This window comes from Dipodomys spectabilis, unplaced genomic scaffold (assembly GCF_019054845.1).
Source record: "Dipodomys spectabilis isolate Male_0828 unplaced genomic scaffold, ASM1905484v1 ptg000158l, whole genome shotgun sequence".
NCBI classification, from domain to species: Eukaryota; Metazoa; Chordata; class Mammalia; order Rodentia; family Heteromyidae; genus Dipodomys; species Dipodomys spectabilis.
This window is the reverse complement of record NW_024870835.1, coordinates 4,642,875-5,219,590: the sequence shown is the minus strand read 5'-3', so window position 1 is coordinate 5,219,590 and position 576,716 is coordinate 4,642,875. Positions and strand designations below refer to the sequence as shown.

The 576,716-nt window shown below is 38.2% G+C and overlaps 3 protein-coding genes across 3 annotated transcripts; 2 read left to right on the top strand and 1 right to left on the bottom strand.

Moving 5' to 3' along the window:
- The first annotated feature begins 58,242 nt into the window (after window positions 1-58,242).
- On the top strand, window positions 58,243-58,704 carry LOC122118972 (transcription factor BTF3-like). Its single transcript, XM_042692943.1, has one exon. The coding sequence runs from the start codon at window positions 58,395-58,397 to the stop codon at window positions 58,692-58,694; it is 300 nt and encodes a 99-aa protein (XP_042548877.1). The 5' UTR covers window positions 58,243-58,394; the 3' UTR covers window positions 58,695-58,704.
- An 81,142-nt stretch (window positions 58,705-139,846) lies between these two features.
- Adamtsl1 (ADAMTS like 1) lies at window positions 139,847-531,329 on the top strand. The gene is made up of 29 exons (XM_042692956.1): window positions 139,847-139,988; window positions 172,565-172,692; window positions 195,351-195,396; window positions 232,656-232,892; window positions 277,290-277,416; window positions 289,836-289,910; window positions 292,998-293,155; window positions 312,883-312,994; window positions 316,843-316,981; window positions 330,102-330,152; window positions 334,722-334,926; window positions 336,492-336,639; window positions 340,423-340,507; window positions 356,313-356,614; window positions 363,065-363,194; window positions 397,972-398,182; window positions 415,182-415,361; window positions 421,471-421,624; window positions 422,984-424,106; window positions 453,284-453,411; window positions 473,405-473,533; window positions 484,490-484,669; window positions 488,908-489,042; window positions 517,824-518,036; window positions 519,976-520,156; window positions 523,279-523,486; window positions 526,226-526,335; window positions 527,010-527,230; window positions 528,795-531,329. Exons 1-29 carry the CDS (start codon window positions 139,926-139,928, stop codon window positions 528,899-528,901), a joined length of 5,286 nt encoding a protein of 1,761 aa, XP_042548890.1. The 5' UTR covers window positions 139,847-139,925; the 3' UTR covers window positions 528,902-531,329.
- Window positions 531,330-547,431: 16,102 nt separating this feature from the next.
- Window positions 547,432-576,501, bottom strand: Saxo1 (stabilizer of axonemal microtubules 1). The gene is made up of 4 exons (XM_042692936.1): window positions 576,299-576,501; window positions 571,573-571,752; window positions 559,031-559,233; window positions 547,432-548,435 (listed from the first exon to the last, which is right to left on the bottom strand). The coding sequence occupies exons 1-4, from the start codon at window positions 576,499-576,501 to the stop codon at window positions 547,432-547,434; spliced, it is 1,590 nt and encodes a 529-aa protein (XP_042548870.1).
- Window positions 576,502-576,716: the final 215 nt, after the last annotated feature.

The window sequence follows — 576,716 nt, the reverse complement described above, 5'->3', positions numbered from 1 at the left end:
AGGTAAGCATACGTTTTTACATAACATTTGGGAAAAGCATGGAAATTCCTAGGAAGACTCCATGGTTTTATATTTAGGGATGAGTGCTCTACATATAGATAGAGAGAATTCCAACATTCTCCAAAATCAAGTGGCAGTAAAACCTTAAGTTCATGGTCCATGCTCTAATGTATTTTGAGTTTTGCTCTCTCTTGATCAATCTTTTTTAAAATAAATACTGGTGCAATTAATTCTGAGAAAAAAATATATCAAGGATAGATTTTTGTTAGGAACTGCCCAGTTATAAAATCATTAAAGCTTGGAAGATATTCCATTATTTCCCAGGGCATGTCATAGTCATTGTGTGCCCTAACCCTCTGGAATGGCTGAATTCAATGTCTGTCTATCCAAAGAAGAATAAAAAGAGCACCAAAAGCTTAGAAATCAGGCATACCAGGGTTTTAAATCCTAACTCTGTCTCTTCTTGGTCAGTAAGAGTTTGAAGAAGAGCTGAGTCTCTTTCTTCATCTGTAAGCATATGAGGAATAAAAGGGGATAATGCTATGAAGTACCCAAATAGCTATTAGCCAGGTGGGAGTTATCAATACCTTGTTTTCCCAACTTTCCTTTCTCTATCAGGCCTAGAATGTAACTGCTTTTGCAGAAATAGCCAGATTGCAGGAAATTTACATCACAAATTATCTAGCAAGTAAAAGGTTTTAAGATGGCATTAAGTATGATTGTTTGTGTGTTTATCTATTAATGATAAGCCATTTTTGTAAAAGTGCTTTCCAAATATGATAAATACAATATGCATAATTACCAAAGAGTAAAGAGAAAGGATTAAAAGACAAAGAGACATAGACTAAATCCTTTAACCCCGTTATTAACAGTACAATATTTGGCCAGGGAAATCTTGAAGGAATTTTTTAAAATCATATATAGCTTCTATTGTAAGAAAAGGAAGAGGATGAAACATCATTGAAAGAGACAGATTTTACCTGGTGCTAAATATCTGTCATAATTAAACAATTTTATTGAGAGTATTTCAATACATTATTGATTTTTTATATGAAAGGTGGTATTCTGTTTATTTATGCATTGTTCATTTGTTTATCCATTTAGACACATGTTCCCTAGGTGATCCGGGCTGGCCTGAAACTATGGAGTCCACATTGGCTTGAATTAGTGGTCCCCCTGCTTTAGGCTCTCAGCTGCTGGGATTATATATATGTACTTCTAAGTCCAGATTTGTTGGGGAATGTTATTTGTTTTTTGTAGTATAGGGATTTGAACTCAGGACCTTGTGATTTCTAGGCAGGTTCTCTATCATGGAGTCATGCCTCAAGCTTTATTGCACTTGTTATTTTTGAAATAAGGTCTTGTTTCCTGCCTGAGGGCATGCCTGGACCATGATCTCCCAAGTTTTTTTTTCCCCCTTCCAGGCCCCTCTCCCCAACAAGTTGTAAAGTTCACTTCCAATACAGTGTCTAGTGAGTATCACTATTGAATTAGTTCATACTTTGTCCCACTGTTTCTGTGTTTCCCCTTCCCCTCCTCAAATCAGATAAATGTACTTATAAGACAAAAGGTTTGGAAATCTAAAACAGAGATCAAAGGGAAGAAAACGGGGGGGGGGGGGGGGGGGGGGAAGAACCACAGAAAAGAATAAGCCTGGTGACTCAGGCCTGTAATCCAGGCTACTCAGGAGGCTGAGATCTGAGGATTTGGGTTCATGAAACCACCAGAAAACTGGAAGTGGCACTGTGGCTCAAGTGGTAGAATGCTCACCTTGAGCTGAAGAGCTGAGAGACAGTGCCCAGGCCCAGAGTTCAAGCCCCACATCCGACAACAACAACAACAACAACAGCTCTTGATTCCACTTCTTGGAGTTCATTTCAATAAGCATCATTGTATATGATCATGAGCACATAGTTATTGAGCCCTGTGATCCTCTCCTAAGAATATCCTCCTTTGGTCTCACTATGTGAATGTTCAGAGTCCTGTTTATCACGTCCAAGTGCAATTTTTTTGTCTTTCACTATCCATTGGGTTTACTTATAGATTTATAGGTACATTCTAATTATTACAAATGAGGGAAACAATGCAACTTATGTTTCTTTGGGTCTGGCTTATTTTACTTAATATAATTTTTTCCTTATGAATTTCTTTACAAATGGGACAATATCATTCTTTCTGATGGAAGCATAGAATTCTATTAATGGCCACTTTGAGAACCCAGTTGGAGCAGTCAGCTTTAAGCAAGGCAGCAGGATTTATAAAGTGTTTGTCAGGTCCTGGATTAGTGGCTGCATCTAAGAATCAACTGGCTTTGAAAGCAACCCAAAGAAGACCATAGCAAAAATGTAGATATTCTAGGCTTTAAAGTGAATCTGACCTAGGTTCAAACCCAGATTCCTCCCTTCTACTACCCTTGAACTTCAGGCATGTTTACTGACCTCACAAACCATACCTACTTTTTAGAGTGTTAGTAAGCCAGGGAAGAAATAAAATATATAGATAGAAGGGCAAAATGCCTAACTTATTTGCCTCTGCTCTCTGGAGTACTACTACTGCACTCATTTTCTAAGCACAGACTTTGTATTGTGAATGCTTCCTTCTATTGGAAATCCTTCTACAGACATAAGCTCATGAACTATTAACAACTTAACACATGCCTGGTGCATGTACGTGCACATATATGAATTCAACAGATTGATCTTTATACATTTCTCTGTGATTCCTGAATGTTATAACAAAACTTATTCTGCCTTACTTAAAATACTTCTGTTTCCACTTCAATCCTGAAATTATATCTTATGTTGTTGGCTGGGTTCTAAATTGAAGTTCTTAGTTCTAATAGTGGTATTTTCCAGTCAATATTTCATTTGTTTGTTTTTTCAACATTTAACATACTTACAAAACATTTTTCAGTAAACCAATTCATCTCTCTAATTTCTTCCAAATTCACATGGTAAACAGACTCATCCCTCCACAGTAGAGTCTGTTATCAATTTAGAACACAATGTTGAGAGTTGGGGAGACTAGAAATCAAACAGAATAAAGACTTCTCTGTTCTTTTATTTAATGCTATCCCTTCCATAAGAAAAAAAGGATGAAAATTCATCAAAGGAGTTACATTTTTGCCTAGTTTTCAATTCTTCAGAGGAAAAAATGTTCTCAGTTGGATAGTTCTCTTCTCTACTGCTTTATCTAGAATAGTTTCTGTTGTTTTATTAACCACAACAGCGCTTTGTGTATATAATTAGCAGAAGTTATTAATGAATTATTATATGTAATATGTAATAATGGTTCTTGATAACTTAGACTTTAACAACCTGAAGGCTTAGGTACATAATGAACATGATAATGACAATCAAATAAGTAATAACAGACATTGGCTAAAGATATATTGTTCTTATTCATGAGACTCTGGTTCTCATGGCAAAGAGATAGAAATCATACTTTCTTTTTGGTATTGAACATATGCCTAAAGTTGTTCTGTTAAGACAGGCCAGCAAGCTAGGTGCTGGTAGCTCATGCCTGTAATCCTAGCTACTCAGGAGACTGAAATCTGAGGACCACAGTACAAAGCCATCCTGGGCAGGAAAATCCATGACACTGGTTTTATTATTATTATTATTGTGAAAATACCATACAGAGAGGTTACAATTACATGGGCAAGATAGTGAGTATCCATGACACTCTTATCTCCAACAAACCACCAGAAAACTGGAAGTTGTGTTGTGGCTCAACTGGTAGAGTGCTAGCCTTGAGCTAAAGAGCTGAGCGACTATGCCCAACCAAAAAAAAAAAAAAAAAATTAAGACAGGCCAGCACCACAGAGTGAAAATATTCTAAGCTTCTTTCAATTCATTTTGCCCTTATTCTATAATCACTAATAACAAACTTAAATTGACAAAGAGGTCAAAGTGTAAGACTATATTGTTTTGATATATGAAGAGGAGGGACGATAACTAGGATAAATATAACTATGGATAGAAGAGGTGTTATGACACCCTCTAGTTTATTGGCTGACAAACTAAAACAACACATTCTAATCTTCATAATGAAGTTGCTGTACATGGTAATTTATATAAGGGTGCATTTGGTTGTTTTAACTAAGCACATTGAGGACAGCTGACCTCAGAAAAACTGAGTAGAGAATATATTCTGGATATTTTTCAGATATTTCCCTTATAGTAAAGTCAAGTTCAAGACAATGTCATGTTTCCTCTCCCCATTAAATAACCTCCACACTTGCCCATTTTAGAACCAAGTATTCAAAAAATAAATGTTTAGAAATAAAAAAAACCTAAACCATTTATTCTCTATCTATGTGGAAATGTATGAAAAATCATATATCCCTTGATATCTAATGGGGTTGTTCCAGGACCTCCTGGGCTATAAAAATCTACAGAACAATCAAGTCCCCCACATAAAATACCTCAGCATTTACAAACAATATATGCAATCCTCCCATAGAGTTCAAATTGTCACTAGATAGTTTATGATACCAACTACAATATAAATGTATATAGTTTACTATATTCCTTAGAGAATAATGACAAGTAAAAAGTGTGTTCATGTTTCATGTAAGGACACAATTAAAAATTTCTCTGTAGGAGGCTGGGAAGGTGGCTCAGTGGTAGAGTGCTTGCCTTGCATGCATGAGGCCCTGGGTTCAATTCCTCAGCACCACATAAGCAAAAGAGAAAAAAGCCGGAAGTGGCACTGTGGCTCAAGTGGTAGAGCATTAACCTTAAGCTGAAGAGCTGAGGGACAGCGCCCAGGTCCAGAGTTCAGGCCCCACGACCAGACCCCCCCCCCCAAAAAAAAATTTCTCTGTAGTTGGTTGAATGGGTAGACAAGACCATATAGAAATAGAGGGCCACTTGTATGCTAGTCTGTGACGTTTTGAAAGTAGTTGGAGGAACTGAAATATTTTAAATAGTTTTTGCTATTTTTAGAACCTCATAGCAGGAGAAAATACTTGCAAGATTGAAGATTTGGCTAACTGGATGTGAGAGGTTATAGAAATATTCACACAAAACAAAAAATAAAATTCTGGTTTCCTCATTGTCTGTGGAAATGGTTTGTCTTATAGGAGAAACAAATCAGCCTACCAATTAATGGGCGGAGTCCTAAAACAAGACTATTCAAGGCCTAGTCTCAGTGAAGATGAATAACATGTTCACTTGCACCTATAATAATCTGAAACAAAACAATTTATACAACATTATACCAATATATTGATGATTGATTTATATAAATATATTGCAGTGAAACAATTAAAGAGTTTGTATTCCAGATAGTTGGGCCAAAAAAAAAAAACAACTTAGGATTTTTGGGGAAATATTGTCTTGTATGTAAGGTAGGCTATAAGAAAATTTACAAAGTTTATGAAAATCATTCATGATATTTGAACATATTACTTTTAGTCCTAATTTCTTTTTATTTAATTATATGCACCAGTTTCTCTAGTCAAACAATGATCATGAGCTTTGTACACATGACACATCTAAGCTCAAGGTAGCGGAAAGATCTAATGTTTGGAGTCACTCAAGTTAGATACTTAGATATTTTAAGTTTTAGAGAAATAAAGTATAATAAAATTACCCTAGAATTGTGAGAGAAAAACAGTACAATATTAAGATAACCATCTCTAGGGCTAAATGTGTAAGAGCAGAACCATGTGGTTTATATAAAATTCAGTAGACAATACAGACTTTGACTTTGTAGAATTTTTAATTTTTAATGTATCCCAAGATGTATTTTATAGCAGACTGAGTGATTTGAGCATACATACAAGCTAATGCAAATGTTGAACTAGATTTTAGATTTCTATCCTTGTCTTTTCATAAACATATATCCTGTTGTATGTGGAGAGTTGTCTATATCATCAAGAAGACGTAGGAACAAAACAGCTCATAATGATACTATAATGATAACATAACCACTTTTATAAACTGCATTGTATGCCAGATATTATTCCAAGCCCTTCAGTTTTATTCCTTAGTTTATTAGTTAATGCTATTGGCTGAATATATATTCAGTGAACTGGTTTTGATATGTTGATGATCGCTGGTGTTTTAGATCATAGGAAAGAGTGGCTGTGTGTAATGTGCTATGACTGTATATTGAAAGGGAAGCATGTAAAGACAGTAATGGACAGTGGTGGAAGTGATAAATCTATTACTGAACTTTGCAGACCAGCCAGACTCCTTCCCAGAAAAATGAGTATCTTAGACTCCACTTGAGTGAGATGTTGTATTTTGTTTTTGCTGGTCCTGGGGCTTGAACTCAGGGCCTGCACACTATCTCTGAGCCTCTTTAAGTTCAAGGCTAGCACTCTACCACTTGAACCACAACATCACCTCTGGCCTTTTCTGAGTAGTTCATTGGAGATAAAAGTCTCTCAAGCTTTCCTGCCTAGGCTGGCTTCAAACCATGTTCCTCAATTTTAGCCTCCTGAGTAGTGAGGGTTACACACAAGAGCCACCATTGCCCAGTGAATGCTGTATCTTTGAGAGGTTTGAGAGTGGACAAATTGGCCTGATTTAGTGAATGGAATAAAGACAAAGGAGCACAGAAAGTCAAAGTGCATTAAATTGTATTATAGAAATTTCATGACGAAATGTTTTACTATGTACAATTTAACATGTGACAATTTTTTAGGTATCTTCAGGATCCCAAACCCATGCAACTTCAGGAACAAACCATGCAGCTTCATTGATTACTTTTATAATAAATGAATATTCTATGACTTCAATGAGGTCATCTATCTGATCCATTTTTAGTATTTTGTTCCTTTTTGGATGTTTTAAAATCACTGACACAACTCTTCTCTCTCTTATAATGGAGACACGTTAATGCCCTGGACCTCCATTTCTCTCCATCACAAATCCATAGTTTTCTGCATACACATGTATGTACCTTTGATTCCTTTACCATCTCCATGAATTTTCTTCTTGTTACTGCCTGGCGTTCTACTTCCACTGAAGATTCCACTTCTTCTTGACTCCAAAGAGATCACATATACTTGGTCTCTCTTTTTCTAGCTCCAGTCTCTTCTGTGTGATGGCCCTTTCCTATATTTAAATGTGTTTCAGGTCCTCCTATAAAAAAAAAAACAAAACAAAACCCTGTCCTTCCTCTATTTCACATTCTTCTCTATCCTCTGCCCATCTCTTTCTTCTACATTTCTCCTATCTCAATCCTCCAGCCTGAGTTGTACTCACGTATTTCCCCACTCTTACACTTCCCATCAATTGCTAACCCTTTGCATCTTATTGAAAATCCGTCAGCCATATCAGCTGTTCCCTCCTTGTGCATAAATCCAATGGACAACAAATGTTGATGTTGCCCATCTCTACAGTGTCAATCATTTCTATCTTAGAAATCTATCAGTGATATAATATCATCCACCATTCATAAGGAAATGGAAAGACCTGGAAAAAATTATATTAAGCAAAGTAAGCCAGACCCAGAGAAACATAGGTTGTGTGGATTCCCTCATGTGTGGTAGCTAGAATGTACCTAAAAATTCACAAGTAAATACTCTGGATGGTAAACAAACAAACAAATACTGGGACATGATAAATTATACAAGTCTCTAGGTATTCACACGCACTGAGGTCAAAGGAGAACATTCTTAGGAGAGGTTACAAAGGTGCAATACTTGTGTGCATTTGATCATATTTTCTTTTCTTTTTGTCTTGTTTGTTCATTTATCTGTCTTTGGGAGTGTAAGTGGTGCTCATTAGACACTGTGCTAAAAATGAACTATACAACTTGTAGGTGGGAAAGAGAGTGAAAAACTAGGAGAGGGTGAAGGAAGGGGTGGTGGTGTTTACAAAAATATGTACTCTATCTGACTTATATAACTGTAACCCCTCTGTACATTACCTTTATAATAGCAATAAAAGCAAAATGAACTCCAAGACATGGGCCAAAGAGGTTTTTCTTTGTTGTTGTTGTTTTTAATGTACCATGTGATTTGTTGTTTCTTTTGTATTTTCCCCCTAAGGTTTATCCCCTGTTGTCACTGTATTTGATCTTGGTACCCTAGGTATTGTATATACATTTATCTGAATCAGGGAAGGGAAGAGTAACAACAAAAGGGTGATTCAAAGGACAAAGGGGAACCAATGCAACAGCGATACTCACAAGACACTATGTTGAAAATAATCTGTACAACTGTGGGAGGCCTTGCAGGGAGGGAAAGTGGGAGAAAAAGGAGGGAAAGGTTAACAAGTTTGATACAAATGTACTCACTACCTTACTTATGTAACTGTAAACCCTCCGTATATAACCTTGACAATAAAATTTTAAAAAATAAATAAAACAATCATATGATCAATGAAACTGAAAAATAATATACTGAATGACCCATTCTGTAACATTTAAAAAAATCTATCAGTGATCAGACAAGTAGAATGTTGGTCCAGGTTTTTATCATTGATGAGAACACATCTCTCAAATAAATTCTTACCTCTTGTAGTGCTACGCATAGCTTGCCGTGATAAAAGTTCCTCTTGTGTATAAAATTCTGCAATTATCCCATTAAGAAAAATAGCCAGATAGGATTTGTTATCACAGAGAAAAATTGGAAATCTCCTGCAGAATTTTTCAATGTCCTTTCAATATTTTGTGCTGTTAATAATCTGATCAGAGATGGTTGTCTGGGACAAACTAGCTCCCTAAAATAATTATTTTGTCTTGTGCTAATAACTCGATAGCAGCCACCATTTCCTCTTTCATAAATTTTTCCCTTCACCTGAGGCCTCAGTGTCTTTGCATTGGCTGACTCACTTCATAGCTCTTCTGAGTAACAGTGCCACCCTGAGGCCCAGTGATTCCAAACTGCTGAAGAACATGGCTTTTGTTTTTTGTTTTTTGTTTTTTATCCAGATGCATTTGGCCTCCCAAGACATGAAGTTTAACATGTTTCAAACTATAATGGCACTCCAGATTGGCTTTTTCATTGCTGTTATTACCCCAGACTGGGCACACAAAGTTTGTCATTGACTTCAACAACAGCAAAAGTAATAATAAATCATTTTCCATTTATTTCAGAAATAGCAAGAATCTGTTTCACCCTTTCCTTTTCCTTGTAGCCACCAATTTGTAGGATATTACTCCATATAAGTTGGAATAACGACCCAGTATGTATGTCACCAGCAATGTAATTAATTTGCTTTGATCACTGTTCTAATCCTGCATCTTGAATTGGGAACATATCCAACATTCTTCCCAATAGCTCGTGAGATCTTTTCTGTAGGCTGTGGTCTTTCTTAATCCTCATCTGAGATTCAGTTTTGTGAGGACTGTTAATCATAAATCTGTGGATAAAAGTTGGATTGGAGTTATTGCCTGTGTTTACAAAGAAGTTGACAGCATTGTTGCCAGTCATGAGAATCAAGGTCCTCATTTTCTCAAGGAATCAGCTTATTGCATCTGCTTATTGCATCAATAGATCATCATAGTTTCACCACAGTATGTTAACAAAGTGACTGCACTCCTAGCCTGCCTGACACTGACTATCCTTTGTGTCATCATAATCTACCCAGATAGGCTTATGGGAAGCTGAAGGAAAAAAACAAAACATAAGATGCTTGCTGGAAAAACCACATATCTGTCCTGTCTGTTCTGAAATGGACATTCCTAAGTTTTCCTCAAATTTTTCATTATTGTTATGATTATCTTTATATAAATTTATATTATTATGAAAGAGCTCTTAGGTTCATTGCATTTTAAGTGAGACTTGTGGTTGCCTTGGTAAGGACAGTTCATATGATGTTGAGCAACTTAAAGATTATTCCCTTTAACTCTTACAGCATTTATGTTGGTTAGTAAGTTTCAGACGCTGTTCACAAACATTAGCTCAAATGGTAAGAAACATTAGGGCTTTGGGAATGGTAAAACTAGTAGGATGATGAAGGAGATCAAAAGTAGGATCTGACATTTTGAGTGGTTCATCTCAGCAGCAACTTTTTAACTTAGATATTTATGTTACAGAATGCCATCACTTTTCACTTATTCAATTAAATACCTACATTTTAAGCTTTTAACTGTTACCTTTTAACTTTTAAAACAACTTCGACCAAGGTTTAGTGGGGATGTTATTGGGGGTGAGGAGGTAGCAAATGTAGCTAGCTGTGTCTGATCTTACTCTTCTCCATGAAATCATGCCTGTTTGGAAAACTGAGATGTCTGAAAAATCTGTGTGCTGGTATTTTCCCCTCAGCCTTCATTTGCTTTCAGTTAAAATACTTCAAGTTTTCTCAAGCCTTGACCTTGACATGGAAAAAATTCAGGACTGAGAAAGACAAAGGTCAAGAAAACTAACTGCTTCATATTGGTAATTTCTAACCCCTAAACTGTATCCACTATCAGCTGAGGATTATATTCCTCTATGTGCTGAGTTTAAGAGGAACTAGACTCAAGGAAGATTCCATCCTAGTTTGTGCTCTCTGCTTCTCTCTATTAGCAATCCCTGCCATATCAATACCATGACAAGTTACACTTTCAGCTTATGAAAGTGAGTGTAATTCCCACTAGACTGCTCATCATTTTTAAATTTTTTTCCCATTTTGTTTCCTTTCCTATGTATATCAGCTAGGTGGTTGGTTTTGTGAGTCTTATCAATTTTAGGAAGGCTTTATCCATGAAAAATCTGTGTGTCCTTTCCAAACTTTACCTCTTTGTTCTCCTTTTTGTTCTTCCTCTCTCCTTCACATTTTAATATATAAAAATGAAGTTTCCCTCTCCTAGATCTGGACCCCAGCAGTGATCAGTGATGTGAGTATCAATTACAAACACTAGTCCAGCAGGAGCCAGTTTGGCTTAAAATCAACCTTTCTTGGTAAACCAAGAGAATATATAATCCTGATGGATTACTCCCAGAGAATATATTTGTGTCATTGGTAGTCAGCACAACTGAACTAAAAGAGTTCTTAATTCTTAACCCTCCCCTGGATTTTTACCTTCTCACATGTCTATACCACAAGCAAACAATTTAAGAGTGAGGAGATGAAAACTTATTTCAAAGTTTTGTACAGTAGTGACTAGGAAGCACCACCTGAGCTCCTTAAGCCTTTTAGAATTTATCTTAGAAGATTTAGTAATCTGTGATGTGTTTCATCTGGCCTAGAATCCTTGTGCATTGATGCTTGAAAAAAATTCCATCTATTGAGTCATAGACTCTGTAGCACATACTCCCAGTTCAGTCTCTTACTAAAACAGTTTTAACTCTTATGAATGGGATACGCATGTTGGCTCTTCTGGGAAGCAGAATTTAAGATGCCCAGTGCAGAAGTCTTTTCTGAGGTCTCACAGAATGTCTGTTGCTGAAACCCAACTTTATTTCTTCATTTTTAGTACTGTGTACTAAATCATCAACTTTTCTCAGGAAGTATTTCATATGTTCTTAAGGAAATGTTGAATAATAATCATGAAAGGTATTTGCACAGTTTAGAACCCACCCACCTTCCTTGTCATGACATGGAAAATACCTTAGTCATCGAACTTTAGGGTCCTTATATTCAACTCAAATTCATTATGTTGCAATGGTTGTTTTTTTTCCTACATTCGTCTCATAAAAACTCTTCAGATCCTCAGAAGAGTAATCAAACTGTCCCATTCTAATTTGTGCCATTTTTAAACGTTTTATTTCTAATGATATCATCAGCGCTGTGTCTTGGAGTGTCTTAAGGGTTTTGAATATATATGTTATTAAAGGTGAAGTACATTTGAATAAGTCAGGTATTCAGTACATTTTTTTGAATAGTGTCACTTCTTCCCTCACTGTCTGCCAGTTTTTCTCTCTCATTCCCACAACAAGTTGTATAGTTCATTTTCAACATAGTATCTAGTATCACTGTTGCATTTATTCACCCTTTCTCCCACCCTTTCTGTACCTCCCCTCCCCTCCCCTAAACAGACAAACTTATAAACAAGACCAAGGGGAAAACAAAAACAGCAACAAAAGAAAAAACTCTCTTTTTTCCATTTCTTGGAGTTAATTTCGATGTGTCATTTTATATGATCGTATGCACATAGCTATTGAGCCTTTGTGATCCTCTCCTAAGAATATCCTCTTTTAGTCTCACTGTGTAAATGTCTAGAGAGCTGTATAATTTATCATGCCCAGTGCGGAACTATCTTTTAAACTTGGACCCTTTTAAGTGTATAATGTACAAGTGAGATTCACAAATGTGTTTTGTTGATGGTGGTGATAGCATTAACATTGACATCTACATAGAGGGCCAATCCTGAATTCTAGGGTTGACAATAAGTTGGAAGTTGTTGAATCCCAGACTTAGCCTCATTAACAGAGTTGTAGCAGGGGTAGGCCCTAGGGAAGGCATAAATGGACCTACAGGACTGAGCAACAGTGAAGTGGGGGTTGAAGTCTCAGGAGCAGCAGGTGCCAAGTGTGAGCACACCACATTCTCAAAAACTAACATCCAAGACTTAATCTGAATTGAGTCCAGGAGGTTAGGAGGAAGCTCAGCAGGAGAGGTTGAAAGCTTGTAGTCAGACAGATGGGAGCTGTTTAAGTGGAGGTCTCCTTCGGAGGCCCTCTTTCAAGGCCTCAATAAAAAAGTGACCAGATGATTCAGAGCTCCTTTTCTTGACTCTGCAGGGGCCAGAGACCATGCTATACTTTGCTTATCTTCAACTTTCCCTTGGCTTCCAGTCAGAAAGTATATTCCCATCATCTAAGCATATTTCCATCTCTGAAGTAGAGCTACTGCACAAACACTACTATTGGATTACATGTCTCAGCTGCAGTTGGCTCTGCAAAGAGCTTTGATCTTCAGTGGTCCCTTGGCATCCATTAATGCAAGCGTCTACTACTATCCCAAATCAGTGATAAGGAGAAAATCAAGGGGGCCCGCCCAAGCATTGCAGGTAAAGCTAACTCAGGGACTTCAGACTACTTTGTGGGACTCAGCAGCATCCTCTCACTTTGCTCCCGCTGTTTCTCTCTTGTCCTTGCCTGTTCCTGGACTCTGTCCAAGTTTCTAACCTCTTCAAGTTTGAACCTCTCCTCTGGCCCTTTGGACTGTACATCCATTAGCCTTCTGCTTCTTGAAAGCTCTTATTTATTTGTTTGAAGTTAACAAATAATGTATAGCATACCAATAATGATTAATATATTTCATACTTGGTTTTATGAATATGAACCCCTTCACTTAAAAGTCACTCTTTTACTACCCCTACTTTAGATACTAGAGTTTGCTCTCACTTGGTTATTCATAGATATGAACACTACATATTAGGGACCAGGAATGGGCAGCACCTGTATTATTTTCGGTTTTCTGTCAATGACTCACACAGCAGGATTAAATAGAGAACACTCTATGGTGAAGAAAAACCTTGAGCTTTTGGAGAAGGGCAGGATAGTTTTGTATGGAGATGATCCCTACTTATTAGTTGAGCAACTCTTGGTAAGTTTACATTTTCCTGCCTGTAAAATGGGGGGGGGGGGTCATATAGCTCTAAAGGCCATATGTAAATGTTAGAAATTGCCTAAGTAAATCTCCAGCACCGCATCTGAAACACAAATGTTTTGTAAAATGGTAGATATTACCATTCCACCAGTTGTCCATGGAAGATAGACTAAATCTTGACAGATTAAATGGCATCCAGTACATACTAGAAAAGGAAAGTTCCATTAGATTTTTATTAGTTAGGTTCTTTCTGTTTTGAATGAGGAAACAGGTGCCCCAGAAAGGTTTGGACTGCTCTTTTAAGTTACTGGCTAATTAATAAGAAAATAGAGAAAGCAATGAGACCACTTGATTCCTATTTGAGTTTTACCAACCTATCCTGCTATTTGAAAGGCTTACCCTAAAGCAGACAGGGCCCTAGACTAGAGATTAGTCATCACGACATAAAAGCCCCCCACCCCCGGTAAATTCCCCAGCTTTCATTGATTTTTCTGTGCCTTCTTATCTCTCTATTGTTCAGAAACAGTCATATAGAACTCTTGCTGCAATAACTTCCTTTGCAGTGGTGGTGGTCTTTTGACTCAATTCCTTCCACACTTGGTGTTGGGTCATCTTGCTTGAAATAGAAATATATCCTACTCTTAGCTGTTATCCACCCTCCTCATAGTAATGCTTGCACCTCCCTTCCAAAACAATAGAGTACATTCAGTAGATCATATTACTGAGAAATAGGATGCATCCAGTAGATCATATTACTTTTCCTTATATCACAATGATTCTCTCCCAATACTTTCAAGACTGAAACTTCTTAGAGACAAAAAAAAAAAAATTCCTGGGTGTGGGGTTGAACTATCTGATATCTCTAGTAGCAGGAATTTGGTTGTGGTAATATTGTTACCAGATGGATAGATATATAACTATTGAAAGCTAGGATGAGAATTCCAGGGCATTTTCCTGGGACCACCAAGATGATGAATGACATATTCAATTCTAAGGCACTAAGATGAAGAAGAATTCCATGTTTTAAATTGAAGTATCATGTCAAATGAAAGCCATATATATATATGTTTATATATATACATATATATAATTTACATATACATAGCAACAAAACTTTTTTAGACATGGGAAAGATCTACATGACACCAACATAGTTAGAATTTTTCAAAATTATTTTTAAAAAAACAATGAATCAGCATAGCTGTCATCATCATTTATTTCTTTCTTCCTCTCCAATGTAATACTGTTCTTATTCTTTGAATGAAAATTGGTTTGCCTTGACTTATTGCCTTGAAATATTGAAGTATTTGGGGTTTTTCAGGTCTTTGTGCTCAAATTTATCATAGGGGCCACTGTTTGGTGAGCTGGACCCATTGTGCTCTCAGTAAGTATTTGTTTGAAGCACTGCTTTGTTTTAAGTTAGGTGTTGAATGCAGCATCAAAGGTAGGCAGCAGACATTCAGAGGCAGATGTGGGCACATTCCCAAAGTTCAATGCCAAGGAAGGGCCTTGTGTTTCTTAACAGAGGTGACTTGGAAAGACTCCAAACACAAGATGAAAAATACAACATTGAATTTAGTTAAAGGGAAGGAGAAAGGAAAGCATTGAAAACTTGAATCCTGTTAACTTGAAAAGTTGAGTTCTGGCCTTTTAAAAGCTTCCTTCCAAAACAGAGCTGTATTAGTTTAATCTCTGGCCAATTGTAGGTTTAAATTTAGCTCCTCACACATATTAATCTTTTTAGGAATGAAAATAATCATTACTGCTAATGGAGAAGTGATTTAGCATTTTCTCTTTTAAATCAGTTTTACTTTTACTTGATTAAAAGGGATGCCATTGTTCCTGATCTTATGAATGGGTTTCTAGCCAAACAGACTGGGAGCCACAATGGTTAGACCAGCTCACGGAGTTAGTTAGATCTGAGGACAATTTCCATCACACAGCTTAGGAATTTAGGATGTTGGGAAAGTTGCTCAATCTCTTTAAATCTCACGGTCAACATCCATGAGATGGGAATTATTTTATAACATTTAGGTGAATGAATGAATGTAAAGTATTCCTGCTATCTAGTGAGTGTATGGCATATGTCACTGCTGTGTTAAATGCATAACTTTGGAAAAAATAAAGAAAACAGTACCAAGATTTCAACAGCTGACTTTGTTTTATACATGAAGTAACTGAAGTAGAGTTGTTAGGTGTTTCACCCAGGATCATGTTGTCTATAAGTCTTAAAACCAAAGCCAAGGTGAGAATCTATGTATTTGCCTCCTTCCCGCTAAACCTGCTCTGTATATAAATGTTTCATAGTGACTTAAAATGTACATTGTTTTATACTCACATAAAGTATACATTATTCTAACTATAAGAAATGTATCATCTCTATAAAATGAAACATGTATTGTCAGTCATTCTAAGAGAAGGACTAGTGGTAGAAACAGGGCTTAGACTCAGTAAGTCTGTCTCTAAGATCAGCTCTCTTCACCATATTGACTACATTGTCCCAAATGTCTTGGGTCACAGAGACTTACATGATTGGCTATCTATCTTACCTCTATGATAAAACTTGGAAACACTGAGGGCATGTCCCAAAATATTAGTAAACACAGCCATATCTTGATCATCATTTAAATGACTGTGCACAGTGTGCAGACTGTGCCCTCATTTAAATGGATGTGTAGAGAATGCAGCTAGTGTGCCTTATAAGGACATGTATAAAATCTAGACATCTGAAGCTCTTTATTTACATCTGGCTTTGACTCACACTGAATCTCTGTCCTTACCCTTGCTGAGCCTTAGTTACCTATTTCATTAAATGACTGTGATCAGCCTTATGCATCACCAGATGGATTAAGAAAGTTGATGTATGATGCATGGCCTGAGGAGAGCTTCAAGTTGTCTTTGCTAGTGAAAAGTGTAATATTCTTTCTAGATTCCCAAATCCTCTACTGGCTTTAGATAATGAAGAAATGTTAGTTAAGTTTAATAATGCATTGATCCACTTCCATCAAGTTGGAATATATTTATGGTAACATTTAGTTATTTCTACATCAGCCTGCCTAAGGCCCAAACCTCATAGAACTATAGACTATCACCTGCCCTGGCTTAGCTTCAAGGAGAGCATTTCTGTCCCCAAAAACTCCTTGGAGGCGTTTAGTTTTCAGACATACATGGAACCCAAATTGAGTTTGAGAGAAGCTTTCTAGATTTCTTTAAGCTTCAATCTGTAAAGACAAAAGCGTAATGTGGGTGTTAGTCTATGGAAACCTGGGCCCCTGCACAGCCAGAAATGGAAAAAATGCCCCCAAAGAGTTGGATGAGGAGGGAAGTAGCTTTGAAAAGAGGTTTAACTAGTGTGGCAAATGGCCCGTCACACACTCTTCTCTTCTAGTTTGTTTTGATACATCCCCACCTGGACCCCAGGTGTGTAAGAACCACAAAATGCCGTTCATGCCACTGCTGTGGACCAGACATGTGTTGGGCTGTGCACCTTGGAACAATGGCTTTATTCTTTCAGACTCCCAAAGAGAGCTGTGAGTATATAAAGAACTGCTGCTGTGGCTGGAGGGGAAAAAAAGTTATATACTTTATGGAATTTTGTCCCAAGGAAAACTTGGAAAGAAGTAAGAATCTCACAGAGGGAATGGGAGATTAGTCCTTCCCTCTCATCCCCGCCCCAAATATCACCCAAGTCTGAAATAAATATGGAGGTGAATTGACTGTATATGGAAAAGGGAGAGGAGCAAGACAAATTTTGTTTTTGTTTGAAAACCCAGGAGTTTTAAGCCTGGAAATATAAGACATTTGCCAGAATGGAAAGTTGGGATATCCTCTATATATGAATTTATAGGAATAAAACAAGTTCTGGAAAAGTTTGTTTTGGCACTAATTGTTTCATACTGGAAACCAACACAACAAATGGGAAGTTCTGGAATTGCCACTTTTCTCTGACCTGAAGAGGATATACTTTCAAGAAAACTGTGGCCAGACAGAGACCTTACAAGATGAGAGGAGTGGATTGGAAAGAACAGTTTTCCATCTCAGTCTTTTATGGAATTGGCAAGGAAACTTTACTACTCTCAAGGCAAAATTCACACTATGTTATTTTCAAATTCTTCTATTTGAAGAAAAGGTGACAAGAAGTCCATAGAATTTTGTCTGACAATTGGCAAAGTGTACCATATAGGTTTGTCTATGAAGTGACATTTCTTCTATGTGACTTATAGCAATGAAGAAGAGTTGTATGTCACTTAAATGGGAAGGGACTTAATTAGTCCATGTGTAACTTTATTGTCTTGAAATAACAAAATTGCACAGAGACATTAAACAATAAGTGGCCTGCCTAATCACAGATTTTCTGGTTTGAAACAAATGCCTTGCATGTAGATTAATAAGGTGATGCAAGATACTACATCATCTAGAGGCAAAGATTTAAAGCAGGTCAGCTTCTTTGAGTAGAGAAAAATAACTTTTAAGATGAAAGAATAAAAAAATAATCGTGTGTGGTCCAAAACTCTTTTTTAAAAAATGTCAAAGGTGTTTAAGCTGCGTGGTGATAGTTTCTCAATGTTTCGATGATTCACTTGCAAGATGTGATTACTCATAGCCCTGGCCAGATGAGGAATGCATAAATAAAAAAACACTTTTAAATCATCGGTGTTTAATTTTGAGTGGGGGATTGGGCAATATGCACACAATAGTATATGTTCCCAAGGAAGGATGAGAGGATATTGGCAGGTAATAATATATCATTCTGGAAAATATAATTGTAGATACTTAGTATATTTAGGACAACAGGTTTAGCTCAACCATCCTTAGCTAAACTAGAGACCAGAACCCTCACAGAGCTTCAACTTGACTTTTTCTTTTCTAGATTTATTCTAGACTTGAAATAGGTACACAAAGGTAAGTCTTCCCAAACTGTCTCAGATAAATCTTGTAATTAGGAACATTTGCTGTATCTTATTGTCCTGTAAAACATGTTTGAAGATCTTTTTGAAACTTTATTTTTTGAAACAACTAATGTGGTACAGAGTAACTCTGTCACCAAAGTAGCAGTGATCTCTTAGAGAACTAAAAGTAAGTGTTCTTTGACATTGTACCTGGTTGTTTGTGGCTAGAGGCAATAATTTCAATGTCAGTAAAAACCTAGTAGTTCAATAATCACTCTATTTGTCACTACCTTTAGGGTAATGTAAACTAATAGATGGGATTACTTGTCCTAGCATCTCTGTATTTGGTAGATTTAGTAAACTTAAAAAAATCAAAATACTCAAAATATTGATTTTTCTGTTTGTCCTTCTTTTTAAAGACACAGTAATTACTTCTGTCTTCTTTTTACTTCATCTTTGACTAGAAAGGCAAGTTGCACATGACAGAGATCAGTACCAACAAGCAATCTCTTAGTATTGCAAGAGGTTCTTGTACAACATAGCACAGCATTGCAGATTTTCCATTTGGCGGAAGTGGATCAAAAGGTAGAAACTGTAAGATGTAAAACCATTTATTTATAAGGGCATTGTTCTAAACCTTCCTTCTAGATATCTTACAGATGCACATCTACAAAACACATGTCAGGCCAGGTGACCACTCATTTCTATGGACTAGGATTAGTACTTTCCATGAAGTATGCAGAATTGCCACATGGATCTCCCTTTAGACTGTCCATTTCTTCAGTGTTTACATTCAAATTTTCTTTATATTCCAAACGTAAGTGATACTAATTCCAAATACTAATTTTATGTACAAGAATCCATGGACATCTGCCCTTGTACTTGGTAAGACATTGTTTTCCTGCCATATCTAAAATAATCCATCAAAAGCTTTTGTTTTGTTTTATTTTTCATCATGCAATAGGTATACAGGTTAAAAAAGAATGTATCAAATGAGAACACAGGAAAAAGATAAATCGCTTTATTTTTTTCCCCCACTCACTGCACTTCTCTGGTAGAATGCAACCCTTGTTACGTTATCCTATTTAAGAATCCTCTTACACATATTTGACCACAAATAAACAAATGCTTACCACAAACCCTTTATACAGTTGGGCATAAACAATGGCAGGGCTAGAAATTCCATACAGGGTAGAGGCATAGAGTCTTGAATATTAGCAAGATATATCCACATTTACTCCAAAAAAAGTAAGTCACTCATTCTTGAGAATTCATTCTACATGGCTATTGGTGATCTCTGCATCCCAGGTATGACTATATAGGGAAACTCAGAGGGACTAAGAAGCCAATTCATTTAGATTCTTACTTCAAAGATATTCTTCTCCATGTTTCTGTATCACTGTGGTAAAAATAGCAACCGTAGTAAAACAGTTCATACTTGCACATCATTTACTATGTTCCAAGTACATAGTTCCAAGTACATTTAAAACAGAGTAAAATCATTCTTCAACCTACACTTGTATTCTTTCCAATAACCAAAACTGAAATAGGCTTGGAAGTCTAACATATCTTACTTTGTGGAATTTATTCCCAGAACTGGATAGATCACTTTACATACTTTTTAGATAACTCCATGAACATCTGTACTGGGTTTTTTTTGTACATTTTTAATTGTAAAAATGCTGTACAGAGGGGTTACAGTTACATGAGCAAGGTAATGAGTACATTTCCTATTGAGCATTGTTGCCTCCTCCTTTGTTTATACTGTTTTTAAGAGATCAATGGATTTTTCCAACTTAATTGCCAAAGTACTGGCTAGGATGAACATGGACAAGGATGTTCTTGGTCATAAAGTTACCATTTAACTGACTCAGGATTTGGTATTTCAGGTAAGAACGTCCTGGAAATTACTGAGTTGTTCCACCAGAGGGCAATGGAAAGTCATGTCTTCTATTTTCACTGGATTTTCACGGATGGTTGCCATCTTTGTGTGGGTAGATGGGCACATGTATAAAATTTAGTCTACTTTCCCTCCAAAGTTACAATTGCCTTACTATTTCTTACACTTATAAAATTAATGCATGCATTCCACAAAAATAACAGAAAATGTAATCTAATATAATGAAATGTTAAGGTCATAATCTAACCTCACTGAAAATGGAAACTACTTAACTTTTTAAAGCATATATATGATATATACATATATATTTCCTATATATGATATATGCATATATATTTCCTATATCTAGATATATGCATATATATATATATATTTCCAAACTTTTTCTGTACATGTATAGAACTATAGCTGCATCTTTCCCTTTTTTGTTCCACTCAACTAAGACCATTGCACAGTGCACATCATATACATCTGTATCATATAAAATATACACATCATCTTTTAAAATAGTGTTCCCTTGTATGAATATGCCCTAATGTAATTGTATACTCAGCTATATAGTTAGATACTCCAGAAACTTTGACTATGGAAGTAAATAATACTTTGCATACAGTAGTTTCTCTCATATCTGCTTTTGCATTTTGTAGCTTTAGTTTTATGCAGTAAATGGCAGTCAAAAATATTAAATGTAAAAACTTTTTAGTTATCTCCATGAACATCTATACTTCTAAATAATATATCACAATATATTGTTCTGATTGCTACTTTATACCTAGTCAATGATGATCTCTTACTGTGCCTAATTTATAAATTAAGTAGTATCATGAATATGTATATGTAAGGAAAAATTTAACATATTTTGTCTTTAGTACTCTCCACCGTTTCAGGTACCCACTGGGTATATTGGAACTTATCCCTCATAGTTGAAGGGGAACTAGATATCTTTATTCACGTTCTTGTTGGTTTTCATGAATTCAGTTATGTTGCTAGGCATGTTCTTTAATGCTTTGTAACCATATATTCCATAGGTAAATTGATATCTTCCTTTGGAGTAATAGCTCAGAAACGTGTCTTCTTTGTGTTTTAAATGAGAACACTTTTCTCTTAGCCTAACGAGATACCAGAGTTACTGTAATATTCAAGATTTCATTATTCCTGTATTTTACCATGTCTGAAAGGAATGTAGGAGACAAAAAATGATGGTGTCAGTACAAAGACAAGATCATAAGATGTAGAAGGTGGGAGATGAGTGTGTTTCCTGTGGATGACAGCTTATCAACAGCTAATTAGACTAGGAAAGCACACAATCACCATCATACTGTTCAGTCTCCTTCATATTGGATTCCAGCATGGAAATCCATGGTAGCTCTGATCCCCCAAGACCCTCACTGAAGAGTTTCCTGCAAGGTGCTCTTTCATCTTTTTGGGGACTGCACCTCTCTTGTAGATATAGTATCACTACATCCCTTTACTGGGTGATGTGATAAAAATGAACCAAATACCAGCTATTTGAAACTTCTAGGAAAGTGCCTTTAATAATGAAAAGATGTTCTGTAAAGAATATCATTTTTAAAATTTCATTAAAAATCTAAGGTAAGATATCCAATGACTTAGAATGTCCTTCTATGTATATTTTAGGCCTACCAGAAGCAAGTAAACCTGGCTCAAAAATCATAGGTGGTATTTTCATTCACCTCATTTATCCTCTTCAGCAAGAAGGGTTACTAAGGTTATGTAGGGCCTTTTCAAATACAAATGAGTTTCTAGAGTTCACTAGTATATTTTATAGTTGGTAACAGACACTGATAAGAAAAATCCAGTATCCAAAAGTCTGGTTATAACTCTTTCTCAGGACTAGTACAGAGCTGGGAATGTGGCTTAGTGGTAGAGTGCTTGCTAAGCATGCATGAAGTCCTGGGTTCAATTCCTCAGTACCGCATAAACAGAAAAAGCTGGAAGTGGTGTTGTGGCTCAAGTAGAAGAATGCTAGTCTGAGCAAAAGAAGCTCAGGGACAGTGCTCAGGCCCTGAGTTCAAGGCCGAGGACTGGAAAAAATAGTACATAATCCTAAATTTATTCAATAATGTGAAAACTTACACTCTCAGCATACCTTGCAGCCTCAGGACTTAGAAGGGTTACTCGGATCAGGGTTAGTTTTTTTTTTTTCATTTTCTTAAATATAGCAAGTAATAATTTTTATTTTAAAATGCTATATGTCTACCTTAAAAATTTTATGTATCTCCTCAATGTAGATACCAAAGAGTCATCTGTCCTTATTTTGTGCTACTTTCTAGGTATTAAAATAAATCAAATGAAATTGAAAAGGTAAGGAAAAGGAGAGATAAGATAAAAGGAATAAATTTACATAAATGGAAAATTTAACATAAACGCCTAATGAGCTTTGGAGAAAAAGAATGATCTGTGGCTCATTAATTCATGTTCGGAAAAGAAAAAAAGTTTTCATATACTGCACACATTGCACACATCTGGTCTGAAGTCTACTCGGAGTTCAAAAAACCCACCACCCCTAGTTTAATTTTTTTCTGGTTGTTCCCTGAAATTGTCTCTCAGTAATATTTGCATGGAGCTCTTTGAATGCATATTCAACAACACTATCAAAGCTGAGAGGTTTCTAATTTGTCATTGCTCTGCATCTCTGAGGCCTACACACATGGTAGCCATACTGGAACAGTTACTCTCTCAATTTGCAAAAAGTTATCAGGTGTCTGAAATGTGTAAGAGAATGTTTTTTTTCTTTAAAAAAAACAAAGGGGGGCCCTAGAGTACATACCCTAATCAGAAACTTCCTTTGAAGGCTTTGATGAACAATTTAAGTACAGTCACTCTGAAAAATGTATACTTTTTTTCTATTAAATCAGAGGAGCTCTGTTGAAAAACTGAACATTTTGATTAAGAACTTTAATTAAAATTAAACACTATATATATATCAAACACAGGGTACCATACCAAAATCAAAAACAGTGACATTAGGGGATAAACTAAAGGAAAAAAAAAAAAAGAAAGAACTTCAAACAGTACATTAAAAACAAAGGCAAAAAAACAACAACAACAAGAAACAATCATGTTTCCATATCTTGGAGTTCATTTCGATTAGCATCATTTTATATGGTCATATGTACATAGCTACTGAGCCATTGTGATCCTCTGCTTTATCTAATTTGGGGATGGAAAATGAAATAACAAAATGGCGAGACAAAGGACATGGGGGTGAACCAATGCAACAGCAATACTCACACACTCTGTTGAACATGAATTTAACAGATTTGGAGGAGGGAAGTCAAGGGGGAGGGAAAGTGGAAGAAAATGGGGGAGTGGGTAACACTGTTCAAAAGGAAATGTGCTCATTCCCTTACTTATGTAACTGTAACCCCTCTGTACATCATCTTTACAATAAAATATTCTTTAAAGTGCATTAAGGTCCAACAATTGATAATCTCTTTGGTAGAAGCATTATTAACATATTCTATTTAACATGAGCTGACAAAGATGCCCAATGGATTCCAGAGGCCAAGGATTTCTAGACCAGAAATTTCCTAAGAGGAATCCCTAGCACTCCTCAGGGGACTATGGGAGTATCACAGATACCAGGGATTAGCTGTGTAAACATTCCCTTGGCCTTGCTAGGGTGTTGGTTTGTTTGTTGGGATTTTTTCATTGTTTCCTTTGTGCTATTTCAAATTTCCGTAAGAATAGCATTTCAGAATCTGAGTCCATTTTTAATCCAAACTTTACCCATTAGTTAGATATTTGTTCTTATATATAATCAATGCCAAAAGTTCAATAGTCTAAGTATTCCCCGTTACAAAGTAGAATATGTATTTGTTTTCCCATATCATTGAATAGTAAAATTGAATGTTTTCAATTTACAATCATGTGGTCTCTACTTCTAAATCTATTAACAGAATAATTCTATCATTTCAGACCCTTACCCTTCCCATTTTCCCTGTTTCCCCTCCCCCTGCCCAGCTTTCTGCCTACCATGTCTTCATGGATTCCACTCCAAAGAGCAAACTTGGCTTCTTTGTTTCATTAAAGCTTGCTCTCACCTTGTTTTCCAAGAAGTCTGCTTTGAATAGTAAGTGAGAACCATGGTTTCCCTTTTTTGCAATATCTAGTATATGTATGAGTCAAGTGGAAAAGGTCAGATAATGTGATGTTAGGAAAATGAACCCTTAGATATGTATTTTAATGCTTTTTTATTTCATGCATTTGTTTCTAATGCATTTATAAGATTATCTCTTTGTTGCCTTGTATGTCCCTCCCCCACAGTATAACCCCTGCTTTCACTATATTTGATGTCAGTATAACTTGTGGAGGAGATGGGGAAAAACAAGTCATTTAAGGATACAGGTGGACCTGTTGCAACAATGAGAAGTACAAGGTCATGTCGAAAATGAGCTTTACAGTGTCAGTGGGGGGGGGCAGGGGGGGAAAGGATTGGGTGTGGGGGGGGGGGGAGGTAGGGAAGGGATGTGAAGGGTAAACAAAGGAGGAGGCTGCAACGCTTCATAAGAAATGTACACATTATCCTGCCCATGTAATTGTAACCCCCCTGTACAGTATGTTCACAAAAAAAAATTAAATTAAATTAAAAAATTTAAAAAAAAAAAAGAAAAAAGAAAATGTTCTTAGGATTAAACTGATTTGGGGCTAAATTGACCTAAAAAGTTCAAATCCTGGTTCTGCCTCTTGCTTCAACATGTGAACTTAGTCATGTCTTCTCTAATGGGGATTCCAATACACACCTGGAGCTATGTGAGAACTGAATGAGAAACCTACTAGGCACATTGCAGTGCTTGACATGAGGAAGAGCTTCATGAGCACTAGTCAACCATAGAACAATTTTTCCTTAGTCTGAAGAACAAAATAGGAAGGAAATGTTAGTAAGGTTCAATTCTTTTCCTGTTATTTGTTCTTCTAGTGGAAAACTTACAACTTTTAAGAATTTTTTTTGCATTTTTGTACGTTTTTTATTGTAAAAATGCTGTACAGAGGGGTTACAGTTACATGAGCAAGGTAATGAGTACATTTCCTGTTGAGCATTGTTGCCTCCACCTTTGTTTTCCCCCTGCCATCCCTTTCTCCCCTCCAACCCCCACCACCTAAGTTGTAAAGTTCATTTTCGACATAGTGTTTTGTGCATTTTTTTGGTTTTTTGGGTTTTTTTTGGTTGTGGGGGTTGAACTCTGGACTTGGGTGCTGTCCCTGAGCTTTTCAGCTCAAGGCTAGCACTCTACCACTTGAGCCACAGTGCCACTTCTGATTTTCTGGTAGTTTATTGGAAATAAGAGTCTCATAGAGTTTCCTGCCGGGGCTGGCTCTGAATCACCATCCTCAGATCTAAGCCTCCTGAGTATCTAGGATTACAAGTGTGAGCCACTGATGGCCAGCTTTTACATTTTTTTATGGAGACATAATTCACGTAACAAAATTTCACTATTTTAGAGTACATAATCCAGTGATTTTTTAGAGTGTTTGCAATGTTGTGTGATCATAACTACTAATCCCAGAATGTTTCCATTATTCCAAAGAGATTTCCCATACACATTAAGCCATCACATCAAATTCCTCCTTATCCTTTATTACCAAGTAATGATAAATCCACGTTCTGCTTCTTTGTCTATTCTGGACATTCCATATATGCCAAATGTGTTTTGAAGGTTTATTAATGGCATACCAAGTATAGCACTAAGTTCCTTTTTATACCTAAATAATATTCTATTACATGTATACACTGCATTGTTTTATTTTTCATTTATCATTTGGCATTTTGGTTATTTTCATGTCTTAGATATTCTGAAAAATATTGCCATGAATGTTCATGTGCTAGTTTTTATGAGAATGTATATTTTCAATTATGATCATTAAAAATTTGTTTTCCAATATCACATGCTGCCCAGTAGGGATTTTTGTTGTAGCCTACAGTAGACATTCAGACAAGAATCTATTAAGTTTCTGTGTCTTCAAACAGTTTGAGTCTCTACCCACTGTGAGGGTACATGCTAAAAGCAGATATATTATCATGTTCAAGTATAGATCAACTCAATCATGCAATATACATATAAACACACACATGCACACACACAGCTGACATGATTTTCAAGTACAAAATAAAAGCCAGTTTTAGGCTGACTTGTAAAGGAATTTTATCTCTGAAGATTAACCCCTTCCCTCCACCTGGGCCCATTTTGATCTCTTCAGCCCTATCTCTATTTCTTTACATGCAGAAATTGATGCTATTCTGAGAATATTTGGGACTCATCATTACTTTAGGAAAAGTTACACAATGAAATAACTCACCAGGGAACTAATGATCACAACATGTTTTGTTTCCCAGAAATAGTTCCACTTTTAGAAGAAGACAGACTGAGGATAGTACTTGACACCAAGGATGGTTACTAATTGTGGGTTTTACTAGCCAAAGAGGTATGCAAATCCAGCTCCTTGCCAGTGTTCTTAGCCTCTCTTAAGGGCGCTGACAGCATGTTTTGCTTTCATGAGCACCACTATTATATTCTTGGGTCTTTTGCCATCTTAGTCATAAAATTTATGGACAAACATGGCTCAAACAATTTTAAACCTTTCTAAGGCTGTTTTGCCTTAACATGTGAGCATCAGATCAAAAGTCCCCTTCCAAGAAGGTTAATGTCCACTCCCAATGCACTGCCTTCATATCAGATTCACCTGAGATCAAGTCTTGTTAAGTAATGTTAGAAACATTTCTGGGCTCCAGTGGCTCATGCCTGGAATCCTAGCTACTCAGAAGGCTGATATTTGAAAGTCATGGTTCAAAGCTAGCCTGAGCTAGAGGGTCTAAAACTGTTATTTCCATTTAGTAAGCAAAAAACTCAAAGTGATGCTATGGCCAAAGTGGCACAGTTCCATCCTTGAGCAAGAAAAGCTAAAGGATTCTAGTCAGGCACTGAGTTCAAGCCCCAGTACAAACACACACACACACATACACACACACACACGCGCACGCACGCGCGTGCACATACACACACACACACACACACACACACACACACACAGAGCTCTATCTCCTTAAGCCTCACTTTCTTTAGTTGTACAGAAATGTTAAAAATAATTTATAATAATGTTATGAAGATTAGGTATTAAAATACCTAACAAAGTTAGTCTGTGGCATTTGATTAGTGTGAGGTATCTAGTAACTTGTGTTCTTGCTGTTATTTGCAGTGAGAAGTAGATGTAGTTTTCCAGGGTTTTTTCCATCCATGAGTAGAGCTAGTGTAGCTAACACACCCTAGAGCATGATCCTCCAAGCAGCTGTGTGTCTGTTTATCTCACTCAGTGGCTTTACCTTCAGGGGTTTCCTCCCTTTAAATACAAAGTTGAAGCAGTAAGAACTTGAAAATTCATGATTTAGGAGTTATACAGAAATATGTGGAAGAAACTAGTTTGAGGAGTCCTGCGTGTTTTCAGGGTCCTGGGTTGGGAGATGTTTGCACTTGAATTCCAGGTCTGGTTTGTTAATAAGATTCAGAGCAAGAGTTTTAAACTCTCTGACCATCATTTTCTTCTATGAAAAAAAAAAAAGCTCACAGTATCAACAGTACTTCCCACTTTGAGGTAGATAGGTGAGAGAGTTCATGTTAATGATTGCCAAAGGGAGCCAAATGACTTAGTAGGAAGTTTTTTCCAGTGCCTTGAGAGAACATGACTTGTTCATTTAGGGTATAGAAACAGGGACTCTACACAGTCAAGACAGACAGCAAAGAGCCATCCTCTACAAAATGCTACTAGAACACTGTACTCCATGCATGTGTTTGGAAATATCCAACTTGAAAAATCGTTATCAGTTTCACCAATCTGACACATGTACATGAACAGAAGAGACTCCCTGTGTCCTGTGATGATTGAATTCTAGGCATCTTCCTTTTGTTCTTTTTCCACTATGAAAAATGAGAAAAATATAATAATTAATAATCCATTTATATATTTTCCATATTCTATTTTTCTGATGACGAAATAAACCTTCATATGAGGAAATCTCATAGCTTAACAAATGGTAAGGTACATTACTGAGGAAACAAATGGTAACTGGAATCATGAAGTGAAGATTGTGAAATGTGTGTAGGGCCTATGGAATGCAGGAGTTTTAAAAAATACAAGATACTATTGTTTCCCCAAATATGGGTGCCTACATGAGTCAGACTGTTGACAGGTTTACATTTACACGTTATGGGAATGGCATGAGAAGAAACAAAAACATCTGCACAATATCCATGGTTCTTTGCCAATAAGTGAATTCTTTCTCTTATAAAGAATACTAAAGTCACATTATAGAAAATTTGGAAAATAGAGAAAAGATCAGAGAAATCACCTATAATCATCCATTCCCAAAATAGCCTCTATTCAAATCTTAGTATATTTCCTTTTGCTGGGTTTCCCTTGGTACATTCTCAATTTTCACCAAGCATTTTTGCACTGGACATTGCATCTAATAATATTTGTATGATGTTTTAGGCAATGGGGAGTTGTTTTTCAATAAATGTTTGTGGCTACAGATTATGGTTGTGGAAGAAGATTGTAAGTTCTCCTATTTAAGTGACTTTGAACGTAACGATGTGTTGCTCTTTAAGGCAAGTAACAAGGGAAATTTAATTTTTCAGCATCTAGAGTTGTTTGTGTTATATTCCAGAATCACCTCTTTTTTCCAGCTTTTTAATCCCCTAGAGTACTTCAAGGAGTGTAGCAACATCAAACTGATTTAGTTTTCATGCAGAGATTCTAGTACTAGATGCAGATTTTTTTTTCATGAGCAAATAAAAGCTCCAGAGACTTTGTAGCTTAGTGAATAAAGGATTGGCCTCCAACCAAACCCAACTAAATGAATTTGGTGGTCTCAGTTGAGTTTCCAGCAAGTTTTAGCCTGCATTACAAATTCATCATGCACAATTATGTGCAATTTGGCACAATTTCCAATCCCTGCTTAGGAGAGGCCCCCTGTTTGGAATTGAAGGATGCATGAAAGACTTCTTGTGCCTGGAGGGAGTGATCCTGTTAGGTCAAGGCTGTATTACATATGGAAATGGATGGAATAGAAGTACAATGGTGCACAAATAACCTATGGATACATAGACACTGGGCATCAACTATGCTTACTACTTAAAAACACTCATACTGGGAATCTTCATTCAAACAGAAGATGATAATTCTGATACTGATGTGCACAGAAATTCTCTTCCAGCCAGAATTAGTACAGATGAGTTAAGAACCATGAAAATGATCTACTCTCTTAACACTGGAACATAAAGAGGGATGTAAAGTCAGTTCAAAAAATTGTTGGGGGAAAATATCTCAGACCTGATGAGGTGCCTAATATGTTGGAACAAATATATTATGAATCTCCTGAAATATCAAATATGTCTACTATTGCAGTAGTGTAGAATAAGTATTTGATTGAATGTAGGCCAACTCAGGAAATGAAAATGGTAACAATTAACTTTTTCTTTCCACGGTCCACTCCTCTTACATTTTATATATTCAACTTGGATTTCTTTTAATTATTTGGAGGGAAGAATGCTGAACAGCAAAATGTTCTTTGCTCTGTGTTCTAGATCTCAAGTGGTTGGCATTTTACTTGGCAGCTTACTGATTGTATTCCTAGACATATTATCACAGTTCATAATAAGAAATGGAGGTCATCAAGGTAAAATCAGCTTGAGTTCAGTGCCAGTTGATAAATCATTATTTTCTTCTCTGAGTCAGTTCTGAACCAGAGGCTAAGCTTATAACAATTCTGAGACTAGATTTGTTACTACTTAGGCTATCTAAAACTAGCTTCAGCTATTGTTACTATCAATCAAAAGTTTTAATAATAGAAATGGCACTGCTAATTGCTGTAATAAAGAAATCCAATCATGTAGCCAAAGGAAAACCATCCAAATATGTGTAACATTGACATATCAACTAATGGATATTAAGCATGTTGTCTTTCTAAATTAAGAAAAAAGAATTCCAGCTACCCAGGGGGACATCAATTGATAATGTTAACTTCCCCTCTTCGCCCTCATACCTAACAGGGTTGTTGGAGACAAAGGAGCTGATGCTGAGAGCAAATTTTCTAGTCTTTGTGTGAGTAAGACCTCTACCCATCTCCTTCCACAGTTAAATTAGTTTTTTCTTTCTAGATGAGGCATGGACTGACCCCCGCCCCTCCAACCAACACATCAGGCATCCTGCCACAAATTGTTGGCGACAGCTAATGTGATTCTTCTGAGGTCTCTCCTAAGTAAACAACCATAAACTCAGTTGTGTAGGCAATTCAGTTTCTTATTTGCCTGTTATAAGCTGACCAACATATACAGGATTTAATTAATTCTTTGGGAGGCAGCATGGAAAGAATTTAGGCTTAGAAGTCAGCTTACTGTTCAGCTTTACTTTGCCTCTTCTGAGCTGTGTAACCTTAAGTTAAATTAGTTAATGTTTTTTGTGGTTTGGTTTATTCGTTCTTAAAACAGAATAGATAATTCCTCACATTTTTTAGTAAGGAATGCTCATGAGCCATTGAGCAGAGAACATGGCACGCAACTGCACGTAGCACAGATAATCTTTGAAGTCTTAGTATAGTACTTAGAGTCTGTGATACAGAGACATCAAAGTCAGGATTCTGAGAAACCCTTGAGGAAGGAGAAACATCAGAGCTGACAATCCTTGTCTAATGTGTTATGTTCTCATATAATATTTAGCTGCTTTAGTTCAAGAACAGGTGAAAGGGGAAAGTTTAAAAAGGAAAAAGCAAAGGAATATAAAAAGCAAAATAGAGTGCAGAGATGATCTCTGGAAACCATAGATAGTGGAGAGGCAAAAGTAAGACAAAGGAAAATAAAAGAAAGTGCCTGCCAACAACATGATCTAAACAACCTATAGAACGGCCATCCGAATATACCAACTAAACATTACGCATACCCAGGCTGGAAATTAAAAGAAATTCTTACAGGCCAAAAGTGAAGAGAAAGCAAGAATCTAGCAGAGATTGTGGGCTACAGGCATCTGTTAGGCAGCTAACATGGGCAAGAGACAGACTTAAAGAAGAGAAGTAGATCAGAAAGCTGGGAACCCATTCATCCACATAGCAGTGTTCTCAATGGGGAAATCTACCAGGCAAAAGGACATCCCTATCTTTACCTGACTCAAAAGAGAATAATTTTCCTTAAGGCACTTACAGAAATTGGTTTAGTACCCTGAGAAAAGATTCAGGTGACAATTTCAGTGTACTGGCTTCAGTTATCTCATGCTTGCGGGTAGAAAAAGAACATATCTCCCTCAAATAATATGTTGATCTATGATCTTAACTCCCAATAAAAAAAGATAAATGTAAAAAAAAAACAAAAGAGGGGATAACAATGTTCAATGAGAAATGTACTCATTACCTTACTCATGTAACTATAACCCCTCTATACAGCATCTTTACAATAAAATAAAATTTTAAAAAAAGATGAGTGACATAAATCACAATGAAAGTTTACTAAATCTATATAAACATTCATGACATGTATTCAGAAAACTAAGCTATACAAAATAGATGCTCAAGCAGATACTCGAAATTATCAGAAACAGAATAACTTGCCCATGTTCTGGGATTCAGCTATATACACTAGCTAGGATCTGATACGTGTTGCTATAGATGTGTACAAGAGTATTCATGGCAGAAATTTTCTTAGTAGCTTTAAATTGTAGTCACAATTATGTAGTCTACTGTTGATGGAGTTTACATTCATATGGTACAAAGTCTGCCTTTTTTGCTTTTATTTGTATTTGTATAGACTTTAAGGACAGAAAAACCTGAGGGCTGGGAATGTGGCTTAGTGGTAGAGTGCTTGCCTAGCATGCATGAAGCCCTAGGTTTGATTCCTCAGTATCATGTAAACAGAAAAAACTGAAGTGGACTGTGGCTCAAGTAGTAGAGTACTAGCTTTGAGCAAAAAAGAGCTCAGGGACAGTGCCCAGACCCTTTCAAGTCCCAGGACTGGAAAATAAGCAAGCAAACAAAAATCCTGAGCATCCATTCGCCTATTTGGGTACATGTGACAAAAGTCACCAGGCACCCTCAAAAGTAAAATTAAACCTTATTACTAAATGGATGATGTCTCCCTAGCCACCAAGCATTTTGAGTGAAAAAGTAAAAATAAAAAGATTCCTACTCTTTGTCTCACTAACCTGTTAGAAAATGCATTTCCTTTCTTATTGACTCACTGAATTCCCAATAATAGTACTTCCTCAAAGATGATCCTGGTTACTTACAGTTTTTGTCTTTAACCATTTGTTTATTCTACTCCCACCTTCAAAAAAAATATACTTCTTCACCTACCAAAGTCATCTTCTCCCTTAAAAGTTTCTGCCCCTGTCCAAAGAATCAAGGAGCCAAAAATAATTGGGATAAACTCCATGAAAAATAAAACTTTTGATTTGAAACAGATCAACAATTATTGTCAGGAATATACAAAGTAAAAGCATTTCCATATATGATAAAGCATCAAATGTAGTTACTGGAAAATCCTGTTTTTCAGATACCACCAGGAGCCTGCATGATATAATGGAAAGGAATGAGACTCATGCATGTCCTTGTGTTGCCATTATCAACCAATCAACCAGTGAAACTCAGAAAGCCACAATGTCTGAGTCTATTTCTTTATTTCTAATAATATTTTCAAAAATAATACAAATAATTCAATGAGTAACAATGTTTCCTTTCTGGGGTTCTGTATGTATTTCATTACTTCTGTATACAATACACATCTTTATTTATTCAATCCAGCTATTGCCAGTAATAAGCTGGACACCATTTTCTAACTAGTTGGATATAGAAAAAAACAAAGGATACTGATCTTGCTGTAGGAGATAAAAAAGGAGGGGGTAACAATGTTTGAAAAGAAATGTACTCATTACCTTACTCATGTAACTGTAACCCACCCCCGTACAGCATCTTTATAATAAAATTAAAAAAAAAATTAAAAGTAACTGCCACCTAAAAAAAAATAGAGAAAACAAGACCTATTAATCTCAAATGATAATTTCTTCATAAAATTAACATATGAATTAAGGCAAATACTTGTGTATATATATTCTAGATAAAGCCAGTTATATTTTTTAAATAAATTTTTTATTGTGAAAATCCTGTCCAGAGGGGTTACAATCACATGAACAAGGTAGTGAGTACATTTCTTTATTTTTTTCATCTTATAAATATGTTAGAAACAATCACATGAAAGAAAAAACATTTGAATACTTATCTTGGAGTTCATTTCACCTAACATCAACTTATCTGACCTTTTCTGCTTGTTTCAGACATATACTAGTTATTGCAAATAAGGGAAACCATGAGACCTATGTTTCTTTGGGCCTGGCTTACTTCATTTAATATAATTTTTTCCAAGTCTTTCCATTTCCTAACAAATGGGGCAATGTCGTTCTTTCTGATGGAGGCATAGAATTCCATTGTGTATATATACCACATTTTCTTGATCCACTCATCTACTGAGGGGCATCTGGGTTGGTTCCATATCTTAGCTATGGTAAATAATGCTGCAATAAACATAGTTGTGCTGTCTTGTTTGTGATCATTTGGGTAAATGCCCAGAAATGAGTACATTTCTTATCAAGCATTGTTGCCTCCTCCTTTGTTTTTCCCATCCCTTCCCTACCCATTTCCACAACTACAATCCAACCCCCATCTAAATTGTAAAGTTCATTTTTTGACATAGCGTCTTGTACATCTCATTGTTGCAATGGATCAACCTGTATCCCTATTTAAGCAATTTGTTTTTTTCCTTCTACTCCCCAAATTATACCAATGTCAAATACAGTGAAAACGGGTTATACCATGGGGGAGGGACACACAAGCAACAAAAAAATCATGTGGTACCTTATAAATATGTTTGAAACAATAGCAAGAAAGAAAAAAATCACTTGTGTCCTTATCTTGGGGCTCGTTTCTCTTAACATCATCTTATCTGACCTTTTCTGCTGTCTCAGATATATACTCGTTATTGCAAATAAGGGAAACCATAGGACTTATGTTTCTTTGCACCTGGCCTACTTCACTTTGGAAAGTAGTATGGAGGTTCCTCAAAAGACTTTACCTAGCAGTCCCACTTTTGGGCATTTATCCGAATGATCACAAACAAGACCATACTAAAGCTATCAGCACAACTATGTTTATTGCAGCATTATTTACCACAGCTAAGACATAGAACCAACCCAGATGCCCCTCAGTAGATGAATGGATCAAGAAAATGTGGTATATATACACTGTGGAATTCTATGCCTCCATTAGAAAGAATAACATTGCCCCATTTGTTAGGAAATGGAAAGACTTGGAAAAAATTATATTAAGTGAAGTTCTCTGCTAGGATCCTGTTAAATAAATTTCCTAGACCGTTAACATCTGTCTCTAGGTGCTCCTCTATACCCATTATCCTCAGATTAGACCTTCTGATGTTGTGTTCCAAATGTTGAATAGATCTATCATATTTCTTGGATTTGTCTTGGATAGTCATATGTTCCTCCTCTATAATATCTAGGCTGTCTTTAATCCCCAAGATTCGATCTTCTGCATGGTCTAACCTACTGTCAAGACTTTCTACTTTGTTTTTTATTTCCTTTCCTTCTAATTGGTCGGTTTTGATGGCTTCGAATTCTTTGGTGGAGCTTTGTTTTAGATCTTGTATGAACTTCTTTACTTCCTTAATATGGTGTTCAGTGTTTATTCTCAAATCACTTAGTTGATTAGTTATGGTTTGCTTGGACTCCCTTTCCTTCTGATGGGCTCCATTCAGCATTCCCTTTGTGGTCTCCGTGGATTCCTTCAGCTAGCTGTTTAAGGATTCCATGAATGCCTCTATTGATCTTTGTCTAGTCTCATCCTGCTCTCACAATTCCTGTATTACTTTTTGATTAGCTTCCTCACGTTCACGCAATTCCTGTCTTTCCCTTTGACTGTTCTCAGTCTGCTCACACAATTCTGTCTTTCCCTTTGGCTGTTCTCAGCCTGCTCAAGCAATTCCTGTATTAATCTTTGAGTACCTTTCTCACACTCACGAGGCTCCTGTAGTAATTTTAGGTCAGCCTCAACATGCTTGTGAAGTTCCTGTATAAATCTTTGGTTTGCCTTGTCTTGCTCCTTATCACACTCACAATCAATCTTTTCAATCTTTTCATTCACCATGTTTACCAGTAGTGTTTGTAGACTTTTTGGGAACTCTCCTCTGGATTATTCATTAACTGTTCTGTCACCAGATTATCCTGAGTGGGAGCTGAGATACCCGGACTTGTCATTTTTCTTGTGTTTCTCTGGCTTGTTCTGCCCATTTGGTATGAAAGTAACACCAATTTTTGCTAATACACTATATTAAAGCAAGCATCAACCAGATGTGGGGAACAATAGGATTAGAGGGATGTGGAGAGGTAAAAGGAGAGTGAATTTAACCAAGTCCTAATCTCAGAGAGGGAAATGGATAGGACAGAATGATAGGAGAGAGATTTTAAAAAAGAAGAAAAAATAAAAACAAAATTTTAAATTCAAATTAAAAAAATGAAACACTTAAAAATTATGTAAGTATTAAGAAATGATATTGAGAAAAGAAAAGGATAGGATAAAAGGAGGAGAAAGATATAAAGGAAAAATGAAAAAATAAAAAATAAAAATTCTTAAATTTGGAATACTTGAAGGTTATATAGGTATAAAGAAATAATACTACTATTAAAGAAGTTAAGCCTAAGAGGTTGTGAATTGAGTAATAAGTTTCTGGATTAAGTATGTACATGATGAGGGATAAGGTCTAATAATCAACAATGGGTATATATCTTGGGATGAGAACAACAATTAAGTCACACAAAAAAGAAAGAAAGAGAAAAGAAAAAAAAGTAAAAGAAAAAAAAGGACAAAAGAGATTTAAAAAAAATACACACATACACTCCTAAAATAAAAAGTATGAAAGAAAAAAATTTAAAATAATAATAATAAATAGGTAGAAAAAAGAGTTCTTTGATTTCTTTTTTTTGGGGGGTGGGAGGGAATAGGGAAGTAGAGGAAGATCTTGTATCTCCCCTATGTCCATAACCAGTCTCTTGGTGGAGTCTCTGGTCTGCTTGTGGTGTTTGGTTTTCCTGTGACTTGATTGGTTTCTTAAATCGGTTTGTTTGAGCAGGCAGACAGCTCTGCCTTACCCAGGACTTCGTGATCCTTCTCCCAGGATCTTCTTTGAGTATCACAAAAGAGGGAGATAGCTGTTTCATCTAGCTTGGAATTGATGTGATGAGGCTAGGGTTGAGGCCTATCAGCAATCAGTAGCTTTTCCCTGAGGGGCTAGCTCCTGAGACACTCACAGAGCCCAGCCTGGAGCCATTCTCAGGGTTTATGTTTACTAAGTTTCAATTGTTTGTCTAGGCTGCCATGGGGCGGGGAAGCCTCTGGCTCTGTTTACCTAGTGAAGAAAGTCACTCCTGGGGGGGAGGAGCTCTCTCTGCATGGGCTTGGTGACTTTCCCCTGGGTGGAGCCAAGCCTAGCAAGTCAGGTCAGATTCCTGTGACCTGCTAATGGCTCCAATTGTTTCCTTCCAAGACCTGGGTTTCAAAGGCCCGGCCCTTGTCAGTATCAAAGATGGAGTTCTTCTCTGGTGGTGGGGAGGAACTGCCTTCCCACCAGGGCTACGTGAGAAGGAGTGAAGATGTCAGGGTTCTACTCACACCAGACTCTTGTTTCCTGCTTCTTGTCAGTTCTTGCTGGTAGTGAGTAGAATCCACTTGCTTGCCGCATCTGGTGCCTGTGTCTCAGATTCTCTCTGTTGGTATGACAGCAGCGGCTGCTGCCACCACAGCTGCCACAGCTGTGGCTACCAGCAAGTGCTCAGATCTGTCTCCTTGACCAAGCTGCCTGGATTTTCTCTTTCTGGCCAAACTCTCTGTACTGTGATGGCACACTAGGTGTGATTCTCTAGCCTAAGACTGTTCACTTTAACACTAAAACTGCTTTCTTTGCAAGAGCTTGTTTAGCCTCCAGCTTCTCCTCCACCATCTTCCTCCAGTCTCCCAAAAGCCAGTTTTAATAAATGCTGCTCTGATCGTTACAAGACAATTACCCTGAAAGCCACTGTTTTAACTTTTTATAGAAATTCTTAGTGACCTTCACATCCAGTTCTTTTTATTTGCAATCCACAAGTACTAACATCTAAATATGGAAATTTAATTCTTGTTTTAAGCAATACATGGCTACAGTAGAAGGTGATTTCTGGCTTTTGCAGTACTCATACAATTTTTATGCATGTTCTAATGCTTTGTATTTTAAGCCCATATATATGTATATGCATTATCCATTCTGACCTTGTTTAAAGATCTTGATTTATGTTTGCTTTTTGATATAGAACTCAACATAGCTATCATACATTCCATCATTAGAATAATGCTTTATGATTATACACCAAATGTCTGTCTCCTGCAGTTGGTATTTTAATAAGGGTGGAGTGCATCTGAAACTTATATCACATTGCAAGCTGCATATATTGCCAAACCTTAAAAACACACGAAGAACAAGAGGGAGGTTTTTCTTTTAAATGGAATCTGATATTATCTGAGTTGTTACTCTTAGACTTACTGGATATTTTTATTTGCTTTATAAATATATGTTTGCTAAAGCATAATAGTTTTATTATTGTGATAGGTTTATACAATTCTTTGAACATACATTGTTAAACACAAAAGGGTAGTAGAATTATATTAAACAGGGTTTTAGAATCATGAAATACATGTCACTATAAAATGTATCAACTTTTTTTTATGATGTTCTGAATTTTGGAAAATGTATTTCACAATCACAAATAAATGTGGGTATTAGGGCGTGAGGAGGCAAAGCTTATTCTAGTTTAGAATATCTCTTTGCAGCCAGATGCGGTTTTGATGAAACCCAGAACTTGCAGGATAGATATATTATATAAATAAAGCTAAGTTTCTTCACCACCGAGGGCTCTGGGCTCTGTTCTGCTATTAAATCTCCGAGCATTCATGACACATTCTCACCATCAGCCTCCACAATAGGGATGAGTTTTCAGATAATTTTAACATCATTAGAATTTTACACATTGCTTACAACAGGGACTTTTTATGAAAGAACAGACTTGGAAAACAAAGGTACTTGAAAGTTAAAAGGTACATTTCCCTATGACTGATTTAGACAGCAAAATCTGGAAGCTAGAGTAGCTTTTTCTGCCATCTAGCCCTTAAAACAAGACAGAATGCATTTTTTTAATTTAAATTTTATTGTAAAGGTGATGTACAGAAAGGTTACAGTTACATAAATAATGAGTACATTTCTTTTTGAACAGTGTTATCCTCTCCTCCTTTTTCTACCACTCTCCCCTACCCCTACCCACCCCCAAATTGTATAGTTCATTTCCAACAAAGTATCTAGTGAGTGTCACTTTTGAATTGGTTCACCCTTGGTTCCGCCATTTCTGTGATTCCCCTTCTACCCCCAAATCAGATAAATTTATATATAAGACAAAGGGTACAGAAATAAAAAACAGTGACACCAGGGAATAAACGAAAGGAGAAAAAAAAAGCAACAAAGAATTACAAATAGTACACTAAAAAAAAACCTTCTTATTTCTATTTCTTGGAGTTCATTTTGATGAGCATCATTTTATATGGTCATATGCACATAGTTATTAAACCATTGTGATCCTCTTCTAAGAATGTCCTTCTTTGTTTTCAGGGAGTGAATGCTTAGAGTGCTGTTTAATTAATCATGTCCAAATGTACTTACTTGTCTTTTACTATCCTTTAGACTAATTTGTAGATTTAAAGACATATTCTAGTTATTGCAATTGAGGGAAACCTTGCAGCCTGTATTTCTTTGGGTCTGGCTTACTTTGCTTAATATAATTTTCATTTCTTACAAATGGGGCAATGTCATTCTTTCTGATGGAAGCATAGAATTCCATTGTGAATATATACCACATTTTCTTGATCCATTCATCCATTGAGGGGCATCTGGGTTGATTCCATATCTTAGCTATGGTAACTAATATTGCAATGAATATGGTTGTACTGAGGCTTTAGTGCAGACTGATTTGTGGTCATTTGGGTAAATGCCCAAGAGTGGGATTGCTGGGTCATAGGGGAACTCTGTGTTTAGTCTTTTGAGGCACCTCTATACTACTTTCCAGAATGGTTGAACAAGTTTACAGTTCCACCAACAGTGTAGCAGCGTCCCCTTTTGGGAGGTTTATGAATAGCAACAGAAGATTTGTCTGCCATCTAGCTCTTAAAACAAAACATTGAATTTAACAACAACCACAACCACTACCACAACAACAAAAGGACCAGAAACTGATTTAGAAAGGTTAGCTCTTAGTTCTAGGTAGGACTAGCATGAAAATCACTAAATGTCATCACTTGGGGTTGGAAAGGGGAAAGATACAAATGGACAATCATAAGCTAAATGGCATGGCATGTCTCAGTAATATTAATATTGTACATGCTAATACCTCCTGACATTTTAAGGTAAATATGACAATGTCATGACCACTTTATGAGAAGAGCAGGGTTCCTTTGTTACTTTTTAGATGTGCAAAAGATGGGATACATAGTGACCTAACATTTTAATAATAGACTTGACAGGGCTAGTTCAGGGCTGTCTCTGTTACTATACAACCAAATCCCCAATTTCGCAAGTCTCATTTTCCTGTACTTAATATGTATTCACCAACACTATAAAAACACATCAATACTAAGCTCTATCATTAAGGTCTTCGGGTTTGAGCCTTAATTGAAGGCTCCTTCCCATGTATCACAGATATAATTCAGTATTGAAGGGTTTGATTACTCATGGGGTTCTCTAAACTATATGCTTTCTATGCACATGACCACTTCCTCATTCCAGATTGAAATATGGGACAAATCATAACAAAACCATAAACATCATAAAATAACATGAAAATGGTACAAAGCAGCAAACTATAGAGCCACACAGTTTTTCATAATACCTGAACTGGGGGACATATCATCAATATGTCCTGGACATATGATCACTCCTATGTTGAAAGTAGGACCAATGGCGGGGGGAGGTATCAAGGATTCTTTTATCTTCTGGAACTTGCTATTACATTTTCTAAAATTACAGGACTAAGTTGGATTATTTCTGTATTTCCATCCCATCCAACTCTAAGATTCAGTTACTTTTTCTTGAGCTTCCTCATTCCTCCCAAATTTTGGTCCTTAATCCTTATGTAGTGAAATAACCTTTGAATAAACTGTCTCAGTTGACAGTTATTGAGAATTTATTCTAGGCTGAGAACTTCTAGGCCAAAGGACTTTTCTATTTTTCTGTCGAGTTATATGAAATTCAACCTATCACAAACATGCAAAAAATATAGCGTTATTTTATAAAAATCATTTAACTGTTTATAAGTCCCCTACCTCCCCAGCTGGATGAATAGTAGCAGAGCTTATACTTGCTTAATAATATTCCCATCAGCTTTCAATTTACAATAGACTTTTCAGATCTCTCTCTATTTTTCCTTCCTAGGAGGGCATCTGAGTGCAGGGTGTGTAGTTCAGCCTTTGGCATTTACAGAAGAGTCAAAAATTAAGCTGTCTCTCAGCCCCCCTTTGCACTCTATAACATAACATCCACTGTCAACATGGTATTTTCTTGAACGAAATGGGAATTTGGCACCCCTACCATCTCCACCAGCAAAATTGTACTGCACCACAGAACTTATCAGCAGAATTTCCTAAGCTACAACAAAGGAAACATAAGATAGTCCCATCCTAAAATATTAAGTTACAAATAGGGACAAAAGTCTCTCTTCTTTGGCCTTTCTTGAATTTCAAGATCATCACCAAGCTACTGAGATTAGCAGATGAGTTGGGATAGAGATGATAGAAACCAACCTGTTGGGAGGTTATAATGGACTAAGAACTGGGTTAGGAGTTCTCCATTTAGGTAGCTTTCTCCTCTAGTTTGAAATTTTCCAATTCTTTTTTCTCTGAGATGAAGTTTTTGTTTTACCAGCATTTTCTTTTGTTCTTGATGTCAGCTATTACCATGGAATTTTAAAACTCATAGATGTTCAATTCTACAGGAGGATATTCTGCTTTATTGGACCTGAGTATAATTTGAGCGCCATGAATTTTCAGAGTTGTTCATATAGGCACCTCAGTTGCAGAACCACTGTCCTTTGTTACTACCTTCTTTTTTGCAGTAGCATTTGACTGCTTCTTCCTCAGAGTCCTCATGAAAGGTGCACACCCAAAAGAGAGATAATGGCTTATTAAATAAGAGGCCATGATTAGATAAATGTTTTAAAAATACCATTCCATTCACTCATTCTTCAAAGGAAATCTATTTTATAAAAAGACGGATTTAATAAAAATGTCCCATCTGTATGACCAGTCTAAGATAGGAATAAGAAGTCCTGATATGGTATTAAATAGAAGAGTGACTATAAATGACACATATATCATTAGATCCAAAGCTAGAAGAAAAGATTTTCAATGTTTTCACCACAAGAATATCACAGATGTTTGAGAAAGTAAGTTTGTTTAATCTTAATTAAATATTATATGATGTATAAAAATACTTATATACCATGTGTGTTACCCCAATAATATGTGATTTTTCTATTTAAGTTTGGTAACTATTACATTTCAATCATGTGTGACTGTTAGAAATATATGCCTTCCTTACTACAGTCTTTTTTTTTTGCCAGTCCTGTGACTTGAACTCAGGACCTGGGCACTGTCCCTGAGCTTCTTTTGCTCAAGACTAGCACTCTACCACTTGAGCCACAAAACTACTTCCAACTTTTTCTGTATATGTGGTACTGAGGATCAAACCCAGGGCTTCATGCATGCTAGACAAGCACTCTAGCACTAAGCCCCTTTCCAGCCCCCTTACTACAGTCTTAAATAATAGGTACAGTTATAATTATATCCCTATTTTCCAGATTCAGAAAGACTAGCATACATGAACACCCAATCCACTTACTTCATTTCTGGTCTCATGAGATGAGGTGCAGGGGATGTTTCCTAGCTTGCTAGAGGGACCTCTGCCATTTTCTTGACGCTTAGTGCTTAGCCTTCAATAAACCCTTTGTAAGATGAGAGCTTTACTGTATGCCTCCCTGGGTGAGGACATCTTTTTTCCTTGCCTTCCTTTCTCTTCTGAGAAAAAGAGTAGTAAAAGAAAGTAGGAAAGATTACTTTTGCTGGCTTTTCTCTGATAGTTTTTGAAATATGTCTGTAAAGCACTAAATGAAAGAAAGGACCTTGTTTTGCTTGTGCCTTTGACCTGGGAAGTGAAAATTACAATGCTAGAATTATTATCTGAATAGTATGAAAATGGTTTATGTGAAGCTCAAGTGTCTGGCACATAGTAAACACTCAATAAATGGTAGTTATTTGGAGCTGTTTTCTAAAGTGTAATGAGAATGAGCACGGAAAGATGCTAAATAAAGAAATCTTTCAAGAATTTTTGAATTAAAGCCAGAGAGAAGATAGGACTGAGGAAGTTTTTTTTTTAATTTTGCTTTGTTGTTGTGTTTTAGCTTTATGAATGCTACAACTTACACATTACAACTCTTCATGTCATTGAGAACTGTGTCCTTAATGACATAACACATATGATGCTAAAGTAAGTCCAAATTACTCCCTAAGTAGTATCATATTCCTCACATCCCATCTTCAGAGAAAACTTTCACTGTCCCACTAAGGACTTTTCTTCCCTCTTCTTGCTCTCCTTACTCTAAATACTTCTAGTATTTATTGTGTTCTTTGTTATGTACTAATTAAATCTTTTGAAGTTCTATTTTATTTTTAACTGGTATATAATAATTACGAAGAGTTATGAAGATACAAAGTCATGATTTGTTAATGTACTACATTATATGATGGTCCAATTAGGATAATTACCATAAACATTTCCTTAGACATTTGTCATTTCTTTGTGGTAAAATATTGAAATACACAATTGCATCTCTTTTTCTTTAAGTCTTCCACTTATCATTCTGATTAGTTCCATATTCATGGCAACTACTTTTCTTATCACTAAGGATCAAGAGAAGATTGGGGTAAAAATGTTAATGGAGCAAAGTCCTTGAAAGAAATGAGATTGAGATTTGTGATAAAGGAATTTTCTGTGGGCTGCAGGCCAATTGATCATGTGAGAGAAACAAAATTAAATGGAATTGCATATGCTCATTGAAGGGGGCTCCTGGCCATGCCTCTTGTATTATTATTTATTTTTGTAAAGAAAGTGGTAATGTTCTAGGGGTAAGGATATTAGTCACTATGTTGAAGGTCTTCATATTGTTCAACAAGATAGATAGATAGATAGATAGATAGATAGATAGATAGATAGATAGATAGATAGATAGATAGATAGATAGATAGATAGATAGATAGATAGATAGATAGATAGATAGATAGAATGGAAACCATTGTTTGGCTTGAGTTCCTATAATAGGACCAATGAAATTAGACCAAACCAAAATGGAGTGACTCCTGTTAAATGCCATATAAGCAAATGAAGCTTGAAGGAAGTAGAGAATCCCCAAAGAGATCAACATTTCTTGAGCTGAAACATTCCAATCCACCTAAAAGATTCTATGCCTAAATCAGCATAATAAGGAAGTTTCCTTTTATACTTAACAAAAGACTAATTTGAAGTAATCTGATATTATAATGGGCTTTTTCCTGTTGTTCTGTCTCCTTGTCCCAGCTTACAAAACCCAGTTATGCTATTACAGGTGGGAGCATTCTTTCTAGTTTATAAAATGGAGACTCTCCTGACTCATGAATTGAAAATTCATTAGATCTATAAGAAAATTTGTTGTAATTTTTTGTCTTTGGAAAAATGGAATGAATAGAAGTACCAGAGTGCCATGTACAGTAGGAGAGATGGGCTTGTCAAAAGCCCTCCAAGCTTGAAGACCAAGAATAGGAAAAGGAAAATTGAATGTATAATGTATATGATAATGTATATGATAAATATGGGATGAAGGAAACAAACACACAAGCTATGTCACTGGGCAAAATGAAAAGGCACAATTCCTACAGGAGGTGTTAATGTAAGTGAGGAAATTAGGGAATGAACAGCATTTCCCATTTTTGCAATCTTGGTCAATTTCCTTTACTACAACATCCCCTTGGGTCCTTAAAGGGTTTCATTAAAATCCCCCTTCCTGCTCCATGGGCATGGGAAATAAAGCATTTACTAAATAGAATAGCTGAATTTGGAGAGTACCCAGGGACTCTAAGTAGAAAATGTTGACAACATTTCTACTTTTTCATTCTTTCTTTATTCTTGCTATCCTCTTTGCCCTTTGTTCTTACTTTTTTATTTTAACTTCTCTAAGAGAACTCACCATTCATTTCAACTACTTTTCTTCCACTTCTTTCCCTACACTTCCTTTTTTTTCTTAAATTTGTTCTACATGAGTTCAAAAAGAAGATGACAAGAAAAGTAGGGTTATAAAAGAGGGAACTTAGAAGAAACTGGCTAAATGAGAAATTGGAAGTTTTAGAATGTGTTACGTGGTTAAACAGAAAGAAGTATGTGATCAATGGAAAGAAGCAAAGCAATGAAAAAAGATGTGGAAATAAAAATATGAAGGGGATATGGGAATCATAAAATTAAAGATATGTATATTTTAAATGGATATAATAACACAATTTCAAGTTTTATAGCACTTCTCTGTCGTCCCTTCACCAATAACCATAGTACTTATTTTTAAGTTATAAATAATTTTTACTTGTTGATTTTACATTTCTGGCCATCCCATCTGGGAAAAGAACATAAAAAGTTGCTACCTACATATGTGGTAAAGAGCAGTTTAATGAAAAACTTGGGGAAGGAAGAAAATGTGCATTTTTGTGAATAAACTTCCAAATGACTTGGTCAATGTGGAGAGTTCACATTTTATATATTAAATCTTCTTTAAGGAAAAGAAAGCATTTTCATGTTTTTCTCATTAAAGTAGAATCCACCTCTATTTCTCTCCATCCTAGTTTCCTCATTTACTACAGTCCTTCAGGTGAACATAAGCCATAGACCAAGGCATTGTGAGCTGTGACAAAATGAGGAACGGAAATGATCTTGTCCACCAAGGAGAATGCTTTTTCCAGAAACCTCATGGACATCCCAAACCAGTCTTGAAGGAAAGCTCACATGGGCAGTGTCTGGCTCCTTTAGTCTAACTCCTTTGTCCCAACATGATGTGCTAGCAGATCTGAGAAAATTTGATTTTCTCTAGATGGTGCAATTCTCTATGCTGTGAGTTCAAGTGGAATACTCTGGAGAGAGTGGAAATATGTAAAGAAGTGATAATGTGCATATCTATGTTCAACTTAAGTAATAAATTGTACACCAAGCTTGAGGTGGCTAAACTCAGTTAAGACTACATCTGGGCCCTCAGGCCACTCTCTGACCTCAAGCAGTTTAGGTTTTTTCCGTATAGTAGTGGTTTTAATATTTGAAAAATTTAGGGAATTTAGGCTGATCAATAGATTATTTGGTTTTTCCATTCACATTTTTCCTCAAGTTTTTATATTAATTTTGTTCAACCTAAGAAAATGTCATCATTCTTTGTGTCTTTTTGTAAAAGTACGATGATAGCATCACTGGTGGCTATTATTTATTTATTGAGTACCTACTTCATGCCAGGTTCTTGCCCACATTCACATGAATACTTAGAATGAGGGCTTGTTTGTTTATTTTGGACAGTCCTAAGGCTTGAATTCAGGGCTTGGGCCCTGTCCCTGAGCTTTTGTTTTTCTTTTGTTGTTGTTTTGTTTTGTTTTATTGCCAAGGTAATGTACAGAGGGGTTACAGTTATATAAGTAAGGTAATAAGTACATTTCTTGTCAAACCGGTTACCCCTTCCCTCATTTTTCTCCTACTTTTGTTTTGTTTCTTTTTGTTTTGTTTGTTTTTCTCTCAAGGATAGTGCTCTATCATTTGAGCCACAGCTCCACTTCTGGCTTTTAGTAGGTAATTGGAGATAAGAAACTGACGGACTTTCTTGCCTTGGCTGGCTTTGACTTGTGATCCTCATATCTCAGCTGAGTAGCTAAGATTATAGACATGACCCATCATCTTCCAGTTAAAGTAAGGACTTTCATTCAAGATTTGGACTCTTCTATCCTTGCCCCTGAATGTGATGTCCTACAGTGTAATAACCACATGGCTGGTAATTTTAGAACTTTAGAAGAAGTTTTTCTTCTCTTTCACAGAGAATAAAAGGTTTCCTTTAATAAAATGTAAATAGAAATCTAATCTTAGGTCCATGATGTCTTTGGCTTTATAAAGAAGACGTGAGAGAAAACTGAGCTTCTTTATAAACCTGTATAATATGCAGCCATAAAGAAACACGTGATCATGTTATTTTCAGGAAAATGGATGGAACTAGAGGACATCATGTTAAGAAAAATAAGATGGCCAGGCACCGGTGGCTCATACCTGTAATCCTAGCTACTCAGTTGGCTGAGATCTGAGTATTGCTGTTCAAAACCAGCCGGGGCAGGAAAGTCCATGAGACTCTGGTATCCAATTAATCATCCTCAAATTGGAAGTGAGCTGTGATTCAAAGTGGTAGAGTGCTAGCCTTGAGGAAAAAGGCTCACTGAGAACGCCTATGCCCCAAGTTCAAGCCCCCACATCAACAAAAAAAAAGAAAAATAAGCTAGACTTTGAAAAGCCAGTATTACAGGTTTTCTTTCATACCTTGTTCTCAACAAGGTGACAAACAAAATGACCTTAAAATAGAATAAGGGCTAGAGATTTTCAGTGAAGGGATAGAGGACACAGGATAGGAGCAAGAGAGAAGAAGAGAGGGCAGATGGAAAGGAAGATGGACATGATCATGGATGTAAATGTTATAGTAAAACCACTAATAGCATGTGTTAATAATTATAATAATAAATAAAAACCCATACATAACTGAAAGTTTATTTGGACCAAAGGAGGGAGAAATGGATGCTGAAACTCTTAACATTCTGATTTACCCTAACTGGTAAGAATAATTTTAAAGATAGCCCAAATACTAAAGAAAAACATCAAAGTTGGAAACTTTTATTAAAATAAAGTGGCTTAGATGTGTTTTATTTTTGCCTTCCATCACCTGTAAAACACTGTCAATGAAATATTTTTCCTTTATTATATCTTTGCTATTTCCTGAGTTTTTGCATTTCTGGTGACTCCCAGGGTACAATGGTGATCACATAGACTAATGCAATGACTGTAAGGACTTCAGAACTGCTGCTACTGATTTTTGATTGATGGCAAGTAGGTTATTCATTGTGTCAAAGCACCTTGGAAAATGACTGCCCTTTAAAACTAAACACTTGTCATGATTAGGGCTGTGCTTTCTCAGCTGGCAAACAGCAGAGTAGTTCAAGAGAGGAAAGATAGGTGAAGTCTTTAAGAGGTGATGAAGACTCTATCCTGTCCAGAATGCTGGCAAGGCTTCCACTTGCCAATGACATTTCTCACAGTCTTTCCATGTGAGACTTTAATTCAGAATTGTTTGGAAATTTTAATTTTGCCCCAATCCTGCCAGAAAAGGTGCCTCCAAAATATATGTCTAAATTTAGCTACTTTCCCTATCCATTGCTTGCTTGCTTTCTTCCTTTCGTTCTTTTCTCTTTCTTTCTCTTTCTTCCTTCCTTTCTTCCTTCCTTCCTTCCTTTCTTTCTTTCTTTCTTTCTTTCTTTCTTTCTTTCTTTCTTTCTTTCTTTCTTTTTCTTTCTTTCTGTCTCTCTCTTTCTTTCTTTCTTTCTTCCTTTCTTTGTTTCTTCCTTCCTTCCTTCTTTCCTCCTTCCTTCCTTTCTTTCTTTCTTTTTGTACATTTTTTATTGTAAAAATACTGTACAGAGTTACATGAGCAAGGTAATGAGTACATTTCTATCCAGCATTGTTGCCTCCTCCTTTGTTTTTGTGTTTTTGTTTTTAATAGCAAGAATGGCTTGAGATTGGGAAGAGTGGGAAGAATGTTTGTTTTAGAGAACCTCATGGACACATGGAATCTTATAGTAGAGCAAGAAAAGAAATGTCAGAATCTCCAAAGAACTAAAAGAGCCGCAAATATCAAAAACAGCTTCAAGGGTATGTGCATGGCAAAAAGGAAACAGAGGCTTCAGAACATGTCCTGAATATGTTTGCTTTGAGTTTTCTGGTTTTGTGTTGTTGTTGTTTATGGTGCAGGGGTTGGACTGTAGGTTTTGCCCCTGTAGGTAGCTGCTCTGCAGGCAGATGTTCTACCACTTTAGTGCACCTCTACCCCCAAATATGTGAACGACTGGATTATGAACACTGTCACAATGGATTATTTTTTGTGGTTTCTCTCAGTCCTGATGACCATCTGTGGGAAAGAGATCTGTGTGTATTAAGAAAATTCTTAAACTCAGGATGTTCACTGTAACACAGCTCTTCAAGGCTGGGACTCTTTACAGAATAATTTCCAAATGGCCTTCAGATGCCAAATTAAAGGATGGAGAACATACAGAAGGAATGCATGAACAGCGCAACAGGAATGTATTGAGACAGCACATTGAGCAATAGAACATAGCTGAATTTGAATAACTCTGGAGTTCTTCCCTGAGACATTTCCTTACATGGCCTTTTTGGGAATTACTTAAATACGCTGAGATTAACTTTCCTAATCTGCTAATCCTAAATTGCACAGTTGTGGGGTTTGGGGTGGAATATTAAATTTTCAGGAATGAGGTTACAAATTATAGTATGGGTATTTTAAAATATTAACAGAGTTTCTGTTTTCCTCTACTTCTCCCATCTGTCTTTTCCTAATATTTAGGACAACTTCCTGTAGATACTGCTTTGGGCCATGGATAGGGTAGTGAGTAGATGATTAAAACCTAAAATTGAGTTTCAAAGTAGATCCAGAAATGAAAACTATTTTTCTGATCATCTGATCTGAGAGTTCTAGGCCAGAGGCCCAACTCCAGGGAGTCCACATTGCAGGTCCAGCCACTCTTCCCAATAAAGAGAATTGGCAAAGATAGAAAGAAGGACTGTCACACTGCCTGGGCACACTGCAGGAATGGGAAAGTAGCCATTTCAGCCCATTTTCAGGGTATAGACTTGAACTTTAGGTTGAAACAGAGAAATAATGGAAGCTCGGAAGAGAGAAATGAACCATTATTACACAATCCTAGGCAAAGTGAGACCGGTTAATGATGATCAAGGATTAGTCAGAATAGTTTGGTCCTAATAAGGAAGTCATTGTTAACTGACTAGAGGCAGTTTGAACTCTTGTCACAGGTATTATCCACCAACCTTGCTTTTCCTGGATTCAACGTAGTTGACAGGTGACTACAGAAAGACTGGCTTAGACAACCTTGAACTCAAAGCAGACACTCTGAAAACATTACAGGATGGAATAGGAGAAACCCTAGGTCTCCTTGGCTCAGGCCAAAATTTTCTGAATAGAGACCCGGAAACACAACAAATCAAAGAAAGGTTGGACAAGTGGGATTGCATAAAGTTGCAGAGCTTCTGCAGGGCAAATGACATAGCTAGCAAGATCAATAGAAAACCCACGGATTGGGAGAAGATCTTTACTAGCCATACAACCGACAAGGGTCTCATATCTAAAATATACTTGGAACTCAAAAAATTAAACCCCCCAACAACAAATCCTCAAAGAAACAACTGCCCAATAAATAAGTGGGCAAAAGACTTAAAGAGAAACTTCTCTGAAGAAGAAAGAAGGATGGCCAATAGACACATGAAAAAATGTTCAACATCCCTAGCCATAAAAGAAATGCAAATCAAAACAACATTGAGATATCACCTCACTCCAGTTAGAATGGCAAAAATCAAGAACTCTAACAACAACAGATGCTGGAGGGGATGTGGACAGAAAGGAACCTTACTTCATTGTTGGTGGGAATGTAAACTTGTTCAACCACTTTGGAAAGCACTATGGAGGTTCCTCAAAAGACTTCACATAGAGCTCCCCTATGACCCAGCAATCCCACTTTTGGGCATTTACCCTAATGTTTACAGACAAGACCACACTAAAGCTACCAGCACAACTATGTTTATTGCAGCCTTATTTACCATAGCTAAGATATGGAACCAACCCAGATGCCCCTCAGTAGATGAATGGATCAAGAAAATGTGGTATATATACACAATGGAATTCTATGCCTCCATCAGAAAGACTGACATTGCCCCATTTGTTAGGAAATGGAAAAACTTGGAAAAAATTATATTAAGTGAAGTAAGCCAGGCCCAAAGAAACGTAGGTCCCATGGTTTCCCTTATTTGTAATATCTAGTATATGTATGAGTCAAGCGGAAAAGGTCAGATAATGTGATGTCAGGAAAATGAACCCTTAGATGTGTATTTTAATGTTTTTTTCTTTCATGCATGTGTTTCTAACACATTTATAAGATTATCTCTTTGTTGCTTTGTATGTCCCTCCCCCACAGTATAACCCCTGCTTTCACTATATTTGATGTCAGTATAACTTGTGGAGGAGATGGGGAAAAACCAGTTGTTTAAGGATACAGGTGGACCTGTTGCAACAATGAGAAGTACAAGTTGTCATGTCCAAAACGAGCTTTACAATGTTGGTGCGGGGGGGGGGGGGGCGGAGGGGGGAAGGAGAAGGATTGGGATTAGGGGGGGAGGGGGGAGGCTGGGAAGGGATGTGAAGGGTAAACAAAGGAGGAGGCTGCAATGCTTGGTAAGAAATGTACGCATTATCCTGCCCATGTAACTGTAACTCCTCTGTACAGTATGTTCACAAATAAAATAAAATTAAATTTAAAAAAAAAAAAAAGAAAGACTGGCTTAGACAAGGGATGGATGCAAAATGGAAGCTGGAAGGCCAAGCTTTCATCCTGCTTTTAGCTATTCATTCGATGCCCACAGGCCCAAGTAAGTTATACTTTTTAGAAAGAGTAGCTTCTAAGTGTCTGTTATAACCACTGAGATCAACAAAGCTAGCCCAGATCAGGATTTGTGCCTCAGATCCAGAGATTTATTAGAAAAAGTTACAAATGGATTGTATTTGTCGCCACCATCTCTGAAGGCCATTGGTTAGTAAACCATAAATAGAGGGTGTGGGATTTCCACACTAAAGCAATTGTCTTGGTTGTCCTATTTGAATAACATTAGATCCCCATTTAATCAAACATTTGCTACAGCAAGACTGCCTGAAACTGAAAGATACTGCCCATCTAGAGGAGACAACACTTTCATCTCTGCCCTTCACAACCATCTAGGAATTTTTATACATATTACTTTGAATACACTCCATCATGTCCTTCAAAAATGAAATGTCCAGCTAGGCTCTTGCCGGTAACCCTAGCTACTCAGAAGGCTGAGATCTGAGGATTATGATTCGAAGCCAGCCCAGGCAGAAAAGTCCCTGTGAGACTCTTATCTCTTATCTCCAATTAACTACTCAAAAACTGAAGTGGAGCTGTAGCATTAAGTGGTAGAGTGCTAGCCTTGAGCATATAAGCTCAGAGAGAGTGCCCTGTCCCTGATTTCAAGCCCCATGACTGACCAAAAAAAAATATTAACACACAGATAGACAGACAGATAGATAGATGGATAGATAGATAGACAGATAGATTTATATATATTGTGTGTGTGTGTGTGTGTGTGTGTGTGTGTGTGTGTGTGTGTGTGTGTGTGTGTTCCTTCCATCAGTTCCTGTGAACTGATGAGTATACTTGCCATTAAGAAATTATGCTTGACCCTCTGATGTCCTCCTGATCAAACCCAGCAGGATCACTTTTCCCAAGCTTCTTTTTTCTTCACACTTCTGCTCCACTGGTCATATTAGCCACTTCTTCACTCAAGATGCTCTTCTCTTCTGAGGTCTCTTGATTCTCGCCATGCTCTTAAAGGTCTCCGTACTTTTGCCTTGCCCTTCTACCACCCTTTCTGTTGGTGTGTACATTGTAAACACCTTACAGAAATGATGCAAAATTTCTAAGTCTCTTCATTGAGCCTGTATCTCTTAATTTTTTGCTACTTTTTAAGAACTGTTAATTGAGTTTCTCCTTTTGTTCCAGGATCCTTAAATATTTAGACATAATTATTATCCTTTCTGCCCTCCTAGAGCACACAATCAAATGAGACATATTACAGGCGAGGTGTGTATAGGTAAAGACATTGAAATGGTGGTAGCATGGAGGATCTTGATCATTTTTCTCTTTTTTTAACATCAAAAACTTGACTTTTCTACTTAAACTTCAAAAGTGACCTTTTTTGGTAGTTCTAGTAAGTCAGGGCCTCAGGCTGATGTTCTACCATCTGAAAACATACCTCCAGCCCTGTTTGTTTTCTGCTGGTTTTCTTTATGATAAAACCTTGTGAAGTTTTCTGTGTATGCTGGCCTTGCATCTCGATTCTCCCATTCTCAGCCTCCGAAGCAGCTTGATTTAAAGGCATAATGGCTCCCGACTCTGAGTTATGCTTTGCTTGCTCGTTATACACATTTCCTTGGTTCTGTGCTTTTATCATTTACCCAGATTTCCAGATTAGCCTTAAGGTTTAGTGTTTACAATTCCCAGACCTCATTTGAGGGCAGTATAGTATTACTCAATCTAGGATTAAATGAATTGAATATCTCCATGGAAAGCAATGAGGAATTTATTATTTTGTGGATTGAGATTATTTTTATTGTACAGGTGATATACAAAGGGGTTACAGTTACATATGTCAGGTATTGAGTACATTTTGGGGGGGGTGGTTCCGGTTGTGGGGCCTGAACTCTGGGCCTGGGTGCTGTCCCTCAGCTCTTCAGCTCAAGGCTAGTGCTCTACCACTTGAGCCACAGCGCCACTTCCAGCTTTTTTTTTCTACTTATGTGGTGCTGAGGAATCGAACCCAGGGCCTCATGCATGCAAGGCAAGCACTCTACCACTGAGCCACCTTCCCAGCCCTTGAGTACATTTTTTTAACAAGGTTCCCTCTTGGTTGCTTTCTGCCAGTTTTTCTCCTAACCTGCCTCCTCCAGGAGGTATATAGTGCATTTTCAAATTAGTGTCTATTGAGTATCACAGTTGTACTTAATCTTTGTCCCACCTTTCCTGTGCCCCCTTCTCCTCTCCCAAACAGATAAATTTACATATAAAACAAAAGGCACAGAAATTTAAAAAAACAGCAACAGGGAAAAGGAAACACAAAAAAGTAAAAGACCTCTTGTTTCCATTTCTTGGAGTTCATTTCAATAACATTTTATATGATCATATGCACATAGCTATTGAGCCTTTATGATCCTCTCCTAAGGGTTTGAGATTTTGTCTTTAAAAAAAAAATCTTTAATCCTAGTATGAAAGACGAATCTACATTTATAAAATATTATAGTATCATTTGGGAACTTTATTTTACCATGTTATTTTCTTATTATCTAGATGAGCTTTTGCCTTTTAAGTTACTTCTTGAAATTACTTTGACTAATATGTAAGTTACAGTGAATTTTAAAAAATCATGATGCATGTTTGTTTAATTAATCACTATTAATTTACAGTACTGAGAATTTAACTCAGGGCTTTTGTTCATGTTAGGTAAGCATTCTCCTACTTGAGCCACAACCCTAACTCTTACTTACCTTTAATTTGAAGAATATGAGTAATAATGAAGAGCCAAAGCTTCTTAGTCCTTCTTTTTACAATGCCATTTCCATATAAAAGTCCCCAAAGCTTTTAGTGATGTTAGTAGTAAAATGAATATTAAGTTTTAAGTTCAGCTATGAAAAGAATAATTATCCACCTTTAAATTTTCATCCCCCTTTTTAAAAAGCATGAAATTAATTTTTAAGTCTTTGCTATATGATGAATTGTGGTTTTCCCCACTGCAGTAGTATTAGCTGGCATTTCACTTCATGGTTGTCACATTTATAGGCCTAAACTAGCAACACGTGGTGTGGGAAGGGAGTTTATAGGCAGTTGGTGGCAGGATTTGTTTTAAATGATGTGAGAATGTTGGTTATTCACTCTTGTTTCTCAAGTAACTTCTCCCCACCTGAATACTCTTTATTCCAAGACAAAATGATGATAGCAATTTTATGGTACTGTATAAATGCCAGTAATGTCAAAGAGTGCATAAAAGAATCAGAATCTGAAACATTTAATGCATTATGGCTATTCTTTTTTACATAAATCATCAGAACATTATTATAGTTCTGCTTTCTTCTTTGTTGTAGAGACATTCTTCCTTTGCAATTTATTACTTAACACAGTCATTTGACAAACTACTGAAAACATGGGAAATACAGAATTGGTGTATAGAAAGTGATCTCTAGGTCTATGATTTCAAAATAAAGGAAGCAAATGACAAATTGCTGAGTGTTGAACCTTTGATTTGATATGGTTCAGTTTTTAGCTCTCTGTGATTGCTTAACCACAATAGTTAGTGGTGAGATAATTACTAGAAGCAGCATAATTAGGGACTATATCACATTGAAGGCACTGGAACAGTAGGCTTGAGAATTATTTCTCTGTTCCAGGATAGCCGTGTGCCTCCCCATGAATTTGCTCTCAGATTTCTTTATGCAATTTTGCAAAGTTTTTCTCTCTTTTCTGACATTCTTGAATTTATTGATGTAAGAAAGGGTCCTATTTTCCTTTCATTTGTTTATGCTTAATTAAATGTTCACCTGGGCTACTTCTAGATTTTTCCCAGTTATACTTAAAATTGCTTCTGTTCCTTATATATTTAGTTAACAATGTGATCCAGTTTCTTTGCTGCAGCAGTGATCACTTTACTGTGAACTATAGTGCATTCTGCACAGTCATTGCATGACCTTTTGTATTTCCCACTTTAACATTTTAGGATCCCATGAATGGACTCTATAGGATCTTGCTGCTATTCTGCATTTCTTTTCGGCAACCTTTCTTACTAGAATTTTCTGTACGCTACATTTTTAAAAAATTATGCTCTTAATTTTCAGTTTCCTTTCTTTTAAATCCATTGCAATTGCTTAAATAATCTGTGTAAAAATCAAGACAGTGTCCAAGAGAATAACTTGTAAGCATGTATCAGTTATCTTACAAAAAATGTGCTATGAATATATTTATTGATGGAGAGGGATTTGGGGACATTTTGGATAGGTACAACAATATTCTTCTAAAATCAATATATAAAATGAAGTCCCATTTTATATACTTATATAAGATATATTAAATGTTTCATATTTATGTGAAATGTTTCATATTTGTAAGAAACACCTGTTAGGATAGCCCTCAACACAAAATAATTTATTGTATTTTAAAATTAGAAAATATAGAGAAAACACAACCTTCTTAATTTTTCTGTGTATTTGTTGAAAATGTATTTGTAAAGCTATATATGTATTCTAATTATTCAAATCATCTCATCAAGATGTACTCACAACAGCATAGTAGTTCTTATAGGACCTATATGCTATAATTCCTTATGGTTCCATCTGTATCATAGTAGCTGGTGGTAAAGAGTTAGTATATACAGACAGAACCTCATAACTAGCCCACAGATAAAGAAAACATTTCAGATCTCATATTCCTCTCATCATTTCATATTTCTAAGCACAGAAACTACATTTTAGTACTTTACAAATAAGGATACGGATGACTACCATATCGTTATTAGGGTAAAAACTAAATACCCACAAAGAGGAAAATACTTGCAATTGCAGTCTTTATTAAATTATTATTTTCTTGATAATGAGTATTGAGCTCAATGCCTTTGGCAAGTACTGTACCATTGAGCTCTTCCCATGGCTCATATTAATGATTTTTTCAGGCAGTATACTTAAAGATATATGTCAGGAGACTCCTCAGTGAAAGGAACAAATTGTCTCATCACAATAATACCGCTGATCTAATGTGTTCAACCATAGCTTGTGTTGTTCCAGAAATGGCTTTAAAAAATGATATGCACAATGAAATAAAATAAATCATAAATAAATACATGGCAAAGTTTGAGCAAATTAAAAATTAGAATAAGGCTACATAACTTAAGCCATAATTTGCAAAACATCAACCAGTCGCTCCTTTCTATTTATCGCGAGTAATAGCAAATTTGCCCTAGCAATTTATATCAAAAAGGGTTGGAGAGAGAGAGTTATGTGATTCATTTTAAGACAAAAGGCCTGAGTACTATGGAACACCAACAGTTAGCATAGTAAATTCTGCAATGAGATACATGAGAGTTTTCAAGACAGACAAATCAGTCTGTTGTTATTGAGTTCTAAATTGATCTGAATGTGTTGGGCTATCCAGGCAACCTAAACTTCAATTCTTGTGGTTGCACTTTGTTTACATGCTTCAGTGAACATGAGATGTCTCCCTCCATGGTAAGCATCTCATGGGAAAACACAAAGCAACAGACTGGAACAATCAGCTGTTAGGCTAGCCTGCATTCTCTGGAGAGAATGACAAACTCCCAGCATGAATACCTCAGGGAGAAATCTTCCTCATTTCCTCCAAAGGGAGAAGAACCAAGATACCCATGTGCAAGGGCCAATGGTTTCTCAGGATTGAATTCAGGGCCCAGTGGAAAACACAGATAAATACACAAAAAATCCAGAGCCATTCACAATGGAGCCCTCACAGCACTTGCAACTTTACTAATATAAGTCTGTCGAAGGGAAAGCTCCAAGATCAACAGGGAGGGACAACAATGTATGCTGAGACACTGGAGGTGTTAATTTGTTTATGGAGGTTAACTATAAGCTGGACATGGGGTCATCTAAGGAAAATAATTTCTTTGGCTGTAAGATGAATGCTCTACATGATTACTTCTTCCTGGAAGTCATGACTGAGTTGAGTCTCTTGTCAATTCACACCATTGCTATTTAATAACAGTAAAACCATGCTGGGTACCGGGAGGGAACAAACTCATTTATTTTCTCTGACCTGAAACATTGGGGGCCATTCCTGATACCTTGCATTGGGTCCTTTTATACTTTTTCCTGTCAGAGCTTTATGTTTTCAAATCCACTTTCTTAAAAGCTTCTTTAATTCAAAACATTATTGATATCACAAGTAAAACTTTCAATGATAATTACCTCCTTGGTAAGATAGTTTGCTAAACTTTGTAAAGTTATTACTGCAGAATGCTGTACTTTCCAAAAACCCTGAGTAATAGGTAAGATACTTGATTGTTGTTGGTCAGGATTTTTCAGGTAGTTTTCCTGCATGTGGTTTTCTTAACTCCCAAGAGAAAATAGTCTTGTTCATTATTTTTTGCATGATTTATTGTCAACATTTCATTCATTTTCACTTAGATGAACAAAATGATTCTAATGGATAGTTCTTTCAAGCATTATTGCTATGATTAATGAAATCTAAATGAGGAAACTCACAAAACGAAAGAGAAAGTACTTCATTATGTGCATGATAGGCCAGACTACAGAAAACTTGCATCCTTCTAGTTTTACTAGAAATGGTTCTTTACAAAAAAAAAAAAAAAGACACAGTTCAGTGCTTCATATTTGTAATCCTAATTCCTCAGGAGGCTGAGCTCTACCCTGGTAGGGAAGTCCAGGTGATACTTATCTCCAACTAATCACCAAAAAGCTGGAAGTGGAGCTGTAGCTCAAGTGATAGAGTACTAACCCTGAGCAAAAAAAAAATCTCAAGGAAAGTACCCAGGCCCCGACTTCAAGTCTCAGTATTGGCACAGGAAAAAAAAAAAAAAAAAGCACAATTCTGTCAGGGAAGAAGTTTAAAACTCCAACTATATTTTCCTTTAGCAAAAGTAGAAATATTTTCTTAGAAATATTGAAATTCTTAACCAGATATAAAGAAGAAAAGGATTTTACTCATTTTTTATTTTATTTATTGAAAGTGTTTGGAAATTTCCTGCAACATAAAAATTGACATAAAAATCCACTTAAGGGGCCATCTTGCTTCCGAGCATGTGTGCGTCTAATTTCAACTGGTCTGTCCCAACCCCCTGAGTGCCAACCCTAGCCCCCTGCGCGGCCCCATTTCTAAAACTCGCCAAACTGCAGGCACAAGTGCGCATTGGTTGGGAAGGAACTGCTCGTAGAAAGAAGAAGGTGGTTCATAGAACAGTTACAGCAGATGACAAAAAACTTCAGTTCTCCTTATAGAAGTTAGGAGTAAACAATATCTCTGGTATTGAGGAGGTGAATATGTTTACAAACCAAGGAACAGTGATCCACTTTAACAACCCTAAAGTTCAGGCATCTTTGGCAACAAATACTTTCACCCTTTCAGGCCATGCTGAGACAAAGCAGCTGACAGAAATGCTTCCCAGCATCTTGAACCAGCTTGGTACAGACAGTCTGACTAGTTTAAGGAGACTGGCTGGAGCTCTGGGCAAACAATCTGTGGATGGAAAAGCACCACTTGCTACTGGCGAGAATGATGATGATGAAGTTCCAGATCTTGTGGGGAATTTTGATGAGGCTTCTAAGACTGAGGCAAACTGAATTGATTGAGTCAACTTCTGAAGAAGATATAACTTGAAGAAGTTATAATATGACTGCTTTTTAAAATTCTTTTGTTTAAGGGGCTGATAAAATCTAGATCTCTTAATATTTTCAAGCCCAACCCCTTGGACACTGAAGCTCTTTTCAGTTTTTGCTTATACAAAATTCATTCTTTGCAGCTAATGAAGCTGATAAAGCCTGGGAATAAAGGTTGAAACAAAGGTTAATAAAATTGTTTGCCTAGTTAAAAAAAATCACTTAAAGGATTAAAATATGTGCTTCTCTGGTCATCATATTCATTGGTGAAGACTTATTCTCATGCTTAATATTTTATGCCTCTTCCAAAATCAATGTGCATTTCTTAAATTGGTCCTAAAAGCTTATTTTATTTAGTTCTTAAAAAGATCTTTTAATTGAATATCCAATATATGTTAGTACTTCTACATATGACTGAGATTTAAAAAAAATGTATTCCCTAATCAAAATCATTCAATATCTTGGCATGATGAAAATTTGGTTCCCAACTAGAAGTGTTTAATTTTAATAGGACAGTTCCTAGATATTCCCATCTGGTATCCACATTGGCAGAATTGTCTATTGTGAGAAAGAGAAAAGAGTTAATCAAAAAGACAGTGTCTAAAGACTCAAATGATTTTCATTTAAGTTAGGACTGACTAATTCCTAGCAAATCTGGACAAGTTACCTCAATCCTATCAGTCTCTGTTTCTTTATTTGCTACAAAAATAATTAGTAATCCATGGATGATCTGAGAGCCAAAATGTTTTAATAAGGATAAAAACATTTAAACTAAACAATATTACCTTAATAATGTGGGTAATAAGTGGTAGCATAGCTAGCACATCTTTGTGGTACCAGGAGAAAGAACAATATAGTTGTTAATTTGAGAAATCGTCTCCCATCCTTCTCCCAAACAAGCTTTATTTGACCCTATACTTTGATTTGCCTCGGTATGCCCCACAGAAACAGTACTTATTGCATTCTCTTTAATTTTTCCTGATATTCTGACCATAGTCCCTGGTGACCATTCTTTTTTTTTTTTTTTGTCAGTCGTGGGGCTTGAACTCTGGGCCTGAACGCTGTCCCTCAGCTCTTCAGGTTAAGGCTAGCACTCTACCACTTGAACTACAGCACCACTTCGGTTTTCTAGTGGTTTATTGGAAATAAGAGTTTCATGGACTTTGCTGCCTGAGCTGGCTTTGAACCGTGATCCTCAGATCTTAGCCTCCTGAGTAGCTAGGATTACAGGCGTGAGCCACCGGCACCTGGCTTGTCCACTCTTATCTTCACCTCTGTTACGCAGTATTTGGGGAACCTCTATCATTGTATCATTGGCTTCTGTATCATATTCTTCTATTACAGGCTGCATATTAAGATACTGCTAAAATGGGAGAGGAGGAAGGGGTAGGGAAGGGAGTATAGTAGGAAGGGAGGAAGGGGACTGAAATGGGAGATGGATGGAAAGGGAAAGGAGGAGAGAGGGAGAAAGGAGGAGAAGAAAAGAGAAGAGGGGAGGAAAGAGAAGGGGAAGTGTGAGGGGAGAAGGAAGTATAAATGAGCCAATCATGTATTATGTCGAATTATGTAAAATATTCTGTTTTCAAACTTTAACTATAAAGGGATACTTTCAATTCAAAGAGAAAATACGTCTTAATTTATGAGCCAAAGTGAGAAATAACAACTTATTTTCCTTTACTTCAGTTACGTGTACTTTGATGGTTCCTTCCTTTACCCAGCTGACAATCAGGTGCTGTCTCTGCCAGTCCTAGGCTACCCCGGGCCAAACTAAAGCAGGAAAATGTTTTACCTGTTTACATTTGACTCAATCCAGGCCTATATGTACTGAGCATTAGAAGTAGATATACTGCTGTGTGTGAAGGATGGAACATACATGTTCTCTCTTGGAGTGCTTGGTCCACTTGTAGTGCTTGGTCTCTTCTTTGAGCATTCCAGTTTGGAGAGTGATTGAACAAAAAGATGAATGAGTGGAAGATTAATAAGGAGCCTCAAGGGGCTGGAAAGGTGGCTCAGTGGTAGAGCGCTTGCCTTGCATGCATGAGGCCCTGGGTTCGATTCCTCAGCACCACATAAGCAAAAAGAAAAAAGCTGGAAGTGGTGCTGTGGCTCAAGTGGTAGAGTGCTAGCCTTGAGCTGAAGAGCTGAGGGACAGTGCCCAGGCCCAGAGTTCAGGCCCCACGGCCGGACCCAAAAAAATAAAAAATAAGAAGCCTCAAAATTTACTCCAAGTCAGTCTCAGCCTATGATATATGTATGATAATTACAGATTACATACACGGTATGGTTTTCATTAGAATTGTAATTTTATTAGACATTAAAACATTCCATTACCACTGCTTTTTTATTTAGTTGCCTCTGAATGCATCATCTCTTCTATATACAGAACAGCTCCAGATAAGGATCTGGAGAAAGATCAAGAAGACAACTTTTTTTCTGCTAATTTATTTTATTGATATCTTTTTTGTTGTTGTTGTTCATGGGGCTTGAACTCTGGGCCTGAGCACTGTCTCATCTCTTTAGCTCAAGGCTAGCGCTCTACCACTTGAGACACAGCACCACTTTGGTTTTCTGGTGGTTTTATTGGAGATAAGAGTTTCACGGCCTTTCCTGCCCTGGCTTTGAACTCAATCCTCAGATCTCAGCCTAGGATTACAGGAATGAGCCACCAGTGCCCATATATTGGTATCTTAAAAAAAAATACTTTTAAGTAGTTGTACAGAAGAGTTGTCTATTCGACAAAGCAGTTTAAGAATTCAGTGCGTCTTGATAAATGTCACCCCTTTCAACATTTTAACCCACCCCTTCTAATTTACTCTTCCCTCATTTTTCTTAAAATTTTTAGGATATATGTATTGAATTTTAGCAAAGCAATATATACACAGTGCATCTTGATCTGTGTCATCCCTTCAACATTTCACCCCTCCCCTTGACCCACTCCTCTCTTATTTTTTTTAATTTTGTGGTATATACAGTGAATTTTTGCTTTCATTCTCCCCACTTTCTCCCTTCATTCATCTACCCTCTTCCCTTGGCCCCAAACCAGCTCTTGCAAGTATCCACTTCATGGTACCTTGTTTGCGCAAGAATCACAGAGCTTTCCCACTAAAAGTTCCAGGTTCCAAGTACTCCTCAGTTCTGAGCAAACTGGGTCACTGTCTCCATAAAGATATCATCTTAATCTTTCCTCTCCATACTGTTCAATGTATCTTGCATCAGTGAAACCTGGTAAAGATACTACTGTGTGACAGTATCTGTGGTTGTTGAAGAGAGCCTCTTCAACAATGGTGCTGGTTGGCTATACACATGTCAAAAGCTGAAGTTAGAGCTTTATATATCACCCTGCACCAGAATCAACTCCCAATGGATCAAAGACCTCGAGGTAAGAGCAGATACCCTGAAAATATTACAGGAAGGTATAGGGTATATGCTAGGGCTCCTTGGCACAGGTTGAAACTTCAATAAAGACTCAGAAACACAACAAATCAAAGAAAGGCTGGATACATAGGATCACATTAAATTGCAGAGCTTCTGCATGGCAAAGGACATAGCTAGCAAGATAAATAGAAAGCCCACAGATTGGGAGAAGACCTTCACTAGCCATACAACAGACAAAGGGCCTCATATACTTAGAGCTCAAAAAATTAAAACCCCCAATAACAAATCCTCAAAGAAACAACCACCTCATTAATAAAGAATTAAATAAAAAATTAAAAAGTGACTTCTCTGGAAGGAAATAAGAATAGCCAGTAGACACATGAAGAAATGTTCAACATCTCTGGCCATACAAAAGGATACAATCAAAACTACATTGAGATTCCACCTCACCCAGTTAAAATGGCCATTATCAAGAAACAAATAATAATAGATGGTGGCAGGAATGTGGCCAAAAGGGAATGTTATTACACTGTTGATAGGAATGTAAACTGGTTCAACCACTCTGGAAAGCAGTATGGAAGTTCCCCAAAAGACTATATATAGAGCTCCCCATTCCTAGACATTTACCCAAATGACCACAAACAAGGCCACACTAAAGCTACCAGCACAACTATGTTCATCACAGCATTATTTGCCATAGCTAAGATATGGAATCAACCAAGATGTTCCTCAGTAGATGAATGGATCAAGAAAAATGTTGTATATATATACACAAGATAATTCTATGCTTCATTCCACCAGAAAGAATGGCATTGCCCCTTTGATAAGGAAATGAAAAGACTTGGAAAAAGTCATAAAAATCATATTAAGTGAAATAAGCCAGACCCAAAGAAACATAGGCTCCATGGTTTCCCTCATTTGTAATAATCAGTATCTGTCTAGGATAATCCTAGCAGGATCACAATAGTTCAACAGCTATGTACATATGACTATATAAAATGATGCTAATTGAAATGAATGCTAAGAAATGGAAACAAGAGGTTTTGGGGATTTTGTTGTTTCTTAAAATGTACTATGTGAAGTTATTTTTTTTCATTCATTTTTCCTCCTTTGGGTTAACCCCTGTTGGCACTGTTTTCGGGTTTTTTTGGTACCCTGTATCTTGTATATATGTTTATCTAATTTGGGGAAGGGGAGGGGAATTAAAAAGTGATGAGACAAAGGACAAAGGGTGAACCAATGCAATAGTGATACTTATAAGGCACTATGTTTAAAATGAACTTTACAACTTGGTGGGGGAAATCAAAGGGGATAGAAAGTGGGAGAAAATAGGGAGAGGGTAACACTGTTAGACAAGAAATATACTCATTAACTTACTTATGTAACTATAAACCCCTGTACATCACCTTTACAATAAAATAAAATATTATTTTTTTAAAAAGATACTGTGTGCTGAGTGCTGAACTTGACTCCTCATATATTCCATCCTAGAAATTCTCACCATCTTGCCTGTGTCTGGTTAGAACTGGGAAAGGCTAAGCAATTTGGGTGGAAGAGATGTAAAGAGAAGCTTTCTAGGGACTTCTGGAAATAGCAAATTCTTTCTGGAGATAGCCTCTCTCCTGTTAATGACTTAGTACTTTCTTCACCCATCCACCAACCTTGAAAAAACTAGGGTTGGAAGAAAACAACAGAGTCAGTATTATAGACAAATAAGGAAGAAAAGGAGAAAGAGAAGGAATAGGGGGAGGAGGAGGAGTATAAGCCAGTGTGAATCAGATTTCTGGTTTCTTTGCTAGTTTGTTCTAGCTGAGGCATTGCAGTTGGCAATTGTGGAAAAGTCATGATGATTTTAATTAGAAGGCATCACGTTTGTGCAAAAGATTTATCCTGGCAGGAAGAAACAGAGGAGCCGGATAGAAGTGATTGCTTCAGCTTTATAAAGTACAAAGATAAGAAGTGAAAAGAATAAAAGACTTGAAACAATTAGATGGCTTGCCCCCCAGTTTAAATTACCTGGAGTTTGCATTGATTGAAATTCTGAAGTTGATTTGGTTAAAAGTAAAACTTGTAAAACCTACATACTTTACAAGAGTGCTAAAGTCCCTGATTCCATTAGTAAAATCTAATCCTAGCATGCTTTTCTGGTCCCATGCTGCTGCAAGTCTTTGATGAATTTTCAGATTTTGTTGAATGGGGATAGTATCTTTGATACTAGAAATGTGAGATCAGGTTACAAAGAATAGAGATAATCAGATCTCATTTTCTGTGAGTGTGTGAGAGAGAAAAAGATCAATAAATGACAGACAAAAACAAAGAGAGACCGAGACAGAGAGATATGGGGAGGAGCAAGAAAGAAGTTTTCATGAAGTATTCTGCTTTAAACTTACCATGTAAAGCCAATTTTAGTATTCCTAAGGCTAAAATAATATATAGAGATAAAATAAAGTAGATTAGGAATTCAATACTTATTTAATTATTCATTCTGTATCTCGAGATTACATCCATCATAATGGCACACCCACCTAGAAAATAGTTACCAAATCTCCATTTTAAACATCATGAGGGAGCATGAGAACAGCAGGTTGAAGCAAAAGCAAGCATTCTTTGCATTACATTATTAAATGGAACACTTAATCAGACTTTTTGCCAAGACAAAACTTCCCATTATATCGTTATAAATAGAACTATGGGAAAAAGTGTTTGCAAACTGACAGGCAGTGGAGCTACATTTGCTGTCTAGTCATTTCAGTTGGCATTTGTCAAAAAAAGAGCTCACAGATACCCTTGGAGCCCGTGGCTTTAACTAGTTCTGTTTATAATTTACTCTGAAGTCTGATGTCCCAATTTGCTAAATAGTACATTTTTTTCAGGAAAGAGATGTCATATTCTCCTCTTGCTTCCTCCCCTTTCATTTCTACTTTGTTGTTAAGTCATGGGCAAGTATACAAGCATTATATCAGCTTTTCTTGAATTATCTCATAGAAAAGCACTAGGAAGATTTGTAACCTGCATTTCAAAACAGTGCTCACAGGAAGCCAGATTAAATTTACCCAGGTTTACACACACACACACACACACACACACACACACACAAATAAGGCTTATGTTTGGCTAGTGGTTGCTCTAAATCTTGCTTTTGTCCATTAGAGTTAAAGAAATGAAAAGCACGAGTAGTGCCTGTTGCTAGGTAAGATCTTGACCTAAGGTATATAGCATGCAGAGAAGAATTAAATTCTCATGAGTGGGGTAGGGCTAGGATGTAGCACAGGGGCAAAGTGCCTGCATATCAAGTACAACATCCTGAGTTCAATCCCACTACCACACACACACACACACACACACACACACACACACACACAGACACGACAAAAAAAATTACAGTTAAATTTTCATGTTTTTTTCAGAAACCTCATCCTTAGAGAAATAAGTTCATGGAAAGCCAGGACTGGCCGGGCGCTGGTGGCTCATGCCTGTAATCCTAGCTACTCAGGAGGCTGAGATCTGAGGATCGCGGTTCAAAGCCAGCCCGGGCAGGAGAGACCGTGAGACTCCTATCTCCAATAAACCACCAGAAAACCGGAAGTGGCGCTGTAGCTCAAGTGGTAGAGCGCTCGCCTTGAGCTGAAGAGCTGAGGGACAGCACCCAGGCCCAGAGTTCAAGCCCCACGACCGACCCAAAAGAAAAAAAAAAAAAAAAGGAAAGCCAGGACTGGTAGACTCAAAGAAGACTCTCAAATTTGCATTTTAAATAATATGGTAGAAACTGACCCATGTTCTGATAGTGCATTTCTAGGACTCATTAATTGAAATGGAAGGTTAGAATGTCAAGGCACAATCAGATCTGAAGCTTCTGAAGCATTCCCAGATCAAAGAACATCCTGAGCTGGATTCATCGAGAGCTGGGATTCCCCACTACAGGTGGGCAGAAGAAACTCTGAGCTGATGGATTTGTGCCTGAACCATGGCGAGAAACATGGTTAAGTGAGTGATCCAGCTGGATTTAAGTGGGACACAAATTAGTTCCTTAGGGTCTGTGACACAGATGCCTATTGGATGAGTGCTCTGTTAGAAGCTAAACTAAAATTTACAAGTGGGCTATTTCTCTACATAGGTGATATGAACATCAAAGAGGAAATGCAAGATCCCTATATGCTTGTCTTCTGCTCTCCAGATGTTCCTCCAGTTACTTCCTTCCTTTCAGCCTGGCTTTTCTCTAGAAGGAAAACTTTGAAGTGGCTGATCAACATTTGAATTAGACCACTGAGGCCTGGAATTCTTGAGATCTTGCCTCTGACAAAGACTTAGATGGGTTATCAATCAACTATAACCCAAAAGGCAAGGAGGATCCAACTTTATGCAAACCTTGAGGGGACTCCTATCTCTTGCATTAAGCTAGTAGCTTGCTTCTTCTATGTGTCTACCCCTGTATAGAACCAGATGGTACTGACCGTTGGTGACCTTGGCTGTAGACATGTAGCTCAGGAGGTGGAATAAATCCTGGAATGTTGGATGCTCCTCCTGAACTAATCCAATGCAAAAGTGGATTCTGACTTGGTTCAGAGGAAGCTTGTCATTCATTCATTCATCTTTGTTTTATGTTAACGTTGTTGTGTTTTTTGTTTTTTGTTTTTGTCGGTTGTGGGGCCTGAACTCTGGGCCTGCGTGCTGTCCCTCAGCTCTTCAGCTGTAGACTAGCGCTCTACCACTTGAGCCTCAGCCCCACTTCTGGCTTTTTCTGCTTATGTGGTGCTGAGGAATTGAACCGAGGGCCTCATGCATGCAAGGTAAGCACTCTACCACTAAGTCACCTTCCCAGCCCCTATGTTAGCATTGTTTGGTAAAGCAGACAAGTTTTCATCTGTTTCAAACTTGTGCCCCCTGTACAAAACTGTATACCTTTTCCTTGCCATGATTTTAACAGTCAAGGTGTAATAACTCAAGGCTCAATTCAACTTGTTTTTAAATTCTGCTTGTAGTTCTAAAGTTGTTTAAGCATCAGAACTCAACACGTTTCTCAAGAAGCATCCTTCTTTAAGAAATCTATGTTTTGATTATATGCCTTATACCTATTTGTATCTTACTATCAGTTGGACTCTTTGACTTTCTTGTATGATCACTGATGATAATTTTTGTTTTCAGTGCCATAGAATTCACAGGAGTCTGTTATTTTTCAAACTAAATGCATAAATTAGACATTATCACCAACTTTAAGTTTATTTAGATTTCTTATCCGATTTTTATTTCCTCCCCTTTCTTAACTCTTTTGCCCTGTCCACAGTTGGTATTCTTGACATGATTTCCCAATTGTCCAGAAAGTTATGAATTCAGTCTAAGTTAAAAGTTTCTTCCTTTCCAATGTGATATTATCATCCTAGAAGGAAATCCTGCCTCCTGCTATTGATCTTTCCAGGATGAGAAAGGAGAAAATTCTCTGAGTTTTGCAAATGTCACATTTCTTGAGCCTATGGTGCCACTGAACTCATAAGGCCTTGATGAAAGATATATCATTATATTTTGTGCAATCCATAAAGAGAAATATGTTTAACATAAAGAATTTACTAATAGACTTGCACATAGCAAGACTACTTATACTGATGACTAAAACAATCAAAACAGCTACACACAAAATATGGTAATAAAACACATTTCTTTATATTGACATTGATATAGACACATAGGGAAAAAAAATCTTCCCTAATAAAGAATTTTCATCTGGATTTATGAAAGCTATTGTTAGTTGTTATTAGATTATAAGGAATAGTTCAATCTCAGATGTTAGACTATGTAAAATTATTTTCAAATCAGTGAAATGCATAAGTTCAAAGTGTTTAGAGATTAGTGTTTGCCTATCTTTTTTTAAAAAAAAAACCTCTAAAAGGTTTGGTAAGCATTTATACTTCACTGTCCTACACTAAACTGGATTTCCAGATGTCTTAAGGTCATTTATCACTGACTAAACCTCTCTGGATTCAACCTGATGCTTTCTCCTACTCCATCAGGATGGAACATTTTAGAAGCTAATGTCTATAATGAGGTGTGTATATTTTAAAGACCCCTAGAGCAATGGCATATTGACTTGTTCCATGCAGTAGACATCAATATGTAATTGCATGTAAAATGACACTGAAAATATACTCAATCTAACAGCTGGCTTTATGGTATTAGTTTTCAACACTCTCCATCAGATCCACAATAGACTATCACCTTACTAATTTTTTCAAACTAAGCACAATCAGCCTTTCCATCCACAGTACGTGATAGATGCTCTGAACATGATGATGCTTCGTGTAACCTAGACACGGACAAGTCACTCTGCTACTGACCCGTGTATCCTCCCATGGCATCAGAAAAAATCATGATGTCAGATGATAAAACAGAAGTATGAGATCACGAGCTGGGAAGGTGGCTCAGTGGTAGAGTGCTTGCCTTGCATGGATGAGACCTTAGGTTTGATTCCTCAGCACCACAGAAGCAGAAAAAGCCAGAAGTGGCGCTGTGGCTCAAGTGGTAGAGTGCTAGCCTTGAGCTGAAGAGCTGAGGGACAGCGCCCAGGCCCAGAGTTCAGAACTCATGACTGACAAAAAAAAAAGTATGAGATCACTTTGAGCTACAATAACATAAAAATGACTAGAACATTCTCTGTTTGTCATTTTTCCCTACTTTGATCAATAGCAGTGTTTTCCACTTTGGATCATTAGCCTGATGATTAATATTAATTTTAATTAGGAAAATTTTTCACAGTATGTTCCCTCTCTTTAAAAGTCATGATATACTACTTTAATATTAATATTAAATATATTGAACAATATTAATATTAAACATATTGAACAAGTCTGCTGTAAGGAGACCTGTTTAACTTTTCATAATCAAATTCTTAGTCATTTTACCATGGAATCCAATTCTTATTTTGTGTTAAACAGTTTAAGATGTTATTCATTTTCATTCCATTAGGAATGATTAAAGAGATGTATAAATTAGTTTTATTTTGTTTTTTATTGTTGGTCATGGGTCTTGAACTCAAGACCTGGGTACTGTCCCTGAGCTCTTTTGCTCTACCACTTTGAGCTACAGCTCCACTTCTGGTTTTCAGGATGGCTTTGAACCATGATCCTCAGATCTCAGCCTCCTAAGTAGCTAGGATTATAGGCATGAGCCACCAAGCTAGATTTGTTATTTTAATTAGTCTGTTTAAGTGAGAAGCCACCAAATAATTTCAAGTAGAGCAGTAATATAATCTACTATACAGAGGGATAAAGAAATCAAATCTTTTTCATTGGTAAGAAAAAAAGTATGTGTTCATTCAAATATAAAGGAGCATCTATTATATTTGAGGCATTAAATAAGATGCTGTAGTTTGAAATTCAAATGATTACAGTATAAGGTGATAAAATGAATGCTATCCCCTGGGTAAAAATATCAAGATAATATGTTAAATAAGTATTGGGATAGAAAAATTTAGTTCAACAAACGTAAGTTGTAGTTACTACTATGTACAAGGTAGATAGATGTTCCTTCCTGTAGCCACTGAGATAAATCTAACATTTTATGGGCTATTTCATACTTGATGGAAAAGGGTTGAAATAAGTCTTTACCTAAAGACAACCTATTAACATATATTGAAGGAGATTACACAATTTTTCCAGTTGTATCCACTTGTAACAAATGATCTAGCATTTCAATTCCCATTTTAGATTTCAATTCCCCAGGCCACAGCTTTCTAAAACAATGTATTCTGTAATTCAAGTTTATAGAAAAACTGAAAACAAAGGAAAAATGAAAAATCCCTAGCTTGAAACTAGATTACTTCAAGACAAAAAAAAACAATTGACTAGGGTTTTCTTGGTTCCTGATACATCTTTTAACTTGTATTATGGTCCATCTAGTTCAAAACTCTTTTATTAAAAGAGGTAGCTCAAGACAGGGTTTCTGTTTAAGCATCAACAACCACAATAATGACAACAAAAATAGTAATTAGATGCACTGTAGCCTTCTAAGTAGTGGTGGCTGGTAAGAATTTTTTTTTAAATAAAATAGCTGTTGGTGCTCAAGACAGTGTCTTCTATGGCATTCTTGTACTGTATCTAGCCCTAGTACTTCCTCTTTCAAACACCTTTAAGTTTTGGCACAAGATAGTATTTTTATTGCTTACTGACCCACTCTATTAGACAGCTTCTTAAGTAGATGGATTGTATGTTATTCAATCACCTGGTCTTATTTCAACATGTTGACATTATTTTATAGGGAGTATAAATATAATTCTCTGTTCTTCAGTATTGTTAATCTAACCAATTTATTGGTATTTTTGAGAGTTTCTTTAAACTTCAATACTCAATGTTAATAATGTCACATAATGTTTCCAGATTATTATCAGCCTTTGTAAAGCCCATTCATAATATTGTCTTAAGGAACTCTTGTTTGTAGTACTGTTATCGGTTTCTATCCTGCAAACACATGGTTCAAATAAATTTTAATTATATAAGTACTGCTAAAAATATATGATATATTGTAATTATATAAAGAATATGTTTCCATTCTATTATATTATATATAGAATTATATGCAAGATGGATTTCCATTTTGACTTGTCAGTAAAAACAAATCTTCAGCTCAAAAGAATTTGTGTATCTAATAAGTAGAAGAATTTTCCACAGATTTGCTTCTGGTTGAAAATATGCAAGCCCTCTTTTTACTCATTATCCACATATTCTGGTATTCAGTGCCTTTTACATCACGGTAAATTCCAGTAGTTTTAAAGGCCTTCTTTTGCCATCATGATATTGTGTGATTGAATATAGTGGATAGTTGGAGTATTTCTAGAAACCTAGGATAAGTAATAACAACTGGTTCATACCCTAACATATAATAATCAATATCAACAAACCTTACCAAATCCAAGCTAAGTCAATCCCAATTTCAGTCTTCTCTTAGCCTGATCTCAAAAGTACTCTTGTGCACGTCAGTGAAATTTTGCTTGAGAGAAAACAGAAGGGAGGGAAATGTGAAACAGGAAAATGGCAGATTTAACTAATTTTGGTTAAATATTTCATTTATTTAATCTATCAATGATACTTTTGTAAAACTTATGCTCTGTGTGCACATGCTAGGACCTCCAGAGCCTTAAAGAGGCTCACAGAATTAAAGATTATGAACTTTAAGCTTCATTAATGTTTTTACCTCTGTTGCATCTTCCATTGCTTTGGCTATCCACTCCAATATTTATTCTCTCTGTGTGACTTCAGGCTTTCAGAAGTCTCTGTTAACTCCCATGATAGCTAGTTCTACTTTCTAAGTCTTTTTTTTCCACTGCAGTTTTTTTAGCTTACACTCTACTTGTTTATTCCTTTTCCATTTAAATTTGGTTTTCTTAGATGAAAATAGCAAACCCTGAACAGTCAGCTGTGACCAGGATGCAGGGGAGTGAAAACGTTTGTCCCAATTAACAGCAAACATCTAGAAAGCAGAAAAATGAGTCAAGGAACATAAATACCTGGGGTGGTGGCATCTGCCATGCTTGGTTAATGATAGAGTGTCTCTAGTCTATTGTGTTCTTTACAGTCTTTCCATCATAATTAATCCTTTTCATCAGAATATTAATAACTGCCATATTGATCAATTGAGTTTGAAATGATTATAAATCTACTATCATGTTCAAGATAAGGAACTGGCATCCCTGATTCTAGCTGTGCATCTGGGTGTGGACCCCTTAAATCTATGGAAGGATCTCTGGCACTTAAAGGGTCACACAGGATCCATAAAGGCATCTTTAGTATAAGTAAACACTTAATGTGCATGTGCAATATATGATTTCTCATATTATAAAATTGATCTCTCTAGCAAGGCCATCTTATTGTGGGTTATCTGTGATTTGTGAACATTTATCTTCTCACTATTCTTCTCATCCCATGGGACATCTCCCAAATCATTCCTCTACCCAGATCCTCCTCTGAGTGTCCCATGAAACTATCCAGAACACCAGATAGTTTAAAGTCATATTTATTCCAGATCTGCTTTTGCTCTTTTATTTATTTTTACAATGAATACCACCACTCTCCTTCCATGCCTGCTGCCAAAAACACAAAGCTTAACTTGTGCTTCTCCTTTCTCATTTGATTGTTCAATAAAGTTTGCCAATCTCAAGTCTCAGTATCTCTCAGGTCCATCTGTTTCTTTCCAGCCCACTGTGACTTATTAGTAATGGCCCTGCTTCCATGATAAATTAAAGCAGCAGCTCTCCAACTGGCTACTCTTCTACCCACTTTTATCTTCTTCATACCTTGTCCAAATAGTTTTACATTACTATCCAGTCAGTTCAATCAATAAAGTACTAATTTCTTCATCTATTTTGTCGCTGATTTTTATGAACTCTAGTGTTCTCAGAATAAATTTAATTTTTTCATCATTATATGATAAATTTCAGTCCTTTCATATAATCTCTCTTGCTTTCAGCTCATTGATGAAGTAATCCTCCTCCTCCTCCTCCTCCTCCTCCTCCTCCTCCTCCTCTTCATCCCTACTTTGGGTGCCAGTACTGGGGCTTGAACTAAGGGCCTTGCACTCACATTTGGCTTTTTTGCTCGTGGCTGGCACTCTACCACTTGATCCACACTCTACTTCCATGTAGTGCTCTTTCTTGATGTCAGGCCTTTATGTTGTGTTGTAGTGCCATCCTGAAATTCTTTCCTATTTTCACTATTCATCTTAGGTGCCATGCGTTCCAAATACCTTCCCTGACCCTGGCCTTGGAGTTCACCATTTCTCAGCATATGACCTGGATCTGCTTCTACCATGGTTGCTGTTGGGCTATATTCACCATCAGAATTATTGTCCTTATTACTAACATTAATTTCCCATTTACTTGATGCTACATTCTGTCCTTGATATACATTTTCTCATTTAATCCTCACAAAATCTCATGAGGCTGACTCAGTTTGTTCATTTTAAAGGTGAAGTAACCAGGGCTTTGTGACATTAACTTGCCCAAGCTGACACTGTTTAGGAAGTGGCCATGTTATGAATTAGGTCTGGTTTGATCTAATGGATTCCAAAGCACAGCCTAATTGCTGTCCATTCATCATGTTTTCTGGTGATAATTTATTTTTTCATTCTTCCCATTAAACTTTGAGCTGGCTTCTCAAGGGAAGAAACTGCCTAATCTCTCTACATACCAGCAGCACCCAACACAGAGCCTAACCCAGGGGAAAACTGTCATGAAAAATGTCTTTAATGCCTTAGTGATGAATAAATAAATGAATTAATTAATAACTTTGGCATTTTAATGACATTGATTGATTAGATGTAGAAATCTGGGGTAAGTACTGTTGTCTCTTCTTATTTTCATCTCAAAGTTTGTTTCCTAGTTGCCTGGCACAATCTTGTATTGGATTGTTTTTCCTTTATCTAAAGGAAAAACATTTAAAACATTTACTATGCTACTAAAAAATATTTTAATCAAAATTTGGATGTGTTTCTATACATACTAACTTTGAGGGCTTCAGAGAGAGAGGGACAGTACTGGCAGTAATGTATGACCTCTCATGGAAAATATACTTCCAGTAATTTCTCAAATGAAGTTCCACTTGAAAAGATAATAGAAATGATGAGATTATGATGTCCTCTATCATTTCATGGTTTCCAAGAAAATAATACTGTAATTTTTATGAGGGGAGGGTTATTTATTATATTTTTTCTCATAGAAACATTTCTCATGAATGTTCTGCTCCATCCTACCCTATTTCTCCTATGTCTAAATCAACTGACTTTGATTTCAAGTATCTCAAGTGAGTTTATATGCATTTTTAAAAGCTGTTAACTTTACAGAAACATTTCATCTTTTTTGGGTTCTCTCCAAAGTCATCCTTAAATTTATTCTTTTATTGGTACAATAAATATTATTGTTAAATAATTAAATATTAATAGTATTAATAAATATTAATAAATACCTTAAATATTTAAAAGTATTTTTTCTATTTTACTACCAACCAATTTAGTGCAATTATAGCACACAATGGCCATGAAGAATTTTGAGAATATTTGTGTCTACAAAACCTCATTCTCCCATAGCTCAAAGGAGACAGGTTTAACTCATTTCCAGATGCTTTGAACTCACAGGGACACAGTTCTAAATCATGTCAGAATTGTATTCACCCAGGTCTGCCTCTGAGAAGGTACTCTGTTAATCTTGATCTCTTTCCTAATGGCGGAATGATGAATTCACCCACGCTTTCTTTTTCAGCTCAGTTCTCTCAACCCACCTAAGCATCTTTCAACAAATAGTCTAAGTATCTTAATCAGGTTTTCTCTTCTCTCATCACTTCTCCTGTCAGGGGCCTGGCATTATGCCCAGTGGAGGGAAGAACAGACTATTTCCACTAAAGCTCATCAGTGGGATTTCCATTAGGTTTTTAGGTGCCACCATTGAGAGTTACAAAGGCTCCCATTTCAGGAGCTAAACAGACTAGGTGTTTTTGGCCTTTCTGGCTCCCTGGAATGGAAAAACCATTACTCAAATCTTTATTCCATTTACTCCCTTTCCAAATTGTCCCTCCCTGCTCCATACACACATTCCTCTCCATTTTCTTTGACTTTCTTGATTAGAATTTCCTTTACCCTCACTCATCCTTTATTTCCAAAGCTACACCTCTCATCTGGCATCTCGCTGCCCCATATTATTGTTTCCTCTAGACTTACAATATAGGATTCATATTTATATCTGGCCAGTCGCTGATAGCACATGCTTAAAATTCTAGCTATTCAGGAAGCTGACATCTAATCATTGCAGTTCAAAGCCAGCCCAGGCAAGAAGTAAAGTTGTTACTCAAGTGGTAAAGCACTAGCCTTGAGTGAAAATACTAAGGGACAGTACCTTGAGTTCAAGCTCCAATAATGGTGCAAAACCACACCCACATAGAAAAACATACGGCACCAACTTCTCTTTGTTAGAAGGTCAGAATGGAAGAACAGAAAAATGGACTAAATTTGTATATAACAGTGATATATAAAATAATATGTATAAGTAATATATGATATATATATCTCACATAAACAGAATATATATAAATATATAGCAAAAAATTTTAACTATCTCATATATATGATATAGAGAGACTATATACATACATATATATGTAAATATAAATATATATCCATAATGTGTATGGGATCTTTACAAAAACAAAGAATGAAGTACCACTCATGCAATTAATGTGATCTGTGGGTATTCTTCATGGCCTTACAATTTCAGGGCCCTAAATAGGTTGGCTTGGCCCTGTTTCTTTTCAAAAACAATTACTTTTGAATTTTTTTTCATTTTCTTAAGTTATAGGCAGAGAAAGTTAGAGAAGTTACTCAACTAATTTGCCATTAATATCTTTAAACATGGTTGCTCAGCTCTTATTAAAACTAAGCCTTGAACAAAATTATATATCCATTATCAAATTGGTAAGTCATGAAGATTAGAAACAATCCAATCATGCTGTATGTATTTCCCAAATTACACCTTCCCTAAAATATAGTTACAAAATTTGAAAATGTTTAGTTCTTGCAATATTGTTGAGTTTAACAACAAGTGGTTTTATCTTTCTTGCTGTTGTTTTTAATGTACTTATGATGTACCATGTGAATTTTTTTGTTTCTTTTGTTTGTTTTGTATGTTCTTCCCCCATGGTATAACCCCTGTTGTCACTGTATGTGATTCTGGTGCCCTGCATCTTGAAGATACATTTTTCTAATTTGGGGAGGGGAAGGGAAATAATAAAATGCTGAAATAAAGATACAGGTTGGCCCATTGTAACAATGAGATTTACAAGACACTATGTTGAAAACAAACTTTACGACTTCAGGGGGGGAAGAGTTGGGAAGGTAGGGAGGGAAGGGATAGAGGAAAAACAAGGAAGAGGTAACAATGCTGATAGGAAATGTGCTCATTACCTTACTCATGTAACTATAACCCCTCTGTACAGTAGTTTTACATTAAAAAATATATACAAAAAATGTTGAGTTCCTTGATGGTTTTCTCTTAACAGCAGCTGGCCACTGGTGGCTCACACCTCTAATCCTAACTACTCAGGAGGCTGAGATCTGAGGGTAGCTGTTCGAAGCCAACCCAGGCAGGAAAGTTCAAGAGACTCTTATCTCCAATAAACTACTCATAAAAAGCCAGAAGTGGTGCTGTAACTTAAGTGGTAGAGCATTAGCCTTGAGCACAGAGAGGCTCAGAGACTGAGCCCAGACTCTGAGTTCAAGCCCCAGGACCAACAATAAAAGGTGAATTTGCTTATTATAGACTATGATTAAAAATAAATTCCAGAGCCAGGTGCTGGTGGCTTATGCCTGCATTCTTAGCTGCTCAGGAAGCTGAGATTTGAATATGGTTGCTCAAAGCCAGTCCAGGCAGGAAGATCTGTGAGACTCTTAATCTCCAAATAACTATTAAAAACTGGAAATGGAGTTGTGGCTCTAGTGGTAGACACCATCTTTGTACAAATCATAAAACTTCTCAGGATAATGGTTCTTTGTGAAAACATGTATCTATTGATACATTGTTTTACTAGCTCTACTATGACTTAAATAAAAGAAATATTTTTAATATTTTCTGTAGCATTTTAGGTGTTTTCTATTGGGAAAGTTCTCTCAGCACATCTGGTACAATATATTGACTCATTTTTTTAAGTGAAGGAAAGATGGGAGAAGTAGTTTCAATTACCCTAGAGTCTAACTCTTTATTTGCTTTTATTGTTGAATTGCTGTGGCTTCAAAGTCTTGGTTGTAAAGTTTCTTACCTCACACCACTTCCTGTCCCATTTTTCTTGTTTCCATCATAGCAGAATTATTCAAGACATGTTTATGGGATTTCCAACAGAGTTTTAAAATAAAAGATTGGCCACAGTATGATATCCTGGGTAAATTTTCTATTTCTCGGAAACTCAGAAGACATAAAAAGTACACTATTATCTAAACTACTAAATCTTTTAGAAAATTACAAAATCTGAATTGTTGGAGCATCATTGTTAGTGGTAAAAATAAATAAATAAAAAGGAAAAGTAGTTTCCAGGTGATTCGGAGAAATGAAATACTGGGTATGGTTAGTATTTAAAAAAGTGGTTTTAGAAAAGATAGTTTTAATGCAGTTAACTATTTAAGAATGAATATGACAACATTCATTGCATAAAATCAATCTCCTTATCAAATTTAAATTTGAATTCTTCAAAGGTGATTTACTCTTCAAAGAAAGGAAGTCTGTGCTGTCACAAAAAAGGGCATGAATATAAAGTTCTGAGATTGATTCAAGAGTTAAATATGATGGGAACATAACACCTTTTAACAAAATGAGAACTTTTAAAAATTATATTCAGATAGATTAAAAATTTCATCCAAGCATTTCTTAAACAGAAATAAGAGCTTCTACTTCTAGAAATAAATTTCAATTAATTGTGACATAACTTCAAGTGGCCTAATATATATGTACTTGGACTTCCTGAAAAGAGAAAGGGAGAGATGTTACTCCTAGAAGAAATACTAGCACAAGGTTTTCCATATTTTAGTAAAAACTAATTATAAGGCCCTGGGTCTGAGAATCTCAATCAACTTGAAGCACAAGGAACATGAAGGTTACATCAAGGACCATCATAATCTTTTCTCCAAACCAATAATAGGAATTCTCAAATGTAGCAAGAAAAAAATGATTTGTTGTATACTGAAGAACAAAGGTAGATATCACAGAAGAATTCTCATTGGAATCAATATATGCAACAACACAAAGGAACAATGCCTTAAAATATAGACAATAATAGATCTAGAACTCCATACCCAGCAGAGGACCTTTCATACATATAGGTAAATAAAAACCTTTGCAGGTATATAAACACTGAACAAATCCATTACTAGCAGACTTCTACTACAAGAAACATTGAAGAAAATCCTTCAGGCCAATTGAGAACTATGTCAAATAAAACATGAAACTGCACAAAAACAATGATCCACTGGATATAGTAACTAGTTTAATATTTTTATTATTGAAAGGTCTATAAAATAATTACTCAAAATGAGTGCAATGTGGTTATAATAAGGAAATATTTATGTATGAGAGCTAACTCACTATTTCTTGAAGATAGATTGTGATAAGTTAAAAATGTATCCTAAAGCCAATCCTACAGCCTAAAGCATGAATCTTAAAGCCAATAGCTAACAGAACAATGAAAGAGATGAAGTCGAATTATGAAATATACTCCATCAAAAAGGAAGGGGAAAAGAGCAAAAGTTCACTCAGTTCTACCTCAGCTAGGTATGGTGGTATGCACCATAGAGCAAATGGATGGATGAACACTGTGGTATACACTTGCTATTCCAGCAACTTGGGGAAGCATGAGGAGGAAGATTTCATCCAATCCAGTCAAGGTATAAAGCAAGACCTTATCTCAAAAATAACCAATAGCAAAAGGGTTAGCCAACTGGCAAGTGTGAGGTCCTGCATTCAAAGTCCTGGATTAAAAAAGTGTTTTATTTTAATATTTTTATCATAAAGATACTGTACAGAGGGGTTCCAGTTACATGAGTAAGTAATGAGTACATTTTCTATCGCGCATTGCTACCCCCTCCTTTTCCCCACTATCCCTTCCCTCCCCACCTCCCCAACTCCTCCCTACCCCTCCAAGTTGTAAAGTTCATTTTCAACATAGTGTCTTGTACACTCGTTGTAACAATGGGTCAACCTGTATCCTTGTTTCAGCGTATTGTTATTTCCCTTCCCCTCCCCAAATTAGAAAAATGTATTTTCAAGATGCAAGGCACCGGAATAAAATACAGTGACAACAGGGGTTATACCATGGAGGAAGAACATGCAAAATAAAATAAAACCTCACAGAGTACATTAAAAACAACAGCAACAAAGAAAAAAACCTCTTGTAGCCATATCTTGGGGTTCATTTTGTTTAGCATCATCTTGTATGGTCATATGTACATAGCTTTTGACCAATTCAAGCAGCTTGGTTAAGGAGAATATTTGAGCAGTCACTCGTGTCCAAGGTAGCAGCGGCTGCTGTCATGGCCACCATATCAACAGATATGCCCAGGACAAAGGCACCAGAGAAGGAGCAGAATTTTTTTTAAGTGGTAAAGCTCCTCTATGACCAAGCAATCTCATTTCTGGTCTTTTACCCAAATGGCCACAAACAAGGTCATACTGAACCTACCAGCACAACTATGTTCATCACAGCATTATTAACTATAGCTTAGACATGGAACCAACCCAGGTGCTCTTCAGTAAATGAATGGATCGAGAAAATGTGGTATATATACACAATGGAATTCTATGCCTCCGTCAGAAAGAATGATACTGTCCCATTTGTTAAGAAATGGAAAGACTTGGAAAAACATCATATTAAGGGAAGTAAGCCAGGTGCAAAGAAATATAGGTCTCATGGTTTGCCTCATTTGCAATAATGAGTATACATGTAAGATAATTTTAGCAGGTAAGCAGAAAAACTCAAAAGCTATGTACATATGACCACATAAGATGATGCTAAATGAAATGAACTTCAAGACAAGGACAGAAGAGGTTTTTCTTTGTTATTGTTGTTTTTTTAAATACACTATGTGATGTCTTCTTTCTTTTGTATTTTCCCCTTATGGTTTTCCCCTTGTTGTCACTGTATTCGATTTTGGTACCCTAGGTATTGTATATACATTTATCTGAATTAGGGAAGGGAAGGCGAACAACAAAATGGGAGATAAAGGACAAAAGGGGAACCAATGCCGCAGTGATACTCACTAGACAATATGTTGGAAATGACCTGTACAACTGGGGGGTTGAGGGAAGGGAAAGTGGGAGAAAAATGTGGTAACAATGCTTGATAGGAAATGTACTCATTACCTTACTCTTGTAACTGTAACCCCTCTCTACAGTATCTTTACAATAAAAATTTTTAAAAATTGAATTTCTTTGAAGGATATAACAATTGTATTAATGGCTATCCTTTAAAGAGTGCTTCAAACTATATGAGGCAAAAGTATATAAGACATCAAGACATAGGCAAATCCAAAAAGACAGACCTCAAAACTCCCCTCCAATTATTGTAGAGCAACTAGATTGAAAGCCAGGAAGGTATAGAAGACTTGAACAGCACAATCAGCTAAATTGACCTAGTCAGCGTTTATAAAATGCTGTCAGAGTGCACATTCTTTTCAAATAGATGGACAATTACTGAGACAGACCATATTCTGGGCTGTAAAGCAAGTTTTAATACATATAAAAAGATCCAAGTCACACAAAGAGTATTCTTTCTAATTAGAATTGAATTAAATTAAAAATGAACTAAAAAGAAAAACTCTACAAAATTCCCAAAATATTTGGAAATAAAATAACCATTGTTAAGAAAGCTGTAACTCAAAAATGAAATCCAGATAAATTATAAGTTTTCTGAACTGAATAGAAATGAAAACACAGCATATTAAAATTTTGTAAGTTCCCACTTGAGCAATACTGATTAAGGGGAAATTTATAGCCCTGAGAAAAGAAGTAAGGTTATAGAAGCCTGACCTCAGCTTCTACTTTAAACTAGAAAATAGAAAATTAGGACCATAAGAGAATTAACATAGGCAGAAAAATGGGAGATAAAAATTAAAGCAGAAATTAGTGTCAATTTAAACCAGGAAAAACAGTAGACAATAAAAAGGTAATACTTTGGGATAAAAATAATAAAATAGATAAATATATGAGAAAATCATTGCATAAACAAGTTGCTGTATTGGAATGATATAGAGAATATCACAGGCTGCACATACAAGGGTATGGTGATATTGCAAACACCTCTTCTTGTCTGCATTCAGAAACATATGAAATGAACAAAACCAACAACTAAGGTTTTCCCTAGATGAAATAGATAACCTGAATGTGTAGTCTTGTAACTATTAAGGAAATTCAATTTGTTGTAGTCCTGCCAAAAAAGCAATCTCCAGATCAAATGGTTTTACTGAAATTTTCTAATTTTTCTAATTTTCTTTACGTAAAGAAGTAACACAATCTCATTTGAAAAGGAGAGAAAAATTTCCAACACATTTTATGAAGCCCAGGTGAACCTGATACAAAGAAACAGACAAAGATAAAAATATTTTTAATCATTAATTCAAAAAATCTTTAACAAAATATCAAATCAAACTAAGCAATATAGAAAAAATAAGATCACACAACGAACCACAATTTGCTCCTAAGTTCTAGATGATTCATTTTATTTTTAAAGAAACAGCCAGTGCAATCTACCAGTTTAGAGAAGAAAAATGTTAATAATTAAGGCATAATAACCATTTAACAAAGGACAATATTCACTTGTAATACAATCTCTCATGAAACTAGGATTGAAAGTGACCCTCATCTACTTGATAAAAGATAACTCCAAAAATAAAATCTTGCCAGACAATATGAAAAACTCAAGTTTTTTTCTCCTGAAAAAGTTTTATTGTTTGTATTAAATATTGTACTAGAAGTCCTACATAATGCAATAAAGTAAGAAAAGGAAATGGAAAGCAAACTGATTGGAAGAGAAGCAATGAAACCATTTCTATTTTGCAGATATATCACTATACTTTTCTATGTAGAAAATCCCAAAGAATTACCAAAATAAAACTATAAATTTACATGAACTTATCAAGATCACAGAAATCAAAAAGTGGTCATATAGGAAGTTAATCGTATTTCTATATTACTAACCATGCAAAATTAGAAACTGAATTAAAATTTGGTACTAGTTAATAAATGGGAATAAAAATAGAATTAAATATAACAAATATGTAGGAATGGTATTCTAAAAACTAAAAACTAAATGTTGAAAAATGAAATCAAAGAAGACCCAAATGATGGGAAAGGCATACCTACTCCATGCACTGGAATAATTATTCTCCTCAAGTTGTTTCAAGGATTTTATGGCCTTCTAATCACAATCCTTATATAAATAACAAGTTAATTCTAAAATGTAGGTGGAAATACTAAAGTGTTATAACTGTTAAAACAATTTGAAAAAAAACATGGAGCAACTCAATTACTTGGTTTTAAGGCCTTTTTTTATAAGTCATTGCATTTAAAACTGGTATGTTGAATGGTAACTCCTTTGTACAACTACTTAAAATTATAAAAATAAAATTTAATAATGGACCTTCTTTTAAGCTGTAATAATCATAGAACAATAAAACAAAATAGAGTCCAGAAATATATTGATACATTAGCCAAATAATCTCTTTCTGTCTCTCTGTCTCTCTCTGTTCCTCCCCCCTCACCCCCCGCCCCATCCTGGGGCTTGAACTAAGGGTTGTCCCTGAGCCACTTTGTGCTCTATGCTAGTGTTCTACCACATGAGCCACAAGACCCCTTCTAGCTTTTTCTGAGTAGTTTATTGGACATAAGAGTCTGATGGACTTTTCTGCCTGGGCTAGCTTCAAATCTTGATCCTCAGATCTCAGCCTCCTGAATAGCTAGAATTACAGGAATGAGTCACCTGCATCCAACTTCTCCTTCCCTCTCTCCCTCCCTCCCTCCTTCCTTCTTTCCTTCCCTCCCTCCCCCTCCCTCCCTCCCTCCCTTCCTTCCTTTCTTCCCTCCTTCCCTCCCACCCTCCTTCCCTCCCTCCCTCCCTCTCTCTCTCCTTTCCTTCCTTCCTTCCTTCCTTCCTTCCTTCCTTCCTTCCTTCCTTCCTTCCTTCCTTCCTTCCTTCCTTCCTTCCTTCCTTCCTTCCTTCCTTCCTTCCTCTCTCCCTTTCTTCCTTCATTTCTTCCTTCCTTGCTTTTTTGGTCCTTCCTTCCTTCCTTCCTTCCTTCCTTCCTTCCTTTCTTTCTTTCTCTTTATCTGATATGAGGGTTTGAACTAAGGACGTAACTCTTGTTTGCTTGCTTCCTTGACTAGTATTCTGACACTTAGAGAGCCTGAATTTTTGCTGGATGTTAGGGAGATGAAGTCTCATAATATTTTTTACTCAGATTGGTTTCAAACTGTAATCTTCTGAATATCAGCTTCCTGAGAAGCCATGATTACCACACGAGCCACTGGCTCTCAGATCACTGTATGATTTTTGACAAAGTTGAAAAACAATTCAGTGGAGAAAACAATAATCATTTGGACATTCATATACCAGAATGTAAAACAACACACAAAACTACCACAACAAAAACTCAACCTAAATCTTATGTAAAAATTAGCTCAAAACAGATCATATACATATGTGTAGAATATAAAAATATAAAGACTTAAAAGGAAAGAAGAGGAAGAAATCTTTGTGATTTAGGACTAGGCAAAGAGTTAGATATAATATCAAAAGGAGAAATCCATAAAACAAATGATTAATAAGTTTGAACTTAATTAAAATTTATTTTTTCCTCATGAAGTTGAAAATATGTTAGCCTATAACCTAAGATGTTTACTGCTGGATATTTATTCTACAGAAACGAAAACTTACCTTTGGATAAAAGCATGTATACAGATACTCCAATAACTCTATTCATCATCACTCCCAAGTTCCCCAGATACCAATTAACAGAGGAATGGATACACAAAATACACAAACTGTGATACAACTATCCCATAGATGGATTTCAATGACAATGTACTGAGGTAGAAGCCATTCTCAAAAACTGGCATATTCTATGTTCTTGTTTATTTTGAAAAGCTGGTGAGAATTATGTGATAATTCCAAAAATATTTCTTTTTCTTTTTCTTTTTTTTGTCAGTAATGGGGCTTGAACTCTGGGCCTGGGCACTGTCTGTCCCTGAGCTCTTCAGCTCAAGGGTGGCACTCTACCACTTGAGCCACAAGGCCACTGCTGGCTTTTTCTGCTTATGTGGTGTTGAGGAATTGAACCAAGGGCCTCAAGCATACAAGGCAAGCACTCTACCACTGAGCCACCTTCCCAGCCCCAAAAAATATTTCTTAAGAGTAAACCTCACTACTCTGAGGTAACTACCATGAATGGATATCCTCTATGTAGGGTATCTGCATTATTTTTGTGCTGATCCTGGGACTTAAACTCAGGGCCTGTACACTTCCCTGAGCTTTTGTACTCAAAGCTAGAAGCTAGTGCTCTACCACTTGAGCCACAGCTCCCATTCCAGCATTTTGGTGGTTGGAGATAATAGTCTTACAGACTTTCCTGCCTGAACTGGCTTCACACCACAATCCTCAGATCTCAGTCTCCTGAGTAGGATTATAGTTATGCACCACAGTTGCCTTGCCTGCCTTTTTTAATGGTATCATAAAGTACAGATTCTATTTTTTTCATTCCTTTCCTTTCCCTCTTTTTCCCTTCCCTTCCCTTCTCTTCCCCTCCCTTCCCTTTTCTTCCATTTTTTACCTTATACTTGCAAGTACTCTACTACTTGAATGACTCTCTCAGACTTTTTATTTTCAGGTAGGGTCTCATGCTTTTGCCTGGATGGGGCTCAGACTGCAGTCTTTCTATCTGTACATCCAGAGTAGCTAGATTACACACACATACCGCCATGCATCGTTTTATCATTTATTTTTAATGCAACAGCTTATTTTGATTATATCTGTTTATAGATATACCTCTTCAGCAGAATAACTTAGGAAGTTCTGTATTTTAAAATGTAAAGCATAATATGTCCATTGTTCTTTAGTAATTCTAAGAAATAACTTACTAATATGACAAATATGCCTGCTAGATTATACATATACAGTGTTTGAATAATAAAATATATCATAATCATCCCAAAACAGATAGATCAGATACATCCAGCAGAGAGGTGCTCATAGAACTTTCCAGAATAGGAAGATGGCCCATATCATTCAGGACCAAGTGTTGGGTGTGCATGTGTGAGTGGAAGTGTTAAGACCAGCAAGGGAAAGTAGGGAAGAAAGTACAGAAACTGTGTTCTAAGAGTTGAAACTGAGGAGGAACAGAGGATGCAGTATCCTAAGTAAGTTTTGTCAAGTGTGTGTGTGTGTGTGTGTGTGTGTCTGTGTGTGTGTCTGTGTCTGTGTGTGTCTGTGTGTGTGTGTGTTGCGCATGTCTGCTAATCCCAGGTCTTGAACTCTGGGCCTGGGCTCTGTCCCTGAGTTTCTTTTGCTTAAAGTTAGCCCTTTACCACTTGAGCCACAGCTCCACTTCTGGTGTTTTGGTGATTAGTTGGAGATGAGTTTCACTGACTTTTCTGCCAGAGCTGGCTTTGAACCTCAGTCCTCAGATGTCAGGCTCCTGAATAGCTAAGGTTATAGGCAGGAGCCATCAGGGCCCAGCTTATATCAAGTTTTTTGAGAGTTAAAGTCTAAGTGATAAAATTTTCACTTCATCCTAGAAAACCATCCCCTCTGGAATGAAGAACTAGTATTTCAGAAAGATATTTCAAGGCTCATTATCTAAGTGTGTAGCCTATTCATTGATTTGTTTAATAAGTAGTATTTAACCTGTAATAATTACAAGATGATCTGGAAAAATAGGTCAATTACAATTATCTCTTGGCAAAGATATATAGGCTTGAGCTAGAATAGTGTGTTGAGTATGAATACACCACTGTTGACCCCAAATGAACACTGAGAAATAGAAGCTGTCAGAGACACCTTCAAATGACAGGGGAACTCCTGCATGCTAATCTACCTGTCCTGAAGCCTAGGTAAGAAAGGGAATGAACCTGTGGTCCTAAATTTACTGAGGTGATGGGTTTCTCTTCACTCTCGGGTTACCTCAGGTTATGTACCTGAAACATCCAGCGTGCCTTCATGAGGAGATCTAGGGAGATGTGTACACTGCCAGTTATAGTGGACTTGCTGAGTGGCAGAAGGTTTGAAAGGAAAGGTGTTCTGCCCAACATATAGGAGCTTCTTTACAGTCTGTTAAGTGTATGGGAGAAAGAAACTCTTGGAATTACTTGCATACATAAGGTGTATTCATTAAGGTATTTCAGTAAAAAAAGACTAGATAGTGTAAAAACAACAGCAACACACACACACATACACACACGTGCACATGACTCTAGCCTACTCTAACAGTTGAATGTTAATGGTTTCCTGAAGCTCTGGGTTGAGTGAAATTGTGAAGCTTTTTAGATTTCCTGAGAAAAATGCATCAGGCATAGTCATCAGGGTCTGCTTAAATGGCATGGAAGGAATACAGAAGAGAAAGCTAAGCAGAGGATCAGAAAGAGGTCAGACCAAGACTGATATCTTATCAAAAAGCAGAAAGCTGAAGCCTTGCAAACAGATGACTACCTGAAGTAGGACATGCAGCGGGAGGAGGTCACATATACTACGAAGCATCCCCTGATTACCTGCCCCTCAGTTCCTAGCCACCTTCCAGTTGGAGTGGGGTAGAAAACATGGCTATAGTTTTGTCCCTTCAGTCTCATTTAATATTATGAATATAGTGTTGTGGATTATATTGAGAACACTAACTTTTCAGTCTAGGTTTCACTCTTGTCTCTACCACTTGCTATCTTGATGGACCAGTTTATAAACCTTTCAGAGCTAAATTTCTTATCTATGAGTAGATTAATAATTAATAAGAATTTTGCAATAATTCAAACAAAGTATAGATTAAAACAGGTTTTCAAGACATGCTAGGTAAAGTTACTGAAATGTAGTAGTATATTTACTAATGGAATATTAATTTTCTATGAAAGTAAACCATAAATGGTCAGTTATTAAGAATGCAATGTTAATCTAGCTTGGTGGTACATGCCTGTAAGTCCTAGTTACCAAGGAAGCTGAATTCCAAGCCAACCTGGACAGTGTAGTGAAATCTTGTTTTATTATATATATGTATATATAGATAATATTTCAAGATGTCTCTTTCATCAGAATTTGCTGCATAATTCCTGTAATTTTAATATTACTGGTGAAATGTATTACATAAACTGGCTTTATGATACAGACCTAGGCAAAAATGATAGCCTTTAAATATTAGATTGCCTATATCTGTTCAACCTGTGATAAAATTGGGCAACTTATAGCTGCATCTGGCTCATCTCCATTTCATTTCTCCCTGGTCTCTTGTAAAGTTTCCTTGTGGATTTTCCTTAGTTGCAATGGTAGCATGATCTGACTTACAGAATAATATCTTACACACATACAAGAAACCTTAAATATGGAATGTATATTTCCAGTGTTTTCCATGTTCCAAGATTAGTGAGGTATCCAAATTTTCTGATCACATCTAAAGAGATGCACTCTTCCTGATCTGACTCTTCTTCAGCATTTCCTCTGAATTCTTCCTGCTCCTTTCTGAATCCCTTTCGTCCAGATCAGGAAATATTCACTGACTCCACCTGGCACAAAGTTAAAGCTGTTTCTATGGCATTCAGACACATCCTTCCTGTGAGTTTTTGGGTTGTCTTTTTACATAGTATCATCCCTTTTGTTAACAATATAGGCCATGATCTGGCTCCTGCCTTACTATGCCTCACTTTTTACCCATGCATATCCAGCTACTTCTTAAACTTCACATGCAGCATGGCCCCTTGTTCCTGGATGCTATTTCCCATCTGCTCTCAGAACACAGACACTATATCCCATGAAAGACTCACCCTTCAAAACCCATCTGAAGCACTCTCTTAAGACTTCCTAGCTGTTCAGCAAAGGATGCAGATCATTCCTCTTTTCTGTTCTTGTAGTGTCTCAAATGGCTGTTGTCCTAGTCTTTATCATGTTATTCAGTAACTGGTTGCTTTTTTTGCCTATCATTTCACCACTGAAGATAACTGCCTTGCTAGTAGAGACTTTATTGTGAGTTTTCTGCTATCGAGTGACTAAAAATGCAATACCTTACTCCCTAATGATCCTTCTTGTGGTTGACAATAGCTCTGAGTTATTAAACAGTGTTAATTATGGAGGTTGCTCTGGAAGATCCCACTTGCCTTCCAGACCTTGAAATGTCCTATGTGTGAGACCTTTGTATAAAATATGAACACTCCCTCACATGGTGGAAAGCAGTTTCTTTCATTTTGTTCCTTTTCCTGGAAATTCTTTAATTAAATTTTCCAAAGCTTTTTTGCTAGTGACCTAAAGGCCCCAAGGGATTACATGTAGAGTAACTAACCTGGCTCTGAGCCTAAAAATAGTTTATTGCTTTAGAGAGAGAAATTACTTGCTGGACAATTTAAGCTAGTTTTTGTTTTTGTATATGCTTTAGATAATAAAGGGTTTAGATAATAAATGGGGGGACACATAAATTAACCAGAACCTAGGAAATAGGGCTTTACATTTGTTACAAAGCATAGGTTACCTAAAAAGGGGATGATCATTTTAAGAGATAGATGCTCATAAGGAAGTAAACATTGATGAGACCCTGGAGTCTCAACGATTTCTTTCTAGATCGTCACTTTTATACCCATTAATAATGACATAGGTAAGCATGTGTGTTTTTTTTTCTCTCTCTAAGTAGTTAAGTAATTGTACAAAAGGAGTTTCAATTCAACATGCCATGAGTATGATACATCTTGAAGAATGTCACCCCTTTCACAATTCTCCCCCATTTCTCACAACCGCATTCTTCTATATTCCTTAATTTTCATTTTTATTATTTTAAGTAGTTTTTAAAAAGGGGTTTCAATTAAGCATGTCAGTTTATGAGTACAATAGAATCTTCATCCATGTCACCACCCTTCTATCATTTTCCCTCTCTCATATTTCTGAAGAGAAAAATATTTTACATCATTAAATTATTCACTCAAGAAGCCTTGATTTGGAATCTGTTAAGGGAAAGAAAGTAGTATACTAGACACTTTGAGGAATACAGTTGTTTGAAAACAGTATAGATCCATTTAGCAAAGTGAAAAACAGACATCAAATAAAACTCTTGCATGCCTTATAAGAATGGAGGTTTTATATACTATATAAGAATGGGTTTAGAGATCCGAGAAAGAGAAGGTCACATTTGCCTGCGCTTCATTATAGAAGATAGGATGTTGAACCCACATCTTTTTTAAAAAAAAGTGTAATAAATCCTTATCTTATTTGCCATGTAAGGACAAAATAAGGTGGTTTCCATGACCTTTTAAAAGAATTTGAAGATTTTAACTGTACATACATCTTCTATCCTAAATTTCATATCTTCAGTTTTTTAGCATGAGATTAAGATAAATATATCCTTTAATGGCATTTATCCTTCACATCTTTATCCCACTGGTTATGGGTAGAGTTTTGGTATGTTAATAATGCTTCTGAGTAAAGGGCAAAAATGTAACTCCACATGGGAACATTTGAGTTTCTTATTCAAAGATATACTAAATTTAACCTCAAAGAAATTATTACTTCAGTGGTATCTCTAAATGTCTTCTAAAATAAGATCGATTTCCTCTGTCTGGGATATTTTAGATATGGCTTAGCCTAATGGGGAGGGAGTGAACAAGAAGTTGAACTACTTGTCTCTTCCACAGCCAAGTTTCTCTGATGACCTTCTCAGCCCATCAAGGCACAGCAAATAGGGATGCAAACCACTTGCCCTGTTGAACTTGTGCTATAAAAGATCCATGCACACACATGCAGTAAATGCTCTGGACTAAACACTGTAGGGGGGCCAGCAAGATGGTCATCTACCATCCCTGTGAGAGCACTTACAGCACAGTGGGCACTAGTGAACACACACTATCATAAATCATGATATATTGTAGTGAGTGCCCAATAAGAGTGAAGCAGGTACTATGGAGAAAATAATCCTCCAGGAAAGGCTCCACCAAATTGAAGGGATTTGAGAATATTGAATGAACCCCCAAATCAGGAAAATAGTAGAGTGAAAACACAAGAATATATGAAATGGGAAGAGAATAACGGAAGTGGTGACATTGATCAGATGAACTGTTCTTGGAAAATGTCATGTTGAATCAATGCCATTTTGTACAACTATTTAAATATAATTTTTAAGTTAATGAAAATATGAGAAGAAAGCTCCACTACCATTTTCCTGTTCATTATAAAGAAATAAAATGATCTACCCACTCACACAATTCAGAAAGAAATGCTCTGCATTTTCTTTCTAGTGGTGATTCTCGTGGAGCCATTCAGACACACTAAACAAGTCTCACTTGTGGCCACATGGGCTTTATTTCCAGACAGAGCATGAGAAGGTATTCATGAAAGGTTTCATGAGAAGGTATTCTAAAGCCATCTGTCTCAGGCCTACCATACTTGCACTATCATGATGCTTGATATTACATTGTTAATAGTTTATGTCTTTGGGCTGGAATGTAGCCCAGTAACAAAATGCCTGATTAGCAAATGCAACATACACACACACACACACACACACACACACACACACACAGAGTTTATATCTTAGAGTCATGGTTTTGATTTGGGTATGAATTAGAAACTGGCTGGAAACAAGGCTGAGCTACTATAAAGGAGGCATTACAATGTTTTAAACACAAATAAAGACACTATGAAAGAACATAGGTTTGAGTTTGTTTTTTGTTTTGTTTTTGTTTTTGCTTTTTGTCAGTTGCAGGGCTTGACCTCTGGGCCTGGGCCCTGTCCCTCAGCTCTTCAGCTCAAAGCTAGCACTCTACCAGTTGAGTCAACCACTTCGGTTTCCTGGTGGTTTATTGGAGATAAGAGTCTTACAGACTTTCATGTCCAGGCTGGCTTTGAACCATGATCCTCAGATCTCAGCCTCCTGAGTAATAGGCAGGAGCCACCAGCATCTGGCTTGGGTCTGAGATTTTGATCTAATAATACATTTCATTTTTGCCTTGATGTGTGCATTCTCTATGTGAGCATTCTATGTGTTGCTCTCTCTCTCTCTCTCTGTCTCCCTCTCTCTCTGTCTCCCTCTCTCCTTCCCTCCCTTTCTCTCTCCTGAAATGGACATGTCAAAATGAAACCTCCTGTACAACTAATTGGTGCTAATGAAAAATGTAAGAGAGAGGGGGAGAGAGGAAATATAAAAGGATATAAAACCATAATATATCTTTTGTATTTGGGGACTCTTTTTAATTTCTGATGGCAACTATTGAGAAATTGTATCAGAATACTAGATACTATTGATTGCCTGCTATGCTGTGTGAAATTCTCTAAGTATTTTAAACATACTTATTCTTCTAAATTCATCTAATATGACAGCTCATCAAGGTCATGAGTTAGTTACTGCAGGTGTCTAGCGCTGAGCTCAAGAGGACACCACACACCTCAACCACTAATTCATTTTGTTTCCTGTAAAGACTAAGACCAGAGATAGTGTTCACGTGTTCAAGATCATTCAGCTAGCTAGATTCAATCCTAAGCTCGTATTTGGAGATAAATTTCTGTGTTGTTGGTCTTGACATGAGTGTCTCCAGCCACTAATCAAATGAAGAATAGATAACAATTTACCATTTCTTTTTTTTTCCCCATGGAAGACCAGTTCTTAAGATTCTGATCAACATGACAAAATGGTGCGTGTGTATATGTGTGTGTGTGTGTGATGGATCTGGAACTTAGAACCTCGGCACTGTCTCTGAGCTCTTTTGCTCAAGGCTAATGATCTACCACTTTGAGCCATAGCACCACTTCTGGTTTTCTGATGGCTAATTAGAGATGAGGGTTTCAAAGACTTTCCTGCCTGGGCTACTTTGAATTGCAAACCTCAGATCTCAGCCTCCTGAGCAGCTAGGATTACTGGCATTATCCACCAGTGTTAGGCTCAACTAAATGTTTTATTTCCTTGCTTGGGCAATTACAGTATGCATTATTATCACTTTATGTATGCATTTCCTTTAACACTGTGCTCTGAAATCACAGCACTCTTGAAAGACTTGTACCAGAATGGCTATTTTTGATGTTTCCATAAATATTATTTGTAAATAACCTTTCCCTTCCACCTGTTTGTCTTAAGACTTTGAGGCAAATTGAAAACCTTGGAATTAAATACATTTAAATAAAACCCTGATAACATCATTCTTAATTACTTAAGAAGGATTTGGTAATTATCAACTTTTGTTAGTAATCCCCTTTGGATTTTATATTCAGTTTCTGAATTATTAGGTTGGGAAATACTGTCATAGCAATAGATGCTTCTATGCATCCTTCCCCAGAAGACTCTAAGATTTTTGGCTGAAAGTAATTTGATGGGTTAAATAAATATTTAATTTGCTACTTTGGAGATGCATACTAATCAAATATTATGAAGATGACTTTCATATCAAATCTGACTGTTGAAGTCATGATAAGTAGATATAGACAAATTATAAAAGGTAGATACAACAGTATCTGCCTCTAATCTAGCAGCTCTGATTCCTTTAGTTTAGTTAAGGGATTTTGCCTGAATTTTTTTCTTGTTCTCCTAAAATCTCGAGAGATGTTCATGAGCACCCAGGATCCCAGGACTTACCTTGAGCCTTGAAGTTTTAAGAGGTAAACATAAAGCCCTCCAGGTTACATCTTCTGAAACCTTTCAATTAGCTGAAACAGTTTACTTAAACTTGTGGCTAAGTGTTGGTTTTCTGTTTGAAAGCAGCGGCAGAGCCTGCTATGTCATTCACAATTAATTTAGAGATGATGCAACCTGCTGAGTCCCTACTCTTTTCCCATGACTGTGTAGAAATAGATGCAGTTTGTGCTTAGTTCCTTGTAGAGTAGAATGTCTCTTCCTTTACTGTCACTAGTCCAGACCTTTGATGTCTGCTGTCTGTGAAGTTCAGCTCTGCTGGCATTTCAGCTGTCAGGCATTTTGCCACCCTCCTTCTCCATCTCTCCTGTTCTCCTCTACCCTTTTTGCCAAGCTAGTTTATTTCTTGAGGAGTACCTTTTGTTTTAAACAACTTCCAACCATTGAAGCATGGGAAAACAATTTCAGATCATTATATCATTTTTTCCACCAAATTCAATGGGCTTTTCAAAAATCTGTTATGTACCTGGCATTGTACTTGGCATTAGAAATAACATAAAAAGATATTTTACGTGCTCTCTGATTATTGCAGGATCACCTTATTTGCCAAAGGAAAGAAAAAAGGAAAAGGGAGAGGTTGTACATATACAACTGAATTCACCATAAGTTAAAACACAAATGGTAGAATGTAAATGGGATAAGGCAAATTGTGCAATATATAAAAATGAGACTAAAGACATGAGTTTTGGTCATTTGGGCTGTATATTTCTTTAATGTACATAAATAAAAAGCCTCAGTTCTTTTGAATGCCTTCTTTCTTACTCATTCTGATTTTTAGCGTGTAATCCATAAACGACTATTGCTCCTTTCATAAATCTTCTTTAATTCAAAGCATAACCCTCAAAGTTCAAAAACTGAGCAGATTAGCTATTGCTGCTCCTCACTGAAATTATCAGTGTATAAACATCTCCCCGGAGTCACAAGAACAGTCAGTGTGAAATAAATCAAAAGTCAGCCATAAGTTCTAATGATTTATCAATGAGTTTTTTAATGGTGTGTGTCTGAATTATAGCCTTTTATTTTTTTACTAACCCCACGACCAATTGCTATTTTCACTAGCTCCTGGAAATTTTGGAGTTTATGTATGTATATGACTATAACATACATACATGTATGTATATTTTTGTCTATAAATTTTACATTTCATAATGGCATATTCTTTGCCACTAAGATCAGCTGTACAATTTGGGGAAACACAACTCTCTTTACTTGGAAATCATAACCTCTTAGTCAATCTAAAGATGACTTCATAACTTTTATAGCTTTCACCCTATACTTTTGCAAAACCTTATTGTGATTACAAAATAGCTCAGTGTAGTTGCGGGGGAAGGGATAACTTTTCAGGAGATAATCTTCAAAGGTTCGGGTTTCTGGTTGGTGTGAATATCATGATGTATGTGATGTTTGTGTGAGTAAAAGACCTAACAGGTTAACTATGGGAATGTTTCTAAAACAAAAGTTTGATTGGTACTTCTCCAGTTGCTAATTAAATTAATGTCGAATCACCCAGAACAATGCTTTCAAGGTTCTCTGGAATCTGGAAAAAATATTAAGAGTAATTTAAAATGCAGAACGTCATTAATTTTATTCATTAGGCATAAGTAATTCTCTTACTAATTCATCATTCCCCTTTAGGGGTAGGGGGCCTTAAAGTTTTGTTTCTGTTTTTGAAAGCTTAAGGTGTATTTTTTATATGGAAAAGAAATTTCATTTTTCAATTCCCTATGGATCTATGAGAAGTAAGTTCTAAAACAGGGGCTTCTTTAAATTTCATGTACTTTTCATAAATATATATCGAAATCACCCAAGACTCTTGTAGAACTGCATACACTGATCCACATGGCCTGGAGGGAGCCTGAGATTCTGCATTCATAATATATACCAGGAGATGTGCCAGTGTTGCCAGTCTATGATACCTGGAACAGCCAATTTTAAAGTTTTAAAGTGTGATAGGCCTTCACTAATAGTATTATTTTTCTGTGAACCACTATGGCTTCCTGGAGTCTATTTTCCTGTATTGTCCTTCAGATGCCAAATTAAGCATCTTTTACTTTTTGCATTACTGCTCTTAAAGATTGTAATACAGAAGAATGTCACAGCCTTCTTATGAACTTAGAATGAATCTGGTCCTGACTTTTCTCTAGGTATACATTTGTACAGGCATTAAAATATGTTCTCCCTAAGTATAGAAAACTAAAGCATGCTTTAGGTATCTACTTTATGCATCTAAGTAGCTTACTCCTTGGGATCTCACCCCAAATTGACTAACTATCCTGTTTCCCTGATCCTGGAAATAAAAATGCTATAAACTCTGAAGTACTGAGACAAGATCAGTCCATTCTCTCAACTTGCTTGGTCCCCAGAAATTCCCTTACACCTCCTACCCTCTCCTTTATCTAAGATGAAAATTGTACATCTCAATGAATGAAACTGAGTAAGAGAAGCAGATAGTAGTTCTCATCTGTACTGCTCACCAAAATTTAGAGGTATTTTTAATTTGATCAGAAAGTATATTAGAACAGTTATCTCTATAGTGGTTTAGCAATGGTTATCTATACAGACATAAAATAGCAGGCCAAATGAGCCATGTGATCTTTTCATATAGTAAGTCCCCACATAGATGCAAGCTGTCCTGTTGCATGTAGTAACGTTTGAATGTCAAAGAGCCTATTTGGCCACACATGCAGTACAGTTGTAACATGCTCCCTGCTAGGTAAACATAGTACTCCTGTGCCAAAACTGTGTTAGTAGTCCTCAGACATCTACAGCAACATCAGAAGAGATTTCACTCAAGACAGACCTGGGGACAACTTTAGGCTCAGAAATGCGTCAGAAATAGGAGCTGATCACAAAGGCTCAGTAGCTATGTGTATGGTCATATAAAATAATCTTTTATGAAATGAACGCCACGAAATGGAAACAAGAGCATTTTGTTGCTGTTACTGTTTTTGTTGTCTTTTCATTTTGTCTTGTTTGTTAGTTTGTCTTTGGGAGGGCAAGGGGATGAAAAGAAAGAGTGAGACAAAGACGGGTCAGCGGTGGTACTCACTAGACACTATGTGACAAATCAACTATACAACTTTTGTGTGCGGACAGGGGGAAAAAACTGGGAGACAGCAAGGGAAGGGGTGACATTGTCCAGAAAGAAATGTACTCTTTACCTCTCCTATGTAACTGTAACACCTCTTTACATTATCTCTACAATAATAAGAAAATATATTTAACAACAAAACAACAACGAAAGAAATGCCTTCTAAGATTTTGTGATTATAGAGATACTGAATTTATACATTGAGAATGCAAATGCAATGGAAGAATGCTTGCATGACTTTTCAAGTATGAAATCCTCTGAGATGATTAAAGACCCAGATCTTTGAGGATTGGATGAGGTTTCAGAGGAGATAAAATTTCGTTTAGAAAAACTATACTAGAAATTCCAGATCTTAAGAGTTGGGAGACATATTAGAGGTTATTAGTTCAAATGATCAAAGTCCGAAACTTCTGTGCCTTGTCCTCTGACAGGTAGATGGTCATCCAGCCTTTGTTTGAACACGTCCAAGGGTAGGAGACACTGCACTCATCCCCTAATGACAGCTCCAAAGAGCCCCCATGTGTTTTCCTCAAATTGCTACACACTGATCCTGTTGTGCAATATTGAACTGAAAAGAACAAATCTTCGCCTCTTCCATCTTGAGAAAATAAAGCCATCAACTGTCCCAGAGTGCTCGTCAGAGGAGTGGCCCCTGTTCTCCTAGCTTCCTCTCTGTGACCAAGTCTTAGTCATTTGGACAAGCAGCAGATCTTCAGGACCCTTCTGAAATGTGATCCTCAAAAGGGAGCATAGTTCTAAGATGTAACTTAATGAGTGCAGATCTAGCACAACTATTGCCTGCCTAAACTAGGTTGGTCGTGGTTTTTATTTGTATTCATGCAGCAAAATATGGTCATTTTTCATAAGCCAATAATACTTCGGAATACTAAGTTTATAGAATGTCAGCTGTTCATGGCACATTCACATCAACACTGGTCTTTTCTCCTTTGCATATCAGATAAGAGATTTGTCAGCTTAAATCCAGAATCTGACGTATTCCTGTTAAAGTGACAGCTGACTAATTGTCCTGGATTATTCTACATATTCAAGATTATTTTAGCTACTTATATAAAAAAAGGTATCTTCTACCATGCTTGGTGTCTCATGATTGTAATTCTAGCTACTCTACTCAGGAGGCAGAGATCAGAGAGATTGCAGTAATTTGTGAGACACCACCTTATCCAATAAAATGCTGAGCATGGTGATATACCTTTAATTCCTGCTACATGAGAATCAAAAATAGAAGAATTACTGAGCACCGGTGGCTCATGCCTGTAATCCTAGCTACTCAGGAGGCCGAGATCTGAGGATTGTGGTTCAAAGCCAGCCCTGGCAGAAAAGACTGTGAGACTCCACTAGAAAACTGGAAGTGGCACTGTAGCTCAAGTTGTAGAGTGCTCGCCTTGAGCTGAAGAGCTGAGGGACAGCGCCCAGGCCCAGAGTTCAAGCCCCATGACTGACAAAAAAATAGAAGAATTGCAGTCAAGGCCAGCCTTGGCATAAGTATAAAGTTTTATTCAAAGAATAAAGCAAAAAAAAAAAAAGAAAAAAGAAAAAAAGAAAGACTATAACCTGTTACAGTCTTTGTTTCCATTTTATTTTTAAATGCCATTTATTATCTGTTTTAATACCCATACAATTATAAGGAGAAAATGTTATAATAATAACATGAAAGGAACCTATAAATACACAAAAATAGGACTGATTATTATTTCTGTCTACTGATTTAGTGTAGTACCATTCATGTAAAAGCTTAAGATTACTTTCATATCACTTGTTCTTCATAAAGTCACACCTGATGCTAGTAATAAGCATGTTATTTTTCTACATGCTCACAAAGATCAAATATGATAATCCTCTATCAGGAGCTAGATATTACCATATCCTCAACTCTAATTGCAATTCCAAGGTATCACTACTACTGCTTCTTCTTCTGCTACTTCTTTTTCTTTCTCCTTCTCCTTCCTCCTCTTCTTCCTCTTTCTCATTTTCTTCCTCCTCTTTCTCTTCTCCTCCTCCTGAATGTATGTACAAAATTTCTGAAGCAATGCTTGACAAAGTGCCCTCTTTCACATCTCTAATTGAGATTATTTGTATTATCCAGTATCATCATTCTTCTATAAGTGAAAATTTAATACAAGTACCTTAACTTAGTGGTTTGGTGTCTTCAGAGAGTATCAGATATCCTTAACTTCTTTGTTTGCTATGGCTTTTGAGACTTTAAGCCAGAAAACTTAGAAAGCAGGAGGATTTTCTTTATATTTGCTCAAAACAGGCAATACCATATAGGAAGTAGTTGGATTAACTTGAGGATGCCCTCATCAATCTCACCTCAAATCTTATTTTAAAATAGCAAAATTAGTTTGGGTAGCTGGGTACTGAGTGGCTCACATCTGTAATTTTAGCTACTGCTGAGGCTGAGATCTAAGAATTGTGGTTCAAAGCCAGCTTAGTCAGGAAAGTTCATGAGACTCTCATCTCTAACCACCAAAAAAATCTGGAAGTGGAGCTGAGGGTAAATTGTAGAGTGTTAGCCTTGAGCACAAAAGCTCAGGGACAGTGTTCAGGACCTGAGTTCAAGCCCCAGGGACTCACACACACACACACACACACACACACACACACACACACACACACACACACACACACACGTTTGAGTAGACTTTTTAAGCCAACAAAGCATCCTTTTTATTTGATTTCAAGGAAAACAGCAGTCACCAGAAGAATAGAGAAGTGTCTCTTGGAGAATTTACTAGACTAAGTGCAACGAAAACATTCAGCCCCAAACTCCATTTGTGTAATTTCATTACTCAAAAGTTGAGTGTGACAATGGAATTCTATGCCTCCATCAGAAAGAATGACATTGCCCCATTTGTTAGGAAATGGAAAAACTTGGAAAAAATTATATTAAGTGAAGTAAGCCAGGCCCAAAGAAACGTAGGTCCCATGGTTTCCCTTATTTGTAATATCTAGTATATGTATGAGTCAAGCGGAAAAGGTCAGATAATGTGATGTCAGGAAAATGAACCCTTAGATGTGTATTTTAATGTTTTTTTCTTTCATGCGTGTGTTTGTAACACATTTATAAGATTATTTCTTTGTTGCTTTGTATGTCCCTCCCCCACAGTATAACCCCTGCTTTCACTATATTTGATGTCAGTATAACTTGTAGAGGAGATGGGGAAAACCAGTTGTTTAAGGATACAGGTGGACCTGTTGCAACAATGAGATGTACAAGTTGTCATGTCCAAAAGGAGCTTTACAACATTGGTGCGGAGGGGGGGGGGGGGGGGGGGGAGGAGAAGAATTGGGATTAGGGGGGGGAGGGGGGAGGCTGGGAAGGGATGTGAAGGGTAAACAAAGGAGGAAGCTGCAATGCTTGGTAAGAAATGTACGCATTATCCTGCCCATGTAACTGTAACTCCTCTGTACAGTATGTTCACAAATAAAATTAAATTAAATTAAAAAAAAAAAAAAAGTTGAGTGTGACTATACTGACCCTAAATTGATGCTTACTGCAGATTCTGTTGAAGGCCCATAATAATCAAAATGGTAACCATGAATTTATTTACATCTCCTAAAAGAGGAAATACCTTTTTTGAAGTGAAATGTAACACAGTTGTTCTTTATTCCTTCTGACTTTCTGATTAGAAAATTTCATTTATGAACTATAACATAAATTATTGGATTTTTTCAGGGACTGCAGTGGATTGATTGCATCTAATACTGCCATTTAATAAAAACAATTTCAAACTTCTCAGATGAGCTAAAATTGGGGAAGCCAAATGGTTTTTCATAGACCTGATCTGGATCTGTTTAAAAATGGTGATACACCTCAGAAGAAACTGGGCAACTATTCAAAAAGGTCAAATTAAAGGCGCAATTTGAAAAGGAAGCCACGATTTTACAACCAGTTTTATATTAATCCCAGAGATCTGAGCAGAAAATTCAGTTTATTCACACAAACCTAATTAAGCCTGAATACTGGCTAGAACCTAAACTACACACTTAACAGTGGACTAGAAGAACTTTCAAATAGTTCTACACGTTTCAACAAAATGACTCATAAAACTCTGACAGACCTGGCCCATAATGTGTATACGTCCTGACACAGAGAACCTGGAATTTCCACTGGATTCAGCATAGAAAGTATCTGTATAATGCTTTGCTGTTTAGGGGAATATTAATTGCAATTCTCATATCTTTCCATCAATCCAAAGAGCTGTGGGCAACTGTAACTTTTAAAGTTTCGCACAGGTGGGTTATGATAACAAGTTGTCTGGCAAGGAAATGCTGAAGTTTTATGTAACTTTTCCAACTGACAAAATGTTGTTGGTAGTTGAGTTTATCAGTTCAGCAAGGGGCAATCTCAAAGAAATATATGCATTTACATTTAATGCCAATGTTAATTCTATCAAGACAGCACTTAAGAGACTAAAATTTTAGGATCCCCTTTTAGAGAATTGCACGTAAAGGCTCAGAAGCCTACTTTCATGGAAACTCTAGGCAGCCATGTAAATTGGTAAAGAAAAAAATATGATTCCCAGAAGTTGCAGCATGCATCTCTTCTGCCTACCTCAAAATGCACAGTTTAATTTTCAATTTTGAAATAAAATCAAAATTCAACTTTGGTTAGGTTTTATAGACCTATTGACAGGAGCTATTCTACATACTCTATAGCAAGGAACAAAATAAATAAAACATGTCTTCTCTCTCTCTCTCTCTCTTTTTTCTTTTGTTGGTCATGAAATCTGGGCCTAGGCACTGTCCCTCAGCTCTTCAGCTCAAGGCTAAGGCCCTACCACTTGAGGTTTATTGGAGATAAGAATCTCATGGACTTTCCTGCCCTGGCTGGCTCTGAACCATGATCCTCAGATCTCAGCCACCTGAGTAGCTAGGGTTGCAGGCGTGAGACACCGGACCCCGGCTTCATTTCTTCTCTTCTTAAATCCCATATTCTTCTGAAGCAGGAGGATGAAGCAGAGAGGAATGGAAAATTAGAAAAACAAGAGAAAACTTCAGTAGTGAAAAGGAAATATAAAGTAGGTGATAGAATGGTACATCTTGAAAGGATGAAGAGTTTAGAAATTCTTATCTCCAGTGCAATCCCTACCCAGGTATTTGATGAGTGTACTTGACTAATGTCATTTCACGTTCATTTAAACCTGATATAGTTTCCAGTCCTCAATAAGACCCACTTACCCAGCTCTACCTACCTCTACCATCTCATCCCTTGCCCTTCCCCAGTTGGCTGTAAGTCCATTCAGCATTCAACTCTATCTGTCTTTTTAAGTTTATGACCAGGGTTGAAAATTTACGTGTGATTCTCCCATGTCTGAATTTTCTGCTAGACTGGTGTTTTAATGAAGTTAGGTTCCACATCTAGAGTTGCAAGGAAAAGTCTAATCTGCTTGCTTAGCTAAAGAATTAAAATCCAGAGAGCAATTCTGGCAGTGTCCTGAGAAAAAATTAAAATGATTGACCTTTGGAAAGGTCTTCCAGTCTAGAATAGAAAGCAAAGAAAAATGTAAGTTTTTTTTTCTTTGAAGTTTTACTTTAAAGAATAAGCCAGTAACAGTGGCTCATGCCTGCAATCCTAGCTACTTAAGAAGCTCAGATCTGAAATTTGTGGTTCAAAGCCAGCCCAGGCAGGAAAGCTCATGAGACCCTTATTTCTAAATAACCACCAAAAAGCCAGATGTGGAACTGTGGCTCAAGTGGTAGAGCAATAATGCTTTGAGCAAAAAGTTTAGGCACAGTACCTATGCCCTGAGTTCAAGCTTCAGGATGGCACATAAAAAGAAGGAGAGGAAAGGAAGCAGAAATGAAGGCAGGAAGTCAGGCAGGAATGAAGCAAAGAAGGAAGAGAGGGAGGGAGGGAGCGAGGAAAGAGAGAAGGACCAAAGGAAAGAAAAGAAAAAAAAGAACCAATTTAGCAGTGAAACCCACTAGACACTATGTTGGAAATGAACCATACAACTTTGAGGGGAGGGAAGTTAGGAGGGAAAAAAGTGGGAGAGAATGAGGGACGGGGTGACACTGTTCAAAAGGAAATGTACTCATTACCTGACTCATGTATCTGTAACCTCTCTGTACAGCATCTTTACAACAACATAAAATTAAATAAAAAGAAATAGAATTGAAAGCACCTCAGAGGGTCAGTAGTGATCTGTACTGAGAACTGCAAGTCTAAAGAAGATTAGAAGGAAATAAGAACAGAAACAGGTTAAAGAAAATTCTTTTCTTTTTGTTTTTTTGTATTTTTTTTATTGTGAAAATACTGTACAGAGGGGTTACAATTACATGGGCAAGATAATGAGTACATTTCTTACCAAGCATTGTAGCCTCCTCCTTTCTTTTCTCTTCCCATCCCTTCCCATCCTTCCCCTCCCCACCCCCCACCCAATCCTCCCCGCCCCCCTCCCACAAAAGTTGTAAAGTTCGTTTTCGACATAACAACTTGTACATTCTTAATATTGGTTCTGGTGGCTCTCACCTGTAATCTTAGCTACTTGAGAGAATGAGATTATTGAGATCCTGGGTGCCTGTTATCCTAACTCTGGCGAAAGCTAACATAGATGACTCTCTCCCAGACCTGTGTCCAAGTAGAAAGAGAGATCCTATTGATAAAACAAGGTCCAAAACAGGTAAAGGTGGTAGCTCAGAGGTGAGAGAGTCTGTGAAGGAGAATTGCCATGGGAAATCTGCCCCAGGCAAAAAAAAAAAAAAGGCAGCACTCAAAAACAGCTGAAGCAAGTAGAGCAGGAGAGTGTGACTAAGTAGTAAAGTGATTGCTTAGCAAACTTGAGGCCTGAAGGTCAAGCCCTCATATTGCCAAAGAAAAAGACATAGAAGAAAGAAAAGAAAACTGTGCATGGTACAGGGATACATGTGTTTGGAAAGGGATTTGGGCAACGTTTAGGACATGGCTTCCATCCTTTCACCACCGCCACTTCCTTTGGTCTCCTCTTGAATGGCCTCTCACCTCACTCCTCAAGCGTTCTATTTATTTTGTTCATACTCTGGGTCTGAGCACCATCACTCAGCTCTTCAGCTCAAGGCTAGCACTCTACCACGTGAGCCACAGCACCACTTCTGGCTTTTTCTGCTTATGTGGTGCTGAGGATTTGAACCCAGTGCCTCATGCATGCAAGGCAAGCACTCTACCACTGAGCCACCTTCCCAGCCCCTCAAAGGGCTTCTTGACATGGTATTTTTCTTCAATTCATTAACTTCTTCATCTGATTAACTCAACTGTTAATCAGATCAACTTATTTCTAATAGTAGGGTATACCAAATCTCCACTTCTCATGACTTAACTACCCTACCCATTTCTCACTGTCTTCTACTCAGCTGATCCTCCAGACTGCTCTTGTCAACACCATCCATGACTATATCTTTGTTATTCAGCAAAGACGTTTCAGGCCCTGAATTTATTTTGCCTTATGTGTTATTTGATACTGTGGGCAGAACATCCATTCTGTAGTCTTAGCCATCCTCATGGAGTACTTTACACTGGTTTATCCAACATTACCTGGAAGCAATTGACTGTAAAATGTTTGTTGTCTGCAAGAGTCTCCTGCAAAGAGTTTGTTGAGGAATAACTTTGGAGATGTAGCTAAGGAGGTGAGGAAGGCAGGGGGAGGACAGGGGGAATGCTGATCCACTACAAACTATAGTCAATCATCAATAGAGCTCTAACGCTAGAAGAGCCCTTGGAAAAGGTACCAAAGTGAAGCCTGGGACTGGACCATTCCATCTGGGTACTTCCACTTATTGGCTGTGGTCCACAATCTGGGAAGGGTGCAATCCTGGGCAAGACAATAACCTGTGGCTGAGAAGGGATCCTATAGATGGACATTTGGCTATCCTGGGAACCTAACACTCACACATCAAAACTGAGCTCATTGATAGGCACCAGTGGCTCATGCCTGTAATCCTAGTTATTCAGGAGGCTGAGACCTGAGAATCACAGGAAGCCAGTCCAGGCAGGAAGTCCCTGAGACTCTTTATTTCTAATGAACTGCCAAAGAATAAATCCAGAAGTGGAGCTGTGGCCAAGGTATCAGAAGGCTAGCCTTGAGAAAAACACACACATACACACCACACACACACACACACACACACACACAAAGAAACCGGAATTTATTCTTTCTGCTGTCATCCTCTTGCAAATCTACTACTGCTTATCTTAACATCCCAACTCCCTTAATGGCAGTAGCAGCATCCTCCTCCTAGCTAGGCAGCTGGAGCCATAGATCATCTTTTTCTCTTCCTCATTCCAGGTCCTCAAAATTATAAATCATTAATATCTCTTGCATCCAACTCCTCTCCATTTCCAGTGCTTCTACTTTAGTTCAGACCCTTCATTTGTCCCTCTGGTCTCCAAGTGGGATCTCTTCTAGTCATGAAGGATTGTGTCTTATTACTCGTATTTTTGTACAATGCTTAATCTGCCTTGTTATTGTTATAGAGACAAATCTAAGCTCCTTGGGGGGTCACAGAAGTCTTTTCCTGACTTACCTCAGTGCCCTTTCCTTCTCTCTCTCTCTCTCTCTCTCTCTCTCTCTCTCTGAATTCATCTTGAAGACTCACTCTGAACTAACTGGATCTTCAATGCCTGACTTGTAGAGACAACTGGAGAATGTAGGAGGTAATGCACTACACAAGATCACATTATTTTTAGGAGCAATTTCTTCTCAGGGAGCAACAAAGCCCTTGACCCAGAGCAGTGATAAGCAAAGCATTTCACTAAATACCACTATTAATCCCAGGAGATCACATGACCTTTTGCACTGCCCAGTTTTGGCAAGTTGACAGCCCCTTGCCTGCTAGCTAGGCTAATCTGAGAACCAATGTTGCTACTAAATCCTTTCTGTGCATGACTTATGCACCCAGCTGTTAACACCGGTACATACTCCGTGCCAAGACCGGGCGCCATTCCCCCAGGCACTTATTCATCCCCGCTCGCTAATCCCCCTGCCTGCTGGGATGGCAAGGAGAGGAGCAAGGTCGCCTCCCAAATCAGCCAGGGGCTGCCACTAGGTACTTGATGGTGTTTTGTTTTGTTTTTCTCCAGGTAACATCCATTGGTCTCAGGTGACAGGAAAGCATTCATTGCTCATTTATGGTCTTAGGGAAGGAGAAAGGAAAGGCAGGGAAGAGATGGAGAAAGAATTAGAACAGGAATCGTAAGAGAACCAGAGGGAGTCCGACTGTTGACCGAACTTCTTGAAAAATAACTTCTAGGGAAAACAGAGCCCCCTTTCGGGAGGGGGCGGGGAGAGAATGCATCACGTTTTGCCTTGAGAGCATTTGCCTTTTGATCTTTGGCAAGGAACCCCACACCAGCCGAGCAGCCATCCCTAGGACAGCTGAACTCAGTCTCCCGGCCGGCCCCAAGGGTGGCCAGCCAGGGATGTTTGTCCTTTGGTGTCAGCAGGACCTGACCACAGGATTTGGGAACCGTGGCTGGCTTCCGCCTCCTCTCTCCGGCCCCAGCCCCTTGCTCGAGTTTCAAGCGTGTCCTTCCCTCGCTGCCCTCCTGCATTTGCTTTCTTCTTGAGCTTGTGAATGTTACCCTAGAGGGGGCTGCAGCACCGCAGGCTTTCCTCCACGCCGCCATCATTTGCTGTTGTTGGCTACAAGTCCTGTGCCCGGCGCCAGCCAGGATCGGCAGCGAGCTAGGACCCCATGCACACTTACCCAAACAGACCGCCCGCCCTGCAGTCTGCACACGCCAGGGTGCCAAGCTCTGCTGGGGGGAGGGGAGAGGAGGTCCTGCTGCTGAACTCCAAGCGCTCTGCACACACTTGCCAGCACGTGCTAGACAAGTGTGCACTGCACTCAAGTGTGCAGGGTTGCGGCGCCCAGTCAAGTACAGTGTGATCCACACAAGTCCTGGTCCAGATCTGAGCCTTGGTGCCCCACGTGCCAATCCCGCACCAGAGGAACGGTTGGCACCCCTTCCCCCCCCCCCAACATTTTTTCCCTTCTTTTTACTTTTGCAGTTGGTTTTCTCTTGAAGCTTTTGAGTCATTGCATTGTCAACGTCTTTTAAAACATAGTGCCATCTTGACTAAATGAGGGCTGTCCTGCCAGGCACCTGTGCATGAACCGCATTTGCAAATTCTCTATCTCTGATAGAATCTAGTCTAGAAAGATGTCGCCCCTGAAGCCTTTGTCTGCATTTTTCTTTTAATGTGTTCTCATCAAGGTTGTGAATTTACTCATTGTTATTCATTACTGAAGATACTCTGTGCAGAGACAGAATTAAATCATAATCACTAACATTTTTTTTTAATTGAAGACTTACATTGTACTTGGTTTGCAGCTGTTTTCTCAGACTATAAAGTTGGGCTTGGCTCCTAGTCACTTAATTAGTACTTAATGAATGAATGCCAGACAATGTGCTAAGTACTTTGCATTACTATTCCATCTCACAGTCATCTGACATGGCAGAGACACACAGAAAGTAATATGTGTGCCCAAACTACATAAAACCAGAAAGGAAATCACTAGCTAGCCATCCACCCATGAGGTCTGTGCTTAGGTGCTTAGTTTTCATAGTATAGTATTTCATATAATCTGGTCATTTCTCTTTATATTTATTTTGACACTCTGTGTGTGTGTGTGTGTGTGTGTGTGTGTGTCTCCACATGTCTGTGCATGCACACAGGACTTGAACTCAGAGCCTTGTGATCTCCATTGCCTTTTTTCAATCAAGGCTGACACTACCACTTAATCCACACCTCCACTATGGGAATTCTGTTGGTTAATTGGAGGTAAGAATCTTAATTGGAGGTAAGAATCTCATGGACCTTTTTTTCCTAGTCTGGCTTTGAACTGCAATCCTCAGATCTCAGCTTCCTGAGCAGTTAGAATTACAGGTGTGAGCCACCAGTGCCCAGTTTTCTTTATATTTACTTTAAAATATTCGTAAGCAATATTCCTGGAGGTGTTTTCACTGTAACATGGGCTAGCTATTATAGATCATTCTCAGAATTCTATTTTTGAAACAAGCTCATGCAGCCTTCTTTGGGCTATACTTGTTATGCTTTTATATATGCAGGCAATTCTGCTACAGTGTAATACACATTCCTGGAAAACCTTACACATCAACAAATGTACACTAAAACAACAGAGCTCATGAGAAAATTAGAGTAAGGCAGACCCCCTCAACACACCCATGCAGCTTTGTGAACAGAACACCCACAAAACAATAACAAACCTGTATAAACACTGGCATGGTTTAAAAGGTGTGTTGAGTCCTAATAAATACTACCATAAATATAGAACTTTACCTTTTAAACATAAAAGTAGTTTAATAAAGAGAGAGATAAGGACAGGTTGAGACTGCTGAGTTATAGAGAAAAAGACAAAGTACATGAAGGTGGCTGGTACTTCCAAGAGAAAAGAATATGGGGTAAGTGGGTACAGTGCCAGTACTGTGTCCTGGACAGTGGGCAGCAGGGTGGGAAAGTTGGGTGTGTACCAGCCCATCTCCTGTAGTTTGACATCATGCTAACACCAATCACATACACATCATGCTGTGGTGGAGGAGCATGCTACAGCAGGTCCTCTTCCTAAGAGGGTAGACTATCATAGCGACAAAGAACCTATTCTCTGCCTTGCCAGTGTATAACGTTCCCTATTTCCAGTGCCTGGCTGGAACTTGCTTATCCTTTCCAACCCTGTTCCTAAGCATTTCTCTCTCATCACCAAAGAATGCACACACCAATAGAACATGCTTTTATATCATGGTAAAGCAGTATCATATCTTACTACATATAATTTACAGACCCATGTCTGATATAATTACATATAGATATCTATGGGTATATATAGACCAACATAGATAGATAGATAGATAGATATGGATTCATGTTCCAGAGTCATAGAAGGGAGATAAAAAGTATCTCTTTCTGTTCACACTTTAGTTTCATATTTTGTGTGTGATATTTCTTAAATGTGTTTTGGGGCACATGCCTGTAATCCTAGCTACTTTAGAAGGGTGCAATCTGAGGATTGAGGTTCAAAGACAGCCTGCGCAGGAAAGTCTTGGAGACTCTTATCTCCAACTAACCACCAGAAAACTGGAAGTGGAGCTGTGGCTCAAAGTGCCTTGAGTAATAAAGCTTAGAAACAGTACCTAGGCCCTTAGTTCAAGCCCCACAACTGAAAATAAATAAATAAATAAATAAATAATAAAAATAAATGTGTTAAACCATGACAAATTCTATTCCCTATGAGCACTATAAATTACTTAGTGTCAGATGATGACATGGCTTGATATTCGGATTATTTTCCATCTGTAAATCCATCCATTCATTCAGCAAGTCCAAAACATTCCAGGAGCACCTAGAATATCAGCATCAACCTAACAAGCTTATTTCATACACACACAAAAATATATTGTCTTAATGTTTAAGTAAATAAATGCAATACTTTATTTTAGCAAGAAGTAATATGTAATATATTATATAATATTTATGCATAATATATATCTATATGACTAGTTAGCTAGACATTTTTAACCCAAAATTGAATAGTTCTTAGTGTTTTAATAGTTGGACTTCCCTAAAATTGTCTAAAGTTTAGCATTATATGTAGAAAGATATTTAAAACGTTTACTATTTTTCTAGTGGCCATCCTTAAGAAGAAAAAGCAGAGGGAAAATTTTAAAGGCATTTTGTTTTATTTTCATGTATCTAAATGCTAAGAATTTCTTGACTTACTCTACCTTATCACACTACTAATATTTTAGCATATAATTTATGTTCTCCTTGAGACTATTCAAAGACTCACATTAGCTACTTGCCCAAGAAGAGCAATTCATCTATAATAGGTAATTACAAACAAAACTTTAGAAATAGTTTTTAGTTATACAGAGGAGTATAGTACTGATTTTACGATAACATTGATGATCTCTGAAAACAATATGCTAAGTAAAAGAAGTCACACTTCAAAGGCCAGATTTATGTTTTATGTCCAGGATAGGAAATTTATAGAGGTGAAAAGCAGATGAGTAGGTGTCAAACATTTAGGGGTAGTGGGGATAGAGAGGAAGAAAGAGAAAGAGATTATTCACAGATAAACATTGTGCTTCTTTTTTGGGAGGAAGGGGTGATAAAAATGTTCTGTGATGATGATGATGGTAATGATGGTGTTATAATCTAAAGTCCAAGCCTCTGAATTCATGTACTTTCAAAGACTGGAATTAATAGAATATATGAATTATATCTCATTTTTAAAAAGAAAACAAGAAATCAACTCCATTCTTCTAATAGCTGAATCTCTGTGGTGAAATCCAGACTAGGGGCAGATTTGTGCGGACTGGTAAATATTAGTTCTTAGTCACAGAGCTGCTATACATGCCTTACTTCTAACTAGTTTTAAAATAAGACAGAATTTCAGATCGAGTTCTTTCTTTCTTTGGGGGATAGAAAGGAAGATCTGGGAAATTCACCATGGACTGGCACAGGAAGGGAAGGAATTCACTATAGAAAATACAAACAAAGCTAAGCTCTCATGTGTAATGTCAGAAGATGAAGAATGGCATGATGCTTCTTCAAAGGCTTGTTGAGTTTATAAAAGGAATCCACTTTTTCCCCTATAATAGGAGATGCTAAGAAGACAAAAACTAAATATGTGTGTCCCAGGAGACCCAGAACATAATGATCTAAGTCTGAGAGGGATAACATTTTTGAAATACAGTTTCTCCAAATGGTTGGACACGAAGCTTTGAGCTATGATACCTGGAACAAAAGGTCTTCAGTTCCTTTTTTTTAAATTCTGAGACAAGAGCCTTTTTATATAGCTTGGAATGTCCTCAAATTCATGATATTCTTGCCTCTGCCTCTGTAGTGCTGGGGTCATAAACGTGTACCACCATGCCTGGCTTTAGTTCCATTTTTATCTAAGTTTTGGGCACTGCACAGATATAAGAATATCTAAAAGAAAAAAGCCTATATTGGAATTAAATTACAAACAATCTAGTAAATGGTTGCTTTAATGAATATTATGCAACTACACATGTGAATAAAGTTTTGGCTATGAGAGACTGATGACTAGGTTTATATTGTGGCCTTGTGTATTAAAAGATTTATCTTTTGGTGGTGGTGGGGGGGGAAGGGAAGGGATAGTGGGAGAACAGTAAAGGAGGGGTAACAATGCTCGACAAGAAATGTACTCATTACCTTACTCATGTAACTGTAACCCCTCTGTGCAGCATCTTTACAATAAAATAAAAATTTTTTGAAGAATTTTCTTTTAATGGCCTTGGTACGTTTAATTCAGAATATCTGCTGAAGAGACAAGCAGCTGTCATTTCAAAAAAAATTGTATCAAAGAGTGTAGTTTTAACCTTCAGAGAGATTGCTACAACTCAAAGTAGCTTGGATGTTTAATAAATGTGCACTTTGTACAGACTCTAAGGTTCTTTTCTCCTCTGGTAAAAATTACAAACTTTGAGAAAAATATCGAAGAAAAAAAAGTGTAAGTTTGCCATTGTTTGAAAATATGCCAGGTGTGATTAAGGAGATTGAAGGTTTGAGTCCCATCTTCTATGCAGCTTTTCAAAGGAAGTTTCTGCAGTTCACAGTTGTTAGTAGGCACCATCTTTCCAAATGAGTTCAAAATTGGCATCACCGAGTGAATGTTTCTCTTTCTCAATTTAGTATCTATTTCTTTAATATTGTTCTCATATATGCTACGTATGTTTTTAAAGTCTAGAAGAGGAGCTCAACTACAGGATTTCAAAGCTAACACATTATTATTTTTTTCTATAAACTTTTTTTTTTTTTTTAACAAAATGAAGGTCTTGACACATGGCTTTGCCATGGCATATTCATTGGTAATAAAAGAGAGCGCCATCTGGTGGTATACCAGTTGTCTGGATTTTCCAGGAGAGAGTAGAACCAAGGAAAATCAAACAGAAATTGAAGTTCAACTCGATTTAGTGCAAGTCTGCATGGTACCTAGTTTCATGGAACAGAACAATGGTTTCGGCTCTCTCTGTACCAACCCTACTAGAATCAGGGAGAGTATTAAACTGTGTCTTTACAAGCCTGTGCTTGCAATTCTAGCCCCAGCATTGCCATTGCTATTGCCATCTGCTTAAGATGAAGCCTTTGGGGGCCTGGATATACCTCTTTCCAAATGGCCAGTCATGCAAGGCTTTGAAAATCTGGCCTTTGATGTATTTTATAGGGATAAGGAAACATATATTAAAGTCAGGCCTGTACTACACACAAGGCCACGTAGCTGGGTCAATACTAAAGTTGTAATTTCATCTTTAGTGTGTGGAGCTTAACTGTTCTAGCTCTCCTCCTGCTTATGACATCATAGGAAGTCACTGATGAGCTGACAGCCTTTTATGATCTAGCTGAGGATACATTACTTTAGTCTTTGTCATTCGGTGTATAATGAATACCAGTTCTTGTAGAAATGTTAAAAAATTATCTGTGAGAGAAAACTGAAGCTCCTCAGTTAACCCGAGTAGATTAAAAGGCAAATCCAGTGAGGTATTGTTCCCAGGATTTTATTATTTGCTCTTTAATAAACCCTGGAGGTTAAAGGAACAGAACTCACTCAGAGTTGGAAGGTAAAGCAGAGGGAGTATTTGTTCATAAGATGGAGCAGAGATATTATAGGAAAGAAAATTACTTCATAAATCAATATGGGTTAAATCAAAAGTTCACTTAATTTGTAATTCTTTTTTCAGTCTAGGTGGGTACTGCTTTTAATTTCTCAATGAATGAAAAAATAGAAAAATCTAATGTATATTAACGTCTCAACTCAAAATTTTAGTATTAAGTTTAGTATGAAATTAGTATTAAATTCAGCATAGCTCTGTATTGTCAGATGGGGAGTAAACTAGTGACTTAGAAAAGAATCACTGGAGGGGCTGGGAAGGTGTCTCAGTGGTAGAGCACTTGCCTTGCATGCTTGAGGCCCTGGGTTCAATTCCTCAGCACCACATAAGCAAAAAGAAAAAAAGCCGGAAGTGGCGCTATGGCTCAGATGGTAGAACGCTAGCCTTGAGCTGAAGAGCTGAGGGACAGTGCCCAGGCCCAGAGTTCAGACCCCACAACTGGACCCCCCCCCCAAAAAAAAAGAAAAAAAAAAGAACCACTGGAACTTTCTCCATATACAGATTATAAAATAATGGCAGCAAATATTTGTATAATTTATATACACTCTAAGAAGAATTGAATGTAAAACAACAGTAGCAAAGCTCTTTTTATTAACTGATAAAATTGTAGACTACAAATGAGTAGTTGTAGAAGGGAATTCATGTTGTGTTCTAATGTCACATGTCAATTGTTTTCAAACTTAGAACAACAATGAGGTATTCGCATCTATCATAGAATAATATTATTCCTATATGCCTATAATAATATTCCTATATAATTCTTATTATTATGTCCAGAAGCCAGTTTACTTGGGGGATAAAAGAAATGAAGGAACACTTGTGGTAGTTTACCATGGCATCAGGTACACATGAAAATAATGATTATAATAGAGATTACTAAAATATTCTATTTCTTGGCTTATGCAATAACAAGGAAAAATTATTCAAAATTTCTTAAAGGTCAGACTGCCATTTCATTTCATCTTCACCTTGATCTTTGGAGCTACTGAGTAATCTTTCCTTTTTATGAATGAAGAACTTAGAGGTCACAAAGACTCATAAGCTGGCCATAAGTTCACACTATTACTAAGTGATGGGGATGTCACTGAAATCATATCATGGGAAAATCTGACCAGTCCTCATTTTATTTTTCCTTTGTAAGCCTTGTGGATTATCATCAAGCAGATGCTCAGTGGTTTTTAGCACAAAGTTTTCTGTTGGAAGAACATTGGCTCCTTACCGGAAGGATTATATGTCTTTCGTCTTACTTGAAATAACTGCTGAATGGAAGACAGAGCAGGCAATAATGGTAGAGGGAATGCAGAACAAATGCATGGTGCATAGATGTCAGGATAGAAAACATTCCTAAACTTTAAGTGCAAAAGTGTACTATTCAATGTCTTTCCTCCTACTAATTAAGAGAGAAAAGTTTGTGCATTTTACTAAAGTTTTCATATCAGCAACAGCTAACAGCTTCCTTTGTGTCATTCATTTTTCTTCATCCCTTACTTGTCTTGTGTAATTTCCTCACAATGATTCAGTATGGGAGAAACTATGAGTAACTTAGTTTCCTGTGTGAGCAAACTGAAATTTACAGAGTCTATAAATTTGCCTACATGGAAGATTATTCCAAGATGATCAGTTGAACTACAAAATAGAAGATTGTAGATTAGGATTCCAACCTGGTCAGTTGAACTACAAAAGTCAAAATTCTTAAACACTGATTTTCTTCAATAAAACAAATGTTTCTATTTTCCTTGGTGGGAATGAATTTTCTCACAAAGATTGAAATTCTCCTGGGATGTTTCTGATAGTGATAACCACATTCTCTTTTCGCTGGCTTAGTTTGGTGGTCTGTAAGAGTATAAACTTTGGTTCCAGAACTGGCCAATCTGTCACTAGCATTAAACATCAGTGAAACCAGGAGAAAAACATTAAATCATTGGTAATGAATTCTTTGACTTTGCTTGTAATACACAAAACTGCATTGGATATTGGACAGGATAAGGTGAAATCCTCATAGTTTGCCTAATTGTAACAGCAATAACTTTTTGGTACATATTTTAAATAATTCATATATTTAAAAGAGTTATTCAATATTCCATTACTTTCAAAGTATTGGTAGTTTATCATGGTGATGGACATTCTCTTTAAAGTTTCAAAGGTTTGCCATTCTATTTTACCAATGGCGAAGCTGAAGACTTAATGGTAATTACTATAGAGCTGACAAATGTATACAGAAAAATTATTAACCAAGATTATGACTTAAAAAGAAAGTATTTGACCCTCTACTTGCCTGGAGGCATTTGAAATTTTATGGATCATGAAATTTTAGGATTTGAACTCAGAGGTTCTCAAATATTAGGCTAGTGCTCTACCACTTGAGCTATGTCTCCAGCCTAGCTTTTTGCTTGTTATTTTGAAGATAAAGTTAAGGGAACTTCACTTCTTGGGCTGACCTGAAACCACAATCCTCTAGATCTCAATCTTTGGAGTAACTAAAGACTACAGTAATAAACCACAGGTTCCCAATCTTAGTATGATTTACATCTATATTAAAAAAATCAAGTATTGAAAAAAATTCTTGACAAAGTGGAGAAAATTATACCTATCAGAATAATCAGAAGAGGATAATAAAATAATGAGCTAATATTTAGTGCAAGCACAATATAATCAGATTTTAAACATCATTATATTTAAGTTTATAATAACTTTTTAGGTAGCTAGCGCATTCCACCTCTCCCAGCACTTTATAATAGTATCTGTGGCTCCCAAAGATTGATAACTTACTTAATATCATACTACCGCAAAGTGACAGAACTGGGATTTGGATTCCTCTTCTGATCCCAGAATCCTAGATTTCTTCCTATTGCACAATTCACATGAGCTCAATTGTACAATCACCTCCCACAGGAAGGCAGAAGTTTAATAAATGTCCTAGAGAGTGGAAAAAGGAAAAAAGGCAACTCCACAATGATCTTTCAGGATTAAAGTTCCAGAAACTCTACATGTGGGCTTAAGTCTAAGATGGAAACTAAATCTCACTCCCAAATTCTCAGTGGGAAAGTATGCCCCGGGGTGGGGGTGGGGGGGGCGGGTGGAGAAATGTTGACATAAATATTCGTCTGGATTTGTGCTGGCATGCATATATGGGCCTCTCAGAGCATTTTAAAAGATGAACTAAAGCTGTTTTGCTACTCTGGATTTATTTTTCTTTCTTTTTTATGCATTTTTCTTTCTGTAAAATGCAAGAATAAGCAGGTATGGGTTTTATAGGCAAGATTTAAAATCAGTCAAAAGTCTACCAAATTATTTTTTTAAATAAGTATTCATCACAAAGAGATAACAAGCAAGGATGCTTAATGCAGGCAGTTCGGACTGACATGTTTATTGTAATGCGAATACGCAGAAACTGGACCATACAGAGGCCAATTGGGTTCATTCCAAGTCTGGAAAATCTCCAATAGAGGTACAGTGGGCGGGTTGGTTCTTAAATTGAATGGATGAACAAACCCAATGACATCTTAATATACATAAAATGATGCCTCTGGATGTAAATATTTGTTTGCCTCAACATTAGAATAAAATGATAAAATTTTCTAGCCTTAGATTAAATATTTACTTGTATCTTCTTTTCAAAAAATTAAAATTAAAAAGTCAATACTTTCAAGCTTTGGGGTAATATTGTTTGTTTTAGAGCACAATGAGGTCTACCTTGGACCATATCCAAAGATAAAGTTTAGTTCCAGAAGTACCTTGCACCAACTTCATCGTGAGGTGACTTTCTGTAAGAGACAATTATCAGAATGAACTGAAGACAGCCTTGAAGGGGAGAAGTTGCTTCAACATTTCAAATTGACATAAACTTTCTTCCTCATATTTTTTTAAACAAACTTTTCCTTTTGCTGGAGGGGGAAGTGAGGCAGTCATAGGATCTGGGCCACACAATCCCAGTGCTGACTGTTTACATAGTTTTTTGACCAGTTTGGAACAATGGCAGTAGAGAGTGTTTTGAATTCTGTTTACCACAAGGAACAAAAATCAAAATAAATATTCAATTGGCTTCATAATGAGGCAAATATTTTCTGTGTTATGTAGTAATGAAAGTCAGTGTACACTGTAAATAAAGTTTGCTCAAGGGCTCTGTGAAAGGATGGGGAAAAAGCCAAAATGTAGAATGACAGCCAGAATTCTGCTACAGCGCACAGAGAGCCTGGAAATTAGTCCCAATCCCTGAAGGCGAAATGTTGTAGAGTGTTTGGTTTGGTGCTGTTTTGTTTTGTAGAAAGTGTAAAATGCCGGTAGGATTGGCCCCATGCCCTTGGTGTCATTACTCATTGAAATAATGGGGAGGAATGAATGCCAAATGCATGAGGAGGAGTGGTGTGGGGGAGAGTCCACAGAACTCTGTTCAGTCTTTTAAAAAAGGGGGAGGGAGCAAAAAGAACCTTTAAAGGAAAGAAAAGCATTGGCACTGTCCTGAGGAGCAGTCACAGGCGAATCAGGCTGTCTTGATTCACCTGCTTCAAAACAAAATGCCTTACAATTTGAAAAGTGTGTGTCTGAAAACTAAGCAGAACACGAGTGGGTTTTTCTTCTGGGAGTTCTTTGCTAGACCCTTTCTGAATGTATATTTCTGCTCATTCTTTCTTCAAACAGAGGGCTGTCCTCTGAGACTTGATACACCTCTCTGCCAAATGAGTTTGCTTTTCCTTCTTTGTAAGCATGCTCCTAAGGGGTTGGATGACAAGGAGCATTCTAATACTAGAGTCCAAACTTTGATGTATGAAAACTTGCAGGTGTCGGGTACACATGGCTGTGTATTTGGGGGAGGTCAGCAATGCAATTCAATTTGTGGCGTTCAGTCCAAAGCTTGGAAAACTTTGGAAACTGGGACTCCTCCAAAATAAGATCTCTCTCCCTCTCCCTCCCCTGTCTCTCCCTTTTTCTCCCTCTCTTCCTCTCTCCCTCTCCTTCTCCCTCCCTTCTCCCCCCCCCACTCCCCCTCATCTCTCTCTCTCTCTGTCTCTCTGTCTCTGTCTCTCTGTCTCTGTCTCTCTGTCTCTGTCTCTCATGTTTTACCAGAGAACAAGATAGAACAAACCAATTAATAAACAAAACCTCAAGCCTTAATAATAAATCCTTTTATACATTTCTGAATATCTAGTACAGAATCACTCTGGGTGTTTTTGTTTTTTTACGATGCATTTGTTGAACTGCTTAGGAAAAAATGTCAAGAAGGGGCCTTGGAGAAAAGAGTTTGGCACAGAGAACCAGGGTTCTGCTGCCAGCCAGCCAACGTGGGAAGGACACAGGACACTGGATAGGCTAGTAATCCACTTGGTGTCACGGGAAAATTATTGCTATTGTAATCACAAACTGAGTAGCTTGAAAACTAGAACAATGAGATCAGGGCCAAATGTCACAACTGCCAGGGAGAAAAGGGAAAGAATTATGAAGGTCATGACCTACCTTTCCAAATTTTCACTTTCAAGCCCTACGAGAAGTTAGAAAAATTATCTACCACCAACACATGTTTAAGTTGACATTTAAGTATTTGTCATTGTAAGTTAAAATAGTGGCAAAAGATGTAATATCTAGAGAGTTATAAATATAAGCAATTCTAGATGTTTGTATGACAAAATATCATAGCAATTAGTTACTCATAGTTACCCTTTGAAATATATATATATATATATATACTGAATATGTATTTTATTCTTTTCTCTTTAGATTCATATTATCCTAATGTAATAAATTCTGTGATTGAAGTTTTTCCTCTTCAGCAGTACAAAATAAAAACCAAAACATATTTACTCAAACATACTTTTGTGCAATGAACAGTTATGCAAATTAAATTTTTAAAGTTCCTACAGTTAGACTCTTAAATTTTAAAACCTTTACGTGAGCAATATATTTTAATGTCAAGCAATATTAATAACAATTGTTGATAAGTAATAACTTTCTTTTAAATGTTTTTCTAAATAAAATATGTAGGAGCTTTCTTTTGTCCCAAGTATTCTTTCAATGAAGAATTACTATTTTGGGGCTGGGAAGGTGGCTCAGTGGTAGAGCACTTGCCTTGCATGCATGAGGCCCTGAGTTCAATTCCTCAGCACCACATAAGCAAAAAGAAAAAAGCCAGAAGTGGCACTGTGGCTCAAGTGGTAGAGCGCTAGCCTTGAGCTGAAGAGCTGAGGGACAGCGCCCAGGCCCAGAGTTCAGGCCCCACAACCGGACCCCCCCCCCAAAAAAAAAAAGAATTACTATTTTTTGCCAGATGAGATGTGGTTACTCATAAATACTATTTATGACATGCATTTATTAATATAAGTGCTAAATATCACCAACTGCATAAACGGGATGAGTTTAGAGATTTCAAAGAGGAATCTTTAACAGTAAAACTCAATTCTTTGAACTCCTTATGGATTAAATGCCAGAAATCACTTGGTGATTAACCATCAAAAGTTATATTTAATTTAGCTTATCAATTAACAGCAGAATTATATAATTTTCAAAGTCAGTCAATAAAGTCTAATCTCATTTTTCAGTTGAAATAAATGTTATAAGTTAGCTACATGAAAACCATGTCCTTTTTAATTCCAGGAAGATCCATCCAAGCAGGTATTCATACTTATTAAATACACACACACACACACACACACACACACACACACACACACACGCACGCACGCACGCACACACGCACACAAGCTGGTCATCTTTCCATGTCAAAATTTTGAGGTTATAAAGTTAAAAGAAGGAAAGTTTTATTTTGGCACAAAGTTTCAGAGATTTCAGTCCATGTCTACTTGGAGCTGTTGTAGCATGTCACAGTGGCAGTGCATGGAAGAGTAGACTCAGTCACCAGATAGGAAGCAGAAGAGAGAAAGGATGGGGACAGTTCACAACTTCCCCCTCAAGGACACACCCTCTGTAACCTGCCTTCCTTCTGATAGGCCTTCCTTCCTAAAGCTTCCACCACCTCCAGCAGCTCCACATTCTGGAAACCACACCTTCCACATGTGAAACTTTGGAGTATATACAAGATCCAAACCATAGCAAAACAGTAATATAGGAATGTATGTATATGTGCATATATAAATATTGTGTGATCTAATACATGTAGCAGCTACATGTACATAAATATAAATTAAGTTAATGCCCTTTACCAAACCCTCTTCCTTTGTTCCCCCTGGATGTCCTTAGAAGTGATTTATTTCTTGAGAGCTTGTTTGGAGGTTCTAGCAGAGGAGCGCAGCTACTCGTATACCCTTGACCGAAGACCGGTCCTCCTCTGTCGGGGATGGTCTTCGCGGGCTGGGAAGGTGGCTCAGTGGTAGAGCGCTTGCCTTGCAAGCCTGAGGCCCTGGGTTCGATTCCTCAGCACCACATAAGCAAAAAAGAAAAAAAGCCGGAAAGTGGCGCTGTGGCTCAAGTGGTAGAGTGCTAGCCTTGAGCTGAAGAGCTGAGGGACAGCGCCCAGGCCCAGAGTTCAGGCCCCACAACCGGACCCAAAAAAAAAAAAAAAAAAAAGAAGTGATTTATTTCTTGATAATTGGAGGAGCAGAAGAATCCCTGTATTTAATGAAAATGAAAATGGTCATCATACCAATTGCCCACTCTGCACATAGTACATCTAGGTTAAGAATATCCTTACAGAGACCAAAGTATCCTGTTTCTAAACCTGTGCTTTGTCTTTGTAGACAATTATATAAAATAGGAAAAGACGACCCTTTTATGGGTCTTTAATTAGAAGAGGCTTCACTGAAGCCGATATTTTGAATCATTATTTTGTTTCCCCGGGGGTGAACATTACACTGAGGTAAGGTTCAGAAACTTTTGAAAAGTTACAGTAATACGCCTTTAAAAGTGGAAGTGGTACAGGAGTCCATCAGGAAACACAGTACACATGCATTCTCCTATAGTTTGGTGTTAGGAGAACAGTATAAATGGAAGTTGATGATACAGGAATTCTTCCCCTGAAAGCCACCATGTTTGCACACACCTTGGGAAGTTTCAGTGCCTTTATGTATATCATATTGGAAAGACCAGCTGGTGTATTAGTTTTTATGGAAAAGAGCCGTATACAATGATCTGATATTGTTGTTAATATTATTGTTGTCATATAGCTTTTCAGTTTACAGATGATTTTATAGCTAACATTTCCATATGATTTATACCTGTAAAATGACATACATAGGTTGTCTTTCTAAAGATCATTTATATATACCTACTTTGCAGTCAGTCATATGAATAAGTAGGAATAAAGAACTTTTCCTGAAACCAATATTACATTAGTACTAGTTTCAAATTCCTATGGCTAAAAAGGCTCTGTGTCCATATCAGTAGTGAAACCTTCAGTGAAAGCTTCAGCTTTTGTGTTGCTCTCTGGAACTCATTGTCTCGCTGTATGCAATGCTTCTTCAAGTCTAAAAAGAATGGAGACCATTTGCATCAGCAAAGGATTAAATGTGTCCCAGAAGTAAACATCTAGCTCTATCAGCTAGATGTTCTAACAGCTCAGTTTTGAATTTATGCTACCAGACCACAATTCTAGAGAGCAGAATTCAAATCTCACCTTTTCTCTTATTACTTCTGGTTCTCAATTTTTCTACTAGTTTATACTATTTCTCTATAATTTTTTAAAAAATGAAGCCACAACTAATGAAAGCTTAGGGATCATTGAATCATAAAATAATGGTCTTATAAAAAGTGTAATTATTACTGATTAGCAACTAAGATAAATGACTGCAAGCACAAGGGAAAACAACCAACTTACAAAGATACACATTTTTAGGCCTTCTGAACTTGTATCTATTATTACTTGAAATATTGACAGAAGAACAAAATAGAATTTTGTTTCACCTGTTTCTCGATTGCTGCAGTTTCCAACTCTTGGAGGTAGGGGTGCATAATTGTGCATATTATCTGAATGACTAATTGATAATGACTTTTGTGACATCACTTCCTGTGGATCTCTTAAATTTATGTTTATTGAAAACTGTTTAATCCATCAAGCTAAAATTACTATTCATTGCAAAGTGAGCTTTAGGTATGAGAAATTTAATATGGAACCTGATAGCCTCCTACTTATGAACATTATGATTTCTTTCAGTGTTTTACTGCTTGCTTATAAATACATTTTTGTTAAAATAGAATAGTGCATTCATACTCACGATTGTATACAGGTACAAGTTGTTCGCTTTTCTCAAACATTTGGAAGAAATACAAACAAAAACCATATGTTTTAAATATTCCACAGAATACCTTTCCCTTATTTGCTCATGTGTTGCAAACTTTTTTTTAAGCTGGTACCACTTACCTCCTTATTTTATGACAAGTATTCCTAAATATACTCATAAATGCATTTTACATGTAAGTGTAGTTTGGAAGAAACCAACATTAGATTCCTATCCCTTCCTTTTCTTTTTTTCCTCCCTCCATCTCCTTCTCTTCCCCTCGCCTGCCTCTCCTCTATACATGCAAAGTTTTCTATGAACCCTATAAGATGCCCTCCAGTCTCCTTCTTCAGAGATGTGTTCTTTCAGCTGACCTAAACAAGTGAGAATATAATCTATTTTTCTGGTGTTAGTTTTTGTGTGCCAGTCCTGGGCCTTGAACACAGGACCTGGGCACTTTCCTTGAGCTTCTTTTGCTCAAGGATAGCATTCTACTGCTTGAACCATACCTCTGCTTCTGGCTTTTTGATGGAGTTAAGAGTGTCATGGACTTTTCCTGCCTGAGCTAGCTTTGAACTGCAATTCTCAAATCTCAGCCTCCTGAGTAGCTAGGATTCAAGAGTTCAGGCATGAATCACCAATGTCTGACTATCATCTTATTTTTTGAGCATTTTAAGTATAGACCCAATCTAATAAAAGGTGTCAGTTATCCTCTTCACAAAATGTCTACATAGGCACAAGTACCTTCAAATTTTCACAATGACTTGGTAAGAATCACCAACTACATCTGTATGGGGAGGCTTCAAAGATATAAAATCATTAGTCCGTGATTAACAGTTAAAGGAGGAGGCTCAAAATGCTTGCTTGTTAATTTGCTATGTTTTACATACTTTATAACTCCAAATAAATTCTTATCTCTAACTAAAAGTCTTCACATTTCAATGTGTTCTCTTCTTAGGGTCATAAAGAACAGTTAGTCACCACTACCTTTCATTTTCTTGAAGGCCATAGTAAGCCACACCTTGGATGTGTCCTCACCAAGATAAATAATCCCAGCTAAGTAATTCCAGTTTGGCTATACCTTTTCCCAGAGGCCCCATTATTCAATTCTTAATTATCTTTGTTGACATCCTCGGAATTCTCTTCACGTTTTCCATATTCCTCTGAGGGTATACGTATTGCTGGGGCTTAAAAGAAAAAGGTCCATGTCAGTGGCTTTGGTGCTTAACACACCCCACATAGCCCACCCGCCTAAGTGTGTCCCCCATGCCGCTTTCTCTTGTGACAGTAAAAATCCCAGCCAGACACGCCACTGTGCATTTCATCAGGGAGACCCTTGATGGCTCTGTTGACTACATTTTCCTTTTTATGATGCACAGTCTCTTAACCAGGCCACCAGTTAAGCCATGGGCTGCACGTTGAGCTGCAGTATCTGGCAGGGACATTATTTACAGCCTGAACAAGACTATGGGGTGAGCCTTTTCCTAGGGCCTAAAGGATCCATTTAAGACATTTCTTCTTTTTCTTTTATTCAAGTGAACACTTTATAGTTTTAATTTTCTTTCCCAAGTTTGCTTGCTTGAATGATTGTGGTACTGGAGATTGAACCTAGGGCCTTGAACTTGATAAGCAGATGTTCTACCATTTGAACTACATGCCCTTTTGATCTTATTTTTGTTGTTGTTGGTGGTGGTGGTTGTGGGCTTGAACTCTGGGCCTGGGTGCTGTCCCTCAGCTCTTCAGCTCAAGGCAAACACTTTACCACATGAACCACAGCGCCACTTCCCATTTTCTGGTGGTTAATTGGAGATAAGAATCTCACGGACTTTCCTTCCTGGGCTGGCTTTGAACCTTAATCCTCAGATCTCAGCCTCCTGAGAAGCTAGGATTACAGGTGTGAGCCACTGGTGCCTGGCCTTTATTTTGTTTTTGATCTAGGGTCTCATTGCCTTTGCCTAGAATGAACTCTTAATTCTGGATCTTCCTGGCCTTGACTTCCTCCGTACTGAGTTTATAAATATGTGTCACCACATTTGGACAGGTTACCATTTCATAAGTCAGGTAATGAGTACATTTCCTTTTTGGACAATGCCACCCCTACCTTTATTCTCCCCCAGTTCCTCCTCTCATCCTTACCCACAAGTTGCATAGTTTATTTATAAATAAGGATAAAAAGTTTACACTCAGACCTACTTCCTTTAATCTCCACAGAAACCTGGGTCTCTAACCTGTTCACTAAGACCTTGCTTCACAGTTCACCTCCTTAATAACCATTTTGATTTGCTTTGTGCCCCAACCCCACATTGTGGTTACTCTAGCTTTCTTTCCTAATTTTTTTTAAATTTTTAAGAGTTCTACAAGGGAGTTATCATTCCACTAAGCAGGTTAAGAAATCAATCCACCTTGATTGATATCACCCTTTTTTCAACCTCCTTTTTTCCCATAGAACTGACACTATTTGAAATTATTTGTTTATTTTCTTGTTAAATATTTTCTCCTTTGCAAACACCACAAATTCAATGATCTTATCTGTTACCTAAACAAGTTCTATAGCACTTATAACAGTTCCTATAAAACTGTGCAACTGGGCTGGGAAGGTGGCTCAGTGGTAGAGCACTTGCCTTGCATGCCTGAGGCCCTGGGTTCAATTCCTCAGCACCTCATAAGCAAAAAAGAAAAAAGCCAGAAGTGGCGCTGTGGCTCAAGTGGTAGAGCACTAGCCTTGAGCTGAAGAGCTGAGGGACAGCGCCCAGGCCCAGAGTTCAGGCCCCACGACCGGACCAAAAAAAAAAAAAAAAAAAAAAAAATCTAAAACTGTGCAACTTCCCTGTACTTTTTAAGGCAACTGCTTCTTCTTCAATTTACCATTTCATCACAGTCTTCAAAGTATAGGAATTTGTGAACGACTTCTACCTTACCATTTAACTTTTGATAAATAAGAAAGAAGTGCTGAGACATCACTTAATGCAAAATCAAACTCTAGAAAAAGTTTCATAGGCATATAAAACCTATTCAGAGTGGCAATGTGTTTAGTGACTAAAAAGAGAGAAGGATTTCTATATAAAGTATTTCTGCTAAAACAACTCTCCCTGTCTTAACAAGTCAGAATAGATGCTGAGAAATTCCTTAACAAAAATGTAAGTGCTACAGGAAAGAGGAGCCACAGAAAGCTACTGGATAGAAAAGCTACAGGATGGGAAAGAATTCCTGGATGTACTCTTCTATCCATTATAGTTCAGTAAAAGCGTTTTTAAAATTTACTATATTCTGTATTAGCTCACACACAATCACCCTTGGACGTAGTTGACACCCACCTTCTACCAGGGGTGGAACAGAGGAGATGCCTGTGTCTCCAGTCAAATCCATTAAATGGAAGAGGCTGGAGTCCTGGCTTCAAAATCAGTGGGTCTGTGGGCGTTTTCTTTCATTCCTCTGAGGAATAAGTAAAGTGTGTCCATTTGTGCTCCCCCACTATTGACTATTGGGTAGGTTGCCCATGGGACCCTTGAGATTTCAAGGAAGTAATTGTCGAATTTGATGGAATTTTGGAAGACTGTTTTCATTGAAACCCAAAGTTTTCTAAGTGTTTCAAATGTACCATAGGAATAAATCAATTTTACATGGTAACCTAGTATGTACACCTACAGTGAAACACACACACACACACACACACACACACACACATATATTTTATCCAGTATACCCCTACTATGTGAGATGCACTCAATATTTTCTAGCCTACTCTGAAGTATTTTTTCCTTTTGCTTTTAATTCTGCTTGTAGCACACTGAATTGATTTCATGACCTATTAGTGGATTACTACCCACAGTGGAAAAATGATTTACTCATTCTGCTGAAGCATGAATGGGAGATGTGAGCATTTTCCCTAATTTTGCCTTAAGTTTCCTTGACATTAAGTGTCTCTCCTCATTTGGGTATTAGATTCTTATACTCATTTGTGGTTGTGATCACTTCTTCTTGGCTTATTTCACAAGATTTCCAGAGCATTCTTAAAAGAAAACAGCTTAATCAAGGCTTAGCGTACTATGAATAAGATTTGGGCCAGAAGATGCTGCATCAGTGAGACATTTCTGTCCAATGACAATGAAAAATCGGAGTGACTTACAAAGGCACTGTTTCCCCTGGGGATAATTTTTTTAAAGCCAGAACATAAAATCCTGGAGCTAGAAGGGATTTTGGCAAATGTAGTCCAGCCCTTTGATTTTATGATCAAAATATTTCCCTGAATATTCTAAGCAGCCCAGAGCCTAAGTCTTGTTCCCTTATCAACAGCATTTTGTTAAAAAAAAAAAAAATAGTGTTTTCTGCCATGAGAGGATCTATTTTTAAGCAAGCATAACCTTAAAAAAAATAAAAGATTTCTAGTCTTAAGTTTAAAGGGGGACAAATTATCTTCATTTTATGTTCATAATCCACAAATCAGTTTGGGCCAGATTTGTGCTTAGATTTTTCCATTTTCTAGCAAATATATAAGAACGTGATATCTATTTTCAGATTATATAATACTGAAGTATAGAAAGTTTATTTTATGTTAAAAGTTATATTACCCAGGAAATGATACATCATAAACAAGGTATCCTTTATATTTCATTGGTCAAATTGTACTAGTGTTTTAATAGACATATTTGATAGACCAGTGTGGATTTCTAGTTTATCAGCATGATTCTTACCCTTTTGAATTCAAGTACTTGATTGAACTTGAAACCTTACCACCTTATTTTAGTCATTAATTCAATAAATATGATTTTCTTAGACCAATGGAGCACTTTTCTAGATCCTGGAGTTGTAGAAGTGATCAGGAAACATCCAACCTCTACATTTGGTAAATTTACACAAAGAAGTTAATTACCAACTCACACAGAAGTTAATAAACTTAGTTAACTATGCCTGTCTGCTGAATTGGATTCTCTGGAATTTATCAAAAATTGAGTCCCCAATCTACAACAGAATTAAGGTAACCAGTGTTCAAGAAGTTGAACTCATTCGAGCATTTTAAAATTTTAGAGCTCATTTGCCAATTTGGGGATGTTTTAGAGAATAATCCCAATATATGGTCTTTCTCATTCGATTTTAATAAACATGTGACAAAATAACAAAGGGGAAAGGGATGAAAGGTACATAGACTGCCAAGAAGGAGGATTTCCTCAGAATGAAAAAGTAAGCACCTTATAGTCATGATTTAGGAAGAATATTATCTCAATCATGAATAGACACATTAATGAGGAAAACCTACTGATATTCCTGACTTGAGTACAGTTGACGATAGCAGACACTGGTTGGCCTCTCTATGCAGAACTGCGTTGTTTTGATGTTCTGACTCAAGTCTTAAGCATGACATTTCATGATCAGCTAAGCCTCGGAGCACCACACCCTCCTCTTGGCAACGATACATATCATATTACATTACGAAGGAGAGCACAATGGAAAGTTTTCTTAAAATAATAAATAAGCACTGTATCTTATTTATAAATCTTGTCAAGATTTGCAAGATGTGCCCAGCTCCCTGGCAAAAGCCTTGTTTGTTTGCTATAAACGATGTAGCAGCAGAGGAGCTGCGTGAGCAGCAAGCTCCTTTTTAATTTCAGCTTCTTCAGCTCTGACCAAGGGGGACCATCTTTTTGAGTGGTAAAAGTAGATCCAGGTTTTATGACTGGAGAGAGTCCAATGTTCTCAAAAGTGAAGCAGACAGTTGTGAAGAATTATTTATGGCCCATCTTAGGATGCCTATGTTGTATTCTGACTTGAAAGGGGAGAGAATGAAATCTGAAGCAGGGTGAATCCAATTTCCTAATTTTACTGGGTGGACATGATGTTCTACACTGGGTGCTGTGGCTGACTCCAGTTCCCTTCATGGCTTCCATACTCTGTAATTCCAAGTTCTTCCTTGAGCAGTCTCTTAAAGCACTTCATCACAGCACTCACAAAAGTGACAACGATGTTGATACAGAAGTGACAACCATACTGTGGACACCCATACAGAGTTCTTTCTCCTATACGCAAAATAAGCCATTGTTCATTCCTAAGAAATGTAACACATGCTATACGAATATATTTCAGTAAATATTCATATCAAATTTCATAGATTTTTTAACCATATTTTATCAAAATATGTAATTGTTGATGATAATAATTTACATATAGCATCTTCTTCTTGGTGAGTAAATTAAGTTTTATTATTAGAGTTCTTTTTTCTGGAAGCTTATAATTTTTTTTTTTTTTTTGGGTCCGGTCATGGGGCCTGAACTCTGGGCCTGGGCGCTGTCCTTCAGCTCTTCAGCTCAAGGCTAGCACTCTACCACTTCAGCCACAACACCACTTCCGGCTTTTTTCTTTTTGCTTATGTGGTGCTGAGGAATCGAACCCAGGGCCTCGAGCATGCAAGGCAAGCGCTCTACCACTGAGCCACCTTCCCAGCCCATGGAAGCTTATAATTTTTTAAATAAGAATTTTATTCTAACTGATGAGTAGAACTTGTATATATTTATCATGTATAATGTGGACTTTGACATATGTATACCTGTAAATGGCTAACCTGAGCTAATTAATATATACATTACCTCACAGACAACATAATGGATTTTCCATCATGACTGATAGAACATTTTTGTTCCTATCTAAGGTAGATACAAATTTATCTAATCTTTTAATTTAATATATCAATTTCTTTCATTTAATGCAGTAATACAATTGCATCTACTTATAAAGCACTATCTTGCCTCTGCATGTCTAATGAAAACCTCAGGTGTACGAGAAGGAAATTATAGAACAAAGTACAGAAGCCACAATAATGGTCCTTGAGGAAGAAAGTAGAAAAAACATTAGATATGGGGAAATACTATTTTGCCTCATTGCTCTATTAACAGTTAGAAGATATAAAATAGATAGGTGCATAGGCATAGTAATATAAACTCCGAATATTAAGATCTACCTAACATAGGTATCCATGTTATGTTTGTATGTGCTAAATGAAGGGCTATTACTTTGTCTACTATTAGGATTGATAAATTAAAAATAGCAAATGGCTGGGATTCTGCTTCATAGAAATGAATTTATCCTGTCAACCAAATACTTATTCATTCAACAAGTATTTATTGAGACATGGAAATGCACTAAGCCCTGTGTTAGCTACTAGGACATAATTAACAGAAATGAAATTATTCTTTCCTTCATGGAGGAAAAAATACAAATTCAGATACATAGATTAAAAATAACCTATGTTAATACCTGTGCATGGATGTATTTAAGGCAAATGATGGGAAAGAACAATTTAGATGGACAGATATAGAAAGGCCTCTCTGAGAGAGAATGATTGGGAAGAGCCTGGGAGCACTAGCTTTGAAAATATCAAATTCAACCTACTTCTATGAAGATTTCCCTAATTCTTGCTTTTCTTTGAGTGAGTGTGGCATTACTGACAGCATTGGTATACTTTGGACTGTTTTTCTTTCATCATAAGAACTTGAGTAATTAGACAGTCATCAGAGGCCTTACCATGTTGAGATTCAGAATCACTTATTAGCACTTGATCATAATTGGAATCAGTTTTACATAGGTAAATCTACATCTCTTACTTAAAACAATTATTTGTGCTAGTAATTACACCTACACAAAATTTATCAGTTTATTTTTGTGGGCACAGTTTCAGGGCAGTGAGTATCTTGCATTATTATACAGCCATCATCAGAAATTTCCTAATTGAAACTCTGTACCCACTACAAATTATTTCCCCAAATCCCTAGCAAATACTATGGTACTCCCTGTCTGTATGGATTTAATTATTAGATTAAGAAAAGTAATATTATTAGGAACCTCAAATAAGTAGAATTGCACTTACCTTCAGTGATCATCCATGTTGAAGAACAGGTTAAAATTTTCTTCCTTTCTCAGGATGAGTAATATTCCATTTTATACATGCACATATATATCTATATGTGCATATCTATACATATAGATCATATGTACATATCTATACATATAGATATACATGTATGTGCCATATATTGCTTTTCCATTTTTTCATGGACATTTGGGTTGCTTCCATCTCTGATTGTTGTAAATAAGACTGGTGTGAACATGTGTGTATATATCTGAGACTTTTTATTTCTTTTGGTTGTATATTCAGAGCTGGAATTGCTGGATCACATAGTGATTCTGGTTTTTTATGTTATTTTAGTTTGTGTTTTTTGAAGAATCAAACTTGTTTCTTTTTAATGATACTGTCGTATTTTTACATCCATACTTTATATTAAACAACTATGCCAAAGACTGTCAATAATAATTGACAATTATTATTGTTAATTGAAGAAGAATATACTCGTACCTGCAGATGGCAAAAATGTCTACCTTACCTCAAGCTGCATTTACTTGAGGCTATAAGTACATTGGAGACAATTAGAACCAGATGCAAATAATCCATTGTCAGTCAGCACTCAAGATAACTCCAATCCTTTATCCATCTTGAATTCTTTTACAGGAAACAGAGGAGCAAATAATTTCAACTGAATAAGAGTTATGATTAATGGAACATGTGAACATGAAATTTCAGTTTTGTTAAATGAATTCTGGGATTGATTGTGAGGGAACTAATTTTTTTCAATTTGAATGCCATTATTCCGTTGGAAGTAACTCATAAGAAAGAACAATCCACTTTGGATAAACAAAAAGAGATTGAAAGTGTAGGATCGCCTTGGGAAGCTTAATAAATCCTGATGAGAAAGAAAAAAATTGCTTAGTCACCATGAGGACAAATAACAACAATGTTTTCACCACCATGAAATCTCCGGATAATTCCATCACCCTCTTTTGAGGCCCTCATGGCCAGCTTCCCTTTCATAAACACAATACTTGATTTTGTCCGTTTATACTCCACCTTCTTCCAAACTAACTGAAAGGTTGTATAGAGTACAATTACTGTGTTCGAAAAGACTGAACCACTTCCATGAAATAAAAAAACAACAACTATGAAATGCAAGACCGGGGATGGGTGTGGTGGTGTATGCCTATAATCCCAGCACTTGAGAAGCTGAGGCCAGAGGGTTAAGGTTTCTAGGCCTGTCTGGGCTACATAGTGAGAAGAGAGAGACCCTATCTCGATATAAAATACAATGAAACAAACAAATCTCAAGAGAGAAAGAATAAAGGGAATTTTGAACTGCATGCTAAAGAATGATTTAGTCATTGAGTTTAAATATTGTTCTGAGCTTTCTACTAGTCAAAAAAAAGATGACAACTCAGAAAATTATGTTTCCTATTATGTAAAATATAATAGAAAGTACAACAGACTTGTCAAGGAAATTCTTTTGTATTTACTACTATTCTTTGAGGATATCCATCTTATATTATTGAGCTACTACATAAGCAAATTCATTCTAGCTAATTTTGTAAATCTCAGGAGTAGACTACATATTTGTATTTCTATATTGGCCATTAGGCATAGTGTTTATTCATAGGTCTTCTAAGGCTATGTGGGTAAAGCATCCTCCCAATAGGAGGATACATGTAGCTTAGCCTGTTCACTTAATAGTTTTACATAGTTTTGACACCTGTCTATGCTTAAAACCCACCCTACTAAATGTATTTCCTTCTCTTATTAAAGTCTGCTAGTAGACAATTCCAGAGCTCCTTATCCGGCCCAAGATGATCTCATGGTCCAAGATGGCTACTCTAGGCTTTTTGTCAGTATTCCAACCACAAAAGCTGGAAAGAATGAAACAAGGCATGCCCTTTGATTCCTCATCATACAGTTCCCAAGAATGGCTAAGAAACATCTCCAATCTGGGGGCCATGAGTGCCTGTTACCAAAATAGAAAAATAAAGAACAGATATTGGGAGAGAGTTAAGATTTCTGTCACTGATATTTTACTTAAAATGAACTTTCCCTTAAATGCAGGTTGTAGTTTTAAAAACAAATAAACAAACAAAAACAACAAAAAACAAGCTGCTGAGAGAATAAATGCCAATGACAATAGTAAACATTCTCCCCCCCCTTACTCCCCCAGTTATGGGACTTGAACTCAGGCCCTAGGCACTGTCCCTGAGCCTCTGTGCTATACCATTTGAGCTGCCATGATACTTCCAGCTTTTTCTGAGTAGCTTACTAGAGATAAGTTTCATGGACTCTCCTGCCTGTGGCTGGCTTTGAACTGTGATCCTTAGATCTCAGCCTCCTGGGTAGCTAGGATCACAGGCATGAACCAGCAGGGCCCAGATAAACATTATTCACAAGACTTTTTTGCATTAATCCAGACATCTTAGGCCAATTGATATAGAAAAGTGGGGACAGAGGAAGAGGCTGAAGGAAGAAAGAGAAGACAATGTAACCAGAACCAAAAGCTAGGCCTGCATGAGCAGTTGGACAAGGATATGGTTCCCTCAAAGTAACAACCTTGTTGTGTTTGTAGCTGAAACCTTACTGCCTGCCTGTTTTCCACATCCCATTCATGTCCCTACTGGTCCTATGGATGCTCAAGTGGCAGTAGTAGCAAACTTCCTTCCTTCCTTTGCTTGTTTGCCTGAAATTCAAGACTTCAAGGCTGGAACTTAGGTTCTATCACTGATAGGCTACGATCCTATAATCAGAACAGAAAGAATTTTCCCTTTTATTCTTGGAACCTTATTTTTTCCCATAACTTCTGGTGTTTTTTGTACTGGGAAGCCAGTTTTGGATTTTAACTACTGGGAAATGAACATCTGAAAAGAAAGATAAGTATCTTAATTCTTTCACCTAAATTTCTCCTGACTGCACCCCAGATTTTCTTCCCCTCAGGACACCTGCATACATGATAAATGTTTTGTTGTTGTTGGCTTGTATTCAGTTCTCTATATTGTTACCTTATTTTTTTCTTTTCTTTTTGGCTATGTGTACCAAATTTAAAATTCTTTCATAAAAGTCTTCTTTTCTAAGGACAGGCCCACCACAGTTTCAAGTTGAAAACATGTTATATCCATTTTTATCTATAGGTCCTTTATCATTTTTGAAATTTAGAGAGAAATAAACCCACCATAAAAATTCCTAATTGTGGGAGGTGATGCATTGGTTAATTTGCTTGATTTTGCCATTCCTATTGTCCATTTGGCCCAAACATGTTGTATACAATAATGGTATGTATTTTTATTTGTCAATTTTAAAAAACAAACTACACAAGTTAATTTCAGTTATAGGATCTTTTGCAGCATTGCAATGTTTAGTATTTTCTATTATTTCTTTGTGACAGTATTTATAATTGTGATGTGGGATAATCTTTTTAACTTCTATAGAAATAAGTACTAAAGTTCATGTTAGGAAATATAACTAGTGTATAATAAAACTAAAGTCATCTACTTTTAAGATTTTTCATGACTCAATTGATTTTCTAAAATTTACATTATATTTAAATTTTGATATGCATGTTTCTTAGATCTTAGTGGCTATCTTTTCTTTTATAATCCTCCTGTGCGCTTTTTGGGGGGGGCCTTGCTTTTCTTTTATACTATTACTCTGTGGACATATGTATGTTAATGAACTCACATTTAATTTAACCACTTTACCTAATGCCCATTTGTACAATGTACTGTTGTCTGTTCTGTGAGTGAACACAAAGCATTCACTGTCTACTTGAAGATAAGAAAGAATTTCTACTAACAAACAGGGTGGTGTGTTAAAAGCTTCCATGGAGGTATGGGAATGACTCTGTGGAGTGCAGGAAAAAAAACAGTTATTGCCTGTTCAAAGACAATTAAGTATTAAGATTCTAAATTAGAAAAAAATACCATTGCTGAGGAAAGATACTTTTTTTTTTGGTGGTGTTGTCGGTCATGGGCCTGAACTCTGGGCCTGGGCACTGCCCCTCAACTCTTCAGCTCAAGGCTAGCGCTCTACCACTTGAGCCATAGAGCCACTTGGGCTTTTTCTACTTATGTGGTGCTGAGGAATAGAACCCAGGGCCTCATGCATGCAAGGCAAGCACTCTACCACTGAGCCACCTACCCAGCCCAGAAAGATACCTTTTAAAGTTGTAAATAATAAAATAAAGTGATCAATAACTTGTGATATGTTTAAACTTTTAACTAAGAAAAAGCTATAAAATAATATTTATCATCCAACAGTGTGGGACAATTTTCTATTAAAAGAATGGCTCGGGCTGGGAAGGTAGCTTAGTGGTACAGCGCTTGCCTTGCATGCATGAAGTCCTGGGTTTGATTTCTCAGTACCACATAAACAGTAAAGGCCAGAAGTGGTGCTGTGGCTCAAGTGGTAGAGTGCTAGACTTGAACAAAAGAAGCTCAGGGACAATGCTCAGGCCCTGAGTTCAAAATAATAAAATAAAATAAAGGTATTACTACTCTTTAGTGGTGCTGTGGCTCAAGTGGTAGAACACTTGCCTTGAGCTGAAGAGCTCAGGGTCAGTGCCTAACCCCAAAGTTCAGCCCCATAACTGACCAAAAAAAATTGCAAGAATGGCTCATTTTTATGATACCTAAAGAATGCTTCTGATATAAAAATATCATAAGAAACTCAGTAAGTAAGTAAATAAATAAATATGTGTGTGTGTGTACATATATATCCTAAAGGGAAGATTTTGTAGAGAAAAAGACATTGAACCACATCTTGAAGGACCAAAAGAAAGAAAGAAAGATTTTAGGAAGGCAGTGATAGCAGGAAAGAGCTTGTAGGACACAGGATTCCAAAATGACTGGATGCACAATACATAGAACTATTTGAGTATACGGGTAACACCAGGTATTTCACTTGGGCTGGATTATGCTTTTTATTAGCCTGGGATTAGCAGGGCAGGGTGGCACTGAATGACAAGCTAAGGAATTTGACTTTTTGCATTTCAGTCCTGCTCATTCTACATTGTCTATATATCTGCTCATAGTCCTTCATCTTGTTGTCTGGCTCTGGAATAATTATTTTATCTGTGAAGGATGATGTCATGGAAATAGTACAGAACCTAGAATCAAAGACCTTGTATTTCTATATTCCACTTGGGTTTAATATATGGATATTACAACCATAATTCAAATGCAGAGATATTACCTTGATAAGTGTCTAGGTCAAAATGACTACAAAATACTGCTTCTCTGTTGCCATAATTCCTACAGCTTTGTCTCTTACACACAGTAGGTTTTTACTACTATTTGTGGAGCCACATGATAACAAACCTCTGAGACCTATGATATAATTCAGTTACATAGAAAAAGGAAGAATAAAGAGTTCAGGCATAAGGTGATGAGCAATTTTATCCTCCCAGTTCAGTTCAGTTTAATTCAGTATTCAGCTATGAGGTGTGTGTGTGTGTGTGTGTGTGTGTGTGTGTGTGTGTGTGTGTGTGTGTGTGTGTGTGTGTGTGTGTGTGGTTTATTGGGAAGGGGATCCTAGGATACAGAATCTAAATTATTATCACTTTACCCAGAATTGTATTAGAATATTCAAATGCACAGTAATATTGAAAGACAAGTACAGTGACTACTCTTGCACCTCTAGAACAATAACATGATTGATCCTGAACCAAACACTGACCGCCCCTCCCTCCCATCCAACAACAGCCCTATGGTAGCAAGTACAACTCTCAATGTACAAAAGCTAAAAATGAGAAATCAAATGAGAGCATCCAGGTTCAGAAAGTTTCAGACCCCTTTTTGTTTGTTTGTTTATTTGGATGAAACTGTAAACCATCTGTCCTCCTAATCTGTCTCCTCTTCTGCTGCTGATCAAGGTCAGAGATTTTCACTGAGCACTTGTAGGTATGAGGAGTCCAAAAAATGAGCATTGTAGGTGATTGGAAGAATGTAAGCTAACACTCTTGATTCTTAAAGGTGAATCAAATCAGATTCCATTTATCAGTTCTTCCCATAAGGAACATAAATTGGTAGATGCTTTGAGGGAAGAGGGAAACAAGGTACAAATACTTGAAAGCATGCTTTTTGCCAACTAAACAACTTGCAGGAGTGTAGCAGAGTAAAAGCCTGGGTCTCATCCTCATTGCCTTCTATTTCCTCCATCTTCCACATGCATTAAGGCTTTGAGGGTGTTTGTTCTCATCTCTTAAAAGTCTTGGGACGTGTCAGGAATTCTTTGCTCTCCATTTTTTCTACTTGGGTTCTCCTTACTGAGTTTTCCTGCCAGCAGTAATTTCTGCCTGCTCCAAACTCCCATGGATTCATGTGGATAGCTTCATAGATTTTTTTTTTCCAACTCAGATCTTAGCCCTTTTCTTCTCTAGGTATGCAAGGTTAGCCAAGTCCTCTAATTCTCTGTGGCTCAACGCTAGCTGTTAAGGAGAACTAATTGATCAGCATTCTTGCAGAGAATCATATCTACTCTTTCTAATTTAAGCAGAAAGTGGTATATTATAGAATATTAAATAAGAAAGAAAGTTTGAGTTGCCTAAGAAAAATTCTAATGTGAGCTTTCTAAAGTGTTCCATGCTACTGTGTGCAGAGTAAGGTTCCCATGGAAGCAACTGCCAGTTTCAAAGCAGGAAGTGATCTAATGAATGCAAATGATGAATGGAAACGCAAGAGCTGCAAGGACCATGCCCACCCTCTCTGCTACAGCTTTAAAAACACAATGTTTTATGTATAATCTTTAATATCGCAGACAGTCACTGGTTGGCATAGCAGGCATACCACTTTGTTCTGTGGCCATTTGTTCTTATCCATAATCAGAGAGAAGAGTATGGCCTCTGCTTCACTTCTTTCCAAATCTTATGGCAGTGCTTCATCTAGATTATATCCAATATTGGAGCTGCAAGGGAGTCTGGAAAGTGAAGTTTGGGGGTTTCTGGACTCGACATCTCAGGAAGGCACTGGTTACAATAAATGTTAACTGTTCAAAATCTACCACTTAACAATACCTGTATATGGAGAACTGGGTTGTCAAAAAGATGAAATGAAATAATAAACACAAAAGTTTTATAGCAGTACATGATACATGGAAGATTCTCAATAAATGTAGGTATTTTTATCCATCAGCTTCCTCGGTAGTAGCCCTAAAAAAAAAAAAAGAGCAAACAGCCTTAGATCAGGCTTCAAATTTCCCATCTAATAATAAGTAAATTTATGGACCTAATATCTAAGAACATCCATTTCCTCATCTTCTAGTTGAAGATTATAATCACTGTCTACCTCGTAGAGTTCCTGCTCACAGCACAGTAGGTCATGTGTGAAAGGTGACTTGAGAACTATACTAAATACTCAAGTGGCTGTGGTTTTAAATGGAAGCTAGATGAATTGAAATTTTTGTTCAAATTCCAGCTCTACCCTTGAGAACTGAGGTCTGCTTCCTGCAGTTTTATCTTATCCACTTTTTCACTATATTTCTCCCTTTGCATTTCAGAATTAGCCAGGGCTATTAGAGAACTTTACTCCATCCCCAGGAGGAAAACAAGGCCTGTTTGCTTCCAGCTCTGCAGCTTTCACCCTACCCGAATCTTTAAATCCTCCACCTGGAGTTCTTTCACTCTGTCCAGGATACCCTCTGTCCTCTGTCCATCAGTTCCTATAACTGCAAGACCAAAGAAAGTGGCTCGACCTCAAGGACCAGACAGGTGGCTCTGGAGCCAAAGCTGTGAGGCACTCTCCCCAGGGAGAGAAATTCCGCAAGTTTAGCTCACTCTTTCCTGCCATAAAGCACATTGAATGTTAACAGCTTGCTGCTGTCCAAGCTGGTGTTTTTTAAATTAAGTATTGTTAAATCCATACCATTTGGAATGATGCTTCAGACAGCCCTGACACTTGCTCTTGCTGCTGCTTTCATTTCACCTAATATATTGTGCATGGAGCCGGTTACCAGGATTACAGCCCCGCGGCTTCTGCTGCTGCTGTGCACAGACACTTGCAGACGGCTTTAATTTAGATACCTGAAGAGGAAAAAAGGAACTGGGCCAACGCCCTGCTCACATGCCATAAGGAGCCTTTCTCCAGCTGCTGTTAGTACGATCTAGATTACCTAGGGTTTTATATTATTTTCCCTTGGCACTGAAAAGGGGCTTAGAAATGACAAAGTTGGGAGACAGAGAAGCCATGGACTAAAATAAGAGACTTTCCATCATCAGGTAATATATACTCTCAGGAGAGCCTGGTAGCTTGCTTGCCTCCTGCTTCTTCTCCTTTGCCATAAACATCTCCTTCCACTATAGCTCCCTACACTCAGACTGCCAACATTGGATCTGTGTGTAGATAGATAGATAGATAGATAGATAGATAGATAGATAGATAGATAGATAGATAGATAGATAGATAGATAGATAGAAATGCACATATATGAGTTAAGAGTAGATAAGGAGTTAGAAGACCCTGACTCAAGAGTCAGCTCTAGCCTCTGAAGCTTTAATCAAGTTGCTTAACATCTCTAAGCTAACAATTCATACAGATGAAAAATAGGTATAAGTATTTAACTAACTTCACAAACTAGTCAGAAAGATCAAATGAGATTGTGAATGTAAAATCATTCTGTAAATCTTAAAGGTATTACCTATATCAAATTATGAAAATTAGCTAATTCTCAAACTTACCCCAATTATCCTAACCCAACTTGATTTTCTTCTCCTTTTACTAAAGTTATAGAAAACTTGGAATTCACCTTGTAATATTGTTAATACTGTACTGTGAAATTTTTTCATTTCTCCACATTATGAGATGCTGGGGCTGGCATCCTCCAGATATTCAATGAAGGGTTCAGGGCTTTTGAAACACTGTATTATTCAGGGACTTTGTTACAGGAACATCATATTGTGCATTGACATGCCCATTAATTCTCAGAAGACACTATTTATTTCCAAAGCAGAAAGGAGTTTAGACTACTAGCATACAAGCGGTTATTTTCTCTTTTTTTAAATTTTATTTTATTGTAAAGATGGTGTACAGGTGGGTTGCAGTTACATGAGTAAGGTAATGAGTATATTTCTTATCAAACATTGTTACCCCCTCCTTTGTTTTTCTCCTACTATCCTTTCCCTCCCCTACCTTCCCGCACTCCCCCCTTCCCAGAAGTTGGTTCCCTGCATCTTGTATATACATTTATCTAATTTGGGGAGGGGAAGGGGAATAACAAAATGCTGAAACAAAGATACAGGATGACCTATTGCAACAATGATATTCATAAGACACTATGTTGAAAATGAACTTTACAAGCAGTTATTTTCTGAACATTTCTGAACATACTGATTTTCCCTTCACAAATAGTATCTGACCATTAGCATTACTGTTGATATTCCTTTTCCCACACCTGCCTCTTTGGCCCAGACAGGGATGAGAAAGGGTAATGTTTTTGTGTAAAGAGGAAGGAAGTAGTGCTAGGTAAAATGTTCCATTTTGTAGACTTAGTTGGAACACTTAAGTTAATAACCCTGATAGGAGAAAAAAAACTTTTTAAGGGAGAGAGTCAGAGAGCAACAGAGACAGAGAGAGACAGAGACAGAGACAGAAAAGAATGTAGCCTTATGACTGAAAGTCTGTTCACTTTCCATCAATCAACAGGGTTTTGGTGTATGTTTTTTATTTGTTTGTTTTTAATGCAATGATCTGGCATGGTTACATCTACTTGTGAATGTTCCTTAGCTTGTGGACATTTGCTATTTGTCAAAAGGAAGACCATATTTCCAAAGTAGGACTTCTGTTTAGATTTGTACCATCATGTTCCTATTTCTGAAGATTTGATATTAAGGGGCAAGATGAATCCTTATATGTCCTTAACTTTAGTGACAGGTTGAATGTCTGCTTTTTAAAGCTTCCTTCTCTTTTTATATGAAAGACATATGCAAAGTTGAACAGCAACCTTGAATGTACCTCTGTCTGTATTCACATGTCTATAAGGTCACTGGATTAGGTTCTTCCTATCTGTGTGTTTCAGGCCCCTTGTCAAGTATATTTTAATAATGAAGAGATTAATTCTAGTTCTACTGAATATAGTCCTGAGTTATCAGATCTGCAAAGGAAAAATGACCTGGTGACATACCTATGGGAAATACAAGGCCAACTGTCTATTTTATGCTTCAAAACTCAATTGATTTCCTTAGCAGATAAGTGGGAGATACATTCTTGTTTGACATTTAACACTTCTGGAAAATTGTAATAAGACCTCTGGCTGACTCAAACTTGGGTTGCTTGAGGATTAAGCGGCCTCTGAAACTTTCTGACCTTCTCTTTGGTGTGGTGACCTTCTCATCAGCATTTCCTCCAGAGCCAGGCTGAACTTCAGAGATCAATCTGTCCAACTCATGCTAAAGTAGAAGTGCGAAGGCGTGAAGCTCCATTCATCCTGTTGAGGATGAATGGCATGGGGCAGGTAAGAAGGAGGCTGAAATGGAGTTAGATCAATGTTTGGAGTCTGGTGCTGGTGACTCACACCTGTACTCTTAGCTACCCGAGAGGCTGAAGTCTAAGGATGGAGATTCAGAGCCATCCCAGGAAAAACAAAAACAAAAACAAAAAAACTCTATGAGACACTTATCTCTAAATCAGCAAAAACCAAGAAGTGAAGGTGTGTCTGAAGTGGTAGAGATACTGTCTTGAGTGAAAAAACCCAAAGCTAGAGTATGAGACCTTGAGTTCAAGCCCAATACCAGTAGCAAAATAAAACATCTTTAGGGATGAACAGAATTTGAATCACCCTTTCTTCCTTTTCTTTACTGGAGCAAATAGTTGTGATTTAGCAAGATATGAAAAACAGGCAGTTCCTCAACCCCAAATTTCATTCTCATTCATCCTGAAGTCTTTGCTAAGATCTTCTTTTTAAAGTAGGTGATCTAAGTGTCTAATTGGGCTTTTAGAATTAATACATTTTGGACATTTCAAATCGTCACTTTACAGAAAAGCAATTTGCTTTATCTTTTTCTTTGTTCAAATGAAATTTGCAACGCTAGAATAAATTACATTAGATTTAATGACAAACTTTCATAAACATGTATAGTATTCCTTTTCCAAGTCAAAGAGGAAAGTTCTGGAAGGAAAAGAAAAGAACAGTTGCATAGAATGCATTTAAAGGACACAGTCAGTCCGTTTTTTGACTATGGTTCTTTCCCTTTATGGCATATGTTATATATTGACAGGGATTAAGTTTCTCCCCTGAATGGAACAATACACGGTCACAGGGAGCTACTGTACTTTTACAAAGCAACAGACATCAGCACAGGCAAACGGCCAAGGGAAACGTATCTCACAAAGAACTGACCAGGTTAGTTAAAAGCACAGTGAGTGCTTTGCCCTTCTGCGTCCCTGGCATTTTCCTGCTGGCTCTCCTTCTCCAGCTCCTTTCTTTTCTGTCCTTTCTCCCTCTTTCAGCTCGCACTGTTACACTTTCTCTGTCCCCCTGGCTTTGTTATTCAGCATGTCTGATTAGCAGGAGCCTGATTGGCTGGCTGCCTGCTCAGAGAGAGATTCCATTCAGCTTACCCCCCACCCATCCACCCACCCACCCTCGGTCAGGAAATGTGAGCGGGGCTGATGGAAGCTGATAGGCAGGACCGGAGTGTTAGCACCAGCAGTGGAGGTGACAGCAGGCAGAGGAGCACTTAGCAGCTTATTCAGTGTCCGATTCGGATTCCGGCAAGGATCCAAGCATGGAATGCTGCCGTCGGGCAACTCCTGGCACACGGCTCCTGGTTCTGGCTTTCCTACTCCTGGTAAATGTCTTTTCATTTCAATACGTTCCCATTTAGTCTGGGTGCTGTTGAGGGGTTTGTGTGTGTGTGTGCGGGTGTGTATGTGTGTGTACACGTGTGTGTGTACACGTGTGTTGTGTGTGTGTGTGTGTGTGTGTGTGTGCGATCCTGATCTTAAAAACTCCAGGTAAAAGAATGTATATGATTTTAAAAGCAAGAAAAATAACTCTTTTAGAACTTTAACCCCAGCTTCCTAAACAAAATAAAGTCTGCAAGACTTTCTGGAACTAGTTACAGGTATGTAATTGTATTGATAACTGAGATATGAACCGTAGGATATACTGCATAAAGTCAGAGCTAAAGACTGTATAAAAGGTTGTGTCTATGCTTGGAATTTGGGTAACAGACATCCTGAAATCAAACTCACTGGCTGTGGTGCTGCTGGAATTTTTTGAAGGATAAGATGTGAGAGAGGCTTTCCTCCAGCACTATGTATGAATTATTTTCCCTCCTATACATATGTATTAAGGAACCAGTTTTTTTTTTTTTTTTTTTTAAGGAAGGAGAGTTCTTTCCAGCCAACCCAGATTACAGTTTATAATTACTGCAAGCCATTTGTGGATAACAGTTAATGCTCATATTTATGAATTGAGGATTAGAGTGTTTGATCTCAGATCTCCCTTTTGAAGACAAGAAAAAAAAGAAAACTGATGATTTTTCGTACGGCTGATTTCCACAATCCTAGTGATAAGATGCTCTTCCCCTGAACATCAGCACACATTGCATTTTTTGATTCAAAGTAAATGTTCCGTTGTGACTCATACTTGGTTTTATGGGCAGAAAATGAACATTTACTGTCCAAAAAAAATCTACACTCAAAATATTAATAGCAATGCACATTTTTTAAACCAGAGTGTTCTGGGCAGGCAGTTTAGTAAACCTCATCTGAAGGTTTGATTCCAAGATTTGCACACATTGGTTCCAAACAAACGTGATTGTAGCTTTCCTTGCCACATTTATGGCATGCCAGAACTTCCTCAGAAGGTAAGAAGGCAAGGAAGGAACAGGTAAAAATGTGCCCACCGTAAAGGTGACATTGCTTTGTTGATGCAGCAGGAAAGGTTTTTTTTTTTTTTCTGCTTTCATTCTGACAAACCATCTACACTATAATTTTGAAGGTTAGAATCAAGTTATTCAGTGTAAACTGAAAAAAAAAAAACTCTCCAGCAAGATCCATCAGATAATCAGTGATTAAATATTTTATCCATTCTTCCATTTTAATCATTGAAGCTAAAAATTATAACTCTGCTTGGCAATCAGAAATATATTTTTAATTTCTTATGGACACTAATCGCACAACTAAACTTTTAAGCATAGACTATGAGATTTCACTGTTCTGAAGAATATAAAGAGCAGAATGTTTAGGTGTGCTTTATGACTTATGGAGCAAGTAATTTATGAAAGATGTCTCATTTTTTCCATATGGGTTATGGTACTTATATACATCATTAGTTTGTCTCGTCTTTCCTCTTTGTTATTTTTTGAAGTGTTTGTTGTTTTCTCATCAAATTGAATCATAAAGCGAATCCCCAGTATGCATTACTTTTTTGATACTTTCATATGGAAGTACGATCTCATTATACTTTAGTAACACTTTCCCATTCAGGAATAGACTGACTTGCTAGACATTTGGTAAATGCATTATATTCCTCTATGATATCTTGAATATTCATACAGGTATTTGAGCATGTAATTAGGTCTATGTGAAAGAAAAAAGAATGTTTCCTTGTTGAAGGATATAAGTTTGAAATACACTAATTGTGTTAGGAAGTTAAAAATGAAGTATTAGTTTTTATGCTTATGTTTAAATGATTAAGAAACAGAGAGTTCTGCCAAAGAAGAAAGACCTTGCATCCCCATTGTGGAGCAATGCCCAAGTTAGTGAGAGCTGTTACTTATTGTGTGTCTAAAAGTAGCAAAAGCATAGTTAGTTGTTTGAAAAGATTACCAGTGAATCCTGCGTGAATAAAGCATGTTTAAACCCATTTTACAGACAAGGAAGCATGCTCACATTTTATCCAAAGGTCAAGTTATGAAGCGAACATTAATTGTTTGCTTTGTATTATGGACGTAAACTGTTTGGAAATGATTGGAGCAATGATGTGGGCTGGACTGTGCTCTTTCTCAGGAGAAGTGGAGGGTTTTTGCACCATGTAGGCCATTGAAAATCTGATGGACCCTTGCTATGCTTGCTCATTATCTGCCTCTTGTAGCTTTGTTAGTTGTGAATTATGGACCCTTTGCTACGCTTGCTCATTAACTGCCTCTTTCAGCTTAGTACTGAATTTTTGGTTTTGCTTTAGCCTGACCTGCAGTTGACTTCAAAGTAAAAGGTGACATCATCAGTTCAACCTTCAGACTTGATAGTGCAATTAATTGGAGGATTGATTTTGCATATAATTATTTATGCATTACAAGAGTGTATCTACTATTAGAATTTATTGAAGTAATTTCTAAAAATCTCTGTGACTTAATTGGAAAACATCCTGTCTGTTTAGTGGCAGTCCAGGGTTTACCTTCCAAATAGCTTTCCTTTTATTGACAGCTAAATCTCGTGTCTCAGAACTTGTTTCTTGAGTGTGTACAAATATTGACTGCTGTGGGACTCAATTTTGTCAAAATCCTTTTTTTAGCTAAGTCATTATTTTTAAAAGAATAAGGTCCATATTTTTATGTGGTAGACACATCATCAAATTCTTCTTTAAATATAACTGGACAGTCGTACCAATCAAGAGATTTCATCCTGATATTCAGGTGAAATAAAGACATGGGACATAACTTTAGCAAGCTTCCCATCTTATTCTCTTTTTCCATTCTCCTGTCTTTATCTCAATTGTCTAGTTCGAAGGAATGTGGCAAAACCCATGACTACCCAATGACACATGTATCCATCCACATTGAAGTATTGTCAGAAAGGCATTGAATCAAGCTTGCATTTACTTTTTGTTTCCTGTGAGTGCTTTTAGGCTCTTTTGCTTGCTATTGTTAAGAGTTGCAAGAGTAACACCAGAAATTATAATAAAGTACATGTGTTTTTCTGTTGAATTTCTTTTTCCTCTCTATACTAATTTATACATGGAAACCAGTCAAACACAATAGCCATTCCTGCAGTTCCTCTGGCACTCTCTTCCACTATTATCTAAGTGAATCTATCTTGGATGGCGAGAAGCACCATTAGCTTGTGGAATGAATGTTAAATCCCTTATTACAGCAGATTGTGGCCTGTTCCAACAGTGTGTGTGCGTGTGTGTGTGTGTGTGTGTGTGTGTGTGTGTGTATGTGTGTTTATATACATAGCACTTCTAGTCTATTTCTTATTCTTATACTGTCATTAAATCAAGGTTAAAGATTTTTTTCATGAATCTGTAGGGCATAGAAAGTTATTTATTTATTTATATTTATTTTTGTCGGTCATGGAGCTTGAAGTCTGGGTTTGGGCGCTGTCCCAGTGCTCTTCAGCTCAAGGCCAATGCTCTATACCACTTGAGCCACAGTGCCACTTCTGGTTTTCTGGTGATAAGAGTCTCACAGGCTTTTCCTGCCCAGACTGGCTTTGAACCACGATCCTCAGATCTCAGCTTCCTGAGTAGCTAAGATTACAGATGTGAGCTACTGGCTCATGGCTAAAGTTATTTATTTTTAAATTTTTCTCTTGATGATTTTGTGAAATGTTTAGCACTTTCAGACTCCTGTTGTTAGTGTTTTAACGTGCTAAGGATGATGTCCTGACCCTTATATATTTTTTCATGTGGACCAGTTCTATCACTTTATGTAAACTAAGGGGAGACTGTCCAATAGTGGCCACTAGTGAACTACAGAAGAAATCCTTTTACTTTAGGAAATCTTTTCTTTGAAAGAGTCTATAGATAATGAAAACATGAAAGAGAAAAAGGAGCCAGGCTATGGTGGCACATATCTCTTATCCTAGCTTCTCAGGAAGATGAGATATGAAGATCACAGTTTAAAGCCAGTTCAAAGCCAGCACAAGCAAGAAAGTCCATGAGACTCTTATCTCCAATAAACTACAAAAAAAGCCAGAAGTCGAGCTGTGGGCCAAGTGGTAGAGTGCTATCCTTGAGCAAAAGAAGCTCAGGAAAAGTAACCAGGCCCCAAGTTTAAGCCCCAGCACCTGCACAAAGAGAGAAAGGGAGGAGGAGAGAAAATAAGAGAATGTTGTATTTTTTATCTTTACATAACTGTTAATACATACTGTTCTACCAAAATATTTGGATAAAGTAGGAAGTAATCCTCTAGCATACCATGAGGTGACATAGGCTCTTCGTATGCTCTAATTTAGGAGTGACATAGGTTTATTCTTATAGTCTACTACCAAAATTAGTCAGTGTTTTTGGAATTTTTATCAGTAAAGTATACAAAATAATTTTTTTAACCCAGGTTATTTTAATGCATGTTGCACAGGACTTACATTAGGATGAGGCACGATCTGGTGGTTTGATTGTCTTCTTTTGTGGTGGCTTAATAAAAATATAATTTTTAACTCTCTCAGAAAAAGAGTTGCTTCTTGCAAATGTCTGCAATGATTGCAGTAACTAGCACATGGCCTTTAGATATGGGCATCAGGATTGCTTGTAAGCAGAGACGGAAGAGTTATAGAGTTTATCACACAGTGTTCTAATTCTTCACATTTTCCATGTTTTGTGACTTTATGTCTCTACTCCAGTTTCTTTGGTGAAAGGACAATTCTGCTTTTAATTTGTGTATCTTTTCAAGCTCCAGAAATGACACTTTCTCGGGTTCAATTACTGAGTTTCATTCTGTCCTTCATCACTAAGCATATTCTACTGTTTCTGTGACCTCCTGGATACTGGATAGTGACCCAAGAGTGACCCCTTCATAGCATAAGCAACAGAGTCTTCCAGGGTGAGAGCATTCTTTGAACCACCATGAATAATCTAGGAGTGTTGAGATAGACACAGGAAAATGCATCTAAATTAAGTATTACAACCTTCCCCTTGTTAATTTTCTTCAGAGAGCTGCCTTCAAACTTTGTGTTTTCACCAGAATGAGACAAGTTCATGTCATTTTTCTGTCTCCACCATAAAAACCATACCATGTGGTTGAAGTTTGGCTTGATTGGCAGTACTGGCTCAGAAGCGGTTTAGTACTGCCATAGCAGAGGTGATGTAAGTCCAAAAGGCTCCTAATTGAAATAGGCCAGCACAGCTGTGTGGAGAGCCTGCCTGGGGTAAGCTGTTGCTATCAACCCCTTCTTTCCATGAGCTCAAAAGTAAATGACTAAATCTCCCCAGTTCCCAAACCTCAAGATTAAAACCCATGTAGAATAAAGCCTAACTGTGCTGCCTGCCCTCCAGGGACTTTGTTAATGGGAGCACCCAACTCAGAAAGTAGCTAGTTAAGTTTTCTGGCCACGTCAAGAAGATATCTCAATGGCTGCAACCAACAATGCCCTCCAGGTTTGGTATATTCCCAAGAAACTCAAGATTTATAAATCAGTTTGCTTATTTTTCTATATTCACTAGTGTTGTCTATTTTGGTCACAGAAATATGTCGTATCTAAATATTAAGCAATTGTAACCTTCCTTAGAAGAAATTTCATAATTTCTGTGTTTGACTATCATTACCCAAAAACCCATTAACATATTACTAGTTAAATATAAGGTTGACACTCAGTAATCACATGTCAGAAGGCACCAGTAATTAATTGTAATGTCTAAAATACCTTAACTGTCACTTTAATATTTCTTGTGCTACTTTGCACTTATATATTTTTCACATTTAGCCTATATTTCTGTCTGCTGCACAGAGTTGTGGGGGACAGCAGAATGAAAAACTTGCTTCTTATACCTCTATCAAAATGCCTGGTAATTAGATCTCATAAATGTGGTTGAATGAATAAGAAAATACCTAAGAATGACTCAGCAAGAAATTACAAAATGACAGTAAAGTCCAACTACGAAAGGAAAATATGAACATTCATTTTTCATTATTTTATTTTATTTTGTTGTAAAGGTGTTGTACACTTTAAATGTGAAACATTTCATTATTTCTGGTAAGTTAAAAATCCATTTAGAAAAGACGTATATTTTATTTTTCTTTTCTCAACAAATACAGCCAAATAATGAACAATAATTAAACAGCAATTCCTTTTGCTGTTGTCAATTAGGATGGATTACTTTTCATGTTTTCATATACCTTTTATCCATTAAGTTCTCAAGTATTTTTCTTTCCACAAGACTTGTCCAATGGAAAAACATGATATTTACATTAACCATACTTTTATAAAACTTGAAAGTACTTTTACATTGCCATTTTAGCAGAGACAATGTATGGGTTCACCAAAATTCATTTCTTTTTACTCCTGGGCTCAGCACCAAGCTACATTTATCTGCTTGGGGCAATGCTATGTGACTGAGTTCTGGTCTGTAGCATGTAGTCAGAAGTAGCAAATGTCCCTGGATGCCTAACCCTTTGCACATGATCCTCCAAGCATCAAAAACTTCAAGCCCTCTCCATTTACCTGCCTGCTGGATGCAGAGCAATTTTCAAGCCATCGGGATTGGTAGGCATACCAAGTGACAGGACTAGGTCCCTGAGTGACTCCATGGAGCCCAGCCCCTCATCGGTACCCTCACAGACTTTCACAGTGAGCATTCATTTACACGGAAGTAAGAAACAAACCTTTATTGTGTGTGAATACACTAAATTTGTGGAAGTGTGTGGTTATGCTGAAAATGTTCAAATAACACATGCTTTGAATTTAGATGCCATGCATGCTAGTGCTTTCCATGTATTACATGGAAAAAGAAAAATAAGAAGATGCACACCAACCGGATAGTCATTGAATCACTGAAATTTGCAATTTTCTACATATTCAAAATATACTAAGTAGTTCAGGGTATGTATTTTACTGAAGGAAAAAAGTTCCATTTTTCAAAGATAGACTCCCTGAGTGAGGAAAGTAGAAAGGAATGAAGAAAGAAACTAACAGAGACAGGTCTATAGTAAACCAGTTAAAATCTCCTAAAACGGAGCAGGGCCAAACCACCAGTGTGCAGTCACAGAACCAAACAGATCCAAGTAGAAAGCAAAGACAACAGAAAAAAGACTAAGAAGCAAAAACCAAAGCATAAGCTGAAGTTCCTCCAAATACAAAGTATCAAAAAATTAAGAAGTAAGCAAGTGACAAAAGTGGAAAGAAACAGGATCCAAAGGCAAATAAATGTTTTGCAAAGCAGCACATAAAGTACAATACATTTATTTAGTCTACCTGGTATTTAAGCATCTTGGGCATATTTTTCTTGGAGTCATCTCTCAGTTTTGTCTCTATAACAAAATGCCCAAGGCAGCTAATTTAATAAGAGAAGATGTTTATTTAGTTCCTGCAAGTCCAAATGGCATAGCTCAAGGTCTGTGTCAAAGGGCTGCCCTTGGCTGTTATCACTTCATAGCATAGACAGCAATGACTAGAGTATTTGAGTGTAAGCAAGATTACTGTTCTGGTTTGGGAAGTAAGCAAGATTACTTCTCAAACCAAAACAGAAAAAGAAATAGGATCTATAATCCCTGAGAAAACACCTCCAATGACCAAAAGATCATTAAAGATCTGCATCTTCTATACTACTACCTGGGACCCAAGACTTGACTGACAATGGAGCTCTGTGGGAAACACACAAGCCACACCCAAACCATAACCATGCCCCATGTCAAAGTAAAGCTTTGGCTTAGGAATGTAACACTCTGGTCCACAACTGATTGTAAGTTCATGGATGAACTTGGCCCTGTCATGCAAATTCCATACATCTTCTGGCTGCCTATGTATGCACTTATTTTCTTTTGTTTTGTTTTGTTTTGTTTTTATTTATTTTTTTTAATTTTTATTTTTTTATTGTGAAAATACTGTACAGAGGGGTTACAATTACATGGGCAAGATAATGAGTACATTTCTTATCAAGCATTGTAGCCTCCTCCCTCCCCAAGATGCTGTGAGAGATAAAAGACCACAGGTAGATAGTAATGTGTGTTGCAAACTCAAAAGTTGCTATCACACTTCAAGTGATTACTTTCATTAAGGTGAAAATCATGTATCTACCAACCATCTGGTTAACACAAAGCTAAGCTTTCACAGAGACAGCTAAAGGTTCCATGGAACATAGATTAAGGACTCACAATGAGACGCTTGAGTATTTTTTTAGATGTTTTGTTTGATTTTTTTTTTTTAAGTTTCCAAAAGCAATGTTTTGTGACAACAGTTCTGTGATGGACACTATTGTTTTCAAATGCCCTATCAGCTGGTTCATCCTATAAATACATTTTCTTTTTTCTTTTTTTCTTTTTTTTTCTGTCAGTCATGGGGCTTGAACTCTGGCCCTGGGCACTGTCCCTGAGCTCTTCAGCTCAAGGTGAGTGCTCTACCACTTGAGCCACAGGGCCACTTCCAGTTTTCTGGTGGTTTATTGGAGATAAGAGTCTCACAGACTTTCCTGCCCTGAATCACGATCCTCAGATCTCAGCCTAGGATTACAGGCGCGAGCTACCGGCATCCAGCTTTTTAAATACATTTTCTGTCCCAGCTGAGATATTATTTGTTTAACCCTATTGTCTAGCTGTGAGTGTTTATTCTAGATTCTTCCAGAGTGTTAGTTTCATGTAATATGTTGCTTCAAATACATTGGACTTCAGAGTTTAAAATTATTCTTATAGTTACTACAGTTGAGAATACCAATGTACACAATAAAACACCCTGGAATAGTTTTCTTAGGTAAGATTAATTCTTTAAGGGAAAAATTATTGAAGCAAATTGTTAACTATGAATGCTACAATGCCTGTAATCTTAGTGATTAGGAGACTGAATCACAATGAGCAAAAGTTCAAGGCCCGCCTATACATTGAGTTTGATGCCAGCCTGCATTAAATAGTGAACTCTTGTCTCAAAAAACCAATGAAAGCAAATTGTTGTAATTATGAGAATTATCATGAGGCATGACCAATATATAGGGAGGTTTTAGCCTATTCTACTATCACTGCAATATCATATTGCCAGACTTTAATTATGTTCTTTATGTTCTTACTACATTGTACTAATATTGCAATATCCAAAACCTATGGAAAGAAACAAACATATTCCACTTGGAATTATCGTTTTATAAGTGCAATTAATATAGTAGGTTATATCTCCTAGTATCCTTAGCATTTTGCTAGAGTTTTACCAAAAGTTCTTATTTTCTGTCTTTTCTTTTCTTTCTTTTTTTTTTGAGATAGATGCTTACTAAATAGCCTAGATTGACCACAGCAAACTTGTATCCTCCTGACACACTCGTTAAAATAATTTGACTGTAATTAAACTAAAACAAAGATAGATGAAAAAAAAGAATAATAGAAAAATCAATCACGGGAGGCACATGCCATTTATAATAGGGATTTAGTCTCCTTCTGAGGAGTGAGCTTACAGAACTCTAATAGTTTCACCACCTGTGAATTATTTGGGTGCACCTCATAAGCGGGTTCTTTCTTCTATTTGTTTAAAGAAATAAGTAGTATGTTCGCCAATTCTCCACTACATTAATTTTCACGGAGTTTCCATTTTCATCTTCATTGCTTTTTCAGATTTTTTCCAAAGTTTTTGCCATTCTTCAACTAAAGCTTTGAGTGTTTTCTTTTCAATTTTTGTCTGGGGACATTCTCTAAGATGATTTGGTATATCAGCATAAATGCTATGGTAAAGGAGTGTGATAACCTAAGATATCCTAACATAAAATCCAAGAGCTCTAGAGAAATGAGACAGGAAATTGTGAGCAACTTACAATAAATTCAAACTGTCCAATAAAATAAATAGACTTCACTTTGTTCTCATAGTAAGGTATGGTCAGGTGTCCAATTTCTCAACCAAGCTTGCCAGCTCTAATCTCAATCACCGTTTGAAATTTGTACATGTATTGTTCAGCAATAGAACCAGAAATGAAAAAGGTAATGGAAACAATAAGAACTCCTACTGTTCAAGTGCTGAAGTGAGATTTGATAGGAATTATTTTTTTTGAAATGGACTGTTCTTCCATTTAGTTGTTATAACCATTGGTCATCGACACCTAATATAATCTCCCTGATGGGCCACATGCTTTTACTTGTCATTTGGGGCTTGCTGCTGTTCTGAGATAACAAACATGCTTTGAATATATTGTTATAAAGGTAGCTTTATAGCACTTAGATTTCCAGGCCATCCATCCATAGTTCTTTTGAATTAGAAAGGGTCTTTGAGGAATATGGCATATGCCCTCAATTGACTGGGACCTTTTGAAGACAGGATTTTGATTTGATTTTGTCTTGGTTATTTTCTTATCCTTTACAACAGATAGTCTGATGTACATCAAGTTCTTAATGTTAGTGATGTTTGAACACATGAATTAATGTCCTTATTTTAGCCCCTTAGTTTAGACAATAATCAGATTTAAAATATAGACAGTTACAAAGGACTTTGAGACATATCTGCCAGAAATACCTGTAAGTGGAATCCTGATGATGCTGAGGTCTGGATCCCTTTCTTTTCCGCTCATTCTCCTTAAGTTCATTCTCTTTTTAACCTACCACATTACTACTAAATACCTGTTAAGAGCTGGGCACTAGTGGCTCATGTGTTTTATCCTAGCTATTCAGGAAGCTGAGATCTGAGGATCAGAGTTCAAAACCAACTGGGGCAGGCAAGTCCATGAAACTCTTATCTCCAATTAACCACCAAAAAGCCAAAATGGAGTGGTGGAGTTGTGGCTAAAATTAATGCAACAGCGATAAACACAAGACACTATGTTGGAAATGAGCTTTACAACTTGGAGGTGGGAGGGGAGTTGGGGGCAGGAACATGGGAGAAAACCAGAGAGAGGGTAACACGATTCAACAAGAAATGTACTCATTACCTTACTTATGTAACTGTGAACCCTCTGTACATCACCTTTACAATGAAATAATAAACACAAAAATAAAAGACCTGTAATAAGAGCCATTGAGCTGGCCTTGGTAGAGAGAGGGAAGTTAAAGTGTCAAGTGATGTCACAGTCAGAAGGACCAAGGAACCAATGAAGCTGTTGGAAAAACAATCTTGACTTGTCAGCTTATAAACATCCATGTGATGTGGGAAGAACAGGCCATTAATATCTGCAAAGCTTGTGTCTTACCCTAGACTTGTGTCATAGTAGTAAGTTATCACTTCTCTTGCTTTCATAACTTTGGTTACATATATGTATAAATAACTGGCATAAAGGACCTTGCATATGGCAGGTCACCCAGGAGTGTGAGTCACCCCCTGTCCCCTTAGTGTAAAACAACAGCATCGTCACCCCTTTGCTGGATTCTTGGCCATCCACTGTTGAACAGAGCAGATGTGGTACAAAGATGGGGCTTTCTTTATGTAATATCAGAAAGGGTTTCAAAGTGGGGTGGGGAAGACAGGAATTAATTGGCGTACTTTCCACAGGTTTTATGTTGCTGTCATGATATTATTTTCTTTAAACTGTATATTTAACTATTGCTGATGTAAGGGGGTTTCTGCCTAAAGAAATAGACACATTAATTCATTATTTATAGTGATTCAAGAAAGAATGTGTTAGAAAAACTCTAACTTTCTAAAGATTTATATTGAAGGTCATTTTTTGAGTCATGCCTTTTCTTTCCTGAAATCCTTTTTTTTTTTTTAAAAATGTAATACTGAAACCTAAGCTTAATGAGTATATTACTCTGTCTCTGTGTTTATTTGATACATAAACACCTGTCTTTTCAATCATAGAACTATGCATATGCAGTGAAACCTTTAAACCAGCCCTTCGTTCAAGGGCATAAAAGGCCAATGAACCTCATGCATATAGGATGCTACTGGTAGTAGCTTTCTCTCAAAATGTTTGCTCACTTCAGTTGGGTGGTGCTGACCCTCCTTAGAGTAGCATTGTTTGGGCTCCATGATTTACAAAATCCTATCCAATATGTATGCCTACCTTACAGCTGTAGATAATTTAAAGAAGTTATTCTCAGATATTTGCATTTCACAGGCCACTAACATTTCAAAAGAAATAAAGGGATGGTTTATAGATAGGAAGGAGGTATAGAAAATACAGTTTCTCATTTTTATTGTGTCACCTAAGGACATAAATAAAAGAAACGATCGCCATAGTTTCATAAGAAAAATAATAGTAAGGAGAGGGCTTGCTTCAATGTAAGAAACACTTCACACATATTAATTTAGCTAATTTTCCTATGGAGTCGTTGCAATTATTTTTTCCATCTAACAGATGAGGTAACAGGAACAGAGAGGTTAATACATGCCTAAAGTCACTCAGCTGGTTGCAGCAGAATGAAGATTTGAATGGACACAGTATTTCTCCTTGTTTCAACTCCACATTTTGTTTCACGCATACAAGAAGTTAAAATTTATTTGAAAAAAAAAAAAAAACAAAGTTCCAGGTGCACATTCTCAAAAGAAAGAAACAATAGCACATATAGTTTATGGAAAACTAGGATCATTGTTTTCATCTTTTTTTTCTGTGCACCAGTAAAAACAACTTCATTCCGTATATCAGTGAAAACTTCATCGCAGGCTAGATGGCTCCCTGACTGTCTCTTTTCCTTGAGATCCTTTGTATACAGCAAGTTTAGAAGGTAACACAGACGGAGGCTGCACAGAGCATAGAAAGGGGCTGCCGTGGCATAAAAAAGGTAGAAGTGGAAGAATGCTATCCTTTTCTGACTGAGTGCCTCGGGCTTGATTCTAGGCAAAGAGTAACTCAGTAGAGTTGACTAGGGGAGAGAAGAAGAAGGAGCTTCCCAAGCAGAGGGACTTTCATGAACAAAGGCACAGAGGAAAGGAGGGAGAGCTGAGTTCAAGGAACAGTGAGTAAATCTCAACAGCTAGAGCCTCATCAGGCTATACAGGGCCTTGCAGGCCATGCCCAGAAACTTCTTTTAGAAAAATAGCTCTGTGGCCACATGGAGTGGAGAGGCCTGGAGAAAGGAGATAAAAAGTTACAGAATTATTGCTCTTCTGGTGATCAGCCAGAAGGAACAGCCACTATGAAGAAGAAGAGAGAGAAAGTCTGTCTGTAAGGGCTATACAGCTATCAGGAGGAAAATCCTACTGTGGACACTATCTTCAGGCTCAAAGACTCTTAGAATGCCAGCTGTGTGCTAGAGCTCCTTAGAGCTCCATTGCTTATCAAAGGAGCTCAGAGCCTGGCACTGAGTAGGTGCTCAATAAATGTTTGCTAAGTGGAAATATGAGAGTGTGTGATTTTACTCAAGGAATCCCTGTTAAAAATTGTGTCCTAGTGTCAAGGATGATCTTTCCCAAACTATGGGAGTCCTTTGGGTGAAACAAATATATCAGCAAAACAAAAAGAAAAGAACTCTCTGTTATTAAGTGGAGCATGAGTTGCAGGCAGAGTCTTGCCGGAGAGATGGACACACGTTAGGCTTAACCCCTTGTTCACTCCAGTGAGTGTCTCCCAAAAAATAGAGGGTTTTAATGAAGAACAGATCTGTGTCTTTTGAAAAGTTAACCACCCTCAGGTAGCTCAAATCCTGTGACCTGAAGTTATGTTTGCTCCTTTTGATGATCTTTGGAGGCTGTGTGGTTATTTCTTTGTTCTCTCATCAAATAGAACCTGGCTCAGCTCATCAGATTTTCATGTCCCAGTGACAGACTTTTCTTTGGGCCACCAGCAAATACATTTGCCCTAATTCCTGTAACTTCCACATTGTCTAATCTGGGTGCCACATGTCAATTCCTCTTGCAGCTGAGTCTCCAGTAAAGATGCAGGAATCTCAATGTAAGTCATCTGCTCTGATTAAACACTCACTGGTACTCTTCAGAAAAACAAACCATTTCTAGCAGGAAATGGTGGATTTAGAGATTGCAGATAAAACTGGATACTTTAGCAGTGCTGGGGATTGAACCCAAAGCCTTACACATGCTAAGCAAGTGTCTACTATTGAAATTGACACCTCCAGCACTACATAAGAAATGTCTGCTGCAAAATATAACTCTCCTGTTTCATTAAGGAACCTTGAGCTTGATACCACATGAATTCTCTGTGCATTCAATCACCCAGGAGTCTGATACTTAATCAGACACTAGAATCATTTTGTTCATATATTTTTTTCTTCTAATTATAAACAAATAGTCTCCATTGTGCACATGGTTCTTCATGCAGCTTTAGTGAAAAATTGATTATCTGCTGGCCTCACCTCATAGCATAGAATTGCTTTGGAATAGCATCAAACAAGTATTTGTGTTTTAAATCATATGGTCCATCTTTCATAATAATTTTGGACATCTCCCACTTTTACTTTCCTCTTTCCTTCCTCAAAATTGACTACAGCAGCATAAAAATCTCATCAGATTTAGAAAAAGGAAAAATATCTTCCTATGTGCCAAGTACCGTGCTATCTCTTTACATATGTTAATGTATAAATAAACCACGTCTATTTTATAGATAAGAAAACCTAGGACCAAAGAGTAACAGGTGGTATGAATTGCTCCCCCTTTTGCCTACGTGTATTCATTTCTTATAGCAAACAAATCGTATTAAAACATGCAGTACAGATTATTTTCCATGTTTTTTGAACTATGCTTTTGGCCTCTTTTGGCAGAAACCTCCCCAACGTGCTGAGTGATTTCCACAGTTTCAGAGAACCAAGTTCACGAGAGTTCACAGCTTGTACCGTATTTCATCGATCCTAAGATACACAGGGATTTTTCCCCATGACTTTAGAAACTTGGATGAACTTTTAATTGATAGCAGGTCATAGTTTAGTGGGTGGTTTCTATTTTAAAAAGTCACACCAGTACATAAACTAATAATGTCAATTCAATCTCTGGCATCTCAGATTTGATGGAATAGTGCTTCAGGGTTTGTCTAGTATGTAACTTCTGGGATTAAAGTTAGATTTACAATTCTAATTCAGGAATTGTGGACCGCCTTTGATCCCATTCACCATCCTCTAATGTAGATGGTCCTGCCAGTCTCCCCTGAACCAAGGCACTTGAGAGGATGCATGCTGAACTGAACGGTTCTTCTCTATCCTACCAACAGCCAAGTCCCCTGACTAGGACCTCCCATCTTCATCTATGTGAGCCAAAGTTTCTTTCTGTGGAAGTTAATAGAGTGTTTTCATTTCTGACATTTTCTCAGTATCAGAATCAGATGTTTATCAAAGCTATGAAAATCCAGACTCCTCTCACCTGACTTCATACACCCTGAGCTTTGGTGTTCTATTAGCTTTCCAAATGATAGTGATGTTCATGCTTGCTAGCCAAGCATGCTACCACTTGAGCCACTCCTTTTTGCTTTTAGTTCGCTTTTCAGATGTTTCACTAGCTGTGGTCACATTGGCCTCAAATAGAGATGATTCTCCTATCTCTACCTCCCAAGTATCGGAGACTACAGATGTGTACCACTATGTGAACACCTGATGTGTTTCAACTTTTAAGGTGCTTTTTAAGCTACCAACCCCCTGAGTTTAAGAATTCTTTTTTTCTAAAACAAAGATAATGTGCCAATTATAATAACTCATCGAGTTTATGTTAATGTACTGGTTTGTAAATGATAAATATCTGTATGCATGGAGAGATGATGATTTTCCTGCTATATGACAGGGTAACACAATAGCTCTTTACAATTAATAGGTTGTATGGTGTCTACTACTTAATCTATCCACTTGAATGCTTACTCTTTTATCCAAAAATAAGGACTATAGACATATTAAAACATTTTGTGTAAGACAGAAATTAGAACTTTTCTGAGCCTAATTTTGGAAGGACAAAATAAAACAGATAAACCAGTCTTCTGAATATGGCGACCATCCAATTTCTTCTTTGTTTTCCTTTTTGGGGGGATGGCCATTGTGTCAGATTAAGTATTGGGTTTAGCTTCTCATGATTCTGCTTGGACAACTAAGCTTGCTTCCTGTCTGGATGACTTAGTCTTTTTACCCAACTACAACCCACTTACTTAACTAAGCTGTTGGAGAACTGGTTATGATAGATTTCTCATTTACCCTTTTAATAGCAAGTCTCCATTCTCCTTCTCCTCCTAAAATAGCCACAGATCTTTGGTGCCTTGTAGGGGCAGTGTAAAGATGAAATGAATGGTGCCCTGCTCAACAGTGCTTAGTGACTCTAGCTGCCAGTGTACTTGAGAACTGGAATTCAATGCCTGTCCCACATCCTGTCCCACAATTACAACCTTTATCCATTGCTCTATCACTGAGTCAGGGCACATGGAGAGCCACAGTGCTGCAGAGGAACTGACCTGCCAGAACTGGAAGCCAGCTAGGAAACTAAGTGTATCATTCAATTACAATGGAAAGTGGGGTCCAGACTAGCACCCTAGTAGAAAGGATGGAAAAGAGAGAATAGCAAGGAGCAACATTACAGAAGTGGAATGAATATTAACTTGTGCATGGTTGTGTGTATGCTTCCCCCGTCCCCCTGTGTATTTCTCTGTCTCCTTCTGTCTCTGTCTGTCTGTCTGTCTCTGTCTCTGTCTCTGTCTCTCTCTATTTGTGTGTGTGTGTTGTGTGTGTTGTGTGTGTGTGTGTGTGTGTGTGTGTGTGTGTGTAGATGTAGGGGGAAGGAAGGAAGGAAGGAGGTATGAGGGAGGGGGAAATTGTATAGCAAAGTTTATATGTTTATAACCATATTAGAGATTAAAGAGTCTCAAATATTGAGTTTGGTTTTGAAAGGTTGACTTTATAATAAGGCATCCCTGCAATGGAAATAATATCTGGGAGATTGGAAGTGCAAGTGAAAGAAAGTGAGTAAGGTCACTAGGGTGGAAATAGAAGAGCTGGAGCCCGGGAAAGAGCCTGGGGGATGCCAGCATTTCTCATTCAAGATGAGTAAGAAAAGGCAGGAGAGCATCTGGCCAGTTCTCACTGCCAGAGACGCTAGGGGGGCATATTCCACAGTGAGAGGTGAGAAGGTCATAGGATGTGGTAGATGACTGGACCTGATGATGGCAGAGGTGCCACGTCAGTCAGGAGTGGGCAGAAGCCAGATTACACAGCACTGAGGAGTTTTGGGTGGTGAGGAAGTGGGTGGTAAGGATGTGGATTAGCCTTTCCAGAAGCTCCAGAGTGGAAGGAAGGCAGCCAGGAGCCAGCAGAATGCTTACCACTGACAATGTGGAAAGAAAAGCAGAGAGGGAACTGTGAGATAAAAGTCAGCTTGGTTTTAATAAAATGAGGAGAAAGCTCTTTCTTCTTAATAGCTCAAAGAATGCTGATAGCAGCCATGTGTGAAATTGGTTTCAGAGGCCCAGCCCCAGTGACAGCAAGGCTGTGAGGCCGATGGGGTAGTAAACCATGATTTAACACCTTCACTATCTCTGCTTATTACAAACTAGGCTTTAAAAAAGACGCCTGGGGTGCACCTCTGCAATCTTGAGATTTTCTGTGGCCAGCATCCATTTTAATATTTTCATGAGACACTTCAGTGACCATAGTATGACTTCAGACATCAATCTATTAATGTTGCATAGTGCTAGCCTGGTTAGTGCAATGCACATACATATTATTCCTCCATTAAAGAAGATTGAATGATACTAGAAGAAAATGAACTCTTCTTGCTAAAATCCAGAAAGTGACAGACTCAAAATGCTTACATGTTGGAAACACAAATTCAGTTTTACAAATTCTCAATGGATGTACTTCAATTCTTCAAACACAGAGTCAGAGTGGGCTCATAACAATCATAAATATATTATGTTTCATATACTAACACACGTTTAATAAGTGGTTTGACCCATGATTCCTGGACATTGTCATTTAACTTACAAATGATAGAACATTATATTACTCCCCATATATACAACACTGAAGGAAAATTTTCAGTTACAATACACAGAATTTAGCCAGCTCAAAAAACAGAACTATTTCTGTTAGCTTGACTAGAAAGACAGGGCGAGACAATTATTATGTTTGTCTCTAATTACCAATAGGACTTCCCATCTCAATCTGAGTAGATGTGTACTGTTTATATAGAATGATGACAAATTATCCTTTAGAGAGACAAAGTAAGTCTTGCCATGATTTAAAATTAGGAAATTATAGTACAACCTACTCTGCAGAAGATGGAAGAAAAAAAAAGTTGTAATCTGTAAGATTTGTGAAAGAAATTCTCTTCTAACCAGTAAATGCATGGCCAGATTTCTATAATTATAATTATTACTATAACTCTACATCTGTAACTAAACCAAATATATCTGGCTCTAAGTTGCTGTTCATAAAGGACATTGTGTGTTGGCGATGTTAGAATACACACACACACACACACACACACAAAACACACACACACACATTGAATGAGTATTCAGTTAATACAGAAATAGAAAACCATCAGATAAAGCTGGCTTTTATCTAATATTTGGATGACTTTTGCTTATAAGTATTTTTGAAATAATTAAGAATACACATATTAGAAGTACAGAATATAGTATAATTTAGTTCTTCTTCTCTTCCTCCCCCTCTTCCTCCTTGCTTTCCTCTTCCCCTCCTCTCTCTCTCACCCCCCTCTTTCTTCCTTTCTTCTCCCCCCTCTCTCCTCCCTCCTCCTCCTCCAGGCCTCATTCTTATTCAGCTTACCTTTATTTTTCAGAAGTCATTGTGGGACCTGCGTTGTTGTTTAGGATGCAGATAATTGTGTAGGTAAAGAAAAGGGATTCCAAATGGAGAGTCTGTTTTTCAAGAATTAAAAAAAATTGACAGTACTGTGGTTTAAAATCAAGAATTGCATTTGTGAGGCAAGTGCTCTACCACTGAAGCCATGACTCTAGACTTTTTTCATTAAAAACAAACCCAAACACTAAAAACCCTAAAGGTTTTACCAATATATGTGTTGTACATAATATTTTGAAAATGAATAAATATTTGTAAACAGTCATTCAAACAGTGGGACAAAACTCAGCTTTGTATGATGGTTTTCTGTGCCAACTTAATTTCTCTTCCAGGGTAAGAGAACAATGTCTTCCGAGGATATTTCTACTCTAATGGCAATCTCAACAATTACACCAAGCAAACACTTGGTTATTAGGAAACTGATTTACAAATGTGTTCAAGGAAAGCAGCCTAAATTAGAATCCTAGGCATTTTATTGTAATTTTATTGTAAAGGTGCTATAGAGAGGGGTTACAGTTACCTAAGTCAGGTATTGAATACATTTCTTTTTGAGCAATGTCATCTCCTCCCTCATTTTCTCCTAGATTTTTTTCCTCTCCCAACCCCCTGTTCCCTCAAGTTGTATAGTTCATTTCCAAAAGCTAGTCACTTTTATGGTTAGAAGTATCTTTGAAATGATGTGGCTCAAGTTTCTCACAGTGGATATGAGTAAACTGAAGCACATCAGTGATAAGGTCAAGGCAGCAGAATAAATCCTGATGCCCAGCCTGTGACCTGCTGAAAAGTTTTGCCAATAACATTATCCATGCACATCCTGGGAAATGTTTTAGAACAGTGCCCACAAAAACTACCAATGAAATACTTGAAAACCCGTGGAACATTGAACTTGGTGCAAAGTCTTATGTTGAATACTGAAGATTAAAGCTGAGGATCACCAGCTCCTGTGTGCCAGAGTTTTCACTTCCTGCTAGCTTCTCTTGATTTATTTTAACATCAGACTCTACTATTCGCATTTCTAGAATTATGCCTACATGGAATCTCTTACCAATAGTCCAGATCTCTTTAAAATTCATGTCAAAATTTACTTTTACTTTATTTTTCCTCATTCTGTTCAACTTTAAATTTTTTATGGTGTGTGTATGTATGTGTGTGTGTGTGTGTGTGTGTGTGTGTGTGTGTGTGTGTGTGTGTGTGTGTGTACTGTGGCTGGTACTCTACCACTTGAGCCATACCTGCACTTCTGGCTTTTTGCTTGTTAATTGGAGATAATAGTCTCACAGACTTTTCTGCCTGGGCTGACTTATAATCTTCTTTTTCATTATTGGTAGCAGCCTGTGGCTTTGATGAAGTCAAGGCTCCCTCCCCTCCTACTCCATTCCCGTTCTGCCTGTGTCACTCATTTCTGGAGAACACAGCTGCCTGAAGGCTGCTCAGGGACTGATTATTGTTTACTCCACGAAAAGGGTGCTTTGGCACTCAGCATTCAGGACTTGGATTAGGCTAGATTAAGGCAAGATGTGGCAGGTTAATTATCTTTTGGCTTTAGACATTTTGGATGAATTTAGAGTTGGCATAAAAAGACATGTGAATAAGCAGAAATACAATCATCTCTTCTCCCCACATGGGTCAGATTTATTTTTGTCCTCTTCCATTCCCTTGTTTATCTGCAGCTTCTGTGTGTATTTCCCACTCTAGAGAACCTTAAGTGTATATATAAATAAGAGTGAATGCTAACAGCCACAATGAATTAGGAGCTCAGCTACGTGTCCTAGCCTGCCTCATGTTCATTATGGCATTTGATGAATATTCACTAGAACAGATTACATAGCCATGGCTTAGGAGGCATTGAGCCTACACGTGCATGTTGACCTTTGTCATGGTCCTTAGGAAGGGCACAATCTATTTCTAGGAGTAGCTGTTTCAGTAAGTCAATAGACTTCATTCATGGCTAACAAGTTCTAACCCAACCCCAGTATCAAGTCTTAGCCATGTGCTCAAAATCCACGGGAACCACAGTAGTGGATTCTACATGGGGATGAGGAAGGTTTTTCTGGAAGATGGCATGACAGCTGCATCTTAAATCATGAGTGCTCAAGTCAAAGAAAATCAGAGTATGAGAAGATGAGAAGGAGGGAATCTAGATAGTAGCCAGCTCACCTACAAACTATCAGGGGTCCTGATAGAGAAATAAGACCCAGTTATAAGCCAGCCAGAGTATCCATGGTCAGGAACAGCAGGAATGAATTTAGGACATTGATTTAGGGTCAGGTTAAAATGAATCTTGTGTGCCACTCTAATAATTTGGGCTTTGTCTTGTACCCAATGGTTCTTAACCTTTTTTATTTTTTATATTTTTGGAAAACCTGGTGAAAGCTCTGCATCCTATTTCCAAAAGTATAATAATAACGCACATATGACCAAATTGTTGCACAGAGTTTCTGGGAATCCATAGCCCACCTGGAATCCATTACCAGATCCCACCTGCGATGTAGATAGTGGTTGTACAGAAAGTCTCTCAGCAAGAGTGAACAGTTCAGCTGTATATTCCAGCAAGATGACTGTAACTGTGTGGGAGACAGGATCATGGCAAGAGAGGCTATATGTCAATATCAGATAGGAAATCTGTTGCAAAAAAAAATACTGAGCACAAAGTAGGAAATAAATGAAGGCTATAAAAATGGTGTTGGAAGGGCAGAAATGGAAATGGAAGATATTTCAGAAATGGAACTGATAAAACTTGGTGTCCAATTAAATGTAGACTATATTGAGCAGTAAGACCTGTTATTGTAAAGATCTTTATCTTCTTCCACTGAATTATAAATCCTCAAAAGAGGTTTACAGGCTGAGAGAAGTAAGCAAAAGTGAAAACAAGCATGCAGGATTAGAACTTCACATTCATGCAAAAAATCAATTTGTAAATTACAAGCTGCATAGCCGTACCCTGTAATCCTAACTACTTAGTAGGCTCAGATCTGAGGATGGTGGTTAGAAGCCAAACCAACCAGGAAAGTCCATGAAACTCTTCTCTCCAATTAACCACCAAAAAAGGCCGAAATGGAGATGTGGCTCAAATGGTACTATTCTGGCCTTGAGCAGAGGGACAGCACCCAGGTCCTGAGTTCAAGCCCCAGAACTGCTACACACATACAAAAAAAAACAAAACAAAATAAAACAAAAACTGAACTCATGTGAGTTACAGATGATGAATATTTAGGACTCTTTGGGCAAATCTTTAAAGCATTTCCTTGTTAGTTAAATATTTATTAGAAGCTCTTAGATTTTCTTCAAAATTACATAATTATTTCAATTCTAACTGTAGGTAATTTCAGAAATAGAAAACGTAACCTCTGTTCTCAAAGAGTTTGAAGTCTAAGAAGATACTTATGCAGAATTCTAACTCTAAAGAATGAACAAGTCTTGTTGCAATGTATTCTGCACTAATTTATTAATGTTCTAAGATTCTTGATATGATTTCAGGCTAAGCAGAATTATTACAATACTGAGAGTTAATCACTATGCAAATTTCTGAGGATCTAATGGGAGCAAAGGTAGAAATAAGAATGTAGAAAAGAAGAAAACATAATATGTAGCCAAGAAGAATATTTTAGATTTTGATTCCAAGCATTCATCTTATAATACCTGGATAGTACTTGAGAAAGCATCAGAGAATGTATATCAGAATAAAAACTAAATTATATCCGGAATCCCATGAAACTTAATTCAGAACCATTTTACTAATCCTTTCTCTTGATTTAACCAAAGAAGAAAATGTTCTGGAAAAGTTCTGTTAAAACCTAGTGCTAACTTGTTTGACAATGACGTGAAATTAACTCATCATTTCTTCCAGCATCTTTATTATCACATATATATATGTACATATATATATATACACATATATATGTATATATATAACTGGAACTTTTTCTCCACAAAACCTGAAGCCATATTAATTTCTAAACTTTCCAGTTTCCTTAACAAATCACAAAATGAGACTTTGTCTTCATCAGGAATTTTTTTTCCCCTCTATGATTCCAACATATGCTTTCCAGAGCCTCAGATGTTTCCTTAATTCTACAGATGTTTTGTAAATTCATTTCAGCAAAATTTGCCAATGCTGCAGAAAATATCTGTGGTTGATTGGACTCAAAGTTTGGACAGAGCTCCAGTTAGATTAGATGGAAATGGAAACTGAAACTTCTCACTGGCTCACCAGGAACTAAGGAATTCACAAAAAGCGCAGGGGAAGGAATTTTGTTGGAGGGGGAGTTTCAAACATGCCTGTTTTGGGGAGTGGAGGGGTGTGGAGGCCCCAGGAGGTGACTCTTCACTGTTTTTCTTGGTGTTGGGCCTGCATACTATTTTCCACTGGAGACTTCTTTTCCTTTTTAAGTATGGGGAAAGAACCACAGCAGCAGCCCCAACCAAGGAGAGCAGCTTCATTTGTCTATCTCCCTCTACTCTCCTGTAAAATGGGGAACCATTCACACCTGAAGTAGAACAAGGCAAAGGCGTCAAAATATCTCTGCAGTTCAGGGGCCAGGAGGTGATGACTGTCATCACAAATATGGAAATACTGAGTTGTCAAAATGACTGCCATTCCCACAGGATGTGGTTTTGTTGTGTTGTTTCCTTTGTGAAAGAAATGAAATTACTGACTGCAGCCTTTCTCCTGACTGAGCAGGGCCTACATTCAGTAGGGAGGTTGTTATTGTTATTATAAAGCAAATTATTGTAGTGGAAAAAGAAAACAAGACTGACAGGCCATGTCTAGTAAAAAAAAAATCTTCATGTCCTCTCCAGTCATACATGCATATAAATCCAAACTTTTTTCACATCCTACATACATATATGAGTGTATGAGGATAAATGTATATTTATATGTGGATTCATTCAAACTATCAGGAAAGATGAATGATAGTGCTTATATCAATATTCTATCAGAATTGGACATGGTAGTGCATGTTTGTAGTTGGCAGCTCTTCATAAGGCAGAAGTGAGAAGATGTCAGCATAGGTAAAATGATCAAGACTCAAAAACAAAGCGAAAGGGCTGAGAGTATAGCTCAAATAGTATAATGCTTGCCAAGTATAAGGGCTTTGGCCCAATTCTCAGAACCAGGATAGACAGACAGACAGACAGATTGATGGACTGAAGGACAGATGGATGGACTGACTAACAGATGAATGGATGGAGGGATGGATGGATGGATGATAGAAACTTAGATGATACAAAAATAGACAGATGATAGATGTATAAATAGATGATAGATATTTAGATAGTAGATACATAGATAAATGAAAGATAGTGGTAAATACATGTTAGATAGATTCTATCCATTTTATTACAGTATTTCTACTTACTAATCTCATGTTTTTAAAGAAGCAGAAACTACTAGACAGAATATTTAAATCAATGCCTTTTTTGACATTAACCAACTCAAAATATCTAATGGACCCTCCATACTATTTTCCAAAGTGGTTGAACAACTTTACACTCCCACCAACATGCAATAGGGTTCCCTTGTCCACCTCCCATCTAGCATCTGTTATTAGTAGAGTTCTTCATTATAGCCATTCTAACTGGGGTATGTGGTATCTCAATGTTGTTTTGATTTGCATTTTTTTATGGTTAGGGAGGTTGAGCGTTTATTTCTTCATGTGTCTATTGGCCATCCTTCTTTCCTCAGAGAAGTTTCTCTGTAAGTCTTTAGCCCACTTATTTATAGGGCAATTGTTTCTTTGAGGATTTGTTGTTGGGGGATTTAATTTTTTGAGTTCCAGGTATATTTTAGATATGAGACCCTTGTCCCTTGTATGGCTGGTGAAGATATTCTCCCAATCCGTGGGCTTTCCATTGATTTTGCTAACTATATCCTTTGCCATGCAGAAGCTCTGCAATTTCATGCAATCTCATTTATCTAACCTTTTTTTGATTTGTTGTGTTTCTGGTCTTTATTAAGAAAATTTCAGCCTGTGCCAAGGAGACCTAGGGTTTCTCCTATTCCTGTAATGTTTTCAGGGTGTCTGCTTTGACTCTGAGGTCTTTGATCCATTTAGAGTTGATTCTGGAGGTTCCTCAAAAGACTCCACATAGAGCTCCCCTATGACTCAGCAATCCCACTTTTGAGCATTTACCCAAATGATCACAAACAAGACCATACTAAAGCTACCAGCACAACTATGTTTATTGCAGCATTATTTACCATCACTAAGATATGGAACCAGCCCAGATACTCCTCAGTAGATGAATGGATCAAGAAAATGTGATATATGTACACAATGGAATTCTATGCCTCCATGAGAAAGAATGACATTGCCCCATTTGTTAGGAAATGGAAAGACTTGGAAAAAATTATAGTAAGTGAAGTAAGCCAGGCCCAAAGAAACATAGATCCCATCGTTCCCTTATTTGCAATTACTAGTATATGTCTGAGACAAGCAGAAACGGTCAGATAAGTTGATGTTAGGCGAAATGAACCTCAAGATAAGGACTAAAATGTTTTTTCTTTCTTGCGATTGTTTCTAACATATTTATAAGATGATTTCTTTGTTGCTTTGTATGTCCTTCCCCCAAGGTATAACCCCTATTTTCACTGTATTTGATGTTGGTATAATTTGTGGAGGGGAAGGGAAAAAACAAAATTGTTTAAATAGGGACACAGGTGGACCCTTTGCAACAATGAGATGTACAAGATGTTATGTTGAAAAACAAACTTTACAACTTTGGTGCAGGGGCGGGGCCGGGAAACAGGGAGATGGGAAGGGATGGGAAGGGGAAACAAAGGAGGAGGCAACAATGCTTGATAAAAAATGTACTCATTACCTTGCTCATGTAATTGTAACCCCTCTGTACGGTATTTTCACAATTAAAAAAAAAAGAAAAAAAATCTATGGCCAGTTGGAAATTTCTTGAATACAAATCTTTGTTCATATCAGCAATTGTTGGTTTTTCTTCAGCTGGCTGTGAAATTGTGTTCTGGTGGAGCTCTCCAAAATGCCCAGAGGTTTCTCAGCTAGATGAGCTGTAATCCAGCCTTGTCCTTGGATAGAATACAAAAAAAATCAACTTACCATAGCTCTGAAATAAAAATCTTATTGAAACATCTGACATGGAACAGAGTCAGGTTTTTCTTTCCTAAACAGTAATGAGGCTATCTTAAGTCTATCTCCAAGGTATTACTCCCAGTTATTGTCCCATACTAAGGGACAAAATAATTTTTATAGGAAAGCAACAGCTTTAGTTTTTGTCACTTTATGATGAGTTTATATACTGATAAACACTGAAAGTGAAAGGAAGGTCAAACAAATGTAGATGCAAAAAAAATAGAAGGTTTTATATGGCTATAAAACCTGGCAACTCCTTTGTATCACTACTTAAGATAATAAAAGTATTTAAAAAATAACCTAGCTCTGCAATAACTAGTATATATCTGAGACAAGCAGAAAAGGTCAGATAAGATGATGTTAAGCGAAATGAACCCCAATATAAGGACAAAAGTGGTTTTTTTTCTTGCTATTGTTTCAAACATATTTATAAGGTACCACCTGATTTTTTTGTTGCTTTGTTTGTCCCTCCCCCACGGTATAACCCCTGTTTTCACTGTATTTGATGCTGATATAATTTGTGGAGGGGAAGGGAAAAAACAAATTGTTTAAATAGGGATACAGGTTGACCCATTGCAACAATGAGATGTACGAGATGCTATGTTGAAAAACAAACTTAACAATTTAGGCAAGGAGGGTGGGGAATGTAATTGTGAAGATGGGAGGGAAGGGATGGTAGGGGAAAAACAAAGGAGAAGACAACAATGCTTGATAAGAAATATACTCATTACCTTGCTCATGTGATTGTAACCCCTCTGTACAGTATTTTCACAATAAAAAACTTACTTAAAAAAAGAAAACTCCATTAAGAAACAACTGATAGTCAAAGGTTCTATCCTGATTAAGGCTCAAGTTGAACATAATATGAAAACTATTTGACCTAGAAAACATGTCCTCAATTTAACTGGATTTCTTCAGACTGATATCTATGCCATTGCTTACAGCACTCTTATGAAATATAAAAACTAATAGCACACAATATAATGATCATTTGAATGTTTTACACATTTTCTCAATGTATTGTAACTATTATAGTAGAGATTTTTAATAAAAAATAGTCTTGTTAAAAAAATAACCTAGCTCCACCAGGTATGGGTATTAATTGTGTGTCTTGGCAGTGGGTATAGGCAAGGGGGAGGGTGTATTTGTGTCATGTGATGGGGGATAAATAAGCAATGTTAATATGACAGAATGACACTAGTTACTCTACATATGTTCTCTCTGTGAACCTTCAGAATCTCTCTAATAAGGGAAATATCAGTGTTCCCTTTTTTTTTTTTTTCAGATGAAGAAATTCTGGCTCAAAGAGATCTGGCAGCAAGCCTGAGTCAAGTTTACTTATATCTGACTAGTAAAGTGTTTCTGACTCCCCGGCCTGTGCTCTTTTTCCCTTGTACCATAATGCAAGTTGTTCAACTTCACTGAACCTCAATTTTCTTATTGTTCAGATAGGGGGAAAAAAATCCCACCTGACCTGGCTCATCATGCGGATTAAGTACAATAATTTGTAAAAAGCCTGGTATACTTCCTGACACATAGGTACTTAATAAAACCCAGCTTTCTCCCTCACCCTTCCAGGCTTAGGTGCAATTATATTCCTTGACCGAAATATGAACAGAGTAGGCCTAACCCATTGAAAGAAAAAGGAAGACAGGTACCCTTGGCCTGAATAGCGTTTACACCCTGTTACAAAATTGACTTCTCTCCTCAGTAGCAAGGGACCGGCTTCACGCAGTGGCCTCTGAAAGACCATGCGCTGTGTCACTGGCAGTTCATCATATCCCCCAGCAGTGCAGCTATGATAAGAACCAGATGATCTGAATTTCCTAAGCAAAAGCCAGCAAGCAAATATCATCTGGGAAGGCGCATGCCTCAGTACCCATGCCTCATGCTCCTTCAGAAAGTACATCAAAAAGCTAATGGACTTTTACAAGAGCCCAGTTACTGTTTAATGTCTATAAGCTCTCAGGAGCAGGGAATCACAACCCTTACCACGTACAGTTGGCAGCAGAGCCAGTATTCCAAGTTGTTAAAAGAAGTCAAGGAGGGCTAAAAATGGAATCTACAGATTCCTTTCCAAAGCTTCATACATACATGGACAGGCTGTTTCTGTGCATAGAACTCTTTACTTTGCCTGGGCACACCACAGGAGAAAATGGTTCTCTCATCATTTGAGTTGCCCGTCTTTTTAATTTAGAGGTGTGTGACATCCATTATGTACATGCACAGTTCCAGATGGCCTAAGCTAAACTGTCTGGAAGGAGAGGAAAACCAGAGATTGCAGATACCTCCTTGCTGATCTTACCATTGTAAGCACCACACTGCTTCATCCTGTAAACCCATTTTTTTTTTTTTGCTTTTGAGGATCTGTTGGTATCTAAAAACCTCCTTGCTTATACTATAACTTCAGCTGTTATACTACTTCAATTTTGCAAACACCTATCAGCCATTTCGTCAGCACCTCCTTTTATTTTCATTTAGTTCTGGATAGCTTGACCTCTTATTATAACATTTGGAAAAAGTGTTTTCCAAGCACTCTGCATGTGTGCCTCTGAGCACAGATAATGCTAAGAGATATTTACTGCTAATTTATACTTTATCCTTCAATACCATAAGGTTTTTGATAAGCTGTCCAGGTTCCAGTGAAAGACATTTAGGGATTAAACTGTTACATAAGAGGTTATTCAAAAGGACAGTGTCTACTGGGCAGTCAAATGTGAGGGGAAATATAGCTTCATATGATTGCACAAAGCATTTAACTATTGTAGCTGTTAGTCTTGTAGCCAGTCACCTGATACTTTGATGCAATTGTCTCTGAATCAACCACAGAACTATCAGATGAATGTTTTTGATAAATTAGTAATGGTGAGAGGATGACAGCAATCTGGGGTTGATGGATTTAGGGAAATTCTTCTAATAATCCTAAGAGGTACCTAATGAGCAGCTTCCACAAATGATTCCATTCACACAGTGGTTGCTGGTGTTTGGAGCCTCTTGACTGACCTACAACACCAGATTGAGTATTAGAGTTGACTGCTAAGTTTTCCCGATGATAAGGTAGTTAAGAGTCTTCATCAAATATCACATTTAGAGCTCAATAGATGTGACACCAAACATACAGAAATGACTAGGTTTATTTTTTTCTAAATTGAATAACTTAAGACATATTCAGTCTTCATTGGATTATACAACCAAGAGTCATCTCTTTTCTCAATATTTGCTGGATTTCTAAAGGGCTGGTTTGAAATATGTGCTAATACGTACAGTTATAAGAAGAAAAGGATTCATGGTAGCCTTCTTCCTTAGGTTCAATATCAGATACACTTTTGGCTGTTTATGATAACTTTCCTACAGGTGAAACATTAGCTTACGTGAAGATTTTAATAGTTGTTGTTTAGTCCTCTATGATCAATATGAATAAAAAGCACCATTTCCCCTGAAATTGTACCAAAACTGTGAGCTGGGAGGTCAAGGATAATTTCTTGATCACTAAGGTCCGTGATCTTGTTTTTGAAACACTGAAAGTTGAAATATTGTATGTATGTGATAGAAATGACACAGAAGAAACAAATTGCCTAGATGTATAGAAAGGATAGCTCTTTGCTTTCAGAAGCAATGAATATGAGTTTTAGACAAGAGTGCTTCCAGAGCCAGACACTAAAGTTGTTTATATGGAAGATGGTCTTAAAGGCTGCAATAAGCAAATATTCTAGACTTTAAATTATATGAAAGGCATTGCTCAATTGTTATTTCTGGTTGTAGATGTAAAACTTGGGCCTAGTTAACAAGAAGGAAAATCACTTTATCTAGCATTGAACATGGATTTGGTGCATTAAGTTTATTTCACTTACTTAAAAAAAAAACAGAATTTGTTCCTCTTTGACAAATAGGCCTATGCCTTATTTGTAAGTTTCTTTATTTTTTTATTATACTGTACAGAGGGGTTACAATTACATGAGCAAGATAATGAGTACATTTCTTATCAAGCATTGTAGCCTCCTCCTTTGTTTCCCCTTCTCATCCCTTCCCATCCTCCTCCAGTTCCTCCACCCAATCCTCCCCCACCCCCCCACCAAAGTTGTAAAGTTCATTTTCGACATAATGACTTGTATGTCTCATTGTTGCAATGGGTCCACCTGTATGTGATCACTTTCAGAGGAATATGAACACTTACTATATTAATTTGTGCTAGACTCGTAGTGATGAAATAAAATGTTTAGTTAGTCAAAAGTTACCTTAGAGGCTATAGTGTCTCTTTTGAGAAGGCACGTGAAAAATATCAGCAACATTAGCACAGAATGTGAAACTATTTGCTTTTGTAGAAAAACAAATTCACAGTCATATATTATTTCCTTAATATCTTACCCAGAAAGCAGTTAGAGAGAAACTCTACCAAGGATTTGAGGCTCTTATATCACATAGAAAAGCTATTCTCCTGTGAATGTTACATGTGGGATTTCTTGCAGATAAAACAATAGAGTCAAAGTTTATTATGCATTACACTCACTTTAATGACTATACAAACCTTCTCTTTGTGATAACTGTTTTCATCCTGGTCACAATGAATTTGGATAAAATAAGGGAAATTATATCATACTAATGTAAGTATGTCACACAAGCAAGAACTTTGTCCAGAAAATACTACATCTCTCTCAATAGTGTCATCTTCCAATCACACAGAGAAAACAGGGCTGTCAGGAGAGGTGCAGGAGTCTGCAAGCTGGATGGACCTCTCTTCCAGAGGCTTGCTATGTGTCCTTCAATGGCAAAGTCTTTTCTCTCTCACTAACTATTCTCTTACATCATCTTTTCAATAAGTACCTCATCTTGCAGTGAGTAGAGATTGATTTTATTAACCCTCAAAACCACATTTGGTATTCAGTAAGTATCTAGGAAAGACAGAGTTTGGGGTTAGCAATGTGGTTCACCCATGCTCTGCCAAATTTTATAGGAAAATGACACTGCTGACAGGTCACCCCCCAGGAAAATGCAATCTGACACTACTGGCACTACTGTGTACTGTGTTGTAGTCAGGAATTTCTGGGAGATGATACCTAATCATGCCTGGCTCTACTACATTCAACACAAAAGAAAAACCTAAGTGTATTGCCAGATAATTACTAATAGTATTAATACAAGATAAGGTTAACATTACATAATAATTCTTTTTTTTTTCTGTCGGTCATGGGGCTTGAACTGTGGGCCTGGGTGATGTCCCTCAGCTCTTCAGCTCAAGGCAAGCACTCTACCACTTGAGCCATAGCACCACTTCCTGTTTTCTGCAGTTTATTGGAGATTAGAGTCTTCTGGACTTTCCTGCCCCAGGCTGGACTTCAATCCTCAGATCTCAGCCTCCCAAGTAGCTAAGATTACAGGTGTGAGCCCTGACAACCGGTTTACGTAATTCTTATATACTGTCTATGTGCTCCCTTGAACAAATGTATTTATTTTGTAGTAGTAAAATATAGGTAACACAAAATTTACTATTTTAACCATTATTTTCTGTGCTAGTACTGGGGCTTGAACTCAAGACCAGAGTACTGCCCTGTAACTCTTTTTTGCCCAAGGCTAAGCACTCTAGCAATTGCATTATAGTTCCACTTCCAGCTTTTTGATGGTTAATTAAAGATAAGATCATAGACATTCCTGCTTAGACCAGCTTTGTACCATGATCCTCTGATCTCAGCCCTCTGAGAAGCTAGGATTACAGGAATGAGAATCTGCACCCAGTCATTTTAACCATTTTTAAGGGTACAGTTGAATGGCACTAAGGGCATTGATCCCATCTCCACCATCCATCACCAGAACGTTTCATCTTCACAAACAAAAACTCTGTACTTATTACACACTAACTCCTCATGCTCTCCCCTCGGGTCCCTGACAACCCTCACACAAACACAATTCTACAGTATATGTGCTTTTGTGTGTAGCATACTTGGTTTAGGTTTAACCATGCAATGGCATGGGTCAGAATTTCTTTTCAAGGCTGAGTAATGTGTTAATGAATGTACATCTTACATTTTTGTGAATATGTTCCTCTACCCATGAGCATTTGAGCTTTTCAAGCATGGGTTGTGTCTTTGCTATGTTAATTCTTACTGTAATCTTTACAATGACTTTATGGTAAGAAGGTGAACATAAAGGAGTTACATGAATGTCCAAGTTTCTACAATGAAGGCTCTGGAGCCATTATCTACCCCTTGCTCACCCACAGCTGGGTAGATCCATAGTGCCTGTTTATATCATTGTGCTATCCCTCCTTTCAAATAATTTAGAAATCTAAATCTATATATCTCTTAGAAATCCACTTAGACAACTCCCAGAGACCAGGTTTCTAATGGAATTTGTGCAGATCTTAGAAAGTTCCAAAGATTATTCTATTAAACAACCGTTCCCTTTAGCAGTTCATTTATACAGGATCCCAATACTACAAAAAAAAATTTAGTGCTTTAATCTAGTACTAGTCTGAGATCAAGTTCATCTAGCTAATCCTCCTATAATAGGAGATATATCTATGTATATGTGTGTGTGTGTGTGTGTGTGTGTGTGTGTGTGTGTATATGTAGGGATATGATAATAACAACATGCTACATTTTCCCATTAGTACTGTTTCTCCTCTCCTTCAGCCATTGTTCAGATTCCTCCAATTGACTTGTATCATTAAATTAAAAAGAATCTGATGCATATTTTCATTTCTAGCAAGGTCAGCGTGGACAGACATACAAGCCATCCATGATGTAGGCTACATGGGTCAGGGCTCAATGAGGACATGATGCTGACCATCTGCTTGTTTTCTTGTAGAGCTCCAGGACTGCACGCTCAGAGGAGGACCCAGATGGCCTCTGGGATGCCTGGGGCCCATGGAGTGAGTGTTCCCGCACCTGTGGTGGAGGTGCCTCTTACTCCCTGCGACGATGCCTCAGTAGCAAGTAAGTCTGGCCCCCACTGGGGGCTTCCTGAAATCCAGAGGTAGCCCATGTGAGGAGTACTTCCATGGTTGGGATGATAGTGAACATTTTGTTGTTCACAAATCTAGATGAAAGGAGTGGAAAGGAAGAAAGAAAGTATGAAGTATCAAATCTGAAGGAGTTTGTCTTGTGTTCTCTTGCTAGGCATTAATATCCTGCTATGTAATAAATATAGAACTTATTTACTAAACAAATTTAATTGATTTGACATTAGATCTGGAAGGAGCAGCTTTTTTAAAAATTGTTGTAAAGGTGATGTACAGAGGAGTTAGTTACGTAAGTCAGGAAATGAGTACATTTCTTTTGAACAGTGTCACCTTGTTTTCTCCCAGTTTTCCCTCCGGACCCCTCCCACAAATTGTATAGTTTATTTTCCACATAGTGTCTAGTGAGTATCACTTCTGCATTAATTTCAATTTAGTGTTTTGTTTGGTTGATATCAGTACTGAGGCTTGAACTCTGAGCTTTGTACTCTTGCTTGGCTTTTTCATTTACTCTACCACTTGAGACCCACTTCCAATTATTTGAAATAGTTCTAGAATTACTAGCTCCATAATGAATTGTACTTTTTTCACCACCTGGATGAGTTTGATGACAATAATATCATGATTGGTATTAACAGTATACTGAATGCTTGTTGGATTACCAAGTATTTCACAAATGGATGATATGTTGAGTTAATAGCCAGATGTTTCTAATGTACCTGCAGTTCAAAATTGATGGACTTTTCATATAATAAAGTTGAAAAGAAGAGAAACTTCAGTGGAAACTTTAGCATTAATAGTGAGCGGGGTAAAGATAGAGTTGGAGGTATCAAATGGCTTCAAGGCTGAAAGGAAAGGGTCCTGAGACCTTATTATAGGAAGGTTTTACTAAGAGTACTCATAATTCACAACTGATTATTGAGTTATGCAGTATATGATTAAGTTTATGTCCAAACTATAAAATTAGAAGTACCATGTTAGTATTTTTTATAAAAAGTTTTATTTGACAGTGAAAAATGTTAAAGGGAGCAAGAAGGAGATTTGATCAAAATCATTGATCATTACAAAATATAAAAACAAAAGCATTCATAAATGCTGATTCTCTTAAACTTCTTAAATATATTTTTATTGTAAAGATACTGTACAGAGGTGTTACAGTTACATGAACAAGGTAATGAGTCAATTTCCTATCAAGCATTGTTACCCCTTCCTTTGGTTTTCCTGTACCATCCCTTTCCTCTCCACCTCCCCAACTCCTTCCTCGCCACTCCAAAATTGTAAAGTTCTTTTTCAACATAGTATCTTATACAACTTCTTGCTGTTGTTTTTCATGTACTTATAATGTACTATGTGATTTTTTTTTATTTCTTTTGTATGTTCTTCCCCCATGGTTTAACCCATGTTTTCACAGTATTTGATTCCAGTGCCCTGCATCTTGTATATACATTTTTTTTTTCTAATTTGGGGAAGGGAAGGGAAATAACAAAATGCTAAAATAAGGATACAGGATGACCTATTGTAACAATAAGACCTCTTAAACTTTTTATAAACAAACACAGGAAGTAGTGAGAGGCAGGCTCAGGTGTCAGCTTGCTTTTAATAAGAGTGAGATTTTTTTAAAACTCAAGGCCTGAGTCTCATTCATGAGCGTTTCCCTGTACAGGGGTATCATCGTGTCTAAGAGATCGTAGGAGCCTAATAATTGACTCATCACTGAATCTTTTGAGATTTAGCGATCATTTTGGTTCCATACAAGCCTTGTTGGAAATGCTGTTGTATGAGAACCATGGCCACAGTCGTAGCCTACAAGATACCAGGTTAGCTTTGGTGATCTGCATTGAAGATAGGTCTATTGCATTGGCTCCACTAGCAAGTTTGTTTTTCTTGTTTTGGGTTAACTTTATATTATCCAGATCCTTGAGCTGATAAAGGGAGAATAGACCTTTCGATCTTCTGATTTACCTGTTTTCTTCATCTCAAACAATAATAACTTACTAAACCTGTAGTACATGATGTCACAAAATGATAGTATAACTGATAATAATCATATATCACTAAGTCAAAAATGCCCATCCTATCCAGTTTTCTCAAATTATCATCCTTGAATGTCCTACTGGATTGTACCAAATACATGTCTTACAAAAGTTTGTAAGAAGTATAAGGAAGTTTTCATATTTTCTGCTTGATTGTGGTGTTTCATACATATATATGTATATGTATATTATGTGTATATATATACATATATATATATATAATGAGAGACAGGTAAGCAATTTGAGGGATAAGTGTGAAACTTCTGTCATTTCCCAAGTAATTAAATGTTTATACCATAAAATTTAAGAAATATTAGTTTTGCTACTTAGTAAGTTAAGGGTATCGTTATTAGGATTTTAGTATGCTGCCATAGTAGGTAACAGTTGTCCATGGTTTACAATAGATTTCTAAAGATTATAATATATTGGTGAAATAAAATATAATTATTAAATAATAAACATGGGGATATATATCCCCCATTGACTTTTAAATATTGGGAAAATATATTCATAAAACTCATAAGAGCCTGGACAAAAATTTTAAAAAGGGAAAGAGAAATGGGCCACAACATTCTTTAAGAATCTGAAAAAGAAAAAAGCCACTCAGAAAATGGCATTTCCAAAATTATCAAGAGTATAAATAAATATTAATATATACCTTTATTTCTTGGAAGCTGGTACTTAATATGGGCAATATATTATGCACATGGAAATATGTTATAATTCTGAAAGAATTCTAGTCATTCTTTAGCAAATCTCAATTTGTTACCATCTTTAAACCTTCAGCAATCTTAGCAGAAATGAAATATACATTTTTTAATCATGAAAGGAAGGTTTCTGTGTCTTGTCATACCTTTGATACCATTTTTACTAGGGTTCTAGTTAGGAGGTCAGTTTAGGTGAACTGTCCTGATTCTGATCCTCATGAGACAAGCAAACTATAGGTTAGCTCAGACATTCTGTTTGGGATTATAGTGATGTTACTGTGTACCTCATCCTATAACAGGACTTCATTTGCTTCTTGTACCCTATGGACTTAACATCTTCCAGCTGCAGATTTTAAAAGGAAAAAGAAAATCCTAAAACAGAGTTATCGCTGAACATATGATAGATTCTAGAAAATCTTCATGTCCAATACAATCTAAAGATCTACAATGACTAAACACTCTTGTGGTAATACCACATATGTGCTGTAGATGATTGAATGTCCTAAGATGTTATAATTCTGCCTTTTAGAATAATAACTCTTACATATACGCTTAGTTTTTAGATTTTCATTAGATAGTTGGAATGGTTTCTGTAGCACTTCAAGAACCATGTCTATGTGTGGTTTTCAAAATGAAGCATATATATGTGCATGCATACATACATACATACATACATACATACATACATGCAAATGTACACATGTATATTTGTGTGTATGGTACTGGACTGTGATAGAAAATGTAGGCCAGTTCAGAAATGTCTGAAAGCTGCTGCTACAAAGAATTCACTCTGGCAAGAGCTCTCTCTGGACAGTGGTCAGGCCGGCCACTCATTCTCCATGATCAAAATTCAGTTTTGCTTTGCCACAGATTATTTTCTTTGGAATCAGAGACTCTCAAATATTTGTATGTGTCATTGGATTTCTATTCCTGCCACTCTATATCACTTCACAAGTTGTATAAATAGGATTTTAACTTCTGTATTTTTTCTGTGTATTGAAGGGGTGGAACAAGTTCCCTTTGTTACCTAAAGAGAACCAAACATTCATTTGGAGGAATTCTATTTCTCTCCCTATATAGTGTGAATATATCTGCTCAGGATCGTAGAAGGAAATACAATAATCTTCACCATTCCTTTGTTCTCCCAATAGTGCCTAAGAAGCTATTTGTTTTCCTATTTATTTTCTTTGATTATTAATAGCAACTGCTGGAGTTACCACATTTCAAAAAGCTAAGCTTTCAGTAGTTACTAGTAATAGACCTAGACTCAAACTTTAAAATTATATTTTTGTATAAAAATTTAATTATCATTAAAAATCTATTATTTTTAGTGCTAATGGATCATGCCTGTAATCCTACCTACTCAGTTGGCTGAGATCTGAGGATTACGATTCAAAGCCAGCCCAGGCAGAGAAGTCTCTGAGATTCTTATCTCCAATTAATTACCAAAATCCAGAAGTAGAGCTGTGGCTCAAATAATCAAACACAAACCTTGAGCAAAAAAAATGAAGCAAGAGCAAGAAGCTCTAAATTCAGTCCCCAGTACTGTGCATGTGCATATGCACACACACACACACACACACACACACACACACACACACACACATATACACACGTACATGTATACACACAATTAGATAACTCTGAGCCTTAAGAAATATTAAGCAAGCTATAAAACAAAATATGTTAATAAAATGAATTCTAATATTATTTCATTAATACTTATTTTTAATTAAATCTAATTACTTGAATATGGTCCTAGATGTGTCCCTGGGATGTATTTAAAATGTACGTGATGAGGAGGTAGGGGAAAAACAAAGGAGGAGGTAACAATGCTTGATAGGAAATGTACTCATTACCTTACTCATGTAACTATAACCCCTCTGTACAGTATTTTTATAATAAAAATACATACTAAAATTGTAGTTCTTTGAGAATTTGTTGTTGGGGGATTTAATTTTTTGAGTTCCAAGTACATTTAGATATAAGACCCTTGTCCATTGCTAGTGAAGCTCTTCTCCAAATCCGTGGGCTTTCTTTCTTTCTGTTTTTTAAATTTTTATTGTAAAAATATTGTACAGAGGGGTGACAATTACATGGGCAAGGTAATGAGTACATTTCTTATCAAGCATTGTTGCTTCCTCCTTTGTTTCCCCTTCCCATCCCTTCCCATCTCCCACCCTGCCCTGCCCCCCTCCCCTACACCTCCCCCTCCCCCACCAAAGTTGTAAAGTTCATTTTTCGACATAACGATTTGTACATCTCATTGTTGCAATGAATGGATCCACCTGTATCCCTATTTAAATGGTTTGTTTTTGCCCTTCCCCTCCACAAATTATACCAACATCAAATACAGTGAAAGCAGAGGTTATACCATGGGGGAGGGACATACAAAGCAACAAAGAAATCATCTTATAAATATGTTAGAGACAATCCCAAGAAAGAAAAAAACATTTGAATACTTATCTTGGGACTCATTTCACCTAACATTGACTTATCTGATGTTTTCTGCTTGTCTCAGACATATACTAGTTACTGCAATTAAGGGAAGCCATGGAACCTATGTTTCTTTGGGCCTGGCTTACTTCACTTAATGTAATTTTTCCAAATCTTTCCATTTCCTAACAAATGGGGCAATGTCATTCTTTCTGATGGAGGCATAGAATTCCATTGTGTATATATACCACATTTTCTTGATCCATTCATCTACTGAGGGGCATCTGGGTTGGTTCCATGTCTTAGCTATGGTAAATAATGCTGCAATAAACATAGTTGTGCTGGTAGCTTTAGTGTGGCCTTGTTTGTGATCATTTGGGTAAATGCCCAAAAGTGGGATTGCTGGGTCATTGGGGAGCTCTATGTGGAGTCTTTTGAGGAACCTCCATACTGCTTTCCAAAGTGGTTGAACAAGTTTACATTCCCACCAACAATGAAGTAAGGTTCCTTTCTGTCCACATCCCCTCCAGCATCTGTTGTTGTTGGAGTTCTTGATTATAGCCATTCTAGCTGGGTGAGGTGGTATCTCAAGGTTGTTTTGATTTGCATTTCTTTTATGGCTAGAGAGGCTGAGCATTTCTTCATGTGTCATGGCGATCCTTCTTTCCTCAGAGAAGTTTCTCTGTAAGTGTTTAGCCCACTTATTTATTGGACAGTTGTTTCTTTGAGGATTTGTTGTTGGGGGATTTAATTTTTTGAGTTCCGGGTATATTTTAGATATGAGACCCTTGTCCGTTGTATGGCTGGTGAAGATATTCTCCCAATCCATGGGCTTTCCATTGATCTTGCTAACTATATCCTTTGCCATGCAGAAGCTCTGCAATTTCATGCAATCCCATTTGTCCAACCTTTCTTTGTTGTGTTTCTGGGTCTCTATTAAGAAAATTTCCGCCTGTGCCAAGGAAACCTAGGGTTTCTCCTATTCCATCCTGTAATGTTTTCAGGGTGTTTGCTTTGACTCCAAGGTCTTTGATCCATTTGGAGTTGATTCTGGTACAGGGTGACATATAAGTATCTAGCTTTAATTTTCTACAAGTGATTAACCAATTTTACCAGCACCATTTACTGAAGAAGATGTCTTTCTTCCATTCTATTTTTTTTTTAGCTCTCTTATCAAAGATTAGGTGGCTATAGATCTGTGGGTTCATTTCTGGGTTTTCAATTCTATATTCCATTGGTCCTGAGGTCTCTTCTTGTGCCAGTACCAAGGTGTTTTGATTCTATCCTTCCATCAGAAAGAATGACATCACCCAATTTATTAGAAAATGGAAAGACCTGGAAAAATTATATTAAGTGAAGTAAGCCAGGCCCAAAGAAACATATGTCCTATGGTTTCCCTTATTTGCAATAACTAGTATATGTCTGGAACAAGCAGAAAAGGTCAAAAGCTATGTACATATGACCAGATAAGATGATGTTAAACAAAATGAACCCCAAGATAAGGACACAAATGGTTTTTCTTCCTTGCTATTTTTTCTAACGTATTTTCTAACGTGATATTTTGTTGCTTTGTATGTCCCTCCCCCACGGTATAACCCCTGTTTTCACTGTATTTGATGTTGCTATAATTTGGGGAGCGGAAGGGAAAAACAAATTGTTTAAACAGCGATACAGGCTGACCCATTGCAAAAATGAGGTGTACAAGACGCTATGTCAAAAAACAAACTTTACAGTTTAGGTGGCCGGGCGGGGAGGGAGGGGCAGTGTTGTTGAGGCGGTGGGAGGGAAGGGATGGTAGGGGAAAAACAAAGAAAAAGGCAACAATGCTGGATAAGAAATGCACTCATTACTTTGCTCATGTAACTGTAACCCCTCTGTACAGCATTTTCACAATAAAAAACTTACTAAAACATATAACTCTTGTAATTTAGAAACAGATACATTCTGAAGTCTTTATCTGCTTTAAGACATATGCAATTTTGTAGTAAAATTTCTCTGGTATTTATCTCAACAATCAATTGATTCTAATGCCCACTAATACCTATTTTATTATCCTTAGATCCTTAGTTGATAAAAATTTAAATGTATTCAATGCCACAATAATTCTGCATAAAAATCATTAAGCCTCACTGAAATATTAAAAACATGGTTATTGTTTTGCAAGGTGGCTCTGATGATCTTGGATGGGCTTGATCACATATCTGGATGTTGGCTGACCTAGATTGACTCATCTAGTCCAATTTTTGGCAACTCAGGCAGGTAGACTAGTCTAGTTCCCTCCTGGTGATAGCTGATAAGAGAGAAAGAAGTAAGAGTTTAAAAAAAGAGGAGAGGGGCTGGGAAGGTGGCTCAGTGGTAGAGCACGTGTCTTGCATGCATAAGGCCCTGGGTTCGATTCCTCAGCACCACATAAGCAAAAAGAAAAAAGCCAGTTGTAAAGTTCATTTCCAATATACTGTCATGTGGGTATCATTGATAAAACGGGTCATCCTGTGTCCTTGTTTCAGCATTTTGTTATTCCCCTTCCCCTCCCCAAATTAGACAAATGTATATACAAGATGCAAGGTATCAAAATCGAGTACAGTGACAACAGGTGTATACCATAGGGGGAAGAACATACAAAGGAAACAAAACAATCACATAGTACATTAAAGACAACAACAACAAAGAAAAAACTCTTGTGTCCACATCTTGGAGTTCATTTCACTTACCATCATCTTATATGGTCATATGCACATAGTGTTTGAGCTTTTCTGCTCATCTGATAAAATTATCCTAGACATATACTAATTATTGCAAATGAGGGAAACCATGGGACCTATATTTTTTGGGGTCTGGCTTACTTCACTTAATATGATTTTTTCCAAGTCTTTTCATTTCCTAACAAATGGGTGGTGTCATCCTTTCTGATGGAATCATAGAATTCATATATATATATATATATATATATAAGCATAGAGTTCATATATATATCATATTTTCTTGATCCATTCATCTACTAAGGTGCATCTGGGTTGGTTCCATATCTTAGCTATGGTGAATAAGGCTGCGATAAACATAGCTGTGCTGGTAGCTTGAGTATGGCCTTGTTTGTGATCATCTGGGTAAATGCCCAAAAGTGGGATTACTGGGTCATAGGGAGCTCTATGTGGAGTCTTTTGAGGAATCTCCATACTTCTTTCCAGAGTGGTTGAACAAATTCACACTCCCACCAACAGTGCAATAGGTTTCCCTTTTGGCCACATCCCCTCTAGCATCTGTTGTTATTAGATTTCTTGATTATGGACATTTTAACTGGGATGAAGTGGAATCTCAATGTTTATTGATTTGCATTTCTTTTATGGCAAGAGAAGTTGAACATTTCTTCATGTGTCTATTGGCCATTTTTATTTCTTCTTCAGAGAAGTCTCTCTTAAAGTCTTTAGGGAAAAATCTCCCATGCTTCTGGATTGGGAGGATTAACATCATGAAAATAGCAATACAGCCAAAAGCTATCTACAAATTCAATGCAATACCTATCAATATCCCAACTTCATTCTTCAATGAAATAGAAGAAGTAATCCAAAAATTTATATGGAACAATAGCAACCCTGAATAGCAAAAACAATCTGTAGCAGAAAGAACAGTGCTGAAGGAATATCAATACCAGATTTCAAACTCTGCTACAAAGCCATAGTAATCAAAACTGCTTGGTACTTGCACACGCACAGACCTGAGGACCAATGAAATAGAACAGAAGACCCAGAAATGAACCCAGAGACCTATAGTCACCTAATGTTCAATAATGGAGCCAAAAAAAATAGAATGGAAGAAAGACAGCCTCTTCAGTAAATAGTGTGGCAAAATTGGCTAAACACCTGTAGAAAACTAAAGCTAGATCCTTATATGTCATCCTGCACCAGTATCAACTCCAAATGAATCAAAGACCTTGAAGTAAAAGCAGGCACCCTGAAAACATTACAGGAAGGAACAGGAGAACCTCTAGGTCTCCTTGGCACAGGCCAACATTTTCTTAATAGAGACCCAGAAACCCAACAAATCAAAGAAAGGTTGGACAAATGGGATTTCATGAAACTACAGAGTTTCTGCATGGCAAAGGACATAGCTAGCATGATCAATAGAAAACCCACAGACCAGAAGACCTTCACTAACTGTACAAGAGACAAGGGCCTCATATCTAAAATACACTTAGAACTCAAAAAATTAAATCCTCCAAAACCAAATCCTCAAAGAAACAACTGACTGATTAATAAATGGGCTGTATTTTATTGAATGGACCAAGTATTTTGAAAGATTTCTTCTTTTCCCTCCAGTTCTTTATCCTTGCCACTGCACATGTTTAGAGTGAACTCATTTATCTTGTTTTCTCTTTTGAATTTAGTAATGGATATGTCTCTGAGAACTCAGATATTAATGTGGCACTAGTGGCTAAAACACATTTAAACATCTGGCAAGACCTTTATTATACACTGAAATGCCAGCTTAATATAGCTAATAAAATATCACCAAATTAAAATTCTAGATTAGCTAATACATTAAGAATATGAATATTTTGGCCAATTAACTGATGAGTTTGACTATTTCATCTATGTATAAACAGGAAAAAGAGTTTAGTTTGAATGACAGCATATTTCAAAAGTTAGTACATTTTGAAAAAGAGTCCTGGAGCTGAATAAAATTATCAGATGAACAAGAGATAAAAATCATCACGTTGTGGAGAATGTCTAAAACCAGTAAGATTATGGGTTTATGCCAATGAGATATGACTGCCAAAACAGTGTCAACATAAACACAGAAAAATTAAAATAAATAACTCCAAGGAGGCTTATTCCACAGGAATGCTGAACCCTGGTCTAAACTTCTCTTTGCATAATAGTTAAGCTAGGGAGACTAAGCTAACTTTCATGAATTTTAACTGCAAATGTAGGTTTTCTCTCCCTGGTCAGGTAGCAAAATGTTGATAGTTACACAGGACTAAGTTAGCAATTTCTATATCCTATCGTAATAAATACCAATATTTGAATAAATCAGTTAGCTTCTTAAACATATTTGTTGGGTTTTCTTAAAGGTATCTCATCTCTTTCATGACATCTATATAAGATTCACAGGACTATATAAGATGATGCTAAGTGAAATGAACCCCAAGATATGGACACAAGAGGTTTTTTCTTTGTTGCTGTTGTTTTTAATGGACTATGTAAATTTTTTTTGTTTCTTTTGTATGTTCTTCCCCCTGTGGTATAACCCCTCTTGTCACTGTATTTGATTCTGGTGCTCTGCATCTTGTAGATACATTTTTCCTAATTTGGGGAGGCGAAGGGAAATAACAAAATGCTGAAAGAAGGTCACAGGTTGGCCCATTGTAATAATGAGATATACAAGACACTATGTTGAAAATGAATTCTACAACTGGGGAGGAGGGAGGAGTTGGGGAGGTAGTGAGGGAAGGGATAGTAGGGGAAAAACAAAGGAGGGAGTAACAATGCTTGATAGGAAAAGTACTCATTACCTTACTGGTGTAACTGTAACCCCTCTGTACAGTACCTTTAAAATAAAAATATTTTTTTAAAAAAGTATCTAGGTTAAAAAGCAAAAAAGACACAAAAAAGATTCACAGGACTGCAGCAATGATACTCAGTAGACACTATGTTGAAAATGAACTAAAAAACTTGTGGGTGGAGACAGGAGGGAAAAACTGGGAGAGGGTGAAAGAGAGGATTACATTGTCCAAAAGAAATTTACTCATTACCTGACTTATGAAATGATGACCCCTCTGTATATCACTTTTATAATAACAATTAAAAATAAACTTTCAACTCAAGCAATTCCCAAAGCAAGACTTACTGTTATTTGTCATCTAGTGTGTGATGTTACCATCCTTGTCTTCCTTGGAAATATTTGAGTTTTTGTTTGAAAGAAATGTATGTAATTGTGAGTCGGTGGGACTGCTTGTATCGTTTATATCAAGTTTTTTTTTCATTGTGCTATCAGAGATTGCAATTTGAGGGCATAAGTTTAAGAATTTGAAGTAGCTCTTATACTTTCTGAGACAACATCTAGTATAAATATATTACTAGAATGTTTACTATTCCAGGCTATGTATCTTAGGGGATGTGTTATTCTAAGATCTGATCTCCTTTCCGGAGGAGCATGCACTAAAGCCAATGCCAGAATGTTTAGGAACAATTTCTGTCCTGGTTTATCCCATAAACCAGTTTGTTGGAATTGCTGGAATAAAAGATGGTTGGAAATGTATTTGGTTCATAACCTTAACTTGCCATATTGGGAATATACAGCTCTTAGTTGCTCTTTTTCTGTATATTTATTTGGTTTGTTCTGTAGCCCTCTAATGTCTTTATTGCACCTCAGGTTTAATTCATCTGTTTAATAAATACTTATTTGGTTCTCACTATGTATTAGGTAAATTTGTAGAAACAACTAAAGATAGAAATCCTAGAGGGCAAAAGTCTGCCCTGAGAAATTAACAGATTATTACATTACCACTGAGTTTCAGTAGAAACTATAGTTTTATTTTCAGACCTAAGGGAACTCCTCCCAGCTCTGTAGATAATACATCTGTAGAATTGGATGTGGCATTTTAATATTTATTGTTATTTATTTGGGTAGCATCAATTTATGTACTACTTCTACTTCTTTATTTTCCTAATTAAGTTATAAATACTCTGTACTTACACATTTCCAACCATCTTTTATTCGAGCAATTCCAACAAACTGGTTTATGGGATAAACCAGGACATAAATTGTTTATTATACTGACAATATTGGGTTAAAAGCTTTTCACTCAAGTGAAGTACTTGGTCAAATTAGTGTTTCTTATTCTTATTTTGCTTAGTTTTATAGTTGTTCTTGTTTTTAGGGGGTGCTTTGATGTTCTATTGGGGTTTAAATTCAGGGCCTTGTGCTTGCTAGTCAAGTGCTCTCTCAATCTTTCTCTCTCTCCTACTTGAACCAACTTGAACTAAATTTTAGTTAGAGAAAGACAGACAGAAAGGATATTAGGAACACAAGGAAGAATAACAGAATCGGGTATGCTAGAACATCCAAAGTCAACAAGAATATGGAATACTTGGTGACATCATCAGATTCATGTATCAGTGTTAGCAGAACTCTTAACTATGTATACAAATCTCAGATAACTGCAGAGCCAGTCTCCACCTTTGGGCTGGAGAAATGTTCCTGGTTTTCAGGATAAGGAGACTTTCCTGAGAAAGGCAAGAGAAAACCACATGTTGGAAGGATGAGAACTAGCCTCTGAGGGAAGCTTTACCTTATTTTGTGGATTATTCCTGATATTATTTTTTTTTTAGTCAAACTACTATCTTGTATCTTGGTCTCATTGATTTTTAGCCTGAATCTAGTTTCTCTGAGATTCAGTTTGTTCACTTATGAAGTCAAGTGAGCAGTGCCTGGAACAAAATATGAATCAGCAAATAGGTATTACATGAATTATCACAAGTGTCCTTCATATCTAAAATTGAAATTGTATGGCCCTGAAAAAGAGTCAGTTTTGCTTCTAGATATTCAGGCAGACTCATCTATCTGTTACACAAGTAGAGAAGCAATGCAGAAGCTCTTAGTATAAATGGCTTTTCTTTTGTTTCTTTCCCCTTTTTAATCTCCGGAAGATCAAACACAAGCTCCTGTGAATGCTAGCAAAGCACTCTACCACTGTGCTCCATGCCTCTTCCCCCAGCCAATACAATTGGTTTTAAAGTAAAATGTGATTCATGAGGACCCTTTTGGCAATGGACATCTGGTGACATAGAAAAACTAGAGTTTTTTTTATCTCTAAGATAATTCATAAATTCCCAGCCCAAGAGTTGTATCAGGTGAGATTATTAGAGTCCTAGAGTTTCAATAATATACATTTTCCTCATGGGGATGATGGAAAAGTTGGACTTGGTGTTGCTAAAGCACATTTATTTTTATTCTGATTCTCTGCCTCTTTGGCTACTGAGCAAGTGTAAGATCATTTGCAAAACTTATGGCATGTGTGTATGTATTCTAGAGTGCATGTCCTTTCTGCTAGTGTATCTCAAGCCAAAGGCAGCAATCCCCTGGCCCAACCCCTAGCCATCTTTCAAAAGAAGCAAATGCATTGCAGAGACAAGCACAATTTAAAGTAAAAAAAAATGAAAATAAACATATCCATAGAAAAGAGCCAAATTGTCTTCCCCTTGGTAGCTATTTAGTTTAATTTTAAACTTTCCATCTTTAGCTTACTATAGGAAGATGTTAATCAGGTTTCAGTGTTCAAACATTTAGAACAAATATGAGGCCAAAGGTTCATCATGCCCTTTATCTTTATAATGTTATCTTTATCACATGTCCTTTTGTTGTATTCCTTCCTTCATCCTAGTCTTCTTTCCTTTCTTCCTTTTTTGCTTCCTTTCTTCCTTTCCTCCTTTATTTCTGCCTTCCCTCCCTTTCTCCAATTCTTTTCCTCCTTTTTCTCCTTTATTCTTTTCCCTTCCCTTCCTCTCTTTCTCTCCCTCTTCCTTCTTCCCTCCTATTTTCATGAAATACTTCTTGAATACTAACAGTATACTAGACATTGCTCTGCATTATAGATCAGAGATCAAACAGATTATAGGAACAAAAGAAGCAAAGAGAGAAAACCAGAAGCTTGGAGAGCTATAAGAATTGTGTCTTAGTACTTTGAAATGATGGTTACTTGATTGCCTCTGTCTTTCTTAAGTCACATTTCCAAGACTCTTCTAGCTTGTGTAGGCATTTCTTTTGCAAATGATTTCTGTGGTTTTTTTTTTCTGATTCCTTCTGTATTTGGTATCTAGACCATATCCACTAACTATTGACTTTATATTACAGTACACTATTGAATATGCTACTCTGATTAATGTAGATTTGTTCCAGCTAAGTTATAATTTTGATAAGCACCAAAGGATATCATCATTCTTGTATTTTTTGCAATGTCTTTTCTTCCTAGTGGCTTATACTGAATGGACAAGAAATGTGTTAAGTGACGCTAAATCAGAAAGCTTTATACAAAAGCTTGTTAACCAGGAAGCCCTGCCCAGGGGCTCATTTGCACTGTGGGAGCATTGGTTGTACATTGTTTCCTTAGATGATCTAAGCAACATGCACAGAAATCTCTGAGGCTTTTTTTTTGGGGGGGGGGGTCAGGTCGTGGGGTCTGAACTCTGGGCCTGGGCGCTGTCCCTCAGCTCTTCAGCTCAAGACTAGCACTCAACCACTTGAGCCACAGCACCACTTCCAGCTTTTTGCATTTTGCTTATGTGGTGCTGAGGAATTGAACCCAGGGCCTCCTGCATGCAAGGCAAGCGCTCTACCACTGAGCCATCTTCCCAGACCCGAGACTTTTTTTAAAATACATGACCATTATGGTTTACAATGTCATGCTTCTTGTTTTTTTTTGTTTTTTTTTTGATACTTATTTGCAGAAAAATGGCAGTGGTTTTGCTAGTTATAATATAGAACATATCAAACATCTATAACAGCAAATAAACTAATTTGAAACTCAAAGGACACATTTCAAAATCAAGACTCTTTTTAAAAATTGTTATTGCAAAGGTAATATACAGAGGGGTTACTGCTACGTAAGTTGAGTAATGAGTAAAAGGTGAGGGGGTCAGGAGGGAAAAACTGAGAGAAAACAAGGGAAGAGGTGACACTGTTCAAAAAGAAATGTAACTCATTACCAGACTCTTAAGATTCTTGTGTGAGTCTAGATTTTTAATTTAACAGCTTTGTGCATTCCTAGCTGATACTCAAGAATGTGCTGAACATCCAGGGAACCTCCCTTAATTTATTCTGCTTGAAAAGACATCGGACAAATTAGAGGATGTCATCTTAGAATGCGTTCCACAAGCCTACATAATTGCTATGTATATCGAATTAAGTCTCCACTTTAGGTTTTAGAACCTCTCTATATACACAAAAGTTAGAGTCTCCAGGTTGGCAATGCATTCAGTGTTGAAACATAAAACTGAAGTCATTACAATACATTACCTATGCCAAAGAAACACTTTTAAAGTCTAGTCTATAATTTATACCATGATGTTTAAATCTGGGCTTCCTCTATCCCCTTGGTCAGTTGAAAAATTGCTCTGAAAATACCATTTTAAGGCAGACTCTCCTTTTGGCTTTGGGGGCCACTTTGGAGCCTCTAGCAGGTTACAGAGAGTTGGTGCAACCCAGAGCCATGTCCGTTCCCAGCCAGCTCACCTCCTAACGAATGAAGGCTGGCAGCTTGCCTCATTGTTTTGCTGTATTATTACCACAGAAAGCGTTTTCAAAGCTACATTTATCAAGTTGTCAGAATACTTTGGCTTGTGTATCTATCTATTCAGAAAAAAAATAAATCTGTCCCTTAGCCCTAATCTTTCTGAACCATGTGATGTATCACAAGCAGAAGAAACAATGGAAAACAAATAGACATCCTGCCTGGGACCTGGAGACTTTTAAACGAAATGCTAAGGGATAGAGGGATTTTTATGTGTGCTTTTGAAAGTCCCAAAGCACTAGAGACTTCCATCTCTGCTCCTTCAAAGCCGTTCTTCCACCGGTGGCTGTGTCTATTGGAGATTTATTATTTGTAAAAATGTTAATGGTTTTGTCTTGTGAAAGTTTAATTTCAAATGGGGTAAAACAAGTAGTTAACAAAGACAGTGGAAGGTACCAGTTCATACATCGCTAGCTCTAGGAAGTTCTGAAAGCTTGTTACTGAAGATAGGTGATTGGAAGCCCAAAGGGAGGAAGGCTCAAAATCACTTCTCAAGAAAGTAAGCATCCATTTGATGTTTGTTTAAAAAAATTCAATCTATAAATATTGCTAAGGTACTCCCTAGAGATTAATATGGAAATAAAATTCCATATTTAGAGTCACCATACATAATAAATACATGGAGTAAACATAGTTGTCTGTAGATATTTTCGAAGAAGAGATAGTGCTGAGTTAACCACTCTTGGGACCACACTATCCCTATAAAGAAGGTTCATTTTTACTTTTGTATATGACAGTGAAAAGCAGAATTAAGTACTCACTGTCTTGCATACCTAGTAATATACAGAGCATACATGCAGCTTTTTGAATCACAAGTATGAAGCAGAGCTAAAGGAAAGATGAAAACGTGGGACTTGCAATGCCCGTAGGGATGTTACATCGTCAAACTCTCCTTTCTCCCCCAAGCAAGGTATAACCACAATAAATAAATTGCCTGTTCAACACAAGCCCTAGTTCCAGCCCCAGATAACTAAAAGAAGAGAGATAAGCAAGCATTTGAAAATTCTTTGCCTAGAAAGACAGATGACAGCTGGGATCCATGGAAATTATATAACCTGGGGTGCGTGCGTGCGTGTGTGTGTGTGTGTGTGTGTGTGTGTGTGTGTGTGTGTGTGTGTGTGTGTGTGTGGTATTGGACTTTGTATTCAGGACATCACATTTGCTTGGCAAATGCTCTACCATTTGAACCTATGGCCCCAGCCCTTTTTGCTGTAGTTTTTGATAAATACAATTTGCCCAGCTGGCCTTACACCACAGTCATCCCAATTCTGCCTCCTGAGTAGCTAGGATTACACATAAGAATCACCATGCCCAGCATGTTACTTGCTCTTAGTTGGAAGTCAGAGAGGAAACCTTAAATTTCATGAGCTTAAAACAAGTCACATTGTCCTTACGGACTCCAATGTTTCAAGTACATAGTTGCTAGATTTTCTTGAAATTGTTTCACTGACACCAACCAGATAGAGCCTGATAATGCAACCATGTTTGTTTGCTTAGAGATGAGGTGAGAAAATTTTGAAGATTAAAGAAGAATAAATCAAATATACTTCCCTCTTTTAGAGATTTATATGAATGAGGAAAATGTGGGAGGAAAGAAGAGGCCAACAAGTTGCTGAAGCCTAAAAAGAGAGTCTTAATTTTCCATTGCAATCAATCTCTTCTAAGTTTGCTAAATATAATTAAAGCTAGGATAACATCAAGATTTGAAGTTCTGGAAGAGTCTGGCTTGCTAATGAGAAACCTGTATATGCCTGGAGTCTCTACTAATGTCATTATAAGTGAATTAAAAGTCTGAGTAATTCATAAATAATAGCTTGTGGTTGAGATGATTTGCATTGTTTTGAGAGAGGAAATTAAGTTGAAATTAGCAAGTGTCTAGCAAAGAGCAAAGTACTGACATAAACAAACAGATCATTCTCTAGTCCAAGTTGGATGGAATTAGGCTGCAATATTTCTGTTTTGTTCTCTCAGACTTGAGGTAGCTTTGGAGCCTATGGTTGATACATTATTTAACTCATGAAAACATACGCTGTGAGCATCACCACTTGTACTACAAGAACACTGTCATGGGTCTTGTGGTAGCAAGGCTCTGTAACTTCTCAGAAGCACTTTGGATCGACCTTTCTAATGTTTGTTTTTATCTTCAGAGGTGAATTTTAACAACTCAATAGGAGGGAACCCAGTCATCTGGTTTATATTAAAAACTTCAGGAGGTTGAGCTGTGCCTCAAAGTGATAGAGTGCTATCCTTGAGCAAAATACTTAAGGACAGTGCATAGGCCCTGAGTTCAAGGCCCATAGCTGACAAAAAACAAAAAACCTTCAAAGAAAAGAATATCTACATGTATTTATATATTTGCATGAAATATACAAATAAACATAAGTATATATAACAAATAAACATAAATATATATAACAAGATTAAATATATGTAAATATAAATGTATAAAAAGATTAAATATATGTAAAATATCTATCTCTATCTATATATGTATATAAAACAAGGAAAGAATGTTTTATTGCTTAAATCTCAGATGAGGCGTTGTGCCCGAAACAGGCCTTGGATGAAGACATTTACACTTTGCAAGAATTAAATCCTTGTAGTGGAATAATTGCTTTACTATTTAAAATAAATTTTTATATTTAAAGCTAGCAAATGTGCATATTCAAATGAGCCTCTCTACACATACATTCTTTCACGTTAAATATCACAATGAATGTGTTGTCCATACACACATGCCAATGTGTGTATGGATCCACTTTACTGGAAGTGGAGTTAGCAGATCTGAGGGGCATCTGAGGACTGCCATACTATCAATGAGAAGCAGTTCAGCACCTTGCCAGCACCCTGATCAGCTCTGCTGATTTTTAATCTAATGTTAGTTTATTAAACATCTTGAGTATATCTTGTTCCTCTTATTATTTCATAGACTTTGGAATTAGTCAAACCTAGGCTCCTAATCTCTGCTTTCTTTTTCTTAGTTTCCTTATCTACTAAGGGAATAAATCTTTTTGATCATAGGAAGATTAAAGATATGTGCTAATGCTAGGACAGAGACCTATAACTGACACTGAAGACATAGTACCCACTAGTATTTCTGCTATTATTCTTAATTTGGTAATGTCTCGCAACTCCCTAGATCACCTTGCCAAATTTAAGCATTCACACTATATTTCATGCAAATCTCAAATAATCTCATAATTAAAAGATAATATGATACAATAAAGGGAAGAACATTTGGAGGCATCAATAAATTATTTGCAAATCAATATTAGGTGCTATTACAGGATATTCCTTGGAAAATCTGAAAGTGGTTTTTTGTCTTTGGTTTACTTTTTTGTTTCTAAATAATAATATTAAAACTTGGCATTATACACTGTCTCCCTTTTCCAGGGATACATATAAAATCTGGGTATGCATATAAATTATCGAAGCAGGTAATTTTCTACTTTCCTTGTTTTACTTTGTTAGTAGCATCTCTTTTTTAAAAAAAAACCTCCTTGGCATTTGAGCAGAGCTTTTGTGCATTCTCTTAGTTTGTGATCATAACTTTATTCTCTGAAATTTATATATGCACTAGACAAATGAGGAAACTTAGACCTGAGAAAGTAGGAGACATCTGCAAGTAGAAGAAAATATATAATTCTAGTCTATAATCTCCTATTCAGAATTATTTCCATAATTTTTCTTCATGGGTATGAGTTTAGGGAAATTTTTTAATGGATGAGAAACATTGAAAAGTATTGTCTATCAAAGAATAATACTGGACTTCACTTTTTTAAGCAAGAAGCCATTGTTGTATCTTTATATTTCAGATCCTTTATAGATTCATTTCCCTTAGCGTGCCATGAAGTTAGAAGTTAGAAGGTATTTCTCTGAACTAAAATTCTCCATATAAACTCTAAATGTGAAGAAAGACAAAGAGAACTGCTTGGAAATTTGCAAATATACCAAATTTGTTATGCCTATATGCCTTTCTTACAGATTTTTTTTCTATATATTCTAAGCTTCCTTTCAAGAGCTGTCATATTTTATGTCTATCATATATGTTACTAATATATCAACTGTTGTAATGCTTACCGTCCCCAATGTAGTTTATGAAGTGATTCACAATTCTTGAGTGGATCAATTCTCAAAAGAATGCAGGGCACCGGTGGCTCACGCCTGTAATCCCAGCTACTCAGGAGGCTGAGATCTGAGGATCACGGTTCAAAGCCAGCCCGAGCAAGAAAGTCCGTGAGACTCTTATCTCCAAAATCACCAGAAAACCAGAAGCAGTGTTATGGTTCAATTGGTAGAAGGCTTGCCTTGAGCTGAAGAGCTGAGGACAGTGCCCAGGCCCAGAGTTCAAGCCCCACGACTGACCAAAAAAAAAAAAAAAAAGAATTCAGAAGATGAGTACTGTTATCCTATTTTTCAGATGAAAAAAAATGAAGTATAGAGCTATACTTCTCAAAAAGGAGTCTGGCTTCCAAGTGAGTATTATAAACCACTGCATGTGCAGTGCACTACATGTGCACCAGTAATTACAAAATTAAAAAAAAAAAACTTCCACATTCAACAAATATTGACATCCTGGGCCATTCCAACAAAGCCCTCTGAGTTGTAGAATTCATTATTTATGAATTAGCCCTCATCTGGAAGGAACCTAACTTTCATATTTTCAGAAGCAGAAATTTGATATATTTTTGAGCAAATACTTCTTTTGGGAGTGGACTCACAGTGACTTACAATATCTTCTCCCTCGAGGTGAAGGTTTTAAGTTGAAGTGTCAGCTTATTATTATTTTACAACAAGGAACAGAGTTATCCATTACATGGACTAGAATACTCAGGTCAATGAGGCTGGCCTTCTCTGCCTCTCAGCCCTAAGGAGAATCCCGATGTTTCTTGGCAGAGTCCTGGGTCAACATGCACCCTAAGAGAGATATTCCTCCCATAAACTGAGCATATGTTGCTGTTAGGTAGGTGACCAAGAGTCATTTATTATCAAGATAGTAACAAACTTGTCAATGGGACATGAAGGGCATAAAATTCATGGGACCTTTGTCTAGGACATTGCTGGGCTGGGCAATGACCATCATATAATATAATTCTCCCTTTTACTATGATTCTAATGCCTTCCTTTTCTCGTTTTTTTTTTCCTCCTAGTCCTGGGCCTTGAACTCTGGACCTGAGTGCTGCCCCTAAGCTCCTTTTGCTCAAGGCTAGCACTCTACCACTTGAGCTACAGCACCACTTCCAGCTTTTTCTGCGATTAACTGGATAGATAAGAGTCTCACAAACTTTTTTGTCTGGGCTGGCTTTGAACCATGATCCTCAAATCTCAACCTCCTAAGTAGTTAGGATAACAGGTATGAGCCACTGTCCATTGCCTGGCTCTTTTCCTAGTTTTAAATTATATTAATATAGTTAATCTGGTTGAAGCCAAATCTTTAGACCTAAGATAACCTTACTGTAATTGTGCTTTAGATGAAATTTTCTTCTGATTAGATCTCCAGACTTACCACAATTCCTGCATAGAATTTTTATACTGAATTGTAACTATGTGATTAATTTTCTTAACTGCAAAGATCAAGTCATATTCATTATCTGTATTTCCCCAAATAATTCATTGCCCAGCATATAATAGAAGTTCTGTGGATATATGTTAGACAACAGTAACAAAAATTAGGAAGTATTAAAGCATTGAAATTATTGTAGGGTTTGCATATATTTGTGAGTGTGTGTGTGTATGTGTGCACACATGTGCACGTGTGCGTGTGTGTACTTAACAGTACTGAGAATTAAAATCAGGGCCTCATACTTTCTAGACAAGAAGAATTGTGATTATGAGTGTAAGCTCTGAAGTCAGAGAGCCTAGATTCAAACCTCAGCTCTACAGCTTAACAGTTAAATGTGAATTGCTGAAGAGTCATAGCCTTTCTATTCTTGTTTTTTTCATCTGTAAAATGACAATAACAATGATAAACTATATCTCTGAAAATGGGGAACATTAAATAATTAATGATATTCTCAGGAATTGGAGAAGATTAAATAAATTATTATATACAACAAATTTAAAGTTATTCCTGGAGTTTCATAATTATTAGGTATTTTATAATCATTGTCTCAAATTTCCATAATGTAGTTTGTATTCTAGAAAGTATGATTTAGTTTGAAAAGAGTGGAGTATTACTTTTTGTGAATTGTCATTATTGAATGTTTATCAAAAATCAATTCTTTTTGTTCACAAGAATTTAGTAAAATAGAAACTCCCATGTATTTCTGGTGGGAGTATGTAATGGCACAACTTTCATGGAATGCAATTTGGCAATAATTTTCAAGAGCATTACACAAATTCTTTCTCTTTAGCTCAGTAATTCTCCTTCTAGAAAATTATCAACTTTAAAGACATGGTCAAAAACTTGGATAAAACATGTGCATGGAGATAGTTTATTATACTCTGACTCATCAAATCCTATGGAAATTACTTAATGACAAGAAATGGAAGAATGACTATACAATTATATCATATTATATCATTTGAGGGAATAGTACATAGCTTTCATTAGAGTGTTTTTAAAGCTTATTCAACACAGTAGGAAAATACCTCCAAAAATTTTAAGGGGAGAACAATCTACAAAGAATCACTAAGAATCAAAATAATAATCATTGTCAAATAAAGTAGCCATGAAGACATTCATTTCTTTTTCAGAATCCGTATTACTTGAAAGTTCTACAGTGAGCATATATTGTATAACTAAAAAATATGTATAAAAAGTATGACTTTTTCTTATCTTTAAAGAAATATTAAACATTAAGACCAATTTTATCATATTCAGGTCTAAGGTTTTTTTTACTGAAAATTTCTTTAGTTTTATATCACAAACAAGGCAATAGATGTCTCTAACAAAATTTTTTAATTAAATCTGGTCCTGATATTTATTTGCCCTAAGAACTTACTTTGAAAATTTTTGAAGCAAAACCAGTCTTTATTTCTGACCTTATAGAGAAATTGTTATATGTGCACAACTTCTTTAAATCTGCTCAATTTAGTATTTTATAACAGAACTTCAAATATCTATAGAAAAAAGGCCTTTCCACTAATATTAAGAGGAAATTGTTTTAAATATTTCCAACTTTAAGTGTTTCATGGGTAATAATGGGCTTTCATTTTTCCTTTTATGACTTAGGAGCTGTGAAGGACGAAATATTCGATATAGAACATGCAGCAATGTGGTAAGTATGATGTTCTGTGGTTGTGATTTTTTTTAAAAATTCAGTTATCAAAAAGTGTTGAATGTTTTTTTAAAAAGTATCTTGAACAGAAAACCAATTAGTATTCTACCAAGAGTTATCTATCTCATACTGTGCTAATTATGAAGTCAGTTTTAATGTTCTTCAATGTAAATTTTTAATCACTTGAGCAGATTGAAACTAACTAGACTATTTCAAAACAAGACTGCTTAATTTCCTGCCTGCTTTCTTCCTTTTCACATATCGGTCCCATGACAATTGAGTAAGAATGATGATAAAAGAGAAACCACTTAGGGTATCACAAAATAAATATTATTAATCAGATTCAGATTTGACAAACTCCTTCATTTGTCCAACAACTACCATTCAATGCCAACTAAGTTTGAGGCAGTACATAAGTACAAGGATAAATAACATGTAGTTGCTGTCCTAAAACATCTGTAATATAAGAAGGGGGGTGTACAGAGGGAAGATAGATGTGCACATAGCCATACTCTGTGGCAAAATATGACAAATGCTGCTAAAAAGGAATAAAGTTGTCTGTGAATTAAAACAAGAGAGACAATCTGCAGGGAATTAAAGGAGGTAGTGGTACGAGATAGGGATTGTAGGTTAGAATGGCTCATTCTGGGTATGAGGGGTAACAGTCAATCCCAGTGGAATACTTTGAAGGCATGAATTATTCAGTTGTGCTATGAAAACTAACGGGTAGAAGGTGAAAAGCAAGATATTCTAAGTTTACATTGTGAAGAGATGTGGTACTAGGCTTCCAAGTTTATAGTAGTTCAGTGAATAATGGGAGTCACGGGAGGTTCTGAAGTGAAAGCATGATATAGAGCTTCATTTTGACATGAGGGTGGAGCTAACACAGGAAATGGATGAAAAGAACTTGGAGCTTTTGTAGAGTTGCATCCAGACAGGGAAAAGAAATGGTTTCAGATAAGCCATCAAAGGCACAAGAGATGTAGAACAAGAAGTTAAGAAAGTTCTTGAAAGGTGTTCATATGGAAAAATGTCAAAAGGATGAAGAAAAAGGAAAGACCAGTGAAAGAATGATTTCTACAATGAATTGGAACCAAAGCACATGGTGGCAGCATCTGGAAAGAGCCTCTGTGATGCATCAGAACTCAGTAACAGGGCGAATGAGAACGGATGGCAAAGTAAAGTTGGGCCAAACTCACCCTTTTAGTCCAGACCCCTCCTACCAATCCATTCCTTTGATAACACCACTTGTCTTTGCATGAGGAACGACCCTACAGGACTTAAAATCTTTTTTTATTTGTTTGCAATTTTTTATTGTGATTAAGTGATTACATGACTTTCACAAATTCTACAGTATTGTGGGATAGTGATACTTAGTTAAAGTCACAAACACATTCTAACCTTCAGGGGGCAAATTGTCTCTATCATGGTCTATAAAGTTTATGAGTTCTATGAGCTTTGACAATACAGTTATTTCTTCCACATCGGGTGACATGAACATTCCTTTCATTTTGCTTAGTGTCAGCTGTTTCCTCTTTCCCACTCATTCCCTCCCTCCCATTGCTGCCGTTGAGTTGCTTAGTTTGTTTTAATCAATGTCCAGTACAGCTGATGGGTCTTGCTGTTTTATGTTTTCCCCTGTTTCCCTCTGGTTCTGTGTTTTTCTCTTAGTTTCCCTCCGATTTGCACATATACACCATATATATATGGTGAGCAGCATGGGGTCATTTACTAATGATTTGACCAGATGAGGGGAGGACCTTTTTTTCTTGAGTCTTGTTTATTTGGTCGTATCACCTTATGTTTTGGATTTAACAGCCACTTATCAGGGAGACCATGTGCCATTTGTCTCTTTGCTCTTGGCTTACCTCACTCAACATGATTTCTTTTAGTTCCATCCAGTTCCCTGCAAATGCCATTATTATGTCCTTTCTAATGGCTGCATAATATTCCATTGTCTATAGATACCACAATTTTTTGATCCATTCATCTGTAGTGGGGCATCAGGGTTGTTTCCATATCCTGACTAATTGTGAACAGTGCTGCAATAAACATAGATGTGCGTGTAGGACTTAAAATCTTGGTACAAATCCTACCTATTAATATTGTTATAATTAAATTTTAGCAGGAGTTTTTAAGGGGATGTTCAAACCATAGTACTGTTTTTGTATTGTGTGTGTGTGTGTGTGTGTGTATGTCTGTGTGTCTGTGTGTGTGTATCAAAAACACTACATTTGTTCAGTCATGGAAGAATTGTTTGCTTACTTAGTTACTTGTTTGAAGTATAAGACATCTGGGCCTGAGTTGTGGCTCATGGTAGAATGCTCCCTTAGCAGGAATGAGGCCTGGGTTTCAATTCTAGAATTTAAAAAAAAGAATTAAACTTCTGAAAGATGAGTTGCTATAAAAGGGAAATTAATTACCTTAAGAAGTAAGAGTGCCCCTGGTACTATGCTACAGGTCTCAGAGGAGATAGTAGGTAACAAGACAAGTAATCTTGGTAAAGAAAAAGGTCTTAGAAGGCAGAGGCAAATTAAATATCAAAAGTGAGCAGAAAGGCCTGGAATATTCAATGGAGTATTGGGTAGAGATTACCAACAAATAAAAAAATAAATAAACTGTTGGGCAATAAAGGGGAAGGACTAAGATTAGGAAGGTTGGCCTTATGTCTATTGGCCATTCTTATTTCCTCTTCAGAGAAGTCTCTCTTTAAGTCTTTAGCCCATTTGTTAATCGGGCAGTTGTTTCTTTGAGGATTTGTTGTTGGGGGATTTAATTTTTTGAGTTCCAAGTATATTTTAGATATGAGACCCTTGTCCATTGTATGGCTAGTGGAGATCTTCTCCCAATCCGTGGGCTTTCTATTGATCTTGCTAGCTATGTCCTTTGTCATACAGAAGCTCTGCAGTTTCATGCAATCCCATTTGTCCAACCTTTCTTTGATTTGTTGTGTTTCTGGGTCTTTTTTTTCCCTTTGTTTTTATGTACTTTTTTTTAATTGTTAAAATACGTACAGAGGGGTTACAATTACATGAGCAAGGTAATGAGTACTTTTCTTATCAAGCATTGTTGCCTCTTCCTTTGTTTCTCCTTCCCATCCCTTCCCATCTTCCCCCTCCCCTTGGTTTCTGGGTCTTTATTAAGAAAATTTCAGCCTGTGCCAAGGAGACCTAGGGTTTCTCCTATTCCTTCCTGTAATGTTTTTAGTGTGTCTGCTTTGACTCTGAGGTCTTTGATCCCTTTGGAGTTGATTCTGGTGCAGGGTGATTAGCCATAAAAGAAATAAAAATCAAAACAACATTGAGATACCACCTCACCCCAATTAGAATGGCTATAATCAAGAACTCTAATAACAACAGATGCTGGAGGGGATGTGGACAGATGGGAACCTTACTACATTGTTGGTGGAGTGTAAACTTGTTCAACCACTTTGGAAAGCAGTATGGAGGGTCCTCAAAAGACTCCACATAGAGCTCCCCTATGACCCAGCAATCCCACTTTTGGGCATTTACCCACATGATCACAAACAAGACCATACTAAAGCTACTAGCACAACTATGTTTATTGCAGCCTTATTTACCATAGCTAAGATATGGAACCAACCCAGATGCCCCTCAGTAGATGAATGGATCAAGAAAATGTGGTATATATACACAATGGAATTCTATGCCTCTATCAGAAAGAATGACATTGTCCCATTTGTTAGGAAATGGAAAGACTTGGAAAAAATTATATGAAGTGAAGTAAGCCAGACCCAAAGAAACATAAGTCTCATGGTTTCCCTTATTTGCAATAACTAGTATATGTCTGAGGCAAGCAGAAAGGTCAGAGATGATGATGTTAAGCAAAATGAACCCCAAGATAAGGACACAGTGTTTTTTTCCTTTCTTGCTATAGTTTCTAACATATTTATAAGGTACCACGTGATTTTTGGTTGCTTTGTATGTCCCTCCCCCATGGTGTAACCCCTGTTTTCACTGTATTTGATGTTGGTATAATTTGGGGAGTGGAAGGAAAAACAAATTGTTTAAATAGGGATACAAGTGGACCCATTGCAACAATGAGATGTACTGTGGAGATGGGAGGGAAGGGATGGTAGGGGAAAAACAAAGAAGGAGGCAATAATGCTTGATAAGAAATGTACTCATTATCTTGCTCATGTGATTGTAACCCCTCTGTACAGTATTTTCACAATAAAAATATTATTTAAAAAATGGTTGGTCTTAGAGAAAGGACACGGTCAGCAGTGTTTCAAGTCTGAACAGAAATGCTAAGAAACAGACACAGGAATAGAGAAAATTAACATTAGAATTAACTGAAGGCCAAAACAGACTAATTGGGAGATGATAAATTTCAAAAGAAAACTATATATATTTCTAATGGCTAACTAGACAAAATGCAAGGAATAGAAGGTGTGACTATTGAGACAGGACTAAATATAACTACTCAATAGAAATGTTTGTTTTGCTTATTTCTCCATTTCTACTTAGGACACTAGATGTCTGACAATATTTGTGCCATTCTTTTCTGTCTTTTTTAAATTTAACTTTTATAGTTACTGTAGAGATGATGTACAGAGGTGTTACAGTTACATAAGTCAGATAAAGAGTACATTTCTTTTTGACAATGTTACCCCTACCTTCACTCTCTCCCAGTCTAATTATTTTATTTAACTTCCTCATACTACATCATTTAATTGTTGATTGATTTAGGAAAGCAAATACTGTTTTTAAATTTTATAAGCATATTGCCAGAGTTAATTTTAGAAATGCTACAATATTACTAAAAAGGGTTTTTGATGGAAATATACTTGAGTTTATTGGTCTTTTTATCCTTTTCATGATATCTTAGATATCAATTTTTAAAAATAAGTTATGATTTTACAGTCTCTCCCTAACTTCTAGTCCTTTTTCTCCCAGGTGTAAACTAGTGGAAAAGATCCAAACTATGCTCTAGATGAAAGCCTAGAGCATTATGAACAGATAGATGTCTACCTATTCTGTCCTTAAAGTTCTTCAAAAATTGCTCAAGGCTGGTTGCCTAGCTACTCAGGAGGCTGAGATCTGAGGATCATTGTTCAAAGCCAGCTCGGGCAGGAAAGTCCGTGAGACTCTTATCTTCAATAAACCACCAGAAAACTGGAAGTGGTGCTAGCTCAAGTGGTAGAGTGCTTGCCTTGAGCTGACAGCGTCCAGGCCCAGAGTTCAATTCCCACAACTGACAGACACAAAAAAAAAGCCCATAAGTTCCTTACAATTGTTGTAAGCATCTTTGCAGACACATGTAGGCTAATATTCTGATTTCATAATACATTCAAGTCATAGCAGTACATAAGCCAAATCTTTACAGCTTGTCGAATTAAACTGATACTGGACTTTTTTTTTATGAGAACCTAGAGTCTTCAAATAATTTAGGAATATTGTTTTTTTCTGGCTTTTGACCATGACAGAAGCAACAATGCCAACAAAACAAACAAAACTCTTGTAAGAAAGAATCTTTTCATAATCACATTCCAGTTTTTCAAACTGAGAAGTTCAGGACAATTCAGCTGAATATTAGACTCTTGATTTAGATCTCTCTTAGCTAGACAGATTCTGGCGACACTTCTGAACCATTTTGTCTCCAAAGATTCAGCGCTTTTCATATTATTTTTATAGAGTTGCTCCATACACACATTTCTTCAGGTTCTTAGCCCCCTAGGCAATCTGGAGAAGACAAAAACATCTTCCTATGTTTGTAATATTTCTAGTTTCCCTGAAAAATCAGGTCATGGACTTTGAAGAGTAGATTGGCAATCACTCTATATGATATAGAATATCACTGCAAGAAAGTCAAAGTTTCCTTAATGTTTGCATAGTTCTCCTTAGTCTTGGTTCTTAATCTATCTCTAGCTAGTCCAAGAAGACTATTTTCATTCCTAAGGATGAAGCTCATCTAATCTTTCCCATTTTTATAATTCCCTACTCTTTCCTAAGAAAGCAGCAAGGTTCTCTCTGGGAGAAAGGAAGGGTAAGGGCACCAGTGGGAGGAGCAATAGGAGTAACCAGCAAACCAATCATGCAGATGATTTGGGTCTCAGAGATTTCCCACACCTGAGTGAATGCAGGGGCTCCTCAGAAAGGCCTCCTTTAGTCACTCTGTCATGGTTACACAAACTCAATATCAAACCCAAACTCCTGGGACTTCATTTAACATTTTAAATTTACTCTTTTCCTTTCTTCTACAGTATCCTAAACATTCATATAAGTTGGGATTTAAGCGACAGTGACCATAGTTAACATCATACTCATAAACTAACATGTTGAATTGAAACCTCTTTACACAACTAATGGTCATTTAAAAATAAATAATAATTTTAAAAATGAAATAAACAACAAAACAAGACCCAGCTCTCCTGAAGCTTTCACTCTAATGAAGAAAACCAGACAGCAAGAATGTAAAAGGAAAGATAGGGTTAGAGGTATAGCTCAGTGCAACAGCATTTGCTGTACACAAGTAAGCATAAGACTCTGAGTTTGTTATCCTTCAAGGCAAAAAACAAGCAAACAAACAAACAAATGTGAATACAAAAGGAATAGCGAATAAAAAAACTCAATGGTGCAAAACATATTGGTATTTCCAAAGGAAGAATAGAACTAGTAGATACAGAGTCCACTGAATAAGGGGGAAAATATTGGAAGCTAAGACCAAGCGAAGGCATGCAAGAACACTAGATCATGCAGAATATCTATTATTTAGGTTATATTTTAATACAAAGAAAAGTTGCTGGAGAAGTTTAATTGGGTGAAAATAGAATTGAACTTAAAGGTCTAGCTGCAGGCTCAATGTAGGGAATGAGAAGAAAGCAGGAGTAAACACAGAAATGCCAAGAAGACGATAAGTTGTTCAGGTGAGGGCTGATGGTTGTCTGTACTGGAGAGGCATGGATTGGAAGCTTTGGCATTTGTCTCAGGAACAGAATGTCTTTCCCTGCGTATTCTGCTTCATCCTCAGTTTCATACAATTCACTTTTATGGTCTCCAACATTGTCGCTATGGAATGTCTTATGGGCAGCATTTTAGGAGGAAACAAAGGCAGTAGCTGTTATGGCTGGAGGGAGCAGAATAATCCTGGCAGGTTTATAACTTTCTTTAGACCTCAGTTTTGCATCCAAACAATGAGAGGCTTGAACTGAATAACATCAAAGGTCCATTGCAGCTGTAGAATTCCAGATTCCTGGGTTTTTTGTTGTTGTTGTTGCTTTGTTTTTTGTTTGTTTGTTTTTGTGCTAGGGTTTGAACTCAAGGCTCTTTGCTTGCTAGGAAGTCATTCTATCACTTGCACCATGCCCCAATCCTTTTAGCTATAGTTATTTTTCTTTTTTTTTCAAATGGGTTCTCATATATTTGCCCATCTGGCCTTGGAACATGGTTCTCCCACCTATGTGTCCCATACAGCTAGGATGGCAGCTGTGTGCCACCACACCTAGCCAGTGGTTGAAATAAGCTCCCACTGATTTTTTTCTCAACAAAAGAAGGTTTGGGGGAAACTTTTTTTTCTAAAACTGTTTCAATCTACACCTCTTAAATAGTTAGGATTAAAGGCGTGAACTTCTGGCCTGGGACCTAAAACTAGATTTGCTTTTAAAGAATATTTGGGCTATGCTGGATTTGGATCTGAATATAGATCATTAAAATGCCTATATGCTAGCATGGTGATAGTGATATGCTAGCATGGTGATCAGCAATGCTGTAGTGAAAAGATTTATAGCCAACAGTAGACAGAGGGAAGAGAGCCAACGTGTAAGGCAGAAGCGCAAGATCCCTGCTACAAAGACCCCTTGCTCGTGCATCTTGACCTGTAATTTTCACCTTTGAAGTTGTAAAAATTGTTGGCATTCATGGAGTTGCTTATATGGCTTTTAATGGGGGAATATAAGGTAAATTTTTATTTGGCCCATATGTCCATCTGCCTTATAGGGCCTTTGCAAGGTACAAAGTCAGGTCGTGCTTGCTCACTTATGCCAAAGGCCAAAAAATAATGTGCGTAATGAATGATAACTCTGCGATAGGTCTCCCTTGGTCAGAATTTGAAGAACTGATTGAAACAACATTTGGAATGATGATGTATCTCTACAGTCTAGACAGATGCTGTATTAAATAACTAGTGCACTAGTCTCTAAATGAGCCTGTGCAATAGATCCTTTCCAGCCAAGAATAGGAAATAGGTTGACTTTCTCCTAATCTAGTCTTTCCATTCTAATAGCTGAAAGTAAGACACAACGTTACATGTCAGGGTCATTTCCTATTTTCTCACTTATTCACTCTCTTGTTTAACCCTCAACTAGCCCACACTTTCTGAGTGCCCTTCGCTTAGTCTGCACTAGATATGTTGGTGGATTAAGTTCCCATGGCATTGGCATTATACATTCTGATGTGAGGTTTTGAGAAATTGTGCACTATCCAGCAGATCCACATATCCCATTAGTAAACAAATGTAGTTAATTAGGAGTGAAATACAACATTTTTCTAGATAGATAGATAGAATTTTTAATGGACACCAAATTGTCAGGACACAAACATTAAGTTGTTTAATGGCATTATGAACAAAGTTTAGAAACCTGTGATCTAATGCACTATAGGCATTCACCACATGATGGATAAATTTTACCTTTAAAAAAAGTGGCATGATGGAAGTGGAGTTGTGGCTCAAGTGGTAGAGTGCTAGCCTTGAGCAAAAGAAGCTCAGGGTCAGTGCCCAGACTCTGAATTCAAACTCTAGGAAGGGCCAAAAAAAGTGACATGTGAGCTGAGCCTTGAAAGATATGAAGGATGTCTTGCTGTTCTTTTCTAGCTCTGCTCTCTCTGTGTTCTTTTCTAGCTCTCCCTGCTCTCTCTGGTCTCGGCTCTTTCTCTGCTCTCTCTCTGCTCGCTCACTGCTCTTTTCTAGCTTTCTCTGCTTTCTCTCTACTCTAGCTCTTTCCTCTCTCTTTCCCAGCTCTCTCTCATTCCCAGGCCTTTCCCAGCCACGTGGAGTGCCAATCTTGCCTGGTCCCAGCAGGTCTACTGAATAAACCTACCCCTTACCTGAATACCACGCGTGTGCTGCTGTTCATAATGCTGCCTCTCTCTCTGCTCTTTTCTAGCTCTTTTCTCTCTCTTTTTTCTCTCTTTTCCCAGCGCTCTCTCTTTTCTAGGCCTTTCCCAGCTGTGTGGAGTGCCAACCTTGCCTGGTCCCAGCAAGTCTACTGAATAAACCTACCCCTTACCTGAAAAAAAAAAAAAAAAGAAAGATATGAAAGATTTCTTTTGGAAACTACAATGAAAGATGGTTTTGAGATGGAAATGGAATCAATTCAATAATTTCTATTGGAATCTAATATGTGACACTTTTTCTAAGCATCTGTATATGATAATGACAGAGAAAAATAAGGCCCCTGTTCTTATAAAGCTTAGATTCTTGTGGAGAAAACATATGATAAGTGAATAATGAAAGCAATGACTATTTAGTGTAGTAAAAGTTAATACAGAAATAAAGGGGCTAGGCACTATTGGCTCCTACCTGGAACCCTAGATACTAAGGAGGCTGAGATGTGTCGATCATGTGTAAAGCCATCCCAGGCAGACAAATCTAAGAAACTAAGTCTTAAGGTCCATTGTGGGGAAGTGGTGAGATATTTGCTGAGCTCAAGAATCTACACTCATCCAATATGTGATTTTACTGTGACATTCCTAGCCTCTCACTCAGAGTGATGAGCTTTGTTCAGAAGGCAGATTGGAAGTTTGCTCTTTCTGTGTATTTCTCTTCTCCCAGGTCCAAAGCCAGTCATTCTTAGGCAACTCGTACAAAATGGATTTCTCAGACTGAAGTATGAAGTTTCTTAAGTGGGAAAGTAATTCTAAGTGAAAGAAACTTAGTTTCTTGAGGGTAAGGACAGGAAAGGGAAAATGGAGAAGAACGAAAGAAGGGGTGACATTGATCAAGAAACCTGTACCTTTAACTTGATTTATGGAATTGCAATCCCTTGTGCAACCACATAATAATCCTAATAGTAGTAGTAGTAATAATAATAATAAATTAATTTCTTCCTAATGCATGTTCATAATCTCCTACTTTTTAGAAGGGGCTTCCAAGAGCACCCTCCATGTCCAGGTTGGTTCCACCTGTCACAGACTAGACCACCAAGCAGATGTGCTTCTTGCCAGATTTAGCCATGCTTTTCTCCTTCCTGTCCAGCTAAAAACCAGAAATATCCTTGTAGTACAACCTTTACTAAGAAAGAGATTCCTCTTACAGTAAAGTCTTGTAGGATGTGTGTTCTTAAGTAGCTCTACTAAGGCAGTGTTTGTATACAGATAGAACAAAATTGGGACCAAGCATTAATCCTATGGATTCCACTTGATGTGGGGCAGTATCTGAGAAACCACAAAGATGTGTGGGTGCTGAGGAGAAGGGTGATTTAAAAGAATTATTCTTCATTATTCGATCAGCAGACACTGACCACTGAAAGCAGTATTCCCTCACAAAAAGACCATGGCTTTTTTTGAGTCCAAGCAATACCTTAGAGTAGGAATGGAACAAATTGATTAACTTTCTTCAATTTCAGCTTTCTTACCTGATAAAATAACTTCCTTATATATGTACAAATATTGAACACAATCACACTATTTCTGGGAGTTTAAAATTTGAAAATCAATGGAGTTCAATAAAGTGTCAGTACCATAAAACAGTATGATCAGATTTTTTAAATATCTAAACTGAGCCAGGCACTGGTAGCTCATGTCTATAATCCTAGCTACTGAGGACTGTGGTTCAAAACCAACCTGGGCAGGAAAGTCCTTGAGACTCTTACTTCCAAGTAAGTACCAAAAAGCCAGAAATGAAGCTGTGGCTCAAATGGTAGAGTGCTAGCCTTGAGCAAAAATGTTCAGGGACAGGGCTGGGAAGGTGGCTCAGTGGTAGAGCTCTTGCCTTGCATGCACGAGGTCCTGGGTTCAATTCCTCAGCATCACATAAGCAAAAAGAAAAAAGCCGGAAGTGGCGCTGTGGCTCAAGTGGTAGAGCGCTAACCTTGAGCTAAAGAGCTGAGGGACAGCGCCCAGGCCCAGAGTTCAGGCCCCACGACCGGACCCACCCCCCCCAAAAAAAAAAAGTTCAGGGACAGCACCTAGGCTCTAAATTCAAGCCTCAGGACCAGTACAAAAAAAAATAAAAGAAAGTAAATAAATCTAAACTGAAGCATGTCTGGGTATGTGACCCAGTAACAAATCCTTGAAATACATGTATCAAACTGATCACAGTGATTACCTAATCCAGACCAGGGAGGAAGAGAACAAACAAATTTTATATTATATGTACATATATATAGTCTTATAATTTAATAAATTACTTATATTAGGTACCTATCTCTGTAGTTGTAGTGTAATTTTTAAAAGGAAATAATTTAATTAAGTTTGGCAGAAAGTATTTTTAGTTATTAATGGCCCTTATATTTGTTTTTAATATATTAAAAATAAATCCTACCTCATGAGTTTGCCGAGTTTAAGACAACATATCTACAAAGCAGTGAGCATGGTGCTAGACTTAATGTTGGCTGCACACTTCCTTACCACATGTTATGTTTTAAATTGTGTCTTTCTAGTTATATTTTGAAGTCCTAATCCCAAATAGCTCAAAATATGACTATATTTGGAGATAGGGTATACACACAGGTGATTATGTTTTTTAAAAAAGCCATTCAACTTGGCTTTAATACCAAATGACTGGTGCTGTTAATATGGAGGAGATTAGGATATACATGTGCATGCACACGTGTGCGTGAGCACACATACACACACACACACACACACACACACACGAAGGCACATAGAGAAGGTAACTATTTCCCAGACAAAGAGAAAGGTCTCAGAATATACCAACACTTTTAATAGCTTGATCTTAGACTCCTAGCCTTCAGAATTTCATAAAAATATATTTGTTTTTTAACCCATTCACTCTGTGGTACTTTTATATGGCAGCCCTAGAAAATGAATACATTATCTCACTTCAACTTCCTCCTTTTTTCTGACAGTCCTTTTCATGCCTTATTCTATATAGTCTTATAATTTCACAAACTACAATGAATATCTATTCATGCAATTGTTAAAAGAAAATACTTTTATTTTAAAAGACTTTTATTTTAAAAGGTATTTTTTAAATGGTGAAAATTAGATCATGTTGGAAATTCTGCCCATTAGTTTTACTCTAGAGATCATGGTAACTTAGGATTATTTTTCTCAATAGTAAGTTTTGGAATTCCAGAACAAGAATGTCAGAACATTTTTTGTGCCCTTTCCTTCAGATGAGCTATAGAAAAACAGACTTTCTAACAATGCCTGCTACTTCAGCTGGGCAGTTAAGTCTATGGAAATTGTAATGGTTGACTCTTGTTGTCTAAATACTTCGCTAGAATGTTTTATGACCTTAGTATCATATCCCAGAAATTAATATCTACCACAAAGTCAAACCACAAAGCCAGGATAACTGTAGAATGGGGTCTAACATGGCCATAGGACTTCACGGTTCTGTCAGTGTTTCTCCTTTTTGCCACGGAGAAGGATTTCTGTAGTTGGAAGCGAAGAATGTTCTTTTGGGAAAACATCCTAATTTCCTGGAAATTGCCCACAGTTTTTTAATTATTATCTATGATGAGATTAGATAACAAAAGAAAACAGTTTTTCAGAAGACAGCAATGATGAGCGACTGGTTTCTTCAAGGATAGAGCCACTCTCCAACTTATGATAGAATCCACATTCAATAAGTTTGGAACATCCTGCAAACAAACTGATCTTTAAATGTGTGTACACAGCATGCCATGTGAACAACCGGGGAGTTGATTTTCATTCAACACACATCATTTCTTTTTTTTTCTGGCTAACCATTGAGCATTTAGAATAATGGTTGAAAATATTCACAGCAATTATTCTGGGATTAAAAACAAAACCTCCTATTTTATGACTAACTGTTTTATCACATATGGCATAAAGAAACAAACACGGTTTAATGATTCACAGATTCCTTGCTTTGGTGGACCTGGTGGCTGTATGTCTCTCTGCAGCATTTGCTGACAGGCAGCTAGCCAAGTTTATTAGATACCCTCCCACACGCCAGCAGGCTGGTCCTTCTGCTTTTCTCCTCTCCTCATGCTGCCACATTTGCTTTCTTCCTTAGTGGGTTTTCCTGACATGTCTTTATTATACTCCTCTTCATTCTTTCTACTTTTCCTTTCTCCTTAGTGTGTTCTCAATTTCGGATCCTTTCCCTCAACCGTTAACTCTCCTAGGAGGAGTGTGGTATAAGCACTACTCATTGGAAAAACTAAGGACGGAGAGTTCTATATGCAGTAACTTTGTAATTTGGAGCAAGCTCATTAACTTCTTGTAGCCTCAGTTTCTTCCACCATAAAGTGGAATTAGTAATAATATTCACTTTATAGTACTTCTTATAGGAATCAATGTAATCATGCAAAGATGTGTGAGAGAGAGAGAGATGCAAGAAACTTTTGTTCTTTCTTCGACATTACCTTGGCAAAGATAAGTAACAGTCTTAGAAGAGACAGAGATAAGTAAAACAGAATTCCAGAGTTCCAGCAACATTCATTAAAATGGAACATTTCCTTTCAGGAGAATTAAATTACCTATCTAAGAACAATTTTATGTGTGACCTTCACTAAAAGGAATATGGACAGCTCTAAATTAAGATGCACAATTATTAATATACACATTATTAAGTTATGAAAGGGAATATATTGATAGAACTGGCATCCCTCTAGGTTCCTTTCCCCCAAGGTTGTTTGTTTTTATTAAGCCATCGGCATCCCACAGAATCAAAGGGAATGTTGGCAATAGTTGAAAACAGCCTTGAAGTGGTACGCACTTGCTTTTCTGTACTGCAGTCTTATCTTTCAGCTCACTCATGTGCTGCTGACTGAGGAGAAATCAAAGAACTTCACATAATAACTTGGTTGTATTCATATGGGTCAATGACTAACGTCATGCGTGAACTTTCCAGAGTCTCTTAGTAGGAACAGGAGTGCCTATTTGATGAGTTGAGGATTTGTTTTCAATATTTCTTGCCATGATCAATTGCCTTATTGAGATATTCTCCTCTTATTAATGGCAACACATGGATGGATAGATTTTTTTTTTAAAATTGTACAGTGTGGTTTATGTTGCTATTTCTGCCTATACATGTGTATAACGCATTTTGATCACTTCAATTACTCTTTCTTATCTTTCCTCCTTTGTATAATTTTAGTATTTCATTATTGTATTTTCATACATACATATAATATCTTCAATCAAGTACCCTCCCTAGTTGTTTCTCTTTTATTCATGTCCTCATTTTTGTTTTATTTTGATCTTTTCCTATGCAAGTAAACAATTTTTCTTCCTGAGTCTGGCTTATTCTGCTTAATGTGATGATCTTCAGCTCCATCCATTTTCCTCCAAGTGACACAATTTAAGTGATCTTTTTTTTTTTTAGGGGGGGGGGGGGGGCTGGTCGTGGGACCTGAACTCTGGGCCTGGGCGCTGTCTCTCAGCTCTTCAGCTCAAGGCTAGCACTCTACCACTTGAGCCACAGTGCCACTTCCGGCTTTTTTCTTTTTTGCTTATGTGGTGCTGAGGAATCGAATGCAGGGCCTCATGCATGCAAGGCAAGCACTCTACCACTGAGCCACCTTCCCAGCCCAATTTAAGTTTTCTTTAGGACTAAAAAATACTTCATTATGTATATCTGACACATTTTTCTATGCATTCATCAGCTGATGGGTACCTAGGTTGATTCCAGAGCTTGGTTATTGTAAACAGTGCTGGAATAAAAACATGGGTGTCCAGGTATCTCTATTGTATGACTACTTACATTTCTTCAGGTATATATCCGAGTGGTATTGCAGATAGACAGATATAGATACATAGTTTTATAGGTAGATATGTGTGTGTGTGTGTGTATATATATATATATATATATATTAAATTCCACTCTTCATTTCTCAAGAAGCCTCCATATTGATATATAGTGGCTGCACTAAATTGATTCCCCCACTCACATACTCATCAGCAGTTGTTATTTTCATGATAGTCATTCTGACTGCTGTGAGATATTTTTAAAATTGTTTTGATTTGAATTTCTTTTATAACTATGGATGTTGAACATTTCTTCATGTACTTATTGGCCATTTTTAGGGAATTGTGTGTTTAATTCATTTGACCATTTATTAATTAGATTCTTTATTGTGTTTAATTCTTTGAACTCTGTGTTATGGATAAAAAACACTTTTCTACTGAATAACTGACAATTTTCACCTGTTCTGTAAGCTATTTCCTTAGTCTGGTGATTGTTTATTTTTTGATGTAGTGAGTTATTTTTTAATTTTATAACATCTCATGTGTCTAATTTTGCTATTAATTACTGAACTACTAAAGTTATCTTCAGAAAGTTGTTGCCTGTGTCTATATCTTCAAGAGTCTTCCCTTAAAAGTTTCCAACTTTCAGATCTTATGTTAAGATCTTTGATCCATTTTTAATTTTTTATCTTTGATCCATTTTGAATCAATTCCTGTAAAGGACAATGAGCATCTAGTTTTCATTTAAAAATGATCATTTTAATTTTTAAAAATTGATTGTAAAGGTGATGAATCCTTCATCAGTTAAGCTTTCAGTGAATGAAGAGAATTTTCTGTAGAGTTGAACTATATTAGACTGAGAAAAATTGATATGTTTCTATCTTCCAAGAAGCTCCATGACCTTAGAAACCAGTGTTAGCCTCTTTCTGCCACAATCTTCCCTCCTGAAAATAACAGATAAAGAAATGATATGTGTCCTGGATAATTACCCTGGATAATTCATAGCTTTGTAGAACATTAGAACTAGAAAGGAGCAAATATAGTTTGAACATCTTCCCTTCTCCAGGCACTATGTCTGATGACTTTCTACCCTTTACCTTATTTGTCATAGCCTCTTTTGAAAACAGATATTACACTAGGTTTACAGATAAAAATATGAAATATTTACAGAAATAGCTAGGTCTCACAGCTAAACATGGTCCTACCAAATTTTTTAATGTCAAACTCCATTCTGATTTCACCAGAAGACAAGAGGGTTTATAGATGTAATTCACTTCTCAAAGAATGAAACTGAGTTCAAAAAGTCTTAAGAGTCCAAGCATTTTTAACCATCATGATTTTTTTAAAGAAAAAAAATGTTCAGAGGAGTTTACTGTAGCAACTACACTTCTGCAGAGCTCAAATTATATGAACTGCTGAGCACTTTAAATGTGCAAATTAAATACATGAGAAAAGGCAAGTCCAAGTATTCTTGCTGAAAACACCCCAAGTCCCCTCCCCTTTGAGCCTCTTTGCCTGTCAAGAAGCTATAAATTTATTGTCAGTATTCTTCAGCATCGACTTTCCCAGGTCCTAGTTTCTGAGTTTCATAAGATGTATGCAGGCCTCTAGTGAGCCAGATAGAAGCTTGAAGCCAGGACTTGACAGTGATTTAGAAAGAAATTACGACGACAGTTCATCCCTTGGCAGAATGCCGTGTGGAATGAAAACAAACAAGCTGCCATGCATAGGTTGCTAACTTGCAAATACTTGCCTCTACTTAGCCTAGAAATGATAAGCAACATCAACTCTTCTGATTAACACCAAGATGTGTTGAAACTCAAACAGCAACACTTAGATACTTCTCTCTTGAGAGATCATTCACAGACCTTTGTGCTCAATCCTATGAGCTATGACCTTAGTTAATTAACTAGCTTTTGGACTTATTCTAATTTGAGAAATCTTACTTTTTCTATATTTTTCTTTGCATTTGAAATGCTATCTGAAGAAATTGTGACGATTAAAGAGGCCACCTTTGTGGTTTGACTATATTTTTCTTTATAATCTTGCTGTAAATCATAGCCACCATAGATCTTACAGTATTCAGATCAAGTTTCCAATGCAGCTTATGGTTTTCAGTGGTATCTGCTTATCACAGAAACAAGTGTCAATGAATATTATTTAGGTTCTTGTTCCTTTGACTATGCATGACTCTGCTGCACTCGCATCCTATAATATGCCAGCAGTATATTCATTCCAAAAGTGTCTTCCTCCCCCCAACAGCACTTGTTAATGATATCTAAGTATGTTTCATAATGTGCCATTTGTTAACATTTAATTTTTCCTTTTTTTTCTTTAACATATTGCAAACACATTACTTCGAGTTGTTATTAGACATTGGAAATAATCTAGAAAAACCTTTGATTCTTGTGGAGATGTAGCATGTTGCCCAGGGCCAGGTTGCCCAGCATACCACTCCTGATTCCTCCACAGCTGTTCCCCTTTTCTTTCTGTATTTCCTAGCAGCCTGTGTAAGAGATTTTGGGGGGACACCCAAATAGCTCTGTCACAGTGACAGAAATAAAAGTTTGAAAATGTCTGCTTTGTGGTAGTCTTCACAAGAAGGTTTCTTAGCTTGTATTAACATTTTTGAGGGAAGAAAAGTTTCCATCTTAAGGATTATTATACAATTCTAATGGTCATCAGGGTGTTTCTTAGCATAAATTAACATGTACTTTCTTACTCCTGTTTAATTAAGTTCAACATGGAATCCAACTAGAATTCAAATGTAATTCAAACTGGAATTCAATTGACTTGAGTTCAATGCATTCACATTTTATTGACTATGTATTTGCACTGACTATGTATTGTCAGTGCCTTAAGAGAAAATGAATGTTAAAAAGTTTGTGTAAGTTTTCTGCTCTCAAATACTTTTATATTGGAGGAAGTAAGGGAAGAAAGACAAAAATATAGTTGTAGTCCAATGCAAAATATGATAAAAAGCATGAAAAGAAAGCCCAGAGAACTTTGACTTACTCAGCCTATTAGTCCTCCACTTTCTAAACAAGCAGCAATATCAGATAAAATATAAAATGCTAAAATCAATATCATTCCCCCCTTCAGCTTCAAAAAAAATAATAAAAATGTCCACAGAACCAAAATGGAATTTTAATGAAAAGATGGTGCACTATGCTGTATCACAACTTCACGGGGCCAAAACTGATTGTGCAAGACTATCAGATTGTCAAGTCTTTTGGGATGGGCATAGGAGAAGCAGGACATGAACTAGGTTGAAAACATGATGTCAAGATCAAGATGCATCCATCAGAAAGAATGACATCACTCCATTTGTTAGGAAATGGAAAGACTTAGAAAAAGATTATATTAAGTGAAGTAAGCCAGGCTCAAAGAAACACAGGTCCCATGGTTTCCCTTGTTAGCAATAACTAGTACATGTCTAGGACAAGCAGAAAAGGTCAAAAGCTATGTATATGTGACCAGATAAGATGATGTTAAGTAAAATGAACCCCAAGACAGGGACACAAGTAGTTTTTTGTCTTGCTTGCTATTGTTTTTAACATACTTATAATTTACTATGTGATTTTTTTTGTTTCTTTTGTATGTTCTTCCCCCATGGTATAACCCCTGTTTTCACTGTATTTGATTCAGGTGCCCTGCATCTTGTATATATACTTTTCTAATTTGGGGAGGGGAAGAAGAAAAACAAAATGCTTAAATAGGGATACAGGTTGACCCATTGTAACAATGAGATGTACAAGACACTATGTTGAAAAGAAACTTTACAACTTGTGGGGGGGGTAGGGAGGAGTTGGGGAGGTAGGGAGGAAAGGAATGATAGGGGGAAAACAAAGGAGGAGGAAACAATGCTTGATAAGAAATGTATTCTTTACCTTACTCATGTAACTGTAACCCCTATGTACACTATTTTTACAATCAAAAACATATTTTAAAAAAGATAGAGATGCATTGTACTCATAAACTTCTTTGTTGAATAGCAACTCCTGTGAACTTAAGGATAATAAAAATTTTATTTTATTTTATTTATTTTTTGCTAGTCGTGGGGCTTGAACTCAGGGCCTGGGTGCTGTCCCCGAGTTGTTTTTGCTCAAGGCCACTTGAGCCACAGTGCCACTTCTAGATTTTTCTGTTTATGTGGTGCTAAGGAATTGAACCCAGGGCCTCATTCATGCAAGGCAAGCACTGTACCACTGAGCCACCTTCCCAGCCCCTAAAATTTTTATAGAAGTAAAGAGGGAAGGAAGAAAAAAGGAAGGAAGGAAGGAAGGAAGGAAGGAAGGAAGGAAGGAAGGAAGGAAGGAGGGAAGGAGGGAAGGAGGGAGGGAGGGAGGGAAGGAAGGAAGGAAGAAAGGCGAGAAGGAGGGAGGGAGGGAGGGAAGGAAGGAAGGAAGAAAGGAAGGAAAAAGGAAGGAAGGAAGGAAGGAAGGAAGGAAGGGAGGGAGGGAGGGAGGGAGGGAGGGAGGGAGGGAGGGAGGGAGGAAGGGAGGGAGGGAGGGAGGAAGGAAGGAAGGAAGGAAGGGAGGGAGGGAGGGAAAGAAAACCTGATGTCAAGAGCTTAGATAGGCCTCTCTGTTGTGGGTAAGGCTTAAAAATTAGGAAAAATAAGTAAATAGCCTATTGTTTAGGTTAAAAGCTGGTTGTTGGGTATAGATAACACATTATGAACTCTATCAAGCCACACATTACCTTAACTGGGCTTATAGTTTCCTTATGGTAGATTAAAACCCAGATTTCCAATATAGAATTTGATTCTGGACTGAGGGTTATGTGAACCGTATGAAGAAAATCATAGCACCATTGGAATAGGCTAGGAAAGAGGAGAAGAATAAAGAAAAAAATCATTAAAAATGAGCCAACAAATAAAAATTCCAAAACACATGAAAAAAACATCATCCCAAGAAAGCCAGGAAAATTAACATTCCTTCCAGATAAAATTGTGTGAAAGTTTACAAAGACATTAAAATTGATTTATTCATGAGTTCTAATTATGAATTCGCCTACTCACCAATATGTACTTGTAACCTTCAAATAAATACTTGTGGTACTTTTGTGGTAAATTCATGGACAAGGGAAGGGCAGTGAACAATCTGAGTAGTTCAATGAGCATGCTCCCAGTGTATGTGGATAAGGTAACTGTGGCTTCTTATTTCAGCTTTCATACTGTAAACAAGTGTCCTTGTGGCTCATTTTGTGTCAACTTTTTTCTATTCATTTTTGTGCTTCTAATGATGAGTTACTGTTTAACATGTCCCCCAAGCATAGTACAAAAGTGTTGCTTACAGTTTCTAAATTTTGCAATGTGCTTTACAGAAATATCTGTATCTAATCTATACCTATCTATCTTATTTATCTGTATGTATATATATATATATACATATATATATATACATATATATATATATATATATATATATATATGAGATCAGCTTTCTGGTATAAACTATAGTGTTGTTGGGCATAACTTTAAGGTTAGTGAATGAACAACATTTATTAATAAAGGTGTACTTAGAAACATAGATCAAAGAAGGTTATTGATAAATTGACTTAAAATTTATTGTGACCAAAGGTTCAAAGGAGGTATAATGCTCACTGTTGGTTAATTTAGTGTTTCAGGGAACTCTGTAAAACACAGCTATCACAAATACTGAGTATTGACAAAGTAACAACTATGAAATAATTAATAAATTTAGGAATAGATAAATAAATTTAGGAATTAATAAATTTAGGAAAATGTAGAAATAAAATAAAATAGATGATAAGAAATACATGAGAATGAACAACAAAAAATACAGCAATTGACATACAATCTTTGTAGATAGGATAAATTTCAGGGTAAAAAGGAATATATGAAAATGGAAATTTTAAAACTTTACCCAAAATACAGTCACATATTCTAGACTATATAATGTGAAAGAGCCATTAAGAAATATAGAATGACTGGAAGTTTCCAACAGACATCTAATGAGTTTCCAAAGGGAATGGAGAAAATGACATTTAGAATATTCCAGGAAAGGATAAAAACAAAAGTCCTCAGGATAGAATTGCAATGAAAGGGTTGAAGAGGAAAAGTAGAAATATATATATATATATATATATATATATATATATATATATATATATAGGCATATAGTCCCATATAGTCCACCATCAGAAAGTTAGTGTAAAATTACAGATCAGAAGGAGATATTAAAAGATATCAGAGAAAAGACATATGACTCACAGAAGAATGAAAATTCTACAAGCAGAAATTCCTTATTCACAATAGAGTCTGGAGATGTTACTATAATATCCAAAGTACTAATGGAAAATGTCAATAAAAATTCATTTTTTCTTTCTTCCTACCAAAACAATAATAGATACATATTAAATAAAAGCAAAGTTATGGTCAACAGTTGATTTCTTAACTGTGTTAGTTTTTATTGCTGTCATAACCAATTATCATAAACTTCCATGCTTAAAACGGCACAAGTTTATTGCTTCACAATTCTGCAGACAAAGATCTAGGCAGAGGGTCGTTCAATAGATCATTTGCTCAGAGTTTCACAAGACAAAATTCAAGATGTTTGAAAGACGCTTTTTGAAGACTCTGGCAATGATACCCCTTCTAAAAAATTCAGATTATTGACTAAATTCAGATCTTTGAGCTTATTGGACAGATGTTCCTCTTTTATTGCTGGTCATCTGCTAGGAGCCACCCTTAGCCCCTTGAAGAGAAGCTGATGATTCTTTTCTATGGCTTCTCCCTGCCAAAGCCAGAAATAGTGCATGAATGCCTTTTTCTACTTTGAATCGTGATTTCCCACTTTTTCTTTGTCATATTTTTTCTGCATCCATTTGATAGAGGGTCTGTACTTCTAAAGCTTTATGTGATTAGATTAGTCCCATCTGACTAAACCAGGGTACTCTCTGTCTGAAGGTTTATAACCTTGATTATATCAGCAAATTCTTTGTATTGTGACACAATACACACCCACAAGTTCTAAAGATCTGAACATGAATGTCTTTGTGGGACCATTCTACCTACTGTACTTATTATAGCTGTCAGGATAGGTTAGGTGATTCTGAAAATAATCTCCAAAATCTCTTCAACACATCAAAGATCTATTTTTCACTCATGGAGTGTCTGATCAGTGTAAGATCAGCTGGCATCTGTGGGGTAACTCAGTGGCCCAGGTTGTAAAAGGATGTGTCACTTGATAGACTAGTGCTTCTCATGCTTGAATGCACATGTGAGTCCCTAGCAATCTTATTAAACTGAAAATTCAGACTCTACACATTTGGGGTGGAACCTTAGTCTCTCCAGTTATCCCAGGAACAAGGCTGATGTGTATGCTGCCAGACCCCAAAGCCACCTTTTGAGAAGTGAGATTTTAGAAGGTATAGTTGTCTTGGTCACTAGAGCAAGGAGAAAAGCTTGGAGACTATCACATTGTCCTTTACATTTTTTTGTCCTATAAGTAACAAGTATCACCTCATGTGGCATTTCTGTAACAAGTGCAACTCATAAGAGATCCCAAGATTCAAGGGGCTAATGACATTCAATATTCCCAGACAAGACAATCATAGAGTCTGACTATTTTAGACTCTTAGGGAATTTAAGCTATGTTGTCTATTTAAACTTTTAAAGTATCTATTTCAAGAATAGAAGCACAATCTATAGCTTTCAAGTTAGCAGAGAAAATACTAGAGAAAAAAGAATCTTATGACTCAATAAAAGCAAGGAAAACAGAAGAAAGAAGTAAGGATAAGGATGATAAACAGAAAAATATAAAACAAGATAGTGCTTGTTCAAACCTTCCATGATAGTATGAAAGTAGTAAAGGGTGTGTTTCACCTTCCTACCAGAATTATGATATTACCTGTTAGGACTTCTGCCTTGGTTTCCTAATACTTTGTTTAAGACTTCTCATCTGCATTTATGAATTGTTTCTTTTTATCCAACCCTAAGCTGGTATTCGTAGGATGATTAGGAAATTTGTCTTAGTTTTGAGGGTTTTTTTCCCTTTCACATTTAATAAAATCTTGCCTGTAAAATCGTGACCAAAATGGATTCTTTGGGGAGAAATTTTGAATTACTGATTGAATTTCTTATAAAGGCTGTATGATGTGGTGGTCAAGAGAAAGAACTTTGGAGTCAAGCTAAGGTTTACTGAAATGATAGCTGTGTGTCAAATTATTGTATCTCACTGTACCTCAGTTTTCTCATTTGGGATATGGGACATGCCATAAGAATTACCTGAATAAATATGCATAAATGTGTAGGGGAGTATCTGCTATATGGCAAATTCTAGTTGAACATTTACTTTTGTTCTTATTTATCATGTTGAAAGCTTGTTTCCTCATTTACTCAAGACTGTTTTCACATTTTTCTGTCCAAAGTAAGTTCCAGTTTTTGGTTACTGTCTCTGTGTTCTCACTGACCTCCTACTTTGCTTCTCTGATAATATTTGGAATATCTTTATTGTCAATATTATTGATGAAGTTTGTCAGGAATTGTTTTTAGTAGTCTTTTCAACTAACAGCCTTTGCTATTGAGCCTGTGGCTTTGATACTTTTTTGTTTCATTTATATTGATATTATTTTCTTTCTCCTCTTTGAGTGTGTTTTATTATACTTTTTCTAATTTCTTAGGTTTGATGCTTTGTGTTTTAAACTCAGTCTTTCTTGAATTCACAGAAATATTTCACTACATATTACTTTGTATCCTACAGTGCAATGAGAAGAACTTTTATTCAGTTCTAAATAGTTTAAACTTACACATGTTCTTAAGCTCATAAATCATTTACACTTCTAAATATATGGGGGTTTTAATATTCTTTATTAATTTCTGACAACAGTACTGCGATTTTTAAATGGTCTTCTCATTATATATCTTTGAAGTGTGTTAAGACTTTACTTTGTGATCTGATATCCATCTGTATTCTAGGAGAGGACATGGATTTTCTGAGATGGATGTAGACTTTTCTATAAAAAAATATCAAACATCTTCAATATATTTTAATGTACTACTTCAATAATTTTTAAACTTATTTTGGAGAATGATATTTTAATATAATCCTATTTGTAAATTTTACCTTGTAGTCCGTTTAGTACTTATTAGGTAGGTAAACATTAAAAATCATTTTCTTTTCTCTCCTCTTCCTTTTTTGTTATGTTTGTTTGTTACTTTCGTATTATCATATATCAACAGTACAAGATGGTTTCATAATTTTATTGTGATAATCATGATCTTCTTGCCTCAGCCTCTCAAGTGTTGAGATTACAGATCTGTGTCACCACACCTGGCTTTGAATATTTTTAAGTAAAATGTTCAAAAGTATATTAGAATTTTGTACTGTGTGTGATCATTTCACTATCAGAATTTTTAATATGTCTGATTTTCTTTTTGTGTTGCCTTCTTTGCTTATATGTTTATATCTTCATGTTTTTACAATTGTTGAGATATAAGAAAGGTTCTGTGGTATAGACTAAGGTGTATACTTCCTTGTAGAACTTACATCTACTTTTGATAAAAAAAAAATAGTGGTGGGATCAGATAGAAACCTCAATACCAACCAAGCCCCCTTTTCCACCTTTTGGTGGTGCTAGGATTTGAACTCAGGGCCTTTGGCTTTCTAGAAAAGCGCTTTACTGCTTGAGCCATATTCCTTGCACCTAGCCTAATAGCCCTTATGTCCTATTATTAGAAACCCTGAGAAATACTTCTTTTAACCTTCACCCATAGCGAAGCTAAAGCAGGCTATATGAATCAGATAGGGGGTAGAGGTTGTTTGATCATTGTTATTGTTACTGAACTTGTATTGCTATATTATTATCACCCAAAATGTATAGATTATAGTCCCTTCTGGTATTATGCATTCTGTAGCTTTGGACAAATGTGCAATTGCATGAAGCTGCCATTATATATCATATAGAGGGTTTTCATTGTTTAGAAAATCTTCATCATGGATGTTCTTCCTGTTCATCCACAATCCCTTCACCTGGCAGCTCCCAATCTTTTTATTGTCTCCATTGCTTGACCTTTTCAAGAAGTTGGGTGTTTTTTTTTTTTCTCCTATACCTGGCTAACTCTTCTCCTAACAGTTTTGCCTTAGAGTCTTTGCATTATGAGATTTCTATCATCTTCCAAATTGGCAACTCATAGATATTATTACCTGTTCTCTTCTCTTCGAAAGTTTTCAAGTAGATGGTTCTGAACTGCTGGTACCAGCAGGTCTCCTTTGAATTAATGCCCATCAACTTTGTGTCAAGATTTTTAGTTGGTCTGTTGTTAGAAACTTCTTTAGATAATCTAGTCTCATACATTGTCCCACATGAAAGTCCTTTAATTCATTCCTTAATAGGTATTATTTAGTATCCATTTTGTACCACCAGGCTTGCATGAGAACTCTTGGGTATGATGATTTAATTGTTTTGGAAGAGAGGGACTGATAAACAGTGTAGTAACTCCAAGGATGAAGTTATACCTAGAAATATTATGGTACTCCAAAAGGAGTAGCCTTACCCAGGCTACAGAAAAGGAGTGGTCAATAGCGATGTGCATATGATTATATGAAATGATGCTTATCTAAATGAACTCCAAGAAAGGGAAGCAAGAGGTTTATTATTGGATTGTTTGAGGTTCTTTTTATTTTTTTCTTCCTTTTTCTTTGGTTTATTCCCTTCTGTTGCTATCTTTGATTTCTTTTTTTAATATATAGGTTTTATTGTAAAGATACTGTACAGAGGGGCTACAGTTACATGAGTAAGGTAATGAGTACATTTCCTATCGAACGTTGTTATCTCCTCCTTTGTTTTTCCCCTACCATTCCTTCCCTCCCTAACTCCCCAATTTCATACTCCCTCCTCCCCCAGAAGCTGTAAAGTTCATTTTCATCATAGTGTTTTGTACATCTCATTGTTACAATGAGTCAACCTGTATCCTTATTTCAGCATTTTGTTATTTCCCTTCCCCTCTCCAAATTAGAAAAATGTATATACAAGATACAGGGCACCAGAATCAAATACAATGATAAAAGGTGTTATACCATGGGGGAAGAAGATACAAAAGAAACAAAAAAAAATCACATAGTACATTATAACTACATTAAAAAACAACAGCAACAAAGATAAAACCTCTTGTGTCCCTTCCTGGGGGTCTTTGATTTCTGTACCCTTTGTCTTACATATAAGTTTATCTGATTCTGAGAGGAGAAGAGGAAACACTGAAACAGTGAGACAAAAGGTGAACCAATTCAGCAGTGAAACCCACTAGACACCATGTTGGAAATAAACTGTACAACTTGGGCAATAGGGAAGTCATGAGGGGAAAATCTGGGAGAGAATGAGGGAGGAGGTGACTCTGTTTAAAAGAAATGTACTCGGAAGTGACACTGTAGCTCAAGTGGTAGAGTGCTCACCTTGAGCTGAAGAGCTGAGGGATAGCGCCCAGGCCCAGAGTTCAAGCCTCATGACTGACCAAAAAAAAAAAAAAGAAGAAATGTACTCATCACCTGACTTACATAACTGTGACCCTTCTGCGTATCAGCTTTACAATAAAATTTTAAAAATCTAAAAAAAAGAAAAAAGGAAATGAGTGGTCAGACAAGGCTAGATGATACTAGAACTTTGAAACAGTTGAGCAGGTGAATAAAATAAGAAGAGCCAAATTTGATCATGTCAACCAGGAGAGGAAAGCATTGTGGGAAAAGCAAATATTGGGCTGAATAATGAAAAATAGGGCCTAGAAAATGGGAAAAACTAAATCAGCTCCTTACAAAACTCTCCTGAAATATTCATTATATTGGACACTATGTGGAAAATAGAAGAGAAGCCGCTCAAGTCTCAGGATTTGGAAGTAACTCTAATGACTTGCAGGATGAGAAAAGGTTCTCTCATTCCTTTTCCTTTATTACCTTCTCCAGATTCAGCCTCAAACAGAAACAAAATAGGAAGAGTACTTGTCTCTGTCCCAAAATAACCTTCAATATTGAATTGTCTCTACTTTGCCTGAAATTCCATCATTAGGATAAAAGCCTAAATTTTATTGGTCTCAGCATCTGTCTGCCTCTTTTAAGTTGTAAGCATCATGAAGGCAAGGAGGACTGCTCCCTAACTTTTTACTGTGATCTAGTACTTGGTAAGCATTTGTATGATGTTTTAACATAGGCAAAATGTTAAAAACATTCAGAGTGTTTAAATGGAAAGCACTACTAATCATGCAGATCTTACTCTAGCTTGCTTTCTCCTTTACTTTTCTTAAATCTAGCCTGCTGTAAGAAATGGAACTTTTATGGGAAGAGGAATGGACACTTTACTTTGGAGCATAATGTTCTTCAGGATAAAACTGGTGCTAACAACTGAACTTTAAGCATTTTTTAAAAAGCCTACAAACATTGGGTTTTAGAGGTCAGAGAATACATTTCTCTAATTCTCCTCAGTTTCTTAAAATAGGCCCAGGCTCCAAGATCAACAAACTAAGAAGCATGAATCCATATGAATACAATTGAGTGTTGTCATCCACTAAACTTATAACCCAGTAAATTTGGCACATAATTTGGTTTGATTAGACTCATATGTTAGGACATACATATAAGTCACTTTTATTAGATTTATATTTAAACAACAAAATTAAGTATTCCTAGAGGCACACAGGCATGGGACTAGCATGGAGTGGGGAGGTGGTATCTCTAAATAACTTGAATGATACCAGAGGACTACTTTGTAGTATTAACCATAAGCTTAACCAATGGCTCAAGCCTGTAATCCTAGCTACTCAGGAGGCTGAGATCTGAAATGAACTGGGGCAGGAGAGTACAACTAACCACACAAAAGCTAGAAGTGAGACAGTGACTCAAATGGTAGAGTATCAGCCTTGAACCAAAATACTACTGAACAGCACCCAGGGCCTGAGTTCAAGCCCTAGAACTGATACACACATACGAGAGAGAGAGAGAGAAAGAAAGACAGACAGACAGACAGACAGAGAGACAGACAGAGACAGAGAGACAGACAGAGACAGAAAGACAGACAGACAGAGACAGAAACAAAGAGAGAGAGAGAAAGTGCCTGAAGATATTTCAAATGCATTCTACCCCTTCAAAATCTAAGCAATGATCAAATTCAGTGCCAGGAAAACAGGCTGGAGACTGAAGGAAAGAAAATAGTTGTCTAAACTGGCAATTATCTTTATTTTAATTTTAAAGTCATCTTTTTATTTGATTTGTATGAAGTCAACAATTTTATATTTCAAAAGTGACATTAAAAATAAAGTACATCTAGATAAAGGCTTCTTAGCATTTGTCTTTGACTTGAGAGAGATCATGTCCTTTTCTTTTTCTTCTTTTCTTCTTTTTATTTTTTAAGTATTGAGCTTAAGAACTACATGTTCTGGGAAGCAACTGCTGCAAGTCTTCATATTTGCTCTCTGTAATCTAGCAAGCCCATCTTTCCCACTTGTAAACAGAAATATAAAGAACTTGTTTTGTAACAATCTCAAGCAGTAGTGACAGTTTAACTATTCTTATGCTAAAATGTCTCCCTTCCCCTAACCTAACATTGCCGCAAATATTTTGTTAAATGCTGTCTGAGAACAAAACACTGCATAATTGTATTGTTATAAAATGAAATGGCATGCCATATTATAAAAAAAGGATTACAAATTACTCCTCTAAATATGCTAATTTGGAGGAGATGGGTGAGGGAGATGGTTAGAGCCCTTTTATAAACTAAAATAAAAAAATAGGAAAAAGCTAGAATTGCTGATTTAAGAAAAGATACTGCTAAATTGGAGCAAATTCAAAGAAAGGAACTAAAAATAATAAAAAGCCTCAAGGAATGAATATTTTCAAAATTGAGAGAATTTATGAGTCTAACATGACAAACTCTAACCAGTCTTGCAAATACCTCTAGGGAGTTGGATTCCAAAAGTCTGCATTGTTCAAAGTAGAAAAAATAATAACACTGAAATAAAAGCCACCCAAAGCAGGCAGGGGGGTGGGAGAGGGCTTTTAAAACTAAATGTTTTCAATATTTTTACTTAGATCAGCTCTCTGATGACTGGAGATATTAAAAACTCGCCAGACAAACCAGTTGTTTTCAGCTAACAAGAGCAAGTAGGGTGGGGCTACTGTTTATTATATCATAAGGTTGTATCTCTAATGCTTGGACCGGAATAAACACTTTGGAACAGTTTAAAGCTATTCAATCTACCTAGAATCTGCATCAGCAAAGTAGAACCATGGTAGAGCATGCTCCAAGATAAATCAGAGAGCTGGCTGTAATATTTTATAGGGTCATACAACTGTCATGATGTTTTGTTAGAAATGAACCTGTTCATAGTAGCATGTTTAAGATAGTTAATGATTACTTTTTCATAAGCACTTATTTCTTTTCAATTTGTTGTTTTCTCCAAATATTAAGAACTTGAGAGGTAGAGATACAGGCATTAAAACAAAATCTATAAACTTTCTCTACTAGAAAAAAGAGAGAACGAAACTATGTCTAATATCCACAAAAACATTGTGTCCCAAGTCATTTAACATTGGCTTTGAAAAATAAAAGTCATGTGACTGTTTTCAAAATAGAGGAGGGGAAATGAGCCATGAATGGCCTTTACCTACTATGGTACTGCCCTCCAAACTCCACTCCACATCCTGTTCTTTACAGTCATCGTGATGTGTTAAAGACTTAAATATTATGCTCTTGAATATAATAGAATTGTATCCATACAGACTGTCTAGACAGGGCAGGGTCTATGTCTGTTTAATTTTATTTTACATAGCAGTGAGCAGTCTTGCACAAATAAATGCTTTTGATGATGATGTTGATGTTAGTATAAGCAGGTGGCCAAAATTTGAGGGACAAAGCTTGTTACTTTAACATTAGCATTTTATAGAGTATGCATATAACACTAAGTGTTTAATAAAATTTATAAATGTCTGGCTATTTTTTAAATAATAAATGATTTCAGCGTATTTTATATTTTTTAATATTGCCCTGTTAAATTTGTTTACACGGAGAAAGAAATATCAATCCGCCTATTCAGAAAGTAGGCCAGACTTTATACACAATTTTCCTAGTATCTAAAATATGTCAGTATTCTTGCATTTTTATTTTAGAAAGAAAAAAATTAGACTTTATAATAGGAAACTCAAGATTTAAATTGCTGCAAAATTTAAGAAAACAGAATTGGAATTTCTACAACGAATAGATTGACTCTTTTTTCCATTTATTCAATGTGTTAGTCACTCTGTCAACAATATTTAGCTATTCCACAGAAAACAGCAGGCCAAAGCCAAAAGATTTCCTGCTCTAGTAGGAGTTACCTTTTAGTAGAGACACACAATAAGTAAAAAGCATAATACATGAGTAGATTCCATGTTAAAGATGACTAAGTGATATGGAATAAAAGAAGAATTGAGCAAGAAAATTCATAACCAGTAGTGAGAGTGGCATTGTAATTTTACATACTATGGTCATGATGGCCTCGTGCAGAGGTAAGTCTTGAGCAAAGAAAGACTTGATGTGGTGAGGTAATTAGCTGCTCTAGATTTAGGCAGAAATTTCTAGGCAGCGAAAATAGATAATATATGTTCCCTAAAGCAAAAGTGTTCTTAAGTGCACAAGAGCTGACAGGGAATCCAGTGTGAAGGCCCTGAGACCAAACCCCAGTCATGGCAAAATAAACAAACACACAGAATCAATACTTTTCTAAGGCAGTGGCTCTCAAAGTATAGTTACCAAATCAGATTGACATCAGTTGGGAATTTATTTGGATACTACCTCAGACCACCCAAGTTAGAAACTCTGGAGGATGGAGAGTGGATTTCTAGCCACCTTCTGTTGAACTAATACTGGAGCTCAGGGTTGGGGAACCTAAATGGAAAGGCTGAAGGAGGATCTGATTTGCTGGAGCCCTGAGGAGAATTGGATCAAGCTTTCGGTAATGAGTGTGTGATGTCTTAGACATTCAGATGACAAATAAGCAGGTCTGTGTCTAGCTGTGGAATTCAGAGGAGGGAGGCTCTAATTGGAGGTACAAATGGAAACATGGTTACGCTGAAATATGCCTGTGGTTCTAGGAGTGAAATATCACAATAAGTTGGATTGTACCAGTAGATTTTTATTATTCAAGGTCTTCACCTTAACTTTCAATACAAGAAACAGAAAGCCAAGTAATAAAGACCAAAATATGTGAAAGCAACAACTCAACATAAATGGCAATATGCTAAGATACTGGAGCTTTAGTAGGAATTTGTCTATAGTCTATATCCATCGATTATAAAAGAACTTTTTATAGTCATCCTTTCCTGTTTTATCATCTAGACATTAAGGATTCTTAATAGAGTAAGGGTAAAATATTAGAAGGGTTAAGATTTTTTTCTGGTTATCAAATACTCAAAAATTTCCATTTTTTTACTTGTAAATAGGTGATTGAGTGATTTTTTTTGAGAACAGAGCACATGCCTTACCATGCAATTCTACTTTTGTCTTCTTTCCCATTAACTTTTATGGCAGATGAGTGATGGAGGCCATAGAAAAAGGAAATAGGAGGCTTAGAAGAGCAGTTCTGGCAAGGAAAAATGAAATAAGAATAGTTTTTCAGTAGTATGATGGAGTCATCTTCTTAATACAATGCTCAGAGTTTACTTGACTTCATGACTGAAAGTATAGAACCAAAATATTAGGTCTATACCATGATGCTCACATGATAAGGCAAATGAGAAAGCAAAGTTAATAGACTAAGCCAACCATTGTGGGAATACTTAAGGACAGAGGTAAAGCTGAGGAATTCTTTAACAAGAATGAAAATGAACAAACTAATACTTCTCGTGATCCTGAATCTACATTCTGTATGCTTTTTCAAAGCCATTCTAGAGTCTTTTCATATGCTGCCACCTTAGCTGCTGAGATTGAATCTTTTACATGTTGCCCAGTGAGTAAACTCTGAAAAGCCTGACCCTCTTCTGTCCCACATTGTAATCTGATCCACCTCTCATCATCAGGCACATCTGGGATCCATCTTATCTTTCCCACTAGCTAGGAGATTAACCAGAAAATGTTTTGAATTGGATTCATATATGGCAGAACTCCACAGGACTTTATGAATTATAATGGGAGCAAATAAAAGGTTAGATTGTATTTGTGTGTTTTTAAAAGAAGAAAGCTCTGACACAGTCAGGACTAAGTACTTAAAAATTGGAGATAAAAACTATTATATTGAGGGCCTAAGTACAGTTATCCATGGGTTAATTTACAAAGAAAATAGATTTTCACAGAGTGAGGATGTCCCACTTCATTAGCTGACACACAGCTGCCGATCTACAGGTGTGTTAACTTTTAGGAGTTAAAAGGAACTTTCTCCTTTCTCTTGCTCCATTTCTACTTGCTGATGTTTTAGAAGCTATATAAGAAGCTGGAAGATGGAGATCTTCAGTCTAATCCATTCTTCCTCCATCATGGTTTTTGGTGAGGTTGTTGAGGAGGGGTACTATGAGTTTGGTTCAATCGCTAGATTTTGTATCATTGTTTTTTTTAGCACCAAGTTCCATGCAAAAATATATAAATCATAATTCATTTGTTTTCACTTTACATATCTACCATTGATGTTTTATGAGGGCTAGCATCCCACATTGCATATGTTCAGTACATTTTGCCTTTTGTCCACCTGAGGAAAGCCACCAGAACTCTAACTTGTCAGCGATGCATCTCCAGAAGCTGATAAGACAAAGTCCAGGAAAAGCTGTTAAGTATTTTTCCAAGCACTTGAAGGCACCCGTTTCTAAATCTGACTTTTAAGAGTCTCAGGAAGTACACTGGTTTAATAATGGACCAAATTATAATTATAAAATTTCATGGAGGTTAAATCTCTGTGTAAATAATAGTTGTTCTGCTGTTGTTATTATTTGTTTCCATACTTTGCAGGAACAGAAACTATAGTAACTTTCCTGAGGTTTCCAGTCTTAAAGCTGGATGACCCAGACACATTAAGGGTCTGAGGGTGTCTTGAACTATGCTTGACAAGTTTTGGGTTCAAATAAAAAATCCTTTGCCAGATCTTTTCTTCCCTTAATTTTTAAACATGTGTATTTCAAGGGAAATTTGATTCATATGTTTCTGATTCATTTACACTTAAATCATCAAAATGTTATTTTGTAAGAGCTATTTGATGTCCAAGAAGCTTTCTGAACCTGTTTTATAAGCTCTCTTAAGTCCTTTTCTTAAAACAGGAAGTTACATTTTGCCAAGTACAAATAAATTCAAACATCAAGAAAATACAAGTTCAGTTTCTATCTAGCTCTCTACTCCAGGCTCTAAGTGCATTCTCAATTTAGCAGAATATACAAAAAATGTAAGTAGAAAGAAAGAGAACAGTGATAAAAGTGAGTAAAGGTATTCACAAACATTAGTATTCTTGGAGGTATTTTTCCAATTGTGAAAAAACATAAAACCTAAAACAGGTGATCTTGTGATATACAAATAAGAGCAAATGGAAACTTTGTCTTCATGTTGCTTTTCTGTGATGTGTCTAACTGTATTTTCTAATTTTGTCACAGTCAAGAAAACCTAAAGGTCTTAATATTTCAGCTTCATTTTTATTAGTTTTAAGATTACCTCACTTGAGTTTTATTTAATAAAGATGAGGAGAATCAAACACATTTTTGTCCAATGGAAGGACTCAAGAGACTATAGGAGTTTTCTCTCTGTACTAAGATAATATAGTCTCATCAATTAAAAATCATAATTGAGGACTGGGATATAGCTCAGTGGCAAAGCACTGGCCCACCAAGTACCATGTCTTAGATTCAATCCAGAGTACCAAAAAAGACAAGAGAAAAAACTACAGTTAAAAAATTGTATTCATAAACTGCTTTTTTTACTGGCAACTGTTTATATGACTACTCAAATATAATAATAAGAAGGAAAAAATGTAATCAGTACCTTTGTTGGAATTGGATGAATGAAGAAATTATTTCTAGTTCATACTAAAACATCTCAGGTATATGTTATCCTTCTTATTTTAAGACAATGGTGATTTAGCCTAACTTTAGAGTTATCTTCTTTAGAACTGGTTGAATTGTATTTATTGTGCTATAGAAAACAAGAAGCAAAAGTAAAAACAGGAAGGATTCAGGACTGTTTCAAACAAGTTTCTTCCTATTCTGTTTCACTGAGTTCACTTCAATCTTTCTTCTGTACTATAGAGCAGCCAAATGAGGCCTTGGGTGAATGATATTAGGCAAGAGAAAATCCTTGATTAAATTAAAGTCAACATTTGGACTTTCTCATGTGATGATACCAAGCACACTTGCTGCAGATGATATAAAACTAGGTGTGTTCAACCTGCAGAGCCAGGAAAGCAGCAACTTGAGAGAAGTTCTTTAGTGTTTTAAATGGAGGGTCTGGAAGTATATGAGGAATTTGAGAGCTGTAGTTAACTATAAGGTTTTAGGGCAGAAATAAGTGAAGTCCCAGCAGATATTAGTAGAATTTGTAAAACAGACAACTTGTAGTCTTGCCATTGGAATGTAAATGTAAACTTTTTTTCTCTTGGTGCCAGAACTGGGGCTTCATCTCAGGGCCTTGGGTTCTTGCTTGTTTGGCTTTTTCCACACAACACTGGTGCTCTTCTACTTGAACCATACTCCACTTCCAGCTTTTTTGATGGTTAATTAGAGGTAAAAGTCTCACAGAATTTTCTGCCACATCTGGCAGAAACTCAGTCTCCGAGTAGTTAGGATTACAAGTATGAGCCACCCAAGCCTGGCTGGAATGTAAATTGTTAAGAACTCATATTAAATTAGTTTGTCTATGCTCTTAAAGTACATGGTATGAAATGGACTGGTGTTAAAATGCTGGAATTTAATTTGGGTGGCTGTCACGATTTAAAACAATTTACCTGTTTTGTGGTTTACATCATAGGTTAGCAGTTTATAGTTTTTATTTGATATCTCACAATCACACAATCAGTAAATAATATCCTATATAACACACACATATCCATTTATTAATTCTTTAGAATTTTTAAACTGTGTTTTATCTTAAGAAGCTAATAATTGCCAGGCATGGAAGTATATACCGTAATCCCAGCATTTAGGAGAATGAGGTAGGTGGATCATAAGCTCAAAGCCAACATGGAATACTTGGCAAGTTTTAAATCAGCCTGAGCTAGTAAAAAATCTATCTCAAAGAGAGAAAGAACAAACAAAGGTAATAATAAGAAAAAAATAAAACTAATAAGAAAGGTATGAGTTTTAATCATACCTTTTTCAGACAATATGCAAAATAATTTAAGATTTGATGGTACATATGTATTTGTTATATAAAAGAAATCTTCCTTCTCCCTTATTACTGTACTTTTTCACAATAAACATATTTATTACTACTAATCAATTGTCTTTGGATTTTTGCATTTTATTTTGAACTATATCATGTGCTTAGTTGAACTAAGTCTAATTGTTTATGTCCTAGCTTACCTAGACAGAATTTGTGTTCCTCCAGATAGCAGAGCTTTATATGCTACCCACAAAAGTTTGGGACACATCAAGAAGTTGAATTTTATTAAATAAAGAACAATTCTATTCTCCAAAAGCTCATGTAATGTAGAGATTTTCAGAGAAAGAAACAGTATTCGAGAACTCCCAAAATTACAATGCTGTGACAAGAATTTCTCCAGGTCGTAACTCCTCTGTACAGTATTTTCACAATAAAAAACATAAAAAGAATTTCTCCAGGTCATATGCAAATTCTTCATAATAATTAGGCTGTCTATAACTATATAGTCTAAAATCATCATAGTAAATCTCATTCTGAAGATACTTAGAGGAAAAAAACTGTCAAAAACCCTTTCTAACTTAGGAAGCTGAGATTTGAGTATCATGGTTGGAAACCAGACCAGGCAGAAAAAGTCCTTGTGAGACTCTTATCTCCAATTAGCCACTCAAAAACAAGAAATGGTGCTGCGGCTCAAGTAGTAGAGTGCTAGCCTTGAGCAAAAGTGTTCAGAGAAACCGCCCAAGCCCTGAGTTCAAGCCCCACAACTAACCAAAAGTGATTTTTTAAAAGCCTTTCTAAGGAATAAGTCTGTTTGGTTTGGTTTGGTTTTTATACTATACAGGGCTTGTACTCAGGGCCTCGGCACTGCCCTTTAACTTTTTCCACTCAAGGCTGATGCCCTACCACTTGAGCCATTTAATTTGAAATATGGATATTTCTGTCTTGTTTTCCCAGACTGGCTTCAAACCATGATCTTCAAACCTCAGTCTCCTATATAGCTGGGATTAAAGCCATGAGCCACTGGTACCTAATGGAATAGTCCTTTTAAAGGCACTGAATTTTATCATTTTTTTAGGAAATAGCCATTGTTAGGCACAGCTTTTCACATTTAAAATTACCCCGTAGGGGATATATGTTTAAAGGATTCTAATTTCCTCTTGGTCTCTGTCAATATGATTTAAAATTCAAATCGAGAGGCTTACTTGTCAGTAGCCTCATTAAACCATTACAATGATCACTACCATATGCTAGGAGTCTTCCCATGCTGGTGAATAGCTGGCATAAGAACATGAACTTCTCACAACAACCTTGAGGGTAAATTGATGTCTCTGGCCTGAGTACCAGGAAAACTAGGCATAGGGAGAACATTGGGTGTGCTCACACACATCAGAGCAGGAAGTCCAGCCCTTTTCACCCCTACTCTTCCTAAATCCAAAGGGATGCATGCATAAATGCCAATATTTTTGTTCTTCAATGATTAATTATAGATACTGTGCAACTTGAGTTCTACAAAAAAAAAATCCAACCATCCTCACAAACTTTTTGAATGAAATTATCCTAACTCTTTGCCACCATTACTAAATCTGGTGTGGTGGCACATGCCTGTAATACAAACATTCTGAGACAGAAGCAGGAGGATTTTGAGGCTGAGGTCAGCCTGAGCTACATAGTGAAACCTTGCCTCAAAACCACAACCAATTCCAAAAAAAGTCATTCTCTGAATGTCAGGACTAAATGGGACAAAATGCTCTTGTCTTAGTCTCAGGATCTATTTAGTTGCAAGGTTAAAAGACCATCTGCAGTGTGAAAGAGTTTATATGTCAATAGACACATTTCAAAATGGTTGTTTTCCCAACTAGTGTCAATTTGAAGACTGGTTTCAGGCTAGTTTCTTTCTCATTTAACCTCAATTGGAAAAAATATGTCAAACTGATTACTTACTTCAATCTCCATACTTTAAGAGCCAAATAATGTTTCAAATGATAGGATAGGAATTGTCTGTAATGATCGGGACATTTACTTTGTTTTCTATGACCTTCAAAGACCTCACAGCTTCTCAAGCTTTCTATATGAGGCTGTACTCTTAATGTGTATTTGTTCCCTCTTCTCCTTCCTCTCCAGGATTGCCCACCAGAAGCAGGTGACTTCCGAGCACAGCAATGCTCAGCCCATAACGATGTGAAGCATCATGGCCAGTTTTATGAATGGCTTCCGGTTTCCAACGACCCTGACAACCCATGTTCACTCAAGTGCCAAGCCAAAGGAACAGCCCTGGTTGTTGAGCTAGCACCGAAGGTCCTAGATGGTACACGTTGCTACACAGAATCTTTGGATATGTGCATCAGTGGTTTATGTCAAGTAAGTGCTGGTTCTTTTCATTAATTTATCCTGAAGGTCTAGTGCCTTTCTGCAAATAGAATCCCACTCTCGATGCTGCCCTTTGAGAGTTTATGAATGGTGGCACATTTGAAAAGAGAAGTTTATTTCAGTCGAAAGTACAAGTGTCTGAAGGAGACTAGTAAACTAGAGTTGTGTTTTTGTTTAGCATTATGTGTCACATAATCACTAGACTTGGATGTTACCGCTAACATGAATGTCTCTGAGAGAGAGAGAGAGAGAGAGAGATTGTTGTGATTTTTTTTCTACTTAGGGCTTCAGAATAAATCCCAGTGAGAGGGACTCTGAAACCCCTACATAAACAGTAGAACTTGTTACATTACTGTCTCAGATCGTATTGAAAGTTCAGAGAGCCAGGCACCCATGGCTCATGCCTGTAATCTTAGCTACTCAAGAGGCTGAGATCTGAAGATCACAGATCAAAGCCAGACTGGGCAGGAAGTCCATGTGATTCTTCAATTAACAACCAGAAAACTAGAAATGGCACTGGGGCACAAAGTCATAGAGTGCTAGCCTTGAGTGCAAAAGCTCAGGGACAGCGCCAAGGCTCTACTTCAAGACCCACGACTAACCAAAAAGAAAAGAAAAGGAAGAGGGAGGGAGGGAAGGAAAGAAGGAAGGGAGGAAGGGAGGGAAGGAGGGAGGGAGGGAGGAAGGGAGGAAAGGAAGGAAGGGAGGAAGGGAGGGAGGGAAGGAGGAAGGGAAGGAGGGAGGGAGGGAGGGAGAGAGAAGAAAAGAAAAGAAAAGAAAAGACAGACAAACTGTAGGAAAAGCTATGTTTCTGTCAGCTGGGTTGGATTTCAGCCTGGTAACCCATTAAAATGGAATATCAAAGACTTATTTCTGTTTTCAGTTTGTTTGCCATGGAGTTGCTCTATTTGTACTAAGGTCCACGTTTTGTATTGTGATGAATAGCCTAAATTTTAGAATAGATAGTTTCTCTGGGTGAACTTATTGACCACAGAGTTTTATGTCTTCCTAAGCAGACATTTTACGATTTGCCTTATCTAAGACAACATTGATTGAAATGTTCTAACTTTAGAATCTATATAATTACAACTAGCAAAATAAGAAAAACATGTAATATTTTGCAGTAGTTTTAAGTTCATATGTTTATTTACAACTTAAGTCTACAAATGACTTTTAACAATTTAGAGAACAGAGTACTGAACCTATTCCAGAGTACATTGAGTATATCCATAGAATTATCACCAAAAAATAAATCCCTGTCCTGCAAGCATGTAGTAATAAAAAGGCTAAAAAATAATTAGAAGAGCTATGAGATACCACACAAAGTTTTATGCATTCAAGAGGGAAACTGATCAATAAATCTTCATAAGGGTTAGAATCATGAGATAGAACTGGCATGTCCAAAAATTTCTCAGGTAGGAGAGCAGACATATTTTTTTAACATACCTGATATTTTCTTTATGTGCAACATATATAAATTCCAAATGTAAATTTTATTCTCCAATATTAACATTTTAATGGTAGTAGAGGCCTTAAAGATCATCCAAACAATACCTTTTAAAGCAACACATTTTTTTTTCGTTTTTAATTGTGAAAATACTGTACAGAGGGGTTACAATTACATGGGCAAGATAATGAGTACATTTCTTATCAAGCATTGTAGCCTCCTCCTTTGTTTCCCCTTCCCATCCCATCCTCCCCCTGCCCTCCCAACCTTCCCCCCCCCCACCAAAGTTGTAAAGTTCATTTTTGACATAACGACTTATACATCTCATTGTTGCAATGGGTCCACCTGTATCCCTATTTCAACGATTTATTTTTCCTCTTCCCCTCCACAAATTATGACAACATCAAATACAGTGAAAGCAGGGGTTATGCCATGGGGGAGGGACATACAGAGCAACAAAGAAATAATCTTATAAATGTGTTAGAAACAATCACATGAAAGAAAAAAATTGAATACATATCTTAAGGTTCATTTCCCTAACATAGCTTATCTGACCTTTTCTGCTTGACTCAGACATATACTAGTTATTGCAAATAAGGGAAACCATGGGACCTATGTTTCTTTGGGCCTGGCTTACTTCACTTACTATAATTTTTTCCAAGTCTTTCCATTTCCTAACAAATGGGACAATGTCATTCTTTCTGATGGAGGCATAGAATTCCATTGTGTATATATACCACATTTTCTTGATCCATTCATTTACTGAGGGGCATCTGGGTTGATTCCATATCTTAGCTATAGTAAATAAGGCTGCAATAAGCATAGTCGTGCTGGTAGCTTTAGTGTGGTCTTGTTTGTGAACATTTGGGTAAATGCCCAAAAGTGGGATTGCTGGGTCATAGGGGAGCTCTATGTGGAGTCTTTTGAGGAACCTCCATACTACTTTCCAAAGTGGTTGAACAAGTTTACACTCTCACCAACAATGTAGTAAGGTTCCCTTTTGTCCACATTCCCTTTAGCATCTGTTGTTATTAGAGTTCTTGATTATAGCCATTCTAACTGGGGTACATGGTATCTCAATGTTGTTTTGATTTGCATTTCTTTTATGGCTAGAGAGGTTGAGCATTTCTTCATGTGTCTATTGGCCATCCTTCTTTCCTTTTCAGAGAAGTTTCTCTTTAAGTCTTTAGCCCACTTATTTATTGGGAAGTTGTTTCTTTGAAGATTTGTTGTTGGGGGATTTAATTTTTTGAGTTCCCGTTATATTTTACATATGAGACCCTTGTCTGTTGTATGGTTAGTGAAGTTCTTCTCCCAATCCGTGGGCTTTCTATTGATCTTGCTAGCTATGTCCTTTGCCATGCAGAAGCTCTTAAAGCAACACATTTGAACAACATTACTTATATTTTTTAAATACTTACAAAATGATTTATGATGCTTTACAAATATCCATTTCTAGGACTCTCCATGGTTTCAAAATAGTCTTGGGGAACGTACAAAATGTTTAGGAATGGTACAGAATTGTAAAGCAAATAAATATACAAGAGCAATTATATAAAAGTATTTGCACACTGAATAAGGGAACAAATATCTTCAGTTTTTAAAACTAAAAACAAAGACCAGAAATTTTACATAATCTTCTCAATTCTATGGTTGGTAATAGCAGAAGAAGGACTAAAGACCATGTCTTCTAATATTCATTCCAGTGTTGTTCTTAATACATTACATTGGTGCATGAACCAAAATAAACAAAACAAGTCAGCAAACTAGTTCTTTGTTTCTGTTGCATGGAAGTTTGACATGAAAATTGTTTAGTTGTTTGTTTTTTGCTAAAATCTTCCTGCCAGCTGGCTCCATACACCTTGGCAACTGAAAGGAAAGCCTATCTGAACAGCTAAAGAATGAATTAAATTTTTTATTTAAGGCTTTTTATTTTTATTTGCACATATTAGTTGTACAAGGTGCTTCATTTCCACATTTGTATATAGACATACGATGTATCCCATCAGCCTTACCCCCTCTAGTACTCCCCACTTCTCAGAACAATCTCAACAGTTTCATTTTCTGCTTAGACATGTATATAAGGTATTTTTACTATAATCACCTTCTTTTACTCTCCCAATTCATCCTCCCCCTTCCCTAGTATATACCCCTTAACAGAACTTGTTTTACCTTCCTCTTGTTCATTTACTTGTGTATAGTAGTTGTAGCTTGTTTTGCCATATTTCACAGACACATTTATCATATTTTAATCAGATTACTTCGCTGTCTTCCTCTCTTTCCTCATCTTCCCTAAACTCTATTGGGTTATGCCATCTTCATATCTAGATACTTGTATTTTGATATTTATCACTTCTAGCTATCTTCTGCAAATGACATTATTTCCTTTTTCTTTATGACTTGTTCTATTGTATATAATATTTACTTATTAAATAATTTATTTACTAGAGAATAAATTTTATATGGTAAATAAAATGAAAATGTATATATGTATACATCTTTAACAACTTGTTTGGGTTGTGGGAGGGATGTTTTGTTTTGATACTAGAACTTGAACTCAGAACCTGGGCATTGTTCCTTAGGCTTTTTTGTTCAAAGCCAGTGCTCTACCGCTTGAGCCACAGCTCTACTTTCACTTTTTTGCTGGTTAATTGGAGATATGAGTCTTACAAACTTGCCTGACAAGGATAGTTTCAAACTGCAATCCTCAGATCTCAGCCTCCTGAGTATCTAGGATTACAGGTATGAACCATCCGTACCCACCTAACTTAGATTCTTAAGACAGCGACTTGTTAAATATGGGAAATGGAAATTATACCATACTAGAAAAGAATTGTAACTAATACATAAGAATTATGACTCGGTATTACTGTGGGTATTATTTTCTCTATTTATTTGTATTGCAGGGGACAATCATATGGTACAGTGATGTAAATACTTTGGTTGAATTTAAACACCAAGTAACTTAACTTAGCTGAAGAGCAGAGTTACCTCAAGGGCATCATAAGTGGAGAGGTTGTTTGGGTGATAGTTATAGTGGCATGAATGACATACAGGACTGTTATAAAGAGTAGGTGGCCATGAATTTTTGAGGTAGAAAGAATGAAAATCAGAGCTCTTCTTCAGGAAAACTATTACAGCTGCAATTATTGATGCTTGTAGCAGAAGATCCTGGAAGCAAGGAAACCAGAAAAAGAGAAGGCTCTGGGGACAGCCTAGTGGGTGAGCTTCAGTTAGGGCCTTGACAGATGACCAGAAAGAAAACTGAGTCTGAAATAGCACACTTTTCACTTTAATTATAACTAGTGCAGATGGTGGAAGTAATAAATTGAGTTGATCGCACACAAGGCTCAAAAATTGTAACTTACCGTAGATTCATAAGGGGGATAATTTGTAATCCTTTCTGTCACATCCTGTATTTGTGTGATTAAATCTTTCCTGAGTTAAAAAAAAATGGGAGGATGTAGCACAATAGATGATAAAGGAATACAGAAGAAATGTCTAGGTGCTATTTGTACTTTGAGAGAAGGGAAAATAACTTCAGAAATTAATCATAAAAAGAAGAGTATACCAACATCAGATACAGACGTATGTCAAAAAACGAACTTTACAACTTTGGCTGGGGGGAGGGGCGGGATGGGAAGGGATGGGAAGGGGAAACGAAGGAGAAGGCAAAAATGCTTGATAAGAAATGTGCTCATTATCTTGCCCATGTAATTGTAACCCTGCTGTACGGTATTTTCACAATTAAAAAAAAAGAGTAAAACTTGCTATTGTATAGAGTCTAATATGTACATCTTATTGTAATTGTAAAATAATCCTTTACTTAAGCTCTATCCTTTTACTAATAATGAGTATTTTCAATCTTTAAAAATCTTTGTTTTCCAACATCGGAAATCAATCAATAAATAAATAAATCCACCATAGTCAGGAGTCCAAGTTTTAACTATATAGAATTTTTGGTAGTGGTGAGGATTTTTTGTTTGATTGGTTGGTTTGTGTTGTTGTTGTTGTTGTTGGCAGTACTAGTCTTTGAACTCGTGACTTCATGCCTACTAGGTAAGTGCTACACCACTTGGGTCCGTGCCTTAAATGTGTGGTTTTATAAACAGATTATTTTAGTTCCTAAAAATTCATTTCTCAGCCTCATTTTTTTCTCTTCCTTTTCTACCCTATTTGTTGAGGATTATTAGATTTTTTTCCTTGGGATTTAATTTTTGTGTTATAACTTTCCATAAGCTGCTTCAGATAGTTTTGAGACTAGATATAAGTTATGAAGATAATAGCATAACAATGGAATCTGTCATTAATAAGCACCAATTTATTGAAATTATCTGGCTCAGTCCTCTTCTCAGAGTCACTTCTTCTAACTTGTCTGGATCTCTAACTCTAACACTACATACAGTCATCAGCTCTCTAGAACCAAAATCCACTTTAACAATGAGCAGATATTGGTATTTTATAGAGAAAACTATAAATACAAATCAATAGCTTACTTGTATTTATTATAAATTTGCATCCAGAAAATTCTAGAATCATAGACCTAATTCTTGCTCAGTAATGGTAAGCATCTTATTAGTGGTAGAAGCAATGGTAAAATAACAGTTTCCACTTTTTTCCATGTGTATGCCAGTCCTGGGGCTTGAATTTAGGACTTGGTTTCTTTTGGGGAGGGGGGAGTGTCCAGTTGTGGGGCCTGAACTTTGGGCCTGGGTGCTGTCCCTCAGCTCTTCAGCTCAAGGCTAGCACTCTACCACTTGAGCCACAATGCCAATTTTGACTTTTTTCTTTTTGCTTATGTGGTGCTGAGGAATTAAACCCAGGGCCTCAGGCATGCAAGGCAAGCGCTCTACCACTGAGTCACCTTCCCAGCCCCTAGGACTTGGTTTCTGTCCCTGAGCTTCTGTGCTTAAGGCTAGTGCTCTACTACTCAAAACTCAGTTCCACTTCCAGCTTTTTTGGTAGTTGATTGGAGATTATGGACTTTCCTGTCTGCCTGGCCTTGAACCTCAATTCTCAGATCTCAGCTTCCTGAGTAGCTAGCATTATAGGCGTGAGCCACTGGAACCCAGCAAGCAACCTGTTTTTTAGACAACACTCTTCTTATTTCACAGATAGAGAAACTGGGGTTCAAGTGATAATATGACTCATCTAGGAATACCCTGATCTGTCTAACTCCTAACTCCTATTCCTACTGTAAAGCCAGATGCACAGAGGCAAGTGCCACTTTGTAGTGACCGCCACATTTGACCTCCTAACAGGATCACATGGAAAGCTCTTACAAGACACAACATTTATACTCCATTTCTCTAGAAATGCAGAGTTATTTGTTCTATATGTTTAAAATATTTCCTTATGATTCTTTTATATGGCTGGATTCATGAACTATTTACAATCTGGAAAACTAATAGGATTAAGAGATGGTAAGCATGAGATGGAATCTGGCTCTCCTTTAATGGGTTATATGATTTTGGTTTAATCTGTGGAGAATGAGATTATTTTATAGAATATATGTACTTTATAAAATACCAAGTTAGATAGTTCATATAAAATGTGTTAATGAACTATGAAGAGTAGTGGAAATGTAGAAGATCCTGGAAATTATGAGTTGGAAAATAAAGTATTGGTACCTTTTACATGCTTCCATAATCAATGGCATATCAGAAAAGTTTTCCGTAGGAATAAAGCAACTCCTTTATTAGTTAAATAAGGACATTTTAAAAATAATGGGATCTATAAATCACTGCTAGAGCACATTGAACAGGCTCAACACCCCTGGAATTCATTCCTAGGACTATACATATACACAACCAGAGAAAAAGAAAGAGGCCTTCTATCATCTAATTTGTGTCCTCATTTTATCGTTAAAAATTACAAGTAACAAAAACATAACTTCAGATTAAAAGACATGCCTGTAAATTGAATATAGTTTTCTGTAGGAGAAAGTTACTATCCTGTACTCTTGTTCTTTTTCTCCAGAGCACAGAAATTATTAACAGGGCTTTGGCAGTGGTATTTGGGAAAGCACTTCTCTGAGATGACATAGAGCAACCTCAAGAGAGAGAGAGCTGTACTGAGTTTTGCGATTCTCCCAGGATTCCATAGCCAGATGACAGAAGACTAGCGATCAGGGAGTGGAAGTGTTTGTCAACATTTGAAGAATATGTTTTCCCTCCCAGTGTTATTTCTTTAGCATATCCCATGAACTAGGATTTTCTTTGTCCAACTTTATTCTGTTGTGAATATTATGAAAACAATAGATTTCCTGACTATAGCTTTTTATAAATTTAAAATTTTTTATAAAGGTAATTACAGAAGGACTATAGTTACATAAATCAAGTAATGAATACATTTCTTTTTGAACAGCATCATCCCTTCCCTCATTTTCTCCCAGTTTCCCCCCTCCCAACCCTCTCCCCACCAAGTCGTATAGTCCATTTCCAACAGAGTGTCTAGTGAGTATCACTGCTGAATTGGTTCACCTTTTGTTCCACTGTTTTTATGCTTCCCTTTCCCCTTCCCAAATCAGATATATTTATATATAAGACAAGGTACAGAAATCAAAACCAGTGACAAAAGGGAATAAACAGAAAGAAAAAATGACTGCAAGCAGTACAATAGAAAAAAACTCTTGTTTCCATTTCTTGGAATTCATTTAAATAAACATTTTATATGTTCATATGCACATAGCTATTGAGCCCTTGTGATCTTCTTCTAAGGATTTGTTCTCACTGTGTGAATGTTTAGAATGCTGTTTAATTAATCATGTCCAAGTGTAATTTTTTGTCTTTTACTATCCATTACTTTCATATTTATAGGCACATTCTCATTATTACAGATGAGGGAAACCATGAAGCCTATGTTTCTTTGGATCTGGCTTACTTCACTTAATATAATTTTTTCCAAGTTTTCCCCATTTCTTTACAAATGGGGCAATTGTTTGCCACAGTTAAGATATGGAATCAACCCAGATGCCCGTCAGTGCATGAATGGATCAAGAAAATGTGGCATGTATACACAACAGAATTATATGCTTCCATCAGAAAGAATGACATTGACTATAGCTTTTCAAACTACATTCTCCCCTCTTCTTTTTTCCCTAGAACAATTGAACAATCATCCATAAGTATGGCTGTGTTAGTGTGTCTTCTCATATTGTTGAAAAAACACTAGGCTTGTTATTTGTTCTTAATTCTAAACAAGATGAAGTTGAAGATAAGGCAGGAATAGGGAGGTAGTTTGTCTTAGTATCAATAACTAAGACCAGAGGTACTGGAGCCATATGTGCTATCTGAATCTAAATTCCAACTATCATTGGTCTCTGATTTGGACCGAATTTTTAATTACCTGATAGGTTTGCTGTAAAGATCATGTAGACAAATGTATTTGAAGTGCTTACAGTGTGATCTTGATAAAAGCTAGTTATTTTATTAATAGTGCTCCAGTTAGTTCTTGTCTTTCTTTTTTTTTTCTTTCTCCTGTGTGTGGTCTTCTTGAGTGCATGGTTTAAAATGTTTATACATATAAAAGGGAATACCCACTGCCTAATGAATGAATAAGCTTTCTGCTAATTTCCCATCGTAGCCATCTTTAATAGCTAATAGTTCCACATTGTAACATTATCAACTCCTAATGCAGCACAGTAAATTGCATCCTGTACAAAGTTAATGAGCCATCACAAATAGGATCAACTATATTAGCACTGCTATTATTCATTTATTTTCATTATCCAAATTGCCCCATTTGTATTTGTGTAAAGCACAAAGCCAGATTCTGTTTTAAGTGGTTTTTGTAAAGAGTAGCATAAATTTACAGAAAGAACATGTGTTGCCATTGAAAATAATTTTGAGGTTATTTTGACAGAAAATCGAGAAAGGTATGTTTTATTTTTAAAATTAATGGAATTTATCAGTTGATAACTAGAATATGTATATCAAAATAGCTGATGTGACTATAAACCAACCCTTTTGTAGTGAATGTACATATCTATCATACTAATTATTGCTATGTCAGAAAATAAAACATTTCAAAAGGAATAGGGGAATTCCTTCCAAATAATGACTTAGACAATGTCTTTAAATCAATAACATAGTAAAGAAATAAGTAACAAATGGGGTCAGGGAGTTCTGATGTCTATACTTTACCTTGGCGACATTAAAATGAACCATATTTCCAACAGAGAAGTTCTTTTCATTTTTAATAATTCCTGTGGTGAGTAGTTTGAAATGAATTGAATGGAATGATTATTTCTCCATCTCTGTCTGTGACCTGAGTCACCAGTATCAAATGTCCACCAGTTATTCCAACAGTGGTGATGTCAGAAATGAGGACTTGGCCATCTTTCCCTTTGTGTTTTATAGCCTAATTCCACATGGAAGCATTGTGTTGCCTAAAGTGTTTAGTTCATAGTCTCTTTTTCTCCCCTATGCACGATCTGTTAAGAATAAGACTAACTGCTACTTACTCATTGAATTTACTTAGTTCTTAAACCTTAACATTTTGCTCTTGTGACAATCTGGTATACATTAGGTACAGAGGATACAAAGCTGAACTAGATCTTTTACTATAAACTTATAAGTTTATAGTAAAAAGTTCAATCATTTGATTATTTTATTTGATCAGTTAGAAAAAAATTACCTAGGAGTGAAGAATCTGACAGGTATGAGAAATGCATGAATGGACAGAAACATAAAGTATAGTCTCCTGTTACAAATTTGACACTCTGAGCGGGGAGATATGACATATACCCAGAAAAGTGTACTCTAGTCACTCTAATGTTTTTCTCATTGTAAATGAAATGATCTTTGTTTAACCTTTATTCCCCGCTTGGTATAACTGAGGTTTGAACTCAGGGCTTCATGTTTGCAAAATAAGCATTCTACCACTTAAACCATGACCTCCGTCTTTTTGCTTTAGTTAACTCTTTAGATAGGGACTTGTGTTTTTGCATGGAGCTGCCTTCTAGCTGCAATCTTCCCATGAATGCATCCTGCATAGCTGGGATTGAAGCACATCATCCCACATCCAGCCATGAAGTACTCTTTCTAAAATACAAATTAGACTTTATTTCTCATCTGCTTAAATCGCTTCATTTTTTTACCTCCAGGTTAAATAAACACTGAATTTCTTTACAGGGTGGCTTTCTTTAGAGTGTGGTTTTAAAAAATATAGAAATTCATTCTTTTGCAGTCCTAAAAACTAGAAGTCCCGAATCAAACTGTCATCCAGGCCAGACTTCCTGTGAGGTTCTCAGATAACCCTCTGTTTTCTCTCAGCATCCAGTGGTAATCCTGGATCCTAGATATTCCACAGCTCGCCGTTTCCACACTCTTACCCTGCCTCAATTGTCTCTCCTCTTCCTCTCCTCTATGTCTTCACCACCTCTAAGAGGGGTGTCAGACAGAATTGGACTGCGATTGTCTTATGGTCTTAGAGACTAAAACCTCAGCTTAACTGATTATATCTGCAAAGACTCTACTTCCAACTAAAATCACATTCATGAAGATGAGAGATTCAGGCTTTCGTCTATCTTCTGTGGGGTCAAAAAGCAGCCTATTACCTACCTAACCTAAAAATCAGGGCTCTCCCATATGAAAAATATTTACCAATCATAATAGCTCAAACGATTTTCAACTAATTCCAGAATGTTATCTAATATTGACTGACTAGGCTGGCATGGAATCGCAGTCCAAACAATCTCAGCCTCCCAGCTAGGACAGCTAAGGACATATTTTAAAGCAGAATGACTCAGCCTTTGTTGACTAAATATCAAAAGTCTTAACTAAGAGAGTAATCTGAAAAAAAGAAAAAAGAAAAAAAAGAGTGATCTGGTCTCACTGTTTTTCTAAAATTAATTTACTTTATTGTGATATACACCTTTAGAGGTGGTATACACAGGGATTACAATTACATGAATCAGATCATGAGTACATTTCCTTTCATACAGTGTCTTCTGTTTGTTCATTCTCTCCCAATCCCTCCTTCCTGTCTCTACCCATGAATTATATAGTTCATTTTCATCAATGATCAGTGAACTCCATTGATGTATTTTTTTCACCCTTTTTCCCTTGAGTTCTGTGCCCTTCTACCCACCCTCCTGAAGATACACACATGAATACAACATATATAAGGTAAAGAAGACGAATCGTCAAAAACTAAAACCTAAAAGAAAAAAGTTTTTTGTTTCCATATCTTGCAGTTTACTTCAGTATGTATATTATTTATATAAATATGAAAAGGCACTTAGGCATCACACCATTGTGTTTCTCTCCTAAGACTTTTGATTTCACTGTGTGTGAGTATCCAGGTTCTGTGTAATTTGTCATTCCCAGTGCATTTTAGATCTAATTTCCACATATCAGACAGAACATGTACCTTTTGTCTCTCGAGCTTGGCTTACCTCACGTAACATCTGTTCTAGTTCCATCCATTTCCTCACAAATGACATTATTTTATTTTTTCTAATGGCTGTATAAAATTCCATTGTGTATAGGTACTACATTTTTTTAACTCTGTTCACCTATTGTGGGGCATCTGTGCTGTTTCCATATCTTGGATGCTATAAGTAGTGTCAAAATAAGCATGGATATGCAGATGTCCTTATCATATCCTGACTCATGATGCTTGGGGTAGATGACTAGGAGTGGTGGTATGGCTGGGTCATAGGAAAGGTCTCTGTTTGGTTTTTGTTTTTGTTTTTTGTTCCGGTCGTAAGGGCTGAACTTGGCCTGGGCGCTGTCCCTCAGCTCTTCACCTCAAGGCTAGTGTTCTACCACTTGAGCCACAGTGCCACTTCCGGCTTTTTTTTTCTGCTTATGTGGTGCTGAGGAATCAAACCCAGGGCCTCATGCATGCAAGGCAAATGCTCTACCACTGAGCCACATTCTGTTTGGGTTTTTTTTGAGGAACCTCTAGACTACTGTCAGAATGGTTGTACTAGTTTGCATTCCCAACAGTGCAGTAGGGTTCCTTTTTTCCTACATCCCCACCAACATATGCTGTTGTTCAAATTCACAATGTTGGCCAATCTTACTGGCCTGAGATGGAATCTCAGAGTTGTTTTGATTTGCATTTCCTTTATGTCCAGGGATAATGAGCATTTGCTCATGTATTTCTTTGCCATTCTTACTTCTTCTGAGAAGTCTCTCCATAGCTCACTTTCCCATTTAGTGATTGGTTTATTAAGTTTGGGAAGTGTTTGTTTCCTGAGCCCTTGTATATAGTGGATATTAGGCCTTTGTCTGATATATTGCTGGTAAAGATCTTTTCCCATTTGGTTGGTTGTCAGTCTAGTGTAGTAACTATGTCCTTAGCTGTGCAGAAACTTTTTATTTTGATGTAGGCCCATTTGTCAAGTCTCTCTTCTATCTATTGTACCCCTGCGACTCTATTCAAGAAGTTTCTGCCTATACCTATAAGTTCTAATGTTTCTCCTACTCTCTCTTAGTTAGTGACATTCACCTTTTTATTTCCTTCACTCACTGGTTTCACAAAAGGAAATGTTGAAACCTTGCATTTTATGCTTGAGATATTTGAGGCCCCATTTAATCCATTTTAAAGTAGATCAGCTAGTGAGTTTGAATTCGGCTCAGTGCATATTAAAGAAAGTGTCATGATATCCTGTCTTTAAGAAGCTTAGTCTTAAGAAGCTTAGTAATGAGGTTTTAACACAAATACCTGTTGTAATCAGCACTGCAGAAAATGGGCTTGAGTTTAGATCCAATCAGACTTAAGTTTGAAGTCCTGCTCTCGGTGGGATTGTACATTAAATTGTTGGCTTCTTTATGACTCAGTTTTCTCATCTATAAAAACAAATGTAACAACAGCTAATATTGGCAAGAGCTAATATTTATTGAGCATTTTTGTGCCAGGTACTGTGATACATAAGCACTTTTTTTTTATTGTGAGAATACCGTACAGAGGAGTTACAATTACATGGGCAAGATAACGCATACATTTCTTATCAAGCATTGTTGCCTCCCCGTTGTTTCCCTTTCCCAGCCCTTCCCATACTCCTCCCCTCCCCATACCCAATCCTCCTCCCATCCCCCACCAAAATTGTTAAGTTCGTTTTTCGACATAACGACTTGTACATCTCATTGTTACAATGGGTCCACCTGTATCCCTAGTTAAATGATTTGTTTTTTTCCCTTCCCCTCCACAAATTATACCAACATCAAATACAGTGAAAGTATGGGTTATAGTGTGGGGGAGGGACATACAAAGCAACATAGAAATCATATTATAAATATGATAGAAACAATTGCATGAAAGGAAAAAAAACAAAATAATTTGAATACTTATCTTGGGGTTCATTCCCCTAACATCAACTTGTATGACCTTGGCTTGACTCAGACATATACTAGTTATTGCAAATAAGGGAAACCATGGGACCTATGTTTCTTTGGGCCTGGCTTACTTCACTTCATATAATTTTTTCCAAGTCTTTCCATTTCCTAACAAATGGGGCAAGGTCATTCTTTCTGATGGAGGCATAGAATTCCATTGTGTATATATACCACATTTTCTTGATCCATTCATCTACTGAGAGGCATCTGGGTTGGTTCCATATCTTAGCTATGGTAAATAAGGCTGCAATAAACATAGTCGTGCTGGTAGCTTTAGTGTGGTCTTGTTTGTGATCATTTGGGTAAATGCCCAAAAGTGGGATTGCTGGGTCATAGAGACCCAGAAACACAAGAAATCAAAGAAAGGTTGGACAAATGGGATGGCATGAAATTGCAGAGCTTCTGCATGGCAAAGTACATAGCTCCCAAGATCAATAGCAAGCCCACGGATTGGGAGAAGATCTTCACTAGCCATACAACAGTCAAGGGTCTCATATCTAAAATATACCTGGAACTCAAAAAATTAAATCCCCCCAACAACAAATCTTCAAAGAAACAACTGCCCAATAAATAAGTGGGCTAAAGACTTAAAGAGAAACTTCACTGAAGAGGAAAGAAGGATGGCCAATAGACACATGAAATGCTCAACCTCTCTTGCCATAAAAGAAATGCAAATCAAAACAACATTGAGATACCACCTCATCTCAGTTAGAATGGCTATAATCAAGAACTCTAATAACAACAGATGCTGGGGGGGATGTGGACAGAAGGGAACCTTACTGCATTGTTGGTGGGAGTGTAAACTTGTTCAACCACTTTGGAAAGCAGTGTGGAAGTTCCTCAAAGACTCCACATAGAGCTCCCCTATGACATAAGCATTTTATATATGCCATTCCCTTTTTGTTTGTTACATTTACCTTTTGGGGTGATGTTGTTACAACTTGACAGGGGGAAGAAGAGGTTGGGAGAGATTTAAGTACTGTGGATTTATTTATTCAACATACTAATGCTACATATCATGCTAAGTGGTATCTAAATGAGGAGATAGAAAAGACAAATTAGTTCCTTGAGGAACTATTTATTGTAAAGGTGGTTATAGGTATAAAAGGGAGGTTACAGGTATAAAAGTAGGGTAATGAGTACATTTCTTTTTAAACACTCTTACCCCCTTCCTCATTTTCTCCTACTCCTTACCTATCTATCTATGCCATATATCGCTAGATGGCCTAGAGCTACCTAGAACCTCTCTATCAAGATAAATGTTCATTTGCTTAGTTTATCAGCCAGTTTCTCTAAATGAACCATCATTACTGAAGCCATTAGATCCTTCCTGAAATTAAATGTACAAAGACTATATGTATCAATCAGTATTTCAATATTATATCATTTCTTCCCATTTAGCAAATGGATTTGGAAATTTACACCTCCAGGATATCCCATGGCTGAATTAGATTACCTACAATCATATTCATTTTATTACTCCCAACTCTCTAATTTAGTGTGGTTATCAAGTTTTTTTTGGCATAAATGATAGTCTTCCCAGAACTTTGAAGTGTAAGATTTAAATGGATTTGACCCTTTGTCCTTGGCTTAAAAAGAAGTTAAATTTAAAATAGGCAAAGTAGAATTGACATCTTTTTGAGATTGGGAATCTTGTAACATTTCATGTAATTGTTTCAAAATGTTAAAAATCAAGCTGAGTATGACAGCGTTTCCTTGCTATCCCAGCAGTTGGAAGGCTGAGGAAGGACTTTCTTGAGTTCAAGACCAGTGTGATCTATGCAGCAAGATTCTGTTTCAAATTGATTGATTGTTGAGACAGAGGGAGAGAGAGAGAGAGAGAGAGATTTAAAAAACAAACCTGAAAGGCAATCAGTAATTATACCTTGGTTTATCAGCATACTTCCAAGAAAATTCCAAGTTAGATAAAAGAATGATTCTTAAAGATGTCAGAGCTACTTTAATTGTTAAAGTCTTTAATAAAAAAGCAAATGAAAGCATCAGGTGCATTACAGATTTTGAGCCATAAACATAATTTTACCCAACATCTAGCACATTTGTGATCTCCAAAGACTCTCCTGAAACAATCCTAACATGGGCTGCTTGCCAGTGAAGAAAATCTACCCAAGCACCTAAAATGAGTATAATAACCACCCCTTCGTTGTCCTTCCATTGCCTCTTTTGTTAGAATGTCCCAAGAAACTCAAATCAAGAAGGAACAAAGTGTTTTTGCTGCAGCCTGACTACTAGGCATCCAAGGGAACACAAGAATCTGAGAAATCAAGGGGAATAGCAAGAAATGCTCCGTGTGATTGATAGAGCAAAGAAACCAAATCTAATTCTGAGGTCTGAAGGGGATATTTTGAACTTCCCTGCAAAGACAATCACAAGGCAGGAAAAGCCCTTGTAGAAAGCATGGGGTGAATCTGCTCATTACTGATCAAGACCTGGAACACTGAAGCAAATATGTGACTTGCTCAAGGCCTGTCAGTTAGCAAGTGACCAAATCAAAAAGACTAAACCCAGATCTTCTTGCTCCAGATCCTTAAACCTATATTGAGTGGGGATCGTGTGTGTGTGTGTGTGTGTGTGTCTGTGTGTCTGTGTGTCTGTGTGTGTCTGTGTCTGTGTGTCTGTGTCTGTGTCTGTGTCTGTGTGTGTCTGTGTGTCTGTGTCTGTGTGTGTCTGTGTGTGTCTGTGTGTCTGTGTGTGTTGTGAAGAACCCTTAAATGAGAAGTTTATTTTCTTGAGCTGGGCTCTGGTAGCTAATGCCTATAATCCTAGCTACTCAGGAGACTGAGAGCTGAGGATCATGGTTTAAAGTCAGCCCAAGCAAGAAAGACCACGAGACTCTGATCTCCAATTAACTACCCAAAAAGGTTTTTAAAAGTGGAGCAAAATGGCTCAAGTAATAAGCAACAACCTTGAGTTAAAAAAGACTAAGAGACAGCACCTAAGCCTTGAGTTCAAGCCCCACCCAGAATTAGCACAAATTTTTTTAATTGAAACATTTTTAAAGTAAAATATTTTCTGTTGATGTGGATTGTTTATTCATTTTCGCTAGTCTCTTACCATTACTAAGTGAATTTTGGTCCCTTACTAAATTTCCCTGTCTTGTGGCCAAATTATCACAGGAACATTCCATTCGTTGAAAAAAAAATAGCTGTGTTATAAAAGAAAATTCAAGGGGAAAACCTTGCCAACATTGCAACATTCTAAAAACATAATGCCTGCCATTCCCAACTCCTGCAGAAATGCCAGTGCAAACGTGACACGCTGGCTTGCAAGCTTGAGCTCCTCTCAGTGGCCACCATCTGGTGACTGGCTAGTAACTTGGGTTGTAGTAACTTGGTAACTACCTAGTAACAGGCTGTATTCTTGGGTTGATGCACTGGAGTGCAGTTTAGTTGCTTGCCAATAGAGTGACAGGTGATCTAAGGAAAGAAAAAGATATTTCAGGGAAAATAGCAGAGGTGGGTTAGAATGGAAAACTTGGGCAGAAATGGCCAAAATCTCATGGAATGAAAGAACAGATCCAGTGTTTGTCTTCAAGTTTTTCAGATACATTTCACTACAGTCTTGTTCTCTGTTCCCAAAGGTTCAATGTGGGGATTTCTGCCTCCTCTCAGCTCCTCAGGGCACCTCTCAATCCTGAGGCAGAAATAACAGTGCTTGTGTTGATTGACAGAAAGGTTCATTAACTTGTTTTCCATCCAGGCATCAGCTTATTTTGAGTAACAAATATCATGTCTGCACAGCCATTCCTACCTCTCCATTCTTAAGTAACCTGAGTTAAAGATGGAAAGTTTTTCTTTGTCTCCTTCTTTCCTTTAAATTTATATTTTTATTGTCTTTAAAGAGTCATACCAAAAAAATGCCATTCAACAGAGCAGTTTATGGATGTACAGCACCTTAATTGATGTAGCCCTTTTCATTATTCTCTGTCATCCCTCTCTCCTTTTTCTTCTTATCTTTCTCCTCCTCTTTTTTCTTAAATAGAAATGACAAGGTTTTACTCTACTGAGGTAGGAGATACAATGGCTAATTATGGAGGCAAAAGCCAGTCAGTGGTGAAGTGGATATGAGCTGTCATTTCCTCCTCCCTGAAGGTGCCTTGTGTCAGGTTGAGGGTGTGGGGCCTAGAAGGAGGTGTCCTGCTAAAGTGGGGGACCCCTGACTCTTGATGTGCACAAACATGTTTTTAATTCAGAGAAATATTTTATGCTAATTTAAAACTTGTTCTCTTAGGCAGTGTGTAAATTGAGGATATTTAGATGTAGCCTCTTCTTAGCAATATTCGCCAAGGTTTTTCTAATTCTAAGTGTAGTTTGTTTCACTTTCTCTCCAGATGATGTTCAGATTTTGAAGCAAAAGTTGCAAACTAGCAACCTTCCAGTCAAATAAAGCTCACTGACCACTTCTGCTTTGTACAGACTGAGGCTTTTGAAAAATTTGAATTCGTTGCTCATATTTAAGTATGACATTTACAATAAAAATATTGAAATTGCCCAGCACTGGTGGCTCACATCTGTCATCCTAGCTATTCAGGAGGAGAGCTCTGAGGATTAGTGTTGAAAGACAGCCCAGGAAGGAAAGTCCATGAGACTCTTATCTCCAATTAACCACCAAGAAAAAAAAAAATAGACAAAAGTGGAGCTGTGGCTCAGAGTGATAGAGCACTAGCAAGAGCTCAGAGACAGCACCTAGGTCTCAAGTTCAAGCCCCACAACCAACAACAAAATTCCAACTGTATCCTTAAAATATCTCAGATTCCAGACAAGTCCCAGGAGGCTGAGATCTGAAATTCAAGGTTCAGAACTAGCCTAGGGAAGACAAATCTGAAACTCTTATCTCCAGTTAACATATAAAATGGAAAGTGGCTTAAATGACTGATCACCAGCTTTGGTACACAAAGCTGAATGAGAGAACAAGGCCCTGAGTTCAAGCTCAGTGTGGGCACACACAAACACACACACACACACACTCACACCTTGAAATCCCAACCTTTGAGCTGCACACTTGACTAAACCAGTACTTATGTGACAACAATTGCTGAACATGTCTGAAGAGTTGTTGTGGCCTTTAAATGGCCCTTACACTCTGGAGCCTGTTTTATACCTGGTGGTCTGACCTTATAGCTATTTGCATTTCCATCACTTCTCTGCAGGATGTGTGGCTAGATATTTCTAAGAGAAAGGAGGAAATAATGTCATCATTATGACATAATGAATCATGAAATAATAATGAATAATGAAGTAATCTAGGCAAATGCTGACTGCTCTACATACCATTTAAACATCTTAGAAATCCCATGTACAACACAAAGCTTGTTTGTTTGACGTCAGATAGCTTACATTAGGATCTGAACCCCAATTTGTCTGCCTCAACGGCTGTGCTCTGTATTTTGCCATGTTGCTCTTCCATGTCACGCCTCTCTTCCAGATAACCCTTCCTGAAGTTAAGGCCTGTAAGAATCTTTAAATGGACACCTAAGATTTGGGGGTTCTGTTGGCCTCAGGTTTTCCATTTCTCTAGGAAAGGAAACAAGGAACAGCTTAGTTATCAAAGCTTTTCTGTTCTGATCTTTCCTCCAGCCCAGGAACAGCTCTAGAAACCAATGAATATGGCAAGAACACATGCAGATCCAGTTTTTCAAGTTACACAGAAGTTCTTTAGGGCTTTAAAAAGAACATTTGAAGTGCCATAAGGAGCACCTACTCAAACTGTTACAGTCTTACGGTATGAAAAATAAAATCTGGGCTGGGAAGGTAGCTCAGTGGTAGAGTGCTTGCCTTGCGTGCATGAGGCCCTGGGTTTGATTCCTCAGCACCACGTAAGCAGAAAAATCTGGAAGTGGTGCTATGGCTCTCCTGGTAGAGCGTTAAGTCTTGAGCTGAAGAGCTGAGGGACAGTGCTCAAGCTCAGATCAGGCCCCACGTCCGAACAAAAAAAAAAAAAGAAAATTAAAATCTAATACAGGACACATGGTTGTTTATGAAGGGAAAAGGAAGATTTTTATTCTTGAAATTATGTGTATTATTTATTTTGTCCTTTCCCCTTTATTCCAACTTTTATACTATTTTTGAAGCATATTCTAAGAGTGTAATTCTTGACAAAGTTTCCTTCTATTCATTCATTCCCAGGAAAGAAAAATAAATGGCTTTTCTGACAAGACACATCTGGACCACTTCAAGATTCTCTATAATGCAAGGGATAGAAATGTGTCATAGGCTCATGAACCCCAAGATAGGGACACAAGTGGTTTTTTCTTTCTTGCTATTGTTTCTAACGTATTTATAATGTACCATGTGATTTTTTTGTTTCTTTGTATGTTCCTCCCCCATGGTATAACCCCTGTTTTCACTGTATTTGATGTTGGTACCTACATCTTGTTTATACACTTTTCTAATTTGAGGAGGGGAAGGGAAAAAACAAAATGCTTAAATAAGGATACAGGTTGACCCATTGTAACAATGAGATGCACAAGACACTATGTTGAAGACAAACTTTACAATTTAGGTGGGAATGGGAGTGGGTGGGGAAGGGAATGTAGTTGTGGAGGTGGGAGGGAAGGAATGATGGGGGAAATACAAAGGAGGAGGCAACAATGCTTGATAGGAAATGTACTCATTACCTTGCTCATGTAACTGTAACCCCTCTATCTAGTATTTTTACAATAAAAATGTATTTTAAAATGTTTCATAGTCTCAAAACAATGGATTATTGAAGGATTGGAACCTTAGGAAAATGCTTGTTGGGTGCTTAGAATCAAACAGAAGGGCCTAGCTTCATGTACCAGTCAGTGGTCCTCAACCTAGTGAAAGATAACTTAGTTCCAACCGTATTTTCTACCTCTCCTTCCCTCCCTTTTTCCTTCCCTCCTACCCTCCTTGCTCCTCTTTTGCTCTCTCCTTCCGTCTCTCTCTCCCTTCCTCCCTCCCTTCCTCTTTCTCAACGTCTCTAGTCAATTTGGATATTCCTAGGGAAAAGTATACAGACTGATCTAAGTGTCCTGATAACTGAATTGATTTAGTCATGGCCAGAAGACAGGACAGCTAACACAGCCAGCCACTGGGGGTTTCTTGGATGTATTATGCATGACTATAGACATGGTATATTTTTCTGTTATATTCATTTCTAAGTCAGACCCTTTGGCCTAAATGAAAGTAGATTTTTTTATGGAGTGTGTGTTGCTGATATATCTATATCATTACATATAGATAGGAGTTAGTTTATAGCTTCCAAAATAAAACTATTTGACAAAAGGCTCTTAGAACTATTAAAAATACATTATTTTGGTTGGTTAGAAATTCAGCCTGAGAAATACTTCATATCTTTTACTGTAACAGGAAATAATTATAACAGAATCATTTTGCAAACCACATTGAAGTTCTACCATCTGCATGATTATTAATCATTGTAACAGAGCAATGTAGTTCGGGCATAAGAAAGACCTTTCTAATTCATAAATGACTATGACTTTCCTCTTGCCTGCTACCATGCACCTTGATCTCTCTTCTCCCTGGCAGTGACTTACCTCTTCCATGCTCTGGTGGGAGAATGTGACAGGGTAGAAATGCTCAGAAGCTAATGCTGATAAACAAGCAATGGAAAACCTCTGTCTCTGCTCATACTAAAAATCTTTTTGTACTAGGACAAGATGAACCTTCTGCAACAAACATGCGCTTCCTCTCTTCTTCAGCCAGAAGTTCACCAGGGTTCAAACAATTTCTTAATGGTTTCCAGCAAGATTTTTGTGGGGCTACGAAAGAAGTTTCTGCTTTGCAACCTAGAATATGTTTAGCACAGTACCAGCACTGAAATCATGACCTACCTGGATTCAAGCCCTAGACCAGGCTTCCAGTCTGGTTCCGATTTGGGGAGATTTGGCAGCCTGCCTTCATTGTTCCCAAGTATTGCTGCCATTCTTTAATTCACAGCTCACAGTTCACCTTCTCCATCAACCCTTCATGGGCTGATGAGAAATCAGGCCCATCTGTGCCCCAAATCTGGTACCTAAGACCATTTTATTCTCCCTCTCAAACAAGTTATGTCAGACACAGACAATTCTCAGTTGTCCATCCTGATGAAGGAGTATGTTCCTAGACATAATCTGTTGTTGTATCTAGTCTGCTGAGACTTTCCTTCCTAACAGTGAAGTGCCTGACATATGAAGATAAGTCAGTCAGACACTGAGAAGTAGCAGGCTGGAAGGCAGTGGAGAGCACAATATGTTTTTAATGGTGAATTTTCTCTGAATCTTTCATGCCTAATTGCTAAAGAGTCCCATTTTTCTTCTTTGTCTTAGATCAGTGGGCATCTTCTAAGAAGATATATTAAGTCACTTGAACAATGATTTATATTTTTATGTAAGTTGAGAGCTCAATTTTTGACTTTAGAAGAACAACATAGAACACTTTTTGAACACATTTTAAAAGCACTTTTCTTCCCCTCCTTTCCTTTTTTGAGCTTTTTAGTCATTTAATAATGTCCCTTTATTTTAGAACAAACTGACTCATGTGAGTTAATGCTACAGTTTTAGAGATTTTTATATTAGAGATTTAGGGATTTTATATCATAAGTACTTTTTTCTTTTTATTCCTCTCTTTATACTTTCATCTCCCTGAATGTTTAGAGATTTTCTTTCTTTTATTCTTCTCTACATACTTTCTTCTCTCCTATTCCTTCAATATTTACATATTTTCTCACTTACACTTTCATCCTTTCTTAATGTAATACTCAACCTTGGGTGGTTTAATACATTCAGTGTGTACTAAAAATTCCTTAGGGCAATGTATTTAATGAACAGCACAGTGCTAGAACATGGAACTTCTTTATTATGGTTGTTGTAATCAACAGTGGTAGGAGCTGCTCCCTTTATTAAAATCCAAGAGCTTCATAGTCTTTCTCTGACTCTTCATGATATCTGTAGATGTGATTGGCATACTTTACAGAGGAAGAACCAAGGCCTGTAGAGATTAAGTGACATGGACAAACCCAGGCATGTAACATCTGGCAAAACTTGGTTCACATTTATCTCCTGTGGCTCATACCATACTATATTATTTACTTATTGTTATCATTACTATTACCACTATTACTATTACTGTATAATATCATTGGGTTCATGTACATCTTGATCAGTGGAAGAACAGCAAGCTCAAACTCATGGTGTTTTGCCCATGTCTAGGAAGGAAACCAGCCATCGGGCGGGTAAAGGATCACTACAGGGATCCACAAGAGCAAATGAACGTTAAAGCATACATTTATTTTTACATATCCATTTTATCACACAGCTCCATGTATTCATTGCGTTCTTTATATGTCTGTTGGCTTTTGGGTCTCATTCTTTTTAATATAATAATCTAATAGAAAAATGCACATACAATTTAACCACTAAGTATACAATTCAGTGATATGAAGTATGTTCACAGTGATGTACAGCCGTCACCATCATCCATCTCCAAAAGTTGTTCATCTTCACCATTAGATCTCCATGCCCATTAAACACTAACTCCACATTCCGCTCCTGGTAACTACTCAGCTCCTGGTAACCAGGAGCTTACTATATGTACTTATTATGTCTGTGAATTTGACTATTTTTTAATATATATTTTTATTGTAAAGATACTGTACAGAGGGATTACAGTTACATGAGTAACTATACATTCCCAATCAAGCATTGTTTCCCCCTCCTTTGATTTTCCTCTACCATCCCTTCCCTCCCCACCTCCCCATCTTCTCCTCCCTCCACCCCCAGAAGCTAAAGTTCATTTTTAACATAGTGTCTTGTACATCTCATTGTTACAATGGGTCAGCCTGTATCCTTATTTCAGTATTTTGTTATATCCCTTCCCCTTCCCAAATTAGAAAAATGTATATACAAGATGCAGCACGCTGGAATCAAATACAGTGAAAACAGGGGTTATGCCATGAGAGAAGAACATACAGAAGAAACAAAAGGAAATCACACAGTACATTATGAATTTGACTATTCTTTAAGTATAGCTGGAATCATCCACAATTTAACTTTATTTTACTTAATATGATATCTCCAAAGTTCACCCAGGTTGTAGCAAATATCAGAATTTCAATTTTTTTCATAGTTGTATAACATTTAATTGTCTGAATATACAACCTTTTGTTTGTCCACTCACTGGTGGATTATCATAGTGTTTACCTTCCTCTTTTGAATTTTGTGAATTAATGCTGTTGTGAACATGAGCATATAGGTATTTACATATTTCCATTCTTTTACACCTATTCCCACCAGTGGAATTGCTGAATACTGTAGTAATTCTATGCTTAAATTTTTGAGGAGCTTCCATGCTGCCTTCCATAGTAGCTAGACCATTTCACATTCCCACCCCTCTGCCTCCCAATTTCACACCCATACTTCTAGCTTGTGAATTAGTCCTCTAAAACACAGTCTTTTACTCTTTAACACTAATACAATACAATTCCCATAAAGGGTAGTGAGCAAAGGACTCACTCATTGTGATGGAGATTCTAGTGCTGAAACTTCTGAGATTTACAGATGTCTGAGCACAGAATTCCTTTCCCCTTTATTCTTCCCCACTACTTGCCCTCTGCTGCTCCCAAACTCAAAAGAGAAGCAGGAAAATAGTGACACACATGTCTGCAGGAAAGAAATAAAAGTATAACTGCCTCTTTGCATACTAATGAGGTTTTGCAGCGGATGGCAGCTTGCTTATCCCTAAAGATGGTGATTTATGATTGCACATACAAGTTGGGCCCTGCTGAAGCCACATCTGCAATTTAAATGAGTACTTAGAAAATACAGTCCTTTTTTATTTCTTTTAAAACCTTAATATCTGGTTAGGACCCTTGGTTGGCTTTGTAGTTGAGAAAACAGCTCTAAACAGGTCTCAAACAAAGTTCTAATCACTCATAGAACTATTCGCTAAGTACTCGGTTATACACACAATCTTTAACCTTTGTACTTTTAAAACAACAACATGTTTATGCAAAGTGGTGGGCTCTTCACTTCACTTGGGAAAAATAGAGCTGAAATGAGCTAGGCAGCTTATGGATGAGTTTTAAATTTTTGCCTTTACTTTCGATCTTACTTTTGAAGGACAGGAGTCAGAACTGCATGTAGAAACAGTTTGCTAGTCAACACACAGATCCTGATACAAACTTGAGCCATCAAGAGCACACGTGGTACAAGAGCTTCTCACTTCCCCTTTCCTGCTCCTTGTTTGTATGTGTATCACCTCTGCTACTGTAATCCCCAACACTTTGAAAATGAAAGCTGCCAAGTTCTTTCTTTGGGGCAATTTCATGAGGTTCCCAAATGCAGTCTCATGGGGGGAGGGGAAGCAGGAAACAAACCTCTGCTCATGTGCTTTCCAAATGTTAGCATTTTACCTGTGACAGGATCAGAGCTGGGGTGAAGCGAGTTTGATAGAGACACACTCTACTTGGGAGTGAGGCCTGGAGCTCTGACCCAGTCTGCTGGGGTAAGGGAGGTGGGTGATGCTATTGTGAGGACAAGAAGGTCAGGTCAGTGTATTCTGGAATTGACGATGTCATTCTGGATTTTCCTCTTTCTGACACTTCATGGTACAAATCAAAAGTTCACACTTGGGTCATGATCCCTGGCTTTTGGCAGGATTTCATGAGGAAAAAGTCTCTGCAGGGTTAGGTCACCCAGATGTGGGCTGTGTTTGAGCTGAGTTAAGCTCATTTCTGTTTTCTGCCCCCTCCCTGCTCCTTTTTGTCCTTTACCCGTGCCAGCTGCTACTTGGGATGTTTTCCTCTCTTTTCTAGGTGATAAATCAGTCAATGCTGAATACAAGCATCAGAAATAAACTTGAATGAGGGATGGTGGGAGGTGGGGAGGTGAGGTGTTTTCACAATATTAGAAAAAGCCTTGGAATCTTTATGGAAGATTTGTCTCCAGAGAAACGCTCCTTTGGGAGCACCTGCTTTTCCTGAGGGCCATTGGGTTGGTACTAAGAAACAAACAATGTCAGCATTATTGAGATGTTCCTGGTAGGCTAGGCTTTCAGACAGAATGCCAAAAACATTCTCTCAAAAGCCATTCTTTAAACAATGTGCTTTTTTATGCTTAACGATTTTTATTAGCATATATTAGCTGTAAAGGGGGTGTTCATAATGACATTTCCATACCTGCACAATGTGTCCCATTCAAATACACTCATCTATCACTCCCTTCCCCTTGCTTCTTACACACTTTCAACAGGTTCTATTTTTTTCATGGTTCTATTTTCATACACACAGATAAACTACATTGACCATATTTATTCTCGTTCACATTCTCCATTAATCTTCCCCATTCCCCCCGGTACTTCCACCCCCACAACAGAGCCTGTTTTATTTTCCTGTCATTTATTGTGCTATTAGAGTGTACTAGTTATACCAAGGGTTTACACCATGGCATTTCACACATGCATGTAGTTTAATCAAGAAAACCTTCTCTGTTGTTTAGGAGTAGTTGATTAATTCCTCAGTGCTGAGCAAGCTCTTCTGAGTGTCCACAGTGTTAGTCTGAGTCCTCCAGTGTCTTGAGTGACCTAGGGTAGAAGGAAGAGTGTATTTTCTTCCATTTTTTCCATTTTCTAGGTAAGTGACTTAGGAAGTTGACTGGCTTTAATTTATCTTCTGTATAGTCAGAGTTTGTTGTCCAGTCTTCAGGAACTCTGTAAAACTTTCGGCAGTACCTGACCCACAGAAAGTCTTTTATAAATGTCATGATCCTTTCTTTTCACTGTTTCTTCTGGTTGGTATCAAGTTTTATAAGTGAATATTGTCCATTGCCACAGTTCATAACTTCCTAATATAGTTTCCCACTGTTCAACATAAATCTGGCTGCTAGTATTTATCAACCTTTCTTGCTACTTTGACATGACTTCCATGCACTAGCCACAAAACACAGGGTTTCAGCAGTAAAGGCCATGCCTTACGAGGTCCACTTTTACCTTAAGAAAAAAGAAAAACCACCTAACCATAAACAATCCATATTTGATTAACTCTTGGCATAATTAACTGAAAGAATTGAAAAACTGAAATTGCAAATCATTTGATTACTTAATAATGAAATGTTCTGGGGGAATGCCACACTCAAAATAAAAGGGTGAACAAATATAACAGCAGTACTCACTGGACACTATGTAAAAAATGAACTCTCCATCTTATGGATGGAGACAGGAAGGAAAAACTCGGAGAAAGCAAGGAAAGGAGAGACATGGTTCAATGATAAGGGAGGGGGGTAACAATATTTGACAAGAAATGTACTCATTACCTTACTTATGAAACTGTAACCCTTCTGATGTCACCCTTACAATAAAATAAAATAAAATTTTAAAAAAGAATTCACAAAGAATTGTACTCATTAACTGTAACCTCTCTGTATAGCTGCACTAATAATAAAATATATTTTTTAAAAATCACATGCTGCCAGGCCCAAAGAAACATAGGTCCCATGGTTTCCCTTATTTGCAATATCTAGTATATGTCTGAGTCAAGCAGAAAAGGTCAGATAAGGTGATGTTAGGGAAATGAACCCTAAGATATGTATTCGATTTTTTTTTCTTTCATGCGATTGTTTCTAACACATTCATAAGATTATTTCTTTGTTGCTATGTATGTCCCTCCCCCACAGTATAACCCCTGCTTTCACTGTATTTGGTGTTGGTATAATTTGTGGAGGGGAAGGGGAAAAACAAATCGTTTAAATAGAGATACAGGTGGATCCATTGTAACAATGAGATGTACAAGTCGTTATGTCGAAAATGAACTTTACAACTTTGGTGTGGGGGGGAGGATTGTGTGAGGGGCGGGGGGGGGGGGGGGGGGGGGGGGGAGGGGGGGGGGAGGGGGAGGGGTGGCGGGGAGGGGGGGAGGCTGGGAAGGGATGGGAAGGGGAAACAAAGGAGGAGGCTACAATGCTTGATAAGAAATGTACTTATTGGGCTGGGAAGGTGGCTCAGTGGTAGAGCGCTTGCCTTGCATGCCTGAGGCCCTGGGTTTGATTCCTCAGCACCACATAAGCAAAAAGAAAAAAGCCAGAAGTGGCGATGTGGCTCAAGTGGTAGAGCACTAGTCTTGAGCTGAAGAGCTGAGGGACAGTGCCCAGACCCAGAGTTCAGGCCCACTACCGGACCCCCCCCCCCCAAAAAAAAGAAATGTACTTATTATCTTACCCATGTAATTGTAACCCCTCTGTACAGTATTTTCACAGTAAAAAAAAAATCACATGCTGACACTGACAAATAAGTTCAGCTACTCAGATATTTATTCCCAATAAAATGATCCCATATACCATACTTAAGTCTATAGAAAATAACTGGTTTACATCGTAGAATTTTAATGTTAAAAAATTTCATGAAGCTGGGTGCTGGTGGCTCATGCCTGTCATCCTAGCTACTCAAGAGGCTGAGATCTGAGGCTCACAGTTCAAAGCCAGCTTAGGCAGGAAAGTCCATAAGACTCTTATCTCTAATTAACCACCAGAAAACCGGAAGTGGTGCTATGGCTCAAGTGGTAGAGCGCTAGCGTTGAGCTGAAGGGATAGTACCCATGCCCAAAGTACAGGCCCCACGACTAACCAAAAAAAAAAAAAAAATTCATGAAAAGTAGGTTCGGCTAAGAATCTATTTGAAACAACAACACTTGAAAAATCTTAAAATCGATAGGTCATCTATCAAATATGAAGCTTAATAAACATAATCTTACAAAATTTGAGAACTTTACTAGTTAGATAGATATACTGAAAGGGAAACCCTGATAAAAGATAAAGCATTACATAATAATCTCAATTTACTTAGTTTATACAAAATGAATGTAGAAGAAATGTTACGATACAGTCAAATTATGATTGTTGCATGAATCACACAAATTTTAAGTTTGAAATTTCTTCTCTTAAGGTAAGACAGGAGAAAAGACAATTTGAACAGCTTTGGAGGAATTAGAAAACATCATGTATCTATATTTATATATGTATATATATATGCTCATTAAAAACAACAATAACAAAGATAAACCTCTGTGTCCAGGGGCTGGGAAGGTGGCTCAGTGGTAGAGTGCTTGCCTTGCATGCATGAGGCCCTGGGTTCGATTCCTCAGCACCACATAAGCAAAAAGAAAAAAGCTGGAAGTGGTGCTGTGGCTCAAGTGGTAGAGCGTTAGCCTTGAGCTGAAGAGGTGAGGGATAGGGCCCAGGCCCAGAGTTCAGGCCCCACGACCAGCCCCCCACCCCCCCAAAAGAAAAGTTATACAAAATGAATGTAGAAGAAATGTTACGGTATAGTCATGATTGTTACATGAATCACACAAATTTGAAATTTTTTCTCTACTTATAAATTACTATAAAAATTCAAATTTAAAAATATTTCTTAATTTAAATAGTCTTGTTATGATGTGATTCAATTTCACCCTCAAATTAGGCCTTTGCTACATGTTACATTCTGTTGAATTTGAAATTTACAGTTTCAGCTAGGATCACAATAGCAAAGTATAACAATTCATTTCTCTGTATGTGAGTGGGTGATTACTGCTATTTTCTTAATCTTTGTGAATTATAAAAAATGTATGTAATCATTTCTTTTCATCTCAGGGCCTTTGTGTGAATTTCTTTTTGTGTAGCATGAAAGAAGAAACAGTTCATTTTGCCACTGTTGTAATGGTGCCATGATGCAGCAAAATGTAACTGATTATCTAGATCCCACAAGACCTCAAGTTTGAAAGGGCATCTGAATTGATAACTGTAGGCTTTTGTTCAGTCTAGTCCAATCACATCCAGAAGTTATTCTGAATCAGTTTCATATGACTTAGGAAATTTGGAGCTCATTAAAAATCAGACAACTCACTTTTCTCTTAGGATGTCTGACTCCTGTTAATCAATTTGTTGATAATTCTGATTAGTCAGTAAGTTAAACTCACAGCTTCAGGAACTCTGCTTTATCTTTTAAAAGCAACACTTTGGCATTTTTTTACTTGTACTTTCAGATTCACTTGTTCTTCTTCCATTACAATGCATACATATTAAATAGTCCCTATACCCATATAGAAATTGTACACCAATTTTCTGTCACTATTTTTGGGTGTTATTTCAACCTGTTCATATCAGTAAAAATTCCAGAAGAAAAAAACAGATGCCAAACCCTGGCCCTAGCCTATAGAAATCCAACTTTCTCAGAATCTCACATTTTAAAAGAATGAATTTGATGATTCAAATTCACTCTGATTTATTACTTTCTTGGACACTTATGAACATGATCCCTGGATTAACTCTGGATCAGTGGTGCTATAATTGGAAAACCAAGAAGGATATTTCCAGAGTCCCAAGCATTCCACTTGCATTTAAGTAGCCTTGCAGAAGAGATGATTTGCCACTCCTCAGGAATCCCAGAGAAGTATTTTTATTTCTCACAGAGTCCTTAAAACTTTCAAGAAGTCATTTCCCAAGAAACCAATCAAGATTGCTCCTATTTCATTTGATACTTCACCAAAGTAAAAAGGAGTTCAGAGATCATTCTCTAATCCAGCTCTCTTCATTCTGAAATCTAAAGCAGGGTACATTTTTTTTCCAGTAGCATCGGAATTGTGATCTTACTTCACCTCAAGTGCAGAGAAGCCAAAATGGAGCTGAGCCTTTGGAAATTGGATCCTCAGTCTAGATAGAGCTGTAGGGCAATGAGTCCACACAGGCCCGATCAGGAAGGCAGTGTGGCAGGCTCAGATACACATCACAGAGAGGCTGAGCAAATACTTCCTGTTTGCCCAAAGACCACATATTCCCCCCCAAGATAATCAGCACACATGGTTTGATAGTTAAGAGCTCTTGACTATGGAATAGAAATCTTGAAAATAAAGTGTCTCATAAATTCCAAGACATATGGTCAGAGTTTTTATGTTATAGGCAATGTCCTAGACTTTATAAATAAATATATATTTATATTTATGTTATATCAAACCTTTCCAAGTACATAAAATAGATATGAAAATAGAATCCTAGGGTGAGTGTGTGATAAGCTCAAGCAAGAGGTAATAAGTCATCACAGCCAAGTTGAATCACTCATCTTACAGTGTCATCTTTTTGTCTATTGGCAGAATGGATCATACAACACACAACTTATTAGTTATTCTTGGTGGAAATAGTGGTATTCTAGAGTAAGAAGTGGCCAAGAAAGTGGGGATGTTTACAAAACACTGAGATATGACATTGTGCTCTTGTTAGCAATAAATATAACATTTCTGGAGGGGTTTTCAGCAATCAAGATTCACGGTAAAGCTGAAGGTCTTGTCATGACTCTGTGCTGCGACAAAGCAAAAACCTGATCTTTAGCTTTAAAACATGTGTGTTCTTTTATTCCAGAGTTTTGTACTATGCCTTATTCCTCTAGAAAAGCTCTTAGACAAATTACCTTTAGTTTCTTGATCTGACTTGAAGACTTGCTGCCTTGTACCCAAAGTTGAGCCTTGTAGACAATGGCTTAAAGTCATTTTGAAGAAAGGTAGATGATGTTTTTGTATAAACTCTGCTTTAGAGAGCCAATGTGAACAGACAGAAATGATGATCAAAAACCCAGGAAGGAGCAAGTTGTAAATGTTCTGGTTGTGCATGTCTTTGATATACATTGAAGCAAAATACTGAAAGCAAAGTTCAAGGGTCTTCAAACCAATATAAAATAATGTTTGAGAAGATGACCAGAAATAGACTTGAGACAAAGAAACAGCAATATGCTTCCTATGTGGAGGGTCTGAAATGCCAAAACAATTGACATAATTGTTTTAAGACATAGATATACCTCTTTCCACCTTTCCCTTTTTCTTTTCTTTTCTTTTCTTTCCTCTCTTTCTTCTTTCCTTTCTTTTCCTTTCCTTTTTTTTCTTTTCTTTTCTGGCCATACTAGGGATTAAACTCAAGACCTTGCACTTGTCAAGCAAGCATTCTACCACCTAAACCATTCTACCACTTAAGCCCCTACCGGTTCATGTTCAGTTTGTTGTTCAGACAGGGCTTTGTGCTTTTGCCTAGACTGGTTGAGATGTGACCTTCTTATTCCAACGCGTGAGTAACTGCTCCCGCAGGTGTGTCTCCTGTACCACTCTGCTTTGTCTTCATCTCTTCTCATAACACACAAGTACCAGGAGCCTGTTATTGCTTTTGGACTAGGGATTTCAAATAAAATACACAGATGTGACAATGAGAGTTTTATTGTGGGTAGAACTTTGCTGAATTATGGATCATATCTGGAATTTTTAACTCTTTAGATGTAAATGTCCCCAAAACTTTTCGCATCTGCCAGGGCAAGGGAGTTCTAGCCCTCATAGCAGAAGGGCTATTTTGTGGTGACTTATTAAATGGACCCAAGATCTTCACTGGTCCCGGGGCAGAAGACCAGCTGCTGTCCTCTTTTCTCAACAAAGGACTCTTGTATTTGAACGAAAACTGTGGACTGTATGCCTAGCAGCTGAAGGGAGTCTGAGCAGCGATGTCATAGTGTACCATGATGTCACCACAATTCACAAAGAATTACAGTTAATGCCATGTGAAGTGAGGCCAAATTCAACACTTTCTCTCTTGGGTACTTCACAGTCTGAGAGACAGAAGCAAGGCCAGAGGTCAAGCCTTTGTATAATTTTGTTTCACATTCTTTGGACACCTTAATTTTAGAAGCAGGGGAGAGAGAAAGCAGCCTGTTTTTTTTTTAAGGTCCCCAACCATCTGCTGAGAATGAATTCTACTGTGTATATGTGCAAATGTCTATACTATGTTAATTCTTAGGATTTCTGCTGAAGACTACTAGATAAACAAATTTAACTAAAAATAATACGCAAAAAAATAGTCCAGGTGTGTTTAGAATAAATTTACACAAGAATTTGGACCAGAAAAGATCAGACTGGTAGCACCTGAGGATGGGAATACATGGTGGAAATAAGACCTACTCATTTGCTTTGTTCAGTTTGGAGTATTTATCCAGGCCATTGGATAGATAAGATTTCTGATTTACAGAAAGCAGGACAGGAAATTTATTTTTAAATGCTTGCAATCTTATTAATGTATGCCATCTCATGCTGCTATCATTATCTCTCTTTACTTCAGTTTGATTCATAATATAAAGACAAGAGCTGTAGACCCAATGGAGGACTGGGAACAGTACTCAAGTGGTAGAACATTTGCCCAGCAAGCTGAAGGCCCTGAGTTCTAAATCCAGTCTAATCCCTAGAACTCCACATTTAGCATGTTAATATGGAGCTCGTATCTGGAAAATAAATCTCATTCTTGTGAAAAGGACCTCCTCTAGAACTGGTAGCAATAGGAGTGAATAGGTTAGAGGTAGAAGAATTGTGGTTCTGTTTTAGCTAGATGGCCAAAGGACTAGCGCTCATGCAGGATCATGGAAGTCAGGCCAGGAGGTACTCAGGTTGAAATCCACTAGTAAAAACTAAGAATCAAGTGCTTAAAAGAACAAGTATGAGGTGAATATATACATGCAGAGTTGGTATTGGAGCAAGCTCATAAAAGCCAGAGCACTGTCTTTGTGGAAAAAAAGATGGAGACAATGTGGGAAATGTGAGCATTTATTTATGCCCCAATATAATTTTTGGATACCAATAGTGGACCAAAGACAAAGCAAAGTGACAAGTGAAAATTAAACTTTCAGATTATAATGCTGTAACATGATACATCCTTAGAGATCTTGTACTTTTTTATTCTTTGGAACCAGTGGGATGGAGTTTAAGTGCTATGTTGCACATTAAAACTTAGCTACTACCTCTGATTTTGCTTGTAGACTGAATTTAACAACAAATATTAGTTATCTTTTATAAGACATATAACTATCCATGAGCTTGGATGTTACATTCTAGTGAAAGAGAGAAAACAAATAATATATTAATGCATATATTAGATATTAGATTAGATTAGATATACCATAGAATAGAAAGTGAAAATGGAACAAGATAAGAGGATTTAGGATGAGGAGAGACAGAATTTAATATTCCCGTCAAATTTGGTCTTATTGAGAAGATGAGAATTTTCTCAAGCAAAAAGTTGAAAGAGGCAAGACAAGATATGTAGAAATGTCTGAAGAGTGTTCCAGCCAAAGAGAAAAACCAGGGTTTTTGTAAGATGAGAAAGCATGTGCTATGTTTAAAGAACAGCTGGGAAAGTGGATCAGAGAGAGATGAGATCAGAGAGGTTACTTGGGTAGATGATCTGGAACCTTGTGGGTTATTGTAAGGACTCCGGAAAGATGACTAGTCTTAGAAATGCATGATAAACTCCAGAGGAGAGTATCTTGTATGGAGGAAGGTTTTCCTCTGGAAAACTTTTACCTGGAGGAAAGGTAATTAAATGTTTTTACATAAACTTTTATCAAACTGCAATAGGATGTAGAAGCACTTTACATCTTTCTTGAATAGGCAGATGGCCTGTGGGTATTTACCACTATGTCCCACTGGCATGTGTGTGAGTATGGGACCAAAAAAAACTGCTTTTATTAAAATATTACTAAATAGATCCTCCAAAAAAAAAAACTAACCCTGCTCATACTTTCAAGTTACTGACTCTGAGAACCCACTTGTTTCTGGTCCTTCCATTCAGTCCTTAGAATGGCAGGCAGACAGGTGTTACTTCTGGCAACAAGGTGTGGCTGATAGAAACCATTGCACCCTCCTTCTTTCTGCAGTGATCTGCAGTTCTCATCTCCCAAAGGACCCCAGTAGGCCACAGAAGAGAGGGATCACTCATCAATTACAGTGATGCCCGGATGTCAACTCTGGGAACACCACATCCTTGGCAAGTTTTCTTTTTTAACCTTCCTAGGTCTCAGTTTTAGTTCTGTAAAACACATATAATTTTAACTAATTTTCAGGGTTATCATAAGAATTAAGTGAGACATATATTTGGTACCTCAATATAACACGAGTTTGGCAAACTCTAGTTCATGTACTCTTCTGTCTTTCTCCTCTTCTGTGTCCTTTTGACCTTTCATTTCCATGCCCTTATTCCCTTTCTACTTTCCCATGTTTTAAGGAAATGATCTGATCAATCCCATTCACCCTAGATTGAGACCATGCCTCAGCTTATATGTATTCCCCACAGCCAGCATAGTGCCTTATATTCAATTCATTCAGTCTAATTTCATTATAATCAGCAACTTCATGTGTTACTTTCCCCAAGGGTATTTGAACAACAAACAAAGGACTACATGTGGTTCTCGACTTTTTAACACAATGGCATCCTTTCTAATTTATTTTTCTGTGAACCTTGTGTATTGGAAGTTTCCATATACTCAAAACACTGTGTGTGTTAAGTGATAATTTGTTTTCTTGTTTTATGACTTAAAGACTTGAGCTTGCAGCTAAAAAAAAAAATAAGTGCAGCAAAAGCCAGCAGTTAGCTTATTGGTATAATAAGATGGTTGGTGTTTTGGTGACCTTATGGGGTTTGATTGCAGGTAAATACCTTTCCATTAAGCTTTTTGAATAGAGTAACTACAGCTCATGAAGCACTGTTAGCACCTTTAGGACTTCCCAAGGATCCTATTTTCTCATATTGGAGACCAAACAAACAAATTTGGAAAAGAAGAACTTTAGATACCTTAGCAAACTGACAGAGAGAGGAGGAAAGGGGAAGAGAGAGAGAGAAGAAAGAGAGAAAAGCGAGAAAGAGAAAGTGAGAGAATAGTGGTACATGTATGTGGTATGTATGAAGAGACATTTAGTGTATGTATATACTGTGCTATGTGTATATTCATATGACAACTGTATAACACAGGTTTAGCTGAAAGCTGGCACCTTCCCATTCACTTTTCATATGTGCTACCAAGTGACCATCTATTTATCCTTGTGCATATGTCTAGCTCTGGATAAGGTAATCATGTTAAGACTATTCAACCTTTTCCCTTATATATAGAAGCTAGATTTAGCTTATAAATTTATAAGCAAGTGCATTGGATGGTGTGGAAGTGTATACAAATGTATTAACAGAAATATGGTAGATTCAAAGGAGAACTCAAATAGTGTAATTCCTTAGAAAGACAAAGTCAAATTTCAGCACAAGTATATACCAGGAAGCAGGTACTCAAAAGGGATGGGTTGGGGTCAAGGGGAAATGAGTAGACAAATGAAGAGGAGAAGAAGGAGGGAATGCAGTCAAGAATCCAATGTGTACCTACAAAATTAACTGAGAGAAGGTGTGGATAGGAGAGGGATTGGTGAGAATGTTGAAAGGGGTGACATTGATCAAGATATATGTATTCATAAACTACTTTGTTAAATGACAACTCCTTTGTATAACTACTTGAAGATAATTTGAAAAAATTGTTTAAATAAAAAAGAGTATTTAGCCTTATCACACTTAACTTCGCCATATAAACATTGGCATATGCCTTTTCACACCAGTGACCTGAAAGAGAGTCTGGTGTTTTTCCTTACCAGCATCCGTTTTACCTTGGGGAACTTATCTTCTCACCTTCAGCATTATAATCCTTTTTTTTTAACTGTATTTTTTTGTCTTTTCTTTTTTGGTACTGGGGATCAAACCCAGGATGTTGTACTTGCTAGGCAAGTGCTTTGCCACTGAGCTACATCCCAGACCAACATTATAATCTTTACTTGAAATCATTCAGATCCTAAGAGAAATAGTACTTGTGGAAAATTGTCTAGAAGTGAGGCAGCCAGTTCATCTCCCTGTTTCTGGAATGGTAAGCTGGTTTCAGGTCCTCATCTGACAACCATAGTCTATTGGATTTGGCATCTAGAGAACAATGGCATAAAGGATCTGGGGCCACATAAAAGCTCAGAGGCCAAGAATGCAACAGTTGATTAGCAATGTCTGCTATGGATCTTGGCAGGAGAAATAGTGCCACATGTACCACAGTTTTGCTAGCCTAGCCCTAACTGCTCTAAAGTCCACCCTTGGATTAGCCAAACCGTCTCAGTGCTTTGTACCTAGATGTTTTGACTCCTTAAAATTAGTTTTATTTCCTAAATGTTCTTTGATATTAGGTTTCATTAAAGGCTATAGGAACTCATTAAAGTTCGTTTTCATGCACTCAGATGATTTGGGAAATTGTTATATGGTGTTTTCTTTTGGAAGAGTCACAGGAAATACAGCTACGATTTTAGTACTTTGAGTATTCATGGTTCTGCTGTGCCAGCTTCATATTCATTCATTACACAGATATTTATTATGTCTGCTACAAGGAATATATTACTTATACATTTTTTAAAAGATTCAATAGATAACTTTTTTACTTCAAAAATCCTTAATAGGTTATTCTATTCTAGGAAGTTCAAATACAGATTTGTGACACCCTCCCCCCCCCCCCCACACACACACACAAGCCCCTTCCAAAAAATGGTGTGTAGTATACAGGATTTTCTCATTTATGATTTTTATCTCTCTTCACCCTTTTTTCTCTCTGCTTTGTTTAACCACTTTTTAATATCTTGATTATATTATATCAAATGTATATACTGCACATTTTTATTAAAAGGTTAATCTTAAATAAATTAACTAATACCTAAATCTTTGGAGGATAGGGTTAGAGATATTCTATTGCCCTAACTTACTCACAAATTTAGAAAATGAGAGTATGTAGAGAGTATTCTGTTACTCATTCTGTTACCATTTTGTCTAAATTGAATAATCATAAGTAAGAGTGGCTGTGATCAGATGTTCACAGTTTAGCTTTCCATATTTCTCTTTCCCAGTGCTGAAAATAGAGGGATTTAAAAGTATCTTACCTCATGGTGTTGGATCAAGGAAAGCTTGACATCACTGCTTCAGTATTTGATGCTAGCAGTTGAGATCTTTATGGGAAACCATTTGAAATAAAGCCAGGATGAACCCAACTGAGAATATTAGTCTAGGGCATAATATCTACTTATAGGTTGTATTTATTTTATTATTGAAATGATTACTGTATTGATCTTAGATTCTCCCATGACTTGTACTGAAGATATTTTTGTACAAATTTCAGTGTCTGGAGAATTCTGCTTGTTGTTCATTGCTCTCAGCTCTGTAAAAAATGAAAGAAGACCACCCCCTCATACCCTCTTTCAGCGTCCACTGCAGAGCTGGAAACCAAAGTCAGCACACGTATTCAAAGTCAGGAAGCCAACTTGGATTGGAGACTATGGTCTTAGTTTTGTTTTTATAAGGAGGACCCTCCTCCCCTTTAATAAATCCCTGATGAATAAAGAAAATTCAGCAGTGATAAGTATGCACCTTCTACTCAGAAATGAGGCAAGGAACTACACGTGTGCATGCATGCATGTGTATATGTACAAGAGAGGGTAAAAACAAATACACTTAGGATATAAAAGCAAAGCTTAGTTTATTAATGAGATCTCAACAACAAAATGTTGTTTACTATGGGGTTGCTATTCTGGCTTTCTCTGAAATTTTGGGGGAGTTTGACACTTTTTATATCACCTGAGAGTTTTTAAAGCAAAAGAAGCAACACTGTGCAATTGTGGAGGTAAGGTTAACTCCTCCTCCAGCTGACACGTAGTAGTGAAAAAATAGTAAGTTGTATTAAGCCAAAATATTCTGTTAGAATTCCACCCTTTGCCAAAAACATTCCATGAAATTGTCAAAGATATGAGTGGTCATTATCTCACTTTACTACTTTATCCAGAATGGGGTGGGTCTGGGAACTCTATGACCTGAACATTGCCTTCCGTGACATCTTCATAATGATGAACGTAGGTGCACTGGGAAATAGTCTCTAAACAATAATAGTTCTTTACTGTAATGCTTGTTCAAGCATTAAAGAGGTTTAGATTGGACCTTGAATTTGTAGTATGTTCCTCTATATAGACACAGACACAGACACACACACACATACACACACATACACAAATACATTTTTGCATACATGTGTATAATCAATAACTGTATTGCCTATCTGTAACCTATATGTGAATTGCTAGTATGGAGTACCACTGTGTTTGGTGTTCTGTACTTCATTGATATATCAGCATTGGTGTATCTCAAACATAAAATACTATGCTAAGAAACCAAAATGCAAAAAATTGTAAACATGGTTTCTCTTTTTTTCTTTTTTCTTGCTTGAACTCGGGGCTTGGGCATTGTCTCTGAGCTCCTTTGAGCCAGAGCTTCACATCCAGTTTTCTGGTGGTTCTTTAGAGGTAAGAGTCTCACGGACTTTCTTGCTCAGGCTAGCTTTGAACCGTGATCCTCAGATCTCAGCCTCCTGAGTAGCTAGAATTATAGGCATGAGCCACCAGCCCAGAAACCATGCAAATATGATTTCTTAATTAACCCATTATTTAAGTGTAGAGAAAAACATACTAATAGATCAAGCTCAATAGCAATTATGTAACAATTTGAATTGTGCATAAATGAAAGAAAATTCCAAAACAATAGAGACCTAATGCTTTGAAGCTTTATTTTTAAAAAGAAGTCAAAATATCACCCTCTTTCTGTTTGTTCCTCCCTCCATCTGTAGTGCTAGGCTCCCATGTACAAGCCTCTCATCTTTTAATATGGCCATGGGCACCAATAGGAAGAAACAAAGGCAATGGGCAGAAGGGCCCTCCCCCTGCTAAGTCTGCTGTTTTAACTAGCCTTCCCAGAACACTTAGCACTTTTGTTTTTACTTCACTAATTGTAATTTGGTCACATGCCACAAAGAAATGCATTCTTTTCACTTGATATATTGCCATCCTATTAAAAGTTCTGTTCAAAGGATAGAGATTACTGGCAACTGGTAATCTCTACCACATGGAAATATCGGCAAAAATGAGAAAGCACTAAAACAATTAATTTTGAAATTTGAAAAGGCCTTTTTTTGAGAAAGAAATATTTAATTGAGGGTTTGAATGATAAATAGAAGCTTTCCAAGTAAAGAACTGATCAAAACAACTTTGGATGGAAATAATAGAAAGCACAGAGGGATCGGCATTACGTCTGCCAATTCATCTCATTTCTGTATTCTTAGGGGGTTTTGTTGTTGTTGTTGATAATAGGTATAAAAGTAACAGGCTAATTTTCATTAATCTAATGATTATTCAAGATCAACAGACTAAGATATATCAAGAATGATTATCCTGATGTAATTGAAAACAATTTTCTACTCAGCCAAAAAAAAAGAACATTTCATCTGATAATAAAGTATTCCACATTTTTTAAATAATTGAGTTAGAATATCTTGGCTTCTTAAAGACGAATTAATACAGAGAAAAGAAAAAACACAATGTGTCAAGGAGATGTTTGTTTTTAAAACACTGAAGTTAAACAACACCCACTTAGAACTGAATTGGTTCATATTCTGGGGTCCATAAATCCACATTGAAAATACGAAGATTAAGGTCTGGCCAAGTTAGCTTTAAAGTATGTCATCTCTTATTTAGCTGTTTCTAATCTGAATGTTACTTTGGATGGGTGAAGCAGAGTTGTTCTTTTCTGAAAATGGTTTTGGAACCATAAGAAATCTTTAGGATTAGAAAAGCTCCTGATTATCTCCTCAGGATCTGTTAGAGACATCAGCATCTATTAAAATGTTCCCAGAAAAACTTAAATCCTTTGAGAAAACCTGGAATTCCTATCGTTTAAGGAGTGAATCTAGTTAGGTTTGAAAGAATCCATTCCCCCTGCTTATCTGGTCCTTCCAAATAGCTGAAAATCTTGTAAAAATTAAACCCATCTCTCTTCAATCCCAAACAACAAAACACGAGACTCAGTAATTTTTTGAATATTGCCTAAATTAAGACTGCCATGGGAGGAGTGGGGAGATGGGGAGGGAAGGGATGGTAGGGGAAAAACAAAGGAGGGGGCAACAATGCTTGATAGGAAATGTACTCATTACCTTACTCATATAACTGTAACCCCTCTCTACAGTATCTTTACAATATAAAATATATATTAAAAAATACTGCCATGCTTTCTCTACTGAAGCAATCCAATAAGTTAGTCTGATCATATTGTTTTTTAGTTTTGCCAACTTTGTTTGTTTTCAATTCTTCGCTATTAATTTAGGAAATGCGCAATAACAGCACCTCCCTTCAGCTTTTAACTTCAACTTCTCATTCATTTTTTTAGCTCCAAAGACTTCTTTCATCAAGTCTTCTTTGGACTCTAAACAAATTCTCCATACTTTACCACTGTATGCCTTTTGTATGTGATGGTTGTGTACTATATCCCTTACCCACTAGACTGTAAGTGATGTGAAAATGAAATCGTATATGCTTGAATTCTCCACTGAATTTTACTTGTAGTTCAGAGCCTGGCCCATAGCAGGTATTTAAGAAATGGTGTTTGAATGATTAAGTGAAATGTTTTTAAAATAGACATTTCTTCAATCACATTTCACACTATACTATGAATGTGTCAATACAGAACTGTGATCAGCTCATGGGTGGATCCAATGACAGATAAAAAAGAATTTAAATAATTTGACTATACTTACATAGAAACATATGCAAGAAGTCTTTAGCTAACTGATGCTTGTGTATGCATGGATAAAATTCACTGAATCTGATAGGATGGCCTTGTTGCAGATTGAAGTGATCTGCTGCTGACCATACTCATGAGAAACCTATCCTGCCTTTGCTATCCACTTCAGACCTCAGTTCCATGTTTTACTGGCATTTGTGCATTCCAAAGACATGTAGAGGGCCTGAAGATGTAGCTCAAGTGGGAGATTATGCTTGCTTGCTGAACAGGTGCATGGACTAGTTCAATCCAGAGTACATGAAAAAAGGTACAAGTGTTGAAGGAGTCATTGCTTAATCACATATTTTTAGAAATGCTTGGGAATTGGAGGTCTGGTTCAGGTGGTAAAGTACCAACCAATAAGCAAAAGTATCAGATACTGAGTTTAAGTCCTGGTCTAGACCAAACATAATCACATTTTACTGAAAATAATACACATTACTACACATTTTTTGCTTAGTTAGATTTTTGTTTTATATTGTTTGCTGTATCATATTAAGTTAATTGGTCCAATGTGAATCAGTATAAAAGCCTAGATGAAAAGGTTATTAATGCCCCTGATGATGACAGTGATGCTAAGGATAGTCCACTGGGTCAAAATAAAAAGAATAAATGAATAGATTAGTAATTATTCACAGGTATCTTTCTATTCCTAAATAATTACACTTTACCCAACACCACCTATTACTTCAAATTTATACATTTAATTAGATTTTTATAATTTTTGTGATTTTTGTCTTTTTCAATTTGTAAATTAGGCTTTGGTTCCAACATGAAAAGATTATACTTTGTTTTATATCCTCACTTACCTGAAGAATACCAGAAAAATATCATTTAAGTGCTAGAACACTAGAAAAGCTTTTCTCCATAAATGAGATTTCAAAATTTCTCATTATTGAGAAATGCTGCTAAATAAAAATAGAAGAAAATCAAAGTGCTAGCATGGCACAAAAAATTATAAAACCTATTCCTATCTATCTGTTTAATTCACTTCTACCTATTTCCCAAAGTAGACCACCCACGATTCTCTTTACCATGTGTTTATCCCCTCATTATTCAGTTCCTGAATAGCAAAATCCCAGCAAATCTCACAAACTTCTTGAATAATTTGTTGCTATTCCATTCCTCAGCCCTCTTTTACACATTCTGTACTCTGTACTACAGAGTATACATATAGCATCAAAGTTTAATAATTATACATTTTAATTTTAATTTTATTATATCTAAGTATTTGTTCAAAGGGGTTTCAATCCAATATGTCAATTTATGCTAATTTTTGCATAAGTCTGTTTACACTACTTATGAAAGGTATAAAAAGGAAAAATTGCCAGGCACTGGTGGTTTATGCCTGTAATCCTAGCTACTAAGGAGGCTGAGATCTGAGGATCACGGTTCAAAGCCAGCCCGGGCAGGAAAGTCCATGAAACTCTTATCTCCAATAAACCACCAGAAAACCGTAAGTGGCACGGTAGCTCAAGTGGTAGAGTGCTACCTTGATTTGAAGAGCTGAGGGACAGTGCTCAGGCCCAGAGTTCAAGCCCCATGACTGACAAAAAAAAAAAAAAAAGGAAAAATGAAGCCTCAAAAAAAGGCCAGATTTTTTAAAGCAAAACAAATTATGTGGACTTTTTTGGAGCTATTCCTCGTGAAATATCACTCCAGTTTTCATTTTATTTTGTCAGAAACAGCCATTGAAATAGTTTGAAAGTAGAAAAGATCCTCTGGTGTGAGCTCAAACTAGGACTATAAGATGTACAACCTGGTATAGTTTGTGTTTAACTGTTTTTTTTTTATTGAAACATTGATGGGGGAAGTAAAACTAAAAGTGAGTTTGCTTACTTACTTTGTAAAGGTTTGTAGTTTTGTTGAGCCTGATTTGGACTAAATATAAATATTTGCTAGAAGTATTTAGAACTTAGCTAATTACTAGCTAAACAGCCTTGGGCAAGATTCATGACCTCAACTATAAAATGAGGATATCCTACATGATTGTTTCTAGAATTCATGAGATATTTGTTGGATCTAGTACAGGACAGAGCCAGAAAATGGCAGAATCTTTGTATTGAACATTTCTGCTGTCTTCCATGCTTCTTCCTCTACTTCTCTCTCTATATATAAATATAAAATACATATATAATGTATATACATATATACATATATATACATATGTATGACTCCACACACATACACACATGCATACACATGCATTGTTTCTTTTAGCTGAACTGCTAGCTAGAAAAGCCTAGTGATATCTCTGTTTTCATACAGCAAAAATCTATTAATCTACAGTTGACTACACTGATCCAGTTGTTTGGAATACATTAATGAACCCAACATACAAAACACCAAATCTTGTGCAGTTTTCAGTTTAAGAAACACAATGGAAGATAAGATTATTCATTAAATCTTTTCTGTTCCAGTGACCCCATGGCTGCAATTTCTGTCATTTGAATGAATCATAATTCTAGACCGTGGGAATTATTATTTTTTTATTATGAAGGTGATTTACAGAGGGGTTACAGTTACATAAGTCAGTAATGAGTAAATTCCTTTTTGGGGGGGTGGGTTCCAGTCCTGGGGATTGAACTCTGGGCCTGGGCTCAGCTGTCCCTCAGCTCTTCAGCTCAAGGCTAGCGCTCTACCACTTGAGCCACAGCGCCACTTCCAGCTTTTTTCTTTTTGCTTATGTGGGGCTGAGGAATCGAACCCAGGGCCTCATGCATGCAAGGCAAGCACTCTACCACTGAGCCACCTTCCCAGACCCAATGAGTACATTTCTTTTTGAACAGGTCACCCCTCCCTCCTTTTCTTGGGAATTATTTTTTTATTAAAGTTTTAACAACAGTATTTTAAGATCTCTCCCTAACTGTCTTCCCATCTTTCCTTATTTCCTTTCTCCCCATTTTCTCTTCTTTTTATTTGTTTAATTCAACTATAAAGATACTTTTACTTATACCACCTTTTTTTTCCCACTTAGCTAGGTTCAAATTCCAATTTAACTCTGTCCCCTTCATAAGAAGTGCAGTTTATGCCCCATAGGTATGAGGGGAAGGGTCATTTGGTATTATTGGCCGTATCATGGATCCTGCCTTGTTAGGAACCCAGTTGAATCACACACCTCTCTTTCTTGTTAGATCGTTGGCTGCGACCACCAGCTGGGAAGCACCGCCAAGGAGGATAACTGTGGTGTCTGCAACGGAGATGGGTCCACCTGTCGGCTGGTTCGAGGGCAGTATAAATCCCAACTCTCTGCAACTAAATGTAAGACCCGACAGACATGGGGCAATCTTTGGGCTTGCTCATCTGTTCTGCTTCCCTAGCTTAGCTTTGGCTCCTCCCACTAACTAGGGAATGAAACCTCTACCCAAGTGGAGAGGGATCCGGAAATACTGTAGAAAACTGTGTTCCTGTTTTATGGACTAGTCTATGAATGACAAGCCAGGCTTCCAGTTGTAACCCCCCCCCAAAAGGGAAATTTTTCTTCTGAGGCATAATAAAGTATAAACTAGAAGTGAGGCTAGAGCCCCTCAGGAGTAATAGGAGTGTAGTCTGAGGAGAGTCTGGCCTGATCGCATTCAATTTGCCTGGTGAAACATAAGCATAGGTTAAGATTGGCACAACCTCACTTTTGTTATGTGAAATCACCTCGTCTTCATTTACAAAATTAGGATAGTCAATGAATATGTGAAGAATTTTATTCATTGTTGTGTTCTGATCTCCTTATGCCAGCAAATAAATGTGTACTTAGTATGCATGTAGGAACTTTGCACAATTATCTCACTTAATCTTTCTATAGCAACTTCATAAACAAGGTATCATTAACTTCCTATCATAGAGGAGATGACCAAGCCCTGCTCAGATGATATGACTTGCTCAGTCACACAGCTATAGAGCGAAGAGCCAAGATTTGAGCCTGGAGTCTTATGCAGAGCCTCAACTCTTACCCATCCCCTTGAACTATCTCATAATGCTGCTGACTGTCTCTAGGGTGGGAAATTATAAAGCAAATATATGGATCAAGCCAAAGGTCCTCAAAGGTCAACCAGTTGTCTTGGTAGGCCAGATAGTGTAAATTCCATAGCATGTAAAGTCCATAATCGAGTCACACATTCATCCAACTTACTTTATAATACAGTGTCCTTTGTGATGACCTGTTAGGAATTTTAGCAGGTACAGACAGAAGTAAGACAGCCTCTGTAGTCAGGACATGGATTTTTTTTTTTTTTACTTCATTTGGCTTCTTGTCTGCAGATTTTGCCATTATGCAAAATCTTTCCAGAGATCCAACCTGATGATTCAATGTCTCTGCCCATATATCTCCTCTAGCCTGGGAAATTGAATCAAATAACTTATGGTGTGTGGTTTTTGTGTTTTACTTGTTGACTGGTTGGAAGAAAACAATTGACAGCTAGCAGGCTTGTGGCTTTAGATGGACTGAGAGGTCAAGAGGAAAGGCAGATGCAGTTAGTCCATTGGACACTGGAGAAGTACTCAAAAGGGTGGGCTCTAGGGAAGAGTGGACATAAAGAAAGGCCAGGGACTTTGAAGTTCATGAAAAATTAGAGATGCCAGCTTAGGGAGCTCTCTACTTCTTAACTCCTCTGGAGGCAATGAAAAAAAAATGTGACTGTAAAAAAGTTAAATTTTACATAGACTTTGGCAGACAGAATGAAGAGTGAGGTAACTTAAACATGGATATGGTGCATTCAGACAAAATTTTTCTTTGGTCCTGTGTTGCTGGTACCTTATTTTTATATGACAAAAATTAAAGAATTTAAAAGATGGAAACCAGAAATGGGTAGAGGCATCATTATTTCTTATATCTCTGAAATTAGAGTTGCAGACTTGAAAAGTTACATTTTAAAGGTTTCTCTTACAGAGCTCTTTAAAAAATGTTGAAAGAATTAAAATCTCCTGAATTAATTCATCACATAATTGAGTTGGAGCTCATCATGTAGAAATATGGGTTGGGCCATTAGGCACAAAGGAAAGCCCATGTTTTTGTGCTGCTGCTGCTGTGTAGTGAATTCTGAGAGCATCTTTTAATGGTGAGGATCTTCCTTTAGTCTCATGCCCACCACCACCATCACCCCTTCCACCTTCCTGCTTTTATAGAGGAGCTCCCATAGCTATTCCTCTTACCCTCCTAAGGGCAGGGCGGGGGTGGGGGGGTAACCTTTGGGGCCTTGCCTCTGGAACAAAAGTGAAGCCCTGAAGGAACAAACTAAAGCAAACTGAGAGCCACGTGTCATCTCTGGGTCTGTAAATACGTACCTTAATGAGTAGAGCTCTACTCAAGACTGACAGTGGGCAAATTATATAATAATACACAGTTTGTTGATTATACATAATGACAAAATGCAATTGATTCATTTACCTTAGCACTGATGATGCCTCATGACAAAATGATTTATATCAATAAAGCCCAACAGATGCCTGCACCTCACCACAATCTATAGCAGATGCTGAGCAAACTGCCTCACATAGGCTCGCCCTACCCAGAAGAATCTTCCACACTGTATTCACCGAGTACAAGGCAGCCCACAAGCAGGGAAGTGTAGCCTGCTCTGCGGGGTCCAGTGTGCTGGCCAGGTGAGCCCTGCTGCTCCCCTGCAGTTCTGGGAAAGTACTGCCAGGTCTCCCCTCACATTGTGCCAAAAGTAACCATGAGTCAGCCATGTGCTCTTCTCCAAATTCTAGCACTAGGGTTTCCCACATTGAACTCATTTTCTTTCTAAATTTATATCCAAGGTGTTTTTCTTTTCTCTTATGTTATCAATACTTAAGGGAGTAAAGAAAAAAAAAAGCAGAAGAGTGAAGAAAGAACATAGTAGAAACTGCCAGAAGGAAACAGAGAAGTAGAATAACCCCATCAATTGGCTACCATTTGCTAGTGAATAAAAAGAAATCATCTTTAAGAAAAGACATTATAATTGGCGATTACAAAGGCCATGCAAAGAGGACAAAGTCAAAGCATTCTTTCTATTTTAAGGGAAAAGACTATCACCAATTATGGTCACTCTCCTTGTTTTCTCTTCTTCTTGACTTCCCCAACCCAATTAGAGGTGGGGGGGGGGGGGGCGCAGAAGGGCACGTGGAGTCACTTAGCTAAAGTTACCTTACTTTTGGTTTTTAAAACTCATTTTTGTTTTAAGTGTTGAATAGTGCTATATTATGTGCTTTTTAACCAGGCTAAAAAAATACTTAAACCTAGATGCAGTCTATTTGCTATCAAGTTAACTCTAGTTTGACTTGAGTTTCCAAAGTGCTTGTGCTCTCCAACCCCCCCCCCTCCAGTTTGAATGGAAAGAAAAGGCCAGAGAAACTAATTCATATCAAGATAAAATGAAAACCCTAATACTCCGAGATGTGTTTCTCAGACTGTGGCTTAAACTGATTTATAACATATTCCTGGACTATCATTCTGGCTCAAAGTGTATTGATAATAAAACATAAGTCTCTATATTATGAACACAAATACATGTGAATTTGTTAAGAAGACACAAACAGTAAAGACATTTTCACCTTGTAATGGGCTGCTTCCAGCTGTGCTCACAAGTTGCACAATGATATATATATTCATTCATTCACACAACAGTAAGCACTTGCTAGACACATGTTATGTGCTGAGTATCTTTTCTAGGTGCTGGGAACACAGTAAAAAACATATCAGACAAAAACTCCATTTCTTTCAAGGCACTTGCATAGTAAAATTAATGGCAAAAAGATAAATGAAATGTATATAGTCCAAGGTCGTGGAGAAGGAAAAGCAAAGAAGGAAAAGCAAAGGAGATTAGATGGGCTGCCTGCCAAGGGTGTTAGAGGAAAGTTGCAATTTTTAATAAGTTAGTAAGAAAAGGACTTGCTTAGAAGAAAGCATTGGAGTAAGGATTTGGTGAAAGCAAGACAAGGGCATAATCCAAAACTCAGGGAAAGAGAAAAGCAAGTGAAGGCAGAAAGGTTGTAGGGGAATGAATGACATTAGTATTATAGGATCTTTAAAGATTTTAGATCTTCATCTGCATGAGACAAGAAGTCATGGGAGATTCTGAGCAGAGGAATGGCTCTATGGGATCTCTGCCTACGATGAGAGGAGACAGTAGATGACAAAATAGTCACGAAAATAATCTAGGGACGATGATGGCTTGGACCAGTAACTGTGGACAGAATAAGAGGTAGTCCAATTCTGGAACTATTTCTTTGAATGTAAAACATTAGTGACTTAAAGATGCACCATTATCTTATGTGCTACAGAATGTTTTTTTTTTTTTTAATGCTGCCATTGAAACTAAGAAACAATGGCATGATACTTTCTGAACATTTAAGAATTTTATGTCAGTCTATAAAAGCTCTGTTTTATATTTGGACAGATGTTTAATCATATTTTACTTCTGCACATATAAAATAAAATAAAAATGTAAATAACAAATGAAATAAATTGATCAGTATAGCTGAAACAAAACCTTATCTGAAACTGCAGCTCTTTTTAATCAATTTTGATTTTTTACATCATCAGGAATCCTAGTGATGCAAATTATAAGAAGAATCTACAAAAGAAATAAAATTCTTTGGTTCTGATACTTTAAAAAAAATACTGAGGTATGATTGGCCTTTACTAAACAGCATGCTTAAGTGTTTAGAGTTTGATAAGTTTTTACATATGGATACATGTGTTCATTCATCACCATGATCAAGATCATAAGTATATCCACTATCCAAAAAGCTTCCTCATGTTCCTTACAACCCTGCATCTCCCTACATCTGTCTCTGGGTACCTCTGATGTCCTTCTGTCACTACAGGTCAGATTGCATTGTGTAGAATTTGATATATATCCTGCCCTGTTTTCTGTCTGCACACTTTTCTTCTGAAAGAGTAAGGTTTAACATTTTTACCTCTAGATCTGTGACCCATTTTCAGTTACTTTTAGCATAATGTCTAAATTTCATATCTAGTTTGAGTTTTGATGTACCATTCTTTCAGTTTGTCTTTTTGTTGAAAAGACAAACTTGTCTCCCTAAGTTGTACTTAAGTCTGATAAAATTCCATTGGCCATTTCTGCTTTATCTCTTTTCTGCTACATATCTATCCCTTCATCAATACCACATTACTTACTATAACTTTAGATGCTAGACCAGCTAAGGTGATTCCTACAATTTTTTTTTCTTTTCAAAATGATTTTGGCTATTCTTTTGACTTTTGACATAAATTTTGCAGTCCACCTGGCCATACTTCAGAAACAAAATCACACCAGAATTGTTACTAAAAATGTGTTAATTCTACAGATTAATTTGTCAGGAAGGAGCGTGTTACTGTGTTAAGTCATTCAACCTATGATGACTTTTATGTGTTTCCATTTGCTGAGGCTTTCTTTGATTGCTTATTAGTTCTCAGTATACAGAGTTCATACATTTTAGTGAGATTTAATCCATTGTGTTTAATCTTCCAGCTATTGAAAAGATTGATTTTGTGCATTGCTATGTGTTTTGCAAACCTGATAAACTTGCGTATTAATATTCCTAACATTTTTGTGGATTATGATATTTTCCACATAAACAATAATGTTTAGAAATAAGAAAGCATTGTTCAATTCCTAAGCTCCTTATGATGCTATAGGTTTTTGGTAAATATCCTGTATCAGATTGAGGAAGTTGCCTTCTTTGACTGCTTTCTGAGGACTATTATGAATGAATGTTGAAGTTCTTCAAAATCTCTTTTTGTCTCAGTTAATATAAGCAGGGTTTTTTTTTCTCTTTTAGTATTTTTATTGTAGTGTACTGTGTTAGTTGGTTTTCAGATTAGGAACTTTTGGTCCTAAAAGAAAACCTACCTGATCCTGGTGAAAAAATGGGACTTTGAGACAAATTCTACTTGGGCTTGCATACCCTTTATGTAGATAGCTGCCTTTATTTGCTAAGATTATGTTGAACATTTTCATAAGTATGGTCATGAGACACACTGGTCTGTGGTATTCTTTCTTTGCATTGTGTTTAATTGGTTTTGCTATCAGAATAATGCTAGCTTTACGCAATAAGATGGAAATGTTCCTGTATCTGTTTTCTGGAAGAAAGTATGTAGAATTGCTATTTCTTCACTAAATGCTTAATAGCATTCACCAGTGAAGCCTTGTGGGCTTGACATTTTATTTTTAGTACTTCCCTTTCTAACCATACAGGATAAAGTTATAGTAAAGATTTTAATGTCCATTCATGACTTTGATTGATTGATTTCTTACTTCAGTATGAGCAGTATTTTTGTTTGTTTATTGTTTTGACTGGATGCCCGTCATGAAAATTTTACTTTGTTGGATACTAGATGTGTTTTTATTCCTGTTAATATTTTTGAGTTGAGTTACTTGAACTCAGTTGAGTTACTTGAACTCAGTTTGATCCTTTTGGGTCTTCAAATTTGGCAGGTAGGACCAAAGCCATGTTTGGCTTAGAGTTAATTGTGCCCTTCTACTAAATACTCAGTGTTCCATGAATTATGAAGTTTTCAACTCTGGTTTGTGGGATAAACCACTATTTTCTCAGTTCTACATGAGCACAATATCTTCTTTCTTCTAACTTCTTGTGTTGTTCTTTCTCTAGTCTAAGGTAAATTGCCTCATATTTGTGCATTACTCAGTATGAGGCAAGATAGATAAAGAGACAGGGAACTTAAAATTATAAATATTAAAAGTAAAACGTTACTAAAAGTACCAGTCAGAGAATTACCTGGGTTTGGTGGAGAGTCCAAACACTACTGGCTTACACCTGCAATCCTATCTACTTGGGAAGCTAAGAATGGAAGAATGGCAGTTCAAGGCCAGCCTGAGCAGAAAAGTTTACAAGACTTCTTAGCACATAGCTAAGGGTGGTAGCACATGCCTTCCATCCTAAGCCCTGTGGAAGTCTGAGATTGGGAGGACCATAGTTCCAGGCAAGCTGAGGAAGAAAAGTCCATAAAACTTTCTACAGGAAGATGTTGGGCATGGTGGCTGTATTATCCAAATGATGAAGAGAAACCTAAGTAGGCTGATTTTAGCCCAGGCATGCAAGCACAGGGGCAGGAAGTAAGACCCTATCTCAAAAAATCACTAAGACATGAAAGAGTTATATATAGTTGTAGAGCACCACTAAGCTAGTTTGAGGCCTACTGTTCAAACTCCAGAACAACCACATATAATATGGGTAGGCCCATAGCATATCTCCATGTTTTAAAACAATAAATAACATCCCTTTTGATGACCTAGAACTATTTTTTGTCTAATGATTAGAGATTACCCAACTTCAGTGTGGAGCTATGTATTTCCCCAGCTCAGAACAGAAAGTACTCATGCAAAGGCAACCATTTTTAGTTTGCTTCCCACTCCTACACTTCTACCCATTCACTTTCTCTCCTCTCTTTTTTCCCATCTTTCGTTTTGTGAACACTGTTACACTAAAATAAATCCTTGCAAAAACTTCCACCTTGTGAGACTCTCAGTTTTGTGAGATACCTTGAAATGCTTTTCATGTGTGCACCTAAAGTGCCTGTGGTTTTGCATGGATGAAACAACCTCTCATCCAGCAACAGGTGTGCTGCTGGATGCTTAAGAGTACCATCTTAGGTATCCAGAGTTCTCTCTATAGAAAGCCCTCTCCTTTCTGCTACTTTACCATACAAACTCTACGTTCATTCCTTGAACCATAGCTTGGCCTCCTCTACTCAAGAAATCTACTTGTCTGTACCAGAGTTCTTATTTCCAATGGCACAGGCAAGAAATTCTTCCAAGGTAAATATCTAAGACAATGTTAGGTTCTGCCTCATTTGTTTTCTGATTCTTAAGATCGTTAACCACACATACACACGCCTTGGCCTGCCCAGTACCTTCAAATAATTCTGTCTGACATTTTGGCTGTTTTAGGTAGAATATAAATATGGTCCCAGGTGCTTTTTACTTAGCCAGAAATAAAAGTCTTGGTACTTTGGTGCTAGGCTCTTAAATCAGTTTTGCAATTGTGTAGAACTGTAAATATCTATGGTAATGTTGCTAAGTACCTCCAATTCTTCATCTCCGTAGGGTCCCCCAAATTATTAGGTTTCTGGAAGATAAATGAGTGGATATTCTACTATTTTTTTTAATTTGCTTCCCAGTATCTGACATTTGTTTGTAGGTTTGATGTTAGATGTTTTGCTGTCTGCAATTGTGCACACAAAGTTAGTTGTGGCATGATTACTTCCTACTTGAGAGAAAATTTAGGATTCTATTCATTGTGCAATATATTCTGACTTTATATATGTTGAAATATCACAAGTAATTTCTCTTAGATTCAGTGAAATAGGGTATTTTGTAAATAGGACATTTTAACTCATGAAGATGGCACCGAAGTTTTTGTTGTAGATTACTTCAAGAATGAAGTTTGGCATGGAGAACTTAAAGAAGTTCCAATTGGGCATGGAGAAAGTATTTTTTGCCCTTTCCAGTCTACATCCTCTATTAAGTAATTACTGATATTCTAGAGTCAGTATGAAAAGCTTCTCCTTGTTTTATTGGATATAATCTGACAGCAGTAAAATTGACATGAAGATTTTAAATATACCATTAAAACCTCCTGAATACTGGTGGGTTTTAAGGTATAGCAAATTATAGTAACAATAGTTGCACTTTTATTTTCAAAAGTAATATTATTAGCCTTGTATGTTCAAAGGGAAGATTCCTTAAAAACATGAACTTGACAACAAATCTAGAAGTAAAACAAAGTCAGATTCCAGAACAGGAAATCTGTTTTTTCTTTTTTATCTCTCTCTTTTTATCTCCCTCATGTTATTATCTTCAAAGAGGTTTCAGTTTTACATGTGTATTCACATGTATATTGCATCTTGGTCAATCACCCCTTCTGCCTTTCTCCCCCTCCCTCCCAGATGTCCCATCCCTACCCATCCCGAAATAATGCCATTATCATCTTTCTTTCATATACCAATGAATCACAAAGCATATCCACAAGAGTTGTAAAATTTGCATATAATATTTTATATAGAAACATGTAGAGTATACATCATTACACTGATTTTTTTGAGGAAATCTTTTAGGTATAATCCTGGGTAACAATTTTCTTGCAAAAGGGTATTTACTCATGTATGTGAAATGACAGCATTTTTGACTCTCATGGATAATTTGCCCATTCAACCAACATGTTATCTAATCTCTGAAACAGATCTTTCAGAACTGTTGATAAATAACCTAGAAATGGGTCCCAAAGACTGGCATCTTTGTTGTGACAACAAAGGAAGAACAGATTAGAACAGATGTACTTGATCACAGAATGGAGAGCCTTTGTGGGAATGGGTGTTTTGAAGGAATGCGTGGCATGGTAAGAGCCATAGTCATCTGCTCCTGCAACCATACCGGCCACATGCACCTCTGAGGAGCCAAGTTCTCACACCTTCTGGTCTCTCCTAAACACCTCTTTGTGCACAGCATCACTGTAATGGACACATTGATAAAACTCCCAGATTTCCCTCAAATCATCGCTGAGGACCATTATTTAGACAGTAACAACTCAAACAGTAGGTGACTTTTTATCGACATGCAGGAAATGTGTTTTTAATTTTCTCTATTTTACTTTTCAACAAATCAAGACCACCATTTCTGTGATACAGTAAGGAATATTAAAGTTTCCTCAGAGAAACACATTAAGCAAGTATATCCTGAGTTAAACAGGTTGAAATAGGTGTCTTTCATTTAAGCCCCTATAGAAACTAAATCAGGTACTTTGAAATGGATATGGACATGTGAGATTTCCCCGTGTTTTGTTCCTTGGGTTCTTTTTTCAAGGATCATTGTGTGGGACTGATTTTTTATTTGTCTATTTTGAATCCCTAGTCCCATATATGGAGTATGATAGAAATATAAACCAATATATCCTTACAACTATTCGTAGAATCATATAATAAATTTACAGATCCCCTAATGATCTGCTAAAACTTGTCAGACTTCTCCACAATTGAACCATAAGCCATGACTTTTCCTACCTCTATCCTGTCTTCTACCAAACACTCATCTGGAGAAGCCTGAGTTATCCCATTTTCTTATTGATGAGACAAGTACAGAAGAACATTGTCTCTTCCCTAGTCTGCTTTTTTCCATCTTACCCTTTTCCCCAACAATCATTTAGGTTCCTCCCCTGCCTTCTCCCAGGAGCATGCAATTGTTAATGTATCAGCCAAAGCGAGGGTTAATGCCTCAGCCTGTGGAATGTGAATTAATTCTCAACAAAGCAAAAGCAAGGCACATGAACTGAGTGGGGGTCAGAAGACTGCACAGCCCAACAGAAAGCTTCCTTTGACTTGCACTTTATTTGACCTGTGCATAAACAAAGACTTTCTATTTCTAGAAAACACATTGTTTGAATGGCCTTGAGTTTCCTCTGCAAACTTTAAAATCCATGTCTTTTTGTAAAGCATTGAGCATGCCGTGGGCCCCAGATTTAATGTTGTTGTGTTCCTTTTCCATTACCCCTGCTACATTTTTTGCTCCTATATGTCACAAAGTCTTAGCTCACTAAAATTCAGACTTTTCTTCAACAAAGCATGGTATTAAAAACAGTTATAAGGATATAGTGTGAGTACTTTTTTCCATATCATAGAGAACTCAATAAATGTAACCTCCTTAGGGCAGGAGCAGAGACATCTGATTCTTTTCCTCCATCAATGGGTAACATGCTAGGCACCTTGGCATGTTAAAAGCACCACAAAATAATCTTTTGGTTCTATTCTTAAAGAGATTGGAAATAAAAGGAGGAAAATATAATTTATAGAATACCTGCCATGTTCCAAGAAATACATCTGTGTGTATGAATCTGTCTTTATATCTATTAACAACAGTAATACGTGGTAGGTATTGCTTTCCTTGTTTTATGAAAGAGGGAACTGAGGAGCTGAGAAGCTGGAAAGCTTCTGAGATTTCCTTAGTCAAACTCTTCTGAAGATAAGATCATAATGCTAAGATTCTGAGAAATTGTATTTGGAGATTCTTTTATTTAAGCTAACTTCTTATTATGACAGGATGATAATAAACAGAGTTGCAAAGATTTGTAAAAACAGAGCATCCTGCTGAGCTTTTAGTTTGCCTTTCTCGTCTCCTGTAGTGCATTCCTACCCATTTGACTTTGCACTTCATAGTCTTAGACAGTGGCATTTCTTCATCATAAATCCTTTCTGAACAGAGGTATAGCTCAAAGTGGTAGAGTGCCAACTTTGAGCCAATAAGCTAATGAAGAGCACAAAGCCCTGAATTCAAGTCCCCCCCATACACACACACGCACGTGCGCGCGCACACACACACACACACACACACACACACACACACACACACACACACACACCCCACAAAATTATGTCCACAGTATGGGTGTAGCAATATGTGGTATGACTTGGGTGAAAATAAATGACATTGCCTAAAGGCCTAATTGGACATGTAATCCACCCCTAATACTTTATTATTTTTATTGATATCTCTCAGTTGTACAAAGCTGTTTCCTCTTAACATGTCCATTTATAGCTACAGTGTATCGTTTTTTAATCTACTAAGTTTAGGGTCAATTTGTAAGTAGGGAAGAGAAATAATTATGATAAAATCATCTGTGATTCATTTAATTTTTTTAAAAATTAATTCAAAATGGAATATACATAGAGGCATAGTAACAATAATTTGGGGGTATGTACTATAAAATGACACAAGAGCCTGTAGGGTTAGGCACAGGCAGTATGAAGACAGTGAAGAAGTAGAAGGCAGAATTTCTGCCCTTGAGAAGTTTAAAGCACACTAACAAATATAGTGCCCCCTCCTCTTATCTGTCTTAATTGTACAAGACACTCTGCCATAGAGACACAGATTCCAATATAATAAATGCATCCCTGAAATTTAGAACTTACTTTCCATTTTTAATTCAATGTAAATGCTCTGCTCCAGGAAAGTCTGATGGTATGTTAACATCAAAAAGGAAAATTTGCAAATCTATTTTTAACACACAAAAAATTTATATTGTCTTTAACAGGCCAAACCCTCCCTAAGTGAACTGGTAATTCATTTCTTTGAAATATTTTATGTTGAGGAAACTAGAAATCTTAATTCCTAGAGATTGGCTTTCCCACTTCAAAAACTGATTTTTAAAAAGCAATTGTATATTTTGAGACACTGTCTCTGGCTAGAAAGCAATGAATAATTTCATGTGAAATTATGGACTTTTAAAACATGGCTTTGAGGGCGCAATAGCTATGTGCATATGATCATATAAAATGATGCTTATCAAAATGAACTTGAAGAAATAGAAATGCCAGGGTTTTTTTTTTGTACTGTTTGCAGTTCTTTTTTTGTTTCTTCTTTTTTTTCCCTTTTGTCATTGTTTTTGTTTTCTGTACATTTTGTCTTTCTGTAAGTTTATCTGATTTGGGGAGGGGAGGGTGAATGCAGAGCAGTGGGACAAAGGGTAAACTAATTCAGCAGTGATACTCACTAGACACTGTGTTGGAAATGAACTATATGACTTATTGGGGAGGAGGGTCGAGAGGGAAAAAAAACTGGGAGAAAATAAGGGAAAGGATGACGCTGTTCAAAAAGAAATGCATTCATTACTTGACTTATGTAACTGTAACCCCTCACTTTTACAATAAAAAGTTAAAAAGTAAAAATAAAACATTGCTTTGCTTCCCTCTCTAGTGGACGATACAGTGGTTGCCATTCCCTATGGAAGTCGACACAGCCGCCTTGTCTTAAAAGGACCAGATCATTTGTGTGAGTAAATGCCACGTTTTCCTTTAGGAACTGGGAATTTTAACCATTCGTATTCATTTTTGTTCCCAGAAGGGATTAAAACACAAGAGTACAAATCTCTCCACTCTATCATAATATGATATTTTGAGTGCTCCTGTTTATCTTTTAGCTGCCTAATGAGAAGGCAGAAACTGCTATGGTCATTATCTCTAACCACAGTCATCCTGAAAAACACAAAATAGATGGTCCCAATTGTTTGTTCATGGGTTAAGTGCCTGTTTATATTTTGGTGCATATTATATCTCATTCTCTCTTTTCTTTCTTCCTAATCAATCTCAATTTTTTCCCTCTCTTTTTCTTCCTCCTACATGTTTTTCCCTCCTTTGTTCCTTGTCTTCCTTATCTCTTATCCCACTAATCCAGGAAGACTTAGAAGTATAAAACTTTCTTAACACTGAAACATTTAAAGCAAACCACCATGCAATAATCAAGCATCCTGTGTACTAACCCATATCTTGAACATAGCAGTTGAGAATCCCAAATTAAAACATAAGCCTAAAGATAGAATGGTAGCTTGTCATCCAACTTTTATGCAAGAATTGATTTTCAGTGATGCTAAGGCAACAATACACCCACATCTTTTTTTATTATTGTTTAGTGGTGTGTTGTAAATCTCTAAATTACCAACAGAAAATTATCAGCTACAAACAAAGGCAAAGAGTGGGAGGCTATGACAGTACCGTCTATAAAATTCAGTTTTACTGTACAGCTTCCTTTAGTTGGTCTCTTGAGCATTCCTGATCTTTTAGACTGATCATTCCTGACTTCCTACAAAGTCATCTATCATCTTCCCTTTACCTCTCTCACACACATGGTCATGAAACCAATTTAGGTAGGAATCATTATTTTTTTGGCAATTGGATTATAAAGGAAATCATGCTGCAAAGACAGAGCCTGTGAACATCAATATAGCCTACTTTAGTCTTTCTAAAAATAAAAAAATAGATTAGATTAAGTTAATCAAGAAGTAGTATTTAAGGGTCATGTGAAGCAATGGAATAAATGAGGTATAGTTTAGAAAAATAAAAAGACATGGTAAATCATCTTGTATGAATCCATGCTCTTCTGTTTATCTTGATAAACCCTGTGAAATATAATGTTCACATGTCGAAAGATAATATATGTGTATACACTTATTCACATGATTTGCATTTCCCTTTGAAACTAGACAGAACTCAGTGCTTATGTAACAACCTCACTTAACACTGTATTTTTGTAAGCAATCACAGAACCCAAAGTAAAATTTTCAGGAAAAGATTATCACCAAATGGGAAAATGACTCTTCATTGCAAAAGAAAGATTTAAAAGAAAATTTCATTTTAATGACTTTATTGTCCATATTTCCTAGTTATGCCACCACTAGGAAGCTTGTTTGTTTCAACTGTTCCAAGAGTCTGTAGGTAAAACCTAAAATGATATTCATAAATAATGAAAAACAATATGAGATGGGTATTTTTCTCCAAAAAACATGACGTTAGTAGCATATGCGAAGTTAAAAAATGTTCACTTTTGTTTCACTTTTTATATTTGGAATACAAGTCAGCAAATTGAATACAGTGGTAAGTCTTACCCTGTTTGTTCTGCAGCTTTTTTTCCAGAAGCTGGACTGATACAAAACCAATCTTAAATATTTAGAAACAAATCAGAACAAGGCCAAGCAATCTCGTTTTGCCCTAGCTCAGAAGTACATTGAGAAGAACAGCTGGGACACATCTTATTAAGATTGAATCTGATGTGAAGATCTAGGTCTAGAGCTTCAAGTTTTCTCCATAACTAAATTAATTCTTGCCCTGGAGATAGTTCTGCAACTGTACACAAGTCAGCTTGAGGAATGAAAGCTGGAGAAAGGAGATTCAGTATTGTTGCTTTCCTTTATTGACATCTGTGATACAACTACTTCAGGATTCCCTGTGAGGTCTTCTCTGCACAGGGGTAGGGTCATAAAATCTGAAATACACTACAAAATGGGCTCCACAGCTTTCATCTGGGGTCATTGAACATTTCATTGAACATCAACATTTTCTACCCATTGGTATTCCTTATAGTAGACTTTAGAGTAGACTATACCTAGAACAACAAAGTATAAACATTTTAGATATGGTTTAGTACCTCTCAAGGTTTTAAAATTGTCTGTAGCCAGACACTCAGTGTGTAAAATATTCATGAATAGAGCCATTGTGATTGAAACTACACTCAAAGACCCAGAGCCTCACCAAAGTATACATCTTTCTGCTCAAGAGTCTCTGCCAAAACTGATGGTTCTTGTACAAGGCTGGAAAAACAACTGCTTTAGGCCATCTTTCTTCATATAGCAAGCAAGTATTCTAAATCACCTCTCAATTACCTGAGAACTTGGTTTTCTCTGACATATTCATCATGATCATCCTCACCCTCAAAATCCTAACTTCCTTCACTGAAAGATGCTTCATAGACTATCCAATTGACTGCATTCAAGTTTGAATGTTCATGGATCAAGTTCTTTTTTTTCTTAAGCACTCTAAAATGCCACAGAGAGCAATTAAGCTAAGTATCAACCATGACTTTAAGAAAAGAAGACTGAAAAGGATAGCCACTGTAGTTTCCACTATTTGAGCACTAACATTTTTGCAGTTAGCAACCAGAAAGTATGAGGAAACACAAACTAATGCATGTATATAAAGCCACACAGGTGCTGAGACAATGAAGAGATGTACCTGGATCTCTAGGCTGACAGCTGTCAAGTCAGAGATCAGTAAGATATATATGGTTTAGCCAAAGGACTAGGGCTACAGTGAAGAAAAGTGTCTTAATGAGGTCATTTGAAAGTGAAAGATTGATAAGAGCTTGGAATGCTTGGCTAATGAGATTTAAAGTAATTTTATTATAGTATAACTTCCTATGAGATCTATCAATGGTTATGCATTTTGTTTATATCACAATTTGAATATTGTAGGCTATATTAAGGAAAGATGTTTCTCCCTTATATAGCTCAAAACTTAGTTGCATGAAACGTACTTGCATATGGTAGCCCTAGGAATATCTTTCTTCTTCATGTGTTTGATTATGTAGATCTGGAAATCAAAACCCTCCAAGGTGTTAAAGGTGAAAACAGTCTCAGTTCTACAGGCACCTTTCTTGTGGACAATTCTAGTGTGGACTTCCAGAAATTTCCAGACAAAGAGATACTGAGAATGGCTGGACCACTGACGGCAGATTTCATTGTCAAGGTGAGCCTATTGAGATATCTTATTTTTAATCCTTATCCAGACTAATGGTACTTATAATTTCCTAATGAAAAAGAGACTTTAGGTCTTGACATGTATTTGGATAGAAGATTTGTTACCCAAGAAATGTTTAATTCAAGTATGTTAAGCTAGCTGTATCATGGACTTTATAATAACATTCTATTTTGAGATATTTCTTGATGTATTATTATTAAAACGTCTTCACCTAATCAGCCAACATATTAGTTAGCCAACATATCATTTTAACTGTTTTTAAACAATAAAGGTTACAAACACTGACTAATATAAGATATTCTCCATAAAAGAGAAATACAGACTGATGATCTATAGACATAGTCAACTAATCATGCATCTAATAGCAAGTTCTATTTTCTCTTGTACTGGCAATAAGACTAACTTGTTTCCTTCTATCAGTGCTTCCCTACTCTTTAAGGTAATATAAAACACATTGCTGGAAGCAACATGCACATTCTATTGGAAAAATGCACACACTGGGGGGACATTTGGGAATCACAATAAAATAAAACATATTTTTTTCCTTCAGTAGGTCAGGAGGACCTGAAGGATTTCAGCTGTAAAGCTGTAAAACTTGTAATGTGTCCAGGACTCCATAAATTTTTTCATCATGGGACCTGGAGCCAGAGGACATTTGATTTAAGCTAAGACTTGATGACCCCATGGCAGCTGGAAATAAGAATACATATAGGAGAACTGTGATAGACACAAAGGTTGGATGGAAGAAGGACAGCCAACTGTCCTTTTTCTCCATCTGCATGGTAGCTCTATTAATACAGTCCAGATGCCAGTCCTATAAACATGAATACGAAGCTACAAACGGTTAGAGGTAGCTCATAATAGAAATGATTCTGTAAGGAGCTAAATTATTTCCGTTAGCAAGAAAATCCAATAAAAAAGTAAAATAATGTGCCTTAATTGTTTGAAATCCTTAGAGTATTGTTGAAATGACCCTTTATAGCATTGTAATTTCCCTCGTGGCCTTGCAAGAGTTAATGCCCATACTGAAAGTATAAGGTTGAATTCCAGTAATAGGATGCACCTTTGAATGGTTCATAGCATTGTTTAATGTGTTTCATCTATCTAGTTGACTCCCGCATATCAACACTTGGGCATCCTACAAGGAAATTGAGCTGAACATATCCAAAATGGAGCTTGTCTAACTCCAGAAACATCCCTTATTTTTTTTATTTCTTATCTCCTAAATAGGGAAAGACACCATCTATCCAAGCAAGTTAGAAACCTTTCATTCACCTGTGATTTCACCTCTCTCATCTGCCTCCAGATACACATTAATTTTTCCAGTTCTTCCTCCACATCATCTCTCATAATTGTCCTTCCTTGTCCATCCTTGCTGCCTGTTACTTTAGGCCTTTGTATTTTCATGCTAAAACTAATACCATGAACTTGTAATTCATTCCCCAGCCTCTGACCCATTATCTATGTTGAATTCACAATAACTTTTCTAAAACCATAAATAGAAATTTCAAATCCTTCAGTTCCTCACTTCTACCACCCATTGCTTTTAGATTAAAATACACACCCGTAGCATAGCACTGCTATTACTATGTTAACCTGAATTCTGTTGGTCCTTTGACTTTGCCATTCCTTTCCATTCAGCTGGATGACTGGCAGGTCCCTCAACACCTTCCTTCTCATAACTCAAAGCCTTTGCTTAATGCACTATTCTCTAACTGGACTGTTCTTCGTCATCTTCTTTTTAACTCTCTCTTCTTTTTAACTTCTGTGCCCTATTCACCAACCTCTGCTTGTTCTTTGGAATTTCTTTCTTCCAGAAGTATTCTGTGATTTGACCATTTATATTACATATCTCTGCTCTGTGCTTCTGGAGGGAAGGACACATCATATTTGTCTTCCTATTTCCCTAAGAAGACTTCACTAAAAGTTAGCAAGTGCAAGCCAGGCACCAGTGGCTCACCCCTGTAGTCCTAGCTACTTAGAAGGCTGAGATCTGAGGATCATGGTTAAACACCAGCCTAGGCAGTAAAGTCGCTGAAACTCTTATCTCAAATTAACCACCAGAAAACTGAAAGTAGTGCTGTGGCTTAAGTGGTAGACCACGTTCCTTGAGCTGAAGAGCTCAGAGACAGCACCCAGGCCCAGAGTTCAAGCCCCACGACTGACACACGCCCCCCCCCCAAAAAAAAGTTACCTAATACTAGATGAATAAAAAAACTTGCTTTTCCTGGACACAAGTTCAAGAACAAATGCCAACATTTCTGTTTTACTAACCAAGAAACAGCTTAAAGGAAGTTGAGTAACTCACCTAAGTTCATACATGTATTAAACCAGGACTAGAAATGACATCCCTTTTCTCCAGACCCAGAATGCATTTCAGTATTTTGTGTTACTTTAAGAGTATATTATTTTCTTCAAATATTTCATTAGCAAACATTAGGAATTAAATATTATTCTAAGACAGATTGTGTAAAATTTTAAATGCATTATGCATTTGAAAATTAGCCAAATAATTTAAGATATTGAATAGATGATTACTGTTTTCCTCCTGAAATTCAGAATAAAATAATGTTTTTTCCAAGAGTTGTTCCCCCAAGAAAATAACTGAGAATAAAATATTGATATTTGACTGTCATTTTTCGTGACTTAGCTGTTAAAATCATATACATAGCATATAATTTTTGCATATAATTTATCTTTTAATATCACTAAAATATGGTCTCTTCTGATAGATTAGATAGATAGATAGATAGATAGATAGATAGATAGACCAGATCTTTTTGTTTTTATAGATTTAAAAGGCAGCATATTTAAGTCTCAAAGCATGTTTTGTTTTTGGTGTTTTTTTTTTAGCAGTACTGAGGCTTCATACTTCCTATGCAAATACTCTACCACTAAACCAAGCCTCTAGCCATCAAACCAATTTCATTAACATGAGTAAGCTTCATTAGAAACACTAAAATCTTTCTTCAATCAGCAATATTCCATTATGTATATACTATGTTTCTCTAATGATTCATTAAAATATTCATGGACACAGATTGCTGTCATGTTGCGGCTACTGGGAATAATGGTAGAATGAACATTGATGTGCAACTGTCTCTACAGTGTGCTAATGAAGGCTTTTTATTATCTTTAAGTACTTACACAAAGGGGTTTCGATTAAGGGTGTGAGCTTGTGAGTGCAGTGTATGTATATCACTGTCACCCTTTCCATCATTCTGCTCCCTCACTCTCAACCTCCTCAATTTATCTAGTTCCATCTTCACATTATGTACACACTGAATATTATGTATGACTGCATTCACCTACCCTTATCTTCCTCTCTTCCTTCATCTTACTACTCTAACCATGACAGCACATGTAGAAACAGGACTTTGGGGTCACTGGTAATTCTACTTTTAAGTTTTTGAGGAAACTACATACAGTTTCTCATAACGGTTGTACCAATTTACATTCTTGGTGTAATAGAAGGGCTTCCTTTTCTCTACATTTTCACCAGTGCTTATATTTTGTCTTTTATTTTGCTTTGTTTTATTTTGGGTGGGTCATAGGGCTTGAACTCTGGGCTTGGGCATTGTCCCTCACCTCTTCAGCTCAAGGTGAGCGCTTTACCACTTGAGCCACTGCAACATTTCCATGTTTCTGGTGGTTTGTTGGAGATGAGCCTCACAGACTTTCCTACCAGGGCTGACTTTGAACCATGATCCTCAGATCTCAGCCTCCTGAGTAGCTAGGATTACAGGTGTGAGCCACCAGCACCCAGCTATTTTGTCTTTCTGTTAATAGTCATTCTAACAGGTCTGAGCTAATGGCTCACTGAAGTTTCAATTGCAGTTCCCTAATGATGTTGAGCATTTTTTCATATACCTGTTGGCCATTTGTTCATCTTCTTTATTCATAAACTGCTTTGTTAAATGGCAACACCTTTGTACAACTACTTAAAAATAATATTTAAAAAATAAAGATAAAAAGAAATGTCAATTCAGATCATTTACCCATTTTAAAATCAAGTCACTTAATATTTCCTATTGAGTTGTGTTCCTTATAAATTTGGGATACTAAGTCCTTATCACATATATGGTTAACCAGTACTTTTTCCCATTCTGTGGGTTATCTTCACTCTTGTTTCTTTGCTGTGCAGAAACTTTTAAGCTTGAGATACCTTATTTTTTCTATTTTTGCATTTGTTGATTTTTATTTTGCTTATTGAGTCATATCTCAAAATTCATTGTCATGAAGTTTTCACAATTTTTTCTAGTACTATTATAACTTCAGTATCTACATTTAAGGTTCTACTTTTTTGTTTTTGTTTTTATATTTTTATTATTATAAAAATTGGGGCTTGGAAGGTGGCTCAGTGGTAGAGTGCTTGCCTTGCCTTGCATGGGTTCGGTTCCTCAGCACCACATAAGCACAAAAAGCCACAAGTGGTGCTGTGGCTCAAGTGGTAGAGCACTAGCCTTGAATTGAAGAACTCAGGGACAACGCCAAGGCCCAGTTGAGGCCCCATGACCAGCAAAAAAAAAAAATTATTTCCCTTGATTCTACCATATTTCAGTTAATACATTTATATATAATTGTGTACCACCCAACATATATACTTAGGGGTTTTTAACTAAATCTAGCTTCCACATATAAGGGAAAACATGGATCTTTTGACTTTCTGGCCCTAACTTGACTTCACTTAACAAATGGTGCTGGCAAAACTGGATATCCACATGCAGAAAGCTGAAACTAGATCTTTATATATCACCCTGCACCAGTATCAATTCAAAATGGACCAAAGACCTCAATATAAGACCAGAAATCATGAAACAACTACAGGAAAAAGAAAGGGAAATGTTAGGGCTCCTGGGCCCTAGTAGAAATTTTCTGATTAAAGATCCAGAAGCACAGCAAATCAAGAAATACTTGATAAACAGGACTGCATCAAACTAAAATGTTATTGCATGGCAATGGACATAGCCAACAAGCAAAGAAGATAGCCTACACAATGGGAGATTTTTGTCAGCTACATTCAAGACAATGGTGTAATATACAAAATATACAGAGAATTTAAAAAATTAAATCCCCCCCCAAAACAACAACCCAATGAATAAATGGATAAATGAGCTAGAGAGATTCTTCTCAGAAGAAGTAAAAATGGCCAATAGACATGAACAAATATTTAACATCTCTGGCCATAAAAGAAATGCAAATCAAAACACCGCTGATATTCCACTTTACTCCAGTTAGAATAGCTATTATCAAAAATAAATAAATAAATAAATAAATAAAATAGATGATGGCGAGTATGTCTTCAAAAAGGAACCCTAATACACTATTGGTGGGAATATACATTTGTTCAACCATTCTGGAAAGCACTGTGGAGGTTCCTTCAAAAATTAGCCATAGAACTACCCTATGATCCAGTAGTTCCACTCATGGGTATTACCCAAAAGAATTACAAAGCAGGATACAGTAAATCCACAAGCACAGCCATGTTTATTATAGCACTATTCAACATAGCCAAGGTATGGAATCAGCCTAAACTGTCTCAATAGATGAATGGATCAAGAGAATGTGATATATATATGTATATATATATATATATATATATATATATACGTACAAGGGGAATTTTACTCATCCATTAGAAAGAATGATATTGTACCATTTGTAAAGAATTGGAAAGGCTTGGAAAAATTATATTAAGTAAGCCAGACCCAGAGAGACAAAGAATCCATGTTTTCCCTACTTTTTTGTATAATGTGAGTTGATTTTTATGTGAAGTGTGACGTACACATCTAATTTCATTCTTCTGCTATGTATGAAATTTTATTCCCAACATACCATTTATGGTTCTTTTTAAGGAAAAGACACTTTTTGAACAAACAAGAGATTTTTTTTCTCACAGTGAAGTAATTGTTATCTAATGCCACCGGTTCCAAAATAATGTCTTGGTACCTCCTTTTCTGACCATCTTTAAAACTAGACTAAATTCTTGTCCTGCTTCCTAAACAAGCATTTCATCCAAAAATGTAAACTTGATACATTGGCTGTACTTACATTTTTGGCAGTGCTAGGATGATGTGCTAGAATAGGTAAGCACTCTGGAATTCAATATGTTCTGCTGCTTACTTGATGTGTGAGCATTAGTGCATTACTTCACCTCCTCGAGCCTGTTTACTTGGATATAAAATGGTAAGATAACAGCCTCATTCAAGTTAGAGCCCTTGTGAGAGACTAAATGAGATAATGTGTACAAAAATACACAAAATCAGATTACTTCCTTCTGTCCATTTGAAAAGCCTTAACTTTCAGTCAGATCACTCACAGTGTTCTCTCTCCATAATAGCAGGCAGCTACTTCTCAAGGATGGTTGGAGGATGATCAATTTATAACTAATGTGCCCAGGTTTAGTCATTAGAATAAAGGGAAGCAAAAGCTGACTGATGGTGACACCTGCTAATATGTTGATTATTATGAGTGATCTGGCTGCCTGCTGGATGACTGGTTGGCTAAGGAAGCTCTTTCTCCCTTACCATATCATGTCATTTTTGTTCTGAAGTTCAATGACTTTTCATACAGAAGGGATCTTTGTCAAGAATAGATCCATCCCAATAGGAGAAACCCTAGGTCTCCTTGGCACAGGCTGAACTTTTCTTAAAAGAGACCAAGAAACAACAAATCAAAGAAAGGTTGGACAAATGGGATTGCATTTAATTGCAGAGCTTCTGCATGGCAAAGGACATAGCTAGCAAGAACAATAGAAAGCCCACGGATTGGGGGAAGATATTCATTAGCCATACAACAGTCAAGGGTCTCATATCTAAAATATACCTAGAACTCAAAAAATTAAATCCTCCAACAAGAAATCCTCAAAGAAACAACTGCCCAATAAATAACTGGGCTAAAGACTTAAAGAGAAACTTCTCTGAAGAGGAAAGAAGGATGGCCAATAGACACATGAAGAAAAATGCTCAACCTCCCCAGTTATAAAAGAAATGCAAATCAAAACAACATTGAGATACCACCTTACCCCAGTTAGAATGGCTATAATCAAGAACTCTAATAACAACAGATGCTGGAGGGGATATGGACAGAAGGGAACCATACTGCATAGTTGGTGAGAGTGTAAACTTGTTTAACCACTTTGGAAAGTAGTATGGAGGTTCCTCAAAAGACTCCACATAGAGCTCCCCTATGACCCAGCAATCCCACTTTTGGGCATTTACCCAAATGATCACAAACAAGACCATACTAAAGCTACCAGCACAGCTATGTTTATTGCAGGGTTATTTACCACAGTTAAGATATGGAACCAACCCAGATGCCCCTCAGTAGATGAATGGATCAAGAAAATGTGTTATATATACACAATGAAATTCTATGCCTCCATCAGAAAGAATGACATTGCCTCATTTGTTAGGAAATGGAAAGGCTTGGAAAAATTATATTAAGTGAAGTAAGCCAGGAGCAAAGAAACATAGGTCCCATGGTTTTCCTTATTTGGAATAACTAGTATATGTCTGAGACAAGCAGAAAAGGTCAGATAAGTTGATGTTAAGTGCAATGAACCCTAAGATAAGGACTCAAATGGCTTTCTTTCTTGCCATTATTTCTAACACATTTATAAGATGATTTCTTTGTTGCTTTGTATGTCCCTCCCCCACGGTATAACCCCTGTTTTCACTGTATTTGATGTTGGTATAATTCATGGAGGGAAAGGGAAAAAACATATTGTTTAAATAGGGATAGAGGTGGACCCATTGCAATAATGAGATGTACAAGATGTATGTCAAAAACGAACTTTACAACTTTGGGGGGAAGGGGGTAGGTGGGGCCGCGTGGCAGGGGGTGGGGGAGATGGGAAGGGATAATAAGGGGAAACAAAGGAGAAGGCAACAATGCTTGATAGGAAATGTACTCATTACCTTGCCCATGTAATTGTAACCCCTCTGTATAGTATTTTCACAATAAAAGAAATAGCAAACAAACATGTAAAACATATGAAAAAAAAAAGAATAGATCCATCCTAAGGCATGCACTGGTGGTTCACGCCTGTAATCCTAGCTACTCAGGAGGCTGAGACCTGAGAATCACAGTTCAAAGCCAGCCCAGTGATTCAATGTACGTTAAATTTTTATAGTTAAATAATTTGTTTAGAAAGATTAGTGTCGTTTCAATTTTTTCATCTAAGTAGCATTACAAAACTGCCAAATATACATAAAATCTACTTTTTAAAATTGTGATATACCTGATGTTTTGAAATGTGTACATTGTGAAATAGATTTAAGTTGGTAATAAATGTGTTGCATCATATAATTATCGTTTCAGTGGTGATAGCATCACAAAAGCATCCATTTGTTAGTATCCTAAGAGACTAGAATGTTCATGATTTATACCTGCATCTGTTAGAGTGTTAAACAATGATGAAGTCCTTATATTTGTTTCTGGACAGCCTTAAGCACAACTGTGTACATAATAATTTAGCATCACAAAGTTATTTTTATTATGACGGAAATGATGAGGAGGAATCTAGAGAGAAATAACATAAACAAAATAATGAATTCAATTCATCCAGTAAATTCATAAAACTTCCATATGCACATAAGCTTTTTAAAGGAAATATTTGATACATAGGGTAGATGAGCCATTATTGCACATGATGTCTGCCTCTCCTAGTTTACAATGTCATTTGGAAAATAAAACAGGGGATAGAGAAGTTTGAAAGAATGATTTATGTAATTGAGCCCTAAAATTTAAAGACAGATAGTAAAAGCTATAGATATTCTCTATGAGCTAATCTGATTAAGAAAATATTTTTGAGTGATTGTGGACAAGCCATGTGAATCCTAGTAGGATTGATATAATTAGTCATTTTTCTCCCTGGAGGCTGAACTTCCTTGCCTACCTTTCATAAGATCACATTGGTTTTACCCTGCCATTGAGCCTGTTCTAGTTAACCATTGTCACAGGAGGGAAATCATTGTCTTAAGTGTCATGAAGAAAAATTTGAATTAAATCATAGGAAAGCAAAGTAGTCATTTTGTTTGTTTGTTTGTTTTGGGTTTTTTTTTTGCCAGTCGTGGGGCCTGAACTCTTGGCCTAGGTGCCGTCCCTCAGTTCTTCAGCTCAAGGCTAGTGCTCTACTATTTGAGCCACAGCGCCACTTCCAGCTTTTTCTGCTTATGTGGTGCTGAGGAATCAAACCCAGGGCCTCATGCATGCAGAACAAGCACTCTACCATTGAGCCACCTTCTCAGCCCAGTGTTCATTTTCTTACTCAGCTTTTATACAGTCATTCTCTATATAAATAATCCTCATTTGTGCTAATAGATTCTAGATATCTGTATCCTTAGATCTAGACCTGAGATCCTTAGAAAATGTTGCATTTCTCAATAGGTTTTCCACATTGTTTCACCAATCACACAGCTAGTTTTCAGATATAGAGCCAGAAAGCTGTCCCCTTACTTTTCTTAGTACTGAGAGTTATAGAGTTTTCCACATTGTTTCACCAATCACACAGCTAGTTTTCAGATATAGAGCCAGAAAGCTGTCCCCTTACTTTTCTTAGTACTGAGAGTTATAGATTCCTGCACAGTACTATTTCCCTGATTCTACTCTAACCTTTTGTTTACTGGCCCTCTTTCTATATCTGAGCACTAGACAAGTCTCTCTAGACTCTGGTTTGCTCTGTCTACAGAACTGTCTTTCTGGCCCATCTTTTCCAGTACACTTACATCTGTTGTTCCAAGAGAGACAACTCTGATTTGTGGTTCTACTGCCCTGGGTTATGGGCAACTATAACCATAACAAACCCCTCCTCATGCACTTTGAGCTAGGGATCTATGGAATGAGATGCAGTGTCTTCCAAACTGAGGCCAGATGACCTTAGAAGTACTAGAAATCTCTATAAGAAATCTACAGGTAGTTGATTGTAGTCAATTTTTATTACTTTTATTGAACAATTAGGATTATTTACTATCCCTAATCTTACTCATCATTTTCAACTGCTGAAATTATCAGGTATTTCCAAATGGGATGATTGAATCTGTTTCATGCCAGTATAAACCAGTCTGTTTTATAGCCCATTCCCCTACACTTTCTTGTTTCTTTTTTTCAGTACTTGATATGTAGATCAGATGGACTATTGCACATATCTGCCTCTCCTACTTTACAATGTCATTTGAGAAATAAAATATGAGATACGGAAGTTTGACATAACAGTGCATGTAAATGAGCATGATAATTAAAAGGACAGATAGTAAAAGCTACCGATTATCTTTTTATCTTTCCATATATATTTTTATTGTAAAAAATACTGTACAGAGGGGTTACAATTACATGAGTAGTATAATGTGTACATTTCCTATTGAGCATTGTTACCTCCTCCTTTGTTTTTCCCCTACCATCTATTCCTACCCCACCTCCCCAAATCCTCCCTCCCCCCCAAAAAAATTGCAAAGTTCATTTTCAACGTAGTGTCTTGAACATCTCATTGTTACAATGGGTCAACCTGTATCCTTATTTAAGCATTTTGTTATATACCTTCCCCTACCCAAATTATAAAAATGTATATAAAAGGTGCAGGACACCGGAATCAGATACAGTGAAAACAGGTTATACCATGGGGGAAGAACATACAAAAGAAACAAGAGAATCACATAGTGCATTATAAGTATGTTAAAAACAATAGCAAGAAAGAAAAAAACTACTTGTGTCCCTGTCTTGGGGTTCATTTCACTTAACATCATCTTATGTGGTCATATGTACATAGCTTTTGAACTTTTTTGCGTACCCTATACGTGTACTAGTTATTGCAAATAAGGGAAACCATGGCACCTATGTTTCTTTAGGCCTGGCTTATTTCACTTAATATAATTTTTTCAAAGTTTTCCCATTTCCTAACTAGGCGATGTCATTCTTTCTGATGGAGGCATAGAATTTCATTTTATATATATACATATATATATATACACATATATATGTGTATATATATAAAATGAAATATATATGTATATATACATATATACATGTATATACATATATGTATATACATATATATATATAAATATCACATTTTCTTGATCTATTCATCTACTGAGGGGCATCTGGGTTGGTTCTATATCTTAGCTATGGTGAATCATACTGCAATAAACATGGTTGTGCTGGTAGCTTTGGTATAACCTTGTTTGTGACCATTTGGGCAAATGCCCAAAAGAGAGATTGCTGGATAAATAGGGGAGCTCTATGTGGAATCTTTTGAGGAACCTCCATACTGCTTTCCAAAGTGGTTGAACAAGTTTATACTCCAACCAACAATGTAGTAGGGTTCCCTTTTGGCCACATCCCCTCCAGCATAGTTTGTTACTAGATTTCTTTCTTCCTTCCTTCCTTCCTTCCTTCCTTTCTTTTTTTTTTTTTTTTTGTTGGTCGTGGGGCTTGAACTCTGGCCTTGGGGGCTGTCCCTGCATTCTTTAGCTCAAGGCGAGTGCTCTACCGCTTGAGCCACAGTGCCACTTCCGGTTTTCTAGTGGTTTATTGAATATAAATGTCTCACCGACTCGCCTGCCTGGGCTGGCTTTGAACCACAATCTTGAGATCTCAGCCTCCTGTGTAGCTAGGTCTTATATTTCTTTCTTTTTTTTATTATTTTTTTGTTATTGTGAAAATACCATACAGAGAGGTTACACATACATGGGCAAGGTAATGAGTACATTTTTTTTATTGTGAAAATACTGTACAGAGGGGTTACAATTACATGGGCAAGATAATGAGTACATTTCTTTTTTTTATTATTGTGAAAATACTGTACAGCGGGGTTACAATTACATGGGCAAGCATTGTAGCCTCCTCCTTTGTTTCCCCTTCCCATCCCTTCCCATCCTCCCCCTGGCCCCCTAATCATCCTCCCCTCCCCCTCCCCCCCCCCCCCCCCCCCCCGCCCCTCACCACCCACTGGTAGTTCAACAATGTGTTGTTTAGCCTCCATGTGTTACAGGATTTCCTTTGGTGGCTTTTGATGTTGAGTTCTATCTTTGTCTTCTGAGAGAATGCAGAGTGTAATTTCAGTGTTTCTGAATTTGGACAAATTTGCTTTGTGACTTAAAATGTGCCCAATTTGGAGAATGTTCTGTGTGCTGCTGAGAACGTGTATTCTGATGCTGCTAGATGAAATATTAGGTAGATGTCTTTTATGTCTAGTTGATCTATGAAGTTGTTTAGGGTTGAGGTTTCTCTGTTGAGTTTTTGCTGAGTTGACCTATCCAGCAGGGATACTGATGTGTTAAATTCCCCAACAATTAATGTCTTTGGATCAATGTGAGATTTTAGGGAAAGTAGTGTTTCTTGGATAAATTTGGGTGCTCCATTATTTGGTGAATAGGTATGTAGAATTGTAATATCCTCCTGAAGGACAGATTCCTAAATTATTATGTAATGACCTTCTTTATCTCGCTAATTTTAATTTGAAGTCTATTTTATTTGATAGTAGTACTGCAACTCCCACCTGTTCATAGGGGCCATTTGCTTAATAGATTTTATACCAGCCTTTCACTTACAGAATATGTTTGTTTTTGTCAGCAAGGTGTGTCTCTTGAAGGCAGCAGATAGATCCAAATAGACAGTCTATGTTGCTTAATTGTACAGTTAAGTCCATTAATATTGAGAGTAAGGACTGAGAGGTGTAGTTCCTGCCATGTCATCCACCTTCTTAGGGGCTGTTCTAACTGGGTTTTTCCTATGCTTCTTGTATTCTGTTTGGGGGCTGTCTCTTGGCCTTTATTGTGCTCTTGTTGGTTTTCTAGGTGTAAAACATCTTTAAGTACCTTTTGTAGGGATGGTTTGGTGGAGATATATTGTTTCAATTTTTCTTTGCTGTGGAAGGTTTTTATTTGACCTTCAATTATGAAGGAGGGTTATGCTAGGTACAGTAGTCTTGGCTGATAGTTGTTTGTCTTTAGGGCATGGCATATATCATTCCAGGCTCTTCTTGCTTTAATTGTATCTGCTGAAAAATCTTAAGTTATTCTGATTGGTTTTCTTTTATAGGTAATTGATCTTTTCTCTTTGACAGCTTTAAGGATCCTTTCTTTGGTCTGAATTGATCCTGTGTGCATTATAATGTGATGGTGATTTGTCCTGTTCTGTTCTGGTCTATTTGGGGTTCTAAAGGCTTCTTGTATCTGAATAGGGCTATCTTTTTGCATGTCTGGTAAGTTATCTGCTAGGATCCTGTTAAATAAATTTCCTAGACTGTTAGCTTCTGTCTCTAGGTGCTGCTCTACACCTAGGTGCTCCTCTACACCCACAAATTAAGCTGTCTGATGACATCTTCTAGATGTTGAATAGATCTAGCATATTTCTTTGATTTGTCTTGAATAGTTGTCTATTCTTTCTCTATAATATCTGGGCTGTCTTCAGTCCCAGAGATTAACTCTTCTGCATGATCTAACCTACTGTCAAGGCTTTCTACTTTGTTTTCTATTTCTTTTCTTTCTAATTGGTCAAATTTGATGGCTTAAAATTCTTTGTTGCTTTGTTTTAGATCTTGTATGGACTTCTTCCTTAATTTGGTTTTCAGTGTACATTCTCAGATCCTTTAGTTGATTGGTTATAGTTTCATTGGACTCCCTTTTCTTCTGTTGGGCTTCATTCAGCATTCCCTTTGTGGCCTCCCTAAATTCTTCCAGCTGTTTGTTTGTCTGATTCCATGAATGCCTCAATTTATCTTTGTTTATTCTTATCCCCACTCATGCAATTCCTCTTTTAATCTTAGATTAGTCTCATTATGCTCCCAATATTCCTGTATTAATCTTTGGTTAGCCTCATCACGCTCATGCATTTCCCTATCATGCTCACAGTGAGACCTTTGCAGGCTTTCAAACTTTTCATTCATCATGTTTACCAGTAGGATTTGTAGAGCATTTTGGGAACCCTCGTTGAGTTATTCATTGACTGCTCTGATGCCTGGTTATCATGAGCAGGAGTTGAAATACCTAGACTTGCCATATTTCTTGTGTTTCTGCTTATTCTGCCCATTTGGGTTTATAGCCAAACCAATTCTGAGCTAGAACACTGTTTTAAGGCAAGTATCAAGCAGAGCCCTGTAGTTGCACAGATTGTTTGATCCAGTCAAAATGGGTACAGTGCAGTCTAGTTCAACAGATACAATCTAGTTCAACAACAAACAGCTAGGGAATCAATGGACTAAGAAAATCAAGTAAGGGGTCAACAGACCAGAAATTAATAGGTTTAGGGAGAACTGTGAGGAGAAAATAAGATTGGAGGAAGTAGGGAGGCAAAGCGAGAGAGCAATTCAGAGAAAGGGCAGGGATAGCAAGAAAGGAAAAGATAGATAAAGAAAAAGAAGGGATTAAAAAATTAAAACTTTAAAATGAAACACTTAAAAATTATATAATTACAAAGAAATAATTCTACAACTAATGTAGTTAAGGCTGAGAGTTTGACCTGTGATATCTGAATTAAGTATGTACACAATGAAGGATAAAGTCTAATAGAAGACAGGTAAATATCTGGGGGGTGAACAGAACAGCTATTAAGTAATGCAAAAGAAAAAATACCCTAAATGGGCCAGAAGGGAAAAGAGTATAAAGAAAATATTAAAAAAAATAAACATAAAAAAGAAATAATATCCACAATGACAAAAAAAACCTAAAATAAAAATGAGAAAAATAGATAGTTTAAACTAAAAGAAAAAAGTTCTTCAGGAAAAAAAAAAATTGGAGGGAGGACGGCAGGGGTGGTTCTTGGTTCTTCCCTGTGTCTGTAGCCAGTCTCTTGGTGGTGGAGTCTCTCGTTTGCTTGTGGTGTTTGGTTGTCCTGTGGCTTGGTTGGTTTCTTAAATCAGATTGTTTCAGCAGGCTGATGGAAGCTCTTTTTTTTTTATGTCCCCCTCCTAGGCTAGTTCAGTGGGAGGGTGATCTACTTTGAGAATCACAAAAGAGCAAGGTGGCTGTTTCCTCTAGCTTGGAGTTGCTGTGAGGGTTGCTAGGTTGTAGGTTGGGCTGTGGCCTGTCCGCTATCAGTAGCTTTACCCTGATGGGCTAGCTCCTGAGACACTCAATCATCCCAGTCTGGAGCCAATCTCAGAATTTATGTGTACCAAGTTTCCAATTGCTCAAGGGCTGGAGTTGCTTCCAGTGCAGCAGCTGGGTAGTCTAGTCTCTGGCTCTGTTTACCCACTAAGGAGAGTCTGCCCCACCTTAGTTTAAGCTGCCTCTGCTTGGGAGAGGCAACTCTCCCCAGGGGTGAAGCTGAGCCCTGCCACAGGTCAAATCATGGTAGCTATTCTGGCTGGGTCTGTGTCAGTATCAAAGATGGAGTTTTTCTCTGGTGGTGGGGGATGGGCTACCTTCCCACTGCTGCTCAGTGAAAAGGAGTGAGGATGTCTTGTAGTACTCACACCTATCCCTCTGTTTCTGGGTCATTCCCATCTATGGTCTGTGACTGACTGTGGTTGGCTGAATGAAGATTTCCAATCCTATTGGTTCTTGCTTGCGGTGAGTAGAATCTGCTCTGGCGCCTTTGTCCCGGGCACTCTGTGACTAAGATGGCGGCAGCTGCTGCTACTGCATCTAACCAGGGTTGCTTGGATCTATATCCTTAACTAAGCTACCTGAGTTTTTCCTCTCTGGCCAAACTCTGTACTATGATAACACACTTGGTGTGTCTCTCTAGCTTTAGATTTTCCACTGGAATACTAATACTGGTTTCTACAGGAGAGCTTGCTTAGCCCCCAGCTTCTCCTCCACCATCTTCCTTTCTTCACAGATTATCTTTTTGCATGATAATAGACAGGTGAAGATTGTTTGTAAAGATTTTGCTGCTTTTCATGAAATTCATTAGTTGATTGAAATAATAAGTAACATCTTAAAGGAAAACTGACAGATATATATAAAAAGATGATAAAGATTCTAAGAATTTATCATAGCTAATAGTTTCTGATTCCAAAAGTACTTGAGAGGATCCTAATCAATATAATTTTTGGGGTCATTTTGCATGCATGCATTCACTTATTTAGCATTGTTTGGACACCAGCTGTGTGCCAAACTTTGGAATTGATGCCAAAGAAAGGATGAAGAGCAAAACAAAAATGGTAACTGCCTCCAAGGAGTTGACAGAATGTTGAGAAGGGTAATGAAAACAATTTTACCCACACTTTTCCAAGACACATAGTGCTGTAAGGCGGATTTGATTGCTATTGCATGTGTTTGAAAGTTCAGACAAAAGCAATAATAATGTTTTCATAGCAGTTTTGAGGATATAGTATCACTATCAATAGCTAAAAGAGCCTCAAATAAGTATGTATCTGAGATATTTAAGAAGAGTATTTTTTTAAAAAGTCATAACTCCCTGTTTTCCATCTGATTCTTTCTCTAAGCAGGCACATTGACTTACTTGCACCGTGTCCTAGCATCCCAAGGTATGACAGCCCAATGTCCTGGAGGACTGTCACCAAGGCAGACCTCAGAGATGCATACTAGTGGGTTGCCTATGGCTCACCTTTTGCTCACCTGTCCTCATCAGAACAATGGCTGAACTGTGGCCGTGATGATTTAGGGAGACTCTGAATGCAAACATCCTGAGATGCCTATTTAGGACAGTATAAAGACATTTAGTTTGCCAACACCCAGAAGTTTGTACACTGCCCTATTCTCAATAGAGAAGAGAAAGATGATGCTGGGTGTCAGTGGCTCATACCCGTAATCCTAGCTACTCAAGAGCCTGAGATCCGAGGATTAAGGTTCAAAGCCAGTCTGGGGCAGGAAAGTCTGTGAGACACTTATCTACAATAAACCACTCAGAAAACTGCAAGGGGCGCTGTGGCTCAAGTGGTAAAGTGCTCATCTTGAACTGAAGAGTTGAGGGTCAGCCCCCAGGCCCAGAGTTTAAGCCCCATGACTGACAAAAAAAAAAAAAAGAGCGAAAAAGATGCTTGCACAGTCCTTTATGTGCTTAATTTTTTTCCTATGTTTGCTTTGAATTTATAGAGAATCAGTTCTCAACGTAACCACATACACACACACACACACACACACACACACACACACACACACACACACCACTTCCCCTCCAGTTCTGCCATGACAGTGCAATCAGTTGCTCTGGAGAGGGATCAGTTTTAGTTTTCTTTTTACCCTCTTTCCCCCATTGCTGGGGATCAAACCCAAGCCTTTGTACATGCTACATAAGCACTCTACCACTGATTTCTACCTCCCTTCTTGTTTACTTTTAGTTTTAGAAGTCATTATATTGAATTGCAAGCACTGAAATGTTGTAATTAGAGGAAGAAGAGCTTGGTTCTGAACATTCTTTATTCTTATTAGCATAGGAGGTCAAAATTACATATACCAGATGTGTTCAGCTCCCTACACCAACAATCTAAGGTGTCATACTGAAGTTTTCTACATGCTCTTGAGAACTGGCACGTGGTATTTGAGGATTTAGGGTTTAGGGAGCCACAGAGCTAATAATAACAAGGACTGAGCCATCTGGAATGCAGCAAACTACAGGTCAGGAACATGGCTACCTCGTTTATCTCCATGTGCACCAGTTAGCCCATCAAAGAAAGACATCAGAGTAGCCTTATCTTTCTTTAAAAAAATAAGCATTTTTTCTACTTTAAAATGAGAATTAAGATGGTCTTAAGACAGGTACAAGGATACAAATAACCGTAAGTGCATTTGTCATCACAACCCCATGGTGGTTGCCTGGTACTGTGAAGACAGCTTGAGAGACACATCAAAAGCTCCTCATCCATCATCCATTCCTTCCTTCTAGAGCATGAGCATGAGATGCTTCCACTGGTCATTTCTAAGAAGCTGAGAAAAAGATTTGCTTTAAGTAGACCCAAAGACAAAGCTGATATGATGCAGATACCCCAGAATAAGGCTTCCTATGTGATGTCTCATCTTCCTCACTTTGGCCTTAAATAGCTATAATTTCTTCCCTCATATTCTCAGTTTTTAACATTCTAAAAACAGAATCTTGCCCCCATAGCAAAAAAAAAAAAGACCTTTGTTTAGGTCTTCTCATTTTTTTCTGGGAAGTGGAGTTAAAGTGAGACTCCTCCTCTAGTCATTTTCTAGTATGAAAAATCACACAACTCCAGAAGGTGAAGGGCTTTTGTGAGCTTCAAAATATATTTTCCCCAAAGATAATTATTATAGCTACATCCCTAAGCCAGCAATTAGGTATCCTTGTATCTGACACTTAGCACTGAGAAATACTAATCTGCAATAATGCTCCCCTTTTGTGAAAGACGTATATTGCTTCAGCTGTTTTTGTTTTAAAGGAAGGAATTGTATCAGTGTTTATTCTAATTAAAAAAGGCCTAAGGGCTCCATGGATCAGAGCCCTAGTGCCATATCAGATAAAGTATAGATCCCCACCCCCACTTCTCCCCAGCTCTCCCAGACTTTTCTGAGAAAATTTTTATTTTCCTAGTTATATTCCAAAAACAGATCTAGATTTGGGACTTACCAGTTGTTGTTGTTATTTTCATCCTGTTTATTTAGTATGCCCATTCCCCCTGTATTTTTTGTGTTTAGGATCCATTTCTTGAGATTAATAGTTGAGGAATGAGATTATCTTTAAAATAATCTAAGGCCAAAGCAATCAGTGTTCATTGGGAAGAGTTTAAAACAAAGACTGGGGGGGGAGGGGGTCAGGGGTGTGACCCAAGTGGTAGAATTCAATCCCCAGTGGGTGGAGGGATTACTTCAGCTGAGAATTCAGTTGGACTCTGAAACTTTTCTAATTATTACTCTGTAGTTACAATAAGAAGTGATCTTCTCAATTGTTTTTAAACTCTTTTTACATAATAATTAGTCTAAACCTTACCCAGTAGTCTAAATATTAAGTAAGACATTGTGCCTTCACGAAATACTGAGATGCCTCTTGAAATTAATTGTTCCATTAGATACTTTTTTCTTTTCTTTCAGTTTGAGTATCTTTCTCAACCTGGTACTTTTCCAAACCATTGGAAAATTATTTTCTCATATTTCCCCTTTTAAAAAATAGGTGTTGTAATTTCCATAAACACCAGTTTTATTTGAAAGTAATTGCCTGTATAATACAAGTTGGCAACTTTTAAAGTTTGGTTCTTGGTCTTTCTGCATTGGAATTGCCTAGATGTCTGGTCCTGAGCCCAGGAATTCACATTTTAGTGAGCTTCCAAGTAGTAATTTTGCACATTCAGATATATGAATTACAAAATTGAGCTTTCATACATTTCTGAATGCAAAAGGCAAAGCTGTTTAATTCCTGCGCAATTTTTCTTGTTTTAATTAACCACTGACAGTATCCTTCAATTTTAGCAATATATGGAATTTATAATTTTCATAGAAGAATTGTCTATCTCTGTGCATATAGACTCAGAAAAAAAAGACCCACATAATGTTATCTTCTATGCCAGAGAGATTGGACATACAGGAAGATAAGGAACGAGCATGGTGGTTTGGGTAAGATAATGGTAGAATCATACTGAATATATCCATCTGTTCCATGACAGAAGAGCTGGGAAGGTAAGAATGGTGAGGCAGCTGCAAGGACCATGACCAGTTCCTGGTACGATGAGAGATACTGCCATTGCCCTTGCTGATGCAGCCCCTCACACAGGCCAGACCCTTAGTAGCACCATGCAGAGACCCAGAAAATCCTACCCTGTCACCAGAGTCCTTTAACTTTCCTGTTGTCTTTTACAGATCCATGACTCAGGGCCCGCAGACAGCACAGTCCAGTTCATCTTCTATCAGCCTATCATCCATCGATGGAGAGAGACAGATTTCTTTCCTTGCTCAGCAACCTGTGGAGGAGGTAATGGTGATTCCTTAGCATAGAAGCTGTAAGTTTCTTCAAGGAAAGCTAGGCTTTATGAGAATGAAATGACTTCAGCATGGAGGAAGTGGGTGCTGTGATAGATCCCATCCCTTCTAAATGGAGCCAAATCCTGAGGCCTCCTGTAGGGCAGTGGAGATGCCCCAGAAATTTTTCTGTAGTCTCATTAGGAGACTTTCCTTCATTTCATGAAAAGCCAGGAATAATAATCTCATCATTTGGCAACAGCATTGTCCTGAGGCACTACTTCCATTCATTTAAGAATAAACTGCTATGGTTGAGGTGAAGTCATGAAGAGTGTTTGTCAGACTTAATTAGAGGAAATACTTTTCTACCAGAAAAAAACGACCCCATTGTAGACTAAAACTCAGATTTTTTCATCTATACTTCATTATTCATGCATGAATTTGCTTAGAAATCAATTAAAAGGCATCTCTTCGAAAGAGTCACAAAATGAATTTCTGTCTTCATTCTTTCCATCTGTATTATGGGACAGCATTTTGTGTTTCTGGAAAAGGTTTCTAGTTCCAATTCTCTGCTCTTCATAATTATAATGGTTATATATATAATATATATATATAATATATATATACAAAAGCAATATATAATATTGCTTTGAGCTGTTTTAAAATTATTTATTTATTTACTTATAGCAGATCACTTACTTCATTTCAACTTTCATACTATTATAATGTGATAAATAATTTAATACCTAAGTGTTTTTTCTCCATTTAAGCTATTTGCTTGGAATGAATATCTAGAAGTGAAGTTTCTAGACACAATTTTGTGGCTATTGATATATATATATATATATATATATATATATATATATATATAAAATATATTACCAAATTCTTTTCATAAGCGGTATATGACCATATTAGATTGATTGCTAACTTTGCAGCTTTCTTTTAAATTTTCTTAGTGTGCATAAAATTATCCATATATTCCCTTGAAAATTAGTGCATCAGGTAAGTTCTCATTCTTCATGGAATCTGGTTAATTGGATGACTTTATTTTTAATTTGTTTTTATTTTCTCTAAATAGGTGTACAGTGGACTTTTATTTCTACATATCAGTTCATGAGTACAATTCCTCTTGATAACAGTAAATAGTTCATCTACACAAGCATCACTAAAATAATTTGGCAAGAGATAAATGATAGTACTACAAAATTGGGACAAATAATGGTTCATGAATTTTTATAAAACAGAAATATGATGCAGTTCACCTTTCTAAGTTTATTTAAGAATAAACTTCCAATTTCTCTGATGGTTCATGGGAAAATATTACTTTGATATATCTATTAATCCTAGCACAGAAAATAGTTTCAACAAATTGTATGACACCGTAAAATTGAAGTCTACATATTGTAAGGCTTAGGATGGATGGATATGCTGTGATACAAGGTTATAAACATGTCATCAATTTTTAGATCAACACATTTCTAGAAAACAAAAAAAGTAAGAAATCTACGTTTGTAAATGTATCCCTTCTTGAGAATAGTAATTCTGCACACAATGGCACAGAGCTATTGTGCATTTACAATCTCAGTAACTTAAACAATAGTTCAATATACAATAAGGCAACTAGTGTTACATTAATGAACATTCAAGTCCTTTAAGCTTCATTTTCCACAAATTTTAAAGTAAAACTAATCTTTGACTGGAGGCTTGGCTCAGTGGTAGAGCACCTGCCTAGCAAGCAAGCACAAGGCCTCAGTTGAAACCCCATGGTTTTCTCATGTTTTCAGTATCAAACCTTAAGTCAATGGAAATCTTACTAGCATAAAGGAAACCTGTTGTCAATTAAGGTGTAGGGATATCAAGACTAGCCTTCCTCTCACTTCATGAACAGTTTGAAAATTAATGAAATGATCTATAAGTTAACCTTCCATGTTTCTGGTTCCGGATTCAGCTGGTTGGTCATTTTGCCTAATAGGGAGAATTATTACTCCAAAATATCTTGTGAAACCTCAGAACACATTCTCTGACTATTGTGGTTATTTGCATCATTTTATTTCTGGATTTTGCTTCATGCCTTTATAGATGAGCTTCAAAGCAATGAGTTTAGGTTGACAAATTATCATTTTGACAAAATCATAATCTCATATTTATAATTCATTTATTATTTTGCTGTAATTTATTATTTCTACAATTATTTTTACTAATAATAAATTCTGTTCCTGAGTAGAAATTTCTATATAGAATGCTATAAAAATTTTTATCTCATTCTAAAAATAGCTATTTTGGAATACAGTGGATCTGAAAAGAAAAGCGGTACATTTACTTATCTAAAATACCATTTTGCTCCTTGATATTTTCAATAATTCAAAAAAGTAAATGGAACACATGTTCCTACCCACTGCTTTCATAACTTCCCATGCTTTTCATCTTTCCAGTAGACATTTAAAAGATCTTTTTTTAGATCTTTAATGAACAATTAATTCTTGTGGGTGGTCTAAGAACACAGGCTCAAGCCAGGAAATCTGGCTTAAAGCCTCCTTCTGATTTCCTAAAATCCTTTGCAAGTCCCTTAACAATTTAAATCTTGCTTCTTAATACATATTTAATGATAATAGTACTTACCTCCATGCCAGAGAGCACATATTTGGGGGACTGGTTAAGATTGTAGAATACAACTGTTTTAGTTCTTTATATACACTTGCTTTACACTCCAAGAACCTAAGCCATAAACCTAAGTCACTCGAAATGGATAATAAGACAGTAAGAGGGTAGATTAAAAATAAAACACATTTAGTCTAAAATTAAGCATGACAGCAATTTCATAGAAAAGATTTCTGTAAACAATGGAAATTAGTAGACAGAAATATAGACTAAAGACTTAATATAAAGAGAAATGACTAAATATGCTGGGGAAAGCAAAAGCTGAGCAGTAGAGGAAGGTTTTTGGTTATTAGAAGAATTTTTGATTATTGTTGTTACTGTTATTACTATTATTGAATTTGTATTATCTTTAAGTAATTATACAAAGTAGTTGCCATTAATCAAAACAGTTTATAAATACAATGCATCTTGATCAATGTCATCCATTTCAACATTCTCACTCATCTCCTCTCTACCTAGCCTTTTTAAATTTAAATTTTAAACATAAACGTTTCCATGCCTTTCCATTTCTTTACAGATTGTACAGTATCATTCTTTCTGAATATATAATGTCTGTTCTTATCAGAGTTGTACTTGACTTCTGTAAAGAAACAAGATTCCTGCTATCAACTGTTAGGATCTTAATTGTTCCTTTATCCAGCTCAACCCATTCAAGTCAAATTTAGGCAAAGTTATGTTGCCTGGTAGTTGGCAGGACCTTACCCTGTGTTATATACTCCACCCACCCCATTGTCCAAAGGAGAAATGTTGGAGTGTATTGTACTTAATTAATTTACTTATTTGACAGTTTAATCCTCCTAGTACCAGTTGCTAAAAAAGCAGTTGAACATCCTTCGATAAACTGGTTGGTTAAAAAAAAAAAACCACTGATGGCCTCTTTTGGATCTAGAGTTCTGTGTTCTGTTTTTATATTATTCAAAAGCAACAGATTATTATAGACTTGTAATCTCCCTCTGCCCTTATATAATTCAATCCCTATAACACAATTTCATTGCTAAAATGAGTAGATTACTTGAGAAAATACAGTATTTGAGGCCTGCAAAACTTAATAAGCCTTTCAACTATGTGTCTTTTTTTTCCTGGAAATGATGGGGGCATCAGAGCATTATTTCCATTAATGTGAAATGGCCAAAACATCCTAAAGAAGTATAATGCATTGGCATGAATTTGAAACTTGTCTGGTGGGTTTGATATTTACAGGTTACCAGCTGACATCAGCTGAGTGTTATGATCTTCGGAGCAACCGTGTAGTTGCGGATCAGTACTGTCACTATTACCCAGAGAATATCAAGCCCAAACCCAAGCTTCAGGAGTGCAACTTGGATCCTTGTCCAGCCAGGTCAGTCACGTGTACTGCTTCATTTATTATAAATGTAAATCATGGGGCTGGGAATGTGGCTTAGTGGTAGAGTGATTGCCTAGCATGCATGAGGCCCTGGGTTTGATCCCTTTGTACCACATAAACAGAAAAAGCTGGAAGTGATGCTGTGGCTTAAATGGTAGAGTACTAGTCTTGAGCAAAGAAGCTCAACAATAGTGCCCAGGCCCTGAGTTCAAGCCCCAGGACTGGCAAAAACAAATGTAACTCATATTCCTAAGCTTAAGTTAAAGTGAATTGTAATTGAAAATAAATCATGAGTATGAAAATAAATCATGAGTACTGCTGTCCAGTGTCTATTCCTAATTATATGTGACTAGTATCCCTGGCCCTGGGTCTTCTGACTGTGTGATGGTATTTCAAAACTATGGATCTTGCTTTTGTGAAGTGAAAGGTAAAGTCACTTTCATCCTTACAGCCATTGTCTCTTCTGATTTCTTTTCATTCTGATTTCTTGTTTCTTTTCTTATCAAGGTCCAGGCCAGTGAAGAGCTTCATGTTCCTAATTAATGTGCTGGCACAATGTTCTTAGTATTCTTTCCATTTAGTCCCTGTCTGTGATCAGGGACATGGCAGACCATATTTCATGGTCATAGCTGATTTGTTCTAGCCTAATTAATCCATGCCAATTAATAACAGAGTCAGGGCCAGATTTACACAGTTCTATCTGTGAACAAAATTGGCCTTTGTGAAATAGAAAGCAGGACTTATTTCCGTGGTCAGATATTTTAATACCCTTTTAATTAGGAGCTTTAAACGTTGAAACACAATACTTACACACATCATTGTTTGCTCTTTGGAAATCAAATCAAATTGGCTTTCCTATTATTTGCAGCACCAGAAATCAGCCTGATAAATGAAATATCTTAGATGATGGGTAATCATGGAAGTCCAAGTGAAGAATTGTTTCATGGATGTAATACTTGCCTTGGCACTTCTGCAATACTTGCTAGTGCTTCTTTTTCCTAACAGCTTAACTTATCAGACTGTAAGAAAAATCTTCCCCTACAAAAGTAAGCAATAATCATGAAGACCAAAAGGCAAAGCATCTTTTTGTAAATCCCTTAAATTTCTGAAAAACACTTCACTGTTTGTTTGTTTTTTAAGCCAGAGCATCCTAGTTTTATGAAAACCAATCATAAGGGTTCAAATCCTATATGAGCTTATGGGGATGCAAATTATTCTGTGTTCGTATTATAAGCAATGCAGTTTTATTTTATCTTTCCTCTATTTTTAAAGTCTACATTCTTGTGCTCCTTCAACCTTATCTTCATGAATTCTAAGTTCTATGTGGGATGTGAAGTTGCTATTTTTAATTAATGTTAAGGTCCCATATGACCTTCCTTATGAAAGTGAATTCACGAAAGGAAGAGGAAATAATAGATATCTTATAGCTCTAAAATCTAGTGGATGTGAAATTTAGCTTCATGCTATACCAGAATATTAGATATTAAAAGTTGAATATGAATTCAAAACTAAGTAAGGTGTTCAAATTTTCTTGATTTATTTTAAAACTATTTAACTTTCAAAATAATCTTAGCCATGATAATAATTCAAATATGATAATAATTAGAATTATTAGAATATGATAATGGTTAGAATTATTCTATTAGTAAACTTTTATCAGTATCTGTAACAAGAAGACAAGGTGAAGCAAGCATATTTATACCAATTTTGATGGGCCAACTCAACCACAAGAAGACTTAGAAACTTTTATAAACATTCCCATGAAAATGTAAATGCGCATTTCAGGGTAAAATGAAGGAGTCATTCGCCATGATTCCATAAAGCTTTTCCCTACTGGGTAAAAAATACTTCATTGAACACAAATAGCTATAGAAGACGGATATGAACTAGAAGTACATTTTTTAGTAATCTAAAGAAAATGCTTATATTCAGAAAATTTTTACTCATTGTTTCTGGCCTCTGGTTTTTTACCCATTCTTCTCTGTGGGAGTGGCATTTTTGGCTCATATGTTATTATCCAAAAGCAAAAGACTCCGTGGAAAGAAGTCTGTCTGAGAAATTTATGCTTTTTCTATGTCCTGTGTTATTTTAAAACATCTAATACAGCACATGTATAAATGTTAGGACAGGTGGCTATTTTAAAAAAAAGAAGAAGAAAGAAAAGTGAGAAAAGGAAAAAGAAAAAAAGAAGTTGGAGGCAAATGTCAGAATGTAGCCTTTTATTGGAGAAGTAATTAGACAAAGCTGTAAAAATTAAGACTTACCAATAAGAAAGACTTAAGAGAAAGCTGCCTTAGGAAATGGAGACACAGTACTCTGAGGTAAAGGCAATTCGGGAATTGCTTTGAAAATGAGCTCTTTTTTTTTTTTAACCTGGTATAAGCAGTTTCTGAGTTTCAACAGAAAATGAGAAACAAAGGTCTGAGGAGTGTAGACAGAAGAAACTCTAGGTCTCTTCTCTCATCAGACAGCAGAATCAGATCTTCTAATTACAGATTTAACAGTCTAGTAGCAGAATCAAGATTGACACAACACCAAACAACATATCTGTTTCCCAAATTAGAAATTCTCAAAGGTGAAAATATACATACTTTTAGTACAAAGATATTTTTGAATTTCAAAAACCTGCTAGTGGGGCAAATAGTGCATGCTGGTAATTGCTACCCTTGGTAGGTGGAAGCAGAAAGATTATGAGTTTGAAGCTAGCCTGGGCTACGTAGCAAGTTCTAAGCTAGCTACATAATGAAACCCTCTCCCAGAAACAACCATCAGAGTATTATATCCAGCCATCAGAGTATTTGTTTATTCTGGGTCTATTGTAATACACAGAAACAAAATCCCATTCAAAAAGCCATGTTTATTCCATTTCAAGGTAAAGAAGTATAATGAATAGCAAAAATGGCACCAAATATTTTGGCAACCTTAGTTTATTACTTTGTCCCTCAGGGCCTCCATTTTTCATCAATACAAGAGGGATGAAAAGATTGGTCATTGAATTACTGGCTTTCAAACTGTGCCCTTAGAACCTAATGTTCCATAAAGTTGTTTGACTAAATTTTATTTTACGTATTTTAAAGCAAGAATTCATAAAAGATATAGTCAAACATGTTGAACAACCAGTCTTAACTAATTAAAGATAAGCTATATTGCAAAAAAGCATACACTTTTTTGCAAAATAAATACTTTTAGCTCTTACCAACCTCTCCCATTTTTTGTCTAGTTGGAAAATTAAGTATCTTAAGATTATAGGAGGAAGTATTAACATTGTTAACATTAGCAAATTTCTCTGTGATCATAGAATTTTCTCATTACAATAGATCTAAACAAGAAGCTGGACTAAAATGGTGGGTATGACCACCGTTAGCCATATTTTTTATTTTCTTACATTACCTTCATTATTATCATTATTTTGCTTTCCAATAATTAAAATCCATACATTTCATTGAATTATCGAACCCCATCTAAATCTCAACAGTGTCGTTTGTATATTGTAGTTTTATATGTCATGTAAGAGCCTTTCGATGACTAAATCATTACTAAATCACTGTTTATTCTCATGCCTTTATCCTTCCAACTTCCATCTCATTGCTTGTAAACGTAAGTCATTATTTCAGTTTGAGGAAATTCGCAAAATTTCTAAACTCATGCACAATGTTTGTGAATTGTCCTAATTCAATACAGTTCTTAGGGAGGCCTAGCTTACCAGTGGTGTGGAATTCTCAAGACTCCCACCCCCGGCAGTCTGTCCTATTTTGATTTGCTCTTCTTTTTGTTGTTATTGTTTCATTTTCTCTCATTTGCTTCGCTTTCTTAATAATAGTAAATCTCCTGATGGCAATGATTGTAAATTAACTCAATGGTAAGAGATTTTTGAACTTGAGGAGACCCTTCACATTGAGCCTATTTTCTTTTCTAAGATATTGAATGTTCACTTAGAAATCTTGATAAGTTCAAAGGTTAGAATGAACTGGGCTCCAGAGACTCAAGCCTACAATCCTAGCTACTTATGAGTCTGATATTTGAAGATTGGGGTTCAAAGGCAGAAAAGCCTATGAGACTCATCTCTACAATTCACCATCCAAAAGCTAGAAGTGGAGCTTTAGCTCAAGTAGTAGAGGACTAGCCTTGAGCACAAATGCTCAGGGACAGCACCCAGGCCCTGAGTTCAAGCCCCAGAACCAGCACAAAATAAACAAAAAACAAAAAACTGAAAACAACAAAACTCACTAATAATCCCCACTACACCCAGATAAGCACTGTCACTGCTTTCACCGTGTTTCTTTCCAGTCTTGTCCATAGCTCATAGAAGAGATGAGATCATACTCTATAAAGTTAATACCTGGAACTCAGAAATTTAGCGTTCTTTCTTTCTGCTCTTCTCCAAGGAAGCCTGACCATCCATGACATGTAGTGACTTGAGGTTTTTTGCTGGGGTAGGAATTTAAGATCATTGCCCTATAAAACCAATGATTGAGCCTCCCTGACTTCCCTATGCTTTCCACCCAGGAAGACTTTATTGTTCTCAGCTAGTGTCATTTATGAAGTCATTTTTACAAAGTGATAAAATACCTAGTTTCCTAGCCAAAAGTAGTGTCAAAAAGAGAGGCAACACTAAAGCTAAGGGAAATAAAACAAAAATGAGGTATAAAGATTTAGTGACTTTTAGCTAAAATGAATACTGTTTTTCATTGGCAATTAAGAGCTATGACATCACTATGTGACCATATGCTCGGTACATTCAGGTGGTCTTCCCAATTTGGGTAATCTCAGAAATCCAGAGACACACCCCTCCTATGTGTCAGGGATCTACTGCAGATTTACTTTTCTGCTTTATATTTTTACCACAAAAATTTTCCCCCCATGTAACTATGACCTTTGGGATCCTTTCAAATATAAAATCTTATGCCTATGGTTACCATGTAGTAATTATCTTACAAAAAGGGAAGCATTTTAGAAATATGGGCAGCAGCTTTTGTTGCTTACATGAAAAGGTCAAGTCCATTATAAGGCCAGAAAGCCTACAGGTGTATGCCTATGGTTCTGAAAAACTAAAACATAACAGTTTACTTCAGCTAATAAGCACCCTGTGTTTTCAGAGCAGCTTCAGACATAAAACATGAGGCATTTAGCCTTATAAGGATGTCTTAGTCTGAGACATGGATGAGACTAAGATTGCTGGGGGCAAGGGGATTGTGAAAGACACTGAGAGAAGATCAGAGACCCACCTTTGCACATTGGGTTGGCACAGACCTCTAGTTTTCCCTCCAAGGTAGTAATAAAAGGGCTTAAATTGGCAACCAGTGGACAAGTGCAAAAAGTTCTCACTCATCATACTATCACAGTCACAATCATTAGTGAGCAAATCTGTTCCTAGCTTAAACTGCATCCAGATTCCCCTTTCCCTCAAGGAATTCTGAGCAATTGTCCTAAGCAAATGCCCAAACTTGTATGCCCCAAACAGCAGCTCTGGGTGATCAAGTAGATTTTTTTTTTAGTCCAACTCCATTTAGTTTGACAGTAAATTGCATAATTTATCCCTGGCCAGGGACCAAATTGTGAAGAACAAGTCTCAGAACTGAATCCTAGTATAAGTGTAAAGGAACATTCTGCATTGGAAGTAGTGGTAAGAGTAGTGAGTGGCATCTAAAATCCTGGGTTCTTGGGCTGACTTGGTAAACCACTAATCGGCAACACTAGAGGCTGGTAGTTAGAAACAGAAACTTTAGAATGAAATAGATGTGTTTGAGACCCTGGCTCTGCCACTTAACTAGTTGAGTAGCCTTTGGCAAATTACTTATTCTCAGTAAGCCTTAGTTGCTTTTTTTTTCATCCTCTGAAGTGAGGATAATAACACTACTTACCTCATAAAAGTTGTCATGAGAAATAAGTGGTGTAATACATTTAAAGAGCTTAGTGGAGTGCCTGACACATGATAAGCACTCAATAAATGTTCGTTACTGCCTCTGTTATGACTAAGATGATGGTTATGATAATTATGTTGATGGTACCTCAGAGAAACGCTTAAGCACTCCAGAAATCAGCTTTTCCTCCTTGAAAGGAGTCTGGAAGGGAGCTTCTCTATAGATTGTTGTCATATAAGGAAATGTAATTCCTAGGAAAATTGCGTCTTAAAAGTAAATGACACTTGTCTGACTTTTAAAGAGAAATAATCATAAGAAATTAAGATGGTAGTTCTTGAAGTCTCCGTTTACCAGTGCCTAAATCCTACTTAACCAGCTGGGATACTTTGCTGTTCAGCTCACATGGGATTTATGCCACGTGTGTCTGCAAAAGGGAAGACTTCATGTAAGGACCAGAGAAGGGTTTACTTGTTTAGCAGTTATGAAGTGATGAAAGGTTTTCTTAATCATAGAGCTCCTGTAAGCTCTAGTTTTATTACAGTGGTTAAGTGATACAGAAAAGTAACAACTTCCTTCTGATCAATCTTGTTTAAATATACTATTTTGACAAGCTGATGTATAAGCAAGTAAAATAGCATTATAAAATCTGATTCCACTTAGGTGCATTATTTATAATGAGATAGTGAAGCATGATCCAGGTGTATTTTATTTGCCCGAGCTTACAGCCATATCACATACTATCTGACAATCATGTAATCAACTCTAAGTCACTTATCAGGGCAACTCAAGTCTTTATCAAGCTAATTCATCACTAATAATAAGATCAGGCCTTATTAATATAACATAAGACTTTTAAAATAATAATTTGTGGAATTCTTTCAATTAGTTTATGAGTTAATAGAATAGGTAGCATCATCATCCTTGTCTATGAGTTCATAGCTAGATGACTTTACTTGCTAAGTCATTTCTTTACTTAACCTTTCTAGAACTGAGTTTTACCATCTGCCAAACAAATATAAGAATGTTCCTGTCAGAGAGTACATGGGGGAAATCAGTGAAAGAATACCTGTAAAGCTCGTGGCAAGATGCTAAACATTCAACAAAGTTCAATTGCCACTATTAAATTGAGATCCAAACTGGTAAAATGACTTGTCCAATATATCACATGTATTTGAAGTTTATAAAATGATTTCACATACATCACTTAATTTTTGTTTTACAATCTCAAAGAAGTTAGCATGAACGATATTGTCATCGACATTTTATAAATGAAAACACTGAAGGTCAAAGAGGTTACATAATCTCTTGGGGTGAATAAAAGAGCTCCTATTGTAAGAGTATCTCCTACACTACAAAAACACAGGGGTGAAGCACACAAGCTATCATGTTTCCCTGTGACCCTTACTCTGTGTGTTGTCCTGAGCAACCTGTGAAGTCTGCTTCAAATGCATCACAGACCCGTATAACCAGCATATAAAGTGTTTGTATTTGTATAAACCACATATCCAGGTTAAGTATCCCTCTCTCATATGTACACATAAACGCTGATGATATTTAGTAAGAAAACCATGTCCTAATCACTCAATATAGGAAAAGCTAAAAAAAAATGTTTTAAAAGTCAATGTTAGGGAGCCTCATTGTGTTTCAAGCAGTTGAGACATGTTAACATAGCGTTTTTAAAGACAACCGCCTTAGTTCCATGGTTTTCAAACTATGGGCCAAAGAGTTGTGAGCTCTAGGGTATGCTAGAGTGTGAGAGTTTATCAGTAATAGGTAAGTGACATTGTTGTACCCAGGTATGCTAGATTCCAGGGACATGAGTTCCCAGACTTCCATTCTCACTTTATTTTAAAACTTCTGACTTGATCCAATATGTGGACTTTCCAGACCACCAGGGCAAAAGTCCTGATGTAAATGATTCAAGGTTATCATACATACGTACATGAAGTATTGCTTAGGAAGAAAATTTTTTCTATTCCACTGAAATTGTCTAGAGAAAATGGAGCTCATTGTCTGGGCTCGGAACCCTCTTCCACCCATAATTTCATTCTTTTTTTAAATTTAGTACCTATCCTGTGCTTTGAAGCATGAGTCAGTCCTATCTAAAGCGAGTTGATATCTGAAAGACATTCAAGATGGAAGAGGAGGAGAGTTTTAGAACGCTTTCATAGTAACTTTAGGGAGAAACTCAATGGAAAGACAAAAGAGTTAAACCAAGCTGGATAGCAGCATAGTTGTTATTACTTGGTCCTCTCTCTGTCTTATGTCAGTCTATCACTCTGGCTCACTGCCAAAACATTCTCCAAACTGTCCTCTCTCAAAGATGGCAGAGCTAGCAAAAATGCAAGGACTGGGCTGAATATGTATGTTATAAATGACAATTGGGGAGTTTTTCTGTTTGAGAGTTTCTCTGCCTCCTTTTCTAATGACTTTTAAACATTTTGCTTTTTATTGATTCATTTGTTTTAACTCAATAGTTGTATTGCTTACCTATGTGTCCACACAAATGACATGATGTCATTCTGGAAACATTAACTAATCACCCACATGCAGGGCACTGCCCTGAGAGATACAATAATCATTTTGGATTCTGTCCCATGTTGTTAAATTAATGAAAAAAACTTGTGAATAGTTTGAAGTTAGTATATCATTAAAAGTGATGAGAAGACTTAGTGTTAAGAGTGTTTGGGAGAAAAAGCAAGACATTTTCTGGCTAGACCTTAAGAGAGAAAATAAAATAAGACTTTAGCAAATGTAGTATTTGACTAAGGAATTTCATTGGGGATTACAAAACCATTTTACAACTTTTGAGTTGGGAAACATAATTTGGTTACTATTAGAGCAATGAGTAGGCTGGATGGGAAAAGTCTACTACTCCAGATAGAGATGTTAGGAGATGTATACCAGTATAGGGATAAAGGATGTATACAAGTATAGGTGTTTTTACACCTATACTTTTACATCTATAGGTGTAGAAACACCTATACTTGTCAGAGCATTGCTAAAGATAATTAGCTGGAAGAACCAAGAGCTGATAGAGACCACAGGAAGGAAAAGGAGCAAAAATGTTTCAGTGTGTAGAGTGGGAGGAAGAGAGACAGTGCCCTAAGTACAGGTGGTAGTCACAAAAGAGTTTCCAGAGGAAGATAATGAATTGACTGGGACACACTGATCTGGAAAAGCCCAGAGCACATGCTGCTGTCAGGGTGTCAGGAATGAGAATCTGCAGCCCAAGAAAAGAGGCAAGGGGTCATGAGAGATTCTCTGACAGGGTCCCGATGGCTCATGTCTATGATAAAAAAAATTCCCTAAACTAGAGACCTTTGGAATTCATTGCATTAGGATTTTTCTGTTAGAGCTTTCTCACAATGTGTGAATTACATGGCTGAGTAGCCTGATTGGGGTTTGATTTTTTTAAGTCAGGCATATTGTGCTAATGTAATATCTTAGACTATTTCTATACCATGACTCAATAATCTTTCATTGACTCATGAAATTTGTACTGATGGACTTATTTCCTTGTATGACCCTCCTTTGGGTCATAGTTCCAAATGTTCCCATCCTAAGCTTTTTTATTCTGATTTGAGTTTTTTTATACTCAGAAAACAATTTCTGAGATTGTTGAAGGTGACACGTTATTTTAAAATGTGGAAAATACATTATGTATAATGCAAATACCAGGAACTAATCACTGTTGTTAGACGTTTTCTTACTACAAGTATGAGAGTACATATACACATGCACACACATATGTGTATATGCATGTGCACACATACAACACATACATGTATAAAACATGGCCATTATTGTATAAATCACATAAGGGCACACAAATTTAATATTGTGGGTTGTATATTGCACATTCTATTTTGCATGCAATCTTCAGTTGCAATTATATCTGTGTATATTAAATGCCACTAAAAGTTATTCAAACACTTTGTGTTTATGTTCTGCATAATATTTCACTGTACAGAGCTGTCCTAATATCGAAGCATTCTGCCATGAGACAGTTCAGTTAGGTGTATGTTTTGAAGAATGAAGAGTGATATCTCCTACACCACATTCCTTTGTGAGGCTCTCTTTCTCATTTGGACTTTTTCTTCTTCCCAACACAAATCCTTATGATGGTATTTTTAGGTGGAATCATGTCATTGCCCACTGTGAAAAGCACAAGAATGGTCAAGATCATTAAGGCAATGGAGAATGAGTGTGTTTAAACCCCTTCCCCCAATCAATTGTTCCTTATATCTCTCATTGTAATCATTTTAAAAGATGATTTTCACCTGCTTCACCACTTTCCACATTCTCTCTTTCTCTCTCTCTCCCCTCTCTCTCTCTCTCTTTCTCTCTCTCTCTCTCTCTCTCTCTCTCTCTCTCTCTCTCTCTCACACACACACACACACACACACACACACTCACACACCCCTAAACTGATACCCAAACATGAAGAAATTTTCTACGTGGTGGTGTGCACTTTGCCAAGAAAGAACAATTCGTCTTAGGAAATTAAGTTTAAGCGATATTGTCTTCTATTTTGTAACAGTGAAGCCAGAGGCTAGGGCTGTGACATGAGCTCCAGAAGCAAGCAGACCCTGTGCACACGAATATGCAGTAGTAGGGCTGGACAGAGCACCATTGTGTTGATATCTTTCTGTTTTTACAGGTGCCACAGAGTCATTTTATGAGTCTTCACAGTGACCCAGGCCATAGAAAGACAAATATAGCTATAGTTTTGCTGAGTCCAGGTTTAAAGTGTCTCATTCAAACAAAAACGTAATTTCTAAATCAGTCCAAAGCAAAGCCCAACCTCTTGAATTCTATGCACTCCCCCATTAATTTCCTTTCTTTGCTCCAACTTGTTTCCTTCAGTGTTACCTTCTCCATTTTAAATACCATCAGCTGATAAATCAGTTGACAGAGAACTGCAACAGTTCATTCTAATACTGAAGATGAAAAATTATAGCCATAATTTTTTTCAGAAGATCAAGCAATGGTATGCATTTCTGCACTGAGAAATAGATAGAGGCATGAATGAAGATACTAGGGGCAGGTAACATAAGACTTCAAAGTCAATTTGATTTATTTCCTAACAGACTGCTATTCAGACAACTGTACATATCCAAAGTTATTAAAAGAAATTCGGGCTCTTGGCACTTTTTAAAATATAAGCCTTTTGGAGAGAAAATTACCTTAATTACTAGATGGATGAATTGCTAGGAAGAAATCCCAAAATTCAGGATTAGGCTTTCTTCAGTTTCTCACTTACCAGAAGGTAGAAAAAATAGGACATTTAACTTCCAAAACAAGGACAAAAATGTAATGGAATATTCATGGGCTTTTGAGCATACCCAAAGGTAGATGCAGTTTCATAACCATTGCTAAGCAATGGTAGGACACATACACCAGTGTGCCAAGTACACACTTATACACATGTGCTATGAAAATTGTTATCATACAAATAATACAAATTGCACAGAAAGCACAATTTATAAAATAAACCAGTTAGTATTCCAATAATTCCCTTTGCTTGGATAATTGTCTCCATTACTTTGTTTTCCATTTTCTATTAAATAAATCTAGTTTCTCTCATGTTCTGCTTACATTTTGGTAATTTCTTAGAAACCTGAGCAGGCTTCTCTATCCCTCTCTCTTTCCTTTTTATCTTTAATGATTTTTACCCAGTATTATTTCATTATCTTTCTGATTCTCAGTATTCCCAACCTACTATCTCTACCCAGATACTTAGGTGTGCTCATCTATGTCATCCTATATTAGAAGATAGGGTGAAAATGAAACTTCTAGCTGATTTAAATATAAGTATATACATACTGAATATATAGATATAACTATATGGGTGTATGAATATGTACCTATATAACTATATAGGTATATGAATATATAACTAAATATTGATCCATCAATCCTATGATTATAAATAGAATGTCTGGGCTCCTGTGTTAAAAGGAGAGGCATCCTGTCATTTGTCAGTTGCAAAATGAGCGTCTTCTGTTTATGTCCCACTATGCCGCTTCTGTCTGAGCTCTCTTCATCTTCTACCTTTGAGGAAGGCTCTGCTATACTCACCTTCTTACCCAAATCCCATGAGTCAAAGTCCTCCACAAGTCAGGAGATCAGTCCTAAGCAAGAACACATCTTACCAATTAGTGGCTTTGGTTGAAATTAGTGAAATGTGGCTTATTTGAGTCCTAAAGACCTCCAGGTCTTCCCCACAACTTATGTCATTTGGAGTGCATCCTTCAGCTACAAGCACAGTCATTAGATACCATCAACCACCACAATAATCACAACTGCCTCCATAAAGCAGTTAACATTGCATCACTTTTTTTGCCAGTCCTGGGGCTTGAACTCGGCCTGAGCACTGTCCCTGAGCTCCTTTTGCTCAAAGCTGAAGCTCTACTACTTGAGCCACAGCACTATTTCCCACTTTTTCTGTGATTAATTGGAGATAAGAATCTCCCAGGATTTCCTGCCCAGGATGGCTCCAAACCATGACCCTCAGATCTCAGCCTCCTGAGTAGCTATGATTACAGGTATGAGCCACCAGTGCCCAGCCAACATTTTATAAACCAAAAAGCCCTTTCATATTTATAAAACATTTTCCTAACTTTATTTTAGTAGAGATTTTGCTTTTGGTAGTAGTCGCTTACTATATTTGGTTGTTCCTTTCTCCTTGTACTAAACATGTAAGTAGATAATTTCCAGGCATTAGTAAAATCTTGAGAAGACTGACAAAAGAAGTAACTTATTTGCTAATGCATGCGACCTAATATCATCAGTGCAAGGGTGCATATGCTCCTGCTTCAATAGTTTTCTCTTTTATCAGAAATGAGACAGTCACTGTAATCCCTTGGTAAGCATCTGGAAATAACATTAATAATAATGATAATAATAATGACCTCATAGAATGTACAATTTGAGGGATTAAAGAACATTTACGAGCTTATTGTGTCATAGTTAATTATGATGTGCCAAGTTTTCTTGCCACCTCCTTTTACACTGGTATTTCCTGCTTAGATCAGAGAATTAATTATAGTAAATGGTGTTGTTGCAAAGAACTAGCCCTATCATGAAGCATATGCCAGCATAAAGATTACGAACTGCTTTAGTGTTGCTTTTTAAGATGATTTATTAATGTTTTGCATTGTATAAGATTCTTTATGATGTAATCATTTAGTGTTTATTTTATTGTGTGTACCTTCTACTCAGAGGGTTGGCATTATTGTTCCTAACAGTGACGGATACAAGCAGATCATGCCTTATGACCTCTACCATCCCCTTCCTCGGTACGTAAATCAATCATCCTGATGTTAGAATTAGCAAATCAGTCTTCTGATATTTTTGTAAATATATGTTCATATAAACATATATAGATAGATTGTGATTTTCTTTAAAAGTAAGATGGTAGACGGTAGATTTTTACATTCCTCTTAAGCTCTACTTTTGAATATATAGGCCTGCTCAGGCTGTAAGCTTGTCATTCAAAAGCCATTTTAAGATAGTATATTACAGTGGAGTGGACACAGTAATTCACTCCAATTAGACATAGTGTGTGGGTTTATGTTATGTCTTTCTCTGACTCTCTTTGTCCTCTTCTATGTCTCCTCTGCGATAGGACCCTAGTCATTAAAGCACTGTTACTAACTGTTAAGCAAACACAGAGCCTGAAGTATTATCAAACACTATGAATATGGAATTCCAGATGTGGTATGATGCATACAGTTTTAAATGTCTTCTTGTCATTTTGAAGAAATTATGATTAAGAACCAAAGGTAGTTTTTTTATATCCTTATTATTCAGAATACTTTAGAGGACATTTTTCAAAACATAAAATTCAATATTGTTGAACACAGCATAGTGTGTTGTGTTATCTTTTGTTGTGTTCTATTGCCACTTTTTAAAATGTAGAATAGTGTTTTAAAATTGGAAAATATTTTTGGTATTAGAAAGAACTTGTTTTTAGAGAATGTATTATCTATACAAAACATTCATAAGAAAACTGGAGTTGCTGAAAAAATACACTTATTAAATGCATCATCTCACACATTGGAAACTGTTTTTGCTCAATTTTCTTTGCTAATTTGCCCCTCAGGGAATCAGCTACAATTTAGAATCAAATATTTTGATTTAGACTATAAATAGAATAATCTAAGTAGTTTTCTCAGTCCCAAATAAAACCAAGCCAGCCGGGCGCTGGTGGCTCACGCCTGTAATCCTAGCTACTCAGGAGGCTGAGATCTGAGGATCGCGGTTCAAAGCCAGCCCGGGCAGGAGACCCTGAGACTCCTATCTCCAATAAACCACCAGAAAAACCGGAAGTGGCGCTGTAGCTCAAGTGGTAGAGCGCTCGCCTTGAGCTGAAGAGCTGAGGGACAGCGCCCAGGCCCAGAGTTCAAGCCCCACGACCGACCAAAAAAAAAAAAAAAACCAAGCCAGAAAGTAATTGTATTCTTAACAGTTAAATATAGAATATTTGGTTGAAAGTCTCCAAATCCCTAATGAATTAATATGCATTAGATGTTAGATGATCTCAAGGATCTCTAGTCCAATTCCCCAATGATTCCACTCCTCCTGTTCCTTTGTCAGCAGTCATACCCATATACCATAAATATGCAAACACACATGTCTACACAAATTAGAATTGATATGTGCTTAATGCTTGTGTATTTACACACACACATTTACACAAACATCTACATGGAAGTCATCATCCAGTATCTTCTTAGATGCAGGCATGGCACTCACTTTTTAACATGTTAATGCTAACATGTAAGAAGGGACACTTGATTTTTCCTAGATACAAGTGTTGTTGCTAAATACTTTCCCTAAATGGCTATCTTTTAGTAGCTACTTTCTGATGATTATATTGATAAAGACAACAAAAGACTGTCATTTTGCTAGTTTGATCCAAAAGTCATCTCATCCTTGGTAATTTAATTAAACTACCAAAAGATCAATTTATGTAAATAAAAATTCTCTTTAATTTCAGTTTTTATCAGGAGAATAACTATTCATAGAATATGTATCTGTTTGAAGGAAGGATATATATTAAAAGCGAAAGCAAAGTTGGGTGTCAAGAATGAGCAACATCACAATTTTTTTTTGTAGTGATAGCGCCTAGATTTCTGTAATATGGTCTCTGATCTCTCTTGTTTATATTCTCTGGCATAGCCAATGCCTGTCTTAGGTTAGACTTGATCTCTTATTAAAAAAAAAAAGATTTCCCACAAATGCCTAAAACCCAATGGCGTATTGAAATGATCACCCCTCATATTTGCACCATGCCCTGTGTTGCACTTGGTATACCCATGCCACACAAGATGAAGGACAATTAGCAAATGAACAGACTATCTTCCATACCTTTTAAACTTGTATTACTGAGCTAATTCTGAAGATAGAAATTTCGCTCTACTGACAAAAATCATTGCAAATAGGACCTATTTCTATACATGTGTTTTCATTTCATCAAAATAAAGCTCAGAAATTATTCTGAAATGGCGATCACCCACTAATCAAGGTAGAAAGCTTTACTTAAGATATTTATATAAGATTAAGACCAGAGGTATAGCTACAATGTACTACTGATGAATTATTAGGTTGTTCTTCCCACTTTCAGTCTTTGAACTAAAACATATTGAGTATGACATAAGAATGTAGTCTAATGAATCATTCTTAATTAATTTATGCTACTTTTCTATATTTGTTAATTTTGAGAATTTCTTAACTAAATACATTCCGTATTTTTAAAAGAAATTAAAATATGTAACACACAAAACCATGTAATGTTCTTTCAGAACAAGTTTCCAGGAAGGACTTTGGATATATCTTCTTTTATTCCAAGAACTCATCCTGGCCACTGTATTAAGATTTCTTGTCTAATGCCCTCTGTTGTACTTTAAAGCACCCAATTATGCTTTTCTTTAAATATATTATTCAAAGATTCACATATAATATTCATTCCACATATAGAACTACAGTTGTATTATGCTGGAACTATATTACACATTCCTAGCCTTGTTTGCCTTTCTGTGATCAATGACATTGAAAAGGATACTTATTTATGTTTGTGAAATTTCACTACAGTCAAATTCAAATGTTGAGACAGAAGTTAATGACTCACACTTTAGAGTCAAGTTTAGAGATTTTAAAATGTGCTCTTTTATAGTATCTTGATATTTTAGATTAAATGTACACTAAAAATATGTTATTAAGCCAGGTGCCAGAGGCTCATGTCTGTAATCCTAGCTACACAGAAGGCTGACATCTGAGGACTGTCGTTCAAAGCCAGCCTGGGCAGGAAAGTCTGTGATACTTATTTCCAGTTAATCACAAAAAAAAGCCAGAAGTAAAGCTATGGTTCAATTGATAGAGCTCAAGCCTTGAGCACAAAAGTTCAAGGACAGAGCTCATACTGAATTCAAGCCCTAGGACCGGCCAGAAAAAAATATATATATAGTTAGCACTGGCTAACTATATATATATAGAGAGAGAGAGAGAGAGAGAGTTAGTTAGTTAGTTAGTTAGTTAGTTAGTTAGATAGTTAGTTAGTTAGTTAGCCAGTGCTGGTGGCTCAATATATATATATATATATATATATATATATATATATATATATATATATATATATATATATATATATATATATATATATATTTAGCCAGTGCTGGTGGCTCACACCTGTAATCCGAGCTACTCAGAAGGCTGAGATGTGAGGATTTGGGGTTAAAGCCAACCAAGGCAGGAAAATTCATGAGAATCTTATCTCCAATTAACCACCGAAAAGCCAGAAGTGGAACTGTGGCTCAAATGGCCAAGTACAGAATAATATGTCTCCATGGGGTGTTTTTGCAGTATGTTTAATTTAGGTACTCAAGTAGATCAACTCTGTGATGTTTCATTTCTCTCTAGTTAAAATGATATCTCTCATAATTAATTCAAAAGGAGGTCTTAAAGTTTCTTATCAATTCTCAACAAGCAGAATAGAATAGACATAAAAAAGACAAGTTTGGCTTGATCAATCTCAATCTCTCTGGGTCTGGACCCAAATGTTTCAGAACTGTGTAAAGGCTTTGAAACATTGACAGAATTCTTTTCAATGTTATTGGCAATATTGTTATTTCCTACCCCCTACACAGCTATATTCTGACATCATAAACCTTTTCAGCGAAAACCAAACCTCTTCACAATTTCGGGAGTTCTTTATTGGAGGAACTCTTTCAGTATCCTTCATCAGAGAATTAAGGATGATATTAACCTTTTTCTCCTCAACCCAATGATGTCACAGTTCAAGAATCAGAATTATGTGCAGTCTATGAATCCCAAAGCTGACAATGACAGAAGCAAGGGAGGAAAAGCTATTGCCTACATTATTCTTGTATGAGCTTCTCCTATAAAAGTAAACCCAAAGTACGAAAGTCATCTGTTAAAAATTAAGTTGCCAAAATTCAAGCTATTAGTATTAATTATTCAACTTTAGTATTGATATCGATTCTTAACGGTATTTAAGTCATTAAACTTTAATATGTATCTTGAAACAATGGGGAGATCAGGACCATGAACTGAACTTGCTTCTTATGAACAGGTTACAGACAGTATAGATATCCTTGTGGACAGCTTCCCAAACTGCAGTCTCTTACATTTGTGTATCATTTCACAGTTTACAAGGACTTGTAGCCAATGTTGGATCCTTTCCTCTTCCTCAGATTTCAGATAACAGATGGCATTTGGTTTGCTGGACCATAGCCTCTGAGAACTCCATGCCCCCAGTACACCCAGGGAACGGGGTTGTGTGACAGCTCACTGAGGAGGTGTGGTGATGTGCATGTCTGCCCTGATGACTCCCCTTGCTTCTGTAGGTGGGAGGCCACCCCATGGACCGCGTGCTCCTCCTCCTGTGGGGGGGGCATCCAGAGCCGGGCAGTTTCCTGTGTGGAGGAGGACATCCAGGGGCATGTCACGTCAGTGGAAGAGTGGAAATGCATGTACACCCCTAAGATGCCCATCGTGCAGCCCTGCAACATTTTTGACTGCCCTAAATGGCTGGCACAGGAGTGGTCTCCGGTAACTGTGCCCTCTTTCTTTGTTCATTAGGAGAGTAAGTCCACTCTTCCCTCTCTCCATCATGGCCCACCACATACCCTGTGTGGCTCCATGTTTCTCCTCTTAGGGTTATTAGAAGCCTACCAGCTTAGCTTTTGGAGATGGAATGCCTCCAATCCAGTGTGACAAAAACTAAATGCCTTTCTTCAAGTTACTTTTACAAAAAACCCTTAGTGTTCCCCTCTATGGGCAAAGCAAATGCTTTTTAAGAGTAATTGAAGCTAAGCCTGGCGCTATTGGCTAATGCCATGTAATCCTAGCTACTCAGGAGGCTGACATCTGAGGATCATGGTTTGAAGCCAACTAGGCAGAAACATCCATGAGATTTATCTCCAATTAACCCGCAAAAGAGCCAGAATTGGAGGATGGCTCAAGTGGTAAGGCACTGATCTTGAGTGAAAAAGCCAAGTAAGAGCTAAGGCTTTGAGCCCTGAGTTCAAGTCCCAAGATGGGCACAGAAGGAAAAAAAGTAGAACTGAAGTTAATCATCCTGAATCAGTAAAAGTTAACTGCTTTGATAATTGAGCTCAGTAGACCACAGTTTGACTTTTTTATTTATTATGCTCTGTCTATATCTATAAAAAGTGTGGTTAGATTAAAATTGAACCTATATGTATGACTCCTTGGGAAGAAAAAAGGACTATATGAAAACATCCCAACAATTAAAAGGAGGATCAAGTAGAATAATGTAAACTAAAAATTATAGACTTTAGGAAACCTACAATAATCCGGCTTCAAATGTCATTCTGGGTTTTCTGATTGTTAATACATAAAGAACATAGAAAGTTGAAGAAGTAAACCATTGTGTCCTTACCCACAGAAAAGACGGAAGGTTTTCCACTGAGTCTTGTGGCTTTGTAGCAGTCGAGAGCTATGGCGTTTTCGTGAGTCTAGAAGTCCTACAGAAAGGTGCTGATGACTATTAGGGGTACTAGGTCTACCTCTGCCCATTAAACTCATTCATGTGAACATTATTTTTCCATTTTAGTACAGTCAATTGAATTGGTCTTGCTGCCATATAAATTGACTATAACAGCAGTTTAAAATATCTTAATATTAGGCACCAAGCATGGCTCGGTGGCAAAGTGCCTACATAGTAACTACCAGGCGCTAAGTTTAAAACCCACCAAAAGGATACATCAGCATTTAAAAATCTCTTAGTATTCATGTGGGGATATTTTTGGACATTGGAGTCATTAGCAATGTAATAGAAACAGTGTAGGTAATTGAACTTGCACATTCTACAAATCTTTTCAGCATTTGATTTAGACTTTGCATGCAAAGGGTGCTTCAGGGTTGCAGACTGATTCATACAAACCTCAGTTGAAAGTGGTTTAATTTTCAGCCACCTTCACCCCCAATAGTCAAACAGAACTTAGATCCCATGTCTTGTAAGATGCGATACAAATCTTCAAAGAGTCCTTGTGCCCAAAAATGCCCTTATTTTAAAACCCTGGAGCAAGAAGGGAAGACAAGGAAGCAAGGCTTTGTCTATGAGTCTCCTCTCTCTTGTCCTCTCTTCCCAGTGCACAGTGACATGTGGACAGGGCCTCAGGTACCGTGTGGTCCTCTGCATTGACCATCGAGGATTGCACACGGGAGGCTGCAGTGCAAAGACAAAGCCCCACATCAAAGAGGAATGCATCGTACCTACTCCCTGCTACAAGCCTAAAGGTAATTAACTAGACAGGTGCTCTTTTCCTGTCTGTTTATTATTATGTGTATTTGGATGCAGTTTTAGATCCTTTGGGATATTTTTTAAATATCCAAGTATTCTTAGTCATGGCTCTTTATAAGTTAAATTCTACTAAGAACATTTTCAAACATTCCAAATTTGATTGCAAATTTTTATTAAGCATCGTGTATAGGAATCTGTGTATAAAATTATCTCTCAATGAGAATAAGGTACCAGTAGCTCATACCTGTAATCCTTACTACTTAGGAGGTTGAGATCTGAGGACTGCGGTTCAAAGCTTTGCCAGATAGGAAAGGCTATGAGACTCTTCTCTCCAGTTAACCACTAAAAAGAGCTGGAAGTGGAGCTGTGGTGCAAGTGCTGGAGTGATAGTATTGACCCAAAAGCTCAGGGACAGGGCCCAGGCCCCGGTTCAAACCCCAGAAATGGCACAAAGACAAAAAAAGTTACCTCCCCAGTCATGAAGGTGCTTGAAGACTATGATGGAAAATACCATACATGTCTTCTTAAAAGGGAGTAGATTTTCAATGCTCAATAGGCAATGTACCCATTACCTTGCTCATGTAACTGTAACCCCTCTGTACAGAATTTTGAGAATAAAAGGTACCAAAAATAGATATGTAATTTACTATATTCTCTCTGTTAAAAACAAAGGCATTTGCTGGGCATTGGTGGCTCATGCCTGAAATCTGAGGATCATGGCTTGAAGACAGCTAGGGAAGACAAATCTAGGAGACTCTTATCTCCAACTAACCAGCAAATATCCAGGTGTAGCTCAAGTGGTAGGGTGGTAGCCTTAAGCTAAAAGAGAATGTCCTATCCCTGATTTCAAGCCACAGTACCTATCTGCCTACACACACACACACACACACACACACACACACACAGACACACACACACCAACAAAAGGGAATGCATACAAGCATCACATGTATCTACTTTGCTAAGCTTGACATGCACTATAGAGTCTCATAGTTCAAGCTGATGAAAGAGAAAACATTAAAACATTAATGTGAAAATGAATTCCAGAGCATAAAAATGTAAAAATATCTGAATTTAGTAGCTATATAAAATAATTTGTACTAAAACAGAGATTTTAGAAAATTTCTACTTAGTGAGCAAGATGTATTAACATTATACCCTATTTCCCAGATTAGTATAATAATCATTTCTGTGCCACAATTTTTTGCCAGTTCTGGGACTTGAACTCAGGGCCTGGGCACTGTCCCTGAGCTTCTTTTGCTCAAGGCTAGCATTCTACCACTTGAGCCACCGTGCCACTTCTGGCTTTTTCTGTGTATGTGATACTAAGGAATGGAACCCAGGGCTTCATGCATGCTAGGCAAACACTCTACCACTAAGCACATTCCCATACCAGTGCCACTATTTTTAATAGTCTGAATGGATAGAATAGAAAAATCTGTCCACAAACCATCCAGATATAAGGTATTCTTTATCATATGACTCCTTTAAATTTAATGTTAACTAAATTCTAATATTAACTAAAAGTTATTTCTTTAAACCATTAAATTTCTTTAAAAAATCAGCCACAATCTAACTCTTCATTATGCTTTCTGTGTGAAACCTTATGAATCTAAAATCAAAAAATCCATACTAGAAATCCCAATTACTTTTTTTAATTTTTAATTTTTATTGTGAAAATACTACAGTACAAAGGGGTTACAATTACATGGGCAAGATAATGAGTACATTTCTTAACAAGCATTGTAGCCTCCTCCTTTGTTTCCCCTTCCCATCCCTTCCCATCTCCACCCCCCCCCCCCCGCCCCACCATCAAAACCTCCTCTCCCCTTCCCCCGCCACCAAAGTTGTAAAGTTCATTTTTTGACTTAACAACTTGTACATCTCATTGTTGCAATGGGTCAACCTGTAACCCTATTTAAGCGATTTGTTTTTTTTCTTTCCCCTCCACAAATTATACCAACATCAAATACAGTGAAAGCAGGGGTTATACCGTGAGGGAGGGACATACATTTGTTAGGAAATGGAAAGACTTGGAAAAAATTATATGAAGTGAACTAAGCCAGGCCCAAAGACACATAGGTCCCATGGTTTTCCTTATTTGCAATAACTAGTATATGTCTGAGTCAAGCAGAAAAGGTCAGATAAGTTGATATTAGGGAAATGAACCTTAAGATCTATATTCAAATGTTTTTTTTCTTTCATGTGATTATTTCTAACATATTTATAAGATTATTTCTTTGTTGCTTTGTATGTCCCAATTACTTTTAATAAGTACATTTCTCTCTCCTCTTCCATTTTCTCATCTGTACACTGTAGAAAATAATCATATATGCCCCACAGGTCATGGGAAGGTTAAATGAGATATAATGCAAGTATGACAGCCTGATGTATGGCATATATATATATATATACATATGTTTATTAAGTTCTCTCCAAATGTCCCCTGTCACTGTGGCCTGTCATTAACGTTCTCAAATATTAGACAAAGTAGCCACAAGAACATCTCACAGGATTCACTTCACATCAGCTAGGAAGCATTGCATGTCTCCCATTTGTGTCCAATGGAAGACATGTTACTGAGACACAGAGAGCTCATGTATGCTGTCAGAGGAAGCTTCTTTGATGAGGTCAATTAACTGGGGTGAATAGGGGTGTTGCAAAATGATGGATGCACAAGGTATGGTGCTACTGTGGTTCAAATGTCAGCAAATCCATTTGCCTTTTGGCAGTTTTATGTTTCTCATTTTATTTTCTGAATAGAAACAATGGCTGCAATATAGCAGACAAGTAGCGACGCTCCTACCTAAAAATAGTCCACTATTTATTAGCTCTATCTTTACTAAGCCACTTCAGAGAACAAAAAGCAGCTGTGGTTAACTATCAAGAATAAAATCTGAATTTTTCACAACTCATTAGTGAGCCTGCCTTTCTAAACATTATTAAAATACCATATAATTCTATAGTGTATATGTGTGTGGACATATTTCTTTCATTTTTGCAATCATATGTTATAAAATGGTGATAGAGATTCACTGGCTCATACTCTAAAGGCAAATGTGCCCATAAATGACCTTAATAAATATGTCAGAAATGGAAACCTTGGCAGTTACTTCTATAAGAGCATTAGAACCTCTCTATTTCTTTTTCTCCTCTATATTTTTACTCAGGAAGTAGTTAGGAAACTTGTTCTGACTTGTTCGGTCAAAGTTGGATGAATAGATGTAACAACTCAAATTATGGATTAATTGCACATTATAATTGTCAGTAAGACTTGGGTGCTATTGAATAGATCAGAAATTCACAGTGACGTTTTGCGAATTTCAGAGCATTGGTTTATATTTGAAAATATGGCATAGATTATACTTAGACAAAAGGAACAAAATTATAAAAGAATTACAATATAATTTATTGCACTTTGTGTTTATTTTAAAAGATGTGAAAGATGCTTTGATTTTTATATGCATTTGGAGCTCAGGCTCCTACAGTTACAACTTTTTCTAATAAAAAAGACCCTTCCTTGTGCTATTCAATAAAAGGGAAGTGTATGCACAATATTAATTAAGAGGCAACCTTTATAAAATCTGATTCTGTTTTTTCCTGATATGCCCATCATTAAAACCCACCGTTTGTCTAAACACTATTATTTGCAGTTACCAATATAGTAACTTCTAGCTATAGGGCCAAACTAAGAACTGGTGAGGAGGAAGAGATGTTTCCCTCAAATCTCAAATTGGTTCTAACCTCTTCTTTTTATGTGCATGCAACTTCATTCTCAGAGAAACTTCCTGTGGAGGCCAAGCTGCCATGGTACAAGCAAGCTCAAGAGCTAGAAGAAGGAGCAGCTGTGTCGGAAGAGCCCTCGTAAGTTCTGAAAGCACATCTGGTTCTTCTTTTGAATATGGTTGGTTCCACAGCTCTGGCTTTCATGGGTTCTGAACTTCATGTAACCATCTTCCCCAAGGGAACTGAACCCTCTTGGCTCTCCAATTAGAAGTGTATCCATTTCAAAATGTTGGTGAAAACTTTGATTGCACTTAAATGTGATTTCAAATTTTCTCAGATTATGCTGTTTGAATTAACTTTGCCTGTAGGGAAAAATAGATGGAGTGCTAGTCCTCTTCTCCAAATTCTCATCTCCTGTTTTCTCTTGGCAAAGGGCCAATGGTGAGAAAACCCAGGCTATCTCTGATGATATGAAATAGATTTGATGTGAACATCTGGGCTGCTTTTCATATTCCTTATCTTCCAGTGCTGAAGTATAGCCACTCATTAAGTTAAGGGCAAGCAAAAGAGATAGAGGGGAAAGAAATGTTTAGTAGCTGTATTTTCCCTTTCTTGCTACAATCAGTACCAGAGGGAGACCCAGAACTTTGATTACCTGCTTCTGGTAATCTGCCTCTACTACTGAGTTTCTTCAAAGCTATGAAATCTATAGGGCCATTAGATGATTTGCTACATGCCTCAGAAGAGGAAACAAGGGAGAGAGAGAAAAGTACTGTAATTGATTGATGACTGGTACATCCTGATTCTACTAGAAAATACTGATAGCGATATTGCCACATTATTTTTATAGATAAGAGAATGCATTTTACTGACAAATTTCATCTAGCCAAAGCAAATTCTCCTGTTAAAAATTTTTTAAAACTGGGCACTGTTAGCTCATGCCTGTAATCCTAGCTACTCAAGAGTCTGAGATCTGAGGAGCGCAGTTAGAAGCCAGTCGAGGCAGGAAAGTCTTGAGACTCTTATCTCCAATTAACCATCAGAAAAACAGAAGTGGAGCTGTGGGTCAAGTTGTAGAGTGTGAGTCATGAACACAAAGGAGCCCAGGGACAGCACCCAGTCTCAGAGTTGGAACCCCAGAAAACTGGCCAATAAAAAGGTTGTTAGAGTAAGTATCAGACTCTCTGTTAGCTATAAATATCTCTCTGTTTATGTAACTCTTTGTTACATAAATATCATATCATCCACACTCTTGGAGTTCATTGTATAGGGTATAAGATAGGAAATTTAAACTACAGATTCAATCTTACTAGAGATATAAACAAACACCGTCACTGATGTATTCAAATGCAACTTAGAATTTTCTTAGATTCATGCTGGTTCAGTCTAAATCTGATATGGTTTTCCTGAACACAGATTGCACTTCTGAATCTCACTCAAAATAATAACTGTTTCAACAAAAAAAAATCTAGAAGTTAAAAAACCCAGATGTGTAATCACCAAAGGGCATTTATAGATAAAACTGTTTCCATAGAAAAAATGATGCATATATTAAGTGACACCATTTTTACTTAAAAGAACAACTAAACATAACACAGATTGTTTTCTATACTGTGAAATGTCTACAACAACATTTTCAATGTTGAGAAAAAGCAACTAACCTGGCAGACCTTTGGAGGAAAGATAGTTATTAAAAACCATAATGCACCCTTTAAATGAGCATATGAGGCTTAAAATGCTTTCCTCTTCCTCTTGCCAGGAGTTGGTTTGACAGGAGGAAGTAAGCAGTTCATTTTAGGGGATATTAAGTAAATTAATCCACAGAGGTTTTACGTAAGCCTTGAAAATGCCAAGTAATTACAGCTGGTTTTTTTTTTATAATATTCTCTAGTGAAGCTCTAATATGCATTTTTACTTAATCTATAGGTATTATTTTGCTTAAACTATCTTTTATCCTTGTACAATGTCCTTTGCCATTGGATCTAAAGCCTACTCCTATGTGTACTATTGCATTCTGTCTAGTGTTAAATAAGAACAGAGTTGAAAATAAACCGAATCATCTTGCATCTCTAACTAACAACCTTCCCATTAGATACCTCTTCAATGAAAGCTGTAAGTAGAGTTTAATGAGTCCCCTGAAGCATCCCATAGAACATCATCATTCACACCCTCAAATGTGTTTCCCAGCATCAGTCTAAGATGCTTCATGCTTAACCTTAATAAAATCCCCAGGAAGTGGCACTGTGGCTCAAGTGGTAGAGTACTAGCCTTGAGCTGAAGAGTTGAGGGACAGTGTCCAGGCCCAGAGTTCAGACCCCAGGACCAACCAAAAATTAAAATAAAATCCCCAAAGTAACTAAACACAAGTTCTGCCATTAAAACAATAGCCACATTTTAGACTATTAAAATTTACTCTTAGTGTAACAGAATTGCCATCTTGGCATGATTAATCTGAGCTGAAGTAAATTGTAATTGCAATACTAGTTCAGCGTAAAGGAAATGTATACAATTGTGCTCGGAACAACAATTACTTTTCTACCAAAAAGAAATAAATGACAGCTGCAGAGTCATGTAATGAAAGATATGTGGTTTCCACATTTTAATACGTTTTATACATGGTTATTGCACTGGGCCCCAGAAAAGACCCTAAGTGTCACATTCTTAATTGATTTTGAATTTTAAAAAACATAACTTTGCATGGCCTTAATTCTTTCCTTTTAAACCACATTAGACCCGTTTCCAAATGTATGTAGCAACCTATAATTACTCTCCAAAGTATAATGAAAAAATGATATACTGTCAGCACGTCCACCCACCAAACAGACTCACGTTGCTTAAATTAAATGGTAATGTTTAGAAGCTGTGGTTGTCACAGTGAAGCAGAAACAGTGGCCCAGAACTATTATCTCTTGTGCTGACTCCAGCTAACATTGTTCTACAGCAAGGCAGCAAATATCCTGTATTTCCCCATATGGAAAATGAAAATATTATCAACAGCCTGTCTCATTAAATAATAAGAGAACAATCACTATGTTTAAGTCCTTAACATATGGAGATGCCCTTATTGAGTGTTAGATGTTTTTAGTAACCCCAACAAATATGAAAAAAATTGGTGAATACTCTGACAAAAAATTTGTTGGAAAGAAACCTCTCTGTGACATGTTTAGAAGAAAATTGTGATAAAAGACTAAAAATTGGATTGCCAAGAAATAACTAACATTTTATAAAACACAAGAATGCAGTGACATTGCAGTTCCACTAAACACCAAGTAGAATATGCAAACACTGCTAACAGCCTGTAGACTCACTGAGATCACTATACAGAGTGGATCTGATCTTGCAATATACTTATAGATTTGGCATGTAAAGCTGCAGCTTCAGTTCAGAAATACTTAAAGATCTCATGGTTTTGTTCCTCAGCAACAGATGGTGTGTTTGTGATGTGTCTGATGCATGTGGTAAAAAGGTAGGGATATGGGGTGAATGTAAAAAGGGATGTTGGGATGAATGTATTACCTTGGTATGCAGAAATGAATTCCTAACCCACGTGTGGGAGGCAGACCCTCTGAGCTGATTTTCCCCTGGTGACTACAGTTTGTCTTTACTCAAACACATGTTTTTATTGGGGTTTTCTGACAAGCAGCAGAAGGATCTTTAAGCAAGATATTTTCTAGCTCTCCCTTTGTGCAGGACAATGCACAAACTAAGATCCAAACCCCAAACTAAGACTAAGCAGATGGAGGCTTTAACCAATGAAGCTCATCAGGCACAGCCTTGTAAATAAATCCAGCATAATAAACTTGCTTCAGAGGTTGTCTGCTGAGAAATTAGTAGGAATCCTTGCTACCAATTAACACAGAAGGAACAGTGATTAGACACAGACTTCTGTAATTAAGATTGCGGGAAATTGCATTTTTCTGACAGCTTTTAGCACTAGAAAGGGGAAATGGAAAAAAATGCTCATGGAATTATCTTCTGTTATAATCCAAACTATGGTGTTCGTTTGTTGTTGTGTTTTACTTGGCCTCCAGATAATGAGAATGTTGAGTTGATCAGTTGTGTACCATGTTGGAAAATATATGGGAATAGCTTTTAAACTCTTAAAAATTCAAAACTACACTGTCATAGTCTAATTACATATGTTAATTAGGTATTAGCTTAACAAATGACTGATGATTAGTTTTCCATCTCTTGTGTTAATACCTTTCTTTGAGTCTTGGTTGATACATACACTAGCACTTAGAGGCAAGTCCACCTTCTGACCCCTCTAAGAGCTTAATTTCTTTAGAAAAGAAAATGATACAATGGTGATATCTAGGGTATTTAAAGAAATATTTTTAAGTAGGGAGTCATTCAGCTGATCTTTAGAAGTCTGATCTGACATGGCTTAGGAAGGAAACTTTATTTCCTTAGCTTTTGGAGATGAGAGCATTAACAGACCACCTGATACCACATAGGGTAATTTGCTAAGGGAGCCAGGCTTAAGGGAAGGTACAGCCTGAGTGCCTCAGTTGCTCTAGCTTTCCAGATTTCCTGGTGTCTAAAGCAAAATATTCCAAGTAGAGACAGTACAGACAATTGTGAACTCAATATAGCTAGATTCTTCATGAAACTTTTCAGCTGGGAGTCATTCTTCAGTGATTCAGAATAAGCAATAGGATATGGTGGATCCTCCAGGTACTGTATGGCCAATCCAGCTATTTCTAACCAGCCCATCCCTATCACATAGCTAGTCTTCACCAGTAGAAAGCCTTAATGATGTTCTCTTCTCATAGGCCTTAATGATGTTGTCTTCTCATAGGTAAGATTGTGTAGTTCTTTACTTTGATAAGATTCTGAGTTATCAGTCAACAGTTTTACACAGTTGGGATGGCATTTGGGTACTTTGATGTAATATTCAGGCCTTAAGTATATTGCCATAAATAACTTTTGTTGTGATGCATGAAGAAGAAAGAGGAGAGAAAACCCAGAAGGAAAACAAACAGGCCAAAGGCTGCAGTAATATCTGGATGCCAGATGGCATCAGGTTAGCAAAGGGTCTGATTCAGTAAGAAGCAAAGGGAAATTCTTGCCATGCATCTGTGTGAATAGACCCCACAAGGATTTAGACACGGGAAGAAGGGCCAATGAGAGTCACCATGATGATCGTGTAGTATTAAATGTCTCGTTTATCTTGTTGAAATAGCATTTACATCTATTTAAACACATGTTTCCATTAGTTCATATCTATACCTTGCAAGTGGTTGGAAAACGTGAATGGCTCAAGAATAAATTATGACATGCATTCTTATATTTCACCCAAAGACTATGTAATGGATCAAAATCAGTTAAGGATCCAGATAGTGTTGCTGTTTCTATTCTTAATACAGGTTTCCTGAGTTACATTCTCTTATGAATTATCAGGCCACAGAAAAATCATAAAGAAGTGCTTATATATGCATGGAAATAGATTTCTTCCTTTTTTTAACAATGTGGCATTATTAAGTCTAAAGTATCAAAGTGATTTTATATTTATGTTTAATGGATTTTTATTTATTTTTACAGTGTTCATTTCTTTACTGAATTTTATCTATTTTTCATTTATTAGCATTTTATTAATTATGATTTATATAATTACAACAAGTATATCTAGTATCCACCTGTTTGGAAATAAAATGAGTGACCTAATAAGTCAATATATGTCTCTAGTTGCGGGTGCATAATTGCTCTATCATACAATTAGTGAAAAAAGAACTAAGCTGTGACTATTGGGCCTTGGAAAATGCATTGTGTCTATGGCTTGCAGAAAAATAGAGATTGTCAGTCAAATAAGCAAGTTGACTCAGCAGAAGTCAGATTAAGAGAGCATCTGCCACATTAAATCTGTCACTGTTCATTTTCAAAAATATTTTTGTTTTTAATTAATGTATAATTGACAACTAGGTATGTATTTGTGATGCTGGTTTCTAAAGAATATGAGTTTACTAAATTCCTGAGTTCTTTACTACCATATGTGAAACTTGCATCTGTCTCAGAGCTACTGTATCAGAATAGTGAAGTCAATATGTGGTGATGTGCAAATATATGAAATAAATGAAAGAAGAGTGCCTCATATACACCAAAATGTTTTGTGGTCGATGTTAATGTGAACTGATGTTTGGCAGCATGTTAAAAATCTGACTTAGAGCCCCAATGAGTACTTAGGAGAAGTTTACTCAATCCTCATTCACAATGACCAAATACTTTGTATCACTGTTTCTCAGTGATTCCTTCCTATATATTGAAAACATACTGCAAAAACCATAGTTTCTTGAAATTGATTTTTTGGAGACATGTGGAACTGCCTTCTCTGTGAGTTGGTAAGTAGTGAGGCTGTGCATTTGTCTGCCCCAACAAAGATACAGCCCTGCTAGGATTGAATCAAAAAGTCATAAATCATCCGTGTAGGCAGAGCAGTTATGCATAGAAGTTCGGACTCCCATGAAAGACTACTGCTGAATCAATGGGAGACACTTCACATGTTACCAGACCCCATAGGTCTCAATTTCCTCATTTGTGAAGGAAGCATAATAACAGACTCTACATCAGAGTCCTTAGGATTTATATATGTAAAGTACCTGGCATGCAGAGGGTGGGGCATATGTGTTAACTGTTGTTATGATTGGGGCTTTCTTAGCAGTGTTCCTCTCCCCAGAGAATCTTTAAGGGCCTTAAAATGAATAATTAATCACTCATTTTATGTAGAGAAATGAAGCACATGTTGTACTTACCTCATATATCTTCTCTAATGACACGTGAGCAACACTCACAGTATTTAACTCAAACCTGCATAGTGGTTCTCAGTGATCACCATCTTGCTGCCTCCTCTATATTTCTGCAGCTGTTTGAGGATATATTTAAATGCATCATGCTTTTAATTTGGGCCAGTGTTTATTCTAAGGGACAAAATTTAATTACCTTCACTTGAATAAGAAAGGGATTCTCTTCCTGGGACCAGTACAGGTGACTCATGCCTGTGATCTTAGCTACTTAGGAGGTAGAGTTCAGGAGACTGTAGCCAAAGAGGACAAGAAGTTTGAGAGACCTCATCTCAACCAATAGCTGCGCATAGTAGTGTGCAGCTCTCATCCCAGCTACAAAGGTTCCAAGCCAACTCTGGCCAAAAAGTCATAAGGAATCATCTCAAAACAAAAGGCTTTGTATGGTAGCATCTTCCTGTCATCCTAGCTATCATGGGAGGCATAAGTGAAAGTGAAAGAATAAAGCTTCAGGCAAATCTGGGCAAAAGGTGAAATCCTAGCCAAAAAATAAGCAGAGCAAAAAGGGCTGGAGACCATAGCTCAAGCAAGAGAGTACCTGCTTAGCAAACCTGAATTCAAACCTCTGAGAGAGAGAGAGAGAGAGAGAGAGAGAGATCCCCATGTATTCCACAAATTGGAAAAGTAAGTTAGGGAAATTCAGAAACTGCTTAGGTGGAAAAGCAACCCCTCCCACCTCTGAGTTAAATATATTTGATTTGCCTTGCCTGCTCCCAGCATGCACAGAGACAGCCAAATCAATAATAAACTCAGGAGAGCAGACAGAGCCATTTTTATGTAGTCAGTAGAAAAGCCTTTATTACAATCCAAGAAGTTCTAAATCTGTCAGCCCCTCCCGCCATCACCACTGTTGCTCATTCTGTAGCTACTTTGAGAAAGCTAAATCTGAACTGTTACTCAGCTGAGCCCTAGAGAGTGACAAAGACAAATTAATGGGATCCTTGTGTGCCAAAATAAAGTATGGACCCTGTCACCACCAATATATGTTAAGTCCATTAAGGTCATTTTTAATGAACTGAACTTTTCATTGGAAAGCTTTGCCAAACTTGTTGAATTAAGGGAAAGAAACCTTTGCAAAGTTGCAAGATAAACTAATTTCACTCCATTTGAAGAAGAAACAGTTCACGAAAAGTATTCTGAGTTTACAATACTTCAGATGTGTATCAAAGTCAGAGAAAATGATGTGAATTTAAAGCTTCATCCTGGTATAAAGCTGAGAACTACAAATGCACTGATAGTGTTGTCTACTGTAATGGTATCAGAGTCCCATAGAGACATGGCTTTTCAAATAAGCAGCCAATCTTCAAGGAAAAGCAAACTTTCAATTCAAGACTGTTCATATAGGTCAGAAAAACACAGGAAAGGAAAGGTGGTCTGAAAAAAGTGTCATGTCCTCATTTTTTATTCGTGAAGAGACTAATTTGGCTTCCTACATAGCAGCTACAGACAGTTAATCACCTATCTTCGTTTCCTCCAAGACAAATTTTGTATATGTTCAGTTTTAAAGAGTAGATAAAAAATGATAAGAGCTTTCCACAACTCCCTCTTACCCTCAGAATCATACCAAAATGCAGCAGAGCCTTCCCTGCTCAGTAGCTGGTGATAAGATAAGGTGATTTTTTTTTTTTTTAGCCAGAGAATCATGTATGAACAAGTGAGGTCAGCATCTGTCTAAAAGCCCTTTTCTTCTATAAAATAGCAAGTTTCTTGATATTTCATTGAAGTGGGTTATCCATAGAATTTAAACTTGTCTCAAGCAATGATCAGCAAACAAACTATCAAGATGAAATAAGACCAACACACACTGTGGAAGACTGTCAAAAAATTATGGCTGCTTTGTACAGTATCTTTACAATAAAAAATGTAAAAAAAAAATTATGGCTGACTAAGCCCATCACAGATACAAAACTTGGGTGCAATAACTTAAAGACCATAAGAAACTCCTATAATGGGAAAAGGATGGGGGTTTTATTTGATTGTTTCCTTGTGCCAATGTCTACAACAAAGAAGTATTCTTTAATTTCTTAGAATTTTGGGGGGCTGTTGTCTTCATCTATCATGGGTCAGTTGTTGGGCCCAAGAATAAGACCAATGTCAAGTGATTGATAAAAGCAGTCCCTAATCAGTTTTGTCATTCATTTGAAGAAGTATATATTAACAACTTTTGTCTGAAGTCCTGTTATCACAAGATTTGGCCTGATAAGGGAGACGATTATTGAATAAAGATTATAAGACACTGAAAAGTGATATCAGAGAATGGCAAGGCTTTCAGAAGGCTAACAGAATCTCAACGGTCTGAGGGGTAGGGAATCTTCTCTAAGAAAGGATTTGTGAGCTGACGCCTGATGATAAATAGGAGTTATTCTACACTGAGACACACAGGAAGAGAATCATCCAATGAATGATTCACATATGCACAAATTTGAGTCAAGGGCTGTGCACATTGAAGGAAATGAAAAGTGACACAAGTAGCAGTAGCTGGAAGGCAGTGAGTGGAGAGAGACCACTGAGCAATGAAGATGGAATATGGTATATTATAGCCTTGGAAGACAGTTTGTCTTTTCTTTGGGACAATTGCAAGCTTTCTATTTTAAGATCCCCTGGCCCAAAAGTGAAGAATGGACTGGTAAAGGGGAATAGAGGAAGAAGACAGGCCTTTGGCTCTTTATATTGTCCAGAAGAGTGACAGTGTTAGCATCCGTGGTTATGGTTTCCATGGCAACCTAACAGGCACCCAGTGAGGGACCCATTAAGGAGCATCCTGCTGGACTTCAAAACCTAATTGCCCTCTAGTCCACAGTGTGACCTCAGAAATCTCTGTGCCTTGATGTTACTATCTAGAAATTGGGATGAAAAGAATCCTATTAAAATACAATTTGCAAAAAGATGAAATCATGACTCATACAAATATAGAACAAACACATGTCAAAAGATTTTTAACCTCATGAATTATTCAGGAAGCTAGTTAAAACATTAAAACTAGTGCAAATGAGGAAAGTTCATACTTTCCAACAGACAAAATAATTTGCATTGACATGAACAGGAAAAAATTTCCATCATTATGGGCAAGAAACATCTGCATCTCCACCAGAACTCTACAAGGAAATGTCTGTCTTTATGCTGTTACATAGTGGACTAGCCAAAGAAAATCCAAGTCTTATATTCCCATGGAGCTAGACCACCTTGAAATAGTACTAGACAATGCCAGAATTTCACTGAAAAGACATTCATTCATCTATTTCGCCTATTTCACATTATATCCAACATTACCCATCTCTAAACAATGAGTAAAACACAAAAAGTAGTAAGTGCTCATATCACTTGTAATTGTTCTACTAATACACAGTGGTATTGGTGGTGACAGACAGAAGTAAATAATGTTAAGATTTCTTTTCAAGCTAGGTGTAGTGGTACATACATATAATCCCAGAACTCAGGAGGCTGAGACAGAAGAATCTTAAGTTTGACCTACATAGTGAGACCTTGTTCCAATATAAACAAAAAACATTGTTTTCAATAGAGAATTAATAGAATTTGGCAATCAGTTGGGAGTGAGAAATGAGGAAAACTGGGGACTTAAAAATAACCCCTGACTTTTGTTTTAAGCTGAGCAGTCAGTAAAATCATTTCCTATGATGGAGAAAATTGAAAATGAGTACAATGCTGAATTGGGAAATCAAGAGCACCATTTTGAATATTTTTGGTTGTATGTGTCTTTGAAATACAAAAGTACAAATAATAGTCCTTATCTCATTAGGTTCCTGTTCAGATTTGACAACTTTGATTTGTACAGCACTTCTAATATTCTCTGGTATATGATAAGCACTATAGGAATTTGGAGGTGGGGGGAAGGGTGCCGGTCCTGGGGCTTGAACTCAGGGACAGGATAAGGTCCCTTAGCTTTTTCATTCAAGGCTTGTGTTCTACCACTTGAGCTACAGCTTACTTCTGCCTTTTCAGTGGCTAATTGGAGATTAGAGTCTCATGGATTTTCGTGCCTGAATTGGCTTTGAACTGTGATCTTCAGATTTCAGCCTCCCTTGTGGAGCTAGTATTATAGGTGTGTTAGCCTCTGGTGCTTGGTTATGTTCTTTGTTAGATAGATTAGAGAGAAAATTCACATTTTATTTAGTTTGAGGACAGGGAAAAGACCTGAGAAAGGAGGTGACCAGAAGAAAATAAATGGAGTGCTTAGAGTCATGTAATTCAAGAGGACAAAGTACTTTAAGAAGAAAGCTATGGTCAGTTGTGTTGAATACCACTGGGAACAAGATAGCCATTGGATTGCCAGGAATAGCAAGCAATATAAGGCCACTATTCTTAGAAACTGATCATTAACTCTTCCCACTGACGTCTCCCTTACTGTTAAAGAAGGGCAACTTCCTGATGATCAACAGACCCTTCCTGTAAGCATACTCTGATTTCATCTGACCAGATTAGAGAAAGACTAGAGAAATGAAAACTGAAGTTTTCAATGATGTTAGCTTCCAAGCTTTGAAAGAGTTCAGCAATCTCTGTATGTATTAAAGCTTTCAGAGAACTCCTTCCTGTGACATTTCCTTCTGGTATAAAGTCTCTTTGAAAGGAAAATGTGCTCTTTAATGCAGTCAGCTTTTCTTCTCCTACTTCTAGCACTTTCTGCAAGAAAGCCATTAAAGCATTCTTGCACAGCCAGCTCCTTCTCAAAAGGTCCCAAAATGAAATTCCTCATTAACAAGAGAAAATGAAATCTGCTACTTGGAAAATGTCACCTAAATATAGCCTTCCCCAAACTGTCCTATGTGTTTGAAATGGGTTCTTCCCCCTCAAGATCTTATTATTCAGCAGAATCAGACAAAGGCCTTTTTCTTTAGTTTCACTGTGTCTCTTCAGAATTAGCCTTTGTTATTTTAGTTGTATTCTCTTTTTCATTTACTACTGGGGAACCTTACATTACTGACGACTCTCAGAACACAAGCATGATGTATAAGGATGAAAGGAACCAATCCTGCTGTGAGTTGTGTGTGGAGTTGTGCCCTGGGTATTTAATAACATTTTTTGCAATATGGGTTGCATAACCAGCATGAATTATTTGCAGCTCCAGAGCAATCCTAAACCAACAATGATTAAGAAACATTTTCATAATTCCACATTCAGATCGAGTATCCTTAAGTAAAGATCTTTCATAATAAGTTAGATTCCCATTTATCTGGAATAATTTAGGTACGGTCCTAAGGGAATGTAGCATGTTCTTTGGGGTAGCTGTTGTTCCAAATCTAGTTCCTTTAAATAATCATTTTTAAAGCCTTCTTAGAATGACAGATTTTATAAGTAATTTCAAAATTCCTAAAGTGATTCAGCTGAAGAGTTGCTTTCCCTTTGCAATATTCCAAAGTTGTTTTTTAAATTTGTTTTGGAGTATTTTTTAAAAAAAATCTCTATTAATTTCATTGGAAGATATTATATAATCATGGCTTCATATAGGTCTTCTGATAACATATGGAAGTGGAAAGCAGATGCGGACCAGAGAGGAATCCGTGTCCCTGTCCCTGTCCCTGTCCCTGTCCCATGAGGAATCCCTATCCCTGTCCCTGTCCCCATCCCTGTCCCGCGCATCTTTTCTCACCAGCAGCAAATTTTGTTTTTTGTTTTTTTTCTCAGCTATCCAAAGCCTCTTCGGATGTCCAGATGTCCAACCAAGGATTAAATATCTGCATCTGTCCTAAGGATCTTATTCTGTTAGTGTTTCTATGATTACCCAGAATTAGAAGAAACAACTCTGCAAACTTTTTTTTTAAAAAAAGTACAAAAAGAAGATTAGGCTTAAAAATGATGAGACATTATTTTAATGAATGCGTCTGACTCCATGTGGCCACTAATAAACTAAACCACTTAGGGATTTTACAAGTAGATTTGATTATAACTAATTTCTTTTTCATAGAAAAGATTATAGTAGTAACTCCAATTGAAGCATAAGCTTTTTGTCTAATGAACAATTATACTTGAAAACAGAAGACCAGGTCAAAGCATAAATCATTCAGTTGCCAGGTGTGTGTGTGTGTGTGTGTGTGTGTGTGTGTGTGTGTGTGTGTTGTGTGTGTGTGTGTGTGTGTGTGTGTGTGTGAATTTCCTAGAGATGGAAAAACTAAATGTCAGAGTCATATCATCATTTTTGAATTTTACATTCATCTTTTAAAGAATTCACTTCTCTATTCATCTGTAGTACTACAGCAAAAAAAGAACTTTTAAATTATCCAAAGTAAACTTCCATAATAAGAACTTTCTTTATTGTGAAAATACCATACAGAGGGGTTACAATTACATGGCAAGGTAATGAGTACATTTCTTATCAAGCATTGTAGCCTCCTCCTTTGTTTCCCCTTCCTGTCCCTTCCCATCTCCCCCGCCCTTTATTGCTATATTTGTACACCAAAATGATTAATATAGTGATTTGGGCAAAACAAAAGTGATTCCATTCCACTTTCTAGGGCTCACATTAAAAATTCTAGCTCATCAAGTGCTATTAAAAAAAAGACTTCTAAATATTACATGTAAGCCTCCTAACTTGCTGCCCTTTCCATGACCTTGCTTCTTCCCACTTGTGGCCAGAAGACTCAAAACAGTGAATTTGGAGTTGGGAGATGTAAGGATGTGGAGGAAAGTTTCATAAGAACAGTTATTATTCATTTAGCTATTTACACTACCAGATATTTTTCTTTTGAAGTATAATCTCCTGTCTTCAACAAGAGAGAATATATCATACAGTGTATGCACTAGAGAAATTAAGATGATGGCCAGCAGACAGCACCACTTAAAACCAAATTGTCTTTAATTGGTGTGAACTTGACGAAGACCTAGGGAGAGTGGCTTGCAGATATGCCAGTGAGGCTGTTTTGCGTTTACATTTGATAAGACTCTCATTGGGGAAGCATAAAGCAGATGTTTGGTTTTTTTGCTATTAACCCTAATATCCAGATGGTTAGAACTTCCACACATGCATACACATGTACATATAAGTGCCTTAGCCATCGCTACATTTCACATGAGTTTAGTAGCCTATCATTTCTACTTTGTGAGCTTTGGTGGTATCATACTGGTTCTGGAAAGAATCCAAATGCAAAGTCATTGGTGGTATAGACATGGAGAACTGAGGGTCTAGCATGTGCATCATTTCTATTCTGGATTCCATCTGGGATTCGCTTTGGGAGAAAAAAACCAAACCAATCAACTAGGTTATTCTATACACGTGTGAGAAGTGATGGAAGACACAAAGGCCTAAACTAAGTTTAGGGATTATCTGTGAATCTGAGTGCGTTTGGCTTCTTTACCAAATGGACTGTTTTACAGCTGGGGTTGGAAAACGACAGCCCACAAACCAAGCCCAGACCTTCCACCACCATTTGGGGGAAGGGGGGGACAAGAGGGGAATACAGTCTCACTCATTTGATTATATCTTTTACAGAGCTGAGTATATGACAGAGTTGATTGGTTGGAACAGAGACTACATGGCCTACAAAATCCAAAAGATTTACTATCTAGCCTCCTACAAAAAGCTTGCTGACCCTTGTTCTGTTATGGTAGTCACTGAATAGGGCTATTACAGGTAACACTACAATAGTCCTTAATGCTTAGGAAAAATCAATAGGGTGCAGTTCTTTCTGAGATCTGACCATCTTTTTTATTTGGAAACAAAATTGGCTTCTTCATTATTAAAGAAGTATTATTCATTACACTATGTCAAGTTGATACAATAATCATTTATTTGTATTTCTGTCTTAGATTTTTTTTTAGTGCCTTACTATGCATTTCTCTTTGTCTGCACCTGTTCTCTCTTATTAGATGACTCTTTAAAGGTAGCTGGAGTCCAGCCTCTCTGGGAAGGTCTCTAGCCATGCTTCAGGGTAGTTGTGATTTGGAAAAGGCTGGCCCTCTCAGACCACTTTTGTTCCACATGAAGCCCAGGCTCAGACCCAGGGAGCATCTTTGCTGTGTTTTCTTTCTACTGTGAAAAGTTAGGTTGGTTTGCTATTAGAATTTCAGTTTCCATGAACCAGAGATGAACCACTTGCACTTGCTAGGATTTTAAACTATAACTTGCTTATCACTTCTTTCCTTTCCTGCCAAAGTCAAGGTCAAGAAGCCAGGTTTGCATGCCTCCTCTGCATGATTCTCTGTGAGAAAGCAATAGGATCGTGGAAAAACTGTAAAAAATTATCCTCAAATTCTTTCTTTCCAAAGTATTATAGTAACTTTTTGAAAACATTAGTGTTTCCCTCTGGGCTTTTTCCCGTAGTTCTTCCTGCAAGGTCATTACAGTTATAGCCATGGTTGATTAATGGGAAGGAAAACTTTTGAATTTGGATGTTTTCCTACATTCTGGAGAAACTCAGAGAAAAAAACAAGTCCTTACTAGGATAGCTTCTTTCAGGGCAGTGGGAAGTGGAGGATGTTGAACAAAGTTGTGTGATTACAGAGCCTCTCATTTACTGTAACACGTCTGTGGGTTTAAATCTGTAGTGTGGTTTGTTCTATGATATAAAAAGACTGGAGTTCAGACTAATTCAAAGAATGTGTGAGAGACAGGACTGCACCATTCTTGGAAACTTACAAAAAAGAAAAAGAAGAAAAAAACTCTTTATCCATATAAATAAATCTTGGGAAGCACATTGAGCAAAAAGGCAAAAAAAAATACAGAATATGAGATCCAGACTTTAAAAAAAAATCTCCTTTTTATATCTCCCAAGGCTTATTTTGGTATAGTTTTTAGTATCAGTATTAGTCTGCTGTAAGAATAGCTGAATAGCCGGCATCCCGCAGGAGGCACAAGTGCTCGGATTTAGAGGGAGGAGGACCCATCGAATGCCGACTCTGAAGAGCCACCACTGGGTGTGCTGAGCAGAGACTAAGCAGGTGGTCTGAGGCTGGAATGTCTTGGAGCTAGAGTTCACATGACACTCACAACGCGAGCAATCTAACATCAGTGGCCCTGAGCTCATGAACTAAACTGTAGCTCCTTTCCCTCCCGGGACAGGGTGGAAAGGCCCTGAATATATCCTGGGACAGCTCTGGGCCCTGGAGGCAGGTGCCATGCAGCCCATCACCACCCTTAAGGTGGCCACCTGCCGGGGGCTTTTCTTCCTGACCTTTTGTTTGCTTACCGACTGCAGGTTCATCCCAGAGGCTTGGTCCACCTGTTCAGTCACTTGTGGTGTGGGGACCCAGGTGCGAATAGTCAGGTGCCAGGTGCTCCTGTCTTTCTCTCAGTCGGTGGCGGACCTGCCTGTTGATGAGTGTGAAGGACCCAAGCCGGCATCCCAACGTGCTTGTTACGCAGGACCGTGCAACGGGGAAATTCCTGAGTTTAATCCAGATGTCACAGACAGGCTCTTGGGTGGCCTGCAGGACCTTGAAGAGCTGTATGACTGGGAGTATGAGGGATTCACCAAGTGCTCTGAGTCCTGTGGAGGAGGTAAGCAGGGGGCCCCTGGGCTCCATGTCCCTTTCTGTCTCTTCTGCATGCATCTATCTCACCTGACTGTTCTGGCTCAAGAAGGCTAAGCTGGGGAGAAGGGGAAGCAGCCATTCCAATTGTCAAGCAAGCATACTGAGTGTTAGACCCAGGGGTTTCTTTTAGCCTAAGTGGCTCTCAGACTGTCAATTGCGGTGAAAACACAGCTGATGCCTTTACTTTCCTTTGTCATTTACTGATGTTTTGCTCTCAACCTTCAGTGTTACTTGTCTCTGTTCTTGCCTCAGGACATGCAGAGTAAACCAAGATGCAGGGTGTAAATCTGATCGCCCCAAGACCAAGTTAGAGTCCCTCCCATGTAGTCAGCTGTTTCTCCAAACAAGAAGAAAGGATGTAAGAAAAGTGATCAGCAGAGTGTATACCTGGAGCTAGAAAATAACTTAATAATTAGTGTCTGATGCAACTGCATTTTACAATGCAGAAGCCAAAGTATAGAAAACCAGAGAGACTTGTGCACAATCTCACAGCTAGTAAGTGACAGAAGGAACCCAAGCCAAAGCTTCCAAGCTTTCTTGTGTAAATTTTATTTAACTAGTATTAAATTCTCTTGGATATATTCTATGGTGATATAAAAATAATTTCACTAATTTTTTATTTTATATAATTGATGACTAATAGTTTTATATATACATTTATGGAATACAATAGGATATTTGGATATATGGATACAATATGGCAAGATTAAACAATGTTAATTGGCATATCCCTTCAATGATCCTTTGTTTCAGGTGTTATAAACAGGATTGTAGTAGAAAAATCAATTCTTCAAGATGGTAATCTTTCTTACCACTGTGGAAAATATATTTGATTTATATTGCCACTGTCTTCCAATATAGGCATGTCCCTCGAAAGATTTGAGAGGTAAAGAAGTTCTAACCTATTCCTTGAAGAGTCATTGGCCAACAATAACCCCTTTGGGCATGCTGAGCTTCCACATTCCCAGCAGTTTCTTACTTAAGCAGTGAGAAAGAGTAATACAATTGTTTCTCAAAACTGTATTCTAAACCATGACACATGGGAAACTTTTAGAGAATGTGAGAATAAATGTGTTTCGGCTTTCACATGTAGCTAAAATGGAATGAATAGTCAACCAAGTGCTAGCAAAGAATCCATTTTCTCCAGCAGGTCCTTTAAAAGCATTTAATAGTCCTGTCCTTGACTTTCTTGTTTGTTTCCACATTTTCCAGTTTCAAGCCCTGGAATTGTGAAGTGTTTTAATGGAGACCCTTGGTATTTTAAAAATCTAACTTCTTCCAAATGATTCTTAAAGACTGCTTCCTGGAACAAATCTAATGTAACTGTATTCATATATGCACTTGAGTCACTTTGAAAATGTCTTTTCTTTCATGTGTAATGAGAGAGAAGTGTTAAATAAGCTTTGATTAACTCTCAGCCAAGCAGGAGCCAAGAGTGCAGAGAAAAGTCTTTCTGTAGCTGGTGGTTACAGTTGCTTCTTTTGTTTGTTGTATTTGTTTGGTTTTGTTCTTGCTTAGTTTATTTTTTGAAACAGGTTCTTATACTGTCACCCAAGCTGGCCTTGAACTCTTGTTCCTCTTGCCTCAGTCTTCCAAATGTTGAGGTAACACAAATGTACCTCCCTGACCAATTGCTTCTTTTTAATATAACAAATAACTCCAGATTCAGATGGTTGTATTTTCATTCCCTATTTCCATGATCACATGATTTGAATGGTCATTATTTCTACTCAAAAACAAATGTGCTTTGAAAAAAATCACTCCTGGACTCTTAGTTATAGTTCTCAGTTACAAGTCAAGCCTGGAACTTTATGAGCAGGTGGAAAAAATAATTGCAGCAATAAGATATATAAATAACCAGATACCTTTATCTTTAAGAGGCTAACTATTCTACTGACCAGCCAGGAGTTTAACATTGAAAGTCTAGCATATACATCGAATGTATTAGTTTCAAATGTTCTCAGAAGAAACCAATTTAGAAATACAAGTTCCAATTGAGATACAATTGATCTCTTGTTGTAGGAACTGTCTTTGGGTAGCATAAATTCTGTGCCCTTTATATCTAAAGGAAGGAAAAGATACTAAAGATTTCCTAGGTCTTTACTGTTAACCAACAGTTATTGTATGTTATGTCACTTTGCCAAGGTCATATATTTACACCTAAAATGTTAGAGTTGAAAATTCCAAAGTGGTGAAAATATGCTTGGGTTTTATGGTCCATTTGATGCACAAAGGCATGAACAAATATTTCAATATATGAGACATACATGTTTGCAAGGCATTGTCAGTAATATTTTATTGTATTACCAACTTTGATCTTTCACCAAAATATAACCCACAAGATTATATATATATACATATATATATTACTCATACCAACAAAAAACATGCAGAATTAACAAATAGCTTTTAAGCCAATTTGCAGTTGTAGAAATAACCAAGCTGATTTTATTGTTTCTATAATCTCCAGAGATGAAATCAAATAGACCACAAAAGTAACCTTTCACCTAGCAAAGGTAGCAAGCAGAAGGAACTAGTTAGTAAGTTAGTCTGTAGCTGGGATTGTGTTTCTTTGAACTGTCATCAAATATCATATAACAAATATGCCATTCTGGAGATATAAACACAGAAAATCCCATTTTCTGGAAGATAGAAAATGAGCCTAACCTGTTCAGATCTATGTCCTGTGTCTTCTTACCTCCTGATTTTCCATATGTAAATTGATAGGTATTGTCAAGGAAACCAGTTTTGAACCTTAGCAGCTTTAGGATGTTGAACTCCTAGATCCTAAAACCCACATGAAAGTCTAGCTTTAAAAAATCTTGAAACTGACTTTAGCAAAAATGAAGAATGAAATCTGTACCTATTTTTCCTTTTTCCTTATGAGTCCTTTCTCCCTTTACTTTTCTCAAAAAAAGGACAACCTAAAATCATAGCACACTATACTTAAGCACAGACTCTATGCTGGTTTACCATGTCAGTTTTAGGGCATTGTAGCCCTTATACAAAGGACACCAGCTTGATGCTAACATCCATCTTCATTCCTTGCTAGTCTCTTCACCAGTATTATGATATGGTCAGAGCCATAGTCCTACCAGTTATTCCTATAGTTCCCTCCTCCAGGCAGCCATGCTTTCTAGTGCCTCTTCCTCTAGGTACTCCACTCTACATCCCTTGAACCTCAATTGCTTGCTGCTTGAGCACTCTGCTTCTTAGGGATCACATGCCATTACACAGGGGGTTGGCCAAAGATCTGGTCCCAGGTACTCTGTTTTAAGTTTTCCCTACCATAGAAGGCCTCATCTAAGAATGCCAAGGTAACTAGTCCCCTGACAGCAGAGACAGCACATGGCTGCAGAGAAAAGTAAAGGGAGAAAGGACTCATAAGGAAGAAGGAACAATAGGTACAGATTTCATTCTTCTGTTGTTTATAATGCCCTAGATTAGAATTTCATAACTCTGCAATGATTCTTAATCTTTGCACTTAACTGCTCCATAAGTGATTTTGAACTTTGGTTATAATTAATGTCCTGCAGTAATATAAATTCTAAAAAAAGAGATTGCTAATAACTTTTTAGAAACTTAGTCCTTACTACCCCACCTTTACAGTCTTAGAAGAGCTTAGAACCTATTTTAAAAATAATTTACCAAGTAGAAACAGGTTGTTACATCCCTCACAATACCTAAAACAAGCATTGTCAAGATATATGACAAACCCCATGGTCAGTTTACTTCAGATCTTCAACCTACTCTGAAAAGGTTTCCAACAGCTGAATGAAGCCAAAATATATCTTATTTTAGAACAGCATTAAGTTTCTCTAAAAGAGGGAGTCTACTCTACATAAATGCCATGAAAACTGAATAGAAAACCTAACAGCAGCCCTAAGTTCTGTATCGGATAGGGAGGGACATCTAGTGGCTTGTCATCAAGGGAATGGGCGATCCCATATGATATCTCTTGTGGATTGTTTCCTTTGTCATTACACTGTAAATTTCTAATGGCTCATCCCGCTACAACTGGAAGATCTTCCTATACTCAGTGGTATAGATGGATAATATGATAGAGAAAGTTGAATATCCAACATAAAGCTCAAATACTATACCCAGAACTGACCATCACATATGTAAATTAAATTAGGAAACTGTTCAAAGAAAAAAAAGAAAACGGGGAAAAAACTGCAAGCCAAATATGGCAGGGAACATCTGTAATCCCAGAACCCCAGAGACTAAGGCAGAATTCCAAGGTTGAGACCGGCTGAGCTGTATAATAAGTTCCAGGATAACCTAACCTAGCCTACACAGCAAGACTCCAACTCAAAAACAGAAAAATAGAAAACAATAAAATAGCCACAGGACAACTACTGTGATTCAAAACAAAACAAAAACAGTGTTTGGTTTATCATACTTAGAAAAAGGTAAGTAGATTTGGATTCTGGTTTTAGAATGTCACTTTTTAAATGATGTTATTGCTGAGTGACCTAGACCACTTCAGTATCAACTCAGGAAGCATTCTCCAATGAGAACTTGGTGTAGAAACATTGGGTAGAGGGGTGGAGGATAGCCACAGGGCTAGCAAATAAGGTACTGAGACAGGTACTGGTTAATGAAGAAGCAAAAACTAAAAGGGAAATATGTGATATTTCTGTATAACTCCATCGATAGTCACCAACTGCACTAACAACATACAAATACCTAACTATAGCTATATATCTTTTGGTATCTTGCTATAGATAATTATGTATGGCCAAAAGCAAATTAGCAAGAATGTCTTGTCTCATCTTTTCCCTTAAACTGAAGTCCAAACAAATGCCTTGGTTATTTCTGAAGATCTCCAGGGAAGCAGATAGGACAACCTCTTAGTATTTTTAAATGTTAATATGGTTGAGAACATTGCTAAGAACATAACCACCCTCAGCTTTGCCATTTAATAACTATATGACCTCAGACAAGTCCTTTCACCCTTCTAAAGCTCTATTTCTAGTTTTGCAAAAATGGGATGGGATTGTTGAGAGGAATGAATGTGCTTGGCAAGTATTTAGCTATGCCACCTGGCTAATGACAGACACTCTGTGGGTACTAGCAGTGTTATTGTGACCATAAGCAACAGAATACAATGTCTGGTCAATGTACATATATGAAAATAGAACCAGGTAAATAGATGAGATGGATGGGGTGGAAGAGATAGGGGGAGGGAATAATGAAAGGGGTGACATTGATCAAAATGCATTATACTTATAAACTTGTTGAATTGAAACCCTTTTGTGGTAGCTCAGACCTGTAATTCTAACTACTAGTAGGCAGAGATCTGAGGATGATAGTACAAAGCCAGCTCAGGCAGCAAAATCCGTGAGATTCTTTATTTCCAATTAACTTCCAAAAAAGCTGGAAATGGAGCTGTGGCTCAAAGTGGTGGAGCATTAGCCTTAAGCCTAAATGCTTAGGGACAGTACCCAGGCCAGACCCTGAGTTCAAACCCCAAGAACAACCATTACCCCCCCCACACCCAATACACATAAAAGTCTGGTCAATGTATCACTCATTTGTGTTTCCCCATGCCATGAAAGTCTCCACAAGAGCTCCTGCAGATCACCTTAACAGACCTGCCAAGTTAACCTGGGCCAGTCACTGATTGAAATCCTGTTGTACTAATGTCAAAGTTGGGTGTACATGTGTCCCTTTGAACACTTTTCTCAATGGCTGTAGATACTATATATCTTATTCACTTTGCTTCAACACACAAAGTGACCCTGAATATGCTAAAGAAATGAACCAGAGTCAAAAGAAAATGAGTCAAGGCTGGAGTCTTGAACTCATGGCCCAAGAGCACAGTAGTTTACAGCATGTTAGATATTAAAACATGGCCTTGGGCTTTCCTTCCAAATCCAACAGTATCTTAATAACTGAACTATAATATATGAAGGTCTTGGGCACTTGGATTTCTTTTGTTCCTTTGTATTTTTTGGTGACCTGTCACCCTAAGCTCCTCCTGTATTAAATTATCACATTTCAGTATCAGTGGCTTTATAGGTTGGTGGCATTTTGAAACATTTCAACATATCAGGAGCAGTCTATCTTTGGTGGGGAGTTGTGGTCTTAAGGGCTATGCCTATAGAAGCCATATACTTAGAAGCCTTTTTTGTACTGAGAGATTTTTTTTATCCTTTTTGCTACCTGAGATTGAACCCAGGACCTTATACATAGTTAAGCAACTGCTTAACCATTGAGTTGCAATCCCAGCCCTAGATCGGGTGATGTCTGACAAGATTGGCAGTCTTGGGCTTTAAGCTACAACCTCTCACTTGTAGCAAGAGTCCTACAGATTACAGAGACCTCCCACCAACTGCCTTGTCTACACTTCATCACCCCCACACATGCCCACACTGCACTCTGGCCTGACAGTGTGATTTGTGCACAGGTGTCCAGGAGGCTGTGGTGAGCTGCCTGAACAAACAGACCCGGGAGCTTGCTGATGAGAACCTGTGCGTGACCAGCCGCCGGCCCCCACAGCTCCTGAAATCTTGCAATTTGGATCCCTGCCCAGCAAGGTAAGAGACGTGATGCCTACACTGCCAGGCAGGAGCGTATGCAGAACGGGTGCATCTCTCTATGGGCAAGACCGGAACACTTATTGTTACCCAGTGTTTTGAAAACCAATTAGCATCAGTTCAAACTCCTAGTCAAATCCACTTAAATTTAATTGAAACCAGGGCCTTGGAACTCCAGCCCAGTCAATGGTCATACACAGAGTCCAGAAGAGGGTAGGCACTGAAACAAGCTTATGGCATGGCTGGTATGTGCACGTGTCACACTACTGCTTTTCCCTAAAGAGAAAATAAACTGACCACAGACTTCATGGTCTCTGCCACCTTCTAGCCTGTGTCCCAAGCCCTCACACCACAGAAATGAAGTGGCTTGCAAATTACAGGGTCGACAGAACTGAAGCATCTGGGTGGTATAATTGACCCGCTGTGAAATCCGTATGCACACAGCATGCAGATTCATTATAGCATGCTCTAGGGGTGTATGTGTACCATTCCACATGCGTAAAATCAATTAGAGCATTTCATTGTTCAGCCCTGCCTGGGTCTCATTATTGCCCAACCTTGAGTCTTAGTTAATCAATCCAATCACTGCTTCAGTCCACATAATTTTATGGTGTCTCGAGAAATTTGCTTTTTAGGTACTTTCTTTGTGAGCAAACTTCATCCATGATTCTGGTTTAGAAGGAAGATGTTTAAAGAACCGAATATAGACTTTTCAGATTGCTGATGGGATGAAAAAAAGTTATTAGATAAGGTCATATCCTAGATATGAAAAGAGTGCCATTTCTGAATGATATTTCTCTTCTTTCTGCAAAGGATATCACAAAAGAAGCATTTGTTGCTTTGGGGCATTACCAATAGTCCATTGGCAATGGACTCTCAGCCAGCTAGATTCTTTTCTTTGTACATTAGAATGGAGCCATAGTATGGGCCTTCTCTATTCAAATAGAGACACAGTCCCATGTGCTAGCCCAGAGTCATTTGGTATATTGATCTGAACTGTGGGCCTGGGCTTTCCCTGTCAAATGTGGAAGCAAATAGGGCCACTAGGACCACATGTTCTCAGACAAACAATATCAGCTAACCACTGCTTGGAGCAGTACCTGACCCACAAGAAGTAAACAGTAAAATAGTCAAGGTCTGGACCAAGCAAACTTCAGGTTCAATGCATAGAATCTTAAGGAGTATGAGTTTCTCTCCTTGCTACACCTGGTCCCATATATCTGTATTCACCCACCAGATCTCCAGTTGAGTGAAGCTAACAATCAAGTGCAAACTCCTATATTTGGCCAAAGTCTATCTAATAAGCTGGAGTCTGCTGGGCCTTTAGCTAAGGGGTCAGGAGGCCTGGCCAATCATCCTACCTCTGTCACCAACTAGCTGTACAGTCTTAGACAAAGTGACATTTCTTGTATCTCCATCTGCAAAATAAACTGATCATACAAGAAGAAAAAAGATCACCATGGCCTGGTCAAATATCCTAAGATTTTCATTATTCTATAGATGGAAACATCAGAGAGCTCGTAGTACTTCTTTCTGCTTGTTTAATATCCCTTGAAAACAGGAAGGGTCTTGCTAGTCACATTCCAGTGTTATAGTAACATCCAGATGCTACAATGAACTGAGGCAATGCCAAAGATTCTACACCTGGGCACACCTGATCACTGCTAGGATCTGTGGCCAATAAACCTGTTACCTTCCTTAAGCAGTAGAAGTAATGGACGTAAACTGTTATTTCCTATCCTCAAAAGTGCTAACCATGGTTAAATTAGATAAGCCTAATTTACACTAGGACCTTCTTATTGACTCCGACAAGGACTGTTGTTGGGCTTAAGCTCATAGATTTCCCACCATCCAACTACTGGATTGACAGGAAGATCTCTTACAATCATGGATTTCTTGGATTGGCCATGCACAGTAGAATGGTGCTAATTTAAACAAGAGGTGCCAGATCATTTTGGCTTGATATCACTCACCCTCTCTACCCTCTATCCAAAAGCCAAAGTAGATTTTCATCTTGAAAATGAGACATGTATAGCACTGTCCTTCCTGTGAAATATTTTAGTCTTATTTCAGGAAAACGAAATTTCCTTCTTTTCTCCTTGGGAGAAATGCATGAAAAAGGGAAATATGATTGGTAGAGGCACAACATTTACTGTTTTGCCACATGACTTCTGTCCATTTGGGACTATTTCCATCTTTTGACTGGCCCAACATTCAGTATATATTCGGAGCTTATAAGCCTTTGCTGATATCTATGTGTTTTAAAAAAAAAAAAAGATAATGAAATCTCCCTCTCTGTATAACTAATGTAACCTAGTAAAAAAAATTAAAAAGAAAAGCACAATGATTCTGCAGGCCATACAGAAATCTTGTACATCTTGATTTTGGTTTCTGGGGAGATGGCCCCAGGCACCATGCTTTGCCAGACAGTTTCCAGTCCTACTGATTACTAGTTTAGAAGCTGATTTTTCTTCATGTTCATTATCAGAGTTACCCAGTCACATACAATATACCAAATGCCTGTAGGGCAAGAAGCTCTGCCTTTGTGGACAGTCTAAGACTATAGTTGGCTCTTCCTGACACTTTGTATGAAGTGGTGCTTGTATTGGAAGCACATTCCTAATTTGTATCAAGTTTGGTGTCTGTATTCTCATTCATGGCAGGAAGGATATATTCTCAGGTTGTGATAGTTCTGAATTCTTGTAGCTTGAATGTGGGTGTATGTGTGTGCATATGTGTAATACTTACATTTTAGAACACTTTTTTTAAAAAAAATAATTCTTTTCAAACACTGATGGCACACACCTGTAATCCTAGCTCCTCAGGATGCTGAGATCTGAGGATCATGGTTTGAGGCCAACCTTAGCAGCTAAGTCCATGAGAGTCTTATCACCAATTTACCAACAAAAATGCCAAAATTGGTAGGGTATTAGCCTTGAGTGACAAAGTCAAATGAGAGAACAAGGTTCTGAGTTCAAGCCCCAGTATTGGCAGAGAAACAATTGTATTTCTCTAATGAGGAAGACTGAATTTTAGAGTCATTGCTGTAAGCTTTATGTCTCAATCTTCCTGTCTGTATCTCTGGCATCTAGGAATTGACATAAAGCAGGAGCGTATTCAATATGTATTTAATAAATGTTAATGAAAGACTTTAGGCCATATTTCTAAGTAGCAGAATTTAGGTTCTAGTATTAATGATAGCTGGACGATTTCAATGCTATCCCTCCTCTACCCTCTGTTACCTCCTCTCTCTCATCTTCCAGATGATGTGGAAAGTTCCATTATTGGACTTCTTTCTTTAAGCTTAAGGCCTTATATACTGAGGTGAAATATAAATTGCCTTCAGATTTACAATCTGTCATGTTATCAGCCATGTACCACAAAGTATCTCCAAAGTAAGGGTGCAAGGGCAAACTTTGATAGAGAGAAGGACAAATTGCTAGCATTACCCAGGGAAGAGTTTGGTTGTCAGAAGAGTTGAAAAGCAGTATGTGCAGGACAGATGTTGATCCCTTTGCAACCCTGCCTCAAATTGGCCAAAGAAATTAGGTTCATCTTTGTTTGGGTGCCACTAGTAAGAATGTTCATTCAAAGTTGATAGCAAAAAAGTCACTGTTGAAAGAAAGAAACATCGTTGTGTATGCCTTTATCATTAAGTCTTTGGAGTCTAGAAGCCACATCACCTGCCAACCCTCTAGTGGTAAGTCAGACTGGCTCAAGGGGAAAAATATCCAGAAAGGAGTTAAGGTCTATCACTAGGAAACAACTCAGTCTGCTGTTACCAACTTTTAAAAAGTTCTCTAAGTGCTCCAATTATACAGGTAACACACGAAGAGTCCCATTCTTTAAAACTCAAGCCCAGCAGAGGTAATCACTGAAGAAAGCGTATCACTTACGTCCCTTTCACCGGTCTCTTCCTCCCTAAAGTCATAACCACCACTAATGGTTTACTACATCCACTACCAGACTTTGTCTATGAATTTATATTCATTTATGAACATATGTATAGCTATAAGGCTGTTTCCTCTATCAGTGAGATCTTATTGTATATTACTCATCACTGAGGCCTTCGAAGCAAAAGTATTGGCAGATAGATTTAGACCTTTGGTCAAATCCTGTTCTGTCACTTTTATCTGTCTAATCCTCAGGAACCCTTTTGGATCTTCATTTTCTTCATCTTTACAATAAGATTACAATCATCACTGAAGATTACACTAATCACAAAAAAAAAAAAATTCTTTCCTTCTCCTTTCATTTCTTTTTCTTTCTTTTTTGGTGAAAAAGGTTTGTAATTTAAAAGAAAGCATGATTTTGTTAAAAAACTTCCAAGATTTAAATTTGATTAAATTTTGTTTTCATTGAACTAACTCTTAATAATTAAGTTCACTTATCTCCCTGGTTTATAATAGCAATGACATGAGCAGCCCAAGAAAAAACAGAAAGCACTACCTTTAAAAAAAGCATATGACTGTTATTAATTATAAGCATTTGATAGCTTGGCCAGTGTGTGTTGAAAAGATTTGGTAAATGTACGTGGAGGAGGGGAACGAAGTAAGCAATGAAAGCCAGATGGCTAAAAATGAAGGAAATTCCAAGCAATTTCTGCAGCTTTGTTCTAACATACTTTTTAAACTGAACTTTTATTTCTGTGCAACAGAGAACAGCTGAGTGGTACCGAATAGATAAACAGTGGGGAGGGGGAGAACTCATAATTCCAGGAACACTACTTGATTTCTTCCCTCCCCTGCCTCCACCCCCTGCTGCATCCTCAATCTCTTTGCTCAGACCTAGGATGGTTCCTAGAGCCAGCAAGAACCATTAAAGAAGCTTCAGAATCCTTATTTGAAAAAGAGAAAGTTCAGAACAACATCTTAAAGGTCACAGAGTCTTCTCTTTAAAAAGCACATTTCACAATGCCCATTTATTGGATGCTAACAAAATCCATGCCTACTAGCAGCCCATAATTTCCAATTTCCAATGTGCTTTTATATTAGCTTACAATGGCAAGAGCAGAAGGTGCTGCCTTTTCACACAGCCATGTTTTCATTTTGTTGATGGAGATTTCAAAACTTTGTGAGCACCCTTGCCTTTGACAACTTGTTTTAAGGGTACTGTTTCAACATGCTCTCTCAGGATTGGTTTGTCTTCTGCTATGCTCCTAAAGTTTCCATATGCTTCTTTGAGGCTCTGTCTATACTAACTTTTAAGTGCTTAAAGGAAAAGCACACCAAGACACACTAATGTTCACAGAAACTGAGTCCAGATTTGGAAGGCATATTCAGACGCCTTTGGAGAGTTAATGTCATCACTAATGTAGTTTTCCTGGGTAAATCTCTTTCCGTCTCTTTCCTTCCTTGGTAAGAAACAAAGAGACACCTTTTAACTGTTGGAACTTATTGGACCAATGAGAATTTCTGCCAGCAAAGTATTGATCTAAGGATTATCCCAGCAGCATGTTGACATCAATGAGTGAAAATTGCTTTGTTTGGAACCATAAACTAAAGAACCATGAGATGTCCCCAGGGAACAAAACTTAAGCTCCCATATGAAACGTGTGGGTAAAAGCATCCAAGCAGGTCTCGGCATGTGGCTTAGTGGCAGAGTGCTTGTCTAGCATGCATGAAGCCCTGGTTTTGATTCCTCAGTACCACATAAACAGAAAAGGCCAGAATGGCTTTTTGAGCCAGTGGCTCAAATGGTAGAGTGCTAACCTTAAGCAAAAGAAGCTCAGGGTCAGTGCCTAAGCCCTGAGTTCAAGCCTCAGGACTGCCAAAAGAAAGAAAGAGAAAGGAAGGAAGGAAGGAAGGAAGGAAGGAAGGAAGGAAGGAAGGAAGGAAGGAAGGAAGGAAGGAAGGAAGGAAGGAAGGAAGAAAAAAGGGAGGGAGGGAGGGAGGGAGGGAGGAAGGAAGGGAGGGAGGGAGGGAGGGAGGGAGAGAGGAAGGAAGGGAGGAAGGAAGGGAGGAAGGAAGGGGAAAAAAGCATCCACAGAGCATTGATCATTAAATATTGAAATGGGAGATGTTTTTCTTTTTTTATTGTGAAAATACCATACAGAGGGGTTACAATTACATGAGCAAGGTAATGAGTACATTTCTTATCAAGCACTGTTGACTCCTCCTTTGTTTCCCCTTCCCATCCTCCCTCCCGGAGCCCTGCCTCCCTCACCCATGCCAAAGTTGTAAAGTTCATTTTTCAACATAACAACTTGTACATCTCATTGTTGCAATGGATCCACCTGTATCCCTATTTAAACGATTTGTTTTTTTTTCCCTTCCCCTCCACAAATTAGAACAACATCAAATACAGTGAAAACAGGGGTTATACCGTGGGGGACGGACATACAAAGGACGGACATAAGATGATTTATAGAAATCATCTTATAAATATGATAGAAACAATTTCATGAAAGGAAAAAACATTTGAATACTTATCTTGGGGTTCATTCCCCTAACATCAACTTGTATGACCTATTTTGCTTGACTCAGACATATACTAGTTATTGCAAATAAGGGAAACCATGGGACCTATGTTTCTTTGGGCCTGGCTTACTTCACTTCATATAATTTTTTCCAAGCCTTTCCATTTCCTAACAAATGGGGCAATGTCATTCTTTCTGATGGAGGCATAGAATTCCATTGTGTATATATACCACATTTTCTTAATCCATTCATTTACTGAGGGCATCTGGGTTGGTTCCATATCTTAGCTATGGTAAATATGCGATAAACATAGTTGTGCTGGTAGCTTTAGTATGGACTTGTTTGTGATCATTTGTGTAAATGCCCAAAAGTGGGATTGCTGGGTCATAGGGGAGCTCTATGTGGAGTCTTTTGAGGAACCTCCACACTAGTTTCCAAAGTGGTTGAATAAGTTTACACTCCCACCAACAATGCAGTAAGGTTCCCTTCTGTCCACATCCCCTCCAGCATCTGCTGTTATTAGAGTTCTTGATTATAGCCATTCTAACTGGGGTGAGGTGGTATCTCAATGTTGTTTTGATTTGCATTTCTTTTATGGCTAGGGAGGTTGAGCATTTCTTCATGTGTCTATTGGCCATCCTTCTTTCCTCTTCAAAGAAGTTTCTCTGAAAGTCTTTCGCCCACTTATTTATTGGGCAGTTGTTTCTTTGAGGATTTGTTGTTGGGGGATTTAATTTTTTGAGTTCCAGGTATATTTTAGATATGTGAACCTTGTCCGTTATATAGCTAGTGAAGATCTTCTCCCAATCAGTGGGCTTTCTATTGATCTTGCTAGCTATGTCCTTTGCCATGCAGAAGCTCTGCAATTTCATGCAATCCCATTTGTCCAACCTTTCTTTGATTTGTTGTGTTTCTGGGTCTTTATTAAGAAAATTTCAGCCTGTGCCAAGGAGATCCAGAGTTCCTCCTATTCCGTCCTGTAATGTTTTCAGGGTGTCTGCTTTGACTCCAAGGTCTTTGATCCATTTGGAGTTGATTCTGGTGCAGGGTGATATATAAGGATCTAGCTTTAGTTTTCTACAAGTGACTTAACCAATTTTGCCAGCACCATTTACTGAAAAGGCTGTCTTTCTTCCATTCTATTTTTTTCACTCCCTTATCAAAGATTAGATGGCTATAGGTCTGTGGGTTCATTTCTGGGTTTTCAATTCTATTCCATTGGTCCTGAGGTCTGTTCTTGTGCCAGTACCAAGCTGTTTTGATAATTATGGCTTTGTAATAGAGTTTGAAATTTGGTATTGATATTCTCCCAGCACTATTGTTTCTGTTAAGGATCATTTTTGCTATGTGGGGTCTTTTATTGTTCCATATGAATTTTTGGATTGCCTCTTCTATTTCCTTGAAGAATGAGGTTGGAATATTGATAGGTATCTCATTGAATTTGTAGATAGCCTTGGGAGGTATTGCCATTTTCACGATGTTGATCCTTCCAATCCAGGAGCATGGGAGTTTTTGCCACTTTCTAAGTTCTGTCTTGATTTCCTTTTTCAGGTTTTTAAAGTTTTCATCAAAGAGGTCCTTCACTTCTTTAGTTAAGTTAATTCCTAGGTATTTTATTTTTTGTGGGGCTATTACGAATGGAGTTGCTTTCCTAATTTCAGCCATGCTTTTCTCATTGTTGGCATACAGAAAAACCATTGATTTTTGGGGGTTAATTTTATACCCTGCTACTTTGCCAGAGGTTTGAATCAGCTTGAGTAATTTGGGAGTGGAGTCTATGGAATTCTTTAAATACAAGATCATGTCATCTGCAAAGAGGGAGAGTTTTACATCTTTCCCTGTTTGAATCCCTTTTATGTTTGCATCTTGTCTTATTGCTGTAGCTAGGCATTCTAATACTAAATTGAAGAGAAGTGGAGAGAGTGGACATCCTTGTCTCATTCTTGAGTTAAGAGGAAATGGCTTTAGTTTTTCACCATTAAGTATAATGCTGGCTATAGGTTTGTCATATACAGCCTTGTATTGAGGAATGTTCCCTGGATTCCTAGTTTTTCCAGAACCTTCATCATAAAGAGGTGTTGGATCTTGTCAAATGCTTTTTCTGCATCTATTGAGGCAACCATGTGGTTCTTATCCTTGCTCCTGTTGATGTGATGAATTATATTAATTGATTTGCGTATATTGAACCAGCTTTGCATCTCTGAAATGAATCCTGTTTGATCGTGGTGTATGATTTTTTGGATGAATTGTTGAAGTCAATTGGCCAAAATTTTGTTGAGAAGTTTTGCATCAATGTTCATCAAAGAAATGGGTCTATAGTACTCTTTCTTTGATGAGTCCCTGCCTGGTTTGGGGATGAACGTTATAATGGCTTCATAGAATGAGTTCGGTAGTGAACTTTCTCTTTCAATTTCATTGAAGAGTTGGTGAAGTATTGGTGTGAGCTCTGCTTTGAAGGTCTTGTAGAATTTCACTGTAAATCCATCTGGTCCTGGGCTTTTCTTAGATGGGAGGTCTCTTATTGTTGTTTCTATTTCAGTGTTTGATATGAGCCTGTTAAGATGCTTTAACTCATTTTGGTTTAGTTTCGCAGCATGTCGATATCTGCTAGGAAAAAGTCCAATGAAATGGTAGACTTTTTGACAATACTTTAAGGACATTTGTTCACATGTGAGAGGATAGGAAATAGTGTACCTATTCTACTAGGAATTTTATAGTACCCTTCAAGATAACCAGAATTTCTCTTTGTTCATTCTCTATTGAACAAGTATTTATTGAATGCATCCTTTGTGCCAGGCATTGCTTAGGACACATTAATTAGCAGAACCTACTTTATCCTCTGAAGCAGGGTGCCAGAGTTTGGGGATGGTCTAGACTTTGTATTATTAGCACAGTCATTGTTTTTATTTGGGTTTTATTTTGTTTTTTAGGGTCTTTTTTTTTGGCACTGGGGATCCAAGCTAGAGCTCTAAGCATACTAAGCACATTCTGTCTGTACCACTGAGATACTTCTCAGCCCCATTTTTCATTTTGTTTTCATTTTAAATTATATGTTTATTATCTTAAAGTATTTTCACAAAGGGGTTACCATTCAAAAACTCCGTTTGTAAGTATAATGCTTAGTCCCACTTTAAATCTTAAGTACCTTATATGCTGCCCTTCTTAAGAAAGTTATTAAAGAAACTCCTACATTCTTCAGTGCCCAAAGATCTAAACTATCCAGACCAGTTATCTATCACATCCATTGATCACCAGCACCTCAGTATGGAAGTACCACCACCAGATGGCTTTCTCCTATGTATATGATAATGAAACATTAGAGTTTTGCAGATCAAAAATCTTCTAGCTTAGCCAGGTGCCAATAGCACATATTTGCAATCCTAGATACTCAGGAGGCTGAGGTCTGAGGACAAGGCTCAAATTCAGCCTGGGCAGAAAAATCCATGAGACTCTGTTTTCTAATTAACCACTGAAATGCCAGAAGTGGCGCTGTGCCTCAAGTGGTAGAGTGCCACCTTGAGTAAAAAAGCTAAAGGAGAGTGCCCAGGCCTTGAGTTCAAGTCCTAACATGGTTGTGCATGACACACTCACATACAAGGAAAGAAAGAAAAAATAATAAGGAAAAAACACCTTATGAGAAAACAACAAATAACCTAGTACAGTTAGGAGATTGCTGACTCAGCAATAACCATTTTTAGGCTTCTTTGTGTTATCAGTACAAACACACAAATTCACTCTAACCCCAGGTGAGAAAATTCAACAAAATGATAAAGAAAAAGAGGAGACAGTAAAGACAATACTGATTCTTCAAGGAAAGGAAGTGGTTGGCTGAGTAAGGCTTTGTGCCTCTCAGCACGTGTGACAGATAACCTAAGAAAACTACCAAGTCAAGGGTTGGCACCATGACAGGAATAGTAGTTTTCAGAAGATAGACTCCACATCATCACTGAACTCCAGAAGACTGAACACACATTAGATATTTCCATTTTCATACCTCCCTTTCTGTGTTTTAAATATCTTCTTTTCTCTATCTCTTTTTGTCCAGTCTCTTCCCTGTATATTTCCCCAGCATAAAACAATACATTTCTAACCCTAAGGCTGACAGAAGACCTCTTCATCTCAAATTGTGCATGATGCCATCTGGTCAAAACTTCCAAAGAAGCCATACGGGCACTTAGGCAACAATAACGCTCACATAGCTTTGCTCAAATCCTGCCTGTCCTGAAATTGTGACTTTATAACTTCAGAAGTACTAGATTATAGGGAAAGTTAAAAAAAATTCAAAGCCAGGCACTAGTGGCTCACACCTGTAATCCTAACTACTCAGGAGGTTGGGATCTGAAGATTACAGTTCACAGTTCAAAGCCAGCCCAGGCAGGATAATCCATTAGACTCTTATCTCCAATTAACCACCCAGAAAACTGGAAATAGCACTGTGGCTGAAAGTGGTAGAGCTCTATCTTTGAGCAAAATAGCTCAGGGACAATGCACAAGTCCCAACTTCAAGCCCACAACTGACAAAATAAATAAATAAATAAATGACATGATTTGTGTTAAGAGACTTCACTCAAGTTTTTTTTCTTTTTTTAACTTTTAATTTTAATTTTATTGTCAAGGTGATGTACAGAGAGGTTACAGTTACATAAGTAAGTTAGTGAGTACATTTCTTGTCGAACTTGTTACCTACTCCCTCATTTTTCTCCCACTTTTCCTCCCCTACTAGCCCCCACCAAGTTGTACAGATCATTTCCAGCATATTGTCTTGTAGGTTTCACCGTTGCATTGGTTTCCCCTTTGTCATTTCTCTCACCATATTTTTGTCCCCCTTCCCTTTCCTAATGCAGATAATCAAATATACAATACCCAGGGTACCAAAATCAAATACAGTGACGACAGGGGATAAACCACAGGGGGAAAAACACAAAAGAAAAATAATAAATCGCATAGAACATTAAAAACAACAACGAAGAAAAACATCTTATGTCCATGTCCTAGAGTTTTCACTCAACTTTTGCTGGTTGATTTGTAAGCTAGAAGGGTGTGTGTGTGTGTGTGTATGTGTGTGTGTGTGTGTGTGTGTATGTGATCCTATTCCTATCCAAGCAATACAGCTAAACAAGCAGAGGCTTTAGAAAAATATGTAAAAGACACTATGTTGAAAACAAACATTACCGCTTTGATGGGGTGGTGGTGGGGGGAAGAAGTTGGGGAGGTGGCTAGGGAAGGGATAGTAGGGGGGAAAAACAAAGGAGGGGGTAACAATGCTCCATAGGAAATGTACTCATTACCTTACTCATGTAACTGTAACCCCTTTGTAATAAAATAAAAATATATATTAAATATATACAAATATATAAATATATATTAAAATATTTTTAAATCAAAAAAAGAAAAGTACCTAGCCAATGGAAAGTCCTGATTTGGCAGAAGTATGTTTAATTCCAAGGAAGTTATGAAGAGCTTGTGGTTAAACCTTTCCCTTTATCTATGATATCTGATAGACCCATTAATCCCACCATCTGACATCTACCCAGTTTCAGGCTCTTGCTCTAAGCATACAAATTTCCATGGTAGAAAGAACCAATTCTTGTTCCCTAGAAGCTTATAACCTAGTAAAGATCATGAGCATGTTAACAAGATCTTCTTTCTTCTATCCAAGCTACTAAGAACCAACCTCAGGTCTTGATGAAAGTTAGTACTTGAGAAGTAGAATAAAAAATTCATTAGAACTGCACTTCTTAAGGCAAAGCCAAACATCTAGGAAATGAAGCATGCTAAAACAGAAATAGAAGAGACCTCAATGAATACCTTAAAACCCAACACTGAGTCATTAGGCAAAGAACTCATTTCCTAAAAAAACATTTTGCATGAAGAAGTACTAACAGCCAGAGAGATGCAGCCTGTGCCTATGAGTCTGGAAGACAGTGAGGCTGTTGGGAGCTTTACAGCCTTTCTGTGCCATCATCAACAACCATTGGTGTAGTTTATGCTTATTCAATGGTCTGATCATATTACACCACCATCCCCAGCTTTCATGCTTGCGTGCGCACGTGCGCGCGCGCACACACACACACACACACACACGCACGCACGCACGCACGCACGCACTGCGGGTTTCTCTTTGACGAGTGCAAACCTAAGTCCTTGCCCCCTTTTCTGTGCCATTCTCTGTCCCAATTTTCCTAATACCTTCACCTTTCTCTTAGAGACTGATTCTCAACCATCTTGCCTCCTTACTATTCAATTAGTATAACAATAATAGTAATATAATGGAGACCTATTGTATGGTATATAGTATCCTCATTTTTTGAACTCTTTCTCAGGCCTCCTCTTCTCATTTATTTAGAATTAGGGGAACAACCCTGTCTAAGTTAATTCACAAAACTAAGGTGTAATTGGCCCATCTCCAGCTTATATTCCAATCTTGAGAGAGCAGTCTTCAGACTTGCACAAAATTGGTTTAAAATCCAGTTCAGCCACTCAGGTAGTTGAGATCTGAGGTCTCAGGCAGGAATTTTTGTGAGACTCTTATCACCAAAAAGCCAGAAGTGGAACTGTGGCTCAAGTGTTGATAAATGAACCTCAGGCCTGAGTTTAAAAAAAAAAATCCAGTTTAGATCATTTGCCACCTATTTGAGGACAGGTTTTATGACTTTTCAAGGCTTCAGTTTCTGACTCTTTCACCCTTGACTGGGCTGCTGTATAGTGCTGAACATGATACCTCAGAAATACTAAGCACTCCATAACAAGTACTAAGTATTATTAGTATGGGGTTTTGTGGAATTTGTTTTTAATGTGTCTCCTTAAGAAGTTGTCCCTGGTGCATTTCTGAAGTTGGGTACTTTAGAAACTTGAGGTTGCCAAGAATGCCTAGCCCTTGACTATCTTCCCTTAGTTCTAACCCTTGGGAGACTAGCAGTTTTCTGTGGCTTAGAGAGTCTCACTTGGTTCAGTAAACATTTATTAATTTTGCTTTGCCATAGGCTTTCAACAAATCTAGGACATTGACCCTAAGCCAGGCACTAAGAGCTTATTACTTGAGCCATGTGTCCATCCATTTTTATTTTTTTGCTTTGGTTATTTTTTTAGCTCAAGTCTTGATTTTTTTTCTGGTGCCAGCCTGAAACCATGGTAATCTTACTTATGCTTCCTTCATAAGTAGGATTAGAAGCATGAACCACATCTGGCTTGTTGGTTGCGATGAGATCTCACTAACAGGTTGGCCTCAAATCATGATCTTCATAAGTTCTGACACCTGAAGAGCTGGGATTACATTTCGTAAACCACCACATCTAGCCCTCTGATTATGCTTAAAGACACAGGAGGGGCTTGGAAGGTGGCTCAGTGGTAGAGTGCTTGCCTTGCATGCATGAGGTCCTGGGTTTGATTCCCCAGCACCAGAAAAAGCTGAAAGTGGCACTGTGGCTCAAGTGGTAGAGTGCTAGCCTTGAGCTGAAGAGCTGAGGGCCAGTGCCCAGGCTCAGAGTTCAGGCCCCACAACTGATAAAAAGAAAAAAAAGAAAAAGAAAAGGGAGCAAAAGTACAATTTTGTCTGTAATCATGTAATGCAATAATAGTACATCAACTGGTAAGAACTGGTGAAATTACTTACTCAAAGTTTTACTAGTCCTCTGGAAAACACTGGATCTTGAAAGCTAACCATTTATCTATAACTTCTATATACTCTCTAAGTTAACTAAGTGTTAACTTAGTGTGCAATAATGACTCAAGAGATATGATAGAGACCTAGAAATAAAGTGACGTGGAAGAAAGAAGGGTCTCTGGCTCCAGGAATCCTAGTACCTTTCCATTTTCCTCAGTTGTGAACTCCAGGATCATGAGCTCTTGGATTAGAGACTTACTACGTTCTTCAAGTCCTATTAACCTTTGTGTTATATAAATACAAAATGCTGAATTTTCATTCTCTTCTTATCTCTTTTTTAAGTCACCCCTTTATTCCCTGTCATGTAAGATATTTCAGAAGGTTCATTCTCTTGATCTGTCTGCCACATGTTTGCTTATTTTGCTTGTGTCATTGAAGACTTGCTTATCACCTAAGAGATTGAGCAGTGTTATAGAGAAATCACAGATTGAGACTTGACATTTATTTTTCATTATATTTTTGTTATCTTTAAGTAGTTGTCCAAAGGAGTTACCATTCAACAAATCAGTTCACAAGTACAAAGCATCTTGATTGATAGCACCCCTTTCATCTTTCTCCCTCATCCTAGTTTCATTGGATATGTATTGAATACTATGAATACATTCTCTTCACACACCCGCTTCCTCTCTTCCTCAGGAACTCCATGCCTTCACTTTAGTTAAACACACACTGGGTAGCAACCCTTTACTATAGACTCTATAGATGATTCCCAAATATGGCCAAGATGCTCTTTGAAAATTTGGATTTAATGATTTTAAGGACATAAGATGAAGCTTATAAAATAGATGCACTTACCGGGAACATTTCCTAGAGTTTAGACAAAAGTTTCTGTGGACAACAAACCCCTTGCTCCCTCCCCTCCCACCCTCACTGCTTTCTAGCCATTTTTCCTGCCTCAACTGCTTTCCCTAGGCAAGCATGCCAGCATCATCAGTGCCTAGAGCTTCCACAATGTTCTTCTTCATCAAGCTATGGAAAACCACACAAGGAAACTGTTACAAGCAAGGTATTTATGGATGAAAAATCCACCACAACTAGACAGATACTATTCATCAATGTTCATTTTTGTGAGCAAAACGATGCCAGAATTCTATATGGGAGAGACACATATGGAGCCAGATCTTCATCCACTGTCAGCTTCAACCTCACAGACTTCTGGAATAGAAGGCCATTTGTTTGCAATTGAGGGAGAAGGAGACAGTAAGTTGACAGTGTGGGGTGAGAGAAACCTCTGTTTCTCTTGTTTTTTTCCCCTCTCTCTGTTACTTGCTACACACTTCCATAGATTTACAGGCACATCAGACACACCCAGAAATACTTTGTGTGAAAATGGGTTACTGCCGTGCCCTTGCTCATTAATTTAATGGAGGCTGGTGATTCAGCAGACCCATAGTGGAGTGAAATGACACCACATGTGGGCTGGGTTGGCCACTCTTTGATCTAGAAAAGAGTAAGTGTTGTTTTCAACTCACTCTTGTACACCTGCCTCCTCCAGGAGGGTAGTTCTGTAGAACAAGGTTGGCAAAAAATAGACTGTTTTTTTTTTTTTATGCTCCTGTAGCCAGGCTACAGCTGTACATTAGACAGACGTATCAGTTGGCTTAAGATTTATATTCCTGTCTCTTGACATGAAGAAAAAGAGTATGTTGATGTCTGATATAGATGGTGATAAGATCTTGCTCCAGTTGTTTTCATTCTCAAACATGTAAACTTCTCTTTCCATTCTCTGTAATAGCCAAACACTAAATGAAAGCCTATCCCCACTTTGTGCCATTTCTACAGTCAACTTGTTTGCCACTTTGTTCATTCTGGGATTTCCAAATCCCTACTCTATGACCAGACTAATGTTTACAATGAATGTATTTCCTGAATATGACATTTGTTCATCTTTTCACAAAGCAATCTCACTACCTGAAATGGTAATTTAAAATGTAGGTTCTCACCAAGCACTGGTAGCTCATGCCTGTAATCTCAGCTACTCAGGTGGCTAAGACCTGAGGATAGTGGATTGAAGCCAGCCCAGGCAAGAAAGTCTGTGAGACTCTCCAGATAACCATCAAAAAGCTGGAGGCTGGAAGAGGAGCTATGGTTCAACTGGTAGGGCATTAGCCTTATGCAAAGAGAAATAGAGAGCATCCAGATGCTGAGTTCACTCCCCATGACCAGCACAAAAGAGAAAAAATGTAGGTTTTTATTTCAAGGCCTATGCCCCTGTTTCCAGACCCTATCCCCAATGCCAAATAATATTGATGGGTCAGGTCACTATACCAATGAGCCCACACTCCTCCAGTAGCATTAGGAATCCGTATTTGTTGTGAGCCAATGTTTTCCCATCCAGTATCTGGAAGATAGGCTCATTAACTTGCATTGTACTCACAAATTGACATGTTGAATTGAATCCCCTTTGTACAGCTACTTACATGTAATAATAAATTAAAATATTTTAAACTTACGGTGATTGAGGGATCATACTTGCAAGAAGACTTGGATATCTAATTCTCAGCACTTCCCATAGTTGTATCAGCACTATTAATAATATCAGCAACAAAGATCATAGAGCTTAGTATGGAGGTTCCTCAAAAGACTCCACACAGAGCTCCCCTATGACCTAGCAATCCCACTTTTGGGCATTTACCCAAATGATCACAAACAAGGCTATACTAAAGCTACCAGCACAACTATGTTTATTGCAGCATTATTTACTATAGCTAAGATATGGAACCAACCCAGATGCCCCTCAGTAGATGAATGGATTAAGAAAATGTGGTATATATACACAATGGAATTCTATGCCTCCATCAGAAAGAATGACATTGCCCCATTTGTTAGGAAATGGAAAGATTTGGAAAAATTATATGAAGTGAAGTAAGCCAGGCCCAAAGAAACATAGGTCCCATGGTTTCCCTTATTTGCAATAACTAGTATATGTCTGAGTCAAGCAGAAAGATCAGATAAGTTGATGTTAGGGAAATGAACCCTAAGATATATATTCAAATGTTTTTTTTCTTTCATGCGATTGTTTCTAACACATTTATTTTTTTTAATTTTATTTCATTTTTTGTGAACATACTGTACAGAGGGGTTACAATTACATGGGCAAGATAATGAGTACATTTCTTATCAAGCATTGCAGCCTCCTCCTTTGTTTACCCTTCACATCCCTTCCCAGCCTCCTCCCCACCCCCTACCCAATCCTCCCACCCCCCAACATTGTAAAGCTCGTTTTCGACATGACAACTTATACTTCTCATTGTTGCAACAGGTCCACCTGTATCCTTAAACAACTGGTTTTTCCCCATCTCCTCCACAAGTTATACTGACATCAAATATAGTGAAAGCAGGGGTTATACTGTGGGGGAGGGACATACAAAGCAACAAAGAGATAATCTTATAAATGTGTTAGAAACAAATGCATGGAAGAAAAAAAACATTAGAATACATATCTAAGGGTTCATTTTCCTAACATCACATTATCTGACCTTTTCCGCTTGACTCATACATATACTAGATACTGCAAATAAGGGAAACCATGGGACCTATGTTTCTTTGGGCCTGGCTTACTTCACTTCATATAATTTTTTCCAAATTTTTCCATTTCCTAACAAATGGGGCAATGTCATTCTTTCTGATGGAGGCATAGAATTCCATTGTGTATATATACCATATTTTCTTGATCCTTCTAACACATTTATAAGATGATTTCTTTGTTGCTTTGTATGTCCCTTCCCCATGGTATAACCCCTGTTTTCACTGTATTTTATGTTGTTATAATTTGTGGAGGGGACGGGAAAAAACAAATCGTTTAAATAGGGATACAGGTGGACCCATTGCAACAATGGGACGTACAAGTCGTATGTTGAAAATGAACTTTACAACTTTGGGGGGGGGTTGAGTGGGGAGGTGGGGGAGGATGGGATGGGAAGGGGAAACAAAGGAGGAGGCTACAATGCTTGATAAGAAATGTACTCATTATCTTGCCCATGTAATTGTAACCCCTCTGTACAGTATTTTCACAATAAAAAAAGAAGCTGTAAAAAGAAAAAAAATCATAGAGCTTTTAATATTTATCAAAGATCAATGGCATATATGGAGTCTACTATTATTTCTGTTGTTTATACACTCTGAAGTCAGAAAGCAGCATGAACTTGGGCTGATAGAGCTGTCTAGAATCTAAAAATTTGACAAATGAGCTCCCTCAGTGCCTGGAGTTACAGAATTTCAGAATTTGGTCCAATTTTCTCATTTTATCTGTAAGAAAAGCAAAGCCAAAGATATTAAGTGATTTGCTCAAGTAGACATTGGCTTGCAAACTCTAACTAAAAACCTGAAAATGCTTCCCAACTTTGAGCTCAGTGTTTATTACATATAAGCAGGAAAATCTAAGGAATAATTATAGTTAATCAAAATGTAGTTACTAGAGCCAGACTTTCCGAATTCAAGTCCTGTATCTTTCACTTATTAGTTTTGTTCTTAAGCAAGTCATTTTACTTCTATCTTTATTGCCTTATCCATAGATAAAAATTAAATAGTACCTACCTATAGGGTGCGGCACAGATTAATGATTTTATATGTGTAAAGTATTTGTGTTATGTGAGTGACTGCTTCAAGTTGCTACTGATGGACTAAAAGGCTAAATCAGGTGACAGAGTAAAGAAACCCAGATAGTCATAGATATACGTATTTGTCATTACAAGAAGAAAGTTTTCTAAACAAACTTCTGCAAAAAGTTTTTCTCCACATCTGTCTCCAACACCACAAAAGTTAAATGATACCAGTAGCTGTAACTACTAATCTCCATTCTTTCCAAAGATGCACAGATAAACCAATCTTAGTATTTTAGAGTGAGGAATAAAGATTACACGTCAAATGACATGAAAGAGGGAAAGGAAGAAAACAGCTACATTCACAATGTTTCAGGATCTTTCTATTAATTTAGTATAGATGAATTAAGAGACCAGAATTAGGAATTCAGTTGACCTTCATGTGGTATAGGGTAAAAATTACTCTCCAAAGTTTTTTTGTGTGGTTTTTTTTTTTTTTGCAAGGTAAATGAATTCTGCTGTTATTCAGAAATCAGTTATTGGGTTATTCCATTGTTTCTATTTTTCTAGCTCAGAAAGTAAATGATATGCTCTAAGGATCAGCCAGAAAGTTACTCTGTGGCCTGGGATGGAGTCAAAATATAGGTTACCCGTACTATAGGAAGCAGGAACAAATTAAATAGAAAAAAATAGTTGTTTTAACTTGGATATACTCATAGCAATAATTCTAAGAATACACAAAAACAATTTTTCTTGTTTTTCTCTGGTACATGAAAAATTATATTAAAACAATGATGACAATACAAATGATCGCAACTACCATGAAGGTGTTTTACTAAAAGACAAAAACATAGGCTAGATCTCTGGAGGTGACCATTTAGGATCATCTCCTGGGTCTTCATTGTACCTGTGAACTGGGTCAGTTTACTTCAATTGCCCTATATGAAAAATGACATGATAATAGATCCTATATCTTAGGGATGTCATGAAAATTAAATGTTACTACGTATCAGCTTCTACAGTGGTACTTAGTACAAAAAAAGTATCCCAAAAGTCTGGAAGCAATAATGATATCATTGTTACTGTCCCCACCTTACAGATAAACAATGTGACATTCAAAGAGGGTAACTTGATGGAGATTATAACACATACATGGAAATAGATTCTAACCCTGGTACATTAGAATCCAAAGTTCTGCCAGAGGAGTTTGTTGACATTCTCATAGTAAACATGCTTTAGGAATCAGGGAAATTTGTCAGTTCTATTTAACCCAAATATGTTTAAAACTAGGGTCCCAGGGCTAATAGTCCTAACAACAAATGAGCACCAAGGATGATTTAATAAACTAACCTAAATCCTAATGTGAGGTTTTAATGTATATGGACTTTAGTCTGATAATAATTCCTTAACTGTCCCTGACATAGCAAAAACATCCAAGAATAGAACACATCCTATTTAAAGAGATCTTTGAGCCTAACTTGAAAAATAGTTGAAGGAATTTTGTTTTTTGTGTTTTTTGGAGTCAGGAGCCCATGTAAAAGCACTAGTAAAAGACCTCACCCTCATTTCCAAGTAAACAAACAAGGTTTAGAAAGAGCACAAGGGCTGTCATTCCCACATCCTCTGAGCAGAACACTGGAGGGAACAGAAGCCTTCTGGTCTGCAAAGTTGGTGTGTCTGTGTCACTGTACATGTGTGTCTGTGTTGAACATCTGTGTATTATTTGTGTCTGTGTCTCTGGATACATGTGAGTCTAACATCTGTGTTTGTGTGTATGTGTGCATTTGTGTCCTAGCACTGATGGAATTAATTACTGCCTCCCTCCTAGCATCAATAGCCAACTGTTTCCTCCTCACATATCAAACTCCAGAGACAGAGAGAAGGGGATACGTCTAGGGAAATATTATCTTGTGCCCTGGTATTGGTGAATTACTCCCTGAAAACTGACAGGTTATAGTACAGACAGAACAAGAGAATGCTGGCCACTTCTCCCTCAGCTGATTAGGTGTATTCCATTCAGCATATTCCATTCAGCGGTATACCAGGAGCTACAGTTTGGAAATGTAGTGGTCTTAAGTCACCATTGTCATTTGAGGGTTGACAGTCCAAAGCACCTCTGCTTCCCAGTCTCACACACCCATAAATACATCGGGGTAAACAGAAGATGGAGAACCAGATTTCCTAAGAATAGGCTACTCTAGGCTTTCTACTCCATATTCTTTCCAATCCTGATCACATGGTTAAAAATTTATAGTTCCCCAAGTGTACCATGTTCTCTTATCCACATTGCACCTGGAACATTTTATTTCCAACTTTTCCTGGTCACCTCTGAATTACCTTTTAAGACTCACTCCAGATGTCACTGGCTCCAGGAAGCTTTCCAGGCCTCTATCTCTTCTCTCTTGGAACCTAGTCAACATTTTTGTGCCTCTCGATAAATACATTATGTATTTATCAGCCTTAGCATCTAGACAGGAAGCCCCAATGAAATGGGTTTTAGATCTGTTTCATTTACTACTCTGTCTCCTCCTATGGAGATTAGAACACAAAAAATGTCCCATGATGGTGGCTTATACATATAATCCTAGCTACTTAGGGGGCTGAGATCTGAGGATCACAGTTCGAAGCTTTCTCAGGCATGAAAGCCCATAAAACACTTATCCTCAATAAACCACACAACAAAAAAGCCAGAAGTGAAGCTGTGGCCTAAGTGGCAAAGCACGAGTCTTGAGCACAAAAGCTCAGGGCCAGCACCTAAGCCCTGAGTTCAAGTCCCAGGATCAGCCCAAAAATAAAAAATATGTTCAATAAACATTAGTGGGATGAAAGCATAAATAAATACCACTTATTAAGAGGTTTTATATTTGTTTTTGAAAGGCCTTAAGATCAAGAATAGTTTTTAACTGTGTCCAAATCATAATACTTGTTGTATATACTAGGTTGTTAACAATGAACACATATGTGCAAACACATGTGTATTTGTGGATGGCTGGATCAAAGGGGAATTAAAGATAGGGTCGAGTTCAAGACGCATAACCAACAAAAAAAATTAGAGTCTTGTAAAAATGAAAAAAAAAACTATGATGGAAGAAAGTGGAGGTAGACTCTTATGGAAGATAGTGGTATCCAATTTGTGATTTCTAACATAAAGGACTGTCATTTGCAGGCATTTCATTTGCAGAGAGAATTCATGAATATAAGTGAATAGCATATTAAAAAGTTCTCTCAAGGTTGGGTGCCAATAGCTCAAGTTTGTAATACTAACTATTCAGGAGGCTGAGCTCTAAGAGTCTCAATTAAAGCCAGTTTGAGCATGAGAGTCCATGAGACTCCAATAAACTCCAATAAACTACAAAAAAAACCTGGAAGTGGAGCTGTAGCTCCAGTAGTAGACAGCTAGGCTTGAGCACAAAAGCTCAGAGAAAATGCCTGGGCCCTGAGTTCAAGCCCCAGGATAGAACCAAAGGGAGAAAAAAATTATTTCAAGAACTGACTCAAAGGAGTGTATTAGTTCATTCGATCTATCATAGTGAAGTACTAAAAACTGAGTGACTTGAAATTATATTTTTCTTAAGCTAGTGGTCTAAACTGAAAGAGTGAAAGGGTCAATCTTCCTGAGACTTCTTCTTCACTTCTGTCAGCGTGCCAGCAACAGTTGGCATTTACTGGCTTGTAGATGTATCTCTCTAATCCTCCTCTGCATGACCATATTCACCATGTTCCCTCTGCACCTGTCTGTCTTGGGGCCCAAGTTTACCCTTCCATAATGGTATCTTTGTACTGGATTAGGTTCCACTTAGTGACCTCATTTTAAAATCGGTTATGTCTATAAATGCATTGGTAAAGAAGGTCAAACTCTTCAGCATATCTTTAGGGGACATAATTTAGCACATACAGAACGAAATATTTAGGTTTGTAGGAAGACTGCCACATGTAAATCAGTATAAAATAAAGATGTTTATTTCCTAGTACCATATATATCACATGATTTCCTTATGCCTAAAGCATTGAATCCAAGTCTTAAAAGCCTTATAGTCTGCCTGAGATATTAACCAGACAAAAAATTTAAACAAATAGATAAGATGCTCTGGTACTTGACTTAGAACAGCTCCATAGTAAGTGGCATAGAATATAAACAAGGGCCAAATGATAGCAAAGAGGTACAGTTGATATGCGTTTCAGTGGTGAGGAAAGCCTTTCTAGAGGATGTACTTGAACCAGACTTTCAGATCCGAATGTCATAAAGCTGTTAGGCAGAAAGGGTTGGAAGCAAATTCCCAGATGTGAAAAAGAAAATGTATTGGAGTAGCTGAGCTTCTTCTCACTGTGTCTGAGATAAGTTATTAAAGAAAATAAAGATGGTTCATTTAGTGGAAAACCTTCATGGTAAGGATGCTAATTAAAATAAAGACTGTCATAAAAACAAGGAGAAGAGAGGGTAGGAATGGTAGGGGGAAAACAAAGGAGAGGGTAACAATGCTCTATAGGAAATGTACTCATTACCTTACTCATGTAACTGTAACCCCTTTGTACGGTATTTTTACAATAAAATATATTTAAAAAGAAAACAAAAGAGGACATTTTGTTTATGATTTTTAAAAATCTATTATACAATCTTGACTTGAAGAACAACCTTAAGACTATTTTTAATAAGAAATCCATACCTAGAATGCTAAATGAGATAAAATAGCAAACTCCTAAGAATACAAGTAATTTTTTTTAGCTTATCTACTCTACTAACTTGTTTGCAGGAAGCTCAGATCTGAATTATAACCATCAGTGGGAATTGTATTTTTAGTTTATAATGAACTAGTACCTACACTAATTTGTTGGGAACAGCATATGTAGTGATCAGATCAGAGTAATTGTCATAAGAATCACTTCAAATTTAACCCTTTCTTTGTATTCAGAACTTATAAAATCCTCTTTACTAGGTATTTTGAAATATTCAATTCATTGTTGTCGATTATATGTGCTATAGAATATTAGAAGTCCTTACTTTTATCCAACTATAGTCTTTTACCCATTAGCCATGTCTCCCATTTCTCTCTCCCTCCCACTTTCCCAGCCTCTTGTAAGCACTAGTCTCCTTTCTATTTCCATAAGACCAACTCATTTAGCCTTTCTATGTAAGTGAGAACATATGGTATTTGTCTTTGTGTCTGATTTGTTTTATTTAACATAATGTCCACCAGCCTCATCCATATTGCTGCAAATGACAGGATTTCATTATTTGTATGGGGAGATAGTAAGATTTTCTATCTTATTTTAATATACTATCACCTATAAGACTGAAAAGCAGAGCTTAGAGGCTTTAATTAAATCAAGCTGTGTGTAGGTGAAGGGACAGATGCATGTTTTTGGACAGTGAAGTCTCATTAGAGAACAGTGGTGGAGGTAAGAGAAGTCTGGAAATACTGTATAATTGGCTCTAGTCCTGATTCTGCTCTGCCCTTTGACATTCTCCATGAAGGAAGTAGGTTAAGAGGCAAATGGCATGCTAGTAATGAGATGCTACAAGTATCATTTTTTGTTAAGGGCTAGTCATTAGTCAGGTGACAGTGGCTTATTCCTGTAATCTTAGCTACTTAGGATACAGAGATCTAAAGATCAGGGCTTGAAGCCAGCCCTGGCAGGAAAGTTAATAATACTATTATCTACACACACACACACACACACACACACACACTGCCAGAAATGGAGTTGTGGCTCAAGTGGTAGAGCACTAGCCTTGAGCAAAAAAAAGCTAAGGGATAACACCCTTAGTTCAAACCCAAATACCAGCAACACACACACTCCCAAAAGCTAGTCATTAATTTTAAAATAGTAACAAAGTCTTGGCAAGAGTCATTTGTAATGTTGATAACATTTATTTGTGTGTTTTATTTTTAGAAAGTGAGGCAAATTTGCAATATTCACATTGGCTATGCCATTCTCAAGTGGTAGCGAATGCTATGCCAGCTCAGGTGTTTGGGAATCTTAGCTATAACTATTTGCATAGAACCTAAACTACAGGTCAAGCAGACTAACTTCCAAGAAAAGCCTGGCTCTATCTTCTCTTTCCTGAGCTGTGTGGATTACAGTTTTATAGACAGCCCAGATTTTCTTTTTTTAATTAAGTTTTTTATTGTGAAAATACTGTATAAAGGGGCTACAGTTACATGAGCAAGGTAATGAGTACATTTCTTGTCCAGCATTGTTGCCTCCTCCTTTCTTGTTCCCCTACCATCCTTTCCTTCCTACCTCCTCCGCTACACAGCCCAGATTTTCTTGATGCTATTCATCATATATGCTCTCAGTTTACTTTTGGCCTTCAAATATATTTTTATTCTCATGTCTAACATCTCCTTTGATCTCTTACTTGTTTATTTTCAGGCCCTGTTCAAGGCATTTCCTAAAACTGTGGTTGTATGTGAAAGGTAGCAAATCCACCTGCTAAAGGTAGATGAACCACACTCTAATCCTGTCTCTTCTCTCTATAACCTTTCACAGTTCATTTCTCATTTCTCTGGGCCTTCGCAACTGAGCAGGGTAGAAGTTCCCATCCCAACTTTACTTCATGGGAAGCAACTAGGAATCACTATGTAAACATACGTATGTTTGGATATGCATTTGTCTATTGATTTATATGTCTACGCATCTGTTTTCAAGAATCATGTGTTCACACTGCTTTGAGTATCAATCCAGTTCTACAAGGGCTATTCTGCATATTTTTATCTTCCCTCCGTGCCAATAACAAATCTGGCTCACATTATTTTTCAGGTGTTTATGTATTTTTTAGTCCTCCCTGAACGTTTGACTCCCAAATATCCTGGCCCAGTGCTGAACCCTTGTCACATGCCAAAGGGCCACTCCTCACCAAGTCTCATGCTCCAGTTCATCCCCTACAAAGAGAAAGAAGGAAGGAAGGAGAAAAGAGCCAGTTAAGAGTTCAGTTCCAGATATGCAGCTCTTGAACCTTCTGAATCACACAGCTGAGCCTGGGCCAGACTGGCTCCTGTCTCCACTGACAGCTCAACTCTGAATCCAAATGAGATTCTGAATAAAAGCAAGCACAGTGGCTAGATGTCCCTTTAGACTGACACTTTAGCAGCTGTGGGCTGTAGGTATATTTGGTACGAGGGGATGAGGAGATAACTTGGCAACCATTAAAAGAGTCCAAGAAGCTAAAAATGGTGAATCCTAGACAATGTCCATTTCCCCTACCTTAAACTTTCTACAATTGAATACACCTGGTAGTGTCCCATTAATTACTGCTGCCCACCTCTTGACCTCAGAGGCATTTCTAAGGGAAACACATACCTTTGAGGGACTTTTTTAAAGCACAGGATTAAAATGGTAGGCAAACAATGACATTTTGGATGGTTACACACAATTTTAATGAATACTTCTCATAAAACCCTCAAGTTGATAAAGATGATGTTCTCCTCTAAACAAACATTTTAATGTATCTTCCAAACAATGGATCTAAAACTTTATTTTAAATTATTAAATAAAGAAGCAAACCCACCTTTCTACAAAAGCCATGGTAAGAGAAGGCTCTTCAAGTATAATAGTTTTGAGTGGGTAGATTATGCCATTAGAAAGTACATGCCTTTACACTAGCAATAATGAGATGCTGAAAGGCCAAGATCATTCCCTTCACTTGAAAAAGTAGATAGAAGAACTCACAAGTGAACCCTATCCAAAGAAATGCAAAATCCCTCCTTCCATATAGATAACACAGGCTGCTAAGAAGGGCCAGCCACCCCATACCTCTAATTGCTCACATTAACTCTGAAGGTCACTTGAACAAGAAAACAAACAGTGTCTCTTGGGGAGACCACACACTGCCTTTGCCAAACATTTAGCCACCAAGGACCACTGCCAGCCACTGTACTCAAATCCAGTTGCAAAGCTGGTCGTGACCTTGGGTAGTACTAGGATATTTGTGTCTCTAAGTACTAGGGACCCTCACACTAGCTACTTAGCTCTTCTTGCTTCTGCTGTGTTTCATTACTACAGCCTGATAATTGCTGGTTATTATATATGACATAATAATCAGGCATGCAGGAGCCAGGCTACCTAAGTTTAGATTCTGACTCTCCTCTTCACCAGCTATATAACATTGGACAGATTACTTAATGTTTCAAATACTCTGTTAGCTCACCCTGTTAAATGGCAATGCTGACAGCATTTTTTTCAGAATTAGTATCATTAGTAAACACATATACCTCACATCTTAGACAAGCTTAACTCTGAGTACTATGGGACTTCAATGAAGGAAGGTAGGAAAATGAAGGGCTACAGCTGACAAATCTACTGTGATGCCCCCATAAGAGGGAACAGCTCCAACCTCAGTGCTTATGGATCCAAATCATGGTGAACTTAGGCACAGTCAAGGTGACATTGGAATCTCAGAGACACTCAGGCATAAAACCCTCGAGTTGAGGGCAGGCATACTGGGCTGTGATCTGATTTTTCTAGGGCCAAGCTACTTGGTGTTAAAATGTAGGTGCTAAATATCAGAGAGCTTTGAAGAGGCTCGTACAAGATAATATGCCTAAAAACAACTAGCACAAACTCTAACTCAGGCTAAATGCTGTATAAATGTTAGTGTGACTTTTGTTATTGGTGATAGGTGTGGTACCAGTAGGACTGCACTCATGGCATATGCATAAAGATGTTCTTCTCAGCCCAAAATCCAGATATAGTAACAGCATCCATCCATTAGCCTAGGCTTTGGGCAGAGCTCCAGCCCTGTCATAGAAACAAAATGGGAATTAGGAAGTCTAATGTCACTCAGAGTGATACCGTACTGAATCCAGTTATAATGGCAGGTCAACCTAGGGATACTTGGCAGTGAGCTGGAAGATGAATTCCAGCCACTAAGGTGGAGGTGACCTTCCATTGCCTACCTGGCCTTGGTCAGCAGTCAATTACTGTGGAATTGGGCAGAGTCAAGCCAAAAGGTATTAAGGCAACTGCTATGACCTGTGAGCTCACAGAATCTTACATGCAAGCAGGTTTTGACAAAAGCGATAAAAGTATGGAGACGGGCTCAGAGGAAAGAAGTATAGGAGAAGAACGTGATGGTGCTCAGAGTCCTCTAACATCTTGGCCAAGGGCCCATACATGAAGCTGAACGCCTAGATGCTGAAAGAAGCCAGAGCCAGCAGTTTTGCCACTCTCCTTATACAAGGCCTCAATCTTCTAGTCAAACCTGGGGGGGTGGGGGACAGATGAATTCACAATTTTCTGCACTTCAGAAAGATGTTAGTTGCCTAAGACATAAATTATATAACAATGCTAGCAGTTTCTGGGGGAAAGGACCATATTCCCGCAGGCTAAAATGCTGCAGTATACTTTATAAATGTTTACATAAAGTAGGATGCAGGCTATCAAAAGCACGGCAACATAGGTGTAGTTTTGTCACCAAAAAAGTTTACACCATGCTGAAGAAAAGATTACGATTTTCAGAGCTTTTGAAACTTTGACATTGGGAGTGAGCATTTGCTTAGAGGGCGCAGCTGAGATGTTGACCAGCCAAGTGACTAGCCCAAAGGAGCACACACAATTCATTGGACATGCAACTGCACTTGAGTCACCCATACTTACTGATCATCTGCTCTGTTTGAAGCACCATGCGAGCTGCTGAGGTTACATTGATTCCCTTTCCTAGGGCTGCTGTAATGAAGTACCAATGTGAAGTTTAAAACAACTGCAATGTGTTGGCTCACTGTTCTGGATGTGAAAATCAAGTCCAAAGTCAAGGTGTCAGGAGGGCGTGCTTCCTCTGGAAACTGAAAGGAAAAACCTGTCCTTGTATCTTCTAGCTTCTGGGGTTGGCCAAAATCCTTGGCATTGCTAGTTGAAAGTTGTGTTGTTCTAAGTTACGTCTCCATCATCACTGGGCATTCTCCTGTGTGTTCCTCTCTCTTCTTGCAAAAACACCACCCGTGTTGGATCAAGGACCCAGCCAACTCCTCCATTAAATAAGAGTTCTAGATGAGTGTCAGTAATGGGTCCATCATGTAGATTCCAATATGGTCATCTGCAATGACCCAATGTCATTGAAAGCCACATTCTGGGTTCTTGGGGACTAAAGTTACATCTTATCTCTTAGAATGATTAAGAAACTACAACAGGCATATCTTCACCAAGCTAACAGCTGAATTGAGGTAGTCAGATTATAAGAATTCCCAGAGGAAAGTATTCATGAGACAATCAATATGACAGATTTTTACTGCATTTTCCCCCCAAGAAGTAACCATCGAAATGGAGATGAAAATATGAGCAAAAGTTACCCAACCAAAGGGGGAGAAGAGATACTAATGGCTTTACTCTCTGATACTCAGACCAGAATTCCTAACCGCCTCAGCACTGAACTCATGCCAAAGCCAGACCCAGAGCCCCAGAGAAGCCCTGGCAGTTCCCACATGCTTCCAGCCAGAGCTAATCTTGCCCTTGGCCGGCTCCCACCAGCCTGCAGCTTCTCTCCTAGAAACAGCCAAAGACACAAGGTACAAGGATATCAGCTGCCAGCAAGGCTCATATCCTACAATGGTAGCCTGTATGCAGGAGAGAAGCAGGGGAGAGTCTCTGCTTTCCCTTTTGTTGCCTAAGTTGATAAAAAATACTTTTGACCCAGAATCAGCTATGCAAGACAGCTTCTGCTGACCTTCCTTGAGAAGGCATAATGTACTTTTATCAGGGTAGGCAGATAGGTCTGTTATGTGAGTTTCTCTGAGTAGTGTTCAAGCAGCCTCAGAGCTGCCAAAATGCCTTTGCTTCAAGGTCCCAGTGGCTGAATTTCTGCCAAAGGTAGAGGCGGGGCAAGAGCCAGAGAGAGGAAGGGTGTAAAACTTATCATCTGACAAGCTGTAACTTTGGGACAGCATTAACTGTGTACACAGCTCCTTGTGAGACTCAAGAGTAGTCATCAGCATAGGGTTGGTTGTTGGACTGTTTTATGCCCACAACATTTTAGTATCTCAAAGATAAGTGGGGGGGGGGGGGGGAATTTTTAAAAACAATATAGCCAACAGAGGCACCAATTCTTCTTTTGCAACTTTGCTGTTTTTTTACAAAATAGATCCAGATCCAGCACCAACAGCCATATAACATTTCAGAACCCTCCTATTACATCCCTCTTCTAGTTCCTACTCAGCCGTGGGTACCAGCATCCTGACTCCTCTTTTTTCATGTTGATACATAGTATTTTTTAATTTTATTTTCTTGTAAAGATGCTATACAGAGAGATTACAGTTACATCAGTAAGGTAATGAGTACATTTCTTGTTGGGCATTGTTGCCCTCTCCTTTGTTTTTCTCCCACTATCCCTTCCCTCCCCTGTCTTCCCCACCCCACCCCCCAAAGTTGTAAGGTTCATTTCCAACATAGTGTCTTGTGAGTAGCATTGTTGCAATGGGACATCCTGTGTCTTTGTTTCAATGTTTTGTTATTCCCCTTCCCCTCCCCAAATTAGATAAATATGTATCCAAGATGCAAGGAACCAAAATCAAATACAGGGATATACCATAGGAGGAAGAACATGCAAAAGAAACATAAAAAAATCATATAGTACATTAAAAACAACAACAACAAAGACAAACCTCTTGTGTCCATATCTTGGGGCTCATTTCACTTAGCATCATCTTATATGGTCATATGTACATAGCTTTTGAGCTTTTCTGCTCATCTGATAAGATTATCTTAGACATGGGCTGGGAAGGTGGCTCAGTGGTAGAGTGCTTGCCTTGCATGCATGAGACCCTGGGTTTGATTCCTCAGCACCACATAAGCAAAAAGAAAAAAGCCGGAAGTGGCGCTGTGGCTCAAGTGGTAGAGTGTTAGCCTTGAGCTGAAGAGCTGAGGGACAGTGCCCAGGCCCAGAGTTCAGGCCCCACTACTGGACCAAAAAAAAAAAAGATTATCCTAGACATATATTAATATTGCAAATAAGGGAAACCATGGCACCTATGTTTCTTTGGGCCTGGCTTACTCCACTTAATATGATATTTTTCCAAGTCTTTCCATTTCCTAAGAAATGGGGCAGTGTCATTCTTTCTGATGGAGGCATAGAATTCAATTGTATATTAATGTATGCACACACAAACACACACACACACACACACACACACACACACACACACACTACATTGTCTTGATCCATTCATCTATGAGGAGCATATGGGTTGGTTCCATATCTTAGCTATGATAAATAATACTGCAATAAACATGGTTGTGCTGATAACTTCAGTATGGCCTTGTTTGTTATCATTGAGGTAAGTGCCCAGAAATAGGATTGCTGGGTCATAGGGAATCTCTATGTGTAGTCTTCTGAGGAACCTCCAAGCTTCTTCCAGAGTGGTTGAACAAGTTTACACTCCCACCAACAGCAGCATCCTGACTTCTAACAACACAGGTTGCTTTAGGTTGTTGGGCTTACATAAATGAAAAGAAACAGCATGAATCTTGGTGTTGTGACTTCATTCATTCAATTTCATCTTTCAACACTCATCCAAGTTTTTGTCATTGTTATAGTTTAGTATCATTCTCATCCTTTAATATAGTATTATATGAATATATCACAGTGTTTTATAAGTCCTTGATGTGGGGTTTTCCTGTCTGGGCTATCATAAACAGTGCTTTGAATATGTCTCTGGAAGAACATGTGCATAATGGGGATGGGAAGATATTTATATTGTATATTGCAGAATAAAAAATTTCCTTTACTGGGCACTAGTGGCTCATGCCTATAGTCCTTGCTATTCAGGAAACTGTGGTTCAAAGCCAGCCTGGGTAAGAAAGTTATGAGACTCTGATCTCCAGTTAACCACCAAAGGAAAGCAGAGTAGAAGCTTTCGCTCAAGCGGTAAAGCATTAGCTTTGAGCAGAAGAAGCTCAGGAACAGTGCCTAAACCCTGAGTTCAAGCCCCAGGATTAGTTCACGCATGTGTGTGAGTTCATGCGTGCATGGGCACACACACACACACATTTCCCTTGATCCTAATAACATATAGAGATCAATACTTGTTCACTCTCAGCATTTGGATGAGTAAAGAATTTGGAATTAGTTGGTCACTGGTGTCTCATACTTATAATCCTAGCTATTCAAGAGGCTAAGATCTGAGGATCACAATTTGAAGCCAATCTGAGCAGAAAAGGCCATGAGACTCTTATCTCCAATTAACCAACAAAAATGCTGAAAGTAGAGATGTGGCTCAAATAGAAGAGCACCACCACCCTTGAGCATAAGGCCAAGTAAGAGCTTGAAGACCTGAATTCAAGCCCTAGCTACAGCACAAAAGAGAAAAGAGTTTGGCATCATTTGGGTAGGCTAGTTCTGTCCCAAGCTCATTCCTGAAGGCTATCCTGGGTGTGGAGGATGTGCTTTCAAAGCAGCTTCTTCACAGGAGGAGAAAGTTAATAAGAAGAGAATCCACTGGGAAGAGAAGCTGCAGTTTTTCTACAGGTGAATTTTCCCTAAAACGGAGTGCTCTCATGCCAGTGGCTCATCTCCCAATGGCCCTGAGGGAGCAGTCAGAGAAAAGCATCAAACAGAAACTGTATCCCATATGATCTAGCCTTGCAGGTTCTGTAATGTCATTTCTACTTCACTTGCTCATTGGAAACGAGCCTCAGAGTCTAGTCCACACTCAGAGCCCCTCCTTTAAAAGGAAGGGTTACCAAAGAAGGTATGAACATGCCTTAAAACCTCAAACTGTTTTAAAGCTTAGAATTAATCGTGCTGCATCTAGTTTTATATGTATGTTAGTGACCTGTGTAATATTAAGACTAATATCATAGATACTTTTCCTGTACAGTAGTCAAAGCAAATATTATGAATGATTGCCTTAAATATGTTAGAAAGCTATGTCAGGATCTCCATCTATCTGTAGTCTTTAGATTCAGTTAAACAACACAGCATGTTATTACATGGTCTTAGAGTGGCAAATCACACACATTTTATCACATTTTCACATATATATTGTTGCAATTTGAGAATATATGCATATAATTTAAAACTGATTTGATCTCTTTACTAACAAAAGATGTAAGACACAAAAAGCAAAGTTAATATACATTCATATAAGGATCACAAAGAAATATATTAAATCTGTCCTTTCTACTTCTAGGCACTTAAAGTTTTGTGAATAATTATAGGACAGTTTTCAAAATATTTCCTTGAGATAACTTCTACCATAGGAAGGACAAAAGCTTCAAAGTCAAATGTAGCCAGGTTTGAATTCGAGATTCACTGCTTATTAATTTGGGATTCTTAGGCAATTTGGTTCTTGGATACTCAGATTCCCTCAACTATGAAATGAGAAAAATCAATGGAGTCTTTCTCTTTCTGGAGATAATTAAATGGGATCATATGTTTATTCAGCCCTTATGATGGCAGGCCTTATCTATTTGCTCATTTATGATAAACTCATTTATTGTCTACATTAACTACCTAGAAATTCTATGATAGACATTTAGAGTCAAACAAACTAATTCTATCACAGGCCTACTTTCAGAGGTATATACTCTAGCAGAGCCCTTGACAGGTAAAACTATAACACCATTGTGATGATTGGTGTCTAAAGAGGATGTGAAGGTAATACTTTGAATATGGATCAAGTTAGTATATGTAGAAATAAAAGAAATTTTGAGGCACAAGGAAAAGACAAAAGGTATTCCAAATTAGGGGTAGATCTTACATAAAGATGGAGCTACGAAACCCAGAAGCCAGTGGCTCCCTCTGTAATCCTAGCTACTCACCAAGCTGAGATCTGTTCCCAGGTAGGAGCAGCCTGGACAGAAAAGTCAGTGAGGCACCATCACCAATCAGCCAGACTATGGGCATGGCTCAAGTCATATAAACAAGCTGTATCCTAGAGTTCAAGCCCTAGTACAGAAAAGGTAGATGGATGGATAGATATTGCTACAAATATGACTAATCATCGTATAGATGAAAGGAACTTGGAGAGATGGGCCAGGAAGAGTTACATGTTAAAATAGTAGGGGGGAAAGATGAGAATGTACAGTCAGTTTTACAGTAATGAAAATCATTAGGGAAAAAAAAGTTAACAAATTTTGAGGGCTGGCTACAAGATAGATGAGCCTAGCTACCAAAGGATGTATTGCCATGGTTAGGAGGGAGGGTTGTTTTTTGTTTGTTTGCTAATTCCTATTTGCAGAACATTTGTGTCTTAGACTGTGAACAGAACTACCATTGAAAACATGTCTGAGTCAGAGCCCAGGCAACTGAGCTTTGTCCTTATCACTCCCATTTTGAAGGCTGCATCAACAGGGAAGTGTAGTGGGGCTGTTTTTTATAGGCCCTTGGCTCACCATAAATATACTTCTCAAGATGTGGCCATTTAGAACTGGCCAATTCATGCACTCAACTCATCTGTGTATTTGACGTCCATGTCCAGATAATGAGCTACTCACTCCACTTATTTCCCTTCAAGAAGACTGATCTATTTAGCAGCCTCCACTCCGGTTACATTATCCAGTCCCAGGCAGCGATGATATTTCTACATAAGACAGAGACATTTCTGTGCTATGATGGAAGTATTGAAGGAAGTTGGAGCCAGTGACCTTTCACTTTGAAGCCAGTGAATAGCAAGCACAATTTTTTCAGTCTTGCTAAGAATGGAAACTGGAAAAATTAGCAGCAAGTTTAGGCTTTCTAGCCACTATTCAGTATATGATACCCAAGCTGTGTCTCATCTAGCTAGCAATCCACCCTTGTGCTAGTGAAGTTTACATGTTCCTTCAAAATCAATGTACTTGTAAAAGAACTGGTGATTCTGTAGATAAACATTAATTGTCCTGTTTTATCACCTTATTTGCTTTATTTTAAGTGAATTCTAAGAGCGTGAAGGGGGAAGATAGATTCTTGTCTTAGGAGAAAATTCCTAGCCAGTCTAGAACTAGAATTTCTCACATTCCCAATTAGGAGTTTTTACGGTATTAGCAATTTCCTGGAAATTATTCTCTGCACAGGAACTAAGACAATCTTCTCTTTCTCTCCCCCTCCTCTCTATCTCCCTGACTCTCTCCCTCTCTTCCTCTCTTCCTCTCTCCCTCTCTCCCTCTCTCCCTCTCTCCCTCTCTCCCTCTCTCTCTTTCTCTTTCTCTCTCTCCTCTCTCTTCTCTCTCTGATTTCTTCTCAGGTGGGAAATTGGCAAGTGGAGTCCATGTAGTCTTACCTGTGGGGTTGGCCTTCAGACCAGAGATGTCTTCTGCTCCCACTTACTTTCCAAAGAAATGAATGAATTGGTAATCCTGGCTGATGAGCTGTGTCACCACCCCAAGCCCAACACAGTACAAGCTTGCAACCGTTTCAATTGCCCCCCAGCCTGGTATCCTGCACAATGGCAGCCGGTGAGTCCTCAAGTTACTCAGTATTGGAGTTCTTGTTTCACATAGCAATTTTTACACAAAGGACACTTTCCCATAGGAATTTTGTCCTGCTAAAGAAATGTTCAGGTTCTGCTATCTGCTATCCCTCCCTTCTTAGTTCTCTCCCAACCTTCTTCAGATAGATAGATAGATAGATAGATAGATAGATAGATAGAGAGAGAGAGAGAGAGAGAGAGAGAGAGAGAGAGATCATACACTTTTTACTATACCATACCAGTCATCTACAAAAGCAACTCAAAATACCCAGCTGTTACCCTGAGCATATTCCCAACACAGTTGTCACCAAGTTAAGGAAAAAGTTTTTTAAAATAGACAATTTGGTGAGGGTTTTTTTTCCTATAAAGGTAGATTGATTGATTCTGAATTATGCCTTTGGATGTTTTTATTATTTCAAATTCTAAGAAATTAGAATGTGAGGTAGTGCTTTTTAAAACTACATCATTACTTAGTAAAGTGGGCTAGAAATCCTGAGTCAATTTCAGTTTCTCTGGTCTTCTGATTTCAAAAAGTCTAACAAGTGTTGTTTGAAAACAGGAGTTAGCACACTGCTGCCCATGCATAAATCAAGCCCACAGTCTTTTTGTAAATAAAGTTTTATTGGAACATAGCCATGCCTATTCTTTTACATACTGTCTATAGAAGCTTTCACATTACACAGGCAGACTTGCAATTTTGTAGCTGTGACTAAGACTAAATGGCTCACAAAACCTAAAATATTACTGTTTTTTCACAAAACAATTAGTTGATTCTACACCAAAACATATGTGATCATATATATATATATATATATATATATATATATATATATATATATATATATATTATAGGCCTATTAAAATTAATATGCATTACTCCCACTTAAAATAACTTTTTGTGTGCCTTTAAAGAGCACAGGAGGCCAGGTGCTGGTGGCTCAACCCTGTAATCTTAGCTACTCAGGAAGCTGAGATCTGAGGATTGAGGTTTGAAGCCAGCCTGGGCAGAGAAGTCCATGAGACTCTTATATCCAATTAACCGCCAGAAAACCAGAAGTGATGCTGTAGCTCCAAAGTGGTAGAGCACTAGCCTTGAGCCAAAGAGCTCAGGGTCAGACCCCAGGCCCTGAGTTCAAGCCTCACAACCAAAAAAAAAAAAAAAAAATGGGGTGTGTGAACAGGAGGATTTTAAAATGATTGGATAGAAATCTTATTTTGTTCCTCATTAGGACATCAGGTGGAGCTTTAAAATGACAAAGGTTACAAAAAGTAAGCATGGCAGATAGAAAGGACGTACATCCCTGTGTGAGATTGTTTTAAACTCTAGAAGTATCCTAGTTTCCATGGCAAATTATACGGTTACCCCCACTGAGGAGAGAGAATAGCAATTTACCCTTTCCTTATTGCCTAGTCTAAAAAGTCCTCCATACTCTTCCTCCCTTTTCCTGTCCATCTTGGGACTGTGGTTTAGTAAAGACTCAAAGGTGGAAAAAGAGCAAAACATAGAACTATGATCAGCACATGGTATCTACAATTTCTACATCCATATACTCAATCAACCCCAGACTGCTACTTATTTAGGTCTACAATGCTTATCATCTGTACTGAACATGAATATACTTCTTTTCTGCCTTAATTCCCTAAACCAAATAACAAATATTTACATTGAATTTACATTTTATTAGGTATTATATATTTATACATAAATACCCTGCACTTTCTACTGTTCCACACCAGTAATCTCCAAAAGCAACTTAAAATACTCTGTTTTACCCAGAGCATGAAATCTAGAGATAACTTAAAGTATACAGGAGAATATATAATGATTATATGCATCATTTGATATACAGACCTGAGCATCTATGGATTTGGGTACTAGAATATACTCTTGCAGATACTGGGGAGCAAATATATCAAGCAGCTAGAGACAGACATTGATGAGAAGATTTTTCTTTTAGAGCTTAAATGTATTGTAGATGAATTCATCAATACCATCCAGCTCTGTATTTGTTTGTAGAAGCCAAGAGAATGAAGTATATTTTCAATACCTACGTACCAGTATTTTACTAAGAAATATACAGTATTCCAAACCTACTTGAAGTCAATTCTCATACCAATTCAGTGAAAAAATAGGCTTTGTCATCCTCATTTAGAGGAAATTAGGGTTCACACAACTAGCAAATTTAGGGGTGGTAACAACCCACTTTAATGTAACCTTACCAAGCCCTAAGTTGTATTGTTAAAGGAGGCTTTCTTATGAACATCTTATGAGTTCCATTGTCCTATGGATTATATAACTAAGGACTACACATAGTCGTGCACAAAATTGTGCAGCTTGGACCCCAATCCAAGTTTCCTGATTCCTAGTGTGTTTATACTAAACCTCATCTAATTAGAATAAATCATTGACGTTGAACTTTGCTGCAGATCCAAGCCAATCTTAAGAAAGCGTGAGGAGGGGCTGGGAAGGTGGTTCAGTGGTAGAGTGCTTGCCTTGCATGCATGAGGCCCTAGGTTCAATTCCTCAGCACCACATAGGCAGAAAAAGCCGGAAGTGGCACTGTGGCTCAAGTGGTAGAGCGCTAGCCTTGAGCTAAAGAGCTGAGGGACAGCGCCTAGGCCCAGAGTTCAGGCCCCACAACCAACCAAAAAAAAAAAAAGGGTAAGGAATCAGTTCCACACAACCTATACTGCCCTGCTGAATTGTTAAATCCCTATATTAGTGTGAGCTTTCATCATCATTTCATACAGAGTGCATTATGGGTAGACATTTATTCTATGACAAAATTAATGAGAAGATAAATAATACCTCTCACCAGGCTCAGAAATTCTGTAGCTTATTGACAGGTTTGTTTCTGGTTATGGGTCATAATAGTGGTGATATCCAGGATCCTCAATATCCTAATATGGTGCCGAATTAAGTTCTTGATGTGTGATGCTTTTCCAATCTTTCTAGCACATACATGGCCTTGTAGCTGTCACCAGCCCAACATCCAGTACCCTTTTTGTAACAGCAGTTACCCAATAAGTCACTAGTGGTTCCATTTTCCATCTACCTTGCTGGTGATGTCATGAATATTGTGTGTGAGTGTGTGTGTGTGTGTGTGTGCGTGCGTGCGTGCGTGCGTGCGTGCGTGTGTGGGTGCGTGCCAGTTCTGGGGCTTGAATTCAGGGCCTGAAGGCTGTCCTTGAGCTTCTGTGCTGAAAGCTAGCACTCTATCACTTAAGCCACAGCTCTACTTTCAGCTTTTTGCTGGTTAATTGGAGATAAGATCCTCAAGGACTTTACTGCCCAGGCTAGCTTTGAACTACAGTCCTGAGATCTCAGCCTCTTGAGTAGCAAAGATTATAGTTGTGAGCTACCAGTTCCCTACATAAATTTATTTTGAAAGTTTTTGCTATTTTATTGCACTAGTGAAAAACCTCTGAGATGAGACAGTCTCCTGATTTTTCAATCAAGGAAATAATGCAAAAACAATACTTTCAAGTCTGTCCAATGAGGTGTCAACACTGTAGGAAGACCTTTACAAGTATCTCTTATGTACCAATACAGAATAATTATGAAAATATTCAAACATTATAAGGAAAAAAGAATGTTAGAAAGGAAAAAACACCTGCATAGAAAGCTCGGGTTAATCATGTGTGCAGAGTTTGTTCTAAGGATCCTTCATCACTTCTAGGAATTTCTCAAAAACTGAAGGAAATAGTAGACTATTTCATTTCAAAGAATCCTTTTTTAAATTGGTTTATTATCTTTAAGTAGTTGTATAAAGAAGTCAGCATTCAACAAACTAGTTTACATGTAAAATGCATCTTCACCATTTCCCCCATCCTTCCCAACCCGTCCCCTCCCCTCAATTTTCTAGTTTCATAGGATATGCAATGAATATTGACTGCGTTCTTCCCCTTTTCCTAACTTCATTCATCTTCCCTCTTCATTCATCTCCTCTTTCCCCTTTACCTCCCCTTCCACCTTTCAGGGGTAAATTTTCTGGTATTCTTTGTTGGGGGAGGATTGTGAGTTGGTTTTCTAAGGAATTATCACATTTGAATTCTCCCCTGCAGTTATAACATTCTGGTTAATATATTTGTTTTTTGTAAATATCAAGTTGTGAGGAAATCTGACAACACAACATATAAAATCTAGTGTCTGTTATCTATATTATCCTTGGCTTTCATCTGTGTATTCCTTTCCTTTGGCTGCTGTAACAAATTACCACAAACTCAATGGCTTAAGGCAATACAAATTTACTATTTTGAAGCTCTTCAGAAGCTAAAACTCTGTCTTACCGGTCTGAAATCAAGGGGTAGGCAGGTCTATGTTCTTCCTGGTGTAAGAGAATATGGCCATGGGTCCCATGCATTGAGACACAGGCATGGCCTACAGTCTCTTCTACTGTGGACTGACAAAATACTTAGGCTGTGCCAGCACTCAGCATTTTCTACCACTGTCTATGGCACTGTGGCCATCCATTTTTCCTTCATGTGTTTGTATTACAAAAGTTAATTTTTAAAAGGGTTAAATGGAATTGAATTAGTCCACTCTGGACCATAATTTATGTTGTCCTAGACTATGGGTGTTTTATATTCAGGATTATATCTACCCAGCTGTACATACATACTGCACACATCTGTGCTAAGACAGAAGCAATCACCACAACCCCTAGACACCATCTACCCTTGGGTTAAAACTCATTGGGTTGGCATTTTACCATAAATGCTTTTTTTAAAAAATCAGAGTCACAGTTCAAAATGTCTATAGTTTCGCTGTGTAAAAAAGGAATATAAGAAGTTAATCTCTGGTGGTAATGTTAAGTAAAAATCTTAATCATAAGAATTTTAATGACAACTGTAAGTGTAAATTGAGGAATAAAAATTTGACTTTCTAGACTTACATGCACATGTTTGCATGTGTGTGTGCCCGCACACACACACACACACACAAACACAAATAACTTTTGGATATATGAGGTGATGTGGTTGCAACATGTGTTACCCCATGGATTGCTAACGTTGATTCCACTGATCTGGGTGGCTAGGCAGGTGCCCCAATACTTCCTCACTAAAAGTTGTACACTCCATCAAAGAGGATGACCTTCCCCCATAGAAGAAGGAAGGTATCTATGTGTGCAAGGAGTGTAGGTGGGGCTTTACGCAGAAGTCAAACCTCACTCAGCACCAAAGGACACACACAGGGGAGAAGCCCTATGTCTTCAAGGTGTGTGGGTGGGCTTTACATGGAAGTTAGATCTCACCAAGTACCAGAGGAAAGTTCAGGGAGTGGGGTCAGGGCTTTCTATAAAAGGCGCACCTCACTCGGCACCATAGGATACACTGGAGAAGCCCTATGTCTGCAGTGAGTGTGGTCAGGGCTTTACACAGAAATCAAATCTCACCCAGCATCAGAGGACACACACTGTAGAGAAGCCCTGTGTCAGCTGGGAATGTGGACATGGAAGTCACGCCACACCCAGTACCAGAGGACACACATGGAACAAGCCATATCTCAACAACCAGAGAAATGACTTATGTAGCCACTGCACATCTCCACACCCTAGTACCCATGAGGCTTCAGAGGACATCTACTGGCCCTTTACACTCAGTCCCCAAAAATGTAATGTGATCAGAAATAATGGATTAAATCAATCCTCCAGTTGAATATTAAGGCATAAAATTTTAAAACTTCTTAAGTATTCAAGAGATGTTCACTCGTTATCAAACTATTCTCCTCCCTATGTCCTTCATATCCTAATAAAAGTTCTGTTCTTACAAAAAAAAAAAGGAGGAAGGTATATGAGTGGCTGGACTCCCTGCTAGAACCTTCACACAAGCTCTCAAATTAGAGGGATGAATTATCAGTATAGCCATCAATTTTGATATATTCCAGTGACTAATACATAAATCTACATAAATTAGAGATAATGTTTCTTTAACATTTTGTTTCCCAGTGAGAGAAAAATAAACTATTGGATGTCGAAACTCATTTTCAAGAGTTTATTTAATAAGGAAGTCGACACTTGATGCTACCTTTCGAAGGAATAATAAATATGGCAAACCAGATCAAAAGTCAGACTTTACATGTAAAGTGTTTCATTTTTATTTATTAGCAGAAAGCTTTTTAGTATAATTTCACTAGCTTGTAGTGGGGCCTGTGTGTCACATTGTAACAGGAATATTAAACTCAGAAATTTCATTGTATACTCCTTATGCTTTTATGGGTAAAAAAGCTTCGTTTGAGGGACTAGGAAGATGGCTCAGTGGTAGAGTGCTTGCCTTGCATACATGAGGCCCTGAGTTTGACTCCTCAGCACCCATATAAGCAGAAAAAGCCAGAAGTGGCGCTATGGTTCAAGTGGTAGAGTGCTAGCCTTGAGCTGAAGAGCTGAGGGACAGTGCCCAGGCCCAGAGTTCAGGCCCTATGACCAGGAAAAAAAGAAAAACTTCACTGATAGCAGATGATTTCACAAAATGGCCGAGTAATGAATTCTGTCCTCATTTTAACAATTTTGTTCAATGAGAAGCGATTCTTCATTTCTCTTTAGGTATTTCTCTAAGCTGTAATACAATCTGGCTAACTTCAAACCTCAAATTCTAGACAGGGTCTGCAGCTGCTTCCCAAAGCTTCATACACACCTGCAATCACTATGCCGGGCAAACTTTGTCTTCCTTTGTTGTTGTTCTTGGTGGTGATGGTGGTGGTGATCCTGGGGCCTGAACTCTGGGCCTGGGCACTGCCCCTCAGCACTTCAGCTCAAGGCTAGTGCTCTACCACGTGAGCCACAGAGCCACTTAGGCTTTTTCTGCTTATGTGGTGCTGAGGAATCAAACCCACAGCCTCATGCATGCAAGGCAAGCACTCTACCACTGAGCCACCTTCCCAGACCTCGTCTTCCTTTATTGGTCTTTGTGGCGAGTTGCCAGCACTTTCGATCTCATCCCCTATGTGGAAGGAGGGAGAGGGAAGTCTCAGCCTCCTGTGCCGTCACCAGTCAGCACACATGTCCCGTGATTCTACCTCCTACATCTCCCCTTCTCTTTCTCCCTTTCTAATCCGTCTTTTGCAGTCTTGACCTAAGTCTTCACAAGCAGCCAAGCCATCACACACAGCTGTTGGCATTATCTCTCAGGTTTGTCTTACATAACTCATTCATTGTTTCCCTGGCTGTCTCCTTACTTCAAGTAAGAGTACAGCATGACATGTCACATAATCGTATCTAAGAAGTCCTTTCTCCATCCCATACTTCATAACAACTCACAGGACAGTATTCCTTGAAGCCCACTGGTCTATATTACATGAATCACTTACCACATATTGAAGCATGTTAAAGCCCCTGTTGACACCCCCGTGGTTTTAAGATTATGTTCATTGATATGTTCATCTAATGCCTCATTTTCATTTCTCAGCCATGCTTAATCATGATGCTTATGTCTCACGTTCTCAGAACTGTTCTGAGCAGAGAACATGCCACAGTCCTTCATACCTTGGGTTCATGCATGAATGAACCTGTTCCCCTGCCTATGTCCCTGCTCAACCACTCATGTTACCTCATCTGCAGATTTGCCCAACTTTTCATAAAGACCCAGTTATAATCTCTGTGGTATTCCCTTTTGTAAAACCGATTATACCTGGCAGTAAGGTTTTCTCCCTCACTGCATAGCAAATGCCTAAGGTAACCATTTTACTCATCTTAAGTACCTAGCACCTAACACAATGCCTGGATCTCAGCAGATAATAAATGTTTGATGAAAAACAATGAATTAATGAATGAGAAATGGGTGAAATAAGTTAGAAACTAAGAAGAAGAAGAAGGAGGAGGAGGAGGACTTGAAGAGGAGGAGGAGGAGGAGGAAGAGGAGGAGGAAGATACTATGTTAAACCTGGGAAGTTGTCCTTAGGCAGGAGAAAAAACATTATTTTGTATTGGGTTCAATAGTATGATTTGAGTTACAAAGGAAATGAACTCAGGTCTTAGAAAGTTAAACTACCAAGATAAAACATCAAAAGATACCAATGCAAGCAAATGTTGTTAATACATTGCTCTTGGAAAATATAAAAATACAGGTCCTAAGAGCCATTATATTTCTGTAGAAAAGCATAAATTTTAAGTGTTTTCCTTATTGTGTATTTCTTACTTTTCCTAAGAAAATAATGAGCCTATGACCTTATGTCATGAAACATGCATGGTAGTTAGTGTCTGCAATATAAATATTACTTCTCATTATTTATTTTTATTGCATATACTTAAAAATAATACCCCTGGCCAGAGAGTTACCTCTTCATACTAGAATATTATTTTAAATGATGATTCATAAAGGGAAACATTTTTTCCTTTAATTTTATTAAATTCCTCTTGCTATTGCTTCTTTTAAAACATGTTCCACTTTGCATCCTGTTTCTTATGTAAGGGATCTCAACCTCAGCTGTTCATCTCGGCATGGTCACAAAGTCATCATGGACTTTGGAGCCTTTATTGATTTGAAATTTCATCTTCTACAATTTTAGAAATTTATGAAAATGTAAACACACAAAGAAATTCTTTGAGCAAAGGTAAGATAATCACGCAGGAGCGAGATCCTTGAAAATATTCTCCATTCCTAGAATGTCAGATCATCATACTGACCACAAGCAGCCCCTAGCTGATACATACTGCTGATGCCCTCTGAAGCTGTTTTCAGCTAATGATAGTGCAGCCTGACAAAAAGTGTATGTTTATTTTACATCTTTGAAACATCAGCATTTAGAGCTTTTTCATTCATCCAGTCATCAGTCCAACAAACATTTATGAAGTGAAAGGGATTTTTTTATGTCAGACACTGTACTAGGCACTCAAGAATTTAAAGGTGAATACATTCCACTCTCAAAAAACTCCTAGTCCTGTGTGTATCCAGGAAGGTTGAGGAAGTAGCAGACACATGAGCAAATGGGTCCTTACAGAAGAATTTTGGTCAAGATGCAGTAGAGGTGATCCATATGCCAAGATGTGGAGAGGGATGGCTCATGCGCTCAGCCTTCAAGAATACCTTGGAAGTTTCAAGCTTAGCAAATTGCTGAAGGGCACGGCTCACAGAGGTGTGAAAAGAAAAACTCTCTGTGTGCCCAGGATAGGGTAAATTGTCCATTGTAGTTAAGGCCTTAACACACGGCACTCTCAAAGAATGTGCTTGAAAGGTCAATCAAAGTTAGAGTGTGAAAGCTCTGAAAAAAACATTCCCAGGAGTCTGGGTCTTATCTTCTGAATGTTGAGAAACTCCAAAGAGCTTTCTGTATAGATAAAACTTCAAAAATGATCATTTTATATATTTTTTCCTTACAACATCATGTTATTACAGACTTCTTTATGGGATGGAGGGGATTATCTGAAGTCAGCCCTTTAATTCAGGTCCAGTGTGCAAATTGACAGCCTCACTGTGTTAAGTGAATGATTCACTCTGCAGGACCATGTCATTACATCTCTACCCTTGAAATAAGACCAATTTGTGTGCGCGCGCGCGTGTGTGTGTGTGTGTGTGTGTGTGTGTGTGTGTGTGTGTGCATGCGCATATACACGCACGTGTATGCCAGTGCTGGAGTTTAAACTCAGACTAGAGCACTGTGCTTGAGCTTTTGTGCTCGAGGCCCATGCCATACTGCTTGAGCTTCACTTTCCTGCTTTTTGGTCATTAAGTGAAGTTTAGAGTCTCATGGACTTTCCTGCTCAGACTGGCTTCAAACCGCAATCCTTGGATCTCAGCCTCCTGAGTAGCTAGGATTACAGGCGTGAGCCACCAGCACCCACCTAACACCAATTATTTTTTATCATAACTTCCCCAATATGAAAACAGAGGAAATTAACTTGCATTTCTCCTTAGTGTCATATTCACTAAGTCTTCCCAAACATGTGAATCTAAGAACTCTTCTTACTTGGCTACTTGTTTATCTTTGGAGTATTTATTCCAAATGAACAGAAGCTTATGTGCCTCATAAAATACTTAGAAATCAAGTACTGAAATGCTGTGAAGCCCTACAATTCCAACATCAATAAGGAAGTATGTACAATGTCAGTCACTAGGTAGCAACCTCTAAAAGCAAGTTCTTTATATCTACTAAACTCAGGAGAACCCAAAATCCATGGGGAATTTGTGAATGATAATAAGATTATTTTTTAAGAGTGTTTTGATGTCCTTTTGAGGCTTAGAAAATTTTTGTATGAGCCAGACAGTACTTCTCTCATGGAGAAATACACTCTATTTTCAACAGTATAAAGGTATTTACCAATAATATCAAAACATTACCTATATGCAAAATTCATTATAAAATATTAATTACTCTATCATTCAGCTCATTCTTTACCTACCTCTTTATGGAGAAACAAACTGTTAAGATTTGAATAAGGAAAATGTTTGCAAGGAAAAAAGCTAGAAATGCATTTATACAATCCTAAAGTCTCATATTGGAGATATGACAGTATATCAGGGGAAAGTTTAGTAGCTGGGTTTGAACCCAAAGCCTTGCACTTGCGGAGCTGACACTCTATCACTGGAGACATGGTTCTATCCCAGATTCTTTTTCTGGTTGTTTTGGAGATGGAGGTCCAAAACCTTTTCTGCCCATGCTGGCTTTGAACCACAGTCCTTTAAATCCCAGCCTCCTGAGTTGCTAGGAGTCCAGGCAAGAGTCACTGGCACTAGCTAGAGAAAAGAATTGAAATCAAATCTCTCAAACACTTAATATGAGCCACAAAAGAAATAAAAAAGAAGTAAAAATCTCTTTCTTCCTATACTTCATATAATAATAATAATAATAGATGATAATTTCTGAAAGAATGAGAGTTATTCAAAAGTGCTGTTTGGGGCTGATGATGTGGCTCAGTGACAGAGCAAGCACTTGCCTAGCATGCATGAGGAGGCACTGTATTTAATCCCCACCACCACACACCAGGAAAATGCTGTTTTACAAATGAAATAAACTAGTCATGATGGTAACATGCCTGTAGACCCAGCACTCAGGACTAAAACAGAAGGATAGTGAGGCCTGCTTGAGCTACATAGAGAATTATAAGGCCAGCCTGCGTTACTTACCAAGACTCCATCTCAAAAATATAAACTAAAATTAAATAAATCTTAAATTGAGGGCTGGGGATATAGCTTAGTGCTAGAGTACCTGCCTAGCATGCTCAGGGCTTGGGTTCAATCCCCAGTATTGCTAAACAAATAAATAAATACAGTAATATAATAGAGATTAGTCTAGATATCTTGGAAGTTTCTAGATAAACCAAGATCTTGAAGTGTAGCTTCTCTGTGCAAATAAGAATGGAGTTGAGCCTGAATTCATAAGTAGAAAGGCTCAGTAAATCTAAGAGAACAGTCCAGATAGAGGCAAGAAAAAATATAACAGCCTATGGGAGAAACAATCTTGGAAAGTCTCGGGAATAAATAAAAACAGGTGCAGCTGGATATACAAAGAAAAGGCCATAAGAAATAAATAATGCAGCTATATATGAGGCTTCTCATTCACTTCAGTATCTTAACCTATATGGAGCCATGCTTGACCTGTAATTGGTATTAATAAATTTATGTGGAACAAATGACTGGCATTGGGAGGATTTGAACTCTAAATTACACCAGGGCAGGGACCAGAATATGTAGGGCTCTGGGGGGCATGGTTTGGAGTACTTTGAATTTTTATTCTCATTGCAAAGAGAAGACACCATTGGAGGGGGTTAAGGGAATTATGTTACCTGATTTATGCTTTTAAAACATCGCTGCAGTGTCTGTGCCTTGGACTGCAAGAGAGGAAGATGATCTGTTGGATGTTGTCCATTGCTTCTCTGGATACTCTCCCTTCACTCTTATTCCCCAAGAGGCCAAGCTGGGTAGACTGCTTCAGTTAGCTCTAGTCTCTACCCTATGAAACTAGAAACTTAAGTCCTCTAGGGACAGTCTGATAGATTTCCATAGACTAGATAGATTATGAGCAGCATGAATTTATTTCTCACTCCAGAGTCTGGGAAATCTTTGGTCAATATGGTTGCATATTCAATGTGTATTGAGTACCCTCTCCCTAGTTCATGGATATGGTCTTCTACCTGGGTCCCACATGGTAAAAAGGAAAAGGAGCCTCTTGAGTAACAACTCTAGTCCCATTCATGAGTAGTTCACTCTTACTACTTCCTAAGAGCTTCCTTCCTAACCCTGGCACATATACTTAAGACTATCATCTTGAAAGTTAGAATTCCAATGTATGATGGGAGAAGGTGATAAACATGCAGACCACAGCACTGGAAAACTTGTTAGAAGGCTTGGCAGTGGTCTAGGCAAAAGATGGTAGTATCTTGAGTTATTGTTTATTTTGAAGATACAGCTAATTTTATGTAGGTTAATGTGATAGTACTTGTATGTGATTTAGTATTGGGGGAGGGTTGGTAAAGGAAAAGGAACTCAAGAGTCCTGCCTAAGTTTTTATCCTAGATATGTCACTGTTCAATGACTGCAGAAACCTGAGAGAGAAGAGTTTGGGGTGAGGTCAGTGGGGAGCAGCAAGAACTTGGCTTTGGACATGTTTAAGTCAACATACCTGCTTGCATTTAAGGGGACATGTTGAAGAGGCATCAGGGAGAAGTCAAAGCCAAAGTTTAAAATTTTTGATTTGTCACCATAAACTTGTTTCCTTCAATTGTGGCTTTTAAAAATTACATTAAGTTCATGGAAAAAATTTAGCAATTCACAGAATGGAAAGTATTGTGGAGAACACAGTCCCTCTGTTTGGCAGATCCTTAAGAGTAAGTAATCCACGTGGTTAGTTGTCTACTTATAAAAGAATTCTGAAGAAAGTATGAACACTAAAAGGTTATAACTAATCTGATTATGGTGTAACTGGCTGGTTAGAAAGAAGAATTTGACAGAAATAAGAGAAGGTTGAACCTAAGAAATCATGCAAAACACTAAATTTAAACCCCTAGTTATCCATAGTAACAAAGAGGGTTATTCTGAGTAAATGGAATTTGCAGCCACTAATTTAAATTTCTCTGAAGTACCAACTTCAATTCAGTGCCACAAGTATTTGTTGAGGACTTGAATTCACAGAAGGCACTGTTCTGGGTAGACTGGGTACAAAATAAGTTAAAGTCAAGTCTTTTAATATTTTATTGAATGGAATATAAATAAAAATAAAGACCTAAAATTTCTTCTCTAATAAATGAGAATTTCAGGGTGTCACCAAAATGAGCCACAAATAAGACAAAAGTCTGAAGCCATAACTTCATAACTTTTTTATTTCTTAATTAAGGCCAAAAGTCACCAGAAGAACCCTTAAAAGGAACTTTTGGATCAATGATCAAGTGCTCTGCGAACCACCACATGTGGTCTAGTGCATTACCCAGGAGTAATGTACAAATATAGGCTTTCAAATCAGAAATTGAAGCGCTTACACAAACAAGTTTTCAGAGTCACCAGGATATGATTCTATCTCCTTCAAAATATTGTTAGAGTTTTTTCCTTAAATATATATATATATATATATATATATATATATATATATATAAATTCAATCAAGTTGTTTTACTTAAGAGTAAACATTTGTATTTATTTAGATATTCTTTATATTTATGATTCAAGTTTTTAAAGTTTTCTTAATGGCAGATAACTATTTTAGAATGTCAATCCCCAATCTGGATCATGGGCCAACTCCTGTCAGTCAAGAATAGTCAGGGGGTAGAGGCATTGAAAAAGAAAAAAACACCATCCAGTGGGGTGAAAGTGTGAGACCAGGCTGTCAAAATGACTTGGTATGAAGCAGCCGTCAAAGTACCTTCCAGTGGTTCTGCTGAACCACTGGGAGTAACTGTTAGGGTATGTATGTATGTATGTATGTATGTATGTATGTATGTATGTATGTGTGTGTAGATATATATATTTGTATGTATGTATGTGTGTATATATTTGTATGTATGTATGTGCATATATATTGTGTGTATGTATATATATCTTTGTATGTATGTATGTATCTTTAGTGTAAAGGTGATGAACATAAATAAGGTAATGAGTATGTTTCTTTTTAAACACTGTTACCCCCTCCCTCATTTTCTTCTGCTTACCTCTCTCTATTTCCCTCCACCCCCATTGTATATTTCAGTTCTAACATAATGTCTAGTGAGTATCATTGTTGTATTAGTTCATCCTTTATCCTTCTATTTCTGTGATTCCCTTCCATGGATCAGATAAGCTTATATACAAGACAAAGAGTACAGAAAACTAAAACTGAAAAAAAAAACAATTAACTGCATACAGGACATAATAAGAACCTCTTTTTTCCAATTCTTGGAGTTCATTTTGATACATTTCATCATATATGGCCCTATGCACTTAGCAATTGGGCTATTGAGATCCCTTGTTAAGAATATCACAGACATATTCTAGTTATTTACAAATGAGGGAAACCATACAACCTACTTTTCTTTGGGCCTGGCTTGCTTTGCTTAATGTAATTTTTTCCAGGTCTTTCCATTTCCTTACAAATGAGTTAATGTCTTTCTGATGGAAGCATAGAATTCCATTGTGTATATATACCATATCTTGATCCATTCATCTACTGAGGGGTATCTGAGTTGGTTCCATATCTTAGCAATGGTAAATAATGCTGCAACAAACATAGTTGTACTGGTAGATAGGGTACCTTGAATGGAACACTGGAAGGGAGCTGAGTTGAGTTGGGGCTGGTTCACTAGCTCTGTCCAGGACTTACTCTTCAGTAGGAGTTTGGTGAATGTTGCACTGAATGGAAACAAACCATTTCTGGCTTCCAAGTGGCCTTACTTGGGTAACTTCATCTTTCTGCACCTTAGCTTCTTTCTCTATAGTCTGAGAGTAAGAGCTATTCAGAGAGTGTCCTTGCCTTTTTTTGTGAGCTTTCAATCGTAAGGGGTTGATTGCATAAGAAAATGGATTTTTTTTCCCCTCATGGTTCTCTACTGAGTACATTTCATTTTACATGTAAAGTAAGTTGTTCATCCTTGATCTAAATCATGAGAGCCTCTAGAATCAAAGCTTAATTGCTTTAATTTGATAGCTTTGCTAATATTATTCGCCAATACCCATGACTTCAAGGCATTTGCAAACAAATAGCATTTGTTTGGATACACTCCAACCACAGGTTCTAACAAAGGCCTCTCCGGAGCCCAGATTTCCTTTCCACATCCATTTTATTCCCACTAGGACTGGTAGTGTGGCGTTAATTTGGCTCTGGGTACACAATAGAATTTGGAAAGAATGTCCTAGAACATCTCTTTTTAGTTTTTAATTTGTTACTGCCTTTCAGAATTTCTGATTTGATTGACATCAAGGCTGGACACCCACAATTTTTAAAAGCTACTCAAGTGACAGTAGCATGGTTGAGACCATGGAGCAGGAGATAACATCTGGGCTGTAGGAACCACACGTTCAGGACAAACTCTAGACTTTCAAACCCAGGCTTCATTCCTCAACAAGCCCAAGAATAGTAAATGGAAGACTGGAGACTAGTCCTCAAGAAAACAGAGCTCCTAAAACTCTCATGACAAACTAGCTCAGTAGTGAAAACAGTTGTCATGGGTGCCAGAGTTTACATGTTACCTAGGGCTATATCTAATTACAAGTGTGAGAAAATCCAAAGTAGCATTGCCTTCAAAGGATAGAAAGGTATTTCTCTCACATAAACACAAACCAATCAAAGTTTCACAATCATTGCCAGGCTTCTATCTTTTTTTTGTCAACTGTAGGGCTTGAACTCAGGGCCTGGTTGCTGTCCCAGAGACTCTTTGTGCTCAAGGCTGTGCTTTACCACTTGAGCCACAATTCCACTTCTGGTTTTTGAGTGGTTTATTGGAGATAAGCATCTCACAGGGACTCTTCTGCCCAGGCTGGCTTCAAACTGCGATCCTCAGATCTCAGCCTCCTGAGTAGCTAAGATTATAGGCATGAGCCACCAGTGCCCAGCTAGGCTTCTATCTTTTCATCTCTAATGGCCCAAGATGGACAGATATCCTTTGAACATCCCAGACAGCAAGAAGGAGAGAGGGAAGAGAAAAGATACCAGTATCTCTTTGCAGAAGCTTCCCTAACATTACCCATCACCCATTTATTTATATCCATGTGGCAAGCATTTAGTCAAATGGCTGTGTCTATCTACAAGGGAGTTGACCAAATATAGTCTATCTTGAAAACTCATGACCATGATAAAAACTGGAAGGGACTCTTGAACGGGAAAAAGCAAATACTCAGAAAACAACCAGCCTGTGCCTCCGGAGGCCTCATTCCCCCTACTCTTACAACTGAGTTGTAATGATTAAGTTACATGTAAACACTGTGTTTTATTGAGGCCCCTTAAAAAAAGAAAAACACTGACAAGAGGCTATTTTTCTTGCATCCAAAATTTCAGTCTCTCTGGTTCTCCCTGCCCTAAAAAATTTAAAAAATCACCAATCCAACAAGAAAAGTATTCTAAAGGAGTTCTGCAGACAACGAGGCCCTAAATCTCATGCCACCCAGGGTAGTGCAGAAGTGCTCTCACTTGGAAGAAGAGGACTCGACTCCTCTCTGCAACTTCATCTCCCCAGTTGGTTCTCATGCCAGACACTTGCTTGCTCTTACTCCTTCTGAAAGCAGCATGGATTATTTTCACTGGGTCATAAATATGTTGAACACTTTATTATACTAACCTTTTAAACCACTTGTCTTAAGCAGCTACAAATCACATTTCACAAACAAATTTCTAAGATTCCAAGGTTCCTAAAATTCCTAGATGCTCAAGTTAAATACCTGGGATTAAGAGAGAAGAGTACGTAGATTTTGCTACAAAATTTATTGCAAAGAGAGGAAACATGATCCTCTGGCCTGACTCCGAGTTTGTCTTCTGTTTTCTTTTTTCTTTTTTTTTTACTACAACATTTCTACTTTTTCCTGCGCCAAAGCTAAGGTGAGAATCCATGCCTGCCTCCTTTCCTATGCTGAATGGACTTTCTCTTCCTCCCCAGTGTTCCAGGAGCTGTGGGGGAGGTATTCAGAAACGTGAGGTTCTTTGCAAGCAACGCATGGCTGATGGCAGTTTCCTGGAACTTCCTGAGACCTTCTGTTCTGCTTCCAAACCAACATCTCAGCAAGCCTGCAAGAAAGATGACTGCCCCAGTGAATGGCTTCTCTCAGAGTGGACCGAGGTATGTATGTCCCCCAGAAAGAAAGAACAAGAGGCATGAGTGAGAAGTTCACTTCCAACACACAAGGAAAGAACAAGAAGAGAATAAAATAGTTCTCATATTTTGGGGCGATCTTTTAGTATCCATATCCATCATAATGTGTAACTAGGCTGCAGGGAATGGGCTATGTAACCAGCCCTCACCCATCGGAAGCTTGAGACTATAAATGGACTCCTCCTGAGTTCTCTCTCTGTCTCTACTCCTCCCCCTCCTCCTGACCTCCCTGCATCTCCTACTCCCAGATGTTTCTAGTCTCTGTTCAGGAAGGGCAAAACCTCTCTATTCTCGTGTTCCAAGTTACTGGACAATAAAGGATGTGATTTATTAGGAATAGAAGGCCAAGGAAATCCTGCCTCTTTACTGTTAGTTTCCTGGCTCTAAAACTTCAACAACTTCCCAGAAAGAAAACTTGATTTCCCCTGGTGCTTTGCACTTGGGGAAGTGATGACTCAGCATTCACCATTCCTGACTCTCCTTCCTAAGTGAGGGTTCCCTAACCTAGACCTCCAGCTAACCTCTTCCTTGTTGTTTTTTGTTGTTCTTTTTACGTGTTGCTTGTTCTTTTTTTTTTTTTTTTTTGGGGGGGGGGGTCCTGTCGTGGGCCTGAACTCTGGGCCTGGGCGCTGTCCCTCAGCTATTCAGCTCAAGGCTAGAGCTCTACCACTTGAGCTTCAGAGCCACTTCCGGCTTTTTTTTTCTGCTTGTGTGGTGCTGAGGAATTGAACCGAGGGTCATGCATGCAAGGCAAGCCACCTTCCCAGCCCCTCCAACTAACCTCTTTTAAAATAAAATAATTTCTGTTTTAACATGCATGACTTAATTTCACTTTTTGAATTGTTCTTAGCCTCTTTGAGTTGCCTTAGCTTCCCCAGTTCTGCAGGCCTACAGGTCTCACCTAGAGAAGTCTCAAAAGTATTGCCTCTCAGCAAGAACTGCGATAGAAACAGGTGTGAAGTGAAAAAAAAAATCTCTGTGTTTTTCAAAACTACATACAATTCCTGCACTCAGGTGGCTTGCAGCCATAGCAAGACCCTGGGTTAAAAGATTCAAGACCTTCCCTTATAAATTAACCTTCCTGACCACCCCTCCATTGACTTTCTTATTCAGTATGGAGCTGCTGCTAACTGTAATATACCTCTGAAACCCTTATTTTGAGCAGGTAAGCTGCCTGTGACAATTAAGATACCAGGCTCTCAACATGGGTTACTAGAACTCTTGCTGTGTATGTATCTGCCGGTTTAGATTCATCTGATGGTGCTTGCTAAGGGTATTTGCAATTGAGAAGGAAACTATATTAACAGCAGTTGTATAATTTGGCAGTAAAATGACCTCTGGCAGTGTTTTACCCCAGATGTTTCAAAACAGAAAGAAGAATGATTAATTTTTTTATATTTTAAAACAATTGGATCTTGGCAGAATAAAGAAGTAAAAGGGTAGAGAATTAATTTGTATATTTACATGTATGTATATGTGTATATGTATATATATATATATATATATATATGTATGTGTTAGTGACAATTTTTTCATGATAATGTTCATTTCGGATAGGGTATTATACATGAAAAAATCATAATGAAAAAGAGCAGTGCAAGAAAGAGTCCTGAGGCCTTTGCCAAGTGGCTCAAAGTAAATACATACTCCTGCTGGAGGTTGGTGAAAGGCGTTGCTCTCCTCTATCAGACTGTCGTGACTGGGATGCCAGAAGCATGGCGTGTATGTATTATAACTGCTCCCCTTCTTCTTGGAGTTCGGGAAATTTGGAGGATATGGAACACAGAAAATTCAGAAAAAAAAATATTTCTAACCAAGCTCTGGTGACTCACATCTACAATCCTAGCTACTCAGGAAGCTAAGATCTCAGGAACATGATTCAAAGCCAGGCTGGGCAAATAAATCCAAGAGACTCCTATCTCTAATTAACTAGCAAAAAGCCAAAAGTAGAGATGTGGTTCAAGTAGTAGAGAGCCAACCTTGAGCAAAAAGTCAAGTGAAAGTGCAAGTCCCTGAGTGCAAGTCCCTGAACAGAAAGAAAGAAAGAAAGAAAGAAAGATTTTCAACATAACATCGTTAGATCTCATTGAAAATCTTTCTTTCTTTAAACGAACTTTACAACTTTGGCATGGGGTGGGGGGTAGGAAGGGATGGGAAGGGGAAACAAAGGAGAAGGCAACAATGCTTGAAAAGAAATGTACTCATTACCTTGCTCATGTAATTGTAATCCCTCTGTACAGTATTTCACAATAAAAAAAATACAAAAAAAGAAAGGAAGGAAGGAAGGAAGGAAGAAAGGAAGAAAGAAAGAAAGAAAGAAAGAAAGAAAGAAAGAAAGAAAGAAAGAAAGAAAGAAAGAAAGAAAGAAAGAAAGAAAGAAAGGAAGGAAGGAAGGAAGGAAGAGATGGGAGGGAAGAGGAAGGAAGGGAGGGAGAGAGGGAGGGAGGGTGGAAGGGAGGGAAGGGAAGAGAAGGAAGGGAAGGAAGGGTTCTTTTATGACTGCGTATTTGAACGAAAGACCCTTTTAGATGACAAGGAGACTAGTGAACTGGGTCTCATTAAAGTGGGCCTTTAGAAATGTATCATATGCACTTAAGAGTTCAGACTCAAAGAAAAGCAATCCCACCTTATATCCTAAGTGTGATACTTACTGGACTATAACTGGGGCTAATTACTTAACCTTTCTGTATCTTGTATATCTGCAAAGTAGAGATATAATATTGTCCGCCAGTGGGTTTCCATTAAATTATGCATCTCAAATACTTTGTGCCAGGTAACAGTTCATTTTTATTATGATGATGATTCTCTTCCACTTGATCTCATTGACAGGACTAGCACAGGAAATATACCACTAGCTCTTGAACCACTAAACTCAACCAGAGCCTAGGTCTCTGAAAGGATTTGCTAGTCTTCCCATGATAAGAAAGTCTAGTTTGGGGAAGTAGAGGTGTTAGCCCTAATTAAGTTCTGCACTATCTTGATTGATGAATGGAAATTCCAAACTTTGGAGAAGGGCTGAGAATGGCAGGAAGTAATCATTGATTCACTTTGGATTAAACTCAAGCTGGCACTATGGCAAAGTACCCCAGAGGTACTAGCCAAGGCCACACATTAGTCTTGCCATTCCAAAAGCTTTTCTGTGGTCTATTGGCTGAGATAAGACATGCATTCCACACAGTCCATAAGACTCTTCTGGGGGGAATAAGAATCTGGGTGATCTATGATGTTTCATTCTTAGCCATCTAGATTCTGTCTCATGGTTACTGCACAAAATCCCTAAGAGATAGAATTAAGCCAAAGTTTTAGTCATTTCAAATAAAATTACTTGCAGATTCTATTCTGAAAACAAGACTTCTCAAAGGGCCAGCCTTCCTTTCTTTCAAGGAAACCCTTCAATCTCCTGACCAGGTTTCCTACTAAATACTTTTAAGTCATATCTTTATAAACCTTGTCTCACCTCAGAAATTATAAAAGATGTCAGAGTCAAGGTAGTCCATTTTAGAACTGGAAACTCAGGATAGCCTATCATCCATTTTCTTTTCAAATTAAAAACCTTGAAGACTTTTATCAAATAAAATGTCACTATACAGTAAAAAAATCTGAACTAGATCAAATAAGAGGTGCTTGGTTTGAAGTGTGGCTGGGGGATCAAATGTTTGTGTGTGGTCTTCCCATCACCTGAGAAGCAGCTCCAGATCATAATCTCAGTGGTCAGGGAACACAGTCTGGAAAATCTCCAGATGTGGCTTACATTTCCTATTTCCAAGGTGTGGATATCAAATCTAAAAAAAAGGTGGTTGTTGATTTTGTTGATTTTGTTGCTGTGGTTGTTGTTACCAAAGTCACAACACTGACTATGTTTCTGCTTTTCTACTTGGCAACACTAAAAATCATCAGGCCCCTCATTTACCTGATCCTTGGATTCAGTGTTGTTCTTTACAATCAAATAAGTGACAAGTCGAATCTGAGATCCACAATCGCCATACAACAAGAGCAACAGGCTTATGTCTTTTTCTCCTTTGACAGTAATGGGATTTGAACTCAAACCGGCCCCTTTTTTGTACAGGATACTTTAAGATAAGGTCTTTCTTTTTTTTTCCCCCTGGTGTATGCTTGCCTATTTTATGCTTCCAGTTGTAGCTGGGATAAGGGACATGCAATACCATGCCCTGATACTGGTTGTGATCTAGCTTAGCCTCAAGTTGTAATCCTCCCAATTTTAGCCTCACCAGGAGTTAGGATTCTAGGCATGAACCACCAGCACCTGGCCTCATCATCACCTTTTGCCTCTTCATTTTCTTTCAGGTGGCTTGTGGCACAGATTAGCGTCATTTCATAACATAGAACACTTAACATTATAGTTGCATTTTTGTGTGTTCATTGAAGTTTTTCATCACATTGGCACGCCGGCAGGACCCCAGTTCAGGCCTTCATCACTTCTAGCTTGGTTAGCAGTCCCTGCACTAACAGCCTGCCTCCCATCCCTTCCACACATTGCTGCCAGATTCACTGTCTCACCCACCTGCCATCATGCTGCTCCCTCTTTAGTGGCTTCTTTGCTCTGTGGACTTGCCAGAAAATTAGCCAAAGTCTGGCCCATGCTCATGAACACTGTCAACTCTGCCTCTCTGTTCAAACCAGTTTAGTTCTATATTGAATTCTTCTGCCTGTGTTCTGGAAATTTCCCTACCTCCCACGCTGATCCCAGTTGTGATATAACCATCTAAACTCCCTCCATCTAAGACCTCCATCCCTAGCATATATGAAGCATTTAATAACTATTAGCATTAATTTTATAATGTTACTTGTTTCTGGTCTTATATTCCTACTAAATTCCTTAATGACAATTTAGTTCTGTCAACAGCTTTATTGTGGGTATAATTTGTAAAGTTTCAATTTAGCTTAATGTTTTTAATGGCACATAAAAGAACCATATTTCTTTTATTCCCCTATATGATGGTACCATACTTTGCTCATCCACTCACCAGTTGATGGACATTAGGGCAATTATAAATGATGCTTCCATGAACTTTCACATATAAGTCTTGGTGTAGATGTGCATTTTCTTTCCTCTTGGATAGACACCTAGAGGTAAAATGGCTGGGCCCTATAGTAAATTAGCTTTTTAGTACACTGCTAACCTGGTTTCTAAAGGAGCTATGTCATTTTACATTCCCGCCAGCAGTGTATCATTGTTCTGATTTTTCCACACCTTCACAATACTTTCTGTTTTCTTTTTTTGTCTTTGAATATTTTTATCATCTTTAAGTGGTTGTACAAAGGTGCTGCCATTCCACAAAGCATTTTATTGTGCATCTTGATCAATGTCATACCTTTTAACATTCTCACCCACTACCTCCCTCCCTACCCCTCCCCTTGGTTTTCTTATGTATTGAAAAATTCGCCATTTACCAAAGCAGTTTATGTATACAATATATCTTGATCGGTGTCATCCCTTTAACATCTTCTCCCCCCTTTAATCCACCCCTTCCCTATTTTTCTCAATTCTGTGGTATATACAATAAATTTTTTAAAATGTCTATTCTAGTGAATATAAAACGATACCTCCTTGTCATTTGGACTTACAGTTCCCTAACACACTATGTCCTTTCAACAATGCATTTGGATCTTCACTCCTTATTATTTGTGAAGGGAAGAGAAGGGAATTAGCATTAATTATGATTTATTTGCATGGCATTTGAAATACCCTGTCTCATTGGGCTTGTAAAATAAGCATAAGAAGGAGAAAGAGACTAGGGTTTAAATAACTTGCCCATTATTGAGATGAACTTAAATTGGACAGGACTCTACTTCTCAAGTCTAAGACATGGAACAAGATATCAGTAAAATGACTATAGGAAACCTTAGAATTAAAAAAAAAAACTTAGAGTGAAATGTATCCACAAGACAGACATGTATTCTACTTGGCTGTGTTATAATTACTATTTCTTTTCCAGTGGCTGTTGCTTTTTCAAGCATTTGGGGCTGGGGGGAGGGGTGGGTGATAGTCTATATAAAATAACCGTTAGCCTCAATTCCCAGATATTGATGCTTTTGGCCTTTCTTTCCCCACCAGTGTTCTACCAGCTGTGGGGAGGGCACCCAGACTCGAAGTGCCATTTGCCGGAAGTTGCTGCAAACCGGGATCTACACTGTGGTCAACTCCACCCTGTGCCCACCCTTGCCTTTCTCTTCCTCCATCAGGCCCTGCATGCTGGCAGCCTGTGCCAGTGAGTATGCCAGAGCTCTGGGGATGCGCAGATGGAACCCAACAGAAGAGCAGGCGTAGCTACAAGGCAAAGACTTTCCCTGAACCCGAGACCAGTAGGAGTCTGTGGGGCAGCAGAGCCCTGTAGAGGGGGGGGGGGGGGGGGCTGCAGGCTGGAGAGGCCAGCTGGAGACAGAGAAGGAATCTTAATCACAAGCAGCCAGGCGGAATTCCCATCCCTCTCAGAAAAAAAAAAAAAAAGCAGTTTGCAGGGGTAGAGCAAAGTTCACTGGCTGCCATGCCAGACCTGGAAACTGGAGGCAGCGTATTACTAATGAAGTCAAATGTCATCCACTCTGGGGATTTTAACTACTCTAAACAGATTTGTTCTATTGAATATTAGTCCCTAGAGCCGTCACACTTCTTGGGACCCCCTCCTTATGAACATAAGGACCAGGTACTTTGCAGGACCCTAAGGTTGAGTTTCAGGGGAAGATAATCACCTCCTCTTTGTCCTCTCTTTTGATGCTGTAAACTTCTCCTTTGGAATACTTTGAATGAAGGTGGAAAATGTGAAATGAGTCTAGAGGAAGGACCAGGGAAGATGGAGAGAATGCTGGAAGGGTGATCCTGCATGGAACACATAGACATGTTTAATTGTAACCCCCTTATACAACCATGTGTTTAATTTTTTTTCAATAATACATAATACACTTACTTTTTTTTTTTTTTTGCTTGGCACCAGTGGCTCATACCTGTAAGCTGAGCTATGCAGGAGGCTGAGATCTGAGGATCAAGGTGCAAAGCCAGCCAGGTCAGACAAAACTGTGAGATTCATATCTCCCAACTATCCCAAAACCAGAAGCGAAGCTGTGGCTCCAGTGGTAGAACACCAACGTTGAGCAGAAAAGCTAAGAGATAGTACCTAGACCTGGAGCTCAAGCCCCAGTACCAACATCACACACACACACACACACACACACACCACCACCACCACCACCACCACCACCACCACCACCACCACCACCACCACCACACTTTTAATGAGAGGACCTGCCTTTCACCTGACCTCCTGACATCTAGACCTCAGCTCCTAAGGGACAGAAAGACCCAGCAGGGTAGATGTGTGGATTGCCCACTGCACCTCATTAATGCTCCCGTTTTTGATGGCAGCTGGATGATCCACAGCTGGTGGACAGCTCCTCCTTGTTAAACACGGGGCTGCGTAAAGAAAAGAGAACCCTGGCCAAACCGACCCTGCAGAGTTCTTTCCCCCTGGTCCCTTTTGTCCCCTGGTGCTCTGTGCTCACCGCATCTCACTGGCGTTTTCCCCCACTCTCCCCTTCTCTGTCTCCTGTGGTCTGGCATCCTCTCCACCCAGGGTCTGGGCGGCCATCCACAAAGCACAGCCCTCACATCGCGGCCGCCAGGAACGTCTACATCCAGACCCGCAAGCAGAGGAAGCTGCACTTCGTGGTGGGAGGATTCGCCTACCTGCTCCCCAAGACGGCCGTGGTGCTGCGCTGCCCGACGCGCAGGTTCCGCAAACCCCTCATCACCTGGGAGAAAGATGGCCAGCACCTCATCAGCTCCGCGCACGTCACCGTGGCCCCTTTCGGCTACCTGAAGATCCATCGGCTGAAACCCTCGGACGCGGGCGTCTACACCTGCTCCGCGGGGCCTGCCCGGGAGCAGTTCGTGATTAAACTCATCGGAGGCAACCGCAAGCTGGTGGCCCGGCCCCTGGGCCTGCCAAGTGAAGAGGAAGCTTTCCTGGTAAGAAAGTCCAACCCCAAAGAGGCCTTGCACACCCACAAACACCAGAACGGCATCTTCTCCAACGGCAGCAAGGCTGAGAAGCGGGGTCTCACTGCTGACCCCGGGAGCCGCTACGATGACCTCGTCTCCCGGCTGCTGGAACAGGGAGGCTGGCCGGGAGAGCTCTTGGCCTCCTGGGAGGCGCAGGACTCCATGGAAAGGAACGCGTCCTCCGAGGAAGATCCCAGCACGGAGCAGGTCCTCCTGCATCTCCCCTTCACCATGGTGACCGAGCAGAAGCGCCTGGATGACATCCTCAGGAACCTGTCCCAGCAGCCCGAGGAGCTCCGAGACGTCTACAGCAAACATCTGGTGGCCCAGCTGGCCCAGGAGATCTTCCGCAGCCACCTCGAGCACCAGGACACGCAGCTCAAGCCCTCGGAGCAGAGGTTTCCTCCCATGGCCATCCCCCCTCATAAGCATGTGTCTGGCTTCACCAGCTCCCTGAGGACCTCCTCTGGCGAGGCTGCGGCCGGCTCTCGTAGGCCACACCGCAAGCCCACCATCTTGCGAAAGATCTCAGCTGCCCAACAGCTCTCCGCCTCGGAGGTGGTCACTCACCTGGGGCAGACTGTGGCTCTGGCCAGCGGTACACTGAGTGTGCTGCTACACTGTGAGGCCATAGGAAACCCGAGGCCGACCATCACCTGGGCCAGGAATGGAGAGGAGGTTCAGTTTGGTGACAGGTGAGCCCTGTGGATATCTGGTCTAAGGAGGGATGGGAAGTGGGCGGTGATCCCAAGAGGCCATGTCTTAGCAAATCTGGGATTTTCCCAGTGATATGAACACAGAACCTGGGGAATCATCTTCTGGGTTTCAGGTCCTAGCTCAGCACTGATACGATGTTGGCCTAAAGACAAAGTATTTAATTTATCTAGATGGTATGTTCTCGTTTGCCTGATGGAAGAGCAGCAGCACTGTGTACACACCCACAACCCCAGAGGATCCCAGAGATGAATGTGATACTCTCAGAAGAGCTTTGAACTTTGGGCACAAAGGATACCTTCCCAGGCCAAAGCATTATTATGTTTCCACTTCGTGAGATGAACCATTAAAAAGCTTGGGTACCAGGACACTGTCTCCAGATGTGTGGTCCCTGGGGCCAAGGAGGGTGCAGATGGCACATGCTGATCCCCCTGTGACAGCCTATCCTCTGTCTGGGCTAAACAAGGATACTTGTGCCAGAAAGTATAATCAGGTCTATGATGAACTTTCCTAATATCATATGGCATGCCTGCTTTGAGTTGTCATTATTGAAGTGACAGCATGGATTACTTACTGGTCTCCTTGGGCTATTACCATTCATCATTTTTTGTGGTGCCAGTATTGAGGCTTGAACTCGGGGTCTCAACACTCTTTTTTTTTTTTTTTTTTTTTTTCTTTTTTTTTTTTTATTTTATTTTATTTGAAAACATACTGTACAGAGGGGTTACAATTACATGGGCAGGAAAATGCATACATTTCTTACCAAGCATTGCAGCCTCCTCCTTTGTTTACCCTTCACCTCCCTTCCCACCCTCCCCCCTCCCCCCCACCCAATCATACCCCCCCTCCATCCCCCCCACCGACATTGTAAAGCTGGTTTGGACATGACATTTTGTACTTCTCATTGTTGCAACAGGTCCACCTGAATCCTTAAACGACTTGTTTGTTCCCGTCTCCTCCACATGTTATACTGACATCAAATATAGTGAAAGCGGGGGTTACACTGTGGGGGAGGGACATACAAAGCAACAAAGAAATAATATTATAAATGCGTTAGAAACACATGCATGAATGAAACAAAAACATTAAAATACATATTTGAGGGTTCGTTTTCCTAACATCACATTCTCTGACTTTTTCCGCTTGACTCATACCTATACTAGATATTGCAAATAAGGGAAACCATGGGACCTATGTTTCTTTGGGCCTGGCTTACTTCACTTAATATAATTTTTTCCAAGCCTTTCCATTTCCTAACAAATGGGGCAATGTCATTCTTTCTGATGGAGGCATAGAATTCCATTGTGTATATATACCACATCTTCTTGATCCATTCATCTACTGAGGGGCATCTGGGTTGGTTCCATATCTTAGCTATGGTAAATAATGCTGCAATAAACATAGTTGTGCTGGTAGCTTTAGTGTGGCCTTGTTTGTGGTCATTTGGGTAAATGCCCAAAAGTGGGATTGCTGGGTCATTGGGGAGCTCTATATGGAGTCTTTTGAGGAACCTCCATACTGCTTTCCAAAGTGGTTGAACAAGTTTACATTCCCACCAACAATGAAGTAAGGTTCCTTTCTGTCCACATCCCCTCCAGCATCTGTTGTTGTTAGAGTTCTTGATTTTTGCGGTTCTAACTGGAGTGAGGTGATATCTCAATGTTGTTTTGATTTGCATTTCTTTTATGGCTAGGGATGTTGAACATTTCTTTATGTGTCTATTGGCCATCCTTCTTTCTTCTTCAGAGAAGCTTCTCTTTAGGTCTTTCGCCCACTTACTTATTGGGCAGTTGTTTCTTTGAGGATTTGTTGTTGGGTGGTTTAATTTTTTGAGTTCCAAGTATATTTTAGATATGAGACCCTTGTCCGTTGTATGGCTAGTAAAGATCTTCTCCCAATCCGTGGACTTTCTATTGATCTTGCTAGCTATGTCATTTGCCCTGCAGAAGCTCTGCAACCTTATACAATCCCATTTGTCCAACCTTTCTTTGATTTGTTGTGTTTCCGGGTCTCTATTCAGAAAATATCGGCCTGAGCCGAGGAGACCCAGGGTTTCTCCTATTCCATCCTGTAATGTTTTCAGAGTGTCTGCTTTGAGTTCAAGGTCTTTGATCCATTTGGAGTTGATTCTGGTGCAGGGTGATATATAAGGATCTAGCTTTAGTTTTCTACATGTAGTTAACCAGTTTTGCCAGCACCATTTACTGAAGAGGCTGTCTGTCTTCCATTCTATTGTTTTAGCTCCCTTATCGAAGATTAGATGGCTATAGGTCTGTAGGTTCATTTCTGGGTTTTCAATTCTATTCCATTGGTCCTGAGGTCTGTTCTTATGCCAATACCAAGCTGTTTTGATTACTATGGCTTTATAGTAGAGTTTGAAATTTGGTACTGATATTCCTCCAGCAGTGTTCTTTCCGTTGAGGAGCGTTTTTGCTATTCGGGGTCTTTTATTGTTCCATATGAATTTTTGGATTGCCTCTTCTATTTCCTTGAAGAATGAGGGTGGAATTTTGATAGGTATTGCGTTGAATTTGTAGATAGCCTTGGGAAGTATTGCCATTTTCACAATGTTAATCTTTCCAATCCAGGAGCATGGGAGGTTTTGCCATTTTTTAAGTTCTGTGTTGATTTCCTTTTTCAAGATTTTAAAGTTTTCATCATAGAGGTCCTTCACTTCTTTAGTTAAGTTAATTCCTAGGTATTTTATTTTTTGTGGGGCTATTACAAATGGAGTTGCTTTCCTAATTTCAGCCACACTTTTCTCATTGTTGGCATACAGAAAAGCCATGGATTTTTGGGGGTTAATTTTATAACCTGCTACTTTGCCAAAGTTTTGAATCAGCTTAAGTAATTTGGGAGTGGAGTCTATGGGATTCTTTAAATACAAGATCATGTCATCTGCAAAGAGGGAGAGTTTTATTTCTTCTTTCCCTATTTGGATCCCCTTTATGTCTGCATCTTATCTTATTGCTGTAGCTAGGCATTCTAACACTAGATTGAAGAGAAGTGGAGAGAGTGGGCATCCTTGTCTTGTTCCTGAGTTAAGAGGAAATGGCTTCAGTTTTTCGCCATTGAGTATAATGCTGGCTGTAGGTTTGTCATATACAGCCTTTATTGTACTGAGGAATGTTCCATGGATTCCTAATTTTTCCAAAACCTTCATCATAAAGGGGTGTTGGATCTTGTCGAATGCTTTTTCTGCGTCTATTGAGATAACCATGTGGTTCTTATTCTTGCTCCTGTTGATGTGATGAATAATATTAATTGATTTGCGTATATTGAACCAGCTTTGCATCCCTGAAATGAATCCTGTTTGATCGTGGTGTATGATTTTTTGGATGAATTGTTGAAGTCGGTTGGCCAAAGTTTTGTTGAGAAGTTTTGCATCAATGTTCATCAAAGAAATGGGTCTATAGTTCTCTTTCTTTGATGAGTCCCTGCCTGGTTTTGGGATGAGGGTTATGATGGCTTCATAGAATGTGTTCGGTAGTGAGCTTTCTCTTTCAATTTCATTGAAGAGTTGGAGGAGAATTGGTGTGAGCTCTGCTTTGAAGGCCTTGTAAAATTCCGCTGTAAAACCATCTGGTCCTGGACTTTTCTTAGCTGGGAGGTCTCTTATTGCTGTTTCTATTTCAATGCTTGATATGGGCCTGTTAAGATAGTTTAACTCATCTTGGTTTAGTTTTGGCATGTCAATATTTGCTAGGAAGAGGTCCATTTCTGTCAAGTTCTCAAACTTATTAGCATACAGTTTTGAGAAGTATTCCCTTATAATGTTCTGAATCTTGGTTGTTTCCGTTTTGATGTTTCCATTCTCATCTCTGAGTTTATTAATTTGGGTGTGTTCTCTTCTTTTTCTGATAAGATTTGCTAAGGGTCTGTCAATTTTGTTAAGTTTTTCAAAGAACCAACTCTTTGTTTTGTTGATTCTTTCTATAGTTTTTTTGGATTCTAATTCATTTAATTCTGATTTAATTTTGATTATTTCTTTCCGTCTACTGGATTGGGGTTTATCTTGCTGCTCTTTTTCAAGGAGGTTTAGATGCGTCATTAAATTGCTAGTTTCAGATCTCTCCAATTTGTTGATGTAGGAGCTCAGAGCTATAAACTTGCCTCTGAGTACTGCCTTTGCTGTGTCCCAGAGGAGCTGGTAATTTGTGTGTTCATTTTTGTTGAATAGCATGAACATTTGAATTTCCTTTTTAATCTCTTCCATGACCCACTCATGATTCAGCAGTGTGTTGTTCAGCCTCCATGTGATACCGGACTTTCTTTGGTGGCTTTTGGTGTTGAGTTCTAATTTTATTCCCTTGTGGTCAGAGAGAATGCAAGGTATAACTTCAATGTTTCTGAATTTAGACAAGTTTGCTTTGTGGCCTAAAATGTGGTCTATTTTAGAAAACGTTCCATGTGCTGCTGAGAAAAATGTGTATTCTGATGCTGCTGGGTGAAATGTTCGGTAAATGTCTGTTAAGTCTAGTTGATCTATGCAGCTGTTTAGATCTGTGGTTTCTCTGTTGAGTTTTTGCCGAGTTGATCTATCTAGTGGGGAGAGTGGTGTGTTAAAATCCCCAACTATTAATGTCTTTGGATCTATATGGGATTTGAGGGAAAGTAGTGTTTCTTTGATAAATTTGGGTGCTCCATTGTTTGGTGAATAGATATTTAGAATTGTAATATCCTCCTGAAGGAGAGATCCTTTAATTAGTATGTAGCGACCTTCTTTATCTCTTTTCACGAATTTTAATTTGAAGTCTATTTTATCTGATATTAGGATTGCAACTCCCGCCTGTTTATGCGGTCCGTTTGCTTGGTAGATTTTGTTCCAGCCTTTAACATTGAAAATGTGTTTGTTTTTACGGGCAAGATGTGATTCCTGCAGGCAGCAGATAGAAGGGTCTTGTTTTTTAATCCAACTAGACAGTCTATGTCGCTTAATTGGAGAGTTCAGTCCGTTAACATTAAGAGATAGGACTGAGAGGTATTTGGGAGTTGCTGCCATGTTATCTACCTTTTTGGGGGCTGCGAAAACTGGGTTCTTCCTATGGTTCTTGGATTCTCAGTTTGGGTGCAGTTTCTTGGCCTTTATTGCGGTCTTGTTGGTTTTCTATGTGTAGGACATCTTTAAGAATCTTTTGTAGGGCTGGTTTGGTGGAGATGTATTGTTTCAATTTTTCTTTGCTATGGAAAGTTTTTATTTGGCCTTCGGTTATGAAGGAGAGTTTAGCTGGGTACAGTATTCTTGGTTGATAGTTGTTTGTTTTTAGGGCATGGCATACATCGTTCCAGGCTCTTCTTGCTTTGATTGTCTCTGCTGAGAAATCTGAGGTGATTCTAATTGGTTTCCCTTTATAAGTGATTACCCTTTTCTCTCTGACAGCTTTAAGGATCTTTTCTTTGTTCTGAGTTGATCCTGTGTGGATTATAATGTGACGGTGGGATGTCCTATTCTGGTCTGGTCTATTTGGGGTTCTAAAGGCTTCTTGTATCTGGACAGGCCTATCTTTTTGCATGTTTGGGAAGTTCTCTGCTAGGATCCTGTTAAACAAATTTCCTAGACCATTAACTTCTGCTTCTAGGTGCTCCTCTACACCCATTATCCTTAGATTAGGCCTTCTGATGGTGTCTTCCAGGTGTTGGATAGATCTATCATATTTCTTGGACTTGTCTTGGATGGTTGTATGTTCTTTCTCTATAATATCTAGGCTGTCTTCAATCCCTGAGATTCGATCTTCTGCATGGTCTAACCTGCTGTCAAGACTCTCTACTTTGTTTTTTATCTCTTTTCCTTCTAGTTGGTCAGCTTTGATGGCTTCAAGTTCTTTGTTGAAGCTCTGTTTTAGGTCTTGTATGAATTTCTTTACTTCCTTAATTTGGTGTTCAGTGTTTGTCCTCAAATCACTTAGTTGATTGGTTATGGTTTCTTTGGGCTCCCATTCCTTCTGTTGGGTTCCATTCAGCATTCCCTTTGTGGTCTCCCTGACTTCCTTCAGCTCTTTGTTAATGGATTCCATGAATGCCTTTAGTGATCTTTGTGTGTTCTCTACCTGGTCTCTCAATTCCTGTATTACTCTTTGATTAGCTTCCTCCCGTTCGTGGGATTCCTGCAGATCTCTTTGAGTGTTCTCAGCCTGCTCACGCCATTCCTCCCTTTCTCTTTGAGTATTCTCAAGTTGTTCACGCAAATCCTGTATCAGTTTTTGAGTAGCTTCCTCACGCTTATGATATTCCTGTATAAACTTCTGGGATGCCTCCTCTCTCTCCCTGTCACGCTCATACAGAGTCCTTTGTACATTGTCAAACTTTTCATTTATCATGTTTGCCAGCAGTGTTTGTAGAGCTGTTTGGGAACTCTCCTCTGGATTATTCATTATCTGTTCTAACCCCTGATTATCAAGATTGGGAATTGAGATACCCGAATTTGCCATTTTTCTTGTGTTTTTCCGGCTTACTCTGCCCATTTGAGATGAAGATAGCACCAGTTTTGTGCTAGAACACTATCTTAAGGCAACCATCAACCAAAGTTTGCATTTGTACAGTCAATAGTCTACAGATACAATCTAGTTCAACAGATACATCTATTCGACATCAAACAACTGTATGTTAAAGGACTTCGAATCGCAGAGAAGAATTTGGAAAACCAGAAATTATTAGGGTTAGGGAGAGATGTGGGTAAAAAATAGGAATAGATTGGTGTGGGGAGGCACAGGGAGAGTTAACTATGTCCTAATCACAGTGCAGGAAATAGGTTGGGTAGGATGCAAGTAGAGAGAGAGAGAAAAAGAAGAAAGGGAAAGGGGAATGAAAAGAGACCAGAAAAAAAAATAGAAACGTAAAAATTAATGTTATTTTAGAGATTAAAAGACCATCTATTTATAGAGGAATATGAATATGTTGAGAGAAAGGGAGGGACATAGAGGAGATGTGGAAAACTTTAAAAAAATGCTTAAAATATTATATAGGTATAAAGAGGTAGTACTGCTATTAATGAATTTAAGTCTCAGAGGTTTTGAATTGAGTAATAAGTTTGTGGGTTAAGTGTGTACACAATGGGGGGTAGGGTCTACTGGTTAACTATGGGTTTATCTGAGGATGTGCAGGACAAGAGTTAAGTCACATAAAGAAGAACAAAGAGGAAAAGATGGAAAGGATAGGAAAGTGAGAAGAAAAGATCAGAAGTTCAGTAGAGCTAGACAAAAAACAAAAAGATAATTAAGAATGAAAGAAAAAGAGAAAGAAGACAAGAAAAGAAAGGAAAACACACATTCACATATTCCTAAAATAAAAATTATAAGAGGAGAAAAGAAAAAAAAAAAAGTTAATGGAAAACAATTATTTTTTCAGAAGAGGCAAAAATTAAAGATTAATAAAAGTTTTAGAAAAGCAAAAAAAATTTTTTTATATATATAAGGTAACAAAAAATGAAGAAAAAAACAAAACAAAACAAAAAAAAAGAAAAAAAGAAAAGAAGTAGAAGAAAAAAAAAAAAAAAAAAGGTCTTTGATTTTTTTTTGGGGGGGGGGGGGAGGGGTGGGAAGAGTCCTGTATCTCCCTTTTGTCTGTAACCAGAGTGTGGTTGGAGTCTCTGGTCAGCTTGAGGTCCTGTGGCTTGATTGGTTTCTTAAGTCAGTTTGTTGGAACAGGCAGAAAAATGCTCTGCTTTACCCAAGATTTTGAGATTCCCCCTCCCAGGTTAGTTTACTGGGAGGGTGATCTGCTTTGAGAATCACAAAAGAGGGGGATGCAGTGATGAGGCTAGGTTCTGGGTAGAGTTGAGGCCTTTCAACAAACAGTAGCTTTTCCCTGGGGCTATTTTGTGAAAAAAACTCACAGCACCCAGCCTGGAGCCATTCTCAGGGTTTCTGTTTTTCAATTGATTGTGGTGGCTGCTAGAGGGAGGGGCAGCCTCTGGCTCTGGTTACCCGGTGAGGAGAGCCACTCCAATGGCTGGCGTCTGAGCTGGGTGACTTTTCCCTGGATGGAACTGAGTCTGTGAGGTCACTTCGCCGTTAAGTTCTTGTGACCTGCTAAATGACTCGTTTTATTCCAAGGCCTGAGCTGGAGCTAGCCGCTCCTCCGAGCTTTGTCGGTATCCAAGATGGAGATCACCGGTGCTGGGGGGGGGGGGGGGAGGGATGGCCTTCCCTCCTCTGCTCCCTGGGAAGGAGTGAGGAAGTGGGGCTACTCACACCGAGTCTTGGATCCTGGGTCGTCTCTGGTCTGCAAAGTGCAGGATGAAGTTGTCCGCTCCTTGTCGGTTCTTGCTGGTGTTGAGTAGAATCCGCTCGCCCGCTGCGTCTGGCTCCTTCGTCCCGGACTCTCTGTGTGAGCGCTCAGGTATGGCCGCGGCTGCGGTCGCCGCTGCGACCCTGCCGCCACAGCAGCAGCTGCTGGCAGACGCTCAGATGTGTCTGCTTGGCTTCCCCTCTCTTGGCTAACTCTCTGTCCTGTGATGGCACACTTGGTGTGATTCTCTGGCTTGGGACTGTTCACTGGAACTCTGAAACTGTTTTCTATGCAAGAGCTTGTTCAGATTCCAGCTTCTCCTCCGCCATCTTCCCAGAACCTTCCTCAACACTCTTGATTGGCTTTTTTGCATTAGGCCAACACCTGACCAGTTGAGCTTCTAACTCCACTTCTGGCTTTTTGCTGGTTAATTGAAGATAAGAATCTTATAGACTTTATTCCAGCTGGCTTCATACCAAAATCTTCAGATGTCAGACTCTTAAGTAGCTAGGATAACAGAAGAAGTAGAAGTAATAACAATAATAATATATGTTAACACTACCTATGTGCCCACACTGTGCCTGGCTTTCAACAACATTGTCATTTTGAATATCTACAATGGCTCTGGCAACCAATGTCCCTGGCAAAATGGAGTAGGGATTATTTGCCAGATTCTCTCTTTTACCTTTCATTCACTTACAGATGACCATAGAAGGTCAAAACCCATATATTAATGGGGGACAGGGAGAGTCTTAAGTACAGTTACTTCAAAACTTGCAGTACGAGTTTTTTTTTGAGTGCTCCACAAAACCAGGAATTCATCCATCCCATGAGTTTGAAATGTGCTCCATTAAAGCTAAACAGATGTATTTATTGCTGCATTTTATGCCCATTTTTAATATAGCACTTGATTTTCTTATTATAAGGGTAATAAAAAAGACTATGAAATAATTCAAATGATATCCAAATCTATTAAAAAAGGTACAAGTCTCTCTCATTCTCCCATTCCTTTCCCCTGAGTCTATCATTCTTAATAATTTAGCATACATCCTTCTAGAATTTTTGTATATTTAATTATATTATATAAAACATATATACACACATAGGATTTGGGGATTTTAATAGGATATTAGTCATGTTCAGAAATTTTGACGTGGTTTTTATTTCATATGTCTAGGAGATGTGTTCATAATAGTATGTAGAAATCTAGTTCACCTTTTTAACAACTGATTACTGTTCCTGAATGCATTTAACTGTTCCCTAACTGAAAATTATTAGGAGCTTTCCAATTTTTTTTCTCTTTTAGGCATTGCAATGCGTGGTGCAACTTTCTAGTGAACAATATAGCATGCAGTATTTTTTGAGGAACTCCTTTGATCACTGAAAAAAAAATTTGGCTTATAATCTCAAGAAAACCAGCAACTCTCACAATACTACCTTGACCTTTTAGTTTTTAGCTTAACAAGTATTGGGAATCTAGCCCCAATCAATAGCTTTAAGATGGAGAAAGTTCAATGAAATTTTTACATGCTAAGGACACTAAATCTGTTGGGCCTAAACTAACAGAAACAAGTCATAGGTTCTCAACTACCCAGGATATTAGTCAGGGAATGTGATGGCTTCAAGAGGGAGCAGATACCCAAGGGCTATGATCAAATAGTTTTTGTCACCAACAAATTGCTTTGTAATTTAAAGTAATACCATGCAGTCAGGAAAAAATAATAGATCTCTGAGACATTATAATTTTTCCTGGCTAGCTAGCAACAAATATGGCAGGAACTTAGTTTCTAGACTATTTTCCAAGTTCTATTTGAGAGAAGAGTGTGAATGTGTGTGCCCAGAACATGCAAAAAGCTGAGGGCTACTTCTGGGACTGTTTTGCTGAGAGCTGTTGATGACTTCTCTGGGGAGTGCCATTGCTTGTCATTACCATTGTGTCTGTTCATGGTTTAGACCCATCGCAAAAAGGATACCCACAGGAGAGTATATTGCAAATGAACTTTACAACTTGGGGTCCCAAGGGGGGAGAGGTGGGGAAGGGAAGAGATAGTGGGACAACAAAAAGGAAGGGAAGGGGTAACAATGATCGACAAAAATGTACTCATTGCCTTAACTCATGTAAGTATAACCCCTCCAAGCAAAATCTTAACAATAAAATAAAAAACAACAACAACAAAAAAAACGAAATGCTGTCTTTCCAAATGAGCTCTTAGCACACTCACTGGGCACATTTATAAGTTCTTTTCAGAGACTTTTGTGCCACTTGATTTTTTTATATATTAATATATATTTTTATTGTAAACATATTGTACAGAGGGGTTACAGTTACATGAGCAAGTAATGAGTCCATTTCCTATCAAGCATTGTTACCTCCTCCTTTGTTTTTCCCCTACCATCCCTTCCCTCCCCAACTCCCCAACTCCTACCTCCTCCAAAGTTGTAAAATGCATTTTCAATATAGTGTCTTATACTTCTCATTGTTATAATGGGTCAACCTGTATCCTTATTTAAGCATTTTGTTATTACCCTTCCACTCCCCAAATTATAAAAATGTATATACAAGATGCAGGACACCGGAATCAAACACAGTGAAAACAGGGGTTATACCATGGGGGAAGAACATACAAAAGTAACAAAACAATCACACAGCACATTAAAAACAACAGCAAGAAAGATAAAAACCTCTTGTGTTCCTATCATGGGGTTCATTTCACTTAGCATCATCTTATATGGTCATATGTACAAAGCTTTTGACCTTTTCTGCTTATCCTAGACATATACTAGTTATTGCAAGTAACTATCCCTAGTAAGGGAACCATGGGACCTGTTTTCCTTTGGACCTGGCTTATTTCACTTAATATGATTTTTTCCAAGTCTTTCTACTTCCTAACAAATGGGGCAGTGTCATTCTTTCTGATGGAGGCATAGAATTCCATTGTATATATACACCACATTTTCTTGATCTACTGGGGCACCTGGGTTGATTCAATATCTCAGCTATAGTAAATAATGCTGCAGGACTGGGAAGGTGGCTCAGTGGTAGAGCTCTTGCCTTGCATGCCTGAGTCCCTGGGTTCGATTCCTCAGTACCACATAAGCAAAAAGAAAAAAGCCAGACATGGCACTGTGGCTCAAGTGGTAGAGTGCTAGCCTTGAGCTGAAGAGCTGAGGGACAGCGGCCAGGCCTAGAGTTCAGGCCCCATGACTGGACCCAAAAAATAAAAATAATAATGCTGCAATAAACATAGTTGTGCTGGTAGCTTTAGTATGGTCTTGTTTGATGGTTTGGGTAAATGCCCAAAAGTAGGATTGCTGGGTCATAGGAAAGCTCTATGTGTAGTCTTTTGAGGAACCTCATATTGCTATTCAAAATGGTTGAACAAGTTTACACTCCCAACGAAAATGCAGTAGGGTTCCCTTTTGGCCACATCCCCTCCAGCATCAGTTGTTATTAAAGTTCTTGATTTTAGCCATTCTAACTGGGGTGAGGTGGTATCTCAATATTGTCTTGATTTGCATTTCTGTTATGGCTAGAGAAGTTGAGCATTTCTTCATGTGTGTATTGGCCATTCTTATTTCCTATTTAGAGAAGTCTTTCTTTAAGTCTTTAGCCCACTTATTAATTGGGTTGTTTCTTTGAGGATTTGTTGGGGGTTTTAACTTTTTGAGTTCTAAGTATAATTTAGATATGAGACCCTTGTTCACTGTATGGCTAGTGAAGAACTTCTCCCAATCTGTGGGCTTTTTATTGATCTTGCTAGCTATGTCCTTTGCCATGCAGAAACTCTGCAGTTTCATGCAATCTCATTTGCCCAACCCTTCTTTGATTTGTTGTGTTTCTGGGTCTTTATTAAGAATATTTCAGCCTATGCCAAGAAGCTCTAGAGTTTCTCCTATTCCTTCCTGTGTTTTCAGGGTGTCTGCTTTGACTTCAAGGTCTTTGATCCATTTGAAGTTGATTCTGGTGCAGGGTGATATATAAAGATCTAGCTTCAGTTTTGTACAGATGTTTATCCACTTTTGCCAGCACCATTTACTGAAGAGGCTGTCTTTCTTCCGTTCTATTTTTTAGCTCCCTTATCAAAGATTAGGAGACTATAGGTCTGTGGGTTCATTTCTGAGTCTTCTTCTATTCCATTGGTCCTGAGGTTTGTTCTTATGCCAGTACCAAGATGTTTTGATTACTCTGGCTTTTTAGTAGAGTTTGAAATTTGGTATTGATATTCCTCTAGCACTGTTGTTTCTGCTAAGGATTGTTTTTGCTATTCTGGGTCTTTCATTTTTGGGTTGCTTCTTCTATTTCATTGAAGAATGAGGTTGGGATATTGATAGGTACCACATTGAATTTGTAAATAACCTTTAGCAGTATTGCAATTTTCATGATGTTAATCCTCCCAATCCAGGAGCATGGAAGGTTTTTCCCCTTCCTTAGTTCTGCTTAAATTTTCTTTTTCGGGTTTGTAAAGCTTTCATCATAGAGGTCCTTCATTTCTTAAGTTAACTCCAAGGTATTTTACTTTTTATGGGGCTTTTACAAAAGGAATTGCTTTCCTGATTTCAGCCACACTCTTCTCATTATTGGTGTACAGAGAAGCTATTGATTTTTGAGGGTTAATTTTATTTTTTTCGTTGTGAAAATACTGTACAGAGGGGTTACAATTACATGGGTAAGATAATGAGTACATTTCTTATCAAGCATTGTAGCCTCCTCCTTTGTTTCCCCTTCCCTTTCCTTCCCATCTTCCCCCCACCACCCAAACCCTCTCCCCTCCCCCCCACCAAAGTTGTAAAGTTCGTTTCGACATAACGAAATAACCCATTGTTGCAATGGGTCCACCTGTATCCCTATTTAAATGATTTGTTTTTCCTTTTCCCCTCCACAAATTATACTGACATCAAATACAGTGAAAGCAGGGATTATACCATAGGGGAGGGACATACAAAGCAACAAAGAAATAATCTTATAGATGTGTTAGAAACAATCGCATGAAAGGAAAAAAACATTTGAATACATATTTTGGGGTTCATTTCACCTAACATCAACTTATCTGACCTTTTCTGCTTGTCTCAGACATACACTAGATATTGCAAATAAGGGAAACCATGGGAACTATGTTTCTTTGGGCCTGGCTTACTTCACTTCATATAATTTTTTCCAAGCCTTTCCATTTCCTAACAAATGGGGCAATGCCATTCTTTCTGATGGAGGCATAGAATTCCATTGTGTATATATACCACATTTTCTTGATCCATTCATCTACTGAGGGGCATCTGGGTTGGTTCCATATCTTAGCTATGGTAAATAAGGTAATAAACATAGTTGTGCTGGTAGCTTTAGTATGGTATTGTTTGCGAACATTTGGGTAAATGCCCAAAAGTGGGATTGCTGGGTCATAGGGGAGCTCTATGTGGAGTCTTTTGAGGAACCTCCATACTACTTTCCAAAGTGATTGAACAAGTTTACACGCCCACCAACAATGCAGTAAGGTTCCCTTCTGTCCACATCCCCTCTAGCATCTGTTGTTATTAGAGTTCTTGATTTTAGCCATTCTACTGGGGTAAGGTGGTATCTCAATGTTGTTTTGATTTGCATTTCTTTTATGCCTACGGAGGTTGAGCATTTCTTCATGTGTCTATTGGCCATCCTTCTTTCCTCTTCAGAGAAGTTTCTCTTTAAGTCTTTAGCTCACTTGTTTATTGGGCAGTTGTTTCTTTGAAGATTTGTCGTTGGGGGATTTAATTTTTTGAGTTCCAGGTATATTTTAAATATGAGACCCTTGTCCGTTGTATGGCTAGTGAAGATCTTCTCCCAATCCGTGGGCTTTTTATTGATCTTGCTAGCTATGTCCTTTGCCATGCAGAAGCTCTGCAATTTCATGCAATTCCACTTGTCCAACCTTTCTTTGATTTGTTGTGTTTCTGGGTCTCTATTAAGAAAATTTTGGCCTGTGCCAAGGAGACCTAGGATTTCTCCTATTCCATCCTGTAATGTTTTCAGAGTGTCTGCTTTGACTCCGAGGTCTTTGATCCATTTGGAGTTGATTCTGGTTTAGGGTGATATATAAGGATCTAGCTTTAGTTTTCTACAAGTAGTTAACCAATTTTGCCAGCATCATTTACTGAAGAGGCTGCCTTTCTTCCATTCTCTTTTTTTTAGCTCCCTTATTGAAGATTAGATGGCTATAGGTCTGTAGGTTCTTTTCTGGGTTTTCAATTCTGTTCCATTGGTCTTGAGGGTTAATTTTATGCCCTGCTACTTTGTCAAAGTTTTGGATCAGCTCAAGTAACTTGGGAGTGGAGTCCATAGGGTACTTTAAATACAAGATCATGTCATCTGCAAAGAGGGAGAGTGAGTTTTACTTCATCTTTCCCTATTTGGATCACCTGTATGTTTGCATCTTGTCTTATTGCTGTAGCTAGGCATTCTAATACTAAACTGAAGAGAAGTGGAGAGAGTGGTCATCCTTGTCTGGTTCCTGAATTTAGAGGAAATAGTTTTAGCTTTTCACCATTAAGTATAATGCTGGCTGTAGGTTTGTCATAGCCCTTATTATATTGAGGAATGTTCCATGGATTCCTAGTTTTTCCAGCACCTTCATCATAAAGGGATGTTGGATCTTGTCAAATGCTTTTTCTGCATCTATTGAGAAAATCATGTGGTTCTTAGCCTTGCTCTTGTTGATGTGAGGAATTATATTGATTGATTTGCATATATTGAACCAGCTTTGCATCCCTGAAATGAATCCTGTTTGATCACATTGTATGATTTTTTTTTGATGAGTTGTTGAAGTCCATTGGCCAAAATTTTGTTGAAAAGTTTTGCATCTATGTTCATCAAAGAAATGGGTCTACGGCTGGGAGGGTGGCTCAGCTGTAGAGCGCTTGCTTTGCATGCATGAGGCCCTGGGTTCGACTCCTCAGCACCACATAAAGAGAAAATAAAAAGCTGGAAGTGGCACTGTGGCTCAAGTGGTAGAGCATTAGCCTTGAGCTGAAGAGCTGAGGGACAGTGCCCAGGCCCAGAGTTCAGGCCCACAACCACACCCAAAAAAAAAAAAGAAAGAAAGAAAGAAATAGGTCTATAATTCTCTTTCTTTGATGAGTCCCTGCCCCGTTTGGGGATTAGGATTATGATGGCTTCATAGCCATTGTTTCTAACATACTTATAAGATGATTTCTTTGTTGTTTTGTCCCTCCTCCACGGTATAACCCCTGTTTTCACTGTATTTGATGTTGGTATAATTTGTGGAGGGGAAGGGAAAAAATTGTTTTAATAGGAATACAGGTGGACCCATTGCAACAATGAGATGTACAAGACATTATGTCGAAAAATGGGGGTGGGGGGGGCAGGGAGATGGGAGAGCAGGAATGGTAAGGGGAAACAAAGGAGGAGGCAACAATGCTTGATAAGAAATGTACTCATTACCTTGCTCATGTAATTGTAACACCTCTGTACCATATTTTCACAATAAAAAGTATTAATTTTTAAAAAAAGAAAGTTTGGTAGTGAACTTTCACTTTCAATTTTAATGAAGAGTTGGAGGAGGAGTATTGGTGTGAGCTCTGCTTTGGAGGCCTTGTAGAATTCAGCTGTAAATCTATCCAGTCCTTGGCTTTTCTAGGGGGGAGGTCTTTTATTGCTGTTTCTATTTCAATGGTTGATCTGGGTCTATTAGGTTGGTTTAAATCATCTTGGTTTAGTTTGGGCATGTCAATATTTGCTAGGAATCCATCCATTTCTTCCAGATTCTCAAACTTACTAGCATAAGGTTTGAATAATATTTCTTATAATGTTCTGAATCTTGGTTGTTTCTGTGGTGATGTTTCTATTCTATCTCTGAGTTTGTTTATTTGGGTGTGTTCTCTTTTTTTCTGATAAGATTTGCTAAAGGCCTGTTAATTTTGAAATTTTTTCAAAGAACCAACTCTGGTTTGCTGATTCTTTCTATGGTTTTGGGAGATTCTAATTCATTTAATTCTGATTTAATTCTAATTATTTGTTTCTGTCTACTGGATTGGGGTTTAGCTTGCTGCTCTTTTTCAAGGAGCTTCAGGTGCCTCATTAAATTGTTGGTTTCAGATCTCTCCAGTTTGTTGATGTAGGAACTCAGAGCTATAAACTTGCCTCTGAGTACTGCCTTTGCTGTGTCCCAGAGAAGCTGGTAATTTGTGTGTTCATTTTTGTTAAATATCACAAACATTTGAATTTCCCTTCAAATCTCTTCCATGACCCACTGGTGGTTCAACAGTGTGTTGTTCCGCCTCCATGTGTTGCAGGATTTTCTTTTGGTGGCTTTTGGTGTTGAATTATAATTTTATTCCCTTTGGTCTGAGAGAATGCAGGTCATAAGTTCAATGTTTCTCAATTTGGACAAATTTGCTTTGTGACCTAAAATGTGGTCTATTTTAGAGAATGTTCTGTGAGCTGCTGGGAAGAACATGTATTTTGATGCTGCTGGGTGAAATATTTGGTAGATGTCTGTTAAGTCTAGTTGACCTAACACTTGATTTTTTTAAAGGAAGAGACTTTAACCTCCTTTTCTTTTGGCTGTTTCACTGTTGAATCCTTTTGGCTATTATGGAGCTAAAATTTATTTCACCATGTTGCTCTCTTTGAAGCTCACCAGAAATTAGAAGTATGCTATACTCATACACAAGCCTGGTGTATTAATGGTACCTGAGTGGTTAGATATGGTCATTAATATTATCATCTTATCAGTACTAGAGCCCTTAAGTAACTGGTTTCTGTAACAAAAACATCTTTTGCCTGTAGAATGTACTTCCTATATATTTAACCTCCAGAGTTATTAGCCATGAATTTTTTAATTCCCCTTAATATTTCTATTAGATTATTGTGGAATGAACTTCTATTTGCCCACTTTATATTCTAAGGCTGCATGTAACATATATTGCCCTTGGAAAAAACCTTTATGTCTGCCCACATTTCTTAGTTGTTCAGAAAGAAGAAAATTTTGAAATATCCCTTATCTAATTTGAGCTCTGAGCAGTATTTTGCACAGGCAACTGCATTGTCATAAAGATACTTTGGGTCTATTTTAAAAAACCATGTGCTCTCGTTCTTCCAACTTCCTCATTCTTTGTCCCTTCTCTTCCTCTCCTGCTCCTCTTCTTCCCTCTTAGAGTCTCATTATATATGAGAAATAACTTCTGTGATTCTATCATTTCTCCTTTGTGTCGATGGTTCTTCATATCTAGCACCTGACCAAATCTCTATGTCACTCACATGTTCACCTGTCTGTAAGATCCATAAATAGGTCAAATATATATTGAAAAATAATCTCCAAACTCCAGCATTTTATCTCAGGAGAGAGCATCCTCTTAGCCATCCAGCTTATCAAGCTAGGATATTTGTTTCTCTTTCCTTTTTTTTTTTTTTCCTTTCTTTCTCTACCATTTGAGCCAGACCTCCCACTCTTGTTTCTTGATGGTTAATTGAACAAAAGACTCTCTCAGCTTTATGTGGCTGGCAGGTTTCAAACCAAATCTCAGCCTCCAAACCAAATCTCAGCCTCCTGAGTGTCTAGGATTATAAGCATCAGCCACCAGTTCCTAGTTTTGCTTTCCTTCATAGTCCCCAGATCTAGACTTTTCTAGCTCTTCAGTGGGTTTTTGATCCATCCACTTCCTTCAGATTTGACTGCCTCAGTTTTGATTGCTTTTGTCAGCTCTATATTATTGCAGCAACAATAGCCTTTTAATTCTACAGTTGCCTTCTTTGTACCAGGAGAGGACAAATTACAGCCAGTGGCTTTGACATTTATTAAAGGGTTATTGAGAATGCCTTTTAAAGGGTTATTAAAGAAACGAATGCAATTGAGCACAGAGCTATTAAATTAGCTTGCCCAGGCCCTCACATTTAATACATGATAGAGCTGGGAATCAAACCCAGATTGTATAAAGTTACCCAAAAATGCTTTTTTACATATTAGTGAGGCTATTTAACCACCATCCCCTCTAAAAACAATTGGACTATATCATAAGGACTATAGATGACTCTCAATGCCTAAAATGTTTACTCTGACCTTTGATGACCCCATGATTTAGATCATTCACCATGCCATTTTAGCATCTTTCTAGCAAACCCTCCCATGCTGTTCCCAAGCCTACAGCTCTTAATGGCTTCTTATTAAAAGGTCCAAATGTTTTCTCATGCGATACTGTGTAATTTCTGACACTTCATCATGATTTGTTTCTCATCATTTCCACCTCATGGCACTGAGCTCTGCCCTTCATCAGTACTCAGTTATCGTCACTTATGAATCTGCCTGGCACCTTCCAACCACTGTGTCTGGCTAACTCCTATCCACAGGAAGCCTACCCACAGAGGATGGGCCAGATGTTTCCCCTCCACAACCTAATAGATCACTCTGTATCTCAGCACTTACCACTCTATTGTTGAAGTAGCTATTTTCTTTTCTTAAGTTCTCTTCTGGGGAGATGTTGAAGAAGGTGTCTAGAATGGAAATAATGTAGAATGGAAATAATGTCTATAAATGCCAGGCACACAATGGATACTCAAGTCCATTGAATACTCACAAGAAATGAATATCCATCATCATCAGTTAGACCTGAGCCATCACCTCCCATTATCTTCTCGTAAAAAGTAAGAAACCTCATTTTTATTATAAAGCAAGAGCTTCACTCTTATCTTAGGCCGATGTTCCAATTTGGGGTAGAAAGGTATCTAGGAAAAGCGCTAATGGGGAATTATTAAGTCCAAGCATCAGGAGAGGATGCTCACATGCTACAGACATTCTTTGTTAACATTTCTCATCTGGTAGGAGAGAGAAAACTACAAGTTTTAAGTGCTTATGCTTGCCATAATACTGTTAGGCAATGTTTCAAAGTGGTGCTGAATAAGAGATGAATTGAGAAATATTTCAAAAGCTTTACCTTGGGCAACAAGAGAGTTCACAGATGGAATCTTCCCAAAATGGAAGAAAAAATTAGAAGGAAAATTCTTCTAGGGTCAATCTTAGAGCCACTAATGTGAATAATGATATATGAAAATCATAAGCCCATTAAATGAAGTTTAACTTTGTAGATAATATGAAAACTGGATGCAGGAAAGAGAGAGAAAAATAAACCAGCTTCAATTTGGTTTGGCATATTTCCTTTACAGAACTAAAGGAAATAGAGATGACAAATGCTTTTCCCAGTTGAACAGTGTAAGAGTAGCAAACCAGAGAAGTAGGAATCTTCCCAATAGATACTTTGGCTTCAACAAAAGAAAAATAGTAGAAACTGGTACAAAGGTCCCAGCAGTGATTTTCATATGTCAAGCAGGTAGAGAGTGTTAGAAGATGCTAGATGTGAGTGAGTTAGAGCCAGCACTGTCTATTCCCTAGAAGACTAAGGAGGTGAAGGGAAGCTCAAAAATCCTTCTTGGGGTTAATTTATTCTTCTACAAGGGTGGTCTCAGTAAATGGCTGAGTTCTGAAAAAGTGGTTACACCTTCTTGTATTTATACATTTACGAGGAAATCCATGAGACAAACCAGAAGTGAAAATTCTTCAATTTTGAGGTCAGGGGTCAATAAACTTTTCTTGTAAAGGGCCAAATAGTAAATATTTGGAGGTACGAGGGCATCCCTCCTTTTTAATTCAGCCTTCATGGAATAAGAGCAGTCATATGCTATACTTAAACTGGTATGGCAGTGTTCCAATAAAACTTTATTTGCAAAAGCAGGTGTTGGCTGGAGTTTGAAGACCCCCATCCTATGTAAATAGGAAACCACGAAGAGTCATTTCATGCAGAATTTTGTGCTTTGAAATGAATTGCTAACACATAGATAAACTACACATCCTAGCAAATTCAAAGCTTCATGAATTTCTAAAAAGAAAGATGCTAAAAAGTTTGGCAGGAAAAGTATGAGAACAGGGTTAAGAATGTGTGGTCAGGTGGCCTTTTCCATTCCAAAAATATTTTCTATACTTCCATCTGAGCAACTGTGAAGTTCCTGGTATTAAATAGCTTTTAGTTGGCAATTATATTAAAAACAAAAAAGGTTAAAAATGCTCTAGCCAAGTTGGTGAAACTATGAACCTCAAATCAATTTTCCCAAAAATACCTGTACAAAATAAAAATAAATATAAAATATTATATGAAATAAAAATAAAAATCCCCTGCAAGCCTCTGGGATACTATAATTTTTGGTTTCAGGAACAAAAACTTCTTGCTCATAGAGGCAGTCCCCTTGAAGAATTCCTTTTCCTCTTGTTTTAAACTGTTTAAAACTCAAACTTTAGTGATCATCCACTTGCCTAAATAACTACAATCTTGGCACACCTTACCTCCACCAAAAATGGGGCCAAACCACATGCCTTCCTATTAGGCCCTGTAGACCCTGGGATATGGTCAGTTTAAGAAAAGGTCAAAGGTCATTCCCCATTCTCATTCTGCCTTACTAGATGAACAAGTTACTCTGAGCTTTTGTTTCCCCTCTGAAATGCAGAAACAATATCAATCAAGTAATAGTGAAAGAATGTATATAAAGCAAACACACTGTCTAAAAAAACATTGTCCCATTCCTCCTTTTTTTCCTAATCTAAGGACCCCACCTCCAACAAGAAAAGAAATCTTCCTGTCAGTATATGGAAAAGACCTCACTTCCCTTCCTAGAAATACAAGTTTGAGGCTGTCTCCACTCAGACTAATTCAGTTTTGCTTATTTTCTCCTGAGTTCAGTTTTCCAACTCTCAGTCTTTTGTTCTTTTTGTTTATATACTTTTCTGAATTTGCAGGATTCTGGATACTTTTTTAGTGTCTAAAATTTCTCTCTTTTTTGGCTAATAGTGTTAACACAGTTATGGAATATCTAGTTTTCCCAGTTCAGAAGTTCCTGAGTCAGGAATAGAATTAAGGCAGTCAACCCAGTAAGCCCTGTGGCCCTTGTTTTCCATTCTACTTTTCTACTCCCTGTTCTCTCACACAGAGAGAACAGCTCCCTTGCCTTTAGTTTTTGCTATTGCCTTCAAGTTCCTACTTTTCTCAGTCATCTATCCATGTCAAAACATCTCCTCACAACATCCAGAGTGTATAGGCTCAGGCATGAAGAATGAATGGTACTGATGGTGGTAATATAACAGCAGCAATAACAAAATAATAACCTATACTTCTATGATCTAACACATGCCAGATGCCTTTCTATGAACTTTAAGTACATTAACACCTATAGAATCAACAGCCTCAGATAAGTGTTGTTTTCTCATCTTAGATAAGGAGAGCATCATTGAGAAATTAAGTAAATTACTTGTCAAAGGCTACAGAGCTACTTAGTGATAGAGCTGGAGCTGGAATCCACTCAGCATGGCTCTAGAATCTGAGCTCTGACCTATGTTATTGTGGATCTGATCACCCTCAGTCCCACTGATCTGAGGATTACTTAAACAAGTATTTACTATTAATTCAGCATGGCAAAATTATACTGAATAGTAAAGGAAGAACTATTTTATAAAGTAAGAGCGTTCCCACCCTTGAGATAATGGCTTATAATCTAACCAAAGAAATGAGACTCTAAAGAATGGATAGGACTTGGTAGAATGGCTTAGAACTCTAGAAGATCAGGAAAGGGAAAGATTCTTTTTTTTTCAGGTAGGAGAAGAAGTTTATTTACTGAACTGCTGCCCTCACCATGCATGATGGAGAAGCATGGCTAAAAAGAAAAGGGGGTGGGGGAGGAAGGGGTCGACCCACCCTTGGGCCAGGACTTATCTAGGCCAGGGACAGGAAGAGGTGTGGCCAGATGGGGGAAAGGTGTGGCCAACTGGATATGGACATGACCTCAGGGTCTGGGACCCTCCTAAGGTCAGATGGGAGACATGTGACCGGAGGTGGCCCAGGCTGTGACCTAGCAGGAGGGGAAGGTGACTGCTTCCAGGTCTGCCAGTTACCTAGGCAACAGATAACTGGGTGGAAACTTAGCCAAGAAGTAGGGAGGTGTCCCTGTGCAGACCTTACATTCCAGCCTTTTGATAATTATGAAAAGGGGTGAAGATTCTCTCTGGCTACTTCCTGCTGGCAAGGGGCATCCACAGTAGAGGTAAAAGGCTGAGATGTGGTCCCCTCTGGGAGAAAGCAGAAGGCAGCAGCTGTCACTTGGTATGAGTGACTCCTTAGATGAAGGCTGGAGGAAGTCTCATGAGGCATTGAGGGGCAGAGTAGAGAAGTGGTGTGGACGTGGATGTGAAGGCCAGCAATGGTATTGGTGAAAAGTCTTGCGTGGTGTATCAAGGCAGTTTGGTTCTCAGAAAAGGGGTAGTTAGGAAATTTTAACATTTCTAACTGAAAAACCCCATCCGAGTCATAGCACCATATGTAAGGTAATATATTAAATATGTAGGTTTCATTAGGTAGCTGATGAAGAGAAATGCTATTCAGGCAGGAGAAGAAGTTTATTTACCAAACTGCTGCCCCCGCCATGCATGGTGGAAAGGCATGGCTAAAAAGAAAAGGGCAAGGGGGAGATTCTTATGGACTGTGGTAGCACAAAGAAATAAAACTTGAAAAGTTCTTAAAGTGAGGGTTTGGAGAGATAGAAAGGAAGCAAAGCAGGCTGCTTCTATCCCACACAAATGACAAAGAGAGTCAAAGAAGGCATCTTGACTGGAGTGACAAATTTGTTTTAGGACATGGAGCAGTTAAATTTGAAAACCTGGGACTCAGTGTCTAGGCCTATCTTGAGGCCTGCACATGCTTTAAGGAAGCTAATTAGGACAAGAGGCCTAAGATGGCATAAGATCATATCCCAGATGGTACTCTGCCATTTCTGATGAGAAATTCCCAAGAGGCTACTTAGGCTACTATCTATACCATTAAAAAGCAAAAGAAGTAGGGGAATAACAAAGGAGGCAGTAACAATGCTCAATAGGAAATGTACTCATTATCTTACTCATGTAACTGTAACCCCTGTGTACAGTATCTTTACAATAAAAATATATATATTAAAAAAATAAAACAACATTACCTAAGGAAAAACCCACTAATATATTTATAATATTGAAATTGGTGCTTTCTTACTTGGAAAACAGAAAGAATGAGTCTGTATACCCTTTGCTTTATCTTCATAAGAACATGATCCTACTATTATCCTGTTTACAGAAGGAACTTAAGAATTGCCCAAAACCAAATGACTTCAGATTAGAGTTTAAATTCCAATTGACTCTTGACTCTAATTTGGGAAGTCTTCTCCATACAGCAGGTCATGGAGGTCAGTTTGAAAAGAGGGTTTACATAAGACGTAACAGTCCCAGTTCAGCCAAGAGAGGATCAGGAGGATATCCTGAAGCCTCCCTACTCACAGAATTGCTGAAGATTCCCTTTGTACACTTTGAGCTGCCTCCTTTCCCAGTAAGAACACTTGATTGATACACATTGCCAATGCAAAGGAAACCTTCACCTCCAGAAGGCTGTACTCAGTGGGACCTATGTATATTTTTCCACATATTCCTCATATGCATGGCAAAGACTTTTTTAACTTATATAGCTAAAACAATTTTTGTACTCTCTCAAGCAATCTTTATTATTTGTAGAATATTTTAAAAGAAATGCTATCATAAAGAAGCTTTAAGTAAATGTCCCAGAAAGCAAGACAGCTCTGTTAAAGAAATAACTTGGGGATGGGGAGGGGGGTGGTAGTTGTGAAGGTGGGAGGGATGGGATGGTAGAGGGAAAACAAAGGAGGAGGCAACAATGCTTAATAGGAAATGTACTTATTACCTTGCTCATGTAACTGTAACCACTGTGTACAGCATTTTTATAATAAAAAATGTACAAAAAAAAGAAATAAATAACTTTTAGTCCAGAGAGAACTGAGATGTAAGTGTGGGATGGAAGCAAGGAATATTGTTAGACCAAGGAATATTGATATGACCGCAGTACCATTTGCTATGTCAGTCTTTACTGTGCCCATTCTATGTCCCCTCATCTTCTGATTTCTTAAATTCCAAAACAACCCCCAAGAAATCATTCTGGTTTTACTTGGAAGGCAGCACTATGTTTCTGTTCCTACACATTCTGAAACAGGCCTGTCAAATTTGGATCCTAAACACAAGCTGACAGAAATCAGGTACTAACAAATTAAGTTAAAATTAATAGAGTAGATTCCTGAAATACAAAGAAAATGTTTTGTTTTGTTTTGTTTTCCAGGAATCCTTCTCCCTCTGGCCTGGCTAGATGGAGAGGCTAACATAAAACTTCAGTCTCTTCAGCAAGCCATTTCCATTTGTCTTCTCATGCTTCCTAGAGAGACCTACATGAAAACCCTCTCCAAAACTCCTGCTTTCCCTACTGGTAGCTCCAAACTCGTAGCTACAAATTTCATTTCTTTTGTGTATCATATTTATATATTGTTTTATTACCTTTCAGCAAGTATGGAAAGGAGTTGTGATTTAACAAAGCTGTTTATGAGTACAGTGCATCTTGATCAATGTCACCCCTTTCAACCTTGTCACCGATCCCTCTCAACCCACCTCTTCTCTCACTCAATTTTGTAGGTTATACATTGAATTCTTTTTTAAAATATTTTTATTGTAAAGATACTGTACAGAGGGGTTATGTTTACTTGAGTAAGGTAATGAGTACATTTCCTATGAAGCATTTTTACCCCCTCCTTTGTTTTTTCCCTACTATCCCTTCCCTCCTGGCCTCCCCACGCTCCCCCGCCAAGTTGTAAAGTTCATTTTTATTGTAGTGTCTTACATGTCTCATGTTTCAATGGATCAACCTGTATCTTTGTTTCAGCATTTTGTTATTTCCCTTCCCCTCCCCAAATTAGAAAAATGTATATAGAAGATGCAGGGCACCAGAATCAAATACAATGACAAGAGGGGTTATACCATAGGGGGAAGAACATTCAAAAGAAACAAAAAAAAAATCACATAGTCCATTAAAAACAACAGTACTTAGCATCATCTTATATGGTATGTACATAGCTTTTGACCTTTTCTGCTTGTTTGGTAAGATTATTCTAGATGTATACTAATTATTGCAAATAAGGGAAACCATGGGACCTATGTTTCTTTGGGTCTGGCATACTTCACTTAATTTTATTTTTTCCAATTCTTTCCATTTCCCAACAAATGGGACAGTGTCATTGTTTCTGATGAAGGCATAGAATTCCAGATGTCCTTCAGTAGAAGAATGGATCAAGAAAATGTGACATATATATATATATATATATATATATATATATATATATATATATATATATGTACATTGAATTCTTGACTGCACTCTCCCTACATCTCCTTTTCATTCATCTACCTCTCTCCCGATAACCCCACCCCTTTCCAAGTTCCCATTTCCTGGTATTTATTTTGTTGAGCTTCTACTTTGCCTTTCTAAGTAATTACACTGTTTGAGTTCTCCCTTGAATCTACCATATTTTTGTTAATACATTTGTATACACTCACATACCACCCATTCTATTTATTTGTAAGTTTATAAGCTAATTCTCACTTCTATTTATGAAGGAAAACATTCAACCTTTATCTCTCTGGGACTGATTTACTTAATATAATTTTTCCACTTCTTTCCATTTCTTTACAACTGTATATTATCATCCTTTCTAATGGGTGAATAAAATTCCATAATGTAAGCTACCAATTTTATGGACAGAATGTAGCAACAATAGGAGCTAAATTTTTCCTTACCTCTAAAAGGACTTGTGCTTTAGCAGATTGTTAGGGAAAGAAATAGAATGTCAAGATGGCCTATGACACACTTATGGGCAGTTTCTGACTACAAAACAAAGCATGATTAAACAATTGAATCTTTCAGTGTCCCCAAAGACCCCAAAGTAGAGAAAAAATGCTGAGCCAAACACAAGAAATTGTGATTCAAACTCTGACTCAATCTCCAAGTAGCTTAACTACCTTTGAGCTCTAGAGCTTATTTTTATGACTATAAATAAGCACAACAAATGACCAGTTCAGATCCATGTAGGATTTTTTTTCCTTAGAAAAATATTTAAGATTTTTATAAAGGCAAAGAGTATAGCTTCTTTGTTTTTCTATACATAGTTTATAGGATAAAATCATACACAAATGTTAAATCTTGTGATCTCTGTTCTTTCTTTTTATTTTCACTGCTTGTATCCTGGTTTAAATCCTTATGGTTATGGATTTCCTCTTTTCTCTTCACTACTTCCATAGCAATACTTTTTCAAGCTTCAGTCTTGGGCAAAAAGCTTTGTGTCTCACTTAGCAATGCCAGTGCCCAGCAAAACTGAGTTACAAAAGTTAACGCCACCTAGAAAATGGTTCAAGCCCCATATAAGAAAGGAATTTCTACCCTCTACTTGAGATCAGATACATTCATTAGTTCCATGCAAAAAAAAATCTAATAAACTGGAACACTGGCCAATATTATGTGTCCTCCTACTCCTTCATAATCTCCTTCTAGCCACACACACGTTTAATTCACCACCACCAGGAGTCCAATCTGTATTATCAACAAGAGACGTTAGAAATATACCAAAGGATGGCTTGAAAGTTATCTGTCTTAGTGTAACAATTCCCGCTGCTGAGCAGAAAATATACTTCAACTGAGTTTTAGAAGTTGAAAGCTGAACCATAGAAGAGATTTGCGATGGCCATTTTACTTAAATGTAGCAGAACCAAAATAAAGTTCAACAGAACTGTTTGAGCCTCCTGCTCAAAGTATTTTAAGAATCCTTTCTATAGAAAAAAAGAGACATGCCACAGTTGTAAGGAGGCAACTTCCCTAACGGTTTAGGAGATTTAGCGAATTTTCATCTCTGCCTTCTTAGGGATGAAACTTCATAGTAACCTATTAAATTCAATCATCCTGAGTAGTCAAGTCTATTAAAATGTAATGAAGCCTGCTTTTGTTATTCTTGTTTAGAAATTGTTATGGATACATACATAATTTTAGTACATCATAAAGATTTAAATCATAAAGTCAGTTTTTGTTTTGGTTAATCTAAAACAGCTTGAACACCTGAAGAGACTTAGCAGTAATATTGCATTATTTTGCCTCTAATAAGATTACATTGCATCTGATAAGAACTATTGCTGCTATTACCTAAAGTATTGTGTGGTCTATTAAAAAATAAGTACACAATACAATCATCTTTCTCTTATTAGGATCTTTGAAGTAAACGTAATTGTTTGACTTTTAGAAACAGTTAATGTTTGATGGGTGAATAAATGAATGAGTGAATGGATTCTGTTGCAATACCCTGCAGCTTTCTTGTTTCAGTCCTTACGCAGTGCCACAAAAGTTTGCCTATTCACAATAATACTGGTGATAATGTACAGTGGTACTGAAGCAAGTACAAATCATCCAAAAATCTCTTTTAACAAAAGTGTTACCTTTTCTTCTCCATTTTTACCAGAATTGTTCATACCTAACTCGATTCATTGGATTTAAGCTTTATTTCCCGTATGGTTTACATTTCCTCTGACCTAGATAAAAATAGCAATTTAATAGACCCAAGGCCAAAAGCAGAGCTGATGAGACTGATCCATTGCTATACTGGTCACTCACTTCAGAACAATTGAGAGATACCCAGAAGGTGTGCTAAACTTAAAACAATATAGTCTACAAAGATCCAGTAAGGACAAGAGTGAAGAAAAAAATAAAAAGAATTGTCTAGTGGGAAAATGTTGCTGGGGCAGGAGCAATGACTAGTAGTGTTAAATTTAGCAAGTTTTACAACTTTTTCTGACCTTAGGCTATCTCCTCCCACTTCTTGAGAAATTACCTCATTGCCTACTTGCTTCCTAGGGATGGATGTTAACATAATATTGTGTGACCACTTCTTTGAGCCTTTTCAAACTAAAGAGGTGGAAAGAATCACTAAGATGGAAATCACTGACTCTAGAAGCTCAAAAGTTGTCACAAAACGATTTCTGTGATTAGCCTGTTGACCTAAGGCCCTGTCTGGGTTGGGTACTAGCTCTTTTGAGTTTCTCTCTGACCTTTCTAGATCCCCACTTCTACATACCCATGTTAATTACTGTCAGCTTCAAGAAGCACAAAGGCATAGGTTTTGAGCCACCATTAGTCACTAATCTGCCTCTCTACTCTCATGTGCCATGTCCTTACTAGAAATGGCATAAATCCAAGAAAGAAAACTCAACTGAAATTGGAACATGTTTTGAAACTCATTGCAGGCATTCACAGTTTGATTTTTATAATTCTTTTTGGGTAAAGTGTTTGAACTAGACAATGATCATTCTGAAATTTTTGCTCCCTGACCCAAAAGAGCAATTTTTGCTGTCATTCTTCTCTACAAAGGGACCTGTGCAGTTTTGTGAGAATTAAAGCAAGAAAGAAAAACTGCATGTTGTGCTTAGAATACCTATAGGCTAATGAAGACAACAGAACTGAGAGAGTTACACAGAAAATTTCTCTCAAATGTGTGCATTGTAATCCTTTATCAATATTTGCATTCAGACTTCTTCTCTCTTCTTCCCAGATGCTTCTTTCTATTGCATCAAATCCTACCCACTTTCCAGCTACCAAGCAAGCCCTATGCCTTCTTTATACCTTTTCGTTTTCCTTAATAAGCCTTCCCTCAATATCTACCTAAATCATTTGTTCTAGCATCTTCCCTTGCCTCTGGTGTTGTGCATGTCATGTGCAATTAGTGAATATATGCTATCTACTCCAACTAGAAGTATTTAGTAGTAGTATTTAGATCAAGCAAGCAGTATGTTTAAAAGCAATCAAAACTTTCTTGTTTGGTATTGTCATCAGAATCACACCAATGGAAGTACCAAGAGAGGTGAAACTCCTGAATGTCTTAGCTAGTTTCTCAGTTGTTAAAGTGCTGTATTGCCCATAACCCCTGAGTTCCCTACCAGTCTTCCCAATATTGAATGGCAAAAAAAAAAAAAAAGTCAGCTGACTTAACTAGGTTTAAATTTCTTTTCTCTTCCTCCAGGATTCTCCTGCAGCCTGATGACTCCTTACAAATCTTGGCACCAGTGGAAGCTGATGTGGGTTTCTATACGTGCAATGCCACAAATGCCTTGGGATATGACTCAGTCTCCATTGCTGTCACATTAGCAGGTAATCTGAAAATCCCTGTGCAGTTTGATTCAGAAACTTTTATTGAGTGCCTACAATATGTTAGGCTTGCCCAGGGTCACATAGATAAACTTGACCTATACTTATTCTGCCTTCAAGGAGTTTGCATTCTAGTCATAATGGATCTAAAGTTCATTGGGAGGTAGAAAGAAGTAAGGGCCATAACCGATAACCACAAAATATATGAAAACCATTTTCTCCTGATGGGAGCTCTTAGGAATGGGGTAAAGAGAATTTTGTAAGTAGGAAGGGAGAATATATTCAGGGTAGAAAAAAATAATATGAGCAAAGATGATATGGCAAATGTGTATTATATTGGAGAACATGAATTGTGCACTATGATTGCTACATATTCTTTAGAGATCCTGTGATTTCTCCTTGCTTCATCTGTTGCCAAAAAAAAAGATTTTAAGGTGTATGGACAAGTAAAAATCTGTGCTCATGGTTTGCAGCAACACTGTTTCCCAGAACTTTTATCTGATTGTTCTTACTTCAACCTCTAGCTCTAATAACAACACTCTGCCTCTATCCGCAGATGTTAAAACAACTCAGGATACAAAATTTCCCTACTATGACCTGGTAGTAATGTGTGTATGTGTGTGTGTGCACACACACGTGTGCGCGCACACGTGTGCGCATGTACACACGTGTACATGTGCCAGTACTAGAACTTAAACTCAGGGCCAGGGTGCTGTCTCTTAGGGATTATTTTTTTGCTCAAGGATGGTGTTTGAACTACAGTTCCATATCTGACTTTTTGCTTGTTTATTAGAGATAAGAAGCTCACAGACTTTCCTGCCAAGACTGGCTTCAAACCTTGATCGTCAGATGTCAACCTCCTGAGTAGTTAGGGTTACAGATGTGAGCCACTGGCACCAGTAATGTTCTTTTATAAGGGACAAACCCTTGCCTTTGAAACTGAAATAGATTTTTGTTACCAGCTGGACTAACACCTTCAATTCTCAAAGGCCAGACAACCCTGTCACACAGTTGCCCAGTTAGTGGCAGGAGAAGAGAACTTGAGGTCTCTTTTTTTAAATACATGTTTTTTATTGTAAAAATACTGTATGGAGGGGTTACAGTTACTGAGTAAGGTAATGAATACATTTCCTATCGAGCATTGTTACCCTCTCCTTTGTTTTTCCCTTACCATCCCTTCCCAACCCACCTCCCCAACTCCTCGCTCCTGAACCCCAAGTTGTAAAGTTTGTTTTCAATATAGTGTCTTGTACATCTCATTGTTACAGTGGGTCAACCTGTATCCTTATTTAAGCATTTTGTTATTTCCCTTCCCCTCCCTAAATTAGAAAAATGTATATAAAAGATGCAGGGCACCAATATCAAATACAGTGAAAACAGGGGTTATACCATGGGGGAGGAACATACAAAAGAAACAAAAAAAAAATCACATAATACATTTTAAATACATTAAAAATAATAGCAAGAAAGAAAAAAAACACTTGTGTCCCTATCGTGGGGTTCATTTCACTTAACATTATCTTATATGGTCATATGTACGTAGCTTTTGACTTTTTCTGCTTGTCCTAGACTTATACTAGTTATTGCAAATAAGGGAAACCATGGGACCTATGTTTCTTTGGGCCTGGCTTACTTCACTTAGTATAATTTTTTCTAAGTCTTTCCAATTTGTAACAAATGGAGTGATGTCATTGTTTCTGATGGAGGCATAGAATTCCATTGTATAAATATACCATATTTTCTTGATCCATTCATCTACTGAGGGGCATCTGGGTTGGCTTCATATCTTAGCTATGGTAAATAATGCTGCAATAAACATAATTGTGCTGGTAGCTTTAGTATGGCCTTGTTTTTGATAGTTTGGGTAAATGCCCAAAAGTGGAATTGCTGGGTCATAGGGGAGCTCTATGTGGAGTCTTCTGAGGAACCTCCATACTGCTTTCCAAAGTGGTTGAACAAGTTTACACTCCCACCAACAATGCAGTAGGGTTCCCTTTTGACCACATCCCCTCCAGCATCTGTTGTTATTAGAGTTCTTAATTATAGCCATTCTAACTGGGATGAGGTGGTATCTCAATGTTGTCTGATTTGCATTTCTGTTATGGCTAGAGAAGTTGAGCATTTCTTCATGTGTCTATTGGCCATTCTTATTTCCTCTTCAGAGAAGTTTCTCTTTAAGCCTTTAGCCCACTTATTTATTAGGCAGTTATTTCTTTGAGGATTTGTTGTTGGGGTTTTAATTTTTTGAGTTCTAAGTATATTTTAGATATGAGACCCTTGTCCATTGTATGGCTAGTGAAGATCTTCACACAATCTGTGGGCTTTCTCTTGATCTTGCTAACTATGTCCTTTGCCATGCAGAAACTCTGTAGTTTCATGCAATCCCATTTGCCCAACCCTTCTTTGATTTGTTGTGTTTCTAAGTCTTTATTAAGAATATTTCAGCCTGTGCCAAGGAGTCCTAGAGTTTCTCCTATCCTTTCCTGTAATGTTTTCGGGGTGTCTGCATTGACTTCAAGGTCTTTGATATATTTGGAGTTGATTCTGGAGCAGGGTGATATATAAGGATCTAGCTTTAATTTTCTGCAGGTGTTTAACCAATTTTGCCAGCGCCATTTACTGAAGAGGCTGTCTTTCTTCCATTCTATTTTTTAGCTCCCTTATTGAAGATTAGGTGGCTATAGATCTGTGGGTTCATTTCTGGGTCTTCAGTTCTATTCCATTGGTCCTCAAGTCTGTTCTTGTGCCAGTGACAAGCTGTTTTGATTACTCTGGATTTTTAGTAGAGTTTGAAATTTGGTATTGATATTCCTCCAGCACTGTTGTTTCTTATAAGGATTGTTTTTGCTATTCTGGGTCTTTTATTTTTCCATATGAATTTTTGGGTTACTTCTTCTATTTCATTGAAGAATGAGGTTAGAATATTAATAAGTATCGCATTGATACCTTTGGAAGTATTGCCACTTTCATGTTAATTCTTCCAATCCAGGAGCATGGGAGGTTTTTCCACTTCCTTAAATTTTCTTAATTTGCTTAAATTTTCTTTTTCAGGTTTTTAAAGTTTTCATCATAGAGGTTCTTCACTTCTTAAGTTAACTCCTAGCTATTTTATTTTTTTATGGGGCTATTACAAAAGGAGTATTTCAGCTGTGCTCTTCTCATTGTTGGCATACAGAAAAGCCATTGATTTTTGAGGGTTAATTTTTATACCCTTCTACTTTGCCAAAGTTTTGGATCAGCTCCAGCAATTTGGGAGTGGAGTCCATGGAGTTCTTCAAACACAAGATCTTGTCATCTGCAAAGAGGGAGGGAGAGTTTTACTTCATCTTTCCCTATTTGGATCCCCTTTATGTTTGCATCTTGTCTTATTGCTGTAGCTAGGCATTCTAATACTAAATTGAAGAGAAGTGTTGAGATGGACATCCTTTTCTGGTTCCTGAATTTAGAGGAAATAGCTTTAGCTTTTCACCATTAATTATAATGCTGGCTGTAGGTTTGTCATACACAGGCTTTATTATATTGAGAAATATTCCATGGATTCCTAGTTTTTCCAGCACCTTCATCATAAAGGGGTGTTGGATCTTGTCAAATGCTTTTTCTGCATCTATTGAGAAAATCATGTGGTTCTTAGCCTTGCTCTTGTTGATATGATGAATTATATTAATTGATTTGTGTATCAAATCAATTTGTGTAACCAGCTTTGCATCCCTGAAATGAATCCTGTTTGATGTGGTGTACAATTTTTTGATGAGTTGTTGAAATCGATTGGCCAAAATTTTGTTGAGAAGTTTTGCATTGATGTTCATGTCATCTTTCTTTGATGAGTCTCTGACTGGTTTTGCGATGAGGGTTATGATGGCTTCATAGACAGAGTTTGGTAGTGAATTTTCACTTTCAATTTCATTGAAGAGTTGGAGGAGTATTGGTGTGAATTCTGCTTTGAAGGCCTTGTAGAATTCAGCTGTAAATCCATCTGGTCCTGAGCTTTTCTGGGTGGGAGGTCTCTATTTTGATGGTTGTTATGGGTCTGTTAGGTTGGTTTAAATCATCTTGGTTTAGTTTGGGCATGTCAATATTTGCTAGAAATCCATCCATTTCTTCCAGATTCTCAAACTTATTAGCATAAAGGTTTGAGAAGTATTCCCTTATAATGTTCTGAATCTTGATTGTTTCTGTGGTTCTGTGGTGATGTTTCCATTCTCATCTCTGAGTTTGTTTATTTGGGTGTGTTCTCTTTTTTCTGATAAGATTTGCTAAGGGTCTGTCAATTTTGTTAATTTTTTCAAAGAACCAACTCTTTGTTTTGTTGATTCTTTCTATGTTTTGGGGGGATTCTAATTCATTTGATTCTGATTTAATTCTAATTATTTGTTTCTGTCTACTGGATTGGGGTTTAGCTTGTTGCTCTTTTTCAAGGAGCTTCAGGCATCTCATTAAATTGTTGATTTCAGATCTTTCCAATTTGTTGTTGCAGTCTCGATACCCAGCTCATTGTAGTCTCTGCTACCCCCCTGATCCTATCAAAATAAGATTCTTTTTCTCAGATCTGGGCCTTACAGTCTTTGTGGTGATGTGTTGCATGTGTTTGCATCTATTCTCTTCAATTGCTGCTCCCAGCAGATGATTCAGTAAATGTTAGAAAAACCAACATCACCCCACACTGACCTCATCTGTCCATGTGGGGATTATGTTGTCACACTGTACTCTGGTCACACATGCTACTCCCTTGCATATCTGTTTTGCCACAGTGTTTTTGCCCCCATGACCTGAGGTGATCTGGGAGGGTACCTCTTTTTGGGGGGAAGGGACTTTTAACAGGCAGCTTTATAAGAAAGATGAAAGTTGACAATGAGAAAGGCAAACTAAGAGGCTCTGAGTGGATTAGAGACTGATACTATTAATGTCTGCTTTTTCTGTGAATACGTTTTCTTTCCCCTAATGTATTCCAGTTTCAGTCTTCATTCTCCTCTGTATACAGAATCCAGATGTTCAACCCCAATCTTTTAAAGTCTCCTCTGTTGTCCACCCTCCAACCTGCTAACCAAGGGCACTACTGCATCCGTCTAACTGCTAGCAAATAATGGCACTTACAGGATTAACTCTTTTGTTTATATTTGTCCAGATACGATTCAGCTCTGTCACAGACTAAATACCCTTTGTTCACCCTAATGTAATGCGATTAATGCAAACCTGTCTGGAATTAAACAAGGCAATAGTAACATTAGGCCTGTCTTCAGCTCTTTGAAGAGGATCTATTGGATGCTGCCAACAGATTCAAAACCAGGGAAGAAAAACAGAGTAGTTAAAGAGGAACCAGAAAAGGGGCCCAAAGGAACTGACCAATGAAGTATGATTGCAAACACCACACCCAGGGCTTAGGGAGCCGAGGTCCTTCATTTCAGCTGCTGGGGTTTGTTCAGATCTGCTGGCAAATCCATCAAGCAGCCTGTCTGAAAAGTAGAGTGTGGAAATGTGTGTGTTGCTGTAAAATTGTATTTGCATCTTTATCTGGGATCACCATCCACACCTGTGCTATGGCTTATGTTTGCATTATTAAGTGTTTCACAAGTTGCTGTTTTAAGCATACCCTCCACCAAGTATTGTGGGATATAGAGCAGTAAATTAAGCCAGAGTTCTGTGCTCTGTGATGTTTACAGACTAATTAAAGCAACAGGTTAGTACATACTTGCCTAGAATGGAAAAATTGCTAACATGTATGCTGAATGTATGCATCAAGATCCTGCTCAAGCTAACTGTGGTTACATATGCCTGTAAACCTAGCACTGGAAGGCTGAAACTGTCAGATCCTGAGTTCAAGGTCAGCCTCTGTCTCTAAAAAAATAGATGCTACTTAGTAGGATATAACATATGACCTAAATGAAACCTAAATTTGGGGGAGGAAATGGATCTCAAGAACTTCTAAATTTGATTTCAATTACACTGCTTATTATCTATATGATCTCCTGCAATGTGCACCTCACTGGGTCTTAGATCTCAGTCAAATGAAAAAATGGAACTGATACTATTTCAGAGTTGTTGTAAGGTAACATAGGTTGCAAATATGAGGAAGAGCACAGCTCAATGCCAGAAACACTGTCCACATTCATTGTCCACACCCAATGAGGACAATGTTTCCTCTAGCTTTTCTGAAATGAAATACACCCTGGTTGAAATACACCCTTGGTGGAGATCAGAAAACATGGAGCCTACTTTGTTTCTGAGTATTTTTTTCATCATTTGTCTTTAGACATTTTGCAAATGGGAATTAGTATACTTGCAATCAAATCCTTATTGTAAATTTCAATCTTTTTTTTCTTTTCAAGAAATTGCAAGTTTTACCTGAAGTATAAGTGTAACAAAAAGAAAAAAATTATTTTGAGGTTCAAGATAATCAGGTGTCCTCATGATGTCATTTAAAAAAAAAGTGTGGAGTTTAAGTCTTGCCAGTTCTCTATGTTCACCAAATCCAGGAAAAATTGTTCATAATGAGCCACAAGTCTAGGCATAGCCTGGCTGTTAAGCCTGTCGGCTCTGACACCTCAACGTGTACATTTGAATCATGACTCTGTCTCTTCCTGAGCTGTAGAACCCTGCGCAACTTCCTTATACTTGCTGACGTAATTTTTCATCTGAAAAATGGTGATGATAATTATACCTGACTCACCACATTTTTACGGGGATTAGATACACTCTACATTCATATAAAATGCTTGAAATTATGCCTGGAAGACAGCAAGCACTCAAAATTGTGAGATAGTAGTATTATTGTAAATAAGAATAATGCATAAAACCAACGTTAACTTATTTTTATGGTATGGAAGACCCCTGTTTAATGACCAGAATGCTCACAAATGTTCTGCTTTTGAGCACCTTTATCTCAATGCTAAGGAGGCTGAATTCACCATCTGGAAAGTGCTCAGAGTACCTGGATTCAGAGCAAAGGAGGTCGCTTATGATAAGGAATATTTCACATGGATCACAGGGGAGAAAGCCTAATGAACTCTTGCTGGCCTACAAGCAAGATATCCCTCCCCATGCTGGATTCAGTGCCCTTCAGATTCCACCAATCCAGCTCAATTTAATTCCATTGTTTACTCACTACAAAACTTTTCTTTAAGATGGAAACACTATTTTGTTGCAAACATGCCAATTCCACCACGCCTTCCTTGCTCTGCCCTGTTTAGATCTGCAAAATATTGTTTTTAGTGCCTTTTTCTTCTATCCAAATTTCTCCATCATTTTATCTTGATTTTATCTTCTGTATCTCTCAGCATAGAGATGACCAGGATTTCTCTATCTCCCTCTTTGGGCAATCTAAGTTGATCATAGCCAGGTAAACCCAGTGGTACACAATTCCTACATCCTAAGTTTACTTAGTTGATTGTCTTTTTCATGACTCATGGGATATGAGAGTAGCTTATGATGGAGGAGAGGATTGAAGCAGAGGATTATAAGACTGTAACCAAAGCATCACAGACTTTATATATTGAGTTCTTGGTGTATTAACAGGAGTAGGTAAAAAGGAATTTCTGGTATACACAGTACAAGCAGAGAGATTGGAGAACTACCTTGCCAGTCACATTCCCCACTCAACCACAGTGCTTAGAAACTACTCCAACCTTAATGGCAGGATTTTGAAGGAAAGCAGTTGTTTCCTGGTAAACTGCTTTGGTCTGAACCAGCGGAATTTAGCTTCATTTACCAATGCAGATGAGAGCCTCTCCAGGTGTGGACCATGGACGACAGCCAAAAGTGAAATGTTTTTTAGTCGTCCTTGATTTTATAAGATCACAAAAGAGATATTATAAGGCCTGCCTGACATCATCAATGGAAAATGAGAAGTAAATGAAGGCTGAGAAATGGGTGTATCTTTCATTTAAAGGAGAGAACACAAATGAGCTCATCTGAAGTTTTCACAGGAAAGTAGAGACAAAATATTCGCCTCTCCTGGAATGTTCTTTTGCCTTTTTGTGAGTTGAGTAGCTGACACATATTGTGTCTAATAAAGAGATCAGAGAAGCCTCACTGGGAAAATAAAAGGTAGTTTCTTGACATTCTTCTTTCTCTGCCCCTCCTCATCATGATTTAGTGGCTGCAGTAAAAGACAAGCAATTGTGTAAGCTTTTCATAACACAAGACATTTCAAATGCACATTTCTGAATTTTTCATACAGTGGTTGTTAATCACAGCAGAGTGAGTTAGGTTCAGAGAGAATCTTTGTGTAAGTAGCAAAGACTGACAAAAGAAAATGTGTTCATGCACTAGATCAAAAAGAAATGTAGACAGGTTTGACCATGTGCCAATGATACACAGAACCATGTGGTAATAGCCATTGACTGATTCAAGTTGCCATTAAGGGAACCTAATTACCTAGTAGGATGCTAAATAGCCAAGTTCTTAACTTCTCCTCAAGCACAGAACTATAGAAAGCACATCAAAGACTCCTATACGACTCACATTAAAACAGATGAGAGTACAGCAGGGAAATCCAACTTGCACGGCTCCTGATAGATTGGAGGAAACAAGGGAATACAAATGATTCAAGCAAACCCATCTCAAACCCAGAAAAACAATTCCAGTGGGATGCATGGATGGGTGGCTGGGCAGATAATAGGGTGTGCCATATCCTGTTTGACAATCTTTAGAAAAGGCTTCGTGTCACAGGGCCATGTTAAATATGGTGTCCCTTCTTCAGCATTCTGCAGTGAAACATGAAAAAGAAATTATGATAGAATAATTACTTACCATCTTGTTCTCCTGAGAGATCCTCATGTTCAGAAGAAGAATTAGAAGAGGTAGTAGTGACAGGAATATGATAGCCTGACTCACAAACATTGCAAATAGGTCTAAATGTCTATAAAGGATACGTCATGGTCTCAAGGAGAGGCCAAGAAAGCCATGACACCAGGGAATGTTCAGGAGAGGGATGCCTGAGTCTTATTTCCTTATGTCTAATGACTCCACAATATTTATACTGGACACCCCAGCTAAACTGAATGTCACATGCAAAGAAATTCAAGTTCTCCCTCATTTTTATGCAAGATCATTAATTAGTAGCCACAATGTTAATCCTGGATGGCCTTTAAGAGAAGACCTTTGAATCAGTTCAAACCTGGCATTCCAGTTTTCTAGAGCTATAATCAAAAATTCCTTTTGAGTGCACAATTCAGAGATGTATTTAACAAATTGATATTGTTTTGTAAATATCACTGCAAAATAAAGTTTCCTCTATTCTTGACAACTTCATCGAGATATAATTTATATGCCATTCAATTCATCCACTTGAAGTACACAATTCAACTGTATTTTCTGAGAAAACATCTTTTTTTCTTTAAATTGTATTTTTACAATTTAAAAAAAAGAGTTTGGTGTACAAAAGAGTTGCCATTAAATAAAGCAATTTAGGAATACAATGCACCTTGATTGATATCATCCCTTTCATCATTTCCCCCTTCCCTCACAAGCCACCTTTTCCCTCTCATTTTCCTAATTTCATGGGATGTACATTGACTATTATGATTACTTTCTCCCCTACTCCTCCTCTCTTTGTTAATCTACCCCTTCCCGTTGACTCCACCCCTTACCTTTCAGGTACTAGTTTTTAAGATGTACCCATGTATATTATATTCCTTTTTATAGCCAACTATTTTACAGAATATTTCCTTCCTTTTTATAGTAAAATAATAGTCCATTGTATATATAGGCCACTTTTTATTCATTTACTGAATTGTTTCTGCTTTTTGGTTGTAATGAATGATAATGTAGTAAAAAAAAATACATGTACAAGTTTTTGTGTAAACATGTGTTTATTTTTCTTTGCTAATATGTGCCTAAGAATAGGCTTGCTCAGTTGTGTGGTTCCTTTATATTAACCTTTTGAGGATTACAGTATATAGCCTAGACTGGACAGAGATCTTTCTGTTTATTACTCCCACATAACTGAGATGATAAAATCAGGCTACCATATTCAGTGTATTGGTTGAGATTGAGTCCCACTAACTTTTTTGCCATAACTGGCTTTGAACCTCCATATTCCTGCTCTCTGCCTTCCAAGTAAATTAGATTACATGAGTGAAAACTGCCAAATATATTCCAAAGTGACTATGCCATTTTACACTCCTATCAGCAATGTATAAGGCCTCTGGTTTTCCACATCCTTACCAACACCCATTATTTGCCATTATTTGCCTTCAACAATCCTCATGGGCAGAAGGATATTTTATTAAGATTTTAGCTTACATTTGCATAATGAAATTTTTTCTGTATTAACCATCTACATGGCTTCTTTGTTGTACCTACATATTGTGATGTAGATAGTGTATATAGACTGAGTCTTCATTTTCCATTTCTGACACAGCAAATTGCTGCATATTTAGAAGTCTTAAAACTATATAAATATTTTATAATTCTTTAGATCAGAAGATGGACTGGCAATAATCTAGTGTTGACAATCTGTATTCCTTTTTGAAGGCTCTAAGAAAGAATCCTTGTCTGCTCATTCAGGTTGATGAAAAAATTTAGTTCCACAAGATAGGATTATAGTCACTGTTCATAAATTAAGTGTCATTCTCAGCTTCTAAAAGCCATTGCATTCATTGGCTCTTGGCCTCCATTTTCAAAGTGAGCAGTGGTGAGTTGAGCCCTTCTCATGTTGCCTTTTCTACACATTCTTCACCCTCCTCTTCTTCCTGTAACAGCTTGTATGATTAGACTGGGCCAAACTAGATAACCTAGGATCATCTCTCTAAATTCAGCTGATTAAAGTTTAATTCCATCTGCAACCTTAATTCCCCTTTGCCATGCCACAGGTCCAGGGATTAGGATATGGCATCTTCACAAGGTCATTATAGGTCATTATTCTGCCAACTGTGCCCTGTCAGAAGGACACAGCTCATTTTCATGTCACTGCTTGCAAAAATAAAAAAGGGTAGTGATGAAGGAATCAATGTTGTTAGTAGACCTTCCAATTATTCTAGAGAAGTCAAACCAAAAACAGTTTCTAAACAACACACTTTATAATTTTGTTTTTAACTAAACTTGCCAGATTCAATTTTTTTAGTTCTTTTTTTTAATGAACATATTGATGTTCTAATCCTGGAGGCAATCAGTACCCTCTGATTAAATGTTCTATGTTCTATATCTCTGCTTCTATATCATGCATTATTTCCCAGAGATAGCCAAAGGATTTACTACTGTGTAATCAAAATTTACTTGATTAGACATGATGGTTTAGATGGGAGAGAAATATTTATTTCTTAATATTACTCAAAAAAAGGGCTTAAAATAGAATGAAATGATTCCAGGGCAACTATTTGTTTCCAAATTTAAAAGCTGATTCAGAACTACAAATATGTCTCCTCATTGTAAAGAGAGAAGAGTTAAACAGATGCACTCTTCTGTTTATAAAAGTCTCTTATAGACCTTAGAGTTCTGTGAAGGACAGCACTTCCCACCCACAACTACCAGCTATGAACCCCACTTACCTGCACTAACACTGAAATCTGACCCCACACCGCATGTGGGGAAAAGAAACTAGATGGCAAAGATGTACAGCGTTTTCAGCGATGTCTTAGATCAAATAACAGATGAGAAGAAATGTTCTCCAAAACCATAAGTGAATAGAGTTGACTGAAAACTCAAATACTGACTCAGGAACTAAGAAGTGGAAGCTAAATAGATCATCAAAGGAAAACAATTGGACAGCAAAGAGTTAATTTCTGAGTTCCAATATGTGGAAGGAAAATCAGGCAAAGAAAAAAATCTCACATGTTTATATGACTGTTATCCATGATAAAGGAATTCCTGTTGGAATTGCCTGGTAGTAAGAGTCTGAAGTTTTCCAGCTAGCAAGAAATAGTCTCTAGGCATTAGTAGGCAATATCCATTATAACTCATGTCAAATGCATAAAGTATTGTTGATTTCTCTGTGTGTATATGCACGCATGTGCATGCATGCGCACACTGCTCCTGGGACTTGAACTTAGGGTGTGGGTGCTGTCCTTGAGCTTCTTTTTGCTCAAGGCTAGCACTCTACCACTTAAGCTAGAGCACTATATCTGACTTTTTCTGAGTAGTTTGTTGGAAATAAGAATCAAGTGGACTTTTCAAACCACAATCCTCAGATCTCAGCCTCCTGAGTAGGTAAGATTATAGGCATAAGCCACCAGCACCAGCTCTTAAATTCAAATAGTTTTATATTCAATTTTTTTTGTCAGTCCTCGGGCCTGAACTCTGGGCCTGGATACTGTCCCTGAGCTCTTCAGCTCATGGCTAGCACACTACCACTTGAGCCAAAGCACCACTTCTGGCTTTTTCTGCTTATATGGTGCTGAGGAATTGAATCCATGGCCTCATGCATGAAAGGCAAGCACTCTACTACTGAGCCACCTTCCCAGCCCCTCATCAAATATTTTTATTACTAGGCACAATTGTGTTTTTAATTAAAACAGACAATTTTATTCATATTGAAAATGTAGAAAAGCAAAGACTGGTAATGTTTTTCCCCCTTTGTTGGTAAATTAAGAAGCATAAATTAGGTAATTTAAAGCAATTGTTTGTAAACATTCACATGTTCTTACCTATCTTTTTCCTCTTTTCACTCTCTTCTTTATTATTTTCTTTAATTGAGACTTGGGTATGCCATGATATCAGAGCAGTCTTGAACAGTCTCATGGAAGTTACAAGTCAACTGGCATATATGGTTTCATAGTTTCTCAGCAAATGGGGACTCTTCTGGGTCACCAAAAATACCAGCTTTATGTGCCTTTTAAGTTCTCTATCTCTGGCTAGATACTGATATCTATTTAGAGAGAATATATCACAATGAAATTATTTCCTCTCCTAAATATATTGAAACTCTCTCAGAGTTCAAAACAGAAGAATTTTAGCTCCTACTCAGTGACAGATTCACTTTCTCTCCTCCCACCTTCTTTATCCTCTTTCTTTTCATTGACCTCTTCCTTACTATGTGTCTCCTACTTTTACCAGTACTTCCTATTACTGTTCTTCATAGTATTTCCTCATCAGGTTGTAAAAGAGATCATGCTGGTGAAGCTACCATGTATTGAAATGCTATATTGTGCTAAAAAGTATTGTTCTAATAGACTCATATGTACAAATTTACTTATTTTACTCAACAATGATTGATATAGAAAACCAAGGTACAGAGAGGTAAAATAACTTGCCTAAGACTCTGTAGTCATATGATGGAATCCAGACACTTGACATGTAGGCTTTCACTCTTCATTCCACGCTTTAATCTACCACTCTGTTAATGTACATGCTTTGCTACTCAATCTTGATGAATATAACCTTAAATTTTGTATCATACAGTACTCTAGGAAGACTGCCAATCACTGGATTGGGCTTCAGAAGTTTAAACCCACTTAACAATTTATATATCCTTTCCAGAATACTCACGAAATATCCAAACCTACCTCCTGTTAGTCCTTGTTTCTATTGTTCTCATTTCCCCAGTCATCTCTAGCTAATCTGTTCATGAGAATGAGTACACATGTACATGTCTTAGACTAAATCACCTCTAGATGAACAGAAAAAAATCTAAAATCTTTGGACTATAATTCATTTTTGATGGCTAAGGGTAGAATAAAATAACTTTCAGATGACATTTGTGACTCCCAATATTGAAGAACTGAAAGGAAGACCTTTTCAGTAAAGTCATTCAATGATTTTTAAGTCAATTATCTATAAACCCAATCAATTTCTGATTGGATTTCAATTTTGCTTACTAATTCGTCCAAAGCCTAATAGTAGTTTGTTAAACCTACATGGGTGTTTATGTGCACAGTACTGGGACTGGTGTGCAACTCATGCTACGCAGGTTCTATAATGGTGACTTTGTTCTCATGACACTTTTTCTGTTTCACCTGCTCTGTTTTTTCTATGATCACTTTTTTTTTCTTTTTTTGCTTATGTGGTGCTGAGGAATCGAACCCAGGGCCCCTGGCATGCAAGGCAAGCGCTCTACCACTGAGCCACCTTCCCAGCCCCTCTAAGATCACTTTTAACATCATCTTACAAAAAATACTGTATTCATCATTTCACTCCACTCTGCATCTTTACTTTTTGTTTCTTCTTAGTTAGTTCTCTTTCTTTTGATTTGCAGTACTGGAGATTGGATTTAGTATTGCATAAACAGTACTGAGTTCAATGTTAGTACTTCCTAAACAAACACTCTACCACTTGACCCATGCCTCTGATCTTTTTGCTCTTAGTTTTGTTGTTGTTTTCTCCCCAGACAGTCTCATGCTAACTTCATCTATTCTCCCTACACTTCTTGAGGAGTTGAGATTAAAGGCATGTACCACCACACCCATCACTGTTCTTCCTAGCTAACTTCTATAATTAAACAATACTAGTTGATATCAGTATGATTTTAATCACACCACAAACATAGGCACTGGTGTCTCCTGATAGCTCTTACATAGCAAAACTCAGTGCCCACATGATCATCCACGTGATCTACGATCAGCCTCTGATAATTTCTTTTTTTTTATTGTGAAAATACTGTACAGAGGGGTTACAATTAGATGGGCAAGATAATGAGTACATTTCTTATCAAGCATTGTAGCCTCCTCCTTTGTGATAATTTCTTTTAGCTTCCCATCAAAGTAAAACCTTCAACTTGAATGACTCTAATAGAGAATCAATACTTCCACCAAGGACAGAGATAATCTGCAAAACAAAACTGTGATGGAGCATGCAGTACATATTAAAACTGGTTGTATTTCGCTATCATCCAGAATCATACTGAAAACAAATACTAATGCGTCTAACCACCCATGCCACCCCCACTTCCATACACTCTCAGGTATAGTACATGAAGAGTGAGACTAAATATATATTGGCATTTATTTAATATAGGTAAAAGGACTGATTGGTTAAGGAGCATTGATTTTGTTGCAAACTTCCATTGATTATGAATACTTAGGTAACTTTGTTTTAGAAATGGTTCCTGAAGCCAACAGGAACGTGTAAGAAGTAGTCTGTGTTAATAACAGCACCTCTGCTGACAGGAAAAGGGGCCATTACTTTTCAGCAAAAGCTCAGCATAATTAATTAAGGGCTGGATTTAATTCAGTGACATTTGAATTTTATAGCTATACACTTGCAGCTATAAAACCCACCTTTATTATTAAAATTCCTGTAGGAAAAATAACTTGGTAATTGTAAGTTTAAAACTCTGGTCCGTCGCCTCATTTCCCCATTGGCACAGTTGTTTTTATAATACAGTGAGGCAGCTCTTGTACTGGAGCAGGACAGGTTGTTTTTAACAAGGGCCCTGGGAATTCTGAGGCAGCCAGTCTGCAGACGAGGATTTGCTACCCCCTGTCACAAGCACTGGATTTGAGGTCAAAGATCTGCTGTCTAGTTTGACCTTGCTACTTGCCAACTATGTGGTCTTGAACAAACCATGAATACTTTTTAAGTCCCAATTCCTTGTCTATATAAAAGACAGTCATATTTTACCTGCCTATATCTCAAGGTTTCTGTGGAGAAATTTTTCCATGTAATTTACATAGCCTGGCATACATATTTGATTAACTTAAGTATTTTCTGAGGACCTACCATGTGCCAGGTCTGGGTAGCAGGAATAAAAAAAAGAACTATTATGCTTTTATGGAGATCAGATGGTGATGTGAAGTGGGAGAAGAGGATGCAGAGAATGTACAGATAAATAAGATAAAATTATTATACAGGTCCCTTAGGAAAACAATATGCATATCAGTGAGATCCATAATACCAGAAAAGGAAGTGAAGGGGTAGTGTTTGCGATGAAGCATTTGGGGAAGACCTCATTAGGTGATGTGCTTCACGCACAGCAACACAAATGACCAAAAAAACAGCGTGTAGATGTCAGTAGATGTCGGGGGACAAGGGACAGCCAGCTGTTCGGGTGGAGGAAAGCCAGCATGCTGGAACTCAGTGATTGATGGCCTGTGTGGCCTCAGTGAACAGGAGAGGAAAACAACTGGGCCTTACTTTGTAGAAAGTATTTGGTCATGAGAAAGCACTGGAAATTTTAAGTGGAAAAGCTGTATAATCTGACTCATATTTTAGAAATATCACTCTGGTTGTCACAGGAAGAAACTAGTGAGGCAAGAGTAACAGCAAGGAACCAGGCCTGGCAGAACATACCTGTAATTCTAGCAATTGAGTGGTTAAGGCAGGAGGATTGTGAGTTTGAGGTTATCCTGGGCTAACTAGCAAGAACCTATGGAAAGAAAGGAAGGAAGGAAGGAAAGAAAGAAGGAAGGGAAGGAGGGAGAGAAAAGAAAGAAAGAAAGAAAGAAAGAAAGAAAGAAAGAAAGAAAGAAAGAAAGAAAGAAAGAAAGAAAGAAAGAAAGAAAGAAAGAAAGAAAGAAAGGAAGGAAGGAAGGAAGGAAGGAAGAGAAAAAAGGGAGAAAGAAGGAATTAGAGAAAGAAAGAAAGAAAGAGAGAGGTAGGGAGGAAGGGAGGGAGGGAGGAAGGAAGGAAGGAAGAAAGGAAGAAAGAAAGGAAGGAAGGGAGGGAGGGAGGGAGGGAGGGAGGATAGAGAAATAAAGAAAAAGGAAAAAGAAAAAGAATAGAAGCAAGGAAACCAGTTTTGCTGTGCAATTCTCTAAACAGAGCTAATGATATTAGATTATAGCACAAAAATTCTTCTTATATCCACTGTACAATAAATATGTTACTAATAAGAAAATGTTTAAAGGGTAGGGAGTTAAGTATGCACTATTAATTCAGTGTTATACCTGCTGATATCTCCCATCGTAGCCTTGCATCTGTTATGCAAACAATCAATACAGTATGGAATTGTGTTCACATCAGGTCATATACTCATACTCTCAAATGTGGAAGATAGAAGGGGAAAAACACCCTAAATAGTCATAATTAATATGGAAAGCCTATGATCTCTCATGAGCTCCTTAGACCTGATTCAAGTTTCCACTCTTAAATATAGCTCCAGTTAGCTTAATTACCTATTCCTAGGGGATTTTTAAAACAGGAGGGAGAAGGAAGTACAGCTTCTAACATGAGGCTTGGTGACCATGCAAAAGGAATAAGGGATGAAAACATAAAAGACAAGAGAAAAAAACAACTTAAAAGCAGATTTAAGATTCCAAACAGCATTTCTGAAATAAGGTTTCTTCATTCATATAGTGAATGGCACCATAGAATGCCCTGCCTATAAATGGTTAAAACAAAATTAAATCCATTTGACTTTCAAAAGATTAAGCTTTAGGTATATGCAATGATCTCATGTGGACCCTTATTTCCCTAAGGTACTCAGTAAATGAATCTTTTTGTTGAATTTTATGGTCATGTGCATGCAGGGCTATATTTTTCCCCAGCTGATAAAAGCCTATTAAAACATATTGTGCAATGGACTTCCACTTCCGGGAAGACAGTATAGATGGAATAGTTGCAGTATTCCCTGTTCTTCCTGCTAAGTACAACTAAACACCCTGAACATGGTACGTAGAATGTACCTAAGACTGCAAAGTAGGGAGAGGAAAGCAGGTTGGCTACAGACCTTGGAAACTAGGAGTCATTCATACAATTCATACAACTGTAAACTTGTTGGGATTTCTCAAACTTGTAGCTCATAAATCCCAAACCTGTAGATGAAGAAACCAGCTACTAGGTATTTCCAATGAGTACTAGGGGGAAAAATCAAAATGTAGAACACCTAACCAGGCTCAGCATGGTGGTTCATACCTGTAATGCTGCCACAGGAGAGGTGAAGGCAGGAGAAACAAGAATTCAAAGCCATCCGGGGCTACATAATAAGAACTTGTCTCCAAAATTTAAATCTTCCAACAACAAATCTTCAAAGAAACAACTGCCCAATAAATAAGTGGGCTAAAGACTTAAAGAGAAACTTCTCTGAAGAGGAAAGAAGGATGGCCAATAGACACATGAAGAAATGCTCAACCTCCCTAGCCATAAAAGAAATGCAAATCAAAACAACATTGAGATACCACCTTACCCCAGTTAGAATGGCTAAAATCAAGAACTCTAATAACAACAGATGCTGGAGGGGATGTGGGCAGAAGGGAAGCCTACTGCATTGTTGGTGGGAGTGTAAACTTGTTCAACCACTTTGGAAAGCAGTATGGAGGTTCCTCAGAAGACTCCACATAGAGCTCCCCTATGGCCCAGCAATCCCACTTTTGGGCATTTACCCAAATGATCACAAACAAGGCCATACTAAAGCTACCAGCACGACTATGTTTATTGCAGCATTATTTACCATAGCTAAGATGCCCCTCAATAGATGAATGGATCAAGAAAATGTGGTATATATACACAATGGAATTTTATGCCTCCATCAGAAAGAATGACATTGCCCCATTTGTTAGGAAATGGAAAGACTTGGGAAGAAATATATTAAGTGAAGTAAACCAGGCCCAAAGAAACTTGGGTCCCATGGTTTCCCTCATTTGCAATAACTAGTATATGTCTGAGTCAAGCAGAAAAGGTCAGATAAGTTGATGTTAGGGAAATGAACCCTAAGATACGTATTTAAATGTTTTTTTTTTTCTTTCAGGTGATTGTTTCTAACACATTTATAAGATTATTTCTTTATTGCTTTGTATGTCCCTTCCCCATGGTATAACCCCTGCTTTCACTGTATTTGAGGTTGGTATAATTTGTGGAGGGGAAGGGAAAAAACAAATCGTTTAAATAGGGATATAGGTGCATCCATTGCAACAATGAGATGTACAAGTCGTTATGTGGAAAAATGAACTTTACAACTTTGGTGGGGGGGGGGGTGGATGGGAAGGTATGGGAAGGGGAAACAAAGGAGAGGCTACAATGCTTGATAAGAAATGTACTCATTGGGCTGGGAAGGTGGCTCAGTGGTAGAGTGCTTGCCTTGCAAGCATGAGGCCCTGGGTTCGATTCCTCAGCACCACATAAGCAAAAAGAAAAAAGCTGGAAGTGGTGCTGTGGCTCAAGTGGTAGAGTGCTAGCCTTGAGCTGAAGAGCTGAGGGACAGCGCCCAGGCCCAGAGTTCAGGCCCCACGACTGGACCCAAAAAAAAAAAAAAGAAAAGAAATGTACTCATTATCTTGCCCATGTAATTGTAACCCCTCTGTACAGTATTTTCACAATAAAAAAAAGAACTTGTCTCCAAAAATTCAAAGGCTGGAGAGGTAGATCAGAGGTAGAGGACCTTGTGCTAGCATTCATAAGGCCCTGAGTTCTATTCCTAACACTAGAAAATAAAAAGGACTAAAAGCTTATTCTTTCCACAAAAGGATAGCATAGCCAGATGTTTAGAAAATGACTACTCTCCTCTGGTCAAATATCATCCACCACATAGCAATCCCTGTTGGGAAGTCCACCTGAAATGAGTACACCCCCCCCCCCCATTCCACCTGGAGGTGGAAGATGAGGATTTTCACCACCACCAGGAGTGATGTGGAAAGATTTTGGAGAGTCATGACCTTGCCACATTCCAATGGTAGTAAAGCTTCTCCATGGAGATTCCAGAACTCTCACTCCTGTCCAGCAGCAAGGGGCAACCCCTTTTGGGAAACTAAGGAAAGTAAGGAACAGAACCTCTACCTCCATATGTTGTCAACAAGGAAAGACTTCCCTGTTCCCTATGCTTGCATGGTTCCTGAGGAAGAATAGCTGAACTAGAATACTTAAATAGGATCTGGAATATTTAACAGGATCTAAAAATATCCAAGTTGCAAATGAAACATCACTCATCATTCCAAAACCCACTTTCACCATCCTAGTACCAGAATATCTGCCCAGGGGAATGCTCTCAATAAAAAGGAAATAAGAGGTATGGGTACATGGGTAAATGGCTTATATCTGCAGTTGAGTTGTTTGTTTGTTTTTTTTTTCAAGAGAAAACATGGTTTGTGGGAAGAGCCTAGGAAGATTATTCATTCATTGCTGGTTATCCTGTATCTCAAAAGAGTGCCCCAAGTCCACAGCCACCATCTCCTAACATCTCACATTCTGTCATCAGGAAAGCCACTGGTGAAAACATCACGGATGCTGATGGTCAACACAGAGAAGCCCGCAATCACAGTGGATATAGGAAGTACCCTCAAAACAGTCCAGGGAGTGAATGTGACAATTAACTGCCAAGTTGCAGGTGAGAAATTCATTCCTGTGTTCATTCCAATGGTGACCAAAGCCTGTGCTAGGCTGGACTATGCAAACACAAATTAGAAACAAATTCTGCTTTCAGCAACTCAGTGCTAATAGAAAAGCTAAAGAATGAGCCTCAATCACTTTGAAAGGGAAATTTATAGGAGAAAGCATTAATTCTGGTTAGAGCAAATGAGATCTTTTAAAAAAAAGGTGATGGAGGTTTAAATTAATATTATTTGTGTATATGTGTGTATCAGTCCTGGGGCTTGAACTCAGGGACTGGCCATTCCCTGAAAGTTTCAGCTCAAGGGAAGCACTCTATCACTTGAGCCAAAATTCTACTTCTGGATTTTTAGTACATAATTGGAAATAAGTGCTTCTCAGACTTTCCTCCCTGGGCTGGCTTTGAACAGGGATCCTCAGACCTTAGCCTCCTAAGTAGCTAGGATTACAGGCATGAACCACCAGTGCCTGGCTAAATTAGCATTCTTTTTATTATTTTTATTATAAAGGTGATGTATTGAGTACATTTCTTTTTGAACAACGCTTCACCCTCTCCCTCATTTTTCCCATTTTTTCCCTCCTAGGACCCTCCCCCCAAGTTGTATAGTCCATTTCCAAAAAATGTCTAATGAATATCACTGCTGAATTAATTTATACTTTGTCCCACCATTTCTGTGCTTCCTCTTCCCCTCCCCAAATCAGATAGACTTATATACAAGACAAATGGTACAGAAATAAAAAAAATAGCAACAAAAGGGAAAAAAAAAAAAAAACAGAAAAAAAGAACCACAAAAAGTAAATTAAAAAAAAAAACTCTTGCTACCATTTCTTGGAGTTCATTTCAATAAGCATCATTTTATATGGTCATATGCACATAGCTATTTAGCCCTTGTGATCCTCTCCTAAGAATATCTTCCTTGAGTCTCACTGTGTAAATTATTTAGAGTCCTGTTTATCATGTCCAACTGTAATTTTTCTCTTTTACTATCCATTGGATTTACTTATAGATTTATAGGCTCATGCTAATTATTACAAATGAGGGGAAACCACGCAGCCTATGTTTCTTTGTTGGACAAGTCCTAGTCGTATACATTTATGGAGTACAATGGGATGTATAGAGTGCTGAATGGTTAATCAAGCTAATTAACATATTCATTGCTTCATTTATCTATCATTAGAGGAGTTTTTGTTTTGTTTTGTAGCCTTAGTTTTCCATTCTGATAGAATCTGAACATGTAAGGATGGGGACAAAGGTGTTCCAAGTAGACAAAAGAGTAAAAAGTTCATGGAAGCTGGGAAGCCTCAAGTTGAATAGGAAACTCTGTGCGCTTTAGTCTAGGCAGAGCTCAGAAGGAAGAAATGGAGAAGGCTTAAATCTTAGAAAGGTAGCTTTATAGCCACCAGAAACTTTTAATGCTTAACCAAGGACTTTAGACAAAAAGAGAGAATAATACTGAGGAGTCATGCTTAAGCACCCATGGTATATAAGAAGTAGACACTGGTCAAAGGAGCCAGTCAGGAAGCCATCATAGTGGTCCAAAAGAGAGAGATTGGATCTGAACTCTGGGCAGTGAGAGGCAAAACACAATAAGTGAATGAGTATTAGAAAGATGATAGAGATAAGACTAGGAACAAACCTGTGGCTTACTCAAATCATTAAAGTAATGCATTGAGCAAGTGGGTAGTAATAGAGTAGATAAGAATTGTGAAAGAAGCCGGGCCCCGGTGGCTCACGCCTGTAATCCTAGCTACTCAGGAGGCTGAGATCTGAGGATCACAGTTCAAAGCCAGCCCAGGCAGGAAAGACTGTGAGACTCCTATCTCCAATAAACCACTAGAAAACCGGAAGTGGCGCTGTAGCTCAAGTGGTAGAGCACTCTCCTTGAGCTGAAGAGCTAGGGAACAGCGCCCAAGCCCAGAGTTCAAGCCCCATGACCGACCAAAAAAAAAAAAAAAAAAAGAATAAGCTGGCCAGTGCTCTTAAGAACTGTGTTCTTGAGGAGGTCTTGCAGGGGTTTAGCAGAGAACAGGGAGTCACAGCAAAGTGAAAAGTAGGGAACCCTAGGGATAGAAATTGCAATGATCCCACTAGGGGATGAATAAGTGAATGGCTGTTGTGCCAGTGAACAGCTACTGTCTCCTGATGACCCTGTCCACAGATGATCCCTCTCATGACATGTTCACACCCAAAGCAGACAAGCAGTGAGGTACCAGCTCTGGTGTATCCTACCTTAGATTTTAGCTCCGTCACCTTACAGCATAATGTCAGAAAGCCCATTCAAGAGAAAATAGGAGGAAGATCTTGTTCTAGGTCATGTTGTTTCCAAAGAAAAAGCCAAGTCTGCTTTCTATGAAATGTCCTAATCGTTTCAAGATGCCTGTTTTTGAAATCCACCTTTGCAGCTGCATATTAGCTTCTCCTTGGTAAAGCTGCTGTAGCCTGCCTCATCAATGAAACCCTCTTGAACCAAATTTCTCAGGTCCTTCAGTGTTAGGTAGGGAGTAAGCCATCTGTGGTAGGGCTGGTCACAAATGAGCTGCCCGTTCTGTACAGATGCTAGTAGTGCCTGCCAGACCTCTTCTGCAGAGCAGTCAATCTGAGTGCAGCCATGAAACGCTGTCCTTACATAGGACAGACTTCATTTGTCTTTTTTTTTCTTTTTTGGGGGGTCCGGTCATGGGGCCTGAACTCTGGGCCTGGGCGCTGTCCTTCAGCTCTTCAGCTCAAGGGTAGCGCTCTACCACTTGAGCCACAGCGCCACTTCCAGCTTTTTTCTTTTTGCTTATGTGGTGCTGAGGAATCGAACCCAGGGCCTCAGGCATGCAAGGCAAGCGCTCTACCACTGAGCCAACTTCCCAGCCCTGTCTTTTCTTGTAGGTTGGGATTGGTGTGAGTCAGGGAATAATGGAGGAACAGGCAACAAAATAAAGAATTCAGCTGTTGAAGAAAATTTAGAGAGCTAGAGAGAACTGTTACAATGGAACAAGTGTGGCTCTCTTCCCATACCACCTGGGGTCATGACCCTTGAACTCCATCGGTCATCTTAGAGTGAGATCTTAGGTTATTCTATCCAGGTTTTGCCTAGCTATGGAATTATAATATTTCTATTTGTTTTTACTCATACCCATTTGTCTTAGTCCTAATTAACTAAAAATAAATCTTTGTCTCTTTCATTATACCTATTGTTAAATAAGACATGTATTCAAAGTGGGTGGGAAAGAGCCTGACTTAGGACACACAGTGAATTTTCTGGAGAAGGAAATCATCACTGAGTTAAGTCTCCAGCCCAAACACTCAACAATATTGCTAAATGCTAATTGGGACAAAGAATTGCTCTTGTTTTCCTGCTGTAAGTGCCTATGGCCCTCTCCTGTTCTTGGTCATTTCTACTGCATCTCTAGCCAGGGTCCTAGTGACCTCCTGACTAGTTGGGTAACATTCTCTAAATAACATCCTCAATGGCAGGCAATCCACGAGCTTGAGAACTAACTACCAGGCTACTAATAATGGACAGAAAAGTGACTCCATAAGGACCTACTTACACAAGATTTTGTGTGAGGTGATTTTCATTATTCATTGACAATGTTTTATTGACTATCTAGCTCAGGTTAGATCAGATGTTTCCTAAGCCAAAGATATGTATATGAATAAGATAAAATTTCAGGAAACTCAGAGTCTGGAAGGGAATTATGAAAATGTAACTATAATATATAATGTATAGATGTGTAGATTCTCATTATAATAAAATATTGGAGTATTCACAGAAATTTTTAGAAAACTAAGAAAAATCCCAAAAGGGAAGAAAACAACTTACTCAAATTCTACTTTCCAAACTCAACCACAATGAGCATCTAAACACAATTCTTAACAATTACATTTATTCTTTTCACTCAATAATAAACAGTTGTCTGTGTCATGAGCTGAATTTTAATAAATAAATATATAATAGTCTAAGAATATTACATAATTTACCTCGACTGTTCCTGTCATTGTGTATTGCTGGCAGGTTTTCATTAAACAACCTTTCACACACAAGTGCCAACTTGCACATTGCAGCCTTACAAGTTCTTCCCACCCCTTAAGCATGAAAAGTATTAAGCAATGAATATAATGAGGCTTTTTCTTGAACAGGGACCTACTCCCTTGTACTTTCTCATGTTTATTCTCTGATAAGAGTTCAGAAAACTGAGAAATAAGATAAAAGAGAAAGGAGGAAAGGAGTATGGGTGAAGGGCCTAAAGCAGAAATAACATGCTTCATTGAAAGAAGTAGGTGTGAAGGGGCTGGGAAGGTGGCTCAGCGGTAGAGCGTTTGCCTTGCATGCATGAGGCCCTGGGTTCGATTCCTCAGCACCACATAAGCAAAAAGAAAAAAGCCGGAAGTGGCGCTGTGGCTCAAGTGGTAGAGCACTAGTCTTGAGCTGAAGAGCTGAGGGACAGCGCCCAGGCCCAGAGTTCAGGCCCCACGACCGGACCCAAAAAAAAAAAAGAAAGAAAGAAGTAGGTGTGGCTGGTAGTACAGAGGGCAGAGAGGAAAGAAGCATGAGGCTGGGAAGTGGGGATAGACAGGTACTAGATCTTAAATACTTGCATAAATTATGGTACGGTACACTTTAGGCTTTTTTCCTAAGACCAAAGCACTTGCTTAGGAGGTAGCATATTAAATTATCAAATAGACACCAAGGTAATGGTTTAAACACCAGGGAAACTTATTTGTTGCTTTCCTTAGAGACCAAAAATTGTTCCTGGACCACTGGATAGGATCTTGTCCCCACAGTGTCTGCTATGAGGGTAGTCGGAAAGGTTCTTAAGGGTCACATTGAGAAGTAGCACACATCCCTATTTCTCACTTTCTATTTCTCCCCTGACCAAGGAAACAACTACAAAGGATGCTGGGAAACATATCGTCACTAGGTACTCAGGAAAAAAAGAAGAAAACAGATTTTTTTGAATGGCTATGAGTGTCTGCCACAGTCAGTGTGGACAAATGTGGAAAGCAGCTTAGACTGTCATGGTTCTTTAGAATAATTGCCAGTGCTGACATTTGAATTGCTGTATCCTTTCTCTTTTCTTGCACCAAGCCGCCCTCCTCCCACCTAAAAAGCTTCAAGAACTTACTGTGTAAAAGTACACCTTTGGACGCCCTACCTCAAGGTGCTGACAAGCTGCCATCATGGAAGTGGCCGTCCAAATACAACAAATGGTCCAGTTAGCAAGAATATCCTGTCTGGGATATTAAAGGGGGGAAAGGGGGAGATATTATAGCATCACGCTTCCTGGCAGCTCAGTGGAGATTAAAGGCACTAATCCTTATAATCGTATCCCGTTACAAACCATTCTGACTAGACCCATTTATTGATCCTTTTAAGCAACAGGGAGAACATTGTGTTGTTGGTAAGATATGCCACAAGGGGAAAAGCAGACATGGTTCTTTTTCTTCCCCCTTTTTAGACACAAATAGTACAGGGAATCCAAAATGTGAGGCATAGCCAAGGAGCTGGTCAACAGCAACATAGCTTCAGACTGGATTCTGTGGTAGAGTGTATTTGTTACCATTTTCTAAAGAGCTTTCCAGTTTTTTTCTTTGTTGCTGGTTTTTGGTTTCTTTTCCATTTGTCTCATTTGTTCATTTCTCTGTCTTTGGAAGGGCAAGTGGAGGCACAGAAATGATCCAACAAGAGGTGAACAAATGCAGCACTGGTACTCACTAGACACTATGTTGAAAATAACTGTACAACTTGGGGGTGGGGACAGGAGGGAACAACTGGAAGAGAGTGAGGGGAAAGGGTGACATTGTTCAAAAAGAAATGTGCTTTCTATCCGACTTAAGTAACTGTAACGCCTCTGTATCTCACCTTTAAGATGACAATTTTTTTAATTCATGAAAGGAAAACAAATGAAGGTGCTGCCATGTTACAATATGTGAGGGAAAAAAGTTATGTCCACGATTTGACCATAATTTCCAACAAGAGAAAGCTAACAAAGCCAGCACTTAGAGATGCTAGAACTCTTCCTCCTTGCAGTGATCATGGTGTTACAATGACAGCAGAAATTCTGAAAGTAGGAAGCGCTTAAAGATTTGACAGTTTAACAAATAAAACCACAGTAGGTTAGACTTTCTCTGAAGAGTGAGTGCAGTGACAGTGGCAGGCTGTGGGGTGTACTTGTAAAGATGGGGTATCTTAAAATCTAGGTTGGTGTGATTTCCACTTTTTACCTACTAAAAGGGTACAGAAGAATATGTAAAGTGAAATGAATAAGAAAAAGATTATGCAAAGCCTAGTGAAGCAAACATTTAGCCAGGCGTTTAGCTGGCTCATGCCTGTAATCCTAGCTACTCAGTAGGCTGAGATCTGAGGATTGTGGCTTGAAGCCATGGTTTTCTTTCTTGCTTGCTGTTGTTTTTAATGTAATTATAATGTACTATGTGATTTTTTTGTTGTTGTTTCTTTGGTATGTTCGTCCCCCATGGTATAGCCCCTGTTCTCACTGTATTTGATTCCAGTGCACTCCATCTTGTATATACATCTTTCTAATTTGGGGAGGGGAAGAGAAAAAATAAAATGTTTAAATAGGAATACAGGTTGACCCATTGTAACAATGAGATGTACAAGACACTATGTTGAAAACAAACTTTACAACTTTGCTGGGGGGTGAGGGGTAGTTGTGGAGGTGGGAGGGAAGGGATGGTAGGGGAAAAACAAAGGAGGAGGCAACAATGCAGGATAGGAAATGTACTCATTACCTTGCTCATATAACTGTAACCCTTCTGTACCGTATTTTTACAATAAAAAGTACAAAAAAAGATGGGGTATCTTAGACTTAAAGCTATCTCTGTTACATCTCCACACTATGATTGGTGCTTGTATGATTCACCAAGGGGCAGAAAATAAATAGGAGGGAACCCTTACGGTGTCATCATTCAGGGATCCAAACTCATGTGATTTCGACAGATTTCTTAATCTCTTTGAGCCCCATTTTTCTCATCTGTATGACTATGACAGCATTGATAATAGTAACTGACTCACAGGGTGATTGTGAAAAGTGATTACATCTCAAAGATGTTTGGCTTATAACAAATGTGCGGGATATCTTAGCATAGCTCAGTACACTCCTGATGTCAAGGGATTCTGAACATCAGGATTAGCCAAGCATATCTGATACATTTCCAAGTGACTTCTTCTTGGCCCAGCCAAGGGCTGATGAAGTTTTCTCTCAGATTACTGTCATACCTTAAGGGATGGAAAATGAGCTCTGGTGCCTCTTGTTTTTCCTTTCTTTATTCTGTTTATAATGTCAGAGGCAGTCCTAGAAGGACTGGTTGTCATTCCAAACACCTTTTAAGTGTCATTCTCTGCCTAAGGTCCACAGTCCCAGGCAGGAAATCCCCAAAATGCGGCACTTGCAGTAAACCGTCAGCTAACACATGGTGCAGGCTTGTGTCAAGTAAGTCTGAGAGAGGTTTGCTAATAAATGCACTAGAGAGTGACTCCCATATAATTTCCTTTCCTCCTATAGTTTCAGGGTTTGGAGGTTGGTTGGTTTGGGTTTTTTGTGCTAATCCTGGGACTTGAACTCAGACACTGGGCACTGTCCCTAAAGTTTTTTTTTTACTCTACTACCTGAGCCACAGCTCCACTTCCAACATATTTTAGTAGTTTGTTGAAGAGTCCCACAGACTTTCCTGCCCGGGCTGATTTTGAACCATGATCCTGAGATTTTAGCCTCCTGAGTAGCTGGTATCACAGGCCTGAGTCACCGGCACCCAGCTTAGTTCCAGTTTCACATGCTGTAAGTGACTGCCTTCTACCTTTTATTATCCTGAACATTTCTGTTCTCCCATGATCTCCCTGTTTCTACCAAAGGAATTCAGCTCTTTTGAGACACATCAAATCTTGGGCTTCACAACAAGCCTAATTGTGTGGGTGCATGAATGGGACAAAGAGTAATGTAGGGCAGTTAAGAAACTCACAATCAGTTCCTGAGAAAGCCCAGAAATAGCTCCCAGATCTCTTTCCACCCCTGGCTTCTCAACCTCCACCACTCTGGCTGTGATTTTTCTCTCTCCTCTATGTATCTCTGCCTCTCACTGCCCTGCAGGAGTCCAGGCCCTGACCAAGAGACACTCTGATGACTAACAGGGTGGCCTTACTGCTAGAGTGACACAAAGAGCCAGGATTACTGCCTCTGGGAATACACATTGCCAGTATCATCAGTACAGTCATAGGGAAGGCTGGAACTCACCCTCACTTCTTCCCCTTCCCTCCCCACTGCTCACCTAGGCAACAGTCTTTTGTCAGGGGAACTAATGGTTGATTCAGTCCAGTTCTCTTTCGTTACCTGTCTTATTCTAGAGCAACTTTTATATCCCATTGGGGCATTTTGCATTTGCTGCCCCACCACCCTTGTTAAAGGAAGATGCCCCCAGTTAATGCTACAGTAGCAATTCAAGACAAAGGGAGCAAATACTTGTAGAAATAGTTTATAGGACTTCATTTTCCAGCATGCTTTTGTGAGAAACGGTAGGAACATGTGAATGTAAAATCTAAACTCAGGGTCCAACATGCAAGCTGGCATGGGCAGCATCATGATGCTCTTGCTCTCCCTAGTGGTGTTACAATGAAAAGTCAGTTTTTCTCCTCTTCACCTGCATCTTTTCTCTAGGTGCACTGAGAGAAGATGCCAGCCAGGCTCTGGTGCCCTTAAGCATCATGCATCCTATCATATTGTTAGAGCTAAATTAGTGCACTCCTCTTTAGGTGTGACAAGGCTGTATTATGCAAATCTCCACCCCCTTTCTTTAGTCCCACCTCTAGACAGCCGCAAGGACCAATAACAGATATAAGTAACTGCATAACAATTTCATTATCCCCCAACATGGGCAAGCCATGAAAGCTAACACTGCTCCTGTCCTAAGGGCAAAATCATGGCTCAGGAAAAGTGCTAAGCTAAAGGTCTGGCTGTTTGGCTGTTCTTGGCATTGACCCCATTTTCCAGGATTTGACATTCTGAACATACCCTACATAGATGCTGCTCCCTGGAGATCTTTGAATCAATGCCTCAGACTTTCAGTCTCCCAGAGCAATCTGGAGCCCCTTAGGAAGACCATCTAGGAAGGCTTTCCCTAAACCAGAGTTGATCACTTGCCTAACAACCACAAGGACACTTTCCAAGTTGTTTAGACTGTCCCTGAGGCATAGAATCTAGTTTGCAAAGACAGGCATCCATCCCAAATCAGCACACAATCTTTCCAGCTCACTCACAGGTAAGAAATAGGTTGTGGAGAAGGAAAAAATCACCTTTGGCCCATATGCTATGCTGTAAAAGCCACCATCTATGTTTTGAGAAGATACAAAACTTTCTACCACTATAACAAAATATCTGAGAAAAACAACTCATAAGAAGACAAGCCTAAAATCTGTTCCCTTCAAAATCTGTTCTTAAATATTGCAAGATCCCAAACACACACACACACAAAAAAGAAGAAAAGTCTAACCAGGCATGTTGGCTCAATCTTGTTATCATAGTTACTTGGGAAGCAGAGACTGGAAGGACCACTATTCAGGGGTAGCCCAGGCAGAAAGTTAATGAGATCCTCATTTCACAATAAGCTAGGTAGAGAAACACTTCTGTGATCCCAGCTACCTAGGGTACATAGATAGGGGAAATCGCAATCCAAGGCCAGCTGGGTCAAAAATGGGAGAAGCTACCCAGAAAATAACTGAAACAAAAGGAACTTGGGCCCCCACAGTGTAACCCCTGCTTTCACTATATTTGATGTCAGTATAACATGTGGAGGAGATGGGGACAAACAAGTCGTTTAAGGATTCAGGTGGACCTGTTGCAACAATGAGAAGTACAAAATGTCATGTCAAAACCAGCTTTACAATGTCGGAGGGGGGGGGAGGGGGGATATGATTGGGTGGGGGGGAGGGGGGAGGCTGGGAAGGGAGGTGAAGGGTAAACAAAGGAGGAGGCTGCAATGCTTGGTAAGAAATGTATGCATTATCCTGACCATGTAATTGTAACCCCTCTGTACAGTATGTTCTCAAATAAAATAAAATAAAATTTTTTAAAAAAAAAAAAAAGGAACTTGGGGGGTATGGCTCAAGTGACCTAGCAATTACCTATCAAGCACAAGTCCCTGAGTGCACATGCAAGGAGGGGGAGAAGTGGGGGAGAGGAAGAAGAAAAGGGAAGGTTATTTTGACTCTGTTTCAGAGGCTTGGACTCATGGCCCATTGGTCTGAGCTTATGGAATGAGCAGATCATGGCAGGAGCACGTGATCAAGAAAACCTACTCATCTCACAGCCAGAAATCAAGAAAATGTTGGTGTCCCACAATCCCCTCTAAAGGCATGCTCCCAATCACCTAAAGACCTCTCATTATGCCCTCCTTCTAAAGATTCCACATACACACACAGCAGTCTCCTGGGGACCAAGCCATTAACACAGGGCCTTTGGAAACGCATATTTTCTACATAGAGTTTCAAGATTAACATTACTAATCTCTTTCGTTGACTTACAGAAATAAAATAATAGTGAGTGTTTTCTTACATCTGGCTTTTTGTCCTCAGGGTCATGTTTGTCTCGTGTATTTTCCTTTTTTCACCTTCACAAATGCATACATTTGGTTTTTATAATGTTTTCTCCAAAGACTTTAAGTATCTTCTACCCTGGCAAATGCCCTTGACCAGCCGCTGTTTCCTCTGCTTTTAACTGGCTTCTTTCTTCCTGCCTCTCTTTGGAAGTCTTTTTAAAAGGCAAAAGATCTAGAGATCCCTGAGAGATCTGAGGCATTATTTAGTTTGGCCAAAGGATGGTAGAAGACGCCTAAAGCAGATGCTTCCTGCAGAGTAGCCCCACAGAACACTAGCCAAGAGGCGTTAGTGGGTTCACCTGAATATGTTTAGCTGATGAATTTTGTTTTGTTTTGTTTCATTTTGTTCCCTAGGTGTGCCTGAAGCGGAAGTGACTTGGTTCAGGAATAGAAGCAAACTGGGCTCCTCTCACCGTCTGTATGAGGGCTCCTTGCTGCTCACAAATGTGTCCCTCTCCGATCAAGGCCTGTATTCCTGTAGAGCAGCCAATCTTCATGGTGAACTGACTGAGAACACCCAGCTCCTGATCTTAGGTAAAACCCCAGGGCTGTCATCTCAGCTGGACCTCACTGGTGGGAGGACTATCTAACCCACGCTCCACCTCCTCTTTGTCCCCCACTGAATTAGGACATAAATGGCAAATTTGGTATCTCTCTCCTCACCTTCAGCCCTACCAACAGCAAATATAGACTTTGGGACCAAGTAAACATGAATTTGAAACACCTCTAACTATATGGCCTTGGCAAATTAATTCACATTAGCTAAAGGAAAGCAATTCTCCTCCTTGTCCTCCTCCTCCTCTTCTTCTTCTCCTTCTTCTTCTCCTTCTTCTTCTCCTTCTTCTTCTCCTTCTTCTTCTCCTTCTTCTTCTCCTTCTTCTTCTCCTTCTTCTTCTCCTTCTTCTTCTCCTTCTTCTTCTCCTTCTTTCTTCTCCTTCTTTCTTCTTCTTCTTCTTCTTCTTCTTCTTCTTCTTCTTCTTCTTCTTCTTCTTCTTCTTTCTTCTTCTTCTTTTTCTTCCTCTTCCTCTTCGTCTCCTTCTCTTCCTCCTCCTTCTCTTCCTCCTCCTTCTCTTCCTCCTCCTTCTTCTCTCCTCTCTTCCTTCTCCTTCTTTTATTTTGTTCGCTTATTTCTGGTTTTTTTTTTTTGTATTTTGGGTTTTTTATCATTCTGGGCTTTGAACTCCAGGGTCTCATCCTTACTAACATGCTCTTCCACTTAATCCATGACTCCTTTCTTTTTGCTTTTTATTTTATTTTTCAAATAGGCTCTCCACACACTTTTGTCCTTGAAGGCAGGCCTTCAAGTATGAGCCTCTTATCTTCACTTCCTGAGTAGCTGGGATTACAGTAGTACATCACTGCACCCAGATAAAGCTATATTCTTAACTCTTTCACACTAATGATTTCTTTGAGGACCAGATTAAAATTGTAGATTACCTTCTTCAGAGAATCATCAGTGCAGAATTTTTCCTACAAATCCAGGAAGGTTATAGTATACATAAAGTCTCCACATGCATGTCCCAAGTGTAAGAATTGTTAATTAAAGAATCTAGCATACTTTCTGGCATACAGTAGATATTCAGAAATAATTGCCAGACAACTATTTACCAGCTGCTGCTCAGGGGTGGCTCAGCCATTTTGCAGGTTGCAAAACTTTTCTGCTTTCCTTCCCACTGAGTCTAGTAGTTGGTGAGATAGAGTTCTTTACAAAGCTTTATTTTGAGAGTATTCCTGCTTTTTTAAACAAAGCAATTATTAGAGTACCTATGCTAGCTTTTTCACCAAGAGAAAGCTGTCATTCTAGGGGGAGGAGGGAAGGAAAATGTGAGAAATAATAATTACATGCCCCACACACATTCATAAACATACATTACTGACTTCCTCAGAGGAAAGTAATTAAACTTTACACTTCTATTTTCACACCCAAAGTTGATATGATACCAAAACCCAGGTTCTCTCACCCCTGCCCACTCAGAGTTTAGAGGCCCAGCTTGGATGAAACCCCATGGGTACAGAAACCTCCAACCATCATAGGAAGCCACAGAAAACTGGCTCAGAGAAAAAAGGATGTCATTTGTTTTGCATTGGGTTTCATGTGGCTGGGCTGTTGGTCTGGAGCCTAGAGCCCAGGGACTTTTGCCCCACTGAGTTACAGTGCTTACTGATGGCTTCTTTCTCCCTAATAACACTTCCTTGTTGTCTCTACTAACAGAGATGAAAGCCTAAGATGGTCACTGCTACTGTGGCGGCGTTGCCAGTGAAGTGTGTGTGTGTGTGTGTGTGTGTGTGTGTGTGTGTGTGTGTGTGTGTGTGTGTGTGTGTGTGCTGTGAGCCAGTTCTAATTTTATTCCAACTCTAATACAGTGTGATTGTGAACATGGTGTTCATAGAGCATGAAGTCTTCCCCATTTTAATCAAATATGATGGGAGGGGGGAATATTAAGGGTCAACTGTAGAGCTTTTCTTGATCAGAAGTCTTAGTTTCTTAACCAGATGCTAATGACTCACACCTGTAATTCTAACTACTCAGGAGACTAAGATTCAGCGTATAATGGTTGATGCTTAGTCAGACAAAAAAGTCTGACAGACTCCATTTCCAAACTAACCAGCAAAAAATTGGTATGAAGACATGAGCCAAGTGGTAGACCCAACAAAGAGAACAAATATAAGGCACTGAGTTCAAACCCTGGTGGTGGCAAAAAAAAAAAAAAAAAAAGGTTGACTTCTTAAAGATGATTTATTTTCATAGCTAACATTAGGAACATGGAAAAAATGTCTATGTTATCAGTAAAAAAAAAAAAACATGGCATAAGTAATAAGAGAGGGATTTTGTATATAAAGCTAAACTTCATGCCAATTCTGTGATTTAACTATAGCATGAAGGCTTGAAGTATAATGAAACAAACATACATTTCTTCATAGTGATTAGATGAATATCCATTAAGTGTTACCTGTAAGTCTATGTCAGCTGGACACTAGTAGAGTTTTAGGAGTAATGTAAGAGCCAATCTCTCCCCCTAGAGAATTTACACTTTCACTGGGAAGACCAAGTGCACTGAACCAAAGTGAGAAATCCCAAAAAAGCTATAAGACATGGGTAGGGACTGACTTTTGGCCCAAGGAGAATAGCTTGTTTTACAGATGGAACATAGCCCCTTTTTGCTTTCAGTAAATAATCAAAGCCTTCTTGAATTTTAAGAATGAACATTACAGAGGTCAGGAGGAAGAGAGACCAGTTTTGAGTAAACTATCATCATCAGTTCCCAAAATCATGGTATCCAGAAGAAAAGAGACATTGGAAAGGAACCCATTTTACCAATGAAGAAATAAGCCCCCCCCCCAAAAAAAAGAAGAAAGAAGCCCAATGGGCTTAAGTGACAGGCAGAGCCATAGTTTAAACCAAGGGTTACTGGATGCAAGCAGTCATGTGCACCTTTCAAAGAGAGTTCTTTAAAAACTGTATTTCATGAATAGCTGTGTAATCTCAAGATGATGATCTTTAACAAGCAAAGGCAGAGGTGTATTTCTGAAGTAGACTGGCTTCCACTGATGCTTATTTACCACCTGTAACAAGTGCTAAGGACATGGTAGGGTCCTTGCCATAGCTTGTTAAGATGTCCATCCGTTACAAAAGCAATACTTTTGCTCTTCATTCCACTTCCATAAGTGCACTGGAGAATAAGCAGCAGCTGGCCTGGGAAGTGGGAACAGCAGTGCCTCAGCAGACACAGGTCAAGGAGCAAAGGGATGCTGCTACCTCCCTGGGAGTGTGGGCAGCCTTCCGCTAGTGGGCTCAGTGTGTGCTGCCCTTTCGTTTGTTCACTGGATATAACAAGTGGCTATAGCTTCCATTTCTAGTTCTGGTTAACTTGGTCTCTGATGGCTTAAGCCCTGACTCTTTGTAAGATATTGAATAATCAAGCATCCCATAGTCCTATTTGTCAAAGTCCTACTTAGGCATAAAAATCCATGACAAAATAAAATAATTTTACAACTGAATTTTTCCCATAAGGGAAAAAAATGACAGGAGAGGAGAGGGAGTAGTTGAGAAAGAATAATATAGGTGGAATAAGTATGAGCAAAGTATATTAATGCATGTTACAAATATCACAATGAAATTCTTTTAAGTAATACATTTTTGCTAACAAAAAGTTAAGGAAAAAGAGAGGGATTGAGGGAGGAAAGGAAAGGAAAGGAAAGGAAAGGAAAGAGGGAGGGAGGGAAGGAGGGAGGGAGGGAGGAACGGAGGAAGGGAGGGAAGGTGAGAAAGAAAGAAAAAAGTCCACTCACAAAATCTTTTAAGTAAGAAATTCTTGAGGAGTATTTCTGTGGGAACAATAATGAAATCTTTCACTATGAAGGATGGTATAAGAGTTAAATGAAAAATGGGATGAAAACTATTAATCTCACAGCTTAGTGTAGTGTAAATGCTAAAGTTGCCTTTTAAAATGTGTCTTTAAAATAATATGGTTTAATTTATCTACAAAGTTATAAGGATCCAATGTTGCTGTGGTTTAAAATGATATAAAGTAAGGAACTCCTGAAATTAATGTGCCTGTATCTTATGAGTTACCTTGTTCATTCAGGCATCATAAATTTCCCTTGCTAAGTTGATCATCTCTATAGGAAAAATGATATTAAGATCAATAATAACAATAATAATAATGCCTTCTCATACACACACATACATGCCTACCATTTCTCTCTCCCTGACACCCCTTAATACAGCCTGTGTGATTTAACCTCCTGATTCACCATCTGTCTTCTTACAGATCCCCCTCAAGTCCCTACACAGTTGGAAGACATCAGAGCCTTGCTCTCAGCCACTGGACCGAACCTTCCTTCGGTGCTGACGTCTCCTTTGGGAACACAGCTGGTCCTGGATCCTGGGAATTCTGCACTCCTTGGTGAGTCCAACCCTCCGAAACATTGGGCAAAAATCCAGGGCTGGACAGGATTTATGGATGGGTGACTGCTTGCAGGTGGGAGGGAGGCAGCGGTGGGGGGTGGCCAACAGGAAATCACTAAATTGCCTACAGAATCCAGACTCACCAGTGGAAACTTGGCTGACTTTCCACATGAGGTGAGTGCAGCTCTTAGTCTGGACTCTATAGCTTGTCTAGATTCCAATATGGCCCCTTTCTGAGTCCTCTTGGGCTGATGCCACAGCCCAGATCCTTTCCATCAGGATGACTTACTGAACTTGGACGATCACTCCTTTATACCTGCCCCCTCTTGCTTACTATTTCCCAGTGTCCCAGCCCACCCCCACACCTTCCTTCCACTGAGAGAGAGAGAGAGAGAAGAGAGAAGAGAGAGAGAGTTATAATCAGCTTTCAAGGATAAAACTATGGGGTCAGCACACTCTAAATGCCAGTGAATCTGTCTGGACCAGCTTTCTATAGGCAGAGTATAAAGCCAAGCAAACTCCTAAGGACAAAACCTCCCTGACATTAAGCACTGGAGACTTTCACCACTTTTCTCTATGTGCTGGTGCCCTCTGACAGCAAGAAATTGTACATCCAAACCCTATGTCCCTCACCCCACAATCATGGAGATGCTAGAAGTCTTCTCGCCAGATCCTTTTCTTCCAAAGGCCTGAGGTATAAGAGGCAGGGTGTACGTGTGTGGGGACAAGGATTATATGGGAGATCTCTGTACCTTTCTCTGTTCCTCAGTTATGCTGTGAATCTAAGAAAAAATCATAATAATGAAAGCTTTTTTAAATCTTCACACCAACTATGTTAACCAAATTGTTGATCATTTCTAATAGCTACATTTATTCCCTTGGCTCCAAGTTTAAAGTATCTTCATTCTTCTATCTACCATTTAGCAAGGAACAAAGGCCAGTTGATTACCAGTGACACTGGTGAGGAGTTATCAACATGGAGAGGAGCCTTGTGAATTTAGAATTTGAGAGCACAAAGATTACCTTCAGTGATCGTTATGATCTGAATTTAGTGAAGAATCCTCCTAGCTTCTCAGCATATGCAGAAAGCTTCTGATTTCTTTATTTCTGATCTGGGTAAAAGACACAGATCCATTTAATAAATCATTCTATTCTGTTTCCCATAACTGACAAAAGCTTGGCATTAAATTTTTCCATATCACGCTGATCAGAATTCACAGAAGTTTTGAGTTGCATGGTTTCTTTGGCTTCCAAATGATAAACTTATTCCAAATTAAGTGTGTGCATTGTGAATTTCTTTACTTTAGACTCATCACTCTGAAAGCTTACCATAACTGTTCATCATAGCCTAGTAACTAGCAAAATGTACTGCAATTGTTTATTTTCAAGTTGAATGACTGGTTGGGGTCACTCAGGTGCCATTCTCTATGCTGGAAAAGTCAATCTGCTCGTATTTTTTTCCATCATAGCTTTTCTTTTTTTTCTCTCTTATTCTGGAATAATATTTTGTCTCATTTTAGCCATGGGCAATAAGAATTTATTGTGCTTTATGCTGCTGCATTCCATTACTAGTTTATGGCGTTTGGCTACCTTGGGCTGGCATTTAAATCTAACAGCTAAAATCACCTTAATATCCAGTCTACAACCAGACCACTCCATGTAAATGAAACAGGGAGTCAGTATTCATAAAGTCCCTGAATGTAACTGCCTGGGCAAAATGAACTCTAGTGGAGAACATCAACATTGTGCCTGCACTATAGAAGTAGGGGAATTCTACCTGGAATTATGGAAATAAATTAGGAAATTATATGAAATATTAGGACTCTCAGAAGTAGATTATTTGAAACAGGTGGCTCAAGCCTATCCCAGCTACTTGGGGAGTACAGATAGGAAGATTGTGGTCCAAGCCCAGCCTGGGCAAAAAGTCAGGTCACAAAACTGTATCTTTACCAATAGCTAGCACATGGTGATACACACCTATTATCCAAGCAATACAGGAAGATACAAATAGGAGGATCACAGTCCAGTCAAGTTTGGGCATAAAAGAAGACCCTCTCTCAAAAACTAACGAACACAAAAAGGGTTTACCACACAAGTGGTACAACACCACCGATCTTACAATTGTGAGGGTCACAGTACCACAAAATAAGATGGATTATTTGGATCAAGCAAAAGCCTCTAGGATGCTTTGAAATGACGTACAAAGGATGGATGGGACTGAAAAAGCAGAAAGGGGGGAAAATGAGTACTCAATAGATAAAAGCAACACCATGAATTCTTTTTTTTTCTTTTTTTTCTTCTTTTTTTCTTTTTTTTTTTAATTGTGAAAATACTGTACAGAGGGGTTACAATTACATGGGCAAGATAATGAGTACATTTCTTATCAAGCATTGTAGCCTCCTCCTTTGTTTCCCCTTCCCATCCCTTCCCATCCTCCCCCCGCCCCCCACCCAATCCTCCCTGTCCCCCCCTCAGCTAACCCCCCACCAAAGTTATAAAGTTCGTTTTCGACATGACGACTTGTACATCTCATTGTTGCAATGGGTCCACCTGTATCCCTATTTAAACGATTTGTTTTTCCCCTTCCCCTCCATAAATTATACTGACATGAAATACAGTGAAAACAGGGGTTATACTGTGGGGGAGGGACATACAAAGCAACAAAGAAATCATCTTATAAATGTGTTAGAAACAATCGCATGAAAGAAAAAAAAACATTTGAATACATATCTTAGGGTTCATTTCCCTAACCTCACCTTATCTGACCTTTTCTGCTTGACTCATACATATACTAGATATTGCAAATAAGGGAAACCATGGGACCTATGTTTCTTTGGGCCTGGCTTACTTCACTTCATATAATTTTTTCCAAGTCTTTCCATTTCCTAACAAACGGGGCAATGTCATTCTTTCTGATGGAGGCATAGAATTCCATTGGCAGCACCATGAATTCTGAGACAACAATGTGCAAGATTGCCAGACACCAGTAGCTAGCGCTTGTCATCCTAGCTACTCAGGAGGCTGAAATCTAAGGATCACGGTTCAAAGCCAGCCCAGGCAGTCTATGAGACATTTAGCTCCAATTAATAATCCACCAGAAAACTGGAAGTAAAGCTGTGGCTCCAAGAGCTAGCCAAGAAGAGCTCATGATTAGTGCACAGGCCCTGGGTTCAAGCCCCAACAACACCCCCCCCCAAAAAAAAAGGTGTTTTGTTTTGAGCCAACCCTGTTTTGACTAGTAAATGGTGAGATTCTGGTATGTGCATTTAAAGGTCAGTTGACTAACAGATCCATGGTCCTGGTGCATGTCATCGTTCTATAGCCCAGGCACAGTAACACACTAACCATGATTCTCTCATTTCACAAAAGCAAGGGGAGAAGTGAAATTTGGGGAACTTTAAAGTAATGTCTCAGAAATGAACGCTTCTTTTGTGAGTCAAGAATCTATTCCAGAAATGGACATGTTATTTATCAGACACAGTGGCACGGATTTCACTTCAACACACACATGGCTACAGCTTTGAGGAAGGAATGAGGACTGGGCAGCATGCACACAAGCCTTTCTGCGCCTCACTCTCTATTAATGTAAAATGGAAATCTGGGGCCTGAGTCCCTTGTTGTTCACATAGTCTTGGCTGTGTGACTGAGGTGCAAAAAATAGTCACTGAGGCCTCTGCCCTGTCACCTGGAGCCAACATAACAAGATCCTTTGTCCTAGGTAAGCCATGTGATAATTCTTGAGTTCTTTTGTTTACAGCTGTCCTCTTTGCCAGCTGCTCTGGAGAGCAAAGCCAGTGCCCTCAGCCACCATCACCGTCAGTGGTCCAGACACCTAGTGCCCCACAAGGCTACATTGTGAGAGCAGAAGAATCGCAGGCTTCCCTGAGCCTATATTATTTTTTCAGATTTTTAGATATTTTGGGGGGGACCACCAAGACCTAAAACTAATATTTCTCATAGTACTCATTTATTGTGAGCGCTGATTTTTTGAATAACTTTTGTTGGAGTTTTTACTATATAGCAACAGATCTTCATTGCACAGCAATTTAAAATTGAAGCCAAAGAAGAATATGAAAAATGCCTATAATGAGACCAAATCCTGAGATCATCAGTGTAAAATAGCTTGTTCCTAGACATTAATATGTATAGATTTTTATTTGAAATGAAATACTCTATATATTGCTTGTATTTCTTCATTTGATTATATTTGACAAATAGCTTTCCATATTGCTGTTCTTCTATCATTTTATCATTTAGTTAGTTAGTTAGTGGGTGTATGTAGTACTAGGGACTAACTCAGGACCTTGTGTAAGCATTCTACCACTTAAACCATGTCACTAGTCCCTTTTTGCTTTGGTTATTTTCAAGGTAAGGTCTTATGTATGTCCCAGTCTAAGCTGCAGTCCTCCTACTTGTATTACCCTGTGTCACTAGATATGATAGGCACACACCACCATGCCCACACAGTGTACTTTCTCTATAGCTAAGATAACAGGCATGTAGCACTGCACCCAGAAAGTGGATGAGATGGAACCTCATGTTCTTGCTATTTTGTCCTGTTATGTGTATCATTCTCTTACCTTTAACCAAAAGTCTCAACATTTATCTCCCATTGTGTGTGTGTATGTGTATGTGTGCACGCACGCTCACATGAGCACCAGTACTAGGGCTTTTTTAATGTTTTTATTGTAAAAATAGTGTACAGAGGGGTTACAGTTACATGAGTAAGATAATGATTACATTTCCTATCGAGCATTGTTACCTCCTCCTTTGTTTTTCTTTTTTTTATTGTGAAAATACTGTACAGAGGGATTACAATTACATGGGCAAGATAATGCGTACATTTCTTATCAAGCATTGTAGCCTCCTCCTTTGTTTCCCCTTCCCATCCCTTCCCATCCTCCCCCCCCCGCCCCCTCACTCAGTCCTCCTCCCCCCCTCCCCCTCCTCCCTTGTTCTTCCTCTTCCATCCCTTCTCTCTCCACCTCCTCAACTCCCCCCCCACCCCACCAAGTTATAAAGTTCGTTTTCTACATAATGTCTTATACATCTCATTGTTACAATGGGTCAATCTGTATCCTTGTCTCAGCATTTTGTTATTTCCCTTCCCCTCCCCAAATTAGAAAATGTCAAATACAGTGACAACAGGGGTTATACCATGGGAGAAGAACATACAAGAGAAAGAGCCTGAGGTCTTTTGCTCTAGGCTGGCATGCTACCTGCACTTCTGGCTTTTCGGTGTTTAATTGGAGATAAGTGTGTCGTAGACTATCTTTCCTGGTCTGGCTTTGAACCACAATCCTTAGATTTCAGCTACTTGAGTAGCTAGGATTATAGACATGAGCAACTAGCATTCAGCTTGTCTTGTGTTTTGTTCTAGAAGTTCTATAATTGCCTGTGATTATTTTATAATTAGGTCTGTAATTTGAGTTAGATTTTTGCATGTGATGAGAGCTACATTGTAAAGTTCATTGTATGCATTTGGATACCCAACTTGCCTCTCATTGTTGAAAAGATTATCCTTTCTCCACTTAATTGCCTGAATTAAATGTCAACAATATATGTATGATATACATATATTTACATAACACCCCATTCCACCTAATATTCTAGGAATCATAAGATTTTCCAATTTGGCTGTTAAGAACAGGTACTGTTTTCCTACCATTTATTTACAAATCCAAGCACTGGTGTGTCCATTTCTCTGTAGTAATTCTTTCTCCTGCCTCAGGTAGTTTTTAACATGCATGCACTGACTTGCATTCTTCTGAATGAATATACAAGGGAATCTTCTGAAGATTTCCAAAACCCATTGTAACTAAAATTGTATTCGAGTTAAACCTGTTCAACTGCTGATGTATTGTTTGTCGCTGCATTCACCCCACAGAGACAGGGTTTAATATTTGCAAGAGAGACCCTTTAGCCTAAGATACTTTCTATCTGGTCCTATATAAAAAAATCTTAAGCAACTCCAGATCTTATCCCTCCATCTTACCATTACCAAGTGTTTTGCACAGTGGTGACCATACATTCTGTTTCTAAGAATCACACTCTTGCATTGTATCACTGAGATAAGCATTCTGCACTAGGGCAAAGACTCTGGAAAGACCCACAAAAAGGAAGGGGGAAGTAGAGATTACCTACAGAAAGTCAGAAGAGAAAGAAAAAACTCTAAAGAAAAAAAAAAAGATCCTGTGTGTTTGGGGTTGGAGGGTTATTGTTATTGTTGCTCTTGTTCTTTGTTGTTTTCAGAATTGCATAGCTTCAGTTGGCTCTAGAATTTAAAAATGTATAACTATTTGGAGCTTAGGAAAAGCAGTTCTCCCCTTTTCCCAGCATATCTTACTTAGATCCAGTGCCTAAGTAAGAGTGTCTTGTAGAGTAGATGCACAAGATTTGGCTGGCCCGCTCTCTTTATGACTCTCCTTTGTAAATGAACACTTTTCACAATGCCGCTAGAGACCCACCACCCAGCCCCATGGAAAACCAAATAGCCTCAGCCTTTCCTCAGGCCATGTGAGCTCCCAAGAGCAGGGAAGTTCCTGGGGTAATTCCCACCCCCATCTGCAGAGTAAGGCCTTCTCATAAAGAAAGCCATTGTGACTGGCTCTTCTCCCATTCAGGGTTCACAGGGTATAGCACCAGAGCAGCAGCCTGTCAGCTGCAGGGCTTGTATGTGTAGCAGCTCCTCTTTTCAGAACCCCCACAAACCCTGCGAGGCCCAGCAATGAGGCAAAGGCCCACAGGCTGCAATCAGGCAGTGGTGTTTTCATTTTGATCACCTGAGACAGACTACTGGCTGTTTCTCTGTGCTTATTTCTCTGCATTTGAATTGCAGAGCCCTGCTCACTTGAGATGTCTCTGCTTCAAGCAATGATGCTCTGGTTGATCTAAAATCTCATACTAAAACATTCTCTAGCACTAAGTTAAGACTGGTCATTCCAACAAATACTGCAACATTGGCTCATAAAATATACAAGACTCAGATCTGGAATCTAAAGGTGTCACTCATAGCATTCACATGAAAGTCCCTTAAAACAGGGGGGATATCAGAAAACAGCTCAGTAAATATTGATATTCAAAGTTAGAATGGATAGCATGTACCTTCCTAATAAAGGGAAGACAATGTTTCCTAGAGAAGTCCATTTACTCATTCAGCGAATAGTTGAGTGCCTACTATGAGCAAAGCACCAGCCTCAGACCAGAAGTATATAATTAATATGCACAAACCTAGTCTTCATTCATTTATTCTTTGAAGAATTCATTCTCTCAAAAAGGATAAACCTTCTTCCTCTTTTGTAGTTCAATTATAATGCAGGTACTTGTAGTCTGGTAGGAAAGCACTAGAAGCACAATGAAGCCTTGGTAATCTGAGGATGTGTAGCAAGACAGCTGCCCTGGTTAGAGCTTGGGCAAGTTCTTCTGAGGAAAGACCTTACTACAAGATCAGAAGAGAGGGTAGAAGTAATCCAGGTGAAGAGATGGAAAAGCACCACAGGCAGAAGGACCAACAGGGGTCTCACAGGCAGAAGGACCAACAGGGGTCTCTAGCAAGAAAACATGAGTCCTGGAGGACCTTGATTGTGGGAACTCAAGGAGACTAACATATGAAGCTGAAGCAATGTGGGAGCAAATTGCTAGCATTCTGAGTACCATGGTAAGACTTTTGCATTTCATTGGAAATTGCACCATGAAGTGTTGGAATGGTTTTAAAACTGAGGGAGAAACATCTTCGTACGGGTATTCTTAAGAGAGATGAGTATCATCAAAATCCTGACATCATTCTTCATCAAGATAGAGAAAACAATCCAAAAAAATCATATAAAACCACAAAAGACCTTGAGTAGCCAAAGCAATTTTGAGCAAAAAGAAAGCAATACAGGAGGCATCACAATTCCAGATCTCAAACTTTACTACAGAGCTATAACAACACCTTGGTACTGACATAAATAACGGCCTGGAGACCAATGGAATAGACTGGAAGACCCAGAAATAAACCCATATACTTATAGTCATCTAATATTTGACAAAGGAATAAAAAAATATACCTTGGGACAAAGATTGCCTCTTCAATAATTGCTATTGGGAAAATAAGACATCTATATGTAGAAGACTAAAATTGGATCTCTGTTTGTCATCTTGCACAAATATCAACTCAAAATGGATCAAAGACCTCACCAATCAGACCTGAAACTTTGAAACTACTAGAAAAAAGGGGTAGGAGAAACATTAGAACTTATTGGCATAGACAGGAATTTTCTGAAGAGAGTTCCAGTGGCTCAGCTAACCGAAGAGAAACTTGACAAATGGGATTGTATCAAGCTAAAAAGTTTCTGCACAGTAAAGGGCATAGTTACTAAACTAAAAAGACAGCCAACAGATTGGCCAACAAGTGCCAAAATATCCAGAATATACAAGGAGATCAAGGATATAAATATACCCTCCCCCAAATTAATAACCCAATCAATAAATGGGCAAAGAAACTAAATAGAGACTTTTCAGAAGAAGTAAGAATAGTTAATAAACACATGAAGAAATGCTCATCACTGGTCATAAAGGAAATGAAAATCAAAACAACATTGAGATTCTGCCAGGCATTGATGATTCATATATATAATCCTAGCTACCTAGGAGGCTGAGATCTAAAGATCTCAATTCAAATCCAGCCTGAGAAGGAAAGTCCAAAAGATTCCCATCTCCAATTAAATGCCAATAAATAAATAAATACTGAAGTAAAGTTGTGGTTCAAATGATAGAGCATTAGCCTTGAGCAATAAAGTTCAGGGACAGCACCCAGGCCTTGAGTTCCTACCCCAGGACTAGTACAAAAAAAATTGCGATTCTACCTCACTCTTGTAAGACAGGCCAGCATAGAGAATTCAAAAAATAAATGTGGCAAAAATGGAACCCTATTACATTGTTGGTGAGAATGTAAACTAGTACAAGCACTCAGTTTGGAGGTTCCTTAGAAAATCTAAACAGCACTATCTTATCATCCAGTGATACTACTCTTGGGAAGATTATTACAAGTGAGGATACAGTAAAAAAAACATTTGCACAACCTTATTCATTACTGCACAATTCACAATAGTCAAATTATGGAAGTAGCCCAGGTGCCCTACAATGGATGAGTGGATCCAAAAAATATATATGTCCAATGGAATTTTACTCATCCATTAGAATCATACTATATAATTTGCAAGAAAATGGATGAACCTAGAAAAAAGTTATGCTAACTCAAGTAAGTCAACTTCAGAAAGACAAACAGTATGTGTTTTCTCTCATATGTGGAAGCTAGATATAAAAAACAACTGTGCATAATAACATATGCAGGGCTCTGTGCATTTACACACAGACTGACTAAAGGATGGTATACTTAGGGGAGAAATCCAAAGGTGTAATTCCTCTGAACAACTAATGTACTGCTTATCAAAATGAATACCAAGAAGTGGAAACATTTTTGGCGGGGAGACACACAAATGGAGGGGAAAGAATAAGCAAATGCAATCATAATATTCAATGTACATTATGTAAAAAAAATTTTGAGGTAGAGATGGGAGAGGGAAATTGGGAGAAAACAAAGGAAGGGGTGTCATTAACTAAGGAGCATTATACTTCCAACCTAACTTGTGGAAGTGTAACCCCTTTATACAACTACATCATCATCATCAATATCATCATAGAAAGAGAGATGAATGTTGTGTATACGAGGAGAATGCAAGCTGAGATGAACTAGTCCAGAGATTCTCTGAGAACATAATCCTTTCTACAAATAGGAAGGAAAGTATCACAGGCACAGACAGGACATATCTAGTATGTTTCACAAACAACAAAGAGACCAAGATAGCTAGAGTGGGAGCATAGTAGGAGGATCTGAGGAGGAGGGGCGGAGAGAAGACCAGAACGGCAACAAAGTAAAGGGCAAATTGTATAAAGCCTTGTAAATGGTCACATTAAAACAGCAGTGAGAGAAAAATCTATAAATGTCCAAATTTATAAACAGACCCAATATTGCGCTGAGCATCATGAACTTTTCCAAGATTAGGCAAAAGCAGGCAGAAGTGATTTCTTTTATTGGAAACCATGTGGCCAACTAAATTCTATGTCGCTGACTCTAGTAAACCAGAGGCTTATCAGGCTGGCTCTGGTACAAGCCAATATTGCTGATTTAATTTGACTCACATGTGTTGGGCACCTGCTCTGTCTACCTGGCCCTGAGCTGCTGCAGGCACGTGCCTGGCCATTTCCTTCATCTCACAAGAGGGTCCCACTTGGACAATACAGCCACCTGAGGAGTTAAAAAAAAATTCAGAAAGACCAATTAAGTCAGAAACTCTGAGGGCAGGGATAAGAATCTGTACTCTAAAAAGTTGGTTCTCAGGGCTTAAGTGGTCTTTAAAAGTCACTTTCCTATCCCCACCTACACATGTAGAATGGGAAAATGACATGCTTTATCATTTTGAAGATTTTAGGCTAAGATTTAAGGTTCTTTGGCCTCTGCATCCAACCTTCCATCTTAGTCCTGTATCAAATAATTTCTCCATTCCTGTCAGGCTTCTCCCAACTTTTTTTCATTTAAATTTTATTATAAAGGTGATATACCCATGGGTTATAGTTACTACCTAAGTCAAGAAATAAGTGCATTTCCTTTTGAATGGTGCTACCCCATCCCTCCTTTTCTCCCACTTCCCCCCCCACACACACACACCCTCCTCAACCCCTCAGGTGTAAAGTTCATTTCCAATATAGTGTCTAGTGAGTATCATTCCTGAATTGGTTCACCTTTTAGTGCCTTAAGCTGCTGTGACTTGCTCACTTTGAATATCTTCTCCTGGCCCTGTCCTCTCTAGATAAATCTTTTAGATCTTTCAAGCCCTCTGTGAAGTCTCCTTAGCATCCTCCTTGCCTAGAGTAATCATTCTCTGCTCCATCCCCTGAAGTGTCTAGACCAGCGTCAAGCAAACTTTTTCTGTGAAAGATCAGACAGCAAACGTTTCAAGTGTTGTGTGCTTTAGGGTTTCTGTGGCAAGTTCTTAACTCTGCAATTACAACCTGAAAGCAGCCCTAGACACTATATAAACAAATGAGTGTGTATGTGTTCTAATAAAACTTGATTTAGAGAAGCGGATCCTTAGGTCATAGTTTGCCAAACTCTGCTGTAGGTCATTGATGTGACATTTGGCCTATTCCTCGCTTGTATTATTGGAGATACTCCATATCTGTGTGGTGTTTCCTAGCTAGATTATAAGTCCTAAAGAGAGAAGTGTGTGTGTGTGTGTGTGTGTGTGTGTGTGTGTGTGTGTGTGTGTATTCTCAAAAAAAATGAACCAGAACGTGGTAAAAGGCCTTGATTTGACTCCTCCTGAGTCATTTCCATCTCTCATTTCTATTCTAACTGCAGCTTTATCATGTGTCCCATCTACCTCCACCCTCACCTCACAAAGCACATTTCCCAAACCTCCTAGTGTACATTGGACCAGGCACTTCCTAAGTCTGGGGGCTGAGGAAATGTGCATTGTGACATCAGTGAGCCTCTTCAGCCACATCTGTTGTGAAGCGAGTTTCCATCATGATCCTGTGGGAGCCCATGACCATCAGCACTTCCTTACCAAAGATAGCTGTGAGAACAGCCAGTCCTGTGGTCAAAGGTCAGGTGAAACTTCATCCACAGTGGGGACCCACCCCAGAGCTGCCAAGGAAAGTGATGCAGAGGAAGGGCAAGGCAACCATGAAGGGCAGGACTAGCATCCTTGACGAGGAGCGGGAAAGGAAGAACGATATTTACCCTGATCCTTTTCAAAGAAACACGAGTTGGCATCTGTTTCCTCATTTAGAATGGGAGGCTAAGGGTTTATGTCACAAGGAAAATGTTTTGAATTTTCTAAAGCCTTGCTCACAAAACCTGTTTTCACTGTATTTGACATAGGCATAATTTGTGGAGGGCAAGGGAAAAAACAAATTGTTTAAATAGGGATACAGGTGGACCCATTGCAACAATGAGACATACAAGTCGTTATGTCCAAAAAACGAACTTTACAACTTTGGTGTGGGCGGGGCTGGTGGGGGGTGGGGGGAATAGGAGGGTGGGTGGTAAGGAAAAACAAAGGAGGAGGCAGCAATGCTTGATAAGAAATGGACTCATTTCCTTGCTTGTGTAATTGTAACCCCTCTGTACAGTATTTTCACAATAAAAAACTTATTAATAAAAAAAGAATATATATATTTGCTGTAAAGAAGAAAGATCAGCATTCTGAGTTACTCATGGCACATGTTTATGTACTTTTTTTTTTATTTAATTTTATTTTATTTGTGAACATACTGTACAGAGGGGTTACAATTACATGGGCAGTATAATGCGTACATTTCTTACCAAGCATTGCAGCCTCCTCCTTTGGTTTACCCTTCACATCCCTTCCCAGCCTCCCCCCTCCCCCTCAATCCCAATCCTTCTCCTTCCCCCCCCTTTTACCCCCCCCCCCCCCCCGCACCAACGTTGTAAAGCTCATTTTGGACATGACAACTTGTACTTCTCATTGTTGCAACAGGTCCACCTGTATCCTTAAACAACTGGTTTTTCCCCATCTCCTCCACAAGTTATACTGACATCAAATATAGTGAAAGCAGGGGTTATACTGTGGGGGAGGGACATACAAAGCAACAAAGAGATGATCTTATAAATGTGTTAGAAACACATGCATGAAAGAAAAAAACATTAAAATACATATCTAAGGGTTCATTTTCCTGACATCAACTTATCTGACCTTTTCCGCTTGACTCATACATATACTAGATATTGCAAATAAGGGAAACCATGGGACCTATGTTTCTTTGGGCCTGGCTTACTTCACTTAATATAATTTTTTCCAAGTTTTTCCATTTCCTAACAAATGGGGCATTGTCATTCTTTCTGATGGAGGCATAGACTTCCATTGTGTATATATACCACATTTTCTTGATCCATTCATCTACTGAGGGGCATCTGGGTTGGTTCCATATCTTAGCTATGGTAAATAATGCTGCAATAAACATTGTTGTGCTGGTAGCTTTAGTGTGGTCTTGTTTGTAAACATTTGGATAAATGCCCAAAAGTGGGATTACTGGGTCATAGGGGAGTTCTATGTGAAGTCTTTTGAGGAACCTCCATACTGCTTTCCAAAGTGGTTGAACAAGTTTACATTCCCACCAACAATGAAGTAAGGTTCCTTTCTGTCCACATCCCCTCCAGCATCTGTTGTTGTTAGAGTTCTTGATTTTTGCCGTTCTAACTGGGGTGAGGTGATATCTCCATGTTGTTTTGATTTGCATTTCTTTTATGGCTAGGGATGTTGAACATTTCTTCATGTGTCTATTGGCCATCCTTCTTTCTTCTTCAGAGAAGTTTCTCTTTAAGTCTTTAGCCCACTTATTTATTGGGCAGTTGTTTCTTTGAAGATTTGTTGTTGGGGGGTTTAATTTATGTTTATGTACTTTTGTCCTTTATTTTTGTTTGTTTCTTTTGGGTTTTTTTTGGCCTGCTTTTTTAAGCAGAGAATAGGGACTGCTAGAAGCTCTAGAGCATATATAGTACAAAATCAAATCAGTATTTCAGAGGGCATTTATGAGGAAGCCACAGGAAAAAAGTACAGCAGTTCTTTGGACAGGAGTACACATCCATAAATATAAAAAGACACCAGAGCATAAGTGACACTTAAAATAGTTGGACAGAGAGAATAAGGCAGTAAATCTCCCTGCCTAGCCACTGTTCCAGGCCATAGCAAGCATGCAGGCAGGCGCTTATTTTAAGACTCGAGATAGGAAATGGGAACCTTGAGAAAACTAACTCACACTTGCTCCTGCCCTTTCCTGGCACTGGGACACAATTCCCAGGCCTGAGTGCCTTCCTCACCAGATCTACAGGAATGACGTAAATGAGTTTCAGGTCCCTGAAAATAGTTAGGTATTAAAAGCCCATCAGTGGAAAAATGAGGAACTCGACATTTATCCTAATCCTTCCTCAATGCTAAAATGGTTCTTGAAAATGTTCACTCTTATCTGTGTTCTCTATGGTTGTGTGGGGTTTGAATGGCAGTGTTACAGCAATTACAGACTGTCTACAGAGTCTCTGTCTCTGTAGAAGAGAAAGGGCAGGATTGTGGCCAAAGACCTCTGTGACCTGTGAAAGAAGAGACAGATCTTCTTGCTTCTATCTCTAGACAATTTTGTAGAAACACCTTGGTGACAAGACCTATTTCCAAATTCTCAGCATCTGGTTCCTCCTTTATAACGAAAACATCCCACCTGCAGAATTAATTAGAGTGAGCGTTCAGTGAAAAGCCACACACAATGTGCCCAGTATAGTAATACTAAATATAAACTGAATGCTAAGGTAAGTTAATTTTTTGCCTATATCACATCCTTCCTTGTTCTCTTTTTAAAAAACTATGAGAGTTTTGCTAACTTCTCTATCTACTATAGCCTATCCATACAAATCTTAGAAAGCAGAGCAGGCCAAAAGTAGACCAGGCCAAAGGAAATGATGATAGTAATTACACTCTCCTTCATGAGATACAGCCTAGTAATATGTCTGTCTGCACAAAAGTCTTTCATCTTTCACCTTTAGCACCTTATCTCTGGAAGGCATGTAGAAAGACAAGATCAACTCCAAAAAATACTATTCTAGTAAGAATCTTTTTATGCGAAAAATCCATTGTAATTATTGAATTCTTCATTTCTCCGTTGGCAGCACAGCTCAGAAATAATGAGCTCCTTGTACATTTTGTTGCCAAGGAGATAAGCCCAAAAATTTCATTCAAGACCCTTCTAGAACCTGGCAGAGATCTCTGTGTATAATGTGTGACTCTTTGAAGTGGCGTCGAGAGAGATAAACCAGCACAAGCCTGTGTATCTGTTGTCCTGCCAGCTTCCTAAGCCCAAAGAAAGAATTTAGTCAGGGAAGAAAATGACCCTGGCATTCCTATATGCACAGTAAAGATAGTATGTCCTCTTAATTCCTCTCCTTGTAATTCTGTAGTGCTATACCCTATTAAAGTTCCCTGCCATCTCAGATCCTTGCTCCATGCAAGCTGCCTACACTGGCTCATCAGAGTCAAAGTGTTTTGTCAAAACACTTATCATGAAGATTCAGAATGCCACAGGATTTTTCTGAAGAGTGCCTGCTAAGCACACTGAAATGGTTTCTAAACTGATACAATTACAAGAGAGAGAGAGAGAGAGAGAGAGAGAGAAATGGCATAAAAAGTTGAAGTGGAAGAAATGTGAAACAAAAACAAAGCTTTTGTTAAGTAATCATTGCAGACATCCTTCTTTCTCTCTACTTTCTCTTTTTGAATTTTTGAGGACCAAGTATGCTTTATGCAAAACTTGATTTGATTATGAAATAGGATAGTTTGTTCTATGAAAATAAACTTTGCTCTCTGTATCTTGCGGATTCCATTGTCCAAGACTTCGACCAAGTGCAGTCCAGGAAAATAGTTTATATCTGTACTGAGCAAGTAAACTTTTTCCTTCTCATTTTCCCCCCAAAAATACAGTATATCAGCTATCTGCATAGCATTTATGGTTTATTAAATATTGTAGATAAAATAGATACTGTTTAAAGTGTACAAGAGGATATATGAATGTGTTGTGTGAAAATACGTTTTTGTGTGTGTCTGTCCTGGAGCTTAAACTCAGAGCTTGGGTACAGTCCCTGACCTTTTGTGCTGAAGGCTAGCACTTTACCACTGGAGTCACAATTCCTCTTCTGACTTTTTAGAAGGTAAAGAAAAAAGTCTCACAATGCCAGGCACTGGTGGCTCATACCTGTAATCCTAGCTACTTGGGAGGCTGAGATCTGAGGATCATGGTTCAAAGCCAGTCCAGGCAGAAAAGTCCATGAGACTTTTGCCTCTAATTGGCCACCAAAACCCAAGGTGGAACTGTGGCTCAAATTGTAAGACTCTATTTTTTAGCAAAAACAAAAACTCAGCAACAGCACTCAGGCCCTGAGTTTAAGCCCCAAGACCTGCACGTGAGGGCGCGTGCATACACAGCATCAAGACTTTCCTGCCTGGGCTTCACACCATGATTCCTAGATCTTAGCCTCCTAAGTAGCTACAATTACAGTCTTGAGCCACAGGTGCCAGGCTGAAAATACATTTTTTTATTATTGTTTTCATTTTTGTGTTGGTCCTGGGCTTGAAATCAGACCCTAGCACACTGTCCTTGAGGTTTTTTTTCTGCTTCAGGCTAGCTCTATACCACTTAAGCAACAGCTCCACTTCAGGCTTTTTGCTGGCTAATTGGAGATAAGTCTCAGCAACTTCCATACCCAGGCTGGCTTGAATGAAAATCCTCAGATCTTACCCTTCTGAGAAGCTAGGAGTGTGAGCCACCAGCACCTGAGCTGATACAGCAGGCTTTCCTCTCACCTTTTATTTAATACCTGATCTAATCTAAAATTTTCTTTTTCTTTTCGCATACTTTGTTGCTGAAATAGTCTCAAGTTTACAAAAAGGTTGGGAGTATAATATTAAGAACTTTTCCTACTTAATCCATTTGTGAGTAAGTCGCTGACCCCATTACCCAGTGGATAACACTTCAAAGTTTGTCAGTTGTCCTAATAATGCCTTTATAGCAAAAGAAGTCAATACGAAATCACACATTGCATTTAGCTGCCATGTTTCTTAAGTATTTCTCCATATGGAACAATTCCTTAGACCTCCTTGACTATCATGCCTTTTAAGACTCTTGAAAGTTACAGACCTGTTTTTTTTTAAATATGCCCACAAGTTTGGATGTGTCCACTGCCTCCTAATATCTAGATTCAGGTTATACATCCTTGGCAGAAACAACACAAAAATGATCCTGGGTTCTTGCTTCACCCAATGGCATAATCCAGATTTCAATTGTACCATCATTGCTGAAATGAATTCTAATCACTTAAGGTCATCTGCTGAGTTTTTTCCCTTATGGAGTTATTTTTTTCCTCTCTTCATAAGTGTTTGTGGAGAGATGATTTTTTGAGGTGATAGTAAATATTCTTTCCCATGTTGAACTTAATATTTGTTTATGTCTGTATGACTCATAAATTCCTTATTCCATGCGCTATAATCTTTTTCTATCCTCTTTTATTTTGATAAAAATTTCCCATATGAGGTCAATAAGACTTTAACTCCTTCTTTAACTCATTCTTTGAGATCTTCATTACTTTCTGACACAAGAAAGTAGTCTGTAATCGTCTTGAACTTAACCTGCTCCAGCTCTGTTGTATAGTACTCCGAAATGAATATCTCACTGTTAGCTTTATTTGCTGCTATTGGAAGTGTCACGATCCTCAGTGAACATAAGGATACATGCATATCATTTGTATTACATGAGCATATATATTCTCTTACACACACATACCAGTTACGATCATTTCTGTACTTTTTATGTAACAAACCAAAAATCCTCCCTTGTATTCCCAGTTGTGATCTAGCACCACAGGATTTATTCTATTTTTTTTGCCACATTTGTAGTTGTCTGCCTACGACTATTCCCAATATAATTACTCGTGCTTGATGGAACCTACATGAATGTTTCCTATCACTGCTGGTCCATCACCTCTTTCTTACTGCACGGGAGTTCTGAATTCCCTACTAGATTACCACCATGAATCCACTTTCTGTTCCTGTCACAAAATACCTGAGACTTAGTAATTTATAAAGAGGGATTTTTGAACCTCCAGCACTATTTTGGCTCATATTTCTAAAGGCTTAAAGTCCAAGAATACAACACTTCCATCTGCTCAGCTACTGTTAAAGCTCACTTGCTGCTTGGACTTTGGCAGACAGTAGAAACACAAACAGCTATGGGTAGAAGAGATTTTTAAAAAAGGGACCAAACTCACCCTATAGCTGACTCACTTTCATTAGGAATGCACTGATCCATCCACGAGGATAGATCCACACCTGCTGGGCTCTGCCTCCCAACAGTGCTACACTGAGGAATTTAGTTCTAATACAAGAATCTTTGTGGGGTATGGTCAAACCACAGTAGCACTCTTGCATAGCTGTTCTCTTCACTCCTCAGGCTCAATACCTCACTGCCTGAGTTCTCCTCCTTGCTACAAACACTGCTTCCATCACCCTTGCGAAGCAAATTTTCAACTAAATTATTAAGAAAGGAAGAGAAGCCGGGCGCCAGTGGCTCACACATGTAATCCTAGCTACTCAGGAGGCTGAGACCTGATAATCACAAGTCAAAGCCAGCCCAGGCAGGAAAGTCCATGAGACTCATCTCCAATAAGCCACTCCAAACCGGAAGTGGCGCTGTGGCTCAAGTGGTAGAGTGCTCACCTTCAGCTGAAGAGCACAGGGACAGCGCCCAGGCCCAGAGTTCAAGCCCCATGACCATGACTGACAAAAAAAAAAAAAAAAAGGAAGGAAGAGAAAAGAATGAGGAACTTCTGGCTCATGATCTTCTAAACAGAACCAGATTGCTCCTAAGCTTATAAACTAGAGGGAGAAATGGTAAACAGCAAAGGGAGTGGGTGCTGGGCAAGCCTTCATGCTCCCCATGGCAGGAAGCATCTGTTTGGCCAGCCTTGATTTCTCCCTCTAAGACAGACACTTAACTGACAAGATCAAATCTTATATGGTGCCACTGGCAAAGTACTCTTCTTTTTCCTATTTCTGACTTTGAATCAAAGAATGATACATCTAATATCTTTTCTATTCCTAGTCTCTAGTTCAGTAATTCTTAACTGTGGATCCACAAGCTTTTGTGATTTCTTTGTAAAGGTTATGTTCAGAGGGGTTGTAGTTGCACAAGTCAGGTAATGAGTCCATTTCTTTTTGAACAGTGTCACCCCTTCCCTCACTTTCTCCCAGTTTTCCTTCCCAACCTCCCACAAATTGTATAATTCATTTCAACATAGTATCTAGTGAGTGCCACTGTTGCATTTATTCACCCTTTGCCCCATCATTTCTGTGCCTCCCACTTGCCCTCCCCAAAACAGATAAACTTACATACAAGACATAAGGTACAGAAAACAAAAACAGCAACAATGAAGAAAAAACATAACATAAAACCTCTTGTTTCCATATCTTGGAATTCATTGCAGTAATTATCATTTTATATAGTCATATGCATATAGCTATTGAACCTTTGTGATCCTCTCCTAAGAATATCTTCCTTGGGTCTCATTGTGTGAATGTCTAGAATCCTGTATAATTTATCATGTGCAAGTATATTTTTTATCTTTTGCCATCCAGTGTGTTTACTTGTAGATTTATAGGCACATTCTAGTTACAACACATGAGAGAAACCATACAACCTATATTTTCTTTGAGCCTGGTTTACTTTCCTTAATATCATTTTTTCCAAATCTTTCCATTTTTTTACAAATGGTACAATATCATTCTGATGGAAGCATAGAATTCCACTGTGTAGATATACCACATTTTCTTGACCCATTCGTATACTGAGAGGCATCTGGGTTGAGTCCATACCTTGGCTATAGTAAACAATACTACAGCGAACATGGTTGTGCTGGTAGCTTTAGCGTGGTCTTGGAAAAGCATGTTTTTCTTTAGTAAAAGAATCTACAATGTAAAAAAAAAAAAGAAAGAAAAACCCTTTTTTCATGACTCACTCTAAAGAGGTGAACAGGCCCTGATTTTAGCACTCATCTTACACTCCAACTTCCCAGTCTGTAAACACCTATTAAGAGGAGATTTGTATTCTAGGCAAAGAGCAATAAACTGGATTTCTGTGTCTATGACAAAAAAAAAAAAAAAAAGAATCTACAATGTTTGTGAGGCCTTGAGTTTAAGACCCAGTACTGGCAACTCCCCCCACAAAAAAAGGAATCTCAAATGTTCTTCAAGAAGCCCTAAAAAATATTAACCTAGCAACATTAACTATTTATTGCATACAAAAGAGTAAGAACAAATTCAGTCTTACTGTAATCAAAGAAAAGCAAAGTCAAATGAAATATTGATAATGAGAGAAATATTATGAAATCTCTCTTAATTTCTAGTTACTGTTATAATAAGTTATCAAGTCTTGTGGCCTAACACACCACAAATATATTATCTTTCAGTTCTGGAAGCCAGACATTCAAAACATGTATTAGTGAGCTAAAATCAAGGCCAACCCACCAAACTGTTCCTTCCGAAAATGCTAGAGGAAAATCTACTTCCTTTCTGTAGCCCATCTTCCATCTTCAAGGATGGTAACCAAGGATCTCACATTTTTCTCTAACTCTGCTACCTATTTTCTCTATCATAAAGACATGTTTTCTTTTTTAAAAAAAATTAAAATGCTAAAATCAGAGAGGTTACTGTTACATAAGTCAGGCAAAGAATGCATTTCCTTTTGGACAGTGTCACCCCTTCCCTCACTCTGTTTTTCCCTCCCATCCCACCCACAATTTGTGCAGTTGATATTTTCTTGCAGTCCTCCAAAATAATCTCCCAATTCAAGAGCCTTTCCTGGAAATTTAGATTTTTTTAAAAAAAGACCTGAATATAAAAGGAGAAGTAGTGTGAAAAAAGAGGATGATTGGGGTAGTTAACATGACCCAGGCATGTTATATGCATTTTATGAAAATAGAATAATAAACCCATTAAAATTGTGAAAATAGAAGGAGAGGGATAAGAATGTAATTAGAAAGAATGAGCAACAGCAAAAAAGAAATTCCTTCTTAATCACATCTACAAGGTTCTTCAGGCTTCGTAATGTAGCCTACTCATAGATTTCTGGGATAATGTGTGAATTCTTGGGATGAAGACATTATTCTGCCTACCAAGTACAATATCTGAGCATTGAATAACATACTATCCTTCAGGTTACCTAAGGAGGCTGCATTTAGGGCTTCTAAACCTAGATGATTCTTTTCAAAATTCAGAAATGGCCCTGAGGATCTGAACCATGCTACCTCTCCCTCAAGCCTTCCAGGAGCCTACTAAGTACTCTGGGGGAAATCTCTTGAATCTATAGATCCAAGGAAGCACTGGAAAGCACACCCAAAGTGGATTACGAGCCAAAAACAAATCAACACTAGAAACATAGACTGCAAGACAAATATCAGGCATTGGACAGCTACTGTTTGCTCTGTAGATATGCGTCCCATCGCTCCCTGGCCTTCCAAGTATGAGCTGTGGATATCTGACCTCATCTTCAGAGGACATCTCTATTGATGGGTCCTTGAAAAACCACATACTCTTTGAGCATAGCTGCCAAAAGCCAGACATCACTTGCCAAACATATTACTGTCCCAGCAGAGGTCAGCCACAGCATCCTTAAACACACACCACACACCACCTCTGCCCTCAAGCTTGGTGAGCTTTAACCTGGCTCTCATCCCTTCCCCTAGCTCTACTGTTTAGCTCTCTGCCTTCACTTCACTCACATTGTTTATTATTTTCTTTACTTTGTTGAGAAGTTTCTGGAGCCTCAAAACCCAGGAGGCTTATATGAGAATAATAAATTCAGCAAAAGGCCTTCGTGTTGCTCCACCCCTACAGTGCACTCTGGAATTCCTCGTCAGCAGTTGCTCCTTCCTGTGACTTGCCGCTGAACCCTGGGCCATGCCCCCAGTGAGGCCTCTCAGGATACCTGCTATGAATATTAGCCATTCTTCATCTCTACTGCTGTTCTGTGGCTTTGGTTCAGCACAAGAGAGCTGAAATGGGGTGTGTACAGAGCTGGGAGCAAGCAAAAAAGCTTCTTTTGTGTGTTGGGGGCGGGTGGTAGTATTTCTTTTGCCCATATACAGAGCCAAACCTAGCTTATAAAGGCATGTTGGCTCTGAGCTACTGCTGGCTTTTGTTTTTTCCCCAACCTAATGTGGGTATTTTCTAACTTGCCTCTTCATTGGCTGGAGTGAGCAGCTACATTGCTCAAGGGATGAGAATATGTGTCGAGCCAGGGCTGAAAGAGCTGTTTCCATTTCAGAGCAGTAGCACCTTTGTAATGATTCATTTTAGATCCGTCTCATTCCTTATAGTCTAAACTTGGTGGCTGTCACAGATAAAGAGGCAGAGTGGGGAGCTCTTACTTAGGACCCTCCACAGCAGGATGTGATGCCCAGGTTTCTCCCCATTCTGGGGTTCATGAAAAGGCTGTCTCATTGGTGAGTGGAAATACCTTCCGCCGCTCCTGCAGGGCCAATCCGGTCTTCCCTCTTGCAGGACAGGTAGCACCTGCTAGAAGCCTGGGGGGTAAAGTCAACCAGGGACTTATAAACCCAGGAAGCTAAAACTTTAAAGTTCACTTTATGCCAAATACCTACTGGCAGAGAAGGACACGTGAGAATTCAGTGTATTATCCACTTGTGATAAGTAAAATCCCAAGCAACTTTTACTGAGAATTTTTTAAATTGCACCAATTTTCTAGAGCTTGCCTCCTCCCTCCTCCTCTCAGGCAATCCTGGAAAAGCTGATTGTTCAAAGCCACCAAACTCAACCTTAGACAAGATAAGCACTTTTTATAGCCAAGTCTGTGTAGGTGAAAGTATCCAAAATAGGCATCTCACCTTCCTTACGTATAAGAGAACGAACAGGTCCTGGGATACAGGTAAGGGCAGTCATCCAGCTGTCAGTGAATCATTTTTGAGAAGGCAAAGCTTTAACCAGCTCATAAATCTGGACGGAGCTACTTTTCATGCTGAGGAATGTATCAGGTTCTTCCACCAGATGCCCATGAGCATGGGAGACATTATTGTACCCCCTGCCAATGGAAACCCAAAGCTTGCCCTAGGGGTAGAAAAAAAAGACATTTGGGGAATGGAAAATGGGCTTGTATAGTTCCACTTTTCCAGGAATGTTTTAAAGATAGTTTTCATTGGGCAAATATACATGGGAATAGTCTTGGCTTGGTTATTTGACCAGCTTATTGGGAGGTCCCAGAAATCGGAGTGAAAATTAAAGTTGCTTCTCTTCTCCCACAGCCTTCTGGGGTCCAGCTGAAAAATAGAGAGTAAGGAACTGAGTTTTTCCAATATAAATTAATCATTTCTCTCAGTCCCACTGCCTGGTGGCTGTTCCCACTCATTCTCTGCTGCTTTAGAAACCACCCTATTGTCCAAAGGAGCCCAAACCTAAAAGGAACAAAATTAAAAGAAAAAAAAAAAAGAATGCACCAGAACAGCATCTCCACTTTTGTCAGTCACCCGGTAGCCTCAGACTGAGCCCCATACACCCTTGTTAGACCACTAGCAAACTGGAGAGCCCTCAATAAATTTGAAAGTACTGAGTGAGTGTTTTCCAGTTTTGTTAAAATTGAATTAAGGAAAGGACTCCCAGACTGACTATACTAAGTGCCAAGTTTCATCCCAGCACACATCATTTTTATAGTAAGTTTTAACTCCGTGCAAAATACAGGATTATAATGAAAATGCTGACAGGCCTGTAGCCAGCTCATGAAGTAATAGTGCCACGTCTCTAATATTTTTATACAGCATGTCCTAATCTGCCACGGCTTTCTTTGCCTATAGATAGCAGCTAAATAAGTGAAAAATCCCAGAGTGCTACTTTTTTTTTCTCCTTCTCTTTTGGATTATATACATATACGTATATATCCATGTTTAAACTATTTTTCTCCCGTAAGCCTCAGTTCAACTAGAGATTCTGTCTGTATGGTTGATTTATCAGGCTTAGCTGCCTTCTCTTAACTATTTGGCTGAAGAGGAAGAAAGGAGTAGATATGAACTCAGAAACTGTCCCTCTCCTCATGCAGGCTAAGAACTCAGGAAAATGAACTCCGGGTGTGTGGTTTACTCAAGTGATAGACAGCTAATGAATGCCGAACTTGGCTTGATCTAGCCTACGAAGACACCCACAAATCAAGCTGCTTGCCAAAAATCCTGATGATTTTCAGGCCTTTAAATCAACAACAAAAAACAATCCACTGAGTCATGATCACTGGCTGAGTTCAGAGCCTCTCGAGACAGGTGCCTCAAAGACAGCTCTATCCTACCATGCTATCCAAAATCGTCTGCAAGGGTCCAGAGCCAGGTCCCGGCAGCCAGGATACCACCTCAGTCAGATAAAAACCCTGGGTTTCTCTCACCTGTCAAACTTGGGATATTTCTGTCAGTCTAGCTATTTTAGCTACAGAAAACAAAGGTAAAGAAGGAGGCCTGTGAGCTCAGTTTGATGTAAGCAGGGCTAACAGCTGGCCTGATGTCCTGGGCTGAAAGCCATTGACTCTGTTTAGAACAAAGGATGTTGTACAATTTCTTGGTTTTTGATGTTGCTTCCACTAAATGTGCAAGTCTTACTTCCTCTCTCCTGTGCAAAGGGATGTTGTAGCCATTAGGAGAGATGCTTTTGCCTACAGTTAAGATGAAATGATGCACAAATAAAGTGAAGCATCTTATTTTACTTGATTTTTCTTATTGGTTACCTCTCCCCCATTCTAAACTTGTCTCACTCTCCAACGTATTTATTTTTTAAAAAGAGGGGGGCGGGTAGAATAGATAAAACTAGAAAGAAAAAAAAACCTCACACAGATGTGAATCACACCTGGCTTTGGCTCAACTGAGAGCCACAGTGGGCCTAGGAATGGAGGCCTAAAGGCAATATTTTCTTTCACTGGTTAAGAAGAGTTTCTAGAGGGAGATTCCGGCTGCCAGAACTCGCATAAGCTAGGAAGGCTTTCCAAATACTGCTTCCTGGAATCTCAGCCACCTAGCAACTCAGAACTCTACTTAATAGCTGATACCTGAGGACTGAGCACTGTCAATTGCTCTTGATTGTCCATTTCCTGGGATAAGGGTTGACGTTTGGAGAATGGAGATGTTTGGCACCCATGGGGCTGGGTGAGAAACAGATAAGCGGTAGCAGCCCCTCCTTGAAGCACTGTTAACTTTCTTGCTGAGGCAAAATCAGGAGGTGGAGGGCTTATTATTTGGTCTCTTTGAAGGTGTAGAATACATTAGCACATGGTCTTGGATGTCCTTGTAAAAGGCATACAGAGATTGTTCCCCTTCCCAACATGATTGATATGTCTTTTACTTTAACAAATGAGAAATGTCCGTGACAGAAGGGAACCCTGTTACAAACCAGGTTTTCTCATTAGCAGTGAAACATGGATAATTATTCACTGGGAACATACACAGTGGGAATTCACGTTAGCTTCTTATTTTGATGATTGCTGCTGGCAGTCCTCAGAGGCCACACTACTCACACAAAGACATGCACATAAATATGTACATAAAAGTACAGGGGCCTGCACAGCATGTCTACCAAGAATACCACTTCTGAGTACAAGGGAAGTTTTTAAGCATTGAAGGACAGATTAGCAATGGAAGGCAGATGACTGGCAGTTTCATTCATTTATTTGGCCTAACCTTTTGCAAAGTAGATTGAAAGCAAACTTTCCTGAGAGCATTTATTGTTCAAGATGAGTGATCACCCAAATTAGAAGTGCATGGTTGCTATCCTGATCTAATATATAGAATATATATCATATATAATATAATATATTATGATAATATAATATATCATATATACATATATATAAATCATCTATTTAGCAGATGAATCCAACCTCAGGAATGAGAAGTTATTTTAGGGAGTTGTTATAATTAGGATATACCTTCAGCAACTTGTGATAGACTCAAATAACAAAACTGAAATAAAGCAACACATTCCTGCATAAAGTCATGGTGTAGAGGAAGATATTCCAAGCCTAGTCTGGGCACATACCATGTCAGCTAGCATCAGGAGTGAAATATCTAACCCAGCTAACCCAATGGCTCTGACGAGAGTCATCCACTAATTTATAAGGCTGAATAATATTCCCTCACACATATATCCCACACTCTATTTATCCATAGAGATAGGACTGCTTAAAAATCAATATATAGATCTCTATATGTATACATATAGAGATCTATATAGATAGATCTATAGATATAGAGAGAGATGATAGATAGATACATAGATACATAGATAGATACATACACAGATACATAGATACTTAGATAGATGAACCATTACTTTCAATTATTTTGGAAGAGAACTTGCTGAACTATAATAATAATAATAACTATGATAATTCTGTTTGATTGCAGGGAGGTGGGGAGATTGTCATACTATCTTCCATAGAAACTGTCTATTTGCATTTTATGCAAAGCTAGTCAGAACACAAAAATGTCTTTAGTTTCTACACATCTTTCACCAATATTTTCTATCATCATCATCATCATCATCATCATAGCAATATAATGGGTCCTGGCACTAGTGTTCTACCCATTTGAGCACACCTCCTTTCTTTATCCTTTTTATAGTAGTCATCCTGATAGGTGTGAAATGGAAATGTATTGTAATTCATTGAGTATCTTTTCCTGCGCTTACTGGCCACTTTTCTATATTTAGCTTGTTTGGAATAAAATCTGTTCTGGTCCTTTGTTAATTTTTTTAACTTGATGGGCTTCTATTATTATTTTTTATAGTTGTAAGTTGTTGTTTTTTTGTTTGCTTGTTTGATTGTTTTGCCAGTACCAGGGTTGGAACTCAGGGCTTCACACTTTTGATTGGCTTGCTTGCTTGCTCAGCTGATGCTCTATTACTTGAGTGATGCCTCCCAGTCTAGCATTTTTCTGGTTATTTTGGAGATTGAGTGTCTCAGAACTTTCTGCCCAAGGCCTCAAACTGCAATCTTCTGGACCTCAGCCTCCTGAGTACGTAGCATAAATTACTTGTACAAAGCAGTTCCATTGTTACATATCCATATATACAAATTATGTATGTTGATCAGATTTACCCCTCTACAACTCTTTCTCATTCCCCCCTCTTTTAATTTTTTATTTTTGTATTGTTATCATAAAAGTACAGATGTACAGAGAGAGGAGTTAGTTATATAAGTCACATAATGAATACATTTCTTTTTAGAATATGTCACCCTTTCACTCACCCTCTCTCCCAGTTTTTCCCTCCCACAAGTAATATAGTTCATTTTCAACATAGTGCCTAGTGAGTATCACTGCTGCATTTGTTCACCCTTTTCTCTCTCCTTTTTACACAATTTAATGTATTTCAGTATTCTATTCTATACATACATAAGAAAATACTTCTATCACATTCTTCTCATCCTTTCTTTCCACTCTCTCTTCTCCAGTTGGTTCCCACATCTAAGCAGTCCCATATTATACTCAAGTAATGCAGTTTCTTTTGTAGGTCTAGATTTTGCATATGAGAAAGACCATGCAGTATTTGTTTCCTCAGTCTTGCTTATTCCATTTAACATGATGATCTTCAGTTCTACCCATTTTCCTGCAAACAACGTAGTTCCATTCTTCTTTATGGCTAAATAATACTCGTATGTGTCTGTGTCTGTATCTGTGTGTTTGCATGCCACATTTTGTTTACCCATTTATCATTTGACAGACACCTAAGCTGGTTGTGTAGTTCAGCTACTATGAAGAATGTTGCTATAAACATGGGTATGCAGTTATCTCTTTTGTTGACTTACATTCCTTCAGATATCTCTCTGAGTGGTTTGGCAGAATCATATTACATCCATAATTTTGGTGGGGTTTTGTTTTGATTTTTTGTTTTGTTTGTTTTTTTGTCAGTCATGGGGCTTGAACTCTGGGCCTGGGCGCTATCCCTCAGCTCTTCAGCTCAAGGCGAGTGCTCTACCACTTGAGGCACAGCACCACTTCCAGTTTTCTGGTGGTTTATTGGAAATAACAGTCCACGGACTTTCCTGCCTGAGCTGGCTTTGAACCGCAATCCTCAGATCTCAGCCTCCTGAATAGCTAGGATTACAGGCATGAGCCACCAGTGCCCAGCTGCATAACTTTGGTTTTTTGAGGAACTTCTATACTGATTTCCATAAGAGGCTACACAGATTGAAGTTCTCATCAAGAGTGTATGAGGATTCCTTTTCCCCAGATCCCTGCCAATATATTTGTTGTTCTTTTTGTTTTCTTAGTGATTACCTTTCTGAATGGAGTAAGATGAATTCTATATAGTTCCAATGTATACTTCCTTTTGGCCATGGATGCTGAACATTTCTTCATGTATTTTTGGTCATTTTTACTGCCTCTTTCAAGAACTGTACATCAGCCTATTTGTTAATTGTATTGTTCTTTTGTGTTAATTTTTAGAGATCTTTATATATTGTGAATATTAATCTTTAGCCAATGAATAATTAGGAAATATTTTTTCTCCCATTTAATAGGTTGTCTATTGATTCTTGTAATTGTTTCCTTTGCTTTCCAGAATGTTTTTATTTGATACAATCCCATTTTTCAATTCTTGCTCCAATTTCTGAGCGATTGGAGTTCTATTTAGGAAAATATTACCTTTATCTATGTTTTCAATAGTTTTTCCATATTTTCCTCTAGAAGTTTCAAAGTTTTGAGCACTATATTTAGATTTTTGATTCATTTGAATTACTTTTTATGCAAGAGATACAGGTTTAATTTCAGTCTACTAGGTCTAACATACTGTATATGAAAACATATTTTCTCTATAAATAAAACAAATGTAGAAACTAAAATGAAATTTTTAATGAATGGATACAAGTTGCATCATTTTTTAAAGTTGTATAGAAGTATAAGAAAAAATAGTCACTTTGCTCTCCAAGAATTTTTACTTAATTGAATGAATACTACTTTCCCTCCTAGTGATGCAGAGAATAAAAATATCTCCTGTTGGCTTGGGAATGGCAATCTTAATTTTTTAAATGTCATAGGTAAGGCTATACATATCATTCTAGAGTCATGGAAATGCAAATCAACTCTCCATGTATACATCATCTGGAGCTTTCCCAATGACTTACTTTTCTTCTCTCTTGTAGGATGTCCTGTCACAGGACACCCCGCCCCCAATATCACCTGGCTTCACGATGGCCAGCCAATTGCCACAGCCACGGGGCTGACACATCACATCTTGGCAGCTGGGCAGATACTTCAGGTTGCAAATCTCAGCGGAGGATCTCAAGGGGAATTCACCTGCCTTGCTCAGAATGAAGCAGGGAGGCTCACACAAAAGGCAACCCTAGTGATCCAAGGTATGGAGCCTCGTAGGCTCTGGGTGTCAGATTTCTTTTTATGAACAAGAGAAGGTTCCCCCTAGAAACCTAGAAATCAAATTTGGTGATAAAATGATTTCTGATATCCCTGTCTATATCTGATATCTATGTCCATATCTGAACCAAAGCCCCTATTTCTGGTCACACGTCCCTTCAGAAGAGCCACTAATTCCCAGCTTAGTTGAAGCTAGAAAAGTTAGTGCTGCCCTCAAAAATGGGCTCTTTGATTCACAATGTTGCTGTTCTCAGGAGCAATTCAGTGCCACTATTTATCAAAGTTAGATGTGTCTCCTTTATGCTGTTTTAACTAGAGAAGATCCCTAGAGAACATACACAGTATTTCAAAAGTCTTTAAGTGTCCTCATTACCTGACTTGTGAAACTGTAATCCCTCTCTGTATACCACCTTTATAATAATGATGAAAAATTAAAATCAAAAAAGAAAATACACGTCTTAAGCCTGGCAGTGGTGGCTCATGCTTATAAGCCTAGTCACTTGGAAGCTTGAGATCTGAAGATCACAGTTCAAAGCCGGCCTGGGCAGAAAAGTTCATGAGGCTCTTGTCTCCAGTTAACCACCAAAGCCCCAGAAGTAGAGGTATGGTTCAAGAGGTAGAGTACAAGCCTTGAGCAGAAAAAGCTAAGAGTGTAGCCAGTCCCTGTGCGCAAGCCTTAGTTGTATGAGGGGGCCAGGGTCATCTGACCCATTTGGTCACTGCCTCTGTCTGGAGAAATAAAACTGTGCGACTGAACATTCCAAAGAGCTTTCAGCTGCCATCACATGCTGTAAGCTGCCCAGGCACCTTTCCCTTGGCTTTGGCAAAGGACAGATGGAGAAGCCTGAATGGCTCATGCATTAGCCTTCCAGGAATACTGGCAAGTCAGAAAGTCCATGAGCAGGGCCTGGCAGTCACTGATCCAGACAGAGCTGTGAATGAACCCAAAACAGTGGGATGAAAGCTCCAAGTGGCCTTTTTATAGCACCTGTGGGCTGAGTTTTTCCTGAGTTTTCCATAGCCAGTTCTACCTGTGACCTATGAGTGATACTTTGTAAGGCAAGCAAAACTCTACTGCATATATTCCAAAATGGAAGATTCTTTCAGCAAGGACAGCATTTTGTGCCAAGAAAGGCACAAAAAGAGGGAGGTTTTCCTCAGCATCTAACTTAGCCTCTTAGATGTTCTCCCTTGCCATTTGGCTTTCCAGACAGGAAAACAAAGTTTCCATTTTCTTGCCAGCGAGCTATTCTCTGCTGAAAACCAGAATCCAGTGCCTATCTGTAAGCATTGCAAATACACACTCCAAATTCACCAGCTCACATTTTTTTAACAGCTCTCCTTCCAGTGAGTGCCAGACCCCCTCACGGAAAAGCCAGAGAAGCTGGCTTTCACTGACGTCATTGTCTCCTGTAAATGAGAACTCTCTGGATAGGCTGGGTTGTGTGTCGGGGGGAGGGGGTTGTAACCTTTACAAAACCCAACTGAAATCTGCACTTTGAAATGTGATTACGTATCTCTGATATATTTATATCTCTCAGTGGAAAAATAAAGGTCCCTTTCTGGTGATCCAATAAGAAAAGAAGTACTTCAGCAAGAAATGTTTAAGAGTAAAAGTATCATGATTGGTGGTTAACTACTCTTGTGTCTGCCAGGCACTAAGATAGGCTCTTCATTTTCCTTCTGCCCAGTCCTCTAAGGATGAGATGAGGGTTATTACACACACTTTGTGGATGAGCCAGCTGAGGCTTATGGAGAACACAGGGCTTGCCCAAGCAGGTTGAGCACCCAGGGGTAGAGACTTATTCATCCTCTTCCTTCACCCACATATCCACCACCCCCCTAGACCCATCCACCTGATCCCTACCCTGCCCAGAAGGAATAGTGTGGGGGCACTCATACCTCTATTCCTCCTCCTGACAGATTACTGGTGGTCTGTGGACAGACTGCCGACCTGCTCCGCATCTTGTGGTAACAGAGGGTTTCAGCAGCCCCGCCTGAGGTGTCTGCTGAACCACACTGAGGTGGACCCCGAGCACTGTACAGGAAAGCCACGCCCTGCCGTACAACCTGTTGCCTGTAACCGTAGAGACTGCCCATCTCGGTGAGTATGGCCTCAAGTTAAGTTAACCGCCAGCCCTTGTTTCATACCATACAGGGAGTTTGTATCAGGTCTCTCCACTGAGTTGTGAATACCCTCCGAACCAGCGTCCTCTCTCAGCTCTGCTCATTCCCTTGGCTCTCTGCTAGCCAAGGGCTACCAGTTCATGAGAGCCTAAGAGAGTCTGCTCCATCACCAAGTGCATTCCAGACCTGGCCAGAGATTCTCACCCATCCTGCCATTACAATAAGCTGACTCTCCAAGTTGTTTACAAAAGAAAGAAGGATTTTCTTCTTGAAGTGCTGAGGAGACCAAGAGTTCTGGGCTCTACCACAACCTCTTGCTTTTTTTTTTTCTACCTTTAATTATCTATGCAAATCTATTGGAGGATATTTCATCTTCTTTTTTTATTATTGTGAAAATACCATACAGAAGGGTTGCTTTCATCTTCTTTTCTGTAAATACTTGGACTAACCCTCCATTTTTCTGATTTACTTAACTTTGGACAGCCTTGGCACTTGAGTCTCTTATTTCGGTTAGGATAACACCCAGAGTCTCCGTCTCCTCCATATTCCTCACTGAACACCCACCCCACAGCTAAAGGAAGCACGGGTAGCTTGGACTTTGTACCTGCATGGTGCTTTGTGCCTAGGGGGAGCTAACTGGGCCCTGAAATGCCCCTTTATGACCTATCTATAGGACTTTTCTATACTTCTCAGGCAACTGCTTTATGTTTTGCCAGCTGAGTCATAAGGATCAACTGAAACCAGGAGAGACTCCATGAAATATGAAACACACTCATTAATATCAGCAGTTTGACTTGCTGACGGGAAGGTTTCCACAGGAATGATTAATGTCCTTTTAGACCCTTCCTGAACAGTAACATAGCCCATACCTCTCCCTTCTCAAAACCCCCACCCCAGCTCCTGAAAAAAAAAATTGCTGAGATGTATATTTAGAAATAAAAGTTGATTGAAATGCAGGCCTGACATTCACCAGGGATATAAAAGGGCTGGAAGGCTGCCCTTGCCAAGGCTGTGTGAAATGAAGAAAAGATCCTTGACATGCCAGCAACTTTTTGATTTGATTTGGTGATGGTCAGAGTTAATCAACCTAATTTACTTCTGCAAATGAAATAATAATGGCGGTGTCTTCTTTGGTTTCAATAGCCCCGGGAGCTTTAAAACACCTCATGGCTCCTTCCTAAGTGGCCCACTCCTGTGGGCTGGAAACCAGCATGCAGTCAGCCCTCTCTGGGCCAAGAGTAGAGAAATGGCCCCAAAACTAAATAAGTCACAGATCCCGGTGCAGGAGGAATTTGCTCTCCAATCCACTCTTTTTTACCTGACTTTCCTTAAGCCAGATGTGGCACCACCAGGCTCTTCTTTGCCTGGTTTCCTGCCAGGTTTGTGGGAACATGGTGGCATATATCTTTGCCCACAGAAGTACAGCTCTGACCATCTTTCTAAACATAACTCAGAAACTCCTGCTTTCGTGCAGATAGTTGGATCATGCTTCTCTCTCTCTCTCTCTCTCTCTCTCTCTCAGAGAGAGAGAGAGAGAGAGAGAGAGGGAGGGGGCAGTAAAACAACTGGTTTTTGCTTTCCTTCAGGGCATGAAATATCCGAAAAGCACCATGTTTCTTCTCATTTTCCCCAAACTATTCTCTTCCTCTCTGAGAATGTCTCCTAGATAACACACACACAAAGAGAACCCCTGTAAATGTTTGGATGGCCCAAGGACTTTTCGGTGTCCACTGATTACAGCTGAGGTTTATAAGAAAAGCTCATTTGTATAATCTTGGTCAGTCTCATGTCTGAGGGCTCAAGTTTTAGTTGGGACATAACACTCTGAAAACATACATTTCTACCACATATACAACCTTCTAAGAAATATAAACCTCTAGACTAATACAGGGAGGTAGAAAATTGGCCCAGTAGGTTAGAAGGACTTCATATGTTTCTAAGAAAGGAAGCATATCAATGAGACCAGCGTTAGAGTAAGATAGAAAGCTCAGAGTACTGCCAGGAAAAGTCTTGATCAAAGTACCACCAGGAATGCCTCCCAGGTCAAGCAGTAACATGCTTAGAACTGACTGTCCTAGGAAACTGCTCTTTCACACTAGAAGTACCACAATCTCAGTGCAGCATTCCTAACTACCTGATTGTCCCTCAGAGCATTCTATTTGCTATCTCACCACCTTGGAAGTGGCTAAGGCAAATGATCTTCAAATCTCCTTTTAAGATTCACCTTGCTCTGACTGGCAGAGTAGATTAAACGGGAGAATGTTTGTCTAGCATGGGCAAAGGCCCTGAGCTCAAACCTAAATAACCAAAAATAAATAAAGTACCTTTCAAATCCTAGGTATGTTGGGTTCTTAAGGCTTTCATTAAAATATTGTCAGTAACAGTAGCTAAAACAGAAGTTGATTCAACTTTTTGAAAGTCAAAAGTTAAAGATAAAGATATTGACAGTCCATTCTGCCTTTGGAGGATAAAGGAAACTTCCATTCCTTGCCCCTATATCTTCCAGTGTCTCTCTCTGAGTTTTCCTTGACTTGTAGCTCTGTAACTCCCAACTCCTGCCCCATGGTCACCCTGCCTCCTCCCCTTCCCCATACATACATACTCTCTCATTTTCTTACAAGACCACGTGTGATAATATACAGGGCCGATCTCATCTCAAAATCTTGAATTATATCTGAAAAGATTTTCCAGATTCCAGGGATTTCACATTGGATAACTTGTGGGTGTGTGTGTGGGGTGTGTGTGTGTGTGTGTGTGTGTGTGTGTGTGTGTGTACCTGGGGCTTGAACTCATGGCATGGGCACTGACCTTGAGGTTTTTCACTCAAGGCTAGCACTCTACCACACAAGCCACAGCTCCACTTCTAGCTTTTGGGTGGTGAATTGGAGATAAGAGTCTCATAGACTTCCCTTCCCTGGCTGTCTTTGAACCACAATCCTCAGATCTCAGCCTCTTGAATAGCTAGGAGTACAGGCATGAGCTACCAACACCCAGCTACACACTGGAGAACTTTGAAAGATCCATTTAAGGGATGTGTGAGACTCCTTTCATCTAAGTCTGACCTTCTGGTATTCTCAGTCTGCTTCTTTCACTCGCCAGGTGGATGGTGACTTCCTGGTCCGCCTGTACCCGGAGTTGTGGTGGAGGTGTCCAGACTCGCCGCGTGACCTGTCAGAAGCTGAAAGCTTCTGGGATCTCCACCCCTGTGTCCAATGATTTGTGCTCCCAACTTGCCAAACGACCTGTGGATACACAGGCCTGTAACCAGCAGCTGTGTGTGGAGTGGACCTTTTCCAGCTGGGGCCAGGTAAGGAGCCAGAGAGCTTTTTAGTTGAGAGCTAAATCCAAAGATATAAACCTTGCCACAGTAGAAGTCACCTCCTCCATGACAACTGACTTTTCACATGCCCTTCTGTCACTAATTCACCCAGGAACATTCTTAAGGCTCAGAGTTTGGCATATTCTCCCCTGACATTAACACACTGCTCACATTCGTTATGATTTTCCTTTTGCCCTCCTCTCTGAGCTCTTCCTGTTCTCTGATTGGACCTCCAGACTCATTCTATCAGGTAACCCCTTCTCACTGGCTATGCTAGAGGAGACAATGTAAATCTCAGAAGGGCTCCTCTGGGGACTCAGTTCAGACAACTGGGGAAAGTTTTTTAGGCAACCAGGCTTTCCTCCCATGGACTGTCAGTCCATTTTCTCTGAGGTAGGATCCAAGCATGGGTAATTTTCAGAAACTCCTGATAAGAAAGCTGAGTAGAGAACCATTGTTCCAAGCCAGGAAAAATGGATGCTTTGCTGATCACTTTGAAACCACCACCTCCTTTCCCCATTCTCTAGTTTGACATTAACCTAAGAGGTCCACTTAAGCTAAACAGACAGCCTCATTTGCCCCAGAAACCTAGGGACAGGGCCTCCACGGATACAGTGAAAGAACATCATGGAAGAACCATGCTGACTCTGTCCATTTGGAGGGGGAAAACGTTTAGATTTAGCAAGAAGATCAATACAAACTGAAAATTCATCTCAGGAGAAAGCAACCTGAACAATGTCAGCTACCATGCCAAGACAACGGTCATCTACCATCTTTCATTCTTTCTGGTTCAGGTTAGACTAAGCAGCGGTCAGGGTCTCTCATCATTAGAGGCCTAAATTTTCCTCAACCCAGGCTATGAAGGCCTCTTTTTTTGCATAGAATAGCTATTTTATTCATCTCGTCCCTCTATTATCTTAGATTGTTGACACCAAAGAAAATCAGGTGGAAGTGCGTGAGGGAAGAAATATCATTATTTGTGCTGTTTCTCCCAAAGTCTATGTTCAGAACCAACTGGAGGTCTGCCTGGCATGGGAGAGCTGCCTGCCAGAGCTGATGCTCAAGTGGTACCCAACAGCTACATGATCCCTTCTGTTCATGGGTTGTCCTGGACTGGTGCTAACAGACATAGTGACTATTCTTGGAAAGGCATAATTTCTAGTTTTCTAGTCAGTGGAAACACCCCACAACAGGCTTTTCTTTCTTTTTTTTGAGGAAAAGGGTAGTACTGGTGTTTGAACTCAAAAGCCTCAAAAGGCTTAAACGCTAGGTAGGCACTCTAGCACTTGAGCTATGCACCAGGCTTGTAACTCACTGTATGGCCAAAGTGACTGAATGTATTGGGGCAATTAGCAGCTTAACGTGTGTTGAAATTGGCTATCTATACATTACAGCTTTCACATTCCTCTACTCCCAGCCCCAGGTATGAGCTTTGCAACTTTCTGTTAAATGCATCTCTCTAATAAAGTTCAAATGCTGATTATAACTAGTGAATTCATTAAGGAGACAGAGTTCAGCCGCAACTCAGAAAACTATATCTTAGCTGAGTCAGGGGCTGATACTCAACCTGGCAAATATGCCCGGCCAGCCCCTCATTTCTAGAGACACGCACTCTCCCTTGCTCCCACGTCTAGTGGCAGGTATCCTCTTTCTCTTAACTGGAAAAATCTGCTTCTGATAGCGTTCCTTCAGCTCAGTAGCCCTGCTCCCATGTCCTCAAAGCCAACCAGCACTTTTTGAAATTGGTTGGGAATAGCTCCAGCTGTACATGGGAGAATGAGCGTGCACGGTGTCTCTGTGAGTGCACCCAGCCTTTCACTTCTATAACGGAGGGAAAGAATAGAAAGGGCATTTTCCATTTCCCTCAAAAAAAAAGCTCTCACCCATTCTTTCTTCTAAAACACCTGAGGCTAATAGAACTCAAGCTTTAAAGTGAATTACCTGTGGATCTTGTTGCAAATGCAAATTATGACATCATCGGCCTATGACATCCTATGGCCCATAACAGTTCCCAAGGCAAGAATTCCCACAGTCAACATTCTATTCAACAGGATATTAGATGTTCAGAGCATTCAAGCAAGAAAAAGGAAGAAAGAACATCAAAAGATGACTGGATAAACAAAATCTGTCATATGTTCCTTAGCGATGTTTTGGCCAATGATAGACCGTGCATATCTCAGTGATCCCTCAAGATTATATCACCTGGAGATTTTATAGCCATGTTAATTACTCTTGTGATATTAATACTATGATGAATCACCAAACACCAAATTTCTCACAATGTATCCCTATCATTAAGCATCAGATAACCATGTGCTTATGATGAAATAAATCCACCCATAAAAGAACTAAAATTCTAAAGTAGAGCTGTGGCTTAAGTGGTAGAACACTAACCTTGAGCAAAAGAACCTGAGACGGAGCCCACACAAAGAAATAAATTGTTTTTTCTTTTTTTTTTTTTTTTTTTTTTTGCCAGTCCTGGGGCTTGAACTCAGGGCCCGGGCACTGTCCCAGAGCTTCTGTTGCCCAAGGCTAGCACTTTCCCAGTTGAGCCACAGCGCTCCTTCCAGCTCTTTCTGTTTATGTGGTACTGAGGAATCAAACCCAGAGCTTCATGCATGTTGGGCAAGCACTGTACCACTAAGCCACCTTCCCAGCCCCAGAAAGTAATTGTTATACATGCTACAACATGGATAAACATTTGTCATCTCTTCTTCTGCTTCTCAGTGCAATGGGCCTTGCATCGGGCCTCGTCTGGCTGTGCAGCACAGACAAGTCTTCTGCCAGACCCGGGATGGCATCGCCTTACCCTCCGAACAATGCAGCGCCCTTCCCAGGTAATAGGATGCTCTAGACATCCTTGCCCTACTCCCCATGCAAACAGCCTCCCACCGCCCCAGGGATCAGATGCCCTGCCTACTCCCCTCCATCATCCCAGGCCACTGGCCTACTGAGATGGCTCAGTGCTTGCCGGATGGGCCAGGCTGGACTTTGCTCTCTTGAAAATAAGACAGGCATGTGTTTTATCCCTCTGAGAGAGGCCTGATTCCCCAAGAAACCTGAATGAGGTGGGCAGGAGGCAAGATTATACACACTAGTCAGCAAACCTTAAGGGACCTTCATCCTTACTGATCTCTCTGGAGAAGTTAGGCTGGGGATTCTTGCCACAACTTCTCCTCTTTATCTGTCTCCCTTGGAGAAGAGTTCATCAACCCCACCTAGAGCTAGGCCCCAAGTTGCACAGCTTCTACACTGTGTAGAGCGCATTCTCAGGTCATGCAGAGATGCAGATGTGGTAGAGAAAGACAGATGGAGATTCCATTTTAAGTTGTTCTCTTAAAATCTTACAACAGTCAGTAACAGAGCAAGAACTCCAAACCGCAGCCTGGTAATGCTGAACGTTCTTGAGGAGTCACCTACCATTGCTAAGCTTAGAGTATGTTTCTCACATTTGTCCCTCTGATCTGGTGTTTAAGAGACAGACCATAAGCCTGCCACCTTTCTCCTGCAGGCCTGTGAGCACCCAGAACTGCTGGTCGGAGGCCTGCAGCGTACACTGGAGGGTCAGCCTGTGGACCCTGTGCACAGCGACCTGTGGTAACTACGGCTTCCAGTCCCGGCGCGTAGAGTGTGTGCATGTCCGCACCAACAAGGCCGTGCCTGAGCACCTGTGCTCCTGGGGGCCCCGGCCCGCCAACTGGCAGCGCTGCAACATCACCCCATGTGAAAACAGTACGTTCCAATCCCAAAGAACATTCTGCAAGTTCCCCACGGGGCATCGGGTGCAGAGGGCAGTCCCTGAAACTGAGCCTCAACCCCGGGGCACTGGATCAGGTTCCCCAAGGATTGTGAGCGGGGGCCAGAGTTGAGTGTTTTCAGTGAGGTACATGGGTGGACGTGTCTAGGCCACAAGAGATGGCACGGTATGCCCCCCCACGGGCTTCCACAGCCTCCACCCTAGCCCTGAGATTACCAAATGCTGTTGGCCAAGTGCTGGATGAAATCATCCTCCAGCCCACCTGCAGTCAGACTGTTGGTTGCCACAGGGGATGACGTACAGTGGTCCACAGGGACCAAGCTACTAAAGAGAGAGCGCTGTTAACACTGAAGAAGCATGCAGAGAGCCTCAAGCTCAGCTGGCCTTGCACTCACCACTGTTCTGCTTCTCACCGACCAAGGACCTGCTGATCACCTCCCTCCTCCCCTGCCCAGGGGCCTCCACTGGAACTGGGCAGGAGGCCACAGCCCTGGGATATCATTTTTTTTCTATTCCCTCTTCCCTCAACTTTGGAGCCTCCACAGCCCTACACAAAAAAATATATATTCTGGTTGGGTAGGATCCATTTTCTCTTCTTTGGAGCCCCAAACCCAAGTTAGAAGTGTTTCCCCACAAGGCAGAAAGTAAATGTTGAGACAAAGAACAGGAAATAAAAGAAGAAATATGGCAGTGTATTTTTCCTCACACTAATCTTCATGAAGCAATAGATTTCCCAACACTAAGGCAGGTACCCTGTAGGCACTTGGCCTATTCCTTTTCATACCCTGGTAGGATGGATGAGCTTTGTACTCTGGTAAAATACCAACCCATGTTCAGGCCAGAGTGCAATCAAGCCCTTAGGACACTTACCAGATGGGGTTGGAGGCGTGGCTCAGTTGGTAAAGTGCCAGCCAGTGAGCGAAAGCACCAGGTACTAAGTTCAAATCCTAGTCACAGACCTAAAGAAAAAGATACTTACCAGCTCAACCTATCCTGATTTTAAGAACCATCTAGTGTCAACCAATGCTGAACTGGAACACCACAGTATATTTAAGACCTGATGGGTGGAAGGATTAGAGAAATTTAAGTCGAGGATATAAGAAAAGCTTCACAGAATAAGCAAAGTCCAAGTACCTAGAGGTGAGGGCCTCCAACTAGAGCTTCGCTCATCTGCTCTCTCAACATGGAGCAGAGTCCAGTCCCACTGGGAACCATCTCAAGGCCGAGAGTCACTTCTAAAACACCAAGAGCCCATGGGAAAAGGCAAGCAAGGAGGTAAAGTAATCGCAAGGGGAGAGGAGAGAAGTATAATCAGAAAGAAGGAATGTGCTATCAGAAGGAAGTAGATAGATGCAGGCAGATGCCATCCTGCTATTGGCAGCCTGGGGTGGCAAATAGCTGAGCTCGAGGGCTGCCCAGAGGGGCTGCAGAGCAGCAGCAAAGGCATCCTGTACTTCAGGCACCCGGCAATGGCCTCCGTCAGTTAGCCTCGGTTTCACATCTCCTTTCTGTCCCCTCCCCCACCTCCTGCTTTCCCAGCCGAGTGCAGAGACACCACCAGGTACTGCGAGAAGGTGAAACAGCTGAAACTCTGCCAACTCAACCAGTTCAAATCTCGCTGCTGTGGAACTTGTGGCAAAGCGTGAAGACAGGGCATGGGGAAGAACTCTACCCTGGCCAACCCCACAGGACTCACGCCACCACCTGGGACAGAACTAACGCTTTCTCTGTTTTATTTATTTATTTGCCCCTCCTGCACACACTCACCTCCCTCCCCCACCCCCCCACCCCTGAGGACCTCAACATGTTTTCTCTGTCAGTTCGCTGGAGGACAGTGTTGGGAAAGGGAAAGGACAGATGTGTACAGGAAGTTACAGAGCCTACCAGGCACCCAGTATCAACAGCAGCAGCAGCCTTTTGTGGAGGCAACCTTCTCCCAATGGAGGGCTCAAAGTGACCAAGGAAGAGGAAGCCATAGCCCCTAGAGACTAGGAGAGCCAGGTGGGGTGGGGTTGATACAAACAGTAGACAACCAGCTGTTTCTTTCCTGGAAGTTAGGCAGAACTGTTGCTCTTTTCACACCTCCTCCCATTCCTTGGTGTTGGGGAAATCAAAGGAAAGCACCCCAGGACTCAATGCTTCTAGGGTAGGAGGAACATGGAAGAGAAGTCCGCCATAGATAGGTAGCAGTAAAGAGGGAGACATAGCAAGCTTTAGCACAGAGATGCAGGAAATCAAGAAAGGAGGGAAAGAACAGAATCAAAGGAAGTTTGTGTGTGCTCTTCAGTAGTGAGGCATCAAAGGCAAGGAGGGACTTCCAGGCAGCTGCATGAGGCTCGCCTGACAGGTGCTGGCACATGCCTGCACCCCTGTAGGTTCAGTGGAGCTGTGTGGTGATGTTCATTCAGAACTGTCTCTGTGTCCACATTGCACCTCCCATAGGGTGAAGGGAGAGTCCCCACTCCCCACTCTGGATGAACTTCCTGCCTGTGCAGAATCAGCAAAGTCAGCAAGAGTCAGCATCTGGCCATGCAGCACGGCCATCCCTGGCATCTCTTTATGTAAATCAAAGGTCCCCTACCCCTGAACAAAGTGCTGCTGTGCACCAGGGGGCATTCTGAGCAGACGTTGAGTGAACTTTCTGCCTGAATGGCTTTTGCTGCTCCACTTAGAGCCAGGGACTGGGGTCCTTTGCTCAAAACTGATTCAGTAATGATTTGCCAGAGCATCCACTGGGTTTCATGCCACAGCTGACCAGAGAGTAGAATAAAAGAATGGGTTTTGCCCATGGTGTGCCCTGCCTACCCTACCACCCTAGAATCTGCAGGCCCTTCCTGTAGCACTGGAACTACTACTATACATGGTGTTTATACAGCAAATTGAGAAGAGTGATAAGGAGCTGTGGTAAAGCCAAAAAGTAGTTAAGGACTCCAAGGCTGTCCTGGAAGGCTTTTCAACCTATCCTCCCACACAAAGATATAGTGTACACCTTATAGTAATTATTGTGCCAGAATTGGACATTCAACCACTCAGCAGGGAAAGCTGCATATATCCATTATGGTAAAAAAAAAAAAAAATGGTTACAACAAAGTCAAGCTCAAAACAAAAACCTTGCGATTACTTTGCAAATTGTTCATTCTCCATAGCAGATTTCTTAGCAAGTACTTTGTGATTCCTCCCCAAGTAGTCTCCTTTAGTAAGCTGGGCAGTTGTAGCCATTTTCCCTCAGAGAATATATACATACTCACAAAATGCCACTCACCCCAGGGCCACTATCATCAGGACTGCATTTTCCAGCTAGCCTGGAAGTAAAATTCATGAGGAAGACATTATTATGTTGTCTCTAGGCAAGCTATGGACAGTAAAGGGGGTCACTTTTTCTTCATTACAAGATAGGCTCTAAGAAATCATGTTGCTAAAATGCAGTGTAATGTTTATTTAAAATAAAATAGAATGTTTTCTATGTATATCTTTTGTGAATATTTATTAGGATGTCTTGTATAAAAAAGTGCAATATTAATAATAATTGTACATTGTCATCCAGAAAAAAAAAATATTGGGGAACCCTTTAAATTAACTTCCTGCAGCTGTGTTCTTATAAGCTCAATGGTGATAATTTGTATCCTTCCTATTTTTAGAAGTTGGTGTTTAACTCTGGATCCATTATTCACTGTGTACAGAATACATTGTAAAGCTAACACAGGACATTTGTGACATAATAGTTATGCATGGAATGATGAAGACAAGTTCCATACTATTAATGTGGTTAATTATTTCTTGTTCAATAGCTATTGGAAATTGATGGTCAATATTTACATTTCCTTAGGGGAAAAAATAGGCATTTTCCAGCTCTGCCATGTGTCAGGGTATAGAGTTGGAAATGGGTTTCAGAGTGAGTTGGAGAGTCTAGGTTTGGGGTGGAAAGCAGCGTGCTCTTTGCATGAGTTGAATGTACATTTACTGTCTGTTCTGTGAATTGTGACTCAGCAGTACCACAGATTATTAGGGCTGCTGGATAAATGTGGAAGGAGGCACTTCCTCCTCTAAAACACAAAACTGTATTTATATTTTTTGTACAGATAATACAGCTTATTTATTTAAATCTGGTCTTCAAGAGTCTCTCTTCAGCTCATCTTTCCCATTTGGCTTCTTTTTCTTTTTTTTTTTTTCAATTGTGAAAATACCATACAGAGGGGTTACAATTACATGGGAAAGATAATGAGTACATTTCTTATCAAGCATTGTTGCCTCCTCCTTTGTTTCCCCTTCGCATACCTTCCCATCTCCCCCCTCTCCCCGCCCCTTTACCCCCACCCCCACCCCCACCCCCCCCACCCCCACCCCCCGCCAAAGTTGTAAAGTTCATTTTTCGACATAACAATTTGTACATCTCATTGTTGCAATGGGTCCACCTGTATCTCTATTTAAATGATTTGTTTTTTCCCTTCCCCTCCACAAATTATACCAACATCAAATACAGTGAAAGCAGGGGTTATACCGTGGGGGAGGGACATACAAAGCACCAAAGAAATCATCTTATAAATACGTTAGAAACAATTGCATGAAAGCAAAAACATTTGAATACTTATCTTGGGGTTCATTTCACCTAACATCAACATATCTGGCCTTTTCTGCTTGTCTCAGACATATACTAGTTATTGCAAATAAGGGAAACCATGGGACCTATGTTTCTTTGGGTCTGGCTTACTTCACTTAATATAATTTTTTCCAAGTCTTTCCCATTGGGTTTTGTCCTGAGAGGTGAGTTAAGTTCCTGTCAGTTCAGTGGCTCCCAACCAATTGTGTGTGTGTGTGTGTGTGTGTGTGTGTGTGTGTGTGTGTGTGTGTGTGTGTGTGTGTGACTGAAAGACAGTACCTGCAGTGTTCCACTCTGCATGGAAGCTGAGGGCTTACACCTGGAAAGGCCAGCTTTCTACATGAGCCCTGAGGAGCTGAGTTTATAGATACAGACACAGGCTGAATGCTACCAAAGGAGACAACCAGGCACCTCATTTACAACCCTATGTAGTGGGAAGGCAAGATCACAGCAGCTTCTGAAAGCAAGCAAGCAAGGGTTGTTGTAGGAGAAATTCAGATGGAAATTAGAAATACTCTCTCTCCAGCTCAGGCTTCCTGCTGACAGAGATATATGATACATAGTATGAGACAGCTATATGATAAAATATTTCATAAACACTGTTCCTAGAGGCTGACCTTTATAAATCAGTTAATCTTCACATAGACCCTATGATTAAGCTTATTTGCATATGGCCATCTTGGCATAGACACCATTCTTCCCTGCTGCTTGGAGGTTGGTAGATGCCAAGGGAGTCTTCTACAGCAGTAGTTGTTTTCTTCTGCCCTAAAATTAACTCTCTTGATGTATCAGGCTCCTCATTCTCTATTTTAAAACAGCTTAGTACAAATATAGCTACTGTAGAATTACAAAATTTCATTTGTAGAGCTCTTCAGGAAAGAGCAGCATGTCCCAGGATGATATCCACCCAGAAACTGTTATAAGAGCACCCTGAAGCTAAACCCTAGCCTGTTTTCTAGGGCTCTACCCCAGCTGAGCACTCCTGCTGAGCAGTGTGAAAATACAATTGAAAGCTCTTCTTCTAATTCTATTCTAAGAAATTGAACATGTGGCTTTAACAAAATATTCCATTGTAGAACTATAAATACTTATGCCAGTCTGATGCTGGTGGCTCATACCTGCAAATCTAGCTACTCAGGAGGCTGAGAACTGAGGATCATGGGTTCAGGCAGGAAAGCTTTTGAGGCTATCTCCAATTAAATCACAGAAAAAGCCAGAAGTAGTGCTGTGGCTCAAGTGGTAGCCTTACATAAAAGGAGCTCAGAGACAGTGCCCAGGCCCAGAGTTCAAGCCTCAGGACTGGCATTAGAAGATTTTCAGTTGTTTTGTTGCCATCCCTAAACTGGAAAAAGGATATTGGGAACCAAGCCTTTGCTAACAAGAGCCAGTCTAGCACCTTACTTGTCAGGTAGACGTTTACAACTTCACTCTGATGGCTTCTGTGAGCCACCTGGTCTCCATCAAGCACATGTGCCATGTCTCTGATACAACAACAAACAGCTGTCACTTACCTCTGTGTTTTCAAAAGACAAAATTCATCTTCAATGAAGCATTTTCCCCTAAAGATATGGTGTATATACAGGTAAACAGAAGTTAAATGTACAAGTTTATGTGAAGAAGGACAAATCAGACAGTGGGGAATGGTTCTCCTGCTGAACATAAAGAATATTTGTTTTAGCAGAATGCTTGGAACCTGAGAGATTGCACAGTCAGCAGTCAGACCAGAAGACGTGCCTGGGAAATCTGCCTCCCCCAGGCTGGTCAGGGTTGACCTTCTTACGAATCCCATGAAGGAGAATAGACAGACTGCAAACAACTTAGTTGCTAGACAAGCAACTCTAGGAAATGTTTAATGGTCAAGGTCAGAAAATGATGAAGTATGTCATGGCCTTGGTTTTCTTCCCCTCGACCTCCCACAGTCATTTTTAGGAAAGGGCTAGGAAATGACTTGGCAGATGTCAAAGGAGGATGACAAAGCTGTTCAGCCATCCACCCGTATCATTCCATCCCATAACTAGAGACCAGCATATCACAATACCAGGTGTTGGACAGATGCCAGTTCCATGAATCCAGGCACCCAATTTCTTCAGCCAGCACAGGCCTCTGCTTTCTGGAGTAAAGATATTCAAGACAACCACCTGAGAGCAAGGCTCCTGATAGTCTAACCCCACGTACTAAGAGTTTGCCTTCACATTTGGGTCCATTTGGGATGGAAAAGGACCAAAGTCCTCATCGCATCCTAGTGATTTTTCATTCGATCATTCCACCATATTCTTTTCATTTCCTACTCTTTAGCCTACACTTGCTAAGAATCAATTTTAGGCAAAAAGACATGTAGTGAGAGCTCAGTCCTTACCATTAAGAAGAACCTTATAGGACACAACCCACATCAAATGACACTATGTCCTACTCCAACTGAAAAGTCTCAGCTCTGGACAATTTCCAGCTCATTTTGCTTCCATTTGACTCCTCCTGAGTCCCCAGTGTTTACTCCCATTAGTCCTAATCCTCTCTCTGGGGCCTTTGGAAGCTTCTGACTCTATCCTTTAAGTCTACTATGGTCTCCTCCAATCTACTTCCTTTGTACCAACTACAACTGTTATATTCTCCATAAATATTTCGATATAAACTCATGCTTATGTGAAAAGTAACCTAAATTTACACCCTAGGTATATTTAACATTCCAGATATCCAATCATAAATCCATGCTTATTAGTAACCAGTGAAATAGGCAGAACTATCTTGCACTACTCCACAGAAGATGGCTGTTGGCCATCCAGAATCAAAAGTGTCCTACCCCTTTTCACCCCTAATCCCAATGGATGACAGCTCTGTCTAACAGTAGTTCAGGCCAAAACTTCTAGAATTATACTTGATTTCACCTCACAACTCCATTTGGCCTGTCTTAGAAATATACCCAGAATATGACTTTTCTCATGACCTTTTCTACCCACCAGAGGTGAGCCTGCATAACACATTTATGAAAAATGTGCAGGAAGCTCCCCTCCAGGTCTGGCTTCCAGCCTACTCAAGCAGGCAGGATGGCTACAGTAATGACCTTCACACAAGCCAGGCCTTGGTACTTCCCAGTTCCAACTTGACATTAGCTCTCCTTGACTGGCCTCCTTCCTAGACAGAAATATGCCCACCTCAAGGCTTTGCTCTAATTGTTCCCCAATATCTACTTGGCCTCCTCCTTCAAATAACTCAAATCTCACCTTCTCACTGAAGTCCTTCCTGGTCACTTCAGTAGCTACAACCTGTGAGTCTCTGAGCTCACAGGCCATTATATCTTGATTTTCTCATACATTTATTGTCTCCTGACATATATATGTATTAAGCTTTTTTTGGTTGATCGTGGAGACTGAACTCTGGGCCTGGGCACTATCCCTCAGCTTTTCAGCTCAAGGCTAGCTCTCTACCACTTGAGCCACAGCACCACTTCCAGCTTTTTTCTGCTCATGTGGTGCTGTGGAATCAAACCCAGGGCCTCATGCATGCGAGGCAAGCGCTCTACCACTGAGCCACCTTCCCAGCCCTTATGTTCATTATTTTAATTAAGTTATACATAATTATAAAATTGCTCACTGCTTATTAAACATACTATGAATGTTTTTCTCTTCTACTAGATGCCAATCTCCACAAGGACAGAATCTGAATATGGTGCAAAGCAGCCACAATCAAGTCTGCACCCAATGTGTATCTTATGAATAAATACATGAATGAATGAGGGTACCCACAGAGGGTTATGAGTAGAAAGAAAGGATGGGGCAAAAGTATAGTCAGTGCTATGTTAAGCAGCCTCCCATCCATCTCAATGGCAACAGCTAAGATGGGATGGAGGATTAGGGACTAGGATGTAGGCATATGGAGGAGGCAGAGGAGACATGAAAGACAAGGGCTCAGTTATCACCCATAACACAGGGCATTCACCTGACAGGCAGCAGAAACCAATATCAGGAACGTACTTCCAAGCACCTGAGGTCATCTGGGGGTGAGGAGAGGGAATTCTAAGGGGAAGAATATGTGGAGGGCAGCACCACCTGACCCAGGAGTGTGGCAGATGGTTTCACAAGCCAAAGAAGAGCATTGGGACAAGCCTGAGTCAGGTGACCTCCTGGGCCCAAGGCAAACAAAGTTGGAGAAGTCATGGAATTTTCACAAGCCTGTTAGTCAAGAAGATAAAACTCCCTAAATATCATCATCATTTGGGGTCTTATAATAAGACCAGCAAAATAAATGTGACTGTACATGACCCCATAAAATAATAAATATACCTCCCCTCTCCATAAATTCAGAGAAAACACTTTCCAGAGTGAAGAGAATCCAGTCTAAAGTGATTAATGCTTTCAGACCAAGAACTTACTCAAGAAAAGATCCTGTCAAGAAATCTCCAACTCTTTGATATAATTATTCCTTCTCATATAAGAAAATGGGTGGTATATAAAGAAATTCTATTGCAATCTAACTAATGTGTGTGTGTGTGTGTTCATAAAGGATTACTAAGTTTACATGCTAACCTCTACTGGATGTTTCATATTCTCACACACACTCATATGATCTGTGTGTGCTTCTCTCTCACACACATACACACCCATCCAAAGCTACCAGATCCAAAGTTGTTCTATCAACTCAATTATGTAAGTCACATCCCTACAGACTCTGATCCTTTAAAAAGCTTCCCAAAGCTGGGCACCAGTGGCTCATGCCTGTAATTGTAGCTATTCAGGAGGCTGAGATCTGAGGATGACAGTTCAAAGCCAGCCTGGACAGGAAAGTCCATGAGACTCTTATCTCCAATGAACTACCAGAAAACCAGAAGTGGCACTATGGCTCAAGTGGTAGAGTGCTAGCCTTGAACTGAAGAGCTGAGGGACAGCACCCAGGCCCAGAGTTCAAGCCCCAAGACCAACCAAAAAATAAAGCATCCCAAGGCTCATTCTTTAATTTCAGGCTGAATAGTCTTTTGCATCCTAAGTTTAACACTCCCCTTCTTCCATGTGCCATTTTAAAACTTCTTTACCCCTCACAAAGTTGTTTTTTACAAACACATTTCTTCTAATCCTGAGAAATCCTGGGAGGATGTTGCCAGGTTGCTTAACCTCTCTGAACCTCATTTGCTTGTCTATCTTCTGAACTGGATAAATACCAACAGAGCGGGATAGCTCATATGGATGAAATGAAATGAAGCATCCACACTCTGAAGAGTGCCATACAGGAGAGAAGTGAGTCTGTAGTCCATCTCAAATGAACTTTCCCAGATGCCCTGTGTCATGCACTCTGGCTATACCTAACTTCCCTTTTATCAAGAAGCCTTGCAATCTCAATGGTCAATGGTCAGAGAATTTCAGCACTTAGTATTAACCCTGAGGCACTGCAGGGTCCAAGGAGGTTTCTGATTCATCAAAGACTGAACTACATGTTTGCGTGGCATGTGTATTTTATTGTCTTCCAAACTTGAAAAAATTTATGATGAGTACTTGGCTGTATTTTTCAATGTGTGTTCCAATATGTTTTACACAATAAAAAGGACTTATTGTCAGAGTTTAAAAATGTTGTTTCTGCCTGTTCAGCATTCATCCCTTCCTTCTCTGGAAACTACATTTCAGTTTCCTTTGGGGACCAGCTGACCATTAACTCTCTTGTTCACGTAGTCTACAATGGCTCACCCCAGTCCTATACATTGATTCAGGGGTGGACCTGAGCTCCATCCTAGACAATAAGTATTTTCTATTGCAACTGTGGTAAGCTCTAGAATCACTGAGATTGCTAGTGAAGAGGAAGCAGGTCATCTTAGAATCACCAGCAATCACTGCATGGACAAGGCCCACCTGGGAAGGAAATACAGGGGCAGCGGGGGGCGGGGGGAGGGGGAAGGGGGGAGTGCAAACATAGAAACCAAAATCTCATCTCATTGCATCCAACTAGGCAACAGATACAAAAGTCTTAGACTTTCCCATAACTACTCAAGCCAATAGGGGATTTTTGTTTGGTTTCATTTTTTGCTTAAGTACTTGTTATTGCAAGAATGCTAACTCTTACACTAGGTGACACAAAGTCACAATTTGTTGATACTTGGACTTGAGACTTCAGAATATGAACATGCTATAAGGATGTGCATCAAGGGGATATGTATGAAGCATTCACCAAACTTATATGTCTAATGAACTTTTCCTTTTTGAAGACCATTATCATTGGGCTTGTAACCCACAGAACACCTTGGAAAACCTAATGCATATTACCTATAGGCTAACCCAATATTAAAATCCTGCAAGTCCCCATTCCCTTATTATTCTGGATAAATGAGACAAAGGGGAATTCATTTATCCAACACTGTTGACGCATTTTTCCAGCCTTTAAAAATGTGTGTGTGATTTTTTTTTTATTCATTTTACTAAATTGAGGTCATAAGCACAAACCATGGTATATTTTTCCAGACTTAATAAAATGTGTGTGCAGATATACAGACTTGTCTTTATTATATCAGGGTCATAATTCTTGAACTTCAATAGTTTTGAGTTCTCCATTTTAAAGATATTTTTGGCTACAAGTATCACTTTCTTAGCAGTAAGCCCTCAAACTCATTTGTGGACATTACAGGAGAAACTCTCTGTAAGTGTGTGTGTGTGTGTGTGTGTGTGTGTGTGTGTGTGTGTGTGTGTGTGCCACTACAGTGCTACAGTGCCACTTTTGGTTTTCTGAGGGGTTAATTGGAGATAAGCATTTCACACACTTTCTGGCATGGGCTGGCTTTGAACGATTCTCAGATTATCAGCATCCTGAGTGGCTAGTATGGCAAGCATGAGCCACCAGTACCTGGCTAATTGTGTGGTTTTTTTTAAGAGCCAGGACAGTAAGGATACACCAATACTTCAGTTTCTATACATGAAATTCAAGGCAATGATAATTTTGGCACCTAAAAGGCTGTTTCTTTCCAGGTTCCCGCCTAACGTTTAAACAGATAACAATTTCAAATGACCTTTGACTATGGGAAGTATTGTAATACTTAGGCCAAGGAAAAAAACACTCCAACCTGATAGAAAGCATCCAACTCTACTTCAAAAGTGTAAAATGAAAAGCTTTTATTTTTCTATACCCAGGAGAACCCATAGCCAAAAAAAATCCATTTCTTAGTTTATAAGTCATCTATTGGCACAGATGTCGAATTTTAGTCATTTTTCAGGTATTTTGTCTGCCTATAACTCAAGTCGCTGTTTGCCTGTTTAAAGAGTACTTGTGAGGCTCCCTTGTTTTGTGCTTCTATAATGGAATGGAATGGAATGGATGGGGATTTGAGGCTGTGGGTTGATGACTAAGTTTCCCTTTGTTGTTGAATGCATAGCCTTGGCCCTGAGCAAGAAGGCAGGGTTATAAGCAAGCAGATTAGTTATTAGGGGCAGTGAAGATTCAAAAAAAAAAAAACTCAGAACTTTCTATAGTCAGAGGAATGGAAATCTTCTGGATCTTTTGGTTAGCATCAAAGCTGCATTGGCAGTCATACTTTGAAGCTTGGCCAGGAAAAGGCATCAAGACTCCTCATGTCCACAGCTGAAAATGCAGTGGCAACAACTACAGGCACCTGTGGTACTATATATGGCTTAAAGTGGAGCTTGGTCTAGCAACCTGGTGCTACAATACTGATGCCTTTTCCAGAATCCAGAGGACATGTTCTGGAAGATACATAAGCTCCTGGGCTCCCACTGTATCCCCAAAGCAAGGAGGAATCAAACACCTGCTCAGACAACCATGTGCAATGTCAGTGCCTGCTCTGCCAAAAAAAAAAAAAAAAAAAACCCCTCCTTTCTGCCCCTCAGCTCCAGCATCTATGCTGAGAAAGGCCTCTGTCTTCCCACTTGGAGGCCTGCTGACCAGATGTGGGCTTAGCTGATGGCCCATGGGATAGGGAGCCATTAATCTGCAGTTAAGAGTGTGCATGCCCCCACCTATCCCACCTGCTTCCTCTTGACAAATACACAGCTGAATGTCACTGTCAGAGAAAAGGAGTGCTCCAGCTCCTCTTCCCTGTGGGTCACTTTGGAAGCCATTGCTCTCATCCCGTTAGCATCATGCTTGCTGTAGATGCAGAAGCTTCTAAGTTGTTCTGAGTGTATTTCAAACAATTCCTTCCAGAGCAAGGAAAAGCTATAATGGAAAGTCATTTAGAAGATACTAAATGACAACAAAACCTCTAAGACCAAGCAGCAACTGCCTGCTCCCCCAATCACCCCCAGCAGGGACCCCAGCTAGGAGTGGGCCCCGGGTGATCTCTGAGAGTGGCAAGGAGAAGGGCAGGACTGATGAGGGGACTGGGCTGCACAGATCTGGGGAATGGCCTTGGGTTGGAGGTTAATGAAGCTCCCTTCACCTATAAACTTTCAATGGCCCGGGTTTTTATTATTATCTTTAAGTAGTTGTACAAAGAAGTTGGCATTCGCCAAAGCAGTTTATGAATCTAGTGCATCTTGGTCAATGTAACCCCTTTCAACATTCTCACCCACCCTTCTCCAAACCATCCCCTTCCTTACTTATCTTTAGGTTATGTATTGAATTTTTTGCCATGTAACAAAGCAGTTTATGTGTTCAGTGCATCTTGATCCATGTCATCACTCAATATCTTCACTCCCCTTCAATGTACCCCTCCCCTTTTATCTCTCAATTCTGTGGTATATATAATGAATTCTTACCCACATTCTCATCCTTTCCCCTTCTTCATTCTTCTACCCCTCTCTCCCACTGCCCTCCCCCTCCTACCCTCTTGCAAGTATTAATTTCCTGGTACTGATTTTGTTGGGCTGTGCCTTAAGTCTTTTCAAGGAATTACACTGAGCCAGGCACTGGCGGCTCCTGCCTGTAATCCTAGCTACTCAGGAGGCTGAGATCTGAGGATCATGGTTCGAAGCCAGATGGGGCAGGAAACCACATGAGACTTATTTTCAATAAACTACTCAGAAAAGGCCAAAAGTGGCACTGTGGCTTAAGTGGTAGAGCACTAGCTTGAGCACAGAGAAGCTCAGAGACAGAACTCAGACCTTGTTCAAGGTCTGAGTCCCCTCATCAGGATGAGTGAAGAAGCAGCAGCAGAGGAGGAGGAGGGAGAGGAAGAAGAAGAGGAAGAAGAGGAGGAGGAGGAGGAGGAAGAGGAAGAGGAAGAGAAGAAGGAGAAGAAGACATACTATTTGTGCTTTCTATCCAGTCTATTACATGTCAGTAAATTCATTTGTAACCCCTTGCTTACCAACCAGTGTCAATGGCCAGTTTCCTATTCCTTACAGTTCGTATGCCCTGTCTGCCCGTCAGAGGACGAGTCATCTTTGTCTTCCATGTAAACTTTGTAGTTGGGAAGTCTAGTGAAATCTGTTCAACTGGCTCCATACAGGTGCAGTGGGCCTGCCTACCCACCTCTACTAACCACTCACCTCCACAAGCATGTTAAGCCACACCAAAGGAACACTGAAATCACAATGAAGAAAATAGGAGGGTTCTCAATAGCCAAAAGACTAATTTTAAAAAGACAGGTGGAAGATAGTGGATTGATGACTGGCATGCAAAGAAGCCACAGCTGAGAATGTGTGTGCTAAGGGAACCAGGAGCTGAGGGGAGGCGTGCTTCAGGCAGAACCCAACAGGGCTAAATGAGGTAGCAGGTAAAATATATACAGGGTGAAAATGGTACTAAATATGGAGGACACATCCTTTCCCACCTCCTTTGCATGGCTCAAGAGCATGGAGCCTGATTATAAAAGAAAGCTCAGAGCCAGGTGCTGGTGGTTCATGCTTATAGTCCTAGCTATAGGAGACTGAGAGCTGAGGATTTCAGTTAGAAGCCAGCCCGGGAAGGAAAGTCTATGAGACTCTTAACCCCAATTAACTACCCAAAAAGCCACAATTGGAGTTTCAGTTCAATTGGTAAAACATTGTCCTTGAACAAGAAAGCTCAGAGACATGCCCAGACCCTGAGTTCAAGCCCCAGAATTGATGTGCACGCGCACGCGCGCGCGCGCACACACACACACACACACACACACACAAGAAAGTTCATCTTCTACAATAGAAGCAAAGAAATATATTCCTTATGTTAGTAAATGACTTAAAATCAACCTCCTTCCTGAAGGAGGCACTCAGTATTTAACTAAAACACTGTCAATAAAGGGTTACTGTGACCTGACCATTACCATCTCAAATAGAGAACATACACATCTAGGTTAGCATCTTTAACCATGGATGACAGATGTATTCAATGTTAATGCTATAGACTTGACACTTCTTTAATGTGTTATGATTCTGAAGTAGCCCACACCTTATCTACATATTGGAAACTTTTACCTTTTTGTCTTTCTTATTGCACAGGTGATGTACAGAGGGGTTATAGGTACATAAGTAAGTACCTTACATAAGTATCTTACATAAGTAAGGTAATGAGTACATTTCTTTTCAAACAATGTTACCCATCCCTCATTTTCTCCCATCTTCTCTCCTCCCCCACTCCCCTCCCCCCAAGTTGTAAAGGTCATTTTTTACTTGGGTTTCACTAATTTCTCTTTGGTATTTTTCTTTTTTGCCATTCCTAGAAGCTGAACTCAAAGCTTCACAATCTCATACTCTCATGCCTAGCACTCTATCACTTGAGCCATACTTCCAGTCTAGCTATTTGCTGGTTAGGAAATGGAGTCACATGGACTTCTTTGCCTAGGCTGACTTTAAGTAGTGATTTTGGCTGAGCCTCCTGAGTAACACCACCAACACCCAGCTGTCAGTAAAGGAAGATGTCTTCTGATGTCTTCTGACCCTGATTGTGACAGCCTGTCAACTACATTTTCTGCCAGTTGAACATGTGTCATCTCCTAAATCAGGTAGGGAAACAACTTGTTGGTTTCATTTTGAGGGTAGAGCCAGCACCTCACTTGCAGCTCAGAAGCAGCTAATAAAGACAGACCATTGACCCGCTAAACACCTTTTAAGATTAAAAAGTACCAAATTTTTAAGGGGAGAAATGAAGCAAGAGAGATAGCTAGACGAGAAGACACAAATATTATATTATTTTTAACAAAAATTTTAATACCAGATTCAGACATTAGAGCTAGGAGGAAAAATGTAAAATGCATTTAGTAAAGCTGGTTCAATATACACAAGTCAATAAATGTAATTCATCATATCAGTAGGAGCAAGGACAAGAACAACATAATTATCTCAATAGATGAAGAAAAGGCATTTGACAAGATCCAACACCTCTTTATGATAAAAGCTCTGGAGAAACTAGGAATCCATGAAGCATTCCTCAATATAATAAAGGCTGTGTATGACAAACCTATAGCTAGCATTATTCTTAATGGCAAAAAATCCTTAAAAAAAATCCTAAAATCAGGAACAAGACAAGGATGTCCACTCTCTCCAGTCCTCTTCAATATAGTATTAGAATTCCTAGCTAGAGCAATAAGACAAGATGCAAACATAAAGGGGATCCAAATAGGGAAAGATGTAGTAAAACTCTCTTTTTGCAAATGACACGATCCTGTATTTAAAGAACCCTATAGACTCCATTCCCTAGTTACTCGAGTTGATCCAATACTTTGGCAAAGTAGCAAGGTATAAAATTAATACACAAAAAAAATCCGTGGCTCTTCAGTATGCCAATAATGAGAAGTGCAAGGCTGAAATCAGGAAAGAAACTCCTTCTGTAACAGCTTCAAAAAAAAAAAAAAAAACTAGGAATTAACTTAACCAAAGAAGGACCTCTATGATGAAAACTTTACAAATTTAAAAAAGGAAATTAAAGCAGATCTAAGGAAATAGAAAAAAAACTCCCATGCTCCTGGATTGGGAGGATTAACAATGAAAATCGAAATACTGCCAAAGAGTATCTACAAATTCAATGCAATACTCATCAATATCCCAAAATTAGTGAACAAAAAACAAAAAGTAATTCAGCTTTATGGACAAAGTCAGTATTTCACTTTGTAAAATATACAAAAAATCAATTATCCTAACCAGCACACTTGAATACTGAACAAAGAAATTGTACAAAAATTCTACCAGTTAGCACTGAGCAATCACCATTTCCACCTACATTCGATGGACAGGAACTTTGAGCCACAGTTAAGTGACTTACATGCAGTCTATCACTCCATGTAAACAATATAACATGAGGTCGGTACTGCTCTTGTCCACATTTTTACATGTAAAAAATTTGATGTAAAAGACACTATGTTGAAACAAACTTTACAAGTTCAGGGTGGGGGGAGGGAGGAGCTGGGAAGGTGGGGAGGGAAGGGATGGTAGGGGAAAAACAAAGGAGGAGGTAACAATGTTCGATAGGAAATGTACTCATTACCTTACTCATGTAACTGTAACCCCTCTGTATAGTATGTTTACTTTAGATAGATAGATGATAGAGAGAGAGAGAGAGAGAGAGAGAGAGAGAGAATTTGATGAAGATCTCATAGCTAGTGGATGCCAAGGACCAACATGCAATCTCATGACTGATGGACTCCAAAGACCATGTATGTTTTTAGAATTCAGTTCCTCAAATCTCTGTAATAGCAATTTGTAACTTTCTTCATTTTGTGAGCTTTTTACTTCTATTTAACACTTTAATAATAGTACAGATGTTTTAATTTCAAAGAAAAAAAAGAACAAATAGGAAAAGAACTGGCTCCATAAGACCAAAGAAAATAGGGAAAGCAGAGATGTTGAGCCAACTGTTCATCCGAGGTACTATGGAGATCAGACTTCCCCCTTCTTCACAAAGGCAAAGCTCATCAGACAGCTCAGTGTTCTTTAATCATCCAAGTCAATCATATTCTTTAGTTTTGTCTCCTTCTAACAATCCGAAACACTAGAAAAGTTTGTTGTTAGTCTTACAAAACACACCAGGAGCTGGTGGCTCACACCTATAATCTTAGCTACTGAGGAGGCTGAGATCTGAGGATCACAGTTTAAAGCCAGCCTGGGCAAGTGAGACTCATGTCCAATTAAGCACCAGCCTTGAGCAAAAAAACTCAGGGACAGCACCCAGGCCCTGAGTTCAAGCCCCAAGACTGACAAAAAAAAAAAAAAAAATACAAATCAGAGTCATGTAACTATGCTGAAAAGGAGACCCCAAGTATTAGCAAAAATAAAACAATTTAAAATAAAACCATTTACAACTGTTTTATTTGATTATGTCTCTGGGGAAGTAATACTAAGAAGGTTGGAGGAATGGAAACAGATTGCTACATTTATGTAAGCATTTTAGAACGATTTGGCTTTTCAAACGAAGTCTATTATTTCATTGATTTGTTAAAAAAAAAAAAAAAAAGAGAGAGATGATGAAATGAAAGAAGCTACCCACCACTGACAAAAACCTGAGGAAAACTCCAAGGAAGAAGGAGAGTCATCATGGTGGGGAGCACAGGGGAAAACATAAGGGAAAACACCAGGAAATAGAGCAAGAGAGAAAAAGAGGAAGAGTCCAGGGGAAAAAATACCTTCAAGGACACAGTCCCAGGAACCTACCTTCTCCAACTAGGCCCAGCCTTCTCAAATTCCATCCTCCAAATATCCCATTTAGCCATGAATGCTTCAATAGATTGATAAAGGCAGAGCCTTCATTATCCAATCACCTCCTAGAGGTGACCTCTGACCACTGCTGCACTGCAAATCCTGCTTTCGTGGTCTTTTGGAAGCCATTTTAGGTCCAAACCATAGTATTTCTCCATTCACTCAGTGGATTCCAGTAAGCTAAAGTTTATGATTTGATGCAATTTATGGATGTAATGTGTGGACAAAGATGAAAAGCATCTAAAGTATGGAAAAAATAGATCAAGAGTCAGAAGATCTGGACTCCAGTTCTGACCTTGACTTTGAGTAATATGCTTAACTGCTCTGGGCCTTTCTATCCTTAACAGCAGATATCCCAGGCCCCATAGTAACAAGAGGACTGGATGATGTAGAGTCTGCCTGAGTGATGCTAGAGTAAAGACACAAGGATTGGGACTTACACAGTCTAGTTCATGTATGAGAGCCATGGAAAGGCTAAACCCTAGGCAAACAAGACACAAGTTCCTCACATGAGAACCAGACCCTGAGGACTTGGAATGTGGTAGAGTGGTAGTGGTACAGTGCTTGCCTAGAATACATGAAGCCCTGGGTTCAATTCCTCAGCATCAGAAAAAGCTGGAAGTGGCCCTGTGGCTCAAGTGGTAAAGTGCTAACAAAAGAGCAAAAGAAGCTCCGGTACAGTGCCCAGGCCCCAAAACTGGCCAGAGAGACAGAGACAGACAGACGGACAGACAGACAGACAGACAGAGACAGAGACAGAGAGACAGAGAGAACCAGACCCTGGTCCTAAGCCCAAATCTCTAGACTTGATCTGAAATCTCCTCCATCCTATCCCCAAGTTCTCTAAGACTATACACATGCTTAAAGATTCTGCAAATTGAAAGAGAAGCTAAGGTGCCAGGTCTCAATCTGTGGCCTTTTAAGCTGTGTGCTGGGTTATCAGTCTCTGTCTGTCTATATGAAACTTATCCAGATCAATCACTAAGCTCAACTGACCTCCCACACACATAAATGCTCTCTTAAACAAAATGTCTTTCTTCAATTTTGTCCAGTTAAATGACTCCAAATTACATCACCTTGGAATAAAATTTGGTAAGCCGTAGGCCCAAGACAGAAATCTCCAGGACAGGGGCTAGATCATCTCTATGGAAAGTTTTGTCACAGATTTGGTTACTACTGTCATTGTAGGCCAAGCAGGCCCAAATTCCCAGAAATCTGCACAGCTTGAAAAAATTTGTTCCAGAGCCTAGAGCTTCTGCCCACAGCTGTAGAGCCGGTTCTCAACTGCCTGGTTGTTAAGGCTTTCTCCCTGCCTCACAACCCAATCTCCCAGGAATGGAGCCTGCTCTCGTTTGGAGAAGTACAGGGATCTGGCAAGCCACCCATCTCTGAGATGCCACAAAGCCCTTTCCTCTCCTCTTTTTACCCCTGACTGAAGAGACCCGGGCCCCATCAGAGAGAGCTATTCTGACTAACAGGTCATGCAGTAAAGAAGTAGAAATATGCTGCAAGAAGCATCTCTGAAACAACACTCTAGGCCAGAGCTCAAAACCTCCACTAGTACATAGAGTTTAATATGAAATTTCTTCAAGGGTCCTAAGCAACACAGATTGCAAAGAGCACATGAGAGTGAACATATAGAGCTGTACATTCAATCCCCCCAAAATCAAATTTATTTTTTGACACTTCACATTTGTCGTTATTATGTAATTCATACAATGATTAAACTAATAAAATACATCTGGATCACAAAAAAGAAAACTGAAACCAGCTTTGAGTCTATGAGCACATGGTAAGGTAAGGGACCTGAGGGGGGTTGGGGGGAAGGGGGGCTAAGGGGAGACAGTAGAGGGCCAGTTAAGGGAAGTTAATCAGCCCATGATCGGATGCCATTTTCCTTGAGTCACATGAATCTCCTTTTATTCAAATATCCTGGAATTGGCGATGAACTTTTTTTTTCATTTTGGGGAATTCTTTTTTTGTCCAATGAATAACTTTCGATCTTTTTTAAAGTATTGTGTAATTTTAAAATACTTTTTCAAAGTCAGGCTGACACTGCCAACTCTCTCTCCTTAGGTTTTTCCATCTCACTCATGGAGAGCTGGCTGTTCCTTGGAGATCCTGTTACGGAAGACGGTCTATATATCTTGTGCCCCGCAGCATCCACTTCCTCAAAGACATAGCCAGGGGGGTTAGGGTAGGAAGCCAGGCACCTGCCCATTTCCTTGGGAGTAAAGTTGATAGAGTAGGTGGTCTGGCCCTCCACAGGGATATTTACTTGAGGTCCAGACGAGGCGGGCTTAAAGCTTTTGGTATTCGTAGGTGGGTGAGGTACATAGTGGGCCCGTGTGGTGGTCAGGCAGTCCAAAGGTTCAGCAGGAAGGGCCAGATGGTGAGTGGGCCTGATTGACTCTGCCCGAACATTGGTCCACTGCTTGTAGTCATCCTTAGTGGTGGTGGAGCCCTCGAAGCGGCAGCTCTTCTTAATCGGGGCTGCTGGTCGGCAGGGCTGGGCAGGGGCACCCTTAGGGTATGTGTAATGGGCTTGCACAGTTGTCAGAAAATCCATCTTCTCTTCAGGAGGGACATAGTTGGCGGGAGATCTGGAGAATACTTGAGGCGTTGGCCAAGCTTGGTACTTGTCTTGGAATTCAGTGGTGTTAGCAAAAGGTGTGTCTGGTCCAGCGGTCCTGCCTGGTGGTTTCAGGCTCTTGGCAGGCTTCCCTACCAGGCCCCGGAAATACTCTTTGTGGGTAGTGAGGCTCTCAAAGGGGATGTCGCAGGGTTTAAACCTTTTAGGCTCATAAACAAAGCGCTTCTCCATAGGGTGGGGCACATAGTTCATCTTGTAGTTAGTCAGATCCTCCAATGGGATGTTACAGAGATTTGGTATAGGGGGAGGTTTACAGCTCTTGGTACTCACAAAGCCCTTGGTGGGGTAGTCATCTTGGTGAGTGGTTCTATTATCAAACTTGGTGGACGCTGGCCGGTAGCTGTGTGGTGGACGAAGTAGCTCTCGTTTTGGTTGGTTCCAAGATAAATAATCAGCTGAAATTAAAGCAGAAGAGATCATGATAATAATGATAATCCAAGTATTTACAAAGGGAGAACTCCAATAGTGTAATTCCTTAGAAAGACAAAGTGCAAAGCCCAACGAAATAAGCACTTAGAAACCAGTACTTGCAAGGGATGGAGCAGGCTAAGAAGAGGGGGAGATGAATAGAGAGAAGGAGAGAGAATGCAAGCCAAGAATTCAATGTATATACTGCAAAAGTAAGAAAAGTAAGGGAAGCCAAGACTGGTGGCTCACACCTAGCTACTCAAAATGCTGAGATCTGAAGATTGTGGTTTCAAGCCAGCTGACAGCAGGAAAGTCTGTGAGACTCTTATCTTCAATTAATCACATAAAAAGCCAGAAGTGACACTGTGACTCAAGTGGTAGAGTGCTAGTCTTGAGCAAAAGGAGCTCAGAAAGAGTGCTCAGGCCCAAAGTTTAAACCCCAGGGCTGACAAAAAAAGAAAAGTAAGGGAAGAGGTGAGTTGGGAAGGATTGGTGAAAATGTTGAAAGGGGCTAACATTGATCATGTGATAATGTGGTACACTGTATTCACAAACTGCTTTGTTAAATAGAAAAAATAAAATAAAATAATGGGGAAAATAAAACAGTGGGAAATATATATACAGAATGACTTTCAAAAAGAGAACTACGAAGTTAAAAAAAGAAAATGTGTGTATATGAGAGAGATAGAAAGGAGGAAAATGGAATTTTATTTATCCATTAAGAACAATACTATGTCATTTACAGAAACATAGTCCTGGAAAAATTATATTGAGTGGAGTAAAATAAACTCAGAGAGACAAAGGGTGCATATTTTTCTCATATGTGGAAGTTAGATCTAAAATATATACTTATATGAAAACACATACAGAGCCATATGCATATGTAAATGATCGAACTGACTAAACTATGTATATGCAGGGGTGGATTTCTATTCCATAATCCCTGTGAACAATTAACTTATAGTTTAACAAAACAGTGTCAGGAAGCTGCAAGGTGTGGGAGTGGGGGGTGGTTCCAGGTAGGGATGAATAAATGGAGAGAGAAATGAATGGTACTCAATGTACTATGTGAAAATGGAGCTAGGAAATGAGATGATGAGCAGGATTGGGATAAATGGAGGTGGGGGAGGAGAATGATGGGATGAGTGACATTTTTCAAGATGTTTAAAACTCATGAGTTGACATGTTGAATTGAAATCCCTTTGTATGACTATTTAAAGAAAATAAATAAATTTAAAAATATACAAAATATACAAAAGTATTATTCAGTCTCCATCTTTGTATATTTTCTATATTTCTTGCTGTTGGTTTCCTTCCATTATGATCTGTAAGATGAAAAATCTATTTCATTGTTTTGTATTTGTTAAGACTTGCTTTATGACTCAAAATGATCTATTTTTGAGAGTTACATAAGCTTCTGAAAAGAATATATATTCTGCAGCTGTTGGAATACTCTGTAGATTTCTGTTAAATCCATTTGATCTGTGGGATAGTTTAACTCTGAAGTTTCTTTATCTCTGTTTGGCCTGTATAACCTATCTTTTGGTGAAAGTGGGGTATTGAAACCACCAAATGTTATTTTATTGGGACTTACCTATTCCTTTATATCGTATTTTTATTTTTAGATATTATATCTAGGTCTATGATCCTTTTAAATGCTTTATTTTAAATACTTTTACTTTACTTCTGCAGTACTAGACATCAAACCCCAAGTTCCTTGCATGCTGGGTAAGCACTGTACCAGAGCCACAGCCATAGCCCTTCACCATTTATTTTCTTCATATGGTGTAAAGGTTGAACCTCATTTTGCAAACAGATATCCAATTGTCCCAGAACCAAGTCTCAACAAGATAACTTCTCACACACTGAAATGCCTAGGAACTTTTTAAACAATTAGTTGGCAATAAATAAACCTGAAGTTTAATCCCTGTAGTCACAATTTACTGGATTATTGTTGCACCATTTTGGTATCAGCACCACACTGTCTTAAAACTATACTACTATACTATAAAATGATTTATAGTATAAATAATATGAACCACTTAATAATATGGATTTTTCCTTAATGGCAATATTTTATATATCAATAAATGATTCATAAATTGTTTGCTTTAAAAGATATGAATAGGGCTGGGAAGGTGGCTCAGTGGTAGAGCGCTTGCCTTGCATGCATGAGGCCCTGGGTTCGATTCCTCAGAACCACATGAGCAAAAAGAAAAAAGCCAGAAGTGGCGCTGTGGCTCAAGTGGTAGAGCACTAGCCTTGAGCTGAAGAGCTGAGGGACAGTGCCCAGACCCAGAGTTCAGGCCCCACGACCGGACCCAAAAAAAAAAAAAAAAAAAAGATATGAATATAATGAAGGAGCATTTTCTTCCCACAATAATTAATATCAGGTTATATTTATTATATTTCTAGCCATTTGGGCTCATCCTTCTCTTTGGAGTTTGACTATACACTAATAAGTCATTACCTTATTTTTAGATGGATAGCTATAAATTTTATAGTGAATAGTTATAAATGCCCAACTCCTCAAAGCTCTTGATAATAGTGTTTAGTCTATAATTATAAAACATAGGGTTTAGAGGTGGGAAGGTGGCTCAGTGGTAGAGCGCTTGCCTTGCATGCATGAGGCCCTGGGTTCAATTCCTCAGCACCACATAAGCAAAAAGAAAAAAGCCGGAAGTGGCGCTGTGGCTCAAGTGATAGAGCGCTAGCCTTGAGCTGAAGAGCTGAAGGACAGTGCCCAGGCCCAGAGTTCAGGCCCCATGACCGGACCCAAAAAAAAAACAGAGGGTTTAGAAGAGTGTTCATATAGGGGCTGGGAAGGTGGCTCAGTGGTAGAGTGCTTGCCTTGCATGCATGAGGCCCTGGGTTCGATTCCCCAGCACCACATAAGCAAAAAAAAAAAAAGAAAAGAAAAAAAGCTGGAGTGGCACTGTGGCTCAAGTGGTAGAGCACTAGCCTTGAGCTGAAGAGCTGAGGGACAGCGCCCAGGCCCTGAGTTCAGGCCCCATGACCAGACCCAAAAACAAAAACAAAAACAAAAAAAAGAAGAGTTTTCATATAGTATGATTTTGAGACTGAGTCCAAAATATAATTATCAGTGGGATGAATTCTACTTCAAAAAATATAGCAGATAAGTAGTAATACAAGTGGATCAATGGGAAATCTATAAAGCCTTATGGCTACTACAGGTTCAGAAATTATAGAAATCAGGGCAAGAGAAGGGAAGATAGAGCATGTCAGGACAGTAGAGGGCATTTATTTATGGTAATTCTTTATTATCTGCATTTTTTTTTTTTTTTTTTGCTGGTCCTGGAGCTTGACCTCAGAGCTTGAGTGCTGTCCTTGATCTTCCTTTGCTCAGACTAGTGCTCTACTACTTGAACCACAGCACCACTTCCAGCTTTTTCTTAGTAGTTTATTGGAGCTAAGAGTCTCATGGACTTTTAGCATAACTTTTATAGTACAGTTTTAACATCAGAAAGTACTCTTCCAGTTTGCTTTTATGTTTCTAAGAATATTTATTCTGGTTTATTTGAATTTCATGCATAAAATTTGATATTGCTTTAAATTTTTTCTTTTTTTATTAGAAAATACTCCTGATCTTTTTATAAGAATTTCATATATAGAATGCAATGATTTCTAGGCACTATAATTCTAGCTACTCAAGAGCTTGAGATCTGAGGATCACAGTTTGAAGCCAGCCCATGCAGGAAAGACTATGAGACTCATCTTCAATTAAGCATCAAAAAGCCAGAAGTAAAGCTATGCCTCAAGTGGTAGAGAGACAGCCCTGAACTAAAAAAGCTCTGAGTTCAAGCCCCAGTATTGGTACATGTACAACAAAAAAAAAAGACTACAATGATCTATAGATCATTTCAGTAATTCTTCCTTAAGCATTGAAACTTCTAATCCATAAACAGAAACTAAATTTATGTAGATTTTACTTAGGTGCTTTCTATGCATTAAATTTTTTTGCATTAAGTTTTGCATTAATTCTAAAGTTTCCATTTAGTTTTTATGATATTGCTTTATTAATATTCTCTGTTTACTGAGCAGTTATTGAGATATTTTCCTTCAATGCTTTAAATATGATTTACTGCTACTTTTTAATATCTTTGTAATTGCAACTTGTCTGATAGGTCCAACATCTGGATGTTCTGAGAGACACAGTATGTAGCACATACACATGTACCACACTTTCCTCTTTTCTATTTATGCTGCATATTTTTTAAAGACAGATATGTTAGATAATATGCTCAACAACTCTGAATTCTAACTCTTCTATTGGGAGTTCTTATTTTTGCTGTTTAGTGAAATACATGAACTAATTCTATAATCTTATTACTGATATTGTGTGTATGTGCACACATATATACCAATCCTTGAACTTGAGGCCTGGGTACTGTCCCTTAGCTTTTTGCTCGTGACTAGCACTCTATCACTTGAGCCACAGCTCCAAATCCAGCTTTTTTAGGGGTTAGAGTTAAGTGTTTCAAGAACTTTTCTGCCCTGGATGGCTTCAGACCACAATCCCAGACCTCAGCCTCCTGAGTAGTCATGAGCCACTGGTGCCTAGCTTAAGACACTAATAGTTTTGCTCATTTTTCTCTTCCTAATTAGGCTTCCAAGTTAGGCTTCCCCCTGTGTAAATGTAGCCTAGTGGTCATTTGAATTGCTAATGAATTTGTATGTAAGGTAGGAACATAGTCAAAGACCAAAAGGTCTTTGCTGAAATTTCATGCCTCCTCTACATAGGTACTAGGTCTCCCATTTTTACCAGGGAGGTGACATAGATAGGATCATCTGATCTCTTGAGCTCATGCGCAGCATTGCCCAGGTGCACAGCCTTTACAGAACCATCAAGAGATGTATGAATTTATCAAGGCCTACTCTCTCTATCTCATTCTCTATCTCCCTGCTAAAGGTCTAACATCTCTAATGACCTATGTCTTGCCTCAATTAGTATTGCAAACATCAAACTAGTTGTTGAAGTTAACTTCTTTGATTTTTTTCTCACTGGGATCATTGCTGGTTGTTTTTTAATCAAAATCCTTTGCAATGTACTTTATTTAAAATCAATTAAGACTCCACTAGCATAAGAGCTTCTTTCCTTCACAGCCTAGACTTACTGAGCAGAACTGCCACAAAGAATGGGAGGAGAGTGGGATGATGGAAGCAGCTCCATGACAAATCACCACTATTCATAACCAAGATTCCATTTCTATATCTTGTGTTCATACTCTCAATTTGTAATATACCACTGTTTGATTTCCAGAGCTGTGCAATGGTTGGGTTTTACCATATTATCTAGGCTTACTGTTATTTTTGGAGGGGTGGGATTTTCTAAGCTTCTGCCATTTCAGACCCCTTGACATTCCCATCCCTACACACACTCTCAAATTTGTTTTAGGCTAGTAATACCACCAACTATTTATTTTAAATAGGCTATATTTCAAAGAAAGTCTAAATCCTCCAGGGTGTGGCGGCGAATGCCTATAATTCCAACACTTGGGAGGCTGAGGCAGGCATATCACAACTTTAAAGCATGCCTGGGAAATGTATTAAGGCTTTCTCTCAAAAGAAAAAAAAAGAGACAGAGAAAATTGAAAGGAAAGAAAAAGAAAGAAAAGAAGAGAAGAAAATCTAATCTTTCTCCAAGGGTCATTAATGAGTCTGTCAACATCTTGAAAACATTAAGGGCCTTAGAAGGAACCATCTTACTGAATATAAACCATATGTCTCACACCCCAAAACTTCAGGCCTGCCTGAAATCAGGGCATCTACCTGTAGGTACCTACATACTGCCTCAAGATACTTAAGGGTGGGCAGAATAGGGCTTTTCTGGCCCTCTTCTGTGATGGATGAAGTGTTAAGAAAACAGGGTCCTAAGCTCAAAGTTGCCTCATGTGATTTCTGCTACCCAACAATATAGTTGAAACCACATTATTATTCAACCTCCTGACTTCCTCCACCCAGCATTTATTACAAGAAAACCTCCACAAGGCCTAGAAAAACCTCAGAATTCCACATGACAAACTATTCACACACCAGTAAAGCCCTTCAGGGCCACAGTGTCATGTGGGTAATTGGCAAGAACCTCTTTAAAAGGGATTCCATTCAATAATGGGTCTTTAAAAAAAACTTAGCTAAACCTAAAGCTGAGCATCAAGTAATTACACTCTCAATTTTTCCAATTGCACAGTGTTTGGGAAATGTCACAAATTACAACCAAATGCTGCTGAAACATACTTTATTGGTGGTTTTAGGGACCCCAGTAAAGGTGCTGACCATGAGTAGAAAGGGAAACATTTAAATATTTTTTCTCACAGAACTTATAATGGAAACAGAACATAGATAGATAGATAGATAGATAGATAGATAGATAGATAGATAGATAGATAGATAGATAGATAGATAGCACTCCTTGCAATATACATATTTAATTATCTTGGCCTTTGATTTCTTTTTTTTCTTTGTAAAGAGAATCAAAGTATAACCACAATATGTGAAGATTGCTATGGAAAACTTACGCAAGCAGCAAGTTTTTGCAAGAGTTAAGACATCCAACAGGTGATATAAGAAAAGATCAGGCAGGTTAGGCAAGGGTATATGCCCTTCATGCATGCATGAAGTGGTTCAGGACTGACCAAAGGGAAGGGCGAAGGTCACAGACTTTCCCCAAACCTCACTCCTGCTCTTGACCAGAACATGTAGCACTGGTAAGGATTTCTGTATATCTATTCCCAAATTCAGTCACCCAGGGACCTTCTAAACAATAGTTCAGAACCATTCATTCATTTCTTTCTTTACTTGACACCTTTACTGTTCCTTTCCCTACGCTATACATACTGGGAAGACAAATACTTGGTATTTAAAGCTAAGTTTTAGAAGCAATGATATTATTGGCAAGTAAGAAACAAACTGCTCGAATTAATAAAACGTAAGCATCTGCTCTCATCTAAAAGCCCTTGAAACTTCACAAGATGAAAATCCCCAAGTTTTGTCCTCATGAATATACAGAGAACCAAACCCTCCCCATCTACACATGCCTGGCCATAAGCAGTCCAGGTGATGTTTCATATTTATTCTGTTCAAAGGTAAACGATTCATAGGTATATGAAGCTTAAGTAAAAGGCGGATAAGACCAGATTTTCTTTAACTTGAACACTACAGATCTATCAGCCATGGTTTAATTTTAGCCATAAAATATTACTCTGTCATTTTCAGAGGGCAATTTGAGATGTAAGTGGATGGATACAAGGAAGGAATATGAAAGCTAGAGATAGACAAGATGAAAAAGCCTGAGCCATGGGTCGGGTTTTTTTGTTTTGTTTTGGTTTTTTTTTTTTTTTTTTTTTGAGGATGAATAGTTTGCTGTAGAGTAGTAAAGGCTTTTTTTAGAAATCACTCCATTATATTTACTCCATCTTTTAACTCTTTTGTTGTTGGTGGTGGTCGTGGGAATTGAACTCTGGGCCTGTACGCTGTCCCTCAGCTCTTCAGCTCAAGGCTAGTGCTCTACCACTTGAGCCACAGCGCCACTTCCAGTTTTCTGGTAGTTAATTGGAGATAAGAGTCTCACGGACTTTCCTGCCCAGGCTGGCTTTGAACCGCGATCCTCAGATCTCAGCCTCCTGAGTAGCTAGGATTACAGGCACCAACCACCAGCGCCAGGCTCTTTACTAACTCTTAAAGCAAGCAAGGATCCATTTTCATTCCCAGATCTCTCCCTGTATCTACCATAAAGGTAGGGAAAAGGGAGCTGAGCTGAGCAGGGAGCTGAGCTGAGCAGGGAGCTGAGCTGAGCAGGGAGCTGCTCTGAAGAGCCTCTAACTGCAAACCTTCTACACCAGGGAGGTGGGAACATACAGATGGTACAGACAAAATGAGAGCTTGAAGCTAGTCATGTCCTCGTGGTCCTCCCCCTTCAAAGTAAGCACTTGCTCCAGTTTCACTCCCCTGGCTCACCTTCTTAGTATCTATGGTACCCCATTCCTGTCTTCCTGTAAACACTGGATTAAAATAAAAGAAGAGCTGGTTCTATAGAAGAAAATGACATCCCACCCTGCACTTCTATTTACTCTTTTTGTAAAGCACTACCACAGTGGCTTCCTGGGATGGGGTGAGGAATAGTATTGACAAGAAAGTAATAGATCCCTGCTTTCCTTAGAGCTTATAGTCTGGCCAAGGAGACAAATATTAACTAGACAACTACATGGAGAGTTAGTAACCAAGGGAAGGAAAGGGGGCCTTAGCCCTTCCCACGTGGCATGGGAGAAGGTCTGTGAAGGATAAGCACAGCACAGAGAAAACTGGAGGTTTCTGTACAGAAGAAATCATGCATTCTAAATGCCTTGTGGAAAAAGGAGGCCAAAAGAAGGTCCCGAGGCTAGTGCAGAAGGCTCAGGAAACAAGAGCCACACCTACAAAGCCACGTGAGATTTTATTCTAAGAATCAAGCTGATTATTTGACCAGTCTTAAGTAGAAAAGACATCAAATTAGGTAGGTACCCTTTCAAAAAAAAAACTCCCTGGTGCCTTTTTTAGAAATGGGCAAGAGATGTTCAGATTAAAGCATACTCTAGGGTCACAAACATGGAAAGGAACAGAAGGACAGAAAGTAGTATGCTTCCATACTGGTAAGAGATGGACAGCAATGACAAAACAGGGAACAGGCTGCTTGGGGAAGAACAGCCACATGAGCTGATAATGGGAAAGAAGGGAAAGGCATTGATGGACCAGAGGTCCAGCAAAACCAAGGACTTCATGGTGGGAATAAACAAGAGAATGAGCCAGGACAGGAGGCTGGGATACAGGAAGACTTCACAGGAAAGGGATGTTAGAATGTGACTTTGATAGAGAACTGAAAGGAGATCCCAAAGATGAGGCCAAGCTGCTCAAGAGGCCCAGGCCAGCCCTGCCCTATGTCAATTCCTAGAGAAAAAAAAAAAAACAGAGCCCCTTTAGGAAACTCTGTCTTCACTCCAGCCTCCCATCTTCACTACCACATGCAGTCTAAAGGTGTAGCTTGCTCAATAAAGGCAACCCTTACCACAGTCCTTTAGCAGTCACAACATTTTGTATGAACTCTTGAGCTGATCTTCCTAAGGTGATTGTGCATTAAAAGCAGGAAAATACTCCTTACAAACCTGGTCCTCTCTTCCCTGGTAGCTGTGCCCTACTGAGTTACTACTACTGTTTGCCCAACCCACAGGACTAGCGATATACTAGACTACAGGGTCAGTAGCAGGTCCATTTTCTTCCTTCCCAGTTCCTAGGCCCATGCCTGGTATGTAACATATACACAGTAAAATATGCATTGCATATTTCCAAAACACTAGAAAAAAAGATTTTGAATGTTTTCACCACACAAAAAGATAAATATTTGTTAGATATAATAACCTGACTCAAACATTATACTAAACTATACATTTATTGAAACATCACATCACACTCTATAAGTTTGTACAATTGTTTTATGTGAATTAAATACTTTTTTTGTATGCTGGTGTTGAAGCTTGAATTCAGAGCCTCATGCTTTTTCCTGGCTTTTTAGTTCAAGGCTAGCACTCTACCATTTGAGTCACATCTCCATAGACTTTTATCTGTGCTGACTAATGGAAGGTAAGAGTCTCCCAGACTTTTCTGCCAGGACTGGCTTCAAACTGTGATCCATGGATCCTGAATAGACAGAATTACAGGTAAGCACCACCAATGCCAAGCTAACTACATATTTTTTAAGATCAATCCATTTTGCATCAAGTTCAAAACTGAAAAAAAAACTAATTCAAAGTGTTAAGAGTCTACATAAATGGGGTTGGAAACACAGCTCAGTGGTAGAGCATTTGCCTACATGAGGCCCTGGGTTTTAGTACCAGTACTGTACAAAAACAAAAAGTCAGCACAGAGATTTCAGTCTGGTTGGGAAGGGTGAATGAAATTGGTAAGAATGTATTTCTTCATCTGGGTGACATTGATATATGTGGGTCCAGTCAAAATTCATTCATTTAGTAATTATGAGGCATATGCTTTTCTGTTTGAATATACACACATACATATATATATACATACATGCGCACACACATATACATGTATATATTACATTTCAGTGCTCTTTTAATGGATAGATGAAACAATCACCTATGGTAGAATTTAACTGATTAAATTTGAAGTGCTTCCCCATTGTAGGATTTGAGCAGCAAGCTAAGGAAGAGATCAGTAAATATTTCTACAAATGGCAAGATATTACATATCCTATGCCTTGCTGGCCATAAGAGTCTCCATCCTGACATAATAATGAATGAATATATGGCTATGCCAATAAAGGCACTCATGAACATTGAACTTTGAGTGTCATGTAATTTTCACACATCCTGAAATAATAAGATTTTGATTTTTTTCAAACATTTTAAAACTTTAAAACCATTCTTAGCTCTCTAGCCATACAAAAACAGACTGCTGGCCAGATTCAATTTGCAGGAAGTGGTTTGCTGTCCCTTACGCTAAGGGAATGTGCATATAAAATACATTTTCTGGTTTGCCTAAAAAGACTTTTTACCTCACCCTGTTCTCCTACCTTTATAAGTAGGCAGAGACTCCATTTTTTCAGCACATGGATATTTACTGTCCCGAGGTTTGATGGCATCCACCCTGGATACAGTGTAGGAGTTGAAGTCCTGTTTATACGTCGTGAGCATGTCCATATTTCCTTCGCTTGGAACAAAGGGATCGGGCTGATGGAGTTTCACTGGCACTACTTTGTGAAGCCCAAAATCTCTCCTGCAAGGAAAGTAAGTATGTGCCATTGGGATTCTGTTCTTAGAAAAAGGTCATTTGCCATTCAACCTAATTCTATGAGCATTTGCTAAGTTTTCTACTACTCTTCTCCCAACTGCTCTTCTCCTCTATTCCTCATTTTGAAGAAAGCCATCACCATTACCCACATCAGACACCCAGATGCCATCCTTGACCCAGAGCCCTATAACCCCAGAGTCTATTATTTATTAGGCACTGTACCCCTTTCCCCCCACTCCCCACCAGCCCCTGTGTTTTTCTTTCCTTGTTGGCTCAGCCTGACCATTTCTTACTTGGATCACGTGACAGGCTACTACCTGAGCTTCCTGCTTCATTCTGGCCCCTTCTACTTCAATTTCCATAGTATAGTGATTAAAGTCTGTAAATTAAATTCAGGTCATTTTTATACCCAAGGTCAGAAAAAAATCTCTCAGATAAAGCCTCCCTGTGCTGATTTACAAGCTGTTGTGGATCTAGTGCATGCATGCCTTACTTCTAAATCTTCATCTCCCAGCACCACACCCTGCCTTCCCACACTGAGCACCAGCCATAAGGCATGACTGAAACGGGGCCTCTTCTGTGCCCACTCTCCCAGCCTGCCTCCTGGCTAAACCCCTTGCTAGGGAGCTGTTGTCTATTTTTCAAGTACTCCCACCTTTCTGTACTCACAAAAGCTTCTGCTAATGTTTACCTCTTTCATCTACTTGACCTACAGAAAACCTAGAAGAAGCAAGACGCATTGTACTTATAATTGGATTTATAGAATTAGGACTCCTTTGTAAAACTACTTAATAAGGAAAACTATTTAATACTACTAAAAAAGAAAAAAGGAAAACTCAGAAGAGGGATAAAAGGGAAGTCATAGACCCCAAGACTTATCTCTTTGCTATCTAGTATAAGTGATCCCATTATTTCAGGGAGTATGAAAACAGAATAGAAAAGAAAAGAAGTAAATAAATAAAACAAAATGCCTTCTGAATGGAAAGCAGTCTTTTACCAAAGCAGTGCAGGCCCAGGTGCTACCTGCCCATCAACAGGAGCCACCCTGGCCATACCAGCTGAGTTGGGCTGTGCTGGCCATGGAGACAATATCAGCTGCCCACTTCATGCTAACAGTTCCCTGACAAGAGCTTCTACTTTACACAACAGGTTTGGGGGGATGGGGTTTTAGCCTGGAACCCATTTATCCAACTGGGGAAAGTAGATTTTCCCTAAATAGTGCTCGCCAGACAGACTCACCAAGTCAAGGGGAAGGTTTCCGGACAGGAAAACATTAGGCCCAAACACCAATAAAACCTACTTCCCGGTCAAAATCTGGAGCAGCATTACCAAGCCATGCTTGACTAGCAAAGGTAACACACACTCTGCTGTAACCTGTCTTGCATGAATTATACACCAGGTTGTCAATAAACCCTAACCGGGTCCTGAAAATGCTTGATGGAATGAAAGGAGGGAGTTAGGAAGCAGGAGAATTAGTCTCTCCAGAGCCCAAAGGGGAAATGCGAGTTGCTTCAGTTGAACTCCCACAACACCCCTAGGAAAGCTCTTAAAATATATCTTAGTGGCAGGCATAGGGCCTGCAGCCCATCCCAGAGCTGTCTTTGTAGACAATCAGAAAAAGAGAAATGAAATGACCTAAAGTAGTTGGCAGATGACAGACAGTGTATACTGAAGCTTATGGAGGGTTACCCCCACACTTAGACCTTCTTAATGAACAAATACTTCACTGTGGTGACTCTTCAGTATGGAATCAATTGTGGCAGGGAGATAAATGTTATAGAGATAAATGGAAATGTCTGGTGTCTGAAAAATATTTACCTGGAAAATAAATTTTGTCTAAAAGTTTTTGTTCTGAAAGGATAAGGGAAGTTAAGTTCTTCTCACTCCCAGAAAAAGAAAAATGGGTTTTGAGGCAACAGGAAACCACATAGTCATAAGCACTCATAAACCTATGTATGATGACTACTCAGGCTTTTAGGCTTCTTTACTATTTTTTACTAATACTATTGTCATTATTAAGGTGTTGCAAAATGGTTACCATTTCATAAGTCAGGTAATGAGTAAATTTCTTTTTTTAAACAATGTCACCTGTTCCCTTACTTTCCCCAGTTTCTCCTTCCTATCTTGCCCACAAGTTACATGGGCCATTTTCCACATAGTATATACTGAATAGCATGATGGCGTTTGCTCATCTTTCTCCCTTCTTTTCTGCAGCCCCTATTTTTTATGTTGGTCCATGGGGATTGAACTCAGGGTGAGGGCACTGTCCTTGAGCTCTTCTGCTCTACCACTTGAGCAACACTGCCACTTCCAGGTTTTGAGTGGTTAATTAGAGATAAGAGTCTCACAGAAATGTAATTGTTATCTTGCCCACGTGATTGTAATCCCTCTGTATGGTATTTTCACAATTAAAAAAAAGGACTTTTATTAAAAATTTTTTTTAAATTTAAAAAAGAATCTCACAGACTTTCCTGCCCAAGCTGGCTTCAAACATTAATCCTTAGATCTCAGTCTCCTGAGTAGATTATGGTGTGAGCCACTGATGCCTGGTTCTGTGTCCCCATTTACCTCCCCAAAAGAAAGAATACTCAAAGCAAAAACACCATCACCAACAACAACAATAACAAAAAATCCTCACTAATAACAGTAGCAATAACAAAAACAAAACAAAATATTATTTTTCATAAAGAAATTTTAAATGTTCAGAGAAGTTACACCTTTACATTCCTCCCCGAAGGATATCTTCCTTCAGTCTGACTGTATGTGAATGCCTAGAGTCCTGTATAGGACTCATGTCCAGTTATATTTTAGATCCAGCTTCCACATATGATAGAAAACATGCACTATTTGTCTCTCTGCCCGCTTCACTTCTAAGGACTATCAGGGACACCAAAACTCAGCAGGAGGGACACCTTCAGAGGGACACCTGAGCTGCCATACTGAGCCTTCTACCCCTAGAACACCAAAGGAATGCTTCCTGGACTTGGGCCTGCCATGCCCAGACTGTGCACAGGGAGGCCACTGAATCTGCTTCTGCTATGACTTCTACTGAGAAAGCCAGTTTCCTCTCAAAGATGCTGCATGAACCTTCTTTTTTAGCCTCTGGGCCTTGTGACCACTGGAGCAAGATTAATACACTATTGCTTTCTTCACAGGAAAAAAAGCCAAATCACAAACTATCCCAGTCAGTTTCAAAATAAGAAACATTAACATTCTTGCTCACCACATTCAAGGAATGAAATTTTTCCTTAATCTCCTGTAGTACAAATTCCAGTTCTATTCAATTGTGTATTATTGAATTTACTCATTATCTCTAACCATGGAAGATGATTTATAGGGGAGAAGTTATCTACATTTAAAGGGAGGAAATCTCTTAAATTTGAAGTTTGACTCATTTATACACTACACAAAAATAATTACTGTGGCTTTAGAGCGAATTATTTCCCTCATTAGGTTTTTTGTTTTTTTTTTTTTGGTGGGGGGGTCCGGTCGTGGGGCCTGAACTCTGGGCCGAGGCGCTGTCCCTCAGCTCTTCAGCTCAAGGCTAGCGCTCTACCACTTGAGCCACAGCACCACTTCCGGCTTTTTTCTTTTTGCTTATGTGGTGCTGGAGAATCGAACCCAGGGCCTCACGCATGCAAGGCGAGTGCTCTACCACTGAGCCACCTTCCCAGCCCCCCTCATTAGGTCTTTATGTTGAGAACATTCATTGAAACCTGATATTAACCACATCATAATTACATGTCCCAATCAGACAATCTTACAGCCTTAAAGTTTATGAAAAGAAAAGTCTGTATTCTTTCTAGAAACTGCCCATTTACTGGAGACCCCTGATCCCTTCCTCTTTTCCTGTGTCCATTGCCTAAGGCCTGTGTCGACCATGGCTATGAACAAAGAAAAAATTTGTCAAGCATCTAAGTTTCTTTTAGGTAAAGTGCTATAAAAGTTATATAGTACAGAAGGCCAAGAGTTAAACTCAGAGTTAAGTACAGGCTAAAGTGGCCCTGCTGAGAAAGTCATAACAACTTGACCCCAAATCATTTCACAAAGCTAGAGAAGGAGTTAAACAAAATATCTGACAAAAAAAAAGACAGAGGAAATACCATAATAGCTAACTACAGACATGAACCTAGACTAGGAAATGGAGATTTTCACCATGAGAAAAGAGTCATGCTTCCAGTTTAATATATACATATTTAGATCAGATAAGTTGATGTTAGGGGAATGAATCCCAAGATAATTATTTAAATGGTTTTATTTCTTCCATGCAATTGTTTCTAACATATTTATAAGATGATTTCTTTGTTGCTTTGTATGTCCCTCCCCCACGGTATAACCCCTGCTTTCACTGTATTTGATGTTGGTATAATTTGTGGAGGGGAAGGACAAAAACAAATCGTTTAACTAGGGATACAGGTGGACCCATTGCAACAATGAGATGTACAAGTCGTTATGTCAAAAACGAACTTTACAACTTTGGTGGGGGGGGGGAGGATTGGGTGGGGGAGGGGGGAGTATGGGAAGGGATGGGAAGGGGAAACAAAGAGGAGGCAACAATGCTTGATAAGAAATGTACTTGTTATCTTGCCCATGTAATTGTAACTCCTCTGTACGGTATTCTCACGATAAAAAAATACATATTTTTAATATTTTATGATCTCTAAGCAGTTGTATATAGGAGTTGCCATTCACTCAAGCAGTTTATGAATACAGTACATCCTGATCAATGTCACCCCTTTCAACATTCTCACCCACCCCTCCCAACCCACCCCCCTCTTTCCTTACTAATCTTAATTTTAGGTTATATATTGAATTTTTGCAATTGAAGCAGTTTATGTGTACAATGCATCTTGATCTTTGTCATCACCCCGCTTCAACTCACCCCTTCTCTTATATTTCTTATATTTCTCTGGTATAAACAACAAATTCTTGCCTGTGTTCTCCCCCCTCCCCACCTTCATTCTTCTACCCCTCTTCCCTTGACCCACCTCTCTCCTCTTGCAAGCACCCATTTCCTAGTACTTTGTTGAACTTTGATTTAGTCTTTTTAAAGAATTATACAAATTTCAGAATTTGTTATTATGTCCAAGGAATCAATTATAATAAAAACAGACTTTTTTACTCAGTCCTGAAGCTTGAACTCTGGGTCTGGGTACTGTCCCTGAGCTCTTCTACTCAGGGCTAGTGCTCTACCACTTTGTGCCACAGCCCTACTTTCAGTTTTCTGGTGATTTATTGGAGATAAGAGTCTCATGGACTTTCTTGCCCAGGCTGGCTTTGAACTGTGATTCTAAGATCTCAGCCTCCTGAAAAGCTAGGATTGCAGGTGTGAGCCACCCAGCAATAGAATCTATTTTTAAAAGAATCCTTCATCTTGCCAAAAAAAACATCTTTCACCCTTACCCTGAATCTCTCCCTTCTCTTGAGAGGAAATAGTCCATGGAGGACCAGCTTCTATTCTGTTTCCTATCTGTCAAAATTTAAATCTCTTTCAGACTCTCCCATCTTGAATGCAAAATAACTAAAATAAGACATAGTCCTTCACTGGACTTCATTCCCTTCCAGTCTCTTCTCCTACTCTCTCTCCTAGAAATGAATGTCCATGGGTGGTCTACTTGCCATCTTCATCTCCTGCCTAAGCCCCAACCATCAAATCCCATTCTACTTCTTAGTTCTTGTAAGACTTCCAAGTACCATGTTGTTTCCAGAGCCAATCTCTGCTTCTAATCCAGGTCTCGCCAAGTCCTCTTCACAGCATCCATCTTCTCACACATTTTTTCAGGCTCCCTTCCTTGACTTCTGTGATCTCACTTCCTGTGATTTCTCCCTTTTTTATCATAGTCTGCTCTGGGTTGGGGAGGGGGGATGCTATTTTGCAGTTGATTTATTTTATTAGTGCCACATGTGATTTTTCACACTTCCCTAGGTCAAAGGACACATTCTAAGGAAGCAATTATGTCATCCCAGGCAAGCGGGGGGAGCCCAACACAGAGTACTGAAAAAGATAGCTTGGGTAAACTACAGGTCTTGATCCCTTGCCTTGATCCTGATGTGACACAGCCCTTCCTCATCGGACTGGAACAGGTGGAATTACAGCATGCTCCTGCCAGCATCTAAGCTACACAATACTGTAAGGCCCACTAGGAAGGCGCCTCCCTCCTCTTGGTCAAGTCTCCCCCAGTACCTGCTTTACCTAGGTAAACTGGCAGAGGGAGACAGTTAGTTACCTCCCTCTTCACTGAGGTCACATCCTGGAATTCCCTCCCTGGCCCCATCATGCCTGTGGGAGGTCACATCTGCTTCCAGTGTGGCCACACCTCCCCCCTACTGGCCACACCTGGCTGAATCCTCTCCCCACCCCTTCCCTACTTAAACCCCCACCCCTTCCCTACTTAAACCCAGGTGGGACATTGGCTGGCCTCTTTCAGCCAGGTGTGACTCCACCAAGCATGGAAGGGCAGCAGTTGGGTAATAAAACTCTCTCCTGCCTGAATACCATGTGGTGTTCTCTTCATCAGCTACCTAATTAAACCTACCTATTTGATTTACCTAACAAGTACTATCTCCCTCCTGTACTCAGTTCCTCAAATCCTACCAAGGCAGAAGGTAGCCCCTTATCACCATTTCATATAGTCTGGAAAAATATTGTAGAAAGCACTAAAGAGTGACCAAATTCAGCAGATTCTGGAGGAGAATCAATAGAAGCTATGAGCACTGGCTGGGTCTTCACTGCTTGCGTTTCCATTAACTCCTTAAGAATCACAACTTCCCATCTGAAAGCAAAGAGCCTGTGACAGGCCAAGTAGCTAAAAAGCAATTTTTTGTTTGTTATCTTTTTTGACGTAGAACCAAAAGACCAAATCAGAGGTAACTACAGATGCTAGGAATTAAGAACTAATCCCAGGAAGGAGAGAACTGATGTTGGAAAGTCAAAGCTCTGTTTATAACTGGGCCTTAATCCCTGCTTGATCTCACAAGCTTGAGGCAGACTTTAAACAACCTTGCTAAAGACAGAAAACAGAACGGAAGTTGGAGCTGTTGAAGTGAGAAGGCTGAGTCTATGTAACTTCTTACAGCCACCTGGTGTCTTGTTGGGTAGAATGAGGTTTCTACCCAGTATTGAAAAGCCTAGAGGTAAGAGGCCATTCATTAGATACAGATGCCTAGCTCAAGGTGAGCTAGGAGAACCCTGCTTCAGAGAACTGCAGATATCATAGCCTTAGGAAAACTTTCATAGAGAATGCTCTGATTCTGCTTTGATTACCTCTCTAAATGGCTTGAGTCAGCCACCTCTGAGGAGCATCTAAGATTTCCCCTCTATGGAAAGGCTGAGGTATATCTTCCCTAGATGGAAAAGTTCTGCTGTACCTAAGCACCTAAAAGTACCTAAGCTTATACCTGAGTTTGTCCATATAAGGTATACTTTTGTTAAGGCTTGATCTTCACCCCAAGCATGTGGTTTTTGTCTTTAAAAGCTTAGTGCAGGCTTTGTTCAGGGCTACAGGTCCTTGAGACAGGAGTCCACCTGCAGACACCAGCTCTCCAGTAAAGACTCTCAATTTGACCTCTCAAAATATGGCTTCTCTGTTTCTCATGGCTGGATTCACCTTACAATACTATTACCTAAGACAGGTACTTTGCATGCTGAGGCCAATAAAATCACCCGCTTGATAAACAAAAATTTTCTTCAAAGGAATAGAGAGAGGGAAGGAAGGAAGAAAAAAAAACAGGGAGAGGAGAGGGGAGGGGAGGAAAAAGGAAACAGATTTATCAGGCACTAGATAAAATGTCTCCTTTTAAATATCCACAAACTCAAAGACTCATATTGTTTAGACAATTCAAAAGCTCTGAAATTACCCAGGCAAGGTCAATGCTAAGAATTTTATCCAGTTGTCTTCATCGGGCACAATTTCAAGGGAAGTAATTATATCCCCAAAGGTATAAACTTTAAATCATGTATGTATTTCAACTGAAATTGTATAAAGTTCAATAGGTAGAGCAAGCCTTGAGCCCATGACCAACTCTCTCACTTCCTTTCTTGCTTTTAGAGAGGGTATCAAAGGCTCTCTTTCAGCACTTTCCTCCTTTGCTCTCCTCCATTTACTAAAGAGTCTTATAATAAACAAAAGTGTATGCTACCAGCTTCCTGCGCACTGCCTTGCAGATCCATCCAGTGTGACCTCAACCCTATTGCCCCTCTGTGCCTCCAGTCCACTCTACCCCTGGCCCCACTTCCTTTTAGGGAAAATATGCCATCTTTAGGGAGCTGACTTAGCTAACAAAAGTAATGTCCCAGAAGTAATGGCCCAAGTGCTTTATCTAGTGACATGCCTAAGGCCAAATGGAGCCTGACGTACAAACCTCTTATTCATAAATTGATCTCAGATCCACCTGAACTAAAGGCAAATCGTATGCAAGAGAATTGCCACGGGCTGCAATAACTAGTTTCACACTAAGCAGTGCTGGAACTCTCACATATTTTCCTTATGGCACCTGCTGTAAATCCTGAAGATTTATGGTCACTAAGAGTTGTGTGCAGCTGTAATCATGTCCCATGCTGGGATGATAACCTTTCCAGAAACCAGGTGTTTTCTGTGTCTGGACTTAATCACCCGACCCAGCCAAGCCCTGGGCCACATGACTTTTTCCTGCAGCAGGTGAAAGCCCAATGGCCAATCTCAGAAACTCTGCAGAGTCAATCTTTACACAGGGAAGTGAGTGGAACAATGTGGTGATAAGGTCTCAAAAGCAAAGTTGACAATCCCAGATAAAGACTTAGTGCTGACCATCCTTTCCCCCAGAAGTCTCTAGGAACACATAGAGGGTGTTTCTCTAACCCCTGAATAATGACATAACTTTGTTCTCAGCATGGCAGGCTTGGGGTTGAGAAACAATGAAACTGAGGCACATAGGAGAGAATAGATGTCTTCTACTCATTTTCTCCTGGCTTTTCTTTCTGGGATAGGAAATAAAGAAGAGGAGAGAATCAAACCTGATTTATTTCCATCCGAATAGGTAACCTGGCTACTGCCTTTTTTTCTTTTTCAAGCCCTATAATCATTAATAGATTGTTTTGAAAGTTCTTTTAGTAACTTCTAGCTGCAGCCTGATGTGAACTTCATCTACTGTTCCTGTGGCTCTAAAAGGACAGAGGGCCTTCTGAATGATATGTTTATAGTTGTATGTGACACGAGGCAAGGGTAGTTTAGGACAGGTCAGATGATAAGTTTTGTTTTGCAAAGCAGGACAGAAGGAGGGAGCTAATAAAGGGCTACATCTGGAGGCCTTGGCGCTAGGCAATGGGGAGGAGATCAGTGATGGGGCAGGAATACTGCACCAGTGAAAGGCTCTGACTTTGTTCTCCTAAGCTTTGGACAAGAAACAAAAAGCATCCCCCAGCATCCAACCCTCTGAGAACTCTTTTCTGAACCTCTATAATAGGAAATATAGTCCTAATACAACAACATCAACACTTCACATCTAAAATAGTGTTGATTTCCTAAAAATTGCTTATAAAGTGGAGAGAATACCCAGAATTGGATGGAGTTTGTGTGTCAGCCCTCAACACTACTCTTAGAATTTTCTGCCAGATAGACATCTCCTACATATAGACCTGAGGCTCTCAGGTTGCTGTTGTCCATGAGCACATAAAAGAAAAAGCAGACCTGGCACCGGTGGCTCACACCTGTAATCTTAGCTACTCAGGAAGCTGAGATCTGAACATCATTGTTCAAAAGCCAGCCAAGGCACGAAAGCCCAGACTCTTATCTGCAATTAACCACCAAAAAGACTGGAAGTAGAGATAGCTCAAGTGGACAATCACTAGCCTTGAGTACAAAAGCTCAGGGACAGCACCCAGGCCTGGCATGAAAGAAAGAGAGGAATAGAAGGGAGGAAGGCAGAAAGAGAGGAAGGAAGGAAGGGAGGGAGGCCAGGAGGAAGGGAGGGAAGCAAGCAATGCTGAAGAATGTCCAACATCTTTTGTTGTGGTCTTTCAAATCTTAGAGATGCTATTTTCTTAGCTAAAAGTCACCCAAACTTAAGATTCATAAAGTATAATACATGGTAAGTTTATAAAGCAGTGATATAATTTCTAATGTATCCAGTAACATTGAACTTCAGACCAAATCATTTGCGGTAAATGCTTAAGATAAAGGTGGCCTAATTCACCAGGCCCCAGTGGCTCTTGCCTGTAATCCTAGCTACTCAGGAGGCTGAGATCACAGTTCAAAGCTAGCTCAGGCAGGAAAGTCTTTAAGAAGCTTATTTTTCAATTAACCACTAGAAAACTGAAACTGCAGCTGCAGCTCAAGTAGTAGTGTTTGCCTTGAACAAAAAAAGCTCGGGAACAGCACCCAGGCCCTGAGTTCAAGCCCCAGGACTAGCACCAAAAAAAAGTGACCTAACTGAGATTAAGAATCAGACCAGGCCTGGTACTAGTGACTCACGCCTGTAATCCTAGCTACTCAAGATGCTGAGATCTGAGGATCGCAGTTCAAAGCCAGCCCAGGGAGGAAAGTCTGTGAGACCCTTATCTCCAATAAGCCACTCACAAACCAGAAGTGGCACTGTGGCTCAAGTGGTAGAGCAGTAACCTTGAGCTGAAGAGCTGAGGGACAGCATCCAGGCCCAGAGTTCAAGCCCCATGACCAACAACAACAACAACAAAAAAAAGGATCAGACCAGGTCCTCAGCTACCTCCCATCCTCAAGCTGCCCCTGCCCAATAGTTCCCACTAAGTTCAGAAAGCCCTTGCCTTTTTTTCTCCCATTATGGGACCACCTATACTTAACCTAAAAATGAACTTCCTGTAGATGGAGATAACAGGCTAGTAGATATGATCATCTTTAACTCAGAGGGTGTTTCTAGTCCTACCCTGAAAAAAAAAAAAGCTGTTCTGCTTCACCTGGGCCATCTGGAATCTTTACTAGAACAGCATAAAATTATGATACAAAGGGCAAGCTACAGGGAGGAAAGTCAGCTGGTCCTTTAAACACCTGTGATGTGCAAACGCTGTGTGGGAACAATCAATATCCAGTGCATGGCAATCCTGCCCTTTAGGGATGAAGAATGGAAAGGCAGAGAGCAATTCATCTTGCAGGTGTCACCTGGAAACTAAATCAGATTATCTGAGACTCTGCTCAATTGTGCTCAAAGATGTCCCTACTCTCCTGGATAGGCATCACCACCTAGGGGTTACTAAACTAGTCCATGGAGGATTCACTAGAGTTCTGAAAGCCATTCAACAACCTTCAGACTAAAGCATTTCCCCCAGCTCCTTTCAACAAGCACACACTCTGCTATCCCATTCAGCCTCTGCAGAGAGCTAGTCCAAAGAATTCGAGTTTGCAAATCAACTAAAGTATGTCAGAATAATTTTTAAAGGAAATATATACTTTGTTCATATTTCTTGAACATTCAAGGCAACCTAGAAACTTAGAGCATAAGCCAGGCACCAGTGGCTCATACCTGTCATCCTTGCTACTCCAGAGGCTGAGATCTGAGGATTGCAGTTCAAAGCCAGGCTGGGCAGGAAAGTCTGTGAGAATTTTATTTCCAGTTAATCACACACAAAAAAAAAAGCTGGAAGTGGAAAAGTTGCTCAAGTGGTAGAGCCCTAGCCTGAGCAAAAAAGTTCAAGGACACTGCCCAGTAAATAAATAAATAAAGCATCATTGCAAAAGTAGCCATCCATTCTCTAGTATCAATACTTGTTCACCACCCCCATCACCCAAGCTGACATGGAGCCTCCTATAAAACCCAGAAACTCCTTTTTCAGCTTCAGCTCCCTCTCTTCTCTTCCCTTTATGATATTGTTTTATCTCCTTCCCTTTATTATATAGACAAATTCTGTCTTTCTCTGGGCCCTCCTAGGCAAGAACCACCCTTTCTCTTTAGGAGAGGTTTGCGAACAACTAAGCAGGCTAATAAATGTAAGATATTCTTTTACAGATTTAGTAAATATGAAGGCATTAATGGCATATGTCAACACTGCATATGAGTGCATTAATGGTGCACATTATTACATGGACATGACACATCAGTTTTATTTTGTTTTGTTTTTGTTGGTCGTGGGGCCTGAACTCTGGGCCTGGGCGCTGTCCCTGAGCTCTTCAGCTCAAGGCTAGCGCTCTACCACGTGAGTCATAGCTCCACTTCCAGCCTTTTCTGCTTATGTGGTGCTGAGGAATCGAACCCAGGGCCTCACGCATGCAAGGCAAGCATTCTACCACTGAGCCACCTTCCCAGCCCCGACACATCAGTTTTGTACATAGGTTATTGATTCAGTGCTATACATTGTACATTACTACTATTTTCCCTTACCTGGATGTAGTCATGCCTTCCATTGGTATGGGTCCTTTCTTGTACTCCCCTTTGGGCTTGAAGGAATCTCTGGGCAGGTAAGAGTTATAGGTAGGGTAGTTCTCCGTGTATTCAGAGAGAAAGTATGGTTGCTCTGTTTTATCATAAATCTTAGTAGCAAGATGTGGACAGTGATGCCGCCTATAAAAGACACATGGAGATTGCTTGGTTATTTTCTCTGGAGGAATACAATCAGTTTGATCATGCTATTTCCTCCATATGAGACCCAGATTATATACCACATGACTCCTAGCATTAAAAATTTTTTAAATTAGAATTTAACTCTTATTTTTCTCTAGCAAACCATATGAAAGGACCAGAACTTAAAAGACAATTTAGCCAGGTACCAGTGGCACACTCCTATAATCCTAGCTACTCAAGAGGTTAAGATCTGAGGATCACAGTTCAAAACCCACCCAGGCAAGAAAGCCCATGAAAACACATCTCCAAACCACTAAAAAGCAAGGAGTTGAGCAGTGACTCAGGTGCTTCCTGAGCACCTGCTTTCAGCAAAAAAAAAAACTGAGGGACAGTGCCCAGGCCTGACTTAGAACCCCAGGACATGCACCAAAAATAAATAACAACAACAATATAAAGAATCTGTAATTGTAATTGGTTAATCAAAATCATAAAATCATATACAAGCATGGCCACAATGGCCCTCCCTGTATTGAGGCCTCCCAACAAGCCATCAATGAAGAGCTTAATACTAACTCAACAAGCTGCACCAAGGCCCTGCCCTAGAGCTAGGCTGGTTGTCTTTTGAGCTAGTTAGTTCCTGGGCCAATTCAAAATACCACCACTGCAAGCAAGTGGTATCATTTATACACAGGAAAATCACTTCGCTTCTGAGGCCACTAAATATTATTGACGATGTGACCCCATTTCACATAGAAAATCTTACTGTATTGATCCAGCCCTCATTTCAATACTACAACCTTAAATAGATGGGGGAGAATGACAAAAAGGGTGACGGCTTATCAAAACGCATTACACTTACAAGCTGACAGGGTGAATTGAAATTCTATTGTCTAACTCTGTAAGGATAATAAATAAATAAATAAATGAACGTCCTCCTGATTATCTTATAGCTGAATACAAACCACCACCACCTTCTCTGTCCTCCTCACTTGGTATGCACAGTCTCGCAAATCACCTTGAGTTTGTTTATTCTTTCTCCCATCAGGCTCAGCATCCTTAACTTATTCACTGCTACATGACCACTACCCTCAAATCCTGCCTGGTATTCAGTAAACATTCGTTGGGTCAATGGGTACAGATATGAATTATTAAATGATAGATAATATCTTAAATTTCCAATTTAAAGTGAGCTTTTCCATTCTTCATGCATGGTAATAGACTTATTCTACTTATAGCTGAACAACAGGCAACTGTTGGAGCTGTCAAAAATTAAACACACAATGCATGATTTATTTGTATATCACAAACAGTTCTTACAGATCAGCTGGGGCACCTTTAGTCCTAAAGAACTAGCACCAGAAAATATTTCATGGTAGTGATTTCCAGCATAGTTCTATCAAAGTGTGACATGTAATTGTTTTTACAACTTATTTACAGAAATGAAAATACATAGTACTCTAGGGAAGCACCTAGATGCAAGGAAGAGGAAAAGTATAGGAGAGAGAGTAACTGAGACCTCATCACTGCTTAATATAAACTACTTTCCAAGCAATACTGCTCCTGTTGCTAATAAACCCAACATTTCACATACACATGCTGCCAACACAGTTGCTCTGTGAATCTCTCTTCACCTTTCAGCACATAGTCAACTTCTGAATACAACCACATAATAACAAATACCTTTGGCCAGGCACCAAGGACTCACACTATAATCCTAGTGCCTCAGGAGGCTGAGATCTGAGAATCACAGTTCAAAGCCAGTCTAGGCAGACACATCTCTGAAACTCACCAATGAACCATGAAAAAATCAGAACTAAAGTAGTTCTCAAAAAGTATTACTCAAGGGGCTGGGAACATGGCTTAGTGGTAAAGTGCTTGCCTAGTATGCACGAAGCCCTGGGTTCGATTCCTTAGACCACATAAACAGAAGAAGCTGGAAGTGGCACTGTGGCTCAAGTGGTAGAGTGCTTGCCTTGAGCTGAAGAGCTGAGGGACAGCGCCCAGGCCCAGAGTTCAAGCCCCACAACAGCCAAAAAAAAAAAAAAAACCAAATTCCCAGAAAATCAACAACCCAATTAATAAATAGGCAAATGAACTGAACAGAGACTTCTCGAAGTACAAATGGTCCATAAAGAATGCTTAGCCGGGCACCGGTGACTCACGCCTGTAATCTTAGCTACTCAGAAGGCTGAGCTCTGAGGATCACGGTTCAAAAGACCGTGAGACTCCTATCTCCAATAAACCACTAGAAAACCGGAAGTGGTGCTGTGGCTCAAGTGGTAGAGCCCGCGCCTTGAGCTGAAGAGCTGAGGGACAGAGCCCAGGCCCAGAGTTCAAGCCCTGCGACCGACAAAAAAAAAAAAAAGAAGAAGAAAAGAAATGCTTAGCTAAGCACTCATGGCTCACACTTATAATCCTAGCTACTCAGGAAGCTGAGATCTGAGAATCACGGTTCAAAGCCAGCCAGGGCTGACAAGTCGCCGTGAGATTCTTATCTCCAATTAACCACCAGAAAACCAGAAGTGGTGCTATGGTTCAAAGAGTGCTATCTTTGAGCAAAAGAGTTCAAGTCCCATGACAGATGGAAGAAAGGAAGGAACAAAGGAAGAAAGAAAGAAAGAAAGATAGGTCCCTGGCCATAAAGGAAATGCAAATCAAAATAAAATCAAGATTTTATTGACCATCATCAAGAACGTAACAATTCTGACATGAATGCCAGGGTAAGGTAAACCCTTACACACTGTTGATAGGATCTAAAACAGTACAACCACTACTGAAATCAGTGTGAAAGTTTCTCAAAAATCTAAAATTGGACTGTAATCCTAGCTACTCAGAAGTCTGAGATCTGAAAAATTGCAGTTAGAAGCTAGCCCAGACAGAAAAGTCCATGAGAATCTTATCTACAATTAACTATCAAAAAGCCAAAAGTAAAGCTGTGGCTCAAGTGGTAGAGAACTAAGTCTTGAGCACAAAAGCTCAGGGACAGTGTTCAGGCCCTGAGTTTACACCCCAGGAGTGACGCACACACACAAAAAAAATCTAAAAATAAAACTACCAGATGATCCAGCAATACCATTCTTGGATTCACATTCCAAAACAATGAGCCTACCATGGTACATGTAGTGAAGAGGGCTAGGGAAGAGGCAGAGAGCAGAACATAGCTGGACTTCACAGGTGGAAGATCTCCTCCCTCTGCCACTGACTATTGTGCAATAGTGAGAAATTACTTAGCTCTTCTCAACTCCAGCTTCCTTCTGTGTAATAATGTGAATAGTGATTCTTACTAGTTAATAAGATTGTGTGGATTAAATCAGGTACTGGAAGTGAAAGGCCTTGCCTGGGCCAAGACAAGCACTCTAATTTAATAGGCTACATTTATGGAGCTATTGCTATAAACCACATGGGAAACTTATCTATTGTCCTAACTAATCTCCACAGCAATCCTAGGAGAGTGGCCCAGTTAATAAATGTGGAAACTGAGATTTAGGGGATGTTATTTAAAGTCACCTGGCCAGAAGGTGATGGAGATAAGAAGGTTCCAAAGACTTCAGTCTCAATCACACAATATGCTGTATGGCTTACTAAAATGCCAGCTTTTAAAAATACCTGTTCACCAGGCACTGGTGGCTCAGGCTTGTAATCCTAGCTACTCATGAGGCTGAGATCTGAGGATTGCGGTTCAAACCAGTACAGGCAGAAAAGTCTGTGTGATTCTTAACTCCAATGAACCAGCAAGAAAACCAGAAGTGAAGCTGTGGATCAAAGTGGTAGAATACTAGCCTTGAACAAAAAAGCTCAGAGACAGTGCCCAGGCCCTGAGTTCCAACCTCACAACTGATGATAGATAGATAGATAGAGAGAGAGAGAGAGAGAGAGAGAGAGAGAGAGAGAGAGAGAGAGAGAGAGAGAGAGAGAGAGATACACACAGGCACTCGGGCGGGTGTGTGTGTGTGTGTGTGTGTGTGTGTGTGTGTGTGTGTGTGTGTGTGTGTGTGTGTGTGTGTGTGTGTGTGTGTGTGTGTGTGTGTGTGTGTGTGTGAAGCCAGAAGGAGTTGAAAAGTCCCCATGAAAATTTTATCTCCAATTAACCACCAGAAAAACTAGAAAATAGTGCTGTGTTTTAAAGAGTGCTAGCTTTGAGCAAAAGATCTCAGAGACAGTGCCCAGGCCCTGAGTTCAAGCCCCATGACTGACAAAAAAAGAAAAACAAAAAGAAACATTCAACATCCCTGGCCATAAAGGAAATGAAAATGAAAATAAAATCAAGATTTTATGAGCATCATCAAGAACATAACAATGTTGATATGAATGGCAGGGTGGAGTAAACCCTTATACGCTGTTGATGTGATATTTATACTCAGCTAAACCTAAAGGTAATGGGGTAATAGGCAGAATTTTGACCTCCTTCATCCAAATCCCTTTTAGCCTTCCAAGACAGACATCTTATCTTTCCTACTAATCCTGAAAATATGCCAATAGAAACTGACAAATAGCTACAATTCCATCTGTATTTGAAAACTCTGGTCTTTCCCTGAGTGTTCTTTACCATATAAACAAGAGACTGTCCTTAAAGTAGTAACAACAGCCAGGGAAGTGAAGAATACAATGTTGGATCTTGGAGGACCCTGGAGACCAGCCAGTCCCCAGCCTAGACTTCACCACACAGATGTGGATGCTGAGACCCAGAAATATGGAGTTACTGCCTAAGGTCACACAGATGGCCAGCACAGCTTTCACCCCACAGCCCATATTACCCCCCACATCACTGACTTCCACTTACAATCCAATTTAAAACCCAAAGTTGAGCCTCTTAAAGGATTTGCAGCCTGCTTTTTCTTTTTCCCAGTAGAGGAAAGCCTTTGAACTGTCACAGCTGCTGATGAGGGAAGAAAACACCCAAGAAAATGTGTTTCCAGTCTGGGGATGGAGGCAGGGAGGAGAGGTATACCAAGTCACAAGCCATA

Coding starts and splice junctions, on each gene's coding strand:
- Adamtsl1 (XM_042692956.1), top strand. CDS start 139,926: ATGGAATGCTGCCGTCGGGCAACTCCTGGCACACGGCTCCTGGTTCTG. Junction 293,156..312,882: donor CGGCAGATTTCATTGTCAAG/GTGAGCCTATTG, acceptor TGTCTTTTACAG/ATCCATGACTCAGGGCCCGC. Junction 340,508..356,312: donor GCTGTGTCGGAAGAGCCCTC/GTAAGTTCTGAA, acceptor TACCGACTGCAG/GTTCATCCCAGAGGCTTGGT.
- Saxo1 (XM_042692936.1), bottom strand. CDS start 576,501: ATGGGCTGTGGGGTGAAAGCTGTGCTGGCCATCTGTGTGACCTTAGGC. Junction 571,753..576,298: donor GACAGTCTCTTGTTTATATG/GTAAAGAACACT, acceptor TGTCTTTTATAG/GCGGCATCACTGTCCACATC. Junction 559,234..571,572: donor GAAGGCATGACTACATCCAG/GTAAGGGAAAAT, acceptor CTTTCCTTGCAG/GAGAGATTTTGGGCTTCACA.
- LOC122118972 (XM_042692943.1), top strand. CDS start 58,395: ATGTTTACAAACCAAGGAACAGTGATCCACTTTAACAACCCTAAAGTT.